General features: G+C 43.7%; 1 protein-coding gene across 2 annotated transcripts; it reads right to left on the bottom strand.

The window, feature by feature from the left end:
• Nucleotides 1-148792: 148792 nt before the first annotated feature.
• On the bottom strand, nt 148793-550783 carry LOC121276975 (fibrillin-2). 2 transcript variants are annotated; one of them, XM_041185736.1, is made up of 65 exons: nt 550264-550783; nt 549086-549168; nt 534701-534799; nt 534232-534327; nt 532196-532291; nt 451620-451817; nt 432287-432412; nt 400233-400358; nt 369442-369594; nt 362887-363105; nt 360035-360181; nt 356562-356681; nt 350586-350711; nt 345262-345384; nt 338425-338547; nt 336497-336649; nt 334400-334453; nt 328153-328278; nt 323839-323964; nt 321096-321215; nt 313782-313919; nt 308006-308056; nt 303327-303452; nt 298062-298289; nt 293708-293833; nt 291777-291905; nt 290380-290505; nt 290107-290232; nt 288027-288149; nt 287535-287660; nt 287190-287315; nt 283616-283738; nt 279983-280105; nt 275094-275219; nt 266495-266617; nt 260389-260511; nt 258339-258500; nt 254920-254988; nt 249621-249746; nt 249290-249415; nt 247634-247783; nt 240735-240806; nt 238870-238995; nt 236441-236566; nt 233302-233427; nt 232042-232158; nt 229261-229389; nt 229035-229154; nt 228455-228580; nt 227848-228000; nt 226947-227012; nt 225213-225338; nt 219894-220013; nt 203653-203775; nt 202442-202573; nt 198962-199087; nt 188483-188689; nt 187961-188086; nt 185211-185333; nt 183772-183888; nt 179083-179211; nt 171392-171511; nt 157979-158210; nt 150666-150837; nt 148793-150353 (listed from the first exon to the last, which is right to left on the bottom strand). In XM_041185736.1, the coding sequence occupies exons 1-65, from the start codon at nt 550440-550442 to the stop codon at nt 149979-149981; spliced, it is 8658 nt and encodes a 2885-aa protein (XP_041041670.1). In that variant the 5' UTR covers nt 550443-550783; the 3' UTR covers nt 148793-149978. The 2 variants fall into 2 exon arrangements, with proteins under 2 accessions (XP_041041670.1, XP_041041671.1); XM_041185737.1 differs by lacking the exons at nt 549086-549168; nt 550264-550783 and adding an exon at nt 538884-538903.
• Between the last annotated feature and the right edge of the window lie 25933 nt (nt 550784-576716).

Below are 576716 nucleotides of genomic sequence, written 5' to 3'. Positions count from 1 at the left end.
GGAGAGGTGTAGGCACAAGGGGCGCAGGGCCAGCAGGTAGTCCAAGGTGGAAGGGGCTACAAAAGACGCCACTATCCTGCTGCCAGGGTTTACAGGCGGCAATGCAGTTACCTTAATGTACCCAAGGTGCAATGCTGAAGGAGGCCCTGCCTTTCCAGGGAAAGCCTGACCTCCATTTGTCAGATGATCGGGCCTGAGATCAGCTCCGACTGTGTGGGTGGATACTCCCAGGTGCCGAGACTCTTCAGTGCTCCAGCCCGGCTGGATGGATGGCTGCTGGGTGACAAGGGCTATCCCTTGAAAAGGTGGCTCATGATGCCCCTCCACCATCCAAGAACAGAGGCGGAGCAGTGCTATAACAGTAGTCATCCCTCCACAAGGGGCGCAGGGCCAGCAGGTCGTCCAAGGTGGAAGGGGCTACAGAAGACGCCACTATCCTGCTGCCAGGTAGTAGAGAGAACCATAGGTCTTCTGAAGGCTCGCTTCTAATACCTGGACTGTTCAGGGGGAGCACTGCAATACCACCCTAAGTGGATGTCACTGATAGTGGCTGCATGTCGCACTCTCCACAATCTCGCACTTTCAAGGGGGGACCCACTGAAGGAAGAGGATCTTGACGCAGCTGCACAGGCCACAGAGGAAGTCCACTAGTGAGTTTGAAGAGGAGCACGGTGAGGAGAATGCTGAGGGTCTGCAGCCAGGCCTCTGTAACCTCCAGGGAAGCAGGGACAGCAGGGATGACTTGATCCAATGCTCTTTCAGCTAGGCTGCTAAATAAGAACTACCACCTCATGCCTCGGCTGCTGCCTCCATTCTGGATCGCAGAAATGACCCTTTCCTTGGTCCTCATGCTCCACTCAGTGCCTGTGCAAAGGTTTGAGCCACCCACATCCAGCATTACATTTTGGCCTAACCTGCACCTACAAAATAAATGAAGTGTACTTAGGCCAATAGTACAAAAGCAAATTTAATTTTATGTTGGAATTCACATGGTATTGAATGAAACAATATCTGGTGTTGGTAGTCACACTATTTAAAAAAGAAAAGCTAAATGGGGGAACAAAAGATCACCCGTGACCAGCTGTTCTTGTGCTTAAGGTGCTTTAAACTTATGTTTATGGTGCTACGTCTAGGTGCTCTCCCCTCGCTGGCACCAGCATTGGAGACAGCCCACTGACTCTGCTGTCGTGTTGGCCTTGATGATCTTAGCGGTCATCCTCTGGCCAGTGGAGCACGTGCTGGCTCCGCCTGGGAGGGAGCAGCCAATGCCACGGCTGGCATCTCCCTAGTTACCGCAGCCTCATCAGATGCCACAATCACTAGCAGAGGGATGGAGGAGCTGCTGCTGTCATCCAGAGAACCCTGAGAGGAGCCCGCAGAGACACAAGCAGCTTGTGTGCCAACATGGACCTCTGGACCTCCCTGCTCATCATTGGTAGATGGGCACCTAGCTGGGAGACTGGGTGCCTCATCCGTCTCACACATGGGCACTGCCCACCTGTGGTCATTGCCTGTGTGAGGGCTTGCAGGTCCGGGTGCAACCGCAGGAACCCCTGATTCTGGTCCTGGAGCAGCCTCTCCATGAGAGTTGCCACTCTCTCAATGGAGGAGGCAGTGCGCTCGGCCATGATGGTCAACACAGTGCTCACGCTCCACATGGACTCCTCCACAATGGAGAGCATGGCATGCTTACCTTCTTCGATCTCCGCCAGATCCTCCTGTACACCTTGCTGGATATGCAGCATCTGCCACCTAATGGACAACTCTAGAGGCTCATCATCAGCCTTCGACACAGCATCGTCCTGGTCCCCAGCAGTCCTCCAACTGCTGGCACCCTGGGCAATCTCTGCCTCCGCCTGCACCTTAAGCGAATGTTAAGTGCCCTCACCAATGTGCACCGAGATGCTATCCGCCGAACTAATGCCCACCAAGGTGCTGGTATCTGCGCTGGTGCCTGGTTCTGAGAGTAGGTGTGATGCAGGTGCTTGGAGAGCACGGTGATCCTCCGGGTTCAGGGGTGGCCCTTCAGGGTCCGGAGAGCAAACGCCTGCTGGTGAACCTGAAAAGGAGAAGAAGGACATGTCATTAGTTAAAGCCATTACACTGTCACTGTGCATGCCAGGCACCCTGGTGAGACAACGGAGATCTGCATCATGGTGCCCTCTTCTTCCAATGATCAATGGGGAATCCAGGTTTGAGGCTCTCATCAATGAAGAGACTAAATTAGTATGGTTGCACAAGCCAACATTCTCACCTCAGTGCACTGCATTCTTACCTTCGTCTGACACCCCAGCCTCACCGTGGCCAGTTGATCAAGGTGCATTGTGCCTCTCAAGCCCCAAAGCCTCCTGCTCAAAGGGGGAGAGGATGAGGAGGTGTGGGGGTCATCCGCCAGTCCACGACCTCTCAACATTGTTATGGGATGTCTTCTCCTGAAAGGACAGAGGAGCATTGATTAGTCCACTCTCTACCTGCAGCACCATTGCAGCCTGGCCAACCCCAGCTGACAAGAACCTTGCAGGGCAGATCCGAGTTGTAGCCCTCGAGCTGCAAGGCACTCAGTCCAAGCAGCCAGGGCTCAGCCCCTTGCCCAGCTCCGGCGTCATTGATAGTTGGCACTCAGACTCTAACACCCCTGAGCTCCACAGGGGGGGCGGGGTGGGGTAGGGAGGCCAGCCCAAAACAATTGAACACACTGCCCATGCCAACATGGTACTCACCCTTTCTGAGCGCAGCAGGTCATTGAAGCTCTTCTGGCACTGCACCCAGGTGCGCTGCACCACATCATGGCTGCTCACCCAGGCTGCCACCTCCTCCCATGCCCTCTTGGTGAGGTGTGGTGGCCTCCTCTTCCCATCTCTGGGAACAAGGGTGCCCCTTCTGGCAGCTGCCTCCTCCAGGATGGCAGCAAGGCACTCGTCGGAAAATTGGGGGTCTGAGTGCCCCCCTTGACTTGCCCTCCCGCCTGGCATTTGCTGACACACTGGACTCCATCCTTGCAACGGCAGACAGACGTCCTTCCCTGGCATTTATCCTGGAGCTGTCTGTGCCATTTTGAAACAGGCCACCAGGCTGCCATTGGACCCAGTGGCTGACAGGCCCCCATCCCGCTCGGCCGTGTCTCATACTGGGTGGGCCTTAATTGTCCCACCAGCGTGAAATTACGGTCGGGCCCCTGGCAGTCGGATTTCTGACCGCCCCTGCCTGTCCCCACTGAGACCACCCGGCAAGGGCAAAATTCTGCCCTGTGTGTGGGAGTGTGTGCATGTGAGTGGGGGTGATTTAGTGTCAGTTGGTGTATGGGAGTGAGAGTGTGTGTGTGTATGCGTGTGTGTGGGAGCGAGAGAGTGAGCCTGTATGTATGGGGATGTGGGGCAATGAGTGTGTGTGTATGTGTGTGTGTGTGGAGGGGTGCAAGTGAGTATGTGTGTGTCTGTGTGTATGGGAGCGAGAGAGTGAGTCAGTATGTATGGGGGCGTGAGAGAATGAATGTATGTGTGTGTATCACCACCTTCAACATTTCTTTGTTCCTTTGTCTGTGACATCTTTTGATTATCTGCTCCTATCACTGCTTGCTTGTCCCTACAACCGCACCACCACTCCCCACTTCTCTCCCCCCACACCACCCCGCCAACCTTAAACCAGCTTATATTTTACCCCTCTCTTAACATTCACTCAGTTCTGTTGAAGGGTCATGAGGACTCGAAACGTCAACTCTTTTCTTCTCTGCCGATGCTGCCAGGCCTGCTGAGTTTTTCCAGGTAATTCTGTTTTTGTATGTGTGTGTGTGTGTGTGTGTGTGTGTGTGTGTGTGGGGGGGGTGGGGGAGGGGAGCGTGAGAGAGTTAGTATGTGTGCATGTGTGGGAGTGAAAGAGTGAGCATCTGTCTTGCCTTGCTACCTGTCTCAGATTTCTCACTCACCCTCACCCCCACATACTCACACCTACTCACACAGTGATTGAGGGTGCGTGATTGAGCAGCCTCAGCCTGGTAGTGAGCCTAACACACACACTCTGACTCTCTCATCCTCTAATGATCATTTTTATTAATTACTCTTTTTTAATGTAACAATTTATTGCATTGACATTGCTTTACTTTTGCGCAGCAAGTTGTTTCTTTTCTTAGTACTTCAATTTTTTTTAGAATTCAGTTTAATGTTGTGCCAAACCTTATCTTTCTGAAATTTGCTTATCAGCCCCTTGAGTGAGAAAAAAATGGAAATGTGGCCCCTCCCAAGTGAAAAGGTTGGACAAACATTCTACGAGCCAAATTTTTTACATTGGAACTTGTAAGGTCTTGTGCTATAAGCAGGGGTGGATTTACTCTGGGCTGAATTTAATGCAGCCTGTTGTGGTGAGAAACATGGCAGCCAGGCCCACTTAATTGTGGAAGAGGACTTCTGTCAATCTCTCGGCAACAGCAAAACCTTCTTTGATTAAGTCAGAGGGGGGAAGGGGTTGATGCAGGGTTCCTGAGAGGTGGCAATAAGATATCATTAATGAGCCAATTGATCTTTATTATCTTTGAGCCCAGTGCAATTTAGTGGTGGATCAGAGATGAAGTGGGGGCTGCACAGTTTTGCCAGCATCCTCCCAGGAGGGGTCCCTCGTCAGGTACTGCTTATCCAATTGATGGAACCGGATTTATGAAGGTTATGGCAGCCAGAACTTTTTTGCGGTATCATGATACCAGTAATAGCTTCTGCGGAGATCGATAGCTTTAGGAATGGCAGCTGCCATTGCTTCAGTAGCTGCTTTAGGATTCAGCCTGAATGCCACATTCAATAGGGCTTCGAAGACCTGGTTTGGGCTGCTTGATCTGTACTTACATCTGTACTGAGCAATAGGTTGTGCTCACTTCCAGGCTGCAAGGAGTGGACATAAAAGTCAATAATTATCCAGAGAGTGGCACTGACTCCCTTGCTTTAAGGCTACTTTCATTACCTGAACATGATGGAACTTCAGATATGGGTATGGCACTCCTTACCACTATAAGAGAAAGTCTGCTGGAACACAATCCTGCTGGGATAGCAGGTTTCCTGCCATGAGAGAACCCCATCAGGTATCTAGGGGGAACCATCCCAACAGTCCCCCTCAAACCCATTTCAGTCAGGAAGCACCTTGTTGCGGCAGTAGATTAGGAGCCTGAACAAGTAACTTATTTGGCATCAAGTGTGGGAATGTGTGGGCGAATGAAGAATTTCTGGAAGAACGGAATTTCTTTTTCTTCTGCCATAAATTCAGAGGAAGAGCCTCAGAACTATTGCTTTTTCAAGGTTTCCTTGGCTTTTCTGCTGACGTTACTACAGGCAAGCAGGAAAACCCCAGAGGAAATCCAATGCCACAGTCTTCAGGAGTAGTTGTAGAGAATGATTTGGGTTCTTTCATATTTTTTAGAGAATATGTCATTCTGCAAATTTAACATGGCCTTCAGACAAAGACTTCTGATTTCTTAGAAGCTTTCACAGGGAAATGGAACCTATGACGGAATTTAGCAAAATTTACAGTCAGTGAGTGACCTTATGAGGGTGTGAAATGAGGACAGGCAGGTGTAGTGACTTTTTTTGGTGAGTAATGATTACTTACCAAAAACATTTTGATAACAGTCATTTTTTATCTGGCAGGTCAGCCTGTTTCACATCCTCTTTTCCCTTTGTATCTTTATCATGTTGTGGTGAGGGAAGTGCTTTCACCTCCTCTTAATCATCATCTGTTTCAGTTTCCGTAAGCAGAAAGCCTATCTTCATTGTGCCACAATGCAAAATGCAGTGAACTGCAATGAACCTTGAGACTCCTATTGTGTTGTTCTGCAGAGTAGATTGATCTAAGTACCTGAAAATAGAACTTGAATATTCTTATAGTCTGTTTTATGATATTTCTTGTGGCAGTATGTCCACTTCTGTGAAAGTTTTACTGGAGACATCAGCCAAGACATTGCAAGGGCTAGCCATGATCTCCAATCAACCATCCTGAAACACGGCTCAAAGACATGATGGTTGATCTGGTGGATTGCCATATGATGGAAGCATCAAAATCTAGGCTGGCACTTCTATGTGTTATGCTGCATTGCTGGAGGTGCTATCGTGCAGCTGAGATATTAAACCTGTCTTCCCAGATGGGTGTAAAGGATCCCCCAGTGCTCCGAAGAAGAGCAGCGGTGCTCTCCCGGTATCCTGAGCAGTCCTGACTATCTTAAAAACAGATGATTTGGTCATTCATTTTATCCTGGTTAGTTATTTTTGTGGGAGCTTGCTGTGTGCAAATTGACTGCCGCTTTTCCTAGAGTACAACTGTGGCTATGCTTTAAAAGTAGTTTCATTGGCTGTAAAATGTTGAGGTAACGAAATATGCTATATAAGTTCAAGTGGCTTGAAATCTAGATCCCCAGGGGGCCTTCCGAGTGGGATGTGTTGCACCTCTAGCCACTTTCAGCCAGGCCTGCGTGGTGTCCCAAGCAGGGAAGGGTGTTCATGTGGGCATCCCCTGCAAGGCCAAAAGCTGATGAACTGGTACTGTCATGATGTCACTCAGCCCTCCAGGGTGATTTGAGACTTTATTTGTGAACTTGGAACATGCTAGTCCATTCAACATATTCACTTGTCAGTCACCAAAGAACTTACATGGGCCATTTTATTTCACACAATAACATATTCTTTAAAAATTGTCAAAGAATCCCAATCATTCTATCTGCAACTAGTTCTTAATACGGTGCTGTTGTATTTCCACCAAAGTTTTCCGGCTTGATTGCTGTAACTTCAGCAGAAAAACCTTGGAAACTTTAAAAAGGTAGTAGTTCTGGGGCACACTTGAAGAGGAGCCTTCTGAAGGTTAAAGTCATCATGGCAGAGGACAAGAAAGCCGGAGCTGGCAAGAAAGGCGCCAAGAAAATCATTAAGAAGGCCCTGCCGAAGAGCAGCGGAAAAGAGCCAAGATGGAGAGTTACTCTATCCACATCTACAAAGTGATGAAGCAGGTTCACCCAGACACCGGCATCTCCTCATGGGCCATGAGCATCATGAACTCGTTCGTGAACAATATTTTCGAGCCCATCGCAGGTGAGGCTTCCCACCTGGCCCATTACAACAAGCGCAGCGCCATCAGCTCCCAGGAAATCCAGACCGCCATGTGCCTGCTGCTGACCGGGGAACTGACCAAGCACGCTGTGTCGGAGGGGACAAAGGCAGTGACCAAGTACACCAGCTCAACAAGATCTGCTGTAAAAAAAAAACAGCAAATAGTGATATTTAAAGAGCCAGGCACCCAACTTGCAGGTAAAGTAATTTAGAATAACTTCTGCTATTGCAGATTTTCGGGTACTACTGTGGAGTGCTTTTGGAGGTATTGTGGTGAGTTCTTGGATTTAGCAGGGAGTGTTGCTACATCCTCACTGGAAGATTTGGTGGCCTGTCCACACAAAAGCTGTAACAGGTATGGGGTTGCAGTTGCAGTGCCTCTGGGCCCACAGCACAACAGGGGAATGGGCAGAGACTGTCCAGAGGGGAAAATCTACTTGATGCCAGCTGCCAGCTTGGAGGTAGACAACTCCATGCTCCCCAAAGGTGAAAGGAAGCTGTCAACCATCAAGCTAACCAATGCACCCACCATCTCAATGTGTATCCTCTTCTGTATAGTGCCCCTTCAGAGTTCCTTGTAGCAGAATTTATCTGTAACCTCACATTCTGGTGAGCTGGCTCACAAACTATCCTTTCCCCCGGCTTCAGTGCAGCACATTTATACCCAGTGTCTCACCATGTGCTAATCCCACCTCTATACTTGACATGAAGGCATGTACAATGCCAGTATCTGAGCTGGTGTGCCAGATCAAGTGAAGGGGTCTCTTCATAAGTGCTATGTTGTTGCTATCTTTCCTTCTGCTTCGGTGTCATGGCTGGGAAGGTGACAGTGTTTGGGTATCTGAAAGCAGAAATCAGAAAGGAAAAGGTTGGCATGTGGGAAGGGAGCTGGGAAGGAAAACAAGCAATCCATGGTCACACCATCAGCAACTTACTCATGAAGCCTGACAGAATGATGAAAGAGTTAAAAGGAGGCATAAAACACAAATATACCATTACATTCCATTTTCTCAGCAGTACCAGATGACACAGGCCTGATGCAGCTGGCTGCATGATGCAGAGAACCTTCTCCTCTGTAGAGCTCGGGAGATGTGGGCATCCTTGTTCCTGCCAGTTCTGCTTTGCTCCATTCTATCGTGTCCTGCAAAAAGGAGGGCAGCATATCAGTGATTATCCTGCAATATATTTGAGCGATGTCCCTACCATGGCTGAATAGCTAGACATGTAGAATTGAGAGCTGTGTGCAATGCTGGCATCATTGTAATGTATCTGAGGGTGAAGTGGAGCATCTGGATGTTAGGCCTGTGTCCTGAGTGCCAGGGAGTGCTAATGAATGATTGATGGAGGTGTGGAATGATATGAGAGGCTGTTGGTGAGCTGGGTAGGAGATATTGTGTGAAAACGCATTCACTGACCTTGACCACCCAAGACACTGCTAACCTGGTCCTCAGTTCCAGATGCTGAGATTAGACATTTCTGGCTACCTGCTCTAAATCTCTTCCAAAGGATTGTTCTCCCTGATATTTCTCTTCCTGTCTACCCCCATGACTTAGGCCTCCAGTCTTGCATCTGTGAACCTGATAATCCTCTCTCTGCCCTGGTATTCTGCTTTCCTTGTTTAGATTTGCAGCAAAAGCTTTCAGCAGCAGCCTGCTGTGGTTCAGTGCAGCTTCTCATTAAGAGGGACAGACTGCTTTTAAGAAGAGCAAGCTGGCTGCACCATGTGCTATCAGTGACCCCCTGCTGAATTTTCAGACAGCCAGCAGCGTGGGCCTCATTTAGACCAGGGCTACCATCAGGTAAATGAGGAGGAAGCACCAAGTTTGTGTGCTGCCTATCTCTGCAGCAACGGACACAGGCAGGTCATGAATTTCTGTATAGTAGAAATGATTTTCTTTATCTTCTTTAATAACTCTTAAACACAGATATTTGCACTGGTGATACCTAAAGTACAATGTAAATGTCTCAAGTTTTTTGCACACATAAAAATGAACACAGCTCTGTATAATTGCATTATATAGACATGTTCAGTTTTAAGAGAGGCACGCATCATAATTTCATACCAAAGTAAAGGATTGCCACCCTCAATGAGTAAAGTCTGGAAGGAGAATGTGCTACCCATATTCTTGAAAGTTGCACATAGTAAACATTATCTTCCTCAGGGGTTCTCCAGATTGACCACCACTGCTTCAGTGACAAATTGGTGGAAACCCCAGTTTGATGCGTAAACTGGGTTTTTGCTAAATTTCCACCAAATTTACGACAATTGATCAGGATAACCCCTGAGAAAATTCCCAACAATAAACTTATTTTGTTGCGGAAGAATATCCCTCTGTTTCACTTAAAGTGCCTTGGCATTCCTTGCAGGCTCTTACTGTTTGATGTGGGACCAAGCTGAACTTCCAGGTGTACCAATGGTATAGAAAAACACCTGGATCCTCAGCCTCAAATGCCTGAGATTGTACATCATGACTCTATATCTGGACACTAATTAATAATGTAAATCAAACCTGCTGAGATTATTGCTGGCACATTGTTGAAAAATGTTGAACTTAGCATCTTTTAGATGCTATTACATATTAGAAACACCTCAGGCAAACCTCCATTTTCCACTAAGAAGTTAAGAAATTCTTAATTGACTGAAAGAAAACAGGTATATTTAAAAAAAAGTTGAAGAGTCAACCTTGATGTCTTCAGCCCAGCACCTCTCAGCTGTGACTGGCTACAGAATCCATCATTGAGGAACTCCTTTATGGCTAACAATGATCAGCAGAACCTTCACAACCTAGATGTCATAATTGAGAAACTTTAGTACTAGTCAGATATGTTACTTGATTAAGAGTAAAAAGGACTTTTGTTTCAGTGCTAAGATGTTGCCCCTTGTGAATAACTCAATGCAAATGCACTTGACAGAATTTTAATCAAATCACTCATTCCAATTTCAGCAGTCATCCCTTAAGTTTTTTAAAAATATAATGCCATGCCCAGTACAGTCATGTCATATTATGAACTTTTGGTCAATACTTTTAAAAATTGGACACAGAGAAGCTGTTAGGCTCTCATTCGCCAACCACCCCATCACCTCGGTGCCTCATCATGCCAAGTGCCATATTTAAAGTGTAGCTGCGCGCAAACCTCTCAGAGCTTCCAGCCCACGACTGCTGCACAGAAGACAGGATGGCTCCGAAAGGCAAAAAAGGCAAAAAGACTGCAACCCCCTGGTTTAGTGACATGCCCTTCAAGTGCCTTTTGGATGCAGTGGAGGCCCATTGTGATATCCTCTACCCCTACTCTGGCCGCAGAAGGGACAGCGGCATCACCAATCCAGTTTGGGAGGTGTTGGCAGCGGTGGTCAGCGCCAATACCCCGTAAAAGAGGACAGCCATCTAGTGCCGCAAGAGCAAAAAGATCTCCTCTGTTCCACCAGGGTAAGTCACTCTTCTCATCACTCTCAACTCTCACACTCACAAACCCATCACACATCCACATGGACCTCCCTCACTGCCAGTTCAAGGAATATAACCATTCACACTCTCAAACACACCTTCATTGTCCTCATCCCGCCCATGGGACCACTCACGATCCACACATACCAGGCATAGTTATTGTCCTGCTTACATTTTCTCTAACTCTATTCATGCAGGACAAGCTGGCACACGGCAAAAGGGAGAGGTCACAGGCTGGTGGAGGAATGCCTGAAATCAAGGTCCTCACAGACTTTGAAAACAGAAACATCCAGCAGGCCGGCGAGGATTTGGAATGTTCCTGTATTGGTGGTGAGGTTGGTGGTGCTCTACAAAGTGAGGATCCAGCAGTGCAACATCCATCAGACAGCCATGCCGTGAGTGATATGCCATTCACTAATTATCTCTCCTTGCTTTTGCAGGCACATTTGGGAAACAGCCGGCAGAGTCCATGACACAGGGCCTCTAATCAACCCTGGAGAAACCTCTGAAGAGGAATCTGAAGGCACCCACCTTGAAGCTGCATCACAGCGTTCACCCTCACCCTCCATCAGCACAGACACACACACCTCAGTGGGACCTAGCTTTAGAGTAGCCTCAGGATCACAATCTGATGAGCACGTCACATTTTCTGATCCACAGTAGGCGGCCGCTAGGACTTCCCAGGTCCCCAGCACTCAGAGGACAACTGGAGGCCAGATGACGAGCTTCTGGACTTGGTCATTCCTCAGTTGCTGAAGCTGCAAAAGCAAGCTCGGGAACATCAGGAAGTGATGTCCGTTACACTCCTCAGATTGCAAGGCATGATGGAGGAGTCCATCCACCTTCAGGCTGAGGTGATAGTGCCGGCATGCTAATGCACTGAGGTCAACACTGATAGGATGGAGGCCACCATGGGGACTTGGTCCAGGACGTCGCGTGAAGGCCTCACCGCCATCATTGATGCCTTTGAGGACCTCCTCACCCTCATCACCATTGACGCCCTCCTAATCAGAGGAGACCTCCAGCTCCTCCATCTCCTCCTCAGCCAACTCCTCTCTCCATTGCAGTGCCAGGAGCCTCGTTATACCTTCACTCTGCTGCTCCCTGAGGCTGCCGCACAGGTATCATCAGCCACATCCTCTGCGGATAGCCCTTGTCGCAAAGAGGCATCTCTGCAGCCTTTGTGGACCCTGGAAATTGTCAGGGATCTTTGGTTGACTGAGAATGTGGGAGTCATGGAGAATCCCTGGAAACCTTGCGCAGACCTGCAAGATGTGTTTGTGGTGGTCGTACGCCAGCTGCACATTCAGTGAATGGAAGCCTTTGTGGTTGACATAGTTGGCCACTTGTTACAAAGCAGATCTAAAAGCCGCGTGAGCGCAGTTGATGGCACCCTGCACCTGTGGGAAACCGAAGATTTTGGCAAATCCAATCGGTCTTGAATCCTGGCTCTCCTGGTCCTGGGCGAAATGTACATAGTTGTGTGCCTTTGTGAAGATGGCATCTGTGACCTTATGGATGCATTTGATGGTGGTGGATTGTGATATCCCACAGGGGTCACCTGTGGAGCCCTGAAAGAAGCCATTGGCGTAGAAATTGAGCACCGTGGTCACTTTCATGGCCACTGGCAGTGGATGCCCTCCATGTCCCCGTGATGCCAAATCCTGCAGTAGCTGGCAGATGTGATCGACTAGTTCCCTAGATATGTGCAGTCTTCGGCGACACTGGTTCTCGGTTATCTGCTGGAATGAAAGCAGCGTCTATAGGCCCTGGGTCTAGCTAGGTGCCAATCAGCGATGGCTCACTGTGGCTCTTCAGTGGTGTGTGTGGGAGCCCCAACCACCCCTTCTTCCTGAGAGTGCTGCTCCTCCATCTGTGCCGCCAGGTGCCTCCTTTGCTCTCTGCTCTGTCATCTTCACTCTCTGTACACCACAAGACATACAGCTAGGTCACCAGGCTCCGTGCTCCTGATGTACTCCTACTGCAAGAGGAAAGAGAGAGATGCATGGGTTAGCTTGGGTGTACTAAGAACCTGTCTTGGTTAAGGCTGAAGGTCCCTTAATGCATCCCGGAGAGCACTTGGATGCCAGAGATTAGTGCGCTGCATGGCTGCCCGAAACCCCACCCACCTCCGCCCCACTCCACCTAACTGATTGGCGGCAGCTTTGCCCATTGGACTGCATGCTGTGCTCTCAGCTCAGGCACAGGCATTCTCCTGACCCACACTGCAAGACTGCACTGTTAGCTTGAACCATTGGGGAGACTGGTCCAAACCAGGATGATGACATTTCAAAGGGCTGTGAGCGCCTCCACCAGTGACTGCTCCATGGTCAGCTTTAGCAAGGAGATTGTACAACATGCCCAGTCATTCAACTGTTCTGCAGTCCACTAAAATGCACATTAGTTTGCAGTCTGTGTCTGAGGGGTGAAAAGCTCTGGAGCATTTGGTGGCGCTTATGCCTCTGCATTGCTTGAGTGGGCAGATAAGTTAGAGACCCAACTCCACCTAACTGATTGGTGGCAGCTTTGCCCATTGGACTGCATGCTGTGCTCTTAGCTCAGGCACAGGCATTCTCCTAATCCACACTGCAAGACTGCACTGTTAGCTTGAACCATTGGGGAGACTGGTCCAAACCAGGATGATGACATTTCAAAGGGCTGTGAGCTAACAGAGTGGGCAGATAAGTTAGAGACCCGACTCCAAGCATGTCAATGTAGCTGCACCCCCCCTTAAACCAGCTTATATTTCACCTCCCTTCTATTTTTACTTAGTTCTGTTGAAGGGTCATTCGGACTCAAAATGTTAACTGTGTTCCTCTCCGCAGATGCTGCCAGACCTGCTGAGTTTTTCCAGGTATTTTTGTCTTTGCTTTGGATTTCCAGCATCTGCAGTTTTTTGCTTTTATCTTAGCTGCACCAGAATTGTCTCAGCTGTGGAGGAATGGTCACTTTATACAAGGTTTCCCTAATGCGTGGCCATTTCCCTCCCCCCACCCCACCCCCATCTCTCTCTCCCCCCCCCCACCCCCAGCTCGTGCTTGTGCAATACCTTCAACTGCAGGGCAGCCCTTGCTCCCCCCTTCAATGCGCCTCAACCATTGCCCCCCCCCCCCAAAGAGCCTCAACATTGAAGTCCAATAGGTGACCATTGCAAGCACTTCACACGTTACTGTGCGTTCATCTTCAAGTTCTCTTCAAAGTTTAGCCAGCCAAGTGCACGCCTTATATGTGCTGTTGTGAAGCACGTCGGCGTGCAATCATGCCAATGTGGACGGATGATCCAGCAGGTTGTGGGGGAAATGATTCTGGCAGGCTGGCCTTATAATGATATGCAGGTGTATTACAATGAGGTTCCCGATATCCGATGGCGGGAAAAGTGACGCCCCCATCAACGGGCTGAGCGGACATTCGCAAATTGGTTTCACAACTTTGTGAAACCGATTTCTGATCTTCTCACCATATTGTCAGCTCACTCCACCAAGCACGCCCGACACCAGCCTTCTTTACAGAATAACACAATACAGTAAAGTCCCACCATTTGCAACTTCTTGTTCATGAATTCACTTACCTGCGCTGTTTACTTTGTTGACAGTATTGCCCATCGCATGAGCAATGCTCACTTATCTGTGGTTCCTTCTCTCTCCCTCTCTCCACTCTCTTCTCCCTGGGAGACGACAGCCATGATGGAGTGTCCAGGGCTACAATAACAGCTCTATTCAATTTTAAATCTTCATGAGCATCGAACCTAATTCTATGCCTATGTGTTTTATCAACTTGTCTTCTAGTTTTCCCATTTCAATAATTCTTAACTAACGCTTGAGAAAGAATTCAAGGAATCAGCAGCGCACATTGCATGCTTTGTAATCTCTTGCCAAGAGTGGTAATGCTGTGCTCAGAGACTCCCCCATCTGTCCTATACAGGTACTGCACCACATTTTTACTGGAGCATCCTGTACTGCTCTCACATGGCTGGAATAGAGCTAATTGAATCCCATTCAAAAACGTGTTCCCACTTCTTGAATTCACCATTTGCAAGATATTGCGGGAACCTAACCCCCATGAACAGCAGGACTTGACTCTATTCCCCAAAATTACTTTAAAAATAACATCCATTCTCACAGTATCATATTTTCAAAACTGAAATCTGCTTCTCTCCAGGAAACTAAACCAGAAATTCAACTGGAACAGCCACATAAATGTAATGACTATTAGAATAGCTCAGTGTTTAGGTATTCTGTGACATGGGGCTAATGTTCTAATTCTCCAAATCACCATTGGCAATGCACAGATCACGGGTATAATGGAAAATGTTGCAGTTGCATGGATGGGTGCAGCTGCAACAACACTCAAGATGCTTATCACCATTCAGGAAAAAGCAGCCCAATGGACCTGTGCTTCACCAACCAGCTTCAAGTTCTACTCTCTTCACCACCTGTGTACAGTGGTTAATGTGTGTGCTATCTCTAGGATGCACTGCAAAATGTTGCCAAGTCCCAAATCAGAAGTTTTCACCACCTAAAAGGTCAAGAACAGCAGTGGCCCCAGGTCACAAATCACCATTACTTCATTGTCCCTGGTCAAATCCCTGGCCTAACTAACAGCACTGTAGGAGCACCTTCACCACTAGGACTTCTGCTAATCAGGAAGACTGCTCACTGCCACCTTCTCTAGTGCAACAAGGATGAGCAATAAAGGCTTGTGTCGCCAGCAATGCCCACATACTGAAAAAATATTTTAAAAAGAAATAGCTAACAATTTTTTTGCAGTTATATACATGTTACAGAGAGTGGATGACATGACAGTAATTTCTCAGTGTGAGTGCAACCACTCCACTCCCTCAGTTTAATTAAATGAACAAGCATTGATACAGCCCTTGATATGGTTGACTCTTTTCTTCATTTTACATGAGCTTTGCACGAGAATCCAGCAGCTAGAATGTGGTGACTCACTGTTGGAAGATTGTACAGTTTGTGAATAATAGAATTTGGATGACAAATTGCTTAAATTGTGGCAGTTTCGACAAACCTGTTGAATTCTTAGTTGCCTAACATGAAGGTAAGGGTGTCTTCCAAAACCAAACATAAAAGAGTCTTTAATTCATCAGTCTATTGAAAAAAATATTTTTTGGCTCACAGGATTTTGTTTAATATTTAATTTCAAGTTTTATTTATTATTTGTGACCTGCGAATACTGTGTTGTGGCTTTTGCTATTTGAAAGCTATGTAGACTGGGCCTTCTTCTGCTATTTCACCTGAAAGAATCACACTTCAATTTTTATCAGGATACATCACTTTGCATTAGCTGACTTGGTAAAATTCAAATATCTTAGCCCAGATTAAAGACCTGGACTGAAACATAATCAGGGCCCAAATGCTGTCATGGGATCCTGAGTTGATCTGTTATAAGTGCTGGATTTACCAAGTTAGTTATGTTTTAAAATATCTCATTTAACTTCAGGTGAAACAGAACATTCTGGAATGCAGGGTGTTAGTCATACTAAAGACCTCAACTTGGAGACAAGCCTATGTGATCTGGTTGCCGGGGGGAAGAAACTCAAACAGCAAACTAGTGAAATCAAGTGACAGTATTCACGTCTGAACACAATAGCTCACAGTAAAGGAACAGTTGCTTTTTGAAATGCAGAGAGGGAAATAAAAAACCTACTGATGTGGGAAGAGGGCGAAAAGCTTTTGGTGTTAGCACCCAAGCAAGGTGAGAGCTGGACAGGATTTTCTAGATGGTGGGGTTTCCCACCCCATCACCCAAAGAATCAGTGGGGAAAGCATCCCCACTGATTACAGCAGCCCTACAGCTATTTAACACATCAAGGAGCCGCAACTTCTGCTTGAGTGAGAGTGGGGAAGTCCTACTACAGAAAGCTGCAGAGATTGATCTGTAGTCCGAGCAGCAGCAGTGGCCAGTCTGGATTACAAGCAGTCCCCAGATTCTAAGTCCTGGCATCCTGGACCTGATAAGTGTGGGAGTCTCATGGAAGGCCTGTAAGGTGGGTGGGTGGAGGGGAGGTAGTGTGTGGTTGGGAGGGGTGAGGGAAGATGGGTTTCTTGTTTCTTGATGGAAAGGCCAGGAGAATGGAGCATCCACGAATGTTAGACCTTGGGGTGGCACCTTATCTGGAAAGGGAGCTCTTGAGGGAGGCAACCCAGCCCCCCTCCTTCTTGCTGAGGCTTGATCAGAGTGACCTTCTAGGTTTCCCCCTGCCCCTGAATCCTCCTGCCAGCCTCAAAGTTGAGCCACTTAATAGCTTCAACTGGGTTGACGGCAGATGGGCCTCCCTAGGCCTCACACACCCTATGTAAAATTTTTGACAGGTTGGGGGATGCCCACCCCGGGAATTTTACAGGCCCTCCGCCTGCAAACCCATGGTGAGGGACTGTAAAACTCTGACCTTGGCTTTCTCTTTGAAAGGAATGGGAAAGAACCATTTGGAATTTTGTAGATTTAAGGAACAAGAAGATGGGCCTTGCTGGTGAAAGCCGGATCTGTAATACTCAGTCTGAGTGTAGCAATTTTCGAAGAACTCTGAAAGCGTCAACCTAGCACAGCAGGAAGAAGTGAGGCTACTGTAGAAGCTTTGGATTTTTTTGTGTAATGCTAGGTATCTGCCAGAAATGTGGCACACAGTGAAAGGGGTTGTAAGATGTATCTCAACTACATTTAATTAGTGCAAAAGTCCTCTTTCTTTGGTGTATTAATCACCAGTTAAATACTATTTAATCTATGTTAATTTTAGTTTGGTTGTTACAATAAAAGTCTTAAAACATGAAATCTTGTCCTTCAGTCATTTCTGTTGGTCACTGGGAAATTTGGTTTCTTTTGAAAAGTTATTGATGTCGACAGGGATCATGACAAACCATAGAGATACCGTAAAAACTCAACTGGTTCACTATTGCTTTTTAGGGAAGGAAACCTACTGTCTATGCTTATCATGTATATTCCTTAAACAATTAATTGTTGAAAAAGATCTGTGTTCATAGCAATGGCGCAGTGAGAAATCTGTTGAGAAATATAGCTCCCAATTAACCTGTAAACTGCCTAATATTCTGAGTGAATATTGACAAAGATGCATGTTTATAGCAGCATAACAGATCAAAATCAAGATATAGAAAATGACATGTGCTAAAAGCATCTACTGGTCCAGTTACCTTCAGCATCATGTACAACACGTATGATGACGTAGAAAAAAATATCATATATAGATGTTGCATTTGGTTATGTATTCAGAAGAAACTAATGCAAAATTCTTCCAGAAACTTATGGTCTGGTGCTGTGTTTACACTTTCAACAGCATACATGCAGCGTAAGAAATATAATGTAGCTTCAATGGGCTGGATGTTGTTGGAAAAATAATTGGAGATTAACAATGCGCATTGGTATTAATGTACAAAGTTACCAGCAAGGTCACAGGATTAAGAGATGCCGTGCGAGTTGTGAATCTCCAGAATTTGTTGATTGATTTGTGCTGCCTCATTGTTGAATTTGCACATAGCCTCTCATTATTTTGAAGAATGTGTTGGATTTTCAGATTAATTGCCCAATAAACATGCCACTGAAAGTGAAGTAACAGTGTAAGTGCCCTTGTGTTGATGTCATAATTGTTATTGCATTACAAATCAACCTCTCTGGCAAGAATGGGAAGAATTGAAACTTGTGGAATTTCATTCCCTCAAGCAATGAATTGTTCTTAGAGATTTTAAAAGTCAAATTCTATGTATTTAATTTATTTCTTTTTTTCTGTCTCTTTTTCCTCTTTTCTTAATCTAAAATTCTTCTTCTGGCTTTATTTATTTTCCTGTGGCTCTGAAAAATAAGATGTAGAATCAGTTTGCGTGGAGATAAGAAATACCAAGAAAGAAGTCACTGGCAGGAATAGTGTATAGACCCCCTTACAGTAGCTACACTGTAGGACAGAGTACACATCAAGAAATAGTGGGGGCTTGTAAGAAAGGAGCTGCAATAATTGTGGGTAATTGTAATCTTCAAATAGATTGAACAAATTAAATTGGCAAAGGTACTCCTGGGGAAGAGTTCATAGAATGTATTCAGGGCAATTGCTTAAAACAATATATTCTGGAACCAATCAGGGAACAGGCTATTTTATATCTGCTAATGTGTAATGAGACAAGGTTAAATGATCTCATTGTAAAGGATCCTCTGGACAAGAATGTTCATAACATGATAGACTTTCACATTCAGATTAAGGGTGAGAAACTTGGGTCTGAAGCTAGTGTATTAAATGTAAAAAAAGACAATTACATAGGTATGAAGACAGAATTGGCTGCAGTGGACTGGGAAATAGGTTAAAAGATAAGATGGTAGAGAGGCAGTGGCAGGCCTTTAAAGAGATATTTTGAAACTCTCAACAGAGATATATTCCATTGAGAAAGAAATATTCTACACCAGTGCTTCCCAACCTATTTTCCACTTTAACACTTGAAAATTAACGTGACCCCAGATGCAAACAAAAACAAAGCAGCAAATAAAGAAGCATAGTAACATTCAATGTATAATTATTAAAGCTTCTGCATTATAAATCAACATTTAACATCAAATAAATATGAATTGTTTTTTATTTGTCCATGGGATGTGGGCTTCGCTGGTTAGTCCAGCATTTATTGCCCAACTCTAATCACACTTGAGAAGGTGTTGGTGAGCCGCCTTCTTGAACCACTGCAGTCCATGTGGTGCAGGTACACCCACAGTGCTCTAAGGAAAAGAATTCCAGGATTTTGACCCAGTGGCAGTGAAGGAATAACGATATAGCTCCAAGTCAGGATGGTATGTGGCTTGGAAGGGAACTTGCAGGTGGTTGTGTCCCCATGCATCTGCTGCTCTTGTTCTTCTAGGTAGTAGAGGTCGTGGGTTTGGAAGGTGCTATCAAAGGAACCTTAGTGAGTTGCTGTAATGCATCTTGTAAATGGTACACACTGCTGCCATTGTGCATCAGTGGTGGAGGGATTGAATATTCATTGTGCTGGATTGGGTGCCAATCAAGTAGGCTGCTTTCTCCTCGATGGTGTCAAGCAAATTGAGTGTTGTTGGAGCTGGGCTCATCCAGGCAGTGGAGACCAGGAAGAGAGGGTTTTATACTTATTAATGGGGGTGAGGGATCAAATTAGGGATGTTGTGGTAAGCCAAAGGCAAGATAGAAAAGTATTAATATTGGAAATTGCTGTGACTTGTGAGTCCCACTTGCCACTTGTTGTGGAGTGACTGAATTGGTACTTTAGATAGAGTAGTCCTGCAGACACTTCTTAGGTGGAACACATTCTGTTTATTTACAAGATACTCAGCAGCTACACATGTGTATCTCTACACCAAACTCTATCTACATACTTCTGCTGCTCACTTGCAGACTACTGACTTCCAACTAACTACAAACTAACTATGGAGTTAACCCGTGCTACTCTACTATTGGTTACACAAGATCATGTAATCTTCCTTTATTACACTCATCTTAAAGGTATTCAACACATTAGATAAAACCAAATTTACCACAGAAATGATAGACAGAACATGACAGGAAGGGTTGGAGAATATAAATCTAAGAGTAAAAAAGCAGTCAAGGCCAAAGGTCACAAAAATGATAAAAGGACAATTGTTAGGCAAGGGAATCAAAGGTGATCGGGGGTAGGTGGGAATGTGGAATTCAAAACACAAATAGATCAGCCACGATCTTATTGATTGGTGGAGCAGGCTCAAGGGGCTGAGTGGCCTACTTCTGCTCTTATTTCGTATTTGTATGTTGGTATGACAAAACTAAACACTTTGTATCTGAATGGTCATAGCATTCGAAACAGATGAACTGACAGTGCAAATAGAAATTAATAAATATGATCTGATCGTCATTACAGAGACATGGCTGCAGAGTGACATAGATTGGGATCTGAATATTGAAGGGTACGTGACTTTTAGGAAGGGTAGGAAGCTAGGAAAATGTGGAGGGGTGGCTCTGCTAATTAACGATGGTTTAAATGCATTTGATTAGTTAAAGGGGAGACAATGTCAATGTGCATCCCTGTCCCCCGGATTAGTACGTACTGATCCTGCCATAATCAATGGTCAACCCATGTTACAAACTTCAATCACTGAGCATTCAGCACTGCTATGGCTGCTGGGACATACATGGTGGCCTCAGTGCTCAGCAAACATACCTCCCCATGACACCCCAGCCTCATCACCACCAGTGGACCTGGACACATGGCACCCCTCCAGAACCATCGCCTCCTGTCCATATCTGGTGGCGATGGCCAACTGGGCCTGGCCTCCGCCAGTCCACATTTGCTCACGGCATTATGTGTTGTCTTCTCCTGAAAAGGAGAGAGGAGCATTGATTAGTCCACCCTGTACCTGGATTCCCATCACATCCCTGCCACCCCCTTCTAAGTGGGACATTGCAGGGCGCCAGTGCTTTATCACCCCGCAGCTGCTGCACACTCACACCAAGAAACCAGGGGCTGAGTACCACCCACTGCCCCCCCCCCCCACTCCCTGCCCACATGTTGCCTCCATCACATTTGCCATCACACAGTCTAACCTGCAAAGCAAGGAGGCACAAGCTCGTGGAACGCCAAGGTCAGCAGATGGATGGGCGCCCCGTCACCCGGAAGCTCACCTCCCAGCATGTCAGCAGCCTGACTTTGACATGTTTTGCAGCTCCAGCACTGCCCCTAGGTGCAGATCCTTGAGGTAGCCCCCAAAACAGTACCCTGGGTGTCAGTCTACCACATGCTGCAGGTGCAGAACCCATCTCAGCACAACTCAGGGTGAACAAGGCATGGGCAATATCTGCTGGCCCACCCAGCGAGGGAAACCTGCCGTGAAGGATTCAATGCTGTAACTGCACTCAGAGTTGGGGGTGGGGGGCAGGGGGCAGGGGGCAGGGGGCAGGGGGGAAAGCCTACCTGCTGGGTTAAGTGACCTATGCCAACATGGTACTCATCCTTTCCGAGCGCAGGAGGTCATTAAATTGCTTGCAGCACTGGACCTACATGCGTCACACCACATCATGGGAGCTGACTGTCTCTGCCACCTCCTCCCAGGCACGTTTGGCCAGGTGGGGGAGCTTCCACCTCCCATCCCTCAGAACGAGGACCTTGCGTCATGCTGCCACCTCCTGCAGGAGGGCAGCTAGGCACTTATCAGAATACCGAGGGGCTAAGTGCCCCACTGACCTATCCTCTTGCCTGGCCTTTTCTCCAGCAACACTCTGGGGTGCCCTTCTACTGGCCATGATGAACAGACTTTGCAAGGCTACCAGCGTGCTATCTGAACAGGCCGTCGGGTCGCCATTGGAGTCCCGCCGCTGCCCTCCCACTCCTGCTGCCCTCGGGAGCCGTGTTTCACACTGGGTGGGCCTTAATTGGCCCACCCACGTAAAATGGCGGTGCAGAGCCAATCGCAGGCAGCAATAGGTTCCGAGCCCGCCTGCACCTGCCTGATGGGGAGAAAATTCTCCCCATACGATCCTAAGGAGCCTTGACAGAGTCGATGTGGAGAAGATGTTTCCTCTTGTGGGAGAATCTAGAACTAGGGGTCACTGTTTAAAAATAAAAGGTCACTCATTTAAGACAGAGATGCTAAGTAATTTTTCTCTCAGAGGGTTGTGAGTCTTTGGAACTCTCTTCCTCAAAAGACAGTGGAAGCAGAGTCTTTGAATATTTTCAAGGCAGAGATAAATAGATTCTTGATAAACAAGCAGGTGAAATATTATCAGAGGCATTTGGGAGATTACAGTGTGATGATATGTGTATATTTTTATATATACTTGTATGTTATATATATATTCTGTGTAGGTAAGGGAAGCTGTGTCTGTGTGTGTCCAGGGTTGATCAAAGAATGGGTTTTTGGGGTCAAATTGTCTGGAGCCTAAGGAATGAAAGAGTAAAGGTGTTATCTATTTTGTTACCGCCGGGATGGGAGGAGTGTGCGATTATCAAGCCCCACTACTCCTCAGGTTGTACCATTAATTTAAATGTTTAATTTTCTCAGTGAAATGGCCAATTGTGTACCTATACTTCAAGTACCCAGATGAAAAGAGACTTTGACCAGGCTTCTTTCAAAAAAATTCAGAATGATTAATTTATTTTAAAACAAATTTTTTTTATTAAGTTGCAAATTCTGGTTAACACAAAATTGTAATTGGGAAGTATAATTATCCCTTCCTAAAGAATTCCCCCAGCACACACACAGACACAAACACAAAACCAAAGGACAAATAGATAGTCTCTCTACAGAAATGGGCTTTGGAGGATGGGGGTTGGTGTTACAAAATAAATGATAAAGTTCGCAGGGTCTTGACGTCATCAACCTGGATTTCCCTCATGTGAAGACAGGTTTCCAGTGGATGTCTGGAAGTTCTCATCAACTGGTCTCAGCTTTTTAGGTGAAATGCAGACTAGTTGCACTCAAATGAGGGCTCCCTGGTTACCGGTTGACAGCCACACAATTTTAGGCAAGGTAGAGAGATAGCCATCTAGAGTAGTATTCCTTTCTTATCTTGTACCCCAAGAAGGTTGAAAGCAAAACCACAGGTTATAACTTCACGTTTACCTCTGCCATGTAATTGCCTTTTTGTCTTCCAGCTTTTCACTAATTAAATTCTTTGCAAATCAAAACAAACAAACCAATCCTTCTCAAGTACCATATAGTTAAGGTGATTTCTTGGAAGAGGCCTGTTTGCTGACAGTTCTTAGGTGAACTTTTAATAAAAAATCTGAGATTAGCATCCAATGTACAGTTAATGCCAAGTCCTTCCATTTTGTAAAAGAAAAATACAGCCTTGAGAGATATGATTCTAACATTTTACATTTGTAATGAGGCCTTATGGTGGGTTTTAATTTGCAAGTAAACAGAGTGGATTTGAAATTTACATTTTGGGTTAAGTGTTGAAGTTGATGTGTAGTGTGGCAAAGTGGAGCACTATGTACCTTTAAGAGAATTTAGTTAGTTGACCATGTGACTGTATTGACCAATCACCACACAGCACAAGCTCCTTGGGCCGTTGTAAGTCTGGAGCTGGAGGTGATTGAAGAAGCACACATGGGGCTGAATTTTTCTGTAGGCGAGAAGGGGGCAAGGCCCGCTTGCTGACGCAAAAATGACGTGGGATGATGTCGGGGGGAATCCCTGATGTCATCCTGCCCCATTTAAATATTCAGGAAGGTGGGGCACAGCGCAATCAGCTGTCCGCCCACCGACCTGTCAGTTGCCAATTGAGGCCATTGACAGGGTAATTAAATCAATTAAAGGCCCTGCCCGTCCAACCTTAAGGCTGGCAGGCAGGCCAGGAGTCCCGGCGGGCTTCTGAAAAGACATGAAACCTCATCCACCGGTGGAATGAGGTTTCATGTCTGTTTTAAAAAAGTTTATTAAAGTTTTGTGCAACTTATTAACATGTCCCATCTCGTGTGACATTGTCACATGAGGGGGACATGTTAGTGATTTTTTTAGTTTTCTATTTTTAAAGTTTGAAAACCTTTCAGGGATCTCCCTGATGCGCCACTTAACTTCAGGGAGATGTGCGCTCTTTCGAGTGCATGCGGGAAAGAGTGCGCTCTCGCAGTTGGGGAATTCCCCCCTTCCCGCCAGACATCACGCTGGGCGGGCCTTAATTGGCCCGCCCACTTAAAATGGTGGTGGAGCCCGTTTTGGTGGCGGCGATCGGCTGCCCGCCCGCCACCGAGTCGGTCGGGCCCGCCCGCCTGTCAAGGGCAAAATTCAGCCCACGGTGTTAGTGCTCTGTTCTTTGTTCCAATAAACTACCAGTATTTGTTCTGTTAATTTGTCTCGCTGCCTGTATTGTTTCAAGCACCAACTAATGTGTTAATATCAAGGGTGCAGCTCGTGTTCACTGGACACAATAATCAAAAACATAAAACTGGCAATGAGGATAAACTGGATCAACTGACGGCAATCAAGAAAGCTGTGGTAAGCCAGCTACTTTACTTCGACACTACCTTGGAAGCTGTTTGAATGCACAGTCTCCTTAGCCATTGAGTATGCTGCGGTTTGGACATCTTGAACCCCATTTCTGATGACTGGTCTCATTATGTCGAATGCCTAGCATTCTTCTTTACTACTAATGACATCGCAGAGGAGAAGAAGAGGGCAATTCTTTTGTCCACATGAGGGAGCAAAACATATGGGCTGATCCACAGCCTCACGTCACCTAACACCCCCCTCCCCCCAACCTTTCGACGAGTCAGTAAACATTGTAAAAAACCACCTGAAGCCAAAGCCCTCAGTCACCATGCAGCGTTTTAAATTCAATTCGAGGAATAGGATTTCAGGAGAGACAAACAGCTATGTAGCTGCTTTAAAGGAATTAACAGAATATTGTGAGTTCGGAACTTCAATTAATGACATGTTGGGGAACCGAGTGATATGCAGAATCGTGGATGATGCTATTCAAAAGTGATTGCCATTTGAGACTAATCTAGACTTCAGTAAGGCATTAGAATTGGCGACTCAGAGACTCAGAGGCAATGAAAGATACACAAAGTGGCACCGTCCATCTTGTAGGATGGGAAGGACCAGTAACAAAAGGCGCAAAAACATCGAACTCCACAGAAAGACAGAGAAAAACTATTATGTACAGACCATTGAAGAGCAACAGTATTACAGTGAAAACCCACTACATTAATGAGAGAAATGCATCCAGGCAGCCTGCAGGCAATTGACAGTTCAGAAATATTGAATGCTTTTTCTGCCACCACAATGGGTCACATAATGCAGCACAGTCAAGATAGGCTGAGACAGCATTTTAGAATCAAAAGTAGAAATTGCGAAAACTGTCTTGTTGAAGAACCAGAGGCGTTCGTGTCAGACAACGGGACTGCATTTACCAGTGAGGAGTTCCACAGGTTTACAACCCTCAACGGAATAACTCATATCAAAACCTCCCCTAACCACCCTGCCTCTAATGGTTTGGCTGAGCAGCAAGTCCAAACCTTCAAATTGGGATGAAAAAGCTGGATGGGGATTCCTTCAGCATCAGATTGTCACGGTTTCTGTTCACATACTGGACGACACCACACATGACAACCAGTATTGCCCCCACTGAATTGCTAATGAAGAGACGTCTCCACACCCATCTAACTCTTACCAAGCTGAATATAGGGTGGAGGGTGGAGAGAAGCCAAGAGGCCCAGAAGACTAGAGGTGATGGCCATAATCATGAAAGAAATTTCACGGTGGGAGACACAGTCCTCGCAAAGAACTTTGGAGATGGGCCTAATTGTCTATTAGGTGAAGTGAGTGCTGTGACAGGACCTCTCTTCTACAATGTGTCGGTAAATGGCTGAATAATTAGATGGCACATGGATCATCTCCAGAAAAGAGAGACAGCCCCACAGAAGGAATGGTGTCCTCATTTACGTTTGAGCCTGCACCATACTTGGAAGAAATGTCACATGATTTGGAAGTACCGGAGGGTTGAAGTCACAAACTTGCCCACTTCCACCGAAGAGCCTGGTGGACAGTTGACTCCTGAGAAGGGGATCTTGGGAAAAACCAGCCGACATGTCTGAGGAATCCTCCTGAGACACTTGACTTGTAAATAGTTATTCATGTAAATAATTGGTATGTTGTCAATTGTACTTTCAAGTAAAGAGGGAGGGATGTGGTAAAGTGGAGTGCTATGTACCTTTAAGAGAGTGTACTTTGTTCACCATGTGACTGTATTGACCAATCGCTACACAGCGATTCTTGGGTAACTGTAAGTCTAGAGCTGGAGGTGATTGAAGAAGCACACATGGTGTTAGTTCTCTGTTCTTAGTTCCAATAAACTAAGCGTTTGTTCAGTTAATCAGTCTCTCTGCCTATACTGTTTTAAGCACCAACTAATGTGTTAATATCAAGGGCGCAGCTAACGTTCGCTGGAACCGATAAGCAAAAACATAAAATGTAGCCATTGCATTTCAAAAAAGGTTCAAAGGTACTTAGGAACATTTGCATCTTACAGGAGATTCATGAGTAAACACGGGCAGTCAGTTTAAGTTTTAGTGATTGTCAAGAAGATATAATACTGTTATTGGAAATTATTTTAAAATAGAGTTTAGTGGTGTCTGTGTCTGTATTTGTGTGTGTCTTAAATAGATTAAAGCCAGCTGGTCTAGAGGCTTTGATGTATAGAAGAGAAGTAGATTTGAAATGGTATTGAGGTAAACATAGGGAAGTCACATGGTGAAGTGAAAAGGAGGCAATTTGCATTTTTAAAATAAACTATTCAAAAGAATGGGTGAAATATCACACCTAGCCAAAAGAAGCTAAACAATGAGTTTATTTTTTTTCCAAAGCTTACTAATAAAATTGGTGCTATGAAAGGGGCTTTATTGTTAGAAGAGGTATAAAAAAAAGCCTAGTGAAACAAGGAGAATTTGCATTCAAAGAGGAAGATATATATAATGGAAGAAAAGGCTTTTTGTTAAAGAGGAGGGACTCTAAGATCTAAAGCCTCCAGCCTGTAAACCTCAAGCTGATGCCTGCAAGGACCCAGAGCTGAAAGAAACTAATTTTGAATTCAACTGTCCAGGGTGTTCTTTGCCAGGGGTCTGTTTAAATCTATATGTTTTACTGTTGCCTTAACGAAGGTGTTACTAGGAGTCAGATTAATTAGTGGATTTTTGTAGTAATGTTGTAGACATATATAAGGGCTTTCAATCTTTCTTGTATTAAATGTTTAATTTAGTTTTATAAAAACCTCTTGAGACTTGGTGCATCTTGAAACATACAAATTGCAAAATAGGTTATGAAAGTTATTTCAAGTTTTCCTCTGGGATTAGAACAGCTCAACATTTACCATCAGCTGTGTCATAATATGATCCAAAATAGAGGTAACATGGGAACATAAAAGGTTTTAATTTTTGGGGAACCTAAGTTTAAAGGAATTTGTGAAGACAATGGAGAATGAAGATGAAAGGGGAAAAAAACAATATTTATGAGAACAGATTTCAGCTGGAGGGAGTTGCTCTAGGGGATATCTCACCGAAGGCTAGTCCTTTGTTTTTAGCTGTGAAAAATTTTTATCTGAAGAAAGCAACTCAGTCTTAGGCCAGGAGAATATTTGTCCTGTGAAACAGTTTGTTTTGAATCTGCCTTTGGAAAGCCACATCTGTGTGTTTTGGTTCTGGGAAGTCATGGATTGTACTCCTGGTTGCAGTGAAAAGCAATTTCTTGATTTGGGTAATATTTCCTGGATTTTACAGTTAAGAATCTATTGGAGCTATTGCCAAAAAGATAATTGCATTGTGTACCTTTGGTAAAACGTTTTGTGGTTATTTTGTAAAATCTTTTCTAACTTTTATCTTGTATGTTTAAGCTTTATCTTTTCTTTTAATAAACATTTTTGTATCCTTTGACTTTTAAAAGTTATCACTGAGGTTTTCTTTGCTTTTGAGTCCAGTAGCTATCCCTCCTCATTTCTACAATACAAAAAAAAAAGCAGATTGCGATCAGCTGAGGTGAATTTCTATCTGAGATCTAGCTTGCTCAGCATTACCATCAGCTGTGGTTGTAACAAATTTGAGGTTTCTTTGCGGGATCAAAATTCCTTGACTGGAGTGGAATTTGTGAATGTAAAAGATACAAGTACGTGGAGGATACTGAACTCAGGAGTTTTTTGGTTGAAGGATATTAAAGTGGTTGCATTGTTAAGACTTTTCTGGGAGTAGAAGATATTGTCATGGCAAGGATCACAGCCCAAATTACTCACAGGAATATTAAACTTTTTGAACAAAAATACCTACAGGCAAAAGCTGGCTGAGAATGTAAAGTAAGCACTTGCTGGAAAATTTCTATATGAATTACACTTGACTAACTAGTCCAGCGGGTACCTGGAATGTTGCATCTAAAATGGTGTCAAGACCTACTTTGGACAGAGACAATTGAAACAGGGAGATGCAATGCAAAAGACTGAACTGTAATCTTCTGTGGTTGTGGAGGCAATGGATACTGATTACCACATCTCAGCCCAAACCATCTCCTGTTGAGTTATCTCATAATGTGGACATGATCTGAGTTGAAAGACATGTTCGTTTTTTACCTTCCAGAAAATGAGTTAAAAAGCCAGCTGCAAACCTGATCAGTGTGTTCTAGATCTGGTGTGTCAGTGTGTGCTGTGGAGATCACAGCAGAAGAAGAACACCTAGGCAGCCCTCAGCTTGCAGGTAAAAGTCTTTCCCATCTCTCTCGCTCTCTGATTGCTGGAAGCAAGTCTCAAGTCAGCAAAGCCACAGTCAAAAAGGAAACAGGACAACTTCTTTCAGCTAACCTGCAGAGCCAAGAATCTCCAAACCAACTGCTCAACTGCCAAAATCAGCTCTACCAGAATCACCCCAACTTAACAGCTGCAACATTTCGCCATCTACTCCTCACAGACAAGCCAAAGACAGATTCACATATCTTTTTTAACTTTTACTTTTTAGACTCAATTCCTCATTTCTGATCTGTGTGTATGTGTGTTGCATTTTCATTATTTTTTTCTCAGGTGTTTAGTAACTAATAAACATACTCTTTCTTTGACTCAAGAAAGCCTGGTTAAATTAGCTCCTTCTAAAACCTAAATAGATTTGGACTGGCAAAAGGTATCCACATGGAAAAGGATCCCTTTCAAATTAACCTTGTTGCAACCAATCAAGGGGGCTGAATAAAGAAGGGGAGCCAACTCATTCCTCCTCACGCAGGAGCAAAACAAATTGGGGTCATGCTGGGGAAGTTAACAATTTGGGATCATAAAAAATTGGGGGATCTCACCTGGGAACTGGTCATAACAATTTAGCTGTGGATTATTTGAAATCTTTGACTAAGGAGGCTAAACTGAGAGAGTTAGCAGATAAAGTGGAGGTAGAAATAAGAGCAGAATTTTGTAAGGCTGACATGATTCGTGTACTTACCCAATACTTAAAATTAGAGGGGGAGACACCTGAAACTAGTATGTCACAGCTAGAGGTAGTAAAACTTCAGTTATAAATCAAGCAGCTTGAGATAGAAAGAGATAGAGAAAGGCAGAAGCTTGAACTTGAAAAAGAAATGGAACTGAAAAAACTTGAATTGGAGGAAAAAGAAAGACAGATGAAAAGATTTGAATTGGAAGAAAAAGAGAAAGAAAGGGAACTGAAGAAACTTGAATAGAGGAAAAAGAAAAAGAAAGCGCAAAAGACAGAGAAATGAAGAGACTTGAATTAGATAGAAATAAAAATGAAAAAGCTTCAATAGGGAAAAAGGGAGCAAGAGAAAGAAAAACATGAGATTGCAAGAAATGGAAATGTGAAAGCTTGAGCTTGAGTTTCAAACAGGGAAAGAGCTCAGACAGCATAGTTTGGCTGGGGAAAGGCTTAGAATAAAGGAAGAAAGAAGAGATGGTGGTTCAGAGGATTAGTGCCTACATTTACAGAGGATGGACTTGAAACATATTTCACCTCATTTGAAAAGTTAGCTATGAAGTTGAATTGGCCAAAAGATGTTTAGACCATAATGTCACAAAGCGTTCTGTTAGATACAGCCACGAATGCTAGTTTGTCAGGAGAGCAATCTGCAGACTACAAAATGGTTTAAAAGGCAATTTTAAATGTTTATGAGCTTGTCCCTGAAGCTTATTAATCTAGGTTTAGGGCCATGGGAAAGAAACCTAATCAGACATTTGTAGAATTTGCAAGAAAGAAACGCTATGGGATCTATGTTTCTGAGCACTGAAATTAGAGAAAACTTTTGAAAATGTGAGAGGAGTTATGGTTATGGAAGAATTCAGAAATAGTATCCCAATAACCATTAAAACCTATTTAGATGAGTGTCAAGTAATAAAGTTGTGAGAAGCAGTAGTTTTGACTGACACTTATGATATCTCACACAGACAGTTGAGTGTGGGAAAAGAAACATATGGATGTCAGCAAGGAAATTGGATGTATAGAAAGCCTAGTGATGGGAAAAGTGTTTGTAGTAAGGAGCAGGCTGAAGGACACCAGTCTACTAAAGAGGAAAGTAGAATCCAGAGGTGAAGTGAAGAAAGTAATTCGTTATCATTGCAATAAAGCTGGACTTGTGAGGTCAAAGTGCTGGAAATTAAATATGAAGCTGACTGCAGTGATCAGAACTCATAGGATTCTGTAAATAAAAAGGCTTTGGGTTCTGAGTTCCAAGTTAAAGACAGACTGATAGCATTTGTATATGTGCAAAGGGAGAAATCAGAATTTGCTAGGGAGATAGGAATGTTTTCCCAACATGCCCAGGGAAATTTGGAGACATAGGTTACCAAGGTGTTCAAAAATTTTAGATATAAGTGAGAAGTTTTTTCTTGTGTTTCAAAACAGGAAGGAAAACAGATTAAAAGAGAAAGGGGAGCAAGTCAGTCCCTGATGTTATAGGATAGTGCCATCTGCTGCCGAGAAGGATTATTGCAGGCAAAATTGTAAATTTTCTTTTATTCATTCACGGGACTTGGGTTTCACTGGCTGGGCCAGCATTTATTGCCCATCCCTAGTTGCCTTTGAGAAGGTGGTGGTGAGCTGCCTTCTTGAACTACTGCAGTCCTTGTGGCATAGGTACAGCCAGAGTGCTGTTAAGGAGGGAGTTCCAGGATTTTGACCCAGCGACAATGAAGGAACGGTGATATATTTTCAAGTCAGGGTGGTGAGTGACATGGAGGGGAACATGCAGGTGGTGGTGTTCCCATCTATCTGCTGCCCTTGTCCTTCTAGATGGTGGTGGTTGTGGGTTTCGAAGGTGCTTCTGAAGGAGCGTTGGTGAATTCCTGCAGTGCATCTTGTAGATGGTACACACTGCTGCTACTGTGCGTCGGTGGTGGAGGGAGTGAATGTTTGTGGATGTGGTGCCAATCAAGTGGTCTGCTTTTTCCTAGAAGGTGTCAAGCTTCTTGAGTGTTGTGGGAGCTGCACTCATCCAGTGGGGAGAACTCCATCACACTCCTTACTTGTGCCTTGTAGATGGTGGACAGGCTTTGTGGAGTCAGGATTACTCATCGCACAATTCCTAGCCTCTGACCTGCTCTTGTAGCCACAGTATTTATATGGCTAGTCCAGTTCAGTTTCTGGTCAATGGTAACCCCCAGGATGTTGATAGTGGGGTATTCAGTGATGGTAATGCCATTGAACATCAAGGGGCGATGGTTGGATTCTCTCTTGTTGGAGATGGTCATTGCTTGACACTTGCATGGTGCGATTGTTACTTGCCACTTGTCAGCCCAAGCCTGGATATTGTCCAGGTCTTGCTGCATTTGGATGTGGACTACTTCTGTATCTGAGGAGTCACGAATGGTGCTGAACCTTGTGCAATCATCAGTGAACATCTCCACTCCTGACCTTATGATGGAAGGAAGGTTATTGATGAAGCAGCTGAAGATGGTTGGGCTGGGGTCATTACCCTGAGGAACACTTGCAGTGATGTCCTGGAGCTGAGATGACTGACCTCCAACAATCACAACCATCTTCTTTTGTGCTAGGTATGACTTCAACCAGCGGAGATTTTTCCCCTGATTTCCATTGACTCCAGTTTCACTAGGGCTCCTTGGTGCCGCATTGGTGAATTCAAACCTGTACCACTGTACACAGTAGAGTTAAAAAGTGATTTGAAAACAGGAGAAGTAATTGTAGGAGTGGTAGAGAAATTGCTCACTGCAGGAACTCAGTTCATCTTAGGAAACAATATGGCTGGATCTCACATATTGACTATATCTAAAGTGATAGAAAAACCCTTTGAAACAAAAACTACCGAGGCTTAACTGTATAAAATACTGGTTAGGCCACAGCTAGAGTATTGCGTGCAGTTCTGGAATCCACATTATAGGAAGGATGTGATTGGACTAGAGAGAGTGCAGAGGAGATTTACCAGGATGTTGCCTGGGCTGGAGAGTTTTAGTTATGAGGAGAGATTGGATTGATTGGGGTTATTTTCCCTGGAGCAGGGGAGATTGTGGGGGAACATGATTGAGGTGCATAAAATTGAGTGTATATTGGGGTATAGATAGGGTAGACAGGAAGGAAATTTTCCCCTTGGTGGAGGGATCAATAACCAGGGGGCATAGATTTAAGGTAAGGGGCAGGAGGTTTAGAGGGGATGTGAGGAAGAATTTTTTCACCCAGAGGGTGGTGGGAATCTGGAACTCACTGCCTGAAAGGGTGGTAGAGGCAGAAACCCTCATAACATTTAAGAAGTATTTGGATGTGCACTTGTGATGCCATGGCTTACAAGGCTATGGCCTAGTGCTGGAAAATGGGATTAGAATAGTTAGGTACTTGTTTGACCGGTGCAGACTTGATAGGCTGAGGGGCCTTTTTCTGTGCTGTAGACCTCTGTGACTCTTTGACTCTATTTACAAAAAGAGCATCTTGGGTTGTTTCCAGCTTGTGTGGTGACAAGATCACAAGCACTCAAAATTAAACAGGAAGAAGAAGAATCTAAAAGAAGGGGGAAGGATGGCGAACCTCAGTTTGTTGGGTCAATTTTTGATAAGTTAGCCCAGGAGGAGAAGGTTAGAGAGAAAGAGGCTGGGGTGTTTAGCCCATCAAATTTGGTCGATTTACAGCAGTAGGATCCGCATTTAAAAGAACTGTATCAGGCAGCTTATTCTGAAACTGAGACAGAACACATTCCAGAGTGTTATTACCTCAAGGACAGTGTACTAATAGGGAAATGGAGACCACCTCTAGTCCCTGCAGATGAGAAGTAGGCCATAGTTCACCAAGTAGCAATTCCGTCTGGAAATCTGAATGAAATTTTAAGGGTGACTCACGAAATCCTAATGGCTGGACATTTGGGAGTTAGGAAAACCCAAGCCAAAGTACAAAAACATTTCTATTAGCCTGCATGACATAAAGATGTAGTTAAATCCTGTCAGACATGCTACACATGCCAAGTGTTAGGAAAGCCTCAAGCAGTGATTAAACTGCACCAGCATTTGAGGAACCTTTTGACTGTGTAGGACCCCTCCCTAAAATGAAAAGTGGGAATCAGTATTTACTGACGATCATGGATGCGTACACGAGATTTCGAGAAGCAATACCTTTAAGGAAAATCACAGCAAAGGTGATTGTAGAAGAACTAATTAAATTCTTTACAAGATATAGATTGCCAAAATAAATACAGTCTGTTCAGCGTTCAGATTTCATGTCCCAGCTGTTTAAGTTAATGAGCAGTCTGGAGGTAAAGCAGTTCAGGTAGTATGCTTATCATTCTGAATCTCAAGGTGCTTTGGAAAGGTGGCATCAAACTTTAAAAACCATGATTAGAGCTTATGGTCAGGAATATCCACATGATTGGGATCAAGGGATTCCATTCTTGTTGTTTGCTATTAGGGAAGCCCCTGATAAGTCAACAGGGTTCAGCCCTTTTGAATTGATTTATGGTCATGAAGTAAGGGGACCACTCAAATTGATTCAGGAGAAATTAGTGAATCTGAGTTCTGAAACTAATCTCCTGGATTATGAAACAAAATTCAGAGAAAGATTAACTAGGGCATGTGAGTTTGCCAGGAAACATTTAAAAGTATCTCAGCCAGTAATGAATAAATGCAGATAAATGGGCATAAGCTCAGAGCTTTGTAGCTGGAGGGAAAGTGTTAGTGTTGTTGACGGTCTCAGGCAAACCGTTGAAGGCAAGGTTTAGTGGACTTTACCAGATTGAAAAGAAACAGAATGATGTAAACTATGTAGTGAGTACTGATAAGAGAAAAATCAGTGTGTGTGCCATGTGAACACGCTAAAATGTTACTTTAACAGGGAGGATAGCCAGAAGGAAATGCTAACAACTGTAGTTAAGGAGGAAAGAAGAGAGGGAATTTGTAAATGTTTTCAGAAGATGAAACAAAAATTGAAAATTCTGAAATTGACCTTCCTCTTATTAAGTTAGAAAATGAGGAAATACTTAAGAATTTAAATGTAATATAAAGTTGCTTTCCAGAGAATTGTCAAAATGACTTACAAAAGCTGTTGCTGTCAATTTGTGGGAATAGAGCAGGGAGAACCTGTTCAGCTATGCATGATGTTAATGTTGGCTATTCAGCTTCAATGAGGCAACACCCATATTGATTAAATCTGGTGAAATTGGCTCAAGTTTGGAAAGAAATTGAATTTATGCTTCAAAATGATATAATAGAACATAGGGGAGAATTTTCTTCCCATTGGGCAGCTGAACGGAAGGGGCGCTGGCAGGCACAGAGCTGATCGCCAGCCACGATCTGTTGAGTGCCGCCATTTTACATGGGTAGGCCAGTTAAGACACGCCCAGCGTGACTCGCACCCGGTAACGCTCAGCGCTACCTGTGCGGATGGGGAGAGGAGGGAGAGTCAGGGCCTGTGCTCTTTCGTGCATGCATGCGAAAGAGCGCAGAAATCTCCCATAGACATGGAGTTGCCTCAGGGAGATTAAGTGCAGTTACAAAATTGTAAAAAAAAAGAAAAAAGAAAATTATTCAGATATGTCCCATCATGTGACAATGTCACATGAGCTGGGACATGGTTATGAATTTTGGTAAAAAATTTTGTTTCATTAATAAGTCCTTCGTGGAACATCATCTGCCCATGGATGAGGTTTCATGAAAAAACAAAGCCCGCCTGGGCTCTTCGCCTGCTCACCAACCTTATGGTTGGATCAGCAGCTTTCTCAATTGGGTTAATTGTTTTATTAATGGCCTTAACGGGCCTTTGACAGTTCAGCAGGCATGCTGCTGACTCGGGTGTGTGCCTGCCAAACGGAAGATCAGTATGATGCGTGGTGATGTCAGGACACACGACCGACATCACCGCGCATCATTTTACAAGCCCTGCATGCCGAACAGATGATTCTGCCCATAGTCACAGTAATTGGAGTTCACCTATCATATTGGTGCCAAAACCAGATGGATCAGAAAGCCTCTGTATTGATTGCTATAAAGTAAATGTAGTAACAAAGGTGGAATCGTATCCCATTCCACGATTGGAAGATTGCATTGAAAGAATTAAACAGTCAATATTTATTACGAAAATTGACTTACTTTGCGGATATTGGCAAGTCTTATTATCGGAAAAGGCAAAAGGAACACCTGCTTTTGTGATCCTAGATGGTCTGTATCAATGTAAGGTGGTGTCATTTGGTATGAGAAATGCCCAGGCCACATTTCAAAAGCTGACAAACAAGGTAACTGAAGGACTGAACAATTGTGCAGTCTATATTGATGATTTAGTGGTGTTCACTCAGACATGGGAAGAACACCTACAGAATTTGAAGGAACATTTTGACTGACCACAAGAGGCTAATTTGACTATGAATTTGGCTAAAAGTGAATTTGCAAAGGCAAAAGTCACGTATTTAGGCCACACTGTTGGACATGGTCAAGTAACCCCATGGAATGCAAAAGTAAAATATATTGTGGAGTTCCCAGTGCCAAAAGCAAAATGGGAAGTTTTGCAATTTATTGGCATGAGTGGAGTTTATTGAAAATTTGTGCCAAATTTCAGCAGTGCAGTCACTACATTAACTGGAATAGAAGGTCTGAATGAACACAGGAGTGTTAGGCTGCGCTTGATAGTTTAAAAGCTGTACTGATTACTGCACCTACTCCAGCACCACAGCTTGGCCTAAATAGCCAAGTGGTTATGGTACTGGGTTTGTAACCCAAAGATCAAGAGTTCAAATCTCACAATGGCAAACTATGAAACAATGTAACATCATCTGAAAAACAGATGGGAACGTGTTTGTACTCGAAAGAGGTACTCCAGCACCACAGCTTGGCCTAAATAGCCAAGTGGTTATGGTACTGGGTTTGTAACCCCAAGATCAAGAGTTCAAATCTCACAATGGCAAACTATGAAACAATGTAACTTCATCTGAAACAGATGGAAATGGGTTTGTACTTAAAAGAGTTACTCCAGCACCACTTGATTATACAAAGCAGTTTAACATGATTGTTGATGCCAGTGATTTAAGAGTTAGTGCTGTTTTAAAGCAGGAAGGTGAAACGGGAGTTGAGAGACTAGTGAGTTATTTTTCATGAAAGTTGAATGTGCATCAGAAGAAATATTCTACTATGGAAAAAGAGACTTTGAGTTTGGTTCTAGCTCTGCAGCATTTGAAAGTATATATTGCAAGCTTCTGACCTCATTACAGCCTTGGTTCAAACATGGACAAAAGAATTGAACTCCCGAGGTGAGGTGAGAGTGACTGCCCCTGACATCAATGCGGCATTTGACCGAGTGTGGCATCGAGGAGCCCTAGCAAAACTGGAGTCAATGGGAATCATGGGGAAAACATCCATACCTAGCACAAAGGAAGATGGTTGTGGTTGTTGGAGTTCAGTAATCTCAGTTCCAGGACATCACTGCAGGAGTTCCTCAGGGTAGTGTCCTGGGCCCAACCATCTTAGGCTGCTTCACCAATGACCTTCCTTCCATCATAAGGTCAGAAGTGGAGATGTTCAGTGATGATTGCACAATGTTCAGTACCATTTGCAACTCCTCAGATACTGAAGCAGTCCATGTCCAAATGCAGCAAGACCTGGACAATATCCAGGCTTGGGCTGACAAATGGTAAGTAACGTTTGTGCCACACAAGTGTCAGGCAATGATATCTCCAACAAGAGAGAATCCAACCATCGCCCCTTGATGTTCAATGGCATTACCATCACTATCAACATCCTGAGGGTTACTATTGATTAGAAACTGAACTGGACCAGCCATATAAATACTGTGGCTACAAGAGCAGATCAGAGGCTAGGAATCCTGCGACAAGTAACTCACCTGATTCCCCAAAATCTACCAGGAGGCACAAGGTACAAGTCAGGAGTGTGATGGAATACTCCCCACTTGCCTGGATGAGTGCAGCTCCCACAACACTCAAGAAGCTGGACACCTTCCAGGACAAATCAGTCCACTTGATTGGCACCACATCCACAAATTCACTCCCCCCACCACTGACGCACAGTAGCAGCAGTGTGTACCATCTACAAGATGCACTGCAGGAATTCACCCAGGCTCCTTAGACAGCACCTTCCAAACCCATGACCAGTCCCACCTAGAACGACAAGGGCAGCAGATAGATGGGAACACCACCACCTGGAGATCCCCTCCAAGGCACTCACCATCCTGACTTGAAAATATATTGCCGTTCCTTCACTGTCGCTGGGTCAAACTCCTTCCCTAACAGCACTGTGGGTGTACCTACACCACATGGACTGCAGCAGTTTAAGAAGGCAGCTCACCACCACCTTCTCAAAGGCAACTAGGGATGGCCAATAAATGCTGGCCCAGTCAACGAAGCCCACATCCTGTGAATGAACAAAAGAAAAGCTGAGGTCTAATCAGTGTCCTGTACAAGTTCAGCATAACTCAGTTGATTTGTACTCTATGCCCCTACTAATAATGCCTAGGATGATGTACGCTTTGTTAACTGCTCTGTCCACCTGTCCTGCCACCTTTAATGAATTACACACATATACATCTATGTTCCTCTGCACCCGCCCACGCTTTTGAGTTATACCCCTTATTTTTTATTGTCTCTCCATGTTCTTCCTACCAAAATGTATCACCTCACACTTCTCTGCATTGAACTTCATCTGCCACCTATCTGCCCACTCCACGAACTTGGTCTATGTCCCTTTGAAGCTCTATTCTCTCCTCCTCACAGTTTACAACACTTCCAAGTTTTGTATCATCCGCAAACTTTGAAACTGTACCCTGCACACCAAGGTCTAGATCATTTATATAAAAGAGAAAAAGCAAGTGTCCAAATACCGACCCCTAGGGAACTCCACTACAAATCTTCCTCCAGCTTGAAAATATCCATTAACCATTATTCGTTATTCCCTATTACTCAACCAATTTTGTATCCACGTTGCTACTGTCCCTTTTATTCCATGAGCTGTATGTTTTCTCACAAGTCTGTCGTGTGGCACTGTTTTGGATGTCATTTGGAAGTCCATGTACTCCACGTTAACAGCATTAACCTCATCAACCCTCCCTGTTACCTCTTCAAAAATCTCCAACAAGTTTGTTAAACATGGGGCAGAATTTTCGTTGGCTTTGGGCGTGGTTGGTGGTGTGAGCGGACAATATGGTAAGAACATCAAAAATTGGTTTCACCACATCGCGAAACCAGTTTGCAATCATCTTGTCTGCCTGTCAATGGTGGGCTGTGTTTCTCACCATTGGACATCGGGAGCCTCACTGTAATACATCTGCGTATCATTATAAGCCCAGCCCACCGGAGTCATCCCCCCCACACTGGATCATCTGAGCAAATTGGCATAATTGCATGCTGATATGTTTCACAACAGCACACATAAGGCATGCACTTGGCGGGCTGCACTTCAAGGAGAACTTGGAGGTGAGTGCGCAGTAACATTGTGAAGCACTTGCGAAGGTCACCTTTTGAACTTCAAGGTTGAGGCGTGTTGGGGGGTCATAGGCTGTCCTGCAGTTGAGGTGAGTTGTGGGCAACTTTTGCCCACTAATATCTTAATCTGTAACATACCAAGAAAACTTTTCATACGCTGTCGAGATAAAACGTAACCAAGTTTCATGACACTTCCTATATTACACCAGTGACTATACTTTAAAATTATTGACTGTTAGCACTTTGAAACCTCCTGAGGTCATGAAAGGTGTTCTATGAATGCAAATCTTTCTTTCTTTCTTTCTTTATACCAGACATTTTGTTGATGGTAGTACACAAGCACGTTTGGGGTGGGGGGGGGGGGAAGGAAGGGGCCATGCATTGGGAAACCTTGTATAAAGTGACCAATCATCCACAGCTGAGACCGTTCAGGTGCAGCCACATTGACATGTGTGGAGTTGGGCCTCTAGCTTATGTGTCCACTCAAGCAACACAGAGGCATGAAAGTGCCACCAAATACTCCTGAACTTTTCACTCCTCAGGCACAGACTGCTAATTTGTGAGCGTTTTAGTGGACTGCAGAACAACTGGACAACTGGGCACATTGTACAATCTCATTGTGAAAGCTGGCCATGGAGCAGTCACTGGTGCAGGCATTCATAGCCCTTTGCACTGTCATCATTCCCATTTGAGCCAATCTCGCCCATGGTTCAAGCTAACAGTGCAGCCTTGCAGTGTGGGTTAGGAGAATATCTGTGCCTGAGCTGAGAGCAGAGCATGCAGTCCAATGGGCAAAGCTGCTGGCAAACAGTCAGGTGGAATGGGGCGGAGGTCGGTACGTTTTCAGCCATGGAGCACACTAAACTCTGGCCATCCAAATGGTGGCCAGCACTCTGAGGGATGCATTAAGGGGCCTTCAGGCTGAACCAAGAGAGCTTCTTAGAATTTCCAAGCTAAACCACGTGTCTCTATCTTTCATCCTGCAGGAGGAGTACAATAGGGCATGGAGCCTGGTGAACGAGCTGTGTGCCTCATGGTGTACAGAGACTGGAGACGAAGGAGAAGAGAGTGATGAAGATGCCTGGCTGTACAAAGGGAGGAGCAACACCCTCAGGAAGAAGGGTGCTGGGGCTCCCACTCACGCTGCCGAAGAGCAACAGTGAGCCATCACTGGTTGGCGCCTAGCTAGGCCCAAAATCTATAGACCCTTTCATTCCTGCAGATGACCAACAACCAGCGTCGCTGGAGCCTGTGAATGTCTAGGAAACTGGTCGGTCACATCTGCCAGCTACTGCAGGATTTGGCATCACAGGAACATGGAGGGCATCCACTGCCAGTGGCCATGAAGGTGACTGTGACACTCAAATTTTTATGCCAATGGCTCCTTTCAGGGCTCCACAGCCTCCGTGTGATATCACAAGTCTCCACCCACAAATGCATCCATGAGGTCACGGACGCCATCTGCACGAGGGCGCACAACTTTGTGTGATTTGTCCGGGATTAGGAAAGCCAGGCTGCAACAGCAATTGGATTTGCCCAGGATCTCGGGTTTCCACAGGCACAGGGTGTCATCAACTGCACTCACGTGGCACTTAGATCCCTGTCACAACAAGTGGTCAACTATGTCAACTGCAAGAGCTTCCATTCACTGAATGTGCAGCTGGTGTGCGACCACCACAAACACATCCTCACATTGTACCTGTGAAAATTTGGCTGCAATCTGGTTTATGGCAGTGTGCATACCCTCTGTTATATAGTTCCTGTCATGCAGATGCATCGGAGGCCCTAATAGTCACTCGATTTCAGGAGAATGATGACGACATGGAGTGAGGACATTCCATAGATCTTCACATAGCCTCTGCGAATGTCTGACTCCTGTCTGGCCGAGGGCATCTTGCTTGCACTCTGTGATCAGGGTCATGTTGTAGAGAAGCAGCCATGAAACTTTAAATGCAACTGACCTTTATTGCTGTACTGTAAGCTTTTTTTTGTATGGTTACTTATTATGACTGTTGTTAATTTTTTTAAAAATAAGGAATTAGTTGAAACAAAAGAAAAAATACATCTGATCTTTTGTCAGCCTTCAGCTTTTGAGCCCTTCAAGAGCACAGCGTCACTCCTCCATCATGCCTTGCAATCTGAGGAGTGCAGCGAACATCCCTTCCTGATGTTCCTGAGCTTGTCTTTACAGGTCCAGCATTGGAGGTATGACCCAGTCCAGAGGCTCGTCATTTGACTCAGACTCAGCAGATTTCTGGCCTCCAGCAGCCCCCCAAGTGCTGGAGACAAGGGAAGTCCCTGCAGCCACCTTCTATGAATCAGGCAGCACGATGTGCTCACCGGATTGTGATCCAAAGGCTACGCTAAAGCTGGGTCCAACCGAGGTGTGTGTCTGCGCTGGTGGAGGGTGCGCTGTGATGGGTCTTCAATCAAGGCGCCTTCAGATTCTTCTTCAGAGGTTTCTTCGATGCTTGATTGGAGGTCATGGACTCTGTTGGCTATATCCCAGATGTCCCTGCAAAACCAAGGAGAGATAATAAGTGCGGGGCACTGCAGAACAGGACACATCACTCACAGCATGGTTGTCTGATGAACGTTGCACTGCTGGATCCTCACTTGGTAGAGCACTGTTGACCTCACTGTCATCACCGGCCAGCTGGATGGTTCTATTTTCAAAGCCCTTGAGGACCTTGATTCCAGGCATTCCTCCGTCGGTGTGTGTCCTCTCCCTGTTGTTGTGTGCCAGCTTATCCTGCATGAATAAAGGTGGAGAGAGCGTAATCAGGACACATGCCAGGCCAGATGATAGGTATGCCTGGCATGTGTGGGTGGTGAGTGGTTCCACGGATGGGATGAGGACAATGAAGTTGTGTATGCGAGAGTGAATGGTGATGTCCCTTGAACTGGTAGTGAGTGAGATCCCTGTGGATGTGTGATGGGTTGGAGTGTGTGAGTTGAGAGTGATGAGAGGACTAACTTACCCTAGTAGAACTGAGATCATTCATCCTTTTACTACACTGGATGACTGTCCCCATTTGTTGGGCATTGGCACTGACCACTGCTGCCATTGCCTCCGATGCTGGATTAGTGAGGTTGTGTAGTAATACACAAGATAAGATCACAGGGAGTTAGGGGTAATATATTAGCTTGGATAGAGGATTGGCGTAATGGAGCTGTCACTGGCAACTTTTGCAGTTGCTGACATTGCACACAGTGCTTTACTAAACTCTATTTTGTCATCCATCCCAGGCCACCATAGATAGTTGTGTGCTATGGTCTTCATTTGGGAATTTCCTGGATGGGCACTGTGTAGTTCAATTTAAGGTGGTTCCCTTCCCTTGGGGGGAACTATCTCTCATGCTCCCCACAATAAGATGCCAACCTGGCTGGTTATTTCATGACTTCTGTTGAAATACAGTTTCATTTAATCAGAAATGAGCTCTTGTGACCAACCATGTAGCGCTTGTTCTCGTACCTGAGATAGGACTGGGTCACGACTTGTCCAGACTCTGATCTGTCGAGTACATACTAGTGAGGAATCTAAGAAATTTAACAATAAAAAAAGTTCCTGTAGAACTGAGATGTGCTCATCATTTTCTTGTCAAGGCAAATGACAAAGGGCATTGGCGTTTGCAATTTGATTGCCAGGCCTAAGTACAAAAGTGTATATGTATGCTGCTAGAATTAAAGCCCTATTAATATTTCTGTATCTTCTTACTACGTGCCTTCTTTTTCTGACACAGGTTTTAATCTTGACCTTCTTTTTGACTTCACTGTTGGCTAAACTTCTCTCGGATGACAACTCAACTTTTCTGAACTCAGTGGTTGAGTCTCCCAAATTTCATTATCTGTCTGCTTCTTGGGAAATTCTGCGACTTTTGCTTCCAAAACCTCTATGGCTTCATTTACCTGATTCTTCAGTCCTTCCATCTCTTTTTTGTATTTGTTTTCTGCTTCCTGGAAAATTGAGCATTGTTATGTCTTCTCTGCCAACTCATTATTCAGTTATTCAGAAAAGTGCTGAATTCTTTCTCTGTTTCTCTTCATACTTTTCCAGAGGTACAAACTTTGACCTGAGGGAATCTTGTAATATGTGAAGGTCTTACAACAGGTTTTCTTTTTCTCTTCGAAGGTTGCTCACTTTGTCTCGAAGTCTGTCAAGTAAAGTCTTTTTGAGTTCCTTCTGTTGTTCTTCCAGGATTTGGTTTAAGACAGCCTGCATTTCTTTAGATTGTTGAGTCCTCACACACTCCTTTTTCAAAACAAGAACAATTCCAGCATCATTTGGTCAATCAAGGTTGATTTTCTTTCATCAATTTTGCTCTAGAAGGCTTGGTCCTCTCAATACCAACACTGGTAGCTTTGCTGATTGTCTTCCATAATGGACAGTTACTCTGTTCATGCCTTTTACTTGAATTTCTTCACCCATATATGTTTTTAACTTGGTGGCTGTTTCTTCTAAACTTAATTGATATTCAGCATTATTCAAATATCCAAGGGTATGTTCTCCAATTACTGTAGTGGAAGCTCCCATGTCCACTTCCATTCTAACAGGTCTGCCTTTTACTTTCACTGTGACAAATATAGGTTCTGTTTTTCCAACTTTCATATTAAACAACGAGTAAATGTCTGAATTTGTTGTTTCAGGCTCTTCTACATTTTAGATTTAATTAGGCTTTTCTTTTATTTACAATTGTGCTTTAATTTTTCCTTGCACTGTCTCATCATATGTCCATTTCGGTTACAATAGTAGCGTTTGATTTTTTTAAACTGCTAATTGCTAAAAGACTGATTGTTTCCACATCTATTAAAATTATTCTTCAATTTTGCTGCTAATTTTTTTTTATTCTTCGGCTAGCGGGGGCTGTTTCCTGCTTCTCAGCAGAGTCTCGCTTTCTCATGCCTCTTTCAGCAGAGGTTTCCCGCCCGATGTGGAGGACAGTGCATTTTGCACACCCTGTACTGCTTTTGAATCACTTACTGTGCTTTCCATGGCCTGTGCTATCTCTAGTGCCGTCTTCAAATCCAGATTCACTTTGAACAATAATCTTTTCTGAATAGCGTCCTCCTTCACACCATATACTAAATGATCACTGAGCATATCGTTCAGAGTTGTACTGAACTCACAATGTTCTGTTAGCTGCTTCAAGTTTTCCATGAAGCATGCAATTGTCTCACCCGGTGCTCTCTTTTGTGAATTAAACCTGATCCTCTGCATCGTGACTGAGGGCTTTGGTTGAAAATAACCTTTTATGAGGTCCACCAATTCATTGACATTCATTGAATCTGGGGAACTGGGTGCTGTTAAACTTTGAATCAGACTGTAGGTTTTGCTCCCAGAGATACTCAAGAGGATTGCTCACCTCTTTTCTTCCCCCATAATCATGTTTGCTTGAAAAAAGAATGTGAGGTGTTCTATGTATTGAGACCAATTGTCTGTGCATGGTTCAAATGGATCAATTCTCCCAAATTATGGCATTTTGAGAGGGGATTACTTCTTCAAATCTAATGGAACTTGCTACTTTCAATCACTGGGCAAGGTACAGTGCCGATTTCTTTTTAACTGGATTTTGTCCGTTCAATCCTGTTTTATCCTCACCACCAGTTTGTTATAGGGTGGCTGAGTTGTGCTATTAATGACTGAGTTGATCTGAAGATATTTCTTGCATGGAAACATTAATTTTATTTACAATACACTCTGCAGCAACTACATGTGTGCTTTCAACTCCAACTCTATCTCTACACTGACGACTGAGATAGCCCATGCTACTCTCCTATTGGTTACTACAGATCATGTGACCTTGCCTAACAAATGTTACTCTTAAAGGCACATTACACACTAAATAAAACCATAATTATTGCACTAATCCACCCACATTTTTCCATGTGACTACTGAGCCTAGGGAAGATTGAAAGATTATGGCCAGTGCCCCTGTGATTTCCACCCCAACTTCTTTTAATATCCTTGGATGCATCTCATTCGGTCCCAGTGGCTTGTCAACTTTAAGCACAACAGTTTATCTAATACCTCCTCCTTATCAATTTTGAACTCTCCTAGTGACAGAGTTTCCTCCTCTGTCATCATGGTCTGGGTAGCATCTGCTTCCTTGGTAAAGACAGATGCAAAGTATTTATTTAACACCTCAGCCAAATTCCCTGCCTCCATGCGTAAATCCTCTTTTTGGCCCCTAATCGACCCTACTCCTCCTTTTACCACCTTTTTACTATTTATATGCCTCTAGAAGACTTTAGGATTCCCCCTTACGTAGGCTGCCAGTCTTTTCGCATAATCCCTCTTCGCTTCTCTTATTTGCTTCTTCATCTTTCCTCTGAACCTTCTGAATTTTGCTTGGTTCTCAATTGTATTTTCTACATGGCACATGTCATAAGAATACCTTTTCTTCTTTATCTTAATTTCTATCTCCTTTTTCACCCAGGAAGCTCTGGATTTGTTTCCCCTGCCTTTCCCTTTTGAGGGAATATACCTTGACTGTGCCCTAACTATTTATTCTTTGAAGGTAGCCTACTGTCCAGCTACACTTTTTCCTGCCAACCTTTGGTTCCAGTCTATCCAGCCCAGTTCTGTTCTTACCCCATTGAAGTTAGCTCTCCCCAAGTTGATTGTTCTTACTCTGGATTGTCCATTGTCCTTTTATACTGTTATCCTAAACATTATGATACATTGATCACTGTCTCCTAAATACTCCCCCACTGACACTTGGTCTACTTGGCCCACCTCATTTCCAGGAACCAGGTCCAGCAGTTCCTCCTTTCTTGTTGGACTGGACACATACTGCTGTACATGGTAATCAGCAGGCGGTTTCCTTGTCTACATTTCACCTGATGCCATAAGACTTCATGGGATCCAGAGTTGAAGTTGAGGATTCCAAAGGCAATTCCCTCCTGACTGTACACCACTGTGCCACCATCCCTGGTGGAAATATCCTGTCAGTTGGACAGGACATACCCAGGGATGGTGATGGTAGAGTCTGGGGCGTTATCTGTAAGGTATGATTCTGTGAGGATGAATATGTCAGGCAGTTGCTTGGCTAGTCTGTGAGACAGCTCTTCCAATTTTAGCACAATCCCCCATGAGATAGTAAAGAGGACTTTGCAGGGTTGACAGGGCTTGTTTTGCCGTTGTCATTTCTGGTGCCTAGATCCATGCCTGGAGGTCTGTCCAGTTTCATTCCTTTTAGACTTTGTTGCAGTTTGATACAACTGAGTGGCTTATTAGACCATTTCAGAGGGCATTTAAGAGTAAACCACATTGCTGTGGGTCTGGAGTCACATGAAGACCAGACCAGGTAAGGACTGCAGGTTTCCTCCCCTAAAAGGCATTAGAGAACCAAATGGGTCTTTACGAAAATTGACAATGGTTTTGCAGTCATCATTAGACTAGCTTTTAATTCCAGACATATTCACAGAATCACAGAGTGCAGAGGAGGCTCTTCGGCCCATTGACACGTGAGAAACACCTGACCTACCTACCTAACCCCATTTACCAGCACTTGGCTGATAGACTTCAATGTTATGACATGCCAAGTGCTCATTCAGGTATGTTTTAAAGGATGTGATGCAACCCGCCTCCACCACCCTCCCAGGCAGCACATTCCAGACCGTCACCACCCTCTGGGTAAAAAAGTTTTCCTCACATCCCCCCTAAACCTCCTGCCCCTCACCTTGAACTTGTGTCCCTTTGTGACTGACCCTTCAACTAAGGGGAACAGCTGCTCCCTATCCACCCTGTCCATGACCCTCATAATCTTGTACACCTCGATCAGGTCACCCCTCACTCTTCTCTGCTCCAATCAAAACAACACAAGTCTAACCAACCTCTCATCATAACTCAAATGTTTCAACCCAGACAACATCCTGGTGAATCTCCTCTGCACCCCCTCCAGTGCAATCACATCCTTCCTATAATATGGCGACCAGAATTGCACACAGTACTCCAGCTGTGGCCTCACCAAGGTTCTATACAACTCCAACATGACCTCCCTATTTTTGTAATCTATACCTCAATTGATAAAGGCAAGTGTCCCATATGCCTTTTTCACCACCCCACGAACATGCCCCCATGCCTTCAGAGATCTATGGACACACATGCCAAGGTCCCTTTGTTTCTCAGAACTTCCTAGTGTCATGCCATTCATTGGATACTTCCTTGTCAAATTAATCCTTCCAAAGTGTATTATCTCGCACTTTTCAGGGTTAAATTCCATCTGCCACTTATCTGCCCATTTGACCATCCCGTCGATATCTTCCTGTCGTCCAAGACAGTTGACCTCACTGTTAACCGCCCAGCCAATGTTTGTGTCATCCGCAAACTTACTAATCCTACCCCCCCCACATAGTCATCTATGTCATTTATATAAATGACAAATAATAGGGGACTGAGCAAGATCCCTGTGGTACACCACTGGACACTGGCTTCCAGTAACGAAAGCATCCTTCTGTCATCACCCTCTGTCTTCTACAACTGAGCCAATTTTGAATAAAACCTTATCAAATTACCCTGTATCCCATGTGCATTTGCCTTCTTTATAAATCTCCCATGTGGGACCAAGTCAAAGGCTTTGCTGAAATCCATATAGACTACATCAACTACACTACCCTCATCTACACACCTGGTCACCTCCTCAAAAAATTCAATCAAATTTGTTAGGCATGACCTCCCTCTGACAAAGCCATGCTGATTATCCCTGATCAAACCTTCCCTCTCCAATTGGAGATAGTTTCTCTCCTTCAGAATTTTCTCCAATAGTTTCCCTACCACTGACATGAGACTCACTGGCCTGTAGTTCCCTGGCTTATCTCTACAACCCTTCTTAAATAGTGGAACCACATTAGCTGTTCTCCAGTCCTCTGGCACCTCCCCCATGGCCAGAGAAGAATTAAAAATTTGGGTCAGAGTCCCTGTGATCTCCTCCCTTGCCTCCCTCAGCAGTCTGGGACACAAATCATCCAGACCTGGAGATTTGTCTACTTTTAGCCTGCCAACACCTCCAATACCTTGTCACTCCCTATATCAATTTGCTTAAGAACCTCACAGTCTCTCTCCCAGAGTTCGATACCTTCATCGTCATTCTCTTGGATGAAGATGGATGTGAAGTTTTCATTCAACACTCTAACGATGTCTTCTGGCTCCACCCATAGATTGTTCCCTTGGTCACTTATGGGCCCTACTCTTTCCCTGGTTATCCTCTTCCCATTGATATAATTATAGAATATCTTGGGTTTTCCCAACTTTTACCAGCCAGAGCTTTCTCATATCCCCTCTTTGCTCTCCTAATTGCTTACATCACAAGATATTAGCATGAAGGTACTGGAAGTAATTAGAAAGGCAAATGGAATGTTGGCCCCTATTGCAAAAGGGATGGAGTATAAAAGCAGGGAATTCTTGTTACAACCGTACAGGACATTGATGAGACCACTCCTATTGTAGTGCACAGTTTTGCTCTCTCTAAGTGGGGAGGGATGTACTTGCTTTGGAGACAGTTCAGAGGAGGTTCACTAGGTTGATTCCTGGGAAGAAGGAGTTTCCCCACATTGAAATGATGAGCAGTTTGGACCAATCCTCATTGGAGTTTGGAAGAATGAGAGTTGATTTCATTGAAACATATAAGATTCTGAGGGGGCTTGATACGGTAGAGGCTGAGAGCATCTTTCCTCTCATGGGGGATCTAGAACTAGGCGGCGCAGTTTAAAAATGACAGGCCTCCCATTTAAGAATGAGATGAGGAGAAATTTCTTTTCTCAGAGGTCATTAATCTTTAGAATTTTCTTTCCCAGAGAGAAGTGGAGGCGGGGTCATTGAATATATTGAAGGTTGAAAAAGACAGATTTTTTGATTTACAATGGAGTAAAAGGTCATAGGGAACAGTCAGGAAAGTGGAGTTAAAGTTGCAATCAGATCAACCATGATCTTACTGAATGATGCAGCAGGCTCATAGGATTACATTGCTTACTCCTGCTCCTATTTATGTTCTTATTTTCTTATGTTCCTGTAAATGATTTGACTCTAATTCACTTTCCAGCTTCATACTTCTGTTTCCTTCTCCATCCTTAAGTCTCATTAGTTAAGAAGACACGTTGTTGGTTCTCTTGTTCATTAAGGTTCCAGTTGCTCCAATGCCTACCTGCACTGTTATAGACCCACATTTCCAGCAGTTAGGAGAGAAGATGGTCTACTAGCCTCACAATTTGTGGAAGCTTGAGTGATCTGGGGAGTTAGTCCTAGATCTTGAAAAACAATCTTTCCTGCAAGAAGATAGAGTAAATGAGGATAAGGCCGATAGCCGAGGAGTGTGCCTAGGAGTGGTATGAGGTGGGAAATTGCGGGTGGACATAAATTGAGGTGCTGAGTTAAAGTTGTCTTTAACCAGAATGCAGTGTGGTGGGTTAGTTGTCGGACAGTTGTTTTAAGAAAGTGAAGAATGTATTGATGCCCAGGGTGTGCAAAGAAGAAGTGTGTGTTACCTTACCTGGCCTGGTGAGAGCACTGAATTTTCTGGAGCACTGTTTTGCAGTCTTGAAGGTGAAGGAGTTTGAAATTATGCATGTGTCACCTCCCTCCAAATTGGCACAAGGTTCCCACCAGCTTGGTGGGACCCACACCTGGGAGTCTGTGCCTCCTGGCCATGGTTTTCTCATGGACATCTTGGCATTTTAAATCTGTGAATTTCTGCATCATTCTTTGGCTTGATGCCATGTTTTACTGAGTCCAAATGGTAGCTGCTTAGTCATCGTTGTGCACAAATATATTTTAAAATTGTCATGACATGCAGTGAAGTTATTCGAAAGTGAAGTGAACAAAACTAACCCTGTTACTCAGTCTGCTGGTGAAGGCACAACTCTATTTTCACAGGCTGTGCAGAGATTTCCAAGTAGTTATTTCAGTTGCTTACACCTGTTTTACATGGATTTTACAACAGTGACTGCAACAGTGGAAATACGAAAGAGCTAAACCCCAGAACCTCATGCAGGCCATTTGTGGCACAATCTTTAAACCAGGCTTGTCCAATATCCGGCCTGTGGGCCAGATTGTGGGCCAAGAGGCCATTCTATGTGGCCCCCAGAGCCACTGTTCAAAATGCTGGTAAGACAGGTAAGTGAAGTTGAAGATTCTGCGAGTGGCTGTTCCTCCAATCACAGGCCACTCCTCTCCAGCTTTTGCTGCTGGTGAGCCTATCAGCAGCAAATGTGGGAGAGAAATAGGCTGTGATTGAAGGAGCTGCGAACGCCAGTGGTGGTGAGTATACAGGGGCTAAACAAAGAGTTGGGGGGAGGGGCACAGAGGAGAGAGAGAGTCTTTCAGGGCCACGGGGGAAGGAGAGACTGCCAGGGCTATGTGGAGGAGAGAGAGACTGCAGGACCACGGGGAGGGGAGAGAGACTGCAGGACCACGAGGAGGGGAGAGAGACTGTGGAGCCATGGGGAGGGGAGAGAGACTGCAGGACCACGGGGAGGGGAGAGAGACTGCAGGACCACGAGGAGGGGAGAGAGACTGTGGAGCCATGGGGAGGGGAGAGAGACTGCAGGACCACAGGGAGGGGAGAGAGACTGCAGGACCACAGGGAGGGGAGAGAGACTGCGGAGCCACGAGGAGGGGAGAGAGACTGCAGGACCACAGGGAGGGGTGAGAGACTGCAGGACCCTGGGGAGGGGAGAGAGGCTGCAGGACCATGGGGAGGGGAGAGAGGCTGCAGGACCATGGGGAGGGGAGAGAGGCTGCAGAGCCACGAGGAGGGGAGAGAGACTGCAGGACCACAGGGAGGGGTGAGAGACTGCAGGACCCTGGGGAGGGGAGAGAGGCTGCAGGACCATGGGGAGGGGAGAGAGGCTGCAGGACCATGGGGAGGGGAGAGAGGCTGCAGAGCCACGGGGAGGAGATATTGCGGGGCCTGGTGGTGAGACGTTGTGGAGCCTGGGGTCAGGGATGGGGGGAACAGGCTGGCTGGTGTGTGTGTGAGAGTGTGTGTGTGTGTGTGTCTGAGAGTGAGTATGTGTGTGTGATAGAGTTGGTGTGTGTGAGTGTGTGCAAGTGTATATATGTGTGTGTGTGTGTGTATGCGCGTGTGAGAGAGAGAGTTGGTGTGTGTGTGTGTGCAAGTGTGTATATGTGTGTGTGTGTGTGTGTGTATGCGCGTGAGAGAGAGAGAGAGAGAGTGAGAGTATGTCTGGCTTATTCCCAGTCTAAGGATAAACATTTGCCCTCATCCCCACTCACCGCCAGATACTCACACCCATTCACACAGTGGGTGAGGATGAATGAGAGAGCACCTTGAGCCTGGGAGTGAGGGGACACACACCCTCACCTTCTCCCATTCTAACAGTTGACTTCATTAATTACTCATTTTTAAAATATTATCAATTTATTGCTTTGACACTGTTTTACTTTTGCTTAGCAAGTTGTTTTTTTTCTTCATTCTCAACTTTTTCCAAAAATTCATGTACTTTTCTGAAATTTGCTCATCAGTTCCTTGAGTGAAAGAAAATGAAAATGCAAAAAGTTTGGACAAGGTTGCTTTAAAATAAGGAACAACAGTGGTGTCACTCATTCTGAGTAAAGTCTAGGCCTAGTAAAGCCTAGATGCCTTGCTATTTACAGTGGATAAACAGTGCCACATAGTGGTAGAACGACTGATTTCTTGAATATTTGTAATTAGCAGCTTCATAATTAGAGCCATTGATTTTTGGTGACTGAATAAATCCGATTATTTTTTCATTGAATTGGACTTTGGAATTTTATAGGTGTATCAAGAATTGTGTTTTGCAATTTAATTCATTTTCCATAGTGCTGGTCCTGCGGATTCTCATTGCCAGTTTGTTGTGAGGGGCGATGGAGTTGGCACTATTGATAGAGTTGATCAGCACGCACTTCTTACATGGAAATTTCCACCTCATTATTTATGCACTCCTGAGAAACACGCCATTTCCACTCTAGGCGGGTTCTCAATCACCCGCACACCATCACCCTGCCGCTGCATCATGCCGGGCGCCATGTTTACAGTCCAGCCACAAGCACACATCTCAGTACTTCCAGCTCACCACTGCAGCACGAAAGACATGGCCCTGAAACTGAAGAAGACTACAGGCCCCCGATTCGGTGATGTTACACTCGAGCGACTTTTGAATGCCGTGGAGGCCCTCCAGGATGTCCTCTAATCCCGCCTTGTCCACAGGGTGGACAGCAACAGAATTAACCCGGATTGGGAGATGGTGGCAGCAGTGGTCAATGCCAAAGCCCTGCAAAAAAGGGCAACCATCGAGTCTCACAAGAAGATGAATAATCTCCTCTGTTCCGCCGGGGTAAGCCACTCATCACTCTCAACTCACACACTCACAAACCCATCACACATCCATAGGGCCCTCACTCACTGCTGGTTCAAGGGACACCACCATTCACTCTCTCATACTCACCATCATTATCCTCATCTCACTGCCACACAGCAGGACCCCGAAAGCAGGCCGGGGCCCTCCAAATCTCAGATCTCCAGAGGACGCAGGCCAAAGTCATCACACACAGGGCGTCACAGTCAGCAGGCTGCCTCTACCTCTGCAGTGGATGTCCGGGGAGCGCCAAGACATAGTGGCAGGGTTAGGAAAGTTAGGTAAAAATAACTGTTCTAAGTTAAAACACTTAAACTAAATTAACAAAATCAGGGGCAAATTAAATACAGCCCCTTAAAGGGAAACTAAAAACAAAAGACAAAATGCGAAGGAAATTTACCAACATCAAATCAAAATTGTGATTAAGAGGGTCGATAAAGCACCCTAATCCCCATGGTACCCACCGGGCACAGAAGGCCTTGAGAGTGCCGGCAGACACCGTGTGCTCCCTCTCCAGGGACACCCAGCCACAAACGTAGCCGTGGAAGAGGGGCAGGCAGTCGGGTGGGACGACCCCCTCGATCACCCGCTGTCTGGACCTGTTAATGGCCAACTTGGCCAGGCCCAGGAGCAGGTTCACGAGGAGCGGTCCTCCTCCCTCCCGGCCCCCCTCCGCACCAGGTGCCAGTATATCAGGAGCGTGAGGCTGAAGTGCAAACAAAACAATAGTAAAAGGTTTTTCAAGAAACTAAAAAGTGGTGCAGCCTACAACAATTAACATAGACATGGTCCACCGACTCCACAAGGCCGCAAAAGGTGCAGGCATCTTGGGAGTCCGTGAACCGACACATCCTATGATTGTACGGGACTGCTGCATGCCACACCCTCCAGCCCAGGTCCCCGATGGAAAGCGGGAGGGCACCTCTGTAGAGGGCCCCCCAATGGGGACCTCTGCTGCCGGATGGCAACAAGGCACCCCAGGATGTGCCCGGGCGGCGGGCGAGAACAAGGAAGTGAAGGGTGTGCAGCAGCAGCCTGTACAAGAAGCCCCTCCACGTCATGCTAAAGGGCACGGAGGGCCTTTCCGCGAGGCAACTCAGGTTGTGGGGCACCGGCTCCTGGAGGAGGGTTCGGGGCTTGGGGCCAATGTGGAATTCTGTCCGAACAGGGGTATGCTCAGATGGAAGACCATCGTGCACCTCGGCCACCTCGAGGCCCAGTATGACGTTGGGGCTGAGCATGACCGCCCTGAGGTCTTAAATAGCATTAGCCGCGAGCTGGATGTCCACGGACGCACAATGTTCCAACTCCTGCGGGAGCATCCAGCCCAATCCTCCGCCACCCAGCACATCCCCGATCCTGGTCACCCCGGCAGCCACAGCCCTCCTCTCTGCCAACCACTGAAAGGGACGGAGGGGCGGATTCCTGAGCAGCGGCTCTCTGACGAAAGCCGCTACTCCTGACGGGGGAGAGCTGCGTCGCGAGGCGACCATGTTCCAGACTTTGATCAGGTCCTGGTAAAAGACGGGCAACGCCTACAATGAGCCACCGAGGCCTCTCTGCTCTATAAACAGGAGCTGCACGTCATAATTCAGGCCATGCACCTGACGGAAGAAATATGTTGTCAGGGCACACCATCTCGAAAGGGCCTCGACATAAAGGTATCGCTGCAGGGTCTGAAGGCAGAAAGTCGCCACCTGTGTGCGTAGGCACACTAGCGCCTGACCACCCTCCCTAAGCGGGAGACTCACAACCTCAGCAGCAACCCAGTGCAATCTTTTGTCCCAGAGGAAGTCAACTAACATTTTCTGGATTTTTGTGACAAAGTCCGGGTGAGGGATCAAAGTGACCAGCCGATACCACAACATGGCGGCGATCAGCTGGTTTATGACCAGAACTCGACCCTGGTAAGACAGCGCTCGGAACAGTCCTGTCCAGCGCCGCAGGCGAGCAGTGACTTTTGTCTCCAGCTCCTGGCAGTTCACCGGCCAGGATTCCTCAGCAGGGCAGAGATGGACCCCCAGGTAGAGGAGGCTGGTCCTGCTCCAGGTGAAAGGCCTGAGCTCCTCGGGTAGGGGATCCATCTGCCACTGATCGACCCCAGGAGTCCAGAACGCTTGTCCCAGTTGATCTTGGCAGAGGGCGCGGCAGAATAGATCTTCTGGCACTCGCGCATCCTCCGCAGGTCAGCCGGGTCACTAAACATAAGGAGCACGTCATCAGCATAAGCCGAAAGGACCACCCCGATGCGCGGCCCACACAGAACCAATCCCGACAACCTCCTCCGCAAGAGACGCAGGAAAGGCTCCACGCAAATAGAATACAACTGGCCAGACAGGGGGCAGCCCTGACGTACCCCTCTCCCAAAGCGAAGGGGCACTGTCAGGGACCCGTTAACCTTCACTAGACACTCGGCGGCAGTGTACAGAAATCGGATCCGGGCGACAAAATGCATCCTGAACCTGAATGCTCACAGAGCCCCTGATAAATATTCATTATCCACCCTGTTGAATATCTTCTCCTGGTCAAGAGACAGGAAGGCGCTCGACAGACCAGCCCTCTGGGAGAAGTGGATTTCATCCCAGACCAGATGGATTTTATCGAAGATGGTGCGGCCCAGGACATGTAGGATGGGTCAGGGTGGATCATGTGGTCCAGCACAGTGCCAAGGTGAGAAGACTTGGCTCTGGTGAAGATCTTATAGTTCGTACTGAGGAGGGAGACTGGTTGCCAGTTTTTAAGGTGGCGGAGATCCCCCTTCTTTGGCAGCAGGGCAATCACGGCTCTACGCCATGAGAGGGGCATTTCCCTGATCGAGATATTCTCCCCCAGGACCCCCACGTAGTCATTCCGCAGGATGTCCCAGAATGCCCTGAAGAACTCCACCCTCAGCCCGTCTAGTCCCGGGGATTTGCCCCTTGAGAGACTGTCGAGGGTGCCAGTCAGCTCCCCCAGACTTATAGGGGAGTCAAGCTTTCCGGCGCCCTCCGGGCCGACCTGCGGCAGGTCCTCCCACAAAACTCTGCAAGCGTCCTCGCTGGACGGATCCGGAGAGAACAGGGCAGTGTAATAGTCTCGGGTGATGGCCCTGATACCCTCTGGGTTCGAGACAAGGGATCCGTCGTCGGCCAGCAGTGTAAGGAGCTGCTGACCGATCCGGTGCCTTTTTTCCAGCGAGCAGAAGAAGGGGGAGCCACGGTCCAGCTCCTTGAGGAACCGGTTCTGTGACCTCACGAACGCGCCCCGAGACCCGACGAGTTGCAGGTCCCGCAGCGCGCCCTTCTTCTCATCGTACACCGACCGCAGGGCCGGGTCCGCGTCGGGCTGACGGAGACGTGCCTCCAGGTCGAGCACCTCTTTCTCCAACTCCTCGACCCTGGATTTCCGCCTCTTTGTCGACCCCTTCGCGTACTTCTGACAGAAAACTTGGACGTGAGTCTTGCCCACATCTCACCATAGCCTCAAGGAGGGGAAGCCTCCCCGCTTCCTTCTCCAGCCGGCCCAGAAATGATGGAACGAGTCCAGGAACTGCTCGTCCTCCAGCAACAGGTTGTTAAAGTGCCAGTACGCAGACCCCGTCCGAGCGCAGAATGAAGTGAGCTCCGCCCACACCAGACGGTGGTCCATGCACGGAACCTGCTGCACAGAAGCTGGACACAAACGCCTTGGAAACGTAAAGGCGGTCGAATCTGGATGCTCCAGCTCCAGGTGACACGAAAGTGAAAATGCTGGAGTCAGGATGGAGCTGTCATCAGACGTGCACCAAGTCGAAGGACCCGACCAGGTCCCGTAACTTACTCACACCTATTGAGTGGTGTTGGGCACCATGACTGTCCACGGCACCAAGGGTACAGTTGAAATCCCCCCTGAGGACAATGCACTCACCCGTATCGATGGAGCCCAAATGAGTGGACACTTCCTCAAAGAGTCTCGCTTGCTGCTGCGCACCCAGAGGAGCATACACATTCACAAAGTGAAGCACCGCACCTCCCAGATGCACAGTCAGGTGCAGCAATCGGCCTGGCATTGGCTCCTTGACCCCCAAGATCTCCAGCTGAAAATGCGGGGCCAACAAAATAACCACCCCGCCAGAATTGGAGGCTCATGCAGACCACACCTTGCCACTCCAGGAGCCACGTAGCTTCATCTCCCAGAACCGTATGGGTTTCCTGCAGAAAGCACAAAGCATACTTCCCATCCCTGAGGACCAAGAAGTTCTGGAACCTGCGCTGTGCGTCCCTGCTGCCGTGGATATTGAGGCTGGCTATAGTTGTCTTCATTGTCAAAAGTACATACAACCGTCACCTCAATTAAAAGAAGGAGAGGACTTTTAATCCTTCCTCTCCTTCAGGAGCCCAGTGAGAAATGTGTAGACCCTTCTCTTAGCATTCCAGTCCAGCCCAGGGGTTTTGAGGGCCTCGCAGGCAGACCAGAACACCAGAGGGAAAGAATACTACCAGTCCAGGGCCAACTGGAACCTGTGTCGGTGACTGTGATTACTCACTAAAAAATCCTGGAGCTCCCGCAAAGGGATGAGGGGAGAATCTGTGAGGGGCACAAAGTGATCCACCACCTCACCCGACAACGACTCTAAGTGTCTCCGGTGCTCACCACCAAAACCCCATCTTCTTCCAGGCCATCACCTCCAGCTTCCAGCCCTTCCCCCGTATTGAGTATGGGGGCTGGTTTAGAGCTGCCAGTCGGCTCCACCTCCACCTCGATCCCACCCCCAGGATCAAGGCCAGAGGGGTCCTCTCTGGTCTCCTGTTGGGGATATGGGCCAGAGGGTGGCAGCAGTTCAGAGCCCTGCTCTTCCCCAGGCACTGGGTCACCGGTTCTGGAAAAAGCTCCGGAAAAAGCACCGAGGTGCCCGGCGCTGTAGGTTGGGAGGGAGCTGGGAAGCCTTCCTTGCCACAGCTGCCCAATGACCCAGTGGTCAGGGCCATGAAGGGACTGCTGCAGTACGCTGGTGGGGCAGATGGCACTTCGAGGGTACAAGGTGGGTCGGGGTTGGGCACCAACGCAAGGACGATACCCTCACTGACCCTCAAGGGGCCCTGCTCAGGGGACTGCTGCAAGGGAATGGGGATTTGGGCTCCCCCAAGAGGGCAGAGCGAGGACTTACAGGGCGGAGACGCCACTACCACTTCACCATGGGGGGGTAGACACATCTGACATTGCAACTCGCAATGTCCTGCCCCTTCTGAAGAGTGGCCTCCCTTTTGGGATAGACTGCAAGGCCCCTGCTGCCTTGTCCAGCCCCTCTGGATGCTCCGCCCTCTGGTGTTTGGGCAGGCCCACCCTCTTTAATAGAAACACTGGCTCGGGGTTGCGTGCTCCATCGCTACCGGACCCGGGAACCCACGTGGGAACAACCCTGGACCCATCATATGGCACTGAGATGCACATGGGCCCGGGGGCACACGCATTCACAATGCTGGGGCCGGATGATTTTTGTCCCCCTGAGTCGGTGTCTTCAGAGATCTGGAGATCAGGGTGGGTTTGAGCCTCTGGAGGGGCACCGCAAGGTGGCGGGTCTTCCTCCACACCTGCTCAGGGTGTGGGGTCCCCACCCACCTCGCCAGCAGCCGAGATGGCGGTGGCTGCCAGCTGCACCTCCCCTTGAGAGGAGAAAGATGGAGGGGTAGTGGGGGTAGGAGCGGCGGTGCCAGCTGCAGCCGCCTGGATGGTATTGGCAGCCTTGGAGGTGGGGCAGTCTTTCCTCACATGTCCCACCCCCTTGCGGGCATGGCACCCGCTGACCAAAAATTGCGGTAGGCAGTTCCCTCAAAGAAGACATCAAAACCCCCCTCGGTGCCCTCCTCTCACGCCAGGTGTACAAAAACCCCGGCGTTGGAAGGAGTACAAATGCCGGAGCCTGGCCTCCTTCAGGCCGAGCGGCATCGGCGCCACCCCCGACCTCACCTCCCTCAGTTGACTGAGGTGGTGGAGGAGGTGCCCACTGGGGAAGAAGAGCAGGACATTTGATTATATGAGCCTCTGGACATTGGCCTCCAGAGGGTTCACCACCGAGAATGTCCCGCCCACCATGAGCCCCTTTTTGAAGGCGAGGCGCACTGCCCGCTTGGCCTTTAGAAAGAATATGGCCTTTCTGTACCTTTTCGAGGCTGCCATTATGGCCAAGGGGCTGACAACCTTGGCCAGAGCCTTCACCCAGGCCTTGTTGGTCATTGTGGGGTGGGTGTAGCACTTCACCCCAAGCTGACATGTTAGCAGTATAAATGGTGATGGGGCCGTAGGAGATGCAGGGGCCAAAGAGGCCACTGCCCCATGGGTGGTCCGAGTGGGCCCCGCCACTGGCAAAGATGTTGTCGCTGCCATCGGGAGTGCTACACACGTCCCGATACAGGTAAAATATACACAACAGACAGAGCAAAGGGGTGTGAGAGTAGGGGAGAGCGTGTGTGTGGGGGAGAGACAAAGAGGACAAAGGTTGTAGGGGGGGGGGGGGCGCTTCCAATGTTCCGCTGCAGAGTGAGGAGGAGTCTTCACCTGGGCAGCTACCACTGCCCAGGCACTGTTCAGGAACGATGGTAAATGTCTGTAGATGCAGATGGCCCTGGGCGGTGCTAGCTAACCCAGGCAAGGCAAAGGAGGACAGGATAGGGTACAGGTCTTCTTCCCCTCAAAGTTCAGTCTCTTACAGCTCTCCCTCCTTGGATGTTCTGTTCTTCTCCCTTCAGACAACAAGACAGACAAAAAACAGTTATTTTCTCCCCTAGGCCCCCACCTCTTGCAGCAAAAGTCCTCCCCTCCGGCTGGAGTCAGGTCCTCTCCCCTCCGGCTCTCCCCAAACTCCTATTCCCAAGCTCTTTAGGCCTTGCTAGGCCTTACAAGGCCCCGGCCTGCAGTAGCAGGTTGTAATAGCAGCAGTAACAGAAGCCTTGTTGGCAACAGACTTCTTGCTCTAGCTGAGGATTAGAAGGAAATCCCACAGCAGCAGAACAGTCACAGGAAATCCCACAGCAGCAGGAACAGCCACAGAAATAAAGCCACTGGAAATCCCACAGCAACAGGAACAGCCACAGGATATCCTACAGCAGCAGGAACACAACAGCAGAAACAGCCACAGGAAATCCCACAGAAACAGGAACAGCCATAGGAAAACCTACAGCAGCAGGAACAACCACTGGAAATCCCACAGCTGCAGGAACAGCCACTGGAAATCCCACAGCAGCAGGAACAGCCACTGGAAATCCCACAGCTGCAGGGACGGCCACTGGAAATCCCACGGCAGCAGGGATGGCCACTGGAAATCCCACAGCAGCAGGAACGGCCACTGGAAATCTCACAGCAGCAAAAACAGCCAATGGAAATCCCACAGCAGCAGGAACAGCCAGTGGTAATCCCACAGCAGAATGGATGGCCACTGGAAATCCCACAGCTGCAGGAACAGCCACTGGAAATCCCACAGCAGCAGAACAGCGACTGGAAATCCCACAGCAGCAGGGACGGCCACTGGAGATCCCACAGCAGCAGGGACGGCCACTGGAAATCCCGCAGCAGCAGGAACAGCCACTGGAAATCCCACAGCAGCAGGGACGGCCACTGGAAATCCAACAGCAGCAGGAAAAGCCACTGGAAATCCCACAGCAGCAGGAACAGCCACTGGAAATCCCACAGCAGCAGAACAGCCACTGGAAATCCCACAGCAGAATGGATGGCCACTGGAAATCCCACAGCTGCAGGAACAGCCACTGGAAATCCCACAGCAGCAGAACAGCGACTGGAAATCCCACAGCAGCAGGGACGGCCACTGGAAATCCCACAGCAGCAGGGACGGCCACTGGAAATCCCACAGCAGCAGGAACAGCCACTGGAAATCCCACAGCAGCAGGAACAGCCACTGGAAATCCCACAGCAGAATGGATGGCCACTGGAAATCCCACAGCAGCAGGGACGGCCACTGGAAATCCCACAGCAGCAGGGACGGCCACTGGAAATCCCACAGCAGCAGGAACAGCCACTGGAAATCTCACAGCAGCAGGAACAGCCACTGGAAATCCCACAGCAGAATAGATGGCCACTGGAAATCCCACAGCAGCAGGAACAGCCACAGGAAATCCCACAGCAGAATTGATGGCCACTGGAAATCCCACAGCAGCAGGAACCGCCAGTGAAAATCCCACAGCAGCAGGAACAGCCACAGCCAGCACCAAGTACAACCGCAGCAACAGCTCAGCAATAACGAGCTGCAGCTGAGACCAATCAGATTTTTTAACAAATTCAAATTCCATGTCAGGATTCAAACCCTGGTCCCCAGAGCATTACCCTGGGTCTCTGGATTACTATTTCAGCAACAATACCACTACACTATTGCCTCCCCTTTAAAATGTCACCAGCTGATAACACGTTAGAGCTGGCAGGGATTCTGAACCCGGGTCCTCTCACAGACTAGCTAGACAAGAACCCCTAAGTGAGAATCACACCCCTAGACCAATGAGCACGGGTATTAATCACTTGTAGATAATGTTCACTATTGTCAATAAACCCTAAGGATGTCACCCTGCCTGTGGCTCCTTGTTCTGATGAGCTGTGTTCTTGTGTTATGACAGTTGGTAAAGTTGAGTTATTTAAAATTCTCAGAGGGAAACTTTAAACAACTGTCATGACCTTTAATTTTAAGTGTTATGTTTGAGACACGACTCTAAATTCAGGAATCAGACCACCAGTTCCTGAGGCCTTACATTAAACTAAATGAAACATTTTATTGATTTGCACAGGTTAAATATATATACACATGGCTTCAAATTACTACCATAATCACTTTTAACAAATTCTCAAACTATGTCCATTGAGACAACAGCAACCCATAGACTTAACCAAACACCAGGTAAAGCATTTTCACCTTACAAATTTAAAATGAGGTTCTTTTCACTTTGGTTCCTGTGGAGGCAGTTGGAGGTTTGCAGCTGCCTGTTGATTTTACATTGCCTCTGCTCTGCACACCCGAAAACTGCTGAAGTTATACATTCTATCACTGACTGAATGCAAATTCTCATTGTATCACCAGACTCATTGAACTCCACCTTTTAACAATGAAACCCCTTTCATAGTACCAATTTTATTAGTATTATAAACATATTGCTTGGTAGCTGCTAGATAGGCATTGGTTTTCATCCAACTTCTTGAAGACTCTATTCAAAAAATGCAAATGCACTCTATCTCTCTGTTTATATCTCAAAACTAGTATATATCAAAGTACCCAGACTAGCTGTCTTTAATCAAATTAAGACACACTCTATTTTAAAGGAAAATTATTTTCTAATAATATTATTTACATTAAGAGGTTCATGACACTTGTCACTCAGATGTGAAACCTTTCTGCACAGGATGAAAGGCAGGTGTCTCAGTCCAGGGCCTCTTCCCTGTGCTCTGTGCAGCCTTCAGACCAAAGTGATGGTACGGCCTCACACACTCTGGAGACATTACTGATGCCTGCACCTTGGCGGTGCTGGTCATTGCTGCCAGAATTTAGAGTTTTTGCATTCTCTCTGTGTGCTCTCAGCACCTTTAGGAAGGGGCTGGCCCCCATCCCTTCAGCATTTGTGACCAGTGATGCTCTGCTCCACCTCCCGAAGGGTTCAGGTGCTGGAGGCGGTTGTAAAGGGCGCAGCAGACATTGACGATACATGACATCCTCTGTGGACTGTATTGCAGGGCTCCACCAGACCAGTCCAGCACCAGAACCGCACCTTCAGCATCCCGATGGTCTGCTCCACCAAGTTGCAAGTTGCAGCATGAGCCTCATTATACTGTTGCTGTGCAGCAGTCTGAGGCCAACGCACGGGTGTCATCAGCCATGGCCTCTGTGGGTAGCCCTTGTCCCCAAGGAGCCATCGCTGCAGCTTCTGTGGACCCTGGAAAACTCCAGGGATCTGTGACCGACTGAGGATGTAGGCGTTGTGCACACTCCCTGGAAAGCGTGCACACACCTGCAGGATGCATTTCTGGTCATTGCAAACCAGCTGCACATTCAGCGAATGGAACCCCTTGCCATTGATGTAGTTCACTGCGTGTTGCGATGGAGACCTGAGCGCCATGTGAGTGCAGTCAATCTCACCCTGCACCTGTGGGAAACCTGAGAGCTGAGCAAATCTAATTGCTCTTGCACCCTGACTCTCCTGGTCCCAGGCGAAATGCACAAAGTTGTGTATCTTCCCAAAGATGGCATCCATGACCTCATGAACGCATTTATGGGTGGACGCTTGAGAGATCCCACAGAGGTCACCTATGGGGCTCTGAAAGGAGCCACCGGTGTAGAAATTGGGCTCCGCGGGCATTTTCAATGCCACTGGCAGATGATCCCCTCCATGTCCCCGTGGTGCCAAATCCTGCAGTAAATGGCAGGTGTGAGCGACCAGTTCCCTAGACACATCTTCGGTGACGCTGGTTCTCAGTCATCTGCAGGAACGAAGGGTAGTGTCTGTAGACCCTGCTTGACACTAGGTGCTGACCAGCAACAGTTCAATGTGGCTATTCTGTGGCGCGTGCAGGAGCCACATCCACCCCTTCTTCCTGAGGATGCTGCTCCTGCTTCTGCGCAGGAGCCTCAGTCACTCTCTCCTCTGTCGTCTTCACTTTCTGTAGGCCATCAGGCATGTAGCTAGTTCACCAGGCTCCATGTTCCTGATGTACTCCTCCTGCAGGATGAAAGAGAGAGAGAGAGAGAGACACATGGGTTAACATGGGTGTACTAAGAACCTGTCCTGGTTAAGTGTGATGGCCCCTTAATGCTTCCTGGTGAGAGCTGGTCACCACTTGGATTGCCAGAGATTAGTGCGCTGCATGTTTGCCCTGTTAGCTTGAACTATGGGGGAGACTGGTCCAAACCAGGATACTAACATTGCAAGGAGCTGTAAGCATCTCTAGCAGTGACTGCTACATGGCTAGCTTTAGCGCGGAGCTTATACGAGATGTGAATTCCAACTACTCTGCAGTCCACTAGTGCTCATGAATTTGCAGTTTGTTCCAGGGTGCGTGTGTGTATGTGTGTGTGTGTGTGTGTGTGTGTCGGGGGGGGGGGGGGGGGCTGGTGGTGTCCGCGGTGGCACTTTTCTGCCTCTGCGTTGCTTGAGTAGGCCAATAAGCCAGGAGCCTGACCCCAATCATGTCAATGTGGCTACACCTGAACTGTCTCAGTTGCAGGGGAATGGTTACTTTCTACAGGTTTCCCAAATGCCTGGCCACTTTCCTAGTCCACCCTACCCCACCACCCTGAATGCTTGAGTGGTATATTCAATGGTAGGGCTGCTCTTGCCCAATCCCCCTCTTGACACTGGCACCTCAGAGGCAGGATTGCACTTGCCTCTCCTCACAAGTCACCTCAATGGCAAGGCTGCACTTGCTCCCCCACTCTCCCTCACCCTCAAAATTCGCCTCAGAGGCAGGGCTGCACTTTCCCCTTGACCCCCACCCCCCCGCCCCCAACCCACCACCAGTCAGGCAGGGCAGCATTTAACCCTGACCCCCCCAGCACCCCTGAAGCCTGCAAAGCAACAAGCAAGCTGTACAGAACGTTACTGTTCACTCACCTCCGTTTCACCCAAAGTGCAGGCCGCCAGGTGCACATTGCCTCTGTGTTTTTCGACGTGGATGGATGATGCAGCGGGGGTGCAAGAGCCTGGTGGGATGGCCTGGTAATGATATGCTGATGTATTACAATGAGGTTCCTGATGACCAATGGTGGGAAACCGTTGGCAGGCTGAGCGGACAATCGTGACCTGTCTTCCTGCCAGCGTGAAACCGATCGTGCCAATTTGTCTGCTCACGCCACCAATCACGCCCGCCATCAGTGGGCATGGAAAGCTCTGCCCAAGGTAAGAAAGGAAAATAGTAATATGGGAAATGAGAATCAAAGAATGGCAGGAAGGGACAGAGAAGGAAAAAACTAAGAATGCACCAACAATCAAGACTAGATGTTACAAAGATGAGAGAAAGACAAAACTAAAGGCTTTGCATTTGAATGTGCATAACATTCATAACAAAGTAAACAAATTCATCGTGTATACTGAAGTAAATAAATATGATCTGATAGCCATTACGGAAATATGGCTGCAGGATGACAAGGGCAGGGTCCTGAATATTGAGGAGTACAGCTCTTCAATGGAGGAAGTATCCTCTTCGCCTGAGGTGTGGGCCTGGATGGAGTTGAGGGACTGGCTGGTTGAGGATGTCGGTCACTTGGCAGAGCTCCCTGTGAACCAAAGTAGAGATACTTAGTGCATGGCAGCTGAGTCAAAAGCAGGAGAGAGCACTCACATTTGCGTTGAGGGAAGGATGATGTGGCATAGGATCCTTACGAGGGTGTTCGCCGTGGACCTCACTGTCGTTGCAGGCACGCTCCACATCCTCACCAGTCAGCGCAATGGCACACTGCTCAAAGTAAGTGAGGGGCCTAATGTGGGCCACTCCATCCTTGGTCTGGGACCTCTCCTTGCTATTGTAAGCCAGCTTCTCCTGCATGAAAACAGATGGAGAGAGTGTGAGCAGGACACATGGCACTGCGTGGAATGTTTGTGTGGTGAGCAGAGACATGGACGGGATGAGGACGCGAGCTCCAGAGGATATGAGCCTGATGGAGATGTGAGAATGTGTGAGAATAAGTGGTGTTGTCTCTTGAGATGTGAGATCCCTGTGGATGTGTGATGGGTTTGTGAGTGTGTGAGCTGAGAGTGATGAGAAGAGTGACTTACCCTGGCAGAACGGATGAGACCATTCATCCTGTAGCAGCACTGGGTGGCTGTTCTCTTTGCAGTGCATTGGCGCTGACCACTGCTGCCACCACCTCTCAAGCCGGATTAGAGAGGTTGCTGCCTTTCCTGCGGCCAGAGCGAGAGTAGGTGACATCATGATGGGCCTCCACAGTGTCCAAAAGGTGCTTGAGGGACATGTTTTTAAACTGGGGGGCTGCAGTCTCCTTGCTTTTCAGGGGCATGTATTCTTTGCAGCAGTTCTGGGCTGAGAGGTGATTGTGTGGCTAGACTTTAAATATGGCGCCTGGCATGAAGAAGTGGTGAAGTGATGGTGTGACAGGCAAATGAGAACCTGACCACCATCGAAATGGTGTGTTTCCCAGGAATACATAATTAGTAAGGCGGGATTTAGATGATGCGGCTTGAAAAGGTGCCATTGCAGCCAGTTGGTAAGCATCCTTTTTCCCATCCACTACTGCACTTAGTGCAAATCTGGGATGATTCTGCCCTCCATCAGGCTGGAAAGTAGCAAACATAACCTCTGTATTTAAGAAGGGAGGGAGGCAGAAAACTAGAAACTATAGGCCAGTCAGCATGATGTCAGTCATGGTTAAGGTATTAGAATTGATCATTAAAGGGTTTATGGCTGGGAACTTAGAAAAACTCAAGGTAATCAGGAAGAGTCAGCTAGGTTTTGTGAAAGGGAATTCATGTTTGACCATTTTATCGGAGTTCTTTGGAACAGTATGTGCCGTGGATAAAGGGGAGCCTGTAGATGTATTGCACTTGGATTTCCAGAAAGCATTTGATAAAGTGCCACATCAAAGGTTATTGCGGAAAATAAAAGCGCATGGTGTAGGGGTAACATATTAGCCTGGATAGAAGATTGGCTGGTTGTCAGAAAACAGAGAGTATGCATAAATAGATCTTTCTCTGATTGGCAGCATATGACGAAGAGAGTCCCACAGGTGTCTGTGCTGGGGCCTCAACATTTAACAATTTACATCAATAACTTAGGTGAGGGGAATGAAGCCATGGTAGCTAAATTTGCAGGCGACACAAAGGTAGGCAGGAAAGTATGTTGTGAAAGAGATATAAGGAGTTTGTAGATGGATATAGATAGGTTGAGTGAGTGGGCAAAAATCTGGCAGATGGAGCATAATGTGGAAAATGTGAAGTTGTTCACTTTGGCAGGAAGAATAAAAATGCGGAGAATGACTGCTGTACTCTGAGGTGCAGAGGAATCTCGGTGTTCTCATGCATGTGTCACAAAATGTTAGTATGCAGGTACAGCATGTAATCAAGAAGGCTAATGGAATGCTATCCTTTTTTTACCAGTGGAATTGAACATAAAAGTAAGGATAATAACAAAAATACCTGGAATAACTCAGCAGGTCTAACAGCATCTGCGGAGAGGGATACAGTTGATGTTTCGAGTCCAAATGACCCTTCATCATATGGACTCGAAACATCAACAGTATCCCTCTCCGCAGGTGCTGTTAGACCTGCTGAGTTTTTCCAGGTATTTTTGTTTTTGTTTTAGATTTCCAGCATCCGCAGTATTTTGCTTTTATATAAAAGTAAGGATGTTATGCTTTAGTTATACAGGGCATCCGTATCTCAGACACTGTGAGCAGTTTTTGTCTCCTTATTACTAAAAGATGTAAATGCGTTGGAGGTGATTCAGAGGAGGTTTATTGGATTGATACCTGGAATGAGCGGGTTGCTTTATGACAAAAGATTGGGCAGGCTGGACGTGTTTCCACTGGAGATTAGAAGAGTGAGGGGGTGACTTGACTGAAGCATATAAGATCCTGAATGGCCTTGACAAGGTGGATGTGGAAAGGATGTTTCCTCTTGTGGTGAGTCCAGAATTAGGGGGCACTGTTTTAAAATTAGAGGTCACCCTTTTAGGACAGAGATGAGGAGAATTTTTTTTCTCTCAGAGGGTTGTGCAACTTTGAAACTCTCTGCCTCAGATGGCAGAGGAAGCGGGATTGTAGAATATTTTTAAGGCAGCGTTAGATAGATTCTGGTTAGGTAAGGGGATCAAAGGTTATCGGGGCAACAATGGGAATGTGGAATTTGAAACACAAGCAGGCCAGTCATGATCTTATTGAATGGTGGAGCAGTCTTGAGGGGCTGAAAGGATTACTTCTGCTCATGTTGTGCATGCTTGTAAAAACCTCAATAGCGGCTTGTGCTTACAAATCAATGGAGGGGGGAGGCAAACTGGAATGTGGTGACAATGCCAGTACCATTCAAGCATTCCCTGCCCTTCCCACAGCTGCTTGAAAAATTTGAAGGCCTGCAGAGGCACCAGAGCTGGAAGAGGTGGAAGAACTTCCGCAAGTGTCGGCTGACATTGGAATTGCAAGATAGAGAGCAGCATCTCCAGGTCAGTTTATTTCTTTATGCTGTGGGTCCAGTAGCAGACAACGTTCTTCTAAAGCCTGGTGTGGAGGAGTCCACTGTGGACTTTGAGACAGTAATCAAAGTCTTTGACATTTATTTTAGCTGGCCACAGAACCCTGTTATCAAGCAAGCAGTGCAGTACGCAATGTAGGCCGAACTCTGGGCACCGAATCAGGCTGCAGTCAGCATGACTCCGAGGCTTTGTATTGTTCTGTTGACTGGGTGGGCCCATGGGTGGTGCACCCACAGGAAGGCCCGCCGGGCCAGATGAGGAGATGGGGAACTCCATTGCCAGTGGCCATTTTGACGTGTTGCATTGTGGCACTGGGACACAGTGTGGGCACTGCAATTGCTCAACAAGGGCCAAGGGCAGCTTCCTGTGCAGCAACACTGGACATTTCAAGCATTTCTGCAAATGCAACTAATTTAATCACAGTAAAAGACAAGAAGGTATTTATGAAACACATTCCATTCAAGAAATGGAAAATCAAGATGCAGACAAAATTACAGAATTCCTAGGGAAAGTTGATAGCTTTAATCCAGTTCATTGGTCAGTTACAGAGCAAGTTAAAGGCTTCAAGACTACTTTTAAAATTGACACTGGAGCTGCTGTTAACATATTAGCAGATGATCTCGACTGGCTTCAGCCAATAACCCTTCATCCATCAGACATCAAGTTACAAGGTCCAGGTGGCATAGACCTTCCAAAGAAAGGCAGGATTATTATTGTTCCTCTACACTACAAGGGACAACAGATTGTTGATTCTCTCTATGTTCTTCATAATCAACGCACATAGTTATTGAGTGGTGATGTTGGGATGCTTCTGGGGATACTAAAAAAATACAGATAAGCCTCATCATTTGAATGACTCACTATCTTCCATGCAACAATCTTCAATATTTTAATTTAGAAGCAGTGGAACTCCAGCCTTCAGAAGCTGAGGAAGTTTCTACAATCAGCAAGTTCCTTTTTTTCAGAGACACCATCCACTGAACCCGGCCAGAGATTGAGGTTATGAATCTCCCAGTTCTTTTTGGAGTAAGGCCAGAGGTGGTGGATACAGAAGGCACTGCAGCAGATGGTGACCATCCCCATGAAGACCTGCTGGACTTGATTTGGCTCCTCCTAAAAGAAAATGATGAAGAAGAATCCCTTTCAGCGCTGAGTGACCTGTTGGGGGTAAAGGTTTTAGAGGGTTATTAATCTTTCCAGCTGATCGATGCACAATGTGGAGTCTCTGTTGTCTTTATAGAGGAGTCAGCTGTGTTTCTAATGGCCGAGTCGCATTCGAGTCTTTGTTCTACTGAACCTACCAATGTATTGCTTAGTTTACCTCTTGTAATCTTCCAGAGGGAATTCCTTGTCTGACTCCAGCTCAGAGTCCATAGAGGATCACACTGCTAAAGAGCTGGTACGTTCCAGGTGTGAAAGTCAATTGCTACCCATACTTCAGTCCCAGCTGAAGAAGCAACTTCTTCTCTCCAGAGTTGGAGCTCAATACAGAAGCTGCAGCAGAATTTTAGCACTTCTGAAGCTGCAGAATCCTGTTCAGAAATCTTGTCCCTGAGTGAATTGGCTACAGGAAATTTGTCTTGTTACAGAAGATGAGGCTGCCTTGTTTCCATATCCTCAGCAATTCTTCCTGTTGCCTATAGAAAATAGACAGTCCTCCTGAAATATCATTGGGAAATCATCTCTTCTTCTTTTCCTGACAGTCTTACAGGAATTTAGGCATTACTTCCTTCATCGCCTAAGTTAACTGAAAGCTCAAATCTTCAATGCCTTTCTATTCTTTGATGCAACAGTGGATGATACAACTATATCAGTCTTCCCTGAAGCTGAAGATCATTCCTCATCTGAATATCTTTTCCAATGTGCTTTGAGGGAAATACAACTTCCTCAGTGTCCTAAATTCTTCTCTTCTATTCCCAGAGGGTCAAAAGGTTAATGTTCTTCAATCTTACCCCTTGGATCAGTCTTTCATTGAGGGGTCTTTGTTGTCCTTGCAGTTCAGTCATCCTGCAATCAACACTCTGCTTCCCAGCAATGCTGCTAAAGTGCTGCCCTACTCTGCAGGTGATAATATCCTACCAGCTACAGAAGAAAGCCCTAATGTTTCCAAGACATCTCCCCATAATACTGTGAGAGGTAGAATCCCCCAGATCTGTGGCTTGGGGAGGTGAGGAGTGGGAATTGGATTTGGGTGGAATCTGTGGTTGCTGGTGGTGGGGGTAGTTGCAGAGGTGCAGCGTGGATGGTTAGTGATATGGTTTCATGTTGTTGAGGATTGGGAGGTGGTGTAGTGTTGAGGGTTGGTGCGGATGGGGTATGCTGCTGTGTGACGTAGATCAGTCATCAGTCAATTATGTGTTACACTCTTTCTTGAAAGAAAACTTGGAACACCATGCCTAGGAGCAACATGCCTAGCTGTATCTTATTTAGAAGTAGTTCTAATAAACAAGCATTAAGCAGACACCAGGGTATGTCTACTAACCAAGTATCACGCATAGAGTCCAAGATAGAAGGACCACCTTAAAACAATTACCACTATGTCACCACCTACCCATAGGTTTTCTGTGGAATATATGTCAATGATTTAGATTTGAATGTAAGGGGTATGATTAAGAAATTTGCAGATGATACAAAAGTTGACTGTGTGGTTGATAATGAAGAAGAAAGTTGCAGGAACATACCAATGGACCAATCAGAAAGACAGAATGGTAGCAAATGGATTTCAATTGGGAAAAGTGTGAGGTCATGCACTTGGGGAAGGCTAACAAGGCAAGGGAATGCACAATACATGGTAAGATAGAAGTGTATAGGAGCGGGGGACCTTGGACTGCTTGGCAACAGATTCATAAAGGTGGCTGGACAGGTAAGTATGTTGATCAAGAAGGCATATGGGATACTTGCTTTTATTAGCTGAAGCATAGCATATAAGAGGGGGGTCAGTTAGCTCATTTGACAACAGCGTGGGTTTGATTCTCATTCTGGTTGAGGTAGACTTGGGACCTGCCTCCTCACCTTGCCACTGAGAGTGGAAGGCAATGGCAAACCACCACTTACAAAAACTGCCGAGAATATGACTCAGGGTGAAGCATCAGCATACAATGAACCAAGGGCCTGCCTTTGGGGAGGGCACAAATAAATAAATGAATGGATGAAGATATAAAAGCAGGGAGGTTATGCTGGAACTGTAAAAAAACACTGGTTAGGCTACAGATGGATTATTGCATGTATTTTTGATCACTGCACCAGGTGTGATTGCATGAGAATGGTTACAGAGGAGATTTATGAGAATGTTAACTGGACTGGAAAATTTGAGTTATAAGGAAGGATTAGATAGGATAGGGTTGTTTCTTTGGATAAGAAGAGGCTGAGGGGAGACATAACTGAAGTATGTAAAATTATGAGGGGTCTAGATAGAATGGTTAGGAAGGCTCTATTTCCCTTGGTTGAAGGCTTCATAATTACAGGGCATAGATTTAGGGTAAGAGGTAGAAGGTTTAGAGGGAATTTGAGGGGAAATTGTTTCACCCACAGAGTGGTGGGGATCTGGAAGCTAAAAAGGGTGGTAGAGGCAGCAACCCTCATAACATTTGAAAAGTATTGGATCTGTACTTGCATTGCAGCAAGCAACAAGGCTATGGGCCAAGAGCTGGAAAGTGTGATTAGGCTGGATGGCTCTCTATCAGCTAAAACAATACAATGGCCCAAAAGGGCTCCTTCCATGCTGTAAAAATCTTGATTCTATGAATGAATGGAAACTTACAAAGATAGTTAATTTGATCTGGGTAACCAGTTTTGTAGATAAGGCCAGGTTACCAGTGTGATTTAAAAAAAAAATAAGTTCAAAAGATCACGGACACTCGATTTGCATTTTTAACAACATAATCTTTGGCTCTGGTTTGGCTGATATTGGGTGAATTGTGCTGGAAATATGTGTAACATAGTGGCAACTCTATTTCAAAATATTTTCAAAGCCATGTGATTCTTTTCATGAACATGCCATTAATTTTGAAACTAAGGAAATTAATACAGCTGCATTTATTCCAATGTGCTGTGCTGCTGAATGATTTGTGATTCGTAGATTAGGTTACATTTACTGACTTGAGAAACACAGTGCCTTTCTTTCTTGCTGCTGGACACATTCATAGCATTCATATGAATGAGATTATGAGATCCTGTGGGTCAGCCAATGTCTCCTTCAGAGCTGTAATTGTAATTAGAAACAAATCTTTAAACCACACCGAAACTAACGGTGCAAAAATAATTATGTTTTGTTTCATTGCCCATCCCTAGTTGCTCTTGAGTAGGTGATGGTGAGCCACCTTCTTAAACTGCTGCAGTCATGTGGTGAAGGTGCTCCCACAATTCTGTTCAATCAGGAGTTCCAGGGTATTCTCCCAGCAACCATCAAGAAATGGTGATATATTTCCAAGTCAGGATGATGTATAACTTGGAGAAGAGCTTGGAGGTGATGGTGATTCTGTTCACTTGCTTCCCTTTCACTTCTAGGTTTGAAAACTGGCTGCAAAGAAGCCTTGAGAAGTTGCTGCAGTGCAACTTGTAAATGATACACACTTGAGCCACTTAGCGCTGGTGATAGAGGGTGTGGATGTTTAAGTTGGCAGATGGGTCTGCTGATCAAGCAAACTGCTTTGTTCTGGATGGTGTTGAGTTTCGTGAGTGTTGTTGCAGCTGCACCTATCCGCAAAAGTGAAGAATATATCAAACACATCTGATTTGTGTCTTGTAGGTGGCAGAGAGGGTTTGGGGAGTCAGAAAGTGATCCACACCCCACAGAATACTATTCCTTGACCTGCTCTAGTAGCCACATCATTTACGTGGCTGCTCCATGGAACTTCTGGACAATGGTGAACACTAAGGTGTTAATGGTGGGGCACTCAGTGATTGTAATTCCATTGAATGTCAAAAGAAATAATAGAAGTTGTTCATTGCCAACATCTTGTGTGACATGAATGTTATTTGCATTTATCAACACAAGCCTAAATGTTGCTCAGGTCTTGCTGCAGGAATGGGCTGTTTCATTATCTGAAGAATTGTGAAAGGAACGGAACACTGTGAAATCATCAACAAACAACCCTTAATTCTGACCTTATGATGGAGGAAAGGTGATTGATGATCCCAATTAACTTTAATTCTTCTAGGACTCCTTGATATGGACATATGAATTAGGACCAAGAGTAGGCAATTAGGTCCCTCAAGCTTGCTCCGCCATATGATAATATCATGGCTGACCTGATTGTGGCCTCAGCACAACTTGCCGCTATTGACTCTGTTGTCAAACAAGAATCTATCTAACTTAACCCTAAAAATATTCAATGACCCTGACTCCTCTTGTCTCTGGGGAAGAGTATTTCACAGACTAATGACACCATGAGAGAGGAAAAAAAAGTTCTTATTTCCATCTTAAATGGGTAAAAATAAGGGTTCATTTTTAATCTGTCTCCTAGATCTTGTCTCCCACAGGGGGAAACATCCTCTCAGCATCCACCCTGTCAAGTCCCTTCAGAATCTTATATATTTCAATAAGGTTGCCTCTCATGCTTCTAAACTCCAATGGATACAGGCCAAATCTGCCCAACCTTTCCTAATAAGATAACCCGCCCATTGCAGGTATCAGTAGAGTGAACATTCTCTGAACTGCATGAGAAGACCAATGGCGGAGGGAGATAAAAACCGGTGGTAGAGAGGGAGGCCCAGTACATGGAGAGCAAACCTACATGAGAAGGGCAGTGGTGGCAGGAGATAAAAACTGAAGGCAGAGAGGGAAGCCCATCACACAGAGGGTGGACCTGTGTGAGAAAGGCAGCAGCGGTGGGAGATAAAGAAACAGTAGCAGAGAGCCCTTTCAGCCTGTTTCTACCTGTCAGAGCTGAAGTGTGATGTCAAAGGAAAACAGGTAGATGATTGGTGGGTATCTTTTCTGTGTCTCTTTTGATTGGCCAAGTGGATTAAATCAGGAGACATTGTTACAGCTGAAGAGTACAGTTAAGGAATTCACTTCTAAAATATTTAACATCCAAATTAATTAATTAAATAGAATAGAGATGGCTGGGCAGACAATGTGTTGCAGCTGTAGTATGTGGGAGGGCTGGTGGATGCCTGTGTGATCCATGGTGACCACATCTGCAGCAAGTGTTGGCTATTTGAGGAACTCGGCTCAGAGTTGATGAGCTGGTGTCTGAGCTGCGGACACTGCAACACATCAGGGAGGGGGAGAGTTACCTGGACATCGTGAGCAGAATTTTCTGGGTGGAGCAGGAGCTGGTGTGGGTGGGCGTGGACCTGAATGCCGCCTGCGATCGGGTCTGCACTGCCATTTTACACGGGTGGGCCAAGTAAGGTCCGCCCAGTGTGAATCGCAGCTCCTGAGGACAGCAGGAGTGAGCGGGCGGCGGTGGGATTGCAATGACCACTGGGTCCAATGGTGACCTGGCGGCCTGTTTTAAAAAGCTGCTGCAGCCTTTCAAAGGCTGTGAATCATGGCCAGTGGAAGGGCTCCCCAGAGCACTGCTGGTGAGCAGGCCAGGCAGGAGGGTAGGGTGCGGTGCACTGTGCCCCTCGTTTTTTGGACGATTGCCTTGCTGCCCTCCTCAAGGAGGTGTCAGCACGGTGGGAGGTCCTGGTACCCCAGGACAGGAGGAGGAGGCCCCCCCACATGCCCAAACGTGCCTGAGAAGAGGTGGCAGAGATAGTCAGCTCCCACAATGTGGTGCAGCGCACCTGGATCCAGTGCTGCAAACGTTTCAACGACCTCTTGTGCTCAGGAAGGGTGAGTACCATGTTGGCATTAGTCACTTAACCCAGCAGGTAGGCTTTCCCCCCTGGTGTCCCCTGCCCCAAGTCTGAGTGTAATGACTACATTCAATCATTGATGGCATATGTCCTTCAATGGGTGGGCCAGCAGATATTGCCCATGCCAAGGTCACCCTGAGAGGGTGGTGAAGAGATGGGTTCTGCCCCCGCAGCAGGTGGTACATTGACGCCCACATTACTGTTTTCAGGGCAACCTGGAGGAGCTGCACCTAGGCGCAGTGCTGGAACTCCAGGACATGTCAAAGTCAGGGTGATGACATGCTGGGAGGGGAGCTTCAAGGTGGCGTGGCACCAATCGACCTGCTGCCCTCTGCGCTCCACGTGCTTGCGCCTCCTTGCTATGGAAGGTTAGACCATGTGGTGCCACATGTGATGTAGGTAGCATTTGGCCAAGGGCAGGTATCTTTGCCCAGCAGTGAGGTCACCATTGTTCTTCCAGCACCCATGGCAGTGCTGAACGTTCAATGATTGAAGTTTGCAACATGGCTTGACCATTGCTTATGGAAGGATGAGCGCATAATGATCCGGGGGACAGGGATGCACATTGACATTGTCTCCACGTTAACTGATCCAATGTCCTTGTTCTTCCTTTCAGCATCAGCGGAGCAGGGCTGGGAGGAGGAGCAGCAGAGGCCCCCTCTCACACCTGAGGGCCCTGACGTCTCAGACTCACCATCTCTGCCAGACAGGCACCAGCGCAGATACTAGCGCCTCGGTAGGAATTAGAGCATCAGTTAGTGTCCTGGGGCACGGCGGTGAAGGCACTTCACAGTCGCTGGAGGAGCTGGCAGAGACAGAGAGTGCCCATGGTGCCAGCAGTCGGACGACTGCAGGGAGCCAGACACATGCTCAGTCAGTGCCTGATGATGTACCTCTGGAGTCGTCCATGACGCAGCAGACACAGGAAATGCGGCCAGGTGCACGGGAGCATCTGGGGGAGATACATGAGGCTATGCTTGGCTTGATGTCTGTGGTGGAGGAGTCTACGCAGATGATTGCTGATGCAATGAGCCTCATGGCCTTGAGCCTTGCCTCCTCCGTGGAGAGAGTGGTGACTCTGGAGAGGCTCCTCCAGGAGACCAGTGAGGGCTTCCTGGGGATTCGCTCAGACCTGCAAGCCCTCACATCGGAATTGACCTCAGCTGGTCAGTGCCAGTGTGGGAGATGGTCTGGGCATCAGGTTTCGCAGCTCAGTGCCCATCCATCCACAGTGAGCAGGGAGATCCGAAGCAGCTGCCTGTCATCTCTGCGGGCACCTCTCAGGGCGCTCCAGATGAGGGCGGAAGCTCCTCCTCTCGTCTGCCAGTGACCTTTGCATCCAATGAGGCTGTGACGACTGGGGAGATGCCAACTGTGGAACTGGCAGCTCCCTCCCAGGTGGGGCCATCTCAGGCTCCACGGGACAGAGGACGGCCGCCAATGTCATTGAGGCCAACAGGACAGCAGAGTCAGCAGTCTGTCTCAGATGCTATTCCCAGCGAGGGTGCATCACCAAGATGCAGCACCTGAAACCATAAACATAAGGCATCTTAGGCACACCACGGGTTTATCACTGGTGCTTTTGTACTGGCCCGCAATGAAGTCTTTATGAGGTGGTGTAATGGTTAACACCTTTTTCATTTTGTTTTCCTAAGTTCCTTTTGTTATAATATTAAATTCAGACATGTCACCATGGCTGAGGGTGCCTCTTTTCTTCTGCAGGTGGATGGTTATCAATAATGTTATGAATGATTTGTGTGACATTCAGCTTTATTGACAAGGATCTTAGTTAATGTTCCTATCCAGGCAGATTTAGCACTCAGGAATCGAGTACGGTGGTGTACTTGCTGAAGGGTCATTGGATTAAAGCCTCCCGGGTGTCCCTGCCTCCATGGAGTATGTCCGGGTCAGCGTCTACCCCCTCAGCATTTCCCTGTCCATACTCATCCTCAGACTCACTACTGGACTATTCGTGTGCAGCCGAAGCATCTGCGTCTACATCTTCTTCCTCCATCGCGTTGCCTCTTTCCAGCACAAGATTGTGGAGAGTGCAGCATGCAACTGCTATCAGTGACACACGATCTGGGGGGTACTGGAGTGCGCCACCGAATGGTCCAGGCATTTTGAGATGGCTCTCTCCACCATAGCCCTTATGGAACCGTGGCTCCTATTATACCATTGCTCAGCCTCTGTTCTTGGATGGCAGAGAGGCATCATGAGCCACCTTCTGAGGGGATAGCCCTTGTCACTCAGCAGCCATCCATCCAGCCGGGCTGGAGTACTGAAGAACCCTGGCACCTGGGAGTGTCTGAGGGTGTAGGCATTGTGGGAGCTGCCTGGGTACCTTGCACAGACTTGTAGAATCAGCATCCTGTGATCACACACTATCTGCACGTTCATGGAGTGGAAGCCCTTCCTATTGACGAAGGCACCCGGCTTACCCGCTAGCGCCTTGATGGCCATATGTGTGCAGTCTATAGCACCCTGGACGCGGGGGAAGTCAGCAATGGCTGTGATGCCTCTGGCTCGCTGTATCTGGTTTGCCTGGTCCCAGCGGTAGTGGATGAAGGTCAATGCACACCTGAACAGAGCGTCTGTAACCTGCTTGACACAAGTGTGGAAAGCTGATTAGGAGACATTGAAAATCTCACCCACCGACCCCTGGAAGGAGACAGAGGCATAATAGTGGAGGGCAGCTGAGACCTTTAGAGCCGCTGGCATGGGGTGTCCACCCACACAGCTAGCGGAGATCTCAGGCCCAATTTTCTGACAGATATAGTTGACTGTCTCCCTTGAGAGATGGAGCCTCCTTCGGCACTGCACCTCAGACATAATGAGGTAGCTGCTTCTCCGCCTGTATACCCCGGCAACAGGATAGTAGCATCTTCTGCGGCCCCTTCTGCCTTGGACTACCTCTTGGTCCTGCGCCTCTCCTTCAAAAGGTGGCTCCCCTGGAGGCTGAATGTGCATTCCTGGCATCCTCCCACTTCTAGCCTTCCTCCTCAGAGGAGGTGTCTCCAATGGAGAGTTCAGCTCCCATTCCCAGGCTAAGGGAAGGCTTCCTGAAACCTACAGGTCCAGAAAAGGTTCCTCACTGCAGAGTGCTGACCTGAAGGTTGTGAGTCCAGTTCAAGCAGCTGGTATGCATTTTGAAGTATTGCAGATCACACAGGCAAGTATCAGTTACTTTCCACATTAAATATTAGACAGAGCACATCCGTGCCCCCTCTGAGCCTTTTTAATCCCACCCGTGAATGAGGTTTATACAAATGTGTCCTACCTGCCTGCCCGTTGCGCAGATGCGACGACCTGAAGATTGCACGGGTCCCAAAATATCACAGTCAGTTGGTGCTTCAAGGGCCTTAAGTGGCCTTAATTAATGGTGAGCGCGCATCAGAGATCACCACGCGCCCACCCACTGAAATATTGTGATGGTGTGCGGTGATGTCGGGACACTCCCGCACACAAACAGGAAAATCCTGCACTGCATTTCAGGAGATAGTCACACCCCTTAGATTAATTACATCAAATCTGGACCCTGGACAAGCAAGTGAGGCAGGTACAAGGATCCAGAATTTAGCTGTGGAGGATCCTCAACCAGTGCCCTTGTCCAATAGGTATGAGGTTCTTGCTCCTGGTGTGGATGACAGCACAGACTGCAGGGAGGATGAGCAAACTGACCACAGCACTGTGGTACAGAGCACCATTCAAGTGGGGGGAGAACAGAGGAATGTAGTAGTAATAGGGGAATAGATACTGTTCTCTGCAGCAAAGACAGAGAGTCCCAAAGTCTGTATTGCCTATCTAGTGCCAAGGTTAAGAACATCTCCTCAGGGCTGGAGAGGAACTTGAAGTGGGAGGGGAAGGATCCAGTTGTCGTTGTCCATGTCGGTACCAATGACATAGGAAGGACTAGGAAAGAGGTTCTGCTGAAGGACCATGAGGAGCTCGGGGCTAAATTAAAAAGCGGAACCACAAAGGTAATAATCTCTGGATTATTACCTGAGCCACGTGCAAATTGGCATAGGGTAAATAAGATTAGAGGGGTAAATCTGTGGCTCAAAAATTAGTGCGGGAAAAACGGGTTCCAATTCATGGGGCATTGGCACCAGTATTGGGGAAGGAGAGAGCTGTTCCAATAGGATGGACTTCATTTGAACCAGGCTGGGACCACGGCCCTGGTGAATCGTATAACTATGGTTGTAGATAGGACTAATTAGTAGGGGGTAGGGTTCAACGGAAGGGAAGTTTTAAAAATCAAAAAGAAACGAGAGAGTGGAGGTGCAGGGTAGTGAAGAGGTGAACAATAATGTGTGACAGGAAGGGACAGAAAATATATGTAGAAAAGTGCAGCAGAAATTAGAACTAGAATGAGTAATAATGATAAAAAGTCAAAGCCTAAGGCTCTTTATCTGAATGCATGCAGCATTTGTAACAAGATAGATGAGTTGATGGCAAATAGAAATATATGGATATGAATTGATAGCAATTATAGAGACATGGTTGCAGGGTGACCAAGACTGGGAACTCAATATTCAAGGGTTTTCGAAAAATAGGCAAAAAGGAAAAGGAGGTGGGGTAGCTTTGTTAATAAAGGAAGGTATCAATGCGGTGGTGAGTAGTGATATAGGTGCAATAGATCATGATGTGGAATCAGTTTGGATGGAAATAAGGAACAGCAAGGGGAATAAGTCACGGGTGGGAGTCATCTCTAAGCCTCCGAAGAGTTGACTCACTGTAGGACAAAGTATAAATCTGGGAATAATAGAGTCATGGCAGAAGGGTGCTACAATTCTCATGGGTGATTTTAATCTGCATATTGACTGGACAAATCAGATTGGCAGGGGTAACATGGAAGACAAATTTGTAGAGTGCATCAGGGGTTGTTTTTTAGAGCAATACGTTGCAGAACCTACCCTGGAACAAGTTATTTTAGATCTAGTAATGTGTAATGAGGTGGGATTAATAAGAGATATCATAGTTAAGGATCCTCTGGGGATAGCAATCGCAACATGGTATAATTTCAAATTCAGTTTGAGGGCAAACTACTTGGGTCTCAAACAAGTGTCCCCAACTTAAGTAATGCCAATTACAGAGGTATGAAGAAAGTGTTGTCTAAAGCGAGCTGGGAAAATAGATTAAGAGGAAGGTCAGTGGATGAGCAGTGGCAAACACTTAAGCAGATATTTCATATCGCTCAGCAAAAAATTTATCCCAGTCAAAAAGAAGGACTGGATGAGAAAGATGAACTCCCATGGCAAAGGTGGCCAAGGAGAGTATCCAATCGTAACTAACGCATACAAAATGGTGAAAACCAGTGGTAGGCCAGAGGATTGAGAATTTTTTAGGAACCAGCAGCGGATGACTAAAAAGCTAACAAAGAGGGAGAAAACTGATTATGAAAATAAATTGGCAATAAATATAGAAACAAAGAGCAAGAGCTTCCACAGGTGTATGAAAAGAAAGAGAATGGCTAAAATGAGCATGGGACCCTTGGAGGATGCAACTGGGGAATTGATAATGGGAAATAGGGAGACGGCAGTTAATTTAAACCAATAGTTTTCATTGGTCTTCATGGTGTAGGACACTATAAATATCCCAAGGATATTAGATAAGCAAGGAGTTAATGTGAGGAAAGATCTTGTAACAGCCTCTAACACGAGGAACAAAGTATTTGGCAAACTAATGGGACTAAAGGCAGGCAAGTCACCAGGACCTGATGGCCTGCATCCCAGGGTTTTAAAGGAAGTGGCTGCAGAGATAGTGGAGTCATTAGTCGAAATATTCCAAAACTCACTGGATTCCGGAGAGTCCCAGCAGATTGGAAAATAACTAATGTGACACCCCTGTTCAAGTAGGGAGGGAGTCAAAAAGCAGGAAACTATAGGCCAGTCAGCCTAACATCTGTCATTGGGAAAATGCTAGAGTCCATTATTAAGGAAGAAATAGCAGGACATTTAGAAACGCTCAATGCATTCAGAGTCAACATGGTTTTGTGAAAGGGAAATCATGTTTAACAAATTTGCTGGAGTTCTTTGAGGATATAATAAGCAGAGTTGATAAAGGGGAACCGGTTGATGTAGTGTATTTGGATTTGCAGAAGACATTTGATAAGGTGCCACATAAAAGGTTATTGCTCACAGTATTGGGGACAGTGCATCAGCATGGATTGAGGTTTGGTTAACACACAGAAGACAGAGAGTCAGGATTAATTGGTATTTTTCAAGTTGGAGAGATGTAACTGGTAGAGTGCCACAAGGACCAGTCCTAGGGCCTCAATTATTTACTATCTATATTAATGTGTTGGAGGAGGGGGCAGAGTGTAATGTATCCAAATTTGCTGATGATACAAAAATAGGTGGGAGTGCATGTTGTTATGAGGACATAAGGAACCTGCAGGGGGATATAGACAGATTGAATGAGTGGGCAAAAACTTGACAGATGGAGTTTAATGTAGGAAAGTGTGAGGTCATGCACTTTGGTAGGAAGAATCAAAAGACGGACTATTATTTAAATGGAGAGAGACTCCAAAAAAGTGCACCACAGAGGGATCTGGGTGTTCTTGTGCATGAAACACAAAAAGTTAGCATGCAGGTAAAGCAAGAAATTAAGAAGACAAATGGAATTTTGACCTGTATTGATACGGGATTGGAGTTTAAAAATAGGGAAGTCTTGTTACAACTGTACAGGGTGTTGGTGAGGCTGCACCTGGAGTACTGTATACAGTTTTGGTCCCCATATTTAAAAAAGAATATACTGGCATTGGAGGCAGTTCATAAGAGATTCACTAGGCTGATTCCTGGGTTGAAGGTGTTGACTTATCAAGAACAGCTAAACAGGTTAGGCTTTTATTCATTAGAGTTTAGAAGAATGAGGGGTGACCTTATTGAAATGTATAAGGTTCTGAGGGGGCTTGACAGGGTAGATGTTGAGAAGATGTTTCCACTAGTGGGGGAATCTTGAACTAGGGGACATAGTTACAGAATAAGGAGACACTCATTTAAGACTGAGATGCAACGGAATTTCTTCTCTCAGAGAGTAGTGAATGTCTGGAATTCACTACCTCAGAGACTTGTGGATGCTCGATCACTGAAAGTATTTAAAGAGGAGGTGGCTAGATTTTTAAAATATTGGGGAGTTGACGGCTATGAGAAGCTGCAACGAAGAAGGGGTTGAGGCCTGGGGGCAGAGTGGCCATGATCTTATTGAATGGTGGGGCATGCTTGAGGGGCCAAATGGCCTATTCCTGTTCTTCTTATGTTCTTATGTTCTAATACAATTATATCCTTTCTTAAGTGATGCGACCAAAATTGTACCACAGCATTCCAGATGTGGTTTTACCAACACCCTGTACAACTCTAACAAAACTTGCCTACCTTTATACACAATTCCCCTTGTAATAAATGGCAATATTCCATTATGCCACAATCTGTCAAAAGCTGTTTTGATGTCAAGGTTTGTCACTCTCACATCATCTTGCAATTCAATTCTTCTGTCCATGTTGGGACCAGGGCTGCAATGAAGTCAGAAGGTGAATGGCCTTTATTGAACACAAGCTGGGCATTGGTAAGTAAGTATCAATTGATAGCACTGATGACAACACCTTCCATCATTTTGTTAATGGTTTAGAGTAGGCTGATAATGATGGTGTCACGACAATGGGAAATTATGACTGAGTGAAATCTACCTGTAACTTCACCAAGTACCAAAAACATATTGAACTGATTAAAGAGGGCCTTTCTTTAAAAAATGGATGGCTACCACCAGTCACCTGATACAAAAACAAAAATTGCTAGAAAAACTCAGCAGGTCTGACAGCATCTGTAGAGAGAAAGACAGAGCTAACATTTTGAGTCCATATGATTCTTCTTTAGAACCAGTCACCCGATGTCTGGTATTGTAAGTTGACCACTTTTCCAGAAATTTCCTACATGGATTGCACTGCAGACCTTCCCTGACCAGTTGCATGGAATTTAACGCCTGGGGCAGGGGGGTGAGGGGGAGGAGGGGTGCAGGGTGGGGTGGTGTTTGGTGGGGTGGTGTTGAGGTTCACTTCACAAAAGGAATTCTCAAATGGAAGTCATTAAAAATGCAAAATGCTGGACTTCAATCAATTAATTCTGTCAAGACAATGAGGAACTGTTAGCCAGCTAAGATTTTTTTTATTCATTCACGCAATGCGGGCTTCACTGGCTGGGCCAGGATTTATTGCCCATCCCTAGCTGTCCTTGAGAAGGAGCTGGTGAGCTGCCTTCTTGAACTGCCGCAGTCCATGTGGTGTAGGTACACCCACAGTGCTGTTAGGAAGAGAGTTCCAGGATTTTGACCCAGCGACATTGAAGGAATGGCAATATATTTCCAAGTCAGGATGGTGAGTGACTTGGAGGGGAATCTCCAGGTGCTGGTGTTCCCATCTATCTGCTGCCCCTATCCTTCTAGATGGTAGTGGTTCTGGTTTTGGAAGGTGCTAGGCAGCCTTGGTGAATTCCTCAGCGCATCTTGTAGATGGCACACACTGCTGCTAATGTGTGTCGATGATGGAGGGAGTGAATGTTTGTGGATGTGGTGCCAATCAAGTGGACTGCTTTGTCCTGGACAGTGTCCAGCTTCTTGAGTGTTGTGGGAGCTGCACTCATCCAGGCAAGTGGGGAGTATTCCATCACACTCCTGACTTGTGCCTTGTAGATGGTGGACAGGCTTTGGGGAGTAAGGAGGTGAGTTACTCGTTGCACAATTCTTAGCCGCTGAACTGCTCTTGTATCCACAGTATTTATATGGCTAATCCAGTTTCTGGTCAATGGTAAGCCCCAGGATGTTGACAGTGGGGGATTCAGTGATGGTCATGCCATTGAACATCAAGGAGCAATAGTTGGATTCTCTCTCATTGGAGATGGTCATTGCCTGGCACTTGTGTGTCGTGAATGTTACTTCCCACTTGTCAACGCAAGCTTGGATATTATCTAGATCTTCCTGCATTTGGAGATGGACTGCTTCAGTATCTGAGGAGTCGTGAATGGTGCTGAACATAGTGCAGTCATCAGCGTATGTCCCCACTTCTGACCTTATGATGGAAGGAAGGTCATTGATGAAGCAGCTGAGGATGTTTGGGCATAGGACACTACACTAAGATGTCCTGGAGCTGAGATGACTGACCTCCAACAACCACAACCATCTTCCTTTGTGCTAGGTATGACTCCAACCAGCAGAGAGTTTTCCCTCTGATTCCCATTGACTCCAGTTTTGCTGGAGTGTCAAAAGGGACTCAAAACCCCCCTCTGGAGGATGAACTAACCCATCTCCTGTTGGTTGCTACTGTCTTGAAATGTGTTAAAAATTTCTGAGTTGAAAGATCAAAAATGTGATTACTTGTTCTACAGAAATGACTGCAAGGTATGTTAATCAAATTCCTTTCTTGGGATATACAGACCAGGAGGTTTTTAATAACTGATTTTGCCAAGCCAGAAACAGAGAGAAGTCATAGAAGTCATCTAGAAAATCTGCTGAAGGAAGTAGTAAAGAATCTCTCTCTCTCGCCGTAGCTAAGAGAAACCCTGGGCAGAATCTTTGGATCAGCGAGCAAGGCATGCATAAAATGACGCAAGATGATGTCGGGCATGCATCCCGATGTCACTGTGCATCTTTCAGATATTCAGTTCTGTGGGCACACACTGGAGTCATCTGCGCATCCGCCAAACTGTCAAAGGCCTATTAAGGCCACCTAAATTCCAATGGAAATACTTAACTGAGCTGCCCGTCCGACCTTAAGGTTAGCGGGCAGGTGAAGAGCCCAGACGGCCTTCACTTTTATCATGAAACCGGGATGAGGTTTCATGAAGGTTTTAAAACATTAATAGAAATTTTTAATAAAATTCATAGACATGTCCCAGCTCATGTGACACTGTCACATGAAGGGACTTGCCTTTAAATTCTATTTTTTCTTTTATTAAAATTTTTAAAAATCAAAGTAATCTCCCTGAGGCAGCTCTGTACCTCAGGGAGATTTTTGCACTCTTACACATGTCCCAACTCAGCCTACTTCCCCCGTCCACACCGGGAGTGTACAGTGCTTATGGGTGCGCGTCATGCTGGGGAGATCTTAATTGGCCCACCCTCGTAAAATGGTGGCATGCAGCCAATTGCAGGCGGCAATCGGCTGTGCACCCACCCACACCTGCTCCCGCCCAAACCCCCAACAGGGAGAAAATTCTCCTCCCTATCTCTTAACAGTCTAAAAATCAATCACGGAGCTAGTGTATTTCCATCAGAAAGAACTTCAGAAGGAACTCATGATTTCTGGGAGACGGATCACGGAATTAAAAGGAAGGAAATTGTCTCCAGTAAAGTGCAATTACCCAAACCTCAATTCAACTTCAGGATTTTAAAGAGAACCAACTAACTTCAAATGGCCATAATGTTCAACAATCTATGCCTCAAGGACAAGCAAATAAATTAATAGTGTCTTCTTTTAAATTTTATTTGAACTCTAACTTTTCTTACTTGTGATATCTGTGTGTGTGTGTGTGTATGTGTGTTTGTGAGAGAGTGTGTGTATGTGTGTGTGTGTGTATGTTTGTGTGTGTCTATGTGTGTGTGTGTTTGTGTGTCATTGTATCTTTTATTATTTTTCTCTTAGGTTAGCACCTAATAAACTTGCTCTTTCTTTGGCTCAAAAAACTTAGTTTGATTGGCTCCTTATTAAAAAGTAAATACATTTGGATTGGAAAAGGCAGCTACGGGAAAAAGAAATTTTTTAAAAATCTATGTTGTGACCAACCGAGATGGCTGAATAAAGGCGAGCCAGTTTGTCCCTCCACAGCCAGTCGTAACAACGGTAATTGGCTGGATTGGGTTTGCCCTGCTTTTTTGGACAGCACATACCTGGGTAATTTTCGACATTGCTGCTAGATGCCAGTGTTGTTGCTTTGCTAAGACAGTTTGCCTAGAGACATGGCATGTTCTGGAGCACAAGTCTTCAGCACTGTAACTGGGATGTTATAGGGATCCATAGCCTTTGCTGTGTCCAATGCGCTCAGCCATTTCTTGATATCCCATGAATTGAATTGGCTGAAGACCAGTATCGGTGATGACAGGTATCTCAGGAGGAGGCTGAGAATGACCACTGACAGAAAATGGCTGCAAATATCTTAGTCTTGTCTTTTGTATTCACAAACTTGGCGCCACCATCAATGAGGATTAGAATGTTCATGGAGCCTCTTCTTCATAAGTGTTGCTTACTTTCCACACTGTTCATGACTGAATGTGGCAGGACTGCAAAACTTAACCCGATCCACTACTTGTGGGATTGCTTACTGTTTAACATGCATGCAGTCCTGTGCTGTAACTTCACCAGGTTACTATCTCATTTTCAGGTTCACCTGATGCTGCTCCTGGCAATGTTCTTCCATGCTCTTCATTGAATCTCATTGATCATTTGGCTTGAAGGTGGAAGAGTAAGGGATATGCTGGGCCATGAGGTTACAGATTATGCTGGAAAGAAATTCTGCTACTTCTGGCTAGTTTTGAGGTGCTACATCTGTTCTGAATTTATCCCACTTAGTACAGTGGTATTGCCACACAACACAATGGAGTGTGTCTTCAGTGTAAAGACGGGACATGGTCTCTGCAAGGACTCTGTGGTTCTCACTTCAAACAATACATCTGCGACAGGTAGATTGGTAAGGATGAGGTCAAGAAGGCTATTCCCTCATGTTGATTCTCTCATCTCCTGCTGCAAGTCCAGTCTGGCAGCTATGATCTTCAACTTGTCAGTAGTATTACTATCAAATCACTCTTGGTGTTGGACATTGAAGTCTCCCACCCACAGTTGTTTCTGTGACCTTGATTCCCTTGATGCTTTCTATAAGTTGTGTTAAAATGAAAGAAAAACTGATTCATCATCTGAGGGTGATCAGCAGAACATTTTCTTATCCATGTTTGGATTTTCTTATGAATAACGTAATTTTGTCGGGCAGAGGAGGAAGTGGAGCAGGGACAAGTTACACTCAACTGCCGCCCACATCTCCTTTACGCAAAGTACTTGTCCATTTGTGCACCTTGATTCACAGTGGGTGGCAGTGGTTCAATCCCTGTCAAAAATAGATGGATATATTTAAATGTGGAAGTAATGAGGTGCTAATAGGAACATAGGACTTATGAGCAGGAGTAGCCCATTTGGCCCTTCAAGCCTGCTCTGCCATTCAAGAAGACCTCAACTGGTTGTGGTCTCAACTTCACTTTCCTGTCTGCCCCCCATCCACACCCACATTGATTCCCTTGTCAATTAAAAATCTATCTAAATCAGCCTTTAAAATATTCACTGAGCCTCCAGTGCTCTGTCGGGAAGAGAATTCCACAGACTAACAACCTTCTGAGAGAAAAAAATTCTCATCTCCGTCTTAAAAGAGAGATCTCTTATTTTTAAACTGTGTTCCCTAGTTCTAGTCTCCGCCACAAGAGGAAACAACCTATTTAAATATCTAATGAAATATATCACACTTTTTGACTATTATAGCCTCACTTGGACTCAGAAATGATCATACCAACTCAAATCAGATGTCCAGTGTTACTAATGTTACAGTAAAGTTGGAGGTGGACTGATAGGGCCCAACAGGTACTTTAAATGATTCGCAACTGACATTAGTCTTTCTTTTTTATTGCCAACAGCTGCTTAACCATATAAGCTTGTGTCTTTGGCTGCTCCCTCTCCATTGATTCCTAAAGAGAGCGCAATGGGTTTGTCACAGTGCCTTAATTTAAAGGCAGTCCATCATGTCAGCACTCCTTGATGCAGAAAGACACGTGCCTCAGTGGCTCCTGGATGATCAAAGCTATTCTTTATAGTCAAGGCACTTTCTAATGACACCAACTGACCAATCTAGTATAAAAAACCCATTCCATTGTCAGGGTCTTCATGGACCAAACAATTGTTTCACTGAAGGCAGCTTCAAGAGCCTGGATTAGTCAGGAGGGAGGTTCTCTGTCATATTTCACACCTTGGTGTCTAGGACTGTGGTTGCGTGTACCCTGTTGCACATCTTTGCCTGACAAAGAGGTTTCATCATGAAGGCCCCTAAGCAGGAAAACAAAGCAGGAAAAGACAGCAGGGAAATCTGCTAGTGGAAGAGCAGCAGTCCAAGGAGGATGTAGAGGAAAGCCTTTAGCCAGCTGCAAGAAATATTCATGCTTCTCTCGTGACTTGTACATGTGGCCATTACATTAACAGTCTGTTTAAATCTTCCAAGCACAAAAATGCCATCATCTACTGATCCTTCTGTGGTACACATCAACTCACACAGCTCCCATTAAAAACACCCGACAAAAACCAGTTCCAAATTTTGTCAAGAATAATGACAGCATGTACTTTAGCGCAATCACAATTTGAATCAAAAATGTACCTATGTGTATGTTCCATATGCTTAATACCACTGTGCTTCCCGTTGGGATCAGAGTGTGCCAAATTATGAACTAGCTGCTAACTGAGCGGCGTGAGGGAGTGAGGTAGCTGACATCCGTATTTCAAAATGATCCTCTTCAGATGGAGATGAAGCAGGCTTCATCACTTATCCTGACACATTCTCCTTTGTGCCACACGTGGGAGGATGTGCATTTGGTGCTGTCCTAAGAGACAACAGTGTTCCCAATAACAGCACTGGGCACTGGCTCTCCATGGCCACTGATCTGTGGCAAAACAGAACTAATAGCATGCATAAGGGAGAGAATTTCTTCCATAGACATCTGTAAATCTTTCAGCAGCAAGATAAGCTTTCAGGAGGGATAGCCTCCATCTTAGCAGATGTTGCCTGAATTTTGAGGTAAGATTTGGCCATTTAAAATAGTTGAGCCAAGGTTATAATAAAACAGCCAACAGTTTTACTAGGGTGGGGCTGGTGGGCTACGTATCAGTCAGTGAGTCCAAGAGCACTTTTACATGCATGTTGTATGGATAGTAAATTCTCCAACTTTCTTTCTATCACATGGCTGACCAGGAATCTCACTTACTCTTAATGCCTCCCATTGGCATGTGTTGGAATGATTTGCAAGTTGATCATCAACCTGTTTTACCACACTATAAATGCACATTCCTTGACCATCAAGTCATGGGGTGGATCTCAAATCCATAGCTTCCAGCTCAAAGGCAAAGACACTACCCACTGCACTACAAAACCTCCAGTTTACTAGGGTAGATAGCATTAATAGACTACCCAGATTTTTTAAAGGTATGGTACAGAAAAGGAATGGTATCCAGGCACCATTGAAGTGCTTCTATGCTAATGAAAGAGGTCATAAATAAACCACAATCTTATGCAACATTAGAAAACTCAGATGTTATTGTTGCTCTTGAGACTTGGTTAAATTTGAATGATGGTGCTTAATGCCACATTGAAGCATATAATTGTTTATGGAAATATGGAATAGGGCAGGGGGAAGAGGTGCAGCCTTATTTGCTTGTGATAATCTGCCTGCAGTGGCAAGCTTTTTTAACACATCAGCAACAGCTGTTTGGATTCAACTGGTCCAAGTCAATTGTCCTAAGTTTACTACTGGCGGCTGTTTATAAACCTCCAGAACAGGCATCTATAGCTTTAACTTTGTTTACAAATTGCTATGATATCTAGCCTGGGTCTCTTTTCTTTTCTTCCGGATGTTCTCTGCCTCCATTTCAGGGGATTGGCTATCAACCAATATCCACTATAAAACCACTGACTCTCACAGCTGTGTTGACTGCATACCCTCCCACTCTGCTTCCTTTGAGGGGTCCATTTCATTTTCCTAGCTTCTCCATCTCGGTCACATCTACTCTTATGATGCCACTTTCCTTACTTGTGCTTCTGCTATGTCTTTCTTTTTCCTCAACCGAGGATTGCTCTCCAGAGTGATTGACTGGACCCTTGATCATGTCAGTTCCATTTCCCGCAATTTTTCTCCCACCCCTTCACCCAGCCCCAGAACCATTATAGGGGTCCCCTTGTCCTCAGCTTCCACATCACTACCCTCCACATTCAACAGATCATCCTCTGTCACTTCTGCCACCTGCACATGATGTCACTACCAAACACAAGTCCCCCTCCCCTCCACTTTCAGAATTCCAAAAGAACAGTTCCCTCTGCAACACCCTGGTCCCCTGCTCAACCATCCCATATTATGTCCTCTCCTTCCCTCGGCACAGTACTGTGCAAGCAACAAGCCTTCTACTCCTCCCTTCCTACCATTCGAGGCCCAAACACTCCTTCCAGGTGAAACAGCAATTTACTTGTTTTAATAGGATACTGTACTCGCTGCTCTACACTGGGCAAGTGCAGATTGGGTGACCATTGGAGGAAACCTTCATTCAGTCCTTGGCCTTGTACACTGTTCCAATGAAGCTCAATGTGAGCTTGAGGAACAATGCCTCATCTTTCGATTCAGTACTGTACAGTATTCTGGACTGAACATTGAGTTCAAAAATTTCAGATCATAACCACTGTCCCCATTTATTCAGACAGGAGCTGTTAATTCTGCTATTCCCATTTACACCATCACTTTTGTTTTGTTACACCAAATTTTTTGTTTCTTTACTTGTCCCATTACCATCCCCTTTGCTAAGCACTGTCATCCTTTTTGTAATTTAATCTCTCCTGCCTTCCACCCTATCATGGGCCTTCCATTTTGTTTTTCCCCTCTCCCTCCCCTTTCACTGTCAATGTATTTGTTGCATCTCTAACCCTTTCCAGTTCTGATGAAAGGTCACCACTGTGAAATGATAACTTTGTTTCTTTCAGCACAAATACTGCCTGGCCCTGCTGAGTATTTCCATCATTTTCTGTTTCTATTTTAGATTTCCTGCATTGTCAGTATTTTGCTTTTGTAAGGGTGACACTAGGTTGCCCCAAAGTCATCAATCCAGAATCAGCACAACTGCCCCTTTTATGGCTCCATGAATATAGGAAAGAAATATGGTCCAATCGAAGATAGAAAAACAACAATAAGTCCCAACAAAAGCAAAGAGTGGTTTCCACATAAATCATAGGGTGAATGTTAATATTCAGGAGTGCGTGGGTGTGGGAATGGGTGGGGGTTTTAAACCTGGGAAATTGATAGGGTGTCAGAAAGCTGTCTCCAGCTTCCGCATTTAACTACAATGCCTTAGGCTGCAAGCAAGAAATTTTCTCAGCACAGGCTGGTTGTCAGTCTCAGTGTGTTGATCCTCAATTGCAGCAATATTACCATTGCTTTTTGCAATTTAACTGTGGGTCCACGGGTTTCCTAGCCTTTCTGGGACTCACCAGTAAAAGCAAGAAAGCAAGATGGGAACACAGTGCCAATTGAGGGGGCTGAAAACATAGCAGGGAAAAATGGCAATAGCTCAGGTAACTGCATTTTGCTGGAGAACTGCTTTCTTGCCTTCTTGTGTGAAAGGCATTACTTGTGTTGAGAAGGGACTTTGGCAGCTTTGAATGTCAATTTCACAACTTTGCAGATTTGTACATCTGACATCCACTTTGGAGTTCTGATTTATCAGATCAACACGGTGGCTTATACAGCTTCATTAATTGGACGAAGTCATCTTGGTCCTTGAGGTGCTTGATGGCCAGCATGGACACAATTGGCCAAAGGGCCTGTTTCTGTGCTGTATAACTCTATGACTCCATGACTAACAACAGCAACAGCAGCAGCTTGATCCTCACTGACCTGAGGCTCCACAAGTAAGAGTGGTTCAACAGACAGGTGCAGCAAGCAGGAGGCCTTACCAACCATGCAGGGCGCACGTGCAGAGAAAAATCTTCACCGTCATGTTAGAGCATGAGTGTTTTGAGATTCTTGGGCTCTTGTGTCAGATTGTAGCAAATATTTACAGCACCGCTGGATCAAGACTTGCTGCCAAGTGGACCTGGTGACCACATAGCTGTCAAAGTCACCACCTCCCTCAACATTTTTGCTCCTAGATTCTTCCAGGGCTCTGCCAGAAACATTAATAGGATCTCACAATTGGCAGCCCGCAAATACATAAGACAGGTGACTGGTGGCTTGTTAGAAGGGCTGAAATTATATCAACTTTGCCAATGATGATGCCAGCCAGAGAAAGTGGGTGCTCATGTTTGCAGCCCTGACTTTTTTCCCAAAGGTGCAGAGCATCATTGATTGCACACATGTGACAATTGTTATGACCACCTGAGGAGGAGTGAACTGGCTTCTCTTTATTCAGCCTCCTTGGTTGGCCTTTTCCAATCCAAATGTATTTACTCTTTAATAAGGAGTCAATCAAATCAAGTTTTCTTGAATCAAAGAAAGAATATGTTTATTATTTACTAAACCTGAGAAAAAATAATAAAAGTCATGATGACACACAACACACACACAAATCTCAGAAGTAAAAGAAAATTGAGTCAGAATAAAAATTAAAAGAAGATACAATTAAGTCCTCTGCTTGTCCTTGAGGTTTAGATTGTTGAATGTTGCAGTCGTTTGAAGTTAACTGGTTTCCTTTAAAATCCTGGAGCAGAAATGAAGTTCAGGTAACTGCACTTTGCTGGAGACAATATTGGCTTCAGCAGTTTTTCCAGATGACTTCTCTCTGTTCCTGGCTTGGAAAATCTAATTTTTAAAAACCTTCTGTTGGTATATTCCAAGAAGGAATTCGATTAATATGTCTTGCAGTCATTCTGGTAGAACATGTAATCATATTTTTGATCTTTCATCTCAGAAACTTTTGACACATTTCAAGCTAGTAGTAACCAACAGGAGATGGGGTTATTTAATCCTCCATAGGGCTTTTGAGTGACTGTTGGCTATAACTGGCTAGTTAGCAGTTCCCATTGTATTGACAGTATTACAGTTGATTAAAGTCCAGCACTTTGCATTTTAAAGTCTTCTTTTCAAGAGTATAAGAGTCCTTTTTGCAGTGGACCTTGACACCACCAACACACCCGTCTGAACCCCCCCCCCACCCCCTCCAGCTGTGAAATTCCATGCAACATGTCTGAGTAAGTTTGCAATCCAGATAGGAACTTTCCATAAAAATGGTCAACTTACAATTCCAGACATCAGGTGACTGGTGATAGCCATCTTTGGTCAGTGTCTTTTCTTATTTTTTTTTTAAAAAGGTCCTCTTTAAACCGTTCAATATGTTTTTGTTTAGCTGGTGAAATTATAGGTAGATCTCACTCAGTCACAATTTCCCATTGTTGTGACATAATTAAGGCATCCCAGGTCTCCCAGGAGTGTTTATCAACCACAAGGGATTCCACTCCTTCAATGTACAGCTGGTGCGCCACCACAAAAAAGATGTTTATGCAAGTGTTTGGGAGATTCCTGGGTAGCTGCCATGATGCTTTTAACCTGCAGCAGTTCACCCTTCCTGATCATTTTACACCTTAAAGCAGAGTTGCTGGCTGACTGCTTGAAGACAAGGGATAACTTAAAACAATGATGTCCAGGAGACATATAAGCAATGGAACTTATATGAAAAACCAAATGTGTCATTGAGCAAGTCACTGACATGTTGATGATATGCATTGGATGCCTGGACAGGCCCTTCAATATGCACCAGCCAGGGTCTTCAGGATGGTCATGACGTACTGCGCTCTGCATAACATTGCACAGCAGTGAGGTATGAAACTGCAGGAGGAACAAGGCACATATCCTTTTCAGACTATTCTAAGGAGGAGGCAGGACACGATGCAGCCAAGGCACCAGTGCAGCATATGGCGCTGCCTCAAATGCCTTCATTATTTTTGAGATTCATGTAGGTTCCCCCAGTTCACCCATCTGATAGCCGCACGCAGAAACACACCTAACCCCCACATCCACCCATTGGCACCATTCCCCAAAACACTCCTGCAAACAACTAGGCATTGTTTTTAAAAACAAAAAAACTGCGGATGCTGGGAATCCAAAACAAAAACAAAAACAGAATTACCTGGAAAAACTCAGCAGGTCTGGCAGCATCGGCGGAGAAGAAAAGAGTTGATGTTTCGAGTCCTCATGACCCTTCGACAGAACTTGAGTTCGAGTCCAAGAAAGAGTTGAAATATAAGCTGGTTTAAGGTGTGTGTGTGGGGGGCGGAGAGAGAGAGAGAGAGAGAGGTGGAGTGGGGGTGTGGTTGTAGGGACAAACAAGCAGTGATAGAAGCAGATCATCTAAAGATGTCAACAACAATAGTACAAAAGAACACATAGGTGTTAAAGTTAAAGTTGGTGATATTATCTAAACGAATGTGCTAATTAAGAATGGATGGTAGGGCACTCAAGGTATAGCTCTAGTGGGGGTGGGGAGAGCATAAAAGATGTAAAAAAAAAAAAAAAATTTTTTTCTTTTTTTTATATAATGGAAATAGTTGGGAAAAGGAAAATCTATATAATTTATTGGAAAAAAAAAAGAAAAGGAAGGGGGAAACAGAAAGGGGGTGGGGATGGGGGAGGGAGCTCATGACCTAAAGTTGTTGAATTCAATATTCAGTCCGGATGGCTGTAAAGTGCCTAGTCGGAAGATGAGGTGTTGTTCCTCCAGTTTGCGTTGGGCTTCACTGGAACAATGCAGCAAGTCAAGGACAGACATGTGGGCAAGAGAGCAGGGTGGAGTGTTAAAATGGCAAGCGACAGGGAGGTTTGGGTCATTCTTGCGGACAGACCACAGGTGTTCTGCAAAGCAGTCGCCCAGTTTACGTTTGGTCTCTCCAATGTAGAGGAGACCACATTGGGAGCAACGAATGCAGTAGACTAAGTTGGGGGAAATGCAAGTGAAATGCTGCTTCACTTGAAAGGAGTGTTTGGGTCCTTGGACGGTGAGGAGAGAGGAAGTGAAGGGGCAGGTGTTGCATCTTTTGCGTGGGCATGGGGTGGTGCCATAGGAGGGGGTTGAGGAGTAGGGGGTGATGAAGGAGTGGACCAGGGTGTCCCGGAGGGAGCGATCCCTACGGAATGCCGATAGGGGGGGTGAAGGGAAGATGTGTTTGGTGGTGGCATCATGCTGGAGTTGGCGGAAATGGCGGAGGATGATCCTTTGAATGCGGAGGCTGGTGGGGTGATAAGTGAGGACAAGGGGGACCCTATCATGTTTCTGGGAGGGAGGAGAAGGCGTGAGGGCGGATGCGCGGGAGATGGGCCGGACATGGTTGAGGGCCCTGTCAACGACCGTGGGTGGAAAACCTCGGTTAAGGAAGAAGGAGGACATGTCAGAGGAACTGTTTTTGAAGGTAGCATCATCGGAACAGATGCGACGGAGGCGAAGGAACTGAGAGAATGGGATGGAGTCCTTACAGGAAGTGGGGTGTGAGGAGCTATAGTCGAGATGGCTGTGGGAGTCCGTGTGTTTGTAATGGATATTGGTGGACAGTCTATCAACAGAGATTGAGACAGAGAGGTCAAGGAAGGGAAGGGAAGTGTCAGAGATGGACCACGTCAAAATGATGGAGGGGTGGAGATTGGAAGCAAAATTAATAAATTTTTCCAAGTCCCGACGAGAGCATGAAGCGGCACCGAAGTAATCATCGATGTACCGGAGGAAGAGTTGTGGAAGGGGGCCGGAGTAGGACTGGAACAAGGAATGTTCCACATACCCCATAAAAAGACAGGCATAGCTTTAACTTTAACACCAATGTGTTCTTTTGTACTATTGTTGTTGACATCTTTTGATGTTCTGCTTCTATCACTGCTTGTTTGTCCTACAACCACACCCCCACTCCACCTCTCTCTCTCTCTCTCTCTCCGCCCCCCACACACACACCTTAAACCTATTATATTTCAACTCTTTCTTGGACTTGAACTCAAGTTCTGTCGAAGGGTCATGAGGACTCGAAACGTCAACTCTTTTCTTCTCCGCCGATGCTGCCAGACCTGCTGAGTTTTTCCAGGTAATTCTGTTTTTGTTTTTGTTTTGGATTCCCAGCATCCGCAGTTTTTTTGTTTTTATCTCTCTGTTTAATTGACTGCCACTGCTCTTCAAGAAATGCCTACCTCCTTGAAGAAGTTCTGTTCTTTTCTGCGACAAGATTTCCGTTCCTCTCTTTTGCCCTGCTCACCTTCCTTGCTTTCCATTTCCCTCCTGGTGTTTGACAAGGTGTTTACTAAAACCTGCTTTCACAGCCACATCTCCTTTCTCAGCGACTGTCTCCATCTCCGACTTACCCCACGTGGATTTCAACTGAAATTCCACTCCTCATGTTTCGAACCCACCCAGGATTACAGGTATCTCCGGGACATAAAACGTTTCTCAGACTGCTGTTCCTGTCACATTCTGAAATCCACACTCAGTGCCATGCGCTGCCATATGAACACACTCGACCTCTCCCTCCAGCAACACCGCTGTACCCTTTGTCAAAGCTACGCGTGCCCCCAGTTTCATTTTATCCTTCGGCTCATTCGACGCCTCAACAAGAAACTTTTTCTCTTTCTCTCAAGTGCTAAGGAACGCAAGCTCCAACAACTCATCGACACCAACACCCATCTAGGACCCTCCACCCCTGCCTGTCCCTCCGTCCCCACCCCATCTTCCAATCCCAACCCCAGCCGTGTATTCACTATACCCCCGACCTTCCCCTCTCCGATGCTGAACGTTCAGTGCTCAGCAAAGGACTTAGTTTCATAACCTTACACCCTCACCTCAATGAATTTCGGGCTCGGCATGATGCTGAACTCTTCTTCCGCCGTCTTCGTCTCCGGGCTCACTTCTTTGGGCAGGAGTCCTCTCCCAGTTCAATGAATCCTTTTACCCATCTCCAATATTCTCCCTCCACCTGGACCCCTCCCTCTGGATTCTTACCTTCTCTTGATCTTTTCATTGAGAACTGTCGGCGCGACATTAGTCGTCTCAATTTCTCTGCTCCTCTCACCCATTCTAACCTGTCTCTCTCTGAACTTACTGCACTGCATTCTCTCAGGTCCAACCCTGACATTGTCATCAAACCCGCTGACAAGGGTGGTGCTGTTGTTGTCTGGCGCACTGACATCTACCTCGCGGAGGCTGAGCGTCAACTCGCAGACACTTCCTCCTACCTCTCCCTGGACCATGACCCCACCACTGAACATCAAGCCATTGTTTCCAGGACTGTCACTGACCTCATCTCCTCTGGGGATCTCCCTCCCACAGCTTCCAACCTGATAGTCTCCCAACCTCGGACGGTCCGCTTCTATCTCCTACCCAAAATCCACAAACAGAACTGCCCCGGTAGACCGATCGTCTCAGCTTGCTCCTGCCCCACAGAACTCATTTCTCGTTATCTTGACTCCCTTCTCTCTCCCCTTGTCCAGTCCCTTCCCACCTACATCCGTGATTCCTCTGACACCTTACGTCATATCAACAATTTCCAGTTCCCTGGCCCCAACCGCTTCCTCTTCACCATGGACGTCCAATCCCTCTAAAACTCCATCCCCCACCAGGACGGTCTGAGGGCCCTTAGCTTCTTCCTCGAACAGAGGCCCGAACAATCCCCATCCACCACTACTCTCCATCTGGCTGAACTTGTTCTCACGCTGAACAATTTCTCCTTCGACTCCTGCCACTTCCTCCAAATAAAAGGTGTGGCTATGGGTACCCGCATGGGCCCCAGCTATGCCTGTCTCTTTATGGGGTATGTGGAACATTCCTTGTTCCATTCCTACTCCGGCCCCCTTCCACAACTCTTCCTCCGGTACATCGATGATTACTTCGGTGCCGCTTCATGCTCTCGTCGGGACTTGGAAAAATTTATTAATTTTGCTTCCAATCTCCACCCCTCCATCATTTTGACGTGGTCCATCTCTGACACTTCCCTTCCCTTCCTTGACCTCTCTGTCTCAATCTCTGTTGATAGACTGTCCACCAATATCCATTACAAACACACAGACTCCCACAGCTATCTCGACTACAGCTCCTCACACCCCACTTCCTGTAAGGACTCCATCCCATTCTCTCAGTTCCTTCGCCTCCGTCGCATCTGTTCCGATGATGCTACCTTCAAAAACAGTTCCTCTGACATGTCCTCCTTAACCGAGGTTTTCCACCCACGGTCGTTGACAGGGCCCTCAACCATGTCCGGCCCATCTCCCGCGCATCCGCCATCACGCCTTCTCCTCCCTCCCAGAAACATGATAGGGTCCCCCTTGTCCTCACTTATCACCCCACCAGCCTCCGCATTCAAAGGATCATCCTCCGCCATTTCCGCCAACTCCAGCATGATGCCACCACCAAACACATCTTCCCTTCACCCCCGCTATCGGCATTCCGTAGGGATCGCTCCCTCCGGGACACCCTGGTCCACTCCTCCATCACCCCCTACTCTTCAACCCCCTCCAATGGCACCACCCCATGCCCACGCAAAAGATGCAACACCTGCCCCTTCACTTCCTCTCTCCTCACCGTCCAAGGACCCAAACACTCCTTTCAAGTGAAGCAGCATTTCACTTGCATTTCCCCCAACTTAGTCTACTGCATTCGTTGCTCCCAATGTGGTCTCCTCTACATTGGAGAGACCAAACGTAAACTGGGCGACTGCTTTGCAGAACACCTGCGGTCTGTCCGCAAGAATGACCCAAACCTCCCTGTCGCTTGCCATTTTAACACTCCACCCTGCTCTCTTGCCCACATGTCTGTCCTTGACTTGCTGCATTGTTCCAGTGAAGCCCAACGCAAACTGGAGGAACAACACCTCATCTTCCGACTAGGCACTTTACAGCCATCCGGACTGAATATTGAATTCAACAACTTTAGGTCATGAGCTCCCTCCCCCATCCCCACCCCCTTTCTGTTTCCCCCTTCCTTTTCTTTTTTTTTTCCAATAAATTATATAGATTTTCCTTTTCCCACCTATTTCCATTATAAAAAAAAAAAATTTTTTTCTTTTACATCTTTTATGGTCTCCCCACCCCCACTAGAGCTATACCTTGAGTGCCCTACCATCCATTCTTAATTAGCACATTCGTTTAGATAATATCACCAACTTTAACTTTAACACCTATGTGTTCTTTTGTACTATTGTTGTTGACATCCTTTGATGATCTGCTTCTATCACTGCTTGTTTGTCCCTACAACCACACCCCCACTCCACCTCTCTCTCTCTCTCTCCGCCCCCCACACACACACCTTAAACCAGCTTATATTTCAACTCTTTCTTGGACTCGAACTCAAGTTCTTTCGAAGGGTCATGAGGACTCGAAACGTCAACTCTTTTCTTCTCCGCCGATGCTGCCAGACCTGCTGAGTTTTTTTAGGCATTGCTTTTGCTGCGTCTGCCACCTCGGCCCCATTGTTTGAAATCAATTCTCGTTGTACCACTCATCACAAATGAAAAGACCATTTGCCAGGCAGCAAACAAAAGCAGGCAATATGGGAAATTAACGGAAAGAAATAATATTATTTGACTCAAAAATAAAAGTGAAACTAAATAATCTAACATTGCATAACACCTTCATGCATATCCTTATACAACTACAAATCCTCACTCTTCTGCTTCCTAACACTTGCATATAACCCCTGTAACTTCAGCAGATGTAGAGACAGACTCTTCAGATCACTGCTGTGACTGCTAGACACTCCTGGCCAACAGAATTTTCATTTTAGAGTCTATGAGGGCCCTGCCAATGACTACTCCAACTGCACCTGAGTGGGAGCAGACTGAGCCACCGGGTCCTATGATACTTCTGAATGAGCTGGAGTGGAACAGCTGCTAGTACACCATTCATTCTTTAATACTGCTGCTCTTGGTCCACAAGGCAGAATACCTGCATTCAGCTGAACAGAGCTTGGAAATTCCTACGGCCTCCGATGTGAACTTTGTACTGCCATTCTTGTCTCCATTGGCTGTGATGTGTGAGTCACTGGATGAAACCCCAACTATCTCCAACTTACTGATCCCACAGGTGTGTGAATATCTGAACTGGTGCATGGTCTGCACTGAGTCCCACTTGATGACCCTCTGTGACATTAAAGAAATGAATCAGGAGTGTCAAAGCATGTCTTAAGTGATCATTATGCATATGGTCATATTTCGCTCACTGCTGACACCAGGTCCACACAAACAAGTGTTGCATGCCATGTGGATGTCTGTTATTGAATTCTGTCATCAGATGAATGGGAGATCCCCATCTCTGATAGCCAAGCACACCAGACTTTGTGGATGTCCAGCCACTCCTCCTCTGTAGCAGCCGATTGAGAGATAGCTCGAGGGCCACTGCTCGTTCTCTGCCACTGCCTCGTGTTCTGTTCTCTCCTGGCACTAAAACATGACATTGAGTCTCTCCTGCCAGCGACACATAGAGCTGACCCTCTTGGTCTGGCACCGACATGCTTGCTACTGACATGTTGTGAACTGCTAAACCCAGATCATAAGACTATAATACCATAAGACATAGGAGCAGAAATTAGGCCATTCGGCCCATCGAGTTTCTCCGCCATTCAATCATGGCTGATAAGTTTCTCAACCCCATTCTCCCACCTTCTCCCCACAACAATGGCCACACGGTTTTTGTTGCTGCAGATGAATTAATGGCCTGATTGTCAATGTTCAGTCTGCAGGCAAATGGTGTCAAACCTAGATAGTCAGTGCATCATTCTGAAGGCCGGGTGATGTTAATAATTAGCCTGTAATTAGTCAATAGGCTTGAAGATCTTAAATTGGCCAGTCAGTGTTTCCAAAGAGTGTCTTCACTGCAAGCAGGAGGATAAATTAAAGAGAAAGGCTCCAAAAGAAATAGGCGCAACAAAACAGCTGGGACTGGATGCTAAATCTTCATCCAAATAGGCAAACTGCCAAGGCAACACAGCTCTTCTCCCCTTCCGTAGTCTTCATCTTGGCAATGCACTGGTTTCTGTTCCTGCATAGTTATCAATTTAGTTTTACAGACACACAGGCCAGGATTTTGTCAACAGTGTGTCATTGACTTTCAGAAAGTTTTTAATAAGATATCTCACACTCGGTTTTTCCACAAGATGCAATCTTGTTGTACCATCTGTATTTGAAACAATGGATTAAAAATCGAAACATAGAAACATAGAAACTAGGAGCAGGAGTAGGCCATTTGGCCCTTCAAGCCTGCTCCGCCATTCATTATGGTCATGGCTGATCATCCAACTCAATAGCCTGCTCCCGCTTTCTCCCCATATCCTTTGATCCCTTTCGCCCCAAGAGCTATATCTAACTCCTTCTTAAAAACATACAACGTTTTGGCCTCAACTACTTTCTGTGGTAGCGAATTCCACAGGCTCACCACACTCTTTGGTGAAGAAATTTCTCCTCATCTCAGTCCAAAATGGTCTACCTCAGACTGTGACCCCTGGTTCTGGACTCCCCCACCATTGAAAACATCCTTCCTGCATCTACCCTATCTAGTCTTTTTATAATTTTATAGGTTTCTATGAGATCCCCCCTCATTCTTCTGAACTCCAGCGAATATAATCCTAACCGACTCAATCTCTCCTTATATGTCAGTCCCGCCATCCCAGGAATCAGTCTGGTAAACCTTTGCTGCACTCCCTCTGATAAGGAGACCAAAACTACACACAATATTCCAGGTGTGGTCTCACCAAGGCCCTGTATAATTGCAGTAAGGCACCCCTGCTCCTGTACTCGAATCCTTTCACTATGAAGGCCAACATACCATTTGCCTTCTTTACCGCCTGCTGCACCTGCATGCTTACCTTCAGCGACTAGTGTACGAGGACACGCAGGTCTTGCTGCACTTTTCCCTCTCTCAATTTATGGCCATTCAGATAATAATCTGCCTTCCTGTTTTTGCTACTAAAGTGGATAACCTCACATTTATCCACATTATACTGCATCTGCCATGCATTTGTCCACTCACTTAGCTTGTCCAAATCACACTGAAGCATCTCTGCATCCTCCTCACAGCTCATCCTCCCACCCAGCTTTGTGTCATCTGCAAATTTGGAGATATTACATTTAGTTCCCTCATCTAAATCATTAATATATATTGTGAATATCTGGGGTCCCAGAACTGATCCCTGCAGTACTCTATTAGTCACTACCTTAGGTTTATTCCTAATTTTTGTTTCCTGTCTGCTAACCAGTTATCTATCCATCTCAAGACACTATCCCCAATCCCATGCGTTTAATTTTACACACTAATCTCTTATGTGGGACTTTGTTGAAAGCCTTCTGAAAGTCCAAATAAACCACATCCACTGGCTCCCCCTCATCAACTCTACTAGTTACATTCTCGAAAAATTCCAGTAGATTTGTCAAGCATGATTTCCCTTTTGTAAATCCATGCTGGCTCTGTCCGATTCTGCCACTGTTTTCCAAGTGCTCAGCTATTAAATCTTTTATAATGGACTCTAGAAATTCCCCCACTACCAACATCAGGCTGATTGGTCTATAATTCCCTGTTTTCTCTCTAACCCCCTTTTTAAATAGTGGGGGTTACATTAGCTACCTTCCAATCTGTAGGAACTGTTCCAGAGACTATAGAATCTCGGAAGATGACCACCAATGCATCCATTATTTCTAGGGCCACTTCTAGGATATAGATTATCAGGCCCTGGGGATTCATCGGCCTTCAATCCCATCAATTTCCCCAACACAATTTCCTTACTAATACTGATTTCTTTCAGTTCCTCACTCTCACTAAAACCTGTGTTTCCCAACATTTCTGGTATGTTATTTGTGTCCTCCTTTGTGTATACAGAGCCCAAAGTATGTATTTAGTTTGTCAACCATTTCTTTGTTCCCCATTATAAATTCCCCTGTTTCAGACTGTAAGGGACCTACATTTGTCTTCACCAATCTTCTTCTTTTCACATACCTATAGAAACTTTTACAGTCAGTTTTTATGTTACCTGCAAGCTTACTCTTGTATTCTATTCTCCCCTTCTTAATCAATCCCTTTGTCCTCCTTTGCTGAATTCTAAAGTGCTCCCAATCCTTAGGTCTGTTGTTTTTTTTGGCCAATTTGTATGCCCCTTCCTTGGATCTAATACTATCTCTAATTTCCCTTGTAAGCCATGGTTTGGCCAACTTTCCTATTTCACTTTTGCGCCAGATAGGAACAAACAATTGTTGTAGTTTACCCATGCTCTTTGAATGTTTGCCATTGCCTATCCACCGTCATCCCTTTAAGTAACGTTTTGCAATCCATCATAGCCAGCTCACGTCTCATACCATCATAGTTTCCTTCATTAAGATTCAGGACCCTCAGAATCAACTACGTCACTCTCCATCTTGATGAAGAATTCTATCATATTATGGTCGCTCATCGCCAAGGTCGCCTCGCACAACTAGATTGCCAATTATTCCTTTCTCATTACACAATACCCGGGCTAGGATGGCCTGTTCTCTCATTGGTTCCTCAACATATTGGTCTAGAAAACCATCCCGTATACACTGCAGGAATTCCTCCTCTACAGTATTGTCACTAATCTGATTTGCCCAATCTATATGCAGATTAAAGTCACCCATAATTACAAATGTTCCTTTATTGCTTGCATCTCTAATTTCCTGTTTAATACCATTCCCAACATTGCCACTACAGCTTGGGGACCTATATACAACCCCCACTAATGTTTTTTGCCCCTTAGTGTTTCTCAGCTCTACCCATACAGATTCTACATCATCGGAGCTAATATCTTTCCTCACTATTGCATTAATTTCCTCTTTAACCAGCAATGCAACTCCACCACCTTTTGTTTTTTGTCTGTTCTTCCTAAATACTGAATATCCCTGGATGTTCAGTTCCCATCCCTGGTCACCCTACAGCCATGTCTCCGTAATCCCGACTGTATCATACCTGTTTACATCTATTTACATGGCTAATTCATCCACTTTATTGCGAATGCTCCTAATGTAAAGGCACAAAGCCTTAAGGCTTGTCTTTTTAACATTACTTGTCCCGTTTCCACTAGTTTTCACTGAGGCCCTGTTTGCTTCTTGTCCTTGATTTCTCTGCCTATCATTTTTCTTATTCCCCTTTCTGTCTTTTCTTCTTGTCCTTGATTCCCCCTCCTCTGACTCCTTGCATAGGCTCCCATCCCCCTGCCATTTTAGTTTAAACTCTCCCCAACCGCTTAAGCAAATATTCCCCCTGGGACATCAGTCCTGGTTCTGCCTCTGTGTAACCCATCCACTTTGTACTGGTCCTACATCCCCCAGAACTGGTCCCAATGCCCCAGGAACCTGAAACCCTCCCCTTCACACCATCTCTTCAGCCATATATTTATCCAATATGTCCTGCTATTTCTACTCTGACTAGCACGTGGCACTGGTAGTAATCCTGAGATCACTACATTTGAGGTCCTACTTTTCAACTAACTTCCGAACTCCCTATATTCTGCTTTTAAGACCTCATCTCTTTTTCTACCTATGTCGTTTGTACCAATATATACCACGACTACTGGCTGTTCACCCTCCCCCTTCAGAATGTTCTGTAGCCGCTCTGAGACATCCTTTAATCTAGCACCAGGGAGGCAACATACTACCCTGTAGCCTCATTTGCGGCCATAGAAATGCCTATCTATTCCCCTTACAAATGAATCCCTTATGCTTTCCCACAATTTTTATTCCTCCCCTGTGCAGCAGAGCCAACTGTGGTGCAACAAATTTGGCTGTTGCTGCTTTCCCCTGAGATCCAACAGAGGGCACTGGTGAGAAGTGACTGAAGTATTCTGTGAGAAGTCACTGCAGCCACTGCAACTCATGAGGTAATTGAGGAGAAGGACTCTTGCACTCAACAGGAGGAAGAGCATCCAACAGAGAGCGCTGGTGAGAAGTGACTGAAGCATTCTGGGAGAAGTCACCGGAGCCATTGCGACTCAGGAGGTAATCGAGGAGAAGGACTCCTGCACTCAACAGGAGGAAGAGCATCCAACAGAGAGCGCTGGTGAGAAGTGACTGAAGCATTCTGGGAGAGGTCACCGCAGACACTGCGACTCAGGAGGGAATTGAGGAGGACCCACTGTCAAAGAACAGAAATTAAATTAATTATCTAAGTCAAGATGGCTGGGCAGGTGATGTGCTGTAGCTGTATGATGTGGGAGCTGGCAGATCCCATTGCAAGCCGCAGTGACCACATCTGCAGCAAGTGTTGGTTGCTGGAGGAACTCTGGCTCAGAATTGATGAGCTGGAGTCCGAGCTCCGGATGCTGTGGCAAATCCGAGAGGGGGAGAGTTACCTGGACACTTTGTTTCAAGAGGCGGTCACACCCAGTAGATTAAGTACCTCAAGTTCGGTCAGTGGTCAGGGTCAGCAGTGTGTGACTGCAAGTGAGGCAGGTAGAGGGATCCTGTGTTCAGAAACAGAGGAGCCTCAGCTCTTGACCTTGTCCAACAGGTATGAAGTACTTGCTCCCTGTTTGGATGAGGAACAGGGCTGTAGGGAGGATGAGCCAGCTGACCACAGCACCGTGGCACAGGAGGCCATTCAACAGAGGGGAGCAAAAAGACAAGTAGTAGTTGTAGGGGATTCTATATTAGGGGAATTGATAGCATCCTTTGTAAACAGGATCGAGAGTCCCGCATGGTATGTTGCCTACACGGTGCCAGGGTGAGGGACATCTCTGACCGGCTTGAAAGGATATTGGAAAGGAAGGGGGAGGATCCAGTTGTTATGGTCCATGTCGGGACAAATAACATAGGTAAGACTAGGAAAGAGGACCTGTTTTGGGATTATCAGGAACTAGGAACTAAATTAAAGAACAGGTCCTCAAGGTTTATAATCTCCGGGTTACTACCCGAGCCATGTGCAAATTGGCATAGGGATGCGAGAATAAGGGAAGTAAACAAGTGGCTAAAGGAGTGGTGCGGGAAAGAGGGGTTCCATTTCATGGGGCACTGGCATCAGTATTAGAACAGGAGGGATCTCGTTGGGATTGTCTCCCCCTGAACCGATCTGGGACGGATGTTCTAGAGAAAAGGGTAAATAGGGTGGTCAACAGGACTTTAAACTAGAAAGTGTTCAGGGGGAGGGAAGGGTAAAACTCCAAGAAGTATGACTAATGGGAAACAAAGCAGCAGTTAGTGTGTTGGCGGGGGTGGGGGGGTGGATTCAACTTCTTGGAAAATTATGAAAAAACTGAAAAGAAAAGAAAGCCCAGAAGAGGCTATTAAAGTCCCCAGAACACAAAATAGGACAGAGTGTTTAGAAAGGGCAAGGAATCTAACTTCAAGCACATCAGATAAGGGGACGACAATGAGAAAGGGGACGGGAAATACAGGACTGAAGGTGTTGTATCTGAATGCACGCAGTATACAAAATAAGGTAAATGAACTTGTGGTGCAGATTGAAATTGGCAGGTATGATGTGGTGGGCATCATGGAGACATGGCTGCAAGGGGATCAGGACTGGGAGCTAAATATCCAAGGATATACAGCATATCAAAAAGATAGGCAGGTTGGCAGAGGGGATGGGGTTGCTTTGTTAGAAAGAAATGAAATTAAATCGATAGCAAGAAATGACGTAGGGTCAGATGATATAGAATCTGTGTGGGTAGAGCTAAGGAATCGCAATGGTAAAAATACGATAATGGGAGTTATGTACAGGCCTCCGAACAGTAGTCAGGATGTGGGGCACAAGAGACACCAGGAGATAGAAAAGGCGTGTAAGAAAGGCAAGGTTACAGTGATCATGGGGGATTTCAATATACAGGTAGACTGGGAAAATCAGGTTGGTAGTGGATCCCAAGAAAAGGATTTTGTAGAATGTCTAAGAAATGGCTTTTTGGAGCAGCTTGTGGTGGAGCCCACTAGGGAACAGGCAATTCTAGATTTAGTGATGTGTAATGAGGCAGATTTGATAAGGGAGCTTAAGGTGAAGGAACCCTTCGGAGGAAGTGACCATAATATGATAGAATTTACTCAGCAATTTGAGAGGAAAAAGCTGGAATCCGATGTAACGGCATTAGAGTTGAATAATGGCAACTACAGTGGCATAAGGAAGGAGCTGGCCAGAATTGACTGGGAGATGAGCCTAGCAGGAAAGACAGTGGAACAGCAATGGCAGGAGTTTCTTGGAGTAATTTGGGAGACTCAGCAAAAATTCATCTCTAGGAAGAAGAAGCATACTAAAGGGAGGACAATGCAACCATGGTTGACAAGGGAAGTCAGAGACAGCATAAAAGCTAAAGAGAAAGCATACAATGCGGCGAAGAGCAGTGGGAAACCAAGGGATTGGGAAGCCTACAAAGACCAACAGAGGACAACTAAAAAAGAAATAAGGAGGGAGAAGATTAAATATGAGGGTAAACTAGCCAGTAATATAAAAGAAGATTGCAAGAGTTTTTTTTTAGATATATAAAGGGTAAGAGAGAGGCAAAAGTGGACATTGGGCCATTGGAAAATGATGCTGGAGAGGTAGTGGGGAACAAAGAAATGGCAGAGGAATTGAATAGGTACTTTGCGTCAGTCTTCACGGTGGAAGACACGAATAACATCCCCAAAGTTCAAGAAAGTCGGGGGCCAGAGATGAGTATGGTGGCCATTACCAAGAAGAAGGTGCTAGGAAAACTGAAAGGTCTGAAGGTGGATAAATCACCTGGGCCGGATGGATTACACCCAAGAGTTCTGAAGGAGATAGCTGAAGAGATAGTGGAGGCGTTAGTGGTGATCTTTCAGGAATCACTGGAGTCAGGGAGGGTCCCAGAGGACTGGAAAATCACTAATGTAACCCCTCTGTTTAAGAAGGGAGTGAGGCAAAAGACGGGAAATTACAGGCCGATTAGCCTGACCTCGGTCATTGGAAAGATTTTAGAGTCCATTATTAAGTATGAGATTTCAGAATACTTGGAAATGCCTGGTAAAATCGGGCAAAGTTAGCATGGTTTCATTAAGAGGAGGTCATGCCTGACAAATCTGTTAGAATTCTTTGAGGAAATAATGAGTAGGTTAGACAAAGGAGAGCCAATGGATGTTATCTACTTGGACTTCCCGAAGGCCTTTGACAAGGTGCCGCACAGGAGGCTGCTCAGTAAGATAAGAGCCCATGGTGTTAGAGGCAAGGTACTAGCATGGATAGAAGATTGGCTGTCTAGCAGGAGGCTAGAGAGTGGGGATAAGGGGGTCCTTCTCAGGATGGTGGCCGGTGACTGGTGAAGTTCCGCAGGGGTCCGTGTTGGGACCACAACTTTTCACTTTATACATTAATGATCTAGATGAAGGAACTGAGGGCATCCTGGCTAAGTTTGCAGATGATACAAAGATAGGTGGAGGGACAGGTAGTATTGAGGAGGCGGGGTGGCTGCAGATGGATTTGGACAGGTTAGGAGAATGGGCAAAGAAATGGCAGATGGAATACAACGTGGGGAAGTGTGAGGTCATGCACTTTGGTAGGAAGAATAGAGGCATAGACTACTTTCTAAATGGGGAGATAATTCAGAAATCTGGAGTGCAAACTTGCAGGTTGAGTTGGTAGTTAGGAAGGCAAATGCAATGTTGGCATTTATTTCGAGAGGACTAGAATATAAAAGCAGGGATGTGCTGCTGACACTTTATAAGGCTCTGGTCACACCTCGTTTAGAATATTGTGAGCAATTCTGGGCCCTGTATCTCAGGAAGGATGTTCTGGCCCTGGAGAGGGTCCAGAGGAGGTGCACCAGAACGATCCCAGGAATGAAAGACTTAACATATGAGTAACGTTTGAGGACTCTGGGTCTATACTCGATGGAGTTTAGAAGAATGAGGGGGGATCTGATTGAAACTTACAGAATACTGAAAGGCCTGGATAGAGTGCATGTGGGGAAGATGTTTCCATTAGTAGGAGAGACTAGGACCCGAGGGCACATCCTCAGAGTAAAGGGATGACCTTTTAGAACAGAGATGAGGAGAAACTTCTTTATCCAGAGAGTGGTGAATCTATGGAATTCATTGCCACAGAAGGATGTGGAGGCCAGGTCATTGAGTGTTTTTAAGACCGAGATAGATAGGTTCTTGATTGGTAAGGGGATCAAAGGTTACGGGGAGAAGGTGGGAGAATGGGGTTGAGAAACTTATCAGCCATGATTGAATGATGGAGCAGACTCGATGGGCTGAATGGCCTAATTTCTGCGCCTATGTCTTATGGTCTTATGGTCTTATGGTCTTATGAGCCCATTCCCCCCAACAGTATCCAAAGCGGTATATCTGTTTTGCGGGGGAATAGCCACAGGAGATTCCTGCACTGCCTGCCTAGTCCTCTTGCTCTGGTTGGTGGTCACCCATCCCTTTCCTGCCTGTGAACTCTTAGCCTCTGGTGTGACCACCTCTCTATACGCATTATCCACGATACTCTCTGCTTCACGGAAACACCACAGTGTCCCAAGCCGCCACTCCAGCTCCAAAACGCAGGCTTCCAGGATCTGCAGCTGGAGACACTTCCCGCACACCTGCTGGCCCTGGGCAATGGAAATGCTCCCAGCTTCCCACATAGAGCAGGAGGAGCACACCATTGCTTTGAGATCTCCTGCCATGACTTACCCCTTTAAGTTAAATTAAACCTTTTAGAAGATACTTAATATCAAATAATATAAATTACTCTATGGCCCTTCTTCCCGTTTTTATGTTCCTCGTTTTTACAGAATATAGCCCTTACAAACGATAAACCACAAAATAAGACCTTAAAAACTATAAGTGATAAAAGAAGTAAATACTTACCCAACTACTCATGGTACTCAACGGATCACCTCATTCCCTCCTCACCGAACTCCAACTTTAGCATTGTCCTGCAGCCCAAAGCAGCACTCCAGTGATTGGCTCCAATCCCATAGCCAAAAGATGGTAGTTAATCGATGTGGTTCAGCTTAGGGACATGTTACTAATGATTGTTCCAGGGTCCTCTACTCTAATGGTCTTTACCACTGATGTAGACAGTATTGTTAGGAATATGCTAAGTTTGTAAGTTAAACAAAGACCGGTGAAAATATTAAGCCAGCAGAAGAGTAGAGGAGTGCAATCAAATCCCATAAAATTTAAGTGGCATTTAATTTAGATAAATGTTATAGAAGAGAAGAAGTATTAAACTGTTGTGGTTCAGTCATTATGGTGTGGGTGGCATCATGGAACAACTGGTCTTTTCTGCTATTTTTGTATGCTCATATGAGATGTTTGTATGTTTCCCATCATCAATTACTTGGCAGTGCATACGACAGCTCTCTCCAGTTTTGGCATCCCAGCACTTTCATAGTTCACAGACAAACTGCTATTAGGACATCTTTTGCAGTGAACCCCTTGCGGATGAGCCTGGATTATCACATGCTCCATGATTTACCATACTGTTACAAAAATATATATGGAGCTGTTTCAGATGCAACTAATGGACTCCTCCAGTTGATCTACGATCTGTCGTACTATATACACTGACTATGCATATGCTTAATATTCTTTATAAATCCTTCCTTTAAAAGCAGGGTCCATAAAAGTTAGATTCCCAGCCTTGATCTTCAGCCACTGAGCAATGGATAGCGATCTTCCCGGCAGCAACATCTTCTTTATTCTTGTGTCCCCCTCCCAGGTCCTCCCGCACACTCAACCACTGTGCATCCTTCTCTGTGTTCCCCTCTATTTCTCCTTCTGATGCTGTTTGGGTGAATGTCTCAGAACTGGCATTTGAGGGAGACAGAGCAAATGATGCACATGCTCTGGTAGAACAGAATTCATATTTCTCCTTGAGGTTCTTCTCCATCATACATATAGAGGAGGAAAAGAAGCTGAGAGGTTAGAGAGGGATGTGAAAGTGAACGTCCAGTCACTTTCAGTGGAAAGATTGAGCATTATGATATAGACTCCTGACAGTTACTGTGAGATATAGAAGGAAAAGAAGGAGAATGGTATCAGTAAAATGCAGCTAGCACATGCCCTGCTACTGACCTGTGTCTTTAGCTCCACATATTGTTCCTTTATGGGAGGTGAGAGGGTGAAGGTCAGGGGCTGCACCATCTGTCTCTGATCTCTCTTTGGGTTTTATTATTGTGGAAAAATAAAGACAAAAAAAGGACCTGATTATCTTCAGTAACCATGACAAACTAAAAACCGGGTGTCAGCAGCCCATTGTGGGTGTGCTGACAGATGAGTGCAACAGGCAATTGCATTCTATCTGCGGCTTTAGTAGAGTGATTGTATATGAGTGAAAGAACACTTCCAGATGAAGGTAAGTTCTTCAAGCATTATAATATGGTGAGAGGAGGAAGTGATGTTAAGTGGCAGATGTGTTTAATACAGTGCATTCTTGGAAGGCACAGCTGGCTCTTCTTACCATGTCCAGTAACTATTTTGTGACATTAAATGGAATTGCCACCGACTGCCCTAGTGATCTAGTTCTATTTGTCTGCTACTGCTCCATTTAGTGCTCAAAAGAAATTCCAGGAGCACTTCCGTATTAGCATTTGTGAAAGGGTGAGTTCTGTGCCTGGCAGCAGATCTATTGGGCACTTTCTAAATAACTAAATTCCTAGTTTACAGCAAAACAGGCTTTTGATGACACCTGGCCCTTTAAGTGACTGCAGGAGTCTACATCCTGCACCTGCATGTCATTTCCTTAACCCAAATGGGAGATGTCCCAAACAGCAAAGCACTTCTGATGCCTGCAGCTTGTCTTCAATATTTGAATTAACATGACACTCCTAGAAAACCTGCAATTGGACAAGCAGATGTCCTGCCCTGTCACACTTCCAATGACAATCACATTACTGAGGTAATGCAAAATACAATAGCAGCCATGACCTAACTATACAGGTCTTTATGTTGAATGAGTTCTACATTACTTCATAGACACAATAGTAAATCTAATTTGTAATATACAGAAATATATCAATAACTTTCAAATCGCCCAGAATAATCCCTAGTGACTCATTCAAATTTGACGTTTCTTATAAAAGCAAAATGTTGCGGATGCTGGAGATCTGAAATAAAAACAGAAAGTGCTGGAAATACTCAGCAGAGCTGACAGCATCTGTGGAGAGAGGTAGAAATGTGATGGGTTGAAAAAAGGGGACAGGGTCAGGTGGAACAAAAGGGAAGATCAGGGATTGGTTAAAGGGCGGGGGAGACTATAACAAAGCTGTCAGGGAACAAAAGGCAAAGCGAGTGGTAATGGTTGTGGTAAAGAACAAAGCATAGATTGAGTAGGTGATAATAGCAGAATAAAGTTCAGCTCTGTCTGAAAGCAAAAACATGTGAACAAGACACTCATTATATCTTACATAGAAGTTTTTTTCTCAGAAAAGGAAATCGGTTTGAAGTAATGACTATTCTAAACAAATCTACCCCAGTTTGCTGTTTTATACTTTGTTCCAGGATTACAGCTAATTTAGCAACAATCTATAGCTTTTAAGAAGTATATAATTTATTTCACAACTGACAACATTTACTTTTCTAGGACTAATCTACTGTGCTACTAAATTTCAGTTGAGACATGTGAGCAGTATTAAGAATTTAAGAATATGAGTAAACCAACTGGATGCCACATACCCTGCCTTCTAATTGTAGGTTTTTTGGAATTATAATACAATAGTTTTTAACATCGCTAGTGGTTTAGTGAATTTTCCACAATAAAACTGTTGTTGTTGAAAGCATTTACAGATGTCTGTGGAGGACTTTTGGGTGGGCAAGTACTGTAAGAAATTAATGCTACCCCCAGCAGTAAATTATGTGCAGCAACAAATTGTAGTTTGATGTCATAATAACTAGAATATAAAAATCATAACGTGTGATTGTTCAGAATAAATTACTGTTAATTTATGCTCCTTGAAATACTGAACCATCATATAATTCCTGCTGGGTGTCCTCTCTCATCCACTGTTATCCTACCTCCTTAAAGGCTGCTAGCAGAAGTATTTTTTTAACACAGGTAAGACTATGGTCAGCATAAGAAGCCTTGTTGTCTTCCAACTGTGTCACCCAATAAACAAATTGCACATTTCAATCTATCTAATCTATCAATCTATTATATAATACATCCTCTCAGGAAAAATAGGACAAATCCAAACTGACCAATTACCGCCCTATCGGTCCACTCACAATCATCAGAAAAGCGATGGGAGTTGTTGTCAACAGTGCTATCAAGAGGCACTTACTTACCAATAATCAATCAGCTAATTAGGTAACCTTGTAAATTAATGTTAAACTATAGGCTATGCAGATTTCTCATTATACTTACCATTGGCTCTCTTGACACTAGGTGGTGTTGTGACTCCTCCAAACTGTTCTAAAACAAGGTCCATTTCTGAATTTAAGAAGTAAATTTTAGATATCTATGACTAATCTTTTTAGCTATTATTTCTTCCAGTCAGTGGCTCATTGCCGTCTCAGATGTCATGAATCTTCAACTGCTGCTGCCTCAGTGGTCCTTAGGGTTCTTATTTTGGCTGTTGCCTGTTTATTACTGCTTACCTCTGTCCCTTTAATCCCCAGAGTGCTCATGCTCATTAACCCAGATATGGTGGCCACTGTACTTCCCCCTGCCCACCCAACACCTCTGCCTTCTGCACACCACCCCCAGCCCCTACCGCCCAACATTGGTCTCACTGTGTATCTTTCAGTATTCTACAGCCACAGCCACTCCCTATCCCACTACCCGACCTCCCGCCTGCTCTTCACCAGTTTCCAAAATTAAGCAACATTGTTAGCAATGTCATTACAAACATAATTAGTGCTTTAAAAATGGAACCACAGCATCAACATTGTGAAGCATCATATTCTCTGTTTATTACAACGCCATGGGAGGTCTGCTTGTACTTATGAGTTAAGTGATGGTTATGCGATTTACAGGAGGATGTACACAAGGGCTCTGAATTTCTGTAGGTTGGCCATTATACTGGATGAGAATTGGATCACACAAAGGTTTTGAGCATTTTTTGTCCACTCTTAGAAAGGGAGCCAATAAGGTTGGAGGTACTGGCTATATAGCATGAGAAAGGCAGATGGCAAGTATCACATGTTCTGCTGTTCTTCAGTCAGGTACCTGAGAGGCATCCATCACGACAAGGAACATTCAAGTGGAATGTTAATGAGAGATCTTTCCTGTGTTACAGACAGTAGAGAGATGGTGGGATAACTTTACCCCTTTCTCCTCACCTCTTGGTTGTTTGCAGTTGTTTGTGCATTTAGAAGAAGAATTTTAAACCTTAAGAGTGTCATGACCTTTTGTAATAGACATTAAGCAGGCTTTTGGGTAAGTTTAGATCAGAAGGAAAAGAATGTATATTCACAAAGCACCCTGAAATATAAATGCAACAAAACACACTCACTCACTCACGTACACAGCTACATAGACAAGTAAAGTTGGATTCTAGAGACAAAGCATGCATTTAGGTTATTAGCAGAAACACAGAAAGTGAATCATGTGTTCAAATTTCAATCCTTTAAGATGCATGCATGGCAAGCCTGGCTGAGTTCTTCCCTGTGATTCTTTGGATGAAGGGTTATTGGAAACCTTTGGCTTTCCAGATGAAGCCATTGCCAAGTTCTTGGAGAGGTGAACCTTTGCAGGTGAAGATAAATTAGCCCCACTCTCTGACTGCTTGTGTTGACTGGTTGTTCAGGCAGAGTTCTATCCTTCTTGCTGGATCAATGGTCCCCTTGTGTCCTGTTAGTTTCCAGCCTACCCTGTTTCTGTCTGGTTCTTGGAGTAATAAGACTTATTATCTGAAATCAGTTTTGATTATGTGACCATATGATTAATATTTCTATTGTCCACTTAAATGATTTGAAATTAGAAGCTATTGGTATACAATGCAGATTTAATGGTGGCTATTCACACCTGCTTGTGATGAACTGGTTTCTTTGTACCTTTCTTTGGTAAGGGTTGAGCTCACAAGCACTGCATCTGGAGGATCTATTAATTTTTAGTTTAGGTAATTACACAAACAATGCAGCTGTAAATCCCACAAGCGATTTTGTCTCCAGCATGCCAATTTAAGGGAGTGCACCTCCCTTGTACCTACACCACATGGACTGCAGCAGTTCAAGAAGGCAACTCACTACCACCTTCACAAGGGAAATTAGGGATGGGCAATAAAATGCTGGCCTAGCCAGCAACACCACATCCCATAAATGAATATAAATGGGCATTTACATTAAGAACTTTCGGAGACTTGAGACACTTCTTTGTGCAGAAATTACAGAAATCGCCTGACTCTCGGTGGCCACCTTTGCAGCATTATTCACTTTTTAAAGACAATTTCAAAAGTCCATATTGAATGAAGTCCATATCTTGAAAGTTAGGAATGTGGTACAGTAAGTTCTCACTTAAAGTTGTGGTTGCGTTCCTAAAAACCACGACCTTAAGTGAAACAAGTTTAAGTGAATTCTAGGTTCCCATAGGAATCAATGTAAAGACAGAGATAGTTTTCTTAGACATTTCCCCCTGGAAAAACCAATGTACAAACTGAAATACTGTACCATATGTATTAAAATAAACACTAAATATAAAATAAATACAATATACAATACAATTAAATTCTTCTAAAAAATTACAATGCTCAACTCAGTACAGTAATATTAGATTGACCAGGCTCCATCTGCTGGCAGAAGTTAGTCTGTGCAGATAGCAGCTGCAGTCCTAACTACCTGCATTCGACCAACTTCTGCCACTAGATAGAGCCCAGGGCTTCAATGCGAGTTCAGAAGCGAAGCCAGCGGTAAAGCCAGCAGGACGAGCTAGAAGCCAGGAACTACTGAAGAACAGACCCTGAGGGTGAAGATCAATACAGAAGATGGGAGGACAGGGCAGGAGTCAGCAATGCCGGGAGACAAGGGTGGGAGTCAGCAAGGCTGGGAGCAGGAGTGTGAGCGACTGAGGGCAAGAATGGAACGACCATGGGAAAGGTCATGTGAGCTGAAAGGTCACAGAAGCCTTAGACTGTGGCAAACAACATTAAAGTGGAACTGGCAATGCTAAATTAATCTATTGATACCACTTTATTAACGACATTAAAGTGAAACAAAGTTAAGTGAGTCACTGTTAAGTGGGAATTCCCTGGGCACGACACCTGACTCCATAAGGTCAGACAGAATAAGTGGCAGAAGTTCAACAAGGGGTGCACTCTGGCACTATGTAGGGTGTCGGGCATACAAGTCTTTGGTCCCAAGTAGTATAAGGTTGAACTCGATGAGATTCTTTTGTAACTTTGTTTAACCAGCCACAGGAGTTACCATTTTATGTTTTAAATTTACAGGGCCCTGTGAACCACTCCGGGTGGGAATCCTCAGTTGAGGAATAAGGAAGACATGTGGGAAGTGCTGTTGTGGAAGTTTGCACCAATGGAACAGGCATGAAGGTACTGATGGCGACTTCTTTTCTACTACTTGGTATACTCTATATACTGTTTCACTGTGTCTTCTATGTCCTTATTCAACCCTGGCCACCAAAGATAGCTTCATACTAGACTCTTTTTCAAGCTAATCCCCAAGTGTTGATCATGAAGATCAAATAGCAGCTACAATCAGTACTTTTCAGGGCCCACATGACACAACCTTTATCAACTGATGACTCATTCTTATGCATAAAAAATGGCCTAACTTCTAAACCCAGTTGCTGCATTGGCCACCTATTTGCGATAAAGACGTACTTCCTGGGCAACACAAGGTCCCTTTGTTCTACCAATATCATCCGTTGTGACTGCGAACTCATCTATGTGCAAAAAGAAAAATACATCTTCCGCATTGGACTCTATCTCTGATGGGGATGACAATCTAGACATTGCATCGGCATTGCAATGATCTTCTGATCATCTATACTTAATGTCATGCTTACAAGCAGACAAAATTAAAGCCCACCTCTGCATTCAGGCAGCGGCTGAAGTGGGCACTGGAGACTTTAGATTCAAAATACTCATCAGTGACTTATGGGTCAGTTTCGATGAGGCTATGACTGCACAAGTATTTATGAAATCCTTTTACTCAAAAAATCAAAGGCAATGTTTCATGTGCTGTCTAATTTCACTCACTGATACTGAGTGTGAGAGGCAAATGCAGTCAGTCTCTCCTCACCATTATCCAGCACATGAGAGATCACAGCACCTACTCCAACATCACATGCTAGTTTAATCTCTTTGGAAATATTGTAATGTACAAGTGTCATGTTCAGTACAAGAACGAGGACATTGGATATTACGGACTGTAAGGTCATACTTTCTGAAAGTGGCCACAAAGCCTGTTAAGATGGCTACAACTTTTCATGTGTCTGTGGTCTTTAAACCATGGACAGTATTCAATTCTGTGGCCAATATTTAGTTAAACATGGACCTGAATAAGGGTACTTCGCAATTACCTGTGACTTTGCCTGACGTTGGGCCCCTTACTGAGATGTGTAGCCACTCAACAGCACAACCAGTGCTGGCTGCACTGTGCAATTAAATTAATCAGCGGGAAGCACAAAGTTGATGCACTGCATACATTGAATGATTGTGGGTTAATTGCATATTGCGATCCAGTGCCTGTTTTTAGGCCTTATTGAATTTAGCTCCTGTGTGTCCCTGTGAGGATTCTTCAATCTGATTGGTTGAAGATCCTCACTGTCACTTGTCCTGTTCAAAGATGCTACAGATATCCTGCAGAGGGCGCCACACAGAATTAGATGTCAGATTAGAGAAAGTCTTCACCAAAAAGGCCCAGAAAATTCTCCAGGCTGTTGTATGCAAAGTGAATTCTGAACGCCCTTCCTTTACCACTCATTGCAAAATTCGGGCAAATATTTTGCTAAATGATTCATTTTATTATACAAATTGATTTGTATCATACGTCAAAATCAAGCTTTCTTCATGGGGTTAAATTACTGCCAGTGATACTTATAATGAACATGTTAACGGTGGTTGTGTAAAACTCCTTTGTGTGCTATTTTAACACATTTGTTACCACATTTACAATAATTTGAATGATCCTTATTCAGAAGGCTCTTTTGTCTGAAGGGTCCATGTTCAAAACATTGATCCATCTTTTCTCTTTTCAGATGGTGATTAACATACTATTTTCAGTATTTGCTTGTAGCAATTATGTTTTTATTTATTTATTTATTTAGTGTGTATTGTATCTTTAAGAATAATACTTGATAGGAAAGATCATATGATCTGTAGTAACCAATAGGAGATTAGCGTGGGCTACCTCAGCAGTCAGTGTAGAGATAGAGTTGAGGCTGAAAGCACATATTTAGTTGCTGCTGACTATATTGTAAATAAACTTAAAGTTTCCATCCAAGAAGTGTCTGTTGATCAACTCTCATTAATAGCACGACTCGGCCACCCTACAATTCATTTTTACATCTCTTCATGATAGTCATCCTGAGCAAATGCACTCTGTCTATTAGGTGAACACATGGTATTATAGTCACTTGTAGATCTGTTCTTGCCCTGTTGCAAGAGAAGAAAGCACAGAACATGAGGAGAGGGAGATAACTGAAGACGGGATATTGAGATATCCCAGTTTACAGCTGCTGAGAATGAAGTCCTGGAGGTCATTGGTGTTTCAGTGTTCCTGGCCATTGCAGTTGGGGAAAATCAAGAACTCTCAGCTACCTGGTGACAAAATTAACTATCAGCAATTCACATGTTAGACGGCACTCGGTCATGTTGACCTGATTTTAATAGCAAATCATTATAAGTTTGATGATACAACAAACTGGCAACGAGGATAAAACAGGATTGTACAGAAGAAATCAAGTTAAAAAGAAATCGGCACTGTACCTTGCCTAGTGATTGTATGTAGCAAGCTCCGTTAGAATTGGGGAAGTTATCCCCTCTCTAAATGCCACAATTTGGGAGAATCAATCCTTTTGACCCAACCACAGACGATTGGTTGGTCTCAATACATAGAACATCTCATGCTTTTTTCAAGCGAATTAAGTTACGGGAGAAGAGGCGAGCGATTCTCTTGAGTACTTGTGGGAGCAAAACCTACAGTCTGATTCGAAGTTTGACAGCACCCAGTGCCCGAGATTTGATGAATTTTGATGAATTGGTGGACCTCGTAAAGGGTTACTTTCAACCTAAGCCCTCAGTCATGATGCAGAGTTTCAGGTTTAATTTGCAAAATAGAGCCCCGGGTGAGACAATTGCTTGCTACTTGGCAAATTTGAAGCAACTAGTGGAACATTGTAAGTTTGGTATGACTTTGAACGACATGCTCAGAGATCGTTTAGTGTGTGGTGTGAAAGAGAACACGATTCAGAAAACATTATTGTCCAAAGTGAATCTGGATTTCAAGAAGGCGCCAGAGATAGCACAGGCCAAGGAAAGTGCAGTAAGAGATTCTAAAGCAATACAGGGTGCACAACATGGCGCAGTCATCCGCAAGGGCAGGAAACCCAGCCGAAAGAGAACGCGAAAAAGTGACACTCTGCCAAGTAGCAGGAAACAGTCCCTGCTAACCGAAGAATAAAGAAAAATAACTTAGCAGAGAAATCAAAGAATTTTAATAGAGGTGGAAAGAAGCAGTCTTTTAGTGATTGGCAGTTTAAAAAATCGAATGCTACTATAGTCACAGAAATGGACATATGAGGCAATGCAAGGAAAGATTCAAGCAGGCTTGTAAACAAAAGAAGCCCAATGAAATCCACAATGTAGAAGAGCCTGAAACAACAAATCCAGACATTTACTCGTTGTTTAATCTGAAAATTGGAAAGACAGAACCAATATTTGTCACAGTGAAAGTAAATGGCAAACCTGTTAGAATGGAAGTGGACACGGGAGCTTCCACTACAGTAATTGGGGAACATGCCTTCAGATATTTGAATAATGTGAACATCAATTAAGTTTAGAAGAAACAGGTGCCAAGCTAGAAACATATGGGTGAAGACGTTCAAGTAAAAGGCATAAGCAGAGTAACTGCCCATTTTGGAAGCCAATTGGCAAAGCTATCAGTGTTGGTATTTAGAGGCAGAGGATCAAGCCTTCTAGGGTGAAATTGGCTAAGGGAAATTAACCTTGAGTGGCCACTGAGATTCCAAAAGGAAGCTGGAAACATTCCTGTTTTGAAAAAAGGAGTGTGTAAGGATTCAACATCTTGCAGAATTGCAGGCTGTCCTGAGCCAAAACCTAGTAGAACAGAAGAAGGAACTCAAAGTGACCCTGCTTGATGACAGGGGTCTAGACAAGGGAGCAACCTTTGAAAGGAAAAAGAAAACCTGTTGAAAGACCTTCACACTATAAGATTCCCTCAGGTCAAAATTTGTACCTCTGGATAAGTATGAAGAGAAACAGAAAAAAATCAGCGTCTCTCTGAATGAACCGAAGAATCAGTTGGCAGAGAAGACACAACAATGTTGACTTTTTCAGGAGACAGCAAACAAATACACAAAAGAGATGAAAGAGCTGAAGAATCAGCTAAATGAAGCCAAAGAGGCTTTGGAAGCATAAGTCGCAAAATTTTCCAAGTCGCAGACAGATAATGAAATTTTGGGAGACTCGGCCACTGAACTCAGACAAGCTGAGCTTGCAGCTGCGAGAAGTCTGGCCAATAGTGAAGTCAAAAAAAGGTCAATATTAAAGTCTGCATTAAAAAAAGAAGTGCACATTCCAAGTGAGGGAGGTAATCGTTGGGTTAACGGGTAGATTCACAGGGCCTCCACCTGGTTGAGGAGAAAGTGAGAGCCGTAAGAGAGGCACCTGCGCTAAAGAACACCTCAGAGCTCAAATTAACTATAATGGGTGGTTCTTCCCCAATTTGTCTACAGTTCTTGCTCCCCTGCATTCTCTATTCAAAAATATCCAACGATGCACTTTGGAGGTGCCCCAGAAAGAAACTTCCATAAGGGTGTAACAATTGTTGCACTTGTCCAATCTATTAGTGCATTACGATCAGATGAAAGAATCAGTGCTGACATGTGATGCATCTCCCTATGGAGTGGGAGCAGTGCTCTCTCATTGGATCGACAATAGGTTACGTATCAAGGTATATAGGTTACGCTCACCACAGCGGAAAAGGGATACTTGCAGATAGAAAAAGAAGGCCTGTCCATCATCATTGGTGTCAAAAAATTTCACCAGTACGTACACGGCCATCATTTTACAATTGTTTCGGACCACAAACCATTGCTAGGATTGTTTAGTGAGGACAAGGCTATACCGCCCATAACATCAGCAAGAATACAACGATGGGCTTTCATTCTGGCAGCATACGAATACACTTTCGTACACAGGCCTGGCAATCAAATCGCAAACGCCAATGCTCTTAGTTGTTTGTCTTTACAAGAAAATGTGAGCACGTCCCAGTTCCACAGGAACTTGTTTACTGTTAAATTTCTTCAATTCCTCGCTGGTATGTGCTCGACAGATCAGAGACTAGACAAGTCATGACCCAGTCGTATCTTAAGTATGAGAACAAGCACTATCTGGTTGGTCACAGGATCCCATATCCGATGAAATGAAATTGTACTTCAGCAGAAATCATGAAATAATCAGCCAGGATGACATCTTATTGTGGGGAGCACGAATGACAGGGGAAGGGAACCACTTTTAATTGAACTGCACGGTGCCCATCCAGGAATTTCCCAAATGAAGACCATAGCATGCAGCTATCTGTGGTGGTCTGGGATGGTTGGCACAATAGAGAGTTTAGTAAAGCAATATCAGCAACAGCAAAAGTTGCCAGTCACAGCTACGTAACACCCATGGGAGTGGCCAGGTAGACTGAGGGTGCGGTTACACATTGACTACATTGGACCTTTCCTGGGAACAATTTTTCTGCTCATTGTTGATGTCCATTCAAAATGGTTGGACGTATAAGAGGTGAAGTCACCAATGTCGGGTGCTACAATTGAGAAACTACATCAGAGTTTTGCCATTCACAGACTACCAGAAGTAGGCATTTCCACTAACAGCACAGCATTTATGACTGCTGAGTTTCAACGGTTTATCAGCCTCAATGGTATCATTCATGCGAAACTGTACCATACCACCCTTCCTCAAACGGACTGGCCGAAAGGGTGGTTCAACCATTCAAGGCAGACATGAAAAAGCTAATTGGCAATTCCTTGGCAACCAAAGTAACACACTTTCTTTTTCATTACAGGACTACCCCACACACAACAACAGGTGTCACATCTTAGTGTTGAAACATCGTCTCAGGACGAGATTGAGCTTAATAATGCCGAATTTAGAGGGGAAGGTGGAAAGGAGTCAGGGAAGCCAGAAAACTGGACATGACTGGCATAGTCATGAGAGGAAATTTACTGTGGGAGAGCCGGTGTGTGTAGATCTTCAGGGAAGGACCTAAGTAGTTACTGGGTGAAATAAATGTAGTGACTGGACCTCTATCTTACCACATGGAGGTGGAAGACTGGGTAATTTATATGTGGACCATTTAAGAAAGAGGGAGACAAATCATCCAAGATATGGTTCCATTAGTGATCATGGCAGGGTCTGCATTTCCTGTTGAGAAAGCTCAACCTAGGACTGACATGTCTGGTGTTCCTGTAAGAGTTGAGGATACAGAACTGCAAGTTCCCACTGATGCACCTGATGTTCAGGCAACTCTGGAAAAGGAGATTCCTGACACAGAATCTGAAGTTGTGGAGCTGCAACGTCCCACACACATCAGAAAACCACCTGAAAGACTGAACTTGTAAACTCCTTACCCAGTGTAAGTATTATGTTGTCTTAAAAAATATGTACTTGTAAATATATGTATAGCTGAGTCAAAAGGGGAGGAATACAGTATTATGGTTTTATTTAGTGTGTAATGTATTTTTAAGAATGATACTTTTTAGGCAAGTCACATGAGCTATAGTAACCAATAGGAGAGTAGTGTGGGTCACCTCAGCAGTCAGTGTAGAGTTAGAGTTGAAAGCACATGTATAGTTGCTGCTGAGTATGCTGTAAATAAACTTAAAGTTTCCACCCAAGAAGTGTCTGTTGATCAATCCTATCATTAATAGCACAACTCAGCCACCCTACACCATTGCTGTTGTTTCAGATTTCCAGCTTGCATTTAACGTCCGATTGCGCAGTAGGTTCATTCAACAGAAGGCGCTTGAGGATAGAGTTTGAATGTGTGTCAAGAGCCAGAAAAATAAATTAGGAGAATGCTCTTTGCTACACTATTCTTGTTCATCTTGCAACCTGTTACAAAGCACTTAATGATTCATTAGAAGCAGATTGTCTGCAGGGCATTCCTAAACTCCTGACCTGATTGGAAGGGACTTGCTTGGAAGTGCAATAGCAGTCAGATAAATCAATCAATAAAGGCCAATGGAATTTTGGACTTGGGAAATGGACGCATCATGTACAATAGCTAAGATAAACGTGTTCCGCACTGGGCCACAGTTAGAGTACTGCATACAATTATGTGAAGCTCATTATTAAAAAGGTCAGTAAAGCCATGAGGGTGTACAGCATAGATTCAACAGCATGAAACCGAGGAAAATCCAGGATTTGTCAACTAGTTAATTGACCAAAAGAGGCTGCATATGTGAAGTCAAACTTATTCTCTCTTTTTGTCCACATATCCAAGGTTTTTCTGACAGCATTTACTGGATATCTCAGCATCAATAAGTCAAGAGACTTATAGCAAGTGACAACGAATGAAGAAAAGTAAGTCGATAGTCCAGCAGAAAATCATAGAATCAATCATAAACGCAGCTTTTAAATATATAACTTACTCGGATGTGCGCATTTCAATTTGGTTTAGCATCTTATTGGATCCACACCAAGGGCACTGCATCGATTCAAATGTTTCAGTCCTTTGGGTCCTAGTTTGTACAAAAGTCTGCATTATGTACTGAATTTTAATCCAAACCATTTATTAGAAAAAAGTTAAATAAACTGTGAGCTCAGCTAACACATCCATATCCTTATTGGCAAACCTTTTGGGTTTGTTCTGTTGCTTTTGGATGGCAGGATTGAAATGAAGGGAGAATATTTAAGAACATAATGAAAATTGAGGATTTGTGTGTGCCTTTAAATTAAATTTTGCTCTGCTCCTTTTCTAGCATCATGTGTATTTAGCAATATAAAATGAGCATTACTATTTTTCAAAATGTATTCATTCAGAATGTGGCTCTGGGGCCTGATGACTTGAAGTAAGTATCAAATAGTATGGGAACTATGCAAAAATTGTTTTTATAGTAACTGTGATTACATTAGATGTTATGGTGTAAAATCAAAATAACATATTTAGTAATTGCTAGCAATACTAATCTGTCATCCAAGAAAAACATTTGAATTTGCCAGCAAGGCAATTAATTGTACTGATGTGGTTTTCGGACTTTTTTTTGTTTCAGTTCTGGGGCCAGGATTTTCCAGTCCCAACAGTGGCTGCTGCAGGGGCCGACAGTGGGGTTGGGGGAGGTCAATGCGGCAATAGCTGAAAAATCAGTTTCCTGCCTGCATGAAATGACAGCGGGAATGTGTGTGCGCAGCCGTCAAGGTGGGTCGCCATTCCTGTGGCATGAAGCCGTTTTGCATCCTCTTAATGGGATGCAGGTGAAGCCCCAACCAGAATTGTCCCACCCTATCTAATTATTTGTGCCGCCAGTGGGATATCACATCAGTCCGGAATACGTATGGACCAATGTGGCGTGGACATGTCGATACTCACCTGGACAAAGGGCTGGGGCAGCTTATGGAGAGTGACAATGGAGGCCTCCTGTGTCCATGGACCCTGGAACACCACATGCAACAGTGTGTGGGTGGATCCTAGCGCTGCAGGACCTTCCAGGACATGGATCTTTGCGTTGCAGTTGGTCAGCTACATGGGGCATTATTGGGCGGTGATGTTCTGTGCTGGAGTGGGGATTAGACAGAGAGGAGAGGAATAAAGAGCTGGGGTGGGTTTGGAGGCATAGAGGGGGGCAGGGGAGTTTGGGGGTGGTCGGAGAAAGAGAGAGATGCTGCGGGGGTCGTGGAATGGAGTGGGAGGTTGAGAAGAGCCATGCTGGTGTGTGGGTGAGGGGTTGGTGTGCAGGTGTGAATGGGCATGGCGGGGGTGTGCAGTTATGAACAGGCATGGTGGTGAAGATAAAGGCATTCAGTGAAAAGGGTGCATGGTGTCAGCTGAGTCCTTGGGGGCATACTGAGGGAATTGCTGATAGGAAGGGATGGTGAGGGTTAAAGGGGGCAGTGGGAGCCGGTAGGTGGGTGGTTAAGAACCCTACAATAATGGGTGAAGGGATGCTGAGGGTTGTTGGAGGGACATGGAAGTAAAACCAGGTTCTGGGGGTCAGTAGGCTGAGGGGGGCATGTCTATTGTCACGGGGGTTGGGCTCCTCGGGAAGGTACAGGACATGGACATTCACTTCTACAGGACAGAGGGTGTTGGGGGAGGGCTGTAGGGTGATTGTGGAGAGGGTGGGTCAAAGGTCGCACCAGCAGAGTCAATGGTAATGGGGGAGTGCAAGGGCCACAGAGGGGGTTTGGAAGGTGTTGGGCTCTATCTGAAAAGTCACACACACCATGGCAGTTTGCAACTATCTAGAGTCTCAAGGTGGAGATCTCGAGATGCGGCATGGGAGTTGGCTCAGTGGGGGTGAGCGCAGCGGCGGGTCAGCTCAGCTGGGCCACTGAAGGGGAACCCCAGCACGTAGTACTGACAATGCTAAGGTATTTCAACAGATGAGCGCGTGAAGGTCAAAGGCTCAGCAAGCGCTGGAGGCTTCTTGCACACAGCTCGCAAGCGTCCTGGCAAAGATCCTTGCCTCCCTGCACAGGCATGATTCCAGGGGACATGGTCTCAGCCTGGGGTGTCCTCCTGAAGATGGGGATGCGGGGAGTGCACAGGCTTAATGGCTATGAATTGCAATTAAATGACATCAGAACTTATTAGAGCGCAAGTGTAATCTATTTTCTAAAGTGTAAGAGCATTAACAATCATAGTGCACCCATGCAACCACATGTGAAATCATAACTTCTTAATCATTCATTCCCTACCACTTTCTTCTAAGCGCTCCCCCAACATCTGCAGCAGGGGTGGAGGCAGCCTGCTGACCAGTTTGCTCTGTTGCCTTGGATGACCTTGGCGGCCGTCCTTTGGAGACCCGAGGCCTGGAGAGCCCCAGCTTACTTTGGCTGTCCTGCTGTGGGGCAGCTGCTCCCTCTGCGGCCACAGGGGATGAAGCTGAAGGGGTCACAGGCAAGATGGATTCCAAAGGGCCGGACATCCTCATAGCATCCTAAGTGGAGGTCCCAGGGGTGTTCAATAGCCGCTCCTCCTCCCTTTGGGTGCCTGAGGGCCCCTGCCTGACTTCTTGAGTAGGAAGGACACCTGGAAGGAAGTCAAGGTGTCCCGCCCCCTCTCACAAAGCCACGCAAGATCTCACCCATGGTTACAGGTCTGTGCACATCTCATAAAGCCATAGAGTCATACAGCTAAAAGGCACAGAAACTGGTCCTTCAGCCCATCGTGTCAATGCCAGCCATCAAGCTATTCTAATCCAATTTTCCAGCACTTGGCTCGTAGCCCTGTATGCTATGGCATTTCATGTGCTCATCTAAATACTACTTAAATGTTGTGAGGGTTCCTGCCTCTACCACCCCCTCAGGCAGTGTGTTCCAGATTCCAAACATCCCTGGGGGAAAAAGTTTTCCTCAAATCCCCTCTAAACCTCCTGCCCCTTACCTTAAATCTATGCCCCCTGGTTATTGACACCTCCGCTAAGGGGAAAAGTTTCTTCCTATCTACGCCACTCATAATTTTGTATGTGTTAAAGAAAACAACCCTAGCCTACCCAGTCTCTCTTCATAGCTGAAATGCTCCAGCCCAGGCAACATCCTGGTAAATCTCCTGTGCACCCTCTGCAGTGCAATCACATCATTCCTATAATGTGGTGACCAGAACTGCACACAGTGCTCCAGCTGTGGCCTAACTAGTGTTTTATACAGCTCCAACATAACCTCCCTGCTCTTATATTCTATGCCTCGGCTAATAAAGATGAATATGCCATATGCCTACCTGTGCTGCTGCCTTCAGGGATCTATGGATGTGTACACCAAGGTCCCTCTGATCCTCTGCACTTCCTAGGGTCCTACCATTCATCGTGTACTCCCTTGCCATGTTAGTCCTCCCAAAATGCATCACTTCACACGTCTCAGGATCAAATTCCATTTGCCACTGTTCTGCCCATCTTACCATACCATCTATGCCGTCCTGTAATCTAAGGCTTTCCTCCTCACTATTTATGGCATAAGCAATTTTTGTGTCATTTGTCTAAATCATTAATGTACACTACAAACAGCAAGGCTCCCAGCGCTGATCCCTGTGGTATACCACTCATCAGAGGCTTCCAATCGCAAAAGCAACCTTCGACCATCACCTTCTGCCTCCTGCCACTAAGCCAATTTTGGATCCAATTTGCCAAATTGCCCTGGATCCCATGGGCTCCAGCAGAACTAGCCATTTTGCAAGCTAAGGTTGTCCATGGCATCCGCCATCCTCCCTATGGAGACTTCCTTGTGCGCACAGGTTGGAACCACTTCATCAGTGGGCAGGCAGATGGACTTCTCTGTCTCACATGACATTCTGTTGAGGCCCTCCACCACCTCTGCCTGATGTAGCTGCCTCTTGCTGCATTTCCAGCATTTTAAGCAGGGCCAATCCCAGAGGTTTGTCATCAACTTGGACTTTGCAGCTGCCTCTTCCCCAGCAGTCCTCTGAGTGTTGGTGAGCTTGGCTGTCCCTGCCTCCTCCTGCTGTGGACATGTGCCCATGAAGTGACCGCCAGAGTGTGAGACCTTGCCTGAACTAGATCTAGTACCGAAAAAGGTGTGTGTCTCTGGGCTGGTGGAGGATGCAGCTGACTGCTCGATGCCTCTACAGGTGCACTCTCTTCCTCCTTCCCAATGTCCTCGGTCCCCTGTGGGCTGGACGTCCTGCTGGACAGGGCTTCTTCTTATGGCCTTCGCCCCTTCCTGCAGGCACCTGTCAGTGAGAGAGGAGAGAGCAAGTGACTGCATGGGCTGCCTCCAACATGGAGGAACACATTAGGTTTCTGTGTGACTATATTATGCATGGACCCCAACTGGATGGAGGCCGCCTGCCGACCTCTCCATCTGCGCAGACTCGGTCTGGTTCCTCCACTGCCAGTTTGTTGCACATTCCTCGAACTCTATAAGATTCCTCAGTTCAGGTGGGCCTCCTCCCTCTCTCTCTCTCTCTCTCTCTCTCTCTCTCCTGTTGTGCCATAACTTTTCCTGCATAAGAGAAGATGGAATTGAAAGCATTTGGGTTTCATGTGTCTTTCTCATGCTTCTACTCTTATAAGTAACCCACTGGATTGTATGCCATGTGATTGATGCACTGCAGATTGTCCACAATGGTTCTGGGGCAGGACCCTCCAGATTGGTGAGCCCTTGCAGATATAAGGAAAAGGCTCACAGAGGCATGTCATTAGCAGTGCTTGCTGGTTCCCTCATTGCCCCACCCCCTACTCTCCCCCTCACCCACCCACCCCCTGACAGCATCTGAGCTCTCTGTGTGGGAGTGTCAGGGACTGCAGTGGCCTCTCTACCTGAAGACTAGATGGACTGTAATGGGGCAGTGAGGCATCACCTTATCACATTGAGTAGCTCTTTGATGCATGGGCCACATGGATAGTGCCCTTCCCACTGAGGCCCATGCCCCTTTACCATTCAGTGAGGTGTGTGTGAGCAGTTGAGGATTCACGTACCCTGGCGGAGCAGATGAGGCCATTCATCCGTTTCTGGCACTGCAGGGCAGTCCTCCAGTGGAGGCCATGGGCACTGACTGCCCTGGCAACTTCCTCCCATGCAGGGTGGTCACATGGCTCGGCCTCCTCCTTCCACTCTCGGGTACAGGACGGCCCTCCTGGCCTCCACTGCATTGAGCAGCAAATCGAGGGAAGCGTCAGTAAATCTGGGGGTCGGAGCTCCCTGGGGACCAACAGGCCAACTCCTCCTTTCATGGTGGGTCCGAGACAAAGAAGTTGATGTCTGGGCATCTTTTAACTATGGCACCTGGATACGATGCCTGCACACGTCACCCTGCCCACCCCGTCACACAATATATCAGGAAACCACTGACTGCATAATTAATGAACCCGGCATTGCGTGATTTGAGCGAGTTTGCACCGGGCTCCATTGTTGGGAAATACTCCCGGTTCCCTTCCCTGCCATGGGACTTAGGCCAGGGATGGAAAATCCCAGCCTGGCTCTTATTTGTATGTTTTATAAATCTTTGATTGTGTCTCCCCAAAAGATCTATGTTCATGTCATTGATGATTTAAAGCATGAAAACTTTTAATTCTGTACTTTATCCTATAATTGTAAATGCTGTTCAACTATAAAAGAGACAGAATATGATTACAGTTTAGAATTTGCATTTATCTAGCACAGTAAGATGTCTCAAATTGCTTCACAACTGATGAAGTACTTTTGAAGTATAGCCAATGTTTATATATTGAAATTTTGCACCCAAAGTGTGTGATTTTCCATCCAGGTGTCAGAGCACTGGAGCAGAAAAATATTCCCTGTATGCCTGCTTCTTTCAGACAGGAAAATGGAATACTTGAAGAAGAAGTTCCAATTACGTGCTATATATTATTCATTACTAAATAAAAAGGCAATGATAGTTTGAATGCTTTAATAAGAATGTACTGGAACAGAAGAAACTTTTACTGTCCATCTGGCCATACAAAAATACCATACACCATCAGTTGTACCTCTCAATCGCTTTTTCTGTTAAGTATTTATCCTGTTTCCTCTTGAATTGATATTTAAAGTTTAATATAACCTTAAGTATCAGTTAATCAAGTTATCAATTGAAAAACAAAACCTTTATTTGTAAATTCAAGCAGCAAAGTGAGACAGGAAATGCCATGTAATCATGTTTTAACATAGTTAAAGGAGAGCAACATTGGAACCAGCATTGGGAAATGAGAAGTTGCAGGCTGGGATACAAGGCTTGGAGAGATTGAAGTACTGTGAGACTGTGGAGGGCTTTCAAAATGGGGTGGTTCGGATGTGGGGGTTGGGGGTGGGTGGGGTGGACTTTATGCAGCCTGCAAGATCAGGAAACATTGCCTGGTGGGACGACAAAATTTTGCATTCCCAACGGTGGGTTCAAATGTAGAGATTAACTGAGCGGCGTGTTTATGGTGGGTTGGGCCTCAGAGCGTCCCATGGTGGGTTCCTGCTTGTAACACATTTGCATTCCATGAACAATCATTATATTAAAACTTTTTGTAATTACGTCCTACCTTCTTGATAAAATCAGCAGTGCACGAGGATTTTGTGACTCCTGGTTCACATTAGTTTGTTTAAAGGTGGCATGCTACAGTCGACTTTGTGCAGTTGTGTCAAAGGTCAATGGTTCCCATGTTGAACTCCACAGCATAGGTGAATGGAGCAGGAGAATGGCAGCTTGCATGGAGACTCAGGACAGGCAAGGGTCAGTCAGGACTGAGCAATGGGGTAGGTTGGTTGGTATAGCTTAGAGGGGTCAGGGGCATCTTGGTGAGTGGAAGAGAGATCCAAGGGAGGAGAGAGGGTGGCATTGGGGTCATCAATGAGTAAAGTGGGAAGGGCCTGGTGTCCTGGGTGTGGTGGGGAGTGTTGGTGGGGCCAATCAGTCAAAATACGAAAATGAGGGAAGAATGAGAGGGGATCTCATTGAAAAATACAGGATTCTGAAGGGGCTTAATAGGGTAGGTGCTGAGAGATTGTTTCTGCTGGTTGAGGAATCTAAACCATGGGAGCATAGTCTCAGGATAAGGGGCTAATCATTTATGACTGAGATGAGGAGAGAAATTACTTCACTCAAAATGTTGTGATTTTTTGGAATTTTTTACTCCAGAGGGTTATGGATGCTCCATTGTGAAAACAATTAAAGCTGGAAAGGACAGATTTTGGTCTCTCAGGGAATAAAGGGATATGGGAAGCAGACAGGAAAGTGGAGTCAAAGCCCAAGATTAGCCAAGATCGTATTGAATGGCAGAGCAGGCTTCAGGGGTCTATGGTCTACTCCTGCTGCTATTTTATGTGTTCTTTGGGGGGACTAAAGGACGGGGTCTATACATTCCACATGTGGGTCCATCTCAGGGTGTTGGCTGGCGGAGGGAACATTCATAGGCAGCAGATTGATTCGGTAGGGGGCCAGGTCAAGTATGAGATTGGGATAGTCAAAGATCTCGTGGGGGGATCACGGGATCTAACAAAAGCTCTAAGGTTGATGTGGATAAGGGCGAGGATCAGAGGGGGAAGGTTGATGGGGATGGGTGTAGGGTCAGTGGGGGAGATGTGGCATGTGCAATTGGATAGTGACAAGGTCCAGGGTAATGGGGGGAGGTTGAAGGATTATAAAGGGAAGGCACAAGGTGATGTTGGGAGGGTCAAGAGTGAAGGAGACAAGCATGAAGGTGACAAGAGAAGGATGGAGGGTAATTCCTTTGATCTCAAACCTGACACATAATTTTTCAAAAAGTCTCCAAGCTCATGTGCGGCTGCCAGGGCTGGAGATTGAAGTGGAAGGAGCCCCAGTGTGGCATGGGTAGAGTTTTGTGCAATTATTTGAAAATCTCACTGTCCATCAGTGCTATGGGTGAAATCCATGGACACACATGTCCTCATCTTACTGTCTGCCTTCCCCTCACAGTTCAGTTGCTGAAATATTTATGGATCTCATGCACCCAACATTCCTGAAACCTTGGGAAGCAAAAAGAGAGGATGTGCCAAAGGATGGCTCTTGCTGCTCAACAACAGAGGGAGCAACTCCAGCACTAAGCAGCACCAGAGGGAGAGCTGGTCAGGAGGTAGACAGCCAGGGAAGGCATCACAGAAGATGGGCACTGGTGTGTCAACATGTCCTCAGGACAAGAACTAACTTCCTGCAGATGTTGGAGAGGCAATGTCAGAGGTGAATGAGGATGTCCCAAGAAATGGTTATTGAGATATGTGACATCATTCAACAAAATTTGCAGTCACGTGGATTTGGTGGGAACCCCATGCCAGTGGTCCCCAAAGCTACTGTGGCACTCATTTATTTCACCAACAGTGGATTTCAGGGCTCAACAGGCAATATAGGCTGCCACACACAGACGCATAAGGGAGGTGACCAATGTCCTCTCCCATCGTACCATAACTTCATACATTTTTCCACAGATGATGACAGCCAGTCAAGGTCATCAGCCTTCAGGATCATCACATGCAAGAGGTCATCAACTGTACTCATGTGGCCATTACAGCTCCCTGGGATCAGCCAGCTGCATTTGTGAATTGCAAAGTGTTTCACCCTTTAAACGTGCAACTGGTTAATAACCACAGTCGACGAATCATGTAGTGCTCTGTTCCCAGGGAGCTTCACAATACATGCATCTTATGCAACTCACAGCTCCTGGAGATTTGTGAGGCCCCGGCTCAGGTTGATGGCTGGATCCTGGGTAGTGAGGGCTATCACCTGCGGACATGGTTGATGACACAAGTGAGGCATTCCCAGAACACAGCAGAAGAGTGCTACAGTCAAGCTCGCTTCTCGGCCAGAGACCTCATCGAACACACCATTGGCTTGCTCAAAATGTGCTTCTGCTGCCTTGACCATTCTGGAGGGTCACAGAGGGTATCCCCAATAGTAGTGGTCTACTGTGCACTGCACAACCTGGCCATGCAACATGGGCACGTGTTACAACAGGAGGAGCATAAATTCTCCTCAGATGAGGATGAATTGTATGAGCCTGAGGAAGAGGTCAAGAACGTGAATGACCAGGGCCATGGAGAGACTTGCACGGGGTACCAGGAACAACATCATACAGAAACAGTTCTCCCAAGAGTGAGGTCCATACATCATCATTATCCCATTGCCAGAACTCCATTGCCTTCTTGGGAATGTAGGCCTACCCCTGCCATCCTCCCTTGCAGAGCAGCCTCTAACCCTGCATCCCGTGCCACCTGGAATAGAATGGGGAGTGGAGCTTTGTCTCACACACTCACTAGAGAATACTAGTACAGAGGAGAATTATAGCATTCGGACATACATATATCAGCCTGTTATAATGAATAAGTATGATTATTCTCTATCTTTACATTGCTTTGAGTTTACATGCACCATTTTAATTATCCCCGTTGAGGGTCATCTCGGACAATCTCCTGTACAGTGTATAGAAGGGAGGGCCAGCTGAGCTTGAATGTTAAGCCATGTGCCACAGACAGGCGAATACAAAACTGGAGACTCACGTGAATAGTCAATGAAGATTGCATGCAAATGCAAAACATCTTCTTCCACAATAAATGCAATGTGTCTAACCCCTCTGTATACATCAATGAGGGCAAACCATGAGGCATGGCAATACATTTAGCTCTCTGACTAAGCTAGTCCACAAAATGATGAATATGTACACATGAATATATCAAAACTAATGTATTTACATGATGTATATTTTTATGAATCACCCATGCCACCTTTGTCCTCATAATGAGTTAAGCTTTTGGTCCCACCGGTCTGTCTAGGTGCAAACCCAATATCAGCAGCTGAGGTGGAGGCAGTCTGCTCAGTGTTGTTCTCATTGCTTTGGATGCCAGGGATAGGTGTTCTCTGGAGGTTTGGGACCTTGAGGGCTCCAGCCTACTAGGGGTCTCCTACACTGGTGTAGGGGCATCATGGCCTTGCCTACTGGAGCGAATGAGGTCAATGGTGGAGGAATGAAGAACCGCTGCTAACCCTGGGGTGCCCTGAGAGGCAGCCCCTGGGGTAGCTGGCATGTGCTGGGTGCAGAACGGCCCTGTGTCCCTGAGGAGAAGGGTCACTTGGAGGGATGTCCAGGTACCGCGTTCCTTTCTCGCCTAGCTACTGCTGCACTGAGCCCGTTGCTGGAGTGAAGAAATGCAGGCCAGAGTGTATTTGAGTTGAATGCTCGACCTTTCTCTCCATGGTGGTCACTACCTTCTCCATGGAGGAAGCCATGTGCCCACATACCTGGGTCATGGCAGAACTCAAGGCTTGAATGGGCTCCTGATCGCATGCACAAAGCTACACATGACCTCTGGCATTCCTGATATATTTTCCCCTAACTTTTGCTGCTTTTCCAGCAGGCATCTTGCGGCCTTGAATAGAGATCTGTCATCAGCCTGGGGCTCAACAGGGACTGGGTCTCAGCAATCCTCTTGAGTGTCAGGGGACCCATCAGTCACAGTGTCCCCCAGCTACTGGGATGTTTGTGCAATGTGCTCACTAGATTTTGACCTCAATTATATATGCGACCTCTCCGTGGACCATATGGATGAAAATGTGTTGGCGGATGTTACTGATGAGGCAGGTGACAATGCATCCTTTGGAGCTTTGGTTTCATTGTCCGCAGAAGTGGAGTCTGCTCCTGCCTTAGCTGCGGTACTGGCCCTGGGATGGAGACGACCTGTGGTGGAGAACAAAGAGAACCACATGAAGCATCAGCATACAAACATACGAATTGGGAGCAGGAGTAGGCCACTCGGCCTCTGCAGCCTGCTCCACCATTCAGTAATGTCATGGCTTTCTGATTGTAACCTCAACTCCACATTCCTGCCTAGCACCGATAACCTTTCACCCCCTTGCTTATCAAGAATCTATCTAGCTCTGTCTTAAAAATATTCAAAGACTCTGCTTCTATCGGCTTTTGAGGAACAGAGTTCCAAAGACTCAGCCCTCTGAGAGAATAAAATTTCTCCTCATCTCTGCCTTAAATGTATGACCCCTTATTTTTAAACTATGACTGCTAGTTCTAGTTTCACCCTGTCAAGACCCCTCAGGATCATATATGTTTCAATCAAGCCGACTCTTACTCTCCTAAACTCCAGCGGATGCAAGCCTAGTCTGTCCAACCTTTCCTCATAAGACAACCCGCTCATTTCATGTATTAGTCTAGTAAACCTTTTCTGAACTGCTTCCAACACGTTTACATTTCTTCCTTAAATAAAGAAACCAAAACTGTCACAGTACTTCAGATGTGGCCTCACCATACCCTGTATTACTGAAGCATAACCTCTCTACTTTTGTATTCAATTCCTCTCACAAAAAAAATAACATCCTTTTAGCTTTCTTAATTATTTGCTGCACTTGCACACTAACTTGTTGCAATTCATGCACTAGGGCACCCAAATCCATCTGCATCTCAGAGCTCTGCAATCTCTCACCATTTAGATAAAATGCTGGTTTTTATTCTTCCTGCTGAAATAGACATTTTTACATTTTCCCACATTGCACTCCATATGCCAGATCTTTGCCCACTCACTTTACCTGTCTATATCCCTTTGTAGCCTCCTTATGTCCTCTTCACAACTTACTTTTCTAACTATCTTTGTGCCATCGGCAAATTTAGCAACCATACCTTTGTTCCCTTCATCTGAGTCATTTATTTAAATTGTAAAAGGGGCACCAACACTGATCTCTGCGGCACACCACTCGTTCCATCTTGACAACTAGAAAATTACCCATTTATGCCTACTCTCTGTTTCCTATTAGCTATACCAATTTTCTTTCTATGCCAATATGTTATCCCCTACACTTTGAGCTTTTATTTTCCGCAATAAACTTTGATGTGGCACTTCATCAAATGCCTTCTAGAAATCTAAGTACGGTACATCCACCTTTATCCACAGCATGTTACTTCTTCAAAGAACTCCAATAAATTGGTTAAACATGATTTCCCTTTCACAAAACCATGTTGACTCTGCCTGTTTACCTTGAATTTATCTAAGTGCCCTGTTATAACATCTTTATTCATAGCTTCTAACTTTTTCCCTATGACAGATGTTAAGCTAACTGGCCTGTAATTTCCTGCTTTCTGTCTCCCTCCCTTTTTGAATAAGAGTTACATTAGCTATTTTCTACTCCAATAACATCTTCCCCGAATCCAGGGAATTTTGGAAATTAAAACCAACACATCAATTATCTCACTAGCCACTTCTTTTAAGACCCGAGGATGAAGTCCATCAGGACTAGGGACTTCTCAGCCTGCAGCTCCAACAATTTGCTCAGTGCCACTCCTCATGAGGCACTAAGGCCCAACATACGTTCACCTTCCTGGCTTGGCTGCCCACTCACCTGATATAAATTATTGATGTCCTCACTAGAGACCCTTTGTTAACTTGTGACCCTGGCACTTACCCTGGAGGATTGGAGCAGGTCATTCACCCAGTTCCTGCACTGCACCCAGGCCCTGCTATAGACTGTATGGTTTCTTATCTCTGCTGTCATCTCCAATCAGGCCACCTTGGTCAGACAGGAGGGTCTTCTGATGCCACCTGCAGGAATGAGCTGCTCCCATCTTTCACTGGCGGCCAGGAGGAGAACCTGCAGGGAGGTATCGCTGAACTGTGAGCTGGTCTCTACCTATGTTCAGACAAGTGTACAGTTAAAGGGGCTTGGACATGGTGGGGGGGGGCAGTGTGTGCGCGGGTGGGGTGGGGGTGTGTGGGGTGGTGGGTGTGTTCGGGGGTGGGTGCGGTCCCAGGACAAGAAAGAATAGTAAACAGGAGAATGATGAGGGGAGGTTTGGGGGGATGTGGGTGCGGGCTGATGTTGATGAGGACAAGAAATGGAACTAAGTACTAATCAGGAATGTTATGGCAGTGATGCAGAGCCTCCCTGTTATTGTTGGAGACTCTTTTATAGCCTGCCCGTACAAGCTGCATTGCTGACTGACAGTGGGTTTCACCAATACTAAGCTTCTGCCCACTGTAGGATTGCCTATGTCCCTTGTCCCTGCCGTTGGCTCTCTAAACTTGGAATTGGAATTAAAGTGGGTGGGAACCAGCAAAAAGCAAGAGAGTGGAAGTGTTTCCCACTTCCAGTTTCACCGTCAGAACTGCATGCCAATGTTAAAATTCCCCCCAAAGTCCGGTTGGGGAATGTGGACCTAGTAGGCGTCAGCAAGGGCAGAATGATGGATGAGTCAAGCAGGTTGTGGATGATAACAGTTCTGGCTGAGCTTGAGCTTTTCTAGGGAGGGCAGGAGATAGTGAGAGAATGCCTGGTTGGATACATTTACATGTTGGGAAGCCCTTGCACTTATAATGAAGTTTTTCCCTGAAGCTGTATAGTTAATGCTATGGAACACAAGAAACTTGCTCAAGATTGGAATGAAAATTCCAAATGTTGGAATCTTAAAATAAAATGAAAAAAGATTGAAAATATCACAACAAATTTAGTAAAAAGTAGATTAACTTTTCATCCAACTGTTTGTAGAGATTTTCTTCATGGAAAATTTCTGAATCTCAATATTCCTTTGAAGTTTTCCCTTAGTGGACAGAGCAAAGTTGATGAGTGGCTGCCATTGCTCACATTAGCGCACTTGAGATATTTGTGAATGGTGAATTCTGGATCCTCGAGTTTGTCAGCAGACCACTACACTTTGGCTGCTGTTGGGGTATCTGACCCAGCTATCCTGCTGGCACTATGACAAGTATTGGTCAAGGAGATGACAAAGGAAGAGACTTGCTGACATCCTGAGAGAGGGCAGCACGTACCTTTTCCATCACACCGCAGGGTTGGAGCTCATCACTTCCTCAAATCGGCAAAATGATGTGTGATGCCTTCAAAGCCCTTGTGCAATTATATTTGAATTTCTCCCTCTGGTCTTGTTCCTCTATATTGTACTGTGGACAGTGCCGCCAAACAGAAAGAGAAGGTGAGATTAATGAGCCGCTTGAAAAGGTGAATGGGGATGTGTGGAGCTTTTGTGCATATAGCTCGAGGGGAGATGAAGGAGTGAGATGAAGTAATGAACATAAAGTAAACTATGTGTAATGTGAAGTGAGAATGTGATAAGTTAGTGGCTGTGCAGGTGGTATTGTGTGAGAGGAGAATGGTGTTCATGCATGGTGTGAGGAAAGTAAAGCAAGAGGTGAGTGTGTTTGAAATCAGGAGGGCAGCTTGCCATTTGTTTTAAAATAGAATTGAAGAGTTAAATTGATCTGGGCCTGGCATTGGTCCCGTATTCATGCAGTCACCCCAGATTAAAATCCAGTATCTCAATCTTGGCTGTATGCTTGTGAATCCATTCCATATACTCTCTATGGGCCTAATATCCTTCCTATAAAGGGATACTCAAAATTATATGCAGTAATCTAACTGTGCCCTAAGCATTGCCTTGAACAATTAACCTTTGTTGTTATCAGTTGTGGCTCAGTTGGTACCACTCTTGTTGCAAGGTTCTGGGTTCTTGGCCCATTCCAGGGCGTGAGCACAAAATCAAGGCTGACATTCAGCACTGATGAAATGCTGAACTGTTGGAGGTGTCGTCTTTTGGTTGAGCCATTAAGCTGAGGTCCCGTATGCCTGCTTGTGTGGATGTAAGATATTCCATGGCACTATTTTGAAAAAGAGCAAGAAAGTTATCCCCTGATGCCCTGCCCAATATTTATCCCTCAATCAACTCACCAAAGAACAGATTACCTGGTCATTTTCACATTGGTGTTTGTGGGAGTTTGCTGTGCACAAAATTGGCTGCAAAGTTTCCAACACTGCAATAGCAACTATACCTTAATAATAATTAATTGGCTGTAAAATGCATTGAGACATCCAGCAGTCATGAAAAATGTTATACAACGCAAGTCGGGTTGGGGGTAATTGGGGGCCCAACAGATTTGGGTGATGCGGATTAGTCAGGAAAAGTTAGGGGGAATCTGGGAAGGTCAGACAGTAGAGTTGGAGGAATGTGGAGCATTTGGGAGGTCAGGGGCATTGGGAGGGTCAGGGGTGGTAGTCAGGAGGTTAGGTTGGGGGGTTCAGTTAGTTTAGTTATCCAGGAGATATACTAGGATTTTTCTGCTTGATATTTCTTGGGTAACTATTCAGGTAAATAAGTCAGAACTGTCTGAAGACTCTCAATGTCGAAGACATTTTCAGAGGGTCCCAGGGATTGCCCATTGGAAGTTCAAATTTCCTGGGTGATTCCCATAGAGTCAGTGCATCAGGACTTCTGCAGGGTCCTGAAGCACATCTTGGGGGTACATCCGGTGTCCAACAATCCACAGGCCCAAAGATCTGGGTTATTGATATCCTTGAAGCAGGTTACCTGCATAGCATCCTTAGCTGGTGTCAAGCCAGTCACTTGCTTCAATGTACAGCAGCATGTAGGCAAAATCATAAAAAAAGGTAAATCAAATTTCCCTGAAAGGAGCATAGGCTGTGATGGAAGGTAAGTAATAGCAAGAAGACATGGCCCCAAAAGGCAAGAAGAATGCAGTGCCCTTATTTAGCAATGCTTCCCTAAAAGTGATGTGTTGCTGGCTTTGAAGCCTGCTGTTGATGACTGCAAGTGCTGCCCAAAGCAAGGTAGGCAAACAAACCTCGAAGTCCCGAGTGAAGTGCAGCTCACCAGATGCAGGTTACCTACATACAGCTTTGAAACACATCGGCATGCAATCACGCCAGCGTGCTTGGATGATCCAACATGGGGGAATGGTTTGGGAATGAGTTGGGCTTATAATGATATGCAGATGAATGATAATGATGTTCCTGATGTCCGATGGTGGGAAATGGGCCCTCCATTGATGGGTAGAGCGGACGAATGCAAACTGGTTTCATGATGTCGTGAAACCGACTTTTGGCCATCGCACCAAATTGTCAGCTCACTCTGCCAAAAACACCCAACACCAGCTGGCACGGAAAATTCCACCCTATATCTTTGATGGTGTGGGGAGGAAATAGAAGCCGTTGCTAGTGATGCGTTGGCTGAGTTTGAGTGTCTGAGAGTAGAATCATGCAAGTGGTCTCCTATGGAGCTTGGTTATGAGGAGGATAGAGTGGTCAACTATGCAAATATAACAGAGAGGATAAGGAAGGATAAAGCACCATGTCCAGAAACACAGAGAATGTCATGCATAATTTTGGTTAAGGCCATTTTGATGCTGTGAGAAGGGGGCAGCTTGTATCTGGAGGGAGTCAAACAAAATACTGTTAGAGAGACGGGAACTGATACATAATGAGATTACATATTCAAGAACCTTGGAAAGGAATGGGAGGTTGAGATCAGACTGTAATTAACAAGGATACAAGAGTAAAAATTGATTTTGTAGAGGATGGTAATGTTTGAAGGCAAGGGAAATGACATTTGAGGATCTAGAACCATTACTAATATCAGATTTCTCGGTCAAAAGGCAAGTTTGATGGTTAAGACTTTTGTAGAAGGTGAATTAGTGGAGCAAGAGGTGGGTCTGATAGATGAATAAAGCTTGTCGAGAGCAGCATGGAGACGGTGGAGAAGCTGCAAACAATGGGAGCTCATGGCTGGAGGGGTTGGGTGTGGTGGTGGTGGGTAGGAGTCTTGAGGTGGGAAAGGTGTGACCTAGAAACCAAAGGGAAGGATGCAGTGGAGGCAACTGCATTGATAGTTATTCTTGATTTTAAAAAATCCATGAACTCCGTGTAATTGGTGTTTGAGATGATGATGCAGATGCAGTAGTTAAAGGTTTGTAGTAGAGAAAAGAAACCTAAAGTTATCCTTGCTCTCCAGATAATTCTGCAATATTGGTTGGTTTTCCCTAAGGAGAGCCAAGTAGTTGATGAGGTCAATAGGATGTAGTTACAGTTGCTCAACCAGTTGTACAGGAGGTCTTCCTCAGACTTGAGGGAGTGAAGAAGGGGTAGGAGATAATCACAGTTATGCAGGTAACAGGAACATAGTTGAGCAGATCAATAAGTCCATCAGCTTTTCCTGTAGTTCCAGCGAAGAGCCCATGATCCTTTACATGTTAAGAGGTATAGGCCAATATTCTGAGCAAAACCTTTAGACCATAAGACCATAAGACATAGGATCAGAAATTAGGCCATTCGGCCCATCGAGTCTGCCATTCAATCAAGTTTCTCAAGCCCATTCTCCCACCTTCTCCCCATAACCTTTGATTCCCTTACCAATCAAGAACCTATCTATCTCTGTCTTAAATACATTCAATGACCTGGCCTCCAGCCTTCTGTGGCAATGCATTCCATAGATTCACCACTCTCTGGCTAAAGAAATTTCTCCTCATCTCTGTTCTAAAAGGTCTTCCCTTTACTCTGAGGCTGTGCCGGCAGGCCTTGTCTCTCCTACTAATGGAAACATCTTCCCCATGTCCACTCTATCCAGGCCTTTCAGTATTCTGTAAGTTTCAATCAGATCCCCCCTCATCCTTCTAAACTCCATCGAGTATAGACCCAGAGTCCTCCAACGTTCCTCATACGTTAAGCCTTTCATTCCTGGGATCGTACTTCCAGGGCCAGAACATCCTTCATGAGATACGGGGCCCAAAATTGCTCACAATATTCTAAATGTGGTCTGACCAGAGCCTTATAAAGCCTCAGCAGCACATCCCTGCTTTTATATACTAGTCCTCTCGAAATAATTGCCAACATTGCATTTGCCTTCCTAACTACCAACTCAACCTGCAAGTTAACCTTAAGAGAATCCTGGACTAGGACTCTCAAATCCCTTTGCACTCCAGATTTCTGAATTCTCACGCCATTTAGAAAATAGTCTATGCCTCTATTCTTCCTACCAAAGTGCATGACCTCACACTTCCCCATGTTGTATTCCATCTGCCATTTCTTTGTCCATTCTCCTAACCTGTCCAAATCCTTCTGCAGCCTTCCCACCTCCTCAATACTATCTGTCCCTCTACCTATCTTTGTATCATCTGCAAACTTAGCCAGGATGCCCTCAGTTCCTTTATCTAGATCATTAATGTATAAAGTGAAAAGTTGTGGTCCCAACACGGACCCCTGCGGAACTTCACCAGTCACCGGCCGCCATCCTGAGAAGGACCCCCTTATCCCCACTCTCTGCCTCCTGCCAGACAGCCAATCTTCTATCCATGCTAGTACCTTGCCTCTAACAGCATGGGCTCTTATCTTACTGAGCAGCCTCCTGTATGGCACCTTGTCAAAGGCCATCTGGAAGTCCAAGTAGATAACATCCATTGGCTCTCCTTTGTCTAATCTACTCGTTACCTCCTCAAAGAATTCTAACAGATTTGTCAGACATGACCTCCCCTTGATGAAACCATGCTCAATTTGTCCTATTTTGCCATGCACTTCCAAGTACTCTGAAATCTCATCCTTAATAATGGACTCTAAAATCTTTCCAAAGACCGAGGTCAGGCTAATCATACTGTCATTTCTCGTCTTTTGCCTCACTCCCTTCTTAAATAGGGGGGTTACATTAGCAATTTTCCAGTCCTCTGGGACCCTCCCTGACTCCAGTGATTCCTGAAAGATCACCTCTAACGCCTCCACTATCTCTTCAGCTATCTCCTTCAGAACTCTGGGGTGTAATCCATCTGGTCCAGGTGATTTATCCACCTTCAGACCTTTCAGTTTTCCTAGTATCTTTTCCTTGGTAATGGCCACCATACTCACCTCTGGCCCCCAACTCTCTTGAACTTTGGGGATGTTACTCATGTCTTCCACCGTGAAGACAGACGCGCAGTACCTATTCATTTCCTCCGCCATTTCTTTGTTCCCCACTACTACTTCTCCAGCGACATTTTCCAGCAGCCCAGTGTCTACTTTTGCCTCTTTCTTACCCTTTATATATCAAAAAACTCTTGCAATCTTCTTTTATATTACTGGCTAGTTTACCCTCATATTTAATCTTCTCCTTATTTCTTTTTTAGGTGTCCTCTGTTGGTCTTTGTAGGCTTCCCAATCCCCTGGTTTCCCACTGCTCTTCACCGCATTGTATGATTTCTCTTTAGCTTTTATGGTGTCCCTGACTTCCCTTGTCAGCCATGGTTGCATCGTCCTCCCTTTAGTATGCTTCTTCTTCCTAGGGATGAATTTTTGCTGTGTCTCCCAAATGACTCCCAGAAACTCCATTGCTGTTCCACTGTCTTTCTTGCTAGGCTCATCTCCCAGTCAGTTCTGGCCAGCTCCTTCCTCATGCCTCTGTAGTTGCCTTTATTCAACTGTAATACCGTTACATCTGATTCCAGTTTTTTTCCTCTCAAATTGCTGGGTAAATTCTATCATTTTATGGTCACTTCCTCCTAAGGGTTCCTTCACCTTAAGCTCCCTTATCAAATCTGCCTCATTACACATCACTAAATCTAGAGTTTCCTGTTCCCTAGTGGGCTCCACCACAAGCTGCTCCAAAAAGCCATCTCGTAGACGTTCCACAAATTCCTTTTCTTGGGATCCACTACCAACTTGATTTTCCCAGTCTACCTGCATATTGAAATCCCTCATGATCACTGTAACTTTGCCTTTCTTACACGCCTTTTCTATCTCCTGGTGTATCTTGTGCCCCACATCCTGACTACTGTTTGGAGGTCTGTACATAACTCCCATTATGGTTTTTTTACCTTTGCGGTTCCTCAACTCTACCCACACAGATTCTACATTATCTGACCCTATGTCGTTTCTGGCTATCGATTTAATTTCATTTCTTACTAACAAAGCAACCCCACCCCCTCTGCCAACCTGCCTATCTTTTCGATAGGATGTTTACCCTTGTATATTTAGCTCCCAGTCCTGATCCCCTTGCAGCCTTGTCTCTGTGATGCCCACCACATCATACCTGCCAATTTCAACCTGCACCACAAGTTCATTTACCTTATTTTGTATACTGCGTGCATTCAGATACAACAACATCAGTCCCGTATTTCCCGTCCCCTTTCTCATTGTTGTCCCTTTATCTGATGTGCTTGAAGTTAGATTCCTAGCCCTTTCCAAACACTCTGTCCTATTTTAGTTCATTTATCAAAGACATCTATGGAAAACTGCTGAAAGTTTTCTCAGCTAACTGTAAAGTTATCTACAAAAACCCTGATCTGATTTCTTTCTATAGCTAGAATTTAAGCGGTCAACTTGGCTGGACAGTTTGTGTGCATATTTCGCAAATGGTTTGACTAGCTAAGTGCAGCTGTGCCTGGATAAAGAGCATAATACATGGACTGTTTTCTGTGCACAAAGCTTCTTTCTGCACAATCTCTCTATTTTGATGCCTTTGCTAGAAGAAACAGATTCTTCCCTTGAATAGAAGACTTATATTTAATCTTCCCTTGGAAGTTGACTAGAAAGCCTGATGGAATTAAGGCAGAGATTATGTAGCCTGAATGTTACAATGACTTTCTGGAGGAAATATTTCAGATTATTATTTATCACTGTCACATAGTAAATATTAATCGGAATTGCATGAAAATATGACGGACACAAACAACTACTAAGTTGACATTAGTATCACTGAGGGCTCCCAATTGCAAAGCAGTCCTCCCATTATTCTCATCAAATTGGATATATATTGAGTTAGCATTATCTTGGTCACTGTGCTGATGATTAGGAAAACTTCTGGAGTTGAAGCCATTTTCCTATGGGCAGAATTTTGCCCTCATCAGGGGTGGGCGAGAGCGGCTAGGAATTGGGGCCAGACCGCAATTTCACACTGATGGGCCAATTAAGGCCCGCTCAGCGTGAACGTTGGCTTGAGAACCTTCGAGAAGGGGCAGGTGGGGTGGGGGGCCTGTTGTCTGCCAGCGACCAGTTCAAAAGTGGCGCAGGCAGCTCCTGGGAGGCTGCCCATGTCGGAGTTGCAGCAGCGAGATGGCTGCAAATGAAGTTGCAGAGATCAGGCGGGAGGTGAGGTCGGCTGGGTGTTGGGCACCACCCCCCCCACATCCCCCATTTTTCAAGTGCCTCTCCGCCCTCCTGGAGGAGGCGGCTGCCAGAAGAGACACACTTGTCCCCAGAGATGGGAGGAAGAGGAGGCCACCACACCTCACAAAGAGGGCATGAGAGGAGGTGGCAGCCTGGGTGAGCAGCCACAAAGTGATGTGGCACACCTGGGTCCAGTGTCGGAAGTGCTTCAATGACCTGCTGCACTCAGGAAGGTGAGTGCCGTGTTGGTATAGATTAGTGTGTTGAGTTATTTTGGGCTAGCCATTCCCCCTGGAGCTCAGGGGTGTTAGAGTCTGAGTGCCAACTGACAAGGATGCTGGAGCTGGCCAAGGAGCTGAGCCCTGGCTGCTTGGACTGAGTGCCTTGCGCCTTGAGGGCCATGACTCGGATCTGCCCTGCGAGGTGTTCCTGAGCTGCGATTGGCTGGGCTGCAATGGTGCTGCAGGTAGAGAGTGGACTAATCAATGCTGCTCTGTCCTTTCAGGAGAAGATGGCCCATAACAATATTGAGAGGTCACCAACTGGAGGAGGACCCCAACACCTCCTCATCCTCTCCCAGTACGAGCTGGAGGCCTTCAAGCAAGAGAGGTGCCATGCATCTCAGTCAACTGGCCGTGGTGAGATTGGGGTGCCAGATGAAGGTAAGGGTGCAGTGCATTGAGGTGAGAATTTTAGCTTGTGCAACCATTCTAATTTAGTCTCTTCATTGATGTGAGCCTTGAACCTGGAGTCCCCATTGATCATTGAAAGATGAGGGCACCATGATACAGATCTCCGTTGTCTCACCAGGGTGCCTGGCACGCGCAGTGACAGCTTGATGACTTTAACTAATGACATGTCCTTCTTCTCCTTTTCAGGTTCATCAGCAGGTGTTCACTCTCCAGACCCTGAGGGCCACCCCTGAACCAAGAGGACCACCATGCTCCCCAAGCACCATCACATCCGCTCTCTAAAGCAGGCACCAGTGAAGATACCAGCACCTTGGTGGGCATTAGTTCGGCGGCTAGTATCTTGGTGCACATTGGTGAGGGCACTTGACGCTTGTGGTGCAGGAGGAGGCAGAGAGTGCCCAAGGCACTGGTAGTTGGAGGATTGCTGGAGACCAGTGCGATGCTCAGTCGAAGGCTGATGGTGGGCCTCTGGAGACATCCATTAGGCGGCAGATGCTGGACATCCAGCGAGATGCATGGGAGAATTTGGTGCAGATCCATTAGGGTATGATATGTGCCACAGTCTCTGCTGTGGGGGAGTCCCTGCTGAGCGTGAGCATTGCATTGACCTTCACGGCCGAGTGCAATGCCTCCTCCATAGGGAGAGTGGCGACTCTCAGGGTTCAGAATCAGGGGTTCCTGGGGTTGTGCTCGGACCTGCAAGCCCTTACATAGCTGTTAACCTTAGCTGGTCAGTGTCTGTGTGTGAGATGGATGGGGCATCCATTATCTCAGCTAGGTGCCGTCCATGAATGGTGAGCAGCGAGTCCATAGCAACCTCACATTGGCACACGATCTGCCTGCCGTCTCTGGGCTCCTCTCAGGGCTCTAGGGATCATGGCAGCAGCTCCTCTGCCCCTCTGCCACTGACTGTCAAACCTGATGAGGCTGCGGCAACAGGGGAACTTCCAGCTGTGGAACTGGCCGCTCCCTCCCAGGTGGGGCCAGCACAGGCTTGGAGCCCCGTGGAGGGCCAGAGGACGACCATCAAGGTCAACAGGACAGCAGAGTCAGCAGACAGTCTCCAATGCTGCTGTCAGCGAGGAGGGAGCACCTAGACGTAGCACCCATAAATGTAAGTTTAAAGCACTTTAAGCACAAGAGGGACAGGTCGTGGGTGACCATTTGTTCCCCCATTTTGTTTTTCTTTCTTTAATGGTGTGACTACCAACACCAGTTGCGTTCAATACTATTTGAGTTCCAACACAAAATTACATTTGCTTTTTTGTTATTGGATTCAGTATGCTTCATTTGTTTTGTAGGTGCAGGGTAGGCCAGTATGTAATGCTGGACATGGGTGGCTCAAACCTTTATTGCACAGGCACTGAGTGTATCTTGGGGGCCAAGGAAAGGGTCATTTCTGCGATCCAGGATAGAGGCGGAAGATCTGGCATGAGCTGGTAGTTCATATTTGACAGCTTAGCTGAAGGAGTGTTGGGTCAATGCCTCCCTGGTGTCCCTGTCTCCTTGGAGGTTACAAAGGTCTGACTTCACGCATCAGCGTTCTCCTCACTGTGCTCCTCTTCTGACTCACTACTGGACTCATCACCTGGGGCCCATGCAGCTGCATCAACATCCTCCTCCTCCAGTGGGTCCTCCCTTGCCAGAGCCAGATTATGGGGAGTGCAATATGCAGCCACTATTAGTGACACCCACTCTGGGGGGTATTGCAATGCGCTTCCTGAATGGTCCAGGCATCAGGAGCGCATCTTGAGAAGACCGATCGTTCTCTCCACCACAGCCTTTTGTCAGGCATGGCTCCTGTTGTACCACTGCTTGCCCTCTGTTCTTGGGTGGCAGAGAGGTATCATGAGCCACCTTTTTAAGGGATATCCCTTGTCACCCAGCAGCCATCCATCCAGTTGCGCTGAAGCACTGAAGAGCCTCGGCACCTGGGAATGTCTGAGGATATGCGCGTCATGGGAGCTGCCAGGGTACCTTGCACAGACTTGCAGAATCTGCATCCTGTGGTCACACGCTATCTGCATGTTCATGGAGTGGAATCCCTTTCTGTTCACGAAGGCTCCTGGCTGACCCGCTGGTGCCTTGATGACCACATGTGTGCAGTCGATGGCTCCCTGGATGCGGGAGAACTCAGCAATTGCTGTGGAGCCTCTGGCTCACTCAGCCTGGCTGGCCTTCTCCTTACAGAAACGAAAGTCAACACCTGCTGAACAGAACTTCTGTCATCAGCTTGATGCAACTATGGATAGCAGTTTGGGAGACTCCACACAGATCCCCCACTGACCCCTGGAAAGAGCCAGAGGGATAGGAGTTGAGGGCCACTGTGATTTTCAGAGCCACGGCCATGGGGGATTCCACCCACAGTCGGAGCTGAGCTCAGGCCTGATCATCTGACAAACGAAGGTCACGGCCTCTCTGGAGAGATGAAGCCTCTTTCGTCATTGCACATGGACATATTGAGGTAGCTGCATCGCCGCCTGTAAACCCTGGCAGCAGGATATGGCATCTTTTTCGGCCCCTTCTGCCTTGGACTACCTGCTGGCCCTGCGTCCTTTGTGTCTGCGCCTCTCCTCCCACAGGTCCCTCCCCTGGAAGCTGCATTGGGACACGTGACCTCCTCTCCCTTCTGCCCCTCTCTTCCTCCACAGAGGAGGTGGCTTGAGCAGAGACTACAATCCCCATTACCAGAGTAAGGGAAGGCTGTCTGATACCGGGAAGGGTCCACACGGTCTGAATCCTCAGGGAGCCTGGAAGACACCATTGAGTCCAGAAATGAAGCTTGGAAATGTTAACAATGAAGCCCCAGTCAGAGATTAAGCTGACAAGTACCAATAAACCACCAGCAGCAAATTATCTCCAAAACTCCTCACTTCTAACATTGACAGTGCTGCTGACCCTTCTTATCCCGCCCGTGGATGAGGCTTCTGCAAATTATGGGCTGGCTGCATGCCCGTTTTGCCAATGTGACGAGCGAAAAATTGCACAGGCAACATTAAATTGCCATCAGTTGGGTGTCAAGAGCCTTAACTGGCCTAATTTATGGTAGACATGGCTCTGACTCCTGTGCGCACCCACCAACCGTAATATTGCGCGAGTACATGATGATGTTGGGACGCTCGCCCAACACGTGAATATTTCTGCCCTATGTGCTTCTCTTTCATCCACTTCCTTTCTTCTTCAGAGAAGATGGAGAAGTCTGTTTGTCTTTCTGGAAAATGTCCATTTGTCTCTGTAATTTGATTTAAACTATAGGCCCTTAGCATATGCAACATAAAACCTGTTTGAGACTTATAAGCATACTGACGCGAATGAGCTCTGACATAATCCTGCTGGGCCCTAGTTCAAAAATATATGGGGGAGGTATACAGCCAGTTTAATGAAGCTGACTATGTTTGGACAAATTTTCAATAACATTAAATAACTCCCTCACAGGTATTTTCATCATCAACAACTTACTTTTTTTCTTTTATGAATTGAACATTAGTGTCAGTGGATCAGTTCCTTTACTTGGGCATCCTTTGAGATGCAATTATCTGTATGTCTATGGCAACTAGGACACTCTAATCACTTGGCTGGACAGAGGTGACAGGACTGATGTCAGCGGATGTCAGTATGGCAGGTCAATCCATAACCAGGAACAATTTTGATTGACACAAGAGGAGAATATCTGTGGAATTCATTCTCATCATTCTTCCCTTTGTTGCACAAGATGTTGTGGAATAAAGACTGACTGATGCATCTGGTTGGAATCATCAAGCAAGCATTTCCTACCCATGCACTGCTTTCTACCTGACATATGAGTGCTTTTGTAATGAGCTATTCCACATTCACTCAACACTGAACTGAATCAAAGCTTTGCCACTCATGTAATCAGGATCGCCTTACTACAAATTGGTGGTTTACCTAATTTTATGTTGAAACTTGAGGAAGTTTTATGCTTAGAACAGTCTGGTAATGATGGAAGATAAGGTAGATAGATGATTTGGTAGCTATTCAGTGCAAATTTTAACACCATGAGCTTGCATTAGCCAGCAACCGTGTGGTAGAATCAAAATGAGTTGATCTTATTGCTGTAGGGCATAGTGGGCCTCAGTTGAACAGGGCACTAGTGAAAGCTGTGTGAAAACTCCACAAACCAAAACCACATAAAAGAAACAAGAGTGATGTGTAAGATTTTGAGCACTTCCGCTATATTACCATGGGACTTTAGGCAAGGATTTGAATTTTTTTCTCTACAAACAGAAAACTGGTTGTCAAAGACTGCCAACATTTTCTTATGTGGGAGACAGCAGAGTTTTACTGCCAATAAAGAGAGAAAATGAACTAAAAGTGCATGCCTGAATAGGACTTTTTAAACCACAGAGAAGGGGACAGAAACAGCTGATTGGCAAGGATACAATATGCTTAAAGGACAATGTTACTCGTGTCCGGTCACTCTCCACAGTGGGATGATGGTAATATTTCATTTGCATGTACAAGTTTGACAAATGCAGTTGGTCGCATGTGCCACATTTATTATCTGGTGCTCTCTGTGAGCAAATATACACATTGCTCCTGGTTTCAACCTACATGTGTTTACAAGTAACACATTTAGTCACTTAAAATGTATATAACCCAAAATAATAAGCTTTATTGTAAGAAAAGTTGTTGGCATACTGATGCTCTCAAATCTACAGAATAAAGCACCCCGGTAACAAAATGTTCCTTTTTCAGTTTTTTTTTTAGAATTTTATATAAATCTTTCTTCTCCCTTCTAAATAAAATGCCATTTTGTGCTAAGAAATCTTCAATGTAAATGCATCTTTAAGACAAAACAGATATGTATTAAAATTAGGCTCATTTCCTTGTTGTTACAAACAGGGAGGTACTAACTTTTACAAACCCAGATTTTTTTCATGTACTTTTCACAAGAACCAATTGGTGACCAATATACCCCTGATATAGAACACATTTGTACAGTATATAAAAAGAAGACATTACAATCTTCGAGTTAGCAACTAGCAGGCATTCAATGTGCACACATTATCCTTTATACATGAAATACAAATGGAAACATAAAACAATGTAAAATGCTGCACAAATCATGATGTACTGAAACAGAAATTCCAATGCCAGTTACTTCCTGATGAGATCTAGTTTTTGGTTGTACAGTACGCTGACCCTGATAGAATAAATATCATTAGCACCAGTTTTCTGTACAAGCACCATGAAAGTACAAATTTACTGCTGTCTTTAAACATGCACGTGAACAAATATAACCCATTTTGTTCTGGGTTGTAGTACCAGTTATCTATCAAATATTGCACCACTTGAAAGGGAAGGATTTGTGGTGATTGAAATGGTTCCTCTGAGAATGCCCTATCATATACAGTACAGTCTGACTTAGCATTGCATATTGATATTAATATATGAACAGTTACATAATATTATCTGTAATCCAGAGAAATGGCTCATTATGTTGCTATTGGTCTACGTTATTAGAAGCCATTTACAACTCACACACACACACGCACACATCCTCATGTAAAATATGAGCCCACTGACTGAGGCGACTGAGGTGATATTAAATATACAGCAACCATGACTGAGGTTATATGGAATACTGTTAACATGGCAGTGTGGAAAAACCCATTTATTGAAAGAAGGGTCACGCAGTCTTGGCGAGAACATGAAGATACGACGTCCATAATGTAGAATCACAGCCCTTGACTTGTGAAAGCTTTTTGAAAGCAGACATATTTGTGGAGATAATTAAAGGAATAATTTTGAATAGAAGCAATGCAAGTCTCAGCTAGTTTAATGAAGCTGGATCTGTAGTCTCATTTTGAGTGCTTCTCCCAGCTCACCGAGGAGGTAGTCATTGTCTTTTTTATCTTCCAGTTTCTGCAGTGTTTTTTTCTTATACAGAGGAATACTGGTGATTTCCAGTGTGTAAGTACCTTCCAGGGGCCTCCTCTTGGTCAAGTGCAGGTAGCTCAAACCATCCTTTTGGTGGATACGGAAGTAGTTGTTGTCATTTCCGTAGGAGATAACATAACGAACATGATTGTAGAGTGGTTCAATAGCTGGCACAAGTTCTAAAATATGCTTCTTATGGTTCAGCTCTAAGATAGTTAGGTTCATTTTGACTGGGTTGTCCATATCCAGGCTAGCCAAACTAATCTGTTGATCCTAGCATCAAAATAAATAGCAGGGCAGTATTAGTATTGAGTGCATATGAAATAATTAGGGAGCTCCATTTTTGTCATTGGGAGGCCTCAAAATAGGTTGCAAAGGGAATCAATATATTTAAGTGCTCTATGTACATAAAATCCCTTTATTTTAATGGACCCATGAGTATGCACTTTTCATTTCCTTTACCATCAAGTGGAGATCTGATATTTTGACAATCCAATTTACAATCTCTAAATCCTTATTCTGATTTAATTTATTTTATATGAAGACAAAAATGTTACTATTCAGTTTATTTAAAAAGATGGTTACCTGTTCAGGCTCGGTACCATTGACACTTCTTCTCTTTCTGCCACCAGTTTTGGAGTAGCCATTGATCTTACATTCATAGCAAGTTTCATGTGACAGAAGATTTTCATCATCAGGATCTCCACCAACAGGCAGATACTGGCCTTTATTGAATCCCATGCCAGAGACACAATGGCTATGGAGTAAATTAAGAGGGAAATTAGAATTCAAAACAAGGTATGGAAATTAAAATCAAAACTGCCATTATGGGTGAAATTATAACTCATTGAAAACCTATCCACTTGCACAGAGTTAAAATTGGACCCTGTACTTTAGTTCAGTTATAAATTGTAACATTCATGTTTTTTTTCACAATGTTTATGTTGGGCGGAATTTACGGCCCTGTCACAGTGGGGGCGGGGCCAGAAAATGTGGCGAGCCATTCAAAACTCCATTGACTTGGGCAGGACCGGAAGAACCTGCCAGCGGGAGGAGCCATAAAATTCTGCCCGTTATTTCTGTTTCTCTGTCTCTCAGGTATCTTCGCTCTCTTTCCAACGTTTTTGCTCTGTTTGTATTTGTCTCTTGGTAGAAGATATCTTTATGTTGCCTAAGACCCATGCTAGTGGTGTCAGTTAGTAATGTGTGGGTCATGTTGCTTGTAACAAATATTAACAAACTCATTTTTGAGTTGCAGCTAACTACATGAGATTCAGTCAATGGGAACTGGTAGCACAGCCTTATTGCAATATTTAAGCCGAAACAACACATTTACATCACACGTTAACTTCTTTAGGTTAATATTTGGCAAAATGTTGGTTAATTGGGTTAATTCATTCTGTAACTTAGGCCCTGGACATTGGAATTTCCTCCTTAAATTCCTGTGCACCTCATATCTCCCTCCCTTTATTTTATGCCCCTCCTTGAAACTCAATTCTGTGACTAAGCTTTTGGTCAGTCCTTTTAATATCTCCTTCATTGGCTCCACGCCCATTTCTTTGATTATGCCTCTTTGAAACTTTTCTATGTTAAAAGTACTATATAAATCAAACTGTTGTGGTTATGGCTGGGAACTGGTGTATCTGGGACCTGGCCAAGTTTGCGTCTGTTCCAATAGACTCCTGCTGATTTTATACTGGTAGTCTGTTGAAACACTCAGAATTCTGGGTCCTGTCAGCAGACGAAGCACAGGTTTCTGTTTTGGGACATATTAGGAGCAGTGCTGGGCTTTGGGCTAAAAGTATGAGGCAGAGGAAAGGAAGTTGATTGAAGTTTGTATTTGAAATTGCTAAATCTATGTGAAATCTCTTAAACATACAAAGTAAATGTGAATTTCCACTCTAATTTTTCTGATATAAACTGTGAGTTCCTGTGTACGGCTGGCAAGTGTCTACCAACTTAGATTCCATACAAAGAAATAAAGCAGTTTATTTCAGAAACACACCAAAATGCTTCTATTCTGACAGCTCAGTTATACCTCATTTGATTAAATTTCAAATGTGATTCCCCAGTTATGAAGAATTTGATTTATGGCATGAATACAAGAACAACTATTGAGGGTTACTAATAAAATAGATGACTACGCCAAACATAAACGGACTTTCAGAATGGGTGGATAAATAGCAAATTAAATTCAGTATAGTGAGTATGAGGAGGCTCATTTTGGTTGGATAAATCAAGAGACCACTTATTCCTTGAAAAATTTCAATGTATGGGTGCAGATTTGCTTCATGTTGCATCACTACAGGGCCTTGCACTGCTCTTGATGTATGGCCTTCACTGCCAGCCACATCCTGCGTGGTATGCTTTGTGGAAAGGTTGTACGCCAGTGCATCACCTGAGTGAGCCAAAAGACATTGATTTGGCACTATCCTGATGTCATACAGCCAAACTCTCTGATCTGATGCCAGGATCCCAAACTTGGGCAATGAATGCGCAGACAATGAGTTCACTGCTCATGCAAGAAAAATCAAGCACGAAACTGCAATATGGGCCCTGCACTAGCATTACTTAAGGGACCAGGTACCCTAATTACAGGTAAAGCAATTACTCTGAACTTTTTTTATTGGAAAGGGTGATGGCATACCTTTGTTAGTACGAGATGGAATAAGTACGATAGCAGGGAAAGATCTTGGATCGGAAGATGTAAATCCATACGGATGGAGATAAGAAATAACAAGGGGAAGAAGACACTGGTGGGAGTAGTCTATAGACCCCCTGACAGTAGCTATACTGTAGGACAGAGAATAAATCAGGAGGTAATGTGGGCATGTAAAAAAGGCAATACATTAATCATGGGTGACTTTAATCTTCATGTAGATTGGGAAAATAAAATTGGCAGAGGTAGACATGAGCAAGAATTCATAGAGTGTATTCAGGACAGTTTCTTGGAACAATATGTTGTGAATCCAATAAGGGACCAGGCTATTTTGGATCTGGTAATGTGTAATGGGGCAGGTTTAATAAATGATCTGAGAGTAAAGGATCCCCGAGGAAACAGTGACCATAATCTGGTAGAATTTAGCATTCAGTTTGAGAGTGAGAAACCTGGGTTGGAAACAACTATGCTAACTTAAATAAGGGTAATTACAATGGAATGAGGCCAGAATTAGCTGGAGCAGACCGGGAAAACAGTTTAGCAGAAAAGGTGGTTGATGAACAATGGCAGACGTTTAAGAAAATAGTTCATGATTCTCAAAAAAATATATCCCAGTGTGGAAGAAAGATTTAAGGAAGGGGATAACCCCAACCATGGTTAACCAAGGAAGTTAAGGACAGTATCAAATTGAAAGAAATAACATACAATGTGGCAAAGATTAGTGGTAAGTCAGAGGATTGGGGAAGTTTTAAAGTCCAACAAAAGCTGACCCAAAAAAAAGGGCAAAAATAAACTTTGAGGGTAAACTAGCAAGTAATATAAAAATGGATAATAAGAGCTTCTTTAAATATATAAAAAGGAAGAGAGAGGCCAAAGTGAACATCGGCCCCTTAGAGAATGAGACTGGGGAAATAAAAATGGCCAACCAGGAAATGACAGAGGAGTTGATAAATCCTTTGCTTCAGTCTTCACGGTAAAACATATTAATAGCACTCCAAAAACACTAAATAATCAAGGGGCAAAAGAAGGGGAGGAAATAAATACAATAACTATCACTAGCGAAAAAGCACTAGAGAAACTAGTGGGGTTAAAGGCCGATAAGTCCCCTGGATTTGATCGGTTGCATCCTAGGATATTAAATGAAGTAGCTACAGAAATAGTGGATGCACTGGCAGTAATCTTCCAAGAATCCTTAGATTCTGGAAAAGTCCCAGAGGATTGGACAATGGCCAATGGAACACCCTTATTCAAAAAGGGAGGGAGACAAAAACAGGAACTATAGGCCAGTTAGCTTAACCTCTGTCATTGAGAAAATGTTGGAGTCTATTATAAAGGATGTAATAGCAGAGCATTTAGAAATACATAATATAATCAAGCAGAGTCAGCATGGCTTAATGAAGGGGAAATCATACTCAACAAATGTATTAGAATTCTTTGAAGAGGTAACAAGCAGGATAAAGGGGAACCAGTAGATGTAATATATTTGGGTTTCCAAAAGGCATTTGATAAGGTACCACACATAAGGCTACTTAATAAGATAAGAGCCTATGGTGTTGGGGATAGCATATTAGCAAGGACAGAGGATTGGCAAACTATTAGACAGAGTTGGGATAAGGGGAGGGCATTTTCAGGATGGCAACCTTTTACTAGTGGAGTGCCACAGCAATCAGTGCTGGGGCCTCAATTAAATACAATATATATTAATGACTTGCATGAGGGAAGTGATTATACTATTACCAAGTTTGTGGACGACACAAAAATAGGTAGGAAGGCAAGTGGGGAGGATGACACAAGGAGTCTATGGAGGAATGTAGACAGGTTACATGAGTGGGCAAAAACTTGGCAGATGGAATATAATGTGGGAAAATGTGAGGTTATGAACTCTGGCAGGAGGAATACAGGAGCTGAATATTACTTAAATGGAGAACGACTGCAGCACAGAGGGATTTGGGAGTCCATGTGCATGAATCCCAAAAAGCTAACCATAAGTTCAACAGGTAATAGAGAAGGCAAATAGAATGTTGGCCTTTATTTCAAAGTGAATGGAGTATTAAAATAGGGAAGTATTGCTAAAACTATACAAGGCACTTGTTAGACCACACCTAGAATACTGTGAACAATTTTGGTCCCCTTATCTAAGGAAAAATATACTGGCATTGGAGGCAGTCCAGAGAAGGTTCACTCGGTTGATCCCAGGGATGGAGGGATTTTTTTATGGGGAGAGGTTGAGTAGGTTGGGCCTATACTCATTGGAGTTTAGAAGAATGAGAGGTGGCCTTATTGAAACATGTAAGATTCTTAGAGGGCTTGACAGGGTAGATGCTGAGAGGTTGTTTCCCCTTGTGGGAGAGTCTAGGACCAGAGGGCATGATCTCAGGATAAGGGGGCATCCATTTAAAACAGAGATGAGGAGGAATTTCTTCTCTCAGAGGGTAGTCAATCTGTGGAATTCTTTACCGCAGAGGGCTGTAGAGGCTGGGTCGTTAAGTATATTCAAGGCTGAGATAGACAGATTTTAATCAGTACGGGAATCAAGGGTTATGGGGACAAGGCAGGGAAGTGGAGTTGAAGATTATATCAGCCATGATCTCATTGAATGGCAGAGCAGGCTTGATGGGCTGAATGGCCTACTTCTGCTCCTACGTTTCATGGTCTTATGGTTGAAGTACTCTGTACTGTTTTTGGAGGTGTCACAGTGAACTCCTCGAATTGCCAGAGTGTTGTTGCGTCCTAACAGGGGGAGGTGTAGGGCGTGACTATTATAATAGTCTATTATAAATGATGTGGTAACAGAACACTTGGAAAGCATTAACGTGATTAGACAAAGTCAGCATGGGTTTATGAGAGGGAAATCATGCTTAACTAATCTACTGGAGTTTTTTGAGGATGTAACTAGTAGAATAGATAAGGGAGAACCAGAGGATGTGGTGTATTTGGATTTCAAGGAGGCTTTTGATAAGGTCCTATTTAAGAGGCTAGTGGGCAAAGTTAAATCACATGGGTTTGGGGGTAATATACTGGCATGGATTGAGAAATGGTTGACAGACCAGAAACAAAGAGTGGGGATAAATGGGTCTTTTTTTGGCTGGCAGCACTGACTAGTGGTGTACCACAGAGATCAGTGTTTGGGTCCCAGCTATTCACGATATATATTTAAATGACTTAGAAATATTGCATTTGGTTCCCTCATCCAAGTTTGCTGACGAAACAAAACTTGGTGGGGTTTTGAGTTGTGAGGGGGATGCAAGGAGGCTTCAGGGCGATTTAGACAAGTAGTATGTGTGGGCAAACATATGGCAGATGCAGTATAATGTGGATAAATGTGAGGTTATATGCTTCGGTGTGAAGAACAGAAAAGCAGGTGATATATTAGGAAATGTGGATGTACAAAGAGATCTGGGTCCTTGTATACCAGTCAATGAAAGTAAATAAGCAGGTGCAGCAAGCAATCAGGAAGACAAATGGTATGTTGGCTTCACTGCTGGAGGATTTGAGTTCAGAAATAGGGATGTCTTACTGCAGTTATACACGGCCTTGGTGAGCCCAAACCTGGAGTATTGCGTGCAGTGTTGGTCTCCCTACCTAAGAAAGGATATACTTACCACAGAGGGAGTGCAGTGAAGGTTCATTAGGCTGATACCGGGGAAGGCAGGACTGTCGTATGAGGAGAGATTGGTTACACTGGGCCTGTATTCACTGGAGTTTAGAAGAATGAGAGGGGATCTGATTGAAACATATAAAATTCTAACAGGGCTAGACAGACTGGATGTAGGGAGGATGTTGCCCCTGGTTGGGGAGTCTAGAACCAGGGGCCACAGTCTCAGGATACGGGGCAGGCCATTTAGGACTGGGATGAGGAAAAATGTATTTACTCAGAAGGTGGTCAACCTGTGGAATTCTCTACCAGAGAAGGCTGTGGAGGCTGGGTCACTGAGTATATTCAAGAAATAAATTTTTGGATATTAGGAGCATCAAGTGGTATGGAAAGAAGATGGGAATATGGCATTGAGATAGAGGATCAGGCATGATCATATTGAATGGCAGAGCAGGCTTGAAGGGCCGAATGGCCTACTCCTGCTCCTAGTTTCTATGTGATAGAGGAGTAGGTGACCTGTCCACACAAAGGCTACAACAGATAGAAATGCAGTAGTGGCTATGCCTCTGGGACTTCAAGTTGGCAGGGATATGGAACAAGAACTGCGGAGAGGACAAGCTCCACATCATTCCCTCTACCAAATTGCAGCCAGACTCCTCCATGTTCCTTGACAGTGACAGGAGGCAGTCTGGCAAGCCAGGTAATGAAGCCAGTATCTCAGTATGCATGCCTATGCCCATGTTCTCCTGGATGCTGTCCCAAGGGGGTTGTCATCTGAGTCCTCTGTAGCAGTTCTCATCTACAACCTTTACCTCCTGTGAGCTGGCGCATGAACAATCCTTCATCCCTGACCTAGCTACAGACCGCTCTTGCCTGGATGACTCACCACCTGCTGACCCCCAATTGTACACTAACTTCCAAGATATGTGCAGTTCCCGTATCTGAACTGGTGGCTGCAAGTGTTAGATCAAGGGATCTTTATCATCAGAGCTTTGCTTTTGGTTTCTTTCCTCCTCCTGGGTCTCCTGTGGTGGGGGATGCCACAGTTCTTGGGTGTCTAAAAGCAGGAACTCACAAGGGGAAGGTTGGTTTGAGGGAAGGGTATTTGGGAAGCAAGAGGTTCATTGTCATATCACAAGCAGCTTGCTCATTACACCACCAGCTAGCAGGATGTGTGCTGTGAGTTGAAAAGAGTCATATGGCAGGAACAGGTCATCATCCTTAATGTTCTGAGCAACATTGGATACCACAGGCCCTGTTGCAGCTGGCCTGTGATGCAGAGAACTAGCTCCTCTGTAGGGTTCAGGAGATGCAGACATCCATGTCCCTCCATTCTGAGGCACTCTCATGGTTTTCTGCCTGCCTTAGCACTGCCCACTTCTTCTGGTGTGGCTGCTGGCAGGATATTGCTTTGGGTGCTCTCATTGGGCCTGCTGGTTCCCTGGTTGTCCCGCTGTCCTTAACTGGATGGCACTCCCAGTGGCGGGTTCTTGATTGACTGTCTCTAGGAAGATCTTGACACTGTTAAGGCAGCAGCCACCAGTGCAGTTAGGAACTAAAAATGTCCCCAGTGGCAGAAAAATTTCCAAGATGGGATGATTCCATCCATTGAGTTTGATAGAAAACATGTGCAAGAGATCTTACCCTTGTCCTACTCTGTAATATCCAGGGGGGCAGCCACAGAGATAGCCTCCTTCTGTGTTTGAGCAGCCATATGAGCATGGATTCTTGTAGGATGAACATTCATTCACATCATGACAGCTATTGGCAAACTCATCAAAGTTATAGCCAGAAGGACAGGCACATTTGTAGCTGCCAAGCGTATTATAACAGGTTGCAGATCCACAAGAAGCTGGATTGGAGCATTCATTCTCATCTAAATGGAAAAGATGTGGCATTTAGAAAAGTTATAATACAAGCTTGCCTGCTCTGATGTTTCAACCTGACACAACCTGATTCCCTGTAATGGTCCTAGTTCTGAACTCTGGACCCACTTACCTCAGGGCTGCTGCGACACGAAGAGCAACCCAATCTTCCACTTCTCTTCATCAGTGGGCTGTGCTGCTTTACAGGCTCCATTATAAAGAGATCTGAGGTTCAATACCTGGGAGCCCTAGCTTCACCATTTGGATACAGGGACTGCACCTTATGCTTCCTATGTGCTGAAAACTGGGTGAGCTAAATGTCTAGGCCTGTGTCTTTAACCAATAGATCAGTACATTTCCTTTATTTAACTGACAATATTGTTCTTTTGATCGGAATGAAATGATCGGTTTGTTTCATTGTGAAAGCCCGTACATTTAATAGACATGCAAAGTGTTCATTTTTTTCATGAATATTTACCAATATGTTTACAACCCTTCTATTAGTAATGGAACATATACATGAAACATATACTTTAATCTTCATATAGACAGGGCAAATCTAATTTTTAGTAGTAGTGTGGAGGGCAAGTTAATAGAGTGCATACAAAATAGTTTTCTAGATCAATATGTCAAGGGAGCAATAAATGATCATAATTGATAGAATTTTATATTGAGCTTGACAGTGATTCAATCAAGATTTTTAATCATTCATGGGATGGGGGATGGCTAGCAAGGCCAGTTCAACAGACAGTTAAAAGTCAACCACATTAAACTGGATCTAGAGTCACCTTTAGGTTAGGCCATGTCCTTCCCAAAAGGACATTCATGACCTAGATGGGTTTTTATGACAATCCAATGGTTACTTATAATAGCTTTTTGTTCCAGATTTATTTATTAATTAAGCGAACTTAAATTGCCCAGCTGCCATGATGGGATTTGAAGTCATGGAGAGAATTTCCTCTCCAACGGGCGGGCTGGTCGGGAGCGGGTGTGGTGCCGATTGCTGCCCGTGATCGGCTGTGTGCTGCCATTTTATGTGGGCAGGCCAGTTAAGGCCCACCCAGCGTGATGTGCCCCTGGAAGCGCTCAACACTACCTGTGTGGGCGAGGGGAAGAGGGAGTCAGGGCTTGCGCTCTTTCGTGCAGCACTTTGGAGTACTAGTCCAGTAACATAATGACTTTGCTACTGTCTGAAACAAAATAAACTATTTAAGTGTGAGGGATGAGTTGATTAAGGTAGATTAGGAAGCTGGATGAAAATTTATGATGGTAGATAAGCAATGGTAAATATTTAAAGAATTCATTCATTTTTTCAACAATATACGTTCCCTTAAAGAATTAAAAACCCCACAGGAAAGTGGTCCAACTGTAACTATCAAGTGAGGTCAATGATAATATTAGATTAAGGGAAGAGGCTTATAATGTTATCAAAAAGAGTTGCAAGCCTGAGGATTTGGAAGATTTTAAAATTTGGCAAAGGATGACCAAATAATTGATAAAGAAAGATAACACAGGTTCTGAGGATAAACTAGCTAAAGACATTTAAAAAATTGTACAAGTTCCTATAGGTATACAAAAAGAAAGATATTAGTGAAAGTAAACATGACAAACATGCAGAGACAGAAGAAATTATAATCCGGAATAAGGAAATGGCAGATACAATAAACAAATATGTTGTAGTTGTCTTCATAGTTGGAGACAAAGAAACATTTAGGAAGTAGTGGCTAAATCAAGGATCTGGTGAAAATGAGGTGCTTAAGGGAATTAGTATTAGCTTTTTAGAAATGCGATAGTACTGGAGAAATTATTGGAACTAAAATTTGACAAGTCCTGTGGACCTTGTAGCCTACACCCTTGAATTTTAAGAGGTGGCTACAGAGATAGGACAAGCATTGGTTCTGATTTTCCAAAATTGCCTGGATTCTGGATTGGTCTCCTGGCTGGAAAGTAGTAAATGTAACTCTGCTACTCAAGAAAGGGGAAAGAAATCAAGAACCAATAGATCAGTTAGCCTGACGTCAATCGTGCAGAAAATGCGAGAATCCTATCTTCAGGACATGATAAGCAGCCACTTAAAAAAATCATATTATAATTAGTAGGGCCAGCATGGCTTTATGAAATGGAAGGAGTGTTTGGCAAATCAATTAGAGTTTTTTTTGAAGATGTAACTGGTAGGATGGATAAGGGGGAAACTAGAGGAGGTAGCGTATTTGGATTTTTAAAACGCATTCAAGAATGGGGGAAGCGGGGGACAAGGCAGTGGTCAGGCTGAGGGAAGTACTCAAGCACATGCCAGGGGGATTGGGTGGGTGGAGCTGAGAGAAGCAGCCATGCACTTGGAAAAGCTTGTCAAAAGTGAGCATTCTTCCATTTGAGACCATTCAGTTGCAGCTCCATTGACATGCTTGGACTCGGGCTTCTGAAGATTTTCTGCCCACTCAAGCAACACAGAAGCATGAAAATGCCACCAGATGCTTGTGAACTTTTTACCCCTCAGATGCAGGCTGCAAATCAATGTGTGTTTTAGAGGCAGCAGAGTAATTGGCCAACTGGGCAAGTTGTACAATCCCCTTGCAAAAGATGGCCATGGCGCAGTCACTGCTGGAGGTGCTCACACCTCCTTGCAATGTATTGATTAAGGTTTTCACCAGTATCCCACATGGTTCAAGCTAACAACACAGCCTTGCAGTGCGGGTTAGGTGAATGACTGTGCCTGAGTTGAGAGCACAGCATGCAGTCCAATGGCCAAAGCTGCCACCAATCGGTTAAGTGGAGTAGGGTGGAGGTGGGTGGGGTTTCAGACAACCAATGACTGCACTACACACTGGCCACCCAAGTGGTGGCCAGCACTCTGCTGCATGCATAAAGGGGCCTTCGGACTTAACCAAGAGAGGTTCTTAGTACACCCAAGCTAAACCAGGTGTCTCTCTCTCTTTGATCCTGCAGGAGGAGAACATCAGGATCCTGGAGCCTGGTGATTTAATGGTATGCTTCATGGCTTTTACAGGGAGCAGAGAAGAAGACAGTGGTGGAGGCGCCTGGCTTGGCGAAAGGAGAAGCATCTCCCTCAAGGTGAAGGGGCGGCAGGACCTTCTATGCATGCAGCTGAAGATCCACAGCGAGCTATCGCCCATAGATGCCTTGCTGGACCCAGGTCTACAAATGGTGCCTGTCATTCCTGCAGATGATTGAGAACAAGTGTCACGGAAGACTGCGTATGTCTAGGGAACTAGTTGGTCACATATGCCACCTATTGCTGGATCCACTACCAGTGGCCGTGAAAGTGACCTCATTGCTCAATTTTTACGCAAGTGGCTCCTTCCAGGGATCCACAGGTGACCTGTGTGGGATCTTGCAAGCCTCCATGCACAGGAGGTCATGGATGCCATCTTTGCGAAAGCATAGAACTTTGTGCATTTCGCCCGGGATCAAGAAAGCCAGGAAGCAAGATTTTCCACAGATGCAGCGTGCCATCCACTGCACTCATGTGGCGCTTAGATCTCTGTGGCAAAAAGCAGTCAATAGCAGTCAAAGGAAAATTCAAAGGAGTTTTATAAGTATATTAGGGGTAAGAGGATAACCAGGGAGAGAGTAGGGCCCATTAGGGACCAAAGTGACAAGCTGTATGAGGAGCTGGAAGACGTAGGTGAAGTTTTAAATGAATACTTTGCATCTGTATTCACTATAAAGAAGGCCGGTGTAAGTATAGAGATCAGGGAGGGGGACGGTGATATACTTGAACGAATTAGCATTGGGAGGGAGGAGGTATTAACGGTTTTAGCGGGCTTAAAAGTGGACAACTCCCCAAGCCCAGATGAGCAGCCAGGCTTCTGTGGGAGGCAAGGGAGGAGATTGCAGGGGCCCTGACATTAATTTTCAAATCCTCTCTGGCCACAGGAGAGGTGCCAGAGGACTGGAAGACAGCTAATGTGGTACAATTATTCAAGAAGGGTGGTAGGGATAAACCAGGGAACTATAGGCCAGTGAGCCTAACATCAGTGGTTGGGAAACTTTTGGAAAAAATTCTGAGGGTCAGAATTAATCTCCACTTGGAGAGGCAATTTTAACCAAGGATAGTCAGCATGGCTTTGTCAGGGGGAGATCATGTCAAACAAATGTGACTGAATTTTTCAAGGAGATGACTAGGTGTTTAGACAAGGTTAGTACAGTTGATGTAGTCTACATGGACTTCTGTAAGGTTTTTGACAAGGTCTCGCATTGAAGATTGGTCAAGAAGGTAAGATCTAGGGCAATTTGGATCCAAAATTGGCTTAGTGGCAAGAGGCAGAGAGTGATGTTAGAAAGTTGTTTTTGTGACTGGAAGCCCATGTCCAGTGGCGTACTGCAGGGTTTGGTGCTGGGTCTCTTGCTGTTTGTAGTGTACATTAATGATCTAGACATGAATGTAGGAGGTATGATCAGTGAGTTTGCAGATGACATGAAAATTGGTGGTGTGGTAAATACTGAGGAGGAAAGCCTTAGACTACAGGATGATACAGGTGGGCTGGTCAGATGGGCAGAACAGTGGCAAATGGAATTGAATCCTGAAAAGTCTGAGGTGATGCATGTTGGGAGGAATAACAAATAAGGGAGTACATGATGAAAGGTAGGACCCTAGGAAGTAGAAAGGATCAGAGGGGCCTTGGTGTGCATGTCCATAGATCCTTGAAGGCAGCAGGACAAGTAGATTGGGTGGTAAAGAAGGCATATGGTATGCTTAACAAAAACAGAATTACCTGGAAAAACTCAGCAGGTCTGGCAGCATCGGCGGAGAAGAAAAGAGTTGACGTTTCGAGTCCTCATGACCCTTCGACAGAACTTGAGTTTGAGTCCAAGAAAGAGCTGAAATATAAGCTGGTTTATGTGTGTGTGTGGGGGGCGGAGAGATAGAGAGACAGAGAGGTGGGGGGGGTGGTGTAGTTGTAGGGACAAACAAGCAGTGATAGAAGCAGATCATCAAAAGATGTCAACGACAATAGTACAATAGAACACATAGGTGTTAAAGTTAAAGTTGGTGATATTATCTAAACGAATGTGCTAATTAAGAATGGATGGTAAGGCACTCAAGGTAAAGCTCTAGTGGGGTTTTTTTTTTATATAATGGAAATAGGTGGGAAAAGGAAAATCTTTATAATTTATTGGAAAAAAAAAGGAAGGGGGAAACAGAAAGGGGGTGGGGATGGGGGAGGGAGCTCACGACCTAAAGTTGTTGAATTCAATATTCAGTCCGGAAGGCTGTAAAGTCCCTAGTCGGAAGATGAGGTGTTGTTCCTCCAGCTTGCGTTGGGCTTCACTGGAACAATGCAGCAAGCCAAGGACAGACATGTGGGCAAGAGAGCAGGGTGGAGTGTTAAAATGGCAAGCGACAGGGAGGTTTGGGTCATTCTTGCGGACAGACTGCAGGTGTTCTGCAAAGCGGTCGCCCAGTTTATGCTTGCCTTTATCAGTCGAGGCATCGAGTACAAGAGCAGGGAGGGTATGATGGAGCTGTATAAAGCATTAGTTAGGCCACATCTGGAGTACTGTGTGCAGTTCTGGTCAACATGTTATAGGAAAGATGTGATTGCACTAGAGAGGGTGCAGAGAAGATTCACCAGGATGTTGCCTGGGCTGGAGTGTTTCAGCTATGAAGAGAGACTAGATAGGCTGAGGTTGTTTTCCTCAAGCATAGATAGCTGAGGTGTACAAAATTATGAGGGGCATAGATAGTATACATAGGAGGAACCATTTCCCCTTACTGGAGGGGTCAGTATCCAGGGGGCATAGATTTAAGGTAAAGGGCAGGAGGTTTAGAGGGGATTTGAGGAAAAATGTTTTCACCCAGAGGGTGAGGGTATCTGGAACTCACTACCTGAAAGGATGATAAGGGCGGGAACCCTCACAGCATTTAAGAAGTTTTAGATGAACACTTGAAACACCATAGCATACAAGGCTATGGGCCAAGTGTTGGAAAATGGGATTACAGTAGATAGGGGCTTGATGACCAGCACGGACACAATGGACCCAAGGGCCTCTTTCCATGCTGTAAAACTCAATGACCCTATCAGCCACAAGGGTTTCCACTCGCTGAATGTTCAGCTGGTGTGCAACCACCTCAAACACATCCTGCAGGTCTGCGTTCACGACTCCCACATCCTTTATAGGTCTCAGATCCCTGACATCTTCCAGAGTCAAGAGGGGCTACAAGGTTGGCTCCTCAGGGACAAGGGCTACCCACAGAGGACGTGGCTGATGACACCCATGCAGCAACTCAGAGAGCAGCAGAGCGACGGTTCAGTGAGGCTTATACCACGACCTGGACTTTGGTGGATCAAATGACAGGCATTTTGAAAATGAGATTCCGGTGCCTCGGCAAGTCTGGTGGAGCACTGCAACACAGTCCCCAGAGGGTATCACGCATCATTGTCATTTGCTGCATGCTCCACAACCTGGCACTGCAAAGTAGGGAGGACCTGGAGGAGATGGAGGAGCTGCATGTACCCTCTCATGAGGAGGATGTCGACGGGGATGATGATGATGAGGTCCTTGAAGGGAAGGATGATGTTATCGCACTACCATATGACGTAGGTGTGCTCGGAAGGCTCCTATAGCCGCATGATTCGTGGAGGATGATGACGAGATGCAGTGAGGACAGTCCTGACATCCTCACCTTGTATTTGTGAATGGTTAACTCCTGTGTGGCTGATAGCAGTGCACATACCCTCAGTGCTCAGGCTCATGTCATGGAGATGCAGCGGAGGCCCCAACAGTCGCTAGACTCCAGGAGGATGATGACGATAAGCAGTGAGGACATTCCATAGATGTTCACATAGCCTTTTGCAAATGCCTGACTCCTGTCTGGCTGAGGGCAGCTCACTTGCACTCTGTGATCAGAGTCATATCATAGAGACACAGCCATGAAACTTTAAGTGTATCTGGTCCTTTGTCAGCCTTCAGCACCTGTCCCCTTCAGGAGCACTGTCACTGATCACAGATGCGAAAGAGATGGGGGTCAGCCCCACCTCAAAGGTGCTGAGAGCACACAGAGAGAATAATGGAACTCTGTGACGTTTGCCCACATCATTCTGGCAGCAATGACAAGCACCATCGAGGTACAGTGTCCAGTGTGTGTGAAGCTGGACCATTACATTGGTCTGGAGGTTACACACTGCACAGGGAAGAGGCCCTGGACTGAGACACATGCCTTTATCTTGTGCAGAACACAAGGTTTCACACCTGAGTTACATGAACACTGCTCATCATAACAAGGAGCCATAGACAAGACATTCTTGGGAGTTTATTTACAATAGTGAACATTATGTACAAGTGATTAACACGTGGCCAGGCTGTGCAATTATGTCTTCTTAACCTTGCTAACCCTGTTGCTACTTCTTGGTCTTTCCCCAACATCCACAGCAAAGGTGGAGGCAGCCAGATGACTGCTATGCCCTGTCTGTGATGACCTTGGCGGGCGTCCTCTGGAGGGCCCCAGCCTGCTTTCGGGGTCCTGCTGTGTGGCAATGGTACCCTCCTCGGCCTGTGGAGCTGGAGCTGCTGAGGTCACAGGAAGAGGGGTTTCAGATGGGCTAGTCACTCCCAGAGTCACCTGGGGTGGATGGCCCCGGCAGGGGGTGGGGGGAACACGTGCTGATCCTCCTCCCTATGGGTGCCCAAGGGCCCCTGGCTGACTCAATGAGGAGAAGGGGCAGCTGAAGTGAGATTGAGCTGTCCTACACCCCGCTTGCATAGTCACTTGGGAGGCCAACTATGCTATCAGCGATTGAGTTCAGCCCACGCAGCAGTGCAGGACCGATATCCTGGACCCAAGGTCTCCATGGCAGTCACCATCCTACCAGTGTTGACCTTGGTGGTTGGCATGCCAGCACTATCACCTCCGACTGAAGGCAGACGAACTCTGCCTTGCAATCTGAGCAGTGCAGTGGACACCCCTTCCTGATGTTCCTGAGCTTGCCTTTGCAGCTTCAGGTATGATCAAGTCCAGAGGCTCGTCACCTGACTCCACCTGCTATGGATCGGACAGTGCGATGTGCTCACCAGATTGTGATCCCAAGACTACTCTAGGACTAGGTCCCACCCAGGTGTGTGTCTCTGCACTGGTAGAGGGTGTGGGTGAACGATGTGACGGGCCTTCAATTAGGGTGTCATCAGTTTCTTCTTCCTGTGGTGTCTTCAGGGCTTGAGTTGAGGACCTGGCTCATGGACCCCCTTCGGCTGCTTTGAAGAGGTGCGAAAGCAAGGAGAGATAATTAGTGTCTGACAGGGGCTGTGCGACAGGGGGACTGACTCACTGCATAGCTGTCTGATGGATGTTGTACTGCTGTATCCTCACTTGATTGAGCACCGCCGGCCTCACCATCAGAACAGGAATGGCCCAGATCGTCGCTGGCCAGCTGGATGGCTCTGTTTTCAAAGTCTGTGAGGACCTTGATGTCAGGCATTCCTCCACCAGTCTGAGACCTCTCCCTTTTGTTGTGTGCCTGCTCATCCTGCATGAAGACAGATGGAGTGTGTGTAAGCAGGGTGCCTGCCAGGCCAGGAGAGAAGGATGCCTGGCATGTGTGGGTGGTGAGTGATGCCGTGGATGGGACGAGGACACGATCCACAGGGCATATGAAGGTGTGTGTGAGAGAGTGAATGGTGATGTGCCTTGAGGTCACTGTGCATGTATGATGGGTTTGTGAGTGTGACAGTTGAGAGTAGTGAGATGAGTGACTTACCCTGGCAGAAGGGAGGAGATCATTCATCCTTTGTTGACACTGGGTGACTGTCCTCTTTTGCTGTATGTTGGCATTGACCACCGCCTCCCATGCTGGATCGGCGGCCTTGCTTGCTGGTCGTCGCCCAGAGCTGGGGTAGAGGACTTCATAGTGGGCCTCCACGGTGTCTAGTAGGCGCCTGAGGGGAGGCATTGCTGAATTTGGGGGTAGCATGTCTCCTCCCTTTGGCAGCCATGACTTTGCAGCAGCTTCTGATCCCTTACTCAGTGCTAGCTCTGCGCAGAGGCGCCTTTGAAATATGGCGCCCAGATTTCTGGAGGCCTGAGGTGTCGGCAGTGTGGGCGAATCAGAGGCCCCCCCCCAACTAGCGATCCAGCGTGTTTCCAGGGAATACATTATTAATGTGACAGGATGCACCTGGAATGGGACAATAAGGCGCAAATACCTGCCATTGAGGCCGGAGGGTAAAATGTCCTTTTCCCTGCCCGCTATCGCATTTTGTGCAAATGTGGGATGATTCCACCCAAGTGAGCGGGCAGAAATATAATATGGATCTGTGAAGTTATCCACTTTGAGAGGAAACATTGAAAAGTAGAATACTTCTTAAATGGAAGATTTATATTCAGAGGGACCTGGGTGTCCTTGTATATGAATCACAGTAAGTTAAAATGCAGATACAGCAAGCATTTAGAAGAGATGAACATTAGTCTTTATTACAAAGGGATTTGAGTATAAGATTGTCTTACTGCAATTGTATAGGGGTTCAGTGACATCACAACTAGAGTAAATTGTACTGAGTTTTGGTTTCCTTACTTAAGGAAGAATATGTGAAGGCTTACCAGACTGGTTTCTTGAATGGGGAAATTGTCCTATGAGTGGCAATTGAGTAGACTAGGTCTATATTGCCTAGTGTTAAAGAATGAGAGGTGATCTCATTGAAACAGATAGACCAGAATTTTATTACCCTGGGAGCGGCTGGGAGCGAGGGGATATAAAATCTGATGGGATGTCAGAGGGTGTCATGCCTGTCGCCTTCCTATCTCTGCTGGTATTTTACCACTAGAGGGGTAAAGTGGTGGGTAGTACTCCCCCGCCTTGCGTCAACTGGGCCAATAAAACCTGGTGGCCTCCCTATGATCTTGGAGGGGGCAGGTCCCCCCTGGTTGGGCACCCTCTGACCCATGGAGGGCCCCCAGCAGAACAGGCCATTTCCATGGGAAGATCCCTCCTGCCTGATTAGGTCTGTGATCCCTGGTCCAACTTAACCGAACCTTGAGTCTGCTCGGCGGTTGCTGGTCTGTAATTGTTACAGTCCCAGCAGTGACCGCTGCTGCCGGTGGTGCTGCTGGGTCTGAAGAGGTGCTGGTCCTCCGATTGGCTGGCAGCTTTTGAAGGCGGGGCATGCTGCCTCAGATGGATGGAAGCCACGACTTTAGGCAACTAATTGCCTGAACTTTTTCGGCAGTAGATGGGGCCACCATTTCCATATGAAATCCTAGCCACAAAATTCTCAAGGGGTTCAACAGAGTAGATGTTCGGAGAATGCTTCTCTTGGCTGGGGAGTTTAGAACTGGAGAACATAATCTCAGAATAAGGATTCAGCCATTTAGGGTTGAAATGAAAATAAATTTCTTCATTTAAAGAATTGTAAAATTTTGGAACTCTACTTTAGAGTGCTGTGAACGCTCAATAGTTGAATATATTCAAGTTAGAGATTGATAAGAATTTTGGACACGATGGAAATCAAGGGATGTGGGGACACTGCTGCAATGTGTCGTGCAGGTAGATCAGCCACAATGTTACTTAATAGTGGAGCAACTCAAAGTGGCCTATTTCAGTTCCTTTTCTTACGTTCTTGTGAAATAAACAATTTATCTAGAAACTTTTGCATCAAGCATGTAATGTACGTGTTGGTTTTGACATCTAAAAAATTAAAAGGTGTGAAACTGTAGTGAGATGTTCAACCTAATATGGTTGTATATACTATGGGATCTCTGATTTTAATTATCTCTCCTATTGTCTTCATTCTATTCTCCATTTATAGCCAGGACTTTTCTATCTTAATATTTACCATGTCTTTGTAAAGTTTCCTTGTGTCCATTCATGTGTACATTTTGGCTGATCTTCCGAAATCTAGTCCATTATTTCTACCACCCTCCTTTTTCTTCTCCCCTGCCTCCACACTTTCCTGTTAACCAATTATGTCTCCTTTTATTTCTTCTGCCGCAGGTCCTTATGAGCAGCAAGCACAACATCTTCATCCTACTCTCTTGCTGAGCTCCCAAAATGGCATGCCTGCTAGGAATTATTCTTGCCAACCTCTTTCAGGTCCCACTCATTCCTCCCACTGCTGATCCCATGGATTCTCCCAGCATATCAACAATCTCGATCACCCTCTAAAATGTCTGTTCACTTGTTAACAAGACCATAATCATATTGTGGATAATTGCATTGGTATCATGACCTCTACAGAAACTTGGCTCTCTTGTGATACCCCTTAGTGAGGCCTCCCCGCCTGGTTATACTTTCCAACATCTGTCACAGTCAAACTGCCACATTGGCGGTGTGGCCCTTCTTACCAAATCTCACCTTGGTCTGTCCCCCTAATCCTCTTGTACATTCCACCTTGCTCCACCTCTCTAGCTTGTCTTTCTCCTACAGCCTCTGCACTAAGCAACTTCTCATCCTCAGTGATTTTAATCTCCATTTCAACACACCATGCCCACTCTCTTCTGAGTTCACTGTCCTCCAATCCTACCTTAACCTCACCCTCAAATAAATGCCCTACCCATTTGTGGCCACCTCCTTGATCTTGCCATCTCATGTGGTCTCTCTCTATTCTTCAATTGGCTTAATCACAGACAAGGCTGTATTCTGTACAGGGGCATATACTAACCATAGCATAGAGGTTATGTTACTAGACTAGGTCTGCATTAATGGAAACGTGAGTTTAAATCCCATCGTGGCAGCTGGGGAATTTAAATTAGTTTAATTAAATAAATCTGGAATAAGCTAGTACCAGTCAGCGACCACAAAACTACAGGATTGTTGTAAAAACGCATCTGGTTCATTAATGTCCTCGAGGGAAAGAAATCAGCTGCTTTACCTCGTCTGGTCAATATATGACTCCAGACCCACAGCAATGTGGTTGACTCTTAACTGCCCTCTGACATGGCCTACCAAGCCACCCGGTTTCATTAAAGAAAGTGACTCACCACCATCTTTTCAATGGCCAGCGATGACCATATCTCTTGAATGAAAAAAAATTGTGAAGGAATGCTGCTAGCCTGGTTGACTGACCAAACTATATTATCACAAACAACATGGCAATGCATTACAGCTGAACAGCATTTTCTTGATGGAGGAATATTTCATATTTAGCTAATTTATGTTAACTCTGCTTGGTAAAGTGAAAACAACCACTTGAACTAATTATGGTTTTCTATGCTAAAAACAGAGCAGGCTGCTAAACATCTGGTACTAGTATAGTAAATTAAAAAAAAAACTACTTACCAGTTAGGTTTCAATAACTCAAAATCATTGAAAATAGTTGTGCACAGAAAAATGATTAATGCACAAAATCATTCTTTCCTGGCCTGTTAACGGGTCTGTTATTACTTAAGAATCTAATTCAAGCAGGCTTCTCTCCAAGAAAATAGATTGTCTCTAATTGCTGTGTAATCCATTTTATTTCTGTATGGACCCTGTTAGATCAATTCCTCCCACCACAAATCCCAGCTATGCAGTGAAATCTATAAAGCCAGGGAAATGCACCCACCCTGTGCAAAGTACCAAATGTTTTGCCTGTGGTAGATTCTACACTTAAAAACTAGTTCCGTCTTATTCCTTCAGTCCACATTAAAACTTCATAAAAATAGGTGGAATTCATTTCATTTGGCTACAAAAAATAACTTGTAAACCAAGATTTGGGTGAATCATGAGAAGAGGAAAAAAATGAAGGGCTTAATTTTTTTAGAATTGCAATATTTGTATTTTTTTCTCATTGATGGAATGAATGCTCAGAAACCGAAGGTAACATACTCTTCCTGTTCACCTTACGTTTAACATAATAAATTATTTAAGACCCCCATGGATAAGGACAAGCTGCAAAATCTCCTATGACAAATGTTCAATATGGCAAAAACAGATAAGCCAGCATATTCATTTCTCAAAATATGAAAAGCACCGAATACGTATCGATGATCCTCTTAGGCTAAATTTAAAGCGATGAAAATCATTACTTTCTATTACGTTGTAAAGCCAGGAAGCCATCTTTCCTATAATTCTTTAACAAATGACACTGTCCAATTCAATTTAGTAGAAAAATAAATATTTCTTATTATTTTATTTTATTTTTAACATGTTGAAAAGTTGTGTGTGCTGATTTAGATTATATTTAAATAATAAAAGTACAGACTTCTGTATCCACAGAAAAACAGCATTAACTTTAACACTGGCTTCCCTCTGATACTCACCAACGCACTGGTTCCACTGATAGTGCTGCATGTAGCCTTGAGGACAGCTGCACCTGTAACCTCCGAGCATGTTTTGACAACCGTGTTGGCACCTGTGGCTTCCCTCACATTCGTTTACATCTGCAAAAAGACAGGGCAATTGAGAACAGAGTGAAGTTTTCCATAGATCCCATTTTATTCTCTCCTTTCCTGAAGGTGCTGACTCATTCTAGGGTATGATTCCAAACGTGCTGGCAGGCTTCCAGTATCATCCCCAAGTGACCATTTCTCACGCTTGAGTCTAGACATTGAGCACTGGCTGGTGTACTGCATCAAAGCCACGTATGATTTGTCTTCACCAACAAACATACTTCTCAGCATGGGTCACTGGATAGTAAGGCAGAGTGGGTACTTTGCCTAACATTTTCCCCCTTGATAGCCAAATGGTATTGTTGCCAATTGTAACACTCCTATTGTCAACTGAGATTAGCTAACTCAGTGCTGTTTGGGATCAAACCCAGGATTTTTTTGTCTGTACAACATAGTATCATGTCAGGCAGTGCATGTATCCACAAAGAACCAGGACAGCTCAGCTCCCATTTTTTAATCCGTGATTCAGAAAGGGTTGCCTTTGTGATGTTAATACATCACATTGACTGAAGCAGTCAATCTTTCTTGTCCCAATATCAAATAATTAGCATTAAAATAAAAGCAAAATACTATGGATACTGGGGATTTGAAATACAAACAGAAAGTAGCAGGTCAGGCAGCACCGGTGGAGGGAGAGACAGAGCAAATGTTTTGAGTCCAATAGGACTCTTCTTTGGAAGACTTGAAATGTTTTGGGGCTGTCCCTTTAATTCAAAGTAAAATGGAATATTGAAGAGGGTCACGTAGTCTGATTTGAATCTGGACGACAATAAGCATGGGTGAATTAGCTACAATGTGGATGGTGTTGTCTAGGTTGAGACTTGCTGAGCTAGGTTCTCACACCTGAAAACAAAGGCAGAAGCAGCTGGGCAGACTTTCTGTCTTGGATTTTCATCCTTGAGGCAGGTAGGAGGAGTACATAATGAGGTTTGGCTGAGAGCCCAGATATCTATTAGAATACCAGAACACCTGCTCCCCGGAGGAAACAATTATTGACAGCTCAGGATTTCTGACCTCTGAGGGCAATTTCACATTTGTTGATATAACCCAAGTGTTTGTGGTTTGTAGGTTTTGAACTTCAAAGGGCCTGGATGATTGACACTTTTATTAGCTTGCTGTCTAGATTTTTATTCATAGGAGAAAATGATCAATGGATGACACTTTTTTAAAACCATTTTTTTTACACATCCCACTTTAAACTGTGGTATTCATTGTTTCTAGCAAGTTTATGTTGGGTCAATGAGCATGGAAGTGCTGGAGCCTGGCATAGGGGGCATAAGTGAATATACGGAGCTGGTGGGGGATGTTAGTTGGTATAGGGGGCATGAGGGGGCCTTTTAAACTTACCTTTTAAAAGGTCCCATCTTGCACACCAAGGTTCATGACTTCTCTTAGGGGCCGCGAACCACGACTCTTTAAAAACCTGGCCTGATTCCATGAAATAAGAGATAGCTATCTTTGCAATGGAGCTGTTCAGGTTGGGAGTGTCAGTTGCGGGCTTCTGAATGAACAGCCCGCACCCTTTAAAGGCACTCCCAAAAATCTCACAGCTCGGGAATGGGGTCGGGAATCTCGGAATCGGGACCCACCTGCCATTTTGAAAGGGCTCCTGAGACAACCCGACTCAGTGAAAATCCAGGTCTCTTTCCATAAGATTTTGGATGGAAAGAGAGAGAAAGAGTGATGATTAAAATTGCTGAAACCTGAGAGAGAGCAAGTTTCAGGGACCATAGGGGCTTTATGTTGGTTATTCCTCAGTCATTTTCAGCATTGAGTTAGGGTCAAAATTACTGAGGAAAACTGTCAACAGCTGTCCAAAGTCAATGGAAGTGAAAGCTGGGCAATTTCTGTAATAGGTGATTTGCCAGTGCACATCCAAACAGTGCAGGGAGGCAATGGATGAGAAGATAATCAAAGGGAGAACAAAGAGGAAAAAGGTACGATATTTTAGATATTCTTTTGATGCATAATTCAGTGCAATTGCATTAAAACAGATAAGAGTTTTGAAACCAGTCCCTTCTTCGCTAATATTCTTTCAACACATCTGGTCCTAACTTCAGGCTTGGCTATGATATACTTACTTCTAGACATAGTCAATTAACTTGTCAACACTCACTGTTCAGACTCACACATAAAGAATGTCCACTTGGGCAAGATATCAGAGAGCTAGTAGCTCCTACAGAATTGTACCCAGATGATTAAAATTGCTGAAACTTGAGAGAGTGACTCTGATAAGACTTTTCTAAGATTGAGTTTGTAGTTCCATGTCTCTTTCAGTATGCATCAAAGCGACACTGAAGTCAATGCTGAATTATTTTAAGTTCAATTTTGCCATGTTAACATGCATTGCTTCATTATGATGAAAATGGTTGTCCTAGGAAACAGGGAGGATTCAAAATCACCTAGAGCCAAGGAAAACAATTTCCATCAGAGTTTGTGTTTGAGTTGACTTATGCTTTGGACAAATATGCCCTTTAGTTTCAGCATAATTGTCAAATGGGCTTCAGCTAGGTACCATTTTCCAGAACTTTCTCAGCTGAGTTTTGGGTGAAGTACTGGTTGTATTGTAACCATTAAAAAAGTGAAATTCACTCCTTGCAGCTGTAAATCAAATCAAATCAAATCAAAATTAAAGTACTGTATAATCTTTGCTTTAACTCAAGACAAAATGTAAAGTGAAATAGAAAGTTAAACCGCCTTTAGGGATAATAATGTAACTAAACTTGAGGCCAAAGACAGCTGCAAGCTGACGTTAAAACTTTACTTCAAGGTTTTTATTTCAGAATGTTAGAAAATCTTAAGGATTTCCAGAAACTGTTTTTGTGAAACACTTTACATGTCTCTAAATGGAAAACTGGTGTAATATAAAACTTAAATATTCAGAAGTTGTTCAACAGTGTAGACATGGGCTCCAATGTACATTTTCATCAAGTGCTCCTTGTTTTTATTCTTTCCACTGGATGTGGTTGTCACTGGCTAGGCCAGCATTTTTAATGCCCATCCCTAATTGTCCTTGAGAAGGTGGTGGTGAGCTGCCTTCTTGAACCACTGCAGTCCATGTGGTGTAGATACACTCACAGTGTTGTTTGGGAGAGAGTTCCAGGATTTTGACCAAGCGACAATGAAGGAACCGTGATAGAGTTACAAGTCAGGATGGTGAGTGGCTTGGAGGGGAACTTCCATGTGCTGGTGTTCCCATGCATCTGCTGCCCTCTTCCCTCTAGGCGGCTGAGGTCATGGCTTTGGAAGATGCTGTCAAAGGAGCCTTGGTGAGTTGCTGCAGTGTATCTTCTAGATGGTACACACTGTTGACACTATTCGTCGGTGGTGCAGAGAGTGAATGTTTGTGGAAGGGGTGCCAATCAAGTGGGCAGCTTTGTCCTGGATGGTGTCCAGCTTCTTGAGTATTGTTAGAGCTGCACTCATCCAAGCAAGTGGAGAGTATTCCATCACACTCCTGACTTGTGCCTTGTAGATGGTGGACAGGTTTTGTGGAGTCAGGAGGTGAGTTACTTGCTGCAAGATTCTTAGGGAAAATTTTTCCCCCCATCGGGGGTGAAGTGCGGGAGCAGGTGTGGGCGCGCGCGCCTCTGATCGGCGACCTCGATTGGGGGCACACTGCCATTTTACATGGGCGGCCAATTAAAGCCCGCCCAGCGTGACGTCCGCTTGGAAACGCTATGTGCTCCCTGTGCGGGTGGGGTGGGGGATTCCCTCAGCCGGAGTGTGCTTTCGCGCATGTGCACAAAAGAGCGTGCAGATCTCCCTGAGGCTAAGTGCTGCCTCAGGGAGATTGGTTCCAATTTAAAATTTGTAATACAAATGATAAAAAAATTTCCCTGACATGTCCCCTCATGTGACACTGTCATATGAGTTGGGACGTGTCTATAACTTTTATTGAAAACTTTAATAAAAATTTAAATACCCTTAACCCACCCGCAGATGATGTTTCATGCTTTTTCTGAAGCCCACCCGCCAACCTTAAGGTTGGATGGGCAGGTCCATTAATAATTTTCATTAGTTTCTCAATGGCCTCAATAGGCCGTTGACAGGTTGGTGGGCTCGCAGCTGACCTGGCAGTGCCCCGCCGACCTGAAAATGGAAATGACGTGGGGTGACATCAGGAGTTCCACCCGACGTCATCCCGTGTTATTTTACACGTCAGCGAACGGGCCCCACCCCTGCTCGCCGACCGGAAGATCCTGCCTCTAGCCTCTGACCTGCTCTTATAGCCACAGTATTTAAATGGCTTGTGCAGTTCAATTTCTGGTCAATGGTAACCCCCAGGATATTGATAGTGGGGGATTCAATGACGGTAATGCCATTGAACATCAAGGGACAATGGTTAGATTCTCTCTTTTTGGAGATGGTCATTGGCTGGCACTTGTGTGGCATGAATGTTACTTGCTACTTGTCAGCCCATGCGTGGATATTGTCCAGGTCTTGCTGCATTTGGACATGGACTGCTTCAGTATCTGAAGAGTCGCGAATGGTGCTGAACATTGTGCAATCATCAGCGAATATCCCCACTTCTGACCTTATGATGGAAGGAAGGTCACTAATGAAGCAGTTGAAGATGGTTGGGCCTTCGGCACTACCCTGAGGAACTCCTGCAGTGATGTCCTGGAACTGAGATAATTGACTTCCAACAACCACAACCGTCTTCCTTTGTGCTAGGTATGACACAAACTGTTGGAGTGTTCCGCCCGATTCCCATTGACTCCAGTTTTGCTACGGCTCCTTGATGCCACGTTCAGTCAAATCCTACCTTGGTGTCAAGGGCAGGAACTCTCACCTCACCTCGGGAGTTCAGCTGTTTAGTCCACATTTAAACCAAGGCTGTAATGAGGTCAGAAGCTGAGTGACACTGGCGGAACCCAAACTGTGCGTCAGTGAGGCGGTTATTGCTAAGCAAGTGCCGCTTGATAGCACTTTTGATGACCCCTTCCATCACTTTACTGATGGGGCAGTAATTGGCCGGGTTGGATTTGTCCTGCTTTTTATGTACTGGCTGTACCTGGGAAATTTTCCACATTACCAGGTAGGTGCCTGCTTTGTGGCTGTACTGGAACAGCTTGGTTAGGGGCACAGCAAGTTCTGGAACATAAGTCTTCAGTACTATTGCCGGAATATTGTCAGGACCCATAGCCTTTGCAGTATCCAGTGCCTTCAGATGTTTCTTGATATCATGTAGAGTGAATCAAATTGGCTGAAGACTGGCATCTGTGATGCTGGGGATCTCCGGAGGAGCCCGAGATGGATCATCTACTCAGCACTTCTGGCTGAAGATTGTAGCAAATGCTTCAGCCTTATCTACGCACAAATGTGCTGGGCTCCCCCATCATTGAGGATGGGGAAATTTGTGGAGCCTCCTCCTCCAGTGAGTTGTTCAATTGTCGATCACCATTTACAGCTGGATGTGGCAGGACTGCAGAGCTTAGATCTGATCCATTGATTGTGGGTGGCTTAGCCCTATATATCATTTGCTGCTTATGCTATTTGACATGCAAGTACTCCTGTGTTGTAGCTTCACCAGACTGACGCCTCATTGTTAGGTATGCCTGATGCTGTTCCTGGCATGCCTTCCTGCACTTTTCATTGAACCAGGGTTGATCCCCTGGCTTTGTGGTAATGGTAGAGTGGGGGATATGCCAGGCCATGAGGTTACAGGTTGTGGTTGAGTACAATTCTGCTGCTGCTGATGGCCCACAGCACCTCATAGTTGGCCAGTCTTGAGTTGCTGGATCTGTTCAAAATCTATCCCATTTAGCATGGTGAGAGTGCCACATCACACAATGGAGGGTATCATCAATGTGAAGATGGGACTTTGTCTCCACAAGGACTGTGACAATATTGTCATGGACAAATGCATCTTCGGCAGGCAGGTTGGTGAAGATGAGGTCAAGTATATTTTTCCCTCTTGTTGGTTCCCATACCACCTGCTGCAGACCCAGTCTAGCAGCTATGTTCTTCAGGACTTGGCCAGTTCGGTCTGTGGTGATGCGACTGAGACATTCTTGGTGATGGACATTGAAGTCCCCCACCCAGAGTACATTCTGCTTCCTTGCTACCCTCAGTGCTTCCTCAAAGTGGTGTTCAACATGGAGAAGCACTGATTCATCAACTGAGGGGGGAGAGGGGCTGAAGTACATTATAATCAGCAAGAGGTTTGCTTGCCCATGTTTGAGCTGATGCCATGAAACTTCATGTGGTCCAGAGTCGATGTTGAGGACTCCCAGGAAACTCCCTCTCGACTGTAAACCACTGTGCTGCCACCTCTGCTGGGTCTGTCCTGTTGGTGGGACAGGACATACCCAGGGATGGTGATGGTGGTGTCTGGGACATTATCTGTAAGATGCGATTCCGTGAGTATGACAATGTCAGGCTGTTACTTGACTATGAGACAGCTCTCCCAATTTTGGCACTAGTCCCCAAATGTTAGGAAGGAGGACTTTGCAGGGTTGACAGGGTTGGGTTTGCTGCTGCCGGTGCCTAGGTCAATGCCGGGTGGTCCGTCCAGTTTCATTCTTTTTATTGACCTTGTAGCAGTTTGATACAACTGAATGGCTTGCTAGGCCATCTCAGAAGGCATATAATCATATTACTGTGGTCTGGAGTCACATGTAGGCCAGACCAGGTGAGGACGGCAGATTTCCTTCCCTAAAGGGTATTAGTCCTTTTGATGTGCTAAATCAAAACCTGATGGGTTTTTGTGAAAATCGAAAATGGTTTCATGGTCATCATTAGACTTTTAATTCCAGACCTTTATTGAATTCAAATGTCACCATCTGCTGCGATGCATTATCCTGGGTCCCTGGCTTATCCGTCCAGTGACAATACTACTACGCTTTGTCCTGCTTTTTGTGAACAGGATATACATGGGCAGTTTTCCACATTGCCGGGTAGATGCCTGTGTTGTAGATGTACTAGAACAGTTTGGCTAAGGGTGCAACTAGCTTTGGAGCACAAGTCTTCAGTTCGAATGCTGGGATATTGTCAGGACCCATAGCCTTTGCAATATCCAGTGCCTTTAGCCATTTCTTGATATCACGTGGCGTAAACCTGCTCTACACATCCTGTCTTTGGATTTGTTGGAGTGACAGATTTGACAGTGGTCCTTAGTAACTATCAGTGGGTTTTGCACATGTTTAGCCAGCAGCAGTTGGCATGAATGCTCCCAATAAAATGCAAAATAGGAATTATTGGTTATAAGCAAAAATAAAAGCAAAACACTGCTTATGCTGGAAATCTGAAATAAAAGCAGAAAATGCTGGAGAAACTCAGCAGGTCTGACAGCATCTGTGGAGAGAGAAACAGAGTTAACATTTTGAGTCTGTATGACTTCTTCAGAGTGGAATTTTTGGTACCCATCCCATCATATGTAGAAACATCTTATGAGAATTTTCTCAGTCAGACCTGATTAAACTCTATTTGGTTGCAGTGCCATGATACAATGTTGTTATTGTTTCTTTCACTGCAATCAGACATTGAGTAGGATAACTTAAGGCATTACGTACAGACTGCGTAAGTATGTTGAAAAAATCAGGCTTGAAGGTACATACCCTCACAGTTTAAACCAGTGTTATCAAGGGCAAATCCTCGCTGACATTCACAGCTGAAACTTCCAGGTGAGTTCTGACAAAGCCCCTTTGATCCACACAGTGAAAGCTGTGAAGCGCACTCATTGTTATCTAAAAAACAGAAAAGTAGATGGTTCAGAAAAAACCCAATGATGGAGGCTAAGAATAACTGTCACAAAAACGTGCTTTATGCCGAAAAATGATTTTTAATCCAACAGCTGGAAAACCCGAACTGAACTTTTAGAAACAGAGACTTTTTAAAACACAGACGAGAAATGTGCCTTGAGCTCACAACAAAGATGGCTATCCAATTTGCATCACTGAACCGTCCACATTCCAATCCATTAAGCGGGAGACACCATGTCTACAAAGGCCCATCAAGGACAATGGTCTTTGGAAAATATGAATGAGCTACTTTTCTTGTCCCCGTTAGCAAGACATCAAGGCAATCAGCTGGAATATTCAACAGGGAGTTCCCAGACATCAACTCAGCTAGCTACAATGTGAATATGCTAGACCCAATCACTTGAACAATGAGACACTGGCTGAGAGAGAGGATTGCCAGACATGAATTGAATACATTACAAGGGGGAATATACTATTCACGGCCACGTTTGAATCACTGGGTAATGGACATGTGGCAGGCCTACATTTTGTGTGTTTAAACATTTATTCTCTCTAAAGTTAGAGGAAAAGCAGCTGAGGGGCTGATGAGAGAAGACCGGGAGGGGTCTTTCTTTCCTGCCTTTCTCTCCAACTCACCTTGCAAGTTTCAAATCCCATTTGCTGACCATGGCTATCCAGGGACCTCCCTGTTGCAGCCAGAGAGTCCCTAAAAGAATTCAACCCAGCACTACTGTTTCCAGGTGAACTACCAAATCAGCCATCCACATCTTTAAATCACAAGCACACGACCACCAAAGGAAAGTTGCAAGACCACCAAATTCGGCCTGAAGCCAGCCAAGTCATCAAACTACAGACTTCACCCCTTTTTATTTCTCTGGACTCTAAGCTGACAAACCTATTCTTCCCTACTATTGGTGCTAGCTTCCCCAATCTATTGGTGTGCGTGTGTGAACTTCCAGTTTGTGTGTGTGCATGAAAGTTGGAGTGTGTCTTATTCTTTTATTTAGATCGGTTTAAGAATAATAGAGTTAAACTCTTCCTTTGTTAAACTCCAGAAAACCCGTCCGATTGGTTCTTTCATGTTCACAGTGCACAGACAGTTAAACACTCACTAAATTTTCAAGTATATCCTTTTCAAGAGAAAACCTGTTGCGGTCAAATGAGCAGAGAGAAAAGAAGGGAGCCATTTGACCCCTCCTCACCTGATCGTACCAGTAGCGCACAAATATATGTTGGTAGAGTTCGAAATCTCATCCTTCATTAACATAGCAGTGCCAGGATTATGCTGAAAAAAGTGATTGGCTTAAAGAGTTCATGTTGCACATCGCACATCAGAAAATTTAATTATTGAGAAATTTGATGGATATAGTTTCTCTAAATTACAACTAATGGAATCTACAAATCTCTAGTTGCTCTAGCTCAGTAAACACTAATAAATCCTAAGTACTGTACAACACTTCCTCCTAGGAACTAGGCTCAATGCAATTAAGTAATCACCATTTAAATTAATGCATACTCGTCTCATTACAAATCCTTTAACTTCCTTGATTTTGAACTTCCACAAGAATTAAATTTAAAGGCGACAAATGGAAGTAGAAATCCTAAATAATGCATGTTTTTTTTTGCAATTTCCTTATACATTATCATATCATTCTGCCTCATTAAAGAAATCAATGACATTCTAATCAGGGGCCTACATTCCTGTCTGCAGTAACTAATGAAAAATAGGCATAGGAAATGGCTCTCTGAATTGCAGAACAATGTTTCCCACACTGCTGGAGCTGTTAAATTCAACAAGGCAAACTTAACAGTGATGCATCTCTGGTTTCACCCTTACTATTCCATGTGCTAACTGGGACGAGAGAAGAATAATACTGAGAGCAGAAAGCCAAGTTTATGTGTAACAAATGCATGGTGCCTATTGCAGCAAAGCAAACTATCAAACTGCCGTGCTGCACCCAGCAAATCTTGATTTTTTTCTTGTGGCGACTAGGAAACAGAGAAAGGAAAGCAGGCGATTGACTCTGGAGAAGAGTGAAAGCAAGCTAAAAGTGAATGAACGAAGCTTTGAGGCATACGTTATGAATTGGATAATCACAATTGTCAGGCCAGGAAAACTTATGCTATACTGAAGTCCCACTTTGAACTTTGATACACCATTTAACAAGGGTTCATGCGCTGACTGGTCTGCAGGCTGAGAGAAGAACGTGTCACTGGGGTAGTGGCAGGTGATTATAACATGAAGATAAAATAGCATGAGTTGAATCATTGAATGAATGTGAAAGCAAATTCGGAACTGGAGCTGAAATTTTAATATGTCTAAGGACTCCCTCTGAATTTGACACACTAACATAAAGTAAAAAAATCTAAAGAGAATACAAGCCCAATTTACTCAGCCTTTCATCGCAGGAAACCCTCTCATCTGAGCAACCAATCTAGTTAGCCTTCGCTGTAAAGCCTCAAAAACAAGTACATCCTTCCTTAAATATGGAGACTAAGGCCAGGATTTAATGATGAGGCAGTGGCCCTGCCTACTGGCTAGAAAATTAGGCACCAGCATGCCTCCATCTGCCCTGGAGGACTCTATCTTTCATAGTTCAAGCAATTAGTTACCTGAACATTTGGCTTCTGCCCTTCTGAGGCAGGATATCTCACCACCAAGGGCGGGCAGCTCTTCAGTTCCAGCAGCACCACTGGGAGAGGTGGCACAACTGGGACTGCAGCAGGCCCCAAATCAGAAACGTCACTGAAGGCCTGAAGGGAGGTTAGTTGGCTGGCCTTCCTGGGGGATGGGGGCATTGTCAACCACAACAGCAATAAGAGCGGGGCTCTTCCAGTGTCCATGCTACTGGGGGATGAACATAGGGCACAGGATGATGATTAGGAGGGCCCCATCGCTACCCCCCCCATTCACCGAGACCAAACCCCCCCCCACCACCCACCATCTTAAAACACCAGTAAACTGGTGACTTAACGGCTTCAAATGATCTAAGGATAGGCGGGCGGGCAACCCACTAATGTCCCATTGCTGATAAAATACCATTGAAGTTGGGAAGATGGCAGGCACAACAACACCAGCATCCCACCCAGTTTTACGCCCGCCTGCTTGTCAGCCTGGGGTCAGGTGAGGGAGTCAAGGGTACGGTGGGAGGGGAAGGCAAAAAGCTCTGGACCCAAACTTCATACAGTACTCCAGCCTTCCCAATTGCTTTCCGTACCTGCATACTAACTTCCTGGGTTCCTTATACAAGTACTCTAAAGACTCTTTAAGCTTTAACATTTATAATTTTATACTCATCTACCACCTTGTTTCCCATTCACCTAACCTGTCTATATTCCTTTGCAGCATTTTTGTGTCCTCACATTTTACATTCCCACCTAGCTTTATATCATCAACAAACCTAAACACATTACTCTCAGTCTTTTTGTCTAAGTCATGAATATAGATTATAGATTTGTAGAACAGATTTATGAATATAAATAGCTGAGGTCCCAGCACTGATTCTTGCAGCAAATCACCAGTTACAACCTACAAACTTGAAACTTTATCCCTAATCCCCTCTGCTTTACATATTACCACCGCAAACAATATTACTTTCTTTCTTACTCCAGCTGATGTCTTATGGCATTGGTCATGAATGGTCTGGAGTCCTAACCACAATTGTGATATCTACCTGCTTAGACAGAACTGTCATTAACCCGATCTTCCCATTTAAAGCCTTTGCTCAAGTACTACCTGTGGGAAGTGATACATATAATCAAATCCAAGCAAATGTAGGTGTTTGTAAATTCTTCAGGGCAATTAGAAGGCATCTTTAGTTGGCTGAAAACATCTAGCTCCAAACCAGAAGAGCATAGTGTTGCTTTTCTTCTCTTTTTAGGATTGTATGGAGAAGGCTTTAGCCCTGAATCTACTATTTAATAGCTTTTTTGAGTCTCGTTTGAGTTTTGACCTACAATCAAAATTTGGACTGAAGCAATTTTGTGGATTTATGTGTTTCATGCCATTGATATAAGGTTGCTTCTCTATTAGCCTCATTCAAAGTTAAAATGTCCAAGTTTTTTTAGTCTTTTTACATAACTCAGGTCGTTAATCATAAGATTCAGCCATATAACTTTGCACTGCCTCTAGCAATTGTATATTTCCTCTGTGCCTGAAGAACCAAAAATGGGTGGAGCACTCAAAGTGCACTCCAATCAGAACACTATGCAGTTTGAGAACAACTCAGTCACATGATTAGGAGCCTGAAGTGCCAGGTCACAGGGTTAACAACATGAGTTCTGAGGTATGTATTTTCTTAAACTATTTTGTTTTTGACTTTGGTATATCACAAATCTTTTTTCTTGTCTATGGACAAAGCCACAACAATTCAATTAACATAAATTTTAAAAAAGCATGAAATGCTGGAAATACACCACCTGAATCTTTTCTCATATTCACAGCATAACATAAAGATTATCCCTCCAACCGTAAGACACACAATTAGAATTTTCCAAGTGCAATAAAGCAAATAATTTCTTTGTATGGATGTAGGTTATTCCTACCAATGCAGGCAGTGTGATGCTGTGTGAATCCAGGTGGACACTTGCATGTAAATCCGCCAATGGTGTTGACGCACAAGAACTGACAGTTGTGCTGTTTTGTAGAACATTCATCAAGATCTAAGGAAAAAGAAGTGAAGCAAGTAAATAAATATATAGTCCAATTCATTTAAAAGCATCATTAATGTTAAATTTTAAATATGAATTTAAACATTTTATCTATGAAGAGAATCAATTTGGCTGCAAACTGCTGAATACCAGAGCTGTTTGAACTTTGGGCAAGTCTTAGGGGCAGAATTTTCCGGTCGGCTTGTGGGGGCAGGCCTGACACCATAAAATGATGCGTGATGATGTCGGGCTGTGTCCCACGTCCTCACGCTTAGTAGTGATGTTTCATACGGCAGGCACGTGCCGAAATTGGCTGCGCGCCTGCTGATATGTAAATGGCCTATTAAGGATCTGATTAAAGTTGTTCTAAACGCTGCCCATCCAACCTTAAGGTTGGCGGGCATGCGAAAAGGCCAAGCAACCTTTGCAATTTTTAGGAAACCTCATCCACGAGCGGGATGAGGTTTCCTAACGCTTCTATTAAATAAATGTTTAAAATTTCATAAATTTGAAAATATGAGGGGACATGCTTAAATAAATTTTTACACATTTTATTTAATAATTTTATTATTGATTCAATCTCCCTGAGGCAGCTCCATGCGTGTATGCGCAAAAGAGCGCTGGCCTCGACTCTCCCTCCTCCCTCCGCCTGCACAAGTAGCGCTGAGCGCTACCGGCCACATATTACGATGGGCGGGCCTTAATTAGCCCACCCGCGTAAAATGGCAGTGCATCCGCCCCTGCCTGCTCCTGCCAAGCCTGCCCGCCATATGAAAAATCCTGCCCTAGGTGTGAGATTTTCAGCCAGGAATCAGCTACACATATCCAAGATCTCATCTCATGCAAACAAGATCCAAGATGAGGGTGTGTGTCAATATTTTCATAATGATTAACATCACCAGAAGGGGCCTGTGTCTTAGTTTCACTCAGAAAAATGAGGGTTGAATTTGAAGGCTCCATAAGGGGTTGCTTAAAACTTGATTACTTGTGAATAATCTAAGTCTAACAACATCATTCACCGTGCTCTTCCCCAGAATTACCACTACTAAAAACTTAAGATTTTCAAATCAATTCATTTTTCTGTACTAACTTCTGAATTTTTTTTTTTTGCTTTTTATCTCTTTCTAGCCACCCAACTCCACTGTAGCACCTTAAATTCCCCATCACACTAAGAACTATCTGAAGGCAACAACTTCTGGCTAAGCTGAGACAAGACTCGTGTAGATGAATCCACCTCCTACGCTTGACCAAGTAGCAATGAGAGTAACCATGCCAAAAAAAAAATCAATGCATACTTAAAACTGCTAAGTACATTTACCATTTCCTTTACTGACCTCTACATGTCTTTCCATCCTCCTGCAGGAGGTAGCCTCTTGGACATGAGCAGTGGTAGCTCCCTTCTGTGTTCTTACAGATAAAGTTGCATGGTTTTGGAGACTGAGCACATTCATCAAGATCTGGTCATGTAATGACAGGAAGAACAGTAAAATTAGGAATCTGTGCCAATTCTTAATAGTTTTAATTAATTGCAAATACCATAAAAATTCAAGCCTGGAATGGTTGATTTGCATAGTTTTTACTTGGATAACATGATTTAACACCATAGCCTGAGTTTTATATTTAGTGTGATTTTAATGCCAGTGGCAATGCATTTAATCTAATTAGGTATTACTGGTGTTAAAGTAATGACAATCAAAATACCCATGCTCTTATGTAGGAAGTCAGGTATTATCTACAAAAGCTATATTCGCAAAAATGATCAGAACGGGTATGTGATACAACAGTCGTTGTAGTTCATAAATGGCTGCAACTGATTTTAAGGCTTTGCTGCACTGAACCTCCACTGCTCTGACATGGGCTTGCTGCTTGGCTCCTATTCTCTCTGGTCCATCGTCAGTGAATATTCTTGCCTCTGGAACACCCTTCCTAAACACGGTTAGCTTATTACTTCCATCCTTACCTTCAAAAGCTTCTTAAAATCCTTTTGCTTCAACCATATTTTTGTGTCACTTCTTTATATTTCTGTTTCTCCTCTCCTAACTCTATGTTTATATGAACATATGAATTAGGAGCAGGTCCTTCAAGCCTGCTCCACCATTCAATAGATCATGGATATTCTAACTGTAGCCTCCCGCCTACCCTCGATAACCTTTCACCCCCCTTGCTTATCAAGGATCTATCTACCTCTGCCTTAAAAACATTCAAAGACTCTGCTTCCACGGACTTTTGAGGAAAAAATTCTCCTCATCTCTGTCTTAAATGAGCGACCCCTTATTTTTAAATAGTGACCCCTAGTTCTAGATTCTCCTTCAAGAGGAAACATCTTTTCCACATCCGCCTTGTCAAGACCCCTCAGGATCTTATATGTTTCAACCAAGTCACCTCTTACTTTTCTAAACTCCAGTGGATACAAGCCTAGTCTGTCCAATCTTTCCTCATAAGACAGCCCGCCCATTCCCGATATTAGCAAACATTCTCTGAACTGCTTCTAATGCATTTACATCCTTCCTTAAATAAGGAGACTAGTAATGTACACAGTACTCCAGATGTGGTCTCACCAGTGCCCCGTACAACTGAAACATAACCTTTCTATTTTTATATTCAAGTCCCCCCATAATAAACAATATTCTATTAGCTTCCCTAATTACTTGCTGTACCTGCATTCTAGTCTTTTGTGATTCGTGCACTAGGACACCCAGATCCCTCTGAATCTCAGAGCTCTGCAATCTCTCACCATTTAAATAATATGCTTTTTTTTATCCTGCCAAAATGGGCAACCTCACATTTTCCCACATTATACTCCATTTCCAAATCTTTGCCTACTCACTTAACCTATGTCCCCTTGTAGCCTCCTTATGTCCTCTCCACAACTTACTTTCCTGCCTATCTTTGTATCATCAGCAAATTGAGCAACCATATCTTCTGCTCCTTCATCCAAGACATTTATATAAATTGTTAAAAGTTGAGGCCCCAGCACTGAACCCTGTGGCACATTGCTTGTTACATCTTGCCAACCAGAAAATTACCCATTTATGTCTACCATTTGGTTCCTGTTAGCTAGCTAATCTTCTCCCCATGCCAATATGTTACCTCTTACACCATGAGCTTTTATTTTCTGCAATAACCTTTGATATGGCACCTTATCAAATGCCTTCTAGCAATCTAAGTACAGTACATCCATTGGTTCCCCTTTATCCACAACACGTGACTCCTTCAAAGAATTCCAACAAATTGATTAAGCATGATTTCCCTTTCACAAAGCCATGTTGAGGCTGCCTGTTTGCCTTGAATTTTTCTAACTGGCCTGCTATAACATCTTTCATAATAGCTACCAACATTTTCCCTATAACAAATGTTAAGCTAACTAGCCTGTAGTTTCCCACTTTCTGTCTCCCTCCCTTTTTGAATAAAGGAGTTACATTAGTTATTTTGCAATCTAATGGCTCCTTTCCTGAATCCAAGGAATTATGGAAAATTAAAACCAACACATATACTATCTCACTAGCCACTTCTTTTAAGGATGAAGTCCATCAGGACCCGGGGATTTTTCAGCCTGCAACTCCAACAATTTGCTAAGTACCCCTTCCCTGGTGATTGTAATTTTCCTGACTTCCTTCCTCCCTTCCAATTCCTGATTTACACCTTTTTCTGGGACGTTACTTGTATCCGCTATTGTGAAGACCAATGTAAAATATCTGTTCAATTCACCTGCCATTTCTTTACTTTCCATTATTAATTCCACAGACTCACTTTATATAGGAGCAACCTATAAACATAAGCACAAACCTATAGTTTCATATTTGTCTTTGATTTTTAAAGCACTCAGCCATCTTTCCCTTGCTAAGAAGTACTACAGAAATGTTGTTTGCTATTGAGAAGATTGGCTGATGACTTGCTTGCAGGCCTCTGCCAATACTAGTCTTGATTTTTATTGAAGATGACTCTTGCTCTGACTTCCATCATAGAAGTTGATATTCACATTGGTAATAGGAAAGAACCATTTTTTTAAATTTAAAAAAGGCCAATAATACACACCAGGGATTGTCTATTATAAAATAGATTAAATAGTTAAACTACTCCTTACCAACACATGCTGTACCCGTAAGTTCTGTGGTGTAACCAAGCTTACAGAGACAGCGGTAAGAACCAAGTGTGTTGATACACTGCCCATTCAGACATAGGTTAGGCATCACCTTACATTCATCAATGTCTGTAACAAAACACCCAGTTAGAAAATATAAACTATATATGTATAGATAATGAATTTCCTGCAATCTTTCAGAATAGTACACAATTGGAATTGGGATCTTCTTTTTTACAAAAGCCATTGGAAACCAATTTCCAAAAGACATTTCATTAAGACTAGTAATTACTAATTATGATAAAAGCAAAATACTGGAAATCGGAAATTTTCTGTTTTAATTACTAATTATGATTCAATTCAAACATGTATAGTAGATGTACAAAAACTGGAAAATAATTTCCCTATTGTTCAAAATTTTCATACTCTTTACTACAGCCAACACAAATTAATAAAAAATAAAAATGACTTCCTTTGATCTTAAAATACCATCTGAAGCGTAACATAATGAAGATCTTATTTCACCTTGTCCATCAGTTGTGTAGCCTGGACCATGTGGACATAGCTTTTTGTATTGGCCAGTACCAGGCAGTGGGCAGAGATCACACTGGTTACCCCAACCACGACCACCATCACAGCAACACTCAGACTTGGTGACCAGGTTGCGACTGCTGGAAGACATTTGACACATGGTTTGAAGAACCTCTGCAAAGCAGAAGGCCTGACGATTGTCTGTAGGTGGAAAAATTGGATTAAAAGATTAAAAGATAGAACTAGCATGTTGAGAATAGACTTTAATATTTGAATCCACCACTAAAATGAGTTTCAAGCTTAACAATATTTTTCTCTCCACCCCTGTCCCCTCCCACAATAAGACATCACTTCCCATCTAAGAAACCAGGTGTGACATAGTACTAGGGTAAGTTTTCAGATAATGGCAAGGCAATATGGCCAGAACGTTCAGGCAACCTGGCCACTGAATTTCCTTTTCAGTTTTCTGCTTACAGCTCCTGCTAAGGCCTTTCAGGATGCTTTTCAACTACTTTCTTTACTCCTTTGAAGGAGTCCAATGGGTTGTAGATAAAAGAGAACTGGTGGATGCACTGTACTTAGAATTCTAGAAGGCATTTGATAAAGTGCCACATCAAAGATTATTGCAGAAAATAAAAACTCAGGTGTAGGGGGTAACATATTGACATAGATAGAAGAGTGGCTAGTTAACAGGAAGCAGGCAGTTGACATAAATGGATCTTTTTCTGGTTGGCAGGATGTGACGAATGGTGTGTCACAGGGGTCAGTGCTGGGGCCTCAACTTATTACAATTTATATAAGTGACTTGGATGAAGGGACCGAAGGAATGGTTGCTAAATTTGTTAATGACACAAAGATAGGTAGGAAAGTAAATTGTGAAGAGGACATAAGGAAGCTACAAAGTGACATAGATAGGTTAAGTGAGTGGGCAAGGATCTGGCAAATGGAGTATAATGTGGGCAAATGTGAAATTGTCCATTTTGGCAGGAAGAATAAAAGAGAAGCACATTATCTAAACTGTGAGAGATAGCAGAGCTCTGAGGTTCAGAGGGATCTGGGTGTCTGAGTGCATGAGTCACAAAAGGCTAGTATGTAGGTACAGCAATTAATTAGGAAAGCTAATAGAATGTTATCATTTATTGTGAGGGGAATTGATTACAAAAGTAGGGAGATTATGCTTCAGTTGTACAGGGTACCGGTGAGACCACGGGCAGAATTTTACCCTGGGTGGAGGTGTTCGGCAGCAGAGGTCAGGATGCTGACCATCACCAGTGAATGGCAGCGTACCATGATTTTACGCGGGTGGGCCAATTAAGCCCTGCCTAGCGTGAGACGAAGCCTTTGAATAAGCACAAAGGGGTGGGCTGGGGTCTTAATGTCTGCTAGGTCCAATGGCGACCCAAATCGGTGACCGATTCAAATGTGGCCTCAGCAGCCCCTGGAAGGCTGCCACCAGAGGACGCAGAAGTCCTGTGCATGGATACCATAGTGGTGAACACGGCAGGCGGGTGGGCAGGTTGGCTGGGCAGTCAGTCCCATGTTTTTCGGATGAGTGCCTCGTTGCCCACCTGGAGTCGGTGGGAGCCTTGCGAAACACACTTGTCCCCAAGGACGGGAGGAGGAGGCATCCCCACCTCACCAAAAAGGCCTGGGAGGAGGTGGCATCTAGGGTCAGCGACCATGACGTGGTGAGGCGTACATGGGTCCAGTGCTGGAAGTGCTTTAATAATCTCCTGCAATCGGGATGGCTGGGTACTGTGTTGGCATGGGTCACTTAGCAGAACAGGTAAGAGCAGCCCATCCTCCCGTGGACCTCAGAGGTGTTACAGTGTGAGTGGCAAATGTCATTCACTAGCCTGAGCCTCTCCTCCCACTGGTCGCTCCCCTGGAAGCTGAGTCGGCACACCTGGCCTTCTCCTCCTTCTGCCCTTCTCTTCCTCCACAGAGGAGGTGCCTCCAGCAGAGACCACAATCCCCATTACCAGGGTAAGGGAGGGCCCCAGATGGCGTGAATCCTCCGGGGGCCTGGAAGGCAACACTGAGTCCTGAAGTGAAGCCTCTAAATGCTCTGAAGGCAGTGCTGAAGCAAAATGAAGCTGTCCTGTTCACAGAAGCAAGCAGCAGCAAGTGATATCCAAAACTACTTACTATTCGCTTTGTCAAGCCTATTGACCCCAGTTATCGCGCCCGTGGATGAGGTTTTACAAATCGTGGCCTGTCCGTCTGCCCATGCGATGGCCTGAAAATCGCACGGGCTACGTAAACTTGGAGTCAATTGGTCTCTCAAGGGATTTAACTGTCCACTTGATTAATGGCAGGGGCGCCTCTGTCTTCATCGCGTGCCCATCTAGCAAAATATCGCGAAAGTGTGTGTTGACGTCAGGACGCTCGTTCGACGTCAACGTGCTTTATTTCATACACGGGCGTGTTGGGCGGGTGCCTGCATGCCAAGCGTAAAATTCTGCCCCCCCATCTGGAGTATTGTGTACAGTCCTGTTCTCCTTATTTAAGGAAAGATGTAAATGCATTAGAAGCAGTTCAGAGAAGGTTAACTAAACTAATACCAGGAATGGGCAGGTTGTCTTATGAGGAAAGGTTGGACAGGTTAGGCTTGTATCCACTGGAGTTTAGAAGAGTAAGAGGCCTTGAAACCTTTAAGATCCTGAGTGGTCTTGACACGTGGATGTTGAGAGGATGTTTCCTCTTGTGGGAGAATCTAGAACTAGGGGGTCACTGTTTAAAAATAAGAGGTCACCCATTTAAGACAGAGATGAGGAGAATTTTTTTCTCTCAGGCAGTCATGAGTCTTTGGAACTCTCTTCCTCAAAATCCGGTGGAAGCGGTGTCTTTGAATATCTTTAAGGCAGAGCTAGATAGATCCTTGATTAACAAGAGGGGGAAAGGTTATTGGGGGTAGGCAGGAATACGGGGTTGAGGCCAGCCATGATCTTATTGAATGGTGGAGCAGGTTCAAGGGACTGAGTGGCCTCCTCCTGTTCCTAATTTATATGTTTGTGTGCCCTTCAGTCTAATTACTGTCCTGTAAACTGTTTTTCCTTTTTAATTTTATGGCAGGTGTTAACAAGAATTGGTGGCCTTAACTCAACATCAATGGTGTCGCTGCCAGATGTGTGAGATGTGCCATGGGAGATGGTGGCATTAACAAGACACTAAAGCATATTGAAGTGTCTATTCCAGAACAGGCCCAATATAATCACATTGAGAGTCCCTTACTTCATTGGCTGTGAAGTCTGTCAGGACATCCAGGGGTCAAGGAAAACACTATATAAATGCACGATCTTTCTTTTACAGTATTGCTGATGACAGTCCTAAGGTAGTGCTATTATCAGCAGATGAACGAGCCCCATCTAAAGAGACTCATTTCACCACTACTTCTGCAGCCACAGTCTAGATTTTCCACACCAGCAGGACTGTGGTGCATTATTAGCCTGGTGCACCACCATAAAGATGCACCCTTGAGCCACCTCCCTATCACCATGCAGATAGTCTAAATATTTATATCATCTGCATAACTTTGATTTTTTTTTTTGTTCCCTGCCTTTTTCATGGTGTCTGCCTGGAACTGGGACAAAGAATGGTTTATGAGCTCCAAGGCTTATCACTGAGAAGTGATGTTGGCAGGCACAACGTCACTGGTATAAATTCCATAAATAAATTAAAATTGTTCTGGATTTGGTACCAGTGTCCATGTAACTGATTGTGCTGTAATCAATTAGACAAGATGTTGGGCCAGTATTGAGATTGTGTAAATAACAGGGAATGGGATAAAAATTTAGTTGCGCTACTCTCTCTCACATGCATTAAAGAACAATGGAGTGTAATTTCTTCCCTATGTAAATGATGAATTTTCCTCATTTGCATGGTGTTACAATATGCCTGGCCATATATAGACTGGCGTAACACACACAGGTAATGTAGGTTAGTAGCATCTCAGCTAGAAGTATAAACACATCTCTCAAAGGAAGATGTTGCCATCTAAGCTAGCTGTCCTATATGTAATTAAGGAGTTTCAAATGATAAAGGTATTCAATAGGATAGTTACAAAGAAACAATTTCCTCTGGTGGATGAATCCAGAACAAGAGGGACAGATCTTAAGTTTAGAGCTAAGCTATTTAGAAGTGAAGTAAGCACATTTATGCACAAAAGCTAGTGTAAATCTGGAACATGTCCCCCTAAAAGGTTCTGGATAATGGGTTAAATGAAGTTTTCAAGACTGAGATTGACATGTTTTTCATTAGATAACATTGTGAAGGAATATGCAACAGAAGCCAGTAAATGGATTTGTGGCACAGACTGTCCATGATCTAACTGAATGACAGTGAGACATGTGGGGCTGAATGATCTATTATTGCCCCTATGGTCAAAGGTGGTGCACTTGCTGCAATTCTAGCAAAATAAGAAAAGGCCCAATGGTAAGCTGGGACCTGGATACACTGGGCCCATTTCAGACACTGGGTCGCCTGCCCACCACCACTTGCATTAGAGGTATAAAACAAGTAAACTTCTGGCCTCTCAGGCAGTGAGAGGAGAATCTGTGGCTGCTGTCGCCAAAAAATGAGTGGCATATGGTCAGCACCTCTGGAGATTTTTTCTCAGCTGGCAGTGGGCTGGATCTTGCTGTAAAAATAATGCATGTTAAGACTAACACTATTATCAATAAGCAAACTGGTCAGAAAGTTCAGATGATTAAGAGGTATTTTATGGGCAAGATTTTCAGCTCAGTGTGTGGTCGCACGTCTGAGTGTGAAATAGCACGTGATGATGTCAGGTCAGCATCCCAACGTTATTACGCACTCGCGTGATATGCTGGGGAGGCATGTTGCTGGTGGAAGCCACTTAACTGCCACCAGGCCACCATCCAATTAAGGATGTGGCTGCCATGGGAGCGTGAGAAGCTCCTCCATGGGCCACGGAATGCCAAGAAAAAAGAGGGACCTCCCTCCCTAGAGCCCAGTTGGCGGTCTCCAGGTTTTGCTGGGCTGTGTTTCCACATGGTAGCACCCCCACCCCCCAGTGTGGGCAAGTCACCCTTAATTGGCTCAAATGGCATCCTGTTGGCAGTCAATTTGTCAACTTTACCGCTGCTGGCAAAAGGGCAGGCAGCAGGAAGACACGGCACCCCCATGCGTTCCCACGCCATTTTGCCAGCCTTGCTGCCTCCAAGCATGTTGCAAAGGGCTGGTAAAATTCTGGCCCTTGTTCTTTTCTTTTCCACATGTTGCCTGATCATAAGAAAATTCAGTTCAGTCCGAGCAGCCTAACTCAGTCAGAAAGTTGATCTGTTTGCTTAGAAATCAGCTTGTAAAACATAGAGATTTGAGAGTTACTGGTAACATAAAATCCTGTATAAAGTGAGAATTAGAGCCTTTTGAAGTGGAAAACATCTTTACACTAAATGTATACGGAGATACTTGTAGAGTCAGGTGCATATACCAGAAACAAAAACAAAAACAGAATTACCTGGAAAAACTCAGCAGGTCTGGCAGCATCGGCGGAGAAGAAAAGAGTTGATGTTTCGAGTCCTCATGACCCTTCGACAGAACTTGAGTTCGAGTCCAAGAAAGAGTTGAAATATAAGCTGGTTTAAGGTGTGTGTGTGGGGGGCGGAGAGAGAGAGAGGTCCTCTCTCTCTCTCTCCGCCCCCCACACACACACCTTAAACCAGCTTATATTTCAACTCTTTCTTGGACTCGAACTCAAGTTCTGTCGAAGGGTCATGAGGACTCGAAACATCAACTCTTTTCTTCTCCGCCGATGCTGCCAGACCTGCTGAGTTTTTCCAGGTAATTCTGTTTTTGTTTTTGTTTTGGATTTCCAGCATCCGCAGTTTTTTTGTTTTTATCTCTGCATATACCAGAAAATTGTGACTGCCCCGCAATCTTGGAAAATTGGCTGTGTTGAGTTAGGTACACAACTCTTGATGGTCAACTGTGAAAGCTGCATTCTGCAGCTCCCTCTGTGCATACCCTACTTCTTTCCATTTCACAAGTGAATATTCACTTGTGCATACGAGATCTGGTTATCAGTTGCAATGCAGTACAGACCTTCAGCTGGTATTTCCCACTGAACTGCTAGCTGAAAAATGGCTTAAAATAACAGCTTTAATGGAAGAAGGAAGTTTGTCCGTGCTGTTGTAAAGTTGGGGAGATGGTTCTTGATATGTGGGAGAGTGTATGTATATTGTGTGGGGGAGAGGAGGAAGGTTTATTGAGAGAGCAAGAATAATCAGGAGCTTTAGAAATTACGTATCACTCATTTTCTTACAAATTAAACTGGTCTATTCCAATTAGTGTCAACCGCTGCGTGGGAGAGAGGTAAACTTCCCAGACTCTCATTACCTTTATTGACAGGGATCTCTGATCCATAGTCAGTTACAAAGTGCCCTTTGTGCTGTTTACCTTCACAGGATTGATTTTAAGTTCCAGAGAGGTGAAAAGAAGGAACCCAGCCATTTTTGGCACTTTGTCAAGGACCTACAACTCCTTTCAAATTGTAGCAACTAACACAAACATAATTATTGTGGAGCAGTGCAGCTGTGAAAAAATATAATCTTATTCCAATTAAATTGTGCCACCTAATCTCTGCCATGACAATATAACCTGAATTCATTTCGTGCCATTTACCTTTGTATTTTAACTTCTGCTTCAGACCCAAGCATAACACAGCTATCTCCTTTTCTGTAAAATTTTAAACAGTTTTTGTGCTGTTCTCTCTTTTTCTCTCCCTTTTTCTCAAATGGATTTATCATCTCTTCTTTCAGTTAGTTTGCAATACCCCTACCCACCTCCTCACCGATCCTGACCCCAACACATCACCTCCTCAGCCTTCCTCCCTACTGACACTGTGGCAGGCTTGAATTCTCCTTGAACAATCCCACAGCTACCCTCTATTTCTCCAATCTATCACTGTCCCCTTAAAAGCTGTGATTGCTAACTGCCCACCTCTTTGCCACTGTGTAAACTGGGTCTTGTCCTCAGTTGTCTCTTTCCCACCTTACTCTGGAGTGTGGCTTTATCAGCAAATCACATCTAGGTCTCTCCTGTTCCTCTGAAACTTTTCCCTCCTTTGAGCATCTTACACCCTTAAACCCCTCTTGTTCGTCCTTCAACATCATCATTGTTCACTCTCCTCTAAACCACAATTTGATTTTCTCAATCAGGTATTCTCCCTTCTTTCTTCTCTCAGCACTTTACATTGATCAACTCTTCATCCTAGATGATCTAAAGTTATTTCTCAGCTCCCTTGACCTCTCTCATGCAAATTCATTGCCCTCCTCTCCTCTCTAAGCTTCTGTCTTCATCTAAATTCTCTCACCAGATTCACAGCCACCTTTTTAACCTCACCATATCCATTTCTACTCTGAGGTCTCAATCACTGACACTCTGATTACATTCTCGCAATTGTCATTACTCACATCTCTTCACTTTCATTCAAACGCATTTCCTTCTGAATTCACCATGGAAAAAAACTCTCCCAGCCACTTATAACCACACTCTCAAACTCGCAACTGGATAACCTTCGGACTTCCATTCCCAATGGATGGAACTGTTGATTTGCTCAGCCATTCACACAGTAGCAGATTAAATGCCATATCCCCAGCTAAACTTTCACTGTTTCCCATTCTGGTTTTACTCTTGGGAACTGTTCCAATTTTTTCTCCTTCAAGCCCAAGGGGAGCAAGTGTACTTGGTTCTCAACTGGCTTATCCATTCATTGCCTGATCTGGCTGCATCACATCATGCTATACTGTGCCCTGTTCTCCTCTGTTAAAACAACAGAGAAATCCACTGGGGAGCAGGGATAACCCCCAGTTCCCTTTGTCGACTACCAACAACCTCCTTAAACCCCTCTCCCCTGATTCCTTTCATGTTCCTCTCTAACAAGTATGTAAAGCTCATTGATTGATCCAGGAAATAAAGACAGAGACCACTTGTAAAGCTGCCTCTGCTGCTACAATGCCTCACTTTGTTTGCTGCAGCCTCACAGAAGGCTCACTTAAGTCTGTATATTATGTCCCATCTCTTAATAATTTTAAACACCCCTATTAATTCACCCTGTCATCCTGTTGGGGCTCATGAAAACCATCTTCCACTCCTCAAACTTGAACTCATCCAAAACACTGCTCCCATATACATTCACACATCACCCCTGTGCCTGTTAACTACATGGGTTCCCATTCTGACAAAGTCTTGATTTTAAAATTCTCATTCAAATCTCTCCATGACCTTGTCTCTCCCTATCTCTGTAACCTCCTCTGTGCTTCTCCAGTTCTGGCCTCTTGCTTATCCCCAAATTTTTAATCACTCTATCATTAGCAGACATACTTTAGTTAGCTACCTGGAATCTGGACTTCGGATTCCCTCAGTAGCCTCTGTCTCTCTACTCCTGTAAGATATTCTTTAAAACATACCTCTTTGACCAAGCTTTGACCAATCTGTCTTCCTATCTCCCTATTGGCTTGGTATCAAATTTTGTTTGATAACATCTTAGGACATTTTACCAAGTCAAAGATGTTATATGCATGCAAGTTGTTGTTGATATATTTGTAGAATATTTCATTGTTATTTTAAATATCTTTTGAGATTCCCTCTTCCACACCCTCTCTTGACTTTTCTTTCCTTATTTTCTAGTATTTTTGCTGCTCTTGTCACACCTGAAGGTCCCATATGCCCTCTTATTCAATGTTTGTTTCTAGTCTCTTTATTGCCAGAACATCCTGGAAATTGAAGTCATCTCACTGTTGACCTACAATCCTGTGCCAATTTCTCTTTCTACTTTTCTTTAGCTATCACCTTGCTAAATTTTTTGTTTTTTATTCATTCATGGGATGTGGGCTTCGCTGGCTGGGCCAGCATTTATTACCCATCCCTAGTTGCCCTTGAGAGCACGGTGGTGAGCTGCCTTCTTAAACTGCAGCAGTCCATGGTACACCCACATTGCTGTTAGGAAGGGAGTTCTAGGATTTTGGCCCAGCGACAGTGAAGGAACGGCAATATATTTCCAAGTCAGGATGGTGGGTGACTTGGAGGGGAACTTCCAGGTGGTGGTGTTCCCATCTATCTGTTGCCCTTGTCCATCTAGGTGGTAGTGGTCGTGGGTTTGGAAGGTGCTGTCTAAGGAGCCTTGGTGAATTCCTGCAGTGCATCTTGTAGATGGTGCACACTGCTGCTACTGCGTGTCGGTGGTGGCTGGAGTGAATGTTTGTGGATGGGGTGCCAATCAAGCAGGCTGGTTTGTCTCGGATGGTGTCACGCTTCCTCAGTGTTGTAGGAACTGCACTCATCCAGGCATGTGGGGAGTATTCCATCACTCCTGAGCTGTGCCTTGTAGATGATGGACAAGCTTAGGGGAGTCAGGAGGCGAGTTACTCGTCGCATGATTCTTTGCCCCTGACCTGCTCTTGTAGCCACAGTATTTATATGTTTAGTCCAGTTCAGTTTCTGGTCAATGGTAACCCCCAGGATGTTGATAATGGGGGATTCAGTGATGGTAAAGCCATTGAACATCAAGAGGCGATGGTTGGATTCTCTCTTGTTGGAGATGGTCATTGCCTGACACTTGTGTGGCTCGAATGTTACTTGCCACTTGTCAGCCCATGCTTGGGTATTGTCCAGGTCTTGCTGCATTTGGACATGGAATGCTTCAGTATCCGAGGAGTCGCAAATGGTGCTGAACATTGTGCAATCATCAGCAAATATCCCCACTTCTGACCTTATGATGGAAGGAAGGTCATTGATGAAGCAGCTGAAGATGGTTGCGCCTAGGATACTAGGGTGGTACCACAGCCGAGTGGTCTAAGGTGCTGGACCTAGACTCTAGTCTCTATGGAGGTGTGGGTTTGAATCCCACTGCTGCCAGGAGTTTCAGACAGCCCATTTCTAAAACCTGATCTATTCTAAGCTGCTCCCTTTATTTTGAACTTTTACCCTCTTCATTTGGACCTTAAGCCTGTCTTTCTATTAACAGTTCCCACTTTGCCTTATGTGGACAGAGCCTGTGCAAAGCTCACACCAAGGCTAATGCGTAAGAGGTGGCAGGAACCTGTCAGAGACCATCACTTTGTGACTTAATGTATCTCTAGCCCACCTTACACTGTGTGAACAAGAATATTCATGTTGCCTGCTTGATTATGAGAAGTGGAGTCCATCCTGGTTTATGGTTCCGACGATAGTTGGTAAATTTTTTTATAAATTGGTAGACTTAGATTTTCATTTGTGTTTCTTATTGTGTACAATTTGTTCTTTCCCTTCTTGATGTTGATGTGTTCAGCATTTATGTTTTTCTTTCCAATATTCCAGCATTCGTTGGTGTTCTTTTTACCAATATTAATTGTGAATAAATTTTGACTGGAAAATTTCAGGACACCAAATTGATCGATAGTTTTGGAGGATCCTATTCCTCTTAAAATCTGATATGTAGTTTAATCTACTACTCACGTAAGTTGGACTTACCTATGCACTCAGTGCCTGTGGGAGTTGCTCGGAATCCTTCATTGCAGTCACATCTGTAACTGCCAACAATATTTATACAGCGTCCATTTTCACAGATGCCTGGCTTGCTCCAGCACTCATTGTCATCTAGAATTGGGCAAGATTCAAAGCAAATTTTTTAAAAAAAAATCAGACTTATAACAAAACTATTTTGATTCCTTCACCTTCTGTATAAAAAAATGTTTTCATAAATTATTTTTGGGGTTACTATACAGCTTCTCAATACCTGCATATATCTTTGGGCTTCTTTGATACAAAAGGGAGGAATCGTACTGTGTAGTGTATTGATAAATTGGTTAACACATTTTAATAGAATCCTGCTTTGCTATTTATTTTATCAGTAAAAAAATAGCAACATTTTCAAAGTGCATAGATTAAAATTATCATTAAAGTAGCAAAGAAAATAATTTCATATTAATATATGAATGGATTTGTTACTAATATCGCACAGACCAATTCAACCAAATAATGCTAAGTTTAGCTACACTGGTTCGAATCTTCTGACGTGTGGCAATCACCGTCAGGTTGCCACTCCACTCCTACTTTTCTCCGCCATGCTGGAGCTTCGTATTTCTGGCTGGGACTTCTGATGCTAGCTTCTCCAGAAATGTGGAGTGTATGTGAAATTGAACTGCTTCTTTGTAGCACTGGATCATCAAGGGAAAACAAGCCACACCCTCTTTTACGTCACTAACTGTAAGCATTCACTAACACACTTTAACCATTTAAACAACTTTTCAGTGCATTAGTGTATGAGTGTCTGAGTAAATGGATGAATGTATAGGTGAATGTGTAAGTGGGTAAGGGGGTAGAGTGGGTGAGGTAAGTAGGTAAGGGGTAAGGTGCAGAAGGACAAGGTGAGTGCGTAATGACGGCAGGAATTTTACGCAGGATTTTACAGTCCCGCCGAAGTCAATGGACTTTTGAATGACTCACTGCATTTTAAGGCCCCGCCCCCACTGTGACAGAGCCGTAAAATTCCACACGAGGTGTGGATGGCAGGTGGGTGAGGTGGTAGGTGAGTAAGGTGGCAGGTGGGTAGGGAAGTTGGTGTGTTGGCTGGCAGGTGGAATGGATGGCAGGCGAATAGGGTGGTGTGATCAGATCAGAACAGGCTGGGGTGAGGAGTTGAATGGTGAGGTTGGTTTGGAGGGGAGTGGTGGGAATAGCTGGAGGGGTCAGGATGAGAGTGAGGTTGGGCCTGGTGGAGTCGGGAGTGGTAGTTGGGGGCAGTTAGTTGTATAGTTGCCTAGGAGTTGGGCTAGGATTTTTCTGTCTAACATTTCCTGGGTAACTATTCAAGTAGGGAAGTCTGAACTGCTAAAGAAGTCTCCGATTCTAACTCAGATTTGGAGACTTTTTCAGAGGGTCCCGGGGAGCAATTTTCCCTGGGAAATTGGGAGTTCAAACTTCCTGGGCAACCCCCGTGGAGTCAGCGCATTGGAACTTCTAAGGGGGCCCAACATGTATCTTATAGGTTATGTCTGGTCTCCAACAATCTGGAGGCCAGAAGATCTGGACCTGCAAAAGAATTTGTTGTAAATAAACACTGTGAGCTATTTTGTTGATGACATTCAATTTGTAACAATGTGAAAGACATGATGGCTCATTTTTCAAGTGGGGACAGTACAGAGCATGCAATCCCCGAAATAGACGGAGAATCTATGGAGTTCAGGGATGTAGTGGCTCAGCTGATCTTAATGGCCAGGCCCCCTTTCAAGAAATTTTCTGACTCCCACATGAATCTGGTCAAATCTGTCATTTGGTTGGTCTGACACATGGGAACGGTCCCCAGCTTTTGGTTGAGGTAGGAGAGGAGCTTCTAGATGCAATTAGAGGAATTGGGATGGGGGTAGAACTTCCTGGCTGCAATTGGGTTGGACAGCCTAGAATAAGAGTGGCCCAAGGCTTCCTTGGCGTTTCTTCTCTTCCTGGCACACAGTTAACCTACAATTAAGCTTTTCAAACATGCTGGTGCTCTTCTGGCTCCCAGCAGGTTTGGCCCAATAGCGAAGTCTTCACTGCCCAGCTAACATTGCCAACCTACTATTGCAGTCTATATATGTGAAGACGGACCCTGTTTCCTTCTTAATGGTCTGTTATTCTCCGGCTCAAAAGTGCTGATTACGATCAGGACACAGAGGGAAGGCAGAGGGATCAGAGGAGATAAGGGTCTGACTTCACTGTAACTAACCCCGCACTGTTTTCCACAAGGCAAGGGGAGTTGATTTCAGGGCCAATGTGCCTGAAGATGGTGTGCACTGTTCATGCATGTCACATGGCTCCAGGCATCATTTGAAATTGATGCTGCTGCCTCAGTTACGATGAGTCAGGTATGGAACCAACACATCCTTTTGGGACACCTGCTTGAAGCAGGGAAAATACACAGTTATCTAATGGCCGCTGGCTGTCCAGAAGTTAAAATCGCTGTTGAACTCCATAAGATGGTGATCTAGAGATATTCAGGTCCAATTTTCTCCTAGTCCATCCCCTCCTCCCTGCCCCTGTCACTCCAGGATAGGTCAAGTGAACTTTTCCCAAACATTTGGCCTGATCTTAGTTGGATCTGGCTGTATTTCTGTATACAGACATTTTAAATACATGAATGAGCATGGAGTAGGATTAAAGCCTAAAATCAGAACTGGCTCCAAATCAAGGTAGGGAACTAGTGCGCTGTTGCAGTCCTCTCATTGGCAGTACGAATTCCAGCTCTGTTCCCTTTTGAGGCACTGCAGCCAATTGGCCACAATGGCTGCTGTGTGACTATACTGGAGTGAAGAATGAAAAAACATAATTATCTGAGGCAAAGAAAGTGGTTGGCTTCCCCTTCACTGATCCTCTGGTCTGAGGGGATGGTCCTGCAACTTTTAAAACTTAACTCCGCCTTCTTTCCGAATAACTGCCCAGTAAAATCTCTGGAAAATGACGTGGAAGACATTATAATTTCGCTCCTGTGCCATCTGTGCACTATTTAAATGCACATTCCTATTTCAGGTGGGAGCTTCTTTCCCCCTGTAGTACTGCCCCAGGAAATGCACATCAAGCACAGACAGGGCAGACCCCTGGTCTGGGATTTTCTGGCCTTCCAGTGGCGGGACCCACCGTGGGTGATGCAGTGGGTCAGCCAAAAGTCCACTGACATTCGGTGGAACCAGAAGATCATGGCAGCGAGCAGGGCCGGAAAATCCCAGCCCTGAAGTTATAGTTCTCTGCTTCTAATTCTCCTCCCTAGCAATTTGAAAGTTGGCACATTTTTGGGCAATTACGTAGCTGAATGTTCTCCCTTTCATAGAGCTGTCTGTAACACAGGGTTATTCATTTCCTGTTATAGTGAATTTTTCTGAGAGTCAGTCTTCGGAAGATTTCCTTATATTGATTCACCAAATGACATAATCTAACCCAGGTTTCATGTCTTTTGCAGTTAGTCAAAAAAGGTCTTACCCATACAACCATCTCCATCAGGTCTGCGGACCATTCCAGGCGGGCAGATACACATGAAGGTACCAATCAGATTTTTGCACATCATGCCTCTGGATTCACAGTCTTGGAGCTCCTGAGCACATTCATCGAGGTCTGTGATAAAACAAGGTGATGGAAAGCGGATTCGCAAAATAAAGCAAATTCCAGATTTTGGGTGATTGTTAAAAAAATTGATTAAAAAATACAAAATAAAGTGAAAAAAAAGAACTATACATTTCTAAGTCACCACCATTTTTGCTGTGTGGTGCTGAAGCCAGCAAATTATATTCACAGTCAAAAGCAGTATAAGATAGCACAGTGTGACAATGTTGTTTGGTTTCTCGAGGGGCACATGGCTTTAATAGACTGAAGTCCTTGGAGCTTGATCCGTTCACATCTTTGTTGATGTATTGATAAAATGAGTAGATGGAAACCCCCACTGTTCATGGAAATATTGTGAGTACAATGTGGAGCATTACATTTAGATGAGGATTAGATTTGGTTCCCACTTAAAATACATTATAAATGCTAGGTTAGAGCATAAAAACAAACAAAAATGTAGACGTTGTTAGGAATAGGCAAAGACCGTTTGGCTTGTTGAGCCTGTCTTTTTTTGATGCATCAGTTCACCCTAACTATTTTCTCATCATATACCTCAATCACTTATCTCTGCAGAAATGCATGCAATTGTATGTTAAACTCATTTGCACTGTTCATTTCAATGGCCTTCTTGTAACTTTCCACGGCTGCATTGGGTGAGAAAACTTTCCTCCTTTCCTTCTTACTGCTAATTTATAACATCTGACTTGTGGTGCTTGAATATTAACCATGGTGATGAAAATTTATCAGGATGAACTCTTGTCAATGCCCTGCATAATCTTGTAAACTTCAATTATGTCAGCTCAAAGCCTCTTTTCCAAAGTAAACAACTTCCTTAACCTCTTTGCCTTTTGTACAATCCTGAGATATCAAACCATCTTTTTCCTTGGCACTGCACTCTCTCTACAGCAATAATATGCTTTCTATGATTAGGTGATTAGAATGGATGAATATGAGATAATCTGCATTGATAAACAACACTGTAATTTGTCGAGTTCCAATCACATAAACCCTTGGTGGTCATATGTTGTGTGAGTCTTACACTTTTCAACTTCCAGACAGTTAGAGCTCTGTTCTCTGTCATTTGTCCTTACCTCTGCACATCTTCCTGTCTTCCCTCAAAGTGTAACCAGCAGGACATGTACATTCATAGGAACCAAAGGTGTTAATGCAGCGGAATGCACATAGAAGTGGGTTCAGGGCACACTCATTTATGTCTGAATAGAAAAGAAAAAACAAATTATAAATCAGGGCTCTCCAAAGCATTTTATTTTTTCAATTACTGCTATGATGGATTCACACCTTATAGAATTACTAATTGTTCCATCTATATCCAAAGTAACTGTCAGAAAACAACAAATGACTAATAATTGTAATGAATTGTAATTGTAATGAAATTTCATTTCCCATATTGTGTCTCTGCTGCAGGTAGACTGGTTAAGAGTAATTCAGCAATCTTAAATCTCTTTTACATTAAAAGAGCGCAGTGGACATTATATGCAGATTTTCCCTTAAACTGAATTATGCTCCCTTCTGACTCTCTTGTTTATCAAAAATCTACCTAACTCAGCCTTGAATAAATTCAATGACCCAGCCTCCACTGTTTTCTGGGGAGGAGAATTCCAAGGTTAACTATCTTCTGAGAGACAAAAAAATCTCCTCAGCTCCCTCTTATAAGGGAGATCTCTTATTTTTAAACTGTGTCCCCTACTTCTAGTCTCCCCCACAAGAGGAAACATCTTTCCGGTATCCCCCTATCAAGTCCCCTCAGGATCTTACGTGTTTCAAAAGATCACCTCTCATTCTTCTAAAGCCCAGTGTGTATAGGCCCAACCTGTTTAGCCTTTCTTTGTAAGATAAGTCCTTCATCTCAGGAATGAGTTGAGTGAACCCACCCTGAACTGCTTTTAATGCAAGTATATCCTCTTTAAAATAAGGAGGCCAAAACTAGACACAATATGTACCTGCAAATCTGCCACCATGCCCCTTATTACAGAAGTTTAAAGGGCCCCAAGTCTCGCATTGAATCATAGAATGGTTACAGCACAGATAGAGGCCATTTGGCATGTCATATCCATGCCAGCTCTCTGGAAGAGCAACTCACCTAGTCCTAGTTCTACTCCCCTGCCCCTTCCCTGTAGCTATGCAATTATTTTTGCTTCAGTTAATTATCCAATTCTCTTCTGAAGGCCTTGATTGAATCTGCCTCCAGTATACTCTCAGACAGAGCATTTCTGATCCTAACCATGCACTGCACAAAAAAGATTTTCCTCATGTCACTGTTCCTTCATTTGCCAACCATGTTAAATCTGTGCCCTCTGGTTCTCGATTCTTCCACCAATGGGAAGTTTCTCCCTTTCTACTCTGTCCAGACCCCTCATGACTTTTAAGATCCCCGCCAAATCTCCTCTTAATCTTCTCTTCTCCAAGGAGAAGGGCCCCAGATTCCCCAATCTATTCATGTTGCTAAACTCTCTCATCCATGGTACCGTTCTCATGAACCTTTTCTGCACCCTCTCTAATGCCTTTATATTCTTCTTGAAGTGTGGTGTCTAGAAGTGGATGCAATGCCCCAATTGAGGCTGAACCAAGGGTTCAGACAGGTTCAACATAACTTCCTTGCTTTTGTAATCCATGCCCCGATTCATAAAATCCAGGATCCTGTATGCTTTCTTAGCCATTTTCTCAACCTGCCCTGTCACCCTCATGATCTGTGCACGTATAGCCCAGGTTGCTCTGCTCCTGCACCCCCTTTAGAAGTGTACCCTTTATTTTATATGGCCTCTCCCCATTTGTCGTACAAAATGGATCACTCCACACTTCTCTGCGTTAAATTTCATCTGCCACTTGTCCACCCATTCCACCAACCTGTCCTCCTAAGGTTTACCACTATCCTCTTCACAGTTCACAATACTTGCATCTTTTATGTCATCTGCAAATTTTGAAATCGTGCCCTGTACACCAAAGTCTTGGGCCTGAATTTTTGCTCTCACCTCGGGAGTGCAGATCCTGAGAAATTGCAGGCTCCACAAACCAGACTCCAGAAAAAGATGGTTTGATTTTCATTCTGGGGTTGGGGGGTTGGGGGTTGGGGGCGGTTGTTGAAATGGGAGTCTGGCATGCCGGCCCTGGAAACAGTGTGGAGGCAACACTGTTCTGCCAACTGAGGAGGTGGGCCGAGTGAGAAAGGCTACCTCAGTGCTCCGGCACTGTGAGAAAAAGAATAAAACCAGCCTTTCAGCTTTCACCCCTCAAAGCCCCTCACCCCTCCACACATTCCTCATGCCCAATCCATGCCAACCCAAGGCACCTCAGGCACCCCACCCACCCCCCCATGACCCCTCATACCCTCCATGCTAATTTATGCCTTTCTACACATCTCCATGTTCTTTATAGCCCCAAGCTAACCTATGCCCCTCTATCCACCCCCATGGCCCTTCATACCCTCTATGTCAAACTATGCCTCCACCCACATTCCACCGGCCCTTTATAGCCACCATACCAACTTGGTGCCAACTCATGTAAACCCATGACCCCACCCACCACCCTTTACCCTTAAACCCTCCATTGCAACTTGCCCAGCATCCACCATGGTCAGATCTCTGGACCCATGCTGTGGTTAAATGAAGTTCTTAAGTGTCTATTGATGAATTCACTATTTAAAAAAAAACTCTCATTGACAAAAAAACATTCACTACATTTAACTTCCTTTAATCCCTTATAGGAAACAGGATTTGTATTCATAGTTCCATTTCAAAAACTTCATAAGCACTTGGAGCTGTCAATTAAACTGAAATGACAGGTACCCCATTGTGATAATTATAGGTTGTGAAATCGGTCATGCAACATTAATTCTACAATGGTAGCTCTCAGGCTTATGTCAACAGACAGAGCAAAATAGCAAGCACTGTCTTTATTTCAATGTTGCAGACATTTTTTTCCCAAATATTTAAAGGGCAGGATATTTAAATACCTTGACAGCTAACACCTCTCCTTAACAGTTCCAATGAGCTTGACGGTTCCAAAGAGTCTATTCACCTTTTATGCACACTCATGTCCACTAATAATAATTCCAAAGGGCGCTTGACCTCTCCAAAAGAGCACCTTACCTCCCCCAAAGGGAACTCTGCCTCTCCTAAAGATATCCCTGCACCATATCCAATAGGGTACCTTACCTCTCCAAAGAACTCCAATAAGTTTAGACCAGGCCTGTTCAACCGGTGACCCACAGGCTGTATGCGGCCCCCAAAATCATTCTATGTGGCCCCGGTAGCCACTTTTCAAAATGCCGGTCAGTTAAGTTAGAGCGAAGGATTCTGCAAAGAGCTGATCCTCCAATCATAGGTTGTTGCTCTCCTGTGAGAGAGAAGCAGTCCTTGATTGGAGGAGCAGTGAACACCATGGCAGTGAGTTTGCTGGGAGGAGGTTTTCTTTCGGGGGATGCGGCAGGAGAATAGGAACCAGTGCCAGGGCCCAGTGGCAGGGGAGCAGAGTTCTGAGACCCAGTGGTCAGGGAGCAGAGTGCTGTGGGCCCAGGCAGGTGAGGCTGGCTGTGAGGCCTGGGAACGAGATGTTGCAGAATACCAGATCAAAGGAGGTGGAGGTGGGGAGGGAAGAGGTTGACTGGTGCATGTGGGACATTGTGTGTGCATGTGCATGTGAGAGATTATGAGTGTGTGTGAGAGAGAGAAAGGCCAGAATTTTCCAGCCCATTCCATGGTGGTGTGGGCAAGCCATTGAAATTTCCATTCACATCGGTGGGACGGGAATATCCCACCAGCGTGAGGGGCTAGAAAATTCCAGCCAGAAAGTGCATGTATGTGAGCGAGAGTGTGTGTGTGTACGTGAGAGAGACTGTGTGTGTGTGTGTGTGTGTGTGTGTGTGAGAGAGAGAAAGCGTGTGTTTGCATGTGAGAGAGAAAGTGTGTGTGTGCATGTGTGAGAGAGAGTGTGTGTGTGAGAGAGAGAGAGAGAAAGTGTGCGCGCATGTGAGAGAGTGTGTGTGGGAGTGAGAGTGAATGAGTATGTGGAAATGAGTGAGTGGGTGTGTGAGCGAGTGAGAATAAGTGAGAGTCTGTGTGTATGGGAGTGAGAGTGAGTGAGCGTGTGTTTGTTTTTGTGTGTGTGTGTGCGTGTGTGTGGGGGTGGGTGGGTGGAATTTTCTGTGCCTGCTGGCATGGGGTGTGATTAGTAGCGTGAGCAGACAATATGGTGCGATTGGTTTTACGATGGCAGGAAGCCAGTTGGCGATCGTCTGCTAGCCCGTCAAAGTGTTTCACAACAGCACATAGGCAACATGCACTTGGCGCCCTGCACTTTGAGGGGAACTCGGAGGTGAGTACACAGTAATGTTGTACAGTGCTTGCTAGGGTCGTCTGTTAGACTTCAAGCTTGAGGGGCACTGGAGACTCGGGTTTAAGGCACTTGTGCGGTGGCAAGGGCCTGCCATTGAATATAGTGCACAAGCGTTTGGGATGGGGGGGTAGGGTGGGCGAAGGAAGTGACCACGCATTAGGGAAACCTGTTTAAAGTGACCATTCCTCTGCAACTCAGACAGTTCAGGCGCAGCCACATTGATATGATTGGAGTTGGGCCCCGAGCTTATCTGACCACTCAAGCAATGCAGCGGCATCAAAGTGCCACCAACTGCTCCAAAGTTTTTCACCACCCTCCCCCCGAACTCCCTCAGCCCCACCCAGCACAGGCTGCAAAGTTATGAGCATTTTAGTGGACGGCAGAACAGTTGGACGACTGTGCACATTGTACAATCTCCTTGCTAAGTTGAGGGAAGTGCAAGTGAAATGCTGCTTCACTTGAAAGGAGTGTTTGGGCCCTTGGACGGTGAGGAGAGGGGAAGTAAAGGGGCAGATGTTGCACCCTCAATTTAGTCTACTGTATTCCTTGCTCCCAATGCGGTTTCCTCTACATTGGAGAGACCAAACGCAGACTGGGTGACCGCTTTGCAGAACACCTTCGGTCTGTCCGCAAGCATCACCCAGACCTCCCTGTCGCTTGCCATTTCAACACTCCACCCTGCTCTCATGCCCACATGTCCATCCTTGGCTTGCTGCATTGTTCCAGAGAAGCTCAACGCAAACTGGAGGAACAGCACCTCATCTTCCGACTAGGCACTTTACAGCCTTCCGGAGTGAATATTAAGTTCAACAATTTTAGATCATGAACTCTCTCCTCCGTCCCACACCCCCTTTCCGATCAACCCCCCTTTTTTTCCAATAATTTATATAGATTTTCTTTTCCCACCTATTTCCATTATTTTTAAATGTACTTCCATCCATTGTTTTATTTCTACCTTTTAGCCTATTTCGATCCCTTCCTTTCACCCCACCCCAACCTCACTAGGGCTATCTGTACTTTGCTTGTCCTGCTTTCTACCCTTAATTAGTACATTCCTTAGATAATATTACCACCTTCAACACTTCTTTATCCTTTTGTCTATGACATTGTTTGGCTATCTCCACCCTCTATCCAGCTCTACCTGTCCCACCACCCCACCCCCCAAACCAGCTTATATTCCACCTCTTTTCTATTTTTACTTAGTTCTGTTGAAGAATCATACTGACTCGAAACGTTAACTGTGTTCCTCTCTGCAGATGCTGCCAGACCTGCTGAATTTTTCCAAGTACATTTTAAATATTTACTACGATCTAACAGGCGGTCCCTTTAAAGCCTAACTCCTCTTTCACGAATGGACACTGAAAGCGTTACTAGTTCATAGTGAATAGGTGTTTCCTGCCTGCTATATTGGAGGTTTAGGAGATTGTTTAGCACTTAATAATAAAATTGTATGGCCAAATTTCTAGACTATTGTGTCTTATGTGCACTCTCGCAGAATCTTAGGACACATCTTGACAAGCTCTATAAATGGTATTGGCAGAAAATTATCTAAATTCATTGGAACAAATTTCTTTTCCACATCTTGAAAATTCTGGCAATGGGATTATCGACTGTTTTGGATTTTCGGCATGCCTGCTATTGTGGGTTTATTTCAGGATTCGTTGGCTTCTTACTCTAGAAGAGTTCTTGCTGGAAGCACTGGTCTTTTGTTCAAAAACATTCATTTACATGCTAACTATCTACAGAGATTAAATAAGACCAAGACATAGCTGGTCATCTGTTCAGGCAGCACGTGTGAATCTGGATTCACTCTTTATCTTGCCTCTAGTCCACATGAGAGTCGCACAACTGCCAGCCTAATGCTGGCAAATATTTAGTAGTCAAGGCTGTAAAGGCTTCAGCTTCTGCTATGAAGGTTTTGTCTACCTACACTAGGTAAATGGTGGGCACCTGAACAGAATATTGGCCGTAGTCTGATATTTACCCTGTACATACTCCATTGTAGCATCGCTTAAGTCTAAGTAGGAATTGCTGAATCCTGGGTAGCATGTTTTGTGTTCAGCAGTGTTACTAATGGCTTATGATCAGTCTTAATCTTAAACTGCAGGCCCAGCATATAATCACAGAATTTCTCAAATGCTGAAGTCGTTGTGAGGGATTCCTTTTCGATCACAGCATAGTGCCGTTCAGTCTTGGTTAATGACCTAGACGCATTTGGACCTGGAATAGCGCTGCTCCCAGTCACATTGCAGATGCATCAGCTGTCACACTGTAGGTAAGTTCAGGGTCATAGTGGGCTAGGATGTCTGAGGGTGTTAGCATTGTTTTGATTTGTTCGAATGACTGCAGCTGATGCACCATGCCTGGTTCTGTCGAAAAAGGTATCTTAAGGGTTCATTTATCTGGGCTAAGTGAGGTAGGAATTTACTTTAAACAAAAACAGAAAATGCTGGAAAAGCTCAGCAGGTCTAACAGTGTCTGTGGAGAGAAAAACAGAGTTAATGTTTTGAGTCCGTATGGCTCTTCTTCAGACTGAGTCATAAGGACTTGAAACGTTATGTCTGTTTTTCTCTCCACAGATGCTGTTAGACCTGCTGAGTTTTTCGAGCATTTTCTGTTTTTGTTTCAGATTTCCAGCAACAGCAGTATTTTGCTTTTATCCAGGAATTTACCAAGTTGGTTGATCATGCCTATAAGCCTTCAGAGCTCTGTTATATTTCTTGGTGATAGGAATTCCTTTAGTGCTTTCATTTTCTGTGCGACTGTGGTCATCCTAGTTGCTTGTATCATGTGCCCTTGGAACTTTATTGTGGGCCTAGGAAACTTACATTTGTCAAGAGTGTCAAGCCAGGCTCTTGCAGCATCAGTAAGACTTCCCTGACCAGCTCGACATGCTCCTATTTCGTTGACCCATGTATCAAGATGTGGCAAATGACACCTTTCCATGCCCTGCGCTATATTAGATATTGTTCTTCAGGATATTTCAGGAGCTGATGTGATGCCAAATAGAAGATGGTTAAAACAGTACTGCCCGAAGGGCATAATAAAAGTAGTTCGGAGTTTTGACTTCTAATCCAATGGTGATTGCCAAAAACCACTATTAGTGTCAAGTTTGGTGAAGATTGTGCTTTTTGCAAGTTTGGCCAAGTTCTCATCTACTGACGATGTTGGATATATTTCAATTCCACTGCTTTGTTGAGGTGTGTTAAATTAATACAGATTCGAATGGAGCCATTAGGCTTTGGGGCTGGTACCACACCAGAGCACCACCTGGTTGGTTTAGTGACTGGTGAAATGACCCCTTGCTGCAGCATTGCCTCTATCTCAATTCTGACTCTTTTCAGAATTGGTTATGAAACTTTCTTTGGTGTAAATAGACAAATGGATTTAGCATCTGTCTTGAGTGTAATGTGATCCATGGTCTAGAGCTTACCTAAACCTTTAAAAAATGTGGGGAATTCCCTCAAATTCATTATCTTTTGTTTTTGTGTTGACTTCACCGACTTTTATTAGCAGGTTCAAAGCTATGCAGGCATTCCTACTCAACAAAGAGTATTCTTGATAACATACAATGTCTCAGAAATTTCTCTATCTTTGAATTTTAGTGTTGCGCCTGGCTGGCCTTGAACATTTAAATTGATCTATCCTGGACCTTGGAGTTAAATAGAGGACAGTTGCAATGTCACTTTATTCAGCCATGAAACCCCGTCAGATAACACAGAGACACCAGCTCCTGTGTCTAGCTTGAATTTGGTCAGATGCCCATTTACAAAAATGTCAACATTCCAATGCTGTTTTTTATTTTCCTTTATTTCTCCTAGGAAGGTGCTCTCCTGGATTTCGAGGTCTTGAATTTCTTGAATGAGGGGTTCCTTTAACAAATTTCTCCTTCTGTCTAGTAAACACAGATTTGCAGGAAGGACAGGCCACTTTAAAATGAGCTAACCTGCCACAGCCATGGCACTGTGCAATTTGGGCGGGGCATTCTCCCCATCTATGAACCTTCTTTCCGCTACAGTGGGAAAACTTGAAAATGGTGGTTGGCTCCTTTCCAGTGCATTTCCCTGGTTGCTGCCTTGCTAAAGTTCCGGTTTTACAACCTACAAATTAAACAAATTCATTGAGCCATTCTTGGGAAATATCCCTCACATCTCTGACAAAAGCCTTATTCTGCCTCCATTCTTTGGCCTGTCTTGGCCAGTTGTACAGCTTTGCTTAAATTTAAATCTTCCTAAGATTGTAAGAAGTCAGAGAGATTTTCATCTAAAATGCCAATGACTATTCTATCTCTGATCATGTTGCCTTTTAGTGTTCCATACTCATAATTTTCAACTAGGTGGTTTAATTTGTTGAAGAATGAGTCAATTCCTTCACCCTGTTTTTGACTGAGCCAATTAAATTTCTCCCTCCCAATGACAATATTTTTACGAAGACTGAAGTATTAGTCAAAGGCTCCGATGACAACTTCGTAGGAGTGTTTCTTTGTTCAACCCTGTCTGGCCAGCATATCATTAGCTATGCTCCCAACAGGGTATAACAAAGTGCTAACCTGATATTTGTTCTCTTTACTTGCCAGACTTGAGGTTTGCGGTTCCAGGTAAAACATCTTTGCCAATTTTGCCATTAGTCCGCTTGTCTGGGGTGTTTTATATTTTGAAGGGATTCTGGTACGGTCAAAATATTTGCAATCACCCTGGTTTGAGGTTGTCTTTTCCTGTGCTGCTTGTCTTGCCATTCGCTGGGCTGTCCTCGTTATTTTGTTATTTCCAGTGTGGCTGCTGGATTGGCCTCAAAGTCCTTCAACTGCTGTGCTGCACTGTTGCTGGGCTTCACTTGAGGTTTTTCCTGCCATTTTCTACTGTCCCTCTGTGGGTATAGTCACTGCTGCCACCATCTGTCATTGTGGGTTTATCTCGAGATTCACTGCCTACTTACTCTAGATGAGTTCTTGCTGGAGACACTGGTCTTTTGTTCAAAAACTTATATTTACATGCTAACTATTTACAAAGGTTAAATAAAACCAAGACAAAGCTGGAGCTACTCTCTCAGATGCTTCATGCTCATTTCTTCTCAGTGAGTGACATCACTGTGACATAGCTTCTTACGCACATGCTCAGTAGTTATCATCAGACTTAACCCTTTTCTCCATAGTGAGGAGGGAGGAAAAGATGTGATTTCTTCATTACCATCAATTTATTGGCATGCATATCAATTGTACTTACAAATGGAATATATATCTAAATAGACGCATACAGCATTAGGGGTCTTTTTTTATAAGGGTAAATTAATTGATCCGTCATTCCCAATGGAACTCAAAAAGAAAGCCTCAGAGACAAGGCTACAATATTTAGCTGTCAGTTTTCCAAAGGCCTTCTTCCTTCTCACGTGGGATTCTGCTGGGGATGTGGGATCAGTGAAATTCACCCTATAAAGTACAGAGCTGTTTCAAATAATCTGCCAATCATCAGAAAAAAGGATGGCTGATGACACAGGAGAAAATCGCCTCTTAAAATGGTCCTGCATGCTGCCTGATGCATTGGTGTCATCTCATGTACTGTACAGGGATGAATGTGCACTTAACTGTAAGAAAAGAAAATGTGCCTGCAATTTCCTAAAATGTGTTCTATGTAGGCTAGATTTCTTGCTGGGCATATGCGCTTGGTATTTTAGCCCCGACAGTGCAGTTGCCAATTACAATACAATGCAGTTGACAATTGTAGTACCAATGCAGGGTTAAAGATAATAGCTAGGATTCTTTGTTGGAGTTACATCACCAGAATGTGGCAGAAACTTCATCAGAAGACATTCTGCTGGGTCTCTGATCACCCCCCAGTATTTTCACTTGAAGTGCTTTTGCCACACAACACAATCATGACCATAAGTTGTAGGCCATTCAACCCATTGAGTCTGCTCTGCCATTCAATGAGATCATGGCCGATCTGATAATCCTTAATGAGACTTTCCTGCCTTTGCCCAAAGTCCTTGATTCCTTTATTGATTAAAAATTTGTCAATCACAGCCTTGAATATACTTAACGGCACAGCCTCTACAGCCCTCGGCGGTAAAGAATTCCACAGATTGACTACCCTTTGAGAGAAGAAATTCCTTCTTATCTCTGTTTTAAATGGGCATACTCTGAAATTATGCCCTCTGGTCCCAGACTTTCCCACAAGGGGGAACAAGTTCCCAGCATCTACCCTGTGAAGCCCCCTAAGAATCTTATATGTTTTAATAAGGTCGCCTCTCATTTTTCTAAACACCAATGAGTACAGGCCCAACCTACCCAACCTCTCCTCATAAGAAAATCCCTCCACACCCGGGGTCAACCTCGTGAATCTTCTCTAGACTGCCTCCAACGTCAATGTATCTTTCCTTAGATAGGGGGACCAAAATTGTTCACAGTACTCTAGGTGTGGTCTAACCAGTGCCTTGTATAATTTTAGCAAGACTTCGCTACTTTTGTACTCCGTTCATTTTGAAATAAAGGCCAACATTCCATTTGCCTTTCCTTTTACCTGTTGAACTTGTTTGCTAGCTTTTTGGGATTCATGCATAAGGACTCACTCCCAAATCCCTCTGTGCTGCTGCTTTCTGCAGTCTTTCTTCATTTAAATAATATTCAGCTCCTCTATTCTTCCCGCCAAAGTGCACAGCCTCACATTTTCCCACATTATATTCCATCTGCCAAGTTTTTGCCCACTCACTTAACTTGTCTATATCCCTCTGCAGACAACTTGGGCAGAATTTTGCCCTTGACGGGCGGCTGGGCCCCACCGGCTTGGCGGCAGCAGGCGGGCAGCCGATCGCTGCTGCCAAAACGGACTGCGCCGCCATTTTAAGTGGGCAGGCCAATTAAGGCCTACCCAGCGGGCTGCCCGCCATGAAGTGCTATGTGATTCCTGTGCCGGGGGTGCGGGGGGGGGGGGGGGGGGGGGGGGGGGGGGGGGTGGGGGTGGAGTTCCCAACCGTCAGAGTGCGCTCCTTCACGCATGCGCACGAAAGAGAGCACAACTCCCTGAGGCAAAGTGCTGTCTCAGGGAGATCACTGAAAGGCTGTCAAATATAAAAAATAGAATAAAAAATTCATTAACATGTCCCCCTCATGTGAAAATGTCACACGAGATGGGACGTGTTAATGAAATAAACAAAAACTTTACTAAATGTTTTTAAAAGCTCTTTAAAACCTCATCCCACCACTGGATGAGGGTTGTACGAAAATCACCTACACGCCTGTTCGTTGGGCCTGTGTGCCGAGCCGAAGTTCGCACGGGCTCCTCAAAATTGTCGACAATTGGCAAGTTAAGGGCCTTAATGAGGCCTTTAATTAATGGCGGGAGCGCGCTGATGTCAGGATGCTTGTGCGACATTTTAAGTGCTGGGGTGTGGGCTCCGCCACCCCCACCCCAACCTGAAGATTCTGCCCTTTGTGGCATCCTCACCACTTGCTTTCCCACCTATTTTTGTGTCACCCACAAATTTGCCTCATCTAAATCATTAATATATATGGTAAATAACTGAAGCCCCAGCACTGATCCCTGTGGCTTGAATAGATTATGTGTTTCTAAATGTTCTGCTATTACATGCTTTATAATAGACCCCAATATTTTCCCAATGACAGATGTTAAGCTAACTGGCCTATAGTTACCTGTTTTTTGTCTCCTTTCTTTGAATAAGAGTGTTACGTTGGCCATTCTCCAATCCTCTGAGACTTTTCCAGAATCTAAGGATTCTTGGAAGATTACTATCAGTGCATCCACTATTTTATGTAGCTACTTCCTTTAATATCCTAGGATGCAACCCATCAGGCCCAAGGGACTTATTGGCCTTTAGCCCCATTAGTTTCCCTGGTACTTTTTCTCTAGTGATAGTTATTGTATTTATTTCTTCCCCCTCTCCCCCCGACATCTTTTCTCCTTGATTATTTATTATTTTTGGAATGCTATTTGAACCATCTACCGTGAAGCCAGAAGCAAAGTATTTACGCAACTCCTCTGCCATTTCCTGGCTCCCCATTATTATTTCTGCAGCCTCATTCTCTAAAGGGCCTGTGTTCACTTTGGCTTCTCTCTTCCTTTTTATACATTTAAAGAAGCTCTTACACTCCATTATATTACCTACTAGTTTACCCTCAAAGTTTATTTTTGCCCTCTTTAATTTTTTTGGTTATCTTTTGTTGGTTTTTAATACTTCCCCAATCCTCTGGCTTGCCATAAGTCTTTGCCACATTGTATGTTTTTTCTTTCAATTTGATACTGTCCTTAATTTCCTTGGTTGACCATGGTTGGTTTATCCCCTGCCTTGAATCTTTTGTACTCATTGTGATATATATTTTTTGAGAAACATGATCTATTTTCTCAAGCATCTGCCATTGTTCATCAACTGTCTTTTCTGATAAACTGCTTTCTCAAGCTACTCCAGCCAACTCTGCTCTCATTCCATTGTAATTACCCTTATTTAACTTTAGCACAGTTGTTTCCAACCCATATTATGGTCACTGTTTCCTAGGTGATCCTTTACTCTGAGTTCATTTATTTAACCGGCCTCATGACATATTACCAGATGCAAGATAGCCTAATCTCTGGTTGGTCACAACATATTGTTCTAAGAAACTGTCCTGAATACACTCTATGGACAGGATCTTCCGGTCGGCGAGCGGGGGTGGGGCCCTCACACTGACGCGTAAAATGACACGGGATGATATCGGGTGGAACTCCTGACGTCACCCTGTGTCATTTCCATTTTCAGGTTGGCAGAGGCACAGTTGAGTCAGCTGTGCGCCCGCCGACCTCTCAACAGCCTATTGAGGTCATTGAGAAACCAAGTGAAATCATTAATGGGCCTGCCCGTCCAACCTTAAGGTTGGCGGGCAGGCTGGGAGCCCTGGCGGGCTTCAGAAAAATAATGAAACCTCATCCATGGGCTGGATGAGGTTTCATGAGGGTGTTTAAATCTTTAATAAAGTTTCAGTTAAAGTTATGGGCATGTCAGGGAAATTTTTCTATCATTTGTATCGCAAATTTTAATTCAGAGCCGAGCTTCCTGAGGCAGCACTTAGCCTCAGGGAAATCTGTGTGCTCTTTCACGCGCATTTGCGAAAGAGTGCACTCCCGGTTGAGAGAATCCACACCCCCACCCCTGCCCGCACAGGGAGCGCATAGCACTTCCTGGTGGATGTCCAGCTGGGCGGGCCTTAATTGGCCCGCCCATGTAAAATGGAGGCGCGCCCCCGATCAGGATTGCCAATCAGAGGCACGCCCACCTAAGCCCGCTCCCGCACTTCCCCCAAACGGGAGGAAAATTTTGCTCCTGTCTACCTCTGCCAATTTGATTTTCCCAATCTACAAGAAGATTATAGTCACCCATGATTAATGTACTGCTTTTTTTACATGTCCTTATTATCTCCTGATTTATTCTCTGTCCTACAGTATAGCTATTGTCAGGGGGCCTATAGAATACTTCCACCAGTGCCTTCTTCCCCTCGTTATTTCTTACCTCCACCCATATGGATTCTACATCTTCCAATCCAAGATCCTTTCTTGCTATCGTACTTATTCCATCTCGTACTAACAAAGCTACCCCACCCCTTTCCTTCCTGCCTGTCCTTTTGAAAAGTCACATACCCCTGAATATTCAGCACCCAGCTTTGATCTCCTTGTAACCACATCTCCGTAATGGCTCTAAGGTCATACCTATTAACCTCTATTCCTGTCATTAATTCATTTATTTTGTTCCAAGTACTATGTGCATTTAAGTAAAGGGCCATTAATTTTGCCTTTTTACCATTTTTAACCTCCTTTGACCCTATTTGCTGCTTTTTTTTAATGTTTGTACACTCTGTCCCTTCCTGTCACACTTTGGGTATCATTGCCTAAATAGCTGCCCTGCAAGGCTGCCATGTCCTTTTGCTTTGTAAGCCTAAGTAGCCCCTTACCAGATCCCTCCCCCCCCTCTATTTAGTTTAAAGCCCTCTCTGCAGCCCTTGTTATTTGGTTACTACATAGTCATATTGGCCCCAGACAGTTCAAGTGAAGCCCATCCCACAGGAACAGCTCCCTTCTACCCCAGTCCTAGTGCCAGTGCCCAATGAACTGAAACTCATTCCTCCCACACCAATCGCTGAGCCACACATTTAACTCCTTGACTTTATTTATCCTTTGCCAGTTTGCCCGTGAATCAGGTAGCAATCCCGAGATTATTACCTTGGAGGTTCTGATTGTTAATTTTGCTCCTAACTCTTCAAATCCTTTCAGCAGAACCTCCTTTCTAGTCCTACCAAGGTCGTTGGTACTGACATGAACGACGACAACTGGATCCCTCCTTTCCCACTCCAAGTTCCTCTCCATCCCTGTGGAGGTGTCCTTAACCCTGGTACCGGGTAGGCAACACAGCCTTCGGAACTCACGCTCAAGGCTGCAGAGAACAGTATCTATTTCCCTAATTATACTGTCCCCTACTACTACTCCATTCCCATTTCCTCCCCCCAACTTGAATGGCTCCCTGTACCACGGTGCCATGGTCAGTTCGCTCATCCTCCCTGCAGTCGCCGCTTCCGTCCACACAGCTTGCTAGAACCTTGTAACTGTTGGACAGTTGCAGGGGCCGAGGCTCCTCCAACGCTACCCCCTGGGTCACCATACCTGCCTCACCTGCAGTCACATTCACCTGTCCCTGATCACAGACCAAATTTGAATTACCTAATCTGAGGGGTGTGACCGCCTCCTGGAGCAAAGTGTCCAGGTAACTTTCCCCCTCCCTGATGTGGTGCAATGTCTGCAGCTCAGACTCCAGCTACTTAACTTGGATCCAAAGTTCCTTGAGCTGCAAACACTTGGTACAGATGTGTTCGCTCTGGATCACCTTGATGTCCAGCAGCTCCTACATGCTGCAGCAAAAACACACCACCCATCCTGCCTTCGCTATTGTAGTTTATTCAATTTATTAATTAATTACTCTAGTATCCCCACTCCTAACGCTTTATTATAATAATTATTTTATACACACCAGTATTGATCTTATACTTAACAAGCTATCTTTAAGAAAAAGAGAAAAAAGGGCAAGAGATCTAAACACAAACTAAAGACCTTACTTTTACTTTAAAGATTAGAAATACTCACCAATCCAGCTGACCAATCAACAGCTCTCCACGCTCTTTTCCCTCTCGCGCTCTTTAATGGTCTCACACTCTTCTCTCACTGTTAAAGGCCCCGCTCCTCTCGCACACACTCCCTGTAAATGACCGTGCTGTTTCTCTCTCACTCTCTCACTAAAAATGACCATGCTGTTTCTCTCGCACTATAAATGACCACACTGTTTCTCTCATTCGCCGCTTGTAAATGAGCATGCTGCTTCTCTCGCATTCTCTCCCTGTAAATTACCTTACAGATTCTCTCACATTCTCTCCCTGTAAATGACCAAGTTGCTTCTCTCTCACACTCTTCCTGTAAATGACCACACTATTTCTCCCACACTCTCTCGCTGTAAATGACCACACAGTTTCTCTCTCACTGTAAAAGACCACACTGTTTCGCTCATGTTCTCTCGCCACAAATGTCCCAGAATACACCTTTGTGCCTCTGATATCCTGTATTTATATGGGGACCGAAGGAAGGAGGTTTAACAAAAACAAATAAAGTCTATGCAATTGATATTAGGAGATCAATTTGCATAGACTGTAGTGCTATCTTTTAAAGACAAATTTTAAATTTGTTTAGCTGGAACAAAATGCCTTGGAGACTCGCTACAGCTAACTTCCACATCACACCACCCCATGCTTCTTATCAGAGATTTAGGAGGTGCCTGAAACTGGAAATAGCTCTTAATCCATAAGATCAGCCAGGTGTTCTTGTTTTGAGGCTAATTCCTACCCCATCAAAGAGACTCCAGAGTTCCGCAAAAGCAGGAAGTCCTGGACAATGGCTCTAAATTTACAAACAGTAGCACATTTCCAACTGTACACTGATCAATAAAAGCCACTTCTTACCTTCACAAGTCATCATTGGACCTGGCTCAAATCCTTCGTCACAACTGCATTCAAATCCACCAACTACATTGGTGCAAGTGCCATTGCCACAGGGGTTACCAATGGAGCATTCATCAGTGTCTGTTTTGTGGGAAAGCAACAAATTATTTGCTTTTTGTGATAATAAGCTTTATTTTTATTAACAATGCTTTGAACCAGTGTATACTACAATGTTATAACATTATAATATAAAAGTAACAATGTACATCCTAAAATCTTAGTGGTAAATATACACAATCGAATCTGGAAATGTACAACATTAATGGAATATATACAACATGCTTAACATGCTTGATGATAGCATGTGGTGTAACGAATATGCAGCATATATGCAGCACCGGTTAACATATTGGGGATAATTCTGACTCTCAGTGGGGGCAGAAAACTGGCAATAGCAGATGGGCCAACCATTACACGCCTTTCTCGATTTTACTTCACAATGAAATCATTGGTGAGGAAATTGGTCTGGAAGTATAAACAGTAGCTGACCCATAGCCATTAGTTTTGGCCCCTGTCAAAGGTGAATCTTGCTCACCATTCACTTCGGCTAGAATTTTCTGGCCTTTTGTTTTTGGTGTCATGGTTGGCAGCTCGGAGGGAGTGGGGGGAAATAATATGGCAAAAGGCTAAAAATCATTTTTATGCCATCGTGAAACCAATTTGCGATCGTCTGCTCCACCTGTCAATGGCGGGTCGCATTTCCCATCGCTGCATGTCGGGAACGTCACTTTAATACATTTGCATCTGATTATAAGCCCTGCTCACTGGAATCATCCCCCCACCCATGTCAGTGTGACTTCAGAACAGTGAGCTTCATAACTGCCTTTAAAAGGCAAGCACCTGGTGACCTGAACTTTGAGGGGAATTCAGAGGTGAGTGCACACAAGCTTGTGCAGTGCTTGTGAGCACTGCTTGTAGGACATCAAGCAAGAGGCGCGGCGCATTCAGGGGATGGGGTGGGGGGGAAACAGGCAAGTTGCTTTTTCCCGGTTTGCTTTCAGTACGGTGCCAGGGCAAGGGCTCCAGCATGAGTTAGGATGCGGGGGCGGTGGGGGGTCAAAGCAGCACAGGCTGAAGAAAATGCTTCAGCACATGCCAGGGGGGTGGAGCGCAAGGCAGCACAGACTGAAGGAAATACACAAGCACATGCCAGGGGGGGTGGGGTAGGCATGGGATTTTGGGGAAGGGGAGTGAGGGAAGTAGCCATGCATTTGGAAAAGCTTGCCCAAAGTAAGCAATCTTCTGCAGCTGAAACCGTTCAGCAGCAGCTCCATTGACATGCTTGGAGTCGGGCCTCTGAAGCTTTTCTGCCCACTCAAGCAATGCAAAAGCATGAAAGTGCCACCAAATGCTCGAAAACTTTTCACTGCTCGGGCGCAGACTGCAAATTAATGTGTGTTTTAGGGGGCAGCAGAGCAATTGGCCGACTGGGCAAGTTGTGCAATCCCCTTGCGAAAAGTGGCCATGGTGCAGTCACTGGTGGAGGTGCTCATAGCTCCTTGCAATGTCTTTCTTAAGCTGTGGACCAGTATCCATTATGGTTCAAGCTAACAGTGCAGACTTGCAGTGCAGGTTAAGAGAATGCCTGTGCCTGAGCTGAAAGCAGAGCCTGCAGCCCAATGGCTGAAGCTGCAGCCAATCAGTCAAGTGAAATGAAGCGGGGGTGGGTGGGGTTTCAGACAGCCAATGAGCACACTACACATTAATCATCCAAGTGGTGGCCAGCACTCTCCTGCATGGGTTAAGGGGCCTTCAGACTTAACCAAGAGACATTCTTTGTACACCTATGTTAACCCACGTGTCTCTTTCTTTGATTCTGCAGGAGGAGAACATTAGGAACATGGAGCCTGGTAATTTAATGGTATGTCTCATGGCTTACAGGGAGCAGAGAAGAAGAAAGCAGTGGAGGCGCTGGCTCAGCAAAGGGAGGAGCATCTCCTTCAAGATGAAGGGGTGGTTGGGCCTGTTGCACACGCAGCTGAATATCCACAGCAAGTAGTCGCTTGAAGGCACCTCGTTAGACCCAGGGTCTATAGACGGCGCCTATCATTCCTGCAGATGAGCAAGAACCAGTGTCGCCAAAGACTGCACATTACTAGGGAACTGGTTGGTCACATATGCCACCTGCTGCAGGATTTGACGCCACAGGGACATGGAGGGCATCCACTGCCAGTGGCTGTGAAAGTGATGGTGTCGGTCAATTTTTATGCTAGTGGCTCCTTCCAGGGTTCAATAGGTGACCTGTGCAGGATCTCACAAGCCTCCGACACACAAGTGTATCCAGGAGGTGACGCCCGTGCGGCCGCCTGCAGCAGAGCAACAGCATAATGATGCTTATGCCACGACCCGGACTTTGGCGGAGCAAACTACAGGCATTTTGAAAATGAGGTTCTGGGGCCTTGACAAGTCCATCGGAGCACTGTAATACAGTCCCCAGAGGGTGTTGCGCATCATTGTCGATTGCTACGCGCTCCACAACCTGGTGCTGCAAAGGGGGGAGGACCTGGCTGAGGGGAGATGGAGGAGCTGCATGTATCCTCCGATGAGAAGGACGATGATGAGGTCCTTGAAGGTGTGGATGCCGGCAATGAGGCCATTGCACTGGCCAGACAAGGCAGGTGCACTCGGGAGGCCCTCATAGCCACGACGAGATGCAGTGAAGACAGTCCTGACATCCTCACCTTGTGTCTGTGAATGTTTGACCCCTGTGTGGCTGATGGCAGCGCACAAACCCTCAGTACTCAGGCTCACGTCATGGACGTGCAGCAGAGGTCCTAATAGTCACTAGTTTCCAGGAGGATAATGATGACATTCAGTGAGGACACTCCGTAGATCTTCACATTGCCTCTGTTAATGTCTGACACCTGTCTGGCTGAGGGCAGCTCCCTTGTGCTTTGTGATCATATCATGGAGATGCAGCCGTGAAACTTTAAATTCACCTGATCCTCTGTCAGCCTTCAGCAACTGACCCCTTCAAGAGGACAGTGTCACTGGTCACAGATGCTGATGAGATATGGGGCCAGCCCACAACAGGTAAAATGCCATACGCTAACGCATAAAATGACACGGTGACATCGGGCGTCCGTCCCGGCGGCACCACGTATCATTCCAATCTTCTGTTCAGCGGGCGCTGGCCGGAAGCGGCTGCGCACCTGCCAAACTATCAAAGGCCTGTTAAGGCCATTAATACTCCAATTAAACTAATTGACAGGGCTGCCCGTCCAACCTTAAGGTTGTCGGGCAGGCAAAGAGTCCAGGCGGCCTTTGCATTTTTCATGAAAGCTCATCCACAGGCGGGATGAGATTTCATGAAGGATTCATTAAATAAATTTTAAAAATCTTGACAATTCATAAACACGTCACTTGAGGGGACACGTCTGAATAATTTTAATCTTTCCTTTTTTCAATAATTAAAACTGATTAATTTTCTTGGGGCAGCTCTGGGCCTCAAGGAGATTTCTGCACTCTTTCGCGTGCATCTGTAAAACTGTCCCTCCTCCCCCGCCCACACACGTAGCGCTGAGCACTACTGGGCGCGCGTCATGCTGAGTGGGCCTTAAATGGCCCACCCATGTAAAATGGCGGCTCCGCGCCCACTCCCAACTGGCCCACCTGGCAGGCAGAAGATTCTGCCCCAGGTTTCACATCTGAGTGACACGAACACTGCTCATCAGAACAAGGAGTCATTTTTGGGAGTTTATTTACAACAGTGAACATTATGCACAAGTGGTTAACATCTGTGACTAGTCTGTGCCTCGGTATATTGGCATGCCGGTGCTAATCTCAGACTGAAGGAGGACGGACTCCTCCATCGTGCCTTGCAATCTGAGGAATGTAGTGGACATCCCTTCCTGATGTTCCCGAACTTGCCTTTGCAGCTCCAGCAAGTGAGGTATGACCAAGTCCAGAGGCTCCTCATCTGGCTCGAACTCAGTGGATTTCTGATCTGCATCTGTCCTCCGAGTGCCAGAAACCTGGCAAGTCCCTGCCACAACCTGCTCTGGATCAGTCAATGCAACGTGCTCACCAGATTGTGACCCTGAGGCTACTCTAGAATTAGGTTCCACCAAAGTGTGTGTCCCTGCGCTGGTGGACAGTGTGGGTGAGCGCTGTGATGGGTCTTCAATGAATGTGTCATCAGATCCTTCTCGCAAGGTGACTTCGGGGCTTGAGTTGAGACCTGGCTCATGGGCCCCCTTGGCTGCTTTCCAGATGTGCCTGCGAAAGCAAGGAGAGATAATTAGTGTATGGCAGGGGCTGCGGAATAGGGGAACTCACTCACAGCATGGTTGTCTGATGGATGTTGCACTGCTGGATCCTCACTTGGTTGAGCACCGCCGATCTCACCATCAGCAAAGGAATGGTCCAGACTGTCGCTGGCCAGCTGGATGGCTTTGTTTTCAAAGTCTGTAAGGACCTTGAAGTCAGGCATTCCTCCAGCAGTACGTGGCCTTTCCATTTTGTTGTGTGCCCGCTTGTCCTGCATGAGGGGAGGTGGAGAGAATGTAAGCAGGGCGCCTGCCAGGCCAGATGAGAAGGATGTCTGGCATGCGTGGCCAGTGAGTAGTGCCATGAATGGGATGAGGACACCGCCTGCAGGGCAGATGAAGGTGTGTGTGTGAGAGTGAATGGTGATGTCCCTTCAGTGAGTGAAATTCCTGTGGATTTGTGATGGGTTTGAGAGTATGCGAGTTGAGAAGAATGACTTACCCTGTCGGAACGGAGGAGATCATTCATCCTCTTTCAGCACTCGGTGGCTCTCCACTTTTGCAGGGTTTGGTGTTGACCACTGCTGCCATCTTCTTCCATGCTGGATTGGTGATCTTGCATTCTGGTCTTCACCCAGGGCGAGGGTAGAGGATGTCATGGCAGGCCACCACTGCATCCAGTAGGCGCCCAAGGGCGGTATTGTTTAATTTGGAATCAGCATGTTTCCTCCCTTTGACAGCCAAGATTTTGCAGCATCTTCTGATCCCGTAGAGAGTGCTAGCGCTGCGCAGGAGAACATTTTAAATATGGCGTCTGGATTACTGAGGACCTGAGGTAAAGGTGTGGCAGGTGAATTTGAGGCTGCTCCGCCAGTGATCCAGCATATTTCCCGGGAAAGCATTATTAGTGAGGCACTACGTGCTGGAAATGTGACAATACGTGCGAAAACCCGCCATTGCGGCCGGCGGGTAAAGCGTCCTTTTCCCCATCTGCTACCGCACTTTGTATAAATCTGGGATAATTCCGCCCTAAGTTTATTTACTTCATAACAATCAATAACGATTTCCCTACCAGCACAATTAACTCCACTATAATCCAGGTTGTATCCCATTGGGCACTCGCATCGGAAGGATCCATCTGTGTTGATGCAATGGCCATTTGAACATATTCCAGGGTTTTCCAAACATTCATTGACATCTAGAGTGTAAAACAATACATTCATTCAAAATAAATCCAAGTCTCATTATCCAATCTTGTCTGAGGGCCCAGACATCCATTAGTCTGTTGAAACAGCTGTGCCCAGGAGAAAACATGCTTTATTGACAGTTTTCTCTCTTAGATCTATTTCTCAATTACTCAATGTTTATTTACACAAGATAGAGGTGTCAAGCGCTTGTAGTTTCTGTTATTGATACTTTAAAGGGCTGGCTGATTGACACTTCCAAAGGGCTCCAGTAAAAGGAGTTTTTTTGTAAGAAAGAATGAATATTTTTTCAAAGCTTTTTTGCACACGATCTTGTTACTATAGGGTTCATTGGTTCTGTACAGAGTGTTTAAATGCCATAGGTTGGCATGGAGCGTATGAGGGGCCATTGGGTATTGTGGGGGGAAATGAGGCAGCATGAGTTTGCCTCAGAAGGCATGGGGAGTATGGGGGGGTGGTGTATGGTGATGAGGGATTGTGAGGGATGGGGGCTAGAGAGCTGTTTTCTGCTTTGTTTTTGTTGTAAAAAGTCCCAGCGCACCAAAGCGGGTCTTTCAAACAGTCCCACCTCTGCACCCGGTGGAGGCAGCTCTTGTGGCTGCCTCCAAACTCTTTCCAGGGGTGGCTCCAGTACTTACCTGCACCCCCTCCCCACTCCCCAGCCCCTCAAAAACGAGATTTCCACCCTTTGCAGGCGCTTCCTCCTGAGGGGGGCACGCCGAGACAGGAAATTTCCTGACTCCTGCTACCTGCCCCTGTTTACTCCTTCTCTCTCCACAGATACTGCCAGATTTGCTAAGTATTTCCAGTATCTTATGTTTTTATTTCAGACTTCCAGCATCCATCTTTATCTTCCATTTTTGCACTGTATTGTTGTTAAAGCTGCACTACATCAATTGTTGAACCCTGACTGGTATTCATCTTTCCAGCTGCATTCAGCATTGGAATCAACATTCAGGAGGAGGAAATACAGCACTCCTGCATTAACATATTGGTAACCAGGAAGAGGCAGATGCCCTAGGCGCATCTCTGGTCAAGAGAACTGGACTATAGAGTCTCTCTAATAATATCTTAATGGAAATTATGGCTATCATGGAGATATTCTAAAGCCCCCCTTTTAACCATGTGTCTGGTTAGAATGCTTTATACTGAAAATATTCCTGCCAACTCATTATTTGTTTAGACCTTTTGAAATAATTTATGAACTAAAACTTGCTGACATATCTTTAATTTTGTAACAATAGAAACTAATTGATGGAATACTCAGGTAACAAGCAGAGCTCAATACATGCATTCCTCTCATGCATGCACAATACATACTCCCCCGCCCCCAACCATCCAGGGCCACATGACTCTGTTGCCTATTGCATTACTCAATGAATTGCAACTGGTGTATAATAGTTTGCTAAATGAACTACTTTAAATATACTTCCATGTAAATATTAGGTATTCTATGTGGTTACTCAGGCAATGCAGAAGTGACTATACAAATGTCAGTTTAATGCACAACGTGAATAATCCATACATCTCCTAAAACTTAACTAACTGCAACCCCTCACCTTAACACACTTAATCACAGTCCCACATGCAGCTGTTCTTACCTTCACGACTCTCCCCAATGCCAGGGATAGTACCATGGCCATATGGACACAGATCCTGAAAAGCGACTGCAAAAGAGGTAACATTCAATTTAAAAATACAGCTCATAAGATACATGCCAAGATTCAAAGTCTTTCTTTCCTATGATACTTACTGGACTAACCACTTAAATGAAATCGGAATCAGTGGATTCCTCAGATATTTCTAGGTATTTGGCCATCTAGTGAAAACTACTTCTTTGTTTAGTTTTATGGGCATGTTATAGTAAATAGCAGGAATAACCTACACTGAAGGAAGAGCTACAACACTGATCATTAAAAGAACTGTAAGGAAAGATTAGAGCAATTTGGGCTATTCATCTTTAAAAGGGGAAAACGAAGGGAACACTCATCTAAGCATATAAAACAGTAAACAAGGGAGAAAAAGCATATCCATAACACGACCTGAAGCTAAACAAGAGGCCACAAGTTCAAACCAATAAAAAGAAAAAAATTAGCAATCAGGCGAGGAAGTTCTTCTTCAAACAAAGAGCGATCTACAGATGGAATGAGATTTTAGATAGGTGAGTGGAGGCAAAAAATCCTGGAATCGTTTAACAATGCTATGGTTAGTGGTCTTTCTGGAAGGATGGACTGACTGTTCTTCCACATCCATTTCTATTCTATAATCTTGTGAATTTGATGTTGTATATTAAAGAAATCCAAGAGGTTAGATTATTTGAATGGACAAAAGTTGGGGGAAATTACATTGCCAAGTTCCTAATGTGCCCTTCCAATATGCAAATATGAGAGCACTAGAGTAAAACTTATAATTTGGTCTCTAGGTACTTCTACTATAGTTAATGTTACCTGAGGTTTAAGAGTTAAACTGGACATGAAGCAACTTCAGGGCAATGTGCTTTACCTTCTCCATCCTTGGGGCAGAGATCACAGGGATCTCCCCAGCCCTCTCCTGGCATTTTACTGCAACAGCACTTTGCTTTGGTTGTGTTGAAAGGTTTCGCCACTGAACACTTCCCATTTTCAAACTTGGTGAAGCAGAAACTCTCGCGTGTATCTAGAGGAGACAAATCCGAGCAGTGTAAACTTCAGAATAGACTCATAACAAGGCATGTTTCACACACCATGCACAAATAAAAGTATTGCCTCCTCAAAAGAGTGGGCCTGTTGAGCTGAATCTTTTAAACAAATGCACTTGGAATTTCTCCAGAGGTTCTCCAGTAGGAGATTAGTAGAAGCCTGGAGAAATGGCTAAAAATGGCAATTTTTGCTGCTTCTCCAGGTTTTCCACTGAAGCTATAGTGGGAGATTTGAAGAACCCTATGAAAATTCTGGGTCATCCAGTAAATCAATTGCTCTGATTTAACCTACACCAATCTTCTAACAAAAAATACTTTTTGTTATACCTAAATAAAAAGCACCTAGTAAAGGTATACATAATCTGAAGATATGTCTCCCAAGTAAGAATTCTATAGTACATACTAACAGATTTTCGGTAAATCTGGACTTACCGAAGCATCTACGTCCGTTCTCTGAGAGAATGAAGCCTGGGCGGCAAACACATTGGAAACTGCCAGCGGTGTTTTCACAATTACCAAATAGACAGATATTTGGGTCTTCTTCACATTCATTTATATCTGCAGAACAGGGAATAGTATTTGTCTGAGCAATAGAGAAAGCATTTTGCACTATGTTCAGTACATCAAGGATCACAGAGTAATTTTTGGATAGAGAAAGAAACATGGAGAGAAAACAGTTTCCCAAAGAGCTCTCAATCACAAGCTGTTCAGTGGACCTTCATTCGGAGTTGCCATATTAGTGTGCAAAGGAAAGGAAAAACATGAGGAAAACGACTGAGGCAATTCTCTTGTAAGTTAATACAATGTTGACAACACTGCCAGTTCTCAGCAAAAACTTATCATTACACCAGCCAGATGAACTTTTGTAATTTTAAAAATATTTTATTTTAACTCATACATGCTCCATTTATTGAGACTTGAAATTGCACAATGCCCCCTGGATAGATAAGCTCAAGATTCTTTAAATAGAAACCTCTAGTATATAGGACAGCAAAAAATTACAGGTCCTCACCTATACAGTTTTCATTCTGCACTTCATATCCTGAAGGACAGATACATCTGTATGCACCGTCGAGGTTCTGGCAGGTCCCAGGTGCACATGATCCAGGAACCAACAAACATTCGTTGATATCTTTCCAGAAAACAAGCAGAGATGCATTTATGGGCCTTGTGAAAAACCAAAATATCAGCTCCAAGATTTCTAAAGCTAGCTGCAAAATAATTATTGACACACTCACCTATGCAGTTCTTGTTGTCAGGTGTAAGCTCATAGCCATCCTGACACAAACACTGGAAGGAGCCAATGCTATTAAAACATTGTCCATTTCTGCAGACTTGGCCAAACATAGTGGTGCATTCATCAATATCTGAGGGTAAGATGAAGAATATTTCTAATGAAAGATCCATGCAATCACTCCCATTTATCAAGTAACTTCCTAAGAAGTTCATGTAGTTATGTAATAGAATTAAAAGATGAAGCAAAGATCCAGTGCTGGAGCATAGGAACCTCCAGTACAGGACCTAATTCCAAATTTCAACAGTCCCCTAACATTTGCTTACTGGAAAAGTAAATATGAAGTTCTTATCACACAATCACAGAACATACTGGCAGAAAAATTTGCTGCCTAGTCTATTTCTCCCGGCTAAAAGAGAAAACAGATGGCTGTCACCAATGGCAGGAAGGATGGGAGGTAGGAAAAAAAATCTATAACAATAGTTTGGAAATTATATACAATGGCTGCGTAATTCCTTGGTACTGCTCCACTGATGTTACCTTACTTAAAGTGCAACGTAAACCTGTTTACAGTGTTAGCAGGATTTCCCCTGCACTTCCAGCAAAGTGACACCGCTGGAGTGGGAACATCTCAGAGGAATTCCTCAGCCAATAAGTACTGACAACTATTGAGGAATGTTCTTCAAGCAAAATTGCAATTATCACACGTGACCACTTTTATTCAATGAAACAGAGGCTGGGCCCTTCCCCACAGGAGGAATGGAAAGGTTGTTTTGCTTTATCACAGCTCCTAAAGTCCTGGTACAGAGCAATACTCCTGAAAGGCACGAGGGTTTGGTCCACATTTGTTTTGGGAAAAATTAAACAGTTTGTCAAGGTTCAGATTCTTGAGTTCCTTTAGAATCCTAAAAATAGCAATTATATCACCTTTCAACCTTTTTTTAGTTAAGAATATGGCCAATTTATGCAACTATTCCTCGCAATAAAATTCCACCATTCCCTCAGTTATTCTGCTTGCCCTTATATGTATCTTTTTATATTTCATAAAGCAATCTTGCGTATACACTTATTTTCAAAATTGCATTTAATCTTAAAACATATGGGGCTAAAAATCTGGTTTCCTCACACCCGCCTTTCACTGGGTGCACATATCTTGGGCTACTTAGCTATGGCAAGCACCCAAAGAGAGTGCTATACAGTCATTAACATTCTTTCTGCACATGGAGAAGGTGTCACAAAATATAATGAAATAGAGCAGATCTCATGTGGGAAAAGTAGGCTTGCATCTCCTGAGCCCCATGGAGGAGATGGTTGGTCTACACAATGGGGCTGGCTGCAATAGGGCCCGTGGCATCCAACGTCACTGAGAACATTAAGGATGATGGCATGTGCCTGCCTTATGTCCTTACTCAAATCTCACCCATCCTCATCCTGCTATCTGTCATGACGAACTAGCTGCTCATGGTGGGCCCATGGACCTCTTGCTTCCTACCCAAACCTCTCCCTCACACTAACGTTCCCCTTCTGAGTTCCTGCTTTCAGAAACCTGATAACTGCCACCTGCCTAGCAACAGCAGCCCCGGGAGAGGGAAAGAGCACTGATGAAGAGTCACTTGATCTGACACTTGCAGCCACCAGCTTAGGTACTGACACTGCAAGCACCTTGGAGGCTAGTATTGAGTTGGGATCAGCCCATGCTGTGTCATCCAGGAGATGCCTGCAGGCCAGGGGTAAATGATAGCCAGTTTGCTGGTTCACCAGAGGATGAGATGATAGATGAGATCTGCTACACGAACTCAGATGAGAACCTTGATGGGGTGTCATATAAGAGAGTGCTGATGGGCTCTGGGTTTATTGGTTGGTAGTGCTCTCATGCTTACAGCTTCTTAAGTTTAGTTTCTTTTTCTCTATAACCACAACCAGACTTGCTTAATAGCACTAGCATACTGTGAAGAGTCAGCAGACATGCATAATTAAACACTGAACAATTGAAAATTGAATACTACACCAAGGAACATGGAGGAGTCTGGTTCTGACTTGGTAGTGTGTGTGGTGCAGGGTTTGCCCTCTCTGCAGCCTTCGCTCCACCTTCCTGTTATTTTGCAGACCTAGAGGCACTGCAACTGCAGCTCCCATGTCTGTTACAGCCTTCGAGTCGACAGGTGATCTACAAACTCTGCCCTCTCCGCGAAGATTCGGCAATATTGTCTGACAAATTCAGGAACTCACTGAAACCGTGCAGAGTACTTCCAGACAATTGGTACAGAAAAAAGTTCCAAAATATCATCTTACCTACAATTTGAGTGTCTGGCCCTTTAAATAACACTAGTTCAGGGTCCAGCTTTCAGTTTTGATGCTTCTAATTTGCAGAGTGATGTGGGAATACATAGCATGTATGATCATTCTCCAAACTAGGAATCCTGGTACCATTTCAGCGAGCTGGGCTGTGCAATGCCCAGATAACATGCACTCACAGACTTCCAGCACACAAAAGCAGCATCCCTGTGTGCACCCTTCTGCTATCAGAACACTGTGAAGGAATGGTTGGCAGCGCAGGGGGGGACATACAGATTGTGGCACAAGACAACTACAAGTGGTACTACACCAGGAAATTTCTCACCCATTTTCCTGTTAAGCTTTTTGGAAATGTATAGTTTTCCACAAGCTAAAGTTTACATCAATGAGTCAATGCCAAACATGTTATGGATTACGCAGCACTGAATTGTCATTGTTACGATGGAGAAACAATCTCATGAGAAGGCTCAGGATAAGTTTTGTGACTCACCCATGCAGTCATTATTGTGAGTTATCTCAAATCCTGGGAAGCAAAGACAATTGTAAGATCCCACAGTGTTCTTGCACGTTCCATTTCCACAAGGCTGCCGTTCACATTCATCAATATCTGTAAATATGAAATTATTTGGTTAACTTTAGTTCAAACGCGAATCAGTAAATGTTTAGTATAACCATTATTATGAATAGTGCGATAACACTGAAAGAGCACATAGCTGATCTTGGATGTACAAAACCCCTTTCTTTACAGAAATGCTCATGAGGGTCGGAACCTTAGTCAACGAACAGGAGTTGGGGCCATTTTTGCTCTAACTGTCAGGGTGCTCGCCTGGGAGATTTTCCCGGAGACAGACAATTAAGAGTCCGCCTCTGGGTGTGCCTTTCAATTAAGGTTGTCGGCTGGGGTAGTCCCTGAAGCTGCAGGCCCAATCAGAGGACCAGCAGCCTCAGAAGGACAGCAGCCCCACCAGAACAGGTGTGTATTGTCACTGTTGGAGGGGAAACGCGAGGGCACCAATCCATCTTGAAGCACCCTCTGAAAAGATTAAAATTTCATAAAATAAATGGTGCAAGGCCAAGCCAGTCTAAAGGGTTTGTTAGGAGGCCTAGTTGGGTCCCCAGGCCAGCTGCTGGCAAAGCTGCCTCCAGCTATCTGCTGGACATGGCCCTGGAGGGGAGGGCGGGTGACACAGCATCTGCAACTGTGAAGATCCTGACACGGCCCCAGTAAGCCCACAAATTGCTTAATTATGCAGATTGGCTCCTTGCCACTGCCTGGCAGTTAGCCTCTGCAAGTGATGGTCTGCATTCGGGAAGTTCACCCAGAGGTGGGAGTGTGTCGTCCCGCTGGCCTAATGCCAACTTCTGTGAAATTTCTCCTGGTCCCACTTTCAAGGCAGCCGCTGTGGGATTGGGAAGATTCCATCTGAGATGTCAGTGGGTGATCATCTAACAATTGGCTACAAGATAAAAGTAATTTTGGCAATTATTTGCCTTGTAATAACATTTTAGTTCTCTACCACATTTAATTTGTATGAACTTTATTTTGCGCATTGTTAGATTATTCTTCATTTATTTAAGCTGCAGTCAATTATGTGTAGTTAGCACTGGCAACTTTAGTTGGCATCCACACAGGCTCCCACCAATATATTTCATACTTTGGAACATTCAAAGAGGGAAAGCTACATACCAGCAACCCTAACACTGCCACCAATGCTTATTTATTGAGCTATTGGCTGGAAGTCTCACTTACCCATGCACATAGTCTGATCAGGAGTCTGCTTGAAGCCATTGTGGCAGGTGCACCGATAACTTCCTTTCAGGTCAATACAATCACCATGGCTACAGACATTTGGAATTTCCAGGCACTCATTGCGATCTGAAGGAATCATGCATAACATTCAACTTTTTTATTAGTTAACTGCATTTCCATTTTGATCATAATAATTGGTAACACTTTAGCTTCTCTCAAACCACTCTGAGACATAAATGAAACAAGCAGAAGGGATAAATCATGCATATTCACAAAGAAGTTTTCTCTGCACTGTACTTTCAAAGTCATTGGCCCATTTATTTTAAGCTGGTTAGCACTTTATTCCAATAGGTGACACAGGAATTTCAAACTGACTTTTTTTTTCCCTGTGTGAATATCTCACAGCAAGTCATTAATTTCCCGAGGTCAACTCCATTTTTTCAAAGTATATTTTTTCCTTTACCATCTCACTGACTGAGATGGTAAATAGATAGAATAGACTGGCTGTCTATGAATTATAGATTTCTGAATTACAATTATGATAAATCAGAGATTAAGAAAACGTCATTCATTCCTTCCACAAACAATGTACAAATCTCCTTTTATTGACATTACCCTACCTTAGTTGCCCCATTAGCTCAGGGCTATAATAACCAGACAGCTTAAGAGCCCAAATATGGGCCCTGTTTTATATGGGGGAGGAAATACTTGTGGACATGCAACCTAGATATCCCGAAATTAATGGTAGGATCTCATTATTTATTTTTTTACTCCATTTTCCATCCAGCAGCAGGAAACCGCATTGGGGACCATTCGGAATGATCCCTGGTCAGCAGCAAAGATCGAATGTTGGTGACAGGGTGTTGGACCTGCAAATAGGAAGGGAGGGGAATTGGGAATGAATATGGGATTGGTGGTGGGGTGCAGTGGAAGGAGGAGTGACCTGGATGCCAATTGGAGAGGGAGAAATCGCAGGCTTAGTGGGTGGGGAATTGTCTGATCATGTCATAAGGTTTACTTGAAGGACCAGGGGAGGCACTCCCACCCCTTCTATCCCACAAGCAATGTTATAAAAAACACTAATTTGCTGCTCCCGAGAATCCTGAATCCCAAGAAAGCTATGCAGGAGACATTAATTTCAAATCCCTGCCAAAATATCAGGGAAGAAGCCTCATTTAAATATTGTAATTTCAGATCTGCCACTCCTCTTCAGGTTACTCGGATACCCTGATATCTACCTTGGTTAAAATGGAAACAGTTTGTCTTCAGTTTATTTGGCACTCAGCTGGTTTAAACATCCATAATCAAACTTGGCTGGACAGCATCAGATGCTATCGGGCTCACCCTTAACCTGATTGGTAAATCTCTCCTCAGGCTCCAAAACACCCCCCCAACACGCCCAATCCCGCTATAACCCAACCTGTGAATTTCTCTCAGTCATCTCTCTTCATGTCATTTTCAAGATCATCTCTTCTAAGTGCTCCACCTCCTGCTCCTTTGACTGCAATTCCCATTAAAATCCTGACTATCCATTCTTAGTTCCCATACCAGCTGACGTTGTAAATTATTTCCTTTCCTCACATGCTGTACCCCTCTCTTTTAAAAGTGCTAGCAACAAAAAGGAAGCATCACCTTTGCCTCTCTGTCTTTGCATTCTACCACTTCATCTCCAACCTTCCTTTCCTCTCCAAACAACAAACAATATCCTCTGTGACTCTGAGCACAAGGCATTTTCCCTCATCATCCTGCTCAGCCTCTCTATATTTTTTGACAGTCGACCCATGTCCCGTTTGTTGTTCAGATCAGTGAAACTGCCTTTGCTAAGTAGCCAGAGCAACTCCAGAAAAAGTTTCTCCCCCTGCCTCTGCACTGATCTATCCATGGCCCACCCTCTTCCTCATCAATATGCTGTCCCTTTGATACATCATCTGCAAACATGGGGTCAGCTTTCACATGTACACCGATGATACACAACTGTACCTCTCCACCACCTCTCTTGATTCTTCCATTGTCTCCAAGCTATCAGACTTCTTGTCTGAGATCAGTATTGGATTTCACAATTTCATCCAATTATATTTGGCAAGACTAAAGCCTTTGTCTTTGGCCTTCACAGCAAAACCATACCCTTGCCACCAATTTCATCTTCCTTCCTAGAACCTGCCTCAGGACAAACCGGGCTGTTTGTAAAAGTGGCATCCTGCTCAATCCTGGGATGAGCTTCTGATCATCACAAAGATCACTTTCTTCTAGCTCTGTAACATCACCCACATCTAACCCTATCTCAGCCCACCTACGATTGAAACTCTCATTCATGCCTTCATTACTTCCAGGCATAATTATTCCAATATATATAAAAACAAAAAAACTGCGGATTCTGGAAATCCAAAACAAAAACAGAATTACCTGGAAAAACTCAGCAGGTCTGGCAGCATCGGCGGAGAAGAAAAGAGTTGACGTTTCGAGGGGTCATGAGGACTCGAAACGTCAACTCTTTTCTTCTCCGCCGATGCTGCCAGACCTGCTGAGTTTTTCCAGATAATTATTCCAATGCTGTCTTGGCCAGGTTCCCATCCTTTATAAAGTTCAGCTCAATCAAACTCTGCTACCCATATATATCCTGCACTCTACTCACCGATTACCACGGTCCATGCTGACACAGTGTCTCAAGGCCACCAATTTAAAATTCTCATCCTTGTGTTTCAATTCCTTCTTGGCTTCACACCTCCCTATCTTTATAACTTTCTTCAGTCTTACAAAGTCTGTCCCACCAAATTTTCTGTTCTTCTGAAATCGAATTCTTGTATATGCCACCCGCTTCACCCACTCCCTTCACTCCATCATTGGTAGATGTGCCATCAGCTGCCTCAGCCGACTCTGGAATTATCCCCCTAAACGCTACTTAAAACCAAACTCATTGTCCATGCTTTTGGTCACCCTTCCCATCATCTCCTTCTTTGACTCGGTGTCTTATACTTTGACAATGCCTCTGAAAAATACCTTAGGTTGTTTTTCTCTGATGAAGGTGTTCTATGAATGCAATTTTTCAGCAACTCACACATCCCATGAAAGAATAAAAGAAAGGTCCAACATGAAACTTAGTTTTCAACAGAAGCTGTTGTTTTACTGAATAAACTCTTACCAATGCAAGCTCCATTCGGTGCTAATTTATAACCAGCAGAACATTCACAACGGTAACTGCCAGGAATGTTAATGCAATCTGCATTACGTTGGCAAAGGTTGTCACCATTACTGCATTCATCAATATCTAAAATAAAGAAAAAAAAGCCATGTGAAAATAAGTATAGCAAAACCTGGGATATGGGGCAGAAATTTTCATCTGGCAGGCGGGCGTGCGCATGACCCGCTTGAACGTGAAATGACATGCGTTGACGTCAGCCAAGCATGCTAATGTCAACGCACAGTCGCGCAATAGTTCGGTCGGTGATGGCACCCCGGAGTCGGCAGAGTGCCAGTTGACAATTAAAAGGCCTGTTAAGGCCATTAAATAATCAACTAACCTAAATTTTTTGCTACTCATCCAATCTAATGGGTGATGGGCAGGTGAAAAGGCTAAGGGACCCTTGCATTTTTTGGGAAACCTCATCCACGGGTGGGATGAAGCTTCCGAAAGCAAATTATAATAATTTTTATATAAATAATAGAAGTTTTACAATTGAATTTATAACATGTGCCTGATCATGTGACAGAGTCACATGAGGGGATATGTTTTATTACATTTTTATTATTTTTATTTCCTTTTTTAATAGCGCTTCATCTCCCTGAGGCAGCTCTGTGCCTCAGGGAGATTATGAAGTGCTCAATTCCTAATCACTAAAGTTCAGTGTAAATGGAGCATACATTTGAGATTCCGGCCTAGAGATTCCCTGCTAGCACAAACTGGGTGCAAGGAAACCACCTCTGTGCCTGAATGTATAGGCCCAAGGTAAACTAATGTTAGGCATGGGTCTCATTTGGCTGCAGACATCGGCAGAGTGTTCTCCCAGACAACTTGTTGGTGAAGAGGTTTGGAATTTTTGGGATGCCTTGTCACTAGCAACTGCCTTAGTTAAGTGCATAAGGGGGTAGGAAAGTGTGGCGGGGTAGGGATGGCGACATGATCAGGTAAGAAGGTAGTTGAGAACCAGAAAAAAAAGCAATTGGGAACGGTATGAGCTGGAGGAAAGATGACTGGGAAGGAAGGAAATTGGCAAGGAAGGCAAATTATTTTCCTAAGTGAAAGCAGCAAGGGGTCTCAATTAGACAATAGGCCCCTTATTTTACTACTTGTTTCAGACTTGGCCCTGGATGCCTATTTTTTGTCAATACCAATATCACAGGTGGCACATTTCTGGACTGTAATCAGCTCACGTGCTTCCTGCCCACCGTATTGGAGGCTTAGGCACTTGCTTAGCACGTGAAAAACTCGGTGGTGCTTGCAAATCTTTAGGCTAGGAAATTTAACTGCCTAAGCGCAGCACCTGTACTGAAATAAAATGGTTCACAAATGTTTACGCTATTCAGCATTAGAATTTGGAACAGCATTTGCTTGCTGCATCAATAAACCACCTAGTCAATTCTAGTACTTAATGACTTGTATGAAACTAGTATCTGAGGAAGTCAGCATTGTTGGATCTTCTTAATCTGTCTTTTAGTTGAATTTATCAGGAGCCGAGTAAAACCTAGGAATTAAAAATGAGCTGGATGAAGTGTTTGATGTTCTTAGCCTATGTTTTTCAGTCAGGCAGATTGAAACGTTATTTGTTTTGATCATACATAGTTTAAGAAAGTTTCAGTCTGAAATGTAATACAGATGTTTTTAAAAATCTTTTCAGGCAGATTGATTAAGATTTGTCAAAACCAAACCCATGTGAAGTCACAAGCTCACTGGCCAATACTTTAATAATTCAACTTGAATTTATTAATTAAATAAGTAAATTAATTACACCATAAAATAAAGGACAACTCAAAGTTTCCCATCCACTGAAAGGTATGAGAATGACTCTTTTTCTCTTTAATTAATCACCTTGTAACAACATTGCTTTCTGAGAAATTGCAAGTTTCAGAGCTGCATGTTCAAATTGTTGTATTAGGTTACAAAACACGGCTAAAAAATATTCTCACCCTCCTAGTTTTTCTATCTGATTTCAAAATGCTTGTCTTCTGTTTCTAATATAAAATGTGTTTCTCAGAGTTGCGTATATTGCTGATATGCGTCAAAAAACTGAAGAAGCAATTGGAACATTTTTTTAGATTATGTTGCTTTACTTTTAAACAAACTATCAGAGCAGTTTGTTTAGGTATAGGATTTTACTAGCGTGTATACAGGGAACTAAAAACTTACAGAAAAATTGCTGATCACATCAGAAAAGTCTGATAATAAAAGTCATTAAGTTATTAAATTCTTAACACGTATATAGATTTTAATTTTGGTTAAACAAAATAATATTCAAGAATACTTATCATTCTAAGATAGAACTCACTATTGTAAGTGATGTGAAAGTGAAGTCAAACTATCACGCATGTCTGAAAAAGCTTTGAAGAGAGATTTTATAATAAATGTGACAATACCTTCACAGATGAGAAGCAAGTCATTGTAACTAAATCCCATCGGGCACTCACACCGGAAGCTACCAATCTGATTGATACATACACCATTGGCACAAATGCCTGGAATTTTTCTGCATTCATCGATATCTAGGGGTAAGGAAATCAGTGATTAGACGCACATACTTCATTCATTCACTGAGATTTATGTTAACGTTCATGGTTTTATCTTGATTGCAATGTTTGGTTTCTTGAAATAAGAAAAAAAAATTAAATAATATAAGGAGAGTATCAGGGTGAAATTTAACTTGATCCTTTTTTTTTTACATCCAACTTAAGGGACCAACCTGCCACGCTCAAAGAGTGTTGGAAACGCAACAGCATATTGGTTTGGGAACTGCAGAGACACCTTTGGCAGCTGCCTTAAATAGCTGTTTTAAAATACCTTCCTTAATGTGGATCCTGCAGAGCAAGAGTACTCAAGGCAGCCTTTAATGCTGGCCCTTGCTTCTGGAGCCACAGATCACCAGTATTATACTAATGAGGCTAATGGACCACTTTGCCATTGTCCTGCCTCAAGCCTCATTAGCTACTTGAAGTGAGCATTGCACCAGATCTCACCCTGCTCCAATTTCTAGGGCAATGTACCTAACAATGCCTGGTGACTGGAGGAAGAACAGCAAAGAGGAACACACAAAACATATTAGAGGGAGCTTTCCCACTGGATCATTTTCTTAAAAAAGGTTGTATCTTCACTCTCTATTTGTTGGTTATTTGTTTTTAAAGAGGCATTTTGTCTTCATGAAGAATGATCTGACTAAATTATTTTTGTTTGGGATGGGATCAGAGCTCATATTCATCAACAATATCTTGACATACGGGTTGTGCAATGTTATATTCAAATATGACATACTCATTCAATTGCTGATTGTTAAAGAAACAAATTAAAAGCTTGCTCATTTTTTTCTGCTTCTTTGAGCTAATGTCCCTTTAATTTCAAAACTAATGAGAATAACATCCTTCCATAACAATTCTCCTAGACTTCAGTAACCGTCTGTATTAGATAAAACAACAGTAGAAAGCCTGTTGTCATTTGCGTTTTGCCTCACAATGTCTGGGAAACAAGGCCAGATTTGGAAGATTGTTCGCCACACTTTCAAAAATCTGCAGCCATTTTATTACAAACAAGTAATCCCAATGGATTATCCATTGTCGTTACCATGAAAGTGATAACAGATGAGAAACAAAAATTCAACTTCTAAAAATACATATGCTTTGAAAAGTCCAGAGTGCAAATTTGAAAATTAAAACAAAATTTATTTTTAAGGTAAATGAGTCAAATATCAAAACTATTTTTCCTTTCCATTTCTTTGTTACTTTTTAAAGCCTGTCTCACATAAATCCTACATGCAGTGGTTATTGAGCGTAGCACCCTGGTTTCAACTTACCAACTCTATGGCAGCAGAGAGGGCTTGAGTCAAATGTTTGCTTTGCGCCTCGCCTGATTTTAACATTCTACTGAGGTAAATAGGGGATAAAATTGGGTTGAGTGTAAAAGGGACATCTGAAGCCTATGCGTATTTGATGCATTTAGTCATAATCAGGGCTAAGGTCTTTTTGTATGGAGTGCGTGTGTCTTGCAATTTTTTCTCCCAACTCAAATATGCAAAATTTAATCATTGGCATATGTATCTAACAAATCCGGAGAGGTCCATTTACCACAGACTGATGTAACTGTTAGGGATGGGGGATTAAATATTGTTAGGGTTTGAGATTTGCATTCAAACACAGAGTCTCTTAATAATATTTTTAGAACAACAACAACCAAAATTAAATATCGTAGAAGGAACTTGTGGCACATATGCCACTAAAGGAATCGTTGCACTTACCAATAGGCTTTCCAGTTTCAAAGTCGATGGTAAAGCCAGGGCCTTGATTTCCACAAAGCAACTGGTATTCAGCTAGAATAGACAATTGTATAAATAATTAATCGACTATTTATCCTTTAATGGCTCTTGGGTGGCTTGGCCTTCGGCATTAGGCCACAGCCAGCATGCGGGTAGGAGGGAGAGAGTGATTGACGAAGGCTGAAGGAATGGGGCAAGATCAAAGGTCAGAGGGAAGGTCAAGCTCCAGAGCAGGGTGGAGATTGGGGTTCAGATGGAAGATTGAGGTCTAGAACAGGAGGGAGCTTACGGGTTGGGGTTGGTGGTGGTCACAAAGGGTGGGAGGAGGGAGATCAGAAAGGTTGGGAGATAGATCAAAAGGCTCACAGAGGTAAGAAGAAGGTTCAGGAAAGAAGGTTTGAAGGAAGATCAGAAGGCTCATGGAGAAGATTGGAATGTTTGTGGAGGAGATCAGAAAGAAAGGTGGGGTGTATGACTGCATGGATTTGGTGAGCAGGGAAACTGGATCCAGCAGGTAGGTGGAAAGGCATATAACTCCTGGATCCAGCAGTCCTTGCTTCTCTTTAACTGCTAACCCAAGGCCCATAAAGCTCAGCTGGTCAGAGTTAAATTTAAAATACTGGTTAAATATGATGCACACAGTCTCATTATAATATTTAAATTGCCAACCAACCAACTGGGAGTGATTGGTTATACACCTACAATCCAACTTTTGCAAAAACCGGAAGTGGGAAGGTTGGAGATGGAGTTCCGATTTTTAACATTCTAGCACCTGACCCAATCTGCCCATTTTGGTGGTTAAAATTCTCTCCAATGTGCTCCTTTCAATGTTCAGACATTATGATGAAGCAATTAAAATGGCCACAATCGTGTTAAGATGTATAGCTGGAACAGTCTGTAAGTTTTCAGAATGGTTTACAATGCTCTCATTTTTTCAAATTGTGGTTATACTACAAGTTTAGTGCATATATCCAGTGGCATGGTCCAAGCTGACTCCAAAGGTAAACAGTGTCAAGCCTTCTTGACAATGTTGTCTCACATTGGTTTGACATTTCCAAAGGAATAATCTCACTATAGTGCTAAACTGGTTTAAAAAATACTTATGGGGTGTTGATTCTGGGAAGAATATTGACCATATTATATTGTATAAATAACATAAACTGCGATTATCATGTGAAAATACACCAAGGCCATAGGACCAGAGGACACAGATGGAAGTTAATCAATTTAGAACTGATATCAGGGCATTTGGAATAATTTACCGAGCAAAGGGAAAGAACACCACACAGAGTTATCAAAAATTAGATGTCATTATTGACAGAGTTATTATGCGAGGGGGCTATTTCCCATCTCTTACTTTTCATATGACTTTGACCCTGACTAGGCACCCACCTGGACTCCAGAATTTCAGGCCTAACTGAAATAAGGTTAACTTATTAGTTAGAATGCCATACTGAGATATGGTATCCTAATGGTTAAGGTACTGGTCCAGCATTTTTATTACATTTTCTTTTTTATCATCTGCCTTCATAACTGGTGAAACTTTTGCATTCAAAGTATTGCTTTGCTTATTCATGTTGTAATGAGTTGTGGCTGGGTGATTTCTGTCAAGTTATCAGTGTGTAATTGAGAAGGAACACAAAACTAAGAACAGCACAAAAAGGGGTGATGTAAAGCTGGGAAACCTAGTAAGACTAGAACACTGCTGAAATAAGATAGGGGGAGATCCTGCCTGACCAAGCGCCTTGATTTCCATGAGGAAGTTATCCTCCAAGTTCCACAAAAATGGGTATTAACCAAAGTCAAAGTTTTGGGGTGTAGGGGAAATTTTGTGAATGGATAAGAAATTAGCTGAATTAGGGTAGGAAACAAAGACACACTCTTTCACCCTGAATTAGCTTGCGTTTCAAGGAATGAACTACTATGAGAGTATAACAAAAGTACCTGGCTATCTTTAACACTGATTTTTATACTCAAGTCTCTGCAGTGGGACTTGAATCCATAACTTTGTGACTCAGAGGTGAGAGTGCTACCAACCGAACCACAATTGACAGGGAAACACAGGCTCAAATTAATAAAAGGTAATTTTAAGATTAAAATCAAGAAACTTTTCTTCACTCCGAATGACAATGTGCGGAATAGACAAAAACAGTTGAACCATTTAAGGAACAACTGGATGCCACATTTGGATTTATCTGAATTGATGAATTTTGAATGGTCAAGTAGCCTTCCTCCTCTGTAATTATCTTGTGATCTTGGTGCCCCTATTTTGTATGTCAAATATATGAAGCTGAAATATACATGGGGCCAATGGCTTACTTAGGGCTCTTGTTCTTGCTCAGACAAGGAGGCTACCTTTTGGCTGTATGCAGGATTAAGTTGCTTGGCTTCCAAAGAATCTCCCACAATGGAAGGGGAATATGAGTACCTGGTTAATCAAACATATCTGAGTTGGTTTTAGATGCTTTTTCATGGAATATGGAGCATAGTATTTTATGGAACTTCAGCTCCAAATTATATTGATCAAAACAAGGGGCATGTAGAACTGGCAGTCCTCCTAAAATCCACTACTGTTTTTCATAAAGAGCTGCTTCATGGAAATGTTGATTTCACGTTGATTAATTCAGTTTAGTTTGACTAACAAGCATAAGTGAACATTTTGCCCTGGATTTTTGCTCCTGAGGCGAATGTGCAGAATCAGAAAATTTCCCAGCTCGATGCGCCTGCCTTGGGAGAAACAGCACGGAACGGCTAGATTTTTGTTCCAGAGGTACGGGCGCATGCTGGAGTTGGGCCCTCTGCCCCCAGAAACAGTGCAGAGGCAGCCACAGGAGGGGCTGCTGAGTGCTGATGCGGGCTTTTTAAAAGGCTTGCCTTGGAGGTCTGGAACATCGTCCCAGTTGTAATAAAAAGTTAGGCCCTCTGGCCTTCACTCCCTCCATCCATGCCTCCACCCACCTCCCACGCCCTCCATGCCAACCTATGTCCCTCTAATCACCCCCATGGCCCTTTATAGCCCCTATTCCAACTTAGTGCCAACACATGGACCCCCCGGCTCATCCCCATGGCCCTTTGTAGCCCCTATGCCAATTTAGCGCTATCTCATGCCAACCCATGACCGCCCACTCATTCCTATGGCCCCTTATAGTCCCTATACCAACTTAGTGCCAACATATACACCACCCACCACCTTACACCAACCATGCCAACTCACTTAGTATCCACTATGGGCAGAAGTCAGGACCCATGCTGAGATTAAATAAAGTTCTAAGTGTATATTACAGGCTTCACTATATAAAAAAACGCTCTCATTGATAAAAGCCCATTCAATACACTTAAATCTCTTCACATTTGTAATCCTTTACAAAAAACAAATATTTATATTCATAGCCCCACATCAAAGACAGTTAATCCCCTAATAACCTCTTGGATCTGTCAATCAAACTATGGATTTGCAGCACCTCTACTCCCCATACCCTGTGATAATGACAGGTTGTGGAAGCAGTCATTCAGTAATAACATGATAATAAACGCCCTCACTCTTATGTCAGCAAAAGACTATTGAAATTGCAAGCACTGATTTTTTTCAACTTAGGACGCAATTTTCTGTCCCTGTTGGTTTTAGGTGTCATGGCGGACATGAGCGGATAATATGGCAGGAAGGCCAAAATTCAATTTCACACCAGTGTGAAACCAATTTGCAATTGTCCACTCCACCTGGCAATGGCAGGCCACGTTTCCTGCCGCCACATGTCAGGAACATCATTTTAATACATCTCCATATAATTATAAACCCTGCTCGCCCGAATAATCCCCCCATGCTGGATCAGCTCAGCAGGTAGGCGTTTCACACTGTACAGGAGCGACGTGCACTAGTGAGCTGCACTTCGCTTGGGATTTTGAGGTTTGTTTGTCTACCTTGCTTTGGGCAGCACTCGCAGTCATCAGCGCCAGGCTTCGCAGGCAGCATCACATTACCTTTAAGGGAGCCTTGTAGGCAAGTCTCTACCTACCCGACCAGGCATAAGGCAGGATGGCTTTTCAATGGCTGCAGGACTAGAGTTTGCCTGGGGAAGGGGCAGAAGTGGCCTCAGGCATGGGAAGAGGCTGCAGGACGAGAGCTGCACTGTGGAAAGGGAGGTATCACAGAGAGTGCTTAGGGGCACATGTTGATTTGTGCAAATGGCCTCAAGGTGGTGAGGGCTGAGGAGGCAGACTCCAGAGGACAGGAGGCCAGAAGATGATATGAAGGTTTGTGGGACAGGGAGAGTTGAGATGTTCCTTGAGCTGGCAGTGAGTGAGATGCCAGTGAATGTGTGATGGGCTTGTGAGTGTGTGAGTTTAGGAGTGATGAGATGGTTCCCTTAACCTGATGGCATGGATGAGATCATTCAGTCTCTTTCTGCACTGGATGGTCAGCCTCTTTTGTGCATTTTTGGCACTGACCACCACTGCCACCTCCTCCCAAGCTTGGGTGGTGAGACTGGTGGTCCTCCTGCAGCCAGAGCAGGGAGGAGGACATCGCACTGGGCCTCCATGGCATCCAGAAGGTGCCCCGGGGATGTGTCACTGAATCAGGTGAGCTGCACCCTTCTTGACTTATGGCCCATGTCTTCACCAGTGCCCTCCTGGGCTGCAAGCACTGAGAAGTGCGCACACAGCACAGTTTAAATATGGTTCCCTGCATGATGAAGCAGCAAGGTAATGGCATGGCAGGCAAATCGGAGGCCACCTGCCAGCGACACAGCATGTTTCCTGTGGCTGCATAATTAATGAGGCAGGAAATGGGCTGATACTGCATGAAATGCCACCATTGCGACCAATGGGTAAACATTGTTTTTCACACCTGCTGCTGCACTTTGTACAAATCTGGGATGATTCCACCCTTAGAACCAAAGCCGGCTGTTTTTTTTTCAAAATTTAAAGAGCAGGGGATTTAACTAACTTGCCAGTTCCACAAACCTTATCCACTTTCTACTCACATTCATATCTATTCTTAAAAATCCTAGGTTACACACTATGCGAAATGGATCATGCTCTAGCAAAAATGGGGTCTGTTTGAATTCGGCACAGAGTTCAAATAGCCTTGCAGGGTTCGGGTTTCCCATATGCATGAATTACATGCTGCCCACTTTCCCCCACTGATGGAAATAGGATCTGGCGGTAATGGGTGCAGGACTTCTGGATCCGGGGTCCTGGTATCATTTTGGCTACGACATGGAATCTGCATAATTGTGTGAAGATCTGGGCCTATGTGTTAATTTCATACTAAGTGTAATGCTTCTCAGAATTCTTTATGGGCAGAATTTTTTACTCGACGTGTAGGCACGCGTCCAACCCACTGGAGCATGACATAGCGCATGATGACGTCGGGCGAGCATCCCAATAACATCACGCACTCGCGCGATATTTCAGGTGGCGGGCGTGTGTGAGAGTCGGCAGCACGCCTGCCGACAATTAAGAGGCCTATTAAAGCCATTGATGCGGTAATCAATGGTGATTTTTTTTGATGCGCGTCCAACATTATGGTTAGCGGGTGGGTGAATCGGCCAGGCAGCCTTTGCCTTTTTGAGGAAACCTCATCCAAGGGTGGCTTGAGGTTTCTGATATTAATGAAAAAAAGATAAAATTGTTTGGGCAGAATTTACATCAGCCATATGTCCAGGTGACTGATCCTGATGTGTGGACATTTTTTTCGGCATTGGAAAATCCTTATTTATGGCTTTGAATTCATCAGCTCCCTGGGGCAGCTCTCTGCCTTCAGGGGGTTTTCTGTGAGCACTCCCTGCGCCTGCGCTGACTTCAGTGCTCGCCCTCCTCCTGGCCCACCCTGGCAGCGTTGAGTATTTCAGCACGCTTTTCAAGCTGGCTGGCTGTAAATTAGCCTGCTAGTGTGAAATCGCAGTCAGGGGCCAATCGGTGGTGGCAGCCCATTTTCAGGCCTCTCCTGAGCCCACTGGCTGCGCCCACATGTCGAACTCAAAATCCTGTCCTGTGTGTGTGGATGTATTGGATTTCTATTCTCATGATAGTACTAATTTGAAAACTTAGGTGACAGCCATCAATGCTTATGAGGGAGCTAAATAACTTAAGTGAGAGGTTAGCTACTGAAACTTTTAATGACACCATTCATCTCTTTCATTGATATCCTCTGGACTGCTTAAAGAGTGAGCCCAAAGTCAACCTTACCTGTTTTTTTTCTGCAAACACAGCAACTTCTTATTCCTCACTGTGGAAGATGATAACCATAGACTGTACTGGCTACAAAATAATGACGCTTTGACCTACCAACAATCTTTTTATTTTGTATCAGCTCAATTTGAACTTGCCATCTTTGTATTTTGTTTCCACAACACTGGTAGTTGAAGCCTTCAAAATATCTGTTGCTATTGTGAGGGAGGGCGAGAACAAGAGACAGAAAACAACTAATTCCTCAGGAAACTGTCTACATCAGAAATGAATTATAGTTCCTAGAAAGACATTACTTTTAGTTTTTTGGGGGGGGGGCACCTAGATAGCTCATTCCATCCAGGGACAGTGGGCAAAAATGGAGGGCACAATGAATAAAGCAGCTGCGCAATAGTTCCATATTTCAACATCTAAAGGAGAAAACTTGCACTCATCGGTCGGATGAATTCTTTACAGCCCCAACACTCAGTGGTGAATCTGCTACAAGTGAAATTAAAATCGAGCCTTGTACCTTTTCCTTCTCTCAATTTTCCAAGTGCTCTGAATATTCTATAAGCTATTTTTTAACTAACTTTTACCTAAAATGTGCTTGAGTGGGAAAAAAAATCATATTTTTAAACCAAATTTCTGCTTTCATTAATTAAGTTACGACAAGTGTGGAAACCAGGTGGGAAATGCAGTTACTGACTCACATGTAGCAGGCGTCGGGCAGGGTTCACAAGGTTTGTTCCAGCCTTTACCGATATTGTACGCACAACAGCACATTTTTTTGGTTAAGTTGAAGGAGAGCTCATTCTCACAGGTCTCGTTGTAGTGTCGATAGCACAAGCTCTTTCTCATGTCTGGAATAAATAAAATATGGTATGAAAACTAAACTCTGGCATTATGTTTAAATGTCTGTTGAAATATTTCTGATCTTATATTTGTTGGCTGTCTGTTGATGGTAGAACATTTAGGTTGGACTTTACATCAACACATACCAACTCTTTTGCTCTTTCTGGCCAGATATTCAATCATGTACTGCCAACACTCTATTACGTTAATATATCTGGAAATTGCAAGAGAAGCATAAGGGTCTTTGAAAGCTCTGATTAGAGGGTAAGTGATACAGTCCCCAGTCACTGACACTGGGTGTTAATGCAATTTGTAATAACTCGTGTTTAGTTAAACCACAATAAGTTAAAAATCCTCATTTTGATTTCAGTGTTAAGTCTCCTCATTTTGTTACCCTAACAGACTGGAGCTAGCTAACATATTCTTGACAGGCTGAAATCAAACAATATTCAGCTGCTAAGGATTAAACAGCAGCCTATGAATTCACAGCAAGTTCTAATCATGTGTTTCACTCTTCCCCTCTCCCCTTTCATGGCTTCATTTTGATGCCTTTGTGAATCCAATTACCAAGACCAATGACTGATTTCATAAATGAAGAGGATTAATGAGCAGCAAACTTATTGAAGGACCTACCAGACTGGGCAAAATCACTGGCACACTTAATATGTCATTAGTGATGGCTTTATAATTGACTCTAATGATAAAGAAAATAGTTATCACTATTCGCCCAATAAAGGTGGCTGCCTGTTGAGTGTGTGTGGCGAAAGTGGTAAGGATTACAATTAATCTCGATACTTGTTTAAACACATTGGAGCAGAATTTCATCTTTACTCGCTGACTCCCCTTCATGAGAATAGAGATGTTGACTTGTTTCTATTTGTGACTGTAGTGTCTTGAATTCATACAATAACAAAAGTAAATTGCCTCAAAATCTTTACTTCTCATGCAATTTGAAAAGCAAGCCCACTCCATTAAATCACTTCCATATAAATGTAAAGAAATACAGTGTTAACTAAAATATTAACTATGTACATCTGACTAAGATTTGGTCGTTCATTTTTCCTGTATATTCATGTTTGATCTTTGAGTACTGTTGGCCCTGAAGTGGAATTCACTGCAATCAAGATATTATACGTTAAAAGTACTTTAGGAAAGTGCTAATTTCCTGAAGAACTGTGCGTTCTGACATTGCTTCCCGAGATGACATTCATCCAACTTCAGATAACTGGCACCAACATCACTGCAATCGAGACATTACTTCACATTTGGAAGTACTTGAGTTTAAAGGCTATGAACCTTAGAAGTCAAGCAGGATCACTGATTATCACCTTGACAACTACAATTGCAAAGCCTCATTCCAAAGCATTAAGTGGCGTGTGTTTAGGTTTTGCACTAGTTTCTGCAGCTTTTGCTTGAAAAAGCTGCAGAGGAACATTTGCTTTTCGGAGGTTGTTTCATAGGATTCGTGTTGTAGATTTGCTAATTTTGAGGGATCAATAATCAGCAGGACTCACCCATACAGTTGTTCCCACCATTGATCTGCATGTACTCCGGAGGACAGACACAGGTGTAGTTACCCAAGGTGTTGTAGCATGTCCCAGGTCCACAGATACCAGGGTAGGTGACACATTCATCAATATCTGTGAAGGCACATAGTGGATTATTTCTTTATAGGAATATGATGCCTATTTTTGATGCCTAACAGTTGTTCCACTGCTACCACCTTCCGTCATCCCCCATCACCCCCAGCCCTTTAAATTAACTGCATTTGACCATTTTAAAAATGTTTTAAATTGAAACGTTCCAGGTATTGACAGCTCCTTTACAAATATGCCTGTAACTTACCTTCACAGATCCGGGTGTCATCGTTTAAGTAGTAGCCAGCTGGGCATTCACACTGAAAGCTGCCAAAAGTGTTGACACAGTTCCCACCTTGACACAGGCCTGGCAGCTCCTGGCATTCATCAATATCTGAGAAGCAACATATAGCCAGAGAAATATTCACAAAGCACATCATAAAGTGCATGGCATCACAAAAACATTGTCACCACTACAATTCATTCAGGTCTTTGAACTGTTTGAATCTGATAGCATTTAAGTAAATCCACGGATGAAAATAGGATTGTGTAGGGGGAATTTTCATGGGCTGAATTTTCCCCCTGTTGGTGGGGGTTGTGCAGGGGTGGGCGTGAACCCAATCAGCTCCCCCAATCGGGGATGCGCTGCCATTTTACGTGGGTAGGCCAATTAAGGACCTGCCCAGGAAGTGTTCAGCACTCCCTGTGCGGGAGGTGGGGAGGATTCCCTGAATTGTTCCCTGCGCTCTTCTGCGCACCTCTGTGCCTCAGGGAGATTGGTTTGAAATGTGTAAATTTAAAAAAGGGAAATAAAAACTTTTAAAACGTGTCCCCTGAACTGGGACATGTGAATGGATTATTTTTAAAATTTTTATTGACTTTTAAAACACTTCATGAAACCTCTTCTCACCTGTGAATGAGGTTTCGTGAAAAATGTGAAGGCCAGCTGGGCTCTTCGCCTGCCCGCCAACCTTAAGTTCAGCTAATTGAATTAATTACTATTTAAATGGCCTTAATAGGCCTTTGATAGTTCGGTGGGCGCGCAGCCAACTCAGCGTTACTTTACATGTCGGCGAGTGGGTCCTCCCCCTGCTTGCCAACTGGAGAACTCTGCCCCATGTGTCTGATTCGACTGGGCAGGTGGCATATTGTTGTGACATTGCTAACTGTTAATGTATTCAGGGTAAGGTCTGAACCATTTTCATTAATGAGCTTCATTTGAATAATTGCAGTGAGCTGCCTGGGTTGATCCAGGCGCCTTGCTGATTGGGAAAAGGTCTGATTGGTTATCCACAAAATCAAGCCAGACGTGGACCTGTACGGGAAATGGACACAGAGGCAGGGGTGGGGGGGGGAGAAAGATTTTTTGGGGGCCATATAGAGTATTAATAGGCCTTCAGATCCCAGAAGAATCATCCTAAAAGCATTTTCTTACAGCTTTTCTGACTGAATGGGTGTTAAGTAGTATATTGCCATTTGTTCTGCACTACTTCCTTATTCCTGCTTGAAAACATTAGCAGGTTCTCTATGCCTTTGTAACTTCACAGATAATGGGCCATAACATTGATTGCTCATGAAAGAGGCAAAGGAATCATGATGTGTGATTAACCTATGCCAGTTCAAAATTATGCAAGCAGCACACAAACTGTGTACTGGTGCCTCTAATTATGATGATAATAGTGAGCAACAAAACACTAAATGCACCACTGAGTGGCTGTACATCTCCACAACGGGCCCAAATTTGTGCGGGGCAAGCACCACTTAGTACTTGTCTGCACCACTGAAAACCAGTCTTCACCTTGTCGTGAAAATATAATAATTTTCATAATATTATTGTAAATTATTGTAAAGGTAGGTTAATAGTGGGGTTTCGAGTAGTTTCTCTGTGTGTAGGGGTGTTTGTGTTTGGTTGTTAATTGAATTTTAGACAGCTGGTCTGGATGATTTGAGTTATCAGAAGAGAAGTTAGGTTTGAAATGCTAAATACATAAACATGGCCAAAGTTTTAGAATGTGAGGTGTGAAGAACATTTGCATTTTTAGATAAACCAGAGTTGTGAATTTCGAAGAGGTGGTAAGGTGTTACACTTAGCCAACAGAGGCTAAGCCAAACAGAGTGTGTATTTTTCCCAAAGATTACTGATAATATGAATACTATGAAAGATTTATATTATGAAAAAAGTAAAGTTGCAAGACATATTGAGACAATGGGATTTACATTAAAAATGGAGAAACCTGCATAAGATGAGGTTATGTATAAGAAGAAGGAATTCTAAGATCTAACAAGTGTGAAAAGCCTCCAGCCTCTATGTGCCAAGCTGGTTTCTCCAGGAACCGAAGTTAAAAGAATTCATTTTAAATGTCACTATCCAGGCTTTGGTGTGCTTTGCCTGGGTCTATTGAAATCTATGTTATTTTATTGTTGCCTTAACGGAGGTGTCACTGGGAGCTAGATTAATTAGGGGAGTTAGGAGTTATCATAGTAGGAATCTGTCAACCTATGCATGTGGTTAAAATCATTTATTTTATTAATAAATGTTTAATCTAGTTTTCTAAAAAAACCTCTAAGACTCGGTGGTCTTATTACTACGGAATTCAAGGCATGCATCTCGAAATAAAAATACAACTTGCAAAACAGTTGGGGCAGCTGTTTCAAGTTTCCCCCTGGGATTTGAGCAGCTCAGCATTTACCATCCACTGTGCCTTAACAACCTGTTGAAGGTGAGGTGTATGCTGGGTGCGGCAGGTTGTGGAAATCGTTGCAGCAGAGACTATGAGCAGAAGGGGGAATGAAAATGATACAATAAGCCATGCCCCAAGGCTCTCTAATGCAGCATTGGTGGTGGTGGGGCATGAAGTGGCCACAAGGCCGTCTTCTTTCATGGAAAGGAGTGGCAGCAGATTACCATTATGATCAATGTCACCAGTCTGCCTCCAAGAACCTGGGTACAGTGCTGTAAAAAGTTCAACGACCTCATGCAAATTGTTAGCGGCTCCATTTTCAAATGCTATATTCTTATAAATAAACCATTAGCTGAATTCAGACACTGCTCAATTCACCAATCCTCACCCTTCACTTGCTCTCCAACAATCACTATTAGAAACAACATTCATTGTTTTACCTCACCCTTACACACTTATCCCTGCTGCAAGCCTCAGATCAGTCCTCACAGCTTGCACACACTGCCAGATATTCAACTGTGGCAGGCACATTGTCCAAACACATCACAGCAGGCTCACTGACACACTTCCCTCTTGCTGGGCAAGGTGGCTGATAATTAGAGGAAGTAGCTGCTAACCAGAAATAGAAATACAGGGCTGCATCCCTCACCCCTATGCTGCCAAACATTGGTCCAGCCAAGAATGAGGCTGTGGTCAGCAGCAGGTCTGAAATCAGAGAGGATGATGCTATGTTTCCTCTGAAACTGTCTGATCACATCCCACTTCCTCCTCATCCCACAATCTCTTCTAATTTACATGTTGCAGATGGTGCAAGCTTGCACCTCTTGGTTTTCCCCCTTCACTGTCCCCAACCTTTATCTTTTTACTTACTCAAGAACTGCCTCACGATGAAACACTGATGTGGGACATTTAAGCTCAAGAGGAGCAAGAGAATGCTGAAGAAACTCCATCACTCAATCTCACATATGCGGTCACCAGCTCAGATATTGACACTTTTTGAACTTTAGAGGGTAGCAAAGAGGTGAGATCTGCAGATGGTAAGTCACTGAGCATGAGTGGGCTGCAGGCAGGGCAGGGGGAAAAGATAGTGCAGGTGCCAGCTCCCTGCAGGGCAAGGTCACACACAGGTTCTCCTGCAGGAGATTCAGATGGGGACATGATCTTAATGAATGGCAAGGCAGGCTTGAGGGGCAGAATGGCCTACTCCTAATTTGTATGTTCGTATGTACTTCACTAGGGTGACATGCAGAAGGCGGTTGATGGGCATGTGCACAGAAATGCTTGGTGCACTGTCAGGCCTACCAGAAAGCCTGTTGATACTGGAGGAGTATGGCTTAAATGTGGCACAGGGCTTTGCACACAGCTTAGAGTCTATTCTTTTCAGAGCTGGAAGTGGTGGCTAACTCCGTGACGTCATTGCAAACCCAACTATGATGCAGTATCTGATGGCCGATGTCTCAGAATTGGGATTGTGTTCAGGGGAACCAAAGTCAAATGAGGCAATCAAGTGCAGCCAGAACAGGAATGTGCCAGTCCCCTCCTCAATTCCTCCTCCTCCCCTCTTAAGCTGGTCGCCTTGTCCCTGGTGGCAGTGGCTGTACCCTCATAATGGCAAGGTCATGGAGGATACAGCAGACCACTATGAATTGGGGCACACAATCTAGTGAGTAGTGCGGAGTTCCTCCACAGCGGTCCAGACAATGGAACTGTTGCTTCAGAACCTCAAAGGTCTGCTCTTTGATGTTTCATGTGACAGCATGACTCTCATTGTATCCATGCTGGCTACATATCGTTGTGTTATAAGAACATAAGAAATAGAAGGAGGAGGCCATATGGCCCCTCAAGCATGTTCGGCCATTCAATCATATCATGGCTGATCTGATTGTGGCCTTAATTCCACTTTCCTGCCTGCCCACCACATTCCTCAATTCCCCTGTACATCGAAAATCTGTCTCATATAGCCTTGAATATATTCAATGATCCAGTCTCTACTGTTCTCTGGGGTAGAGAATTCCAAAAATTATTGACAGTCAGAGAAGAAATTTCTGCTCATCTCTGTCTTAAATGGGAGACCCCTTATTTTGAAATTAGTTCTAGATTCCCCATGAGAGGAAACATCCTCTCAACATCTACTCTGTTCAGCCCCTTCAGAATCTTACATGCTTCAATAGGCTGCAGAGTAGAATCACGAGCCATGTGTAAAGGATAGCCTTCTCTACCCAGCAGACACCCTGAAAGGCAGAGGGAACAGTGGACTGCTGCCAAATGAAAGAATCATGACTGCTGCCAGGATAGGGGTCATTCATCTGCATACTGTCATGGTCATAAACAAACTGCACATTTAGCAAACAGTAATCTCTGTGGTTGCTGTACATCTCACATTGATGTAGTGCCCACAAAGCTATATGGAGGCACGCTGACCAGCTAAAAGGCAGAATGGGCTCCACCTGGAGTCTTGGCAGGAGTCATGGCCTTGGCACTTTGAAGATAAGAAGCCTTACTATTTAATAAAATTATTTAAATATAAACCTGTTACAAAAGGGAACACAGACAATTTTACTTTCTTTCTGAGAGGGTCACAAGCTGATAAATGCCACAACCACATTCTCTCCTTCCACCCCTCTTCCTGCAGAATCTGGGACCTCTCACACAACTTCTGGCCTGCAGTGGAACAAGGTGAACAAGTATTGATATGTGTAGCACTTACTACTTTATGTAAACAAAGGGACCTTTCCCTGCACACTTTAATATAGTTAGCAGTGGACGTCCTGGGCAGGAGCACTTTGGCACTTATGCAGGGATGCACGCTCCACTCCCAGGGGATTTATGAGCCTGAGTACTTTCAGTGGAGCATTTTTACAAGAATACACATGTCCACGTACTTACCCTCTAAGATGACAGTGATGGGGTTAGGCCTAAATCCTTCACCCCCTGGGCAAAGTGTCTTGTATTCAGCTGTGAAAATAAATAGCACAGGCATTCAAAGTTGTTATTTGGATAAATGGATAAAGTGAACTCTGTATAACTTTCTGTATCAATAGTTTAAATGTAATTCAAGCATAGTGTTCTAGAACACAATTGATAAAAGTATTCTGCTTAATTTTCATGAATCCAAAGTTGGATTTAGAAGGGTTGAAATCATTCCATGGTCGCAACAAATTAGTTTTATACAAAAATAACTGAGTGTTTTTTTAACATAAGTGTTCAATGGGTTTACACATTTATTAGGCAGCAGATAAAGAAATTTCAAACGTGTGTTAATATGGTCATTACGTGTCAATGTGCTCATTACTAATATTGCACAATGTGTTTTCAACTCCGCAGTGTTAGACTTAATCAATTGTTTAATAATGATGCACTATTTCTCAAGATTTTTGGTATCTGATGAGAATGGTGAAACCTCAAACAGCCATTTGATTGCATGGCTAATTCTAACATTACCGCACTCTGGAGTTTGACTTTGAATTAATTCAGACTTTTGGTAACAAATTTAAAGATACATTTATCAAGTTACTTTATTTCCAGTTCATATATTTCTATCTGGCCCTCTGTAAATAAAGCAAAGCACAACACCAATATTGCAAGTTCAAATGAGAGTCCTGAACCCTCACTTGTTGGAAGCATGTCCGCTAGTACCATCTTCTCAGGGGCATTCTTCTAATTGGCCACCTCCGTGTTCGCCATCCAATAAAGGATGAAAGGCAGAGTCTCAATGTTGCCTCACAATCTGCTGAGCCAAGTTCACCAGGCATTTGGCAGCAGGCTCATCCACCACTTGTAAAATGCCAATGTGATGGAAAAGGGCCCTTAATTGGTTACTTGGACAGGCATACTGTCCTTCACGTTCCTGGTCCCTGGTAAAATACCATGGCAGAGGCAAAAAACAGCACTCCAATCCCTGCCTTCCCTTCCCATTTTACGGCCACCCACCCTGCCTCCCAGCCCATCCCTAGAGGACTGATAAAATCGAGCCTTGTGTGTCAGAGACCACTTTCTTGCCCAATTGCTTAACTGGTTTATATTCCTTTGCACCTTCTTTGCATACTCATCACAGCTGCACACAGTACTCTAACAGCTAGATTTTACAGGATGCTGCGGGCCTCCCACACAGTTAAAAAGTCAGTGGGAGGGGGAGATGAGGGAAGCCTGCTCATGGTTCTGATATCTGCCCCCGGCAATTTACCTCTGGAAGCAGCATTACTTCTTTCAAAGTGAGACCACCGAGGAATCCCAACCCCCTACCCTTAGAGAGCTGCAGGCCAATCGGATGCTGTAGTCCCAGCAGCTCCAGACTGGTGCAGTGGCCACTGCTGGGACTACGGATAGTGCCACCATGCTGAAGAGTCCAGTTAAGTCCGGAATTGGAGTCTCGGTGAGGTGTGTGAAGGAGGTGGAGAGCAGGTTCAAGAGGCCAGGCTGGGAGGGCTTTGGTGGAATCACCTGATGGGGGCTGCCTCCAAAAGGCCCAGGGGGTTCAAGAGGAAGCACAAACCACCCCCCAGCCCCCCATTTGCCCGACAGCAGCCCGCACAGCTAAAGCTGCCGGGCTTCCTGCATGGTGTGGACCTCCCCCTCGTGCAGGTAAAACTCAGCTGGCAGCAGGAAGAGGCATTTAAGTGGCCATTAATTGGTCACATAAGGGCCTCAATAGGTCCAAGGGTGGGCAAGTTGACACCTTCACCGTCCCCATAAAGTTTTAGGCAGGTAAGGGGCAGGCAGGTAGGTGGCGGACAGTTATGAGCCCCCCAACCCGGCTTCAAACCCGTTGACAGGGGAGTGTATAATCCAGCCCTAAGTGTGGGCTAACCAAGGTTCAGTACAGGTTTAGCACAATTTGCCCCTTTTTTCAATCCTATCCCGCTAGAGATAAAGCTTAGTGCTTGGTTTACTTTTTTTAAAATGCCTAGCTAACTTGTAGCGGAACTTTTAGTGATGGATGTGTTTGTGCTCCAAGGAATTTGATTGGACCCGACCCCACTGGGTGTAAAATTGCGCAAGATGACATCAGCGAGCGTCCCAATGTCATCATGTACTCGCGCAATATTTTGCTCGGTGATCATGCGCAAAGTCGGAAGCGTGCCCACTGACAATTAAGTGGGCAATTAAGCCCATTAATGGTGCAATTGCCTGCGACTTTTCGTGGCCAGTCCGACCTTTGGTTGGAAGACAGGCTAATCGGTTGACGGCCTTTACATTTTTCATCAAACATCAACCAAGGGCGGGATGAAATCTCCATTATGAAAGAAAATAAGAATAAATATCTGTGGACAGCATTTTTATGAGTTATGCATTCAGAAGCTTGATTGTGATTCTTGGGCATTTTTTTGCAGCTATTTACTCCTTTATTTAATTATTTGCAGGTCTGCGGCTCCCTGAGGCAGCTGTCTGCCTTCAGGGAGCTCTCTCGGAGCGCTCACCTGCGCCCGCGGTGATGTCATTGCCCACCCTCTTCCCGCCCCGCACACCAGCTGCGCTGAGCTTTTCAGTTTCACGCTAGCTGGCCAATTAATGGTCAGCCAGCTTGAAATCACAGTTGGCGGCTGATCGCGGTTGGCGGTCTGTTTCCCAGCTGCTCCCAGGCCCACCGATCGCCCGTGCCCACCAAGGGTAAAATTCAGACCCAAGTTCCTTTTGTTCATCTACCCAACCTAGACTTACACCTTCCAAGTAATAAGTGACCTCTATATTCCTCCTCCCAAAATGTACTATGTCATATTTATTTGTATTGATCTTCATTTGCCAATTATTTGCCCATTCTGCGAGTTTATTGATGTCCTCCTGTAATTTGTTGCAGGCCTCCTCAGTATTGACTATCAGCCACCCGGTCAAATTTGGTATCCTCTGCAAATTTAGAAATAGTGCTTTTGATTTCAAAGTCCAAATTGTTAATGTAAATTGTGAACAGCAGTGGCCCCAGTACTGATCCTTACGGAACACTAATTCCCACCTTATGCCACTCTGCTTTCTGACTTGAAGTCATCCAGCAATCCATTCTGCCATTGTCTCCTGACTCTGCTTTTTCTGACCATATTCATTAATTTATTATGGGGCACCTTATCGAAGGCCTTTTGGAAATCCAAATAAATCACACCATCTACTCTATCTTACCTTCTCAAAATAATCAATAAGCCTTCTGTTATGTTCGTTATGTTCTTCTAATGCGAAGACAGATACAAATTATTTGTTTAATTTCACTGCTATTTCCTTATTCCCCATCATAATTTCTCTTTTCTCTGCCTCTGAGGGACTCATGCTTATTTTCTGACTGCTTATCCAAAAAGTGCATTAGAAAAGAGTATACATACTTGTATTGACATCAGGACAGATTTCACAAGGGTTACCCCAGGCACTTCCGAGAGAGCAACAACAAGAGGCACGAGTGACACCAACCCCAATGTCGACACTGCAGGACAAGCCTCCATCACCTCGCTGGCCATATTCCAAGAAGCAGTTCCCAACACGAGTATCTACGGCAAACAAATAGAAGAATAACATTGGAAAAACTTTTACATCATGTAAAATAATCTGATTCTTGTTCAAATACACATTATATGGTACATTTTGCCAGGCAGGGCTCTTGGCGTGGGTTTTCACTTCATTGTAGTAGAGGCTGGGTAAACAGTCAAAGAGGTCTGTATATCTGATTTATTTGTGTTCACAAACTTCGGCTCATTAAAATTAATCACCGTGGAAATGGAAGCACTGTGAAACCACCAGATCAATTCCCTGATTTTTTTCCAATGGAGTTAAACCTAATGTTCAAGGCATTCAGAGCTAAATGTGAACAGTTTCTCCAAGTAACAGATGTTATTTTAGAAAATATAACAGTCATTAGTTAAAACAACAATTATGAGATGAATTGCAGCGATGTGACTCAGACTCGGAGTATCCAGTGAAGAGCTACAATTAATGAACAATGATACAACAAAACTAACTATTTGTAATACTGTAATTTTTGAACGTGAGCAATTTGAACAATTTAATTATAATATTTCTCTTGTGCAGACGGTAAAAATATTGAAGCTATGTTTCAGAAAAAACAATAACTGCATCATGCTGCCGCAATCACTATACTGTACTTGTTCCCACAGCATTAATTGCAATTGTTTGCACATGAACAAACTTATGGCACTGCTGCAGGTGACTGCTTCTAGTAAGAAAATGCCTCAAAAGCACTTGGAATTTTATGTTAAAGGACTGTACATTTGTAAGGACTATTCTGCAATTCTAACTGCTATAACTGTACTTGTGCAGTTAATAACGACTGTTGGCCACCTTTTGTTGCACCATTTAATGCCAGTTGGACTCATTCTATCACCCATTTGGTAAAAGTAGTGTGTCCTGAGCCACACAGACTAGACGAATCTAATTTTAATTCTCTAAATTGTGCTCATTTGTCAGATCTCAGCTATGGTGGCAAGTAGGGTGATTACAATTGACCTCAGTGCCTCAAGGTCAGGGAAGAGAAAACTGACCGGCAAACATATTTCTGATCATTAATTTGTATGATATGTGTTGAAAAGAGTACCCTTACATACAATCATGAGGACAGGATATGACCCTGCTATAATGCTCCTAAAGTCAATTAAGTTATTTACATTTACTGTTAAGAGTCACACGCTGAGAATAGCAATTTGGGCAAAGCACTGGGAGATTACATTAAACTATAACGTATCATAAGAGAGATTTCTTTCCAGAGTAGAGGGAGAACAATTCAGGCAGAAAAATAGCAAAATAGGAGTCATCATGATGGGGAAATTTCTCGGAACTGTTCCCATTTTGTTGAGGTTGCTTCACCAAAAGTGTAGTGGAAACCTCGATTATGCAATTCCATTGAGTTCCTGCAGTGAAACAAAACTGAAATAGCTCTGAGGAATTTCCTGACCCAGGAAATGCTGTCCCAGTGACACGAGAGGATTGTGGATGAAACTTGTCATTCATGAGAGCACTGAATTGGGAATTTTGGTTAAAATTTCCAGGCTGCTTCTACCCAACAGTTCAATAGATATAATGGGATATTTATAGGTAACTGAGAAACTGCCATGAATGTATCTCACTCCATGATATTTAGAATTGAGAAAAATATTAAACAGAACAGATTTGTCTTCAAATAATGTTAGTTTTTTTTTAGGACAATTTAAGAATTTTTTGCTCTTTATTTAGGGATAGCTGAATGTCACAGTCCTGAATGACTCTTGCAGAAGGATATTTGTGCCATTATTTCTGGAATTCTTTCAGGAAGTTATTTTAAGTAGATTACAACAAATTTCCATAAACAGGAAGTTAAGTGTATTATACGTTGACAATAACCGGTCCTCAAGCTTTCATACATGGTTGCACAAAATAATGACTCACCAACACAACCAATTCCTGTTGGATTAAGCTCAAAATCAGCAGGACAGTTGCACAGGTAATCACCCGGTGTATTGACACATAACCCATTGATGCAGTTGACTGGATCAGCACACTCATTGACATCTGCAAATTAAAAACAGAATGTTTCACCTTAGCTCCTTGTAGGCATTATAAGACAAAGCATTTCCTGTTTCAATAATTACTGAAGGTAAGTGGGCAATAATACAGTCAAATCCCCTTAAGGCAAGCTTCAAAGGCTTAAAAATAAATATGGTTATCTACCATCTCTAACTAGATTTCACGGAATTGTCGAGAGGTTTAAACAAAGACCAATTCACATTTGAACTCTAATAGCTCCATTATAGCTTGACTTCAGAACCGCTGAGAAAAGGTTCTCAGGTCCAAAGAGTTAAAAAAAAATGGGGTGAAATTTCCCTTTCAAGAAAATAGCAGACGATTGTCTATTTAATTTGTGATTAAAAATTTGTTACTAAGTTTGAATTCTCAGAAACCAAGCGTTCTGCCTCTTCGTTCAGGGGAAGTGATGGCGTAGTGGTATTGTTGCTGGGCTAGTAATCCAGAGACCCAGGGTAATGCTCTGGGGATCCGGGTTCAAATCCTGCCACAGCAAATAGTGGAATTTGAGTTCAATAAAATCTGGAATGAAAAGTCTGACGATGAACAAGGGTTGATTGTTCTAAAGACCCATCTAGCTTACTAATGAAAGGAAATCTGCTACCCTTACCTGGGGGTCTTGCCTACATATGACTCCAGACCCCGCAATGTGGTTGACTCTTTCATGCCCTCTGAAATGGCCTAGCAAGCCACTCAGTTCTAACAAACTGCTACAAAGTCACAAAAAGGAATGAAACCGCACGGACCACTAGGCATTGACCTAGGCACCAGAAACGACAATGGCAATCTCAGTCCTGCTGATCCTGCAAAGTCTTTCCTACGAACATCTGGAGGCTAGTGGAGAGCTGTCTCACAGACTAGTCAAGCGACAGCCTGACATTCTCATCCTCATGGAATCATACCTTACAGATAATGTTCCAGACACCACCATCACTATCCCTGGGTATGTCCAGGCCTAGCAGAGGCAGCACAGTGGTATACAGTTAGGGGGAGGGAGTTGCCCTGGGAGTCCTCAACATTGACTCCAGACCCCATGAAGTCTCATGGCATCAGGTCAAGCATAGGCAGGGAAACCTCCCATGTACCACCCTCTCTCAGCTTATGAATCAGTGCTCCTCCATGTTGAATACCACTTGGAGGAAGCACTGAGGGCGGCAGGGGTGCAGTATGTACTCTGGGTGGGGGACTTCAATGACCATCACCAAGAGTGGCACCACTATTGGCCGAGATGGCCGAATCCTAAATGACATAGTTGCTAGACTAGGTCTGCAGCAGGTGGTGAGGGAACCAACAAGAGGGAAAAACATACTTGACCTCAACCTCACCAACCTGCCTGCTGCAGATGCATCTGTCCATGAGAGTAAGGAGTGGTAGGAGTGCAGTCATTGTTGACAGGAAGTCTTGCCTTCACATTGAGGATACTCTCCAATGTGTTTTGTGGCACTACCAATGTGCTAAATGGGATAGATTTCAAACAGATCTAGCAACTCAAGATTGGGCAACCACGAGGCGCTGTGGGCCATCAGCAGTAGCAGCATTGTACTCGAACACAATCTGTAACCTCGTGGCATATCCCCCACTCTACCATTACCATCAAGCCTGGGGATCAGCCCTGGTTCAATGAAGAGTGCAAGAGGGCATGCCAGGAGCTGCAACAGGAATACCTAAAAATGAGATGTCAACCTGGTGAAGCTATAACACAGGATTACTCGCATGCCAAACAGCATAAGCAGCAAATGATAGACAGGGCTAAGTGATCCCACAAACAACGGATCAGATCTAAGCTTTGCAGTCCTGCCAAATCCCGTCGTGAATGGTGGTGGACAATTAAACAACTGGAGGAGGAGGCTCCACAAATATCCTCATCCTCAATGATGGGAGGCCCAGCACATCACTGCTAAAGATAAGGCTGAAGAATTTGCTACAATCTTCAGCCAGAAGTGCCGATGGATAATCCATCTAGGCTTCCTCCGGAGGTCCCCAGCATCAGAGCTGCCAGTCTTCAGCCAATTTGATTCACTCCACATGATATCAAGAAATGGCTGAAGGCACTGGATACTGAAAAGGCTATGGGCCCTGACAATATTCCGACAATAAGACTGAAGACTTGTGCTCCAGAACTTGCTGTGGCCCTAGCCAAGTTGTTCCAATACAGCTACAACACTAGCATCTAACCGACTATGTGGAAAATTGCCCAGGTATGTCCTGTACACAAAAAACAGGATAAATCCCACCCGGCTAATTACCGCCCCATCAGTCTCTTCTCCATCATCAGTAAAGTAATGGAAGGGGTCATCAACAGTGCTATCAAGTGGCACTTGCTTAGCAATAACCTGCTCACTGACGCCAAGGTGAGGTGAGAGTGATTGCCCTTGACATCAAGGCTGCACTTGACAGAGTGTGGCATCAAGGAGCCCTAGCAAAACTAGAGTCAATAGGAATCATGGTGAAAACTCTCCACTGGTTGGAGTCATTTCTAGCACAAAGGAAGGTGGTTGTGGTTGTTGGAGGTCAGTCATCTTAGCTCCAGGACATCACCGCAGGAGTTCCTCAGAGTAATGTCCTCAGCCAACCATCTTCAGCTGCTTCATCAATAACCTTCCTTCCATTTTAAGGTCAGAATTGGGGATGTTCTCTGATGATTGCACAATGTTCAGCACCATTCGTGACTTCTCAGATACTGAAGCTGTCCATGGCCAAATGCAGCAAAACCTGGACAATATCCAGGCTTGGGCTGACAAGTGGCAAATAACATTCACGCCAAACAAGTGTCAGGCAATGACCATCTCCAACAAAAGAGAATCCAACCATTGCCCCTGGGGGTTACCATTGACCAGAAACTGAACTGGACTATTCATATAAACAGTGTGGCTACAAGAGCAAGTCAGAAGCTAGGAATCGTGTGACGAGTAACCCACCTCCTGACTCCCCAAAGCCTGTCCACTATCTACAAGGAACAGATCAGGAGTGTGATGGAATATTCCCCAGTTGAGTGCAGGTCCTATAACACAGAAGAAGCTGGATATCGTCCAGGAAAAAGCAGCTCGTTTGAGTGGCACCATATCCACCACTGATGCACAGTAGCAGCAGTGTGTACCAACTACAAGGTGCATTGCAGGAATTCACTAAGGCTCCTTCGACAGTACCTTCCAAATCCCTGAACACTACTATCTAGAAGGACAAGGGCAGAAGATAAATGGAACACCACTACCTGGAAGGTCCCCTCCAAGTCATTCACCATCCTGACTTGGAAATATATCGCCTTTCCTTCACTGTCACTGGGTCAAAATCCTGGAACTCCCTTCCTAACAGCACTGTGGGTGTACCTACACCACATGGACTACAGCGATTCAAGAAGGAAGCTCACCACCACCTCCTCAAGGGCAACTAGGGATGGGCAATAAATGCTGGCCCAGCCAGCGAAGCCCACATCCCGTGAATGAACAGAGAAAAAATAGCAGATTATTAAGTATGGGATAGCAACAATCATTTGCCCTTGTTTTCGTTAAAATAATTTTGTGTTCATTCAAATTCAAATCTTAAAATTGATATGCCAAGCTGAAGGAATTGGATTTTAGGTCAGTGATGTTGTGGCAATGCTTGAACATTCTCCTGCTCTACAAGCAGAGCTGATCAAAGGTTTCCAAAAACATTATGTTGAATAAACCCTCAGTCTGACTTCTCTGATGACTAAACTGATAAAGGCTATTAAATCTAATCCAAGTTTACTAGAGAGTAGTAGGTTTGATTCTGGCCTTTGCTGTTAGCTGAATCCAGCGAGGGTAGCAGGAGAGATGCTCAAATAAACTCAGTGTCTCTGGATTAGGAAGAAGAAAAAGAGCCAGGGTCCCTAGTCATTGCTCTTCAATGACCCTTGCTAGAAAGTGCTTTGTGTTGGTGTCAGATGAGGGCAGCATCAGGTTTGGCTTTAATGCTATCTTTGCCTCTCGGTAAAACACCCTGCCGGCACTTGCTGCTTAGGATCACTCATGAAGATTAGACAATTTGATTTATGGCACGCATCTCTATGTCATCGCTTTTGTGTTGTATGATCACTACAGTGTAAGCTTCCCTCTAGAGCCAAGCAGGAGAAATTATATAGGAACAGAAGCATCTCATAAAGCCCCTTGAGCTTGTTATACCATTCAATTAGACCCTCAACTCCATTTACCTGTCTTTAATCTGTATTCTTTGATAATCTTACCCAGCAAAATTAAGTCAATTTCTATCAAAAATTTCAACTGACCCTTTTCGAGTGTGTGGGGGGCGGGGGGGGGTCCATTACCCTTTGTGTGGAAAAAGTACTTTCTGATTTCACTCCTAAATGGCATGGCTCTAATTTTTTTTAAGATTGTGTTCCTTTGTTCTGGATTTTCTGGCCAGAGGAAATAATTTCTCTCTGTTTCTACCATATTGAATCTTCTTATCATTTTGACACCCTGATTAGATCACCCCTAATTCTTCAAAGGACATTGGGAATACTAGATGAAGAGGGCACTCAGTTGAGTGCATACCTCTACTGTTAACTGAAAGTTATTACAATTACGCAGTTCTCAAGGATTTTTCCTTCCTGGTTGACGCACTGTAACTACAAGGCTGTAAAATGAAATATTTTTATTAAGAGCTTCCATCACTTTGAGGAGGCTTCAGGCCAATCCACATTCAACAACCTGCTCTGAAAACTCTGCCCACAGCTGTGAAAAATTACAGCACAGCAGCTGAGACAATCCACAGCATTCTAAAACAATCAATAACATTCTAAAATCAAACAACCCACAACATTCTAAAAAAAAGCTAATTTGCTCAATCTTCCACTGTTAACGGGGGTACATGGGTTCAAATCCCACTGTGGTAGCTGGTGGAATTTAAATTCATTCAATAACAAATTTGGGCTTGAAAGCTAGTCACAAAATTGGTGACCATGAAATTATCATCGGCTGTCGTAAAAACCATCTAGTTCACTAATGTCCTTTAGGGAAGAAAATCTGCCTTCCTTATCTTATCTGGCCTACATATGACTCCAGATCCACAGCAATGTGGTTGACACTTAATTGCCCTCTGAAATGGCCTAGTAAGCCACTCAGTTCAAGGGCAATTAAGGATGCGCAACAAATGCTGGCCTTGCTGGCGATGCCCACATCCATGAAAAAATAAAAAAGAGAAACCTGTGACATTGAGTAGATGTCATCCTCACATTGAGAGACAGCAATGAATAAATCTATGTACTATACACTTGTACAGTGGTGACGGTAGGTACAGTAAAGTTTTATCGTTAGAAATAATCTTTCAGAAGCCATTGTAATGAACTGCTCATCCTTATCTTCAACTTTAAAAAACCTGTTCATGTTAAAGCTCACATTGTTCACTGGAAGATGTAATACAAATTTCATTATTGCATCCAAAAAGGAGCTTTCTTAGCTGAGTAAATTATCTTCTGTATCACATTAACAGATAGAGAGGGCCCTACTGATATGATCCAAGCTGAGGTGACATTGATCCATCTATTGTTACGTATTTATCATTTTTAAGAAAAACTAAGATTAAAATATTATTGTATCTTGAAGGATAGTTGTTTATTCAAAAAGCTGCCAATGTTCTTTGAAGGAACACAATGGAATCCAAATGAGCATATTTTTGGCAAAAACATTAAACATTTGGGAAACCTCTCCTAGGCAGTACTTTTTCATCTTTTTTACCTTAAAAATAATGCTGTGTGATATTAACACATTGGTACTTAACAGGTATATATAAAAAGATTTTGTCGACTACTTTAATGGAGGTGCCACCTCATTGAAAATGGTGGACAAATGAATTTCCATTCAAATGCATTAAGCATTCGATCTGCAATTGTGTACAGTGTAATCTCTGGACCTGTATTTGTTTTTGTATTTTGAGAAATCAGGGCTACCTTGATAGATAACTAAGAGTAGTCCTCTTTAGTAAATGAACTCTGTATCTGTTGTGTTCCTACCTGTACAGTTGCCTCCACTTCTGTCAAGCTCATAGCCGTCATCGCAGACACACCTGAACATACCCGGCAAATTCTGGCAGGTGCCAAACACACAGATGTTCTGAAATGAACATTCGTCAATATCTATAAGAGACAGAGACAGTACTTATTTAAAGAGGAAGCATAAAAATTTTTTATAGGAAAAATAAATTCCACAATATTATTAAATCTTCTAGCCTTAAAGCGCTCTGACAAAACCTATAAAGATTTCGCTCCTAACAACAAATGCTAGTTTGGAAATGCTATTTTTTATATGAAGTCTATATGCTATTTATAAAGATATATACCACAATATTAAATAAAAAATTAAGGGCTACAATCATGTGGGTGGGGTTTGAGACAGGCAGGAAGCCATTCCGACCTTGGTTGGGTGAGGCCTGGGGCATTTCAACTCCAGGAATTCATCTGCATTGCCTCCAGCTCAGTTAGTTTGCCATTGAAGTGACAGCTGGCTGGGAGTAGAATGGCACCACGGGCCAAAGTAACAAACCTCAGCACTCAGACTGGGAGGGGCAGTGAAAATTTTACTAGTGGGGTCCAGAGGAGCACTCTTGGCCCCAAAAAGACAGTTAATAAAAGTAACATTATTTGCATTCTCCCTACTAATTTGGCTGGGTGGGAAAGCCACCTTCCATGCACAGCCCTCTAGTTAAAATAGTGGTCAAACCCAATTGCTTCACTGGAGCCTGATCTGTACACCCACCTTAGTTTTCAGTGGGTGTCCCCCTTGCCTACTAAGAAGAACAGATTAAAACCAGAACCTGTGGGAAGACAAGGGTGGGCAACCCCCACAGATGATTTTAACTGCCCCATATCCTGATTCTTAGCTAGTGGGTACAGCAAAGCTTGCCGCTATAACACCAGAGGGAAAATTTCAGTATTCTCAAATTATTATAGACAGAGTTGAGATTCCCTTTGGAGAGGATAGGGTGAAAATTATTAGCTTAAGAAGTTAATACGAAGATGGAGTGTTAGACATCAATTTAAGTGCTTATATTAAGGAACATTATGAGTCATTTATTTTGGATAAAAATTAAATGTTTATTTCTTAAATGGGATATGGGGGATGGTGCAGCTCGAGTCTAGACCTAACAGTGTTAAACAAAAAAAAAAGGTGGTGGGGTGAATTTTACGACTGGGGAAGAAACTAACCCAATAGCTTACATTGACATGATAGGAATTCCTTTGGCCACTGACGGTAGCAACATTACGAATACATTCATGAAAATTCCCTCTGCCCCTTATGGAGAATTTATTCCAAAGAGATGCTTTCAATTTTACTAGAAATGCTGAACAGAGGAAATCTTTGCTAGTGCTACATGTAGTAACTAGAAGATTTCTGTCAGTAAGTAGGTTACTGAAAATAAATGTAATGACAGTCGAGTGAAAACACTATGGGGTTGTATTTCCATGGTGGCTTCCCTGATTAAACATCGTAAATTGAGAGACGGATTGGCACTTGGTTGGGAGAATCCTTGTGCAAATTACTGCATCTGTTGCTTCAATTTTATCATTTTAGCAAAGGCCGGCATTTTCTGGCCCCATTGTGGTGGAACCCACCGCAGGAGATTCGGGCGGCCCAGCCAATGGGTCATTGACTCTTGGCGGGTCTGGATGATCCCGGCGGCTGGCGGGTCCAGAAATTTACGCCCAAAAACTAAGGCCGGGATCTTCTAGTCCCGCCAGAAATCAACAGACTTTTGGCTGGTCCACTGCATCGCCCGCGACAGGTCCCGCCAAGGCAGGGCCGGAAAACCCCGACCTAAGTTTCAAATGTTATTGTATCGTGTTGGAAGTCAGCTGGCTATTGAATAAGGTTAAGAATGATGGGAAAATGCTGTTTCAGCAGAAATTTTCACGTTGCCCTCTCAAGCTTTAACATGAACCGGATGCAGGGAATAGCATAGCGCCTCATTAAGCTAAACTCCGCATTCTTCTTCTTGAGTTATCTGCCTGAAGGTAGGTCATTGGTGATTATTTGCTGAGCCACAGCAAAATGCCATGATTTTTTACTATGGGCAGGGCAAAAGGCAGGCCTGAGTCTACCTCAGCCGGAATGGGGATTGAAACTTATTGGGCTGGATTTTCAGCTCAGTGTGCGGGTAAGAGTCAGCAACACACCTACCAACAATTAAGGGAGTTGTTAAACCCATTAATAAATTAATTAAAGTGAATTTTACCCTGCCCATCCAACCTTATGATTGGTGGGCGGGCAAAAAGGCCATTGATTATTGTAAAAACTCATCTGGTTCACTCATGTCCTTTAAGGGAGGTAAATCTGTCATCCGTCATCCATACCTGGCCTGGCCTACATGACTTTAGACCCACAGCAATGTAGTTGTCTCTGAACTGCCCTCTGAAATGGTCAAGCAGGCCACTCAGTTCAAGGGCAATGATGGATGGGTAACAAATGCTGGCTTTGCCTGCGACACCCACATTTCATGAAAAGAATAAAGAAAAATAAATTATTAAACATTCTAATATGACAGGGCCTACTAATGGGGCAAAATGTTTAGCTTGGCGGGCGGATGTGCAAAATGTTGCTTGTTGACATCGGGCAAGCACCCTAATGTCAACATGCAGTCACACGATATTTCGGTCGGTGGGTGGGCGCCGGAGTTGGCAGCGTGCCCGCTGACAATTAAAAGATCTGTTAAACCCATTACAGTTGGCAGGCAGGCAAAAGGGGCAAGTGGCCTTTGTACTTTTTAGGAAACCTCGTCCACGGGCAGGGTGAGCTTTCCTAAAGCAAATAAAAATAAAATAAAAACTTAAAATTTAATTAATATCATGTCCCTGCTTATGTGACACAGTCATGTTGGGGGACATGTTTTATAACATTTTTAATTATTTTATTTTTTGTTAAACTTGTCGAGGAGAATTTTCTATTCGGAGTGTGGGGGCTCGTCCCCGCACGCCAACGCATAAAATGACGCGCGGTGACATCGGGCCTGTGTTCCAACATCACCACGCATCATTCCGATCTTCCGTTCGGCAGGTGCACACCAGAGTCGGCTGCGTCCGCACCGAACTCTCAAAGGCCTGTTAAGGCCGTTAATAAACTAATTAAAGATATTGATAGGGCTGCCTGCGGGCAGGCGAGGAGCCCAGGCGGCCTTTGCATTTTTCATGAAACCTCATCCAGGGGCGGGATGAGGTTTCATGAAGGGTTTATTACATTAATAAATATTTTTCTAACATTTCAAAAACATGTCCCAGCTCATGTGACGCTGTCACATGAGGGGACGTGTGTAAATGATTTTTTACCTTCTTTATTTAAAATTTTCATGATGAAAGTAACCTCCCTGAGGCAGCTCAGGGAGACTTCTGCACTTTTTCGCATGCTTGCCCCAACTCTCCCTCCTCTGCCCGCCGGCACAGGTCGCTACTGGGTGCGCATCACGGTGGGCAGGCCTTAATTGGCCCGCCCGTGTAAAATGGCTCCGCGCCCGCCCACACCCTCTCCTGACCGGCCTTCCGGATGGGGAAAACATTCTACCCTTCATCTCTCTGAGGTAGCTGTGTTGAGGGAGATTTTCAAACACTCACTCACACGCATGCATGAGGTTCGCGTTTGCCCCACTAGCGACCCACCACCAGCCAGTGTGAATCGCCTTCCGGCTTCGATTGCGGGCAGCGGTCAGACCTGCATTAGCACATTCTTTTAGATAATATCACCACCTTCAACACCTCTTTGTTCTTTTGTCTGTGACATCTTTGGTTATCTCCTCCTATCACTGCTTGCTTGTCCCAACAAACCGCCCCCCCCACCTTCTTCCCCCCTCCACAAACCAGCTTATATTTTACCCCTTTCCTATTTCTACTTAGTTCTGTTGAAGGGTCATGAGGACTCAAAACGTCAACTTTGCTCTTCTCCGCCGATGCTGCCAGACCTGCTGAGTTTTTCCAGGTATTTCTGTTTTTGTTTTGGATTTCCAGCATCCGCAGTTTTTTGTTTTTATCTCTGTGTTTAATTGACTGCCACTTCTCTTCAAGAAATGCCTACCTTGAAAAAGTTTTGTTCTACTCTCCGTCAGGATTTTTGAATCTCTCTTTTGCCTTGTTCACCTTCATTGCTTTCCATTTCTCTCCTGGTGTTTGACAACGTGTTTACTAAAACCCGCTTTCACAGCCATATTCCCTTTCTCAGTGATTGTCTCCGTCTCTAGCTTACCCCATGTGGATTTCAACTGAAATTCCATCCCTCATGTTTCGGACCCACCCAGGATTACAGGTATCTCCAGGACATAAAATGTTTCTCGGAGTGCTGTTCCCGTCGCATTCTGAGATCTACACTCAGTGCCATGCACCGCCAAATGAACACACTCAACCTCTCCCTCCAGCAGCACCGCCGCACCATTTTTCAAAGCTGCGCGTGTCCCCAGTTTCATTTTATTCTTCGTCTCATCCGACGCCTCAACAAGAAACTTTTTCTCTTTCTCTCAAGTGCTAAGGAACGCAAGCTCCAACAACTCATCGACACCAACACACATCTAGGACCCTCCACCCCTGCCTGTCCCTCCGTCCCCACCCCATCTTCCAATCCCAGCCCCAGCTGTGTATTCACTATACCCTCTGACCTTCCCCTCTCCGATACTGAACGTTCAGTGCTCAGCAAAGGACTTAGTTTCATACCCCTACGCCCTCATCTCAATGAATTTCGGGCTCGGCACGATGCTGAACTCTCCTTCCGCCGCCTTCGTCTCAATGCTCACTTCTTTGGGCAGGAGTCCTCTCCCTGTTCAAAGGATCCTTTTACCCACATCCAATATTCTCCCTCCACCTGGATCCCTCCCTCTGGATTCTTACCTTCTCTTGATCTTTTCATTGAGAACTGTCGGTGTGACATTAGTCGTCTCAATTTCTCTGCTCCTCTCACCCATTCTAACCTGTCTATCTCTGAACTTACTGCACTCCATTCTCTCAGGTCCAACCCTAACATTGTCATCAAACCCGCTGACAAGGGTGGTGCTATTGTTGTCTGGCGCACTGACCCCTACCTCGTGGAGGCTGAGGGTCAACTCATAGACACTTCCTCCTACCTCTCCCTGGACCATGACCCCACCACTGAACATCAAGCCATTGTTTCCAGGACTGTCACTGACCTCATCTCCTCTGGAGATCTTCCTTCCACAGCTTCCAACCTGATAGTCGCCCAACCTCGGACGGCCCGCTTCTACCTCCTACCCAAAATCCACAAACAGGACTGTCCCGGCAGACCGATCGTGTCAGCCTGTTCCTGCCCCATGGAACTCATTTCTCGCTATCTTGACTCCCTTCTCTCTCCCTTTGTCCAGTTTCTTCCCACCTACATCCGTGATTCCTCTGACACCTTACGTCACATCAACAATTTCCAGTTCCCTGGCCCCAACCGCCTCCTCTTCACTATGGATGTCCAATCCCTCTACACCTCCATCCCCCACCAGGATGGTCTGAGGGCTCTCAGCTTCTTCCTCGAACAGAAGCCCGAACAATCCCCATCCATCACAACTCTCCTCCGTCTGGCTGAACTCGTTCTCACACTGAACAATTTCTCCTTTAACTCCTCTCACTTCCTCCAAATAAAAGGTGTGGCTATGGGTACCCGCATGGGCCCCAGCTATGCCTGTCTCTTTATGGGGTATGTGGACCATTCCTTGTTCCAGTCCTACTCCGACCCCCTCCCACAACTCTTTCTCCGGTACATCGATGATTACTTCGGTGCTGCTTCATGCTCTCGTCGGGACCTAGAAAAATTTATTAATTTTGCTTCCAATCTCCACCCCTCCATTATTTTCACATGGTTCATCTCTGACACTTCCCTTCCCTTCCTTGACCTCTCTGTCTCAATTTCTGGTGATAGACTGTCCACCAATATCCATTACAAGTCTACCGACTCCCACAGCTACCTTGACTACAGCTCCTCACACCCCGCTTCCTGTAAGGACTCCATCCCATTCTCTCAGTTCCTTCGCCTCTGTCGCAACTGTTCTGATGATGCTACCTTCAAAAACAGTTCCTCTGACATATCCTCCTTCTTCCTTAACCGAGGTTTTCCACCCAAGGTTGTTGACAGGGCCCTCAACCGTGTCCGGCCCATCTCCCGCGCATCCGCCTTCACGCCTTCTCCTCCCTCCCAGAAACATGATAGGGTCCCCCTTGTCCTCACTTATCACCCCACCAGCCTCCGCATTCAAAGGATCATCCTCTGCCATTTCCGCCAACTCCAGCATGATGCCACCACCAAACACATCTTCGCTTCAACTCCATGGCGGCATTCTGTAGGGATCGTTCCCTCCGTGACACCCTGGTCCACTCCTCCATCACCCCCTACTCCTCAACCCCCACCTACGGCACCTCTCCATGCAAACGCAAAATATGCAACACCTTCCCCTTCACTTGTTCTCTCCTCACTGTCCAAGGGCCCAAACACTCCTTTCAAGAGAAGCAGCATTTCACTTGCATTTCCCCCAACTTAGTCTACTGCATTCGTTGCTCCCAATGCGGTTTCCTCTACATTGGAGAGACCAAAGGCGGACTGGGTGACCGCTTTGCAGAACACCTTCCGTCTGTCTGCAAGCATGACCCAGACCTCCCCGTCGCTTGTCATTTTAACACTCCACCCTGCTCTCTTGCCCACATGTCTGTCCTTGGCTTGCTGCATTGTTCCAGTGAAGCCCAATGCAAACTGGAGGAACAGCACCTCATCTTCCGACTCGGCACTTTACAGCCTTCCAGACTGAATATTGAATTCAACAACTTTAGATCTTGAACTCCCTCCTCCATCCCCACCCCCTTTCCGTTTCTTCCCCCTCCCTTTTGTTTTTTCCAATAATCTATATAGATTTTTCTTTTCCCATCTATTTCCATTATTTTTAAATGTATTCCACCCATGGTTAATTTCACCCCACCCCCAGTAGAGCTACCTTGCTTGTCCTGCTCTCTAATCTTAATTAACACATTCTTTTAGATAATATCACCAACTTCAACACCTCTTTGTTCTTTTGTCTGTGACAACTTTTGGTTATCTGCTCCTATCACTGCTTGCTTGTCCCAACAAACCACCTCCCCCCCCAACTTCTTCGCCCCCCACAAACCAGCTTATATATCATCCCTTTCCTATTTCTACTTAGTTCTGTTGAAGGGTCATGAGGACTCGAAACGTCAACTTTGCTCTTCTCCGCCGATGCTGCCAGACCTGCTGAGTTTTTCCAGGTATTTCTGTTTTTGTTTTGGATTTCCAGCATCCACAGTTTTTTGTTTTTATATCTGCCCCCACCGAGTCCACCCAACAAGGGTGAAATTCTGGCCATGATTTCTGTTCCAAAGAGCTGCAGGATGATTCCTGCACTTTCCCTATGTGGTGAGTTCACAAACTTGGGGTTTTTTTTACCAGGAGGTACACTGACTTTTGGTGAGACTGGACGATCCCGGCTGCGGGCCCGAGCGATCCCAGCAGCAGGCGTGGGCAGAAAATCCCACCCTGAGAGTGCAGCTTGAATCCATGACTTATTGAATCAGAGCCAAAAGCAGTAAGGGAAAAGAAGTCTCGAGTGTTTTTTGAATTCTGAAATTAATGTAATTGAACACACGCTAAATAGTCAGATTTCAAAAAGTTTTTTTAAGTTGAAGCATCTGGCCTGGCTCAGTCTGAGTTTGGCTGGATGGAGGGTGGCCAAACCGAATCTGACTCAAAATGTTCTCTGGCTTGGTTATCGTTAACTGGGGAGTGCTTTCACTTATTGGCAGGGCAGATTTGATGGCCTAGGATAAATAAAAGAGGAAATCTAAGGTTTCTATTTGTTTTCCTCTATTTAATATATACAAAAGACCTATTTTATGACCTATTTATCTATCCCTGGGCAGATGTAAAAATGAGGTAATCTCCAGCCCAAATGGCAAACCTCTGGCTTACCTCCACAGTGAAGGATGAAGAATCTGCTTTCGCACTATAGTAGATATATATTGGCAAGATGGATTCCACCAGCTCAAATTTCACTTTGTTTAAAAAAGAACACTAGTATGCTCCATTAATTTTAATATGTTAAATTTTGTCTCCATTGCAAACTATATGCATAGTTCTCATTGTTATTTATGAAATATCATCCAAAAAGTTGCGTACTTTTGCAATCTCTTAGAATTTAAAGCATCTTTACTGTTCTTAATTAGTGTATGATAATTACATTGCTTTATTTCCACATTATTTCATTTTTCAATCTGCATTTACTCACTGGATAAAAAATTAGCATTTCAGTGTAAAATAAATCCATCTTAACACGTTCAAACGAGGTACAGGTTCAATCCCGATTTGACTTTGCTGTTACACATTTACAAAGTAAGCTTTTTTAAATAATTTTTTTTCTATCCTTGTACATGGCAAAGAAGTGTTGAGCCATATCTTTCTTTGAGGAAGTCTGGCATTTTTTTCAGGAAAGCTTCCCCTACTTCTGCCTGTTAGCTAAATGTATGGCTCTTTCATAATTACACTAATGGATTAGACCCTCTGCATTCTATTTCCAGATATAGTCATAATCCATATTCAGGATGGGCCATAAAAATTGCAAGATACCAGCGAACTTACCTTGACAGGATCTGCTATCAGAAGCTGGTGTGAATCCCATCTCACAGTCACATCGGTATCCTCCAGGAGTGTTGAGGCACTGGCCATTCTCACACAGGTTGACATTCTCTGCACATTCATCCACATCTGTAAATAAAGACGAATAAAATATTGTTTCTATTAGCTCATAATACAACAATTTCATATTATTTTCAATTTTTCACAGAGAGAACATTTTCCAAGATTTAGCTGTACTTTTGCCTAGAGATGACTGGTGCAATTAGAATAGTTTTTCCTCTCGAGAAATAACTCTGGTTTAGTCTAATTGTTTTTATAAACAATCATGTAACATTAGTGCATGGGACTTTGCCAGTTTTATATCAGACACCATTATTTATACAGGCAACAGAGGATATACCTTAGAAAATTATTCAACATAAGCTTTGGTAAAATGCTCACTTTGATAGAATGAACAATTGTTCTATCAGGAATTTGTGATTAACCGGCATGAAATTTGTAATATACAACTGCTGAACTGCATATGACACCTTTGTCAACAAGATCCATAGATAGTGATAGTCTCATTGTGGGTTCATGTTCTGCAGCTACAACTGATATCATCACTCTAGAGGCTGGCACACACATGACATCAAAACTTGCAGACTGATTTATCTATTTACTAACATAATCACTTCCAACCAGCTGGTTTGTACCATTAAATAGTTTTGGCTTGAGTGGCTGACTGAAAAAGACATAGGGCAGAATTTTGCTATCGGCGAGCAGGGGGCAGGGCTCGCTGACTGACGCGTAAGATGATGCGGGATGGCGTCAGGGGGAACTCCCGACGTCACCACGCCCTATTTAAATTTTCAGGAAGGAGGGGGCACAGCAAAATCAGCTGCGGGCCCCCCGACCTGTCAATGGCCAATTGAGGCCGTTGACAAGATCATTTAAACAATTAAAGGACCTGCCCATCCAACCTTAAGGTCGGCGGGCAGGCAGGAGCCCCAGTGGCAAATAGATAAAACATGAAACCACTGGCAGGATGTGGTTTTATGCAAGGTGTTAAAAATTTTAATAAAGTTTTACTGTAATTTATGAACATGTCCCATCTCATGTGACATTCTCACATGAGGGGGACATGTTAAGGATTTTTTTTCTTTTCTATTTTTTATCTTTTTAAAAGTATAAGCGATCTCCCTGAGGCAGCCCTTAGCCTCAGGGAGGTGTGCGCACTTTCGTGCGCATGCGCGAAAGAGCACAATCTCGCTTTTGGGGAATCCCCCCGCCTGCAAAGAAAGCGCACAGCACTTCCCGCCGGATGTCACACTAGGCGGACCTTAATTGACCTGCCCACATAAAATGGCGGCGGGGCCCCCTTCTCCGGCAGGGATCAGCTTCCCGCCCGCCAGAGATTGGGTCGGGCCCGCCCACCCAACAGGCAGAGAATTCTGCCCATAGTTTCCAATCAAGTTTCAGATAAAAATTACTACTCAAGGAGGAATGATTTTTGATGGCAACACTGCAGCAAGGTACAAGAGTGAGTAAAGCAACCATAATTAATATACATTTGCCACTGTCCACTGTATATAATAAAGATTGCACCACCAAATAAGAACAAAGAGGCTAAATTTGGGGGGCTGAATTCTTGCATGGGGATTTCAACGCACAATTACCACACACCCGTTCAGAATGACGCAAGCAGCACATAAACTTTGTCCTGCCTGCTTATTTCCATGATTGAAGCACGCTGTTGAGTGGCTGCATGTCTCAGCAGGGGGTTTTGAGAGGCGAACACCACATAGATCTAGCCTGCAACTCTTAAAGTCAGAATGTATCTTGTCCATGAGACGCAATTTCTGTTCTTTCCGTCTGTTCCCACTAAACTGCCGCTCATTCAGCTTCCCTTCCTGACCCCCATGTTAGTGATATTGTTAACAGTTTTCTCTCTTCAGCTGTGTCTGTATCCCCTTTGAATCTGTTATCATCAACCCTCTCCTCAAAAAAAAACAAATACTTGACCCCTCCGTCCTTGCCAACAACTATCTCATCTCCAATTTCCCTTTCCTCTCCTGATCCTTTGAATATGTTGCTGCCTCCCAAATCTATTCCCATTTTTCCCAGAACTCCATGTTTGAATCCTTCCAATCAGGTTTCTGCCCTCGCCACAGTACCGAAACATCTCTTATCAAAGTCAAAAATGACCTCCTATGTGACTGTGACAAAGATAAACTTTCCCTCCTCGTCCTTTTCAACCTGTCCGCAGCCTCTGATGCAGTTGACAACACGGCCATCCTTTTAAAGTCTCTCCAATGCCATCTAGCTGGGTGGGAATGCTTCCATTCTTATATATCTAATCCCACACCGTTCCCTCATGTGTACCCCAAGGATCAATCTTTGGCCCCTCCTATTTCTCATCTACATGCTTCCCTTTGGCGTCATCATCCAAGGCACAGCATTAGTTTTCACATGTATTCTGACAACACTCATCTCTACCTCACCATCGCCTCTCTCGATTCCCCCGCTGCTGTTAAATTATCGACTGCTTGTCTGACATCCAGCCTTCGATGAGCAGAAATTTCCCCCAATTAAATACTGGTAAGACTGAAGCCATTGTTTTCGGTCCCTGCTCCAAAGTCTGTCCCCTAACTAACGATTCCATCCCTCTCCCTGTAACAGTCTGCGATTAAGCCAGTCTTTTTGGAACTTTGGTGTCACATTTGATCCCGAGATGAGCTTCCAACCTCATACTTGTTCCAGGTCTAAGTCCACCTTTATCTACCTCTACATTGCTCAAGTTTGCCCCGTCTCAGCTCATCCACTGCTGAAACCATCATCGATGCTTTTGTTATGTCTAGATTTGACTATTTCAATGTAGTCCTGATTGGTCTCTCATATTCTCTCTTTCTCTTCAGATACCATGCCCTAAGACTATGCACTGCCATGTGTTGATCCATGGTCATGCTTGGCAAAGTACTGCAGTGGTTAGCCATTGCCTTCTGCAGGTTCTGGCTAATCAGGAGATCAGCCATGTTTTGAACACATTTTTCATGGCCATCAAGTCCTGGAGTGGGACTCAAAAAGGAGCTTCAGGCTCAGAGGAAGGGGTGCGACCGCTACACCACAAGACACCCACACCTCTCACATCCTACCCACTGTAAACTCTGCTGCTTGTCTTAACTCACAGGAAGACAAGTTCCGCCGTACTTCTTGACCTACTTTGGTTCCTGGCAAGAAACATCTTGATTTTAAAATTCTCCTCTTTGTTTTCAAATCCCTCCATGGCCTTGCCTCTCCTATCTCTGTAATCTCTTCCAAACCCTCCAAGCCCGCCAAACCTAAGGCAGCCCTGTCAGTTACCTAAATTGTTTTATTAATGGTCTCAATTGGCTGTTGACAGGTCGGCGGGTGCACAGCTGACTCGGCTGCGCCCCCGCTGACCTGAAAATAGAAATGACGTGGAGTGATGTCGGGAGTTCCACCCGACATCATCCCGCATCATTTTATGCATTGGCGAGCAGCCCTACCCCCCCCTAACCCACCCCCGCTCGCCGACTTAAAGATCCTGCCCTCAAGGCCAAGGTGCATTCTGGCTACAGCAGGGGCTGAAAATACCTGGATACAATTACAAGACTTTTGGGAAGAATAGAAATGAACAATCGACAAAAGGGATTCCCCCAGGCTTTTGGATGCTACGCTGAAGACGTTAGTGCAGGAGCCCGATAGGAGGATAGAAGCTCTCTTCTGTCAGAGAGCCAGAATGCTGTCCAGATAAGTGCTTAGAAAGCATTAGGAACAGGAAGCCAAAGGGACCAATGCCACCAGTCTGGTATTGAGGGCCTGGATCCTGTTTCAGAAAAGTTTAATGACCTCACATGACTAACCAAGATCAGTGAGTGCATTCTTACATGCCAATCGTACCCACTGCAACACTAGCCTCACACACTGCTCCATTCATCAGAGTCCATTCACTTGCCTACCAACAATCTCTATCAAGCCAAACCTCACTTCCATATGCTTTGCCTCGCCCTCATACATGTAAACCTGGTGGAAGAAGCAATTCATATCTGGCAGTTCGTTCAGTTTAAGAGAGGGTGTTAACTAGAGTGGTGAAGTCACAATCTACCTACTTTGCATAGATCTTCTGCATGCATGTAACGCCTGCGGTATTACCTTCAACAACGTGGTGATCAGTGTGGATTACGCTGGAAGTGGTCGGGAATAGTGTGGACACCATTTTTCATCTCAACCGGCACCCACAGCACTAGAACTACTGGCTCTATGGAGCAGAATTTTTGGGTTTCAGGGTCTCTATTTTGGGTGTAAAGATCTATTACTCAGCAGTTGATTTGCAAATTAACTGTAACTTGGGCTCTTTTGAAGTGCCCGTGTGTAATATGGTGCTGAGCCACTGGACTTAGTTGAGATAACTGATCTATTACTACAGCAGGTTTCAGTGATTTTAGTCTAGGGAGGGGGTAAAATTTTAGTTGCTGGGGTTCCTATTCCTGTTTGCTATTCTTGTTGGAAGTCTGTTTTGTGGAATTGGGTGGAGGCAGGATCAGGCAAAACTATGATGTTTCTCATGGGGTAACAACCTGCCAGCGCTAACTATTAGGTTAACATGAGAAATCTGACCAATTGGATGAAGTACTGGAAGGCTGTTGGTGCCTGTGGAATTGTACCCCAACAAGATTCATTTGTTTTAGGAAGGAAGAAAAATGGAAGGAAAACTTTCATCGATTGAAAACTGTGAAGTGGTAATGTTGGATCTATGCTGGTACCTAAACATTTTGCTGTCCATTCAACTGGTAAAACATGAGGTACGTCAAACTGTGTAATTCTGGTTTCTATTTAAGGCCATATTTTTACGTATTAGAAAGAGCTTTAGTTTAGTTTCTTTCCCATACCTGCACACGTAAAACCATCTCCACTGAAGCCTTCAGAGCAGAGGCAACGATACGATCCAGGTGTATTCATACATTTGGCATTAAGATTACAATGATGTGTTTCATTGGTGCACTCGTCATGGTCTGCCAATTAAAAAGAAGACATTATTGTTTGAATGCAGTACTTTTTTCCTTGACACAACTGTAAAGCTGGGCCTAAAACTTCATTTTCGTAGATAGTACTGTAGCATTAAAAACAGAAAATGATGAGTGAACAGCAAGTCAAGCAGTACCTTATGTGATAATTGTATTTGGGTAGCAGTCTGGACTAGTATCTACAGAGTGTAATTTACAGCTAGCAATGCCTGAGTTATGATGTGGTCCATAAACCACACTCTGGATGCCCATAAATTTTATACATTTTAAGGGTATGGGTGAGCTGTACAGTTATGGGCAAATTCCTTAGATATGCTCCCAGCATCTGAAGCTCTGCACTTTGAATTCTGAAGACAGAAAATGTCATCCAATAGCTTCTAAACTGTACAAATGATGTGGACCAACTGTAAATTATCCAGGTTTGCAGGCAGCACAGTAAAGAAAGGGTTTGCAAAAATATTTAATTGATTTTTCAATTGGACACACACATGCAAATTAGACTTAATACCTATATAAATATCCCGTGTAACATACTATTTCAGAAAATGCACTTAATGGATCATAGTTATCTGTTCAGATTTGCTAGGGGGAATAGAGGTAGCTCCACACCACTGTTCATCAAAAGCTGGTATCAAGAACTCAACAAACAGAGAAAAAGCTGCTGCAACTTATTAAAGCTGTGTCTCCCAGGGCACACTGCACTAAAGCCAAAGCCAAAGCCAATGCCGCAGGAATGTAAGAAAATTTAACACTGTCGTTCTGAATGTGTGCCAGTGTGCATGGCTCTCCCATGCTGTTCCAAATCATGTTGTGTGCTTTGATTTTGTTCTGAAATTACTTGGAAACCTTTAAAATGCTTTACTTTGTCAATCTATCAATCAAATGGTGTCAACCCTTCTCCCAAAACCCTTGTTCTTTGAAAATGGAATTCCTGGAATTGTGACAATAATTAACCTCTGAATATGTAATGTAAAATTAAAGTTATTGCTTTGCCAATATTTCACAATATTGCTTAATCCTTGGGGCAGTCCCTTCATTGCAATGCATGTTACTGAAACTCATTAGGAAGTGTACATTTTAATGATTACTGATTTGGGTTGTTCTTTTTGTAATTTCATTACACAGTCATGAACAAATAAGATACAGAACAAGCTTAGTTTTCTCATTAGATAGTAATAGAATTGACAATTAGAATTATCACGAATCTCTACCCACAGAGCTTTATGTTGGATAAAAATTAAACCTGGTTATTATAAAGTAGCTATGTCTGGTCACAGGAGGAAATCATAATACAGATCCATTACTTTGCAAAGTGGATCCTACCACAAAGGTCTACAGGGTAAAAACAACCCCTCAAAGCTAGCTGTGGTGAAAATAACTTCAAAGGAATCTATGCAGATGAGTTTTGTAGTTTCAGTAATTCAGTTCATTCTGTGGTCGTGTAGAAATTGAGCCAGGAAAAAAGCACCATTGGTGGTATTTCTAAATGGTATTGGAAAGCAGTATTCTGCAACAGCCAATATTGAGTCATGATTTTCCATGAAGCATTGGGGTCACGAGCTCCAGGATTTTATTGGTAATTACTCTCAGGTCTCCCATTACAAATTCCAGTGTTTTTTCTCCCTTTTTTAACTTTGGATTCAGACTACCAGCCCCTCAAATTTTCAAAGTGAGACCATGCCACTACTTTCTGGTTTTAGAAACCTCATGCAAAGTAATTTTTATTTATGTCTCTGTACATCTGTAGCTGGCTCCAACCTTACAACTCTCCAATAACCCCGTGTTCTTCCAATTCTTGCCTCTTGTCTATCCGCCACTTCCTTTGCCCCACCATTTATGGATGTATCTTCAGTTGTCTAGGCCCCACATGCCAGAATTTCCTCCTTGAACTTCTTTGTCTTTCCACCTCTCTGTCCTCTTATGGGTCCTCCTTTAAATCTATCTCTTTGACCAAGCTTTTAAATCATGACTTCTAATGTCTCCTTTTTGAGCTTCTGTGTCAAATTTTGTATAACTGTACTTCTTTGAAGCACCTTGTGATATTTATTCTGTGTTGCCAGTATTATATAATGCAACTTGTTGCTTCCTATAATATTACTATAAACATACAACTCTTCTCACGATCAGAATGCTGCAAAATACACAGTGCTGAAAGCAGCTAGAACTGATGGGAAAAACAAAATATTAAATCAGTACTGTAACTTCCAGAAAAAGCTGTTTGCAGCACAAAGTTGTGCAAACATGTAACTGCAAATACAACATGTTACAACAACCAGAAAACTATCTGAGTGTAGTTTCTCCCATATAGCATTTATCTCACAGAGTACATACTTGCATGTAATGCAATTTTTGTCTTATAAAAGCATTAATAATTGAATTTATTTCAGTATAGGCTTCAGCTTTATAAACACATCCCTTCATTATCACTTGTTGGGTTCCTCTGAAATGAAAAGAAATCCAACACTGCCTGTTCAAAACTTTACCTTTATTACTATTTTTTTTAAATGGATTTTCTGCTGAACCAAAAAAGATGGCTGTGACAAATCACCTGACCCCAGGACTGGCCCAGGAGTTACAAGAACAAAATAATTCCTCCCTCAGCCTGTGGGATCTCACATCTCATTGTACAGACATTTATAATCAAGAAAAGCAGAGGAAGTGCAGACAAACTGGCTTCCAACCTGAACTATCACAAAAAGAGAGAGATTAAAACTAATTATACAGAAAGAGATGCTAATAACCACCCTGTATCTCTCCCATGGAAGAACAATGGAATTTTGGTTAGGAGCACAGAAACTGATTGTTAAGCTGCAATTAACCAGGAACGGGACATGTCACACGAGCCAATCCGCTGGCCTTTTGGACAGTTTTAACATTATATAAATGGCCCCACAGGCAGTCTGCTGTTTAACTTCCAACCAATGAACACCCCGCCAGAAGCAAAGCTCCAGTAAGAACAATAGCCTGCTCCTCGAAGCTTGTCTCTGCTGGAAGATTTTCCACCATCACCTGCAGTCTCTGTGTACCTACTTCATCTGAGGTAAAGCAAACACTTCAACTGCGGTCTTCAGCCAGCTGAACTTGAGATCTTACATGAAAGAATTCCTCATTGGACTCTGACTTTGGAAATCATGTGAACTAATATCCATTTCCCTTTGTTACTATCCATAGTTGCAAAACTCCTTTCTCTATCCCCCCTTTATTGTGCGTGTGTGTGTGTATGTGTTTGTGTGTGCAGTGAAGTGGGAAATTGTGAACACTCTTCCCCCAGTTTTTTAACGTGGAAAGAACTAACCTTTTGAGTTAATGCGAGTTTGCCTTAGGTTATTTGTTAATTGGATCTCACATCTCACACACGAGGGTTTGAGGAAACACGCCACCACATACTTTTAAAATAATTCAAAACACCTTTTGCTTATGGAGAGGTGTTGCGAGGAAATAAGTACAGTTTGTCTGTCTCTCTCCTGTCCATAATACACTTAACATCGAAGCACTCACCTACACATAAGGTGCCATCACCAACCCATCCCTCACGGCAGCTGCACTGGAAGCTTCCTGGGATATTGACACATGAAGCATGCATATCACAGTTGTGGGCTCCAATTTCACACTCATCAACGTCTGAAAGGTGAAAAACAAATTAGTAATAGAAGATACATTTTGGAATTAACATTAATTTGGCATGATATACCCTGTTTGATAAAGCCAAAAAGGCCAAAACATTGAAAGAACTGTGCTGTTGATTTGCAAGCTGCTCTGTAGGATTAAGTATTTAATACAAATGATTTATAAACTCTAATCTACTCTTTAGTGAAGTTAATATCATCATCCAAAGCTACCTTGTGGGCATCTCATGCAACAGAAAGATGAGATACTTGGGCAATTGTAAACAACTTTCTAGGTATTTTGCAGTGTAAATTCCTGTCAGAATCACTAATTTCATCTTACTGGCATGTATTGGATTTGCAAATCCCAGGCAATAGTTAACTTTTTCTCTGATATTGTATCAAGAAGGAATATCTTCATTGCTTACAGAAAAAACATTCTCTCGTAACAGAGAAACATATATGTATTAGTATTCCTACATCCGCCACCAAAATGATTTAGAGGTTAAACTTTTTCTTAGTTTTATGGCTTTTTTCCAACGTGCTCTTCCTTTTAACATTGATCTCTCCACAGCAACCAGGCCTGAGAGGTTAGGATAGGTAATTGGCTCCCAAAATGTCTCTTTGCTAGTGACACTTTGTAATTAACCATCAGAAATTTGAAAAAGCAGCCCTTCAATTTTCCCTCCCACTATTTTAAATGCTTGGGGGCTCTTCGTAACATTATTGCTGAAATCAGGAAGTTATCCTCTTGAGAATGACAGGCTCAAACATTAATCCTACCCATTGCAAGGTGTGCCATCACTTTGAATAAGAACATAAGAAGCAAGAGCAGGAACAGGCCGTTTGGCCCTCAGTCTGTCCCACCATTCACTAAAATCTTCTACTTCAATTCCACCTTCCTGCACTATCCTCATATCCTTTAGCTTCCTTACTGTTCAAAAATCTATCTGTCTCTAGCTTGAATATACTCAACAACTGAGCATTCACAGGTCTCTGATAAAGAGATTTCCAAAGATTCACAACTCTTTGATTGAAGGAGGTTCCCCTCACCTCAGTCCTAATTGGTGACTCCTTATTCAGAGACTGTGACTCTCTAGTTCTAGAGTCCCCAGCCAGGGGAAACAACCTCCAGCACCTACCCATTAAGAATTTTATATTCTTCATTGTGATCACCGTTTATTGTTCTAAATGCTAGAGATTTATAGACTTAGTTTATTCAATCTGTCATAGTTAGACAATCCTCTAATCCCAGGGAGACAGAAGGCAGAAAACTATATCCTAACTATAGCTTGTCATAGGGAAATTGCTAGAATCCATTATTAAGGAGGTTACATCTGAATGCTTAGAAAGTCACCATGGGATCAGGCAGAGTCAACATGATTTTGTGAAAGGGAAATTGTGTTTAACCAATTTATTAGAGTTCTTTGAGGAATTAACAAGCAAGGTGGATAAAGGAGAACCTGTAGATGTGATGTCCAAAGGACATCGGATAAAGTGCCACATCAAAGGTTACTATACAAGATAAGAACACATTGTGTAGGGGGTAACATATTAGCATGGATAAAGAATTGGTTAGCTAACAGGAAGCAGAGAGTATGGATAAACGAGTCTTTGTTGAATTGGCAAGATGTAACTAGTGGAATGCCACAATCTATATCAATAACTTGGAGGAAGGGACTGAACGTATGGCAGCCAAAATTGCCAATTACACTAAGATAGGTAGGAAAGTAAGTTGTCAAGAGGAGCTAACAAGCTTACAAAGGGATATAGATAGGTTAAGTGGGTGAGCAAATATTTGGCAGGTGGAGTATATTGTGGAAAAATGTGACCTTGTCCACTTTGGCAGGGAGAAAGGAAAAGCAGTATACTACTTAAATGGAGAAAGATTGCAGAACTCAGTAGTACAGAGGGATCTGGGTGCCCTGGCACATGAATCATAAAGTTAGAATGCAGGTTCAGAAAGTGACTAGGAAGGCAAATGGAATGTTGGCATTTATTGAAAGGGGAATGGAATATAAAAGTATGGAAGTTTTACTGCAGCTGTACAGGCCTTGGTGAGACCGTATCTGGAATACTGCATACAGCTTCAATCGCCTCATTTGAGAAAGGATATAATTGTGTTAAAAGCAGTTCAGAGAAGGTTCACTGATTTATTCCTGGGATGAAGGTGTTAGCTTATGAAGAAAGATTGAACAGGTTGGGCCTATACCCATTGGAGTTAGAAGAATGAGAGGTGATTTTATTGAAACATACAAGATCCTGAGGGGACCAAGATCCTGAGGGGACTTTAGGGTGGATACCGAAAGGGTGTTTCATCTTGTGGAGGAGACTAGAACTAGGGAGCACAGGTTAAGAATAAGAGGCTTCCCATTTAACACGGAGATGAGGAGAATTTTTTTCTCTCTCTGTACATCGATAGTCTGGGAAATTCTCCTCTCCTGAAAGCAGTCGAGGCTGAATCATTGAATTTTTCAAGGCTGAGTTAGATATATCTTTGATAGACAGGGGAGTCAAAGGTTATGGGAGGCAGACAGGAAAGTGGAGTTGAGATCATAACCAGATTAGCCATGATCTTAGCGAATGGCAGAGAAGGCTCATAGGAATGAATGGCCTACTCCTGCTCCTAAGTCCTATATTCTTGTAAATCAGTCCAGTGAATACCTGTTGCACTCCCTCTAAAACAAGTGTATACTTCCTTAGGAAAGCAGACCAATACTGTACACAGTACTCCAGGTGTTATCGCACCAACACCCAAGATAATTGGATTAAGATTTCTTTACTCTTATACTAAAATCCGTTTGGATTAAAGGCTAATAAACCAAATGCTTTCCTAATTGCTTGTTGTCTCTTATTTTTAACTTTCAGTGATTCGGGTGCAAGAGCGCTCAGGTACCTCTGAACATCAACAGTCCCCATCAGTTAAAAAATATTATGCTTTTCTACAAAAGAGCGTTACTTCATTCTCCAAATTTTATTCCATCTGCCATGTTCTTGCCCAATCATTTAACCTGCCTATATCATTTTGCATCCTACTCACAGCTTACTTTCCTTCCTAACTTTGCATCGTCTGCAATTCTGGATACATAATATTCTTAACAGGTGAATGTTTATTGCTAACACTGTAATAAAATTTAGTTCTTCAGGTTAAACGTTAAACCTAAGTTAATTCTTCTATCTTTACGTTAACTAATGAGTTTATATATTGTCAAACATGAGCACTATGCAGGTACAACGCAGCAATAATTACCTACTGCCAGTACTAAAACAAACTATTGTAGAAGCATGGCCTTGATTTTTCAAAAAGCACTGTCAGGGGAGAAGTTTCTAGCATCAATGTGTACTTACAAAATTGCACCCATTTAATTATATTTTAGATTTAAAATCATATTCATTTAAAATGCTCAAAGGAACAAAGAAGGATTTTTCAATAAGATTCACATTTTCCAGCAATGGATTAGCCCTACCTGAACACCCAGTTGTTCCCTTCTTCACCGAATATCCCAGTTGGCAATGGCAGATAAAGGAACCTTTGGTATTTTCACAATCGCCATAGAGACAGATGTTAGGATTCAAGTCACATTCATTCACATCTGCAATGACATAACTTTATGTCACTTTCAACATTTACATTTGTAAAGCCCATTTCTGCTGCAACATAGCCATTCTAGATTTGTATAGTTCTGCTAAAACTGTAACAATTCACTCACATTAAATGTACTCAAAATATTATCAATTATGAAAAAAAGCAAAACATTGTTAATTGTCAAGGTAAACAATTATTGTTATGTCATAATCATCTTTGCATTTACCAATGCAGGTCCTCATGTCCATAGAAGCCATGAATCCATCAAAGCACAGACAACGGTACTCCCCAGGGATGTTAGTGCACTGTCCACCATCACAGATATCAGGATTATCCTCACATTCATCAATGTCTGATGAAACAAGACAGAAAACAAAGTCAAGTGAAAATTATAATTTTGAACACCCCACTTAATCTGTTAAATAGCCATTGTCTCAATGAACTTGATTCCATTATTGCATAATAGTGTCTGAGTATTACTAATAGTGACAAAAATTATGCTATTATCAGAAGTTTCTCAGATCTTATTGCGTTCTCTGGTGACTGACAAGATGGTGTAGGAACCTTGATACTTATTATTACTTAATCAGAGACATCTTACATGTTGACAGCATATATCATCCGCAAAAATAACCAAAATGGCTGATCTGAACTATTTTAAAAATTGGAGCATTTGATGTTGTCTTACTGGAATGAAAAAACTTCTTTCTCAGCTTACCTGCACAGGTTCTCTTATCAGGCATAAGAGCATAGCCTTCAATGCAACTGCATTCATAGCTGCCTTCTGAATTTGTACAGTGCGTGTCACAGCCTCCACCCATGATGGTACATTCATCAATATCTGAAATACGAAGTGGGTGGTGCAAAAGGTACCAGTTAAACTTTAGATTTCTTCTGATGATATGCAACAAAGTGGACATTCTGATTGCAGTTGGAATATCTACTTTATTTTATTGACGAAATTAAGTAAAGGGCCAAGTCGCAGTGTGCTGTATATCATCAATTTTGAAAAGAATAGTGGGTTGAATTTCCTGGGCGATTCTCCTGCTCTTCTACCATAACTTTGGCAGGAACCCAGAGTTATGGGATCGAATGGGTGCAGCCCAAGGAAATCCACTCCCTAAAAGAGATGATGAGGTTGGGTAGCTCCAAGCTTATGTTTTAAAAGATTGTAAATTGATGAATTGGGAAAGAGACCAAAGGGTGGGTGTTAAATAATTCAAGGAAGTAAAGGTCTTGAGAAAGTTGGCATTAGAGCAGAAGGTAATGTGATTCAGCATTGTGGGAGGTAGAGGAAAGGGGTGAAACACAGGGATGGAGTACAGGTTAAGTAAAGCTAGGGGAACCAGGTTTGAGATTTTCTCAACAAAGGATTGTTAAAGGCAAGTTGTTAAAATTAGGAATGTCTTTCTTGATCAAAGGAAGGAGAGACATTAATAAAAGGCAAGTCTTTCTGCGGATGCCAATAATCTTGCAGGAAAATCAGGCGAAATACTGAATCATTAACTATTTAATAAATACTTTCAACAAACAGCTCATGGCTAATGCATACTCATTCTTGTTAATGTTCAGGGAGGTGGGGTGGGGAAGGGGGAATTGTCCTTTTTGAGGTTGAGTTTTAAGAGGGAGCCTTCACTTATCCCTTCATATTGGCCCCAGCCTCAGCACTGGACTCAGCAAGCATGCACAGTAGGATCCTGGCGGGGCTCCCCTCATCAAGAAGCAGCCTGCCAATGCAAAGGAGAAGAATCCTCGCAATGGTACAGTAGAACCGCACTGCAGCATCAGAAGTTCCAATGAGAGAGCTAAATGGGGCACAAGCACTCAGATCAACATTGATGTTCCACAGCCTTGTCTAAGACTTGGGCCTTCACAGGTAAATGCTGGGGGCAGCAAGGAAGGAGAGGAGGCGCATCAAGATTCTCTCCCTCTATGGGATACTTTAGGGACGTCATTGCCACTTCCCAAGCAAACTGTGATTTCCCTTATGGTGATCCCAGGATGCAGTGTTAACTTTAGTTGGACTCCATGTTAGAAAGGAGCTGGTGGGGTGGAGGGGAATGGAACTGCCAGGCTCACTATGTTCAGGGTAACCAGGCCTATCATCGCTGCTCACCCTGTACCTCATGGTCACCTCCTTCCCACTGCCTCATGATCAACTGCCTCTCTCCCTCTCCTCGTTGCTGCTTCCAGCATTGATTGGCCACAGCCTCCCTCCATTACCTGTCCGCAGCCTACCAGCTTTACCAGGCATTACCTCCTGCCCGCTCCTGGGCACTGCCTCTCAGCCTCTCTCAGGCGCTATCTCCCACCTCTGCCCCAATTGTGCCTCCTCTGCTCCTGGTCATTCCCCTTCTTTCCGATTATGGCAGGCATCTAGAGCTCATCCACGTGGTATAAATGAGACCTGAAGCCCAATACCTGTTCTAGTGCAGGGAATTCCCCATGTTTCCCTGTGCCTGGACCACACTGTCATCCCAGTGCAAATAAATTTTTAGGCAGGGGACTGGTGTTGATAAAGGGATATGAGCCAGATTTGGCACCAAAAACTTTCTAGAACAACAAATAAGAATGGGAAGGTGAGGTAGTGTGACTTGCTTTTGTCCTCAGAAGCCATTTCTCTCAGGACTGGTGAAGAAAAACAGCAGCTTGAACTTTTGAGTAAAGTTGTGACCCTCAAACGATAATTTATTCTGCATTTTCCAAGTAATAGATATGACAATAAAAATCTAGATGTCTACATAGTGGGTGATAACGTAATGCTATAACAGAACTATATATGCTTCAATTAATCTTACCAACGCAGCCTTGCCTGTCAGGAGTAGCCTGGTATCCAGAGTTGCAAGCACATTGGTAAGTTCCAATCATATTTACACACTTGCCATGTCGGCAGAGATTATCACTGAGGGAGCACTCATTGATATCTGAAGAACAGAGAGAAAGAAAGAAGAAAACGTCACATATTTCAGAAAAAGGCTCATGGGTCAATGGCAGAAAAATGAACGACTTAAAATAAATAGCTGGTCATGAGTAGTCCGATCATCTCTAGTGGGTAACCTGGTTTCTCTTACCAACACAGGCACTACCATCTGGAGTAAGCTCATGTCCTGGAGGGCATATACACCTGTAGCTGCCTTCTGTGTTTACACAAGTTCCACCTCGGCACAGAAGAGGATCCCTCTCACATTCATCAATATCTGCATGGGAAAAGCAAAGATACCATTAGGATATTGGTTTGTGATGATAAAGCAGTTGAATCAAAAATGTGGCATCTTAAGAATAAGGTAAGCTCTTGATATTACCACAGTTTGTTGACATGCTTATTAAAAGCCTTACCTTTTAACATCGGTCTACTGGTCTAAAAACCTACAATCATTACACATCTGTGTGTAAATACTAATAATGCAATGTTAACATCTGAAATGTGCCCTTCTATGGATATTAAAGAACACAATATTGTGGAGGTTATTTATTTATTTCATGCATCTTCCTCATTTTAAAATGTATTTTTATTTTCTTCCTCAGTTTCCTCACAACATCCCTTTTCCCTTTTAGTGATCAAGCTATCTCCCACATGTGAGAACTTATTGCCATGGTTAAAAATTCCCAAAACAAACGATTAAGAAATCCACTTCAAAGTTTCTGTATGACTGAAGTGAAGTGTCTACTGTCTCAGGGACACACAACAGTGGGATGAGAGGGATGGGCTGTTATCAGTCCTCTGACTAAAATATGATTTGACTGACCTCACAGTCTGCTTGATGTCTTTACTTATTGGTATGGGTCAAATTGTGAATTGACCATGTGAGGAATGCAGCTAAATTAAGACCTTTTTAAAATGTGGTCTGATATCAGAAGAAAAAAATCACCTACATCTACTGTTTTAGACCAGTGCCATAATTAGTGCTGGAAACAAGGTACATATGGTAATAAACTTTCTCAATGGTGATTACCCATGTGGCTCTAAAATGTTAACAATATTCTCAAAAACAGCAGTATTTTGCAATTTACGACGAACTAATGGCTGCACAATAGAATTAAAATCCTGCTGTTGGGATAAACCTTAACATAGTATTACTTCTTCACCTCAGTTTTCGAAAATGAACCAAATTTTCTATTTGTATATCCCTCCATGTCAAGCACCACTCCCTGGTTGAGCCAAAAGCAGAAAATTTGCACTCTGACATCTGTCTATGTAACTCTTCAGGTTGGTTTAAAGGAGAGCATGAAATGACTGGGGTGATTTGCCTGCTGATTTTTCTTCCTGCCTTGTGAGGAACTAACTAGTATTCATCTGCCCCCTCTCCTGATCAATAGTACTCTACCACTTTGTTTACAGCTGTTGGTTGGCTTTTCCTTTTCAGAAAGCCATGCAACCAAAAATAATTCAAGAAATTATGTTGTACTATTCATATTACTCGGTGCCTTCATTGGCATATAATATAGTATATTAAGAGAATATACTTACCCATGCAATTTTTCATCATCATAAATCCACTCTCGAAGCCTTCAAAACATTCACACTCAAAGCTGCCAGGGGTATTGACACAAGTTCCATTTCCACAGAGGTCAGGAGAGATGCGGCATTCATCAATGTCTTATTAAAGGGGGAAAAACAAATTTCAATGGTGAAGCATTCTGAAGGAATGAAAAATATTACCAAGTATTTGCTTTCTATACTCTATGTTTTCCATTTTTGGGTTAAACATGTCTCTCCTCTGTCTCTATGAACAAAAGGTAACTTACATCAACGGACGTAACTAACTGTTGAAAATTTTAATTAAGTTAAACCGTTTGAGCTGGTATGAATTAGAACTTAAAGAATCGTGAAGCAGCATTATTTAGTTGGAAATTTCTACTTTGAGGCTCTCTAGAAAGTATTCTGATCTAGAATGGACAATACTCAAGATAACTAAGGCTAGAAGATTTGAATAACAGCTCAACAGGCCTGCCAATCAAACCTGTCAAGCTGGATTCTGAAGTAACCTTTTTATCACTTCCTGTAAAGCTATCTGGCTGCATTACAATCAGAATACTGAATCTATATTATTCCTCAACATTTACATTACAATTTTTCTCCAGGAAAGAGAAACAATTAAGTAAAATTGATCACTAATCTATTTTATTTTTTCTTTATTTTATGATAGGACATTCAACCAAGAATCTTAGAGTTAAACAAAAGAAATCCAAACATTTCACATTTAAGTTCATCAACAATCAAAACTGGACAATTAATAAAGCAAACTTTAATTTACATGACATCAATACACATAATTTTCAAATCCTATCAATTAAATATGAATTGTGTTTTAAATTAATAAGCTAAATCAAAGTCATCCTGACAAGTTATGATAATAAAAGTTTGAACTTTTTAGTTGTTTACATTTTTCACAATATTAATATTGGAAGATTGATTTTCATGTCACTGCTGCATTGCATTAGCTGAATGCACTTTGTTTTCAATCTGTTCCTGTTACTTTCTTTTGTTTACAAATTATCTTCTTTATATTATTTGTTCCATTTGCCAGTTGAAGCCTGTTGTTCTGTTGGGCGTGTTCTGGAATTGATTCTGTTCACATTGCTTAAGCAGTTGACCCTTTATGTGCTGTTGGTATTTTATTGTATGGCTGGTCATACTTGCGCAGTTGATTTTTGCGCTGGTGGTCCTGTCTCTGCTACTGGTCGTTGCCTATGTTGCTCCCACTGTGCGGAATCTTACCACCTCTGAAAATATTCTTCCACCTAGGACAAATGAGTCCTCCTCGCCTGCAAGATCTTCCCAGAGGCATCAATTAAGGGGGCGAGTTTGAGAGTCCCATTAGCTAAGAATGGTGGGCAGGTTTCTAAGTTTGCAGGTCCAATCAGAGGCCCTGAAATAGAGGTGCCCTTGAAAGAGTACTCTTGGAGAGGAGGGGAGCCCCTCTTTGCAGGTATCGTTTGGGCCACAGGCTTGGCCTGTCCTGCCTGCAACCCCATCATTGGGTTATGGAGCCTCCAGTTCCAATGTTTCCCTGACCTGTCACTGGAAGGCTGATTCCACAGAACAGCCGAGCTTAGCACTCAGCAGGAGACCACTCCGACACTGGGGCAATCCCGTTAGAGACCTCCCTGTACCCCTCATTAGCCTCCTAATTGGTAATTATTGGCTTCCCATCACTGCCAGACAGGTAGTCACTGCCATTGATGACCCACCTCTGGTAAGATCACCCAGAGGTGGTAACGCGATTGTCCGCTAACCTTATGCCCTCTTTCCATTTTTGCTTCCAGGTCCACTTTCAAGTCTGTCTCCACAGGACCAGTAGGATTCCATCCACTGTGTTTTTTTCATTTTCAGTTGTGTGTGTCCTTACTGTACAGTTCATGCTGTTGGTACTGCTCATTTGGGTCAAGGTGTCTTACCTGTGCAGTTCCTTTCTTCCATGTCCAGGGCAAATCCACTGTCGCATCTACACCTAAAGCTGCCAATGGTGTTCCTGCACTTCCCATTACTGCAGAGGTTTTGAAACACTTTACATTCATTGATGTCTGTAAAGGCAGTAAACAACATGAACAGAAATCACTGATTATAATAATATCACAAAACTTTTGATACACTGTTAAACACATAGGTTGCCCATTTAATTTTGCAAGGGAACATATTGTCATTTGAGCAATTCAACACGTCAGCAATATCATCAAATAGAAATTTTTCAGCATAAAGAAACTGAACATTAAATTTAACCACTCACACTTCAGTTTTTTTTCCCAATTTATCTCCCACGGGGGAGATGTAAATTTTGCATTAAATTTATAGCTTAACTAGTTAAATTACTTAATAGAGCTACAAATAATCATTGAGTGATATTTCTAAACTTGAAACCTCAGTAGTTGAATAAAATACAGATGGCAGGGCAGGTGATGTGTTGCAGTTGTAGCATAGGTTGCAATTCATGACACCAGTACTGGTGAAAGAGGGAGCTATACTGTTGGGGTGGCCTTCACCTGAAATGCGCTGGGGCCACTGCTCTGGTGGACACCTGTGTGATCCATGGCAGTCACATCAGCAGTAAGTGTTGGCAGCTCAAGGAACTTTGCCTCAGAGTTGATGAGCTGGAATCTGAGCTTTGGACATTGCAATGCATCATGAGGGGATACCTTGTTCCAGGAGGTTGTCACATCCTTTCGGCTAAGTAGTTCAGATTTGGTCTGTGATCAGGGACAGGAGGGCTTCACTGTGAGTGAGGCAGGTTTAGGGACACAGAATGCAGCAATGGAGAAGCCTCAACACTTGTAATTGTCCAACAGGTTCAAGGTTTTTGCAGTTTGTGTGGACGAGAGCAGGGACTTAAGGGTATATTAACAAACTGACCATGGCACTGTGATGTAGGGAGCCATGCAAGTGAGGGGAGTAAAAAGAAATGTAGTTGTAGTAGGGAACAATACAGTTAGGGGGATTTATGTGGTTCTCTGCAGCCACGAGTACGAGTCCTGTGTTGCCTGTCCAGTGCCAGGGTTAAGGACATCTCCTCAGGGCTGGAGAGGAACTCGGATTGGGAGGGGAAGGATCCAGTTGTTGTAGTCGACATGGGCACCAACGGCATAGTTAGGACTAAGAAAGATGTTCTGCTGAGGGAGTATCAGCAGCTAGGGAATAAATGAAAAAAGCAGAACCACAGAGGCAATAATCTCTGGATTGCTACTTGAGCCACAAGCAAATTGGCATGGGGTATATAAGATCAGAGAGTTGAATGCATGGCTCAACGATTGGTATGAGAGAAATAGGTTGCGATTCATGACACCAGTACTGGTGAAAGAGGGAGCTGTACTGTTGGGGTGGCCTTCACCTGAAATGCGCTGGGGCCACTGCTCTGCTGAGTCACATAACTAGAGCTGTAGAGAGAGCTTTAAACTAAAAAGTGAGGGGTGTGGGGTTCACATGAGGGGAGATTTGGAAAGTTAAAGAGAAAGGACAAGGCAATGGCCAAGATTTTCTTACCCAGCCTTGGCAGCACCCGCCACGGGGGATGTGGCAGCTCAGCCAAAGGTCCATTGACTTTCGGCGGGTCTGAATGATCTCGGTGGTGGGCGGGGCAAGAAGACCCCACCTAATAGTACAGGGTAGCAAAACAGAAAATGCTGGAAAAACTCAGCAGGTTTAGCAGCATCTGTGGAGGGAAAAACAGAGTTCACGTTTCGAGTCCGTAAGACTCTTCTTCAGAGCTAAAAATCTCTGAAGCTCTAAATAGCTCTGAAGAAGTCATACAGACTCGAAACGTTAACTCTGTTTTTTCTCTCCACAGATGCTGCCAGACCTGCTTAGTTTTGCCAGCATTTTCTGTTTTTGTTTCAGATTTCCAGCATCTGAAGTATTTTGCTTTTAACTTAGTGCAAGGTAGCAATATGGGTAATGGCAACCAGAGAGTACATAAGACTGCATCAGCAAATATGGTCAGAATTTGGAAAATTGGCTTTAATCTAACAGGAAGGGAAGAGAATTCAGATGAAGGGAAATTTAAAAATCCAAAGATAAAAGTTGAGGTAATAGAAAAGTATATTGATTTGGGTAAAGCCAAGCTGAGTGGGACAGGAAGAGGTAGAGTGTTTAACAGTAATAGTGCATCAGAAAGTAAGGTCCATGAAGGGAATAGTAGTAAAAAATAAAACTAAAGTCACTTTATCTGAATGTGTGAATCATCCATAATAATACAGATGTATTAGTGGCAGAAATAAGGATAGATGGTTTTGATTTAATCGCCATTACAGAGACATAGTTACAAGGTGACCAAGATTAGGTAATAAATATTCCAGGGTACACAACATTTCGAAAAGACAGCAGAAGGAAAGAGGAGTAGCAGTAGCCCTGATAATAAAGGACGACATAAGGACATTAGTGAGAAACGATCTTGGCTCAGAAACTCAGGAAGCAGAATCAGAATGGGTAGAGATTAGGAATAAGCAAGGGTCAGAAAACATTGTTGTGAATAGTTTATTGTGCCTCTTAACAGTAGTTACTCCATTGGGCAGGGCATTAAATGAGAAACTATTGGAGCTTGTAACAAAGGCAATGTGGTAGTTGTTGGGGACTTTAATCTTCATTTAGGACCAATCAAATGACAAAAATAGTCTGGAAGATGATTTTGTAGAATGCTTTTGTGCCAGTTTTCTGGAGCAATATGTTGTGGAACCAACTAGGGATAAAGCTGTACAAGAGGCAAGGTTAATTAGTCATGTCATAATTAAAGATCCACTGGGAAATAGTGACCAATAATACAATTGAATTTCCCATTGAGTTTGAAAACGACATACTCTAATTACAAAGTAGAATCTTAAACTCAAACAAAGCCAGTTACATAGGAATGATGGGAGAGCTGGCTCAAGTAGATTGAATAAATAGACTAAAAGGTATGGTGATAAATAAACAATGAGAAACATTTACATTAACAGTTCAAACAGACAATAAAAATACATTCCACTGAAAAAAGCAAATGCTCAGTGAGAAAGATACATCTGTAACTTACTAAGGGGATTAAGGATATAAATACATTAAAAGAAGGAGCTTATATTTTTGCAAAAATAGTAAATTTGAAGATTGGGAGTGTTTTAGAAACTAGCAAAGGGCCACCAAGAAGTTAATAAAAGGGGAAAAAAATGTGAGTAAACTAACCAGGAATACAAAAAAAATGGTAAGAGGTTTTACAAGTACATAAAAAGGAAGAGAGTAGCTAAGGTAAACATTGGCCCCTTTGGAGCAGAGACAGAAGAAATTAGCATGGAGAATGAGGAAATATTGAACAAGTATTTTGTGTCTATCTCCACAGTGAAAGATACCAGAAATAAAGGGTTCTAGGGGCTAATAAGAGTGAGGAAATTAAGATCATTAATATCAGCAGAGAAAAAGTACTGGAGAAATGCAAGGATCAAAAATCTGACAAATCCCCAGGACCAGATGGCCTACATCCTAGGGTCTGAAAGAGATAGCTGTAGAAATAGTGGATGCTCTGGCTAAAATTTTCCAAAATTTCCTAGATTCTGGAATGGTCTCAGCAGATTTAAAGTTAGCAAATGTAACAGCCTTATTCATGAAAGGAGGAAGCGAGAAAAGGGAACTAAACACCAGTTAGCCTGTCATCAGTCATTGGGAAAGTGCTGAAATCTATTATTAAAGAAATCTTAACAATGCACTTAGAAAAGCAAAGTCTGACTAGAACAAGTCAGGGAAAACCTGTTTGACAAATTTATTAGAGCTTTCTGAGAATGCGACTTGTAGGGTTGATAAAGGGGAGCCAGTAGATGTCGTATACCTGAATTTCCAAAATGCATTTGATAAAAAGTGCTGCACAAGAGGCAAGAGGTTAACACACAAGATAATGGCTCATGGAGTTGGGGGTGACATATTAGCATGGACATAGATTGGTTAATGGACAGGAAGCAGAGAGTAGGGGTAAATGGGGCATTTTCAAGTTAGCTGACTGTGACTAGTGGACTGTGCAAGGAGCACTGCTGGGTCCTCAGCCATTTACAATCTATATTAACAAAGAGACAGAGAGTAATGTTTCTAAATTTGCTGATGATACAAAGCTAGACTGGAATGCAAGCTGTGAGCAGGACATAGAGAGCATGCAAAGAGATACAGACAGGTTTGATGGGCCATATGATCTCCTGCTGCTCCTTTTTCTTATGTTCTTATCCATCTTTTTCCAATAAAAAATAATTATGTTTTCTTATACAGAATTAATCTTTTTGTTGGTTGAGGAAAAGGTGACTTTCATTTTACCTTTATAGAATGGTCTGCCTGTTAGAATATCGCCTCTGTTGGCAAATCCTGGGCCCCTGGGACAAAGTAGCTCATATTCCTTTGTTCCAGGCCTGGGGCACTCATCACAATCCAATCCCCAGGCAGATCCAATTGAACAACAGCAGGCGTCCATTCGAAATCTTCCAGCAACTGGTTCAGCACATTCATCTTCATCCCACTTGAGGTAACACTGCTCAAGACGGATATCTACAAAACATATTACATAACTGTCAGTTCTGCTCTATTGTGGAAGCTCCATAATGTCACAGTAATCTGGTAAACTTAAACCAAAATGATTAAAGGATTTGATAGTAAATTCTTGTCTAATAGAGATATAAAGACAGATTTGCTTTCAATTGTGCTTGGATGTCAAGGGTCACATATTTGTGATTGATGCAGGACATATATATAAAAGCACTCATTTTTGTTTGATGCTGCAGGATATGTCTATACCCACTGATCACTTTTGGATTGTTAGCCATTTGAATAAATGTTGTGAAGCCTACATATAGGGTGGAATTTAATCCAGACAATGGAGGACTTGCCCGATGTCTGGAGCGCACCCAAAAGCCCAACATTATCTCTTTTTGGAAAGGCCCACCCTATTGGGTGCTAGTCAGGCACTTAAATGGCCAGCAGTGGCCTCCTCGGGATCAAGAATACTGGGGCAGAAATGTGCCCCTTAGAGCTGTTGGCCAATCAGAGGCTAGCAGCTCCTCACTGCAGGCAGTGCCACTGGGGGTGGGCAGTGGTAGCTGCCAGTATAGCACCCAATAGAGGCCCAGGACCACTGAGAGACCCAGGCCACAGGGCAGAGAGGGTGGGATGGGGTGTCATGGGGAGGGGACGCTGGCTGGTGGGGTGGGTTGGGGGTGGGGGATCAGAAGAAAAGACTGATAGATGGCTTTCTGCGGGTCCCCACTTCCCAATGCCTGGTCTCCGAATCAGGCACTGAGTGTCTTTGAACAAGGGATCCCCATCCCTGGAAGCCTGCAAGCAAACATGCCAGGGATTGCTTTTCGGGCTTCCCACATGGTATCTCCCCGCTCGATGCTGGTTGAATACCAGCAGTGGCAGGATAAGGCCCTTAAGCAGGGGTGTAGTGCTGGAGCACTGCTCCGGCCCCTCCAATCAGGGCCCGGGAAGCGGAGTGCCGGGGCCAAGGGAAGGAGAGACTGGCTGTGAGGCCTGGGAGTGAGGCGCTGTGGAGCCCCAGGTTGGGTGGGTGAGGCGAGAGGAGGGATGTGGGCTGTGCTTGGAAGATTGAGTGTGGGAGTGAGAGAGAGTATGGATGTTTGTGTGCGTGATTGACAGTACGTGTGGGAGTGAGAGCGTGCGCATGTACGTGCATGTGTATGTGTGAGAGTTAGAGTGAGTTTGTGTGTGTGTGGGGGGGGAGTGAGGGAGCGTGTGTGGGTGGGATTTTCTGTGCCCATTGGCGTCGGGTGTGTTTGGTGGCGTGAGCGGACAAAATGGCGAGAAGGCCAAAAATCAGTTTCACGATGTTGTAAAACCAGTTTACGATCGTCCGCACTGCCCATAAATGGCGGGCCACGTTTCCCGCTGTCAGATGTCAGGAACCTCATTATAATAAATCCGTGTATCATTATAAGCCCAGCATACTGGAATCATCCCTCCACGCTGGATCATCCGAGCACGTCAGTGTGATTGTACGCCAACGTGGCAAGCTACACTTCGCTCGGGACTTCGAGGTTTGTTTGCCTACCTTGCTTTGGACAGCACTCAGTCATCAGCAGACAGCAGCACATGACTTTTAGTGGGGGAGTCTCACGGACAGGTCTCCACCTACCAGGTCAGCCATAAGGCGGGGGTGGCTTTTCCGGGATGTATTATTAATGAGGTGGGATTGGGACGATACGGTGTGAAAAGCCGTCATTTGAGCCAGCAGGTAAAACATCCTTTTGCAGAGTGTGAATGAGTGTGAGTGAGAATATGTGTGAGTGAAAGAGCGTGAGTGAGACAGTGTAAGTGAGTGAATGAGTGAGAGTATGGGCAGAATTTTGCCCTTGATGGGCGGGCGGGCCTGACAGGCTCGGCGGAGGGCGGGCAGCCGATCGCCACCGCTGAAGCAGGCCCCGCCGCCATTTTGAGTGGGCGGGCCAATTAAGGCCCACCCAGCGGGCTGCCCAATGGGAAGCACTATGCGCTTCCTGTGCAGGGGGGAGGGAATCCCCAACCGTCAAAGTGCGATCTTTCGCGCACTCACTGGGACTAAGTGCTGTCTCAGGGAGATTAGTGAAAGCTTTATAAACATCAAAAATAGAAAAATAAAAAATTATTAAAATGTCCCCCTCATGTCACAATGTCACACGAGATGGAACATGTTAATAAATATGACTAAAACTTTATTAAACTTTTTAAAAACAGACATGAAACCTCATCCTGCCAGTGGATGAAAAGCCCGCTGGGCTCCTGGCCTGCCCACCAGCCTTAAGGTTGGACAGACAGGGCCTTTAATTGGGTTAACTACCCTGTCAATGGCCTCAATTGGCCATTGACAGGTCGGCGGGCGGACAGCTTAATGTGCTGTGCCCCCGCCTTCCTGAATATATAAATGGGGCGGGATAACATCGGGGGATCCCCCCGACGTCATCCTGCGTCATTTTTGTGTCGGCGAGCGGGCCTTGCACCCAACTTGCCGACGGAAAAATTCTGGCCTACTTGTGTGATTGAGAGAGTGAGAGTGAGTGAGAGTGAATGAGTGAGTTAGTGTAAATGAGTGAGCGAGTGAATGAGTGTGTGTGGGAGTGAGAAAGGGTGAGATTGAGTGTCTGCCTTACCCACAGTCTCAGGTTTCTCACTTACCCTCACCACCACATACCAACACATACACGCACCACCTCACACTGGATGAGGGTGTGAGTGAGCACCCTGAGACAGGGATTGACCCTGGCACACTCACACTCTGACCCTCTCACACTCCAATCATTTTTATCAATTACTCTTTTATTAACTTAACAATTTATTGCTATGACATTGCTTTATTTTTGCTCAGCACTTGTTTTTTGGAATTCAGTTTAATGTTGTGCCAAACCTCACCTTTCCAAAATTTGCTCACCAGCCCCCTAAGGAGAAAGGAAATGGAAATATGGTCCCCCCAAGCGAAAAGCTTGGAAAAGCCTGTTTTAAGCTGAGTTCTCATCATCCACACTGAGCAGCCAGAGCTTAGGACCTGACAGACCAGCTTAAAACAAAATCAAAACTTTCAGGCTGGTCCCAATTTTTTGAACTTCACTCGTTCCTCACTGCTGCTGGGGGGTTGGGGATTGGGGGAAGTGGGATGTTGGGAGCAGGGGGTGGAGAGGGTAGATTGGGGGGTCCGGAGGGGAGTTGGGGAGAGAGGTGGAGAGGATGTTGGGGCGGGGAGTGGGACATTGGGGAGGTGGGAGGAGGAGATTGGAGGAGTTTGTGGTGGAGGGAGAGGTTGGAGGAAGGGGGTGGGGGCTAGAGGTTGATTGGGGTTTTGAGAGGGTGGGGGTTTAGGGGTGGGAGGAGGTTGTTTGAAAAAGGTTGGTGGCAGTTGTGGCACTAATAGTTTTCACTTAAAAAGCATTGTTTTATTACTTTTAAATACCTCCAGCAGTGACTGTGCCATGGCCATCTTTCGCAAGGGGATTGTACTACTTGCCCAATCGGCCAAGTGTTCTGCAGCTCCCTAAAACGCACATTAATTTGCTGTCTGTACCCGAGGGGTGAAAAGTTCTGGAGTCTATGGTGGCACATTAATGCTTTTGCATTGCTTGAGTCGAAGAAATGCTTCAGAGGCCCAACTCCAAGCATGTCAATGGAGCTGCTGCTGAATAGTCTCAGCTGTGAAAAAAATGCTCACTTTTGACAAATTTTTTCAAGCCCGTGGCCGCTTCCCTCACCCTCGCACTGGAGCCCTTGCCCCGACACTGCACAGAAAGCCAGCCGGGAAAAAGCTACTTGCCTGTGCCCTCACCCCACCTCCCCAAATGCAATGTGCTAGTTTTTTGATGTCCTACGGGCGATCCTCACAAGTGCTGAGCAAAATTGTGTGCACTCATCTCTGAGTTCCCCTCAATGTTCAGATCGCCAGGTGCACACTTATAAAGGCAGTTGTAAATCACACCATTCTGAAGTCACGCCAAATTGGGAGGTAAATTTGGCATGGTGGGTAGGTGTGGGGGGGTGATTCCAGCACCCAGCCACAATGAAGAGTGGTAAATGTATTAAAATTAAGTTCCCGATGTTGGACGGTTAGAAACGTGGCCCGCCATTAACGGGCAAAGCGGATGATCACAAACTGGTTTCACAACGGCCTAAAACCGATTTTTGGCCTTCTCACCATATTGTCTGCACACACCCACCATGATGTCGACTGCCAATGGGAGCAGAAAACTCCAGCCATTGTTTCTAGAATCTTTCCCATCACTGTGGTTAAACCTGACTGGCCCATAGTTGCTGGGTTTATCTTTACACCATTTTTAACTAGGGTGGAATATTTGCTATTCTCCAGTCCTATGGCACCACCCTCGGGTCTAGGGAAGACTGGAAAATTATGGTCAGTGCCTCCCCAATGTTTCCACTTTTACTTTCCTCAGTATTCTTGGAAGCATCTCATCAGGTCCTCATGCCTTATCAACTTTAATAACTGATAGCTGATTCAATACCTCCTCCTTATCAATTTTAAATCCTTGAAATGAACTGCCTCTTCTTTTATCATGACCTGCGCAGCCTCTTCTTGCTTGGTAAAGACAGATGCAAATTATTCATTTCATAACTTATCCAAGCCCCTGCCTCCATTCATAAATGCCCTTTGTGGTTCCTATTCAACCCCACACTTCATTTTGCCACCTTTTTACTGTTTACATGCATGTTGAAGACTTTTGGACTCCCTTTTATCTTAGTTTTCAGTCTCTTTTCCTCCTGTTCCTTTGCTTTTACTGCAATTTTCAGATGCAATGTGCAATATTTCACTATACATTTCTGTATTTTTTATATTTCTAAAAGCTAAGGGTGTTCAAAGTATTTACAGCATTATTATAGAAATGTAGAAGCGAATACTCTAAGGCACATTGTATACTCATATCACAACCTGCACCAGAGGCCTTAAGCTTAAAAAATAGTTGAACTCTGGACACTGCATGGGCAATGTCCTTTCCCTGTTTCAATTTTTGCAATTAAAACTAACATTTTAGAAAAAGATTCCATTTGAACCTTTACTATATTTAAAAGAAAACTAGATAATTTATATCTTACCCACACAAATTCGCCCTGTTCCATCTCTGGTCAGCCCTTCAGGACACTCACATTGGAAGGATCCTTGAGTATTCACACATCGCCCATTTGGGCAAATGCCAGGAAAGACTGTGCATTCATTCACATCTATTCAAAGAGATAAAAGAGAGTGAGAGTCTTTGGTCCCTTCCATTGCTTTAATTTGGCTTGTTACAAAATTAATATATTTTTTTAAAATAAGTACAACGATTAAAATAGATTCATCATCCCATCCTGCTAAGTGGAACAAACACAGACATGAGGGGCAGGATTTTACCCTTTGAGTCTGGAATCTGACCTCATGGTCAACTGGGGGTCACAATCCCCCACTGTGAGGAAAAGAATCACCCTGCATTGATTTTCCCCGAATTGGCAATTTAGTGGTTAGGGGCAGGATTGTCATCCAATTAAGGATGACAGGCAGGCTCTCAATCTTGGAAGGACAATAAAAAACCCTCCAGCATTGGCAGCTTGCAGTTCAGATAAGTGAAACACAGGGTGTCTCCACTTTGAGGTACTGTCTCTCCAACTTTTTAAACTGGAGAGCCTCAAAGACTGCCTAGCGGGCTGGTCCCTCACCTCCCCCACCCCCCCATCCAGTCCGTTGCCATCAGCCCACCTCCAGGCATCTGACTTAGTCTCTGATGCCTTGTGGTGCCCCAATTTTCCAGTTGACCTCTGATAATACACCTTAATAGGCCTTGAAAGGCCCTCAAGGTGGGAAGCAACCGCAGCAGCACCACCACCCCCCCCCAACCCTCAGAAAATCCTGCCTCTGCGAAAATGGCCTGGGGGTTGGGCTTGTGCCAGCAAACTGACACAATGGTTAGTGGCGCAAATTTTCACATCTGCCTGCAGGCTGGATTGTGTCGGGGCAGCAATGGGCCTGATGACAGGCCCGAAAGCCGGAGGAAACCAACCCTGACCACTTGGGGTGGGTGGGGTGGGGGTTGGGGCTAGCTGGATTTTCTGCCCATTTTGCAGCTAATTGATTTGCCTTCGGGATCATGTCCCTTTAGGGACCATGACTGCCTCTACAAGAGATGCCTGCCAATCGCAGAGCTAACAGCTTTTCAGACCCAACAGCACCACTGGGAGTGGTGGCCACTACTGGGACTGCACCCAACCTAGCGATGTAGTGATGGATGCCACTCTTGTAATAGATGAGTGGGATCTGAGGTTGCTGGGGCCAGACCCTGTAAAGTACTGGGGGGGGGGGCGGTGGGCGGGAGGCGGTGGTGGTGGTGATGGCTGTTGCCGCAGGGGTGGCCAACCCTTGATTCTGCAACAAGGCTGCCAGGGTTCACCAGATGGTCGCCCCAAGCTGTGGAAAGCCCATCTGCCAGCGATGGTGGGCAGAGTCCCTTAATTGACCACTTATGTGGCACAAATGGCCTCTGGGGGAGGGCTGTGTTCCACCATTCCCATTGCTGGCAAATTACCATGCCAACAACAAGCAATGGGAACTCCACCCCTTGGAATTCTTCAGCATAATCCGCCCCCTGCCTCCTATCCCATTCTTGCAGACTCCCTAAAATTCAGCTCTACCTCTTCTCTCACTCACATTGCGGCCTAGAAATCCTTGCCAGGACTGTTAAATATTTTAGCTTTGTGGGTTAGTACTCATTGTAGCATGATAGCAATCTATTAGATCAAGGAGATTCCAGTTTTGATCCCTGCTCAAAGCTGAATTAGGTAACTTAACCAGGATGGATGAGAGGTCAAATGGTTTGCTTTGTGTCCTTGTTGCCAAAAAAGCTTTATTTCACATTTCTTACATATATATGTAAACTATAAGTAAAATTTTTGAAAAGTTAATCACTGTTCTGTTTAATATTTTAATTGAGAAATTTCCCAGTGTGCCTGCTGTACCCCCATTTGCATGGCCAGCAGCTGAAACACTGCATCAGTACTGCGCATTAGTCAAATCTGCCTCCTTTTTACAGGTGATACATAACAGAAAATAAAGAAGAAAAACTAACTAGGCATATAGGGGTAAGTTATCCTGTTGTGTGATAAATCTTAAAAATATATGCAAGAATAATTAAATTCATTTATTCTGTATTTATCACTTAAACTTGATTCATGCGAGGATGCAGCAAAGTTCCAGCAGAGCAGATGATAATTTTTAACATTTGGGGCTCGGAGGGATTGGGTGCGTTATCACCATCCTCATCTGGTGTTATTTTCCTATGCTGCAAGGAGCTGAAATATATGAATATTTCAGCCTTTGCCAGACAGCAGGGGTCAAAATATATTTTTTTGAGGGTTCTTCTTGAGATTTCCTCGAGGGCGATTTTTTGGTTTTCAGGGACTACATTTTGGTTTTCAGAGGCTCCTTTTTCATTCTCATTAGCTGGGACCTTAGTGAATGCAAAATGGTTGCATGTTTGTCTCTGACACAGTCGCTGCACCTCAAGTAATTAATGCTATGTGAAATGCTTTGAGATGTGATGATACATAAATGCAAATCTTTCTTATAAAGTAAAACTGTTCAGTATTAAATTGTCCAATTAACAATGTTCATTACAATAGTGCCCACTACATATTTTCCCCAAATAGTAGCTCCTGAACTTAAGCAGCCTTAAGCTAGATACTCCACATTCATTAGCAAGGAATTCATTTCCCCAGTGGCTTCAAGCTTTCCTGGCTCTCAGTTAGCTGAATATTCCTTTGTTGACAGGTTTAAAACTGTTCTCTCTACCTCGCAGCCTCTCCCACTTTTGCAACCTTTCTCACTTTTGCAGCCTCTCTCACCTTTGTAGACTACCCCCCCACCTGCTGCAGCCCCCTCACCCCTGCTGTGTCAGTGTCAAGCAGATGCACCGCCACTCACCTTCTCACTGCTCCTCCAATCACAGGCTGTTTCTTTTTTGTACTTGCTGCTAATAGGCTCACTATCAGCAGTAAGTGCAGTAGGGAAACAGCCTGTGATTGGAGGAGCAGCTCCTCAACAATTCTGTCACTTTCATGGAGGGGGATTACTTTCTTCTCATTGGTTAAATTTTCCAAAGTGTTCTGGGGGCTTTCAGGGCGAATTTGCCTGCTACCCCCCTGTATTTTGAACCCTGCCGGACAGACATTGTCTGCTGTACTACTAATTTTTTTCAAGATTACTGCTGATTGCGTTCAGAGGGTGGAAAATTTATTTAGAAACCTGGTGGTAGTCAGCACTAATAGGTTGAAATATTTGGTGGTAAGTCCATTGAGCATTCTCAGGGGCATTCAGACTGTGATGAAGGCAGACAGTATTGTACTAATTCCATTTTGTTTTAGAATTTTCAATGATTATTGGATTCAAGTCCCATTCCAGAGACTTGAATACATAATGTAGAATGACACTGTAGTTCAGCTCTGAGGAAGTTCTTCATTGCCAGAAGTGCCAACTTTCAGATGTAATGTTAAAATAAGGCCCCACCTTTCTTCTTAGGTGGTCATAAAAGATCCTATAGCATTTTTTGAGGAGGAGCAGGGGGCGGTTCTTCTGGTTCCCTGGCTAGCATTTATCTCTCAAAGTTATATTCTAAATAACATAGAATATCTACCTGATCACTTGCCTCATTGCTTTGTGTGGGACCTTGTTGTGTGCAAACTGGCTACTGCGTTTGCCTACAGGACAAAGTATCTACACTTCAAACGTATTTCATAAGCCATGAAGTGTTTATACGAGCATACATATGAACATAAGAATTAGGACCAGGAGTAAGCCATCTGGCTCTTCAAGCTTGGGCCAACATTTGATAAGATCATGGCTGATCTGAGTGTGGCCTCTACTTTCCTGCCTACCCCCTGTACCCTTTGACTCCCTTGTCAATCAAGAAGCTATCTAACTCAACGTTAAAAATATTCAATGACTGAGCCTCCACTGCTCTCTGGAGAAGAGACTTCTATAGACTAAAGACCATCTGAAAGAAAAAAAATTCTCCTCAGCTCCATCTTAAATAGGAGACCCCTAATTTTTAAGCTGTGTACCCTAGTTCTAGTTTCTCTCATAAGGGGAAACATCCTCCTGATATCTACCCTATCAAGACCTTCAGAATCTTATATGTTTCAATAGATCACCTCTCATTCTTGTAAACTCCAATGGATACAGGCCCAACCTGTCCAACCTTTCCTCATTAGATAACCCCTTCATCCCAGGAATCAGTTGAGTGAACTTCTCTGAACTGCTTCTAATGTAATTATATAAGTTCTTAAGTAAGAAGACCAAAACTGTACATAGTACTCCAGGTGTTGTCTCACTAAAGCCTTGTACAACAGTAGCAAAACTTACCTACTTTTATACTCCATCCCCCTTGCAATAAACACCAGCATTTCATTTGCCTTCCTAATCACTTGCTGTACCTGCATACTAATTTTTTGTGATTCATGTACCAGGACACCCAGGTCCCTTTGTACCGCAGAGGTTTTCTATTCTTCCTGCCCAAGTGGTCAAGTTCACATTTTCTCACAACATACTCCATCTGCCAAATTTTTACCCACTCACTTAACATATCTAAATCCCCCTATAGACTCTTTATGACCCCCTCACAGCCTCCACAATGCCATAAAAACATGAAAGGTGCTATGTAAAGGAAAGTTCTTTCTTCTGAATTGAAATTGTTTTCCTGTGTCAGCGAGTGTTCCTCTATCCCTATAGTTTAAGGTTAAAATATCCTTACCTTCACAGGCTATGCCCTTAACTCTTGCATATCCTCTTGGGCAGGTGGTATCTAGAGATAAAGATACAAGTTCAAGTACAAAGCCCAGGTTCTGTATTATATCAAGTTTAGTGTTCTGATAAAAGTAACATACTGCAGATGCTTGAAATCTGAAATAAAAACGGAAAATGCTAGAAAATACTCAGCAGGTTAGGCAGCAACCATGTAGAGAGAACGTTGTGACATTTTATTCAATGAAACCTCCTAACAAAATTCCTCATCCATCAGGCACATTAGTTAATTTTCAGCTTCCGATATTTCACCAAGTTTTCTTGATGAGAAACATAAGGAGTGATTTTAACCATACCCTTTAACTACTTGAAGTGCCAAGGGATGTTTTATATAGCGTTAAAGACGCTATATAAATATCAGCTGATGTTGTTGTAATACCCGGCAGGATCTGATAAGTGGGTAGTAAAAATGGGCCGGGACCTCCTGATTTCTGGCACTGGTTCTGCTGTCGTCAATTTTAACTTGCTCTTCTGAACATCTGGTAATGGTCTTCAGTTATTTGGATAGCTTGGAGAAGCCAAAGCTGTTCTCCTTGGAGAAGAGAGGATTAGGAGAATATTTTATAGAGGTGTTCAAAATTATCAGGGGTCTGCACAGAGTAGATAGGAAGAAACTGTTCCCATTGGTGGATGGATCAAGAACCAGAGGACATCAATTTAGGATGATTGGAAAAAGAAATAATGACAGCAATGAGGAAAACCTTTCTTATGCAGCAAGTGGTTAGGAGCTGGAATGCCCTGACAGTGTGGTGGAGGCAGATTCAATTGAGGCCTTTAAAAGAGAATTGGATATTTATCTGAAGAGAAAAAAACATTATAGAACTATGGGGAAAGGGAGAAGGAGTAGGACTAGGTGAGCTGCTCTTTCGGACAGCCAGCATGACATGACAGGCTGAATAGCTTCCATCTGTGCTGCAGCTATTCTATGACTCCATAAGGATACACATCTGAATTTGGAGGGTTCCTTTTTAAACGCAAGTCATGGTCAATGGCATCAATTGGAACTGATGGCTGGAGTTTGCTAGGCATTGCAGCTTGTTCACCAGGTGAACATATTGTGAAGAAGATCCATAGCCAGAGGAGGCCCAAGCAGGTATCTTTTCACTATATTTCTAGTGGAGCCAGGGGGAGCAGAATTCAAACCCCTGCCCAACTGATTATTTAAAAATTCATTTGCAGGATGTGGGCATCGCTGGCTAGGCCAGCTTTTATTGCCCAAACCTAATTGCCCTTGAGAAGGCGGTGGTGAGCTGCCTTCTTGAACCGCTGTAGTAAAAGTGGTGTAGCTGCGCCCACAGTGCTATTAGGGAGGGAGTTCCAGGAATTTGACTCAGTGACAGTGAAGGAACGATGATATATTTCCAAGTTAGGATGGTATATGGTTTGGAGAGGAACTTCCAGGTGTTGGTGTTGCCATGTGTCTGCTGCCTTTGTCCTTTTAGATGGTAGTGGTTGTGGGTTTGGAAGGTGCTGCCTAAGGAGCCTTGGTGAGTTCCTGCAGTGCATCTTGTGGATGGTACACACTGCTACCACTGTTTGTTGGTGGTGGAGGGAGTGAACATTTGTGGATGGAGTGCCAATCAAGCAGGCTGATTTTTCCAGGATGGTGTTGTGCTTCTTCAGTGTTGTTGAAGCTGTACTCATCTAGGCAAGTGAAGAGTCATCACACTCCTGACTTGTGCCTTGTAGATGGTGGACAGGCTTTGGGAGTCAGGAGGTGAGTTACTCGCCGCGGAATTCCTAGCCTCTGACCTGCCCTTGTAGCCATAATATTTATAAGGCTAGTCCAGTTTAGTTTCTAGTCAATGGTAACCCCCCAGGACGTTGATTGTGTGTGTGTGTGTGTGTGTGTGTGTGTGTGTGTGTGTGTGTGTGTGGGGTGGGGGGGGGGGTTACCATTGAGTGTCAAGGAGCAATGGTTAGATTCTCTGTTGTTCATTGATGGTCATTGTCAGGCACTTGTGTGGTGTGAATGTTACTTGTCACTTGTCAACCCAAGCCTGGAAATGTTCGAGGTCTTTCTGCATTTGGAGATGAACTGCTTCAGTTTTTGAGGAGTTTTGAATGTTGTTGAATATAGTGCAATCATCAGCAAACATCCCCACTTCTGACCTTATGATGGAAGGAAGGTCATTGATGAAGCAGCTGAAGATAGTTAGGCTGTGGACACTACCCTGAGGAACTCCTGCAGTGATGTCCTGGAACTGAGGTGACTGATCTCCAACAACCACAACCATCTTCCTTTGTGCTTGGTAGGACTCCAACCAGCTGAGATTTTCCTCCTGCTTCCTATTGACTCCAGTTTTGCTAGGGTTCCTTGATGCCACACTTGATCAAATGCTGCCTTGATGTCAAGAGCAGTCACTCTCGCCTCACCTCTGGAGTTCAGTTCTTTTGTTTATGTTTGGACCAAGACTGTAATGGGGTGAGGAGCTAAGTGGTATTGGCAGAACACAACTTGAGCTTCAGTAAGTAGGTTATTGCTAAGCAAGTGCTGTTTGATAGCACTCTGATGACCCCTTCCATTACTGATGATTGAGGGTAGACTGATGGGGTGGTAATTGGCTGGGTTGGATTTGTCCTGCTTTTTGTGTACAGGACATACCTGGGCAATTTTCCACATTGCTGGGTAGATGCCAATGTGGTAGCTGTACTCAAACAGCTTGGCTAGGGGCATGGCAAGTTCTGGAACACAGTGTTCAGTACAAATGCCAAACACTGTCAGAGCCCAAAGCCTTTGCAGTATCCAGTGCCTTCAGCCATCTCTTGATGTCACATGGGGTGAATCAAATTGGCCAAAGACTGGCATTGTGAAGCTGGGGACCTCCGCTGGGGGCCAAGATGGATTGTCCATTCGGCACTTCTGGCTGAAGATTGTTGCAAATGCTTCAGCCTTATCTTTTGCACTTATGTGCTGGGCTCCCCCATCATTTTGGATGGGATATTTGTGGAGCCTCCTCCTCCAGTGAGTTGTTTAATTATGCACCACCATTTACGGTTGGGTGTGGCAGGACTGCAGAGCTTAGATCTGATCCGTTGGTGTGAATTCACTTAGCTCTGTCTATCACTTGCTACCCATGCTGTTTGGCATTCAAGTAGTCCTGTGTTGTAGCTTCACCAGGTTCACACCTCATTCTTAGGTCTGCCTGGTGCTTCTCCTGGCATGCCCTCCTGCACTCTTCATTGAACTAGGGTTTGTCCCCTGGCTTGGTGGTAATGGTAGAATGGGGAATATGCCTGGCTTTGAGGTTACAGATTGTGTTCGAGTACAATTCTGCTGCTGCTGATAGCTCACAGCGCCTCATGGATGCCGAGTTTTGAGCTGCTGGATCTATACTAAATCCATCCCATTTAGCATGGTAGTAGTGCCATACAACACGACGGAGGGTATCCTCAATGTGAAGATGCGACTTCATCTCCACAAGGACTGTGCAGTGGTCACTCCTACTGATACTATCATGGACAGATAGATCTGTGACAGGCAGGTTGGTGAGGATGAGGTCAAGTATGTTTTTCCCTCTTGTTGGTTCCCTCACTGTGGTACGTTAAAACAGGGCAAATGAATTTCATGATAGATATGTGCGGGCTGGTGCATTTTGGTAGGAGGAATAAGAAGGTCACCAACTCCTTGAAAAATAAGAGTCTAAATGTGGTGGAGGATGCAAAGAGATCTAGAGGTACTGATATATAAATCATTAAAAGTAGCAACACAAGTTAGAAAAGCCATAACCAAACATGAGAATTCATTTTTAAATAGAATTCAAAAGCAAAGAAGTTATGTTAAACTTGTATAGATTCTTGGTTAGACCACAGTTAAAATAGTGCACATAATTCTGATCTCCAAATTACAAAGAGGATATGAAATCACTGGAGAAAGCACAAAAGAGACTTACAAGGATGACACCAGAACTGCGAGGTTACAATTAATATTTTAACAAAATGATCAGTTTAGGTTTCTTTTCTCTAGAAATGAGAGTCCTGAGAGGTGATTTGATAGAGGTTTTTAAAATTACAAAGAGGATCGACAGGGTAATCGTAGAACAGATGGTTCCACATGTGGAGGATTCCAAAACTAGGGACAATAAGTGTAAGAAAATCATGAATAAGTCCAATAAAGAATTTGGAAGAAATAGCTACACAGAGAGAAGTAAGAATAGTATTTGCAGTATTTTAGGTGAATAGCATTGTTGTATGTAAAGAGAATTTAGATAAGTATGCGAGAGAGATAGAATTAGATATACCAACACACAAAACCATACTGCCTTGAAATCATGTTATTCAATAGTAACAAGGAAAATTCATTTAAATACATTAACAGATTTAATTGGGTCAACACATTCATTAAAATAGTAGAGGAATTTCAAAAAAATAGTTCATGCAGTCAGTTCTAATATCACAAAGCATGATATTAAGGCACACACAATTTACTTCTTACACAGATTTTCTGAAAACATTAGTTCTTAAGCAGTGGAAGGTGCTAAAAAATTCCAAAGTAAAAAGTGAGGAAATATTCTGGTTAATTTATTAAACAACCAATTAGGAAGGAATCCCACTGTAAAGTAAAGCTCCTCGTGTGGTGCCAAACACAAAGATCAATCTCAAATTCCTGTTTTTCTAATCCAAGGAACTGACTTAAGGAAATACTCAAAGATGTCTACTGCACAGAAGGAGGCCATTCCGCTCATTGTGTCCGCACTGGTTAACAAAGATCTGACTGCATTAATCCCATTTTCCAGTGCTCGGCACATAGCCCTGGGAGACTACGGCAACGCAAGTGAATATCTAAATACTTCTTAAATGATATGACAGTTTCTGACTCAACCACCCTTTCAGGCAGTGAGTTCCAGACTCCCATCACCCTCTGATGAAAAAAATTCTCCTCAACTCCCCTTTTAGCCTTTTACCTCTTATCTTAAATCTATGCCCCCTGGTTATTGAACCTTCCACTAATGGAAAAAGGGCTTTCCTACTCATCCTATCTATGCCCCTCATAAGCTTATACACCTCTATTCTGGTCCCCTTTTAACCTTTTTTGCTCCAAGGAAAACAGCCCCAGCCTATCCAATCTTTCTTCATAGCTCAAACCCTCCAGCTCAGGCAGCATCCTGGTAAATCCCCTCTGCACCTTCTCCAGTGCAATCATATCCTTCCTGTAATGTGGTGACCAGAATTGCACACAGTACTCCAGCTGTGGCCTAACCAGTGTTTTATACAGCTCCAGCATAACCTCCCTGCTCTTGTAATCTATGCCTTGGCTAATAAAGGCAAGTATCCCATATGTATTCTTAACCACCTTATCTACCTGCCCTGCCACCTTCAGGGATCGATGGATATGCAAACCAAGTTCCCTCAGTACTTTCCAGGGTCCTACCATTCATAGTGTAATTCCTTGCCTTGTTAGCCCTTCCCAAGAGAATTACCTCACACTTTTCTGGGTTGAATTCCATTTGCCACTGCTCTGCCCACCTATCCAGCTCCTCCAGTTTACGGCTATCCTCCACATTATTTACCGCCCTACCAATTTTCATATTATCCACGAGCTTCTTGATCATATCCCCTACATTTAAGTCCAAATCCTTTATGTGCACCACAAACAGCAAGGGCCCCAGCATCGAGCCCTGCTTGTAGTCATTATTTTAAAAATTCTGCACAATCAATTTAGTTCAATTTAGAAGCACATTTTCATAATTGCAAGCTTATTTTCTTTGATCAACCATTTTCAATACCTAGTTCGCAGCGTTCACAAGGGCTGCCCCATGCAGCCCCCAGAGTAGCACAGCATTCTGACTTCAGTGTAGCTCCATTGATGTTCACTTCACAGCGGCTGTTCTGGATGTTTAACCAGCAAGTTCCTTTCACGCTGTCTGTTGTAAATTGTGAGAAAATTCAAGTAATTACCAAAGCATAATGAGTCCATTTTATTGACAAATATCTCAGAATTCCCTGAGCTTGACCCCAAGATGACTGCAAACACAACATTTCCTCATAGCCAATTCTGTACAAGGTATATGTTATTCTGCTGGCCATGCAATGTATTGGCAATGTTTAGGTATTTGCCCAGCCATAATCTAAAGTTTTTTTTCTAATAAAGGTTGGTGTATGTGTATAAAACACTATTTTTTCCCATCGCTTTTCTTTGTTGATCTGAGGAATCAGAAGGAACTGCACTGAGACTTGATAATAACCTTCTCTCTGTTTTTTTTGGGAAGAAATGTAGTTTCTGATTATCATTGGTCCTCAGTAGCAAAGCTAAGACTGGGACCCAACATAGGGACTGCCACCTATTTTGCTTCAGGCTTGATGTTCTAACTCTTTCAGAGGGTTTTCTGGAAATTACAATAATGAAAATAGAAATCTAACAGTACATTATATTCAGTCCAGAATTTTCCAGCCCTGTTGGCATTGGGCATCATGATGGGCGGGTGGGGACAATTTGGCGTGAGGGGCAGAAATCAGTTTCATGCTGGAATAAAAGCACAGCAGGATCATCTGATGATGTCCACCATGGCAGAACATGAATGCCCCTGGAGGCCGGCGTGAACCCACTTAGCATCCAGGTAATGGGATGTAAAGTAAGACCTGACCCCACGCCAGGTTTTCCATCTGGACAACTGTGACATGCACAAGTCGGGACTTAATTTTAGAGCCTTGCTCAGATCGCGGATATCCAAGGAGCAGAGGATGCTGGAGCCCGGCAACTACCAGACCCTGGAGGAACGTGCATTACATGCTGGGTGGATCCTCATGGACGTGGCTCTGCCACGAAGTAGCTCATGGAAGGCAGGAGGTCTTTGTCTGTGCTTTGGGTCTGCTTCAGAACATCATGGTCTTGGCTAGGGGCTGCTATGGATGATCAGAAAGTGGGGGGAGAGGAGGGTCCAGTTGTGAGTGGGAGAGAAAGGTGTACCGGGGTATGGGGGGTTGGTGGCGGTGGAAGAGGAGGGACTAGGTTTGACTGGGCATGGAAGGTGTATTGGGGGAGGGGGGTATGAAGATGTCAGGGGTTGAGGTTGGGAGTGGGGAGGTGGGCGTTCTGTGGGGAGGAGAGTGTAACGGGGAGAATGCGGCAAGTGATGATTTAGGTTAAGTGGGGGGAGTTTGGAGGGGGGAAGGAGTTTCGGAGGGGAAGGAGTTTGGAAGGGGGAGGTGTCTGGGAGGAGGAGGAAGTTTGGAGGGGGCAAGGTGCCCAGGAGGAGGAGTGAGTAAGGGCGGAGGACAGAGTAAGGGGGCGATGTCCAGGTGAACAGGCAAGGGAGGGGTCGGTGAATTTAATGAATGCCTCCCGGGGAGCAAACTGAGGGTAGGCGTGGTAGAACGGGATGGTAAGTCTGAGAGGGGAGAGAGTGAGCCAGTGAGGTGGGAGGCTGAGGGTGCAACAGTAATGACAGAAGAGTTGGCGAGGGTGGTTGGTGGGGACTCGAGTCAGAAACAGACCCTAGGGGTAGGAAGGAAGGGGTCGGGGAGGTCAATAAGGATGAGTGGGGTATTCTCAGGAAGGTAGGGAACCTGCATGTTCACCAGGACATCCTGGAAAAAAGAGAGTTCTGGCTGGGAGGTGATGGTGAGGAGGTGGAAAGTGATGCCGGGGGGTCGACAATGATGGGGGAAAGGGCATAGGTGACTGAGGGAGGGGAGTGACGGGAGACCTGATCCAAAACTTAACTACTACCATCGTTGTTGATAGCGAAAGTGAGCAGAGCCTCATGTTGGACGGGCACAGGTGCTGCATAAGAGTGTGATCAGTGGGTGGGCGGGGATGCAGGTCAGCTCAGATGGACAACTGAAAGAAAACCCCAGCAGACAGCATTGAAAATACTCGGGATAGTGAGATGAGTGTGATGGATGAAGGCTCTGCGTGCATGGGAGAGTGCTTGCATGAAGCTCCGAAAGACCCTGCCACACCCACACTTCTCCCTCCAGAACCACTTGTGGTCCAGCTGCATGCAGCTGAACCGCTAGTAAGGGGGATGCAGTGGGAGGGCTCGGAAAGCCTGTCAATGAAGCTAAAAGACAACTTTACACCTTATTCAGTGAAAGTGAATATATTTTCAGATTATGAAGTGACAAAATATGCTCAACTGTGCAACCACTTGTGATCAGAATTTCTTAACTTTTCTAGGTCTACCACTTCTTCTAGGTGCTGTCCTGGCATCCGCAGCAGGGGTGGAGACAGCCTGTGCAATGTTTGGCTCTGTTGCCTCTGATAACTTTGGCACTCGTGCTCTGGAGAGACGAGGCCTTGAGGGCCTGGCTTGCTTTGGCTGGCCTCCTGTGGGCCAGCTGCTCCCTCTGCAGTGACAGAGGATGAGGTTGAGAGGGTCACTGGCAAAGGGGACTAGAAGGGAGAGGGCAACCTCTGAGATTCCTGAATGGGCGACCCAGGGGTGTCCCGCTGCCACTCCTCCGTTCAGGTGCCCAAGAGCCCCGGCCTGACTCCTTGAGGGAAAGGAGCACCTGGAGGGATGTCATGGTGCCCCATTTGCCTCTCGTGTTGCCACTGCAGGAACTCACCCATGGTTACTATGATGGATTGCAGGTCTGTGCAGTTCTCCCCGTTCTGCTGGACCAGGGTCTCCATATTGTTTGCCATCCTCTCCATGGAGACCTCCATACGCACACGTGGGTACCACTTCATCAGACTTAGGTGGGCACACTTCTCCGACTTGCTTGCCAAACTGTTGAGGGATTCCACCAGCTCTGCATGATGTTCCCCCGCCTTCTGTTGACTCTCCAGGATGAGTTGGAAGGCTGAATCCAGAGACTCGTCATCTGACTCAGACCTCACAGATGCCTCTTCTCCAGCAGGCTTCCGAGTGCTGGGGAGCTTGGCTGAACTAGCCTCCTCCTGCTACTGTGGACATGTGTCTGTGCGCTGACCACTAGACTGTGGACACAAGCCTGCTCTAGATCTAGGTCTCACTAAGGTGTGTCTCTGCGGTGGAGGGTGTGGTTAAGTGCTGTGATGGGTCTTCCAGGGTGCTTATTTCCAGCTCTTCAATGGAGGAGGTGCTCTCTTGGCTGGAGGTGAGGACCTGGATGGAGCTGGGGGACTGGCTTGTTGAGGGTGTCAGTCACTTGGCAGAGCTCCATGTGAACCAAAGTAGAGATAATTAGTGCATGGCAGCAGAGTCAAAAACAGGAGAAAGAGCACTCACATTTGTGTTGAGACAGGGATGATGTGTTGAAGGATCCTCACATGGGTGTTTGCCACCAACCTCACCATCACCGCAGGCATGATCCATGTCCTAACCAGTCAGAGCAATTGCACACTTCTCAAGGTGAGTGAGGGGTCTAATGTGGGCCACTCCATCTCTGGTCTGGGACCTCTCGTTGCTGTCGTGAACCAGCTTCCCCTGCTTGAAAACAGATGGAGAAAGTGTAAGCGGTACACATGGCACTGCGTGGAAAGTTTGCATGGTGAGCGCAGCCATGGACGGGATGAGGATGTAAGCTCCAGAAAATATGAGCCTGATGGAGATGTGAGGGATTGTGTGAGAGTTAGTGGTGTTGTCCCTTAATGTATGAGATCCCTGTGGATGTGTGATGGGTTTGAGAGCATGTGTTGCTAGTGATGAGGTGGGTGACTTACTCTGGTGGAACAGATGAGAGCATTCATCCTCTTCCTTCACTGGATGGCTGACCTCCTTTGTGCTCCAGTGCCGCTGCCACTGCCTCCCAGGCCAGATCGGTGACTCTGGTGGACCTCCTGCATCCAGAACAGAAGTCTTCCCCTGCATCCAGCAGGTGCCCTAGAGTGGTTACTAAATTTGGGGGCGGCCGTCTTCTTTATTTTCGGGGCCATCTATCACCTGGAGCAGTCCTGGTCTGTAGACAAGGAGTAGGCTGTGCTCTAGTGCGCTTTATATATGGTGCCCAGAGACAGGAGGTGCTGAGGAGAGCCAATCCAAGATTGCCTGCCAGCGATCCAGAGTGTTTCCGTGAATGCATTATTAATGAGTTGGGACACATTGGGAATGGGACAATACGGCAGGAAAACCCACCATTGGCAGGTAAAATGTTTTTTTTTCCGTCCATTATCAACACACTTATTGAAAACCTGGGATGATTCCACCCTCAGTCTTTCTTCCCCCTGTCCTCTTTGAAAACACTGTCCTCTTTGCTGCATACAGTTCCATAGATATCTCACCCAAGTGGCCATTTTTCACGTGAGTATGGATGGTGACTGTTGGCTATTTAACCACAAAAGCCATCACAGTCAAGTCCAATCTTATTTCCATCTGATGTCCACCATGTCACAAGGTCACACAAAAATGGGAGATGGGAAAGTCATCAGACTAATCCACCCTGAGAGATTCTCCCCATTTCAACATCCAATTTTCTGTTAAAAGATTCCAGGGTTTTCATCTCCACTACTCTCCCTGGAAACCTATTCCACGTGTTGGTCACTCTTTGTGTAAAGAAGATTTTTCTGATGTCATTGCTAAGTCAACCTTCGGCAAGTTCAAAGCTGTGTCTTTCTTGTTCTACCCCTGCTATTTAACTTAAGTTAATATTCCAGGCTTACCTTTTTTTATCCCTTTGTCTATCTTACATATCCACTGTAAGATTACCACCCAGGTGGCATCCTTTCCAGTCTAGCAACCCAAGTTTCCCCAGCCATTCCTCATAACTCAGATCTTAGATACTATGGATCAGTGAATCTGCTTTTCTACTCGAGAAACTGAGGCCGCAAAATTTGATAATCCCCAAAGAGGGGAACAGGGATCATGATGTGGAATCACCCCACTCCCATTGCTTCCAAAATAGGTAGAATGAAAATTTTGTGCCACTTGCAACTAGCACTAAACATACTGTTGAGTGGCTGCATACCTAAGTAGCAGACACAAAATTGTGAGATGCTAGTAGGAGGTAAAACTAGCCTGGACATCTTAAAGGAGAGCTGGCATCCTGGATGCAGCAGGTACTGGAAGTCATTTTGGATGATTATGTGCTGAGAAAGACAAAAGAATTTCATAACAAGGCAGATAGCGGGTTCCAAGATTTTCAAACGCTGCATTGGAGGCCTTGGTGCAGAAAGTGGCGAGGAAGAGAGATGTCATCGATCCACAGGGATCCAGAAGGCCTTCCGAACAAACTTTTAAAAAGCAGCCTAGCCCCGAGGAACTGGAATGTGGTGCTGCAAGAAGTACATTGGCCTCACCAATGTGATCAATGAATGTATTTTCGAATGCCATATTACACCAGCTGTGCCACCAGTGTTGCACATTGCATAATATGTCATTCTCCCATCACCTACCAATCAACAATCTCTATTAATCAGCACTCATTCACAACATTCATAGTTTCACCTCACCTTCATGCACTTAGCACTGTTGCAAGTCTTACACCCACATCTCACAGCTCGCACATACTTCCAGCTATTCAACCATGACAGCCACATCACCCAACTACACTGGGCCACACTCCCTGGCACACTTCCCTTTCTGTTGCAGGGCGAAGTGACATATAAACAGAGGAAGCAGAACCTAACCAGGGGGTACAAGAAGGCAGCTCACCACCACCTTCTCAAGGGCAATTAGGGATGAGCAACAAATGCTAGCCCAGCAGGGGCTCTCACATTGTATGAAAAAATAAAAACAAACAAACATGGCTGTTATGTCTTTACCCCAACAGAGAAGACGATATTCACCATTACTGAAGCGTGGATGAATGAGGTTGTGGTCAGTATCGCGGCTGAAACTATCAAAGATGATGGTATCCTCATACTTAATCCCCCATCTCACATTGCAGAATCCCTTCATCTCACAATCTTTTCTGCTTTACAAGCCACAGATGGTGTAACCATGCACATCTTAGAAGATGGTAGAAGATAATTGTTCTTGGAACATCCTGAGGGGATATAGCCTCCTGCTGAAATCCCTTTCCCCTTTTCATATTCTCCTTCTTCTGCCCTGTGTCACCCCTGTTCATTCCCCCTATCATGCTATTATCCAAGAGAAAATGCATACTACTACACCCATGTCTGGGAGCCAAGTGGTTTGCACAGTGTCTTTGAAGTGAATACAAGCATCAAATGGTGTTTCACCAGTTTCTTGTGACTCCCTCATTATGATACCAATTGGTGCACAAATCTCCCTAGTCTTTCTCAGCATAGTAGGTTGGCAAGGTGCAGGGCTGGGGGGTGGGAGGGGGGTGCAGCTGAATTTAGAGAAGAGAGGGGAAAATGTACTATTTTGAAATGTTTTTCCACTTACTTCAGTACTGTTGACATAGTTATGAAGGTTTTACAAATAAATTATAGTGGGTTGGACCATCAGTACAGTGCAATCTTGTGCTACCTGAGTATCGCTATACTGTAATTATAACAGTATCTGCAGCTTCTCAAAGATCCACTTTGACCCAGTAGCACAATCTGACTCGGCTTTAAATGTATGCCAGACAAAATGGAAGAATGTTAATACTCGGTAATAAAGACATGTAGCCATGAAACACAGAACTTTTCTGCTCAGAAGTGTGAAAAAAAAGATAGCCCACCTCCTTTTAGAGAGTTTCTGGAATATCAAGGCGTCAGGTTCTCAATTTACACCGCTGAGATCATTTTCAGGAAAATAAGTCAGACTATGTTACCAATGAACAATTGCTACTCTGTTGGATATGTGGCAGAACTATTAAGTGAATTCTACACTGCAAAGGCAATAGTTTGTTTCTGTTGAGTTTAATACTTTTTCAGGAATGTCCAAACCAATATTCATTAAGTTAATTGTTTAAAATATTTTGATACATTGATATATTAAAGGCTGCATAACTCAGACAGGAAAGGATTTCTATTTTTGCATGGCTAATTGTGAAAAATGTAATGAAGAAATTTGACAACTTATTTGTGGCATAGGTAATACTTAAATGCCCTAACATTACACTTTAATATCCTTTTCATAAATGTAGTCATTTGAGAAGAAAATTAGCACCAAATCTATTCAAAAATAATACAAGGCTAGAAACTAACATTTTTTTCAGCTCCAAAACCTTTGGATTTGTCCTTTGAGCTCTGTTTTTAGAGAAAAAGTGAAATTGTATCTTACCAATGCAGACAGTTCTGCTCGAATCCAGTTTGCTACCAGTAGAGCATTCACATGAAAATGAACCTACTGTGTTCCTGCACTCCCCATTAACGCAAGGGCTGTTCTCACATTCATTAACATCTGGAGAAATAGAATAGCCACTCTTAAATATTTTTACAGGTTTATCCAGTCATGCAGTCAAAACAAAAAAAAGTACAATTTTAGTTTAAAATATCTTAAAAATGACTTTCAGGAACCTGAAGGAGAAGTACTGAAAAGCAAAGTCTGTCTCTATATGAAGCAATTAATTCCCAGCTCATACAATACCTTGGGTAAAAGTGAAGGCCACTTGAATTGTATCAGATCTTACTACTGGGTATCATCCAGGCACAGCTGAACGCTGTGGGTAAATAATGCAAGATGCTTTTTACTTGGACTTCCCTGCACTCCTCACATCAAGCACAAAGGGTGGATTTTCACTACCGAGGCAGGAGGCCAGAGTTGGGAAACTTCCAGACTTACCGGATGGTAGGAAGACCCACAAATGTTGTGATCTTTGATTTGTTGGGGGCGATGTGGGATAGAGTTGAGCCTGCTGCTCCCGGGGGCAGAGCATAGATGGTCACAGGTGTGGCTGAGCACAGAGGCAGGCTGATTAGAAGGCCTGTCTCGGTTCTCTGGGACTTTGTCCCAGTTGAATTAAAGGCTATTAGGCCCTCTAGCCCTTACCCCATTTAATCATAAAAAACTGCAGCATTAGCATGCTATAGGTCATTTTGTGAAGGATAACAGAACTAAGAATTATAAATGAATTTTATTTGTTCCTGAGTTACCCAAAAGTAAAAATGGAGCATAGTTTTCCGTTCAAGCTTACCAAACCTTTGCACCACACCAAAACTTGGTGTTGTAACCTTTCTCAAGCAGGCATGACCGAATACTGTATCAGTTTCAAACCAGGAATTCATTTGTGGTTTTAGTGCATACATAAGGGCTCTTATTACATGTGTGTGTCACATTAGGGAAACAAGGAAAAAGTACCTTTTGGTTTACCACTTACAAAATGCTGGATGCCCTGCAAATATACATCAAAAGGCACCTGTTTTAAATTAGTCCTGTTGGGAGAATATTTATTGTCCAGACTAAAAAATTCAATTTCCCCAAACCACAGTGCCCTGATTCATCTCCACTGATTCAACCACATGGGAAGCAAAGTTTTGTGGAGTTTTGGAAAAGTGTTATCAAAACAATAGCATCTGTGGATAACAACAATATTCTACTCAGAACACCTAAGAAGTCTCCTCCATCCTTTCCTCTTCTCTAGAAAGAGTTTACTCATGAATGGGGATGTGGTTTAACATGAAGCCGCAGCTTCTAAAAGGGCCTTCATAGAGCATACTGCTATTTATTTCCTGATAGTCCCTGTGGTAATAGTGACAGGAGGCAGGAAAATAAGCCTGATGCTCAGGATCCACATCTGCATCATCCAAGGAGCACCATAGCTGAGTTCGAACCTCTCCTTGACAAATATACACATGCATTTTCATGCGGAAATCACGCAATGGAAAACTATGCTCCACTTTTACTTTTGGGTAACTCAGTAGCAAATAAAATTCATTTACAATTCTTAGTTCTGTTATCCTTCACTAAATGACCCATGGCATGCTAATACTGCAGTTTTTTTATGATTAAATGGGGTGAGGGCTAGAGGGTCTAATAACAGTCAGAAAGCAGCAAGTTGGGTAGGTTTACTCCCACCTGGTCACATTAGGGTTAGGGTTAGGGTTTGCAATGCTCTTGCTAAAACTAATTCATCACATAACAGAGATTGAATCTGAGACCGTCCTACTATGTAACTATAGCTCAAAACAAAGTGCTGCATTTGCATACTCAGCTACTGGGGAATGGATCACCTCAATATGTTTTAGTGCAAGTGACTACACTGAACCAGTTGAGATAGACAATTCTAATGATTAAGGAATGTTTTGCTTGTAGAGATGGGATAGTGGTGGTGGAGAGGTGGGGGGTTCAACAATCATAATGGGAAATCATATTTGTCACCTCAAATATTATCTTTAATTTACAACCAAATTGACAAATTCAACAAACAAGTTTGCTGTAGAACCAATGCAATACTGCTTCTGACTTGCCTGTGAATATTTATCCTATTTGACATATTTGTCTACTATCTCCTGACTGGCATTCCCCAATGGTAGTAACAGAAAATAATTTCAGTCAATGATTCTGCCACCTGATTTTTCTCTTTTTGTGGTTGGGAAATGGAAGGGATACAATTAATTAGAAGTTGGTACATAAGGGCCTGTTTAAAAACACATTGCTGATTAAAAGCAGATAAACATCCACTGTTATCTCTGGTAGTTGGTAGAAATATAGAATGATGAGAAAATTTAATTGAGCAGACATATGGAGAAGTTTTTTCACTTTGAGGTGTTTAAAAAATTGCACGGTGGTATTTTCTTCTGTTTGTAACGCTGTAGGTAGCCTCTGCCGCTGCCCAAATTAATGTAGTTTGAAAAAATAGCAACCGATTACATCAAATCTGGTTTTCAGATTTTAAAACTCTTCTTGTTATTGTTGGAAAACACAGATTGTGGAATTTGTGCTGGTTTGTCGGAGAGCAAAAGTACTCCTCTGTAAGTGATTTGGTCAGGTAGTACCTTGCAAAGCAAATGCTTGCTATTTCTTGATGCTAAATTGTTATAAAGATTAGACGTCATTTTCAATTGAGTGCATTTAATATCCTCACCTTCACACATCTCAGAGTCTGGTTTGAAGAGGTAGCCCTTTGGGCAGCTGCAGGTGTAGCTGCCAGGTGTGTTCCGACAAAGCCCATTATCACATAGGAGCCTGTTAACAGCACATTCATCAATGTCTAGAAGATAAGAATGGTACAAATCACTAGGAGAAGAAAAAAGCTATTCAAGAAAGAAGAAGCGAACCTTCGCAGAATAATTGATCACAAATAGGGGCATAGGCTATTTTCAACTTATGTTTAATTGCAACTAGTAGGAAAGGTTTGGCAAATTTTGCATTTACACTCATGATTGTCTGCTGACTTCGTCAAGCCACATTTCCATGTCAATCAATTAGCAACTGAAGTATCTGTATATATTATTTCCAGATGGGGCTACACACAAGTTCATTAATTCTTGTTTGCTGTTCATTGTTATATACACCAATCAAGTTATAATTTAAAACTTGGTGAACCAGTCAAAAGAAGGTAGGGAATGATCAAGAAAGAGAACCATGTGATTTAATCCTCTTCATAACAATGCAGTTCTCAGAAGCTAAAGCCGTATGTTCTACTTATTTTACTGAGTCATGTGTTTAATGAGCTGTGTGCCATAATGAGTGTCACATTTTATGATACTACCCATATCATGAAGTTTGGAACTAATTTCTAATAATCTAATGAGAGTACTTTGTATAGGATATAAAATGGTTCACTGTACACCACCTTATCAGGAGTTCAACATCATTCTGCTAATTTCAATAACCATTGGCCTGAAATTAAATTTTTATAGTAGATGTACAATTGACCCATTCCTACCTGTACAAAGATAGACCTCAGTCAGGGGTAAAAAAACAATAATGTCAAAGAGACACCATGGTTATTTTTTCCAATATGTATGAGACTTGCTTACTGAAGCATAAATTACCCCAATTTTGAGAATGGGAGTTCAATGCCAGTCTCAACTCCCATCCAGGTTGGATAATTTTTCTTTGTCTGATACATTCTATTAACTTTTATTTTGATATCAAAAAGAGCAGAATTTTCCCCCCGTTGGGGGGGGGGGGGAAGTTGATGGGTGAGCACATGCGAGCGCGCTTCCGATTGGCGCCCCTGGTTGGAAGTGCAGCACCATTTTATGTGGGTGGGCCAATTAAGGCCCACCCAGCGTGACAGCCGCAGGGAAGCACTATGTGCTCCCTGTGCGGGTGGGGGGGGAATGCCTAAAAATCGAGAGTGTGCTCTTTCACGCATGTGCACGAAAGAGCGCACTCATCTCCCTGAGGCTAAATGCTGCCTCAGGGAGATCAGCTCTACTTTCAAAAATATTAAAGATAGAAAAAAATCATTCCTTTACATGTCCCCTCATGTGACAATGTCATATGAGTTGGGACATGTTCATAATTTCAAAAAAAACTTTATTAAAATTTTTAAAACCCTACATGAAACCTCATCCCGCCTGTGGATGAGGTTTCATGTTTTTTCTACTTCCCACCAGGGCTCCTGGTCTGCCAGCCGACCTTATGGTTGAACGTGCAGGTCCACTAATTACTTTAATTGACTCTGTCAATGGCCTTAATTGGCCATTGACAGGTCGGCAGGCGCGCAGCTGATTTTGCTGAGCCCCCGCCTTCCTGAAAATTTTAATGGGGCGCGGTGATGTCGGGAGTTCCCCCTAATGTCACTGAGTTTCATTTTATGCGTCGGCAAGCAGGCCCCGCCCTGCTCGCCGACGGTAAAATCCTGTCCAACAACTTGCATTGATATTACACCTCTAATGTAACTAAACAGCCCAAGGTTCACAAAATTATAATCAGACACAAAATTATGCACTGAATATTGGCGGAACAGTGGATCCCACAGCCAAGGAGGTCTCCGCAGCTCAGGACATCCCTACTAGAAACAGAATGAATGGAAAAATCATTGGTTAGATTTTACACTCCCCTGCTAGCAGGTTTGAAGGTGGGGGCTCATAAAATGGAGCATGTGACCTTCCCTTCCACCTGACCACCTGACCTGTATGAAATTTTATGGGAGTGGTAGAGGTGTAATGGCCACTTAAGAGCCTCTTCAGGCCTGCCACTATTTTACCCAAGGCAAGGGGAGGCCAAATCAAGTGGGAAGCCCGGCACTTGCAGCTGCACAGATTGGTGCAAAGAGGGGTGGGGGGGAACCGCCTTTGTGGGACTCCTGTGCCGATCGGAGGCAACCCACCCAAGATCACACTCCTCCCTTCACCCTCTACCCCCCCACTCAAACCCAGAACCCCCCCCCCCCCACCCCCCCCACCGCCTGTCCCCTCGCCGGGGCCTGTCAAACTGACCCTGGCAAAATGCTCCCCATTTACCTTGGTGTCCGGCTCCAGCGACAATCTCCATTGTCACTCCCTTTATTCCAGCAGTGACCACACTCCCACCTACTGCTACTGGGACCACAGAACTGCCAGCCACCCGATTGGTCAGCAGCTCTCTGAAGTGGGACTTCTTTCCCCTGAGGATGAAAATCCTGCGTCCAGCCTATTAATGGCCAATTGGCCATAAAATGACAGCGGGGCAGCCATTCCTCCCTTGGGTGAGTTCCCCACCGACTTTTTAGCCAGGGACAGGGGAAAGGGGTAGGGACCATGGCACCCTGTAAAATCCAGCTCAGTGAATAAGAGTCACCAGGAGCAGGAAAAAAATGAGGATTAAAAACAATTAAATAAAATATGTATTAGAAACAGAATAAATGCAATGTATATATAAAAGGAGAAAGTAAGATTTCTGATAGTGATGTAGCCTTGAGAAAGAATTGACAGAATCACACAACGTGATCTTCTAATCACTGGTAAAAGCTTGGATTCCCAATTATCAAACAGAATTTGACTTACTTATTTACCATAACCCTGATTATGGGAAACAGTAATTACTTTATCCTTTATAGCCAACGCCACTGTTTCGTGTTTTTACTGAAAAAAGATTGGATTCCAGGAGACAATCCTCGAAAGGCACTAAAAATGTTGGAACTCTACGCAATAAAAATTGAATTCAACATATGCACACTCTCACCGTAGACTAGTGACCAAGTCGTAGAATACAATTATGATAGGGTTAAACATATTGGATACTTGCAAATTTCTGCTACAGAGTAGATAAAATACCTTATGTACTTTTAGACATTAGAGTAACTGGCTGTTGTTACCTTGGCAGCTGCCTTTCAATGCAATGCATTGAACAAATACATTAAGAAAGGAAAAGCTTGAGGAACATTTGAAGAAACAATATTTTTGACAAATGTCAGTGGAAATGATTTTCTTTTGCCAAAGGCACAAATGATCTTTGGCTCCCAAGGCTCCATGGTAAACAGATGTAGAATTCTTTTGAGTTAAACATGTGCAAGAAGGAAAATACTTTCACTCATGCTTTCTCTGACCTCACTGCATAGAAATGTGCTGCTAAAAAATAACTCCAATTAAATCAGTTACAAAGGCCTTTCTTCTCAAAAACAAAATGTGGAGTTCATTGTATTGTAATTTTTGTGTAGTAATTCACAACTTTTCTTCCTTTCGTCTTTCAGAATTTATAGGCACCCTCTCCTGAGATCATCTGAGCTAACAGAGTTAATTTACAGCAGATTCAGAGACACCTCTGGGATTATATTTGCTCTACATGGAGTAGCACAAGCAGAGTTCCACAATACATCCACTTCTCTGGTAGTCCAGCTGAAGACTGTGTGCCAACCTGAATCTAGACTCACAGTCTATTCTGGTAGTCCACCAGTTTTAGGATTAGGATATTGATAAATTTTTCACGTTTTTTAGAAATTCAAAAGCACAGGAAAGAAGACTTCAAAATTTCGCCGGCCATTTCAGCTGGCAGAGAGATAAAATTGGCAGCCAGTGGGGTTTGAAGTTTTCTATTCTGGAGAGGGGACAATGGGGTTACTGAAAATATAGTGGGAGAAGCAAACATAGCATAGGGGCATAAGTAAGATCACAGCTGGGAGAAGCATAAGTGCGTAAGCAAATTTGGAGTTCCAAACTTCTTGGAACGATCAAAGCATCATATTTGGAATGTTAGTTCTAGCTCATTTGCAACTCCACAATCTTCCATAAAATACTAAGTGACTTTTCCCCTGCTGCTTTCCAGCTTTCAGAGCATTTTTCATCCTAAAGCTTTCACACAAATGATTTACAGTAAATGACCTCCATTTGAAGTTTGGTTGCTCCAAATCCTAATGCCTAGGCTGGCCAGTGATAAGTGATTTCCCACAGGGAGGCAGAAGGAACAACAAAAAGAAAAAAGCTCCTCTGTGTTTAAATTATACATAAACATTCATAGTTTTACTTACCCACACAATTCTTCCCACTTAGGTCAGACTCATAGCCAATGTTACAGATACAGCGGTAGCTGGCCCGAAGATTTTCACATATTCCATTGGGGCAAATTTCTGGATCCAGGGCGCATTCATTAATATCTATTCCCAAAGAACAACACAAGAGTAAAAACTTAAATGATTTCCACATTAGAAACATTTGTAAAAAAATCAATATTGTTTTAGTGGATTGCAACTATCCTTTACCTTATGTGGTAAATATGGTATTATACACAACAACAAAATTTACATTTATAAACACGAACCACAGGCCCAATTTTAAAAGTTGGTGCTCCTGTTCAGAGCTTTTGCTGGCAATGCATATTTGGAGATCAAGGTTGCATGAGCCTTGGTCTTCTATTCATTAAAATGAATAGATGAAAAATTGCAGGCTTCATGACTGTAATTTTCCAATGTGTGCAACATGAACTTAGAAAATGCCCCCAAATGTAAGCATCTGGAACAACGACTTTTCCTGTACGGCTTGTGACATTTAATGTAGTAAATTGAGAAATGAAGATCAACTCCAGGTAAATTGTCCTTTTGAATTCTAAACAAAAGTTGAGCCTAGGATCCAGGTAATCCTTTTATGCATTCAGCACTGGAGAAAGCTCTAAATTCAAAATGTTTAAATACTCATGTCCAAATGCTTCTTTTTTCAGGACCATTTACATTACAGGGTAAACATTACTAAGGTCTATTACCGAGCAGTAAAGAGTTCCTGGTCAACAGTGCAAATGAGCTGGACTATTGTTGAGTAAGGCTCCACACTAAGAGCCTTATCTCCCAGTTTTACCCATAACATTTCAGAGTCAATGCAAAGCTGTTTCATTTCACCCCGACACCAAATCAGTTGTGTAAATGGGCAGAAAAGGTGCAACTCAACTCCATAATAAAGCTCCATAAAAGTGCCCTTCTCATGGGAGTCTCATAAAAATGATTAGAAGTTACAATGCAGAAACAAGTAATTTGTCTGAACCAATCCATGTTGTCATATACCATCCATTCTCTGGTGTCAGGTTAGGTCCTGGGTTTAGGATACATTTATACGATAGAATAGAGATAGAGAGTTGTTGCTGGTTGCATGCGAGAATCACAAAATTACAGGCAATTGCTGCCCACAGTTTTCAAAAATGCATATGCAGGCAATCTGTTCTTAGAACTATGGAGTTGGCTTGGAGCAAAATCAGTCTTGTACTGATACAGCTGTAGCGTACATGCACTTGGCTCTTGAGCTACTGGTAGACTTTTTGTGTAATATAAGTTAAAGTTATTGTAATTATTATAAATAAATGTATTCTAATGAAAATGTGAGTCTAGAAATTTCAACCGCTCCATGTCCGTATTTTGGGAATCCATAAGCCTACTAAACTCCTAATATGTTGGAAACATGCATACATTTCTTGTCATGAGTGTGCGGCCACCATATTGGATAAAGTAGGTCCGCTGCAGGACAGCACCTCGGGAATGTTTAACAGCACGATAATTTATTCAAATTAGGGTCCTTGATATCTCTGTCTTAGAAGTAGAGCACTGGAAGCTTGATGGGAGATGAAAAATTGGCATGAATGACTGAATGGTAAATCAACTGGGATGAAGATCCTGTACTGATTCTTCTGACTCCAAATAATATGACTTTCATGTCCTTGCAGAGTGAGCATGTGACAACCAATGTCACTAGTTTCTCACTAATTTCACTGGGAACAGAGCATTTCTAAAGCTCAGCTCTCAAATTAATTCTTACTATTTAAATTGAGGTTTAAGAAAATTAGGAACTGTTTGGTTGACAAATACTTTAGGTGTGAAAGCATTCATAATATTTCACTTAACTGGTAGGTTGCTGAGCCCTCCCTATGGGCTTAAATTTTAACATTTCTCCAATATTTGTGGGAAACACAGCCTTGTAACTGCAGCATGGTGAGGTACATTGAGACTGATATTGTGCGGAACAAGTATCTAAATGGGATAGATTTCAAATAGATCTAGCAACTCAAAACTTTTACATCACAGTGTGCGGCCCAGTAACTCAGTGCTTCACTGTGCAAACACATTGTTCAATTAAGTGGTAAGTTGATTTAGAGATTTGTCACCACCAGACCCACATAATAGGAAGTGGTAAGAAGAGTTGAAATATTTGCTCACAGGAATGAAGGAAGAGCCTAGAGCCATTGAAACCAATTACAGTGCTTGCATTCCAGTTTCGGTTTAGACCATTTAACTCCACAAAACTTGGAGCTGGAACCTGGGGCTTTCCTAGGCTGTATGACTCCATATCAGAGCACATGATTTGTATACAAAATAAGCCATTGGGGATCAAGTAACTCCGAAACAGGATAGCAATTTGTACTTAGAATCTGGAGTTTGCAGGACTTACAACTTATTAGAAGAAACAATGTCAGCATATCTGGGTTGTACCAAATATAAACACAATACAGCCCATCGGGAAGAAGAGGCAGCAATGCTGCCTATAAATCAGTATGGTCAGTACAATGCTGACAGAGGAATTATGTCTTCCAGTCAAATATAAATGACTTCATCAAGCATTGTGCAGTTGATGCTTTAGGAAATATCATCATTTTAATTGAGCTTGTTTTAAAAATATTGTTGTAATTTTTTGTAAAGAATCTCAAATATATGAATAAATACAACACTATTATCATGGACAGAATACTTGTCATAAGTTCACACTGTTTTGTGTGAAATACAAAAAGCTTACCAGTAATTTGAATTATGCAACTTAAGTAAAAAAGAGCGGAGTAGAATTTTTTGCCAAAATATAAATTTAATAATCAGATAATTTGAATTAAGTGACTTTGAATATTGATTAATAGATTGTACAGCCTGGATTTTGCAGTAGGAACGGCGAAGCTATCTGCACTATGGAGTAAATTGGATAGCAACTTCCCACGGCCAGACAAGCACAGTTGAATGCGGAAATCAGGAAGCTGATCAGGAAGTTCTCCTCCACAAGTTTTGTTTTACTGGTATCTCACTGAGTGATTTGGCATTAAAACACATGAAGTCCATGAAGTTGCAGTGTTTAACCACTAGTCACTCACTTGTCACATATTGGTTCTGGGCAGGAAGCCTACAGAAAGCTGCCTGCTCCTAACTTCACCTTCCCACATGGAACACACCTTGATGCTAAGATTGGAATCTGTGTGGCTCTATAGGATTCTTCAATCTGACTGGTTGAAGAAAGATGCTGTTGCTTGCTCTGCTCTAAATCCCCTGTAGAGGGCACAACACTGAGATGGATCTCTAATTATCGTAAGTCGGTGTTTAAAAAAAGAGGAAAAAAACCTACTTGACCTCTTCCTCACCAGCACCTGTCCATAACAGTATCGGTAGTGGTGACCACCACACAGTCCTTGTGGAGATGAAGTTCCACCTTCACATTCAGGATATTCTCCATCGTGTTGCACTACCAACGTGCTAAATGGGATAGATTTCAAATAGATCTAGCAACTCAAAACTGGGTATCCTGTGGGACCTCAGTCACAGCAGAATTGCGTTCAACCACAATCTGTAACCTCGTGGCCTGGCAAAGTCCCTACTCTACCATTACCATCAAGCTGGGGGGATGAACCCTGGTTCAAAGAAAAGTGCAGGAGGGCATGCACGGAGCAGCCCCAAGGATACCTATTAATGAGATGTCAACCTAATGAAACTACAACATAGGACTCCTTGCATGCAAAACAATGTAAGTAGCAGGTGATAAACATAGCTAAGTGATCCCACAACCAATGGATTAGATCTAAACTCTGCAGTCCTGCCACATCCTGTCGTGAATGGCGGTGCTGGACAATTAAACAACTAACTAGAGGTGGAGGCTCCACAAATATTCATATCCTCAATGATAGGGGAACCCAGCACATCAGTGCAAAAGGCAAGGTTGAAGCATTTGCAACAACCTTCAGCCAGAAGTGCTGAGTGAATGCACGATCTCGACTTCCTCCTGAGTTCCCCAGCATCATAAATGTCAGTCTTCAGCCAATTTGGTTCACTCCTTGTGATATCAATAAATGGCTGAAAGCTATGGATACTGCAAAGGCTATGGGCCCTGACAACATTCGGCAATAATACTGAAGCCCTTTGCTCCACAGCTAGCTGCGCCCCTAGCTAAGCTGTTCTAGTACAGCTTCAACACTGGCTTCTACCTGGCAATGTGGAAAATTGCCCAGGTACGTCCTGTCCACAAAAGCAGGACAAATCCAACCCGGCCAATTACCGTCTTATTAGTCTACTCTCAATCATCAGCGAAGTGATGGAGGATGCCATCAGTAGTGCTATCAAGCGGCACTAACTCAGCAATAACCTGCTCAGTGACACTCAGTTTGGGTTCTGCCAGGGCCATTCAGCTCCTGACCTCATTACAGCTTTGGTCCAAACATGGACAAAAAGTAGAATTCAAAAGGTGAAGTGAGAGTGACAGCCCGTGACATCAAGGTAGCATTTGACCAAGTGTGGCATTAAAGAGCCCTATCAAAATAGAGTCAGTGGGAATCAGGGGAAAACTCTCCATTGGCTGGAGTCATACCTAGCACAAAGTAAGATGGTTGTGATTGTTGAAGAACAATCATCGCAGTCCCAGGACATTGCTGCAGGAGTTCCTCAGGGTAGTGTCCTAGGCACAACCATCTTCAGTTGCTTCATCAATGATCTTCCTTCCATCATAAGGTCAGAAGTGGGGATGTTCAGTGATGATTGCACAATTTCAGCATCATTTGCGACTCCTCAGATACTGAAGATTTTCCATATGCAACAAGACCTGGGCAACATTCAGGCTTGGGATGGTAAGTGGCAAGCAACATTCAAGCCATGTAATTGCCAGGCAATGGTTAGAATCTAACCATTTCCCCTTGACATTCAATGGCATTACCATTGCTGAATTCACACTATCAACATCCTAGGGGTTACCAATGAGCAGAAACTGGACTAGCCATATAAATACTGTGGTTACAAGAGCAGATCAGAGACTGGGAATTCTGTGGCAAGTAAGTCACCACCTGGCTCCCCAAAATCTATCCACAATCTACAAGGCACAAGTCAGTAGTGTGATGGAATACTCTCCACTTGCCTGGATGAATGCAGCTCTATCAGCACTCAAGAAGCTTGACACCATCCAAGACAGCATTCTGCTTGATTGGCGCCCCATCCACCAGCTTCAACATTCACTCCCTTCACCACCGAAGCACAGTGGCAGCAGTTTCTACCATCTACAAAATGCACTGTAGCAACTCAACAAGGCTCCTTTGACAACACCTTCCAAATGCTCAATCTCTCACACCTGGAAGGTCAAGGACAACATTTGCTTGGGAACACCACCACCTGCAAGTTCCCCTCCAAGCCACACACATCCTGACTTGGAACTATAGCATCGTTCTTTCCCTGTCACTGGGTCAAAATTCTGGAACTCCCTCCCTAACAGCTCTGTGGGTGTTCCTACATCACAGGACTGCAGTGGTTCAAGGAGGCAGCTCACCACTACCTTCTCAAGGGCAATTATGGATGGGCAATAAATGCTGGCCTAGCCAGCGCCACCCACATTCTGTGAAATAAAAAAAACACAAAATGTTTGTGGGCAACTGTAAGCATAATGAGCAGTGAGCGCTGTTTATTCACCGCTGACTGCAAAATCTGGGTCATAAACTTCACCTATAATGCCAAGAAGATGTTATTACCTTCCAATAAGTTTTTTAGATTTGTTCGCAAGGCTAGCTTTAACACGGATAACATAGCTCGATCATCCTTTCAAACAAAATATGTTTAAATGCAATGTGCTTTCATCTTCTGGGATGAGTGAATTGGTGGCTGATCCTTGGAAGCCCAGTTTTCATGGAGTTGAGAGTCACTGTCTTAGTGAACTTCAATGAATATAGAGAAAAGGGAAGACTCCTCTGTGTTCAGAAAATCATAAAGTTGCTCTCTGTAAATCTTCATCAAGCAAAACAGGAAAACTCATTATTCTAGATGTTTAACTGTACTTATCAATTTCTGAAAGAATGGCTATATCTAGCATTTCCAAACAAGGGCTGAATGCATTTGACTTTAGAATGTACTTATGAATTTGTTTAATGAACCAAATCCTCCAAAGTGCTGAATTCTAAACACATGATCTAGCAATCTTTTACTCAGGTAGTAGGATCAAAAGCTGTAAAGATACAGAATTAGCAGCACATAGGCCTAATTTGCTTTGAAGTGAAAATTTTTTCCAATATACCTCGTCCATCAGCCGTGATACCAATTCCACTGCTACACAGGGCCTGGAATTCAGCTGTAAAAGCAGAGCAAGAAGTTGGTTAATAACCATGAACTCAGAAAGCTGGCAACCCCCAGAATAATACTAGCTTTTCTGGTAATAAAATTGCTGATAGATGAAGTTTCAAACATGGTCATACTAATAAAATAAATAAAACATACAGAAATGCAAATGCTATTGTCAGCATCAAATCATCATTTGCAATTTGTATGTTAAATTTAGTGAAGGCAGAGTTAGACAGATTTTTGATAGACAAGACAGTCAAAGATTATGTGGGGAGCAGACAGGAAAATGGAGATGAAACTGCAACTAGATCAGCCATGATCTTATTGAATGGTATGGAACAGGCTCGCTGGGGCTAATGGCCTACTCCTGCTCATAAGGCCTAAATGTAGATTACAAATTAAGAATCTGCTGGATACAACAGTCATTCAGTGGGTAGAGACAGATCTTTATCTATGAGTAGCACATTTGGGTCAACACAATGGACAATGGCTAAAATATATTAATACTATATAAATAGATGGAAGTAAATATAAATTATGATTTTTGAAAAAACTTTAAACTGTAGGTCCAAAATTTGAAAGCAAGTGATTTTATTACAAGTGGTCATTCTTTATATGTGATCCTTGTATCCACAGAACATTTATACAGCATTAAACAGCATTGCCAGCAAACCACATTCTGTCTTCATCCTCACATGAGCGCCAATCCACCAATCCAGTGCATTGGGACCAAGGCTGTAATTGGATAGTTTTCCTACATTATAATAGTGACTAAACGTAAAAAGTGCTTCATTGGCTGCAAGGCCTTTCAGGATGTCCTGAGGTTGTGAAAGGTGCTATATGTTGTTACGTTCATTCTTAGTATTCAGAAGAGGGTACCTTGTCTGAGTTCTCTTCTTCAGCCCAATGATACTGAAGCCAGTCGTGATATATTCACTTTGCTGCTCAAGTTGATGTTAGCTAACACAAAGCTCAGGGATGAATCTTGGTACTCCTTGGTGGCTTAATATTACTGCAGGCATTGAGTTGCCTGGGAAAAATGTATTCTAATATACAAGATTAATTTAGGACAGAGGCATTTCCTAAACGACCCATATTTAACTTTCTTTCAGGGTTTAATTAGCGCAAGTGTGGTAGAAACCAAAGAAATAGTTGTAAACAGACACTCAGGTGAAAATGAAATTGGGCCTTAGGCACTTCTAGAATTTAGAGATTAACCTGTTGAAGCATTTTTTTCACCCACTGAAAGAGCATAATGCTAATATTGGGTGGGGCCAATCATTGTATTTTAAATCATATGTAGAGGGAAATTGTTTTCAAATTTTATGAATGTTTAATAAAACATGTGAAAGTTGTCAAGGTGACAAGTCTGTGTTTGCAAACTTGAGGACAGACACAGGTGAGGAAATGGTTTTGCTTGGTAGCACAAAACAGGTGATAGTGAATCGGAAGCCTATCTTACATTTGCTCGATTTTCTTTCCCATTGAAGTCAGTAAGATAGGCCATTAGCTGGAGGGTAAAATAGATTACTGACTTGCTATTGCCAACTTTGTGCTACTGCTCAAAGCTAACTCACCTCCATTGTGATGATTCCTAGAAAACCTGAAGGGAACTGACAGTTTGAGAATATCGCCTATCAAGTTTCTTATAAACCCTGTAAAAGCCTAGGGTGCTGTTCAAGGTAATCAATTATAATTCACAGTGGAATAGCAAAAGTGGGCACCATATATTAGAATCCCTGGTCCTGCTAATATAGAAGTTTTAAAAATTAGTTATTAACACAGTTGATTATAACTATTTTCCAGACTGCCTCAGAAATCAGAAAATTGAAACAAAATGGATGGAAATTAATTAGCTATGCATTAAGTATTTATTTCCATTGAAAACTAAGAAAGTATATAGGATATTTGTACCTTAAAGCCAATGTTTCATATTATGTAACTATTAAAACCTTTTATAAATACAGTCACATGTGTTTGAATGAGTCATGACTGCATTTCTCCCATCTTTTTAAATCCTCCTGCTTTGGCTCCTGCCAAAATGAAAACATACCTGAGTTTTTCGCTGGACAAGGCTGGCATGGCTCTCCAAACCCATTATCTGGACTTGCACAGCAGCACTCTGACTTTGTCACTGCCCCATGGAATGCACGGACACACAGTCCCTTCTTAATTCCTCCATAGCATGTGCTGCGCATATGGGTGTCTAAAACGGTAAAAGAAAACACACTATAAAGAAGCATTCACAGACCTTGGATGCTGTTCACAATGTCTGGAATTTGAATCAGGAAACTGTTTTTTTGAAGTTAAAAATGTTTATCAAAGCCCTATTCAGTGTGCTAGTCATCAAGACACAACTATTGCATTGGAGGCAGGGATCATCTGAGTAGTGTCAGAAGGACAAATGAGTTGCCTCAAACACACAGCACTTGCCTAAACATGGCATTGGAAACAGAAATACTTTACCAAGCTGTCATTCGGTGTTTTGTCTCTGAAATACTAGTGAAAACATTGTTGAGCCTACAGTATTAAATAAAATTGCTAGACTCCAACTTTTCCAAAACTACTGATCATTTAAACAGAACAGAACTTTTCAATTATATATTTCCTCCTGTTTGCTCTTTGCTTTTTTTAAAAAATGATCAAACTGCAGAATATTTTTGGAACTGTGTGGAAAATGTTAACACCACTGATACTTTTTAAGTACTGAAATGCATGCTGAGAACATGTTACATGAAATAGTGTATTTTATATACTGGAAGCAAGCAGTGGGTTTTAATGGATTTATTTTTACAGTTTGTGTAAAGCATATAGGTCAAGCAGAGTGTTGAGAAACAAGGCTTTAACTAATTCACAATAGAGCAAAACATTCTAATGAGAGAATGTTAAACCACAAATGACAGCTCCTGAAGTCTCCCCGAGAGTCTGACCTATGTACCTATTAGACATCTGGTTCAACTTTTACGGCTCTATACAACACTTCAGGGAAAATTAAGGCATTCTTCAAATATTACTGCAATGCTCATGAAGTGTTGTTACATTCCCAGCTGAGCCCCTTTTTTGTGTTGTGTTTGTTTTCAGGCATTGCATTGTCAAACAAATGGTTCCTAGAAATAAATGATCCTCCGTTGAATGCTGACTATAGTGTTGGAGTACCAAAAGGGCAACAGACAGAGAGAAAGTGAATGGGGGCCTTTTGTAATATAACCCATCCAAGGCAGTCAGACAAGGATTTCAGCATTAACAGTTTTGGTAAATGTTCCATTCCAAAGACAGTTCAGAATCAATGTTTATTATTAAATTGCAGTGGACTTGTTCCACCTGTCTGCTGCCACCTTTCATATTATCAGAAGCACAAAAGGAAGATCTGTTTTCAGGAATTTGATGATATGACTCTTACACGCCTGACAGCACAAGCTAATTTGCAGTTGAAGCACAGCTGATCCAGTTTATGAAATCCTATGAAAAGATGCGTTTTGGCCACTATCCAGGATGTGTCATTGTAACCAGTTTCAATATGTTTATATGACAATGCAGAGGAAAATTAACAATAGTTATGAGATCCTATAGGTTTCCTTTTTGATTTAGAATTGAAGCTCAATGACCAGTTTTAAGCTCTCTGTGATTAATTATAGGAAACTGAAAATAAGCAGTGCATAAACACTGATTATCAATTTTCTCAATTTATCCGTAGTGATGATTTTACAAATAAGAAAATGTTCAGTATGTCAGAAACTTTAATCGCTTTCTCATTCATTTATTTCAGTTCTGCACTTTTTTCCAAGAATGTGTGGATCTGATTATATTCAACTATTCTAAGCCGAAATGCAAGGGATTTCTAAAATGCTTCTGAAGCAATTTGAATTCCGAAAAGGCCTGAACCATGGAGAGTTCCGGCATATTATGAAAGAATGAATTGAGAATGACAGGAATGACAGTTCTTCCTCAGGTCACTGTCTGGAATTATATAGCCTTTCTTACCGACACAAACCCGCCCATCCACACCAACAGCGAGGCCTGGAGGGCACTCACACCTGAAAGAGCCTTCAGTGTTGATGCAACGACCATTCATACAGATTCCTGGTGTCTGGCATTCATCAGTGTCTGAACAGAGAAGCAGAAAACATCATTACATTCTCAATGTCATTATTATTTCAGCTGACACAGAATGATGAAAGCTGTCCTCTTAATTCTGTTAAAAAATATTTTCTTGTTTAACCTCAATCTGTTTTATTATCTCTTAACTGGCCCCCCATTTTAAAAAATGCTCGGCTCACTAAGTTCTCATACTGAAATCCAAAATCAATGAAAGTGCACCCCACATACATTATGACATTATCAATTAGAACATTTTAAGGGTAGGGCAGCATGTGACCCACACAAAGGTCTTTGTTATGGCAAAATCTTTATTTACACCCTTTCACATTGTAGGCTTCTCAATGATTAAACTCTACGCTTTTTATGCACTCTCATCACAAAGCTCTTAACTGCAAATTAATATTTATAAGGCGACTGGATATTAACTTTCAACTTCTCATGTTAATTTTATATATCACAGGAGATTCATAATATTGGGCCAGAATTTACTGTAAAAATAACAGTCAGACGAATGACATTCTCTGTTATTTATGGCAAAGTGGACAGCTACTACAGGTAAACAAAATGCACAGTTAAATGCAAGTTCCATAAGCTGCTGTGAGATGTGTTGCTTTGTGCAAAAATGGCACCTTGCCATCTAGCTCTACATTTAAATGTGTTAAACGGTGTGAAGTTCCTGTACTTATGTTGTACATACAAACTAAACTCATCAAAGAAAGTTAGGGCTTATCCATTCTAATGTAAGTATCCATTTTAATGATGTGCTAAGCCTTAATCACCCCTAAACAAGCTCTTTGCAGTCTCTTGTGGAGCAAATGGTTAGCATGTTTGGCTATTAATCAAAAGATTGGTGGTTCATGCCACCCAGGGCAAAGGCTTTCACTGTTTTGTGTCAGCTGTGGCTTAGTTCGTAGCACTTTGCCTCTGAGTCACAAGGTTCCAGGTTCAATTCCCATTCCTGGATTTGAGCACAAAAATCAAGGCTGACACTTCAGTGCAGAACTGAGGGAGTGCTGCACTGTCAAAGATGCTGGGCTGAATTTTGCCCTTGACTCGACAGCGGGTGGGCAGCCGATCGCCGCTGCCGAAATGGACCCCGCCATTATTTTAAGTGGGCGGGCCAATTAAGGCCCGCCCAGCGTGATGCCTGACAGGAAGCATTCCGCACTTCCTGTGCGGGCTGGGGGGAATTCTCCCTGAGGCTAAGTGGTGCCTCAAGGAGATCGCTGAAAGGTTTTCAAAGTTTAAAAATAGAAAAATAAAAATATCATTAACATGTCCCCCTCATGTGACAATGTCACACGAGATGGGACATGTTAATAAAGTGCACAAAAACTTTATTAAACTTTTTTAAAACCAACATGAAATCTCGTCCCGTCGATGGATGAGATTTCATGTATTATCAGAAGCCCGCTGGGGCTCCTGGCCTGCCCGCCAGCCTTAAGGTTGGATGGACAGGGCCTTTAATTGTTTTAATTATCCTGTCAATGACCTCAATTGGCCATTGACAGGTCGGCGGGCGCACAGCTCATTGCGCTGTGCCCCCACCTTCCTGAAGATTTAAATGGTGCGGGATGATTTTGGGAGTTACCCCCGACATCATCCTGCGTCATTTTCGTGTCGGTGAGTGGGCCCCACCCCCTTCTCACCGACGGAAAAATTCAGCCCGCTGTCTTTCAGATCAGACATTAAACTGAGGCCCCATCTGCTTGTTTGGGTAGATGTAAAACATCCCGAGGTACTATTCTGAAGAACAGCAGAGAAGTTACCCCAATGTCTTGGCCAATATTTATTCCTCAAGACGTAGGTTTAAAATTCCATACACGGACCATAAGACAAATAAAGAGGAACTTTAAATTGCAAGAGCAAAAATAACTTTAAAAAGTGACATCCAGAAAGAAAATACCAATAGTTCAGCATTCGATCAGAGCCAAAAAACTACAGAGATCTCTTCTAGACAGCAAAATGGAGGGCTGTAGAAAGAGGTGTCGACCTAAGTGTAGTTGGATGATGGACATCACAGAGTGGTTGCAGATCAGCCACGTTGGATGTGTAAGGGCGATGCAAGTGAGGGGAGCATGACATACCATGACAGCAGATCCCCTCATAGGAATGGCTACAAGCTGCAGCAGCAGTAGCAGCAGCAGCAACATCACAAAATAGATAATCTGGTCATCAACATGCTGCTGTTTTATGGTTGTTTGCTTTGCACAAATTGGCTGCTGCATTTTCTACATCATGACAGTGACTACACTTCAAAATACTTAACTGGCTGGAAGGTGCTTTGAGGTATTGGCTGGTCATGAAAAGTTCTTAAAAAATGCAAGTCTTTGTTTCAAGCCTTTTTTTTTCTCTGGAACAGAAAATTGCAGTTTAAAAGTGTGAAGCTTCATTCCTTCAGCTTTTAAGCGTTGTTTCAGATTTAGAAAAAAGATTTAAATAAAACTTTTTTTTCTGTCTCTTTTATCTCTCTCTTTCTTGTCCAATCTTTCTTTCCCACTCTTTATTTTGCTTTCTGCACCTGATTTGAATTCATTAGTCTAACTTGTACGTCCTGGACTGGATTTTACTCTTGTGTCAGGCTGGCAGGTGGGGCTGGGGCCCGTCAAAATGGTGAGGGAAGATGTCAGGGGGTTGTGGTGGTGAAGTGCCTTCCGCTTTCCTGTACCATGGCGTTTTACTAGTAGCAGGAAAAGTGGAGAACGGTCCTCCCACCCAGAAGCCAATTTTGTCACTTAGGTTGTCAATTAAGGGCCTCTTCCAGCCACCACTGGAATTTTACTAGTGGTGGTGGGCACTCCACCACTTGGTGTGAAATCCTGGTGAACTCTGGCGACCTCCCTATGGGTTCATGGGGCCTCCTAATCGGGCACTCTGTGGCACATGGCGGATCCCCGAGTGGTGCTAGCTGCTCCCATGGCAACACCTCCTGCTGCCTTCTCGACCAACCACTCGATGCGGCAACTCCAGACCCAACTCAGCTAATTGCATGGGGAATGTCCATTGCTGTGTCCTCCCAGCTGGGTGCAGTCCCCTATATTATATATTATAAAGGGACAGGATTCCTGACAGCAATAAGTTGGTTGCTGAATGGGCCTAAAATGTGGCTAAGATGGTTTGCCCCAACTTTCCAGCCTGTTGCTGGGATTCCTGCCACTGATTCTGACTATGTGATATTTAACAACCCTTCAATCTGATTGGTTAAGGAGATACATAGTTACATACCTTGTTCACACAGGACCCAGATGACCTATGGTAGGCAAGAATCTGAGAGAGGGAGAGAGTGAGGGAAAGAGAGAGAGAGAATATACGGGTGGGAACTCACACTTGAATTAAGAAGAAGTAATTTGTGAGGATTTAAACAGGGACGGAAGATTTGTCTAGCTTTGGCTAGAGGGAGGAATCTCCAGGGTAACTCTTATCATGAAAATTAGTTCAGGGATTAGAAGTCGTCTGGCTGGAAAAGGGAAAAGGAAGCAAGCCATTGGGATCTGAGAATAGCTTTGGACTTGTTCTTGGAGAATGAAGTGTCCACTTAAGGAATAGATTGAAGTATAACTGTGGAGGGGGATCTTCAGTCATTTTAAAAGTTAAGGGAGGAATTCTTTTGTAATTTAGAGTATAAGTTGCTTACTGAAATAGTGGCTAGAATTTTACACTCCCCACCCCCACCAAACCCTCCGGCAATGGGAGTGATGGGGGGGAGTGACCTGCCCTGACGAGGCAGAGATTTGATGCTGGAGCAGGCAAGGCCTCAGGCAGGAAGCCTGCCCTTACCCCAGTTGAAGTCCTTAATTGGCCAATTAATGGCCACTTAAGGGCCGTTTCCTGCCTAGTTTCAACTTTTAGTCTGGCTGCAGATTGAAGCTTTCTGGGGGAGATCCAAAAATAAAGTTAGATCTCAGGCAGGCTGGAAGGGAGGGGGTATGCCTCCATCAGAAGCCCCCTTCTGACTGAGGGCACCCTCTCCTTAAGGTCGGGTGAGCTCCGGATCTCCCTTGCCCCCGGCCTATCCCCTAAAACCCCCCAATCCTTCTCTACCATCCCCGCCCTGGGACCCCTGACACTTACCTGGATCTCCAGTTCCCCGGACTTGGGCCGGGATTTTCCAGTCCCATCACGGGTGGGACCCGCCATAGGCAAGTTGGCTCCCCAGCCAGAAGTCCATTGACTTGTGGTGGGATTGGAAGATCGCGGCGGTGGGCGGGTGCGGAAAATATTGCCGTTGGTTTCAGGCAGTTCCGTGCAGTACCTCTTCTGGCCACTGCAGCGCTGTTGCTTCAGGGACTGTTGAGTTGCCAGCCAATCAGATTGGCCATCAGCTCTCCAAGGCAGGGCTTCCTCCTGAATGAGAGGCAGAAGTCCCACCAAATGACAATTAACGCTTATTTGAGCGTAAAATGGCTGCTGAGCAGCCGAAGTTGGTGGGCATATTTTCTGCGCCAACTCTTTGGATGGCGGGGGCTCAGCCATCCTAAAAATTCAGGCCTGCGTTTAGTCAGTGTTGCTTTTAGTTTGTTTGTTGTAGTAGAAATCTTAAAACTTGAAATCTTGTCACGTGATTCTTTTAGTCAATCACTGGAAATTCAAGTACCGTTCTCATAGTTATCAGTCTCTAAAAGGATCATGACAAGTACATTAACCATGCACATGATAATTGGCAACTGTTGGTATGCTTTGTTTATCTTTCAATTTTAATTAATAAAACACAATATAAAAGGCCACAACATTCTTAGAGACTGCAGATACAGCATATGCTGTAGGCAAACTTTTCCTGGCAATCAACATTTCAAAATATTTGGCAGTTCAGGCCAAGACCTCCATCAGCTGGCAGGCCAGAATGCCTATTGTCACTATGCGCATAGCCTGCCAGCAACCAGTTCTGTTAAAGGGTCATGAGGACTCGAAACTTCAACTCTTTTCTTCTCCGCCGATGCTGCCAGACCTGCTGAGTGTTTCCAGGTAATTCTGTTTTTGTTTAGGTGATCTCTTCTCTTGGTTATGTCTCCTCTGATACGAGTGACCGCGTTTGAGGCAGATAGAGATTCCACTCCCAACAGGACCCATAGAAATGGTAAACATGGATAATGCCAGGCATATTCAGTTCCCAGCTTAATTTACAGCCTGCTGCCATAGTCCTGGCAGGTGTCAGCAGGAGTGGGCCAGAATGATCTTGGAACTTTGTTCCCTGATTGTCCTGCAAATATTTATCATCATTAATAATTTAAGTAGTATTTGGACATCTGACTAGACAGCTATGCAGTGCTTGCAGAAATAATTCAGGGCTGCCAGTCCACAATGCTTTAAAGCAAGCAATGGTTCTAAATTACGACTGTACCCTGCTGTTCTAAAGTTTTAGGTATTTTAAAGACAAATAAATATAGCTGTGTTTATTTGTGTCACTACACTAGAGGGAGCACTTCCTGTACAAGTGCAGTTGTAGTGTCAATCTCTCAGTCCTTTATTGTTTAAAGTGAAAAATGCTTTTGGTGCAGGTCTGCTCTCTGTCACTGAGTTATGCATTTTTTTTGAAAGTTGGTGTCTTAGAACTATCTCCTTTCCAACAAACATTTTGGAGCTTTATTTATGATGGAAAGTTTTATATAAAGCAAATATTTGCAAAATATTAAATAAAGCAATATTGTTTTTCAAATATTTGTTCCAGTAGTGAACACAAGATGCCTTGGAGTGACAGGTAGATATTTTCACCCCAGCAACTATTAAAATTTTCTTAAAATATTTAAGGAAAAAAATAATCACTCCATGTGGGACTCAAAATGATAATCCTGTGATTAAGAGTCCCATTATCTAGCAATTGAGCTAGCCAGGCTATGTAGTTCTCTGCGCTTGTCCAACTTCACTTGCAATAAGGTTACATAAATTTGTGCCTTGTGCGTTCATTTATAAAGGCATTCAGTGGTCTGAGATCCAAGCAAAGACAAAATCCTCCCATTATTTTCAGGAGTAATTGTAGTAAAACATAGTTTCTTAAAACAGCGGCTCCTGCTGCCCACTGATGGGAAAGGCGTCAGGAACAGTTGTGTATGCGCCAGTGGTTGCAGTGTGGATGAAGTGCACTTGTGCAATCGTTCCTGATGCATTTCCAGTCAACGGCAGGAGTTGCAGTGAATAAATATCAGGTTCCCATTCCTGGATAAACGAACTCAAACCTTCTTTGAGTTTTTTCAAACTTATCTAAAAACGAGTGCTAGACATTATTTTAAGCTTACTTTCAGGCAGTAATTATGCTATCCATGAACAAAGAAACAGCCATGGAAGAACAACCACCTGATCTATATAAAACGGAAAATATAAGCACATGCTCGACATTAACAATTTTGCTCCAAAATGCTAACATAAAATCATGGTCATCATCTTGGGGGGGTGCGGGGGAGAGGCAAACTAAGTGTTCCTAAAGAGTTGATAAGTTTAATTTTAAACAAGTAGTGATTAGATGCTCCCACTAGCCTTTGAGAGGATTGTGATGCTCTAAGTTCAAGCTTTCCAATGTGGATATGACATGCACGAGGATGAACTCAACTTCAACAAAGACACAAAATGGGTAGTAGCGGATCGGCTGCCTGTTATACATGTTGCCTGATTTTGTTTTCCATTCTTGCTTGTTTTTTGATTAGCCACAGTTGAATTTTATCCCCATGATTGAGAAATAATCTCATTAATAATTAAAGCAATATTGTTTTATTTCATTCTGCTACATACCGATGCAGTATCGACCATTGGGTGCAAGCACAAAGCCAGGCTTGCAGATACACTTGAAGCTTCCATCCTCATTGATGCACATGCCATTCAGGCACATGTTGGTAGTGGCACACTCATCGTGGTCTGTAGAAGTGCAAAGCAATCATTAGTCCTTGGCAGCTTTGACTGTAGCAGTGCATTTAGTTTAAACTTCATTCCTGTTGAACCAATGAGTGCAATTAACAGGTTTTCCACAAATTACAAGTGACATTTGTTACTACCGCCTTCCTCCAATACAAGGAGACTAATGTAATTTTTTTTTAGCAAATTTGTGGAATATTTTATGCAGGAAGTGATTACGAAGTAAATGCGATGAATATGTTCTAATTATTAAAATACTGTCAACGACACAAATATTTTGAAATTGTTTTGTTGGCACCCTAAGATTAGACAGCATTAGTGCACACACTTGCTTTTCCGTAATAGTGACAGAAATCGGTTTGATCCCCCACTGATAAGCTTGCTTTGAGAATTTATCCACCAGAAGACAAAGAATGGATGGGGCATTGTTTGGGAACAACGCAGAGGCTGAGCATCAACTCGCAGACGCAGACACTTCCTCCTACCTCCCCCTGGACCATGACCCCACCACTGAACATCAAGCCATTGTTTCCAGGACTGTCACTGACCTCATCTCCGCTGGAGATCTTCCCTCCCCAGTTTCCAACCTCAAAGTCTCCCAACCTCGGACGCCCCATTTCTACCTCCTCTCCAAAATCCCCAAACAGAACTGTCCCGGCAGACCGATCGTGTCAGCCTGTTCCTGCCCCACGGAACTCATTTCTTGCTATCTTGACTCCATTCTCTCTCCCCTTGTCCAGTCTCTTCCCACCTACATCCGCGATTCCTCTCACACCCTACCTCATATCAACAATTTCCAGTTCCCTGGCCCCAACTGCCTCCTCTTCACCATGGATGTCCAATCCCTCTACACCTCCATCCCCCAGCAGGATGGTCTGAAGGCTCACCGCTTCTTCCTCGAACAGAGACCCAAACAATTCCCATCCACCACTACTCTCCTCCGTCTGGCTGAACTTGTTCTCACACTGAACAATTTCTCCTTAAACTCCTCTCACTTCCTCCAAATAAAAGGTGTGGTTATGGGAACCGCATGGGCCCCAGTTATGCCTGTCTCTTTATTGGGCATGTGGAACATTCCTTGTTCCAGTCCTACTCCGGCCCCCTTCCACAACTCTTTCTCTGGTACATCGATGACTGCTTTGGTGCCGACTCATGCTCTCTCCTGGACCTGGAAAAATTTATTAATTTTGCTTCCAATTTCCACCCCTCCATCATTTTCACATGGTCCATCACTGACACTTCCCTTCCCTTCCTTGACCTCTCTGTCTCAATTTCTGGTAATAGACTGTCCACCAATATTCATTACAAGCCTACCGACTCCCACAGCTACCTTGACTACAACTCCTCACACCCTGCTTCCTGTACGGACTCCATCTCATTCTCTCCATTCCTTCGCCTCTGTCACATCTGTTCTGATGATGCCTCTTTCCAAAACAGTTCCTCTGACATGTCTTCCTTCTTCCTTAACCGAGGTTTTCCATTCATGGTGTCTGACAGGGCCCTCAACCGTGTCCGGCCCATCTCCCGTGCATCCGCCCTCACACCTTCCTCTCCCTCCCAGGACCATGATAGGGTCCCCCTTGTCCTCACTTATCACCCCACCAGCCTCCGCATTCAAAGGCTCATCCTCTGCAATTTCCACCAACTCCAGTGTGATGCCACCACCAAACACATCTTCCCTTGACCCCCCCGGCAGCATTTTGCAAGGATCATTCCCTTCGGGACACCCTGGTCCACTCCTCCATCACCCCTTACACCTCAACCCCCTCCCACAGCACCTTCCCATGCAACCGCAGAACGTGTAACACCTGTCCCTTTACTTCCCCCCTCCTCACCGTCCAAGGGCCCAAACACTCCTTTCAAGTGAAGCAGCACTTCACTTGCACTTCCCTCAATTTAGTATATTGCATTCGCTGCTCCCAATGCGGTTTCCTCTACATTAGAGAGACCAAACGCAGACTGGGTGACCGCTTTGCAGAACACCTTTGATCTGTCCTTAAGCATAACCCAGACCTCCCTGTCGCTTGTCATTTCAACACACCACCCTGCTCTCATGCACATATGTCCATCCTTGGTCTGCTGCAATGTTCCAGTGAAGCTCAACGCAAACTGGAGGAACAGCACCTCATCTTCCGATTAGGCACTTTACAGCCTGCCGGACTTAACGTTGAGTTCAACAACTTTAGATCATGAACGCTCTCCTCCATCCCCACTCCCTTTCTGATCCCCCTTTTTCTAATTATTTATATTTTTAAAATATATTTTTCTTTTCCTACCTATTTCCATTATTTTTAAATGTATTTCCATCCATTGTTTCATCTCCACCTTTAAACCTATTTTGATCCCTTCCCCCCATCCCACCCCCACTAGGGCCATCTGTCATTTGCTTATCCTGCTTTCTACCCTTAATGTCACCATTAGCACATTTCTTAGCTAATATCACCACAGTCAACACTCCTTTGTCCTTTTGTCTATGACATCTTTGGCAATTTCTCCTTTGCCTCCACCTATCACTGGCCCTCTATCCAGCTCTACCTATCCCACCCCTCTCAGCCAGCTTATATTTCACCTCATTTCTATTTTTCCTCAGTTCTGATGAAGAGTTATACGGACTCGAAACTGTATTCCTCTCCACAGATGCTGTCAGACCTGCTGAGCTTTTCCAGCTATTTTTATTTTTGTTTCATTGTTTGGGAACATTGTTTCCAGTGACTGTTACATACTATTTGGTGACCCACTTACTGCTACACTAACAGATATCACTACATAGTATTTACAGCACAGAAATGGCCCAACTGGCCCGTGCAATGTTTATGCTCTGCATGAATCTCTTCCTACTTTTCTACATCTAACTCCATGAATATAACTTTCTATTCTTTTCTCCTTCATGTTTATCTAGCTTCTCCTTAAATGCATCTAAGCTAGCCACCTCAACTACCTGCTTGTGATGGCAAGTTCCACATTCTAATCACTCTCTAGGCAAAGAAGTATGTCCTGAATTCCCTAATGGATATTTGGCACATAAATCCTACTTGCTCTCTCAGATTCAGGGAAACCAGGGATAAAAATATATCAATAATTTATACACTTGCAACAATGATAGACAAAAATGATTTTCATGCAAATGTCAGTTTTTTATACACACACATTGAGTAGAATATTAGACTTACCCACTCACTCTGTCACATCAAATATTAGCATCCTGCCCAACTCCACACCCTGTTCTCCAAGATTATCCACTTCTACCTATGAAACATTGCCTGCCTCAACCTCACTGTCACTGGAGTCTTTTTTTTTGCTCCTGGGAATTCGGCTGCACAGGCAAAATTATTAACTTATTGAACATCAAAAGCAAAATACTGTGGATGCTAAAAACCTGAAGTAAGAACAGAACATGCTGGAAATGCACAGCAGGTCTGGCAGCATGGATGGAGAGGTAATCAGAGTTAATGCTTTTGATTAATGGCCTTTCATCAGAAAAGATCTTTGATTTAAAAAAATTGTTTGATTTAATAAAATATTTTTCATTTAAATGGTGAAAGGTCAAGAAACTGAAACATTAAGTGTTTCTCTCTCCATAGGTGCTTCCAAATATGTTGAGTATTTCCAGAATTTTGTCTTTATTTTTATTGCCCAATCTTAGCTGCCCTGAGAAGGTGGTGGTGGCCTTCTCCTCAAACCGATGAAGTTTTTATGATGTTGATGTTCCCTCAACAGCTAGGGAATTCCAGAATTTTGATCCAATGAAGATGATGGGATCATGATATATGTCAAAGTCAAATGGTATATGGCTGATGGAGAACTTGGAGGTGCTGGGGTTCCCAGGATCTTGACACTTTTGTCCTGCTTGGTGTTTGAATTCAAAAGGACTGGAAGGTTCACTTGAAGTAAGCTTAATGAGTTGTTGCAATCCATCCAGTACATAGTTCTTACTACAGCCACAGTGTGCCAGCAGTGGAAGGAGTAAATACTGAGTTCTGAGGTAGGTACCTCAATCAAGTAAATTGGTCTGCCCCCGATGGTGTTAAGTTTCTTGAATACTTTTATGACTGCACCCTGCAAGTTAATTGATGAGTATTCCATCACATTCCTTACTTGAACCTTTTAGAAAATTTGAATGTTGGAAGGCGAACACAACACAAAGTACTCAACCTCTGCCCTGCTTTTTTGACCACATTGTTAGTATGGTTTTTCCAGCTAAGCTTCTGATCAATTGTGACACTCCCCCCAACATAAGGACATTGGGGTACTTGGTGATGGTGGTGTGAGTGATTGTCAGTAGAAGACGGATGGGCTTTTTCTTTCCGTGGAGATGATCACTGCCTGACATTTATGTAGTGCAAATCTTAGCAGCCGATTCTCAGTTCAAGCCTGGATGTGGTCCCTAAAGTCATGCTCTAGGCCAATAAAGGCTACTTTCTGATCAAAGAAATGGTGAGTTGAACTGAACATGTTTGGATAATCACCAAACATCTACGCTTTTATCACCTTTACATTCCTTGCTGGCCTTCCATTCTTTAAAGACTCAACTTTATCCAAAATGCAGTCATCCATTTCCTGCCATGAAACATGTCCTGCTTGCTCCTCACCCCTTCCATAATCTACATTGGCTGCCAGCATATTAAATCTAAAATCTTATCTTTAAATGCCTCCTTGGGCTTCTGACTCTGGCCTTTTGTGCAACCTTATCACCCCATCATTACCATTGGCCCCACTCCCTGAAATTCCCTGAACCTGGTGCTTCTCCAATTCTCTGACCCCCTTTAAATCATTCTCAATAATGTACATTTAACCAGGCTTTTAGTCAGCTATCCTAATCTCCCCCACCCAAGGTCAATGTCCCTTTCCCATCATATTCCCATTCATGAAGCACATTGGAACACTTTTTTAATGTTACAAATGCAAGTTTTTGTTGCTTATGTTAAGATAATACAGCCAGGCTGAATAGCACAGTGCAACCTACTTCTGTGGGCTAAAGGCAATGGAAATATTTTTGATTATTTCCACATCTTTTATACTATAGCAAATTATGGACATCACTTAATATCTCAGTCTTTCTGCTTTTCAACTTAAACATTGAATTAAAACTGTGAAGTAATTATATTTATTCTAATTCTTAAGTAAAAGTTATGTTTGATAGAAAGGAAAGCATCCTTTGTTCATACATTTGCTTCAAATTTACTTGAGGAATGATTATTTCTTACCAATGCAATTCTTTCCATCTGGAGTCAGTTCAAACCCAGCATTACAAATACACTGGAAGCTGCCATCGGTATTCACACAACGACCATTTTTACAAAGAAGTCCATTCTGAATACACTCATCAATATCTGAAAAGAACACATAGTATATGACAAGACAGAAAGAAAGAAATGCAACTGCATATAGCTCCTAGAAATAATACACTCACCAAAATTCAAAGCTTTACGAACTGCTCTGCTTAGTAATATCAGAAACCACCTTTGTGGCTTCCCTTACAAACTAGACACTGCACATTACCTTTCACAGAAATTGTAAATTAAGATAACAGCAAACTCCCCTGTGGTGTTCCTTGTATTGTGTAATTAGATAGACGTGGCCCTCAAATCTTACCCTTCTGCAGGCCATGTCATAGATATTGCTTATGGAAAGCGGAATTGGTTGGAACTTGGTTCCACCAGGATTCTATCATGTGGAGAGGAGGCCTCCCACTCTGCCTCTCCGTGTCAAGGGGGCAGGTGCTGGGAGAATTTCTGTGTTTATCCAAGAAATTCTACCCATTACTCCTCTCCACAGGCCCAATGAAACTTAAGCTTATTGAGTGCAGGTGTCTAGCTCAAAATACTCCTCAGACAGTTGCAGGGGTGGCCTAGTAATTTTTTTGTGAGACATTGATTTGGGACCACTCCATGATTTGGCCACATTTGCTGCATCTGCATGGGATAGAGCTGCTTGAGATTCTGGGCCTAAACTGAGGTATGCATCAGGGATGCAAATTCTGTAACCATGCACAATACAACTTGGGACTCGTGCCCTTTCCTTTAGTGGCCATTAGTTCTACCTATATCACACCTGCTGGGAATTTCAGACTCATGCAATTTTAGTTTGCACTAGGCATTATTGATAGAGGGATAGAACTGAAGAATAGGGAGGTTATGCTAAGCCTCTGTTATTGGTAGACCACACTTAACAGTACTGCAAACAGCTCAGGTCACCATACTACAAAAAGGATATAAAGAACTGGGACAGTGCAGATAAAATTTACAAGATGACACCAGAAATGCATGGGTATACATATCGGGAAAAGATTAAAAGGCTGGGTCTCTTTTCCCTTGTAAAAAGAAAGCTGAATGGTAACCTGTAACGATTGAAGGTATAAACTTTCCTACTGCCTATTAGGAGTTACGTGATTTTTCTGATGAAAGAGCCCTAAGCGCGGGTAATCTGGCAGGGGGAGGGTGTTGGGGGGGGGGACCTTTCTAGTTGTGGATCTGATTCAAGCATGTAGCTTTTAAAAGAACTCTATCATAAAGTTATCTGTTTCAAGTAAGAAACTGATCTGCTATATTAAGGTCATTACATAACCTAATAGAGGTCTTTAAAATAATGAAAGGTTTTGATAGAGTGTATACAGAGACAATGTTTCCTGCTCGAAACGTCAACTCTTTTCTTCTCCGCCGATGCTGCCAGACCTGCTGAGTTTTTCCAGGTAATTCTGTTTTTGTTTTGGATTTCCAGCATCCGCAGTTTTTTTGTTTTTATCAATGTTTCCTGTTGTTGGGAAGAACTAGAGGCAGTAAATATAAGATGGTCACCAAGAAATCTAATAGGGAATTCAGAAGAATTCTGTTTTTTACTCAAAAAGTGGTGAGAATGTGGAACTCCTTGTCACAGCAAGTGGCTGAAATGAATATTATATATGTATTTAAAGGAGAGCTGGACAAGCATTTGAGGGAGAAGGGAATCGACAGTTACGTTGATAGATTTAGATGAGAAAAGATTGGGGGAGGCTCAAGTGGAGAATGGGCTGGTTGGGCTGAATGGCCTGTTGCTGTGTCATATATCCTATATAATCTAATGTAATCCTATTAGAACCAGACAAGGAAATGTTCTTCTTATTCATTCATTTCTTCAACTGCTTGTTTGACTCATCATCTATTCCTAAATTGCATCCCATTGACGAGGATGTCGTGCTGACTGCACCCTTTTCTCCATCTATAAGACTCCAATGCTTTAACCATCTCACACTTGCTACCACCTCCCAATATAAAATGGTCAAATTGCCATGCTATTGTTTTAGAAAACTGAAAACTGTAAAGAAAATAAAAGACTGAAAGAAGCAAGGAAAATAAGAAAAGAGAGCAGGAAACTATGTTCAGGTTGTCATAGTGGGAATATAGGGAGGAGGATGAACATGTGGGACACCATATTTGGGAGAGAAAAGTTCCTAAGAACAATGACCATAAAGACATTGATAAAATAGTGATAGTCAAGGAAAAGTTGTAACAAGGAGAAGGAAATTCGAAACCATAGACAGCAAAGTGATTGTCTGTCACATCTGAATTTCTGTATTCTCTGCAGAAGGGTTTAGGAAGTACCTGAAGAAGGCTTCTGCCAATCCCATTCAAACGTGAAATCTCTTTTCAAGCATTTAGTAGATTCCGCCTTTATTGTTAAGAATTGATGAGTGGAAATAACTATTCGGCAAGAAAAAGGGAACTAGCTTCTTGGAGGAAGGCTAATCAGTGAAGAGATGTACAAATTCACTTAAAATCAAAACTTGACTTTACACTTCCTCACATTGACCTTCAACTGCTATTGTTTTGTCCACTTACTTTGTCTATGTCACCTCCTAAGTTCCTGCTCCCGTTTACACAACTTACTGTATCTCCAGAAATTGCGACACTGCTGCACTAGGGTGCATTCTCTATACAGTTTGGTAATACAACTTTTTTGGGGATAATGCAAAGGAAGCTCCATCTCACATCTAATTCGCATTGTGACAGATCTGAAGTATCCAGCAAGAAAATACAAAGGAAGCTCCACACTACATCTAACACAGAAAAGTCTGACAGAACAGTGCAGGAGTTCCAGTCTATATCTTTATAATTGTGGCCATAATTAAATGGTTTGTTTATTTTTGATTTGAAAGCATTTCTTGGAACCTACACTTCACAGACACAATAAGGTCTTGAAACAAAGGGACAGTGCTTCCAAATTGCTCCCATTCTCTTACTCTTTCCCTTCATCTTTATGCACTCATTTGTCTCTCAGTCTTGCTCCTTCACTATTTCTTTCTCTCATTTTGTTTCTTTTCTAATTTTACCAAACAGAAATAAGTAAACATTCATACCTTTGCACTTCAGAACCTATTTTCTTTAGCACCTTAGATATATTTTCAAACTTGTTTCTGGAGCAATGCTTAAAAATTGTGATTTGCTGACTTTTGGCATAAACCGATAAAAAATTAACAAGCATAAGTGGCTGTATACAGTGGTGTAGAGCTGCCGGAGTGCACCAGAGCACCACTCTGGCACCTTTGACAAATGAGTTATATTTGAAAGATGCTGTAAAGCTACTCGTCCAATCACAGGCTGGGTCCTCCCTGCATTTGCTGCTGATAGTTGCATTATAGATTTCTCATCTGCCGATGGGAACAGTTTCTCCCGATGTTGTACTATCCAGGCCCATCATGATTTTGAACACATCTAATAAATCTCCTCTCAACCTTCTCTTCTCCAAGGAGAGCAGTCCCAGCATTGCCAATCTATCCACGTAACTGAAGTCTCTCATTCTCGGAACCATTCTAGTAAATCTTTTCTGCACCCTTGCTAAAACCTTCACAACCTTCCCATTGAGGCTGAACCAGTGTTTTATGAAGGTTCATAACTTAATTGCTTTTGTACTCTGTGCTCCTCTTTATAAAACCCAGGATTCAGGATAATTTATTAATTCCTTTCTCAACCTGCCCTGCCACCTTTAATGATTAATGCACATATACACCCAGAACCCTCGGTTCCTCCATTCCCTTTGGAACTGTACACTTTATTTTATGTCACCTCTCCTCATTCTGCTGACCAAAATGTATCACTTCACACTTCTCTATATTAAATTTTGTCTGTCACTTGTCTGTCCATTCCACTAGCCTGTCTATATCCTCTTGAAGTCTGTCACTATCCTCCTCAGTTCACAATACTTGCAAGTCTTGAATCATCTTCAAATTCTGAAATTGTACCCTATATACTCAGGTCTAGGTTATCAATATAAGTCAAAAAAAGCAATGTCCCCTCTAAATACAATACCCCAGTCAGAAGTAAGTAAAGCTTTCTGTAATTCATGTTTTTAATAGGCTTGAATTAAATAACAGAACAGTTGCAGAATGAAATGCTAGCTATGCTAAAGACTAATGATTCAAAATACCACATGGCTCGAAACAAAATGCCTACCGGCACTCATATTTTTCACTTAAAAAGCATAGTTTTACTGACATTTGGGAACACAAATGATTAATGCATAGGAACGCAACATAATAGTAGATTTAGAAATGATATGGCCAATGCATTTTCTTAGAGATACTGCACCTCAAAATTTGCCACTACACCACCGGCTGTATATATATTGAGGAAATCTGAAATAAAATTCCTTGTGTGTAACTACATTGAAGACATGTCCAATAACACTATTCCAATGTTTTTACTTTGCTTACATTGGCACAACAAGCATCAATATAGTGGGAGACCACGTTAAGCCTTTCCAAGTTGCTTTCCTGGTCTTGTACTGTGGGGAAATGCTGTGGTTCAGTTGTATTTATAATCCAAACTAAATAAATCAAATATTTCAATAAAACATCTTTTACCCAGCCGAACATTGTTGCCTGCAAAAGGTCAGAATGACCCAATGTGTTACTTATAGCTGGACTCACATACATGCATAACAGAACTTGCTATGTTAGCATGGGCTACGTATCCTAATGCGCTAGCAATTAACAACATTATTTCAGTGAACACTGTATTGCTGAAGCTTTGCTTCATCGGGATTTCTGAAATGTTTCTAAAACGATGTGATTACGAAAATGGTGATAGGTACATAACATCTCCCATGTTAGAAATCTCCTCTCAAACTGTCTGTTGTTCCACTCGAGACCTTCCATTTTGCATGATGTTAATAGGTTTTACAGGCTACTTAGCATATAACATCAACATTTTTTTCTGTTTTGTATCTTCTACAATGCATTCAAAACAACTTAGGTGCTTCCAAAGGTAACAGCATATAATTAGTTAATTCATCTAAGAATCCCTAAAATGCTTATGTTCTGTTAGTTTATTAAGCTCATGGGCAAGTGAATTTATATCTTTGAAATTTCTCAACTTGTAAAAGCAAGATCGCTAAGCATATCAAAAGATGTGCTGAAAAATTTGACAAGATCTGCTGTGGTTACAGCCATGTCACTGTGCTCTACACATCTTTTTTTAACCACCTAACCCACAAGGTTAATTGCAACCCACAACTACTGTCATGGCTCAAATCAGCTAGCTCAACACAATCCAGAGACCAAACTTGGATCTTGTGATATGCGGAGGTCAATTACTCACTGGCTGAAACAATCAAGTCACTGGAAGTGTGACTATAAGATGTGGGTTATGCATGGGCGATTACAACATGTTAGACATTGCAGGCAAACTTCATTTTATCCTCACATGACATCCACATACAAACACTTCCACAGTGGACAGTAAAATGCATTTAGGAGAATGAAGTCTGGGCTGATTACTCCCTAGACAAGAGACATTTCTGAGACCTAACTATTAACCCAGCTTGAATCAAGCAGCACAACAAAGATTAGGGATCCAAACTGGAACTATCCTGCTGCAGTGCATTGAAAATTTAGACCAAATTGTTGCATTTACTCACTGAGCCATCAGGACAAGTAATTCTTAATGATTTTCAATGATACTATAATAAATAGCTGTCTGGAGATTGTTGCATAAGACAGCCCCAATTTGTGATTGTTCAAATTCTATAGAACATTCATCAATCCAGAAATGAAATGAAAATGCTGAAATTGCAAATGTAGTCTCAGAAGTTCTATCGACACCTGAAACATGAACCTATCTTTTCATAAGTATTGCTGTACCAACTGTATATTTTCAGCAATACCTGTTTTCATTGGGATTTGCAGCTTTTTCAGTTTTATCACTTACCAATGCAGGCTTGCTTTGTGGGGGTGCCCTGGAAACCGGTATGGCATTTACAATGGTAGGAACCTGGAGTGTTAATGCAGTCACCATTTGTACAGGGGCTTGATGCACACTCATCAACATCTACACAGACCAATAAACAAAATATTAGTGGTATCTCAGGCAAAAGCCCCATGGCTTAAACATTTGACCTTCTCCCAATTACAAGAGGGTTTACTAATACGTTTAAAACATTTTATATAGTAATTTACAAATTGCTGTTAGCAATGAATTATCAAATCACATTTATACATTTCTTATGCATTCTAACAGTCAATAATTATTTTTCATTGTAATCTGAATTTTCAAAATTAATTTCTTGTTCTCAGTCAAATATTTTCCTTCCAAAGCTACTACACTAGAATTGAATGACTTTTTAAATGCTTCATTCAATGATGATCAATCACAGCTCTGCAAATTCTTACTTGCAATATTTCACACTAAATATCCATCATTAAGGAGATCCCAGAGGTGAAAGGCCAGAATCTGTGGAGTGCTGCCTCATGGGAAGTGCAGCATTGAAATGCAATTTGATCGGTTTTTTTTCTCTGATTAATGATTCTATAAAATGAGTAGAGTTTAATTCCTGAAAAAACTTGGTGTCAGACATAGTTCAGACTAAAACTATCCATACTTTCTAGTTAGACACAGAGGGATGACAGTACAGGAAACCCACTTGACCTGTATAGACTGTGAATTGTGGATCATTATGAATCTCAGTGAGTCCAGAGGCAGCACACTTGTTGGACAACTGAATCATTGGAACAGAGGATCTATGCTCAAACAACAATTCACCACGAACCTCAAAGCATTTACAAACTGAACCCCTTCTGCCCCCTCACCACCACAGCATTTATTCACATTTCAGGTGCCTGCTCCCTCTGTAAGGAAACTGACACAAAAATATGGCAACTTTGGTGACCTAGACCATTTCCGTTTCTGAGTTATTGGGTCGGATTTTCATGGAGTCATGGAAACTCTGCAGACCTTTAAAAACAGCGGGTGGGATCCCGATTCGGAAATCCGCACTGATTTCTGATAGATCCCGTTTTTGCTGGTAGGGGAAACCTGAACTCAGCAGGGCCATTTGAACTCAGTGTTGAGTTCAAATAGACCTTACTTTTGTTGCAGCAAGGGTCTTAACCCACAGTCTTGGAGTCACAAAATTTTACAGTAGATGTAAATGCTCTTGAAGGGTGGATAAGGTCTGTAGAAATGAAGTTATTTACATCCCCAGTCTTTTAAAAAAGAACAAAAATAGGCTGTCTGTGTCAATGAGAGTTCAAAAAACTCTACTCGAATGGTTACAATAGCTGTTTGTTGACATTACCCTAAGGGCTATCATTAAGTCATTATTATTGATTGCTATCCACAACCTATAATTAGCTCAGAATGGTGGGGGGGTCCTAAGTTCACAGTTTGATCGACAGCTCAAAGAGGTTATTAAAGGCTTAGCTGTCTTTGATGTGGGATTATGAATATAAATATAAGGGATTAAGTACTTGAAGGGATTTAAAAGCTTTGAATGGACTTTCATGTTTTTTTTTTACTATATTAAAAGCTGTAATAGATACTTAGGCCTTTATTTTATTTCATCTCAACATGGTTCCTGAGGTCTGCTCATAGTGGATACAAGGTGAGTAGGCATGGAGGGTGTAAGGGTAAAGAGTGGTCGTTGGGGGACATGTATTAGCATGAGTTAGCACGAAGCTGGCATGGGCTATAAGGGCCAAGGGTTGGCTGGGGAGCATATATTGGCATGAGTTAGCATTAGGTTGGCATAACTTGGCATGATTTGGCATTAAGTTGGCATAGGGACTATAATGGGCCATAAGGGGCACATGAGTTGGTATGGTGGCAGGGGGAGTTGATGGAAGGGGGTGGGGTGTGAGGGGTGAGGGCTAGAGGGCCTAACGTTTAAGGAAACAACTGGGACCAGTTCCCAGACAACCGAGGCAGGCCTTTTAAACAGCCCATCTCAGCAATCAGCAGCCCTTGTGGCTGCCTTCGATGTGCCTCTGGGGGTGCTGGCTCAATTCCATCTGGCACCCACCAACCCAAGAGTAAAAATCATGTCTGACGATCACTTTTTCCTGAGGCAGGTGCATACCCACATTTCATTCACCCAAATGAGGGTCTGTTTGCACCCTTCTGAAGGCTATTGCACCTCATCTGCCTTGGTGTCTCAGTTTTCAGAGATATGAAAGGCTTCTTTAAGGGCTATGGAAGCGAAAACACTAGTGTAGGGAATCCATCCCTCGGTCCCATGATTAACATTATAAGCAATATGTCGAAGCTCCAACCTTGGTCCTGCCTTTCTCTGCTGAGGAAATACGGTTTTCACTCAATTCATTGTAGTAGAAATATGCTATAGCCTAATTTCAGAACACCATCAAGGGTGTTCTCCAACCAGGGAGCCAATGGCTGTCCCAACATTGATCCTCAGGTCTCATTAGTGCTTTTTTGTACCTGAGGTTCCTTCATAGGCAGCTAGTGCATTTCACTCAGAAGCATATCGCTGATGTGGGGTGGGTCAATCACAGGGATTGTGGAGTCATCAAGTACTCCTGTACCAGGTGGCTCCACATGTTGTCTTTTTTGCAGCACCTAGCTGTTGCTGATGCTGCAGTGCCAACTTAAAAAGCTTGAACAGAGCCGGCTGACCTCTTGCTCCACTTGATCAAAACCAATTTCTACATGGGGTCCTAAAACAGGCACAGGTCCTTCATTTACATATATACAGGGCTGTTTTAGGTTACCGTTCAAGATACCTGCAAAATTGCCTATTACAAAATGGTGGTGCCTCTAGCACATATATAGATCAGGCCAGGGATGATGCGGCCTCAAATTATCTTTTGCTGCCTAGAAAATGGATACATTTAGAAGTAATTACTATGCCCCCAGATGCAGAGACCAGCAAGGTGTCCTCTGATCTTTTTGTCACAATCTCTTATGCAATGCCTTGCTAAAGTCCTATAGTTTTAATAGAATCCTGTAATGTTTATAGAGCTTTATCACATAATTAGGGAATGCACAGAAATCTGGTAAACAATGGCTGCTCAAACATTAGAAATTAGCAGCCCACGAGAAACAATGAGGAAGAGGAAGTGTTGTATACAGATTCTCTGTGCAAAAGGTGAGGGAGATCATTTTTCCATACCTTCTACTCATGTGTTATGTTGGCACATGAATTTGAGAGCAATAATATCTAACAAATTATATTAGATAGCGAATTGATAGTCACACTGCATGGAAAGATCTGAAATAGAGCAAAGCTTGTAGTATCTTCTACAGTAATAAGGAGACAATGGACTTCCACAGATCACGTTAAATGATTCACCTTTTATGAAGACCCATGCTGATGATGTCAGGTAAAGGTACCCATCACTTTAAAATGTTCTTATTTTTTACGGGTAAAATACATGGTAGATTCTTACCAACACACTCTCTGCGTAAATCTTGCTTGAAACCCATATTACATTCACATCGGTAACTTGTGGGTGTAGGGATGCAGCGTCCATTCAGGCAAAGATTGGTGAAGTGCTTACAGACATCTACATTTGTTTCATTGATGGAAACAGTGCCTGGAACAAATCACATCGTAATATAACAATAAAGCAATTTATTTGATTTAATATAGTATTCAATATTTACGCAGCAGTTTTCCAGTTATTGTTTTGGCAAGGGATATATGGAAAAATTTCACATTTCATTCTAGTTTCATAGAAGCTTTCTCTTTTTCAAAAAATAAATAGATTGGACAGAGTCTATGACAATGGCAACTGTGCACAGAAGGAATGATAAAAGCAAAATACTTGCTGAAAATCTGAAACAAACAAAAAAAATTGCTGGAAAAACTCAGGAGGTCTGACAGCGTCTGTGGAGGGAAAGACAGAGTTAACGTTTTGAGTCTGTATGACTCTTCTTCAATACTAAAGAAATTTAAAAATGTGGTGAAATATATACTGCTTAAGGGGAGGTGGAACAGGTGAAGCTGGATAGAAAGCCAATGATAGGTGGGGGCAAAGAAGAGATTGCGAAAAATGTTAGAAACAAAAGGTCGAAGGGGTGTTAATAATAATAGAAATAGGTGGTGGGACAAAAATCTAATGCGGTCTCCTCTACATTGGACAGACTAAATGCAGACTGGGTGACCACTTTGCAGAACACCTTCGGTCTGTCCGCAAGCATGACCCAGATCTTCCTGTCACTTGCCATTTCAACACCCCATCTACTCTCATGCCCACATGTCCGTCCTTGGCCTGCTGCAATGTTCCAATGAAGCTCAATACAAAGTGGAGGAACAGCACCTCATCTTCCAATTAGGTACTTCACACCTTCTGGAGTTAACACTGAGTTCAACAACTTCAGATCATGAACTCTCCTCCATTCTCACCCCTTTTTGATCCCCTTTTTTCAAATATTTATTTTTTAATTTTTATATATAAATATATACTTTTTCACACCTATTTCCATTATTATTATTTTAAAAAATTATTTCCATTCATTGTTTTATCCCCACCTTTTAGCCTATTTTGATATTTTCTCCCACACCGTCCCCTCCCCCTACCCCACCCCCACTAGGGCCATCTGTCACTTGCTCATCCTGCTTTCTACCCTTAATGTCATCATTAGCACCTCCTTTAGCCAGTATCACCACCATCAATACCCCTTCGACCTTTTGTTTATGACATTGTTTGCAATCTCTTCTTTGCCTTCACCTATCGCTGGCCTTCTGTCCAGCTTCACCTGTTCCACCACCCCCTTAAACAGTATATATTTCACCACATTTTTACATCTCTTTAGTTCTGAAGAAGAGTCATATGGACTCAACGCATTAACTGTCTTTCTCTCAACAGAAAGAATGAGCTTGATGAACTGAAGTCTCTTTATTCATTCCATATTTTCTAATGGAAGCTCCCACATAAATTGCTATTGGACTATTCTTGTTGCAGTCGAGTAGTTATCAAACTGTATTTTTTAAACCCATAAAGAACAACCCAAAGCATAATATTCATATAATTAGTATCAGCATGAACAACAAATGTGCTGATTTCCTGTCACACCATGATTGGGATTTTAGGGGGTCTGCAGGAGCAGGCTGAGTGTCGGGCCAGGGGTGAGTAGCGGTGGCTGAAAAATCTGTAGAGAGAATAGAATGCTCACTGCCTGCCCACCGCCGTGGCATTTTGCCAGCGCCGGGGAAGGTAGAAGACAGATCTTCGGCTGAGAACTCAATTGTACCACAAAGCTGGTCAATTAAGGGCCTATTCCCACTGGCATGTTATCTGCGCAGAGTTGGGAGACCTCCTGCAAACTCTTGTGGTCTCTCTGTAGATTTGGCAAGAGGTTCCCCTGATATGGCAGTTTGTGGCCCTCAAAGGGGTCTGCAGTGGCAAATCCCACCCCCGTGGCAACACTGCCAACTTCTCCTCTCCTACCATAGTGCCCCCATCTGGTGGCCCTACCTGACTGGCCCTAGTGGCACCTGATCCTCACATGCAGTCCCAGCAGTAGCCACCGTTCTCTGTGGCGCTGCGTGGGCTGAAGAGCTGCTAATGCTTCGATTGGTCAGCAGCTGTTGGAGGCAGGCTCTCGTCCCTTAAAGGGGCAAGAGCCTCAACGGCAGTTCATTAGCTGCCCGATGGACATAAATTCCAGTTGGGACTGCCCGAAATGGCCAAATCAGGATTGACCCTGGCTTTCCAGCCCATCGCTGGAGCCACCACTGCCCTGACAAAATCTGGGCCCCTATCTTTGCTGAGCATTCCAATTCACTCTGTAACATTCTACTTTATTTTTGTCATTTAGATGTTGGTAAAGCAAGTAGCAACCCTGCATCTTTTGCACACTACACTATTTGAACTTCATTCTGGGAAAAAAACACCCAGGTGTGTCCAAGTATACATTTTGTTCTTCCATGCTTAGATTGTGCTTAAAGAGTGCATGTTTAACTGTGTAATGCTATAGTGAAGTGGCAGCAGTCGTGGGAACCATTTGAGGTAATTAATTTGGAGCATCACACAACAAGCAAGCTGCACATTCAATTTTGGCAATGTTCCCATGCCATTTTTGGTACCAATGCACAAAATAATTTTATTGAAAACACTGTACAGTCTGGATTCTAATGCCATAAGCTGCAGTAATGCTAGATGAACTGGTATTACATGAGCATAATATTTCTTACTAAACCACAAAACTACAGTGTTTTTCTTTTGTTTTCTTATCTCTATTGTTAGTCTTTTAAAACTCTTTATTAAAAATAGAAAGACATAGAATTCAAACTTACCAATCCCTGGAACTCTACGTTGTCCATTAAAGATACCGCCCCCACCTCCACCATCAGCAGTGGCAGGTCTGACTGCAGGATCACGGGATCCAAATCCTCCTCCACCAAAATCAAATCTGGGTAAACCTGAAGTGTCAAATCCTTGTCTAGAATTCGGACCATGGTGTGGAATACCTTGTACAACAGGAACTCCCTCAATGCACAGGCTACGATATTCATCTGAGTTAAAGAAAATATATGTAGTTAGAATTATTTTCATTATTCATATGATAATATTCATTTCCATAATATTCATTTGTGGATGAGATGCTTAACCAGGGCCCTGTATGTTCTCTCAGGTGGGCAAAAAGGTTCCATGACATTATTTCGAAGCAAAGGGGAGTTCGTCCTGGAGTCCTGGCCAATATTTATCTCTCAATCAACATTACAAAAGTTGTATTATCTGGGGATTATCACAATGCTGTTTGCAGGATCTTGCTGTGCAGAAATTAGCTGATGTGTTTCACACATTATAACAGTGACTACACTTCAAAAGTACGGCATAGGCTGTGTAGTGTCAGCTGTGGCTCAACTGGTGGCAATCATGTCTTGGAGCTCCAAGGTTATGGGCTCAAGTCCCATTCCGGGATTTAAGTGCAACAATTTCAGGTGATACTCTTGTACAGTACTGAGGGAGCATTGTATTGGCAGGGGTACTGTTTTTCTGGAGGAAACATTAAACCAAGGCCTCATCTACTCTCTCATCTTAGGTGGATATAAAAGATCTCATGGCATTACTTCCGCAAAGAGCAAGGGAATTATTTCTAGTGCCTGGTTAATATTCATCCTTCAATCAACATCACAAGAAAAATATTACCTGGATTTAGCACATTGCTGTTTGTGGGGCTTTGCTGTGCACAAATTAGCTGCTGTGACCACACTTTTCAGTACTTTATTAGCTGTAAATCACTTTGGGAGATCTGCAGGCGATGAAAGGCACTACATAAACACAAGTCTATTCTTAAAGTATTTGGAATGGCCTGAGGGCTTGAAAGGTACTACGTAAACATAAGTTTTTTTCTTCCTTTACAAAAATAGTGGCCCTATTACATGTATAGCTAGCTGGGAAATGTGGAACAAAGTGGTGGGTCAACAACGTGAAACCTATGTTTGTTCAAAATCAAAATTCTACAAATGCTATAAATCTAAAATGAAAACTAGAAAATCCTGGAAAAGCTCAGCAGTTCAGGCAACATCTGTGGAGAGAGAAAATGTGTTCAAGTTCCATCAGGATTGGAAAATGTTAGAGTTGTAACAGGTTTTAAGCAAGTCCAGAGGTAGGAAATGGTGGGGGAGGAAAGAACAAGAGGAAGCAGTGCGGCAGGGTGGAAGACAGTGGAGATTAGGGGCAACATTTTCACTCTAGTCGGGAAACTGATGTCAGGACCATTTCTGGGTTCTGACCTCCCAGCCCGGGAGGGGGGAGTAATCACAACCCGTGATTGATTTTCATGGAAGTGCACTGCTGAATTCGTTGAAGGGTGAGTTGGGCAGCCAATTAGAAGCTGCATGATGGAGGCAGAAATCTACAAGTGGGGGCCACATTCAAAGATACTGTGGCAGCTATGGCTGTGGTTGCTGTTCGACTAAAAGAAATGGATGTACCAGGGGTTCAGGAGGAGAGGTAGTGGTTTTCTACTCAGGACAGAGCTTCCCCTTGATTCTCCGATGCTAACCTTGAGGTCCTTCTGGAGGCAAGGAGAGGGGTTCTCTTTCCAGTGGGTGGAAGGAGAAAAGCTTCAATGGCTTTCTTTCCGGTGCAGTCAGCAGGAGGCCCGATTAATTTCCGGGTCAGGCATTATTAACATTGAATCATTGAACTGCCAGATCTAATCGCATTATTAATCAGCAACTCGCTGTTTGGGAATGTAGAAAATGTGACAGGTTGGCTCATCTTGATGGGCCTACAGCACTACTTTAAAAGGGAGAGGTGGAATTATTGAAAGAGAGCAGCAGTTTATAGCAACAGGGAAAGAAACATTTTGCAGTATCCACAGCAGTAAAGAAGAAATATTGGTAGCCTTTAAGACTAAAAATACACGGGTGACTGGAGTAAAAATTATTTCAATTTTCTCTTACTGCAATTAAGGATCTCTTTAAACATAGCTAGAGATATTTGCCTCTTGATTTATTTGTGGGTGAGTTGAGGAAATGATGGTAGCAACATAGGTAGAAGCAACAATTGGTTTGGGATTTTAACTACATCATTTGGACCGATTTGCATGAGCTCACTGCCTACTTGTGGTCAAAGCTCTAACCTTTATAATAAGGTCTGACTAAAGTTCAAATGTGTAGGCAAAGAGGGGTAAGATAGTGAATCAATCCTCCATGAGGGAGGGAGGATTGAAAGAGGAGAAATAGGGAGAAAGGGGTTAGGGGGCTAGGAAAGGGGTAAGGAGGCAGATAGGGTTGGGAGTGGGAAGAGGGTTGTAAGAGGGAGGAGAGGGGTTGGAAAGAAAAGAGCAAAGCTAGATGAGAGAAGAGATCGGGGATGAAGAGGGGACAAGGAAGGAAGAGGAGACAGAACAAGGGGAGTAAAAAGAGGGAGAAATGGGGAGAAGAGGTAGGAAACAGATGCTAGGGGATAGTACAGGGATGGGCATGAGAAATAAGGGTATGAATAAGGCAGGGAAATTATCTCAGTGGGTGTGTTTGAAAGGTTGACTGAGAAGGCAAAAGCGCCCAGTTGGAAAACATGTGTGCCATTGTGCTAAAAGCATTCCAAATGCTTGAACATTCAGAAACTTTCCAGTCATGAGAAATAGTGAATCTTTGAACACCTTCCCTTTCATTCATATGTAATGGGACTTCAAATCAGAGGGATTTCATGGGCAGGATTTTCTGGTCGGCGAATAGGGGCGGGGCCCGCTCGCCGACGTGTCAAATGATGTGGGGATACGTTGGGCATGTGTCCCGACGTCACCCCGTGTCATTTAGATTTTCAGTTCTGCAGGTGCACAGCGAACTGTCAATGGCCTATTAAGGCCAATAAAAAACTAATTAACTCGATTGATGGACCTGCCCATCCAGCCTTAGGGTTTGCGGGCAGGCCGGGAGAGCCAGGCTGGCCATGGGAAAAGCATGAAACCTCATCCACGGGCAGGATGAGGTTTCATGAGGGATTTTAAATGTTTAAATAAAAGTTAAGGACATGTCCCAACTCATGTGACAGTGGCTTTAGGGACTGTCTTAAAGGAGGAAATTAAGATACAGAGGAGAAGTGTAAATAGGGTATTTCAGGGCAACTGAAGGTACAACCAACACTGGTGAAGCAATTAAAGCCGGGATGACGATGAGCGCGTATATCACAAAGAGTTGTGGGACTAGAGGAGGTTACGAAGATGGGGAGGGGCAAGGCAACGAGAGGATTTGAAAACAAGGATGATAATTTTAAAATCAAGATGTGACTTGACTGGGAGCCAATGCAGGTCAGTGAGCACAGATGTCATAGGTGGATGTGACTTGGTGGAATTTAGGATATGGGCTGGGATTTTTTCAACAGCGTGTCATTCCCAACATTGCAACTGGAACTCTGCGCCACTTCCGCTTTCTTACTTTTTGCCTTATCCGACGTGATTAAAATTCAAAGTGTTCAAAATTAAATTTCACTTGTAAATGTTTCACATGAAATCGATTTCACTTTATTCATGTCTGCATCATCATTATCTGTTGAGACAAGCTTGCAGAGAACTAAATATACTGGCATGTCCCATGGTTCGCATACATTGACGGTTACAGGGGAGATAGGGACATTTCCTTCATTGCGGACGAAACAATTATGGGCAGGATTTTTACCTCATCAGGCGGGCACAGCAGGCGGGCCCAGGAGCGGTCAAGAAACCAACCGCCGCCCACGATCGGACTCCGACTGTGATTTCACGCTGCAGTGCTCAGCACTGCCTGTGTGGATGGAGAAGGAGGGCAAGCACGGACATTGTGCATACGCGCGGGTGCGAGCAATGAACGCTCCGTGAAGGCACAGAGCTGCCTCAGGGAGCTGAAGGTTTTAAAAACAAATAAAGGCTTTAAAAGTGTTAAAAACATGTCCCCTCATGTGACTGTCACATGAGCAGGAACATGTTATAAATGAGATTTCAACATTTTTATTTTTAATTCTTATTGGAAACCTCATCACGCCCATGGATGAGGTTTCATAAAAAATCCAAAGGCTGCTTGGCCTTTTCGCCCGCCTGCCAACCGAACGGCTGGGCAGGCAGTGAAAAATCATATTTAATTAATTGATTAAGGGCCTCACATAGCCTCTTAGTTATCAGCAGGCCTCTCGCATGCACCCACCGAGCAAAAAAATCACAAGACTGCGCAATGATGTCGGGACCCTCGCCTGACGTCATCGTGCACTATTTTACTCTCGGTCAGTTGGGCACAAGCCCGCCCAATGGGCGAAAAATTCTGCCTTATGCATTTTTTCATTTACTCTTCATTGAATGTTCATATTAGTGTCCATTGTTGTACTCTCCACTCTGTGGGATCATGCTGAATTTGCAAGCTCAGCTGCCCCTGCCTTCAATGCATTGTAAAGGACATTCTCCGAGATCACTGACAGCGGGGATAATTGAAATGTTGGAGGTGATCTCAAAACCCTGTAGGACTCTGCCAGCCAATACCCTGAGCTGGACACACATTTGGACAGTACTGACCTCACCCATTAGACCCCTCATTTTCTTACCATGATTGACTGTCCACATCACCAACTCCCCATCTCACCCAGAACACCAGGCCTATCCCACTTCACTCCTCCAAGCCCCTGACGCCTCTATCCTTCCTTGGACCCAGCTTTTACTCCTTGATGCTCCCAAAACCACCTTCTGACCTCCCCCCCGATTCTTCTTCACCCCCCCCCCCCCCCCCCCCACACCCTTGTGCCATAGAGTTAAGTAAGGAAAACCGCTGACCTTACACACAGAAGTCCACATAGCCTACAGGTACACACCACCTGTAAACGATCATGAACAGGGTGCTACGAGGTTCTCACATAATTAAAAAAGGTTTTACGTTAATGAGTATTAACAGCATGCAAATCTATTACAAGTAGAGACCTGTCACAGGCCAGCGTAATGCTTGAAATGCTGCAAAAACACCATTGGCTTTAACGCGGTAGCTCAACCCACCACTCAGAAATCAAAATTTCCCACCCACCTAATTAAGTCACCCTGCATGCTACCTTTCTTGCCCTTGTAGGCTCCATAACACCCCCCTCATGGGGTTTTGGGTAATCTCAAGTTTACAGGGTAGAATGTGAGACACCTCCCAGGAGTGGACTGGAATAGGCAAGTCTAGAGGTATGGCCTCATGCAAAGGCAGATGAGGTGTTTCAGCAGCAGATGAGTTGATGCGAGGGCAAAGTTGGGCAACGTTACAAAGGTAGTCTTGATGGTCTTGTGACAGCACAGATCTGTGGTTAGCAGCTCATCTAGGAGTCGAATATGACCCCAAAACTGAGAACAGTCTGTTTTAGTCTCTGGCAGTTGCCAGGGAAAGGAATGAGTCAATGGCAAGGGAATGGAGTCTGGAGTGGGGACCAAAAACATTGGCTTCAGTCTTCCCAGTATTTAATTCCAAAAAATTGTACTAGATGTCCAATAAATAGTCTGATAATTTAGCAATAGTGGGGAAGTCATGAGAGGTGATGTGGATCTGAGTGTCATCAGCATAATGCTGTGCTTTTGAATTATGTCACCGAGGAACAGCATGTATATAAGAAATAAGAGGGAGCCCAAGGATAGATCCTGGGGGCATATCAGAGATAACGGTGTAGGAAAAGGAAGAGAAGTCATTGCAAGTGATGCTCTAATTACGATTAGATGAATAGAATGGAACCAGGCTAGAGTAATCCCACCCAGCTGGATGACAGTGGAGAGGGACTGGAGGAGGATTGTGTGGGGGAGTTAACCATGGTTAACCATGTCAAAAACCACAGACAGATCAAGAAAGACAAGGAATGATAGTTAACCTTTGTGACGGTCGCATAGAATGTCATTTGTGACCTTGAGAAAGGCCATTTCAGTATTGTGGCAGGGGTGGAAACCTGACTGGAGGAATTCAGAGATTGAATTCAGGAAAGATAGGCACAGATTTTGAAGGTGGCAACATGTTCAAGAGCTTTGAAGAGGAAAGGGAGGTTGGAGCTGGGATGGTAGTTTGCAACGGTCAAGGTTTGGGTTTTGGGGAGAGGGACGATGTCAGATTTAAAAGAGAGAGGGACAACACCTGAAGGGAGAGAACCGCTTTCAATATTGGCTAACATGGGGATCAGTTTCAAATCAACCTGATACACACACCATTGAAGTTGTGGCTGGTGATGTTGAAGAGTAATCACTGGCTGAATTATTATGCACTGATGGGAAAGTAGCAGCAGTGGTCACTTAAAAAGAATGGGCTGTTAAAGAGCAGTTTGCTAAATCCTGTGTCATGGCCTTAATGGATATCTATAACATGTTATCTTGTCATCACTTGAACAGCATTTAATGCTTTTGAGATCGTTATATTCTTTCTTACCTGAACCTCTGATTGGACACATCTCTGGAACAGAACCAAGGGCCCAACAGCGTCCAGATTCACAACAACACTGCATCTTGGTGTAACGTCCAGTCAGCTCCTGAGCACAGCGGCCATTTGCCAGGCTGAAAAAGCAGGTACCAGCTCTCTGATCTGGGGAAGAAACAAAAAGATTCACAGTTGATTTCACCTAGGATTTCTACAGTACTTTCATGGTGCATTATTGTCAATATGTATATAAAAATTAAAAGAGCATTTTAAAAAGCAATGGCTTTAACAATTTTCTTCCCACTGTTCTCCTCCTGTCCTGAATACACTGACCCCTACTGATGTAGTTTCAAGGGATTGTAACCCTCCACCCTCTCATCCAAGTAAGCATTCTTAATGTGTGAGCCTACTCAATGAGTGTTGCTAGACATTTCAAATATGCAGATCAGACAGCCAAGCCTGATTCTGTTCTCAACTATCCTTCACACACACTTTCCACAAGAAGTCAATGGATAGCAATCAGGAGCAGGAACCTTGTCTGATCTTCACATGTCTCCAGTTCAGCAACATCAAGGCTACTGTGTCTGGGCCCAGATTAACTATCTCAGCACAGAGCAGGACTTCAACCATTTGTACTTGTCTTACCAATTGCGATCTTCAGCCTTAATATCAAAGTAAACATAAATTAGCACAGAAAGCCAATTTCACAAAGTTGTGTCTTGCCCAATTTAAACATGTTAAAAAAGTAGCTTGGAAGGAGTCACAGAATTTGATTGTGTGCCAGAATCACGTCTAAGTCATTGTCTATTTAGACAAATGTGAGCTGAACCAAGAATCATCCAGTCTAAACTTTGCATTGCTAGGGCTCATGCATAATAAGAATGCCTAGTTTCATGTGTGGTCATAGCCAGAGTTATGGCAATCTTTGCAGAAATATTTCATACATGCTCCTTCTCCTTAGTCAAGATGAACTGTAGCACCTTCCTCATGTATGAGCAGAAGTAATATTATAACTGGGAAGCCTTTTAACTTTTTGACTCAATGGGCGGAATCGGCCCAGGTTTGCGGCCAGGAGAAATTACATTTTCCCGCTGGCTCCTTTGGCAGCTTCTCACGCCGTATTGTCCCAATCCCACCACATTAACTATGCTTTCCCAGGAAACACGCCGTTTCAATGGCAGGCGGGCTCTCATTCACCCGCCACACCATCATCTCACCATTTCATCATGCTGGGCGCCATATTTAAAGTGCAGCCATGTGCACCACCTCTCAGTGTTTCCAGCCCAGGACTGCGGCAAAGAAGACATGGCCCTGAAGGCAAGAAGGCTGCAGCTGCCCCGATTTAATGATGCGTCCCTCAAGCATCTTTTGGATGCAGTGGAGGGCCACTGTGATGTCCTCTACCTCGGCTCTGACCACAGGATGGGCAGCAACATTATTAATCTAACATAGGAGGCAGTGGCAATGGTGGTCAGCATCAATGCACTGCAAAAGAGGATAGCTACCCAGTGCCACAACAGAATGAATGGTCTCATCCGTCCACCAAGGAAAGTCACTCTTCTCATCACTCTCAACTCTCACACTCACAAGCCCATCACACATCCACAGGGATCTCACACCTCAAGGGACAACACCACTAACTCTCACACAAACCCTGACATCTCTATCAGGCTCATATCCTCTGAAGATCGCATCCTCATCCCATCCATGTCTCTGCTCACCAAACAAACATTCCATGCAATGCCATGTGTTCTGCTCACACTCTCTCTCCATCTGTTTTCATGCAGGAGAAGCTAGATCTGGAGCAGGCCTAGGTTCACAATCAGGTGGTTGCTGCATGGACACATGTCCGCAGCAGCAGGAGGCAGGTACAGCTGAGCTCCCCAGCACTCGGGGACTGCTGGGGAAGAGGCATCTGTCATGTCTGAGTCAGATGATGAGCCTCTGGATTTGGTTTTCCAACTCATCCTGGAGAGTCAGCAGAAGGCGAAGGGATATCACGCAGAGCTGTTGGAAGCCCTCAACAGAGTGGCACGCGAGGCGGAGGAGTGTGTCTGCCTGCTTTCTGATGAAGTGGTGTCCACGTGTGCATGTATGGAGGTTTCCAAGGGGAGGGTGGAGGATGCCATGGAGACCCCAGTCCAGCAGATGGAGATGTGCACAGACCTGCCCTCCATCATGGTAGCCATGTGTGAGTTTGTGCAGTGGTGACACAAGAGGGAAAGGGTACCTTGAAGTTCCCCCTAGGTGCTCTTTCCTCCCTTAGAACTCCTTCCCCTCTCCGGACTCCTTCCCCTCTCCGGACTCCTTCCCCCCTTGGGATTCCTTCCCCCCTCCAGACTCCTTCCCCCCCTCAGGACTCCTTCCCCTTGTAACTCCTTCCTGTCTCTGGACTCCTTCCTCCACCTTGGAACTCATTCCCCCCGACCCCTGGACTCCCCCCTTAGTTCTTCCCCGTTCCTGACTCCTTCAGACACTCTCACTTCTTCCTCCACTCTTACTCTTTCCTCCTTTCCGACTCGCTCCTTAACCCTTATTTCTTCCTTCACCCTTACTCCTCCCTTCTTCGCACTCCCCAGAAGCCTTCTCTTACACCTTCTACTCCCCTTTCACCTACCTACCCAGTTACCATCTTCTCTTACACCTTCTACTCCCCTTTCACCTACCTACCCAATTACCATCTTCTCACCCATTATCCCTACCTCCCCCGTAGTCCGTCCCCCCCAACCTCACCCCTACACCTTTGTTTCCCCCCCAACCTCACTCACCTGACATCTTTGTTTCTCCCCAACCTTCATTCCCCCTCTCCCAACCTCAAACCAACCTGACACCTCTTCCTGTCAATCCTAGATCTCTGTCTCTTGTCCCAGGGTACATTTTCCTCTCCCAAACAAAGCTGGGCCTTCCACTCTACCCCCTCAACCATCATCCATTGTAAGCAGACCCTCAAGGGTGACTTTCCACCTTCCATGAGCTGCTTCGTGGCAGAGCCATGTCCATGAGAATCCAGGTAGCTTACCATGGACATTCTTCCAGGCTCGCATTGCTGTCAGGCTCCAGAATCTTCTGTTCCTCAATGTCCACGATGTGAGCAAGGCTCTAGTGGTCAGTCCCAACTTCTGCACGTCACACTTATCAAGGCGTGTTCTGCACTGGCATGTTTTCCCGACGATGTGGGTGGATGATCCAGCATAGGGGGATGATTCTGGTGGGCTGGCCTTATATTGACATGCAGGTATATTACAATAAGGCTCCCGACGTCTGACGATGGGAGCTGCAGCCTGCCATTGAAGGGCAGAGCAGATGATCGCAAACTGGTTGCATGGTGTTGTGAAACTGATTTTTGGCCTTCTTGCCACATTGTCCACTCACGCCAATGAACACACCCGACGCCAGCAGGCACGGAAAATCCCACCCCATATCCAGAAATATAAATCTGTAGGTACCAAAGTTAAAAATAAAATCTAAAACTTATCCCAAATTATTCAACAAACAAATCCTAGTCTTGTTAGCTAGTTGAATCCAGTCAAGACTGATATTTTATGGATCTGACAGAGAAAAGAAACTGAGTGCCTTGTAAAGTAGCAGAGAATATGAAAAGGTTAGGAAAGGAGTCAAAGAACAAATAGGGAGGCAGAGAGAAACTCCAAAATTAAATTATCACTGAATAGAAAACATAGGGCAGAATTCTCCCTTCAGCAAGTGGGGGCGGGGCCCGCTCGCCGATGCATAAAACAACGCGCAGTGACGCCGGATGGGATTCCAACATCACCGCGCGTCATTTAGATTTTCAGTTTGGCACGTAAGGCCATTATTGAGGTACTTAAAACACTTAATGGACCTGCCCGTCCAACATTAAGGTTGGCGGGCAGGCGAAGAGCCCAGGCGGCCTTCAGAGTAAACATGAAACCTCCATCCACAGGTTTCATGAGGGTTTTAAAATCTTAACATACTCTTCAAATAGAAGTGATGGACATGTCCCAGCTCATGTGACAGTGTCACATGAGGGGACAGGTCAATAAATTTTTTTCTATTCTTTAATCTGTTTTTCACATATGAGCCAAACTCTCTGAGGCAGCATTTTGTCTCAGGGAGATCTGTACGCTCTCTTGTGTGCATGTGCAAAACAGCGCACTCCTGGTTCACAGAAGCCCGTCTGCACAGGGAGCATACAGTGCTTCCGGGCGTACGTCATGCTGGGCTGGCCCTAATTGGCCGGCCCACGTAAAATGGGGGCACCGATCAGGAACCCGCCCGCTCGTGCCCGCTCCCGCACAACACCCCCGATGGGAGGAAGGTCCTGTCCATGTTCTCCAGACACATAGTTAACAAAAGGAAAATAAGGATAGGGATAGGGCGTTAGGCAATGACAAATGCATAGACAGATACGCATGACAAACTCATAGCCAATGATAGTAAAATGGCAGAAATATTAGCGGATTATTTTGCCTCAGTACTTAAAGGGAGACTAACATGGTGGCATGACATTAGAAGAAGCGATCAAAAGATATAAAGTCATTTAAGATAGAAAAAAGGGAGATAATTAATAAATTAATCAAACTTAAAGAGGATGAAGTCCCTGTTCTGGATGAATTGCAATGGTGCATATTAAAATAAGTTAGGCAAAAAAAGAGAAGAGAACAGTGTCGGAGCACTGGAGGACAGCTAATGTGATTTCTATATATAACGAGGGGGACAGAACAAGTACAGGGAACTATAAACCAATAGCTTGACATCGTAGTAGGAAATGTTTCCTTTTTTCTCTTTCATGGAATGTGGGCTTCACTGGCTGAGCCAGCATCTATTGCCCATTCCTAACGGCCCTTGAGAAAGTGGTGGTGATAAGCTCCCTTTTTGAACCACTGTAGTCCATGTGGTGTAGGTACACCCACAGTGCTGTTTGGGAGGGAGCTCCAGGATTTTGACCCAATGACAGTGAAGGAACGACGATATATTTCCAAGTCAGGATGGTGTGTGGCTTAGAGGGGAACTTGCAGGTGATGGTGTTCCTATGTATCTGCTGCCCTTGACATTCTAGGACCAGGACATTTCATTGGTCGGGTGGGCTCAGCGGGAGCGGCCAGTCAGGACCATTTTACGCAGGTGGGTCAATTAAGGCCCACCCAGCGTAATACGTGAGCGGTAGCGCTGCCTGTGTGGGCGGGTGGGAGAGTCGGGTCCAGTGCGCGCACGAAAGAGCACTTCACGGAGCTGCCTCAGGGAGATTGAAGCACTTTTTAAAAAAATAAATGAAAACAATAAAAATTTAATGAAACATGTCCCCCATGAGATGGGACATGTTTTTATTTTTCAGAAAAAATTTTATATAATCATTATTAGCTTTAGGAAACCTCATCCTGCTCGTGCCTTTTCGCCTGCTCGCCAAATGTTAGGTTGGACAGGCAGCGTAACATTCATGTTAATTAGCTGTTTAATGGCCTTAATAGGCCTATCAATTATTGGCGGGCATGCAGCTGACTCCGGCATGTGCCTGTCGAATTAAATATCGCAAGACAGCATGATGACGTTGGGATGCACGCCCGATGTCGTTGCGTGTCATTTTACGTTCTGGCGTGGCAGGCCCGCACCCCCATGCTGAATGGAAAATTCTGCCCCTAGATGGTGGAGTTCATGGGTTTGGAAGGTGCTGTTGAAGGAGCCTTGGTAAGTTGCTTCTGTGCATCTTGTAGATGGTACACACTGCTGCTACTGTGCATCAGTGGGGGAGGGAGTGAATGTTTATGGTGGTGAATGGGTGCCAATCAAGCAGGCTGCTTTGTGTTGGATGCTGTCGGGCTTCTTGAGTGTTTTGGAACTGCACCATCCAGGCAAGTGGAGAGTATTCCATCAAACTCCTGACTTATGCCTTGTAGCTGCTGGACAGACTGTGGGGAGTCAGGGGGTGAGTTTTTGGCTGCAGAATTCCCAGCCTCTGACCTGCTTTTGTAGCCACAGTATTTAAATGGTTGGTTCAGTTCAGTTTCTGGTCAATGGTGACCTCCAGAATGTTGATAGAGAAGGATTCAGCGATGCCATTGATGTGAAGGGGAGATGGTTGGATTCTCTCTTGTTAGAGATGGTCATTGCCTGGCACTTGTGTGGCACGAATGTTACTTGTTAATTATCACTCCAAGCCTGAATATTGTCCAGGTCATTCTGCATATGGGCATGGATGCTTCAGTATCTGAAGAGTTGCAAATAGTGCTGCATAATGTACAATCATCAGCGAACCTCTGACCTTATGATAGATGGAAGGTCATTGATGAAGCAGCTGAAGATTGTTGGCCTAGGACAATACCCCGAGGAACTCCTGCAGTGATGTCCTGGGACTGAGGTGATTGATCGCCAATATCTCCAACCTCCATCTTCCTTTGAACTGGGAATGACTCCAACCAGTGGAGAGTTTTCCCCCTAACTCCCATTGACTCCAGTTTTGCTAGGGCTTCTTGATGCCACACTTGGTCAAAAGTAGCCTTGATGTTAAGGGCAGTCACTCCCGCCACACCTCTCGAATTCAGCTCTTTTGTCCATGTTTGAACCAAGGCTATAATGAATTCAGGAGCTGAATGGCCCTGGTGGAACCTAAACTGAGAGTCAGTTATTGCTGAGTAAGTACCGCTTGATAAAAATGGTAAGGCAAAACCTTTGAAAGCAAAAGATGTATTCAGCTAACAGTTTCAAATAATGATTATAACATCAATAATCCCCAAGACATATGTTCCTAGGTATAGTATAGTTCTTTCTTTTCAGATGCATTGGCCAACACACACTTAAACTGCAGGTTATTGCTGAGTAAGTACCGCTTGATAGCATTGTTGATAATACCTTCCATCACTTTGCTGATGATCAAGAGTAGGATGATGGGGCGGAATTAGCTGGATTGGATTTGTCCTGACTTTTGTCGACGGGACATACCCTAGGAAATTTTCCACATTGTCGGGTAGATGCCAGTGTTGTCATGGGATCCTTACTCAAAGATGTAATAGAAAAGCATCTCAAAATTGAAAAAAATAATAAAGAATTTAACTCTGGAGAGCAGTATTTTAACTCAGGTCTCCTTGCGTCTGAGTAAGCAGGTGGGATTTATGTTTCAGATATTCTTTAGGGAATTCAGGGCAAATTTCTTTACTCAGAGAGTGATTAGAATGTGCAATTGCTGCCAAAAAGAGCAGCTGAGGTGACTAGCACAAATTATTTAAGCAGAAGCTAGATAAGCATGAGGGAAGAAGGATATGTCGATGGAGTTAGATGTAAAAAAACAGGAGGGGCCTCATGTGGAGCATAAATACTGGCATGGACCTGCCAGGCGAAATGGCCTGTTGCTGTAAATACTATGTAGTACTGTGCAGCACCAGGTTGAAGAATCCAAATTCAGACTCTTTCGAGCAGAACTCCATAATTGGCACAATCTGGAAATATCATTTGAAGAGGATAATACTTGATGTGGCAACAAAATTATGATGCTCATACATTGCAATGTTTTGTTTGGGAATATTGGGCTAAATGAGGGCTAATTAGCAGAGGGGCCATCACTTTGCATCAAACATATTTTCTGCCTGAATTGCAAGTGTACAAAATTGACAATAGTTGCGCAAGCTGAAAATTTAATCCCAGGACTATCATTTATTGTGCTCATCAAGGTAATTAAAGACAGATTTTTACTGTGGCAGTCAGTCAGTTACCTGGGAGCTTCAAGTAATCAGTGAGCAATGTGCCATGATTTGAATTAGAATAGACTAGTCCTTAATAGCATCTATGATTTAAACTTGAAGCATGCAATGGGCAATTAGCAAATGGAGCACAGAACCATTGCCAGTCTCTTGTTCCCGCTATGGGGCATGAGTTACTTTGAGGCTCAAAACACATTTACAAGCAGTGGTGAACTGCAGCTGCCAAACATGTGCACCGCTGCAGCTTGCTAGTTGTGGGAGGTCATTGAACTGTTTGCCTCTGTTGATGTGCCTACTTGCAGGTCAAGACTGTAGGAGCAGACTGGTGATTCCGGGAAGTGCCTCACATAGACTGGCAGTGCTTCTCCTGGCCCCACAATAATAAAGTTGAAAAGATACTTTGACTGTTTTCTGAGTGGTCTCCAGCGGCCTCTTTAAGATCCACCGATTAGGCCATTCACTGCCTATAACAAATGGGTAAAGTGTGCGTATCATACACTTTATCTATTTATGCCTCAGGATTGCAAACGTTCGTTAAAGCACATGGAAACAGATGGGTTCTTCAGCTGCTCATCTCAGGACTCTATCTAAGTTGGCAGTATCTGGAATGGCCACATAAATGGAGTTGTAACTGATCTGACAACACTTTTAGACCAATGGTGCCTCATTTATGCATGGTAGGAGCCATTGAAATTATCCTTACCAACTTGATAGGAGCAAAAGTTTTTGAAATAAAAATGGTCAGGCAAAACCTTTGAAAGCAAAAGATGTATTCAGCTAACAGTTTCAAATAATGATTATAACATCAATAATCCCCAAGAGATATGTTCCTAGGTATAGTTAGAGGCACATTTTCTTTCTTTTCAGATGCATTGGCCAACACACACTTAATATGTTTCTTTTAATAAGTCAATCACTGTTAAAATAACAGAGGATGTATTTTTAAGTATATTTGCAATTTCCCTTTCCCTGGAGTTCATTTTTGCATATTACATTCCTGATACAATTTGATCCCTAGAAGGCAAAATAATTCATGCCTATCTCAAAGAAACCTTCGTGCATTGTCTTAAAAATTCTGCAAGCTCTTTGATAAGCTCAGTCAAACCTTCTCAACAGGACCTGTGAATCTTATATAAGTCTGCTGGGGAGGAAGGGGCCAACTGACTAAAGGCAAAACTCTCTGTAGGTATCAAAACTGTTTTTACTTTACTTACTGACAGAATTTGGTGTCACTGAGCATTCAATATTTCACCCTGCAATGATCATTGTTAATATGAAATTTTCCTGAAGGAACTATACATTTTCATAACCTCCTGGATGGAAAAGGCACTGACAATCTTTATATTTGGATTCGAAGTCGGGTGGGCAACCTGGGAAGAATGGAGGAGCTGGGTGTAGAGGCTGGCTGGGTGGAAGGCCTGCCTTAGGGATCCGGCACTGTGTCTAAAGTTTAAAAATAAAGATTAGGGCATGAAATATCCCTCCAGTCCTCATCCCTCTCATCCAACACACACTTCCCATGCTCCATTCATGCCAACCCATGCCACCTCATGCTCCACACCGACCCCATAACCCCTCATACCCTCCATACCAACCTAATCCTTTCCACTGACTCCCATGGCCCTTTATAGCCACTATGCCAACTGAGTGCCAATTCATGCCAACCCATGCCCACCCCCCACCCCCTTCCCCCCCGCCCCCCCCCCCACCTCCCCACCCACCCACCACCCTTTGTCCTTACACCTGCCATGCTAACCTACCTAGTTTCCACAATGGGCAGACCTCGGGGCCCATACAGAGATGAGATAAAATAAATTTCTGCAAAATGATGTTCTAAGTGTCTATTGCAGACCACTATATTGAAATAAAACACTAATTCATAAAAACACATTTACTACATTTACATTCCTTCAGCTAAATAAAGCCTTATAACAACAAACATTTCATTCAAGTACACAATTCCCTATGTCAACAAGCATTGGTACTCATAGCCCCACAAGAAAGGGTCTATAACCACTTGTAGCTGTCAAACTGTAAAATGGCAGACACCCTACTGTGAAGAACAAACAGTAGAGTTAACAGGCCTGCCGATCATTTCTATTATTTGGGCAAGCATGCCCACCTAGCCAATTTTGAATTTGGTTTCAGGTGGCCACCTGGTAATCGAGAATTGTCAACTTCTGCCTTTTAAAAATGTTGCGTGCATCTGCAACAGACTCGGTTCAGCGTCCTGTTGTGTAAATAGCCATACTGATAATCTCAATGTGTCAATGCACTCTCCTGAAAGTATTGTTAGGGACAATGTATAACTTTAATATTGCTGAAAAAAACACATCCTTTGTTGAAGCTTTTCATCTGTACTCATCAGGACAATTCACATGAATATCAGATGTAAAGGGAGCATTTACACTATATGAGAAGAGAGCACTGATTGGTTGCAAAGTGGAGTCTGATTGGTAGAGGTGTTACCATGGAGAATGCACAGGTTGATGGTGACTGACAGTTAACTGCCAAGCACTGTTTGAAATTTAAGCCGGACAACTTGGCTCTGATTGGTCAACGTGTTGCCCTGAGGAATGAACCAGCGAATGGTGGTCACCTATTTTGTTTAGCTGAAATGGGTGCAATGTGTGTACATGTTCTTTCTGTCTGCAAAGAACAGGGCCCTGTGTATTAAAATACTTAGAGCTTCCAGTACACGAAAATGCACCAAATGGTTGGCATACTCTCTGTTTTCTGCCAGCCAGCCAATCTTCTATCCATGCTAATATGTTACCCCCTATGCCATGTGCTTTTATTTTCCTCAATAACTTTTGATGTGACAGCTTATCAAATGCCTCTGGAAATCCAAATACGTCTGCAGGGTCCCCTTTATCCACAGCTCATGTTACTGCTTCAAAGAACTCCAATAAATTGGTTAAACATGATTACCCTCTCACTAAGCCATGTTGACTCTTCCTGATAATCTTGAGTTTTTCTAAGTGCCCAGCTATAACCTCCTTAATCGATTCTAACACCTTCCCCACAACAGACATCAAGCTAACTGGCCTACAGTTTCTTGCTTTCTGCCTCCCTCCCTTCTTGAATAGAGGATTATATTTTCTTCTTTCCAGTCTGATGGAACCTTCCCAGAATCTAGCGAATTTTAGAAAATTATCACCAACATATCTACTACGTCATTAGCCACCTCTTTGAAGACCCTAAGATGAAGTCCATCAGGACTTGGAGACTTGTCAGCCCACAGTTCTATCAGTTTACTCAGTACACTTCCCTAGTGATTGTAATTTCACCAAGCTCCTCTCTCTCTTCTACCTCCTGATTTACAGCTATTACTGGAATGTTTTTGTATCCTCTATAGTGAAGATAGAAGAAAAATATTTGTTCATTTCATCCACCATTTCCTTATTATTTACCATCAACTCCCCATTTTCACTCTCTAGAGGACTGGCACTTTACTTACTCTTTTCCTTCATAAATACCTGTAGAAACTCTTGCTACTTGTTTTTACATTTCTAGTTAGCGTCCTCTCATACTTTAATTTCTTTCTCCTGATTAACCTTTTCATAATTCTCTGCCATTCTTATATTCTGACCAATCATCTGACCTGCTACTCATCTTTGTGCAATTATATGCTTTTTCGTTAAGTTTGCTGCTTTCCTTAACTTCAGTTAACCAATGGTGGTGGGTTCTCCCTTTGGAATTTTTCTTTATAGTATAGTAGAGTATCTTGAAATATCCCCTTAAATGTCTGCCACTGTTTCTCTTTTAATCTATCCTCCAGCCTAGTATCCCCATTCACTTTAGCTAACTCAGCTTCTTGCTCACATAGTTGCCCTTATTTAAGTTTAAAATACTCATCTTATCTAATATATCTTTCTTGTCTAATAAATGTTTTATTCTTTATGTTAAAAGTTCATCAGTAAACTCCTGTGGATTTGTTCAGAAACTTTTCTCCACAGTTTCTAAGTAAAAATAAAGTTAGGATCTATCAAGCCAGGTTTCATCCTGGGATTTGACTTGACCAGTGTTAACATCAGCTGGGGTCATAACAGTACCATCTGACAAAACTCTCATGTAACTCAACTTTTAATAATGTATCCTCTTTAATTGAAATAAACTTAAATAATAAATAAACTTATTAATAAATTAAATAAATAAATCTAAAAAACTAATTCAGGTACCAAAAAAAATAATCAAATGAATGCATAACTTCCAATAAATATGGCACAAAATGCTGCTATATAAAAATAAAGAAAACATGAATTTGGGGTGTAAGTACAGAGCTTTGCCTACCAGCAGTGCATTGAAATTTGTGCCCACACATACCCCACAGATTTATGTTTATTATTGATTAATTGTTTTATGTCTTTGCTTTTCAGTTCAAGTCCTGTGCTTCATCTTTTCTGATGACTTACTGAACTGAAGGTTATCCCACACAGTTGCAATTCACATGTGCTGTTTATGCCAGGCACCTTGGTGAATACTAATTCTGCTGTAACCACTTCAATGTCAAAGGCCAAATTCCACTTTTTTTTAAGAATGTCTTTGCAATTTCTTTGCATTACCATAAGAAATAGGAGCAGAAGGCCACTTGGCCCATCAGGCCTGCTCTGCCATTCAATGAGATCGTGGCTGATCTGATATCCTCAACTCCACTTTCCTGCCTTTTCCCCGTAACCCTTCATTCACGTACTGATTAAAATATCTATCTCAGCCTTGAATATACCTAACGACCCAGCCTCTACTGCCCTCTGCGGTAAAGAGTTCCACAGATTGACAACCCTCTGAGAGAAGAGATTCCTCCTCATCTTGTTTTAAATGGGTGCCCCCTTACCCTGAGATTATGCCCTCTGGTCCGAGACTCTCCAACAAGGAGAAACAATCTCTCAGCATTTACCCTGTCAAGCCCCCTAAGAATCTTATGTGTTTCAATAAGGTTGCCTCATTCTTCTAAACTCCAATGAATACAGGCCCAACCTACTCAGCCTCTCCTCATAAGAAAATCCCTCCATCCCTGGGGTCAACCTAGTGAACCTTCTCTGGAATGCCTCCAATGCCAGTACATCTTTCCTTAGATAAAGGGAACAAAACTGTTCACAGTATTCTTAGTGTGATCTAACTAGTGCCTTGTATACTTTTAGCAAGGCTTCCCTATTTTTATACTCCATTCCCTTTGAAATAAAGGCCCTCAATGTTTAGTAAATGTTTGTTTCCATTTATTTGTTACTTTCAATAATAAAGAAATGGATTTTTTTGAGAAATCCAGATGAAAGTCAATGCCCATAGTACAGGACTTTGTAGAACTGAAGTCAAGTTACATCAAGAAGTTATGATTTGATAATGCCCAAGCTTGTGTTTGAAAAGCAATTGACCAGAGGCTGAACTAGACCAGCCATATAAATACAGTGGCTACAAGAGCAGGTCAGAGGCTAAGAATTCTGTCTGAATAACTAAATTCCTGCCTCCCCAAAGTCTGTCCCACCATCTACAAGGCACAAGTCAGGGGTGCAATAGAATACTCTCCACTTACCTGTAGATTGTTAGAGGAGGAACGAAGCAAAAAAGACATTCCCTAGTTTAAAGGCCCTAGAAAAAAGCTATGTTAAGAGAAAGAGACAGCAGTGAGTCCTCACTTTACCAAAAAGAGGATTCATGAAGGAGAAGCATTATGAGGGATGGCAAATTTGGTGGTTAGGAGGTAACACGTGGAGCTGAGAGGAGCTGAGGGGAGCTGAGTGATAACACTAATACAGCCAGTTAGCCAGGGCTGACTCTGGTGAGGACATCATCACCAGATAGGTCCTTGTGCAAAACAGATTCTCAAAAGCTCCTCCATTATCACAATTGCCATCAGCCTGGCATACTTCCACCTAAGGAACCTTGTACATTGACTCCACAATTACTCAAAGGACTGCCCATCTCCACAAAGGAGAGAATAAACATCAATGAGTTTAACTCAGTCAAACACTCTTGTCTAAAACTCCCACCATCATAACCATGGGCCTCATCATATTGCAAACACACATGGCAATAAGTAATTCTCAACCTGTCCCCCTCACATGAATGCCAATGACGAGAAATGAGGGGCCCATGCCACCAAATTTACTGTAATCAAACCATGCCCACGATGCTGGGAGTAACACAATTTCAGACCTTATGCATGCTGATAGGATTGAATGTTGTAGAATACATGCAGATAAGGCATTTTGCTTATGAGGAGCTCATAACGCTCCCACAACAGCTCTTTGAAAGAACTTGCACACCATTCCGACATATGGACCAGTTTCTGACGTGGGTGCCACATGCAATATTCCTGTATTCCATATATCTCTGCTTACCGCACAAAGCACATCCTGTGATACCTTACATGCAAATACTGCCTAAGTAGTAGGCACAGCAGACGACCAATATTACCTGCACGATACATGGCCTCTCGAGCTGCAATGCCTACACCTAAGCCAATGTGTAAAACTAAAGTGCAGATAAATGCCTTGCACCCAGCAGCCATGCTTGAGGTGCATCTACAACCCAGCACCTGTTAGTGGAGTCTGATCATTGAGCCGCCCTTAAAGTCAAGCTTGGATGGACAATGAAAGACACAAGGAGCATCTCAGCACTTGAGCTGTTAACCTCTGGAATCACGTGATATAACAGGGAAGGAAGAAGCCCTTCAAAGCATCACAAATCAGTCAACAACCTTGATCCTCTTGGTGATACCTCAAGATGGGCCTCAGCATGCTGCCCTTATTATTTCTGGGAAGAACCACCTTCACCTTCCTCACTGACTTGCACAGCCCTGGATTGACCTTCAGGTGGGTTTGCTGGTGTGTAGTAGTCATCCATTCCAGCAACTGCTGTGTCAACAGTGCGACCATCCTGTTAAGGGTGCGCAGCTTCTCACGTATTCCATGGGTGTCAGCGCTCATACTCTGAGCAGACTGATCCAGGCTACTGAGGGTGGCTTGCGCCCCTTCCTGGCCGAGACACCACTCTTACATCTATTCCAAATGCTGCTGCATGTGTCTCTCCATGAGATTGGCCAGTCTCTCATGGTCAGAGCTTATGAGTTAAGCCCCAGGAAAACGTAGAGTTTATGACAGCGATGGCTTTCTCCATTTACAGTCCTAAAGCTCACATAATCTGCTAATTACCTAAATACTGTGCCCCAAAAGGTGACTCCTGAGGCTCCACGTTCCTGCCCACTAGAGCATCATCTTGATTTTCCTCCCTCCTCCAAGGGGGACTGAGCACAGATGTCTCTGATTCTGTCATTTCCTCCTGCACTCTGCTGCAGTGACTTTCACCATGTGCCACTGACTCTACACACACGCTACATCCCTCCAAGTGCTTGTATCTGAGTTGGTGTATGTGGTCTAGTATGATATGGCCCTGCCTCCTTAGATGTCTCTTCCTCCTCTTGATGCTGGAGGGATGATCTGGTGTGGGATGAGGGAGCAGAGCTGGGGCCTGTGTGAGACACAAAAGGAGTTATTTAGGTATACTCCTTCTTATTGTGAAAGGATGCTCCAATGCAAGCCATTAACTTTAACCATGCTCATGCTGCACTAGTGGTGCAAACCATTCTTTGCACTGCCTCTCGTACCAAGATCCCCTTACGCTCAGTGAACTGACTTTATGACGTCCAATATCACCATGTGCCATGGTGATTTCAACACCTGCTTTATCACCTGGAATGGTGATTCACCATCACCAACAGACAGCTGCTCAGGCACCCATGGCACTCCATGGCCGCCTCTTCCATGGAACAGATGTGGGGTCTCAGCCAGTCTGACCAACCCTCAGTCTGACTGCAACTACAACATGAATTTATGTCAGCCTGTGCACAGAGTGCATAGAAGGATATTGCTCTTCACTGTGTTTGTGCTCATTCACATGCTCTGTGTGTACCTACCTGAGCTGCATGCACATACAAGTCTCAATGCTGAAGCAGAGGTATGTGCCTATCTTGCATTTCAGTTCTGGCAGGCAGATATAACCCTTCCCTTGGAGCTGTGTGCGGATGATCCAAGCTACTCACCTTGCCAAAACACAGTAGGTCATTGAACCTTTTCCTCCACTGACTCCATGAGCACCGACAGTCAATTGCTGTGCTCACTGCAGATGCTATTTGAATCCAGGCCTTCTTGGTTACTGTAGGGACATTACGGTGGCAAGTTAGGTAGAGAACTGCTCTCCTCTTCTGGACCTCCTCCATCAAAATGTGAAGATCCTGGTCAGAAAAGCGTGGGGGAGCTGGGCCTATCCCTTGCCCCACATCCTCTCTGTGACATTCTATGAATAAAAATGTGCAGCGAAAAGGATCGTGAGCCATTCAGATTACAATGCTCTCAATCACTTTTGTGTGCTTTCATGCACTAACCATTTTCACCATATCGTCAATGATTACTGGTAAGGTTCGGTGGAGAAAATGGCTCTGCACAAATGCTTGGTGCCATGTATGTTGCAGCTGTAACTCCAAGATATCATGCTGTATTCGTGACCACTGACAGTCCTACTGCTTTCCTTCCTGCTAGTCACACTGTTACGCTGTGCCAATATGCAACTGAGGGACCTGGTCATGGATCAACAGTGTGGGTGCATCCTCATAGATGGGTGGCAATACTGCAAGCGGATGGGATAACAAGTATGCCACTGTTCATTATTCATCCACCCACTGAGTCTTGGCAGCTAACTACATGACTACATAATATATGTACCAGGTAGTGGTAGGAAGACAATACCATCTCCATGGCTGTGCCTTGAGCATCCACTCCACGTTTTCAGTGGTTCAGTAGAGTACACTTTGATTAGGCAGCAACAATGACAATTTTGCCATAGGGAAAGCCCATGATGGGCCATCTGTTTCAAGGTCAGCTAACAGTTGGACAATATTTACAGAGTTCCCACTCACCTGATAAGGGAATGATGTCTCCTCCAAAGCACAAGGGCTTCTCCATTGATGACCGTACTCTTAAATGGGCCTTTCTGGATGTCTGCTTTCTATCTGCACCCGGGTTGTCCAACTCAGGCCAAGCCCGCCTCCAACCCCTCACTATGTCTGGGGTTGCCTGCCTCGACTTTTATTCGCGCCCACCACTGCCCTCGTTCCCAGACCAAAAATCAGGAATTCAGGCAGCCACTTTTAAAAGTTGTGTTCGCAGAGCCAAAAATTCTCCTGTCTTTGCACGCCCAACCTGGGAGCGAAAATCTGGGGCTCTGTCTTCAATTAGACATGGAATAAACTACTAAATCATTGCTGACTGATTTCCTCATGTTTCTACAACAATGTACCCATGCTCTACATGCTCTATAACTACTACTACTGGAAAACGTCCAAGCACAAAAACACAAAGCCCAGACCAACTTTCTGAAATCATGCATGCAAAGAATGCTAATCAACAGGCACCTCCAGATCAGGTCATACTAAGTGACCCATAGCCTGAGGTTCTGAGCTACAATGGCATTATGCAAATTGTGAAGACAGCTCTACTTGTATAAAGCTGATTGCCCCAAGGGGTTACATTCCTCGTCTTGGATTCCCAATTAAATTGTAGCACTTGAATAAAACAAGTGAAAAAAGTAATCAATTCTGTCAATCATTTTTCTCTTGCAAATTAAATCCAAATATTTCAACACTGTTTACCAAGACTAGGTTACCCTTAAGCAGACCTTGCCCATCACAATTTGAAAGGTATTTAAAGCAAGAACCATTTCACTTGCAATAATTTGCTACAGAATTAAACATAGTCATTTGCAATGCTGTCACCTTATTCACGACAGACTGACAGATGTTATAAGCAGACTTTATAAAATGTATCTCCAAAGGTATAAGACAGATAATTAGGCTAGTACAAGGCACATTTACACAGGTATAGCACACCAAATCAACCAGAGGGTAAGTGGCCTCGGAAGCACTTCATCAGACAAAATAAAACAATGATAAAGGAACTGCCTTTGCTATTCCTCTTGCAATAAACTGTTATTGACTTACAGGCTTTTTTGAGGCACTGTAATGAGCATTAAAGCTATGGTGATGCAAATTATTATTTTATTTCTAGCATGATCATCATTGTCTAATAACTCTGGTAATTAGATGATTAATTCCCATCCAGAAGTGTGTAATTATAATTTAAATATGTGACCACCAATGCCTGTGAGAGCTTCCAATTGTATATCTCACATCTGATGACAAAGTCTCCAAGGATGTTGTTATGAACAGGGATATGTCAATGCCTCATTTCTGAGTTTGCCTGCATAAAACCATGGGGGCAGAATTTTCTGCCTGTCGGATGGGCGGGCCTGACCCATTCTACGGCGAGCGGGAAGCTGATCCCCGCCGGAGAAGCGGGCCCCGCCACCATTTTACGTGGGCAGGCCAATTAAGGCCCACCCAGCGTGACGTCTGCTGGGAAGCACTATGCGCTCCCTGTGCAGGCGGGGGGTGGGCGGAGTTCCCAAAAGCGAGAGTGCTGCCTCAGGGAGATTGCTGACACTTTTAAAAACTTTAAAAATAGAAGAAAAAAAAATCCTTAACATGTCCCCCTCGTGACAATGTCACATGAGATGGGACATGTTCATAAATTACACTAAAACTTTATTAAACTGTTTAGATCCCTACATGAAACCTCATCCCGCCATTGGATGAGGTTTCATGTTTTCTCTAATACCCGCCAGGGCTCCTGGCCTGCCCATCAACCTTAGGGTTGGACGGTCAGGTCCTTTAATCATTTAAATGATCCTGTCAATGGCCTCAATTGGCCATTGACAGGTCGGCGGGCATGCAGCTGATTTTGCTGCGCCCCACTTTCCTGAAAATTTAAATGTGCCGGGATGACATTGGGGGTTCCGTCCGACGTCATCCCGCGTCATTATACGCGTCGGTGAGCGGGCCCCGCCCCCTGCTTGCCGAGGGCAAAATTCTGCCCAAGGTGTTCAGGAAAGATAGGAATGTAAGGGAAGGAGGAAGGCTGACAATATTGATTAAGGAGAACATTTGTAAGTAGAATAAAAGCAAAATACTGCGGATGTTGGAAATCTGAAACAAAAACAAAATTAGCTGGAAAAACTCAGCAGGTTTGACAGCATCTGTGGAGAGGAACACAGTTAATGTTTCGGGTCCGTAGACTCTTCTTCAGAACTAAGGAAAAATAGGAATGAGGTGAAAAATAAGCTGGTTGAGGGGGGTGGGACAGGTAGAGCTAGATAGGGGGCCAGTGATAGGCGGAAGCAAAGAAGAGGTTGCCAAAGATGTCATAGACAAAAGGACAAAGGGGTGTTGACGGTAATGATATTATCTAAGGAATGTGTTAATGGTGACACTAAGAATAGAAAGCAGGACAAGCAAGTGACAGATAGTCCTAGTGGGGGTGGGGTGGGGTTGGGGGGAAGGGATCGAAATGGGCTAAAAGGTGGAGATAAAACAATTGATCTAAACAAATTTTAAAATAGGTGGGAAAAGAAAAATATATTGTATGTAGGCCTGGCTGGTTAGATTTTAGCTTAACCTGACAATTTTTAGACTATTTTTATATTGTACTCACTGTAATAACTAACAAAATCAAGGAAGCCATTTTGTACCAACACATAGCTAAAGAAGCCATTTTGTATTTTTCTATTTTGTATTAACCACATGGGTTAGTCAAATTATCAAATTAATGTATTGAGTTAGTAAATAGTCATGAAACAGATGTTGTACTCATAATGAGCCTTATTTGAGTTGCAATTAGTGAATCAATGAGTAAGACTAGATTTTCATTTTCATTTAATGTTAACTTGTTATCTACTATAAGACTCTATGGGCTGAATTTTGCACTTGACTGGTGGGCGGGCAGGCCCGACCAACTAGGCAGCAGGCGGGCAGCCTATCACCACCACCGAAATGGGCCCTGTCACCATTTTAAGTGGGCGGGCCAATTAAGGCCCGGTGAGCATGACATCCGGCGGGAAGCGCTATGCCCTTCCTGTGCAGGCTGGGGGGGGGGGGATTCCCCAAGTGCTGCCTCAGGGACATCGCTGAAAGGTTTTCAAAATTTAAAACTAGAAAAATAAAAAAATCATTAACATGTCCCCCTCATGTAACAATGTCACACGAGATGGGACATGTTAATAAAGTGCACAAAAACTTTATTACATTTTTTTAAAACAGACATGAAACCCCATCCCGCCAGGGAATGAAGTTTCATGTTTTTTCAGAAGCCCACTGGGGCTCCTGGCCTGCCCGCCAGCCTTAAGGTTAACCAGTTAACCATCATATAAGTATCTCAGAACATAAAAATTGAAGCCCTTGAGTCTGCTTCACCATTCGATCAGATCTCTGATTGAATCAGACCTAACATCCAGAGATCTGAGTGAATGGTGAAGCAGACTCGAGAGCTTTTATTTTTATGTTCTTAGGTTCTTATATAATGGTTGGTAAGAGAGGAAAGGTAAGGAGTCTGGGCTTGTTGGTAAATGGGGTTCTGGTGTTATGGTTATTTCTATTGGTTGTTAATTATTTTATCACATAGGGCCCGGGAAGAAAGGTGCCATTTACATTGTAGCCTCCCTTCCTGTTCTTTCATCTTCGGTTGTAATTCCTCCTCTTCCATCTCCTCATGCTCCTGCTCCCCAACTTCATGCTTGATAGCTGGTGGCAAGTGTTGTTCTCTCATAATGGTCAGGTTATGAAATATGCCGCATTTAACCAGAAATGTCGATGCCCCCGCAGCTGAGTACTGCAGGCTCTTCCAGAACGGTCCAGCCAGCGGAAGCATAAGGACGACAATGATGTGCTCAGTACTACTCCTTGTGGCAGCATGGCTCTTATTGTAAACCTGCTGTGCATATGTGCATGGATTCTGGACTGGATCATGAGCTATGCCAGCAGTGGATAATCCTTGTCAGCTCATCACCAGCCTTTTATTGGCTGTGGTGGGTCAAATATGGCTAGGCACAGAGGGCAACAACAAAATAAAGGAATCATGACTATTGTCAGGTAAGCAGTCATTCAGCTGTATGATGCATGTCTATTGTCAAACACCAGCTGCAAATTGAGGTTTGAAATCACTTTTAATTCATGAAAGCAGCAGAGCTCACGTGAAGAGCATGCAGTGTAATGCATGTGCAGTCAATGGCATACTGCACCATGGGAAAGTCTGCAATCCAAGCAGACCTTCCTGCTCGCTCCACCTGCTTGTCTCTGGCAAGAGGGGAATGAGATAAAGCTGTCTGTCTGTGTATAGAGAGACTCAGTGACCTCCCTATCATTTAGGTTGGGATGTTCCTCCTGTTAGTTTTTTTATTATCCATCACCATTCATGACTGAAGAAGGACTGCAAAGCTGTAATCTGACCTATTGGTTGTGGAGTCACTTAGTTCTGTCAATTGCATGTTACTTCCACTGTTTAGCATGATTGTAGTCTTACGTTGTAGCTTATCAGGTTAACTCCTCATTTTTTAGATTTGTCTGGTGTTGCTCGTAGCATGCTCCCCTACATTCCTCATTGAACCAGAGTTGGTCTCTTGGTGTTATAGTAATGGTAAAGTGAGGGATATGCCAGGCCATGAAGTTAGACGTTGTGCTAGAGTAGAATCCTGCTGCTGTTGATGTCCCACAGTGCTGTGTGGATGCTCAGTTTTGAGCTCCTAGATCTGTTCTGAATATTTCCCATTTAGCATGGTGATAGTGTCCCACAACACATTGGAGGGTATCCTCAGGACGAAGACATGACTTCATCTTCAGAAGGGCTGCGCAGTGGTCACTCATACCAATAATGATATGGACAGATGCATCGATGACATGTGAGAATGTGGTAAGTACTTTTTCCCTCTTAAAGGCTCTCTCACCACTGACTGTAGGCCCAGTCTAGCAGCTATGTCCTTCAGGATCTAGCTGCCTCAGTCAGTACTGGTGTTACTGAGCAACGTTTGGCAACAGTCTTTGTAGTCCCCCACACAGAGTACACTCTGTGTCCTTATTACCCTCAGTACCTCTTCTAAGTGGTGTTCAGCATGCAGAAGAATTTATTTATCAGCTGAGGAAGGGCAGTAGGTTGTAAAAAGCTGGAGGTTTCTTTGTCTATGTTGACCTGATGCCATGAGACTTCATGGGCTCTGGAGTCAATATTGAGAAATCCTAGGATACACCCTCCCAACTGTATACCACTGTACTGCCATTTCTGATCAGCCTGCCCTGCTGTTTGGACAGGACATAGGGGGATGATGATGGAGGACACTGGTACAATGGTTGTAAGGTATAATTCTGTGAGTGTGATTATATCCATTGCTTGACTTGTCTGTGGGACAATTCTCTCAATTTTGGCACAAGTCCCCAGGTGTTAGTGAGGAGGGCTTTGCGGGCTCAGCTGGACTGGGTGTGCCATGTCACATTCTGTGCCGAAGGGGAGAATTTTCTGTCCGTCGGGTGGGCTGTTCGGGATCGGGCGCAGGCAGGCATGGAGCCAATCGCCACCCACAATCGGCTCCACGCTGCCATTTTACATTGGCTGGCCAATTAAGGCCACCCCCCCCCCCACACCGTTTGAATCGCGGTTCCCGAGGACAGCGGGAGTGGGCGGGCAGCAGCAGGACTGCTATGACTGCCGGGTCCAATGGCGACCCGGCGGCCTGTTCGGATAGCGCGCTGGCAGCCTTGCAAAGTCTGTTCATCATGGCCAGTGGAAGGGCTCCCCAGCTGCTGGTGAGCAGGCCAGGCAGGAGGGTAGGGCAGCAGGGCAGTGTGCCACTCGGTTTTCTGACGAGTGCCTAGCTGTCTTCCTGGAGGAGCTGGCAGCACGACGGGAGGTCCTCGTTCTGAGGGATGGGAGGAGGAAGCCCCCCCACCTGACCAAACATGCCTGGGAGAAGGTGGCAGAGATAGTCAGCTCCCATGATGTGGTGCGACGCACGTGGGTCCAGTGCCGCAAGCGATTCAACTACCTCCTGCGCTCGGGAAGGGTGAGTGCCATGTTGGCAGAGCTCACTTAAGACAGCAGATAGGCTTTCCCCCCTGCCCCCCACCCCCAACTCTGAGTGCAGTTACAGCATTGAATCCTTCACAGCAAGTTTCCCTCGCTGGGTGGGCCAGCAGATATTGCCCATGCCTTGTTCACCCTGAGTTGTGCTGAGATGGGTTCTGCACCCGTAGCATGTGGTAGACTGACACCCAGAGTACTGTTTTGGGGGCTATCTCAAGGATCTGCACCTAGGCACAGTGCTGGAGCTGCAAAACATGTCAAAGTCAGGCTGCTGACATGCTGGGAGGGGAGCTTCCAGGTGGCGGGGCATCAATCCATCTGCTGCCCTTGGCGTTCCACATGCTTATGCCTCCTTGCTTTGCAGGGTTAGACCATGTGGTGGTAATTGTGATGGAGGCAGCACATGGGCAAAGGGGGTCAGCCCCTGGCTTCTTGGTGTGAGTGTGTGGCAGCTGCGGGTGACGAATCACTGGAGCCCTGCAATGTCCCACTCAGGTGGGGGTGGCAGGTATGTGATAGGAATCCAGGTACAGGGTGGACTAATCAATGCTCCTTTCTCCTTTTCAGGAGAAGACACCACACAATGCCGTGAGCAGATGCAGACTGGCAGAGGCCAGGCCCAGTTGGCCATTGTCACCACATACGAGCAGGGGCGATAGATCTGGAGAGGTGCCATGCGCCCAGGTCCATCAGTGGTGGTGAGGCTGAGGTGCCACAAGGAGGTAAGATTGCTGAGCACTGAGGTCACCATGGGTGTCCCAGCAGCCATAGCAGTGCTGAATGCTCAGTGATTGAAGTTTGCAACATGAGTTAACCATTGATTAGGGAAGGATGAGCACATATTAATCCGGGGGACAGGGATGCACATAGACATTGTCTCCACTTTAACTAATCAAATATCCTGTTCTTCCTTTCAGCATCACCGAAGCAGGGCCAGGAGGAAGAGGCAAAGGGACCACCTCTCACACCCTGAACAATTGAACTCACCAGCATCACACCATTTCTGTCAGGCAGGCACCAGCGCAGATACTAGCACCTTGGTGGGAATTAGATTGTCAGCTAGTGTCCTGGGGCACAGCGGTGAGGGCACTTCACTCTCATTTGAGGTGCAGGTGGAGACAGAGTGCCCATGGCGCCAGCAGTCAGAGGACTGCTGGGAACCAGGCACATGCTCAGTCAGTAGCTGATGATGTGTCTCCGTGAGGCAGCAGATGCTGGGAGTGCAGCAGGGTATGCAGGTGGGTCTGGCGGAGATACATGAGGCAATGTGTGGCATGGTACCCATGCTGGAGGAATCTATGCGGAGCATCCCCGATGCAATGAGCCTCATAGTTGAGGGCCATGCTTCCTCCATGAAGAGAGTGGCGACTCTCGTGGAGAGGCTCCTCAAGGAGACTAATCAGGGCATCCTGGGGTTGTGCTCGGACCTGCAAGCCCTCACAGCGGCATTGACCTCAGCTGGTCAGTGCCAGTGTGGGAGATGGTTTGGGTGCCAAGTATCCCAGCTCGGTGCCCATCCATCAACAGTGAACAGGGCGGTCCAAAGCGACTTCACATCGGCACAGCAACTGCCTGTCGTCTCTGCGGGTTCCTCTCAGGGCGCTCTGGATGAGGGTAGCAGCTCCTCCGCCCCTCTGCCAGTGACCGTGGGATCCAATGAGGTTGTGACGACTGGGGAGATGCCAGCCATGGAACTGGCCACTCCCTCCCAGGCGGGGCCAACATAGGCTCCACGGGCCAGAGGACGGCCGCCAGGGTCATCGAGGCCAACGGGACAGCAGAGTGAGCAGGCTGTCTCAGACGCCAGTACCAGCGAGGGGGGAGCACCTAGACGTAGCACCCGCAAATGTAAACTTAAGGCACCTTAGGCACACCACGGGTTTCTCACTGGTGGTTTTATGTTGCCCGCTATTAGTTCATGACCACTCGGTGTGATGGGGAACACCTTTGTAATTATTTTCTTGTGCTTCATTTTGTTAAATCATTAAATTTTGATATGTGAGCATTGCTCAGGGTGATTCCTTACTTCTGCAGGTGGACGGGAACCTGTGATGTTATGAGTGAGTTGTTTGAAATTGAGCTTTATTGACAAGGCACATAATTAACATTCCTAACCAGGCAGATTTTGCACTCAGGTGTCGAGTATGGAGTCTGCAGCCCTGGCTTGTGTTGGAGGGCCATCTATGGTGGACTAGCTGAAGGTTAATTGGATTAAGGTCTCCTGGGTGTCCCTGCCTCCCTGGAGTATGCCCGGGTCAGCGTCTAACCCCTCAGCACTTCCCTGTGCGTGCTCATCCTCGGACTCACTGCTGGACTCACTGTGTGCATCTGGAGCAACTGCGTCTATGTCTACTTCTTCCACTGTGTCACCCCTTTCCAGCACAAGATTGTGGAGAGCGCAGCGTGCAACCACTAACACCGACACACGATCTGGGAATTATTGGAGCGCGCCCCGTGAATGGTCCAGGCATCAGAAATGCATCTTGAGAAGACCGATGGTTCTTTCCACCACAGCCCTTGTGGAGGCGTGGCTCCTAATGTACTGTTGCTCAGACTCTGTCCTTGGGTGGCGGAGAGGCGTCATGAGCCACCTTCTGAGGGGATAGCCCTTGTCACCCAGCAGCCATCCAACCAGCCGGGCTGGAGCACTGAAGAGCCCCAGCACCTGGGAGTGTCTGAGGATGTAAGCGTCATTGGAGCTGCCTGGGTACCTTGCACAGACTTGTAGAATCAGCATCCTGTGGTCACACACTATCTGCACGTTCATGGAGTGGGAGCCCTTCCTGTTGACGAAGGCATCGGGCTCACCTGCTGGTGCCTTGATGGCCACATGTGTACAGTCTATAGCACCCTGGGCACGGGGGAAGCCAGTAATGGCTGCGAAGCCTCTAGTTCGCTCTGTCCCACTGGCCTCGTCCCAGCGGTCATGGATGAAGGTCAATGCACGCTTGAACAGAGCGCCTGTCACCTGCTTGACACAAGTGTGGACAGCTGATTGGGAGACACCGCAAAGATCACCCACCCCTGGAAAGAGCCGGAGGCATAGAAATTGAGGGCTGCCGTGACCTTCAAGGCCACTGGCGTGGGGTGTCCACCCACACAGTTGGCGCAGACCTCAGGCTATCATCTGACAGATAGAGGTGACTGTCTCCCTTGAGAGACGGAACCTCCTTCGGCACTGCAGTTCAGACATATTGAGGTAGCTGCTTCATAGCCTGTAAACCCTGGCAGCAGGATAGTGGCGTCTTCTGCGGCTCCTTCTGCCTTGGACTTCCTGTTGGCTTTGCACCCCTTGTGCCTGCGCCTCTCCTCCCAAAGATGGCTCCCCTGGAGGCTGAACGTGCACTCCTGGCCTCCTCCCCCTTCTGGCCCTCCCTTCCTCTTCAGAGGAGGTGCCTCCAGTGGAGAGCACAACTCCCACTCACATGTTAAGGGGAAGCTTCCTGAAACCAGCAAGGCCTCAGAAATGATGCTGAGCCACAGTCCTGACCTGAAGGCTGTTACTCCTGTCCACGCAGCTGTGAAGAGTTTTGAAGTATTCCTGCTCACACAGTCAAGTATCGGTAACTGTAAACATTAAATATCTGACAAATAACACTCGCAACCCAACTCACCTCTCTTATCCTGCCTGTGGATGAGGTTTATACAAATGTGGACTACCTGCATGCTCGTTGCACCTGTGCAACGACCTAAAGATCGCACGGGCCCCAAAAAATCCCCGACAATTGCTGCCTCAAGGGCCTTAAGTAGCTCGTTAATTAATGGTGGGCACGCATCAGAGATCATCCCACATCTGCTCACCGAAATATCATGATGGCTCACAGTGACGTTGGGACGCTCGCCTGACGTCACCATTCGTCATTTTACGCAGAAAATTCTGGCCTAGGTTGATGCTGGTTGAGAAGCCCTGTTTTATTCTTATTTGATTTTTCCATAGCAGTTTGATATATTTGAGTGGCTTGCTAGACAATTTCAGAGGACAATTAAGAGTTAACCACATTACTGTGTACCTGAAGGCCAGAAGAATTAAGGATAGCAGATTTCCTTCCCTAATGGACATTAGTAAGGCCAGATTGTAGGTCCAGTAGTTACATCTTCATGGTTACTGAGACTGGTTCTTGTTTGGTCCGAAGATAGCAGTAAGCATTAGTCGAACAAAACTATTGCCCAGATTCTCTGACCTGCATTCGCAACTACCAGGGCCTCTTTTAAGCTACCTCACCGCTATATGATTTAGAATTCCGTTTTGGCACTATATTTTATACAATAAAAGAGGTCTGATGGAGCTCATGGCCCTTTCTTATTTCTTTGCTGTCTTGACTTCTCAGGGGAGTGGGACTAGCTAAATTGCTCTTTCAGAAAGCCAGTATGGTTTTGACTGGCCAAATGGCCACCTTCTGTAACTATTCTATGATTCTTTGCACAACTTAATTATGTTTGCTCAAAGATAAGAAAATATCTTAGTCAAAAATTTGAACAAGAAATATAAGGAAATATTACACAGCATACAGAACTCAATAGCGCAGTTAGCTGGCAAAATATGCTTTTGTTTCTTTGAGCTACATTCAAATTCAGTCTAATTTAATGAGATGAACGACAAAAAGAAGTGAAAAAATGGAAAATGCTGGAAATATGAAATTAAAAAAACAATAAATGCTGGAAATTACAGTACATCAGTCAGCATCAGTAAAGAGAAAAGACAGATTAAGATATTTTGGATGTCTACCCCTCATCAACAGAAGAATAAAAGAGAAGGAAGCCTCACAGTAAAGTTTAAAAAAAAACAGAAAAAGGAAGTTGAGGAGAGAGAGAATTAACAGATATGCCGATGAAGAAAAGAAAAAGGCATGAGGAAAGACAGGAAAAAGCTTGTGAAAATGTACTCTTCCCTAACTGAAATAATCCTATGTTAAAAAAAACTAAGAGATCTTGCCTCTATTCCTAGTGGGCACAAATCCACAACACAAAACATCTCATAATTAAAGACACATTGTCAGTGAATTGGCAGCTTCATTCACAAAGGCTATGAAAACGTCTGACATGGAAAATGGAAATATAACACTATAGTATAAAAATTATTCTTCAGAGGGTAAAGCAGAAGGGGTAGATTTTGCAAATTAACACTCCCAGCGCAGACCTTCATGTGATGGCAGCACGTATTGAAAATTCAGATTTTCCATCTATTAACATGAATGCTAAATACGAATTGCATAAATCTCAATACTCCAATTTTCAATATGAATGGTCGCTGATCAAAACTCTGTGCCAGGAGCACCAATATGTAAAGCCTATCTCTAGACCAATTTGGAACAAACATTGGTATGTATTGCACCCATTTTTCAGGTGTAAAACGGGTATCTTGACAACACACTTAGCAGTGAAATGACCTGCGTACACTATATGCATGTGTTCTGACAACTAACAGTATCCTGCCTATTCTTTTGGCGGGTGGCTGGGTGGCTACCTAAAAATAAGCATGAAGCCCCCTGAACATTAATGAAGAACCTAACATCTGTTGAAGTAATCCTCTGTGAAACACGTGTGGGTGCCACAGGAGCCTGGGCTGCCCACTCATGCTTCTTCAGCAGCGGCTCTGAGAGCCAGCCTGACTCCACACTATCCTGATCACTGAGTGGCAAAAGTGAAAACTATTCAGTTCCCAACAAAGACATCTTACACCTTGCTGAGCAAAAAAAAATACAAAATTACCAAAACATTTAAATTGTCAATAAGTCTGCAGAGCATATAGAGATTTTATGATAATCACAGGCACTATATTGTATGCAATTTTTGTGAATATGTACATGTTCACATCACATCAAATCATTGCAGTATGGGCCCAATGACTAAGCTGGCCATTTTCGAGGAAGATCGTCTGATATGTTGCCACTTACAATTATGCTAGTTCGATTTTCATCACATAATATCTCTGGTCCAGGTGAAACTTCTTCACTGTGCTTTCTTTTCTCATAAAATCATAGAAACGTACGGCATAAAAGGAGGCCATTCAGCCTATCGTGTCTGTGTGGCCAAAAAAAACTATCCCATCTAATCCCACTTTCCAGCTCTGAAAAAACTCTTATAAAAGTAGAGAGGTTATGCTAGAACTGTAGAAAACATCTTTGGGTTTCCTTGATATTACTTGCCTATTTTCTAATTTCCATTGATTTTACTAAATCTCCTGCAGGAGGTTCATATATTTGGATGCCAAGTGAGGATGGGATTGATCTCCGATACAATAACACCATTGTTGGATAGTTAACTCCGTTCACTGTCTGGGCAGGCCTGCAATGTGAAAAGCTTACCAGCTATAAGGAAAATAAAATTATTCTGCAACATCCAGCAGCCATCTACGTTGCCTTTTGAGCACACATTGCCTCTAACAATGCAATGAAAAATCACCTCTTGAGGCGATACTCAATGTTGCCAGACACATGGAATTGCTTTCTTTATCATACATGTTGCATCCATGCCAAGCTGCACTGCCAGGTTTAATCTCAACAGTCTGGATTGACTATGATGACTGCACTGTAATACATGCTTAGGCCGATCATAATCTCTCCTATGTTTATATTGCATAAACCAATTATCTTTATTCTGGCAGGGCATCCTAGTAAGTTGTTATTTGGTTCCCGTTACCACAAAGCCCATAGTGGAAGGAAACGCTCTTTATTCAAGTTTCCCTTATGTGCTCCCATAGAAATAAGCTTCTGTCTTCACTTGAACCCCAACGGCATGAAGGCTGTTGGTCTGGACTGAATTCAAATGACTTCCGGTTCATATTAATTACTACTTTTGAAAGAACTGAAAGAAGGGCAAGGCTAGTCCACTCAGAGCACAGCACAATTAATAGAGCATCATTGCTGCTTGTGGGTCCATTTGAATTGAATCCAATATGGAACAGAACTTAGACTATCGAGTTTAATTTACTTGCAGTGCATGTCAAAACATTACCTTTTTCTCAGTCTATCAGGACAAAAAGAATCCTTGTCCTGCTCATTTTAATGAGTTTTAATCCATCTCTGCCTTTTTTTTCAAAAACCTCATTATTTCCAATGGAATTAAGCTAATGAAGCTACATATGAATTTGTACTACTTTCAGGTCTCTACATTGAATTGTGTAGGGTGGCTTACATCATCCATGTATAAATGTGAATATTGGAGTAGTGGACAAGCAACAGATACATTTTCTTTCCTGGTGTATATCGATCTTTCAAATTTGACTGTCAAGGGCAAAAGAAAATAACTTTGCTCTAATTCAGTTGATCCAAATTCATGTTTATGCTATATGAACAGGCACCTATCAATCCATCAATGGCTCTACTAGTCCGTTTATAACTTTAGGATTCCAATTCTGCCAACAAACAATAAAGAATCAAATCATGTGCTCTCCCATGACTCAGTTGCTAAAGACAGTAAATGGCTGTACCATAGAGACCAGGTGGTCTTGAGTCAAAAGCCCACTCTGTGTTGAATAAGTTGATCTCGCTGGATGTGATAGTTGGTGTGATGCAATTGACTTCAGTGCCCCATAGTTAATGAGCATTTACCTCTTGATTGACATTCCACAACCCTTTGCTGGAAAAAATGTTCATGGATACAAATGAGGGTAGAATTGGACGTGATTGTAAGTTTAGGATATGACAGTTAACTGTCAGTCACTATCACTGGTGCATACTCCATGGCAATGCCTCTACCAATCAGAGTCCACTAGCCAACCAATCAGCACACTCTTCTTATACAGTAGAAATTGTTGTTTTTCTCTTATATTGGTATTCTTGCAAAGTGGCCTGATATGTGCAAGACAAAAAGCTACAACATGTCTCTTTTTCAGAAATACTCAAGTCCTATACTACCAAATGACAATTTATGGTTTGATATCACATAATTTATATTTCGCAGTGATTTCAATAACGTTCCATCAGTTTAAATAATCGCATATTCCAATTCTATAATTTTAACTTAAACAACAACAGATTAAACCGACTTGTGACAGGAAATATCTCTCAGAGCATTCCTTCAAGTAATTCATGTAGAAATATTTTGTTGACAAAACACTGTCTTAGAAGGCTGCCCAAAGCAAATAGAACAACAACATGATGGATTTTTATTATACTTGGCAGACCTTTGTTTTCACTTCTAGAACTTATATCTTAGATATGTGTACTTTTTCACTTACCGATGCACCGAGAACCATCTGCAGATGTTACATAACCACGGGGACAGGTACAGTAATAGCTGCCAACAGTGTTAGTGCATTCGCCTCCGTCACAAGCACCAAAGATGGTTCTACATTCATCGATATCTGGAAAATAGACAAAAAAAGGGAAAAATATTCAGAAGGTGATTTAAAATTATAACCAGAAGGGATCTATTTCTAAGATAGATGGAGTTGCTACATTTGCAAATATTTAACTGATAATCTAGTTACCTACAGTTTCAAGATCTCCCCTCAAGCCCAAGTGAAGTATCACTGTTATCAGCAGTGTTATCTATGAACAGTGTCACTCACATCTTAGTATGGACTTTGAGCTCCCATATTATTGCCTATGGTCGCCACTGCTTCTCCAGGGCCTGCAACAAAAGTCTTGGCATCACCTACCACAGATGCCCATGCTTCCCTTCTAGGGAAGGGCAGGTTGTGAAACTTGCTCAAAACTCCCTCCCATAATTGCTCACCTTTGCCAGTGAGCATCTGTTTTGGTGCTGAATGGCAGCGTTTGCTCCCCTGAGCTATTGCTCCCACTTGCCACCAGCTGCCACTGTTATAGAGACATGCATCATAGGAGATCATTCAGCCCATCAGGTCTGCACTGGCTCTTTAGTAAAGCTATCCAATTAGATCTTTACTCTTTCCCCAGAGCCTTGCAATTCTTCTTCAAGTATTTATCTAATTCCTTTTTGAAGGTTACTGCTGAACTTGCTGATCCCATCCTTTCAGACAGTGCATTCCAGATCATAAGAAATCACTGCATACAAAAATGATCCTCATCTTCCCCTCTGGTTCTCTTCTCAATTACCTTGAATCTGTGTGCTGTAGTATCAACTTGTCTGCTCGTGTAAACAGTTTCTCCCTAATTACTCTATAAAAATTCATCAAATTTGAACAACTCTACTAACTCACCCCTTAACGCTTTCTGCTCTAAAGGAGAATCCCTTATTGTTGTTTCAGGTGAACACATGACCCACTCCCTCGAAAGTTGCTAAAGTTAAAATCTATCAATACACACTTTTCAATCAGATCACAGATAACAAATAAGAGAAAAAATCTCTGATTTTTTTTCTCTCCCTAACCTGAAAGCACTGTTATCAATTAGAGCACTCCCACTACCATCCAGAATGGGGCAGCTAATTCATTACACACTGAAAAATGAATCATCCCCCGCCTGATCGATATGACTCAGTACTTCAGCAGATACTCAATGAGCGATTTAAGAACATTTTATTTTAGGCCAGAGAAATAAACCGTCTTTTCCTAATATCTGAATGTCTCAATGCAATGTGTTCTGATATATTTCACTAACTTTGGTAAATACTCTGAAGACCAGAATTTTACAGGTTTTTTGGTTTGAAGGAAGGAGATTACATTATTGTGATAAATGTTACTCAGCTCACCTGTAGAATGCACTGAACTGCTATTGGCCCAGTCCCACAACCCTATCAACAACAAGAGAGAATATAACCATTGACTCTTGACATTCAATGGCATTACCATCACTGAATCGCCCACTATCAACATCCTGAGGGTTACTATTGACCAGAAACTGAACTGGACTAGCCATATAACTACTGTGGCTACAAGAGCAGATCAGAGGCTAGGAATCTTGCGGTGAGTAACTCACCTACTGACTCCCCAAAGCCTGTCCACCATCTACAAGGCTTAAATCAAAAGTGTGAGGGAATATGCTCCACTTGCCTGGATGAGTGCAGCTCCAACAATACTCAAGAAGCTTGACACTGTCCAGGACAAAGCAGCCCACTTGATTGGTACCACATCCAAAAACATTCAATCCCTCCACCACCGACGCACAGCGGCAGCTGTGTGTAAGGTCTAAAAGTTGCTCTGCAGAAACTGACCAAGGCTCCTTAGACAGCACCTTCCAAATCCATAATCACTACTATCTAGAAAGGCAAGGGCAGCAGATACATGGGAACACCACCACCTGGAAGTTCTCTTCCAAGTCACTCACCATTCTGACTTGGAAATATATCGCTGTTCCTTCACTGTCACTGGGTCAAAATCCTGGAACTCCCTCCTTAAGAGTACTGTGGCTGTACCTGCACCACATGGACTGCAGCGGTTCAAGAATGCAGCTCACCACCACCTTCTCAAGGACAATTAGGGATGGGCTATAAATGCTGGCCTAGCCAGCGAAGCCCACATCCCATGAATGAATTAAAAAAACCCTCATTCTGCTTCAAGTATCTTTATTACTTTTTTCCAATTCCGGACTTTTGACCTTTTCTCTTTCATTCTGTCCTTCTGCTACATTTCTTAGGATCTTAGAACACTGGTCCCCTCTAGGTCTCCTTCTTGCCTTGCCTTAGAGTCGCAGCATTACTCTCATCCTTCTCATGCTCTACATATCTCACACTCCTCTATCAGGTTCACGGTTTCTCACTATTCTTCTCTGCATTGTAACAACAGCACATGAATCAGACCATAATATTTAAAATTTCCTGCTTGCCAGGGATAACAATGATTGATAGGGCATCATATATTTGAGACATAGATTTTTCCAGCTTTTTTAAGCTGAGAAGTAGACAACACGGGGTGGTGGGGGCAGTTGATGCTGTGGTCACTTTATAAGGTCATCACCTTATATGCAAGTACACTTGGCATTCAAGTTTACGAGTAATTTTTTTGCCACACATATAGGACATGTAGTGAAACATTACTATTACAATTATCCTGGCACACTTGTAGTGGGGTTACCTGATGGATCTGGTTATCCACGGTTATCCTGATGGATCTGAAGTGTTGGCTGCAGAGGTCCATTGTAAATAGTTCATTTTTTGAATTGAGCTTTTTCAAGAATGTTCATAATGATTTGATGCCCATGGAATAAAGGATCCCTGTTTTTTTAACCTTCATGCAGTCTGCAAGCTTGAATCTCATATAACACTATTCATCAATTTAATACACATGGAAAATAATCCATATCTTTATACCGTTTTGTTAAGTGTTATATCAGGCTTTAATTCCTCTCTTTAGGAAAGCACAAATTCATATTACATGGCAGCAACCGCCTTAAGGCAGAGAGCAGGCAGTCATGTTTGGAAAGATCTAAGACAGATGTTGGGAAAAAAAAACAAGCTGGATGGAGGAGGCCTTAAAAAAACCATAAAGTCAGGGCAAGTGTTTGCCTCCTTCCCTACAGGATGTTGAAAATAGATATGTTTGGAAACTGCCTGCAAAAGCTGTAGCAGAAAATATGAAACAAGTCTCCAAGTTAACTCTTGTGTTAATATCCTATTGTATATGCCAAATAAAACAGTGTGCTAGCTTGGCAGCTGTGATTCATGACAGTCATTACAAAGTTGAATTTTGTGGTAACGTCTAAATAGAGAAGTGCTTGAGTAATGGTTCAGAGGTGCCAAGAAGGGTAACAAAAATTCATGAAGGAGGCCAATGTGAGTTTAGGCCAAGAAGCCCATTAATTAGTAGAATCAGATTTGGACTTCAGTCATTAATTGTAATATTTAACAATTAAATGATCAGGAGCAGTTTTCATGAAACTTTGAAGCATAGTTCAACCAATTAATTTTTTCCAGTATTTGAAGAATCTGTTGCAAAACTGTTGTATTTCTGCAGTTCACGTCCATCTAACACGTTCATTAATTATTAATAGCAGTAACTGATCAATTACCATTGAATCACATTAATACTAATATCCTTGCTTTGATAATGAAAGAGTTCACAAAAATAAAAACCTTATTAAAATGTCATTAAAGGTATAGCAATGAATTTTAATAAGATCAGCTTGGCTCCTGGCGCTGAGTCATAAAGTTGTGGATTCAAGGCTTACTCCAGGATTTGAGCAGCAAGTCCAGCTGGCACTTCAACTACTAGACTGTAGGAAAAATGTACTCTCAGAGCTCCTGGTTTCTGGATGAGGTGTTAACCTGAGTTCCTTTCTGTCTGTTCAGCTGAATGTAAAATGTCCTTTCTACTCTTCAGTTGTCTTGAACAACTGCCTTCCACCATCACCAAAAAAAATTATCTGTTCATTTTTCTCATTTCCCGTGTGGTATTTTATTTTGTGTAGATTAACTGCCGTTTGCCTACATTACAACAGTGACTGCACTTCAAAATCTGTTTTGGAAAACACTAGGATGTGATAAAGGTGTAACAAGTTTTTTGCACCTATAAAAATTCAGACAGTGAGCTGATTTTACATGCTCCCTGCAGGTGTGTTTCCTTTGGGTGGGGGGGGGGGGGGGGGGGGGGGGGGGGGGTGCACGCCCCCATCCCAATACCTACCCATCCACCCCGGAGCTCAGCCCCACAATACAGGGTATAGGCGGGTGCCAGAATCCGCAGCCCACCTACCATCTTAAAATGACCAATGAAGGGTCGATTAGGCTTGTTTATCAGGCCTATTGGCGCTAATAATATGCTATCCAAGCCATGGGCATGGGTAGCAAGGCAGGAGCAGGAAGCTTGATTTATAACCTGAAATGGTTAAAGGGTAGGAAGGAAGGGGAACAGTCGCTCTACATGGCCGCCCTTTGCCGATTGCCGGCCGACCCTCCTTAGGCTGAACACCCCACTCTTCGTTTCTACCCACTCCCTCGATTAAATCCACCCTCTCCCACCCCACACTGCCCCTGTCCCTAACACTTACATACTCTCTTGGCCCAATACCCCAGACTTAGCTTCTCCAGGGATCCTAGGTCTTGGACTCCATTCCTCACCTGCCTTCCCAGTAGCTGCCACTGACGCCTTCCTGGCGCAGCTGGGACTGATGGAGCTGCCCGCCAATTCGCTCCAGAGGGCGGGACTTCTGCCCCAGTGAGAGGTGGAAGTCCCATTCAGCCCTGGTTAATGAGCCCCACAACGCTTTATGGCTGTGGGGTTGCTCAGTGTGGAGCCAGTCAGCTTCACGCCAATGTGTTTCTGGGGGATGGTGTACAATTGGCCCCACCCCACCACCACCCCACTGCATTATTCAACCCTGTATCTTTTAACTAGAGAGGGAACTAAAAGCAAATAACAAATTGAAATGAATGATTATATTTACCATGTATAGGCACTAAGTGGTCCAGCAGGCCAAGGTGGGGTGAAAAATAGATTTGCAACAATGATTTTCAACTATTAATACCAATCAAGCAAACCAAAAGAGCTATTAAAATCTTTCCCTATCGGAGAGGAGAACAAAACAAAAGATAAGTCAAGCAGGAATGCCTTCAGGCAGCATCCTGGCTGCAAATTTAATTGATAAAGCAGAAATCTGAGAACAGGTCAGGGGCTCAGCTCCTGATCAAGGATTGTGAAAGGCATAAGGGAGGGAATTTAGAAAGGTTACAGAAGAACTTGCTCAGGGATTGTTAATCGTGTTTCTTTTAACTCACATGGAAGGGCACTGGTGTGCTGATAATAAACTAAAGTACCTAACAAACGCAATTAACACTGGTGGTGGGAAAGCTTTTAAAAATGATAATCTGGGCAAAGTTTACAGTCACTTGGACAAGAGGGCATTAATTAAGGAAAGACAGCACAGATTTGTTAAAGGAAAGTCATCTTTAACTAAATTGATTGAGCTTTTTGATGAGGTAACAGGGAGGGTTGATGAGGGTAATACCATTGATGTGGCTCTGGACTTTCAAAAGGCATTTGATAAAGTGCCACATAATAGATTTCCCAGCAAAGCTGAAACCCATGGAATAAAAGGGACAGTGGCAGCATGGATACAAAGTTAGCTGAGTGACAGCAAACAGAAAGCAGTGGTGAATAGTTATTTTCCAGACTGGAGGAAGATAGACAAAGGGTGTTCCCCTGGAGTTGGTACTAGGACTCTGTTGTTCTTGATATATAGATTTAGGTGTGCAGGGCACAATTTCAAAATCTGCGGATGACATAAAACTTGGAAGTATTATAAACTATGAGGAGTATAATGATAGACCTAAAGGGGCCATGGACTGGCTAGTGGAATGGACAGGCATGTGGCAGTTGAAATTTAATGCAGAGAAGTGCAAAGTGACACATTTTGGTCAGAGGAACAAGGACAGGCAATATAAAATAAAGTGTCCAATTCCAAATGGAGCACAGGAACACAGAGACCTGGGGGTATGTGTGCACAAATTGTTAAAGACAAGTTGAGAAAGTGGTTAAAAAAGCATATGGGGTCCTGGGCTGCATAAAGAAAGGCATAGAGCACAAAAGCAAGAAAGCTATAATGGACTTTTATAAAACATTAGTTCAGGTTCAAATGTAGTATTGTGTCTAAATCTGGGCACCACATTTTAGGAAGGATGTGAAGGCTTTACAGAGAGTGCAGAAAGGATTTACGAGAATGATTCTAAGGATGAGAAACTCTGGCTACTTGCATAGATTGGAAAACTGGAGTTATTCTCCACCTTCTCTTCCCTAAGTAGAAGAGATCTGAAAGAAATGTTCAAAATCATGAGGGATACAGACAGAGTAGATAGGGAGAAATAATTTCCACTGGCAGAAGGGTCAAGAACTAGAGGACGCCAATGTAAGGTGATTGGCACAAGAAACCAAAGGTGACATGAGAAACTTTTCATACAGTGTGTGCTTCTGCCTGAGTGTGTGGTGGAGGCAGATTCACTAATGGTTTTCAGGTGGGAATTGGATAAGCACCTGAAGAGAGAAATCTTTCCGGGCTAGGTGAAAGGGCTGGGGAGTGGGACTGGCTGAGTTGCTCTTGCAGAAACGGGCACAGACATGATGGGTTAAATGACCTCCTTCTGTGCTGCTAATGTGCTTCTTTGGCTGTTTCAAATGTTCTTACTGCCTGGCAATTGCAGAATTTACTGAAGCAAATTATAGTTAACATCTGCTTTGACTACTGTATTCCATTAAAAAAAAGTATTGCTGCAATGCTGTGACTCAGTTTGACTAAGGTAAGTCAGGTTGGTTCAGTTTTTAGTAGTTTTTGCACCTGAAGGCTTGGGTTTGTGCTCCATTCCAGGAATTGAGCACATCATCTCAGCTGACACTTCAGTGCAGCACTGAGGGTGCATGAGTTGCTGAAGTGCCATCATTTAGATGAGAGATAGGGCCCTGTACGATTGTTTCAGTATGCACATTAAAGATCTCTTTGCACTATTTGAAGAAGAGAAAGAAATTCCCCTGCCCAACATTTCTCCCTCACCAACAGATTAAATAGTTATTCATCTGATTTGCTGTTTGTGCTGTGTGCAAAATAGCTGACACCTTTCCTCACACTGCAAAAGGATTGCACTGCAATAAGTAATTAAATGATATGAAGCACTTATCCCAAGGATCTAGTATGGTGTTTTATAAATGCAAGCTCCTTCATTTGATGTTATATCATGGATATTCTTCCATTTGTTTCACAGTAGTCCTGGATTTAAGAAGATGCTTCCACTTGATCAGATTTATTCAAAATCAAACTTCAATTGTTGAATCATTCTGACAGTAATTGCCTGGCCACTGACAATAAAGCTGCTTTGATTACACTATTGAATATCTCCATGTGTCATACACCATGAAACAACGTGAAACAAAATGACATATTCACATTGATTTCTTGTCTTAAATGTAACTTCAGTGAGAAGTAAAACAATAAAAGATCTCCAAGTTCCCGGAAAGTGATGGAAACAAAACCAAGACTACAGAACTGCCTTTCTTTTGCATAATCTTGCAACATTTTTGAAGGTACACTATAAAAATACAGTTGACTTCAGCAGAAGTAAGATTTACTTCCCACAAAATTGCTTCTTGGTATTTCCAGGGCTAAAGATTTGTGGTGATTGAATAAGTCAAATTCTAGTTTACACTTTTATTTGTGAATCTATGGATTCAATGCATTTTTTCATGAAAACTGTTCATCAGTGGCCTTGCTTGCATCTGCACAACTTTGAGGCATGAGGTCAAAATGGAGATAAGGTGGTACATACTAACAACAAATGGAATTTAGCTTACACGAGTTCCCTACATTACAACAGTGCCCACACTTTGAAAGTACTTCATTGGCTGTAGACCACTTTGGAATATCCTGAAGTTGTGAAAAGCACTACAAAAATGTAAGCTCTTTCTTTCCTAAAACAAAAAAATTATGCTTAAAAACAAGACAAAAAGAATTTCATCAAGCCAACTATATTCAAAAAGGAACCTGAAAGACATGCGTCACAAACTAAATAAAATTTGATTTTGTCTAGACCTCACTAGTATTTGGAATGAAGCCTTAACAGTTATCCAACAAATAGCAGATTCAGCCATTGCTGCCAAACACACTATTGATTAACATGAACAGCCTATGAAACATTTATGTTACATTGTTGTTGCACAGAATGGTTTTTATTACTGTACTGGAACTTTTATCTATCACTCAAGGGTCAGCTGGAACAATGCTGCTCAAGGCATAAAAAGGTGCTTTCTAATCTCACTGCTTCAGGCTCATTAGAGGTGATCTTGCATTTTTTACTTATTTCTTTGAGTTTGTGCAGTTGAATGAGTTTGTAATGTAGTTACATTTTATATGCAAGTGCACATTTCAGGTAACCACTTTCACAAATTGCAAATTTAATATGCACTTACACACAATGAAAACTCAGACATAACACACACTTTGATCAGTTTCCAGCTTTTGTCTTCATATACTAGTGCAGTCTGTTTCAGCCAAATTAGTTGGCTCACCTATAAGGATTCAAATAATCTATTAGGGTCTTCTTATTCAATAGGTGAGGTCACAAAGAACTGTATTCTTCAGTCTTGTGGTATTTCAGCAATCTTTTAAGATACATTAACCTAGCAATGTAAAATGCATGGTTTTACATTAAGGGAGCTTGACAAACCTGTCCATAGTGATGGATTGCATAACGGGGATGCCTGAAAATCCAACATCAAATTTCAGGAAAAAGTAGCTTAGTGAAAAAGAAGCTGCTCTGCTTGCCTTTAAGCTGAAGCTAAGCAGATGGGGAACAAAGCTGTAGCACAAGTTCAACATGAATAAATCCAGCATATGGGTTTGATGAACTGAGAAAGACAAATTCTTCACATGCCCTTTTACAAGTAAGGCTCAACATGGTTCAGTTTGCAATTGCCTTGAATTTTTTTTTTCAAAAGTAGAGCCATGACTAAGTACTGAAGAGTGGAAGGACAATTTATATTCAAGTGAACTGTGAGCCATACAGTATGCTACAAAGATAAATCTCGTAAATTTTCAGGGCAGCCCCACCTTGGCTTTTATATTTTGAACAGGAATAAAATCACCCATCCAAAAGTTGACTAAACATGATCTACTGAAATGATGGCTAGATTCCAGAACATGGGAACCTTTAGGAATCCATCTCCAGGATATTATAAACATGGGCAAGACTGCAATTTTCTCTGATGAGTTAAAAACAAAGAACAATAATTGCACAAACAGATCAACTTTACCAATAAATGAAGTAACATCCTTATGTTTAAATCAATCATATTTTAAAATGTATTACTTCAACACATGGAAAATTATTACCCTGTTACATATAATACAAAAGATGAGATACCTAGTGGCCTGAAAGCAGATTTTGTTGAGAAGATTTGGCATTACTGCAAAATAACCACAAAGCATTGAAAGCAAGTTCTGTGCTGGCTTTCATATTTTGAGGTCTAGATAGAGCCTTGCCTCTCTGACACCACTCTCTGAATCAGTTGTGGATCAAGTGTCACTCAAGAAACTTGAGCAGACATTCCAGCGCACTGCTAGGAAACTGCTATACTGTTGGAGGTACCATATTTCAGATAAGACATGAAACTGAGACCCTGTCTCCCCTCTCGGGCAGATATAAAAGATCCCATGGCAATATGTGAAGAAAAGGAAAAGAGTTACCCTGGTAACCTGAATAATATTTATCCCTTAATCAACATCACTAAAATAAATGATCTGGTCATTTATTTTCATTCAGTTTACTGGACATTTTCACCTTCAATCCAACAATTGCTACATTTGTAAAAGTGCTTTGGGAAATCCTGAATAACCAAATGATGCTATACAAATCCAAATTTTCTCTTCTTACTAATGGTTCGGTAGATTTTCCGCTTTCCTGGTCCGGGGAGCTGAGGCAAATTGCAGCTTTTCAGATGCTGACATAGCTGCGATTAGGCAAAGAGCAGGGAGAAAGGGCCCTCAGATTTCCCTGGCTTTGAAGAACTCCAGGGGGCTGAAATTGATCTAAGGTATCAGCATAAAATGGGCTCAAAGTGATTTTCACTGTGCCAGTTTTTATTTGCCATTGAGAAAATATTACCAAGATTTTAATTTTAAACTGAGAATTTTGAACGGTGAGAATAGGAAACAAGTATCCAAAAAGTGTTTGAACCATCATTCTGTGAGCTTCAGTGAAAAGAAGATTGGGCATGGTGAAAAAAATCAGCTGCTGATTCACCATGAGCCCACTTTGCAGTGTCGGTGTGAACTAGTTTTATTCATTTGGTCTGAGCCCATTAATCTACTAAACTGGGTAAACAGTAATTTGTTCTCTAATTTGTCCAAAATTCACACATGCACAGCAGGGGTCACTATAGGGCTTTCCTGACTTGGAACACTGTTTAGTTTTTACCCTTAATGACCTGAAATCACTGAAGCTAACTGCAGCATTTCACCATTGCCCGTGAGAACTGCTAATTAAACACAAGCAGGCAACTGAACTTGGAAATCTTATTTGCTTGCATCCTTTAATATTGCACCAGCCATGGAGGGGGATTTTATGGAGCCTGCAAAAGTGGAAATCATGGCGTGGCTGAATTGGGTGGGATGGAAATTTTGATTTCCTGACGGCGAGCTGAGATGCAGAGATAAAGTCAGCGGCATGTTTACAGCGTGTTGGACCCCATGCCAGCATTGGGCGGGTTTGTACTTGTAATATATTTGTATGCAATGAATACTCATTAACATAAAGCTTTTCTTAATAAAGATAAAGATAAAATCAGCAGTGCATCAGAACCTTGTCACACTCAGCTCATATTTGTTTAAAGGTGGTGTGCACCAGTGAGTTTTGTGCAGTTGCATCTGAGGTCAATGGGTTTCCCAGACAGTGGTTTGGGGGCTGGGGTGTGGAGTGCAGTCAGGACATGGAGGAGTGGAAGAGGGATCCAAGTGAATGCAGATGGTGGGGTCAGGGGCATGGAGGAGTGGAAGAAGGAAGGGGCTGGCGTCTTGGGTGTGGTGGGGGCATTCAGTCAAGGTATGAAAATGAGAGGCCTGTCCAAATGTGTATCCATCTCAGGGTGTTGTTTGGCAGAGACCTTACAGGGCTTTGAGTTCACTACAACATTTGAATTATCCCCGCTGGGAGTGATCTCGGACAATGTCCTTTACAGTGCATTGAAGAGAGGGCCAGCTGAGCCTGCAAATTCAGCAAGTCCCACAGAATGTTGATTATATCACTGGACGCTAACATGAACACTCAATAAAGAATGAATCAAAAAACACAACATTGTTTCTTCCAGAGTAAAGGAAATGTCCCTAACTCTCCTGTAATCATCAGTGCGTGCCAACCATACAAACATACAAAATAGGAGGAGAAGTCGGCCATTCGGCCCCTCGAGCCTGCTCCACCATTCAATAAGATCATGGCTGATCTGTCTGTGTTTCGAGTTCCCACATTCCCATCTATCCCCCAATAACCTTTGATTCCCTTGCTTAACTACAATCTATCTACCTCCGCCTTAAAAATATTCAGTGATCCCACCTCCACCGCCTTCTGAGGCAGAGTTCCAAAGTCACACAAACCTCTCAGAGAAGTAAATTCTCCTTATCTCTGTCCTGTGAGGGTGATCCCTAATTTTAAAACAGTGGCCCCTAGTTTTGGACTCACCCACAAGAGGAAACATTCTTTCCACGTCCACCTTGTCAAGGCCATTCAGGGTCTTATATACTTCAATCAAGTCACCCCTCACTCTTCTAAACTCCAGTGGAAACAAGCCCAGTCTGTCCAGCCTTTCCTCATAAGACAACCCACTCATTCCAAGTACCAATCTAATAAATCTCATCTGAAGTGCCTCCAGTGCACTTATATCCTTCCTTAAATAAGGAGACCAAAACTGCACATAGTATTCAAGATGCGGAGGGCTGCCAGTATATTTAGCTCTCTGACTAAGCTAATCTCAACAAATAACAACTATGCACATATGAATAAAGTGAAATCAATGTAATGTGAATTATTTGCAAGTGAAGTTTAAATTTGAAAAACGCTCGTGCCACCTTTGTATTCTTAATAAGTCTTATGTTAATGGAAATGGGGTTTGGTAGGAAATTTGTGGCCGTGATGAACAGCCTCTCAGTTTGACCAGGAGACTCATCTACAGCCCACCTGTTGCTGCAGAATTGTCAACTGATGGCGGATTTCACTACAGAAACGCATTCCGTGATGCGGAATCACATGTGTTTCCTCTGCAGTCTGCCAGTACTTTAAATTTTCATTTTAATAGTGCAGGAAACAAGAAAAAAGAGTGGAAGTGGCACACGCTTTCAGTTCTGCTAAGGAGGACTGCAACAAATTACAATAATGATGTTAACAAATTTGCAGAATGGGCATATAATTGACGAATGAATTTCAACATAGATAATGTGAGGTATTATGTTTTGGCAAGAAAAATAAAAGAAAAAATAAAAATTTAGAAAATTAGCAAAGGGAACTGGGAGTACAAATACACTACTCACTAAAAGTGGCAACACAGGTTAACAAGGCCATAAAAAGGCAAACCAAACACTGGCCTTTATTTCTAAAAGGATAAAATTGAAAAGTAAATAAGTTATGCAAAACCTCTAACAAACTTGTTTAGACCACACTTGGAGTACTGCTTAGGGTAGACCAGGATTCAAATTAGACAGTGGGCGAATCTGCCCTCAAAACCTCACAAACAACCCGGGGAAAAAACAAAAATAGGGACAAAAAGTTCAAAACATTGAAAGGAAGGTCTGTGTATTTTGACTGGAGAAGTAGTGAGTGTGGGAGAGTGTGTGAGGAGCTGTTCCTCCAATCACAGATTCTGACTCTTCCATGCTCACTGCTCCAGCTCCGCCAATGACAGGTTCCTTCCCTCCCGCTCTTACTGCTCCTCCAGAGACAGAATCTATGATTGGAAGAACAGCAAGGGTTGGGGGGGGGGGGGCGGAGCGAACCTGTGACTTGATGCCGAGGAGCAGTCATCCTGGCCGGGCCCACCGCCACCACGCAGCTGAATTTCGGCTGACCCATCAATCGCTTCAATCCATGGTCATCCTCCAGAGCCAGGAGGCTGAGGAGGAGAAGCCAAGTATGAGAGAACACATTCAGCAGAATTTCACTGAAGCCACTTTGGAATTCAAGGATGTATTCAGAGGGCTAGAGAAGTAGTTTACTGTCTTCTGAAGAGGGAAAAAAAAGATTTGAGAGAGAGAAAGACAGATGGAGGCAGAGACCAAAGCAAACAATCTCTTTATCAGTTAACACCAAACTTGAAAGTTAGTAAAAGCTGACCAACTGCTTCAGAAAAGCTGGCACAGGCAATAAATAGCTGACAACTCAAGAATGGTCTTGTTTATAAGTTTCATGGGCTTGCGATTTACAATGCACCTATGCTCAACATTTATGAAGGGGAGAATCTAAATATTAAAGGCACAAAATTGGTGATGAATTTCTGGGGTGGGGCAAGAGTGGTTGGGGGGTGGGGTGTGGGTGGGGGTAGGGTGGCAGGAAGAGGTCCAAGGAAATGCTTAGCTGTAAATTGGGAATTGATTTCGAATTGAAATTTGAGAAAATATACCAAAGAACTAAGGAAAAAGGGCATCCTGAACTTGTCTTGTTAACTGCTTTGAATGACTGAGACCGAGTTAATGAAAATGAAAAGGACGCCCCCGAAAACCAAAAAGTAGTCCCCGAAAATCAAAAAGTAGCCCTTGACAGAATTAAGCCAAGTCAGTTTGTTTTCTCAAAAAGAGCCCTCCAAAATATTTTTTTTCAACCCTGGGATAGAATGGCCTTGATTTCACCGAGTCAAGTTGACTCGGGGGTCCTTTAAAAATGGCAGGTGGGGCCCTGATTCCGGGGTTCCCAACCCCATTCCAGGGCTGCCTAATTTTTGAAAATGCCTTTAAAGGGTGCAGGCTGCTTTCTGTCAGAAGCCTGAAACCTGCATTCCTGACCTGGCCATTGTAGGGATAAGCATGTCCTACTTCTGCGCAATCTTATGAAGCCCAGCCAGGTTTTTAAAAAGTCATGGCTCACGTTCCCTCGGAGGAGTCATGAACCCTAGTGTGCAAGAGGGGATCTTTTAGAAGTTAAGTTCAAAAGGTCCACCTCATGCTCCCTGGTGCCATTACACCCCCTCAGGCCCTTCATGCCCCCTATGCCAAGCCCTGCCCTTCCGCCCACCCATTATGTCCTCTCATGCCTCCAATGTCAAGCTATGCCCTTCCACCTACTACCTCAGGCCCCTCATGCCTCTTATGCTGAGCTCTTCCCTTCCACCCATCCCCTATGTCTCCTCATGCCCCTAAGCCAAGCTGTGGCACTTCCATGCCCATTGAGCCAGTGTACACCTTCTAGAACCAATGAACACAGTGTACAGTAGGATATGTAAAAACAAAATCTTTGAAAAAATGTAAGCCATTTATCACTTTCTCCTATGCTCAAGAAAAAGTCTGGACCAAGCTAATAAGAGTGTCAATCATCCAGGACCTTTGAAGTTTCAAAAAACACAAACCTCAAACCATTGAAACTACTTAACTTGTGTCAACAAACATTGTGAAATTGACTATAGATCAGAGAGCCTGAGCTGTCAGTCAGTGTCCTCTGGGGGAGCAGGTGTTCTTGAATTGTATTAGCTGTCTGGGCTCTCAGCCAAGCCGCAATACGGGTGGGTGGAAGATTTCACATTGGGTGGGGTGGGGTGGGGGGGGGGCATACAGTGGCATTGATGGGACATGGGGAGCTTTTAGAGGGTGAAGGAGGGGTGAGGGCTGATGGACTTTTGTGCTTTTTTTCACTGGGACAAAGTCCCACAGCACCGAGGTGGGCCTTCTAAACAGCCCCCCTCTGAACCCAACAGCCACTGTGGCTGCCTCCACACTTCTTCCCATGTTGGCTGACTTGAATCTATCTCACACATGGCCCCCAGTAGTGAAGATCCCACTTTTGTGAGCACATTTTCCTGAGGTGAGTGGGTCGAGCCAGGAATTTTGCCAGCTCCTCCTACCTGCCTCAAGGATGTTTCCACTTTTGCGGCAGAAGCCATCAATATAAAATAGCCACCAAGAAATCAAATAAGGAATACAGAAGAAATTTCTTTACCCAGAGTGGTGAAAATGTGGAACTCATTACCATAGACTGGTTGAAAAGAATAGCTTAGAGAGGACAGACGGAGGGAGAAGGACAGATTAGCCCTGGTGAAATCCCTCCATTCTCCTCTCTACCACCCACCACCACCCGCCCCCCCCAACCCCATCCTACATATCCAGGTGTTTAGCTGTTCAGCTCCAGCAATAATCATTCTTGGGGACTACCTGCAGTCCCAGCAGTAGCCATTAGCCCTGGTGGCACTGTTGGGACCACAGAGCTGTCAGCGATTTGCTTGTCTGACAGCTCTCAGAGATTAAACTTCTTCTCCGTATGAGGTCAGAAGTCTTGCCTGAACCGACTAACATCTTGACGGCCGTAAAATTGGCTTGTGGCATCCTAGCAAAACAGAGGTGGGCTGACTCCCAGCTTTTATGCCGGAGGTGGAGCTACCACCTGTGTAAAATTCCACCCTGCGTTTACTTGAACAGTCTCCATACATCTTTGCTTAGGATGGGGAATATTTTATGGTGTTATGATAAAATAATTCTTCAGAAATCTGCTACAAAACAGGTGGATTTTACTTCGGAGTAATTAGTTACAACTTGTGAGACCTTCTATACAAAATATATGTATCGGTGCCTCAAATGCAGTAACTGCATTTCAACTTCAAAGAAACATGGCCAATAAAAATGGCAAAGTATAAAGTAATGTACACTTAAATTATGTCACCCTTTCTTTATTTCCATATAAAAGCAATTCAACCACATTTAAAAGGAGGGAAGACAATAATTCCAGGTCTATGAAAGGCAGAACACACTGAACAACTGTTTTGAAGTTCTTTGAAAACTTGAAAGAGTTGATGAATGAAGGTAATCTGATAGCAGTTATATTTATCTTGATTTTTAGAAAGTGTTTGATGTGACCTGTGCAAAAAAATGAAAGCTCTTGCTCTTGGCTGGATAATCGGCAGCGGTGGGCAGCGATCAACCATTGTAATTCTAATTGGATAACTGTGACCAGCGGGTTTCACCATGGTTCACTGCCCAGGCCTCTGTAGTTCAAAATATTCAAAAATGATCTTGATGAATGTAACAAATTTGCAATGTACATGAGTGACAGCCAGCGGTATAGATAAGCACCATGAAATGAGTGGAATATGTCTTTGCTGATAGTACAAAGCAGATGAGAGTGAACCCACAGCCCATTTTACACCCTATACTCAAGGGAAAAGAAAGTTATGCAGTTTGAAAAATTATCTACTGATTCAACATCGTCTATTTTGCACGACCACCCAAGACCAATTTTGCTCTCAATGTTTTCTTCAGGAAGGAGAGATTTAGCAACTGGTTAGACAAGTTTAAACTGCTCATCCTTGTGCTAAAATCCCTCCTTCAAGGGGTGGCAATCTCAGCCAGATTGCCACTCCACTCCTTTTTACTTTCCTTAGTCAAGGGCTGCACATTTCTCACCCAACCTTCCGACTCAGGCCTGCTAAGAAATGTGCAGCGTACCGTCTTCTGGGACTCTTCAGTGCACGGCAGCAGTGTTGGGGGAATTGAAGTCACACCCCCTTTTTATGGCACTAGTCAGAAGATCGGGAGGGTAGTCAGGGGTCAGGGGATTAGTCGGGGGGGGGTAGTCAGTGGGGCGGGGGGATAGTCGGGGGATTGGGAGGGCAGGGAGTTAGACAAAGCCAACATGGACTTATGAAATGGAAATCATGTTTGACAAACTTACTGAAGTTTTTTGAGGATGTAGCTAGCAGATTAGATAAGGGAGAACCAGTGGATGTGGTGTATTTGGATTTGTAGAAAGCTTTTGATGAAGTCCCATGTAAGAGGTTAGTATGCAAAGTTAAAGCACATGGGATTGGGGATAATATATTGGCATGAATTGAGAATTGGCTAGCACACAGGGAACAGGGAGTAGGAATAAACGGGTCTTTTTCGGAGTGGCAGGTGGTGACTAGTGGGGTACTGCAGGGATCCGTGCTTGGGTCCCAGCTATTCACAACATATATCAATGATTTGGACGAGGGAACCAAATGTAATATTTCCAAGTTTGCTGACAACACGAAACTTGGTGCGAATGTGAGTGACGAGGAGGCTGTTAAGAGGTTTCAGTGTAATTTAGACAGGTTGAGTGAGTGGACAAATACATGGCAGATGCAGTATAACTTGGATAAGTGTGAAATTATCTACTTCAGTATGGAAAACAGCATGGCAGGCTATTATTTAAATGGTGATAGATTGGGAAATGTTGATGTACAAAGGGACCTGGGTGTCCTTGTACACCAATCACTGAAAGCAAGCATGTAGGTGCGGCAAGCAGTTACGAAGACAAATGGTATGTTGGCCTTCGTTGCAAAAGGATTTGAGTACAGGAGCGAGGATCTCTTACTGCAGCTGTACAGGACCTTGGTGAGACCACACCTGGGGTATTGCGTCTAGTTTTGGTCTCCTTACCTAAGAAAGGATATACTTGCCATAGAGGGAGTGCAGCAAAGGTTCACCCAACTGATTCCTGGGATGGCAGGATTGTTGTATGAGGCGAGATTGGGCTAACTAGGCCTGTATTCACTGGAGTTTAGAAGAATGAAAGGAGGTCTCATTGAAACGTATAAAATTCTGACAGGCATGGACAGACTGGATGCAGGGATGATGCTTCATCTGGCTGGGGTGTCTAGAACAAGGGGTTACAGTCTCAGTATACAGGGTAGATCATTTAGGGCTGAGATGAGGAAAAACTTCTTCACTGAGAGGGTGATGAACTTATGAAATTCTCTACCACAGAAGGTTTGGAAGCCACGTCACTGAATATAAGAAGGAAAGAGATAGATTTCTGGATTCTAAAGGCATGGAGGGGTATGGGGAGTGAATGAAAGCATGGCATTGAGATAGAGTGTCAGCCATGATCATATTGAATGGCGGAGCAGACTCGAGGGGCTGAATGGCCTACTCCTGCTCCTATTTCCATGGCAGGGGGTCAGGAGGGTAATTGGAGGTCAGGGACATAGTTGGGGGTGGGGTGAGGGGTGGTCAGTAGTATAGTTACCCAGGAGCTAGAAATGGAGAAGTGGTTTTAATTCTTCTAATATTTATGGTTACTATTCTGCTAAGAGAGTCAGAACTATCCAAAATCTCCAATTTAAATAGGAGTATTGGATGGTTCCCTGCACAGGGCAATTTCCTGGGAAGTTCAAACTTCCAATGGGTATTTGCCATGCAGTCCTTGTGTGGGGACTTCCCAGATACGACCTCCCGGAGATCAGAAGTTCTGGGTCATTATATAAACACAAGTTGAAAAGAGATTCACAGATGTGGGCTCCTAAAAAATAATGAGTTAGAGTAGAAACTAGGCAATGAAACTTTGAAATTTATTTTAACACTGCTGGCCCCTATAAGGAGAGGGTCAATAACTGACTACAAGTTTGGTGTTCGTAGTGTGGAAATTGGCTGGGTGCAATACCTGCTAATTATATTGATACCTGTCAATGGAATAGAATGCTGAATAGAATAGAACTATTTCCATTGAAATACCACAGTTCATCAAAGCAAACTGACATAAATCGGATAGGTGTGAGATTTGTTAAATACATTAATATTTGTTAATGGTAGTGACACTGCTAAGCTGAATAGGACAACTTACATTGAAATTGAGTAGAACAGTTTTTCACAGCAAACTGATTGAAGCCAAACAGGTAATTACAGAGGAACAGGAAGAAGTGCTTATATGGCTAAGCCAATGGAAGTCAATTTGGAATAAGCCAACCAACCAACAGCCGATCTTGCAAGCAACTAACCAATCACATGCAGAAGAGGTTGTGCATGAGTTTTTCAAAACTGTGCTCTGTATATAAACCCCTGAAAAAGGTCCATACAAAGGGGGGGCTCCAGAAAGATGTCAGAAAATATATATATTGAGGGAAGAGTCCCAGTGAACCAAGCAGGAAGATTTTGGACAAAGATCACTCTGAAGCTACCTACAGTCATCTCGGGTTGACCACTGTATGATTTCATTGAAAATGTTTTGTTTAAAATTTTCAACAAAGGTGTTGGATTTAACGTGGGATTGTGTCAATTATAATTCTCGGTCTCTGAGAATTAAGATCACCTACACTCTATAAAGGAAGTTTAACAAAAGATAAAAGCAAAAGTTTAACATAATCTTGTTTAAGTTTCTTCTGGCCCCAGATACCATTCACCTAGTTACAAAGCTATATGCTTTCCTGCTCAGACTGTCAAGTAGTTGGGACTTGTTATTCATGTGTAAAAGAGGGCTTCATTGGCTTTTGGGCTAATGTCTTTGCCACCTACTTAGGAAAGCAGGTTGAAATTAGCAACCATCATCTCCCAGCAGCTTCAGGGCAAGTTGAATAACCTGCGTGATCCTCTACCCCACCCACTGCTTCTCATTCCTCCCTCTTATTTGTATCATCCAAAATGATTCCCAGTTCAAAGATTCTCTTAATGCTTTGGCAATAGTTAATTGGACCCAAAGTGTTTTCCCATTGTATAAACAATTAAGCTGCCTGTAGAAGAACTGGCAGATAGGAGCTCACCTTACTTGAAAATAACTTAAACAAAAACAAAAATACCTGGAAAAACTCAGCAGGTCTGACAGCATCTGCGGAGAGGAATACAGTTGACATTTCGAGTCCGTGTGACTCATCATCAGAACGGACTCGAAACATCAACTGTATTCCTCTCCGCAGATGCTGTCAGACCTGCTGAGTTTTTCCAGGTGTTTTTGTTTTTGTTTCAGATTTCCAGCATCCACAGTATTTTGCTTTTATTGAAGATAACTTAGTTCAGCAGGTTTTTGATTCTCCCTTTGTTCAGAATCTCTTTGATGATATCTTTTTTACCCATGTGATAAACAGAAATCTCTCCTGCTTGGTCAACGGATAATATATTATAAAATGCAGTACTGAGACATACAGTCCAGGACTATGTCAAGGTTAAACCTTGATCGGGATGGAGTTAGCTTATTTTAGCTTGATATTAGAGAAGACACTACAATTAGCCTCAATATCAAAAATAACTTACTATAATAAAGAAAGTGTGACACAGAGCCACATAAGGAAATATGACATCAGATGACCAAAAGCTTGGGCAAAGTGTTGGATTTAAAGGTGGAAAGTGAGGCAGAGAGGTGTAGCATGGAAATTCCAGAGCCAGGGGTCTAGGCAACTGAAGGCATGGCCACTAATGGTGAAGCAATTAAAATTGGGGATGCACAAAAGGCCAGAATTAGAGGAGCACAGATAGCATAGAATTTTTCACCAGAAATGGCATTGGGCATACAATATTGGCATAAATACCAGTGGGCATATTACAGTCAGGCATGAACAGCTTTCGCCTTTGCTATGAGCAGTGTATTGGCGTGGGGGGGGGGGCGGGGGGAAATAAAAAATTAGCAATTGGAAAAGCCTTACAATCAATTGTAGGGTCAGAAATTTTACACTAACTCATGTTTTGTTCAAAAAGGATGTCAAAGCAAATTTTTAGTTGACCTCAGCCTAAGGTTGCATCAGTGACCAGAACATGCCTCACCAATCTATAGCTGATTCCAAGGGACACTAAGGTGGAAACTGGGGAGCCTACAAAAGCATACAAAATAGACTGACCGTAGAAAACTGACTAGGACCAAGGCACATCTTAGTGACAGGCCAAGCTTCAGCCAAGACTGGACTGAGCCAGAGGTCACAAAAAGAGAAAATCCTGGTCTGCTGTCTATTATAACACAAGAAAAGTAGCCACTTGACAAAGGTAATGTAGGGTTTCCATGGAACCAATACTGCAGAATGAATCATTCTTCTGGACAGGCATGGGGATCTTGGGGAGTATAGCATTACAAGGCCCTTTAAAGTGAGGGGGCTATATGCAATCACATCAATGGTAAGGTCTCAACATCATGCTCCTAAACACTAGGATTTTCTTTTTAATGCTCTCCGCCTAACTTTATCTTTCAGCACTTACAACGTCTCAATCAAAATTTATCTCTTCATCTCCGCCTGCTGTCACTTCCCCTAACTCTTGCTCTGCGTTCATTCAACCTTCCTTCCTTCACCCAGAGAGCACTTTGTGGTATTTTGCTAAGTTAAAGGTTAAATGCAACTTGTTGTGATATCCTTTCTCCACCTTTGTAATGTTTCAAAGCATGAAATATGATTATCATGAGCATCATTCTTCACACAGGCAGAGCAACAGTCACTTAATCTGAAGAAAGTTGTTAATGTACAAGATTTGTAACTTGGAAGCTATGACATCATTTAAAAGGTTTTCCATAAGTTTTTTTGTAGAATGTTGTGTTCATTAGCATTATTCGAATTGTACTGTAACTTTTAATTTGTCAGTTGCAAGGCTTGAGAGGTTAAACTTGGGCAGACTCAACTATAGTATACACTTCCCTCTCATCGTCTTGAAAATGCTACAAATTGTCAGTAAAGTCAAAGGTCCTTGTAATCATACTGCTGCGTTCAATTACACAGCACTAAAAATGTCTAATCTGTCAATGATTTAATTTTACTTGAAAGCATGGAGACCTTTTAGCTTCTAATATTTCCCTTTAACCATTTAGTCACCTGTTTCCCTCAGTGCTAAGATTCAAAGGCATAAAAAAGTCACATCAAGAAAACCACTGATAAAGATGTGTAGAGAAAAGTACTGCAATTATTTATTTAAAATAAAAATACCACCTTAGGTTAAATCTGATTCCAAATTTCCCTTGATAGCCCATCAACTTTTCTCAGTTATATGGAACAAGAAAAGCTGGATTTCAATCCCAGGCCAGCACCGAATTAGCTGTCATACGGATTCGAAACGTCAATGTATTCCTCTCCGCAGATGCTGTCAGACCTGCTGAGTTTTTTCAGGTATTTTTGTTTTTGTTCCGAATTAGCTGTTCTCAGTAAGGGTGGTAGTAGTGATACGATTGAAGAGGCTCAAAGACCTCAAGTTAGTCAGAGGAAGATTAGACAGATCACTACCTAGTGAGCCCTAATAGAAGTGCACAGGTTGCATGAGGACAGAATTTGGCAGAGCTGGCATGTAACTTGTAATTCTGGCCCTTAAATCTCACACATGAATAATGGCCTTTGAGAGAAACACAGATGGTGTCTAGTCCTCATATAAGCACCAATCTGGAGCACTGAGGCCAATTTTGGTGGCCAGCATACTGTGCAAAGATATTTCAAAGATGTACAACCCAAACCTGGGATGGAGAATTTTTTAGTCAACCTTGGTGGCTGTCTGAAATAGGCATTAAGCCACCTATGACTGCAAATGAGGGGCCTACAGCCCTTCAGGAAAATAACATCTGCAGGAGTAGAGCAGGAACTGGGCATGCTCAGCTTCACCTGAAGCAGGTTGAAATTGGGTGTCGTTGAAAAGGTGAGATTTAGTAATTTTTTTTTAATCACATGAAGTCAGGAAAAGCAGAAGTGCTCTGCTGGCTTCATTGCATTCTTGATCGTGGCCACTGTTCGGTGCAATCAGCTCTTCCTCCTGCTGTCTCTCCTTTTCATGGCACTCAACTGATGCTGCTACCATTTTCACACCCAGAATCAGGTACTGACAATTTAGAAGTTCACAAATTTCATGCCCTTCCCATTGATTTTGTCCCACTCTCTGGCCTTGGGGATGAAAGCTAATTGATTTCAGCTGATGTTGATTCAAATATGCCATAACTGAAATCATTTTTTACTAAATAATCATGTTAACTTTGCAAGATGCTCCCTCTTTCACATGAGTATAATGATCCCTTTAAATTACTTCTATGTGAGGAATGCCTCTGACAGTGCTAATAATAATCCCTCTCTGCTCTACTTCAACAATGTGGTTTAGCCCAAATCTCAAAAGGGCAACCCACACTGCCAATGTGAATTATTCCATTTTCACACCACTTATCACTATGGCCTTTCTGAGTGAGGCTGCCAATATGCCAAATTTATCAACAATTCCGTGCTGTGGACTCCCACCTTCTTGGAGCTGAGTTCATTTCAGTTGGAGCCCTTACAGTTAATAGAGAAAGCAGGCTTTCATTTAATCATAAGCCAGAGTTTGATTCCAATTCCAACCCAGGTAACTGAAATTAAAAGGCAGCTCAACTATTGTGCTGCCCAGATTCTGACAATATTCTTTTTTCTAAATCTGATACTTTATTTTCCTTGGGAAGAACGTACACAGCTAATAGCCTTGCTTAAGTTCTGAATTTCCCTGATGTCCTGCTTGCACACAGCAAATAAAATTCTTTTCATTTCTGCTATTGCAAATGCATTTCTATGCTTACATTTGTATAATGCATAAAATATTAATTGAAGCCTCTGTTTTCCGAACCATAGGGGTAAAAAGAAAAAAAGTGAATTCTTGAAACTAGGGGTTTTCTACTTGGGCACTCGTCAACTTGCAATTTTCCACCCATTAACTTCGATGTGCACAAAATTAGCAGGCCAGGTTGGTGGACCTTTGAGAAGACAAAAGACAGGCTACTGTTTGGGAACAGGCTTTCGCCTGGTGACAGCTTAGGGCAAACTTTCTTTTTCATCGCTCCTGGAAAATACTCCATTAGAAGGTGCCGCAAAGAGTAAATAGGAGCAAGGTATCAGCATATCATGTGTCTGCCCTACAATGCCGCCCCAAGATTTCTGGCACTTCCACCAAAATAAAATAACTTGGTCTGCCTCCATGGAGTAGATATTATAAGAAGGTTGGAGAGGGCTTCCTATCACAATTTTCTCTCTGTGTTAGGGAGCACCCAAACAGAAAGGCACTTAAAGAAACCTAATGATGTGCCTCGTTGCTGGAATCTTCGGTGTCCTGGAGAATCTGTGGGAGTTACATTGACAGCCTGAAAGGAACATTTCATCAGGAAGGTGCCTTAGCTGAAAGAAAATCAGACACACATCGGTGACAAATTTGGTTCAGTGGCAGCATTCTCACCTCTGAGCCATAGAGTTGCAGGTTTAAACAGCACACCAGAGATTTGAGCACAAAATTTAGGCTGACATTTTAGTGAAGTATTGAGTGCTGCACTGTCAACAGTGCCATGTTTCAGATGAGACATTTCTGCTCTTTCAGGTAGGTATAAAAACACAAAGGCATTAATTGGAGAAAAGCAGGGGCGTTCTCCTTGTATTCTGTATATTAATTGTGTTTCATTGTTTGCAGGTTGTGGGCATTTACTGGGGATTCACTTGTGCTCCTATAAATAAAAACAGATTGAAACACTGGGGTGTGGGTTAGGAATGCAGGTTTGGAATGTATATCTCTTTGAATACAAGCTTATAAAAATTTGTAAAATTTGGCTAAAGTCCTATCCTTCATCACCTGCTTTTCTAGAACAGAACATGCTGGTCAACATTTATTCCTCAATTAACACGACTGAAAAAGATTACCTGATCATTTAGTCCTGTGACTTGTGGTATTCTATGTGCAAATTATTTGCTACATTGCAACAGGGACTATATTTAGAAATACTCAACTGGCCGTCAAGTTTTTTGTGATGCCCTGGTAAGCTGGGAATTAAGCTCCATAATTTTCTATGACATGCAGATAGCAAGGCCAATATTTATTCATGAAGTTTTAACAAAAACTGTGCCTGTAATCAGGCAAAGGTTTTACTTATTTAGTTCACGTTCATTGACCAAAAACCCTTTTGAGCATATGTTGTCAGTGGTCATTTTCCCACAGACTCCAATTTATGATCCCTATGTAGGTGAAATTACAACTGCTAAAGAAAGGATGACTTATTTGTCTACTGAGGCAAGGGTGTTAGTTGATTAATATAGGATAACAAATACGGAACAACCTTTGACAATGGGAATGTTTATTCTGCAAATGACCCTTATTTGAAGAGTGCTGGTACTCATTTTACCTTAGATGGGAATGGAAATTAAGGTTCATGACACTGCATTAAGGGTTCAGTGGGGATATCCCTTTTAAATTCTGCTTGTCATGCAGAGGCACTTTTTTGTCAACAGAGTCATTTCTTTAGGCGCCATCATCAAAACAAGCACATATGTCACTGATTTTAGAGATATATATGTTTAACTCCAGCTAGAAAAACAAGGTTTTGACATCTCAGCTGTGAAAGAGAGGGTACTTAATCCAGGATCAGTTTACTGAAAAAACCTATTCAACTTCAAACTAATTTTATGCAAAAAGATAAACTAAGATTATCTTGTATCTGTCAATGTTTCTTAACCTATCTTTGAATATGGTTAAAGGCTTATGTGACCTTATAGTATTTTGGAAAAAGGTATGCAGCATGAGCTGTTTGGAACAGCAACTGCTCACAACCTCCTCCATCGACCAAATCCTATTTCCTCGCCCCAAGCTAGGTGACTGATAAAGGGAAGGCTCGTGTTCAAATGTGAAAACATACTTTAATTATTAAAATAGTGAACTGGATTTTTAAACAAACCCAAAAATAAAATGTCAAAGAGTTCATCTTCTAACAGTGAAAGGGTGTAGACTGAAGCACAATGGGACAGCAGCCTAAATATGAAAGAGAATATTTTTTAGAAAAATTGTATTTATATAGTGCCTTTCATGGCCACAGGACATCACAAAGTGATTTACAACCAATGAAGTCGTTTTAAAGAAGTGTAGTCACTGTTGCAATGTAGGAAACATGGCTGCCAATTTACACACAAGCTCTACAAAGAACATAAGATCATAAGAAATAGGAGCAGGAGTAGGCCATGTGGCACTTAGAAGCTGCTCTGCCATTCAATAAGATCATGACTGATCTGATTGTGGCCTTAACTCCACTTTCCTGCCAACCCACCATAATCCTTGACTCCCTTGTAGGTCAAAAATCTGTCTAACTTAGCCTTGAATATATTCAATGATCCAGAAATTAATCCTCATCTCCCAGTTAAATGGGAAACCCCTTAATTTTAAACTGTGCCCCCTAGTTCTAGAGTCCCCCACAAGGGGAAACAACCTCTCAGCATCTACTCTGTCAAGACCCCTCAGAATCTTATAAGTTTCAATAAGGTCACCTCTCGTTCTTCTAAGCTCCAATAAGTATAGGCCCAACCTACTCAATCTTTCCTCATAAGACAAGTCCTTCATCCCAGGAATCAGCCAAGTGAACCTTCTCTGAACTACTTCCAATGCAGTATCTCCCTGCATAAGTAAGGAGTACAGTTGGAGCAAGACTTCCCTACTTTTATACTCCATCCCTCTTGCAATAAAGCCAACATTCTATTTCTTAATTACTTGCTGTATCTGCATGATAACTTTTATTATTCACGTATGAAGACACCTAGATCCCTCTGTGCCGCAGCATTTTGCAGTTTTTCTCCCATTTAAATAATACTGGCTTTTTTATTCTTCCTGCCAAAGTGGAACACCTCCCACATTATACTCCATCTGCCAATTTTATTTCCCCACCCACTTATAGTATCTATATCCCTTTGCAGACTCTTTGTATCCTACTCACAGCCTGCTTTCTTACCTCTCTTTGAATCGTTAACAAATTTGGCTACAATACCATCAGTCCCTTCATCCTAGACATTAATATAGATTGTAAATAGTTGAGGCCCCAGCACTAATCCCTGTGGCACTCCACTAGTTCAGGTTTGCCAATCTGAAAATGACCCATTTATCCCGACACTCTGATTCCTGTTTTAGCCAATCCTCTATCCATGCCAATATATCACCCCCAACACCTTGAGCTCTTGTGTAGTAACTTTTTATGAACACATTATCGAATGCCTTTTGGAAATCCAAATACAGTACATTTACTGTTATCAAAAACAGAAAATGCTGGAAAAACTCAGCAGCTCTGGCAGCATCTGTGGAGAGAGAAACAGAGTTAACATTTCAAGTTGAATATGACTCTTCTGCAAAACATTACATCTATTGGTTCCCCCTTTTCCACCCTACTTGCTACATTCTCAATGAACTCAAATAAATTTGTCAAACACAATTTCCCTTTCACAAAACCATGTTGACTCTGCCTTATAGTATTATGATTTCTAAATGTCTTGCTGCTATCCTGTCAGTAATGGATTCTAGCATTTTCCCAATTACAGATTTTAGGCTAGTTGGCCTAAAATTTTCTGTTTTCTGTTTCCCTTCTTTCTTGAACGGAGGTGTTACATTTGCAGTTTTCCAGTCCACTGGGACCTTTCGAGAATTGAGGGAATTTTGGAAGATTACCACCAATGCATCCACTATCTTTGCAACCACTTCTTTTAAAACCCTAGGGGCAGAAAATTACACTCGGTAGGTTTGTGTGCGCATGACCTGGCTGAGTGTAAAATGACGCACGATGAGGTTGGGCAAGCGTCCCAATGTCATTCAGCAGTCCCGCGATATTTCCTTCTGCAGGCACGTGCCATAGTAGGCAACGCATCCGCCGACAATTAAAAGGCCTATTAAGGCCATTAAAAAGTTAATTCAATTCAAATTTACGCTACCTGTCCAACCTAATGGTTGGCAGGCAGGCAAAAAGGCCTTTACATTTTTTAGGAAACCTCAACCTCTTCCACGGGCCGGATGAGGTTTCCTAAAGCAAATAAAAATCATATAAAAATTTTACACTTGAATTAAAAACATGTCCCTGCTCATGTGACTTTGTCACATGAGACAAAGACAGCTGATATAAAATATAAAAAAACTTTGAAAAAATATCTTAAAACTCTCCTCTTAACCTTCTCTTCTCCAAGGAAAACAGTCACAGCTTCTCTAAACCATCTACATGACTAAAGTTCCTCAACCCCAGAAACATTCCCATGAATCTTATCTGCCTTCTCATGTTTCCTAAAGTGCGGTGCCCAGAATGAGATGCAATACTCCAGTTGAGGCCAAACCAGTGTTTTATACAAATTTAATACAACCTCCTTACTCTGTTACTCTATGCCCCTATTAATAAAGCCCTAGACAAAAATCTTTATTCTTTGGACTCTAAATGACTTTGAATAACAACTATTAAGCATTGCAATAATTAATTTTGTAAAAATGTGCATTGCCAATATGGGGTTTTCTTTCAAAAATGTGCTATGATGGTGAGTTTGAACATAACATTAGAATATAAGAAATAAGGAGGAGGAGCAGGCTATTTGGGCCTTTGAGCCTGCTCCGCCATTTAACAAGATCATGGGCAGAATTTTGCCGTCGGCGAGCAGGGGGCGGGGCCCGCTTGCCGATGCGTAAAATGTTGCAGGATGACGTCGGGCAGAACTCCCAACGTCATCCCGCCACAGTTAAATTTTCAGGAAGGCAGGGACACAGCAAAATCAGCTACACGCCCACCAACCTGTCAAGGGCCAATTGAGGCCATTAACAGGACCCTTAATCAATTAAAGGACCTGCCCGTCCAACCTTAAGGTTGGCGGGTTGGCCAGGAGCACTGGCGGCAAATAGAGAAAACATGAAACCTCATCCACTGGTGGGATGAGGGTTCATGCAGGGTTTTTTAACTTTCAATAAAGTTATTATGTCAATTATGAACATGTCCCAACTCATGTGACATTGTCACATGAGGGGGACATGAGGGAACATTTTTTTCTATTTTTAATCTTTTTAAAAGTGTAAGCGATCTCCCTGAGGCAGCACTTTGCCTCAGGGAGATGTGCGCTCTTTCGTGTGCATGCGTGAAAGAGCGCAATCTCGCTTTTAAGGAATCCCACCCCCCCCCCCCAAACCTGCACAGGAAGCGCATAGCGCTTCCCGCCGGATGTCACGCTGGGCGGGCCTTAATTGGCCCGCTCATGTAAAATGGCAGTGGGGATTGGCTCTCCGCCCACAGGAGATTGGGTCTGGCCCGCCCACCCGACTGGCAGAAAATTCTGCCTAATGGCTAATCTGACTTTTGGCCTTGATTCTACTTTCCTGCCTGCCCCCTCCATAACCCTTGAATTGTACAGTCATAATTTATGAAAGTAGTATTGTAACTCACTCCCGGTTTCATTTTGTAAACAACAGATTCCAACGAAGACAGCTGATATAAAATGTAGAAAAACTTTACTACAAACTTACCGTTACACACTTTTTGTATCGCTTCTCTTTAATGTGCTTATAGGCAGATGACACAGTTTCAGTCAGCACACCACAAAGTTTACAGGTGTACTTTGCAGCATAGCAGCTTCAGACAGGTTTTTTGAATCTGAAAAGGCCAGCTTAGACAAAGAGCTAAAGTTACTGGCACTCCTCATAGTTGGGGCACGCATTGCTGGTTACAGGGGAGTTGGGGATCTTTCCTTTATTGTGGAAGGAACAATGTGGTGTTTTTTTTTGTTCAGTCTTTATTGAATGTTCATGTTAGTGTTCAGTGTTATACTCGCCACTGTGTGGACCTGGCTGAACTTGCAGGCTCAGCTGGCCCTCCTTTCTATGCATTTTGAAGGACATTGTCTGAGATCACTCTCAGCAGGTTTAACTGAAATGTTGTCGGTGAACTCAAAGCCCTGTAAAGACTCTGCCAACCAACACCCTGAGGTGGACACACATTTGGACAGTACTGACACTGCTCTATGGATTTCTCATTTTCTTACCTTGTCTGACTGTCTTCCCACCACCCTCCACATCACACCCAGGACCCCACACCTTTCCCACTTCAGTCCTCCATGCCCTTGACCCTACTCCACAATGCCCCCCTCACCACTAACTCACATTTGCCAGTCTTAAGCCTCTATGCAAGCTGCTATTCTCCTATTACCCTCTCTTGTGCCATAAAGTTAACAGGAAATCCCGTGACCTTACACACAACTGCACAAAATCGACTGGTGCACACCACTTTGAAACAAGCATGAACTAGGTGCCATGATATTCTTGTGTGCTGCTGACTTTATCTTGAAGGTAGGACGTAATTTTAAAAAAGTTTTGTGCTAATGGATATTCATGGTATGCAAATTTGTTACAAGTATGAATCTATGACAAGCCAGTGTAATGTTCGACATGCCACAAATGTTATGGTGCCTTTATCTCAGCTTCTCAACCCGCCGCCGGGAAACTGAAATTTTGCATTCCACCTAAATGATTCACCATGCACTCCCACGTTTCCCACTCTTTGGGCTCCATAAAATCCCCCCAATAGTTCTAAAACAGATATGAGGAAGCACAGTAAGTAATTGCAATAATCTGCTAAGTGGGACAGTACAAAACATTCAAAGCACAACTGTTCTGTTTTGTGGCGGCAAGGACTGGTTTACTCTAGTTTTACTTAACTTTTTTGGGTTCAGCATCGTTCTCTATATGCAAGCTGATACTTTCAACTATCCTATTATCTAGATAACTCTGCAGCATGACGAGGGCTCAGAACTCTCTTCACTTTGTTTGCGATTACTGGTGTTATTATGTGACTTCACAGAGTTCAGAAGGCAGTAGAACAATACTAGATTGTGACTAAAGCTTAATTCCCAATCAATTTTAAAAAGCAGTAAATGAATAAATAAACAATGCAATGACACAACATAAATTTCATTGAAGTTAGTAACTTAACTGTCTCAAGCAAGTAGAAAGTAAGTTGTGACTGTTATACTATGTATTCTTTCACGGCAGCTTATTTCCTTTTCCCAACATGCACAGAATCTATATGGATCTATATCATTCTGCAAAGATTTAAGACAGATGTTCCTGAGCGGGACAAACTGCTTGCTAAAAATGACCAGGACTAAGCAAATTCAACAAAAAAAACTGCTGAACATAATTTGAGCCAATTCCTCAAGCTGTTTGGAATCTGTTAAAACAAATTAACTAAGCTAATTGGATTGGTTGAGGTGTTGCCATGGAGAATGCACCAGGGAACCATGGCTTTGTTTAATTCAAAAAAGGTGCAATGCCTAGACATATTCCTTCTGCCTGCAGAGGACAGGCCCCTTAATATGAACATACGTAGCTTCTGGCAAGCGTAAGTGAGTCACATTGCGAGCTCAACTGATAATCTGAAAATGGTTGTTAATGTAATTCTTAGCACACTCCATTTGCAATAGCAACACCTCGACCAGAGTCAACTTGCCAACCAATCAGTGCCCTTTTCCCATGCAATATAAATTGTTGCTCCCTTTGAATTTTGGCATTCTTGTGCCTGTCCTGGTGAAGGCAAGACAAAAAACTTTGACAGCTTGTTTCTTCTTTCAGCAATATTCAAGTGACTATATGGAAGGCGCTTGAATTTTACACTCAAAGTTTATATCATCTGGACCCCTCAATAACAATACTTCCCCATCTTTCCATTCTTTTATGCATGATATGTTAATTTCTAAAATAAATATTTATGTAACCTGTACATTCTCACATCAGATGTTGCCAGTTATTTTCCTCCAGGCAAACATATATTGTGATGTTGCACTAATGGCAGAACCATATTTTTTATATATTAGAAATTACATCCTTAAATATGCAGAAAACTGACTAAACCAACTCTCTTAAAGAATGGAGCAAAGCAACTTCTGTCTATGATTCAAACAATAAAATAACAGGGATAAACAACAGATGCATCTATGGACCCCTTACTGAGGTACTTCATTGCTTTTGGCATTGTATGGACACTCATAATTGTGCCAACTGTATTGGATCAGAACCAACTCAGGGCTATATGTATGTATCTACAATTCAACCCTGACCATTTATTATTCCACAAAAAAAGAAATAAAAGTACAAAAGGAAAATAATGTTATTTTTCCAGTTCTGAGTTTGGGTAACTTTAATCACTGGAGGAAAGCTCAGCAGCTTGTCATATATAAATTGTGTTAAATTGATTCCACCTGCTGAACTGCAGTAATAAAAAGACTACATAAAATCTCTGAGATCACCTGCTTACCTTCACATTTCTGAGATATTTCACTCTGTTTGTGACCAGCAGGACATTTGCATTCATAGGAGCCAACAGTGTTGACACAGTTTCCACCTTGACACATGCCTGGGATTGCCTGACATTCATCAACATCTGGAAGAAGAAAGCACTTCAGTTAAGTAAACTGCAAATCAGTCAGACTGCACACATTAGCAACATCTGTCTTCAGTAAACACTGCTGCAATAAGCACAACAGCTGCTGGGTTTGAAGAAAAAGAAAGAAAAAGTATTCTGTGAGATTACCAAGCTTGTTGGGTCAAAACTGTAGGATTCATAATACATTTTCAATTAGATAGCTTTCAGATCCAGTTCAAGCTTAAATTTAATGGATTTTTAAAATTAATATATGAAATGATTTATACCAAACATATTCTACTTTCATTTCTGAGAAAATGTGCTTCTTTTGTGGAAATCCTTCACCATTTACAAAAGTTTCAATCAACAAGGTTATATCTACACTGAGCAGTGCTGGTTTCCTCTAATATTTTGAGTGCTTCTCTGCTTGTAGAGTTATTTTAATGACACAAGCGCAGTGGCTCCATGCCTTTCAGAGGAAAACAGAAGTCAATGTATCCTCCAATGCCCATACGTTCATTGCTGATTTTGGTCTCCTATTTATCATGCCACCCTTTAATTACACCATCCGCATATATGGGGCCAGTTTCCACAGGTATACCAGTGATGCTCAGTTCTGCTATTCTACCTCTACGATAGACTCCAGGAAACACTTGCCAATTGTTGAGCAACAGCAAGTCTGGGATGAGTGACATTTTAATCCAGCTCAGTATCAGTAAAATTGAAGCGTTACATGGCTCTAGATTAGCTCCATTAGTCTTCCCAGTTTCCCTGTCAAGTTATTCTTATAGACACGACCTTTCTGAATTTTCTACCCAATAGGCAGAATTTTCTGGCCCTGCCTGCCACCGGATCATCTGGTCCTGCCGAAAGTCAATGGACTTTTGGCTGGGTTGCCAAACCTCACGCAGCAGGTCCCGCCACAACAGGGCTGGAAAATCCTGGCTATGTCTGGTCTATCATCAATATTTATTTCTTTCACCCCAAGACACTGGTTTGCTATGTCTTTGCCTATTCTATGCAGGTGTAGGGGACAGAAAAGTGCAAACTGGGAGACCAAATTGAAATATGAGAAACAAAGTCATTCTGAAGACCAATTAAAGCTGCAAAAGGATACTAATAGATGGAATAGGTTTCAGGTTTGACTCAATGGTGTTAATCTGTAAAACTGATGGTGGAAATTTATTTGGATAAATGTATGAATTTAGCTACACAATGTAAGATGATCAGTCGCAGACATTTTGAATTAGGACCTCTTACTGCAAACTGTAAGTTTGTAAACCAGCTTATGGAAACAGTCGTTTTAAAAATGTATTCATTGCGGCTATAACGAATGGAGGTGTTTCCAAGGGAAGAAGCAGAGAGCTGTGCCATCATGGAACTTGAGCAATGTTACAAAAAACAAAGAAACTGAAAGTAAAGTTCAAACTGCCAAACAACAATGTCAGGTCTTTAAAGCAGCAAGAACTTAATTTAAAAACGAGATCTGTCACAGCATTGTTCATAAGTGGTCTAGGGCACAGTAGTGGTGTTTACCTGCTACAAGGAATGTTTTCCCATCTATACGTTTAAACAATTCCATGTGAGAAATGATCTAATTAAGCAAATCTGGGAAATTGAAGCTACTTGTAAAATCTGAGGTCAATTAGAAGGCAGTTATAACTGCTTGCAAATTTCTAGCTCCAGGTTATAAGAACCCAGCAGGAAATGCCTGCCTTTCTTTTCTGATTTTTTAAAAAAATCACATTACTTTGGATCTGTAACAAAGTGTGATATTGTGACAACCGACTTGTCCTGGATACATAATTCTTATGTGCAATAATAATAGATATTGTTATATAATATCTATTATATAGATATATTTATAATATAGCATCTTTATGTTTGCAAACATTTTAATGTGATGAATTCATTTACATCAAAATGTGTCAGTGCATTGCAAAAGCAATGTCACCGTTCTGTTCTTCCTAAAGAAAACGCTGTGCCCCTCATAGCATGCTATATAAATATCAGTGTGTCAAAGAATAGTTAAGAAAAATTAAACAGCTGTTTGGCTATAGTGAACTGAAAAAAAACAGGTTAAAAGGTAAGACACTGGAGAAGCTGTGAGAGATATTTAAGGAGATATTTCATAACTCAATAAAGTTATATTCCACTGAGGAAGTATTTTGCATCTGTCTTCACAACAGAAGACAGAAAAAGCATCCCAAGAACAGCTGCAAATCAAGAGACAAAAGGGAGAGAGGAACCTAGATCTATCACAATCACTAGGAAAAAAGTAATGGCAATACAAATGGGTCCTAAGGCTGCCAAGTCCCCTGGACTTGATGGCCTGCATCCTAGGGTCTTAAAAGAAGTGGCTGTACAAACAGAGGATGTATCGGTTGTAATCTTTCATAATTCCCTAGATTCTTGATAAATCCCAGCGGATTGAAAAACTGCAAAAGTAACACCTCTACGCCTTTGTTCAAGAAAGGGGGAAGACAGAAAGCAGGAAACTATACACTTGTTAATCTAACATCTATCATTGGGAAAATGCTAGAAACCATTATTAAAGAGGTAGCAGCAGGACATTTATAAAATAAATACAATCAGGCAGAGTGAACATTGTTTTGTGCAAGGGAAATCATGATTGACAAATTTATTAGAGCTCTTTGAGGGTGTAACAACCAGGGTGGATAAAGGGGAACCAGTTGATGTAGTGTATTTGGATTTCCAAAAGGCATTCAATAAGGTGCCACATAAAGGGTTACTACACAATATAAGAGCATATAGTGTTAGGGCTGATTGATTAGCATGGTGAGAGGACTAATTAACTATGAGGAAACAGAACCGGGATATATGGGTCATTTTCAGGTTGACAAACTGTAACTAGTGGAGTGCTGCAGGGATCAGTGCTGGGGCCTCTACTAGTTATGGTCTATATTAATTACATGGATGAATTGTAGCCAAATGTGCTGATGATACTAAGATAAGTAGGAAAGCAAGTTGTGAGGATGATACAAAGAGTCTGCAAAAGGATAGATAGGTCAGTGAATGGACAAAAATTTGGCAGATGGAGTATAATGTGGGAAAATGTGAGGTTGTCCACTTTGGCAGGAAGAATAAAAAAAACAAAGTACTATTTAAATGGAGAGAGACTGCAGAATGCCTCAGTACAGAGGGAACTGGGTGTCCTTGTGCATGAATCACAAAATGTCAGCACGCAGGCACAGCCAATTAAGAAAACAAAAGGAAAGAGGAAATGCCAGTTGTGCCTCAGCTGGTGCCCCTCCTTCCAGCGATCTGATGGGTCAGTCAGGGGCTGAGGTTGTCTCCAAAGAGGATGAGGATGCCACCCCTCATGAAGGAGACATGGTTACAAGGAGATCAAAGCTGGGAACTAAATATTCAGGGGTATGTGACTTTTCGAAAGGGCAGGAAGGAAAGGGTGGTGGGGTAGCTTTGTTAGTCAAGATGGAATAAGTACGATTGCAAGAAATGATCTAGGGTTGGAAGATATGGAATCCATTTGGGTGGAGGTAAGCAATAACAAGGGGAAGAAGACACTGGTGGGAGTAGTCTATAGGACCCCTAACAGTAGCTATGCTGTTGGACAGAGAATAAATCAGGAAATAATGAGGGCATGTAAAAAAGGCAGTATATTAGTCATAGGTGACTTTAATCTCCATGTAGATTGAGAAAATCAAATTGGCAGAGCTAGAAATGAGCAAGAATTCATAGACTGTATTTGGGACAGTTTCCTAGAACAATATGTTGTGGATCCAATCAGGGATCAGGCTATTTTGGATCTGGTAATGTGTAATGAGGCAGGTTTAATAAATGATCTCAGAGTAAAAGATCCCCCAGGAAACAGTGACCATGTCATGGTGGAATTTAGCATTCAGTTTGAGAGTGAGAAACCTAGTTTAGAAACATCTGTACTCAACTGAAATAAGGGTAATTACAAAGGAATGAGGGCAGAGTTGGCTGGAGTGGTCTGGGAAAGGAGTTTAGCAGAAAAGTCGGTTGATGAGCAATGGCAGACATTTAAGAAAATAGTTCATGACTCACAACAAAGATATATCCCAGTGAGGAAGAAGGATTGAAGGAAGGAGATAAACCAACTATGGTTAACCAAAGAAGTTAAGGGTAGTATCAAAGTGAAAGGAAAAACATACATTGCGGCAAAAATTAGTGGTAAGCCAGAGGATTGGAAAGTTTTAAAAACCAACAAAAGATGAAAAAAACAATAAAGAGGGAGAAAATAAACTTTGAGGATAAACTAGCAAGTAATATAAAAACAGACAATAAGAGCTTCTTTAAATATATAAAAAGGAAGAGAAAGGCAGGCCAAAGAGAATGAGGCTGGGGAAATAATAATGGGGAACCAGGAAATGACAGAGGGGTTGAATAAATACTTTGCATCAGTCTTCCCAGTAGAAGACACTAATAGCATACCAAAAATACTAAATAATCATGGGGCAAAACAGGGGAAGGGAATAAAAACAATAACTGTCACCAGAGAAAAAGTACTAGGAAAACTAATGGGGCTAAAGGACGATAACTCCCCTGGACCTGATGGGTTGCATCCTAGAATATTAAAGGACATAGCTGTAGAGATAGCGGATGCACTGGCAGTAATCTCCCAAGAGTCCTTAGATTCTGGAAAAGTCCCAGAGGATTGGAAAACTGCCAGTGTAACACCCTTGTTCAAAAATGGAGGGAGACAAAAAAACAGGTAACTATAGGCCAGTTAGCTTAACATCTGTCATTGGGAAAAAGTTGGAGTCTTTTACAAAGGATATAATAGCAGAGCATTTAGAAATGCATAATCTAATCAAGCAGAATCAGCATGACTTCATGAAGGAGAAATCAAGCCTAACACATTTATTAGAATTCTTTGAGGAGATAACAAGCAGGATAGACAAAGGGGAACGAGTAGATGTAATATATTTGGATTTCCAAAAGGCATTCGATAAGCTACCACACAAAAGGCTACTTAGTAAGATAAGAGCAGTAGTATATGAGCATGAATAGAGGATTGGCTAACTAATAGAAGACAGAGAGTTGAGATATGAGGGGCATTTTCAGGATGGCAATCTGTAACTAGTGGAGTGCCACAGGGATCAGTGCTGGGTCCACAATTATTTACAATATATATTAATGACTTGGATGAGGGAAATTAATGTACTATTGCCAAGTTTGTGAATGACACAAAAATAGGTGGGAAGGCAAGTGGTAAGGATGACACAAAGTCAACGGAGGGTTATAGACAGGTTAAGTGAGTGGGCAAAAACGTGGCAGATGGAAAATAATGTGGGGAAGTGTGAGGTTATGCACTTTGGCAAGAAGAATAGAGCAGCTGAATATTATTTAAATGGAGAAAGACTGCAGAAAGCTGCAGCACAGAGGGATTTGGGGGTTCTCATACATGAATCTCAAAAAGCTAGCATACAAGTTCAGCAGGTAATATGGAATGCAAATGGAATGTTGGCTTTTATTTCAAAGGGAATGAAGTATAAAATAGGGAAGTCCTGCTAAAACTATACAAGGCACTAGTTAGACTAGTTAGACTAGGAGAGGTTGAGTAGGTTGGGCCTGTGCTCATTGGAGTTTAGAAGAATGAGAGGCGACCTTATCGAAACATATAAGATTCTTAGGGGGCTTGACAGGGTAGATGCTGAGAGGTTATGTGAGAGTCTGGGACCAGAGGGCATAAGCTCAGAGTAAGGGGGTGCCAATTTAAAACAGAGATGAGGAGGAAATTCTTCTCTCAGAGGGCAGTCAATCTGGAATTCTTTACCACAGAGGGCTGTAGAGGCTGGGTCGTTAAGTATATTCAATGTTGAGATAGACAGATTTTTAATCAGTAAGGGAAAGAAGGGTTATGGGGACAAGGCAAGAAAGTGGAGCTGAGGATTATCATATCAGCCATGATCTCATTGAATGGTGGAGCAGACTTGAGGGCCGAATGGGCTACTTCTGCTCCAGCGTATTATGGTCTTATGGTCTTAGCAATGGAGAAGAGCATGGAACAATCTAAAATACAACTTCTAAATTGGAATTCAATGGGATGTGAAAACGGAACCATTCCATCAAGAGTAGCAGGTAAGGGAACAAAAGCCAAGGCTCTTTGGATGACAAAGGCGATAGAGAATATGAAACTAAAAAAGGATGGGTGATGTATATTATGCTTAACTTGTATAAAGCTCTGGTTGGCCACAACTGGAGTACTGCATCCAGTTCTAGTCATCACACTTTAGGAAGGACGTTAGAGTCCTTGAGAGGGTGCAAAGGAGATTTACCAGAATAGTTAAAGGGAGGAAGTATTTTAGCCACAAGTTTAGATTGGAGAAGGCTGTTCTCCTTGGAGTGTTGGAGATTGAAGGGAGATTTCATAGAGATTATGTACAAGATTATGACAGATTTGAATAAGGTAGACAAAGAAAGGCTGTTCCCATTAGCAGATGATACAAGGACCTGGGGACACAGATTTAAGGTTCTGGGGAATAGATAGCGGGATGATAATGAGGAAGAGCTTTTTATAGTGAGCGGTGATGGTCCAAGCAGGGGCAATCATTTCCACTGGAGGGGCTCACTCTTCATGGATCTTGCAGTTAAAGTATACCTGGAGGTTGCACTATCTGGCATGGGCAGCCTCCCATTAATTGGCAATTTAAGGGCCTTAATTGACCCAAGGGTAGACAGGCTGCCTGACAGCTCCCTGGCCAGTGGTAAAATTCCATCAGAGGTGGGTAGGCAACTGGCATTGAATCCCCTGCCATCCTAGCAAATTTTACCTGCCATTCCACCCACCTGCCAGCCTGCTCCTATGGTGTTGGTCAGGGGACATAAAATTCCAGCCTAAGACTCCATGACAGTATGACTGAGTCTACGACTGGGATTTTCTTCTGCCGATCCTGACTGGTGTATTCATTGCCGTGATCGGAGAATCTTGAGGGAAGGCTCTAGGTACATTTCCCGGCGTTGTGAATCCAGGAAGAATTTGTCCCCTCCCTGAGGCAATGGAGGGCCACGTTTCCCAACATCGAAAGTCAGGAACTTAATTTGAATCCATTTACATTTCATTCTGGCTACAAGCGGGAATCACCCACCCGCCCCCCCACAACGTCAAATTTAAAGCCAACTCCAGCGTGATTTTACGACGGCTTGACTTACAACTGTCTTTAAAAGGTGTGCACCTGGCGGCCTGAACTTCAAGGGGAACTTGGAGGTGAGTGTACACAACTTTGCGCAGTGCTCACAATGATCCCAATGCAAGGAAGCGTCGTGGGGGCTCACACGCAAGACTCTACAGTAGCTTCTTCATGGCTGGCTTGCAGTACCGGGGCAAGGGTGACAGTGCCAGGGTTAAGGGAACCACAGGGCAAGGGCTAAAGTGCAAGGGGGAGTCATGGCAGTACACCCTGAAGTTTGAACACAAACACATGCCATGGTTGGGGGTGGGGGGGAAGAAATCGGCTGGGCAAGTATCAAAACATGTTAAAGATGAGCACTCTTCCGCAGCTGAGAGCATTTAGCTTGAGCTCAATTGGCATGCTTGGAGACAACCTTGTCAAGCAATTGTGCCCACTCAAGCAGCACTAATTTCTGACAGTGCCAATGATTGCTCCTCTACTGTTAACCTCATGCGCACACACTTCAAACTGGTGCTGCAGAACCATTGCACGACTGGGCAAGCTTGAGGATTCTGTTGGGGAAGGGGGGCCATCAAAAGGAGCGGTGCGCTCTTAGTCCCTTGCATTATGTTTCAGCTGACATTGAAATTCACCATCATGATACAAGCAAACAACAAAGGCTTGGAGTCCAGGTTAGGAAAATGCCTACATCTGAGATGAGAGTTCAGGATGCAGTCAAGTGGCCAAAGCTGTCGCCATTCGGTCATATGGTGTGGGGTGGTGTTGAGTGTGGGCATGGTGAGCCATCATGTGCACTAAACACTGGGCATCCATGTGGTGGAATGTCTGGCATGTGTTAAGGGGCCTTGAGAGGCAGCTGCAGGCAATGACTTAACCAAGAGTGGTCTTTAGGAGACAATTGCTGTCCTTTGATTTTGATACTGCAGTGAGGAGACTATCAGGAACATGGAGGCTGGTGATCTCGCTGTCTGCCTCATTGCTTATAAGCAGGAGAGAAGAAGGAGAAGAATGCAATGGAGGCGTCTCGCTCGCCAAAAGGAGGAGCAGAACCCTGAAGACCACGGGGCGGAACAGCCTCCTCTGCAGAGGATGAACCCCACAAAGCCATCGTTCGTAGGCACATCACTAGAGCCAGGGTCTATAGACGGCGCATGTGCTACCTGTAGATGAGCGAGAACCAGTGTCGCTGATGCCTGCGCAAATCAAGGGAACTGGCCAAGCATGTATGCCACCTTCTCAGGATTTGGCACCATGGGGACTCGGAGGGCGTCCACTGTCAGTGGCAGTTAGTTACCGCCGCGCTCAGTTTCTACGGCAGTGGTTCCTTCCAGGGTTCCACTGGGGACTTTTGCGGGATCTCGAAACTTCCACCAACACATGCATCCAGGAGGTCATGGACACTTTTTTTTGCCAAGGCACATAATTTTGTCAACTTTGACAGATCAGGCAAGCTAGGGATTTGGGATTTGCTGAGATTTCTGGATTCTCACAGGTGCAGGATGCCATCAACTGCACTCACGTGGCTCTTAAATATCCCTGGCAACAAGCAGTCCAGTACATGAACTGCAAAGACTTCCACTCTCTCAATGTTCAGCTGGTCTGCGATCATAATAAATGGATCATGCAGGTATGTGCAAGATACCCTGGAAGTGTTCGCAGTTTATACATCCTCAGTGGGTCTCGGATCCCTGGCATCTCCCAGGGACCACATAGGATGCAGGATTGGCTCTTTGGGGACAAGGGCTACCCACAAAGGACGTGGCTGATGACACCCATGCGCTGGCCTCAGGCTCCTGTCGAGGAAAGGTAAAATGAGACTCATGCCGCAACCCGGAGTTTGGTTAAGGACACCACTGACACCTTAAAAATGAGGTTCCAGTGTCTGGACAGATGTGGCTGAACACTCCAGTACAGTTCCCAGAGGGTGTCATGCATCTTAGTGGCTTGCTGCTTGCTACACAACCTGACTACGTAATGTGGTGAGGGCCTGGATGATGAGGAGATTGAAGAACTGTACGTCTCCTCTGATCAGGAGGAAGTCGACGGGGATGAGAGTGATGAGATCCTGGAAGGCGAAGCAGGCAAACTCATGTGGCCCTCACTGCCACAAGATTCCAGGAGGATGATGACAAGATGCAGTGAGGACATTCCTGAGATTTTCACATTGCACCTGGGAACATCTGACACCCGTCTGGCTGAGGGCAGCATACATACATTCTGTAATCATATGATGGGGTCGCTGCTGAGATACAACGGGAACATGGACTTAAGGCCAACTTGATCCTTTGACAGGCTTCATCACCTGTTCCCTTCAGCGCCACATCTTCACCTGTCAGGAATGGTGATGAGATGGGGGGACAGCCCTGGCTCTAAGGTGCTGAGAGCAGACAGAGAACATCACGGAACCGAGTGATGCTTGGGTACTTGGAATTTGTGCAGCAAACACAAGCCACATGGAGGTGCACATATCACTAATCTGGAGAGTGACTTTGAAGCTGGACAATCACTCTGCTCAGAAGGTTGCACACTGCACAGAGGAAAGGCCCTGGACTGAGACAGTGAACTTCATTTTATGCAGGAAGCAAGGTTTCATATCTGATTAACATAAAACACTGCTCAACATAACAAGGAGCCTTGGACAAGGAGACATTCTTGGGAGTGTATTTACAATGGTCAACATTAAGTACAAGTGATTAACACCCATACCCACACTATGCAACTAAATCTTATTGACCTTTCTAACCCTGATGCTGCCCTGACATCCACAGCAGAGGTGACGGTGGCCGGCTGGCAGCTACGCCCTGTCTGTGATGACCTTGACAGGCATGCTCTGGAGGGCCCCGGTCTGCTTTCATGATCCTACTGTGTGGCAGTGGCACTCTCCTCAGCCTATGGAGCTGGAGCTGCTGGGGTCACAGGAAGGCGGGGATGCGGATGGGCTGGATACTCCCAGAGTGACCTGAGTGGATGGCCCAGAGGTGTGCACCTGCTGATCCTCCTTCCTATGGGTGCCTGATGGCCCCTGGCTGACTCCTTGAGAGGAGGGGGCATCTGGAGTAAGATCGAGATGTTGAGACTGATGGATGCCAGCAAGTGGCTCAGTGATGGAGTGCAGCTCCTGCAGCAGTGCAGGACCAATGTCCTGAACCAAAGTCTCCATGGTAGTTCCCATCCTACCAGTGTTGACCTTGGTGCATTGGCATGCTGGTGCTATCACCTCAGACTGAAGACAGACGGACTCCTCCATCGTGCCTTGCAATTGAGGGATGCAGTGGGCATCCCTTCCTGATGTTCCCGTCCTTGCTTTTACAGCTCAAGCAACTGAGGTATGACTGAATCCAGAGGCTCCTCATTTGACTCAGTCAGCAGATTTCTGGCCTCCAGCGGTCCTACGTGTACCAGAAACCTGGAAGTCCTTGCTGCCACTTCTGCGGATCAGACAGTGCGATGTGCTCACCAGATTGTGACCCCGCGGTTACTCTAGAACTAGGTCCCATTGAGGTGTGTATCTCTGCGCTGGTGGAGGGTGTGGGTGAGCGCTGTGACGGGTATTCAATTTCGGTGTCTGTGGATTCCTCTTCCATGGTGTCCATGGGTTGCAGTCGAAGACCTGGCTCATGGACCCCTCGGCTGCTTTCCAGATGTGCCTGCGAAAGCAAGGAGAGATAAGTAGTGCATGGCAGGGGCTGCAGAATAGGGGAACTCACTCACAGCATGGTTGTCTGATGGATGTTGCACTGCTGGATCCTCACTTGGCTGAGCAACGCCGACTTCACCGTCAGCACAAGAATGTTCCGGATCTTTGCTGACCAACTGAATGACTCTATTTTCAAAGTCTGTGAGGACCTTGATGTCGGGCATTCCTCCACCAGTCTGTGACCTCTCCCTTTTGTTGTGTGCCAGTTTGTTCTGCATGAATACAGATGAAAAGGGTGTAAGCAAGACACCTTCCAGGCCAGATGAGAAGATGCCTGGTATGTGTGCCTCGGGCAGAATGAGGACACATTCCACAGGGCAGATGAAGGTGTGTTTGAGAGAGTGAATGGTGATGCCCCTTGAGTTGACAGTAAGTAAGACCCCTGTAGATGTGTGATGGGTTTGTGAGTGTGTGAGTTGAGAATGATAAGAAGAGTGAGATACCCTAGCGGAATGGAGGAGATCATTCATCCTCTTTCAGCACTGGGTGGCTGTCCTCTTTTGGAGGGCATTGGCGCTGACCACCACTGCTACCACCTCCCATGCTGGATTTGTCACCTTGGATGAGGTTCTTCACCCACAGCAGGGATCGAGAACTTCATGGTGAGCCTCCACTGCATCCAGTAGGCACTCAAGTGAGGCATAGCTAAATTTGAGGGCAGCATGTTTTCTCCCTTTGGTAGCCATCAGTTCCCAACAGCTTCCTATCCCTTGAAGAGTGCAGGGACGGTCTTTAAGTATGGTGCCTGGCTTACTGAAGGCCTGAGGTCATGGTGGGGTGGGGGAATCAGAGGCCATCAATCCAATGTAAAACCTGTGCCTCTCAATTTTTTAAACAAAGTGGTGCACGATATGGCGAAAAAAAATGCCACTGTCATTGGCGGGTCACACGCCAATTTCCCCACCCAATATTGGACTTTGCCGATTTCTGGGACAATTCCGCCCTGTGACACCTGTCCTCGTATCTCGCAAGGCAATGATTTATCTTCAGCCACAAATTTGCCGCGGCTTTGGACCCCTATACTTCTGCCATCTACTTTAATCATACATTCCAACTCATGTTCTCCATTCTGCTGAGTCTGGATTGCTGTGCATGCCCTTACTTCCTCTGTTGAACCACTGGTAACTGAACTTGCAGCCACCATGGCCCTGATCTCTGGAATTCTCTTCCTAAATTCCGTGCTTTTTCCCTTCCCACCTTCAAAAGTCTCCTCAAAACCCAGTTCTTGGACTTTCACTTGGTCATCTCCCCTAACTCTTCTCTAAACTCCTACTTGGTGTCTGGATTTTTTCATCTTTCTGTGAAGCAGTTTGCTCTGTATGTGTATGCTAATGTTAATAATTATTGCCTCCCAAAGAAATCCACAGTATAGACTACACATGATAAATAAAAATATAATCTTTAGAACTAGCATTCTGGTTTAATTCTTCTTAAAAAAATATAATTTGGGAAGAAATCTTAGCCATACCAGTGAGATCTCTCAGACTCTTCTGTGAAAATAAAACGAACTTGCTGTTAAGACATCCCTTCCTTTTGTAGAATTATGTGACATATTAGCTAGAGGTAGGTTTTCATCAGATTGCACTTGTAAGCAGTCCGAGATCAGTAGGTTCATTGATCAAAAGGGTTTTCTGAATAGACATTTTTGGAATTTTTGGGCAACACTCCACATCTTTATTGAAAAGCTAGTTCTTCCCAGGAAGATGATAACACCCTTCATCAACAATCAAAATTTGTAGCTTGTAGTCATTTCGAGGCATTCCAGCCATTTGAGAATTAATTTATTCAGCTTACTTTGTCACTTAGAATAATGGCAGGTTACCATCATCTTGGTAAATCATTAGCCACAAAGGTATTTCAATTGTTACTAAAATTCAAAGAGCTGCAATTCTGAAGAATGGCATTATGGTGCAGAATGCCAGAGCTCCAATCTATTATATGTGCAGGACCACAATATGGCACTGCATTCCCATCATCTTTATGCTGAATCATCTGTATTCCAATAGGATGGTTGTGTCTCACACAGAGGCTGAAAATTGGGAAAGAGATCCATTACGGGCATAAACTGAAGCAGCTGGTTATAGAGCAGAATTGTCAGAGTATATTACCTATACAATTTGTTAGCTGGGAATGATGCCTGGGTACAAATAGGCTATAGTTTGAGGAAAAAATAATACTAATGATTCCTTAAAAAAAATCTTGACTTAAATTACTTTAAAATCCGAATTAAATTCAAACTGATTCAATTCAACATTGTAATTTCTTTTTAATGGAGCGGGTGTTCTCTTCTGCAGTAGGCTTTATTCCGAGATGAGACATGTGCAGAGGTTCTGCTCCCAGGCATCTTTCGTTTCACTTGAATTTCTAATCAAATCTTACCATTACAAAGCAGCCTTTCAATGGATAGGAATAGAAATTTCTGCAAATACTAGGCAGGCCCATCAACATTTGAAGAGAAAAAAAGAGGCTAATGCTTTGGCTGATGACCCTTTGTCAGGATAACTCTAACAAAGGGTTCTTCTCTAATCTTCTTCTGTAATCTTGTGTTTAGACTTGTTCTATACTTCTGATATTTTAATGGTTTTAATTTCAGATTTCCAGTGTTCTTATTTTATATATCTCAGCCTTTAAATGAGCATGTTACTTGTCAAAGCATTAAGGGGCGATATTCTAGAAGGATCAAAATCTAGAACAGTCCAATTCTGATAAATTTGGCTGAATGTCAACCATGAGTCAGTTGGTAATACTTTTGTCTCTGAGTCACAAGTTTGTGGGTTTAAATCCCACTTCAGAAACTCAAGAATAAAAATCTGGATGCATACTCCAGTGTAGTAATGGGGGTGCTGGGGTGCCCGAGGTACCATTAAGTTAAAGCCCTGTCTGCTTTCTAAAATGAATATAAAAGACCTCATTGCACTATTTTGAAGAAGAACTGGGGAGTTACCCTGAGTGTCCTGGCCAATATTTATCCGTCAATTAACATCACAAAAAAAAGCAGATTATCTGATTATCGTCATATTGTTGTTTATGGGAACTGGTTGTTAATTGTATGTTGATTTAATTGAATGCAAGTGGTCTTGATTCAATTGTGCTTCTATAAATAGGAACAGACCGTAAACTGGTTGATGGGTTAGGAGGTTCAAGTTTATAATGTGTATCTCTGTAAATATATGCTTATAAAAGTAAGTAAAGATTGGCTCTGGTTCTATCCTTCACCACTGGGCTTTCAGGATTATAACACATGTACAAAAATTGACAGCCGGATTTCCTACAATACAAAAATGACTACATTTTCAAAGTACTTCAGTGACAATAATGCACACTGGGCAACTTGTGGTTGTCAAAGGCACCACATAAATGCAAGTCTTTCTTTAAAACAAAACTACATTTTTGAACAGCCAAAGTGATTCAAAAGAAAAAAACTAATATTGCTAAAAAGAGAGACATGTTGCTGAAGTTTTTCGTCTTGCTTTCATTGGACAAATGATCACAACAATTTATACAATAAGAGAAAAAGTGTTGATTGATTTGCAAGTTGAGTCTGGCTGAGGCTTGCCATGGAGAAAGCAGCAAGGTATGACAGGCCCCCCCAAGTTCCTAAGTAACTCAAAAATGGTACAAAGATTAAACATATTCCTTTTATTTGCAGACAATGGGTCCCTGTGTATGAATGTATATCGCTTCCAGCAAGTGTAATTGAGCCTCATTATGAGCTCGATTGATTATCTTAGAGCAGTTGTTAGTATAGCTACTGACACACTCATGATTGTTCATTAAGTGCGGCCCATTTGTAGAATCATATCTAATAGTAGAGGTCTTGTTATAGATTTTGCAAGCGCGGGAAGGCTGAGTATAGTCCTCTGTTCTGTCTAATACTAGCATGCTGTTTGATTCGATCAGCCAATCATTGGGACATCCGGCCTACATACCAGGTATCACATTGGCACTGAAATTTATACACGACATTGCTCAACTGTCTGGTAGCAAAATGTCTTTTTGGACTGACGGCAGCATTCTGTTAGTGGAAAATACCACACACTTTAGCCATTGCATAGTAACAGCGTGAAACAGCATTTTAGATACTTCGCCTTTCCAGGGTAATTTGAGGTAGACCGGGCACTTTTTCAGGCCTGGATTTCAGTGCTGGTGCAATGCCAGGTACATAGGCTGCATGTCATATTGATTGGCTAACCAAATCAAACAGCAGGTTCCTTTGGTTAGTTGTAAAAAGTAGAGTACTGCCCATATTCAACAAGCCGAGGCTTGCAGAATCCAAAACAAAATGTCTATTCTTAGGGTGGAATCATCCCAGAATTGCTCTAAGTGCAGTGGCAGACGTGAAAATTGACATTTTACCCGCCAGCCACAATGTGGGGTTTTCGCGCTCTATCGTGCACTTCCCACCTCGGTAATTATCCAGCCACAGGAAACATGCCGTCTCACTGGCGGGCAGCCTCTGAATGGCCTGCTATGCCGTTACCTCATTGTTTCCTCACTCCGGGTGCCATATCTAAACTACAGCTGCGTACATAGTTCTCAATGCTAGCAGCCCAGGATTGCTCTAGCGAAGACATAACCCTGAAAACCAAGAAGAGTTCAGTGACCCATCACTGGAATGCCTTTTGCAGGCCCACCATGATGTTCTCCACCCCGCTCTAACTGCAGGAGGCCCAGCAACCTCACCACTTTGGCTTGGGAGGCAGTGGTAATGGTGGTGAGTACCAACGCTGCAAAGAAGTTGGCCATCCAGTGCAGAAAGAGGATGAATGATCTCATCTGTGCTGCCAGGGTAAGGCAACCATCTCACTGTTCTAAACTCTCACACTCATAAGCTCATCACACATTCACTGGCATCTCACTCACTGCCAGCTCAAGGGACATCACCACTCACTCTCTCACACACACACCATCACATCACCATCTGGCCTCATCTCCTCTAGAGACTGTCTCCTCAGTCCTCACCATCTGAAGGCCGCTTGCACAGATCAACGTGCCCCCCCCCCACACTCTGGGATAACCCCCTTCCCCAGTACAGCCCTCGCCCTGCTACCTCTTCTCTTGCCTGAGGCCACTTCTCCCCCTTCCCCCAAGCAGGCCCTTAAGCTGTTGAAAAACCACCTCCATCTTACCACTGGTCTGGTAGGTAGAGACCTGCTCATGAGCCCCCTAAAAATGATGTGGTGCTGCCTGTGAAGCCTGGTGCCGATGACCACGAGTGCTGCCCAAAGCAAGGTAGGCAAACAAACCTTGAAGTCCCAAGCGAAGAACAGTTCACTAGGTGAATGTCACTTATGTACTGTTGTGAAACGCACCAGCATGGACCAGATGATCCAGCATGAGGGAATCATTCCAGTGAGCAGTACTTATAATGAGATTGCTCAAGTATTGAAATTAGATTCCCAACGTTCGGCGGTGGGAAACACAGCCCACCATTGACAGGTGGAGCAAACCATCACAAACTGGTTTTACAACGACGTGAAACCAATTTTTACAATCTCCCAATATTTTCCGCTCCCACCCACTATGAAGCTGACAGCAAATATGAGCGGAAAATTCCGCCCTTAGCTGTGACATCATGGTTGGGCAGCACTTGCTGAACAAGCCTGAGTGTGCTAATAGCAATTAACAACCAATAAAAGATCATCAGTAAACCTCATAATGTAACTCGCTTATGCTTATTATAAGCAACACACATTCGTACGCAGGGATCTGTTCTCTGCAAACAAAAGAAACATGTTCACACCTTGCGTCTTTTTTGAACTTCCTAGGGGCTTGGGGAGCCTATTGTTTCCTGTTGCTTTCTCCATAGCAATGTCTTGGCCAATCAGAGTCAACTTCCCAATCAATCAGCACAGTTTTCTCATGTGGTATATATTTTTGTGATTTTATGATACTAATTTTTTTGAAATTTGGTATTCTTGCGTTTGTCCTGTTGATTGCAAGACGAAAAGCTTCGGCAATGCGCCTCTCTTTTCAGCAGTATTAAGAAAAAACACTTTGTAGATTTGTATGTAACCTGGTATGCCAAAAATATGATATAAAAACATGAACTGCAGGAAATACACAGCAGACAAAATGGCATCTGAAAATTGAAAATATCGATTAATATTTCAGGTGTAGACCCAACAGTTCTGACAAGTGACTCAAAGTGATGTAAATATTCTGTCTAATGAAGGAAATGTCTCCCTGAATACAATGGCATATATCTGCTGGGGAACGAATAACTTCTAGAAAACTGGTCACCTAAATTTTCAGGATTAGTATCTGGCTGGCTATATATTGTGATTTGACAGCACAACCAATTTTCTCTGTTAACTGAGCAATGACCTTCAAAACAGCTAAAACACCAAATAAAACCAAGGGATAGGATTACCTCCCACAAAGAAACCTAATGAGCTTAAATTATTAGCATTTTATATTATGGGCAGAATTTTCCTGTCGGCGATTTGGGGGCGGGGCCCGCTCACCGACGGGAAAATGACACGGGATGAACCCCTGATGTCATCCCGGTCCGTTTAAATATTGAGGAAGGCAGGCGGACACGAAATCAGCTGTCCACCCGCCGAGCTGTCAGTGGCCAATTAAGGCCATTGAAGGGATAATTAAGCTTGTTAAATGCCCCAGGAGGCCAGGAGCCCCAGCGAGCTTCTGATAATACATGAAATCTCATCCACTGGCGGGATGAGGTTTCATATCTGTTTTTAAAAACTTCAATAAAGTTTATGTGCTTCTTATTAACATGTCCCATCTCGTGTGACATTATCACATGAGGGAGACATGTTAATAGTTTTAATATTTTTCTATTTTTAAAGATTTTTATACTGTCAGTAATCTCCCTGAGACAGTACTTAGTCTCATGGAGATGTGCACTCTTTTACGCGCATGCGCGAAAGAGCGCACTTTGACAGATGGGGAATCCCTCCAACCCCCAGCACAGGAAGCGCATAGCCCTTCCTGTCGGGCAGGCCGCTGGGTGGGCCTTAACTGGCCCGCCCATTCAAAATGGCGGCTGGCCCCGTTTTGGCAGCAGAGTTCGGCTGCCCTCCCGCCACCAAGCCGGTGGGGCCCACCTGCCCATCGAGGGCTAAATTCTGGCCTGTGTAAATGTAGCAATTTTTGAACTACTATATGCATTGTTGTTTTTCTATTCTGATACTCTGAATTGTACTCTACGGTGTATATCTGGTGATTTTAAACGACTGGAAGTTAAAAAAAATAGAACTTTTTTTAAAAATAAAAGCAAAATACTGCAGATGCTGGAAATCTCAAACAAAAACAAAAATTGCTGGAATAACTCAGCAGGTCTGAGAGCACCTGTAGAGAGAAAGACAGTTAACATTTCGAGTCCAAGAACTTTTTTTTATTCATTCATAGGATGTGGCGTTGCTGGCTAGGCCAACATTTCTTGCCTATCCCTAATTGACCTTAAGAAGATGGTGGTGAGATACCTTCTTGAATCACTTCAGTTCATGTGGTGTAGGTACGCCCACAGTGCTGTTAGGGATGCAGTTCCAGGATTTTGACCTAGCAACAGTGAAAGAATGGCGATACAGTTCCAAGTCAGGATGGTGAGTGGCTTGGAGGGGAATTCCAGATGGTGTTGTTTCCATTTGTCTGCTGCCCTTGTCCTTCTATGTGGTAGTGATCGTGGGTTTGGAAGGCTCTGTCTAAGGAGGCTTGGTGAGTTCCTGCAGTGCATCTTGTAGATGGCACACATTGCTGTCACTGTGTGTTAGTGGTGGAGGAAGTGAACGTTTGTGGCTGGGGTGCCAAACAAGTAGGCTGCTTTGTCTGGGATGGTGTCAAGCTTCTTGAATGTTGTTGGAGCTGCACTCATCCAGGCAAGTGGAGAGTATTCTGTCACACTCCTGACTTGTGCCTTGTAGATGGTAGAAAGGCATTGAGGAGTCAGGAGGTGAGTTACTCGCCACAGGATTCCTAGCCTCTGACCTGCTCTTGTAGCCATGGTACTTATATGGCTAGTCCAGTTCAGTTTCTCGTCAATGCTAACTCCCAGGATGTTGATAATGGGGGATTCAGTGATGGTAATGCTATTGAATGTCATGGGATGATGGCTGGATACTTTCTTGGTGGAGATGGTCATTGCCTGGCACTTATGTGGCACAAATGTTACTTTATTAGAAGCAATTCTGCATGACTGAAGTATGATAATACTATCACAGTGAAGTGAACAACATAATTATTTAATATTAATTACATTTATGGCTTTCATGTGTTAAGTTATTAAAGCATTTTAATCTATTGCATTGCAATAAACAACATAAATGTAAATACACTGATTTAGTATTTTCAACTGCACAGAAATCTTAAAGTCAGCTTTAAATATTTAAAATAACTATAGAGATGATGATTCCACTAAAATTACCTTGGCAAGCACCAGAGCGGATATTGGGAATGAAGCCACGGCGACAGGGGTGGGGCTGAGCAGGGCAAATTTCACATGGATGGCCCCATGCACGGCCGACAGTAGCACAGCAAAGTGTTTTGGTGCAGACGATGCCACTGATCTGTCCTTGGCACATCTCATTACTCACTTGGGTAAAGCAAGGACCAGTACGGTAATCTGCCATTAAGAGAAGCAAAATAAATGCTGTTATGTCATAAAAAACATATACAATACATAAGTTTTTAGAGCACAGTCCTGACTTTCAACTTAATGATAACAATACTAATTACTCTGACTTGTTGAATTGATGGACTTGGGACCAGGCATTGCTGTGAGGCAGATCCTGTCCCACCCCAAAACCCAACTCTCATCCATTCCTCCCCAAACGCCCAACATTAGTAACTTGTTTAATACATCTCCGCATTGCAGGTTCACTGGTGTTGCCAATATCCCCACTGGTACCGTGGAGTGAGCCTGAGACAAAGCTGTGTCAATCGGCAAATATGGCTGCATGTCAGGTTCCAACCTGCATAACTCACTTTTTTTTTACATTTTTTAATTCATTTTGAAGATGTGGATGTCACTGACAAGACAAGGATTAATGACCATTCTTAATTGCTTTGAGAAGGTAGGGATGGATCTTCTTCTGGAGCTGAAGCAATCTGATACAGTTGAGAGTTTTTCAAGACAGGCACTTAAGTAGGGAAGGCAGTGGCATAGTGGTATTTTCACTAGACTATTATTCCAGAGACCCAGCGAAAAGCTTTGAGGACCTGGGTTTGAATCCTGCCATAGCAGATGGCGAAATGTGAATTCAATAAGAATTTGGATTTACACTCTGATGATGACCATGAAACCATTGCTGATTATCATAAAAATTCATCTGCCCTTTAAGGAAAGAAATCTGCTGTCCTTATCTGGTCTGGCCTACATGTGACTGCAGACCCCACAGAAGTGTGGGTTGACTCTTAAACACCGTCTGAACAAGGGCAATAAATGCTGGCCTAGCCAGCAATGCCCAGAAATGAATTTTAAAAAAGGCACTCACATTGATGTTGCATTGGAAAGATATACAGGCCTGGCTGGGTAAAAACAGCAAGTTTTCTTCCCTGTTAATGAACAGGTTGGCTTTTTATGACAATCCAATAGCTTTTACTGATACTAGTTCCTTTGTTTCCAGATTTTAAAAAAAAATGAATTCAAATTCTACCATAGAGCGACTTGAACACCTATTCTCTGGATTGTTCATTTGGTGACATAGATACAATGCTGCCATACTCATGAATTGCAGTTTATGATAACAGAACTTTGAACAAGTGCATTTTGACTGCAGATTTTAGATTAATAGCAATTGTGGATTGTCACCCTTCCCAAATCAGATAAATCTGAACATAAACCATAGAAACATGGCTCTAATGTAATGTCAAAAGCTGAAAGTGGCAGTATCACAAAAAGTATGGTAATTAAGTGAGACCAGAATAGATACCAAATTAACAAATGCAATTCTCCTCTTTGGTAAACTTCAAAATAAAATTTTCTTTAAAAATAGTATCTCCGTTAAATGCTGATGTCCCAGTTGTGATCAGCTAATTTTATAAAGATAGTCTAAACGCAATATAGGAATTTGCATGTGGGTCGAATTGTTAATGGATTATAATTCTTAAATGAAGCTCTTCCTATTTTTAGTGACAGCTTCCTAACCCTAAATCCCACTGAACTGGGGGCTTGTTGGAAAATACAAAGCAATATTCACTCTCTCCATCACCAATGCGGGTGGCAGCAGTGTGCACCATCTACAAGGTGCACTGCAGCAACTCACCAAGGTTCCTTCCAAACCTGCAACCTCTACCACTAAAAAGGACAAGGGCAGCATATGCATGGGAACACCAGCACCTGTAAGTTCCCCTCCAAACCACTCACCATCCTAACTTGGAACTCATCGCCATTCCTGCACTGTCGCTGGGTCAAAATCCTGGAACTCCCTTCCTAACAGCACTCTGGGTGCACCTACACCACATGGACAGTAGCGGTCCAAGAAGGCAGCTCACCACCATCTTCTCAAGGGCAATTAGGGATGGGCAATAAATGTTGGCTTTGCCAGTGACACCAACATCCCATGAACAAATAAAAAAAAGGCGCAGATCAAGGCACACGGCTTGTCTTTCCTTCCAGTTCACTTTGCTAAATTAATACAATAGCATGTGATTTGTGTTTCTGTGCATGTGCCTTGTCTTTTTTTAAAAAAGAGATAGGACCATTCACATGTAAAGTATTTCAAATTTTTCATATTGTGCACATCTTCAAATACATAAACTTTTCCCTTGAAGCCTTGTTACAAAGTATATAACTTACTCTGAAACAAAAATCTAGTCAATTGTTTTAAATTTCATGTTCTTGCACTGTGGGCATTGCTTCATTGGATCATTAAGGAGGATGATGCCCTCTTGCACTATGTATATCAACACATTCTTTATAAGCACGTTTAGGATTTATTTACAAGGAGAGCATAGAGGACGTCTTTCTATTAACTGACTTCTTTTTCACTAGTAGGAAACGAAAGGAGAAGGATATCACAATGATTGCTTACTTTCTGCAGTTGTACTCGAAAACTTTTCGTGGCATTTTGGCTCATAAAGAAATCAATAAATACCTACTTTCTATGGAAAGTTGTCTCTTTTTACTAAATTAAAGCAACCAGACTACAGTAATGCTACTCGATCCCAGAACATTTTGAACCAAGATGCTTGGAATCCCTGGTAGTAAAAGAACATGTGGCTCAGTCACAGCAGCACATGGCTTAGGAAAGGATTATGAGTTATGAGTAGAGCTGAGTTTAAGTAGGATAAAGTTCCCTCATATATTATTGTAAAGTGTGTATCACTACTTACTTGTCTCCCTTTTTTACAGATTCCAAAAGCTACAAACTACAACCTTCTTGTTTAATTCAAGTGATAAATTAACATATTTTAAACACTAAATTTTCACTTGACTTTATTCACAATGCTTAGTTCAAATGATTGGACAATTGCAATTTTTTGGCACCAAAAATCTTCCAGTTATCAGTGAACTGTGTTTGAATGTATATGCTTTGAGTGTATGCAATTACAGTTTTATTTTGCCCAAAGCTACACATTTAAAATAGTGGGAAGCTACAAGCAATTTGTGTAGGTTACAATTATTTCTCTGCAAGCACACAAATCCACACACAGACATCACATACAGTTTTTATATCATGATTGTATGTCCTTTAGAAGAAACATAAATTAAACCATTCTGAGAAATCTTTGCATGTGGTCTTATTAACTAATTCCCACTGAAGGGTTGTGCAGGTGTCCTGTACTTCAGGGAAATGATATACTGTTTTTCACAGTGAAATCAATGACATCTTTGTTACTATTGAAACAAGAAAGTGAATCCTATCAAAGACCAAGAAAAACAGCTGTGCAGAAGGTAGAAAACTGTTCATGTTATTGAGAGAAGGATTGTAATTTACTGATTTCATATACCATAAGAACTACATCCTCCAGAAAATAACCTCTTGGTCTGTTAAAACCAAAGGCATCGTGCAATGGGACATTTACCTGGGTGCGGGCTCAGAAACACTGGGTTTCCTGGGTGCACTGAGTATTAGGAAATCAGCTGGGTCAGAGTGCATGTCTGTAAAAGTACTTGCCGATTTTCCAATTCCCAGTAATGGAGGAAACTCAGACAGGTTCTTTTACAGGCATGCACTCCACTCTGTCCAATTTTCCTGTATTTGCTGCACCCAAGCAATCCAATCCATCTGGAGGCAAATTTAGGAAAATCTCCACTATGTTTTTTTTTAATCATAAAGTATTTCTTATTATCCCAAGCTTGCCAACTGTTGGAGAAAACAAGACAAAACACAAAGATGTGTATTGTTAACGAATAAAGGAAATCATGAACTCAATGTCATTTTTTCTGTTTATACAACCACCAGCCGTTAAATGTGCCCCACAGTCTTAGTACCTTTTGTCTTTGAGAATGGTAGTCCAGGCTATAAAACAGTGTTCTCTATATTTTTAAGTTACCATTTGCAAAGAATAGCAAACAGAGGAAAATATACCTTCAGAGATCATGGCCAGAAAATTCCCCTCTGTTGGGGGGGTGGGGGGGGCATTACGCAGGAGTGGGCAGGGAGGAGCGTGAACCCAATCAGCACCCCCGGTTGGGTCCGTGCCACCATTGGGTCCGTGCCACCATTTTACGTGGACAGGCCAATTAAGGCCCGCCCATTGTGACACTTGCCCAGAAGCGCTATGTGCTCCCGGTACGGGCGGGGTGGGGGGAGATTCCCTGAGTGGTTCCCTGCGCTCTTTCATGTATGCGGGCAAAAGAGTGCAGAGATCTCCCTGAGGCAGCACCTCAGATTTATTTGTGTTAAACTTTTAAACAAAGGATATTTAAACTTATGAAACACGTCCCCTCATGTAACAGTGTCACATGAGCTGGAACATGTTAATGAAATTTTGGAAAAAAATTTACTGATTTTTTTAAACACTTCATGAAACCTCATTCTGCCCATGGATGAAGTTCCATGAAATGTGTGAAGGCTACCTGAGCTTTTCGCCTGCCTGCCAACCTTAAAGTTGGATGGGCAGCTCATTTAATTGTTTTAATTAGTTTTTAAAAGGTCTTAATAGGCCTTTGACAGTTCAGCTGCAGAACTGACAATCTAAATGACACGCGGTGACGTCGGGATGCATGCCTGATCTCACTGCGCGCCATTTTATGTGTCGGCGAGCAGGCTCCGCTCCCCGCTCGCTGATGGGAAATGCTGCCCCATGTCACGGAACTTCAGAGGCAATACTCACAAGGCAGCTTCATATAAGATAAAATTCAACTTCCATAGAGATACAAAGTGAGCGCAGACCAGTCATTTGTCATTTAGCCATCTGATTTCCTTTTCCACCGAGTTCAAATGAAAAATCATGATGAGATGGAGGGGTTGGATGGTTAATGGAGAGATGACTGCTACCAGCATGCCGTCTACAAAGTTGAAACTAATCAACTATATGTTGCACTGCAACAGTAAAGATACAAAACATGCAAGCCTCTCTCTCTCTCCATCTTCCTCCAGAAAGTGCTGACACAAGGGGGAGGATCTTCCGGGCGGAACTCCCGATGTCACGCCGCATCATTTCCATTTTCAGGTCGGCAGGGACACAGCCGGGTCAGCTGTGTGCCCGCCGACCTGTCAATGGCCTATTACGGCCATTAATAAAACAATTTAGGTCATTGACAGAGCTGCACATCCAACCTTGGGGTTGGTGGGCAGGCCAGGAGCCCTGGCGGGCTTAAGAATGAGGTTTCGTGAGGGTTTTTAAATACTTAATAAACGTTGCAGTTAAAGTGATGGACATGTCCCAACTCATGTGACAGTGTCACATGAGAGGAGATGTCAGGGGAATATTTTAATCATTTGTCTTAAAATTTTAATTCTAAGGCAATCACCCTGAGGCAGCACTTTGCCTCAGGGAGATCAGTGCATTCTTTCACGCGGATGCGCAAAAGAGCGCACTCCCGGCTGAGGGAATTTCTCCCCCCACCCGCACAGGGAGCGCATAGCACTTCCTGGCAGACGTCACACTGGGCGGGCCTTAATTGGCGCGCCCCTGAATCAGGGGCGTCGATTGGAGGCGCACCTGCCGCACCTGCTCCTGCACTTTCCCCCCCCAACGGAGGCGGATAATTTTTCCCAAGGTGCTATTCCATGAGTACCAGCTGCACTTTGGTGTCTCACCCAAGATAAACATTGTGGGATATGAATATTTTTATTTCCAGATCTTCCGCAATATTCCATCAAGTAATAACATAAGAATATATGAGATTTGTAATTGCCACAATGTTCTTACTCCTGTTAATATTCAGTGTACACACACAGCATCATCATGATTAGCACTGCGATATTCACTCATGGGAAACATCACGCTTGAGCCAAATTATTTCCACATCAATTTATATCGTATTAACATAAAGGTAAGTGAGTAACACACCTTATAATCAAATGAGAAAGCAGGCCTCAGTTGTACTCCACTTCCCTGTCAGTCATAGTCCAACCCAGGAATTTGCAACTCCTGTCAATAAAAGACTGTAATGGTAGGCTATCCAACTGAGGAGGCATTACAGACAAGTTTTGTGTTGCCCTCATCCCCCTCAGACATACACTTTCCAATAGTAGTCATTAAATAACAATCTATAATGAGAACCTAACTGCTTACATCTTCAATGTTTTCCATCTGAGATCAGCTGACTCAGCTATAGCAAGGCTTTAACAAGAGATTCTCTTGTTCTGTATTGTTCAATGCCACACTGTACAATGAAATTCAGCCATTAAGGGAATTTTGTATTATAATTTTATATTTAAGAAACTGCAAAACAACAAATGAAATTCACCAATTCCAACCAAGAACAGCTGCAAAAACTTCAAAAAACTGATTTCCACAGTAAATTGGCAATTTGACAATGAGATACTCCCATCAGGACTGTGGATTCGAAATAAGATGACAGCACTAGTCCCAAATCTCTGACCAATGACCCTCATAAGTACATTCCCCACAGGGAATGTGGGTTTGTACCATACCCTCTTACATGCCTTTATGAAGAGTAGTTTGGCAAGTTAAAAATTGAGTCAGTCAATCCTGTTTAATAATCTCGCCAAAATTTAAGTCATTGCCATTTACTTGTGGTGCCTTTTGTGTGTCATTTAATGCAGATTACATGAGGTGGCTCCAAGTGCTCACTGTGCTAATATCTGCTTTCCACAAAGCAACTGAAGACTTATATGTAGACCCAAGGAGTAGCTAGATCCCAAAGTTTCCACTACTCCATTCTTCTGGAGGAAGTACAGACCAAAGCCCCAATCTTCCCTATCATCAAGATGGAGACCATCCTCTCAAATTTGGGGGTTGTAGGGGTCGGGGGAGGGGGGGGGGGTGCTGGTGGAGGCACAGAGCTATTTTCATTTATGTGGAGGACCACTAGCAGCTGCAATGATGAATTATCGGCATCTGCCGCAATCCACTCCTGTAAGGCAGAGCAGCCCATAGCCACACCACTAAAAGTCTTCCAAGATGCAACAAACTAATAGAATCAAGGAAAAAGAAACCTTTTTAGAGCCCTTGGCTCCAAAAGTAGCAAACTAGCTTCCAGACAACATAGCTGACCCTATCCAGGATTGATTAACTGCATTAAAATTAACAATTGGGTACTTCAGAAGGCCTCAAAGCGACGAACACCAACTCCCATGTGAGGGCCCTTAAGGCGTGAAGGGCAGAATTTCCTTTGAAAGAATGAGTGCTCCCTTCTGACACTTCAATAATGTAAGGGAGGTGAGCTTAAGGTGCATTAAGACTCCCACTCTACACTGGAATTTAAAGCATTGATTTAAATGGGGCAGAAGCACATTGTAGCCAGGTTCCAGCCAAAATTCTAGGCCGCCTGGGCAGAAATCTTTCACCCTCTCCAACACTGGTAATTTCATTAAGTCCATAAAAAGTCAAGTCACTTGTTTATGGAAACTGGGTTTAATAGCTAGACAGGCATTAGAATTGAATGCAAGAACATAAATAGGAGCTGGAGTAGGCATTTGGCTGCTCAAGCCTGCTCCACCATTCAATAAGACCGTGGCTGATCTACTACCTCACTTCACCTTCCCGCATTATCCCCCTATCCCTTAATTCCTTAGTACCCAAAAATCTATAGATTCCTGTCTTATATATACTCAATGACTGAGCATCTACAGCTTTTTGGGATAGAGAATTCCAAAGATTTACAATCCTATGGACAAAGAAATTTCTCCTTAATCTCAGTCCAAATTGGGTGACCCCCTTATTCTGAGACTGTGTTGTAGATTCCCCAAAGCACTTGTGAAAATCTATCACTGTCTTTATAAATTGATGTGCCCAAGTTGACTTGACAACTATATATCAACAATAATGTTGTTTATTTTGCTCATGCCAGTTATTATGGTAACATCAACAGATACAGCGCAAGTGCCTCGGGCAACCAAATATTCAAAAGCTCCCTGTGCAACATGTTTGGGTACAGTTGGCTACAGCAAGTCTTTTTCACATTATTAAAGGTTTTAATGATAATATGGATGCACCAGTTTAGAAGTTTTTTTTGTACTGCCAAATTTTAACACCCAACACAGCATTCGCCATGGGAGATATGTAATTTAACTAATTTAACCAAGGTTTCAAACAACTGAAGCAGGAAAGGTGGAGTTGTTTCAGAAACATCTGGAATGTATTAGTAATTAACATTTTTATTAAGCTATGTGCCTCGGGAATGTTAACATTGGGCATAGAATAGTCTCTCCCTTTCCTGAAAATAAAACACAGCTCCACGTATGATCGAATTACATACAGTCTTGGAAACTGTTTATGACAAAGAATTTCTAGATGTATTTGCGAGCACATTCATAAAACAGACATCCCTCATATACTGTGTGATATTTTTGAGGCGTAGCAACTCCAGCATCAAAACTACTATTATGTTTACATTTAAGTACAACTTACGGAGGAAGCCTTGACACTGGGGGAATATAAACAGGACGGCCCATGAGTAGGCAACACTATCCACGCTATTAAGTGACTGCACACCACAGCAGGGGCCCCAAAATCGTGATAAGCTAGCACCAGTTAAAGGTAGCCTGCAACTTTTAAATTAAAGGTGCTCTGTGGCTGAAACAGGTGCTGGAAGTCATTGTATAACTGTTTCTGACCTGGAAAAGATACAAGGATGGCACAAGGAGTAGACTTCAGCATTTTCCAAGGGCAGGATTTTTAGTTCAGCAGGCATGCATGATCAGCAGGCCCGGGAGTGGCCAGGGAACAGACCGCCGACCCAATCGGCCCCAGACCGTGATTTCACGCTGACTGGCTGATTAACCGTCAGCCAGTATGAAAGGCATGCATAAATGCTCAGCACTGCCAGGGTGGGGACAGGAAGAGGGCAGGCGTTGACATAAATGCAGGAGTGGGGGAGCACAGAATGAAAGCTCCCTGGAGGCAGAGAGCCTCAGGGAGCTGAAGAACTTAAAAGCAATGAATAAAGATTTTAAAATGCAGAATAAAATGTCCACGCATCAGAACCAATCACCTGAACATACAGATGATGAAAATTCTGTCCAAACATTTTTATTGTTTTTTAAATTAATATCAAAAACCATGCCGCCCTTGGATGAGGCTTGATCAAAAAGATAAAGTCCGCCTGGCAGATTCGCCATTCACCAACTGTAAGGTTGGACAGTCCACGAAAAATCTGAGTCAATTGGAACTTTTATGGATTTAATTGTCCTCTTAATTGTTGGCAAGTGGACTTCCAACTTTCGTATGTGCCTGCCGACCGAAATATCACGCAAGGGGGGGATAACGTTGGGACACTTGACCGACATCATCACGTGCTATTTTACGCTCGAGTGGGTTGGGCACGCACCCACATGCCAAGCTAAAAATTCTGCCCCAAGGCTGCACTGGAGACTTCAGCTGAGTAGAAAGGCTGTATCAGAAAGGGGCCAGGAATCCATCCAGACAAACTCTGAGAAGGCAGTAGGAGCAGGTAGGATGTGATGGTCAATGACAGGTGTCAAGCCCCAAGGAACTGGATGCAGCCCCGCAAGAAGTTCAATGACTTCAGATGAATGCTGAATATCAGGGAATGTATCCTCGTATATCAGGGAATGTCCTATCCTCCCAACTGCACCACACTGCTCAACACACCTCATCCTCTTCACTCACCCACTACCAACCTCTTTCAATCAGGACTAATACCTAACATCCATAGCTTCACCTCACCCTCACACATTTAGCACTGCTACAAGACTCACATCCACATCTCACAGCTTGCACACACTGCCAGCTATTTAACCATGACAGCCACATCACTCAAACACATTGCGCCACACTTATTGCCATAATTCCCTCTCTTTCACTGGAGAAGGTGGTGCACAACCGGAGGCAGAAAGCACAGGTACATGCCCTTACCCCTAAAGAGCAGAGAGGGCTAGCCATCATTAGTGCGGCCATTGAGGCTGCAGCCAGTGGTGGCGCTGAAACTATAGAAGATGACAGTATCCTTATATCTTATCCTCCTTCACACATCCCATTTCACTCTCATCCCACAATTTTTTCTAGTTTAGGCTTCTGATGGTGTAGGCATGACATCTCCCCACTCCCACCCCTTCCATCGCCAAAATCCTACCCTTGTGCCTTTATCCTTTTAGATAAGGAAAATAAGGGGGAAATGGTAAAAAGTTCAAAATAGAGTTGTTTTATCTCAATGCATGAAGCAGTTGTAACAAGATGAATGAACTAACGGTACAAATAGAGAAAAATTGATTTGATCAGATACAGAGACATGATAGCACAGTGGCCAAGGTTGGGAGCTAAATATTCCAGAGTATTTAATACTTTGAAAGACAAATAAAATGGAAAAGAATGGGCTGTAACTCTGATAATAAAGGATGACATAAGAACAGTGGTAAGGGTAGATTTTCGTTCAGAAAATCAGAAATTAGAATCAGTATGGGTGGAGATAAAGAAACAAGAGAAAGAGCGTGAGGCAGGAGAGGAAGGAGAGAGTAGTACATACACATACAAAATAAGTTTGCATTTTGCCACTGATTTTCTTTATTCTGTAATGGAACAGAGTGATTTTGCAAACTAGCTGCCTTAATGCTTACAGGCAAGTCAACCATGAGTCATGGCTTTATGGCACATTTTTATTTCACTGACCTGTTTCTTACTATTGCCAATTTGCCCTATTTATACTATAGCGAACCCCCGATTTAATGCCTCATCCAAAAGATAGCACCTCCAAAGAAGCAATACAACCTCAGTGCTGCACAGCAGTGCTAGACTGTGTGCTCAGATTTCTGCAATGCGGCTTGAACCTATGACCATCTGACGCATAGGTGAGAGTGCCACCACACTACACAAAGCTGTAGACAAGGACTGGAATTTCCCCCACCCCGAGAACATGCTGGCAGGCAGAAGAGGGAAGGCCATAAAATCGCTTGGAATAGAAGGTGGCGTCGTGCCAAACGCCTACCTGTCTCCACTGGTATTTTATTAGCAAAGGTATAAATATGAGCCAATTGAGGCTCTTAAAGTGATCAATTAATGACAATTAGGGCCTCCTTTGGCCACGTCTAGGGGGCAGATGTGATTGGAGTTGCTCCTTTTCAAGCACTCTGACCTCCCAGCAGAAAGGGCCTTCTTCATTTGCTCCTCCATCCTCGCTCTACCGACCCCCACCACCTCCCTCCGCTTGCTGAGCCTGCCTGACTCTCCTGGTGAGGCTGCTCATTTACCTGGTTATCTATCCTCCATCACTGTTCCTCACTGGAGACTGGCTGCAGTTGCAGCAGTGGCCAGTGCACCCAGTGGCAGTGCTGGGACAGGGGAGTTACTGGCCATCTACTTGACTGACAGCTTTTGGAGGCAGGACACCCTCCCACGTGGGGGTGGAAGCCATGACCTCAGGCAGTTAGCTACCTGAAACCATAGATTCCAGCCGTGGCTGTTGTATTATTGGCTCTTAACTCAAATGTATCAAACACTACGACAATGATTGGTAATAGTGGCATTCCAGGCTGACGGAGATGGGCTCACCCCTGACTTTTCAGTCACTGCGTGGGGCCACTGCCTCCACAAAAAATTTAGCCCAATATGTACTGATGCTGAAGTTACAAATTTTTAAAAAATTGATTCATGGGATGTGCGCTTCACTGGAGCATTTTTTGCCCATCTCTAGTTGTCCTTGAGAAGGTCATGGTGAGCTGGGTTCTTGAACTGCTGCAGTCCATGTGGTGTAGGTATACCCACAGTGCTGTTAGGGAGTGCCAGGATTTTGACCCAGCGACGGTGAAGAAACGGAAATATATTTCCAAGTCAGGATGGTGAGTGACTTGGAGGGGAACTTCCAGGTGATGGTGTTCCCATCTACTATCTGCTGCCCTTGTCCTTCTAGATGGTAGTGGTCATGGGTTTAGAAGGTGCTAAGGAGCCTTGGTGAATTCCTGCAGTGCACCTTGTAGATGGTACACACTGCTGCCCCTGTGTGTCGGTGGTGGAGGGAGTGAATGCTTGTTGATGTGGTGCCAATCAAGCGGGCTGCTTTGTATCGGGAAGGAGGAGAGTAATCAGTGATCAATTAATACAGTGTAGGCAGAGAACAAAGAAAACTGTACAGTCCTTGGATAGGTTTGTACATCTGGTATTCAATGGGCTCTTTTCAACAAGCATTAAGTCCACCCAAGCTGCCACAAATAACAGAGATTCACACGAAAGATTCTAACATTGAAGAATGGTCCTGCAGGCAAATCTCTGAACTGATTCTAGTTTCCGATAGTTGTACGACTGCTTGGAAGGCAATGGCAAGTAGCAGCTTAAACCACAAAGCTATTCATTCGCTAGGCCTTACACTTGGGACTGAGGAAAATATCTTGACTTTTCAGCTTAAATGTTGAGTGGATAACAGCGCAAGATGAATGTGCAGATTGTGACAATATGAAAGGGCTTTGTTAAGCCACTGAAGCATATGGTTACTGTGGGCTGCTGAATGAATCTCATTTCCACTGGTCTGTCTGGCTTCAACATGTTGTACTCATGTTTCCTTCTAAAAAAACAAAGCATGTTGTGGTTAGGATGCTTCTGGTTTACACATAGTTACAGGGATAGCCATGACAATTAAAGATGGTAACAGAAATTCGTTTTAGCTTGCTGTCTTCTTGCATTAAGAAGTGAACCAGGTAAAATATATGAACTTCTGTTCTTGAAAGTGCATGTGGAAAGTCAGGTGCAGGAATCCATGGAGCCTGCAGGATCTTTCCTGCATTTAATGGATGGAAAACCAAGCCTCCGTCACTTCTACATACAAATTCACAATGTGTTCTCCCAGCAGTTGAATCTTCCTGCCTGGAGCTCAAATGCATACAATTTATACCTACTATATATATAAAACATCTCAACAGAAGAACAACAGCAATTTTTTAATTTTTATTCATAATGTTTCAGAGAGTTTGTCAGTGAACAAGTTAATTTACAGTGTGGGAGCGCAGAGTGCAACAAGGTATGAGTGCTAACATGGGAATTCAATGCAGAAGGTGAAGGAGGTGCTGCTTTTTATCAACCTTTTCAGCATCCAGAAGCTTGTAGGTGTTCAAGGTTTTAATTAGGGGAGCAGGAAGATGATTGGTGAATTTTTAAGATTTTATCCCTCTAAAATGCAGGCAGTAGTTTAAACCGGTACAGGGGTGATATCAGTATTGCATTGAATTTATAGCTTAACTAGCTAAACTACTTGGTATGAGTACAGACAACAGTTAAGTAATACTTCTAAACTTGAAATCTAGTTATTTAAATTAAACACAATAAAGGTAACAGGATAGATGACGTGTTGCAGCTGCAGCATATGGGAAGCTGGTGGATACCAGTGAAATCCACAGCAACCACATCTGCAGTAAACATCTACAGCTCGAGGAATTTCTTCTTTGAGCCTGATGAACTGGAATCTAAGCTTCGGACACGTGATGCGTCAGGGAAGTAGAAAGTTATCTGGACACAATGTTCCAGGAAGCAGTCACACCCCTTAGTCTAGATACTTCTGATTTGGTCCATGGTCAGGGATAGGAGGGTGTGAGGTAGGTATGGGGACCCAGAAGGCAGCAATGGAGGAGCCTCAGCCCTTGCAATTGTCCTAAGTTTCAAGGTTCTTACAACTTATAAGGGCAAGCTGGCGGGCTCTTCAGAAATGTGATGCATACCTGTTCTGGGAGTCCTTCTTCATAGAGCAGGATCGTCAGTGGAAGCCAAGCCATGCCCCCTTTTTATGGCATTAGCTGCCATATTCCGGTAAGTAGAGAGTTTAGAGGTCCCAAAGCCACTTTGAGAAATTATGGGGAGAAATTAAGTGTGCAAAGTAGTGGGTGAGGAGGTAGGGTGGCAGTTCCATGGGTGAGTGGGTAGGATGGCAGGTGGGTGGGTGGGTGCGGGAGTAAGGTGGCAGATGGGTGGGTGCAGGGGTAAGGTGCCAGGTGGATGGGTGAGGGGTTAGGGTAGCAGGTGGATGGGTGAGGGATTAGGGTAGCAGGTAGGTGGGTGAGGGATTAGGGTGGTGGGTGGGTGGGTGAGGCGGCAGGGTGGCAAGTAAGTGGATGAGGGGATGGGGTGGCCAGTGGGTAGGTAAGGGGATAGGGTGGCATGTAAGTGGGTGAGTGGGTAGGATGACAGATGAGGCAGTAGGGTGGTAGTTAAGTGGGTGAGGGGTAAGGTAGTAGGTAAGTGGCTGAGGGGGTAGGTGGCAGATAAGTGGGTGCTGGGTAAGGTGATAGGTAACTGGGTGAGGATGTGGGGTGGCATGTGAGGGGGTAGGATGGCAGGTATAGGGGAGTGACGTGGTTGGGTGGTCGGTGTAGTCGGGAAGTCTGGGGGTAGTAAGGTGGCTGGGGGTGTATTCAAGTTGGGGGATAGTCACGAGGTTGGAGGGTGGTCTGGTTGGGGGGTAGTCAGGGGGCTAAGGGGTGTAGTCAGAGTGTCGGGGGGAAAATCGTGGAGGGGTCAGGAGGGTAGTCAGGAGTCCAGTGGAGAGTTGGGGGGGGAGCGGGATTAGTTGGGTCATTGCGGGGCAGTGGGAGCAGGGGGCTGTGGTGTGGTGAGTCGGGGGCTCAGTAGTATTGTTACCCAGGAGTTAGAACTGTTTCAATCCTTCTAACTTTTCCTGGGTAACTATTTTGGTAAATGAGTTGGAACCATTCGAAGTCTCCGATTCTAACTCAGAGGCCAGTTATTTGCCGGCCCCGTGGCGGACAGGATCCACTGTGGGCGAAGCCGCGGCCCAGCAAGAAGTCCATTGACTTGCGGCAGGACCAGAAGATCCTGGCAGTGGGTGGGTGCGTAAAATCCCACCCAGAGTTTCAAAGGGTTCCAGGCGCAGGAGAATTGCCCATCGGAAGTCCAAACTTTACAGGCAAATCCCGCATAGTGAGTGACCAGGACTTCCGAAGCATTCTCCAGCACATCTTGGGTGTCCTCTGGGGTACAATCATCCAGCGGTCAGGAATTCTGGGCCACTCAGTGAATAATTTGGGTCCAAAACTACTGTCTTAAACTTAAATAAAGGCGGTTTTTTTAAAATTCATTTACGGGATGTGAGCATCACTGACTAGGCCAGCATTTATTGCCCATCCTTAAGATTGCTTTGAGAAGGTGGTGGTTTGCTGCCTTCTTGAACCCCTGCAGACCTTTGGGCTAGGTACACTCACAGTGTTGTTATGGAAGGAATTCCAGGATTTTGACTCAAAATCCAAATTACATGGGTTATGAATACAGAGTTGGCTAAATGAGATGGGAAAATAGATTAAAACGTCAGGTGGTAAGGAGCAGTGACAGACATTTCAGGAGATATTTCACAATTCCCAACAAAGATATATTCGATTGAGAAAGAAAGGTGCCTACAAGAAGGATGCACCATCCGTGGCTAATTAATGAAATTAAGGATGGTGTCAAATTGAAAGAAAAGATGTATAACATTGGAAAGATTTAGTCATAACTCAGAAGACTGGTAAAGCTTTAGAAACCAGCAAAGAATGACTAAAAAATTAAACAGGGAAAAATTGGTGTATGAGAGAAAATTAGCAATATAAAAACAGACGGTAAAGCTTCTACAAATATATAAAAAGGAAAAGAGCAGCTAAAGTGAGCATTAGAGGGTGAGACTGAGGAATTAATAATGAGAAACAAAGAAAGGGCAGAGATTTTGAACAAGTATTTTGTATCTGTCTTCACATTAGAAGACACAAAGCATCCAAAGAATACTAGAAAATCAAGAAGCAAAAGGGAGCGAGGAATTTAAAATAATCACGATCACGAGAGAAAAAGTACTGTGAAAACTAATGGGACTTAAGGCTGACAAGTCCATTGGACCTGATGGCCTGCATTCTAGGGTCTTAAGGAAGTGTTCGTAGAGATAGTGGATGCATTGTTTGTAATCTTCCAAAATTTCCCAGTTTCTGGAAAGATCCCAGTGGATTGGAAAACTACAAATATGACACCACTTTTCAAGAAAGGAGGGAGACAGAAAGCAGGAAACTATAGTCCAGTTAATCTAACATCTGTCATTGGGAAAATGCTAGAATCCATTGTTAAGGAGATAGTAGCAAGACATTTAGAAAATCACAATACAAATAGGCAGAGTCTACATGGTTTCATGAAGGGGAAATCATGTTTGACAAACTTATTAAAATTATTCGAGGATGTAACAAGCCGGGTAGATAATGGCGAACAAGAAGATGAAGAAGGTATTTGGATTTCCGAAAGCCAATCGATAAGGTACCACAAAATATAAGAGATCATGGTGCTGGGGTGATATATTAGCAATGATAGAGGATTGGCTAACAAACAAGAATCAGACAGTCAGGATAGATGGATCATTTTCAGGTTGGCAAACTAAGTGTCACATTTTTCAGTGCTGGGGCCTCAACTAATTACGATCTATACTCATGACTTGGTTAAAGGAACAGACTACATTGTAGCCAAAATTGCTAATGATACATATATAGGTAGGAAAGCAAGTTGAAAGGAGGATACAAAGAGTCTGCAAAGAGATATAGACAGGTTAAGTGAGTGGGCAAAAAACTGGCAGGTGAAGTATAATGTAGGGAAGTGTTAGGTTGTCTACTCTGGCAGGAAGAGTGAAAAAGAGAAGATTTTATATAAATGGTGAGAGTGCAGAATGCTGCAGTATAGAGAGATATAGGTGGCCTTGTACATGAATCACAAAAAGTTAGTATGCAGGTACAGTGAGTAATTAGGAAGGCAAATGGAATGGTGATCTTTATTGCAAGGAGTATGGAGTATAAAAGCAGGGAGGTCTTGCTACAGCTGAACAGGCCATTGGTGAGCTCGTACCTGGAGTACTGTGTACAGTTTTGCTCTTAATTAAGGAGGGTCACTTGCATTGGAAGCAGTTCAGAGAAGGTTCACTAGGCTAATTCCTGGGATGAAGATTTTATCCTATGTGGAAAGCTTGAGCTGGTTAGGCCTATACTCATTGAAGTTTAACAGAATTAAAGGTGATCTTATTAACATATAAAATTCTGAGGGAGCTTAACAGGGTAGATGCTGACAGGATGTTTCCTGTTGTGGGGGAATCTAGAATTGGGGGCACAGTTTAAAAATAAGCAGTCTCCCATTTAAGATGGTGATGAGGAGGAATTTCTTTTCTCAGAGTCATTAGTCTTTGTAATACTGTTCCACAGAGACCAGTGGAGGCTGGGTCATTTAATATTTTTAAGGCTTAGTTAGACAGATTTTTAACAGGCAAGAGAGTTATGGGAGACAGACAGGAAAGTGAAGTTAAGGCCACAATCCTATCAGGCATGATCTTATTGAATGGCAGAGCAGGCTCAATGGGCTGAGTGGCCTACTCCTGCTCCTATATCTTATAATCTTAAGATTTTTTTCAGACCAGCAAATTCACAGATTTGATTCCCAATTTGTGCTAAATTAATAAATCTCAGTCGGGGTCCAGGTTGTGGTATTATAAATGACCTCCGTGTTAGGGAGAAGAGAGATCAGCCAAGGTTCCTGATCCTAAAGGTTATCCAGCAATCCCTTCTGAAAATGCACTTGAATGACACAGAAGATCAAGATAAGGAAAATCCATTGCACTAGCTCACAAACTGCTCTAGTGGATTAAGCATTGTATAGTTAGCATTAAGTCACACAGAACAGTTTTGAATCCACATTATGCCGAGTAAACTAATTTAAACCAAGGCAGTAATTACAATTGCTGTTATATTCCTATGTTAAAGAAAAAAAGAGCCACGGTTTCTACTCCCAATCACTAGCCCGTTATAGTTCCTGAAAAGTGCACAAGCAGAGCTCCTGAAAAGGAAGGAATAATGAATCTTTTACATCCTCTTTGGTGATTCTTTTGAAACACAGTTCCAACAGTAGCAAGAACTAGTTCTGCAAAGCTACTCTTAGTTAAGAGGAATTGACTAATTTGATATTTCGCATTCGGAAGGTGTGTAATTATAATTTAAATATATGACCACCAATGCTTGTGAGAGCTTCCAATTGTATATCTCACATCTGATGACAAAGTCTCCAATGATGTTGTTATGGACAGGGAAATGTCAATGCCTCATTTCTGAGTATACCTGCATAAAACCATGGGCAAAATTTTCCCCCCGTTGGGGGGGAAGTTGATGGGCGGGCGCGTGCAGGCGTGCTTCCGATTGGCGCCCCTGATCAGAGGTGTGGCGCCATTTTACACGGGTGGGCCAATTAAGACCCACCCAGCATGACGTCCGTGGGGAAGCGCTATGTGGTCCCTGTGTGGGCGGGGGGGGGGGGGGGGGGGGATTCCATCAGCTGAGAGTGCGCTCTCTCACGTATGCACACGAAAGAGCGCACTCATCTCCCTGAGGCTAAGTGCTGCCTCAGGGAAATCGGCTCTACTGTCAACAATATTAAAAGTGGAAAAAGAAATGCCCTTACATGTCCCCTCATGTGAGAATGTCACATGAGTTGAGACGTGTTCATAATTTCCATATCAAGTTTACTAACATTTTTAAAACCCTACATGAAACCTCATCCAGCCAGTGGATGAGGTTTCATGTTTTTTCTAGTTCCTGCCGGGGCTTCTGGCCTGCCCGCCGACCTTAAGATTAGACGGGCAGGTCCACTGAGTACTTTAATTGATCCTGTCAATGGCCTCAATTGGCCATTGACAGGTCGGCAGGCGTGCAGCTGATTTTGCTGTGCCCCCACCTTCCTGAAAATTTAAATGGGGCGCGGTGATGTCGGGAGCTCCGCCCGACATCATCTCGCGTCATTTTACGCGTCGGTGAGTGGGCCCCGCCCCCGCTTGCCGATGGTAAAATCCTGCCCCAAGGCTCTGATTTGAGGAGAAGTGTATTTATTTTTAAATGGTTTGATACCAACTCATGCTAATCCCAAATTAGAAGTCAGTGCAAAATAAAGGAAAATGTAGTCGATCAAATTTAAGTAAGTATTCTCATTAATTCACAGATATCAGTCTGTTAATACTATCAAATTTCAGTGTTCAGTATGAGATTTATCCATCAATGAAGCAGCAGCACTGAGAATAGGCCGTTATAAACTTCCAGGCTGGAGAAACCAGTAGAGTAAAGAAAATGTGCTGATAGAAATAGTTATCAAGACTTTGTGGAGCTTATCAACAGGGCTCAGTCTATGCATGGCTCGTGGCCATAGCTTGGACATCCCAATCTGACATGATTTGTAGCAAAAAATTAACTTTGTATTCAATCATTAGTTCTTGAAAAGGACAGCATAGTTCTTGTATTTAATAAATAATTTGCATATCACACAGTATCACAGCATCTTTACAGTGCAGCAGGAAGCCATTTGGCTCATTGAGTCTGCACTGGCTCTCTGAAAGAGCATTCCATTTAGTCCCACTGCCCTGCCTTATCCCCGTAACCTTGCACATTCTCGCTTTTCAGGTAGCAATCCAAATGCTTTTTGAATACCTCAATTGAACCTGCCTCCTCCACCTTTTCAGGAAGCTTGTTCCAGACTCCAACCAACCTCTGGGTGAAATTTGTTTTCCTTACAACACATTTACTCCTTTTGTCAGTTATTTTGAATCTGTGTCCTCTAGTTCTTGATGTTCTCCTGTGTGGGAACAGTTTTTCACTATTTACCCTATCCATACCCCTCAGGATCTTGAATACCTCTATCAAGTCTCCTCCCACCCTTCTTTTCTCAAAGGAAAACAGTCCCAACCTCTTCAATCTATCCTCATAGCTACAGTTTTTCATCCCGTGAATCATTCTTGTGAATCTCTGTACTCTCTCCGATGCCTTCACATCTTTCCTCAATTTTGGCGCCCAGAACCTGCATTTGATTACAAATCTTCTTACAATGCTCATATCCATGGCTAGCCTTATATGTTACATTTTCCCCAATGGCCACACATCCAAGTTCAATAAAATTAAAAATAAGGAACCAGCTGCATTTTAAGCTGCTTATGTCAAATTGAAGGAATTTAATTTAAATAATTTTGTACACAATGGAGCTACTGTTTCCTAATAGTGTGAAATACCCAAAATCTGTGTAGCAAACATGTGCAGAATATATCATGTAGGCTGGAGAATGAATAAGAAAAATAAATTGTGTACCACAATCAACATAGCAATTCCAGCTTTCAATGTCTGATTTTGCTCAATTTTAACTACCCTTACAAATGATAGAATTAGTGGAATGTTCATCCTTTAAATTTATTAAGGGACGCTTGGCCAGAAATTTAATTTTTAAATAGTAAGGGAGGGTGTTTGTTTTTCTCTGTAATTAATAATCTGAAAACAAATCCATGGGAACATTCAGATTTGAAAGTGTGATTTTCGAAGGTACAATTTTATAAATAGGGGTAACCCAGGCAATTCCTCAATTTTTGTTGCAGAGGAATTTCAGGCCAAAATGTTTGGTTCAAATCAATTTTGCATGAAATTACTTCCTGGCAGAGCTCAAAATTACATTCCTTCTTTTCTCTGAAGCTCTATAAATACTGTATAGATTTGAAAACTGACAGAAGCAAAGACCATACTGTTGCATACCTTAATCCAAAGGATTCACTAAAATGAATTAAAAAAATCAGATTAAGCATTGTGTGATGCACAGCTGTACAGACCAAGAAGGTTGCAGGTATCAAGTTCTAGTCCGTGCTGAGTTAGCTGATCTCAGGTGAGATAATGGATGGGATTTTAAAATTGGGCCCTTCCTCCTGGGTTAGGAGGGGCTAAACAAGCTCAAATATCCACTCCCAATCACTATCTCATGACAACTGCTAGAAAGTATGCATGTGCGAATATTGAATCAGGATAGAATTAGGCTCAGCTATAATATTCCACACTTCCAAATAGCTTGCCAGTGCTCACCATCAAGCCTCACTCAACAATGAGATATGAACAGGCAGCTGGTGCTTTTGGAACTGTACCTCAGCATAAGTCATGTCCTTCGGAAAGGAGAAAAATAAGATTGAGGGAATTATGATTTCTTCAACATCCAGCCCAAGATTAAAGACCTATAAAATAGTAATGGTATATATTTTTCTCTAGTCAGTGCTGTTGACGAACAGATCAGCTGTAACATAAAACAGATTTCAGGAAGCTTTTCAAGCATCAGGTGGGGGAGGGTGGTGTGGGGGTGCGGGGAGGGGGGTTTCACAGTTGAACCCAATTCTTTTCTTATTGAAAGGTGACTTTCCATAAAAGTTGCTGAAAAGTTACCAGGAGCAGGAACCCTAGCTAATTTTTCTTTTACCTATCTCAGGTAGGGCCAATTGTATCACCTCAACATTGTCTTGGCTAAAATCAGCAAATTTAGAGACCAACAATAAAACCCATGACCTTCTGGTCTAAATGGCTTAATGTTTGATCAATGATGTCATTACCCACTAGGCTATCGAAGCTTCACAACACATTTCTGTGAACCTTGATGACACTATCCCGGGAAATAAGCCATATGCCTCAAACACTAGAAGAGAAATTACGTAACATACAGAAAAAGTGTGAAAATGCAGAATAACAGCATCTGTACAATTAAACGTTTCAACTACTATCAGACAGGAACTGTATTATTTCCATGGAGACAGAAAGGTCTGCAGCAGCAGACAGTCCCCAGACAAGTTGTCCTGGATCTGCGCAGTGTTCCAGCAAAATTTCCCACACATCCAGGCTGCAAATGATAAAAAAAATTCACTAACATTAAGAATGATCTTACGACAATTAGGCAAGTTCAAAAACATTCTGCTATTTTAATATAGCATACCAGACCTTCAACTTGACTAGAAGACTAAAGTCAATTGAGAGAGAATGATCAAATAATGCAGACTAGCAGAGAGAGGTATTGAACCAGTACTTACTTTACATTGCGCTACATAAAACAGTGGTTATTTAACAATTGTTATGCTTTCCTGTTTGGAACATGATTATTAACACTCCCAAAAAAGGTTGTCCTTTTTTCTCCAATTAATAAGCATTGGATTTAGTTGACATTCACCATCACAATATAACTCATCACATAGCCCTATGATAATGCAAAAATGCAGAACTATCAAATATATTTTCCGCATCTTAGCAAAAGCTTAATAAGTTCATATGAAATATCTTTATCAAATATTTTAAGGATGACATTAACATACTTATTTTTCCAGAAACATATTAAGCTTTCATATGCATTTTTTTTATTCGTTCAGGGGATGTGAGCATCGTCGGCTAGGCCAGCATTTATTACCCATCCCTAATTGCCCTTGAGAAAGTGATGGTGAGTTGCCTTCCAGAACTGAAGTCCATGTGGTGTAGGTACATCCACAGTTCTGTTAGGGAGGGAATTCCAGGATTTTGCCCCAGTGACAGTGAAAGAATGGTATGATAGTCCCAAGTCAGGATGGTGTGTGGCTTGGAGGGGAACTTGCAGGTAGTGGTGTTCCCTTGCACCTGTTGCCCTTGTGCTTCTCGGTGGTGAAAGTTGTGGCTTTGGCAGATGCTTTTGAAGGAGAATTTGTGAGTTGCTGTTCAGTTCTCTGCTCAAAGGCAGAGCCAAACCAGAACGACATGACCTCCACCACAGGTTGGGCAAGGAGGCAGGTCCCAAACCCACCCTAGCCATGCTGTTGGCACCAATCTGATCCATACTGGCCATCCAGTCAACTGAGCCAACCGACTCAGTCTGCCAGTTCATGGCCCCAGTGACTGTCTATAGTATGAAATTGGGAATTGGCACTGCAACTTAACCCATGAAAACCAATCACAGCCCTAATGTGATTTATTTAGAAGATATTAATCTAGTAATTAGAAAGATTATCTGCTTTGGCAACCTTTATTTATTGCTGAAAAAAGAGACATGTTGTCAAAGCTTTTCATTTTTCACACATCAGAACAGATGCAAGAATGCCAAATACCGAAGAAAGCAACAATTTATACATCATGAGAAAAGGGTTGGCAAACCATTTGGCAAGTCGACTCTGATTGGTCAAGGTGTTGCCACGAAGAATGCGCCAGGGAGCCACTGTCCCCCATGCTTTTGTTTAATTCAAAAAAGGCGTAGTGCCTGGACATGTTATTTCTGCTTGAAGAGGACAAGGCCCTGCATATTGTTGCATTTGTCTTGATGAGTACAAGATGAAAAGCTTTGACAGTATGTCTCTTTTTTCAGCAATACTCAAGTTCTGCACTACTAAGCAACTAATCGTATTTATTGCAAGTTAAAGAAAACATTCAAATTATTTTCTAGAGTGGTTAGAATGTAGAATTATTTGCTGCAAGGCATTTTTAAAAAATGGATCGTTGCTTCAAGACTATAAGTATTTAAGTTATAGGGAGAAAGTGGAGAAAGGCTTGATGAGCTGAACGACCTGTTTTTGTGCAGTAATATTCCTTGGGCAGAATTTTCCGTTTTTGAGACTAAGTGCCATGATGGGCAGGTCCCACGGCACCTTTCCCGCTGGTCGGAATGGCGGGAAATCGCACCTGATTCTGCACTTGGAAGCTTCTTAATTACGTACAGGCGAGTAGCTCTCTGAATCACCTTGCGGGTCAGGAACTGATTCGCCCATGCCACCGTTACATGAAGGAGCCGAAGGTCCGGGTGCCACCCAAGCACATACATCTCATTTTCTCCAGTCCAGCCTTGTCCAGAAGACCCACAGAGATGTCTGGCAACCAGACATATGAACATATGAACTAGGAGCATGAGTAAGCCACTCGGCTCTTCAATCTTGCTACGCCGTTCAATAAGATCGTGGCTGATCTGACTGTAACCTCCCGCCTACCTCTCATAAACTTTCATCCCTTGTTAATCAAGACTCTATCCAGCTCTGCCTTAAAAATAGACAAATACTCTGCTTCCACCACTTTTTGAAGAAGAGAGTTCCAAAGCCTCACAACCCTCTGAGAGAAAGATTTTCTCCTCATCTCTGTCTTAAATGAGTGATCCCTTATTTTTAAATCATAACCCCTAGTTCTAGATTCTCCCACAAAAGGAAACATCCTCGCCACATCCACCCTGTCAAGACCCTTCAGGATCTTAAAGGTTTCCATCAAATCACCTCTTACTCTTCTAAACTCCGGTAGATACAAGCCTAACCTGTGCAACCTTTCCTCGTAAGACAGCCCACGCACTCCTGGTATTAGTCTAGAAAACCTTCTCTGAACTGTTTCTAATGTACTTACATCTTTCCTTAAATAAGGAGACCAATGCTATACACAATACTCAAAAAGTGGTCTCACCAGTGTCTTGCACAATTGAAGCATAACCTCCCTATGCTTGTATTCAATTCCCATTGCAATAAATGATAACATTCTATTAGCTTTCCTAATTACTTGCTGTACGTGCAAACTAGCCTTTTGTGACTCATGCACTCAGACACCCAGATCCCTCTGAACCTCAGAGCTCTGCAATTTCTCACCATTTAGATAATATGCTTCTTTTTTATTCTTACTGCCAAAATGGACAATTTCACATTTGCCCACATTATACTCCATTTGCTAGCTCTTTGCCCACTCACTTAACCTATCTATTTCACTTTGTAGCCTCCTTATGTCCTCCGCACAACTTACTTTCCTACCTATCTTTGTGTTGTCAGCAAATTTAGCAACCATACCATTTGTCCCTTCATCCAAGTCATTTATGTAAATTGTAAAAAGTTGAGGCCCCAGCACTGATCCCTGTGCCACACAGCTCATTACATCACACCAACCAGAAAAAGACCCATTTATAGCTACCCTCTGTTTCCTGTTAGCTAGCCAATCTTCTATCAAAGCCAGTATGGTACACCCTACAACATGAGCTTTTATTTTCCACAATTACCTTTGATATGGCACCTTACCAAATACCCCTGGAAATCTAAGTACAGTACATCCACCGGTTCCCCTTTATCCACAGCACTTGGCTCCTTCAAAGAACGCCAATAAATTGGTAATCATAATTTCCCTTTCACAAAACCATGTTGACTCTGCCTGATTACCTTAAACTTTCCTAAGTGACCTGCTATACAATCTTCAATCTTTTAACATTTTCCCTATTACAGATGTTAAGATAACTGGCCTGTAGTTTCCTGCTTTCTGCCTCCCTCCCTTTTTGAATAAAGGAGTTACATTTGCTATTTTCTGATGTAATGGCTCCTTGTCCGAATCTAAGGAATTTTGCAAAATTAAAACCAAACATCAACTATCTCATTAGCCAGTTCTTTTAAGACCCTAGGATGAAGTCCATCAGGACCCAGGGATTTGTCAGCCCACAGCTCCAACAATTTTCTCAGTATCACTTCTCTGGTGATTGTAATTTTCCTGAGTTCCTCCCTCTCTTCCATATCCTGATTGACAACTTTTTCTGGGATGTTACTCGTATCCTCTCTAGTGAAAACCGATGCTAAAAACCTGTTCAATTAATCTACCATCTCCTTACTTTCCATTATTAATTCCCCAAACTCACTTTCTGCAGGACCAATGCTCACTTTGCTAACTCTTTTCTTATTTAACTATCTATAGAAACTCCTACTGTCCATCTTTATATTTCCAGCTAGCTTTCTCTCATACTCTAATTTTTCCCTCCTTATTAATCTTTTTGTCATTCTTTGCTGTTCTTTATATTCTGTCCAATTTTTTGACCTGCCACCCATCTTTGTGCATTTCTATGCTTTTCTTTTATGTTTGGTACTGTCTTTAACATTGTTAGTTAACCACGGGTGGTAAGTTCTCCCACTGGAATGTATCTATCATGTGTATTCTGAAATATCCCTTTAAAAATCTGCCACTAGATCACTGTAAACCTATCCCTTAACCTCATTTGCCAGTTTACTCTAGCTAGCTCTACTTTCATGCCCTCATAATTGCCCATATTTAAGTTTAAAATACTAGTTCTGGACCCACGTGTCTCTCCCTCAAACTGAATGTATAATTGAATCCTATTATGATTGCTGCTATCTAGGGGTGCTTTCACTTTGAGGTTATTAACCAATCTCATCTCGTTGCACAGTACCAGGTATATTACAGCCTTCTCTTTGGTTGGTTCCAGAACGTGCCATTCCAAGAAACTATCTCAACAACATTCTATGAACTCCTCACCTACGCTACCTTTACCCACCTGATTTTTCCAGTCTATCTGTAAATTAAAATCCCCCATGGTTACCGCTGTACCTTTCATTCAAGGTTCCATTACCTCTTCCTTTATACTTTGTCCTACCGTGTAGTTACAATTAGGGGGCCTGTCCACCACTCCCACAAGTGACTTTTTGCCTTTATTGTTTCTCATCTCAACCCAAACTGCTTCTGCATTCTGGATTCCTGAACTTAGGTCAACTCTCTCTAATGCACTAATATCATCATTAATTAACTGAGCCACCCCTCCACCAGAAGAATATGGCTGCACCCCTCTTCTGCCCAGACACCCTTAAGGTCTTGATCCAAGGAGTGAGGCAGTATGTGCTATACCCCAGGAACAGCGACAAGAAACACACCAGACTCACCTCTCTGGCCTGGGTGGCCATAGCAGAGGAGGTCAGCACAGCTGGACACTGCAGCTGCAATGTCATCCAATGCAGGAAGAGGATGAATGACGTCATCTGCTCTGTCAGAGTAATTCATCCCTCAATTCCCTCCAATATCAAACTTTCTCACTCCAGATTGTGAGACCAAGGACAGTCTGTACTCTCTCGCTCCTGACTGTGAGATCAAGGACAGTCTGTATTCTCTCGCTCTTGACTGTGAGCTTGCTGGCCCCAGACCAAGAAGTTTGACTTTCAATGAGTTCCCCATTGCCCTCATAGCTGAACACCACACAGTCACCCTTACAACTAGCCCCCACCTTCATACACTCATAAACGTCTACAGCACAGGAGGCCATTCAGCCCATCGTGTCCACGTCAGTCAACAAAGATCTGACTATACTAATCCCATTTTCTAGCGCTTGGCCCATAGCCCTGGAGGCTATGGCAACACAAGTGAATATCTAAATACTTCTTAAATGTTACGAGAGTTTCTGACTCAACCACCCTTTTAGGCAGTGAGTTCCAGACTCCCAACACCCTCTGGATGAAAAAATTTCCCCTCTTACTTTAAATCTACGCCCCCCACACACCCCCCCCCCCCCCCCCCCCCCCCCCCCCCACCCCGGTTATTGACCCTCATGAGTCTCAACGCAACCCATCGCTCTTGTGTCACATTAACACAGACCCCTCCCTTTCCTATTCCAGAGTCTGCATGCATATCCTCCCATTCAGACTTGTGGGGCCTGAACTTCCTCAGAGCGGCAATCAGCATCGGATTGCCAATCTGTGCATAATTTCTTACCTTAATTTTTTTTTGATCCTATCTCACCCGACCTTCCAATTCAGGCCGGGCGATATCCAGACAGTGCAGTGTGTCCCTGGGGCCTAGTGTCGAAGTGCAGCTGAGTAAAAGGGAAGGAGGCCACGCCCCCATTTTCACAGCATTAGCTGCCGAAGACCAGGCAAGTTAAAGGTCCATTGAATGTTAAAGGTCCATTGACGTTTAAAGGTCCTTGACAGGCCAGGGAGAAGGTAAGTGTCTAAGGTAAGTGGATAGGATTTTGGGGTTGGAGCTGGGGCATCAGAAGTTGTGGGATGGATTGGAGGTCGGAGTGGCGGTCAGGGGTCGAGGGGGTGAGTGTAGTTCGGGATGAGAGGTCGGAGTTGGAAGTCGGAGGTGAGGGGTGGTTGGAGGTCTGAGGTGGGGGAGTTGGAGATGAGGGAGGTCTGACGTGAGGAGTGGTCAGAGGTCAGGAAGATTGGAAGTGGGGGTGGTTGGAGGTCCGGGGGTTCAGCAGTGACGGGGTGTCAGAGGTGGAGGGATCAGAGGTGGGGGTTAGAGATCAGGGGAGTGGGCAGAGGTGGAGGGGTGGTCAGAGGATGGGAGGGTGGTTGTGAAGATCAGGGAGTGGTCAGAGGATGGGGGTCAGAGGTCAGGGGAACAGTGGTTGGGGGGTGGTCAGAGATTGGAGAGGGTCAGAGATGGGGGGGTGGTCAGAGGTGGGATTGGTTGGTGGGCCAGGTGGAGATCGCCAGTCAAGGAGTCAGAGGTTGGGGGGAGGTGGTCAGGGTGTTCAGAGGGGGAGAGGTCAGAAGGTGTGTGTGGTTGGAGGTCGGGGGTGTCGGAGGTGGGGGGTGGTCAGCGGTTGAGAGGGCGGTCGGAAAGATCGGTTGGGGGGTGTGGTTAGGGGTGATCAGAAAGCCGGGGTCAAAGATCGAGAGGGTAAGAGGTTGGGGGGGTTGGTTGGGGTGTTCGGAAGCGGGGAGGTCGGAGGGTGTGGGTGAAGGGGGTGGGATGGTGTGAGGTTCAGGCATGGCGGGCTGATGGTGGGGGCAATGGAACAGTCCACATGAGGGTGGGCGAATCTCATGGTTTAGGGAGTTTCTACCGGGGTTGTAGTCCCTTGGCAGTGGGGGGAGCCCTGTGGGACAGGTAGCTGGGGATGTGGGGAGAGATGCCTGAGCGTTGGGGGGATGGGTGGGGGGATCTGGTGGGGGGTGGTGTTTTGGGTGTGTCGGGGGAGTCCCCTGGGTCTGTACAATAGCTCTCCAGAAGTTAGAAATGGTTTTAATTCTTCGAACTTTTTTTGGGTAACTATTGATGTAGCCCAGCCTGAACCATCTGAAGTTTGCGATTTAAATCATGTTTTCAGATGATTCCAAATGCAGGGCAATTGCCCAGGGGAAGTTTGTACTCCTGGGAAATTGCTATGCAAACCTAACCTTACAAAGGGGATTCCCCAGCACATCTTTGGGGTACCCACCACACTAGCCCCGCCGCTCCCATCACAATAGCTGGGGAGCTCGTAAGTTAAGGCCCATGGGTATCCCATCCACCCCTTGTTTGTCAGAGTCTCAGTTTCCCTTGTCGGGCTCCAGCTTCGCACCCCTCGGTTTCCCCACTGCCTTCCATCATTCCCCCTCCTCCTCCACCCCCTTTCAAAGCCTTCCAACCTCTTTGCACCACCCCACCCCCCCCCACCAACCCCACCACCATGTGTCCATTATCCTTCCCCAACCCCACCCACCCCCGTCCCCCCCCAATCCCCTGGGTCAAAATGCTCATCTCTGTCTGAATGTTCAGCCCTGCCTGAGTACCACTGCACAGTGCTGTCCTTCTGGGCTACGGAGCCACCCACCGGCAGCAGACCAACCCTACGCTCCTAGCGGTCTACACTCCTAGCACTCCACTGGCATCACAATGAGACCGGAGCAGCACTGTAGCACTGTGGCAGGTAGCCTATGAACGTAGCACTCACCACAACGTCATGAGCAAAGTGAGGTCTGAGCGCTGCACACCATCCTTTCTCAAACATGATTCAGGCAGGCACAAGATTGGAAGACAGCACGTGATCCCCAGTGAGCAGTAGATTTAATAAGCGTTCGTGAGACGGCAATGAATGCAAATGGTGTTCGTGCCACTGGTCAGCGGGTTACCCGACCCGCCTGACATCGGGAGAATTGCAAACTGTTTTATTCCGGCGGGATTCCAATTTTTTGGTTCCTGCTAGATTCTCCGCTCCCGCCCACCATGAAACCCGCCACGGACAGGATGGGAAAATTCCGCCCTTTGTTTCTATGGTTGAGGGGAGGGAATCCTACATCTTTTCAGCCCAATGTCTTCATCTGCAGTAAATACAGCAGAAACTGCCATGTCAGAGTGGGGCTCCAGAGTGACACTATAGTTAACACACAGTTAACCACCAAGGTGCAAACCACTGTCTCAAGAGACAGAAGGCTGCCAATGACTGAGGGTGATCCTTCCCACTACAATTTCCATCCAGTGTTGCAGTCTTCAGTTCCATTCATATCTCCTCAGATAATGAAGCAGTCTGTGCCTGTCTACAGCAAGATGTGGGCAGCTTTCAGATTTAGGTTGCTAAGTGGTTTATGACAATTTTTGTCAAAGCCCACATCCTGCATTCCCAAGCTGGCCAGCTTCATCGCGGTGATGGGCATTTCCTAGCCATCTGCAACTTTCGAGGAGTCAGGCCAGCTTTTCAAGGAGTTATGGTTCATGGCCCTCAGGATGTGTTGTGAACCAGAGTCTGCATGAGGGAACCTTTGACGGGAGTGCCCGATTCTGGTCTGTGGGGTTTTAATGAGCATGCATGAGATGCAAAATAGGTTCTCGCCAAGCTTCAGTGGGAAACCCACTCCACCATCAAGCCCCATGAAAGTTGGGAGGGAAAGTTCCTAACCCCCCCCTCCCCCCCATCACCAACTTCTCTCCCCCCCGCCACCACCTTAAACCAGCTTATATTTCACCCCTCTCCCATTTTTACGTAGTTCTGTTGAAGGGTCATGAGGACTCGAAACGTCAACTTTGTCCTTCTCCACCGATGCTGTGCTGAGTTTTTCCAGGTAATTCTGTTTGTGTTTTAAAGTTCCTGACCTGATTTCCCGATGTGGGGAAACCAACTTTTTGCTCCCTGCCACATCTTCCGCCCGCCCACCACAAATCCCGCTGATGGCAGGCGGGGTGATTCTGCCCATTGTTTTTATTGTAACTGGGACTAAGTCCCAGAGCACCAAGGCCAGCCTTTTAAATAGCCCACCTCTGCACTCTGCAGCCCCTCTGGCTGCCTCCAAACTGTTTCCGGGGTGGCGGGCCTGACTCCAGTACACACACTTCCCCAGGAATGAAAATTCAACCTTAGCAGCCACTTTCTCCCAAAGCAGACATGCCAAGTGGGAAAATTTCCCAACTCTTGCCACCCAACTCTAAGATGAAAATCCAGCCTCATATTGCCACTTATGAAGTGACTAATGTGGCACTGACTGCCTGTGCTTCCTCCTTCCTTATTGCCTGCATCCTTCTCTGCAGCTTGCCATCTAGAACCCCAAATAGCCTTTCGCTCCTTGCTCTTATCTGCAGTAAAATAATGCCCACAGAAGCTTAAAGAATTTGATCACAATGCTGGTCCAACTTCCTCCACTCGCTTTTCATTACTGTCTAACTAAAGCTGGGTTGTCTTATGGTCCTTAAAACTGCAACTAAACTAAACTTCCCACAGTTATCTTGACCACAGCTCCTCATTCCCTGCTTCCTATAAGGACTCCATCCCATTCTCCCAGTTCCTCCACCTCCATTACATCTGTTCCGATGATGCTACCTTCCAAAACAGGGCTTCTGACATCTTCCTTTTTCTTTAACCAAGGGATCACCCCCACTGTGGTTGACAGGGCCCTCAACCGTATCTGACCCATCTCCCGCACCTTTGCCCTCACCCTATCTTCTCCCTCCTAGAACCATGATAGGGTCTCCTTTGTCCTCACTTTTCACACCACCAGCCTCCGCATTCAAAGGATCATCTTCCGCCATTTCTGCCAACTCTAACGTGATGCCGCCACCAAGCGCACCTTCACTTGCACCTCCTTCAATTTGGTATATTGCATTCGCTGCTCCCATTGAGATCTCCTCTACACTGGGGGGACCAAACACAGACTGGGTGACTGCTTTGCGGAACACCTTCGCTCTGTCCGCATTCATGTCCTAGACCTTCCCATCACTTGCTATTTCAACACACCATCTTGCTCTTATGCCCACATGTCCACCCTTGCCCTGCTGCAATGTTCCAGTGAAGTTCAATGCAAACCGGAGGAACAGCACCTCATCTTCCAATTAGACACTTTACAACTTTCTGGACTTAACATTGAGTTCAACAACTTCAGACCATGAACTCTCTCCTCCATCTTTACCCCATTTTTATTCCAATTTTTAATTTTTATTATATTTCCAGCCAACTTTCTCACTATTCTGTGCTGCATTTGAACCCAAATTTCAGATGCAAGAGGTAATCTACTATACAAACTAATCCCAAAACTGGACTTCCAAATCTGTCCTATGCTTTACACCCTGGATTCTTATCAAACAGGGGACCAGAAATCAGAAAGCAAAAGTCAGTGCAATAAGTATAGAAAAATACCCAGTGTTCTTGATCTACCTTAAAAATAGTGTATATTGCCATAACAAATAATGCTAGGAGCACTTTTTCTGGAACTGCAAGGTATTTTGACCCATTTATGGAGGACAACACATTATAAAAGTAAAGATCTCAGCAATTTACACTTAGACATTACTACTTTGTTTAATACCAACATTTCTGGATTCAATACAAATTATCTCATGTAAAGGCTCAGATATTCACCAAAATCATATGGTAAACTAGATGCCCATATATCAGTTTGTCAAATTATATAGTACAATGCCAATATTTATCTTGGAAGCTTGCAATCCATTCACCACAAAAACCTAAGTTAGTCTGTTTATATTCTTTTCATGGATTAGAAAAAGGTATTTAAACTTGCACTCTATTGTTCATGCTTTGCACTTTATAAAATCTGCCTCCAGGCTGAGAGTATTTCCTGCAATTAAGGAAACAATGTGCTTTTTGATAGCTTTGTTACTCAAAGTCAAAGCTATATAAAGGAAAAATCTCTCTAATATATTAACTGGAATATAAAAAAATCTCTCATTTATGCATTACTTTCCATGATCAGATTAATAAAGTTGGCTGGAGGGAGTATGTGCTGTGAAGAATGCTTCCAAACCTTCTAAAAGAGATTAACTACATATTGTATCGGGACAGGTCGGGGGGGGGGGGGGGGGGGGGGGGGGGGGGGTGGAGAGGAGCGTGGACTAAGAATAACAAGAGAAAGAAAATTAAGCCCTAATCAGGTTTTCTGTATCAAAAAGAAAGAATGCTATTATATGGCGCTTGATATGACCACCAGACATCTCAAGGCACTTTACAGCCAATCGCGATCAGAGAAAGCAGATCACCATCTTTGTACTTTTTTGCCATGGAACAGCTTTTGAGTGCACCGATTGGATAGCAAGGTAAGTACCAATCTATCAGCTGTATTTCTCACAAACGTAGAATGCAACTTGATTAGATTTTACATCAGGTTTAAATTCATTGATGTGATTTTTACACTGTTGTAATGGATACAGCATGGCGTAAATTTCCAAACCTGTGCTGCAGGAAGTAGTCTTACCCCACACATTATGCATTTGGAAAATCATGATTTGCTGTGTAAAAGTCTAACAGCAAATCATAATGACTGCATTTGTGATTTTTTAAATATGCACTGTACAAAGAGGCACAGTTTCCTGCTGGGAACACCAACTCAGAAAATGGACTGTCATGTATTATTAAAATAGTAAAGGCAACCACAATGGCTCAAAATTTATTCAATAAGTTGATAAACTATACAGCCCAAACAGGATCCACATTTATTCCCTGGATAATGCCGAGCTGGCCGATCTTTGCCGGGTCAGCAGTAGTAATACTATTATCGGCCTTTTGGTTGGAGATGAAAATTGGTCAAGTTGCCCATCCCTAATTGCTTCAGGAGGTGCACAAATGCAGAGGTGAAATAAAATTGTGATGTTATCTGCAACTGACTGGACGGTGAATACTTGGGGCCATGCTTTTCATGCTTTTTGATTTGCTTTCCAATCATGCCTTTCCTCTTTCCGCTTTCATCTTAAAGGAGAAATTGTGTACAGCCAAAGACAAGGAAGTAACACCTCAATCCAAGGCTCCTGCTGCAAATTATTAGTTAACCTCTTGCAACTGTAGAAGTAGGAAACTAAAATTGAAAGGACAGAAGAGCAGGCATCATGTGGAGCTATACTGGTCTTTCAATAGCGAAATGGTTATCAGGTTTGTTGTCAATGGTGTATTTTACTGACAGAATATGTGCAGAATGATCCAGGGAAAGATAGTGGGGAAATACCTGGGCAGATTGATCTTCAAATTACAGTCTTGGCAGTTGTGAAGCAATGCTGAAAGTTCGCAAGATACTTGAGATGTCTTTGTCACTAAAAGCACACTATGATTACAGAACATACTTGGCAGTGGACTAGGATGTCAGAAAGTTGAAGGTGCCCTCATGAGCTGTGCCTGGAGCTGTCTGGCACCTGGGAATCTCAGTTATTACTTCATGAGTAAGCTGCAGCCTTTTCAAGCATTGAAGAAGGTCACAATGAATTAGCAAACCTGTATCAACAGATAAGGGTATACAGGTGCCAGCAGGAAGGGGCCAGAGGCCAGCAGCAGTTTGCATTCAATTTGGTATTCCTGCGGTGGACCTCCTGCTCCTTTTCTTCTTCCTCAAAATGGAAGAATGGAGAAGACCCAAGGCATACTTGACACCATCCATCAGATTAAATTTAAAAAAACATAAAATAAAACAAATTATTTCAAAATCTTACATTTACTTTAAAAATATGTTGAAACAGCTTTAGTCATGAACAAACTTTTCAAATAATTATGAAAGCTTCTTAAAAAGAACTTATAAAAACTTTGTAATATAAGCTCTTTGAAAAAATTTTTCATTGTTGAAAAAGTGAAATAATAAATTTTAAGTACTTCCCTTCAGGGTACTTCCGTCAATAATAGAGTCCATCACAAACAGGCTCACAATATTGCATCCTGTGAGGCAGACATGGTGACAAGAGAAGAAAATATGGCCCCGCAGCAAACCCTGGCCACTTGCCATCGCCCATTTAGTGGTGCAAAATGTCCATCCCCAGGAGAACTTGAGAAAAATCATCTGTTATAGTGGAAACTGGGACTGAACTTGCCCATTCTTGGTGAGATAGTGGCAGGGCAGGACCTCTGCCAGCTGCTGTGTTCTTCTGTAAACCTGGGTCAGGGCTTCTTATTTACACAGAGTGAGCTCCTGGTGGATTCTCATGATGAAGGGGGAGCTCAATGCTGAATAAGAGCAGAAAAGTGCCAGTGCCGCAGCATCAGAAGAGGCAGTCATGGACATAAAATGGTTAGAAAAGCCTCAAGGAGGGCAGCAATACTTTACTTTAGGCCACTATCTTGATACCCTAGGACTACCATCAACCTTCATCTGGCAGTCCTTGGAGTTGGTGGACACAGCAGCAGTAAGCAGCAAAGTGGAACAGCTTCTTGGTCCACACCACTCTGCCATTAGTTATGTGCAGCATGAGGGGAAAGGGCATCCGACAGACATCACTGCAGAAAGTAAACAGGAGCATGGTGCTAGGTTTCACCCACCCTATTTTCTGCCACTATTGCACACAATTTTAGCAAAGGATAATCTATCCTCTGGAGTTGCACCTCAACTGCCTCAAAATGGGCAGAAAAAACGGTGGAAAGTCCTAACCACAGTATCAAGATTTACAGCTACTGAAAGGTGATCAGTACCATGCGGTCATACCTCGACAAGCAGTCAATGTTTTCAAGAGAAAAAAAAAAGGGCTGAGCTTTCCCCCCATTGGGAGGGTTGTGCGGGGGCCTGGCAGGTGCAAGAACAAACCCAATCAGGGACGCGCCGCCATTTTACGTGGGCGGGCCAATTAAGGCCCGCCCAGCGTGACGCACACCCGAAAGCGCCGAGCGCTCCCTGCGCAGGTGGGGATTCTCTGAGAGGTTCCCTGCGCTTTTTCACGCACTTGCACAAAAGAGCTCAGAGATCTCCCTGAGGCACGGAGGTACCTCAGGGAGATTTTTTTCAGTGATAAAGTTTCAAAAAAAGGTTTGGAACACTTTTAAAACATGTCCCCTCATGTGACACTATCACATGAGCTGGGACATGTCAAAGAATAATAGTATAAATTTTTGTTTCATTTTACAACACTTCATGAAACCTCGTCCCACCCAGCATTCTTAACAGCTTTAATGACTTTCTTAATGGTCTTAATAGGCCTTTGACAGTTCGGCAGGCGTGCAGCTGATGTGGCTGCGCGCCCGCCAACTGATAATCTAAATGGCGTGCAGTGACGTCAGGATGCCCACCCGATGTCACCGCGTGTCATTTTACGCATCGGTGAGCAGGGCCCGCCTCTGCTCGCCGACGGGAAAATTCTTCCCATGGTGATTAGGGAAATAACGGTTAATTAAATATTTGTCAGTTCAAATTGCTACAATAAGTGCTATGGGAAGACTTCTGACAAAGCTTTTCTTCAATTATGCAAGGACTTTGGAAGTAATATCCAAGATTTTTACTTAAAGATGTCTTCAGAGCCCAAAATGCCAGTTGTTATATGATGCTGATGGTTTCTTTAACCTGTTTTCTACCCATCTATTCATTCAACACTGATAATTTTGAAAAAAAGAGATGTCGAAACTTTTCACCTTGCACTCATCAGGACATTTCCCAAGAATACCAATATGAGGAATAAACAACAATTTATACTATATGAGAAGAGAGTGCTGACTGGTTGGCAAGTGGACTCTGAGTGGTAGAGGTATTGCCATGGTTAATGCACCAGTGATGGTGACTGACAATAAACTGCCAAGCATTGTTCGAAATTTAAACCAAGCAGCTTGACTCTGATTGGTCAAGGCATTGCCCTGAGGAATGAACCAGCTAATGGCAGTCACTTATTTTGTTTAGCTGAAACAGGTACAATGTGTGAACATCTTCTTTCTGTCTGCAAACAACAGGACCCCGTGTCTTTGCGGATTTAAGGTGATTGGCAGAAGGATGAGAGGGGACATGAGGAAAAGCCTCCCTACCCAGAGGGTGGTGGGTGTTTGGAATTCACTGCCTGGTTTGGTGGTAGAGGCAGAAACCCACAACTCATTTAAAAGGCTCCTGGATCTGCACCTAAAGTGCTATAACCTGCAAGGCTACGAACCAGGTGCTGGAATGTGTAATTAAAATGAACAGCTAGTTTTTTTTCTTCTTCAGCTGACGCAGACATGAAGGGCTGAAAGGCCTCATTCTGTGCTGTAACTTTTCTATGGTTCTAGGAGCAACATGGGGGATGAGGAAGAGATGTTCTATGAAGTAAACTGCAGGCTGGGGGCTGAGAACAGGAAGTCCCATAACAGTGTGGTACAAATGATACAAAGGAAAATGGCATAATCTATAAGAATCCTTATCTCCCAACCCCTCCCAGTGAAAGGAAGTCTGGCCTACTCAAAAGCAACTTCTGAAACCAGTAATGCACCTTGCTAATGCCAAGTCACTGTGTAAACTTCCATTCCCAGATGTCTAGAAGCTGGAAATGCATGATTTTTGTTGGTAAAAGGAAAGTAATCCAGCTCCACAGTTGTACATTTATACCGATCACTGAAAGCAGCTCACAAGCCCTACAAAGTCAATTTTCCTGGAAACACACACACACCTATCTTCAGGCACTACAATAAAAAGGATTACAGCTGGTAGCTCTAGGCATACATAAAGGAGTTTTAATTAAAGAGCAATACCACCATCAATACCTTTTTATAAAGATCAAACCATGCCACAGAACTATCATTAACTTTAACAACCTTTGGTTTATTTTTGTCTTTATGTTGAATATTTTTGAATACCTTTATTGAGTGCTTATAATTTCTGCTGTGCAATGGGCTTGGAGATGTTGTAGGGCCTCATTTTATGATGAGGACAAATTAACATCGAACAACCACTAATTATTCCCTAAACTTGTACTCCCAGTTATGTCATGGTGATAATGCTTCTTTAAAATGTTTGCAATCTTCAAGGCTATGCACTGTTTTATGGTGACCACAATGAACTAAGCCATTATAGTACTTCTAAATATCCTTCATTTTAAAGGGAACATGAGAATCACAGGAGAGATTTTCCTGATTTTGCACTCAGATGCACTGGATCACTTGGTGAATACTGAAAAATCTGGACAAGGAAAGGATGGGATGATGGGGGGATGGGTGCTGGGGAGGTGGGGGTGGGGAGGCAGTTTATGTCTGCAAAGGAAAACAGGGTTTAGTTCCTTTACAAGTGTACACTCTGACCAACCTGACATTCCAGTATTTTGTCACTATGTTCAGACAATCCAGTGCATCTGAGTGCTAAACCATGAAAATCCCTCCTTAAATTTTTACAGCAAAGCAGTTCAAACTGACTAAATATAATATATGCATTATCATCTCTGTCCATGTGAATCACCTTTTGGTTTACTTTGCATTTTTGAAGATATTCCCAGTATAAAACCTATGCTGGAGGTGAATTTGGCACAACTGAGGAATATAAACGGCACAGGAAATCCTTTCTGGCAGGAAAATCAAACCATAATTACTTCTGCCCAATCTCCACTATTCAAGCACTTCCTTAAGTTTAATTATGTTTTTGTGGCTTTTCCTGTGATATATTGGGTTGAGTGCAAGTAGTACTGCAGCTCTGAGATGTTTGGTTTTGATAGTGCATTCTGGATAATTTGGGCACCTTGATGCAGGGTTAGCCCATGCCCATTGCTTTCAATGCGGACAACATGCAAACATGGTGCGGCCTGCATATTCAAATGAAGAGCTAAGTGCACTGTAGAGCAGCTGCACACTTGAACAGCGGGCATAAAATTTTGAGAGGCTGGCACAAGTTCAAGCTAGCCTGCACCTCTTGGAGGTGCTGGAAGTCATTCTAAAAGTGATTTTGATGTAGGGAAGACTCAAGAATAGCACAAGGTGCAAAGAATGGAATCCATGATTTTCAGACCCTGCCCTGATGCAGGAGATGGCATGGAGGAGTGTCATCTATCCCAGGTTTCCAAGCAAACTTTGTGAAGATAATGAAAGCAGATAACTATCTGGGTTAATGCCAGAACTTGAGCCCCAAGTACGCCACTAGCCTCATGTACTACTCAGTGCACCATGCCCCCATCACTCACCTACCAACATCATCTATCATTCATAACTCATATCTAACATTCATAGCTTCACCACACATTCCCACTTAGCACTTCTGCAAGCCTCATACCCACATATCACTGCTTGCACACACTGTCAGCAATTCAACCCTGACAACCACATCACCCAGTAGTTGGCACCACCCTCACTGACACACTTCCCTCTCTCTCTTTCATGGCAAGGTGGCGCATACCAGAGAGAGCAGCACCTATCTGGATTTTGCACGTTGAAATGCTTTGTCCACTGGCAGGCCAGCCGGAAAGCCTACAGTTAATGTTAAGGACCATGGAGGAGTCTGGCACCAACTTGGTAGAGGATTTTGTGCAGAGTTTGGATGCCATCCTTTCTAGCATTGAAATGGTGAACAACTCTACGAGTATGCTTGTAGACCAACCAGGATGCAATGTCTGATGATGAATGTCTCAGCTTCCATTGCAGTACAAGAATCATCTAACATCTTGGATAGAAGCTCTTGCAAGTTCAGACTGAAGTCATACAAACTCCCCTTGCTGCCATGCAAACCATTACATCTGTAGATATCAGTGTTCAAAGGAGTTTGCATGTATCACAGCAGTTCAGCAATCTGTCCTTAAACTCCAACTTCCCTGGGAAGTTACAGTGAAACCATGGTGCATTCAACTTTGCACCAATGCCACTCCACCTGTTATGATCCCCGCTGAGGTTGCCCCTGGACAAGCCTGATCCCAGAGTGGAAACCAGCTTGATAGATCCTAACTTTTATTTACTTGTTTATATATGTGGAGAATGGCTACTGGATAGAGTTACAGGAGTCAGCTGATGAACTTTTAACAAAATAATAAAACATTTATTAAACAAGAAAAGATTAACTATATTACAATATTCCTACAACTATATTACAACACCATATCTTTTACAGATATATCTAGATTTGTAAGGATAACGCAAGTTACAAAGCTATCTTATACTCCAATGTTCACAGTAAGTACATAGTCCATGTAAACCTATGGCACCCTGAGTTCAGGCACCCCACACTCTGAAACCAAGTGATAGATGCCACTTCAACCAGATGGTATGGGTCTCTCATTAACTTCCCCCACCAAGAGCCAACCAGTCTCACTGAACTCCATCTTTCACATGAGGGTTTCCAATCTCCACTCTCCAGGAACTCACCTTGGAATCTTCTCCAAAACTGATGCTTTCTCTCAGACTCCTTCCACAAGGGTTCACCTCCAGGGTTTTGAACTCCCCTTCTGATGTTCCTCTCCCCTGGGTCACCACATGCATTCAAGCTGTCTTCCATGCATTCTCTCTCACCAACTCAACCATCAACAGTACCACTGCTTCACATGCCCACAGCAAAGAGTTACAGTCAGTCAGTTGTCTCTTTGGGCCTTCTTGCCTCTTGCAAGCTGTTCTCGCTTTAAATCTGCTTTTTGTAATTTTGTCTCTTTAAATCTGAAGCTTGGAGCCTTCTGCCCCTCACTCTTAACTTCAGTAACAGTACCTTTCCTAGGCTCCTGTCCTTCCTTTGACTGGAAAGTCTGCTTAGGACTTCCCCTGTTCCACTCCCCTGAGTTTTCAGATCTTTTCCTTAGCATGGGACTGGCTATCTACCCCCTTCCAGTGGCTTGTTTTTGGCAGCTGTCTTCCAAATCAGTAAATTCCAACAGCTTTCAAACCAAATTGTTGTTTCTAGCATTTCTACCTCTCTGGACCCTAGTTGCTAGGCAGCAGCCCGATTCTTCCTCTCTTGTTTGTTTACCTTAGCTGCAACAGTCATAAAAAAACCTCATTAGAAATGCAGGCACCTTTTTAAAAAAAACTAAAACTCAATTTGACCTTTCTTAACATAGATACAGAAATACAAATCAAACTTAAACTTTGAACACTTCCCTTGATGACACCTGTCAGTCAACCAGCCTAGACTGCTACTGCTGTTGCCAAGATGGTGCAGTCTGAAGCCGGACCTTCTAGAGCCAGAGCTTCTCCAGGTCATACTGCAAGGCTATCTGCAGCCTCTCCACTGAAAGTCAGCAGCCTTCCACCAGCCACACTGAGGCCACTAGGGTAGCACTGGGGTAGCACAGTCAAGACCACCTACGGCCCAAGCACCCAAGGACCCACTCCACTGCTGCCAAGAACAGAACCGTGCTCATAAAGGACAGATATGCAATCAGCACCCGCTAGGAGGAGCACTTCGAACAACTTCTTAGCAGAGACTCTGTCTTCAACATTAGTGCCCTCGACTCTATCCCGCAGCATGCTACCCGCCACCAATTCAGCACAATCCCAATCTGGCCAAGGTAGAAAAGGCCATTCAACAGCTAAAGAGCAACAAGGCATCAGGAGTATGTGGAACCCCCCAAAGCACTAAAGCATGGCAGAGAAGCACCACTGGCGTGAATACATGGCCTCATCTCCCCTACCTGGAAGCAGGAGAGCATGCCAGGAGATCTCAGAGGTGCCGTAATCGTGACCATTTTAAAGAAAGGTGACATGTCTGACTGCAGTAACTATAGAGGAATCTCCCTGCTGTCGGCCACGGGGAAGGTCATCACAAGAATCCTCCTAAATCACCTTCTCCCTGTGGTTGAAGGGCTCCTCCCTGAGTCGCAATGCGGATTCTGCCCATGATCTTCACTGTGTGGCAACTGCAAGAGAAATGCAGGGAACAGCACTGGCCCTTGTACATGGCCTTCTTTGACCTCACAATGACCTTCGACATTTTCAACCACAAAGGATTATGGAGCATCCTCCTCCATTTCGGCTGCCCCCAAAAGTTTGTCACCACCCTCCGCCTGCTCCACGATGACATGAAAGCTGTGATCTTGACCAATGGATCCACCATAGACCCAATCCATGTTCAGACCGGGGTCAAGCAAGGCTGTGTCATCGCAGCCGTTCTTGATCTACCTTGCCGCAATCCTCCATCTCACCCTCAGCAAGCTCCCCGCTGGAGTGGAGCTAAACTACAGAACAAGTGGGAACCTGTCCAACCTCCGCTGTTTGCAGGCCAGACCCAAGGTCATCCTATCCTCTGTCATTGAACTGTATCTACGCACACTTGGAGGCCGAGTTCCAAGTCATTGTCAACAGCTTCATCAAGGCATACGGGAGCATGGGGCTTTCACTAAACATCCCTAAGACAAAGGCCCTCTGCTAACCTGCCCTCTTTACACCACACTGCACCCCCTGCCCGGTTAACAAAATCCATGATGAGTTGTTGGACAATGTGGACCACTTTCCATACCTTGGAAGCCTGCTGTAAACAAGAGCAGACATCAACAACAAGGTTAACACCGCCTTCCGTGTGTCAGCGCAGCCTTCGGCCATCTGACGAAGAGAGTGTTTGAAGACCAGGACCTCAAACCCAGCACCAAGCTGATGCTCTACAGAGCAGTAGTGATATGCCCCCTCCTATATGGCTCAGAGTCCTGGACTATGTAGACCAGGCACCTCAAAACTCTGGGGAAGTACCACCAGCGCTCCCTCTGCAAGATCCTGAAAATCCATTGGCAAGATAGGCGCACCAACATCAGTGTTCTCGCTCAGGCCAACATCCCCAACATCGAAGCATTGGCCACGCTCAATCAGCTCCGCTGGGCAGGCCACATCATCCGTATGCCTGACACAAGACTGCTGAAATAAGCGCTCTACTCAGAGCTTCGATACGGCAAGTGAGCTCCTGGAGGGCAGTGAAAACACTTCAAGGACACCCTCAAAGCCTCCTTGAAAAAGAGCAACATCCCCACCAGCATCTGGGAATCTTGGCTCAAGACTGCCCAAAGTGGAGGAAAAGCACCCCCGAAGGAGCTGAACACCTGAAGCCACGGGCCAGCTGAAGCCAAGCATTGACAGCAAAAGGCGTGTGTGGCAACCCAGGCACCCCACCCACCCTTTCCCCCCTATCACTGTCTGCCCCACCTGTGACAGAGACTGTAGGTCAAACATTGGACCATTCACTCACCTGAGAACTCACTTTTAGTGTAGAAGCAAGTCATCCTTGACCCTGATGGACAGCCTAAGAAAAGAGAGAGACTGCAAAGGAACACGAGGCCAGCCAAGGTATATGTAACAAAAGCACTAGGGGAAAATTAGGGGTGATCAGTTGACTTTTGAACGCAATGTTGCATGGTTTGATTTATAAATTTGGTTTGGAATGTTTATTTTGTGGTGACTTTTATTTCTACATTGTAGCCAAGTAGATGCTCTTACGGTCACTGACAGAGGGAACGGAAGGTGTTGGACTGTTGGTGAATGGGAAATTCGGCTGTAGTTACTGGCATCATACTTAGATGAGCTGAGCTAATCATGAATAGGCCAAAGAGAAATGGGCTGTGTTGGTTGCCTCCTCCCTTCCTCTTCACCTCCCCTTCTTCCTCATCCTCCTTCTCCTCAGCTTCTTGTCATATTGTTGGTGGCAAGGCCTGTGCCATCATAGTGATGAGGCTGTGCAGCATGCAGCAGACCACCAGAATCTTAACATCTGCTCTGCCAAGTACTGAGGGCTCCTCCGGTGTTGTCCACACAGCAGAAGCATTGTTTAAGTACACCAGTGGTCTGCTCTATCACATTTCATGGCCATATGCATGGTGATTACCTGTGTGCAAGTTGCACACTGGAGTCTTGAGCCACGCCATCAAAGGATAGCTCTGGTCATCCAGTAGCCACCCACTGGTTTTGTCATGATAGTTCAAATGCACATGGCACAGCAGACTGCCACAGAATGAGGGCAGCATTGTTGCTGCCAAGATACTGGGCACTGACCTGCATGATACCCTGCATTTGGTGGCATTGTTGAGGAGTGGAATCCCTTTAGTTGCAGTACATCTCAGAGTTGACATATGATGCCCACAAAGTGACATATGTGCAATCCATGGGAGACTGTACCACAGGGAAACCTGCAATCCTTACATAGCGTGGCAAGTAGGAATGAAATGCAGTTAGCTTTCTTAGAATGCAGAGCCTCAATGAACTTCCAAATGCAACAGTAGATGGCAAATTGGGAGAGTTTGCAACTATCAACTACTCCAGCCTAGAAGCAGTCAAACATATAAAAATTCATGGCCATGGGCACATTCACATGCAGCCACTGGAAGTGCCATCATCTCCCTGCTCTGAGGCTGCAGTTGTGGTTGCAGCAGATGGCAGATTTCAATAAGGATGTCCTTAGTGAAGTGAAAATGTTTGGCATACTTTGCCTTGTTGAGTTTCAGGTAGGAAAACTGCTCCCTGAACACCGTAGATGGCTATGTCTTCTTCTCCCCTTCTTCTTCCCCTCATCCAGCAGCTCTATGTTGCCTCTGCTCATTATCCATGTCTTGCTGTAGGCAAGCAGAACCCAACCATGGTACCCAAGTCTGTGAGTAAGTGGTTTGTGCAGATTCCAGGAAGTCACAACAAAGTTCTACAGCACATGCCACAACACTCCTTGTAGACTTTAGCAGCTTTAAACAACTCTAGAATCCACCAAGCACGTCTACAAGTGCAACAAGAGCCTGTAGAAATCAATCAGCAACTAACCTGAAAGTAGTTTATGATCCCTTTAAATAGCACTGGTGAAAAGGTCCTTCCTGCTGTTGTTGCATAATCGACCATGCATGTTTAAGAGATGGCGTCAGTTGGAGCGTTGCGCTCCAAGATGGCAGTATTGGCATCATATTACTATCGGGCTACTCTACATGCTCCATGTGGCTGTTCCCTTTGCACATGCTCATGCCCTCAAGAAAATGGGTCTGATGTAATTAACATCAGAAGGGCACACAAGACACGGGTACCACTTTGGAGGCAAAACAACACTGGTGATGTTGAAAAATCAGAGCCAAATTGTATGGCCATTAAACTCATTGCTTGATATAGCCAGAGAAGCTAATTGAAACAAGCTTCAGCAGATGCTATTATTCATCATGAACCATTCAGGTCCATGATTTTCTAATTATTTTAATTTTTGTTTGTCAGCTGACTCCTTAAACATTTTCCCTTGTGCTATTCCCAATCATCGCCATTCTGCCATGTTTTCTTTATTCAATCATGTGATGGCTAGGCCAGCATTTATTATCCATTCCGAACTGCCCTTGAGAAGGTGGTGGTGAGCTGATGTTACCCCAGTCAGTGCTGCTTTCTACAATTCCACTGATATCCTCCCACTCTAATTCACCTAATCTGAAATATTAAAAAATGCATATCGTATTGGCTTATGCAAAGCCGTTAGTGATCTTTGAGATGTCAACACACCCAACAACAATAATACCGGAGGCTCAGGGATTCCATTCCAAAAGATTTAACTGGGAAAAAAATGTCAGGGAAAATTAGCGTCCTTGTCTGAACTTTAGTTTTCTTGCATCTGCACATCATCTGCCAGATGTTCCCACGTGGTATGCTGGAAAATGTTATGTGAGGCCTTTAATCTTTCAGTAACAGAACTAAAGTTGTCATTGTAAGTGCTACCTCAGAAGAAAGGCTAATTACAGCTCTTACTGGGCTTAAAGTGTAACCAAGTGGTAAATAATTATATCTGCAACCATGGTATCTGGGACTAACCAGTCATGATTATTAACATGATTCACTATGCCACAGAACTGTTTGTTGTTTTCATCATAGTGACATTATCAGCACTAATGTATTTTAATTTAATTTGTATCATTGTGCCGTGTTTGTAAACAAATTTAAAAATATTGCGAAGATTTTACCCACAAAGGTAGTACTTCTTCAAATTAAGTTAAGATTGATTTGACATGAAGTTGATTTACTCAATGTGAGTCATCCAATTTTCTGAACGACTTTCTATGCCATTACATAACTTACATTAACATTGAATTTTTTGATAATCAACTCCAGATTATTTCTGGAAACAGGAATAACAGTTGATAACTTTTCTTGGAATTGCATTAATCATAAAGAACATAAAACATCTTGACAGTTGGCATCCACATTGAACCTCAACAGAAATGAATTCATACTCCCCTAATAAAACTGAACAAATATACAGTGCATAAAACAACATTTCAAGAATGGATTTCAAGGCTCGAAATGGATCAAACCGTTCAAAAAAAATTTCATGGGCAGATATTCCTATGCTACCTCCAACTAGACAGGAGTCCCAAGATTTCCTGGTCTGGCCTTTTTCACATGATATGGGGCATCCCCGTTCAGGACCTAGCACCAACTGTATCATCAGGAAAACCAAGCGCAGATGTAGGTCTTTATGTATTAATTGGGCTGAAAGCATTGGTTGAGTTTTATAAAACTGAACAAAAAGCATTTCAGTAACTTAAAACAGCAGCTCTTAAAACAGATGAATACTAACATAGCTGTAGCCCTGCAAACTACAAGGCCATTAACAGAGTCAGGTTGTCTAGAAAACCCACCAGAGACAATCAATTGAGGCGAGTGAGGATGACCCATCTCCTGAATCATTCACAAAGTATCTAGACATAATCTGGGTATTCAGCTGGGTGGGGCCCAAGCCATTACTTTGGACAATTGACACCTGCTGTGAAGGATACTCAACTTGTCGTAATCTAATCCACTTTAAATAATTGACTTGGGATGAGTTTACTATGACCATGTTTGAGTAAATGGCTAGATTTGCGAGAGAAGATGATCTGATGAGCCAACTGATCCTCTTTGTGCTTTTAAGCAATTGTTTTGCTCCAGGCCAGTCAGAAGAAGACAGGCCAGTCAGAGAGAGAGACCAGAAAGAGTGAGACCTGAGTGGGTACTCTCTCTCTCTAGCCATCCTGCAAGCCGTTGCCCTGTCTGTTTTGACCAGCCACAAGCTGCAAGCGGTGTCTGAAAAATCAACCCAGTTGCTGACTCCAGAAGAAAAGATAGAAATTGTCCATCAACATCTTTAAATTGTCTCGACACAGAATCCAGAAAGACCATGGGGCCCAGTCTGAAACCATCCAAGTCATCAAGATCCATATGCAACTGACTTTTTTTTGGACTCTTAAATAATTTAACTTACCCTTCCTCTTTGTAGCGTATGCGTGCGTGCATGCCTGTGTGTGAGAACTTTTGATTTCCTACGTGAATAATAGTTGGAGCGTTTTTATTATTTCTATTTAGACTGAATGTTAAGTACAATTAATCCAATTTTCTTTATGTTGAAAAAATTTAAGAAAAACTGTCTGCGTGTGCCTTTTACAGTCATAGCACTTAACCACTGGAACACTCAATGAATTGGCAAGTGAGTTCTTTAAAAAAAACACCTGTTGCGGGTAAGCGAGCGGTGGAAAGAGATGGGAGCCATCCTACCACTTTTTACCTGACCGTAACAGAGACAAGAGGCAGGGAATACCCACTTTGGGCTCAGTTAAATGGCTTTTACAGGCCTGACTCTACTGCCATTGCAGGATACCCCTGGGAATTCTCAAGTGATGTAAAAATGTCAAATGCCTGGTCAGATTTTTTTTAATTCATTGATAAGATGTGAACATCGCTGGCAAGGTCAGCATTTGTTGCCCATTTCTAATTGCCCTTAAACTGAGTGGTTTACTAAGCCATTTCACAGGCAGTTAAGGGTCAACCACAATGCTGTCGATCTGGAGTCACATGCAGGTCAGACCAGGTAAGGACAGCATATTTCCTTCCCTAAAGGACAATCGTGAATGGGATTTTATGACAATCACTGATAGTTTCAAAAACTGAGGCCAGTTTTTGATTCCAGATTTTTTTATTAATTGAATTTAATTGAACCCATATCCCAAGAGCATTAGCCTATGTTTCTGAATTAGTAGTCCTGTGACATTACCATGACATCACCATGGACAGTATGGGCATAGTGAGTATTCAAAAATCAAGCAGGTTCAAATGCATACTTGTTCAGCAACCCAGAAGATGTACCTCCAGTTATCAAAATGAAAAATGCAGGTGGGTTCCTTCACACAGCTGTTTTGCGATTTGTCTATTTTTGTGATATTCTCTGTGCCCATGCGATTTAGGTAGACCCAAGAAAATCCCTCCATTAAGGTGCCTGGTTACGACCATTAGATTAGTATCTTGTCATCACTCTGAGCATCAATTATTGTTCAAATTTTCGAGGCCTATTTTCCATGGAGGCTGAACTGATCTCACACCATAAGCTGGGCCTGAATTTTCAGGATGGCGGGGGCCTCCGAGGAATCAGCAGGAACACATTCCTGTAGACTCCAGCAGCCCCGATTCCATTTTACGATCTAACAAGCATTGATTGGCATAAAGCGGGAATTCCACCCTCACTTGGGAGTAAGCCCGCCTTGGAGAGTTGCCAGCCTCTCTCCAGGCCCAGCGCTGCAGTGGCTGGAAGAGGCATTGCAGGGAGCTGCCTGGAACAAAGGACAGGTAAGTGGCAGGGGTCCCAAGGCAAGGAGGGTAGGCAACACCTGGGGGTTCGCGAGGCTGGCGATTGGGCTCTCAGGGGACGGGCTGGGTTGGTGGGAGGGGTGTGGAGTAGAGGGAGGGCAGGCCAGAGGTCACCAGGCCTAAGGGAATGGCATCCCCCGTTAGAAGGCCCTCCCAACCCCTCACCTTCCCGCTCGAGATCAAACTTAGTTTATTCCCAGCCTTCCCCCACCCCCCGAGCTGTCATCCTCCCACCAGCCTAAAAGTTAAGGCTGGGCAGGAAAGGGCCTATAAGTGGCCATTAAGTGGCCACTTAAGGGCCTTAATTGGGAAAAGACCGGGCTTCCCATCCAAGACCCTGCCTGCTCCACCGTAAAATTGCTACCAGGTCGGGACGGGCAGGAACCTGGAGAAAATCCCGTTGCTGCAATTTCAAGGATCCCCCCCACCCCCACATCGCCTTAGAACCACTGGGAGGGGTGGGCGGGATGCAGAGAGCATAAAATTTTGGCTCTGGGAATCCGTGGAAAACCTGATGAAAGATGCAAATGGCCCTTTAGGCTGTTTCATCAAGAGTTCTGCTGATCAAAGTTACAGCAAGCAATTAGAGTCCCTGTGACACTTTATGTGTTTGGGCTTTCTAAGGGCAGTTTCTCCTCTATTTTTTTTTATCTACTTCTCTTTACTCCCTATTTCTCAGTAATGTTCCAGCTGTGGCACCATTATTTTTGGACCTCTCTCATTCTTTGTGTGAAAACAGACAATGAAGTTCAGGCTCAAACCTGTTCATTGTGCACAACATGGATCAGCATTGTAAAGGGAAAAAATTGAAATAACTATCCTGCTAGAGCAATTCCCATCACTTACATTATCACCATTTAACTAGAAAAGCCAATGTTTGCTCATGGTTCAGGTGATTGAAATTAAAACCATGTAGTCTGTATCGTAGTTAAAAATTAACTCCCAGTCCAAGCTCACAATTGCCTCAGGTGTAACAGGATAGGGAACAAAAGACTACAAGCCCAACAAATATTTTGCTTGGTCGACGTTTCCTTCAGCATTCCCCAGGAATTTTTTTTTTGGCTGAGGATCCATCTAATTGATGAGATAGTGGAGAAAAAACTAGTCGTCAGGTACTTGGGAGCACAGGCCGATACTTTCACATGGGTTTTGGATGGAGGTGAGTACTCTATTCAACTAAAACAGGCAAAGATTTTGGTTGCAGTGTCCACCGCGTATAATGGGCAAATTGCAGTAACATGAACTATGAATGGTTGGGACTATATGCCTATACTATATATGTTTATCAGCACTGGACTGTGCTCCCTCCAACCCCTCCAACTCAATATTTTCTCCAAATGCCACAGTTCTCATTTGTTCAGTCTTTCTTCACAATAACATCTGGACCATCATTTTCATCTTTAAAGGAGCTGAGCAAATTGCATTCCACAGTAACGTGCTTAGAGAAACAATTAACATGCCATTAACAACTTCTCAAAGCTATACATTGAAATTGATCTGGAATACATCATGGCTTTGAGTACTACAGAAACCAGACAGATTATGATCTCATGTCAGCCTGCAGTATTATTTCCTTGCATGAATGAATAACAGCAAGTATTGGGGTAAATTACCACTAGCTTGTGGTTAAAAATATTTGAAATGAAAGTCAGACCGGGGACTGAATATTGTTAAACATTCTTAAGAAATTACTGGTGTACTTTAAAATCATTGGCTACCATCCTTCATTCATTACGCAAGATACAAAGCTAACAATGAACAATTGATTGTTCCAAGTTGGTCATTTCTCTCCATTAATTCCGTATGATGTTATTCAAATACAGGAGACTCTGATCTTAACCAAACCCTCACTCTTTAGTTGCAGAGCGTATGCCATTTTAGATGCAAGAACATTTATTTCACCTTAAGTCTTTCATTTTTTCTTTCAAAGTAATTCTCATGGGATAGCTGATAAATGGTCATGTTTTTAGAGAATCATAAAATGATAGAGGAACAGTAGGAGGCTATTTAGTCCTTCATGCCTGTGCCAACCAATGAGAACCACTCCCCTGCTCTTCCCTTGTGGCCTTGCAAATTTTCAGTTTCAAGTATATTTATCCAACTTCCTTTTAAAAATTACTGTTTTTGAATATGCTTTCATCACACTTTCAGGCAGCGAATTCCGGATCATAACAACTTAACTGTGTAAAAAAATTCTCATCTTGTTTCCAGTTCTATTGTCAAATACCTTATATCATTGTCCTTTGTTTACTGATCCTTCTGCTAATGGAAACAGTTTCTGCGTATTTACTCTATTAAAACCCATCATGATTTTAACAATATCTATTAAATCTCACTTAAGCTTCTCTGTTCCAGGGAGAACAGCCTCAGCTTCTTGAGGTTACATAGAATTACACTGGATGCAGGGCACAGAAACAGGCCATTTGGCCCAACTAGTCCACGTTAACACTCCGCTCAAGCCTCCTCACCTAAATCACCATCATAACCATCTATTCCCTTCTCCTTCAAATGCTTGTCCAGCTTCCCCTTAAATGCATCCATACTATTTGTTTCAATCATTCCCTGTAGCAAGTTCCACATTCTCGCCACTCTTTGGGTAAAGAAGATTATTCAGAATTCCCTATTGAGATTTCATGTTGGCTATCTAACATTGATGGCCTCTAGTTATGCTCTTCCTTACAGGCAGAAACACTCTCTGTGTATCCACGCTACCAAAACCTTTTAGTCATTAAAAATATCGAAAGATCCTAATACCGACCCCTAAGGAACACCACTGCCTATTTCCCTCCAAAAGCAACGTTGCAAAACAATGGGTAACCACTACTTCTGGTTCTGATGAAAGGTCACAGAAGTAACTGTGCTTTTCTCTCTCATGATGCTGCCAGATCTGCAGAGTACTTCCAGGATTTTCTGCTTTTATTTCAGTTTTCCAACATCTACTGTATTTTGTTTTAGCATTTGGTTCACTGTTACTTTCTGCTCCTCGGCCAATTTCATATCGACACAGCTACTGCTCCTATAATCCCATGAACTTCAATTTTGTTAACAAGTTTATTATGTGGTACTTTAATTGGGTAAATTACCATACTGTAGGACACAGTCCTTATGTTACCACATTCTCAATAAGCTAAAGCCAAAGAGATGCTGTGTGTGCCTGCCAAGAACTCAAATGCAATGATGTAACTCAAAGCAGGCAACAAATACAATGCCATGAAATTATCACAGCAATGCTTGCACTGGTGTCATGTGGATCAATTGTTAATCTCTTTTCCTACTCCCCACTCCTCTATTCCATGAAAGAAAAATAAAACATTTTTCCCTTTGTATCCCAGAAGCAGTGCAATTAATTGTCCCTCTTGTGGCTTTAAAGTTTAACTAGGTTGACACATCATCGCAGTACTGACAGAGTAATGCACGGTTGGAGGTGCCATCTTTCAGACATGACACCAAATTGAGGCCCCACGTAGGCAGAAAAAATAGCATAGCACTAATCTAAGAGCCAGGGAGATCTCAAGGTGTCCTAACCAACATTTATTCCTCAGCCAGCATCTAAAAAAAAACATATCATCTGGTCTTTTATTACACTGCTGTTTGTGCCAGCTTGCTGTGTGCAAATTGGCTGCTGCGTTTCCTATATTATAGGACTTAGGAGCAGGAGTAGGACATTTGGCCCCTTAAGACTGTTCCATCATTCGATAAGATCATGACTGATCTGACTGTGGTCTCAACTCTATTTTTCTGTCTGGTCCCAACCACCCCCCACCATTCTCTTGACTTACTTGACTGAAGGAACATAAGTGTTTCATTAGCTATGAAGTGTGTTTGGATGTTATGAAAAAAGGCTGATATATAAATGTAAGCTTTCTTTCCTGCTGCCAAATACAAGAGTAAAAGAAATGCTGAGTATCAATTTTCCATAAGTTCCACCAATTTTGTTCCTGCAGCAAGAAATAAATCATAGGTGGAATTTTACAGCTCCTCCCACTGGTGGGATTTTCCTGTCCACTGAAGTCAATGGATTTTTGAACGTCTCACTTTTAAGTCCCCACCCCCACTGCAACAGTGCCATAAAATTTCACCTCACTTGTTTCTAAGTCAAAGATGAATATTTTGATTTTCTTTTGGCATTAACGTTCTTTTATGGTATTTTTTCTGAACTTAAATGCCCACTAATCAAAATGGCAACTAGCAACAATGTTTTTGCTGTCGCATTATGAGAAACACAATAATGAATATATTGCCTCCATTAAGGATTATTTCCCTTTCGCCCATCCAGTTCCTATTCTGCTGAGTGACACGTCTTGACCTAGAAACTTCAGAGTTAATAAAATTTGTCCTAAGATCCACAGAGGCAATATAGGGCACTAAACCTGTTGGTGAAATGCACCATTGACCCTGCAGGACTAGTGTGATCAAACCATCTGAACACTGAATGAAAGGCTAGAAATGTAAAATACCAGTAACTCACTGTGAACAGGGGAACCTGTTCCTACAGGATTTAAAATCCTATATCAATTCAAACAGCAGCAACTTTCAGGGGGCACAATAGGTGGTTTATCCCCCTATTGTGATGATATACACCTGCAGTGATTTATCATCAGGGGACATCTGTGCTTTTAAAAATTTAATGGAATGTATCTCAGGAAGTAGCAGAAGTTGCAAGAAGGTAGCCAACGGCGGTTTGACCGGTCTGTTCAGTTCTACCTCAATTGTGAAATTGTAAAGAGGTAAGCCCAGGATTTTAGTGACCTATTAATGACAGCCATCTGCGGGACCCACAGGGAAGAAAACCATTCAATGGTGTTTCCAGGGAGATGTGTAGACAGGTTGTAATGGTGCTGAGAGGCACCTCTCCCTCAGCTCCTAGACAGCAAAAGTTAATGACCTGATGATGGCTGGCAAGGTAAAATAACTTCTCTTTTAGATAAAATGGAATCTCCTCCACTGATCATCCTCACTTCCAAACCGAATGACAAGTCGGCCTCCAGGAAAGCCAAGTATGGTTTGGTAGCACCACCAGAAGCAGTGCTGCATGTTTGAATTTCTGGTGCTAACATTGGAATATTAATGGCCATTATTTGCGTTAAGACTAACAGTGAGGCTATCAGAACTCACTGTTATTATGGCTAGAGCTTTTCCCACATCGGGCGGGCTCGACAGGAGTGGGCGGTCGCAGAACCGATCGCTGCCCGCAATCACCTACACGCCGCCATTTTAAGCATGTGGGCCAATTAAGGCCCGCCCAGCATTATATGCGAGCGGTAGTGCTCAGCGCTACCTGTGCGGGCAGCGGGGAGGAGGGAGAGTCGGAGCCAGTGCTCTTTCGCGCAAATGCACAAAAGAGCGCTTCAATCTCCCTGAGGCACAGAGCTGCCTCAGGGAGATTGAAGCAGTTGCTAAAAACATTTTTACAGAAATTAAAAATTTAATGAGACATGTCCCCTCATGTGACTAGATGGGATTTGTTTTTATTTTTCATTTAAAATGTTTACTTAAGTAGTAAAAGCTTTAGGAAACCTCATCCCACTCATGGATGAGGTTTCCTAAAAAACATGAAGGCCGCTTGGCCTTTCCACCGGCCCACCAACCTTAAGGTTGGACAGACAGTGTAAACAATGACATTAATTAATTCATTAATGGCCTTAATAGGCCTATCAGTTATCGGCAGGCGTGCAGCCGACTCCGGTGTGGTCAGCCGAATAAAAAATTGCGACACAGCGTGATGACGTCGGGACACTCGCCCGACATCATCGTGTGTAATTTTACACGCCGGTGTGTCGGGCCCGTCCCAGCACGCCAACTATAAATTCCTGGTCAACAGAATAAATCAGGCAGCACCTTCCAATGTCCACATGTGTAGTTAAATGCAGAATTTGCCATTCAATTTTCCCGGCTCCTCTACAAGCTTTGCTTCACCAATAGACTTGGTATTAAAAGCACATAAAGAGTGTAAAGTTGGTGCTTACCTACTAAGCCAGAAAAAATAAGGCCTCTGTAACAGCATGCAAAGTCTTAATTACTTGCAAAGAACCTCACTGGCACTGGAAATTTGCTTTTAGAAGTGCAAAGTCTCATTCCTCCAGAATTTAATTATTGTTTGAGAATTTAAAAAAATTAAAATTTCTTTCTGCTTCTTATCTCTCTCTCTCTCGATCCTACCTTTCTTTTGCTCACTTTATTTTGCTTTTGCTGCATGATTTTACACTGAATTAAACATTCTAGTTTGTACTTCCTGGTTTAGACTCTGTTGCCTGAATTTTAGCTTGGAGATGTGTTTTATGCATTGGAGTTATTGTGAGGCTGGAAAACCTGGAAGAATGGGTTTCCTGAATTTTCTGAAGAATTTAACTGCAGGGCTAATTTAAGTGGGGTTCCTGCCTGCAGGCAGCCTGATTGAGAGGCCTTCCATGTGTGAGGCCTACTTTACAGAGCCAAAGCCTATGAGAGCTAGAAAGGGTGCTCCCCAGGTCTTTCATTCTTAACTGAAGATCCTGCTTCAGGATGTGAGGGGCTGCAGTGACGTGAGCTCTCCCAAGTGCTAAAATCTTGTCAATTACATTGTTAAGGTTTGTTAATGTCATGTCAATTACATTATTAAACTTAAGAGAAACAGGTGATGGGTACAGTCTTTGAGCACATATAAATAGGGGATAGGTGGAACACTGGGAGTGTGGGAGGAGGATTGTGAGAGTGAACAAGTGAATAAACTCTTTCAATAAAGAAAAGCTTTGTGTCTTGGTTTTGGCTTCACCAACTGGCTTGGATCCTATTAACACCAAGTACTGTAGGAACAGGACAGCCTCTCCAAACAAACAGTACTGGATGGAAGTGGGTGAGGGAATCAGCAGAGGTGTGTACTCCCTCCAGCCGGGAGACGGTATACCAAGAGGATCCAGGACCTCAGGATGGAATTGTGAGTGGCCTAACACTTTCAGATGCCAAGTCCCACATTCTGACTTGCCCAACATTCTCCTGCACAGCATTCCTCAGATCAACACGCCTTGCAGATGCACTCATTCCCCTCTATGCAGACATTTCACGTCCTGATTCGAAGAGCCAACCCTCACACTCACCCTCAGCCTTTTGCCCTCTCACACCCATGCTTCACAGTTACCGTCTAAAAATGCTGTCCTTCCCACCTCGCCACTTAAACTATTACAAACACGCACATCTCTCTGCTTTCTCTCCTTGCAGGGAAATGTGGCGTGTTGAGGGGGGAATATCCATTTTTAAGACTTTCCCTCCTTGCCTCCTGGGGTGAAAATGACTATGGTACATGTTACTGGATAGCTGTCAGTTCCCGTGCAAAATTCAAGCTTTACTTGTTTCCATCACAAAAAAAAACTTGAGACACTGCTAATTTTTACTTTTTGAACAAATGATCATACTTTCAAATTACATTTCTACCATGCATAGACTTATACCAATAGTGGCAACTGATTGCAGTTAAAAATCCATGTTTGTGTTTCTTGCTACTTTTTAAAATTGTGATGCTTTAATCTGATCCACAACTACAGAACAATATTGCTAACCAGTGTTTAACATGTAATTATTAAAAAAATATAGCAGGATTTGGTCCCAAAATATGTGGAAGGTTATCAGTGATTCAGTATTACAATTCCACTCAAAATTCAAATTTACCAAACAAGGAATGTTCTGGGAAACATTAATCAGAGATTTATGCTGGCAATAAATACATTCTTGTTGATCCCCATTTTTCATTTCTAGTTAAGCCATCCAATAAAACTGGGCATAAGGAAGCTCTACTCCCATTTCCTGAAAAATTGTAAATGTTCTGTTGCCTCTGGTTATATTTGGAGAGGATTACCATACTAGTACATATGTGATAAACATACTGTGACCATATACCTGTGTATTCTCTCAGTAGTCTTGATTGCTACATGACTGTACAGGATTGCATTGATTCATTTTTATAGGAAGCTACAGGAAACTATTCACTACTATAATGTAGAATCCTTTCCTCCCTTTGTTAAGTACTTATTAGCCACAAAGCTCCTGATCCGATACGTATACTACATGACAACCGAACAAAGAAGCAAATATAAGAGGCACTCTAAAGCAGCATGTTCTCTCAGCAGAATAATAACAAAGGATATGACTCAGATTAAATACAGTAAGCTAAACGCAGAGGAAAGTTGCAGCTCACTAAGTTTCTAAGTTAAAATATGTGATATTGCTAAATTAAGAAGAGATTAACAACATATTGTACTGCAGGGGAGGCCAGAGACTTCTTTAGCAAAGTTTTACATTTTCGAAGGTTGGTATGCTGCGCATTATATTGATTCAAAAATTGATGGGTAACCTCTGCACGAAAGTTAGGACTGGATTCAGAGGCTGGACCTCCCAACCTAATCTTTAATTTGTTCTGTATAAAACAAAAAGTGATGTTATTTCAGTGTTTTTTGTTTCCTGTTTCTGTGACTGTGAAAATTCTATGACTGTGAAAATCCTTTAATGTGGCTCCTTGGCAAGTCTGATGACATCACTGCTGCTGCATGCTGGGAATGCCCAGTAAAGAATGTTGCAATCTCATGCAGTATCACAACTGCATGGCGATAGAGATGAAACTGAGAGATCACTTGATTCCCAGCCCGACACAAGAAAGAACTCTGAAAAACAATTGTTTCGAATAGATTCCAATCCTGACATGAAAATGGCATCAACAGGTAGAGCTGGTTTCTTCCCAAGGTGGTGTTCAGATGCTTCTAGAGATTAGCACACACATTCAAGATCACCGTGCTGGGCCTGTTTAGGTATCTCCAAATTATATTCTACTTCCAGGTGCCAGTGATACACATTAATCAGTGATAACTAGTCCTCCTAGAGCTATTTGGTTAGAGTAAAGAAACAAATGAGGTGCCATTGCATAACTGGGTTTGCTTATAGGTCACCTCACCAACTAGTGGGAAAGATATAGGGAAGCAAATTTGTATAAAAATTGCAAGGAGGTACAAGAACTATAGGGCTGAATTTTCCATTTGGCTTGCAGGCGCGCACCCGACACACCGGAACATTAAATAACGCGTCCTGATGTCATCGCGCTGTCTCGCGATATTTCGTTTGGCGGATGCACGCCAGAGTCGGCTGCACACCTGCTGTTAATTGATAGGCCTATTAAGGCCATTGACCAGGTAATTAAAATGAACTTCACGTTGCCCGTCCAACCTTACAGATGTGGTTTCCTAAAGCTTTCATGAATTAAATAAAAACTATTTCTGAAAAATAAAAACATGTCCCATTTCATGTGACACAGTCACATGAGGGGACATGTTTCATTAAATATTTATTCTGTTTATTTATTTTTTAAAAAGCACTTCAATCTCCCTGAGGCAGCTCCATGCCTCAGGGAGATTGAACGTGCAAAAGAACACTGGACCGAACTTTCCCTCCTCTCCCTGCCTGCGCAGGTAGCGGTCATACCACTCACATATTACACTGGGCGGGCCTTAATTGGCCCACCCACGTAAATTGGCGGTATGGAGCTGATTGCGGGCGGCAATCAGATTCCCGACCGCCACCACCCGCTCCCGCCGAGCCCGCCCGACAAATGGAAAATCCTGGCCATAGAGTACAGATAATGGCGGACTTTAATCATCCTAATATAAAGTGATATAATAATAGTGTATAGAGCAGAGAGGGAGATGAGCTTCTGAGCTGTGTTCAGGGAAATATTCTTGACCAGTACATTTCTGGTCCAACAAGAAAAGAGGCATTGCTGGATTTGGTTCAGAGGAATGAGCTGGGTCAAGCAGCTCAAGTTTCAGTAGGGGAACATAGTGGAACATTTAGGGAACAGTGATCATAGTACCATGAGGTTTAAGTTAGCTATGGAAAAGGACAAAGACCAGTCTAGAGAAAACAAAAACGTAATAGAAGGAGGACCAATTTCAATAGGTAGAGAACAGCCCTGTCCTGGGTAAACTGGAATCAAAATTTAGCAGGCAAAGCTGTAAAGGAACAATAAGCTGCATTTTTAATGATAAAAGGGTTTAAGTACAGTCAAGGCACATATCCCACCAGAAAAGGGAAGAGTGGATAAAGCAGGAGCATCATGAAAGATATAGAGAGTGTCACGAAATAAAGCTTAACATCAAAAAAAAATTATGTTTGAATATGCTGGCTAGAAAAACAATAATTTTTTTTAAAAAGAGAGACTAAGGGCATATTCCAATGGCTGTACCACGCAGCCAAAGATGGCTACACAATTTGCATCATTGTACCTTTCACATCCAACTGTCTGCAAAAACCCACCAAAGACAGTAACCACAAGGGAATGTGAATGAACCACATCCCATAGTCCATCAGCAATGCAACCAGATACTCAGTTGGGTGGTGGCAAACTAATAGACATAAGCATTTGAAGAATGGACCCTGGCTGAGAGAGGGATTCTAAGACATGATCTAATCAAGCTACAATTGAAATAAAAGCAAAATACTGCGGATGCTGGAAATCTGAAACAAAAAGATAAATAGCTAGAAAAACTCAGCGGGTCTGACAGCATCTGTGGAGAGGAATACAGTTGGCATTTCGAGTCCGTGTGACTCTTCATCAGAACTAAGGAAATAGAGAAATGAGATGAAATATAAGCTGGTAGAGGGGGGTGGGACAGGTAGAGCTGGAGGGGGCCAGTGATAGGTGGAAAAAAAGAAGGGATTGCCAAATATGTCATAGACAAAAGGACAAAGGGGTGTTGACGGTGGTGATATTAGCTAAGGAATGTGCTAATGGTGACATTAAGGATAGAAAGCAGGATGGCAATAGTGGGGGTGGGGTGGGGGGAAGGGATTGAAATAGGCTAAAAGGTGGAGGTGAAACAATGGATGGAAATACATTTAAAAATAGGTGGGAAAAGAAAAATATATATATATTTTTAATTATAAATTATTGGAAAAGGGGGATCGGAAAGGGGGTGAGGATGGAGGAGACAGTTCACGATCTGAAGTTGTTGAACTCAATGTTAAGTCCGGGAGGCTGTAAAGTGCCTAGTCAGAAGATGAGGTGCTGTTCCTCCAGTTTGCGTTGAGCTTCACTAGAACATTGCAACAGGCCAAGAATGGACATGTGGGCGTGAGAGCAGGGTGGTGTGTTGAAATGGCAAGCAACAGGGAGGTCTGGGTCATGCTTGCGGAAAATACACTGTGGAATACACTGGCCATGACCTTATTTGGATCCCTGGGCAGTTGGAGAGAGGTCATGTGACAATCCAACTTTTTTTGTGGTTTAAGCACCTGCTTTCTCTGAAGAACAGGATAATCCACTGAGAGACTGAAGAAACAAGAACCTGAGTGGGCCAAGAATCTGAGAAGGCTACATCCTTCGAGCGCCTTAAGGGCACCATGGAAGCCCACTGTGATGTTCTCTACCCCAGCTCTGTTGGCAAGAGGGGCAGCAACATTACCACTCCAACTTGGTAGACAATGGCAGCAGTGGTCAGTGCCAGTGCCACACAGGAGAGGTTGGCCATCCAATGCAGATAGACGATGAATAATCTCACCCATGCAGCCAGGGTATAGCAACCATCTCATCACTCTAAACTCACACACTCAAGCCCATCACATATTCACTGGCATCTCACTCACTGCCAGCTCAAGGGTCATCACCACCCATTCTCACACACACCCTCACATGTCCGCTTGGCCTCAACTCCTCTGGAGGCTGCGTCCTCAGCCCTCAACATTTTGAAGCCACTTGCACAAATCAACATGTGCCCCCCACAGAACCTGGGATACCTTCCTTCCCCAGAAGAGCCCTCATCCTGCAGCCTCTTCCCTTGCCTGAGGCCACTCCTCCCCCTTCCCCAAGCAAGACCTTGCCCTATAGCCATTGAAAGCCACCCACATATGGCTGATCTGGTAGGTAGAGACCTGCCCGTGAGCCCCCCTAAAAGTGATGTGGTGCTGTCTGTGAAGTCTGGTGCTGATGACTGCAAGTGCTGACTGAAGTAATGTAGGCAAACAAACCATGAGGGTCCCGAGCAAAGTGCAGCCCACCAGATGCATGTCGTTTATGTGTGGTTGTGAAACACGCTGGCGTAAAAGGCAGATGCCCAGCTTGGAGGGTGGGTGAGACCGGCAGGCTGGTCTTATAATGATATGCTGATGTATTACAATGAGTCAATGAGGTTCCTAACATCTGAAGGTGGGAAACGCAGCTGAGTGGACGACTGCAAACTGGTTTCACGCCATTGTAAAACCGATCGCGCTATATTGTCCGCTCACACCACCAAACAGGTCTGACACAGACGGGCATGGAAAATCCTGGCCAGTGGCTTATTTGAGTTGGTAGTATACCTTACAGCAGTTTTTTTTCACCTCCTCCTTGCTTTCTTTGAACTACTATAATGACAACTTTACATCAGTCATAGCAAGGGGAACAACATATGGAGCAAACTTATTAATTTTGTATGTTCTAAAATGATAATAAATTGAAGTAGTCCCAGGTCTCCTCCTATTACTGCTGATCGTCAAATTATTTGTATTTTAAAACCTTAACTGTATTGCCTTGTACATCACTTTGATATTAAGATAGCCTATGAATTGTGAAATAAGCATCATACAGTAAATTAAATAGTATATTCCTTATAGTGATTAAATAGGATTATAATTTAATTCCATATTAAATAATTAAAATCAACAAAAATAAATCAAAAATTGCATATAGTCAATAGTTCAGTCTCAAAGATCAGTTGCAAAAATCAAGGGGCTTCAATTATCAACACACAGAACAAAATAGCCTACTTTAAGTCATGAATTAATCATCTGGTTCATACTTCATTTCAAACCAAACAATCAACTTGATAATAATGGCTGGATTGTGGTCAGTAAAGAGAGAAAAGCTGTGTGTGAAACAAAGATTACGATTAGGCTGCACTATATTCACTTCAGAGGATTTCAAGAGGCCCCATTTAGTCCTAGTTGAAAAGGGATCCTTTCAAATCCCTAATTTATTGCTAATTTAAAAGAAATGACCTCTGTGTATCAAGGCTACAATCTGCAAAACATGCAACAATTTAGACTTTTCTTTAGATGAGAGCTTTCTAAAATAAATGCATTGAAGCATAATTCCTAAAAAGCCCCCAGCTTTAACATTAGTGTATAATGGTCCAGAATTTCCTGGAACAACAGTCTTTGATTTGTGCTGTAAATTACATCCTTTTGTGCCCTGATCTTCCTGTTGTGAATTACTCCAAAATCTGGAAAAGCAAATGCAATATGCCACAGTGAGCTAATGCAGAATCGTTGACTTCAGAAGCAACACAACTTATTCTACCTATGTTATTTAATAAATCTATCAATATTGGCATAAGCTGAGTCATAAAATTTGAATTTCAAACCCTTTCACTATATTGAGTTTGATCAGAATACTGTTTGACATATGGACCCACTCAGCTGCTGCGTTCAGTTTTCAAGGACATTCTGAATTACGGTTTTTTTCATTAATTATTTCGACAATGATATTAAGCTATCTATTAAGTTCCAATTTCATGGGGCTATGCCCCAAGGGTCCCTAAAATCCGCCCAATGCCATATTAGTTTAGGCACTATTTAGGCACCCCCAGCAGTCATCTTAATCAGATGGAAGGCCTTTTTTACGCTAATGTGAAATTGAATACCTGCTTAATGACTCCTTTCTGAAATCGGTCAGAAACTAAGTGCTGGAAACCACAAGCATGAAAATAAGTTCTTTTAAAAAAAAACTTACTTTAGCATGGATCCAGGAGGAGCAGGAACAGCAGCAATACTGCAGGCTGCCACCAGCCCACATGCTCTTCACCACCACGATGCACACTCCTCTGATCTTGTCCAGAGGTTTGTACAAAAAAACCATACTCAACATCACCCTCATCCTGTTGACTACCTTTAAATGCAGCTTGATCATGCAGCATGCAAACACCAAGGCCAGGATTTTCCATGACCAATTGTGACGGGATTGGAGAATCCCCCGAGAAGACTCTAGTCATGTTTCCCGGCTACGTAAATTCAGGTCACAATTGTCCCCTTGCCCCGTCAATGATGGGTCACGTTTCCCACTGTCGAGCATCAGGCACTTAATTTTAATAAATTTGCATTTCATTATTGTGGCCACACACTGGAAACATCCCCCACGTCAAATTTAAATCCCACGTCGGCGTGATTTCACGGCGGTGTGATTTACAACTGCCTTCAAAAGGCGTGCACCTGGTGACGTCAACTTCAACAGTAACTCAGGGACGAGTGCAGACAATTTTGCACAGCACTCGCAATGATCACAGCAGCTCCACAGATTCGGGGGCGTGGGGGCACAGGCAAGTCTCCGCAGCCACTTCTTAATGGCTGGCTTGTGGTGCCAGGGCAACGGCAACAGTGCAAGTGGGGAAGGGGGAGAAGGCAACCTCAGGACAAGGGCAACAGTGCCTGGGGAGTCACAGTAGCATTAACTGAAGTTTGAGCAAACACATGAGTGAGCGAAGAAAACAGCTGGGTTAATGGCAAAACATGTCAAAGATGAGCACTCCACCGCAGCTGAGAGCGTTTATCTTGAGCTCAATTGACATGCTTGGAGACAGCCTTGTCAAGCAATTGTGCCCACTCAAGTAGCATTAATTTCTGACAGTGCCAATGATTGCTCCTCTATTGTTGACCCCTCGCATGCACACTTCAAACTTAAATGAGTGCTCTGGTTCTGCAGAGCCATTGCACGACTAGGCAAGCCTGGAGGACCCAGTTGGGGAAAGGGGCCATCAAACACTGACGGAGGTCTGCATTCCTAGTCCCTTGCATTATGTTTCAGTTGACATTGAAAAGTCACCCTCATGATACAAGCAAACTGCAGAGCCTTGGAGTCCAGGGTAGGAAAATGCCTGTGCCTGAGATGAGAGTTCAGGATGCAATTGGGTGGTCGAAGCTGCCGTCACTCGGTCATGTGATGTGGGGCAGTGTTCGGTGTGGGCATGGTGAGCCAGCATACACATTAAACATTGGGCATCCAGGTGGTGGTCTGGACTCTCCAGCATGCATTAAGGGGCCTTGAGAGGCAGCTGCAGGCGATGACTTAACCAAGAGTGGACCTTAGAAGACAATTGCTGATCCTTGAGTCTCTTTCTTTGATACTGCAGTGAGGAGACCATCAGAAACATGGAGGTTGGTGATCTCACCGTCTGTCTGTCTGATTGCTTATAGACAGGAGGGAAGAAGGAGAAGAATGAGACAGAGGCGCCTGGCTTGCCAAAGAGAGGAGCAGAATCCTGAAGACCAAGGAGCAGTATAGCCTCTTCTGCACGCAGAGGATGAACCCCACTGAGCCGTCGTTTGTAGGCGCATTGCTACACCCAGGGTCTACAGATGGTGCATGTGTTACCTGCAGATGAGCAAGAACCAGTGTCGCCAAATCCTGCGAATATCAAGGAAACTGGTCAAGCACATATGCCATCTTCTGCAGGATTTGGCACCATGGGGACTCATGGCATCTGCTGCCAGTGGCAGTGAAAGTTACTGTCCTGCTCACTTTCTAGAGCAGTGGCTCCTTCCAGGGCTCCACTGGGGACCTTTGCGGGATCTCGCAACCTCTGCCCACAAATGTTCCTAGGAGGTCTCGGGCGCCCTTTTTGCCAAGGCACAAAACTGTCAATTTCGACAGGGATCTGGCAAGCCAGGAAGCAAGGGCACTGGGATCTGCTGAAATTTCCAGATTCCCACAGGTGCAGGGTGCCATCGACTGCAATCACATACTCTTAAATCTCCTTGGCAACAAGTAGTTCAGTATGTGAACCACAAAGGCTTCCACTCTCTCAATGTTCCAGCTGGATCATGCAGATGTGTGCAAAGTACCCTGGAAGTGTCCACGACTCATATATCTTCAGCAGGTCTCAGATCCCTAGCATCTTTCAGGGACCACACAGGATGCAAGGTTGACTCCTCGGGGAAAAGGACAGCCACAAAGGATGCCTGTGCAGCACCCTCAGACTCCTGGTAAGAGAAGGTACAATGAAGTTCATGCCATAATTTGGAGTTTGGCATCCTAAAAATGAGGTTCCGGTGCCTGGACAGATCTGGTAGAGCACTCCAGTACACTCCCCAGAGGGTGTCACGCATCATAGTGGCTTGCTGCATGCTACACAACCTGGCGGTGTAAAGGGGGGAGAACTTGGTTTATGAGGAGATGGAAGAACTGGACAAATCCTCCGAGGAGGATGTCGAAGGGGGTGAGGGTGACGAGCTCCTGGAAGGCGAGGGTGCAGATGATGAGGCCAGTGCACCGGCCAGACGAGGCAGAAGTAGTCGTGAGGCCCTCATTGCCACAAGATTCCAGGAGGATGATGCACTGAGGACAGTCCTGGGATCTTCACATCGCATCTGGGAAGCGATACCTGTCTAGCTGAGGGCAGCACACATACACTCTTTGAAGAGGCCACTGAAAAACAACAGCGATATGGATTTTAGGACAACTTGATCCTTTGACAGGCTTCATCACCTGTTCCCTTCAGCGCCACACCTTCACCTGACAGGAATGGTGTCGAGATGGGGGGACAGCTCCATCTCAAAGATGCTGAGAGCACGTAGAGAACATCACGGAAGCCAATGATGCCTGGGTACAAGATTTTTGCAGCAAACACAAGCCACAAGGAGGTGCACACATCACTAATATTTTTTAAATTCATTCACGGGATGTGGGCGTTGCTGCCTGGGCCAGCATTTATTGCCCATCACTTGTTGCCCTTGCAAAGGTGGTGGTGAGCTGCTTTCTTGAACCACTGCAGTCCATGTGGTGTAGGTACACCCACAGTGCTGTTAGGAAGGGAGTTCCAGGATTTTGACCCAGCGACAGTGAAGGAATAGCAATATATTTCCAAGTCAGGATGGTGAGTGACTTGGAGGGGAACTTCCAGATGGTGGTGTTCCTGTCTATCTGCTCCTTTGTCCTTCTAGATGGTAGTGGTCATGGGTTTGGAAGGTGCTGTCAAAGGAACCTTGGTGAATTCCTGCAGTGCATCTTGTAGATGGTACACACTGCTGCTACGTCAGTGGTGGAGGGAGTGAATGTTTGTGATGTGGTGCCAATCAAGCAGGTTGCTTTTTCCTGGACAGTGTCAAGCTTCTTGAGTGTTGTGGGAGCTGCACTCATCCAGTCAAATGGAGAGTGTTCCATCATACTCCTGACTTGTGTCTTATAGATGGTGGACAGGCTTTGGAGAGTCAGGAGGTGAGTTACTCATCACATGATTCCTAGCCTCTGACCTACTCTTGTACCCAGTATTTATATGGCTGGTCCAGTTCAGTTTCAGGTCAATAGTAACCCCCAGCATGTTGTTAATGAGGGATTCAGTGATGGTAATGTCATTAAATATTAAGGGGCGATGGTTGGATTCTCTCTTGTTGGGGGTGTTCATTGCCTGACACTTGTGTGGCATGAACTGCTTCAGTATCTGAGGAGTCGCAAATGGTGCTGAACATTGTGCAATCAGCAGCGAGCATTCCCACTTCTGACCTTGTGATGGAAGGAAGATCATTGACAAGTAGCTGAAGATGGTTGGGTCATGGACACTACCCTAAGGAACTCCTGCAATGATGTCCTGGAACTGAGATGACTGACCTCCAACAACTACAACCATCTTCCTTTGTGCTAGGTATGACTCCAACCAGCGGAGAGTTTTCCGTTCGATTCCCATTGACTCCAGTTTTGCTAGGGCTCCTTGATGCCACACTCAGTCAAATGCAGCTTTGATGTCAAGGACGGTCACTCTCACCTCACCTCAGGAGTTCAGCTCTTTTGTCTTTTTTGAACCAAGGCTGTAATGAGGTCAGGAGCTGAGTTGCCGTAGCAGAAACCAAACTGGGTGTCAGTGAGCTGGTTGTTGCTAAGCAAGTGCCACTTGATAGCACTGTTGATGATCCCTTCCTTTACTTTACTGATGATCGAGAGTAAACTGATGGGATGGTAATTGGCCAGGTTGTATTTGTCCTGCTTTTTGCATGGGCAATTTTCCAAATAGCCGGTTAGATGCCAGTGTTGTAGCTCTATTGGAACAGCTTTTCTAGGGGCGTGGCAAGTTCTGGAGCACAAGTCTCAGTACTATTGCCGGAATATTGTCAGGCCCCATAGCTTTTTCAGAATCCAGTGCCTTTAGCGGTTTCTTGATATCACATGGAGTGAATTGAATTGTCTGAAGAGTGGCATCTGTGATGCTGGGGACAGTGGCTTTAAGCTGGACAATCACTGTGCTCGAAAGGTTACACCCTGCACAGGGGAGAGACCCTGATTTGTGACAGTAGCCTTTGTTTTGTGCTTGCAGCAAGGTTTCACATCTGATTGACACGAACACTACATAACAAGGAACCTCAGACAAGGAGACACTCTTGGGAGTGTATTTACAATGGTCAACATTACATACAAGTGAATAACACCTGTGACCACGTTGTGCAATTAAATCTTCTTGGCCTTTCTAACCCTGCCACCATATCTTGGTGCTCCCCGGACATCCAAAGCAGAGGTGGAGGTGGCCTGCTGACTGCTATGCCCTGTCTGTGATTATCTTGACGGAAGTACTCTGGAGGTCAGGGACCTGGAGGGCCCCAACCTGCTTTCATGGTCCTGCTGTGTGGTAGTGGCACCCTCCTTGACCTGTGGAGCTGGAGTTGCTAGGGTCACAGGAAGAGGGTATTTGGTTTGGCTGGACACTTCCGGAGTTGCCTGGGTGAATGGCCCCAGAGTGAGCACCTGCTGATCCTCCTCCTTGTGGGTGCCCAAGGCCCTTGGCTGACTCCTTAAAAAAAAGGGGCAGCTGGAGTGAGCTCGAGATGACCCGCCTCCCTCTTGAATTGACACTGATGGATGCCAGCAAGTGCTTCAGCGGAGGAGCGCAGCTCCTGCAGCAGTGTAGGACCAATGTCCTGGACCATGGTCTTTATGTTGACTGCCATTCTACCTGTGTTGACCTTGGTGTATTGGCGTGTTGGCGCTATCACCTCAGACTGAAGGTGGACGGACTCATCCATTGTGCTTTGCAATCTGAGGAGTGCAACGGACATCCCCTCCTGAAGTTCTCGAGCTTGCCTCAGCAACTGAGGCATGACCAAATCCAGAGGCTCCTCATTTGACTTGGACTCAGCAGATTTCTGGTCTCCAGCAGTCCTCCAAGTGCCGGAAACCTGGGAAGTCCCTACCTCTGTCTGCTGCGGATGTGCTCACCAGATTGTGATCCTGAGGCTACTCTAGAACTAGGTCCCACTGAGGTGTCTCTGCGCTGGTGGAGGGTGTTGGGTGAGTGCTATGACGGGTCTTCAATGTTGGTGCCTGTGGATTTTTCTTCCATGGTGTCCTCAGGGCTGGAGTGGAGGAGTTGGCCATTGCCCTTGCAGGCTCAAACACCATTTTCCCAGCCTGATATCCGGCTTTGCTGATTTCTGGGACGATTCCACCCCATGTGCTACTAAGTGCGAAGTCCACTTTGATGATATGAAGGATGGGTCTGGTCATGCTTCAACGGAACACTCTATTTAGTTGGACAGTGCCACACCACTTGTCATCTAGAACAGTTTGTGCAGAAAAACACCATTGACCACAAGTTCATCAGCCAAAGGTCCATACGTAACATCCTCAAAGTCCTGCAGTAAAAGGAGCTAGTGGATCCTGAGGTTTGATTGACTGAACAGACTGTCAAAGACATTTGGCAGAATGCCTTATCGCCAAGATCTTCAAACAAGCACTAAGGTGTAGCGTGGTTGGTGGTGACAAAGGTCCTCCACATCATATCCTACCTGCATGCCTGGAGTCTCACTGTCTCCGCATGCTGCCCTTAAGGTGGCTGCAGTGAAGAAAAGACCATTGCCCACCTCATTCTGGATGTGCCTTTGCAAAGCAGATCTGGAAAGTGCTTTTTGTCAAGTTTCATCCCAAGCAGTTGTGATGCAGGACTCAATGCTCTACAGGCTGTTCACAGGGACGCACACCAAGAGAAGCATCAACTGATTCAGGAGGACTGTCAACTTGGTGAAAAATGCTCTTTGGTCTGCCCAAAACTTGCTGGTCTTCCAGTGCAAAGAGCTGTCGACAACCGAGTATACTCCAGACTGGCACATTCCGAGATCCAGGACCATGTGCTGAAAGACACATTAAAGCTTAGGGAAGCTGCCGTAAAAGCCCCAATGGGGAAAAGTCATTGTCTAAGGCCCTACCACCATAACATACTGAGGGGCTGGAAACAGTGCAAATCCCTTTAGGCTGTGTGTTTGACATGAAATGAATATTGTAAATATAAGCTGTAATTATAAGTGTAGTGAGGCACCTCAGACTGCTACGTATTGTACTGAAAACAAAGATCAGTATTGCACTTTATATAAAGGTTCTAATTTAATATTACATAATGTGCCTTTACATATTTTATGAATAAAATATATTTCACCTTTCAGGACCTAACCAAGGGCCACTGTCATCATCATAGCCAGCCCAAACTGGTCTATTGCAGACATGTTAAACTTGCAGCTCGTGAAACAGTTTCATCCAGCCCACAGTGTCCTATGAGTGTTAATTAGTTAGAACTGCCATGTGTCCTGAAATGAGACGTGAAACTCCAGTCTGCAGCTTCTCATGGCACTTGGTGCTGCAGCAGCACACACAGATTCTAGGCCCGACCCCTTGTCCACTCACCCCACCTGCCTTGCTACAGGCACAAAGAGACGCAGGAATTCACTTAGGAGTGGCTGAAAAATAATGAGGAGAGAAAGAGAAATGGAGAGGTGCAAAGCTGAGCTGGTTGAAGGTGACTATGGGGCACGACTTTGGAAGGGTTATTAGACTGAGGACAGGGTTCATGGTTGAGGGGGGATTGAGAAACTGAGACTAGGTCGAAGGAGATGGTTAGGAGACGGACACTGGGACTCAAGGTGGGGTCGATGGATGCTGTGAGAATGAGACGAGGTCTGGGGGTTCAGGCAACTGAGATTGGTAGTCGGGGAAAAGAAAGTGAAATGGATAGGTGCAAGGCTGGGTTGGATGAAGGTGACTACAGGCTGGGAGATTGGGACTTGGGGTGGGTTTGGGGAATTGAGAGACTGAGAACGGGACTCGGTGTGGGAGGGTAAGTGGGGTCATAAGACTGAGATGTCGACAGGGTGTATATGGTAAGAATGAAATTGAAACTCACGTAGCAATTAGGGGCACAAAGAGAGGGAATACATGAAAGGACTTGGGGTGGGGAGTGGTTGATGGGACCAGGGTTGGGGTAGTTTCAGGAGAGAAAAGAAAACTGGCATTTCTTTAGTGGCTCCAGCAGTCTCTTTAAGGATCACTGTTTATGCCATTGTCAAACTGTAAAAATAAGTTAAAGCTTGTATAGCGTGTGCTTCACCTAGTTTGTCAGACCTTTCAGGAGGGTCCTAAAACAGGCACAGGACCCTTCTTCAAATATTTACATTTGGCAAATCACTGATTTCAGGCACCTGCCAGGGATGCCATGAACAGTAAGAACTAATATAACACTGGCCATGGCACCAACGCAGATTATGTACCTGACATTGTGCTCAGGTACTAGTATTTATTGCAAACATTTTGCAGCCAAAAAATGGGCAGAATGCATACAAATATCAATCCCACTATGTCAATCCCACTATGCCCACATAACTTCTACTGGATGTGGCTCACGCCAAGAGCCAGGGTGTTAAATCAGACCCAATTTGTAAGCTGAGTTTGACACATGTGGGCTAAAGAAAACTGTCAAGCACCCAAAGCTTACCAAATTTATTCAGACGAAGACCATATCCAGTTTCAAAGAAGCCTTGGGCCTCCAGTTTCTGGTATGCTATGACTAAGTTAACCATTTCAGGCCCAAAAAAAAGTCGAAATGAATTTCTCCCCTACTCTCACTTTCAGCAACAGCATGTACAGGTACTTCAGTGAGCTATACTGTGTACACAATATACACTAAAACCTACACAAATTGATGAAATGAAGATGATAGCATACATCAATTTCACCCATATCAGTGCAGAACGGCTTTGTGGTAGATCAGCAGTCAATTTATCACCGCACCCAATCTTCTATCTGATTCTGCCAGATATATTGTAAATCACTCAAGTTTCATTCATCACAACTAGCTCCTTTAGACTGAAGTTGAGAGTCTGGACAAATGTTTGGCTTACACTTACCTTAAAAAAGACTGAATATTCCCCAACCAAGCTGGGCACAGTAGAAGAAAAACTGAGATAAACGACTATAATTATTACAAACGTAGTTTAAATTGTCATATTGCGATCCCAGAAATATGCTTTGGAAATAGCACTCATAAATCTGAACTTGAAGACTCAGGAATTTGTTCAATTTTCTTTTGGAAATGATATTCCTCAAAACGCTGGCTCATTTTGAACAGATGTGCCAGATTGATCATTTTCTGTGTTTAACGGTGAAACATGGTTTAGACCTGCAGCTGTGCATCCAGATCCTCTCTCATGCAAAGTGGAATATTGAAGGACAACTAGGAAATCTTTCTAGGACTCAAGCTGTGCACACTGAGTATATGACTTTTCTTTTGAAAAAACGGGTGTAAAGATAAGCCAGCAACAACAGGCCTGTCTGTTTAACTTCAGTGGTGGGGAGACTTCTAGAAACAATAATCTGAGACAAAATTAATAGTCACATAGACAAATGTGAGTTAATTAAGGAAAACCGGCATTGATTTCTTAAGGGAAAATCATGTTTGACTAACTTGCTGGAATTTTTTGACGAGGCAACAGAAAGGGTTAATGAAGGTAAAGCTACTGATGTGGTGTACATAGACTTCCAAAAAGCATTCAATACAGTGCCGCACAGCAGACTTAAAAGCAAAGTTATAACTCATAGAATAAAAGGGACAGTAGCATCTTGGATACAAAATTGGTTGAGTAACAGGAAACAGACAGTGGTGGTGAATGGATGTTTGGCAGGCTGGAGGAAGGTTTGTAGTGGAGTTGGGGTCAGTGTTGGGACCCTTGCTTTCTCTGATATATATTAATGACCTAGACCTTGGTGTACAGAACATAATTTAAAAATTTGTGGATGATATGAAATTTGGAAGTAATGTGAACATTGAGGAGGATGATGTAGAACTTCAAAAGAACATAGACAAGTTGGTGGATTAGGCGGGCAGTGGCAGATGACGTTCAATGCCGAGAAATGTGAAGTGCTTCATTTTGGTAGGAAGAACATGGAGAGACAGTATAAATATAATATAATAATATAAAGGTTACAAATCTAAAAGGAGTGCTGGAGCAGAGGGACTTAGGTGCATATGTGCATAATTCATTGAAGGACAAGTTGAGGGGGCAGTTAATAAAGCATACAGTATCCTAGGCTTTATTAATATGTGCATAGAGTACAAGAGCAAGGAGGTTATGCTTAAGACAGTAGCTTGGCCTCAGCTGGAGAATTGCATCCAACTCTGAGCACCAGATTTTAGGAAGGATATGAAGGCATGAGAGAATGCAAAAAAGATTCATGAAAATGGTTCCAGAGATGAGGAGCTTCAGTTATGCAGACAGACTGGAGAAATTAGGACTGTTTTCCTTGGAGAGAAGGCTGGGAGGAGAATTGATAAAGGTATTCAAAATCATGAGGGGTCTGGACAGAGTAGATGGGGAGAAACTGTTCCCACTCATGAAAGGATCAAAAATGAGAGGGGACAGATTTAAGTTAATTGGCAAGAGAAGCAAAAGCAATATAAGAAAAATAATTCACGCAATGTGTGGTTAAAGTCTAAAGTGCACTGCCTAAGAGTGTGATGGAGGCAAGTTCAATCGAAGCATTCAGAAGGGAATTTGCTGGGTTATGGAGAGAAGGCGGGAGAATAGCACTAAGGGAGTTGCTCATTGGGAGAGTTGGTGCCAATACGATGGGCTGAATGCCCTCCTTCTGCACTGTAACAATTCTGTGATTCTGTGAGCAAAAGCTAAACAGTGCCTCAAAGAACTCAAAACATTTTGCTCAAACGTGTAAAAATATATGCGAATTTGGATATTCCATTTGGTTCAGCACTTCTCACTAGTTAAAGTCTGGTAAGTAATAAAGCAGCTGGACCTACATCTGCATCGCAGTGTAGTGAGGATGAGCAAATGGGTCAGGCAATGTTTGACCCACTGAAGGTTATATGCTTTGATGTGGTTTCTCTGAGTAACATACACTCTGCTGTTATCATTTTCTTTGCTGTAGTCTGCATCCGTTCTGTACAGCTACAATAAAGTCGCCATCTGCTGTCTTTTCAATGCCAGGAAAAGCATCAGGAATAAGGCCAAATTACATCTTTCATGAAGTGACAGTTACAACCTTTTGTCTTTCTGGTTTGTAGTTATCGTTGACAAACTAGCAAATCACTATTTTTATATTTTTTTCTTTTCCATAAATGTTTCTCTTTTTCATTTTGATGTCATGCCATTCTTGTGAAGAACTGATATTTAGTGCTGGATCTGGTTTTGGAACAAACACCCGGGAAACATGAAAGAATCTAGATCAAAGGGCTTACCTGTTTCCCTTTAAAAGTCAAATCAAACCCAACCTGTTCTCTGATCCTCGAGGTAGGGTTTGGTGTCTTTTAATCAGGTTCATTCTTCAGCTGTGGAATCTGGTATATAGGCTACATCTTCATTGTTCATATCATTTGTGCATTAGAAAGTATCTTATACATTAATTTGAATTTTAGACTTTTTTTTAAAAAGCCACAACAGCAATTTACAATATCGAGGAACAAATCATATGTTGAAATTTACAATGATACTACAAACTTTTTATGCATCAGTTTCACCCAGCTGGTCATCAGCAAAAGCAGATTGGCTGGTCATTCATGAATCTGTTGCTTATGAGACTTTCCTGTGTGCAAACTAGCTGCTGGTTTTGCCTAAACAGCAACTTTTACTATATTTCAAAAATCCTTCATTGTGCAAAGTATTTGAGGGCATCTCGAGGATGTAATAAAGTTATATATAAATAAAAGGTTTTTCTTAACTATGGCCCTTTTAACTCGGCATTTTTTGCAAAAGCAAGAACTCAACAAAACCTTCCCAAGTTCAAAGAAATATTTATTTTGGATTTTAACATAAACAACCAAATTGTCTGTGTGAATACCTGTGAGTATTTTTCCAAACAGATGTCAGCTAATTCACCTCATGAATCTAGCACACCCAGTCCAAACTCTTTCAGCAAATGTGATGAATGTACTCCCAAATTTCCTTAATGTGAGTGATGCTCTTCTGGCATAAGTTGACTGGAGTGTAGTAGTAGCTGAACAAGATTAGACAGGATCTCGACTGGTCAGATTCTAGCCTAGTCAGCCAAATTCTGAAGGGATAGGGGCAGGATCTCCATCTGCCCCAAAAAATTACCCCTAACCTTAGATGTGGAAGTGGGGACCCAATAAGGTCACCAGAGCAACATTTTCTCCCCTGACTGGCTCCCTTTATAAGCGGTCCAATCAGCTGTACTTCATTCCTTCTGGAGGCAACAGGGCTGTTGAGGGAGTAGTGGCGGGGCGGAGGGGGGCTGGCAGTAAGGTGGTGGGTTGGGGTGAACATAAGATCCTAAGAGCCTAAGAAATAGGAGCAAGAGAAGACCATATGGCCCATCGAGCTTGCTCCATCATTAATATGATCTTAGACTTCAACTCTTGATTCCCTGAGACCAAAAATCTGTCTATCTCAGCCTTAAATATATTCAATGATAGCACATCCAAAGCCCTTTGAGGTAGAGAATTTTAATGATTCACAACCCTTTGAGTGAAGGAATTTCTCCTCACCCCAGTCCTAAATGATCGGCTACTTATCCTGAGACTGTGCCCCTGTGTTCTATATTCCCCAGCTAGGGGAAACAATCACTCAGATCTACCCTGTTGTGTACCTTCAATAATCTTGAATGTTTCAATGAGATCACCAGTCATTCTTCTAAACTCCTGAGAATGTAGGTCCATAGGACTTAGGAACAGGTGTAGGTCACTCGACCCTTCAAACCTGCTCTGCCATTCTATAAGATCATAAGACAATCTGGTTGTGGTCTCAACTCCACTTTCCTGTCTACCCCTTCATAACCCTTGACTCCACTGTATATCAAAAATTCATCTCAACCTTGTATAAATTCAATGGCCCAGCCTCCACTGCTTTCAGGGTAAGAGCATTCCGCAGACTAGGAACCCTCAGAAAAAAAATTCTCCTCATCTCCAATTTAAAAGAGAGACCTCTTATTCTTAAATTGTGTCCCCTGGTTTTAGTTCCCCCGCAAGAGGAAGCATCCTCCTGTATAACACCCTATCCAGCCCCCTCAGGATCTTATACATTTCAATAAGACCACCTCTGATTCTTATAAACTCCAATGGATAGAGGCACAACCTGTTCAATTTTTCTTCATAAGGTAAATCATTCGTCCCAGGAATGAGTCGAGTGAACCTTTTCTGAACTGTTAATAATGTAATTACACCATTTTTCAAATAAAGAGATCAAAATGATATACTTTACTCCATAAGTGATATAACTGCAGTAAAACTTCCCTACTCTTACATTCCATTCCCCTTGCCATAAACACCAACATTTTGTTTGCCTTCCTAATCACTTGCTGTACCGGCAAAATAACTTTATGTGATTCAGATACCAGGACACCCAGATCCCTCTGTATCACTGAGTTCTTCAATCTCTCTATAATTAAGTAGCAAACTGCTTTTCTATTCTTCCTGCCAAAGTGGACAAGTTCGCATTTTCCCTTATTATACTCCATTTGCCAAATTTTTGCCCATTCACTTAACCTATCTATATCCCTTTATAGACTCTCTACCTCCTCTTGACAATTTACTTTCCTACCTAACCTGGTGTCATTAGCAAATTTAGCTATCACATTCAGTCCCTTCATCCAAGTCACTGATAAAGATTTTAAATAGTTGAGGCCCCAGCACTGATCCCTGTGGCGCTCCACTAATTACAGGTTGCCAACCCAAAAAGACACTATGCGCTCTTATCTTGTGAAGTAACCTTTGATCTGGCACCTTATCAAATGCTTTTTGGAAATCCAAGTGCATCACATCTATAGGTTCCCTTCTATCCAACTTGCTTGTTACTTCCTCAAAAAACCCTAATAAATTAGTTAAACATGATTTCTCCTTCACAACACCATGTTGACTCTGCCTGATCCCATAATGATTTTCTAACTACCGTAGTTCTGAAGAAAAGTCATATTGGGATTGAAATGTTAATTTTGTTTCTCTTTCCATAAATGCTGCCAGGCCCGCTGAGTTTTCCCAGCACTTTTTGTTTTTGTTTCGGATGTCAAGCATCCGCAGTATTTTGCTTTTATGATTTTCTAGATATCCTGCTATAACCTCCATAATAATAGATTCTGGAGATTTCCCTATGACAGATGTTAGGCCAACTGGCCTGCTGTTTCCTTCTTGAATAAAGGTGTTATGTTTGCTATTTCCAATCTGCCGAGACTTTTCCAGAATCTAAGGAATTTTGAAAGATTATAACTAATGCCTCTACTATCTTTGCAGCCACACAATTTAAGACCCTAGGATGCAGGCCATCTGGTCCTGGAGCTTATCAGCCTTTAGGTCCAATAGCTTTCCCAGCACCTTTTCCCTGGTGATAGTGTTTGCTTTAAGTTCCTCCAAATATAGACCCAATTTACTCAGCCTCTATCATAGGACAGACTTCTCATTCCAGGGACCAATCTAGTGAACCTTCACTGTACTGCCTTCAATGAAAGTATATCCTTCTTTAAATATGAAGACCAAAATTGCACGTAACATTCTAGATGTGGTTTTGCCAAAGTCTCGTACAATTGCACCAAGATTTCTTTATTCTTGTACTCTAATCCCCTTGCAATAAAGATCAACATGCCATTTGCTTTCTTAATTGCTTGCAGTACCTGCATGCTAACTTTTTGTGTTCCTTGTACCCAAGTCTCTCTGAACATCAACATTTACAAGAAATACCCCTTTTAAAAAATATTCTGCTTTTCTATTCTTAAGAACAAAGTGAATAATTTCACATGTCCCCATGTTATACTCCATCTGTCATCTTGTTTCCAACTCATTTAATGTGTCTATATCTCTTTGTAGCCTTTTTGTGTCCTTCCAACAACTTGCATTTCCACCTAGCTTTGTATCATCAACAAATTTTGATTCATTACTCTGTCTCTTTGTGTAAGTCATTAATATAGATTGTATATGGCTGAAGACGCCCACTGATCCTTGCGGCACTCCACTAGTAACAGGCTGCCAAATCTAAAAATGCATTTATCTCTACTCTCTGCTTCCTGTCTGTTAACTAATCCTCTATCCATGTGTATCAACCACAACTCCATGAGCCTTTATCTTGTGTATTAACCTACCATGTGGCACCTTATTGAATGCCTTTTGGAAATCCAGATACATCTATTGTACCCCTTTATCTACTCTACTAGTTACATCCTCAAAAAACTCACGTCAAACAGGATTTCCCTTTCGTAAAACCATAGGCAGAATTTTCCAGTCCCGCCAGCAGCAGGAATCGTGGTGGGTGGGGACACTTATTTTGGTGGGCAGCAAAAAATCTGTTTCCTGACACTGGGATAAACTGTTGGAATTTTGTTCTCCCAACCTTCAAGGCAGTTAAAGGCAGGTCGAGCTTCTTGAGAAACAATGTCAGAGCCCCATAAGTTCCCCACCAGGGAGAATTTAGAATGTTCAGTTTTACAACTGTTTATAAATGGCATGCACCTGGTGAGCTTCACCTCTTCCATGACTTTGAGGTCAGTAGATGTTCCTTTCTCCTTCTTGGGGATATCATATAACTTCATTCATATTGAGTGTCAATGACAAACACTATGCCAAGGCTGGACAAGGGAGGCGTGCGAAGGTTGGAAAGGGCTGGGGAGTAGGAGGGAAGGTGGAGCGAAGGATGGACAGGGAGGCAAGCTTATGGGGGTAGGGTGGGGAGAGTTCCCGGGGAAGGAGGTGACAATGCATCACTTCAATTCATTCATACGTCCACTGGGGCATCGATGGTGTAGGCTGCAGGCAAGCCTGCCTTGGTAATGGCTCTCGTCCAGATGAGGAGGAGGGCCCATCACAGGTTGGCACAAGGCCAGGAGGAACAAGGGCCTGAGCAGTATGAGGTACCGGGGCATCTATAAGGTCAAGAGGCTGGAAAACACGGACCACTACAATGGTGAGAATTGGCCCGGCCGTGGGTGTATCTCAGGAGAAGTTCTTATCTGGAAATGAGTGAAAGGCAATATTGGACACAGTTTCATAATCCCAAGATGTGCTTGCTCAAATCTGCCAGCTTCTCCAGTATGGAGTAAGGCCACAAGAGCTCTTTTTTCATATATTCATACATGGGATGTGGGCTTCACTGACTGGGCCAGCATTTATTGCCCATCATTAGTTGCCCTTGAGAAGGTGGTGGTGAGCTGCCTTCTTGAACCACTGCAGCCCATGTGATGTAGGTACACCCACAGTGCTGTTAGGAAGGGAGTTCCAGGATTTTGACCCAGCAACATTGAAGGAACGGTGACATATTTCCAAGTCAGGATGGTGAATAACTTCCAAGTGGCAGTGTTCCCATCTATCTGCTGCCCTTGTCCTTCTATGTGGTAGTGGTCGTGGATTTGGAAGATGCTGTCTAAGGAGCCTTGGTGAATTCCTGCAGTGCATTTTGTAGATGGTACACACTGCTGCTATTGTGCGTCAATGGTGAAAAGTGTGAATGTTTGTGGATGGGGTGCCAATCAAGCAGGCTACATTGGCCTGAACGGTGTCAAGCTTCTTGAGTGTTGTGGGAGCTGCACTCATTCAGGCAAGCGGGAATATTCCATCACACTCCTGACTTGTGCCTAGTAAATGGTGGACAGGCTTTGAGAGTCAGGAGGTGAGTTATTTGCTGCAGGGTTCCTAGCCTCTGACCTGCTCTTGTAGCCACAGTATTTATATGGCTAGTCCAGTTCAGTTTCTGATCAACGGTAACCCCCAGGATATTGATAGTGGGGGATTTAGTGACGGTAATGCCATTGAACGTCGAAGGGTGATGGTTAGATTCTCTCTTGTTGGAGATGGTCATTACCTGGCACGACTGTTACTTGCCACTTGTCAGCCCAATCCTCAATATTGTACAGGTCTTGCTGCATTTGGACATGGACTGCTTCAGTATCTGAGGAGTAGCAACTGATGCTGAACATTGTCAATCATCTGTGAATATCCCCATTTCTGACCTTATGATGGAAGGAAGGTCATTGATGAAGCAGCTGAAGATGGTTGGGCCAAGGACACTACCCTGAGAAACTCCTACAGTGATGTCCTGGGACTGACATGATTTACCTCCAACAACCACAATCATCTTCCTTTGTGCTAGGTATGACTCCACCAGTACGGAGTTTTCCCCCTGATTCCCTTTGGCTCCAGTTTTGCTCGGGCTCCTTGATGCCACACTCGATCAAATGTGGCTTTGATGTGAAGGGCAGTCGCTCTCACCTCACCTTGGGAGTTCAGCTCTTTTGTCCATGTTTGAACCAAGGCTGTAATGAGGCCAAGAGCTGAGCAGCCCTAGCGGAACCCAAACTGGACGTCAGTGAGCAGGCTATTGCAAAGCAAGTGCCGCTTTATAGCGCTGTTGATGTCCCTTCCATTACTTTACTGATCATACACTGCTTTTCTAAGTGCGTTGTTAAGGTGTCCTTAATAATAGATTCCAGTATTTTCCCGAACTCTGTAGGAGTAGTGAGGAGCTCCTGGCCTGCAATGAGTGAATGTCTGTCTGGGTGCCCTTAAATATGGCGCCAGGACCTTCTACCCTATGAGGTAATGGAGGGGTGGGAAATTTCCTGTCCGCCCGCCACGAGATTCATTGTGCTCCTTGTGGATGTAGAATTAATGACCGTAAAAGCAGAAGATTGCTAGTGTTCACCCGACCCACCACCCAGCAGGAATCACGCCAACTTTCCTGCCCACCACCAGACTTCCACCCCTTGTTTACTTGTTCTAATCGTTCTCTGCTTTTCTAAGTACATTGTTAAGGTATGCTTAATAATAGCTTCCAGCACTTTCCCGATGACTGATGTCAGGCTAACTGGCATGTAATTCCCTGTATTCTCTCTCCCTCCTTTCTTAAACAGCGGTGTTACACTTGCTAACTTCCGATCTGCTGCGACCTTCCAGAATATAGAGAATTTTGGAAAATTATAGCTAGTGCATTCACTACCTATACATCTAGAACCCTAGGATGTTTGGATTTAAATCCCTTGAGTTTCTCCAGATGGATGCTTCCAGTAACCACTCCCCTCCCCCTTCAAGCGATCATCCAAAACCACATTTCTTCCCCCTCTCTGGTGGACATTTAGTGCAGGCACCAACTGATGACATAATAAATGGCCTCTCCAGCTCTAGACATTTCAGCATGGTCAGGAGAAAAAGCTACCATCAGCAAATTGAGCTGGGCCCGCAAAACAGTATTTTACAGAATCACTTAAAAGAGATAATGTGCACTCCTGATAGGGAGTCTTGCCTACCCCAGCTACCCAGCCGACTTATGCTGGGAGTACACTGGTGCAAAGAAATTTGGGGCTGGTATGTTCCTCAGATATGCTGAAAGAGGAACACATGAAATCACAAAATGAATTAGCTAGCATGTTAACGTATAAAAATGACAGGCAGGAAATGATCTATCATTTATATTATATTTATATGACATATTTATTTATATTTATCAACTATCATTCATCTATCAAAAGGTCTATCAAGTCTTCTCCACATTCCTGGTGGCTGAACATCATGGCTAGACACCTCTTAATCCCCTCCAACATGTAATCTGTCATCTATCTATCCAAGCAAAATACAAAAAGCGAATTATCAGTAAATCCGCCGACAAATTTCTAAAACATTTTTATGATAGGGACACTTTCCCTTTGGAGTGCAAAGTACAAAAAAAAAAGATAATGTCTCTTGCATATATTCTGTAAGCATTTTCAATTTACAATTATGTCCAATGCAGAGTTGGACCTGGATAGTTTTCTCAATACATTTACAATGTTTTTAAAAATCAATAAATACAATAATAGCGCTTCCAAGAAAACAAGAACTAACAGAGTTGAGGACAGGTTGCAGCACATATCACTAGTAAGAGATCAGAGCTATCAAACCATACAATTCAAGCTCCAACATTAATTATGCTTAAATCCCGAATGATGCACTTACTTGGTCAAATACTAATATGATTTCTACCAGAAAAGTTTGTCTTAAATTGACTCCGTTCCAATATCAACTCTAGTGTTTTCTTATAATTTGCAGAAAAAGAAACAAAGCTTGCAAGTGGTACTTGGCATCTATTTCCAAAAGCTCAGTACATCCAATCATTTATTATATATTTTTAAACACCACATTAGTTAATAGTTTCAAGATTTTTCAACTGGGAGCAAATCCCAATATGCCGTTGGTGACAATGTGTCTGTTCCGACATTTCTTCATCTATGCTTATTTCAAATAAATGACATAACTTTCAAACACTGTTCATTGAATTCACTGCATTTGTCTGCAGAAGTCAAAGATTTCTTGTTCTTACCTCTTTCACATTGGGGACCAGTAAATCCATACACACATGCACAACGATTAGGTCCAATACAACGACCACCGTTCTGGCAACCATTTTCACAGACAGCTGTGGCACAAAGAGAAATGACAGTGTTTTACGAGTGTTTTACGGAACACCAGCAGAGAACCCAGGCTGTGCTCAATGAAATGCTTAGCACCACAGGGAATATTTGGGAAAATGCCTCAATGGTTTCCACAGATGTTCACCCACAACTAATTTAATTGAAAGTTCTTCACAGAAATTATCACACTAAAATTAATTTCCTTGGAAGACTATTTGAAGAACCATACAGAGCAATGTGTGATATACAAGGATAAATGAACTACTATCCTAATAGACCTATTATAAATTAAATGTTGGTGCCTAACAATGGGCTGGTATGTAGTTGGGGAATATTTGTCAGGTTAAGTAAAGTTGAAATCAGACTGAGCCAATATAAAACCACAGCCCAAGCGCTGCAAAGGGAACATATAATTCCCAGTTTTCAATCTTAAGAAAACGTAAGGTGAAACTTTCTGACAGGAATTTTTACCAGTCTAGTACATTCTTCACATATCTCTAAAATATTTCTTACAGTGAATGCCTGACTCAGCCGTCCATGTCCCACTATAAACACACTTTCTAACAAGTAAGCACAGAATGACATTGGCAGTAGGTAAGATGAAATTTCCAGAGAAAATCAGAGTGCTCTCCTCACTGGAGAAAACCTTACAGGCATGAACATGTGGACAAATATGAATGTACATGGCAGGAAAAGTGGGATCAGCCCTTTATTCCACAATTTGAGAAAACCTCCATAGCAATTTATTGATGGAGTAACAAATAGTCTAAGAAAGTTATGGAAGAATTTAATATGCAATAGTACCTACAAATTCAACCATAAGCTAGTACCACATTTTAATTAAAATTATTTTTAATCAAACAAAAATGCTTCCACTGAAAATAGGATCTTTCGCAATTTTAACGGCTTTAAGGGGCTGTGCAGTATCAGAAATTAGACCATGACAAAGAAAATCAGGAATTAAAAATGTATATAAAATATTTTTAAGCATAATTTTATTATCCTGGAGATAATTGTCACCAACGAAAGTTTACTCAATGCAAATCACAGAAATCCTCAAGGAAAGGATTGGAGGACACTGGAAAGAAAATGAATATCTCTCTGATGCCTGTATTTAGAAGATCATAATTTTAAAAAATATTGTTACATCTCTTTTTGAAAATTCTTTTAACAAAATGAAGGGCCCTAGGACTCCATTAGTGACATTCAGTGTGAAGATAGAATTAGTTTGTTGGCTTTCATGAATTTTTTAAAATTGGACAACTTATTTGTTGAAAAGACCTGAACAACAGTTCAAATAAAGTTCGATATAGGACTCAGAGTTCGTGAGGTGGAAGTACAGATCCAGGAATTTGGGATTGAAGGTCATCATACCTGACTCATGCACCCATCATTTTCCATTGATTAAAGTTCATGGGTGGAAAACTGCACAGGCCAAGAAACTGATTCACAAATCTCTACACCTGAATTCCCAGTAAATGCTTCCACCACACAAAACTATGTCCACAGCACTAGCTCATAAAATTTATCCTGTGATGTTACAAAGGGGGAGACTATCGGTTCTATTAGCCTTTTCCTGTCCCCGAAGAAGAAAATATTTTCCAATGCCATAGGTTTTATATCATGAGTGCTGAACCCTAGGAGATCTCAGAGGTTCCTTAAGTCATCACATTTCTCCCTTTTTTCTTAAATCAGATTTCTCCATCTGCTACAAATAGTGACCAGAGGAATTATTTCTCCACAGTTTATTGAGTAATATATTTATTTTCCTTTTTACTTGTATAAAAGAACTAATGAGAGCAAAATTGTATTCGCACATTAAAACTGATTAAATTTGAATGCGGAATTTGATCGCAAAATATTCTTAGGACAAGTCTTCAGTGAAGCACTCTAATCTTGTTCAACTGCAACTTATATCACATATCCATCAGTAAAATCTACTTACGCTGTCCACAGTGCGTTCCTGTGTATCCTTTCTGGCACTGGCAATGGTCTTCAGCACAATTGCCTCCATTCATGCATCTGATATTGCACTGTTGAACTATAAAAGGTATTCATTTACCATTAATCTCCCACAAGTACCACAGTAGAAATGCTACAATCATAGCATGGATATGATTCATTGATTATAATTCTTTTAATGTGGATTTTTGGGAAAAATCAGGCTGATTCTCTTATAACACAGGCCAAGCCACTAGTTTCATGCAATTAAATTTTTTATAGGAAAGCTTTACTCATTAATCCATATATCTCATAAAATAGCACTATTACATAAAATAGTGCACTATATATCATATTTAATCTTTTGTGTGAGTTGCTGAGGTATATAATCTCAAGTGTCACTTGACTACTGCAGCACCACATGAAGGTAACAAGAATCCTAAGTTTGTAAAAGAATATGCTTAGAAACCTACGAGATTTAGTTCCACAGTTGGGTGAGATTTGTCCATTGGAGCAGGTGCACATGTTGGGACGTGAACAGAATCCATCACCACAGGTGTTTCGACAAATAGCTGCAGGTGAGAAGCAGTAGACAATTATGATGATTCATAAGTTTCATTCTCAAGTGAGGGATTTATGAGATTACAGAGAGTATATGCCGTGTCTGATTATATACTGGCCTAGATTTTGCAGTAGAAGTAATGGTTATTAAGGAGTAAATCGGATAGCAACATCTGGCCTCCAGTCATGCGCTGTTAAGTACAGAAATCAAGAAGTTGCTGGCCGAGATGCCTTTCTCCTCAAAAAGCTGCATTACACTGGTATTCTCCCACCTCCCCCCGGGACTTGACGCAAATATACAGAAGAGTGTGAAGTTGCAGCCCTAATCTATTAGATACTCAATAAGCATACCAGAAAAAAACAAATCTTATCCAATTATGTGTAAGTCATTTTTTAATCTAATGTTAAGTTTTAATTACCGCAATCTCTCTGCAACTAAAAATTAATTTCTACTAATGTGGAGACTCATTCCTTCAAATTTTAATTATTGTGGGGCATTTAAAAAAATAAACAATTTAAATAAAATGTGGGTAAAGCTCAGCAGGTCAGGCAACACCTGTGGAGAGAAAGAGAAAACCCTGACGAAGGTCATCGACCTGAAATATTGGCCTGACTTTTTACACAGGCAGAAATTGCCAGCAAAAACCTAAATCTGGGAGTCCCGCCTGCGAACCCAGCCTCCACCATTTTTGTGGGCTGGGAGGGGAAATGGGGGAGGGTTCTAAATAGTACATCTGTGGTTCATGGAGGTAGCTGCCCATATAAATCGGCAGCTGCCTCCACTCATGTGCGATTTTGGTGAGGTAGGTGTCCGAAATCTGAAGTGTGCAGGTAGGAGACACCTGGTAGGAGCAGGTCTGAACTTTGCTGATTTATTTGGATACCCTTTTGGAGAGGTAAGGTACCCCTTTGGATATGGCCCCAGCACACCACTGGGAGAGGTAAGGCACCCTTTGGGAGAGGTCATTTGGCCTTTGGGACAGGTCAGGTGACTTTTGGGATTACTAAAAGTAGACATGACTGTGTATAAAAAGTGCATGAACTCATTGGAACTGTCCAAGCTGTCAAAGAGCTATCAAACTGTCAATGAACTGTAAAAGCTGTCAAAGAACTGTCAAAACTCATTGGAAATGTCAAATCTGTCATGGGATTTAACTCTAATTTAAAAAAGAGTGTGACGTTTAAAAAAAAAGAGCTTGATATTCACTCTGTCTGTTGACATAAGCCCGAAGGATATCATTATAGAATTTGTGCTGCATGACTACAACCTCACATTATCTCTGTGGGGTGCCTGTTAAGTGAGCAGTTTCATTGACAGCTCCAAGTAGTTAGAAAATAGATTTTTTTGTTTTCATAAGAGATTAGTCAAAAGAGTTTCAATGTATTGAATGATTTTTTTTTATCAATGAGAGTACTTGTTTTAAATAGTGACAATATCAATAGACATATACCTTTATTTTACGTCAGTATGGCTCCTGATGTTAGCCCATTGTGGATACTAAATGAGTTGCAATGTAGGGATAAGAGCAAAGGCTGGTGAGGGGTAGCATGGGTTAGCATGATTTGGCACTAAGTTGGAGGAAGCAAATGTTGAAGCTGGTAGATGGGAAGCCATTCAAGAAGGCTGTTTTTTCCTGATGCTGTCAAGCTTTTTGAGTGTTGTGGGAGCTGCACTCATCCAGGCAACTGAAGAGTGATCTATCATACACCTGACTTGTGCATTGTAAATGGTGGACAGGAGAGTCAGGAGGCGAGTTACTCACTGCAGAATTCCCAGCCTCTGACCTGCTCTTGTAGCCACAGTATTTATATGGCTGGTCCAGTTCAGTTTCTGGCCAATGGTAAGCCCAAGGATCGTGATAATAGGGGATTCAGCGATGGTAATGCCATTGAATGTCAAGGGGAGGTGCTTCGATTCTCTCTTGCTGGAGATGGTCATTGCCTGCCACTTGTGTGGCACAAATAGTGCCTACAATTCAAAAATAATTAATTGGCTAGGAAATGTTTTAGAATGTCCTAAGGATATGAACGACACTATGGAGTTGAATTTTCAAATGAGTTCTCCCAATCGTCTGTTTAACTTTGTCAGGCGAAACCCAGAAACCGCAAAGAAATAGTTTAAACACTGGGTTTATGCCAGTTCTGCAGCATTTCAGTCAATCTACTGCCAAAATTAAGGCAAACAATCAAGCAAACACCCCTGTGCACCTTCCCCCCCCCCAATCCACTCTATTAATGTTATTTTGCTGGAGTGCAGTGGAAACCCCATTTAAATATGTAAGCATGGTTTCTGCTGCACCTCTGGTGAAGTAATACCATTGGCACAGGAGCAGTCTGGAGAAATTTTCCAGCTATTGCCTAAAATACAGTTTGATACTAATTATTATGCATTAGATTTAAACCTACATCTACAAAGTTCTCCCAATTGCCTCATGCTGTGGTGCTAAGCCATGCAGGCCAGATGGTCCCATGCTTGATTTCTGTTTTTTTCTTTAATTAGTTGATGTTAGCAGGTCTGCACTTGGCTACAGATAAAGAATGGGGCAAATAAATCGCTAAGTGTTCCAGTTCTGGATTGCCATCCTATTGTAAACAATATGGATGGCATATGAGGACAGGATTGAACATGCTTGCGATGCCCTTGAGCTTGGCAACACTCACTGACTGGCAACATAGATGAAGGATAGCCGTAGCAGCTATAAAACCTTATTAGACCAACATCGTTAAGGACAGAAAGGAAAAAATCAACAAAAGGAAACTTCAGAGCTGGAAAGTCATGATGAACCATATTTCCCCATCGCTACGTTCTCAGAGCAATAAATACAGTGCCAACATCACCCACATCCCGAGAACAAATAAAAACTACTTCTTTAGGCTGTTTGAGTGCTTGGGTATTTACAAAAGTTATGAAAACTTCCCAGTAAAACCCAATTCTTGGCACACAACAGAAGGAAGGTGAGTCTGAATGGTATAAGAAAAAATATTGATGAGTGACATATTTTCATGTTAAATTACCACACTGATCTCTCTTTCTTAGCTTCCTACGCTGTTCTAACTACTTCTTTGGGCTGTTTGAGTGCATGGGTATTTAAAAAAGTTAAGAGAACAGCCCAGTAAAATCCAAGTTTTGACATGACATACAACACAAGAAAGATGAGCCTGAATGGCATAAGAAAAAATATTAATCAGTGATATATTTTCATGCTAAGCTGTTAATTATCCTCAGTTTCAGGGTTTTTGTGTGCACAAGAGATTATTAATACACAAAATGTTTGTAAATTTTTTTACACTTATGGTTTAATAATTTAATATCTTTAAATGTATACCAATAATTTGTGGCTATTGTTACACTTGAGAATTTGGTACATGAACAAAATTTCATATATGCAGCAAGTCCATTAAATCAATTTAAAAACTCTAATAGGAGTGGGACATCAACGGGGCCAGGTAATATTTTTGAACATGCTCAACAACTTTTTCAGAATAAAACTTTGCTATTTCCTGCTTTTTCCCTGATTTAATTTTTATTTTGCATAAACGCTGAATAAAATCTAAGCAAATTGAAAAGAAAGTGAAGACCTCCTGTCCTAAGCACATACAATAAAGAGGCCCTCCTACACTCCACTGACCACATACTGGAATCCTCTCTCTCACACGATCATTCTTTAATGTACATGCCTGAGTTTTTCAATTTTACCCATCTACTTTGTTCAGTGATACTGATAAATTATCACCAAGCCAATAGGTTATTTTATGGCTTTGTGCCCAGTTGGAACAGGAATGAGACTTTCCAACATACTTGAGATTCTCAACCTTCAGAAAGAGCAGACACTTTCATCCCATTTGCTGTACCAGATCTATTGCCTAATGCCAATGTGAAATATAAGTGCTTTATGCAGCCACTAATTCCTTTGCACATGCTAGATGCCTACATCAATTTTAGTTACGTTAAAGTGTTTTTTTAAATTTAAAGTTTTGTTTCTTTCACATATTATTTGAAACATCAATCCAAACTTATTAACCATGCTGGCAGAAACAAGGAAATCTGTCTCCCATGCTAGCCAGCTATTCATGCTAGGACTCAGAAAACTCTACCTGTAAGACATGGCCTTGGTGTTGTCGCTTCCTACAAGAAGTAAAATCAGAAGTTATTTGTGAGATGGATTCCCATCAGTTCGATATTGATGACGATTTGGACCTTCTAATAGTGCTTGGATAAAATCCACAAGAAAAATTATCTGTTAAATGTCTATGTGGCATGCTCAGGACGTGTCAGGTTTAGGAAAACAGATGACACTTTCATGGAGGAATACATTTTAACAGATTTTAACAGGTTGTATTAAAAATATTGACAAAATTCAATTTAGGAATGTCTGGCTCACTACTAGCATTTAAATTACTGGATTGTGCTAAGATGTTTCAAATGGACAGGCAATGGTTTTAATCAGTGTTCTATTCTCAGTAAAAGAGACCCTGTTTGATCATATGTCTGCTGCCTTAAAAACTTCATAGGGAAACAGTCATTTCCTTCACCTTCATGTAATAACTGAGACATTCTGCAATGACACAATGTGTAGGAGGTTCAATAATTCCCAGATTTTGAAATACCAGATGCAGGCGTCAATACAACAGAAGGATTAATGGCAAACAGAATGAGGATGAAAGCACCTTTAGCAGATCTGGCCATTAAAGGGTAAGACAAAATTGGAACAAAAATAAATGGGCAAATTAACCCAAGAAATGCCAAAGGAAGAGTTAATAGGTGCTTCAGGTGCGATTCTAAGTATCATTATGCAGTGAATTGCCCAAAGCAGAGAGGGCAGGGTCCCAAAATGGCACATGATACCAAGAATTCTGAAGGACAGGAGGGAAGGGATGAAGGGAATGATGAATCCAAGCAAATTATACTGGTCATAAGGAGTTTTAGCCCTGTGATGACTTTTTTAACTGTGCATTGCTAGACAGTGTTTGGACTTCAATATCTGGGGCAGATTAGTTAAAGCATTACCTTCTGGATTGATGCAAGGTTAAGGAACATAAAAGTACTACTTGCTTTAGTTGTGATGACAACACTTTGGGGTCACTAAAGGGGGTTGAATTCCATTAAAATAGCTGGAGTAAGCTATTTTACAAGTACTGATGTTGCCTCTAGCGAGATCACTGTGCTCCTGAATAAACTTTTTATGAAAAAGGTACAAATGAAACTTGATATAGATCATGAAAATGCATTTTTTTTAGAAAGTCAGTTGATCCGTATTTTACCCAGTCAGGATATAAGTATACCCCCTTAACAAAACTTGATGTCTCTCATCAGATGTTGGGACAAATATTAATTGCACAAAATGATAAGAATCTGTCAGGAAAATAACCAATTATCTTAAAGTTACATAAACAATTTGCTCACACTACTTGTCAAAGGTTAAGAATCTTGCTGAAAGACACAGGTGTAGTTGATGAAGAGCATACAAGGCTAATAGAAGAGATCAGTGAGAATTGTGAAATCTGTAAAAAGTATCAAAGGGTACAGTTGCCATGGGTTTAAAGGTATAAGACAACGGTCTTATAGACCTGGTGACCAGATTTAGTTTCTCTACAATAACATATAGCAAAGCATTATCATAGGCAAAATCATGGAGAAATTGATATGACCAAACTTGGCCACCACAAGTTTCTGACTGATAAAGAAGGGGAATTTGCCAATTCCGAGTTCAGAGCCGTGTGAAAATCTGAATATTATGGTGATGAGTATCGCAGCTGAAAGTCCTTTCAGCAATCGACTTTGTAAAAGGCTGGATGTTGGAAATGTGAGTCATCATGACACACCATAGATCAATCACATCCACAGGCCAATTACTCAGAGTAAATGCTTGGATGATAAATATTTCAATGGAATATAGTGAATGGAGGGATGTGGTAATTGTGGCAGTAACAACCACTGACAATATTGGTTGATTGTGCAGAATCAGGGTGGCACAGTGGCGCAGTGGTTAGTGCTGCTGCCTCACAGCTCCAGAGACCTGGGTTTGACCCTGACCTCGGGTGTCTGTCTGTGTGGAGTTTGCACGTTCTCCCTGTGTCTGTGTGGGTTTCCGCCAGGTGCCCCCACCTCCACCCCCACCTCCCAACTGCCGCCCAAAGAAGAGCTGGTTAGGTGGATTGGTTATAATAAATTGTCTCCCTGAGTGTGTGCTCTGTGATGGACTGGTGTCCTGTCCTGGGTGTACCCTGCCTAGCGCCCACTGCCTGCCGGGATAGGCTACGACTCCTCGTGACTCTGAATTGGATGAAGCAGTTCTGGAAAAGTGAGTGAGTGTTCAGAAACATAACTAAGAAGAATCATGAACTGGAAAAACGGGGTGAAGCCCATTGTTTGAATAGATTAAACAATGAAATAAAGACTTCAGGAGAGTCTAAGAACACAACTAGATAGATGCAGAAGTCCTCATGAAGGTTTGGTGGCTGCCAATACATCTGAAGATAAACTAATAAAAGATAGAGTTTGGAGTTTATTCTGAGGTATGAGGTAAGGATCAAGCAGCTTTGTTGCATAGATGGATTTGAAGTGAAAATGTCCTTGCAGATGGGACAGGTACGGCTAAAGGAAGGGTAGTAGCTTGGGTTTTTCAAGAGCAACTGAGTGATACAGATGTTGGGTGTACTCTCCCACAGGTGAAAAGTGATCCTAAAGATATTTTTAGCTCCTTTGCTTTTTATTCATGGAAATGTAGGTCAATCGACATAAGAGTTACATTTCTGCAGGGTGATATTTTTCAGAGAGAAGCTTTTTTGATAGCTGCCCAAAGAGGCAGTAGACACAAAAAGAAAACTATGGAAACTAAATAAATGTATCTATGGCCTGAGCAATGCCTACAGGGTAAAATATCGTAAAATCATAAGAAATTGGAGCAGGAATAGGCAATTTGTAAGGAAATTATGGAGAGTGTAAGAATTATAGAGTAGTTAAAATGGGAGACATTAATTATCCAAGTATAGATTAGGATATTAGTATTGGAAAGGACAGAGAGGGCCAAGAATTCTTGGAGCGTGTTCAGGAAAATTTTCTACAGCAGAATGTGTCCAGCGCAACAAAAATGGCACTGCTAAAGACCTGGTCCTTGAGAATGAGATGAGCCAAGTGGATCAAGTGTCAGTGGGAGAACATTTATGGGACCGTGATCATTGTATCATGAGGTAAGGATGGTTATGGAAAAGAACAATCCAGAGCAAGAGTAATTAACTGGGGAAAAACAAACTACAATTGGGTAAGAATGGATCTCGACTAGATGAATTGTTGGCAGGAAAAATGGCACCTGAACAATGGGATACCTTCAAAGAAGAGATAATTTGGGCACAGTCAAGGTATATTCCATTGAAAGGGAAAGGTAGGGCAAATAAATCCAGAGCTCCCTGGATGATGAAAGAGATTGAGATTAATACCAAGAAGAAAAAGTGTGCTTACGACAGATGTCAAGAAGGATCATACAACAGAGAACAGGCTGAATATAGCAGGTTCAGAGGAGAAGTGAAAAAACAAATAAGAGAAGCAAAGAGAGTGCGAAAAAAGGCTGGAAGCTAACATAGAAGGGAATCCCACATAGGCATATAACTTGTAAAAGGAGAAGTTCAGCTGATTAGGGAACAAAAAGCAGATTTACAGATGAAGGCAGGGAGCATAGCTGATGTATTAAATGAATATTTTGCATCTGTCTTTACCAAGGAAGAAGATGCTACCCAGGTCACGGTGAAAAAATAGGTAATTAATAAACTTGAAGGGTTTAAAAGTGATAAGGAGGAGGTGCAGGATAGGTTGTACATACACAAAGTTGATAAGCGACCAGGACCAAATGAGATGCATCCAAGGATACTGAGGGAAGTGAGAGTGGAAATTCCAGAGGCACTGCAATTCAGTCTTCCTTAAACACAGAGGTGGTGCTAGAGGACTGGAGAATTGCAAATATTGCACCACTGTTGAAAAAAGGATGTAAAGATAAGCCCAACAATGATAGGTCAGTCAGTTTAACTTCAGTGGTGGGGAAACTTTGGAAACAATAATCCAAGACAAAATTTATAGCCATGTGGACAAAGTTGGGTTAATTAAGGAAAGCCAAGATGGATTTCTTAAGCGAAAATTGTGCTTAACTAACTTTCTGGAGTTTTTTGAAGAGATAATTGAGAGGGCTGATGAGAGTAATGCTGTTGATGCAGTGTACAGGAATTTCAAAAAGGCATTTAATACAGTGCCACACAATAGACTTGAGAGCAAAGTTAAAGCTCATGGAATAAAAGGGACAGTAAAAACATGTATATAAGTTGGCTGAGCGACCGGAAACAGATTAGTGGTTAATGGATGTTTTTTGGACTGGAGGAAGGTTTGCAGTGGAGTTCCCCAGAGTTCAGTGTTGGGACTCTTGCTCTTCCTGATATATATTAATGACCTAGAGTGTACAGGGCACAATTTCAAAATTTGCTCATGATACAAAACTTGGAAGTATTGTGCACTGTAAGGAGGATAGTATAGAAATTCAAAAGGACAGAGACAAGTTGGTGGAATGGACGGACAAGTGACAGATGAAGTTCAATTTGGGGAAGTGCGAAGTGATTCCAGAAGGACATGGAGACACAAATAAAAGGGTAAAACTTAAAAAGGAGGTGCAGGAACAGAGAGAACTGGGTGTATATGTGCAGAAGCCATTGAAGGGGCAGGACAGACTGAGAGCGTGGTTAATAAAGCATACAGTATCCGAGGCTTTATTAATAGGGACATAGAGTACAAGAGCAAGGAGGCTGTGTTAAACTTGTATAAACTGGTTTAGCCTCAACTGAAGTATTGTATTCAATTCTGGGTGCCACACTTTAGGAAGGATAGGAAAGCATTAAAGACAGTGCAAAAAAGATTCACGAGAGTAGTTCCAGGGATGAGGAACTTCAGTTACGAATATAGATTGGAGAAACTGGGACTGTTTTCTTTGAAGAGAAGGCTGAGAGGAGCTTTGATGGAGGTATTCAAAATCATGAAGGGTCTGGACAGTGTAGATAAGAAAAAACTGTTCCCACTTGTGAAAGGATCAAGAATGAGAGGGCACATGTTTAAGGTAAATGGCAAATGAAGCAATGGCAACCATGAGGAAAAACATTTTCATGCAGCGAGTGGTTAGGATCATAAATACACTGCTAGAAAGTGTGGTAGAGGCATATTCAATCAAGGCATTCAAGAGATTTAGATAGTTAACTGAAAATGAAAAATTGTATAGGATTATGGGGAGAGGGCAGGGGAATGGCACTAAATAAATTGTTCATTCAGAGAGCTGATGGAGACACAATGGGCTGACTGGCCTCCATACGTGCTGTAACAATTCTGTGATCGTGTGAATTTGGACATTCGATCCTGCTCTGCCATTCAATAAGATCATGGCTAATCTGATTGTGGTCTTAACTCCACTTTCCTGCTGTCACTCATAACACTTAACTCCCTTGTTGATCAAAAATCTGTCTAATTTAGCCTCACAAATATTGACTGACCCAGCCATCACTGCTCTCTGTAGCAGAGAATTCCAAAGACTAACAACCCTCAGAGAAGAAATTCTTCCTCATCTCCATCTTAAATGGGAGACCCCTTATTTTTTAACTGTGTCCCCTAGCTCTAGATTCCCCGATGAGAGGAAATATCCTTCCAGCATCAACACTGTTAAGACGCCTCAGAGTCTTATATCTTTCAATATGGTCACTTCTCATTCTTCTAAATTCTAATGAATATCGGCCCAACCTGCTCAACCTTTCCTCAGAAGGCAACCCTTTCATCCCCGGAATCAGCCTAGTGGACCTTAATTGAACTGCTTCAGTACATCTCTCCTTCAGTGCAGAGACCAAAACTGTACACGGTATTCCAGGCATTTTCTCACCAATGTCCTGTACAGCCGTAGTAAGACTTCCCTACTTTTGTACTCTATTCCCCTTACAATAAAGACCAACACTCTACTTGCCTTCTTAATTACTTGCTGGACCTGAATGCTAACTTTTTGTGATGCATGTACGATAGCACCCAGATCCTTCCATATTGCAACATTCTGCAATCTTTCTCCATTTAAATAATATTCTGCTTTTCTACTCTTCCTGCCAAAGTGGACAACCTCACATTTTTCCACATTATACTCCATCTGCCAATTTTTATCTCCTCATTTTACCACCTATGTCCCTTTGCAAACCGTTTGTATCCTCCTCACAACTTGCTTTCCTACCTATCTTTGTATCATCAACAAATTTGGCTATAATACAGTCAGTCCCTTGATCCAAATCAGTAACATAGATTGCAATAGTTGAGGCCCCAGCATTAATCCCTGTGGCATTCCCCTAGTTACATTGCCAACCTAAAAATGACACATTTATCCTGACTCTGTTTCTTGTTAGAAGGCCAGTTGTCTACCCATGCTAATTTATCACGCCCAACAACATGAGCTCTTATCTTGTGTAGTAATCTTTAATGTGGCACTTCATCAAATGCATTTTGGAAATCCAAATATACTACATTCGCTGGTTCCCCTTTATCCATGCTGCTTGTTACATCCTCAAAGATTCTAATACATTTGTCAAACATGATTTCCCTTTCAAAAACTTATGTTGACTCTCCCTGATTGTATTATGATTTTCTAAATGTCCTGCTACCACCTCCATAATAATATATTGTAGCATATTCCCAATGACAGATGTTAGACTAACTGGACTATAGCTTTCTGCTTTCTGTCTCCCTGCTCTCTTGAACAGTGGTGTTATATTTGGGGTTTTTCCAATCCACTAGGACCTTTCCTGAATCCAGGGGATTTTGAAAGATTACAACCAACACATCCACTATCTCTGCGACAACTTCGTTTAAGACCCTAGGATGGAGGCTATCAGGTCCAGGAGACTTGGAAGCCTTTACTCCCATTAGTTTTCCTGGAAACCTTAGGTCCTGTTAGTTTTATGTTATTTTTCAGAGAGGACTGTTTTGCTGAAAATCGGCTGTGTTCAACTAAAAGCAGATCCCATATTATTTTACTGGTATCATGAAAGGAAACTTTCAGTCACCTTTGTGATTCATGTTGGTGATTTCTTATGGGTGGTACTGCAGGATTTGAGATATGTGCTGCTTCACCTGAAAGGAGTGTTTGGGTCCTTGGACTGTGAGGAGGAAGGAGGTAAAGGGGCAAGTGTAACTCCTTCTACGATTGCATGTGAAGGTGTCATGGGACGGGGGTGAGGTGTTGGGGGTGATGGAGGAGTGGACCACAGTATCACGGAGGGAACGGTCCCTACGGAACGCTGACAGGATAGGGTGAGGGGAAGGTGTGTTTGGTGGTGGCAACATGCTGGAGTTGTGGAAATGGCAGAGGATGATCCTTTGAATGCGGAGGCTGGTGGGGTGAAAAGTGAGGACAAAAGGGACCCTATCATGGTTCTGGAAGGGAGAGGAAGGTGTGAGGGCAGAGGCACAGGAGATGGGTCGGACACGGCTGTGGGCCCTGTCAATCACAGTGGGTGGGAAACCTCGGTTAAGGAAGAAGGAAGACATGTCAGAAGCACGTGTTGGAAAGTGGCATCATCAGAACAGATGCAATGGAAGCGAAGGAGCTGAGAGAATGGGATAGAGTCCTTAGATGAAGCAGGGAACTGTACTTGAGGTAGCTGTGGGAGTCGGTGGGTTTGTAACGAATATTGGTAGACCGTCTATCGCCAGAAATGGAGAGAGAGAGGTCAAGGAAGGGAAGGGAAGGAGATGGACCTTGTGAAGGTGATAGAGGGATGGAAATTGGAAGCAAAATTGATAACTTTGTCCAGGTCCAGACAAGAGCACGAAGCAGCACCGAAACAGACATTGATGTACCGAAAAAAGAGTTGTGGGAGGGGGCCTGAGTAGGACTGGAGCAAGGAATGTTCCACATACCTCATAAAGAGACAGGTATAATTGGGACCCATGCGGGTACCCATAGCCACACCTTTTATTTGGCGGAAGTGAGACAAGTTTAAGGAGAAATTGTTCAGTGAGAGAACAAGTTCAGCCAGGCAGAGGAGAGTGGTGGTGGATGGTGATTGTTTGGGCCTCTGTTCAAGACCATCTTGGTGGGGGATGGAGGTGTAGAGGGATTGGATATCCATTGTGAAGAGGAGGCTGTTAGGACCAGGGAACTGGAAATTGTTGATATGCTGAAAGGCATCAGAGGAATCGCAGATATAGGTGAGAAGAGACAGAACAAGGGGAGGGAGAACGGAGTCAAGATAGGAAGAAATTAGTTCCGTGGGGCAGAAAGAGGCTGACACGATCAGTCTACCGGGACTGTTTGTGGATTTTGGGGAGGAGGTAGATGTCCAGGGTTGGGAGACTATGAGGTTGGAAGCTGTGGAGGGAAGATCTCTGGAGGAGATGAGGTCAGTGACAGTCCTGGAAACAATGGCTTGATGTTCAGCAGTGGGGTCATGGTCCAGGGGAAGGTAGGAAGAAGTGTCTGAAAGTTGACGCTCAGCCTTTGCAAGGTAGAGATTAGTACGCCAGACAACAACAGCACCACCCTTGTCAGCAGGTTTGATAACAAAGTTAGGGTTGGACCTGAAAGAATGGAGTGCAGCAAGTTCAGAAGCAGATAGGTTAGAGTGGGTGAGAGTGACAAAGAAATTGAGACGGCCAATGTCACGCCGACAGGTCTCAATGAAAAGATCAAGAGCAGGTAAGAGGCCAGAGGGGAGGGGTCCAGATAGAAGGAAAATACCAGAGGCGGGTGAAAGGATTCGTGGAACGGGGGGGGGGGCGGGGAGGACTCCTGACAATGAAGTGAGCACGGAGACAAAGGCGGCGGACGAAAAGTTCAGCGTCATGCCGAGCCCAAAATTAATTGAGATGAGGGTGTAAGGGTATGAAACTGAGTCCTTTGCTGAGCACTGGACATTCAGCATCAGAGAGGGGAAGGTCAGGGGGTATGGTGAATACACGGCAAGGGCTGAGATGAGAAGACGGGATGGGGTCAGAGGGACAGTAAGGGGTGGAGGGTCCTGGATGGTATCAATAAGTTGTTGGAGCTTGTGTTCCTTAGCATCTGAAAGGAAGAGGAAAAGTTTCTTGTTAATCATTTATTACTTGTGTTTAATTGTACGCATGTAGTGGGTATTAATTGGGTATTCGCTCATGCTCCTATAAGTAAGGAAAGAATAAAACTAGGCCTGTTAGGTTAGGAGGTACATGTTGGTAATGTGTATTTCTGTAAATAAAGCTTCTAAAAATGTGTAAAGATTGGCTCCAATTTTATCCTTCACCAATTGCCTTTCTGAAATAGAATAAATTTTTCTGTTAGATGATGTATATTTAAATTATTGTACCTACCTTTTGCCTCATGCTTTCCAAGCCCCATTGTTGGCTCTAGAAATTGAACTCATATCTTTAAATATAGTCCTTAGCCGACTGAAAACTAGTTTCAAAGGAATTTTTTCAACTAACTGATCGCTAACCATTGAAATTTGATTTGACTGTACCACTACAGCAATCAGGTTAAATCTATAATACTTAGCACCTGGCGATTTTGCACCTCCAGAAAGTTACTAAATTAGTGATCCCTGGAATAATGCATCACAATGAGTTATTTTAGCAGCAGCACACCAAGGATCATTACAAATTTAGAAAGGCTGTGAAAAATGTTGTGCTATGATCAGGGGTTTATTGTTTTGAATTTTAATTTCCTCTAGCTCTATCTGAGAATTGGAAACATCTCTTCTATTGATAGATTTAATAACAGAATCTGTATTAATGCAGATGTAATTTATTTTTTATTTAATTGTTGTTAAGCAGATGGAAAGAGGGTTTAATTACAGCACCACGAGACTACCTATCTATGCTAACTGATATGCAGCATATTTGTCAGCATTCCAAAAACAAGCATAGTTTGTCTAATATGATTCCCATACTAATGTCTCAGCATCCTGGTCCTCAAATTTTAGTTTGGGTCTTCCTTTGCATCCACTTCACTTTGTTAATGACAGAGACAATTTATTTTTGATGCCACGAAGAATAATTTTCCATCTGCACCAAAAATGAAATGTAAGCTCTGTAGTGAAAAGAATGGCTTAAACTTTAAAGCGTTATGATGACAAAGCTATTGTACGACATTCGTAACAACTCTTTTACATTTATGGTGTCTCCAGATACTTTTTTTCATACAAGCTTTATATGATCTTTTGTTTAAACATTGCCATATGTTCCAATATGGCATTGCATCATATAATATCCCATCCCATAGTATAAAATGTAAAATGACGTTGTTAGGAAGAACTGCACTTACGGACAATGCACTGGTTTCCTCCAGGTAATGTTTTCCATCCCGGGCAGCAGTAAGAGTGAAATCGAGATCCACAGACATTTGGCCTGTGATGCATACATAGAAAATCAAAACCATTCAAAAATTAAACACAACACTTTAAAATGGAAAAAGGAAAACCAATTTTTAGTTTAGTTATAAACGATAGAGAAAATGTATGAAAAACTAATTTATGTTTTATACATAAAGATAAAGTAACTGATTTTTTCAAAATAACTTTCTACGGCATAAATAATATGCAGGGGAATGGAAACTTGGCAAATGTCGAAGCACAGGCTACTTTTTGAAGACAGAAAGGAAAGCCATACATTTTATCTGGCTTCTGCTATCTTACCATAAATTTACGAATTCTAAGTAAAAATGATACTTCAACTTTTAAAGCTAAGTTTCGCGCTACGCCGTTTTATTCAAAAGAGGATATTTTAAAACAAAAATCTCTTTGAAATAAGGCAATTTGTTACTTTCTTCAAAATGATCACAGTCTTTCGTGTCTATAACTTTTAGAACCCATTCCGTATTGTACACCCACCCTAGAGATTTCCCATATACAGACTGACCATTTTCTCACAGCTCAGGATCTAATTATTTAATTCTGCAAGTTCCTAAAGGAAATGTTCTGTCCGCTTAAAAAATACTAAAACTGTAAAAGTCAATATCATTCACTTCGGAGTTTTGAAGCCAGCAATTAAAGTTGCTTAGCCGATTAACTTTCAACTGTGGTTTATAAAGCTGCTGAATAACTTTCTAACAAGGTCAAGATGACACTCAGTTTTGAAGGCTAAATGCCCGTAACATCATAACCTGTCCGTTTTTAGTACAGAGGATGACTGATCTGTGTATTTTCAGCATTTGGAGCCTTTCCTTTTTTTAACCCTCCAACTGTACGTGCAGATGATCACTGTTACAGATAAACAGAGACTGAAGGGGATTTCTCTTTGGAAATCCAGGAAATCTCCAAGAATGCATTCAATACTTATTTACTGTAAAAGTTAATGGATGACAGCTCAGCGAGAAGTCTGCTTTTACACTAAAACGTTATGGCCACAGCACTTAATATTCCAGTCCCTAAGTTTTGAGCAAAATTACAAATATATTCAAGCCTATATGCATTCTGTTTTTTAAAAAAGAAATCATGTGTATACCCTCTCAACATATCATGCTGTCCTCTTCTCCTCACTTTGGCTGCTTCCCTCATTTCATTTGGATTGAATCGTTGTGCTTCAAAGTTTCTTGGATATTGCTGTCCAGCCACTTTTTCCACCACGATGCCTGCTATCGCTATACATCCCAGCAGAAATTTCCAACAGCACTGTATCCCCATCCCGGGAATACACCAGCTCCTGGGCTTGTTGAAGGATTTCCAGGTCACGTTTTGTTTTAAAATGAATAACTTCACAGTCTGTTGACCCGATTAGCGTTCACTTTATAACTCGGGCTCCTTTCAGTTGTTCATAAATCTGGTAAGCGTACGGTGAAAAATGCTTGCAAAAAAAAAAAAATTTTGTTTGAGCTGCGGCGTAATGCTGGGACCCCAAAAAAGAAACAAACTGGATAGAGAAGGGGAGGGGAAATGCATGAATGTAAAGACTGAAAAAGAAACGTGCTCCTGCTTAAGAGATCTAAAGCGTGCCTGGGATCTTTACAAAAAGCCGCCAGTCCGGCGAGCTGAGACTGAGAGGCTGCAGGGCGACCGGGAGCTTTTCACTGGCTCCTGTCAATGGAGAGTGAGCACAAGCACGTGGGGTTAGGGGAGGACCTAACTCAGGAGGAGAGCAGCGCCCTCCGTTCCCTCGGTTCCACACATTTCAATAGCTCCACTGGGTGGTGCAAACGAAACGGGAGAGGTATCAGTTGTAGACTTTTTTCCCTCTTTCTCCCCCCCTATTATTTTAATGAAGCAAAGTGAACTTAAATAATCGGAGAAATAAATTCAAAAATTGCTTCTGCTACTTGTATATGTTTGTATAAAAGTTCTTCCGCGGCCACTTCATCCCTGTACTGTGAGCAATGTCTTTTCCCAGAAGCGTTTCCCGGATAACGCAGACGCACAGCTGCCGATTTGCTGCCAATTCATTTGACTGAGCTGAAAGTCGCCGGCTACATGCTGGTGGTCACCTTGGCAACCATCACCCAGCTCCTTTACTGCCCCCTCATACCACCTTCCCGACCCCGTCCTACATCCCGTCCGACCCTCTCCCCAATTATCTAACTGTCCCCTCATACCACCTTCTGCCCATCCCGCCTCCCTCCCTGCACCCCCTCTCCCCCACTTCTGTACCTGTCCCCTTAGACCACCTAATTGTAGGAGAAACATTTTATCAACATCCCACCTCCCTCCTTGTACTGCCCCCTTCTCCCCACCTCCATCCCCTCACACCATCCTCCCTGCTCCCTCCAACCTCCCTCTCCCCCCATTTACACCCCTGACCAACACACCCTCCCCTCATCTCCCACCCTCCCCCTCACACCTCCACTTCCACATAGCACCCTCCCACTTTGCCCCTCCTTCCCTCTTTGCCACCTGGATACAGCAGATCCCAGAATCCATCCTGTTCTCAGCTTACAAAATGTCAAACTCTCAGGAATTGTTTTCAATTTCCAAGGTGACAGGTAAACAAAATCCCATTTGACCACCATCCCTCACAAAGTTCCACTATATCCTCCAGCTCACTTTGAGCAACTCGACGGAGATCCTCTAATACAAAAATATATTTTGAATAAAACAAAACAAATTATCAACAGCAACCATGGTTCGTCGCATTTTCACATGCATTTGTCAATATTGTGACTCCAAACATCATAATCTACATCATTGGACACTAATGACGTTTTGTTACCATTACAATTTATCAAAGTTGTTAATCTTTATATATATGTGTATAAATAACGTTCTTGGTCTCAGAGTAAACCCACGCATTGTGCATACTTCATAAAACCCTAAAACAGTCACAAGAAAATGTTTAGCTAATTTGTGAAAACACGTACCTTGGCTTTTTATAAACACCACATTGAAAATCCACTGTTGATAAACTGTTTCTGTGATGCATTCAATTTGCGACTTCAATGCCATCTCAAAACAGTTTCATTTTTCAATGCCAGTGAAGTTTTAGTACAAACCTGGAGTTGGGATGTAACCTGACTGTGAAGAGAAGCATGGAAGACACAATCTCTCTGGTTAGATTTGATACCACAAGGAGTACAACCAAATTTAATCATTGCCCAGGGCATCCACCCTTTGTATGTCCTAGACACTCTTGAAACCTGTCTGGAGTTAATTTAAATGTTTAAACAGTGCAGATGCTTTCACCCATACTCTTTGGGATGCTCTGAGGTCATGAAAGGCAACTTCCTCTTCTCCTTTACATGTTTAAATTTTAACTATTAAGAGAGGAGCTCTGTACATGTGTGTAACCAGGCATGTGCTAAACTCTGGTCAGGATGATGGAATTCCAGTCAGGGAATTTAACTAGTGCTACAGTCTGATTAGACCTCAGTGTTAGATATGCCAGTAAAAGCGGAACTGTTAATAAAATCTGGACCACTTACACACTATTTTTAATAGGTATCTCTCCTCTGTGTGGCTGTTAGCCCCTTCCCATACTTTAGAACAGCCCTCTTGCCACCTCTGCTTCCCCATATAAAATCACTCAGAGTTTCCTGTTGTCATAACAGACCTGTGTGACTGACCCTAGATTGTCGGCGTTCAGCTCTGATTAAGAAGAACTCAAGTAACAAGTGAGAACATAATAGTTCTAAGTATAAAAATATATTTTTTTTAAAATGGGAAACTAAATCCAATGATTTCTTTCCAAGGAGGATGAAAAGGCTGAAGGACCCTAAAAGTATCCTCAAATGTAAAAGCAAACATTGAACATTATTTAATGTTTAAATTTGAATTATGAACAAAGATGCTATTCTATAAATAATGACATTTCTCCAAATTAATTTCAAGGCAATGACCTCAGTCCAAGTGATTCAACATGGAATATTCAGAGTTACAAGGATTATAGTATATTACCTAGTCTTTATTCATGAGGTACACTGGAAAGTAACACATTTATATCCTATCCCAAAAAAATTGACAAAAAGACTAGCTTATGTGCCACATATACTATTTTTTCCTGTAAATACAATCCTCATTGTGTAGATACTAAAACCCTGCCTTCATTTAGAATGATTTTTTTGTTAAGTGGAACATTTCCATATTTTTTTAAACAAGGGATACCACTGATCCAATGTTGACCATATTTTGTCCTCTGCCTCCTTTAAGATCTAAATTCAGAAATTCTTTTCTGAACCTTCATCTTGAATAATTGAACAGCCCTCCAGGATTTGCTACTCTGCCATATTTACTAAATAAACAATCCTTTGAATACCATAGCTTACATTGATTTCCTATGAATGCTCCTTCCAGATAAAATTCCAAAGTTCATGCATCACATTGTTTTGATATTTTTATACAAAACAAATGTGAATTACCTTAGCTGCTTTAAATAATAGGTTCATTTGGGGTTTAGTCCTCAGTTTCTTTTCCATCAATGTAAAGACTTGAAAGTAGCAGATTCTGCTGTGCCCTGTGAGTGGCCAGTCTTGCTGTTAATCATAAATTCGGAATGTTATAGGCACAGATGCTGAATTCTGCAGTCTGTTATCTTGCTGAGTTGCTTCACCTAACTCTAGGAAATGCCATGAGCCAAATAAAAGCAACATACTGCAGATGTTGTAAATCTGAAATGAAAACATAAAATGTTGGAAATACTCAGCAGGTTAGGCAGCATCTGTGAAGAGAGAAGTAAATATAATGTTTCAGGGTGATGTCCTTTCATCAGAAGCTAATGCCTTGGTTTTTAAAATACAAAATTAGCACTTCCATTAGCTCCTTTTTAAAAACATTTTACAATTTTATTCTGTGTATTTATTAAGGAAGGAAGATTTTGGCTGAAATAAATTTTCAAAAAAAATTCTTGAATGATGTCTTTGACTTCACTTCTGAATTTGCTTTTTATTGAATGTAGAATTTTGGTTTTTTTTCGATTACAGATGAGCCAATTTCTATTCCGGCTTGCTATGCTTATTCAGTTCTAATTTGCTGCTGTTTCATGATAATTGTAGTTGAGAAATACAGCACCAAACTGTAATGGGTAAACAGTGTGTTAGATGCTAGACTTTTAGATAAAGACTAGTAAATATCCCATGGCATGTCTTATGGCCAACCTTAGGTAATACTTGTTGTTTGGGAGAGGGCTGCTAGAATTCAGAAGTAGTGTAGGGGATGCACATCTCTGGGGAAAGTAGTTGGGAAAAAATATGCAACAGATCTATAAAACAGTGAAGTTAAATTATTTTTAATTAGTTCCTAAAAATAAATAATTAGCATTTTTCTTACCAGTTTAGATAAATAAATATACAATGTTGTTCACTTACATACAATATTTACAAATTTAAGTAAATAAATCTTACATAACCCCTAATACTATTCATGATGTACTCTTTTTTTAATGCATTCATGTGATGTGGACTTTGCTCGCTAGGCCAGCATTTATTGCCCATCCCTAGTTGCCCTTGAGAAAGCAATGGTGAGCTGCCTTCTTCGATAGCAAGGCTAAGAAATGTACAACGTTTTGGTGTGGTCCCTTATTTGTCCTTTTCATTTTTACCAAACATCTGGAATAGAACTTGTTGTCTTTAAGCAGAACCCTTTTAATATGGGCCATTCCTATAAGCATAATTGGTATCTTCCATGAACTTCAGTTTGCCTTTGTCTACTCAATACCTAGGTGAAAGTGGCAGGACTCAAGAGTTGAACAGATATTTCTTGACACCACACTCTGGCTCATCTGAGTGGTGATTTGTCAAAACAGATTGACCACAGTTGTAAAACCCATTGAGATCTGTACATTGATCTGTATTAACACTTTGAAAGGTCCACTACATGGCACCCCATGCAGGTATAGTTTGAAGAACTGAAGCATGCGTACAAAGAACTTCTCCACACATCTCTACCTTGCCCTGAAGTGTGAACATTATCCAATTTAGAGAAGCAGCTAACAAGAATGGATTCCAACAACAACAAGAATTTACATTTTTATACTGCAGCATCAATGTTGCACTATTGTAAACTGCCACCTCAATATGTTAAATGTTTGTATCAGGGAATTTCCTTGGGGCTTTTCTTGATTGACCACCATAGCTTCGACAGAGAATTGGTAAAATATCCTATTTACATGTCAATTATGATTGGGAAACCTACTGAGAAAATTCCAGACAATAATTTTCTTTTTCTTTTTCAGAACAAAATATCTTTGAAAAGAGAGTTAATATTTTGCTTGTTGATGTCTTATTTAAAAAAAGACAAATTTACTTATGATACCAAAAAGTAGTTTCAATGAAATTTTAATTCTCAATAATTTTGCATTGCCTCTGCAGAGCACAGGAAGTGAAATTTCCCTAAAGCAAGTATTAATATGATCTGTGATTGGCCAGTTTTACTGCAATTAATAAAAAAATCTAGATAGTGTCCATACAGGTGCATATGAGGAGCTGCAGTCTGCCAGCATGTGTTTCTTCAATTTATCGGGATCAGTCTGGGAACCTGCATGAATTCAAGGTTCAGACTTTCCCCATAAGCATAGTTTTTCATTGCAAAGAATGTTACAAGTATTTCAGAATCAGCAAATATGATCGCATGATAACCATTGTCTAGTATTGTCGGGCCCTTGTTTCTAGGGGAGAAACAAGATGTAGGATAAAAAGTTTTTTCAAAAAGTATTTGGAAGGATTTTAATTTGTTCTCCTTGTTATTTTGTTGGTAGATATTACTGTTTATGCTTGATACAATATTTTCATCCAGATTGCTCCTGCTGAATGAGGCATCATGGTAAGTCTGCAAAGTCAGAAAGTTAGATAAAGGAGAAATATGTAAATTAGTTTATTCATAGAAGCAAACAAACATTTTAGGATGGATTTTCCTACAGTAAATGCACTGAGAGAAATTTAACTTATGGCATCGTAGAAGTAAATAGGTTGCAGATTGGTTTGCCCAACAGACACCAGACTGAAAATAGATATTGCTTCAAACTTTCTTCCTTGTCAGTGCTAGGACCTTTGCTGTTTGTAGTGTGCATAAATGATTTGGAGGAAAGTGTAACTGGGCTAATTAGTAAGTTTGCGGATGACACTAAAGTTGGAGGAGTTGCAGATAGTGAAGAGGATTGTCAAAGGATACAACGGGATATAGATTGGTTGGAGACTTAGGCGGAGAAATGGCAGATGGAGTTTAATCCGGACAAATGCGAGGTAATGCATTTTGGAAGATCTAATGTAGGTAGGACTTATACAGTAAATGGCAGAACCCTTAAGTGCATCGATGGGCAGAGGGATCTGGGTGTACAGGTCCACAGGTCACTGAAAGTGGCAACGCAGGTGGATAAGGTAGTCAGGAAGGCATATGGCATGCTTGCCTTCATCGGCAGGGGTATTGAGTATAAAAGCTGGGAAGTCATGCTGCAGCTGTATAGAACCTTGGTTAGGCCACACTTGGAATATTGCGTGCAATTCTGGTCGCCACGTTACCAGAAGGATATGGAGGCGTTGGAGAGGGTGCAGAGGAGGCTTACCAGAATGCTGCCTGGTCTGGAGGTTATTAGCTATGAGGAGAGGTTGGAGAAACTCGGGTTGTTCTCACTAGAGCGACGGAGATTGAGGGGTGGCTTGATTACAAAATTATGAGTAGCATGGACAGAGTAGATAGTCAGAAGCTTTTTCCCTGTGTGGAAGAGTCAATTACTAGGGGATATAGATTTAAAGTGAGAGGAGAAAACTTTAGAGGAGATGTGCGGGGCAAGTTTTTTTACGCAGAAGGTAGTGAGTATCTGGAATTCACTGCCAGAGGAGGTGGTGGAAACAGGTATGATAGTGATGTTTAAGAGGCAGCTTGACAAATACATGAATAGGATGGGAATAGAGGGATACGGACCCTGGAAGTGCAAAATGTTTTAGTTTGACAGGCAATATGATCGGCACAGGCTTGGAGGGCCGAAGAGCCTGAGCTGTACTTTTCATTGTACTTTTCATTGTTCTTTCTTAAAGTATTAGTTAGTTGCTGCTTTACAATTTCCTGAAATGTTACCCTGTTAAGATAAGCATACCTTGATTGGATTGCTGAAAGGTTTTGAAAGTGTGTACCCTTAGAAAGACCCATAAAGGAAATGTTCTGCGGAGTTAATATCTTTTTTTTCTCTTGCTGAGACTAGAACCCATGAAAAGTTCACAGGAAGAACTTTCTGCAGATGTAGAAGTGGAGGAGGAAAATGTTCTGAGAATGGAGTAGATGTTGAATATTACTTGAGGCCATCTGACATTATTTTGAACTGCAACTATCTGGGACAAGCATATTTTTTCTGCTCCTGGAAATTATTAAGTTGATAAAAGATATATATAATGAATGTGCTGCAAAGAATATCTCTCACCAGTAAGTAAATATAGATATCATTCCTCGTTAAGCTTACTAAGGAAAAAGCCAAATTATTTAAACAATTTATGGACAGCAAATTAGAAATATGAGATGAAGGAGCAAGTTTGAACATTTTTGAGAATAGGGGCTTCTTAAAAGGGCAGATTTCCCTATGCCTCTCTTTCTGGGCACTATGGAGGAATAGTATACCCAATGCACACTTCACTCGTCTGGGCATTGGCAAGTCATATTTCCTGGACATTAAATTGCATCCTCTGTAGATACCCATTCATTAGCACCAGTGGTAAGGTTATGATAATTGGGGCAGATGTAAGCCCCTCTGCGTGGGCATCCAACAAACCTAACCAATAGGAAATGAGGCAGAAAGCTGGGAAAACCTATATTCCACCTCATTTAAATGGTCCCATCTGGCCTGCACATTACTGTTCACCCCTCACTAGGGAGCCTTAGGAATTACAGGACAGTGTTAAGGGGATACAGAACCACTGATCTGAGTTGCTACCCCTTTTTTAAAACTCTTTTTTGAGCGTACATTTCCTAGGTACAAAGGTCAAAGTAATCAACTGCTTTGGATTTTGTGCCTTCTGAAATTTGAATAATCTCAAAGAGGAAAATAAAGTTAGACAGTAGATGAAGATGAATAATAACCTAAGACTCAATTAACTACTCCAATATCTGAATTATGGGTGAGATTGTCTGTCAGATATGATGTTAGTGTGATGCTTTCTCAGGTTGTCAAAAAAGGCTTTGTAAATGGTAACAGGCCAACTGAGGTGAAATTGCTTTCTGCATTGTGTGTTCATATTCTACTGTCTCTGAAAGGACAAACCAATTTTAAAATATATAGTTGAATTTCACTTTGAGACAGAAAAGGAAGTACTCAGTTATAAACCAATGTAAGGCCTGCAGATATCAAAAAGTAGTATTGTGTGTAACAAAGGATGCCAGGATTTACCATAGCCAATTGAATGGTTGACAGTGAAAATTCACATTTCTCAGGGAGGTTTCCTTAAGCTTTAGGTTTGGCTAGGTTTTAACAAGGAGCTGGAAGTGCTGAAAAAAGCACACATGACAGCTTCACTATCTTCGTTCTGCATTGCTGAATCTATATCCTCATTTCCAAATAATTAGTGTTATCCATTTGAGTATAATATCAAGTGCAAAAGCAAAATACCATGGATGCTGGAAATCTGAAATAAAAATGGAAAATACTGGAAATACTCAGCATGTCAAAGCATTAATATCTAAGTTTAGAAGAAAATTTGAGCTGACAACAATTCATTATATTGTGCAAATAACTAATTTTAGGGGAAAGAGCTGCATTAGGGGAAAAAAAGAAACAGATGTATTTCCCTGGAGTTGTTCCAATTCAAAATTCTGACAGTTAAACAGAAGATCCCATTATATCAATCTTCTTGTATTTTGCCATTTAACCTGGAATCAGGGTCTTCTGGCCAAGAGCATAGCTTCTTCATTGCCTTCTTCCCCACAAAATTAATAGCTAACCAAATCTAATGTCTGGACTTGGCATGATTTCTTGACAGTTTGGCAAATAGATTTTAAAAGGCAATTGAACTAGAGTGATTGTTTGTGAGAAGATGGATTGCAGTACCATTATTTGTTAATAATAATAACAATATGATCGCATTTGCTTTATATCAGAAAGTCTCAAATGCTTTACACAACTTTTTAAATGTTGTGACTGTTGTTACTGAGAGGGAAGATAATTGTCTGACTGGAGTTTTGGTTATCTGCTTTAGAAGTATTCAACTGTTCACTGGGCCTGCAATGGCTAATGGAAATAATTGAATCAAGGAAGCATTTAGACTTTACAGTGGAGCAAAGGACATTGATAACTTCTATATAAGAGTGCTTTAGCTAGCCCACCTGTGGCACATTATAAAATTCTTGCAGAACTGAAGCACAGGATAAGATCGTTAGATATCTATCAGCCAACATCCCAGACTTCTCCATCACTATTCCCAGATATGTCTTATCCTACCTGTAGAAAAGACCCATTGGAGGTAGAGACACTGTAACATAGTCAGCTGTTGATATCTTCAACATTGACACCAGACACAATGTAGCCTCATAGCTTCAGGCCAAGCAAGGACAAGGAAACCTCTTGCTGATCGCCATCATCTATACAATCTCTCCTCACATAACAAATCAGTGTTCCTCTTTGCTAAATATCGCTTAAAGAGAATGAAGCATTGGCACAGAATGTACACTGGATGGAAGTCTTCAGAGCTCTGAAGGCCATAGCTGGGTGTGTATTAGGTGGTGAGGAAAACCAGCATGAGATACAAGGCTGAAATGTTTGCCTTTGTACCAAGTAGATGATCCTATCTAGCTTCCTCCTAAGCTTCCCACCAAATTAGATGCCAATGTTCAGTCAATTTGATTCACCTCATGTGACATTAAGAAGCAGCTAAACACACCAGGCATAGTCAATATACTGGCTGTGATACGGCAGAGCTATTCCATCGTTGCCAGGTAGTCCAGTGCAACTATAATACTAGTATCTAACTGTGGATGATTGCCTATTCATAAAAAGCAGCATAATCCTGACCCAGCCCATGACCGCCTTGTCAGTGTTCTCTCAATCATCAGCAATGTGAGCCTGAATTTCATGCATGGCGTGCGCGCCAAGTCAACAGGAATGGAAATGGGTGTGGAATCCGCTCCTGGCCGCGGTTGCACTGCAAATGCGATTTCATGCTAGATGGCCAAATAAGATCCGCCCAGCGGGAAACGTGTCCTCTAAATCGCCAAGAAGGGGCAGGTGGGGGCAGGAGCCTGTCGGGCACTGGGTCCAAGGGTGACCTGGTGGGCGCTTTAAAACCAGGAGAGGCAGTTCCGTGAAGGCCTCCAGGGGAGAATCTTTGGGGTCTATCCAGGTGACCATTTCACTCGAACAACGGCCTCACCAGTGGCTGGAAAGGTCAGGGGGGAGGGCAGGTTGGGTGGGCACTCGACCCCCTCTTTCTTGGCCGAGTGCCTCGCGGTCCTTGTAGAGGAGGTTGGTGGCAGGTGGGACACTGGTATCCAGGGATGGCAGGAGGAGGCCACCACACCTGACCAAAAAAGCCTGGGAGGAGGTGGCAGCCGAGGTCAGCAGCCAAGATGTTGTATGGCTCACATGGGTGCAGTGCTGCAAAAGGTTCAACGATCTTCTGTGCTCAGCAATAGTGAATACCGAGTTGGCATGGATCAGTGTGGAGAAGTGTTAAGGGCTGGTTGTCCCCCCATGGAGCTCAGGGGTGTTAGAGTCTGAGTGCCAACTGTGACTGACACCAGAGCCAGCCAGGGGGGTGAGCCCTGGTTGCTTGGCCTGAGTGCATTGCAAGCTGAGGGCCATAACTCAGATGTACCCTGCAAGGTGTCCCGGTGGGGGTGAGTTTGCTAGGCTGCAATGGTATCTGCAGGTGGAGAGTGGACAAGTAATGTTCCTCTGTCATTTCAGGAGAAAATAAGCCATAACACCAATGAGGAACTAAGACAAGCAGAGGCCCCGAAAACTTCCTCATTCTGATGAAGTATGAGATGGATGCCTTGGAGCTGGAGAGCCACCACCCACCTCAGTCAGCTGACTGTGGATAGGCAGGGGTTTCTGATGAAGGTAAGAGTGCAGTCTACAGAGGTGAGTATGTCAGACAGTGCAAACATTCTTGTGTAGTCTCATCATTAACGGAAATCTCAAACCTGGAGTCCCCATTGATCATTGAAAAACAATGGCACCATGATGCAGATCTCCATTGTCTCACCAGGCATGCACAGTGATATTGTGATAACTTAAACTAATGACATGTTGTTGTTATCCCCTAGAATCACCAGCTCACCCTCAAACGCTGGACCCTGAAGAGCCACCCTTGCCGCCAGAGGACCACCGGGCTTTAGATGCACCTGCATCACACCCTCTCTGAACCAAGCACCAAAGCAGATACCAGCACCCCGGTGGGCATTAGATCATTGGCTAGAATGTTGGTGCATAGCAGTGAGGGCACTTGACACTCGCTTGAGGAGCAGGTGGAAACACAGAATGCCCAGGGCACTGGCAGTCGGAGGACTGCTGGAGACCAGGACAATGCTGAATCAAAAGCAGATGATGAGCCTCTGGAGTTGTCCATTAGGCAGCAGATGCTCAATGTACAGTGGGATGTATGGGAGGATCTGGCGGAGATCCATGAGGGTATGCGAGCCATGGTCTATGTTGTGGAGGAGTCCGTGCGGTGCATTAGCACTGCATTGACCCTCATCGCCGAGTGCATTGCTACCTCCATTGAGAGTGGTGACTCTCATGCAGAGGCAATTCTAGGGACAGAATCACGGGTTCTTGGGGTTGCACTCAGAGCTGCAAGCCTTCACACAGGCGATGAACAATAAGGTCAGTGCCATTGTGGGAGGTGGATGAGGCCCCAGTATCCCAGCTAAGTGCCTGTCCATCAGTGGAGAGCAGGGAGGTCCACGTTGGCACATGAACTGCTTGTCATCTTTGTGGGCTCCTCTCAGGGCACTCTGGATGAAGACTGCAGCTTCTCTGCCCCTCTGCCAGTAACCATGGCAACTGATGAGGCTGCAATGAGTTGTTTTTAATCCATTCATGGGATATGGGTTTTGCTGGCTGGGCCAGCATTTATTGCCCATCCCTAGTTGCCCTTGAGAAGATGTTGGTGAGCTGCCTTCTTGAACCGCTGTAGTCCATGTGTTTTAATATGCCCAAGGTGTTGTTAGGAAGGGAATTCCAGGATTTTGATCCAGCGACAGTGAAGGAATGGTGATATATTTCCAAGTCAGTATGGTGAGTGTCTTGGAGGAGAACTTCCAGGTGGTGATGTTCCCATCTATCTGCTGCCCATGTCCTTCTAGAAGGTAGTGGTTGTGGGTTTGGAAGGTGCTGCCGAAGGAGTCTTGGTGAATTCCTGCAGTGCGTCTTGTAGATGATACACACTGCTGCTACTGTGCATCAGTGGTGGAGGGAGTGAATATTTGTAGATGTAGTGCCAATCAAGCTGGCTGCTTTGTCCTGGATGGTGCTTAGCTTCTTGAGTGTTATGGAGCTGCACTCATCCAGGCAAGTAGGGAATATTCCAACACACTCCTGACTTGTGCCTTGTAGATGGTGGACAGGCTTTGGGAGTCAGGAAGTGAAATTACTCATGGCACAATTCCTAGCCTCTGACTTGCTCTTGTAGCCACAGTGTTTATATGGCTGGTCCAGCTCAGTTTCTGATTAATGATAATCCCCAGGATGTTGATAGTGGGGGATTCAGTGATGGTAATGCCATAGAACATCAGGTGGCAATGGTTGGATTCTCTCTTGTTGGAGATTGTCATTGTCTGACAGGTGTGTGGCGCGAATATTACTTGCCACTTGTCAACCCAAGCCTGGAAATTGTCCAGCTCTTGCTACATTTGGGCATGGACTGCTTCAGTACCTGAGGAGTTGTGAATGGTGCTGAACATTGTGCAATCACCTGCAAACACTCCCACTTCTTACCTTATGATGGAAGGAAGGTCATTGATGAAATAGCTGAAGGTGGCTGGACTGAGGACACTACCCTGAGGAACTCCTACAGTGATGTCCTGGAGCTGAGATGATTGACCTCCAGCAATCACAACCGTCTTATTTTGTGCTGGTTATGACTCCAACCAACGGAGAGTTTTCCCCTGATTCCCATTGACTCCAGTTTTGTTAGGGTTCCTTGATGCCACATTTGGTCAAATGCAGCCATGATGTGAAGGGCAGTCACTCTCACCTCACCTTGGGAGTTCAGCTCTTTTGTCCATGTTTGAACCAAGACTGTAATGAGGTCAGGAGCTGACTGGCACTGGCAGAACCCAAACTGGGCATCAGTGATCAGGTTGTGGCTAAGCAAGTGCCACTTGATAGCACTGTTGATGACACCTTCCATTACTTTACTGATGATCGAGGGAAGACTGATGAGCGGTAATTGGCTGGGTTGGATTTGTCCTGCTTTTTGTGTACAGGACATACCTGGGCAATTTTCCACATAGCTGAGTAGATGCCAGCATTGTAGCTGTACTGGAACAGCTTGTCTAGGAGCACAGCAAGTGCTGGCGCACAAGTGTTCAGTATTATTGCCGGAATATTGTCAGGGCCCATAGACTTTGCAGTATCTAGTGCCTTCAGTTGTTCCTTGATATCATGTGGATTGAATCGAATTGGCTGAAGGCTGGCATTTGGGATGCTGGGGACCTCGGGATGAGGCCAAGATGGATCATCCACTCAGCACTTCTGGCTGAAGATTGTAGCAAATGCTTCAGCCTTATCTTTCGCACTGATGTGCTGGGCTCCCCCATCATTGAGGATGAGGATATTTGTGGCTCATTCCTCCAGTGAGTTGTTCAATTGTCCACCACCATTCACGGCTGGATGTGGCAGGACTGCAGAGCTTAGATCTGGTCTGTTGGTTCTTGGATCTCTTAGCTCTATCTATTGCTTGCTGCTTATGCTGTTTGGCATGCATGTAGTCCTGTGTTATAGCTTCACCAGGTTGAGACCTCATTTTTAGGTATGCCTGGTGCTGCTCCTGGCATGCCCTCCTGCACTCTTCATTGAACCAGGGCTGATCCCCTGGCTTGATGGTAATGGTAGAGTGGGGCAAATGCTGGGCCATGAGGTTACAGATTGTGTTTGCGTACAATTCTGCTGCTTCTGATGGCCCACAGCATCTCATAGATGCCCAGTCTTGAGTTGCTAGATCTGTTTGAAATCTATCCCATTTAGCGCGGTGGTAGTGCCACACAACACGATGGAGTGTATCCTCAGTGTGAAGGTGGGACTTTGTCTCTACAATGACTGTGCGCTGGTGACTCCTACCAATACTGTCATGGACAGATTCATCTGTGGCAGGCAGGTTGGTGAGGATGAGCTCAAGTATGTTTTTCCCTCTTGTTAGTTCCCTCACCACCTACTGCAGACCTAGCCTATGTCCTTTAGGACACGGACAACTTGGTCAGTAGTGGTACTACTGAGCCACTCTTGGTAATGGACATTGAAGCCCCCATACAGAGTACATTCTATACCCTTGCCACCCTCAGTGCTTCCTCCAATGGTGTTCAGCATGAAGGAGCACTGATTCATCTGCTGAGGGAGAGCGGTACATGGTAATCAACAGGAGGTTTCCTTGCCCATGTTTGATCTAATGCCATAAGACTTCATGTGATCTAGAGTTGATGTTGAGGACACCCAGGGCAACTCCCTCCCGACTGTTTACCATTGTGCTGCCACGTCTGCTGGGTCTGTCCTGCTGTTGGGATAGGATATACCCAGGGATATAGTGATGGTGGTGTTCGGACATTATCTGTAAGATATGATTCCGTGAGGATGACTCTGTCAGGCTGTTGCTTGACTAGCTGGTGAGATAGCTCACCTAATTTTAGCACTAACCCCCCAGATGTTAGTAAGGACGACTTTGCAGGGTCGACAGGGTTGAGATTGCTGTTGTCGTTTCCGGTGCCTAGATCAATGCCGGGTGGTCAATCTGGTTTCGTTCCTATTTTGTGACTTTGTAGCAGTTTGAGACAACTGAGTGGCTTGTTAGGCCATTTCAGATAGCACTTAAGAGTCAACCACATTGCTGTGAGTCTGGAGTCATATGTAGGCCAAACCAGTTAAGGACAACAGATTTCCTTCCCTAAAGGTCATGAGTGAATCAGATGGGTTTTTACAACATTCGATAATGGTTTCATGGTCATCATTAGACTTTTAATTCCAGGTTTTGAATGAATTCAAATTCCACCATCTGCCACGGTGGGATTCAAACTCAGGTCCCCAGAGTATTAACCTGTGTCTCGGGATTACTAGTCCAGTTGCAATACTTCCAGCCAATCATCTCCCTTGGCTGTTCCCTCCCAGTCAGGTCCAGTACAGGCTTCACTGCCCAGAGGATGACTGCCATGGTCATCAAGGCCAACAGGACAGCACAGTCAGCACTGCCAGTGAGGGGATGCAACAAGATGCAGCACTCACAAATGTAAGTTTAAGGCACCAGGAGCACAAGAGGGACCGTTCTTGGGTGCTCTTCTATTCTGCCATGTTTTGTTAATGTTTACTGATGTGACCATTAACACCATTTGTAGTTATGTTCATTTGATGTGAGTGGCAACATGATATAAATTTTGCTTTTGTCTTAATGGCCTGAGTATGCTTCACTTGTTTTGTAGGTGCAGGGCACATCAGTATCTCATGCTGTACGTGAGTGGCTCTAAACTTTATTGCACAGGCACTGAGTGGACTTTGGGTGCAAATGAAAGGGTCATTTCAAACATCCAGGTGGAGGTGGCACCCCTGGCATGAGGTGGAAACAGATCTATGGTAACCTAGCTGAAAGAGTGTTGGATAAGAGTCCCTAGTGTCCCTGCCTCCTTGGAGGTTACTGAGGTCTGGCTCCATGTCCTCAGTGTTCTCCTCACTGGGGTCCTCTTCTGACTCACCGCTGGATCCATCCTTTGTGATTTATAGACCTGAATCAAGAACCTCTTCCTCCAGTGGGTCCCCACTTGCCAGAGCCAATGTGGAGAGCGCAGCATGCACCCAGGATCAGTGACACCCGCTCTGGAGGGTATTGTAGTGCTCCCCCCCAGGCACTGGAAGCACATCTTCAGAAGGCCTATGGTTTTCTCTATCATCGTCCTTGTGGAGGTATGACTCCTATTATAATGCTGCTCTGCCTCTGTTCTTGGTTAGCGGAGAGGCGTCATAAGCCACATTTTCAATGGATAGCCCTGGTCACCCAGCAGCCATCCATCCAGTTGAGCTGGAGCAGAGAACAGCTTTGGCACCTGTGAGTGTCTGAGGATGTAAGTGTCTTGGGAACTGCCAGGGTACATTGCACAGACTTGCAGAATCTGCATCTTGTGTTAACAAACTATCTGGACATTCATTGAGTGGGAACCCTTCCTGTTGACAAAGGCATCCTGCTGACCCATTGGTGCCTTGCTGGCCACATGTGCAGTCGATTGCACCCTGGCTGCGGGGGAACCCAGCAATTGTTGCAAACCTTCTGGCTTGCTCAGCCTGGCTGGCCTTGTCCATACGGAAATGAATAAATGTTATTACACACCTGAACAGAATATTGGTCACCAGCTTGATGCAACTGTGGACAACTGATTGGTACACTTCACAAAGATTCCCCTCTGACCCCATGGACAAACCAGAGGCATAGAACTCGAGGGCCACTGTGACCTTCAGAGCCACTGGCACGGAGTGTCCACTCACACAGTTGGAGGTGATCTCAGGCCTAATCATCTGACAAATGGAGGTTACAGTCCCCCTGGAGATGAGGATCCTCCTTCGGCATTGCACCTCAGACATGTTGAGGTAGCTACATTGCTGCCTGTAAACCCAAGAAGCAGGATAGTGGCATCTTCTGCAGCCCCTTCCACCTTGGACTATTGGCTGGCCCCGCACCCCCTGTGCCTGCACCTCTCCTCCCACAGGGCGCTCCCCTGAAAGCTGCATTGGGACACCTGGCCTCCACTCCCTTCTGCCCCTCTCTTACTCCTCAGACGAGGTGTCAACAGCAGAGACCACAATCCCAATTACCAGGGCAACAGAAAGCTGTCTGGTGCCTGGAACGGTCCACACTGTCAAAATCCCCTGGGGGCCTTAGAAACAACAATGAATCCTGAAATTAAGCCTAGAAATGCTAAGACTGACACTCAGAACAGAGATGAAGCTGTCAAGTTCAAATTAGCAACCAGCAGCAAACTATCTCCTAAACTTCTCACTGCTCACAATGGCAATGTTGCAGACCCTTTTTATCCCACTGTTGGATGAGGTTTCGTTCAAAGTTTTGCCTGTGTGATGAGCACGGAATCATGCAGACATCGTAAAATTGGGATCAATTGCCTTTTTAATGGCCTTAAGTGGCCCTTTAATTGTTGGCAGATGCGGCTCTGACATCCACACACGCCTGCTGACCTGAAGATTGCTCATCTGTGGGATGACGTCGGGACACTCGCCCAACGTCATCTCACGCTATTTCAAGTCCATTCAGGCCGGGCACATGCCTGCCCGCAAGACATAAAATTTTGGCCATGATAGAGGTAGTTATCAGTTACACCATTAAGCAACACCTATTCACAATTGGTCTGAGGGAAACAAAAAGCAGGAAACTATTGATGAGCTAGGCAATATGAAAAATTGCTTAGGTATGTCCCATACACTATAAACAGGACAAATCCAACCCAGCAAATTCATCAGTCTACTCTCAATTATCAGCAAAGTGATGGAAGGTGTCATTGACAGTGCTATCAAGTAGCACTTTCTCAGCAATAACCTGATCGCTGACACTCAGTTTGGGTTCTGCCAAGGCCACTCAGCTCCTGACCTCATTGCAGCCTTGGTTCAAACACGGACAAAAGAGCTAAACTCAAGAGGTGAGGTCAGAGTGACTGTCCTTGACATCTAGGCAGCAATTGACCAAGTGTGGCATCAAGGAGCCCTAGCAAAACTGAGATCAATAGGAATCGGGGAAATCTTTCCACTGGTTGGAGTTATACCCAGCACAAAGGAAGGTGGTTGTGGTTGTTGAAGACCAATCATCTCAGCCAGGGACATTGGTTCAGGTGTTCTTCAGGGTAGCGTCCTAGGCCCAACCATCCTCAGCTGCTTCGTCAATGACCTTACTTCCAACATAGGTCAGAAGTGGGGATGTCCACTGATGATTGTTCAGTGCCATTCCCAACTCCTCAGATACTGAAGCAATCTGTGCCCACCTGCAGCAAGACCTGGACAAAATTCAGATTTGTGCTGACAAATGGCAAGTAACATTTGTGCCAACAGCTCTCTGGTGACTCACTCAAAAGGTGACTACTCATTTCTGAGTTTAGACAGTGTGGCGAGAAATTTAGACTGTTACCTATATGAGGCATGAAGTTGTCTTGGTTGCTATGGGTGGCCTGTACTATTTGAATGCACCAGCAAGTTGTGGGAACCAGTAGGCAATCCACTGCAGCTCGCTCAGTGTGGGAGGCCGGGAAATTGATCGGCTCTTATGTTTAGCTAACTTAGATTGGGGGGTAAGAGAGATGATACTGTAGCAGCAATAGTGGGCCAACAATGGGTTTTATGGAGCCAGGCAGAGCATTCCTGGCTCCACAAAAATGAAAGAGAAAAAAGCTTGGGTGCTTTTTGTGGAGCTGCCGCCAGTGTTAATTGTAATTAATTGCGTTCAATTGTCTGCAATTTGTGGGCATTAACTGTGGATTAACTTAAGCCCCTATAAAAATAGAAACAGATTAAGGGCAGAATTTTATGGCCCCGTTTCGCTGGGGATGGGGCCATAAAATGCGCAGAGACATTCTAAACTTCATTGGCTTCAGCAGGAAGGTAAAATCCCGCTGCTGTAAAATTTTGCCCTAAGAGTGTGATTACTGGATTGGGAAGTATATCCTTGTAATGTGTAACTCTGTAAATAAATATAAAAGCATGTAAAGATCCAGATCTATCCACCACAACATTCTGGAATAGAACATGGTAGCAGAGAGTCATTTACTGCAGCTATTTTACACAGAATTACAGCTCTCTTTAGTGATCTTAATGTGTTGTCACCACCAAACTGAAAACAATTAGTGTCTTTATATTCCTTAATCCTTACCACTTAATGAATTAAGGTAAAATTTTAACCAACCTGTTACACAGACTATGCAAAAGCAATCTCTAATACTATCACAGTTAATAGTTTCGACAAACAAAACAATCATCACAGGAATAAAACTCCTTGTGACCAGTAAAATTTGTTAAGATTCAGTCCCAAAAATGACCACTGCTCCCAGTGGTATTGCTGGAACTGTGGAACTGCCAGCCTTCTTAATGGTTAGCAACTCTTGTGGGTGAGATCCTCATCCTGAAGGCCCCAGGAGCCCCAGTGGCAGGCAAGTAAGTATCTAATTGGGATTTAATTCCATCAGGGCTCCTGAAAATGGCGGTGGCATGGTTGCCACCAGCACTCCAGCCCAGGGTCCCAAATGCCACTTTCTCAACCTGCCTGCCACCTTCAATGATCTATGCACATAAGTCCCCAAGTCACTCTACTCCTGCACTCCTTTTAGAATTGCATTCTTTCTTTTATGTTGCATCTCCTCATTCTACTTACAAAAATATATCACTTCACACTTCCCTGCATTATGTTTCATCTGCAATATGTTTGCCCATTCCACTAGCCTGTCTGTGTCACCTATCACCAGTCTATCACTATTCTCCTCATAGTTCATAATACTTCCATGTTTGGTGTCATCAGCAAATTTTGAAATTATGCCCTGCACACTCAAGACTAGGTCATTAACTTAGATCAAGAAGAGCAGTGTTCCCAGTACCGAACCCTTGGGATCCTCACTGTATATCATCTTCCAGTCCCAGAAACAATTGTTCACCACTGCTGTTTCCTGCCACTCAGCAACTTTGTACCTGTGCTGCGACTGTCCCTTTTATTCCATGGGTCTTGACTGTGCTGACAAGCCTATTGTGCAGTACTTTACCAATCATCTTTTGGAAGCCTCTGTGCACCACATCAACTGCATTAGCTTCATCAGCCTTCTCTGTTATTTCATCAAAAATCTGAACTAAGTTAGCTAAACCCAATTTGCTTTTAATAAATCAATGCTGGCTTTCTTTAACTAACCCACAATTTCTTTAATTAACCCACAGTCCCGGATTATTGTTTCTTAAAGCTTTCCCACCTCTGAGATTGAACTGACTGGCCTGCAATTACTGGACTTACCTTGACTTCTTTTTTTGATCAAGAGCGTAACATTTGAAATTCTCCAGTTTTTCTGGCACCACCCCTATATCTAAGGAGGATTGGAACATTATTGCCATTACTTCCCTCAGCATCCTTGGATAAATCTCATTTGGAATTAATGACTTATCAACTTTTAAGTATAGCCAGCCTTTCTCATACCTCCTCTCTGTCAATTTTTAGCCTATCCAGTATCTCAAATACCTTCTTTCCCCTCCTCTCTCACTATGACCTTGGCAGTATCTTCTTCCTAGGTGAAGACAGTTGTAAAGTATTGATTTATGTACAAACTATTCACCCATGGTCTCGGTCTCCATGCTCAAATCTCCAATTTGGTCCCTAATTGGCCCCACTCCTCCTTTTAGTATTCTTTTACTATTTATGTCCCGAAGGATAACTTCAGGATTCCCTTTTATGTTAGCTATCAGTCTCTTCTTATACTTTCTCTTTGCTTTTTTTATTAGTTTTTTTTTACTTTTCCTCTGAACTTTCTCACTTTTATTATCAACCTGACATCTGTCATATGCACTGTTATGATCCCTGTAGAGACCGATAGCTTTTAAAAAGAGATATGGATTCCCCCAGTGACCAATCGCACAAGATTTCATGTTTAAGACTTTTGCTGTAACAAACAAACTAAAATCAATATCGTACATACAAACATACAGGCAAACATATAAATTAAGAGCAGGAGTAGGCCATTCGGCCCTCCTAATCTACTCTGCTGTTCAATAAGATCATGGCTGATCTGATTGTGGCCTCAACTGCACAGTCCTGTCTACCCCCACTAACCTTTGACTCATTTGTTAGTCAAGAATCTATCTACCTCTGCCTTAAAAATAGTCAATGATTCCGCCACCACCACTGTCTGGGGAAGAGAGTTCCAAAGACTCATGACCTATTGACCACTGCTGGAACATGACAACTGTTGGCCATTTGATTGCCTGGCAGCTCTCTGAGGTGGGACTTCCTCTTGGTGAGGGCAGACATTCTGCCTCAAGTGAATTAAGTGGTCATTGGCCATTTAGTCGGGATGAGGAAGCCAATCGGAGGTGGGCTTGCCCCTGACTTTTGTGCTGGGGTGGGGACTCTGCTCCCAGCATAAAATTCGGCCTTTGGACATTCCTGTGATTCATTTGCCTATTATTGCTGTTCCAATTCTGTCCTCTGCTGTAATAGGCAGATCAGCTAAAGGTACTTTCAACCTCATTCTGCCTGCTTTTAATTCTTCCATTGTATTAACACCTGCATCCTGCATAACTGGACCATTTTGAAATCGGCAATCATTGAGTCCTCTGTTCTTTGTGTTACTGCAGAACATCCCATTTTTTCCCATAAAAACAGAAGGAAATCACAGAAGGACTTTTCGTGGCAACAGACATCTGATCCACCAGGATCTCCATCTCCAAAAACCCAACACCAGTTAGAATCAGAAGCTTGTCCATGTGCGATGCCATAGCAAATCCAATAGTTTAAGCACAAGTACTGATCCAGGGATCGCTAAATTGAACTTTGTCAATCTTTTATACACCCTGTTAAAGTCTATGATATATTCCTCCACGGAACAATAATTTGTTTACCCAAATTTTGCTTGTACGTATTAATTCTAATTTTTATTTAATGATAGAGAAGGAAATTGGTTAATTGTGTATTAATTGTGTTTAATTGTATGCAGGTGCTGGGCAGTAACTGGAGATTCACTTGAGTCCCTATGAAAGTAGACACAGACTAAAACTGTGATTGTTGGGTTAGGAGGTGCATGCTTGTAATGTGTAACTCTGTAAATAAATATAAAATCATATGAAGGTTGGCTGCAGTTCTATCCTTTACCAAATGGCTTTCTGGAATAGAACAAACAACAATCCTTTTAGAATTGATGGGTTAAGGCACTTACTGCCTGATGAAAAAAGATACCTTGCATCTTCCACTCATTTGTACTTACAAAATTTCAATTGACGCAGGACCAAGTACACATATTTAACCTCACAGACAATGGATCAGATCAAAGTTCTACAGTTCTGGTACATCCAGTTTTGAATGGTGGTGGAGAATTAAACAACTGACAGGAGAAAGAGGCTCCACAAATATCCATCAATGACGAGGGAGCCCAGCACATCAGTGCAAAAGAGAAGACTGAAGCATTTGCAAATATATTCAGCTAGAAGTGCCAAGTCGATGATCCATCTCAGCGTTCCCCTGAAGTCCCCAGCATTATAGATGTCAATTTTCAACCAATTTCATTCACTCCATGAATATCAAGAAACAGCTGAAGGCACTGGATGCTGCAAGTCTATGGGTCCTAACAACAACCCGGAAATAGACTTGTGCTCCAAAATTATCCGGGCCCTAGTCAAGCTGCTATAGGACAGTTACAACACTAGAATCTACCCTTTAATGTGGAAAAATTCCCAGATATGTCCTAACCACAAAAAGCAGGACCATTCAAACCCAGCCAATTACTGGCCCATCAGCCTCCTCTCAATCATTAGAAAAATTAGGGAAGGTGTCGTTAGCAGTGCTATCAAGTGGCATTTACACAGCAATAACCTGCTTATTGATGCTCAGTTTGGGTTCTGCCAGGTCTACTCAACTTCTGATCTTAGCCTTGGTCCAAACGTGGACAAAAGTGTTGAACTCTACATGTGAGGTGAGATTAAATGCCCTTGACATCAAAGCAGCATTTGATCAAGCGTGGCATTAAGGAGCCCTTGCAAAATTGAAGCCAATAGGAATCAGGGGGAAAACTCTCCTTTGGTTGGAGTCATACCCGGCACAAAGGAAAATGGTTGTGGTTGCTTTATTTTTTAATTCATTCACGAAATGTGGGTGTTGCTGTCTAGGCCAGCACTTATTGCCCGTCCCTAGTTGCCCTTGATTGGGGGTAAGAGAGATGACCCTATTGTGGCAATAGTAAGCCAACAATGGGCAAAGTACTTTTATGGAACCAGGCAGAGAATTCCTGGCTCCACAAAAATGAAAGAGAAAAAAGTTGGTGGTGGTGAGCTCCCTTCTTGAACTGCTGCAATCCATGTTGTGTAGGTACACCTGCAGTGTTGGAAGCCGATCATCCGAATCTCAGGACATTGCTGCAGGAGTTCCTCAAGTAGTATCCTAGGCCCAACCATCTTCAGCTGCTTCATCACTGACCTTCCCTCTATCATAAGGTCAGAAGTAGGGGTATTCCTGATGATTGCACAATGTTCAATATCATTTGCAACTCCTCAGATGCTGAAATAGTCCGAGTATATATACAGGGAGACCTGGACAAAATTCAGGCTTATACTGATAAGTGGCAAATAATTTTTACACCACACAAATGCCAGGCCATGACCATCTCCACAAGAGAGAATCTAACCATCACCAGTTGACATTCAATGGCATTATCATTGCTGAATTCCCCACTATTAACCTTCTGGGTGTTACTAGGAACTGGCCAATCCTCTTTCAAAAACACCTTCCTCTACCACCTAGAAAGCCAAGGGCAGCAGGTGCAACGGAACACCACCACCTGCAAGTTCATCTCCAAGACACAAACCATCCTGACTTGGAACTATATCGCCATTCCTTCACTTTTGCCGGATCAAAATCCTGGAAGTCCCTATCTAACAGCACTCTGGGCTGTACCCATATGAGACTGCAGTAGATCAGGAAGGCAGCTCACCATCATCTCCTGAAGGGCAATTAGAGATGGGCCACAAATGCAGGCCTTGCTAGCGACAGTGAAATCGCAATGAGTCAAACTTGAATGACACAAAATTCCAGTAATGTTGAATTTGTCAACCATTCCTGCTGGCAGAATAGCAAATCCCATAGAACAATACCCATGATAAGGTGAAATTCCATATTGGTAACTCTGGATTGGCAAAATTTGTCTAAGCTTGTCATATGACTGTGCCAAGTAATCAGAGCAGAGATTACCAGAGTTAGCAAGCCATTATTTGACATCGAGATCTCCCTGTGAAAAGACGTGCAAAGCCTCCATGCATGGTTAAACCTGTGAGAAAATTAAAAATGTTGTTGATCGGAGAGAAAGTGAAGTTGGTGCAGCAAATGGAAAACTGGGGCTAAGCAGAAAGTGGACATTGCGAAGGAATGAGAGATTCCCCCATCGAGTTTGTCCATCGTTATGAAGCACAAGGCGAACATCTCGGAATAGCCTGACAAGCAGGCATTCTGTTGAACAAAGAAGAGGATGAGAACAGTTGCCTATCCCGATGTTGAAGAAACTTTGCTAACATGGTTCAAGGCAGTCTGCACAGGGAAAGTTCCTATCTCCGGTCCAATCCTGCAGGAAAGGGGAGTCACCCTGGCAAAGAAGCTGGGCCACATGGAGTTCACCTGCAACGACAGATGGCTGGACAAATTCAAGACAAGACACAACATCTCTTCCACACAGCAAGTGGTGAGGGTGTGGCAATTTTACGGCAGCAATGACGGATGATTGGCTCCAAATTGGTCTCGCCCACATTTCGAATGAGTATGCATCATGAGACATTTTTAATGTGGATGAAACCAGACTCTCTTATTGTCTTTTGCCACACTGTTCTTTAATATTTAAAGGTGAAATATGTAATAGTGCAAAGCGGAGCAAAAAAGTGTCATTGTTATGGACTACGCCAACTTGGATGGCACCGCAAAGCTGCTGCTTCTTATGATAAGAAAGTCCAAGGAGCCGCATTGCTTCGCAAATGTTATGACACTACCCACGCAGCACAAGGCAAACAAAACTGCTTGGATGACCTCCAGCATTTTTGAGGTGCCAATCAGGAAAGTGGGCAAAACATATTAGTGAAAGAAAAAGAAAATTGTCATCATTACCGACAACTGCCCAATGTGCCCCGACATTTCTGGCCTCAAGAGCATCAAGTTGATGTCTGGCCTCCCAATCTCATGGCCAAGTTCCAGACAATGGATCGGGGGTGATTAGGAACTTGAAAACCCACTACCGACAGCAGCTGATCTCTTAGGTTTGAGTCCATCAATAAGAAGCAGAAGCCCAATCCAACTGTTTAGAGGCCTTGTTCATGATGGAGAAGGCATGAAAGATGGTGACAGAAGTCATGATTGCCAATTGCTCCCACTGCACTGGGTTCAAACAGGTTACAACGGCACAAGACATTGATAACAAGGAGGGGCAGGGTGAGGCCCACTGATCCGATGACGAGGAACTTTTCGCTCACCTGTGAGAGGCTGGCATGGAAATTCTAGCAGGGACAGTCAAGCAAACTTACACAGAGGTGGACAATGCCCTACGCTGCACAACAGAACCGACAAATAAAGCAATCATAGATGCAATGATTTCTTCAACTGAGGAGCCCAAGAAGGCCAATGACCCTGAAGAATTCAATGAATGCCCATCTGCTCGCTCGTCTGTTTCCCTAGCCAATGCGGCAAAGGCCATAGAAATGTTTCAGGATTTTGCACTGCAGCACGAAAACACCAAAAACATGTTTGACTGCATTGATGACATGATGGATTGCATTGTGCACGTCTGAAGACAGTACATGAAGCTGAAAAAGATTACAGAGTCTTTCCAGAGCTAACGCATGACATTTTTCAATGCAAAGCTCCTACCTTTTACAAGGTCAGGCCATTGTTAGGTGTGAACAAAATGCATAAAGACTTTTTCATGCAATTACTGCTTTACTGTGTTTTCATTTGGCATTTGAATCTGTTGTTTTTGACATAGACTGCGTTTGTAGGCATATAGGATTACATAGCAACACATTCATGTGGGAATGGGGCCTTCTTGGCTATCAAAAGCTCCGCTTAACACAAATTGATTTGACGCTTCAGGATTTTAGTTTTACCTACACATCAGAAATAGGCTGCCGTGCTGTGCATCCACTTACAGACCTGCATCAGATGGGTCTTAAGTATTGAAGGAATGGCTGATATTACCTCTCGATATTCCTCTGCCAGTCACCCATGGGCAGGTTGCAGTTGAATATCATCCTTTGCATGTCATCAGCCTATTTGACCATTAAAAGCAACCAAGCTGAGCACAACCCTGTTTTTAACCAATGTCGACACACATGCACTTTCAAACAGGACTCATAGATATCAATCACGAACTGCTGCTTCTCCTCCTTAATCTGGATGTTGAGGTTAATTATTGCACTTGAGTTGCTGCCTTCATTAAGGTTAGCTAACTCAGCACTGACTGGAACTGAACCTGGGATCTCCTGGATTGTATGGTGTGCTTACCAGACTGTGTAGTGTGTTGATCCACTAAACCATCAGGGAATCATCAGAAAGCTGTTTCATGTGCTCTAGGTGAAAGAATGCCTTGTACAAGTGGGGTACATATGTGAATTTACCTTCCTTTCAGTGGGCATTCACTTTTTCACTCATA

The sequence above is a fragment of the Carcharodon carcharias genome, chromosome 4 (assembly GCF_017639515.1).
Source record: "Carcharodon carcharias isolate sCarCar2 chromosome 4, sCarCar2.pri, whole genome shotgun sequence".
Taxonomy (NCBI): domain Eukaryota; kingdom Metazoa; phylum Chordata; class Chondrichthyes; order Lamniformes; family Lamnidae; genus Carcharodon; species Carcharodon carcharias.
Note: the sequence above shows the minus strand (reverse complement) of the source record. Positions and strands in the feature narration are given on the sequence as shown.

Bases quoted from the DNA above. Each gene is read 5' to 3' on its own strand.
- LOC121276975 (XM_041185736.1), bottom strand. From the start codon at position 550,442: ATGGGGATACAGTGCTGTTGGAAATTTCTGCTGGGATGTATAGCGATA. The intron at 400,359-432,286 runs GTAAGCAGGTGA...TCTATTTTCCAG, and splicing joins AATATCTCAGAAATGTGAAG to ATATCGATGAATGTAGAACC. The intron at 233,428-236,440 runs GTAAGAGTTTAT...TGATTCCTTCAG, and splicing joins ACCGAATGGAGCTTGCATTG to ATCGCAATGAGTGCCTGGAA.